Source organism: Pseudophryne corroboree, chromosome 9 (genome assembly GCF_028390025.1).
Source record: "Pseudophryne corroboree isolate aPseCor3 chromosome 9, aPseCor3.hap2, whole genome shotgun sequence".
Classification (NCBI taxonomy): Eukaryota; Metazoa; Chordata; class Amphibia; order Anura; family Myobatrachidae; genus Pseudophryne; species Pseudophryne corroboree.
This window is the reverse complement of record NC_086452.1, coordinates 177,532,149-178,108,864: the sequence shown is the minus strand read 5'-3', so window position 1 is coordinate 178,108,864 and position 576,716 is coordinate 177,532,149. Positions and strand designations below refer to the sequence as shown.

The 576,716-nt window shown below is 46.8% G+C and overlaps 3 protein-coding genes and 2 pseudogenes across 7 annotated transcripts; 3 read left to right on the top strand and 2 right to left on the bottom strand.

Moving 5' to 3' along the window:
- Positions 1-37,464: 37,464 nt before the first annotated feature.
- On the top strand, positions 37,465-68,682 carry LOC134957801 (peroxiredoxin-6-like). 2 transcript variants are annotated; one of them, XM_063939972.1, is made up of 5 exons: positions 37,465-37,529; positions 63,447-63,603; positions 65,735-65,881; positions 65,975-66,121; positions 68,098-68,682. In XM_063939972.1, the coding sequence occupies exons 1-5, from the start codon at positions 37,480-37,482 to the stop codon at positions 68,227-68,229; spliced, it is 633 nt and encodes a 210-aa protein (XP_063796042.1). In that variant the 5' UTR covers positions 37,465-37,479; the 3' UTR covers positions 68,230-68,682. The 2 variants fall into 2 exon arrangements, with proteins under 2 accessions (XP_063796042.1, XP_063796041.1); XM_063939971.1 differs by lacking the exon at positions 37,465-37,529 and adding an exon at positions 40,229-40,496.
- LOC134962136 (5S ribosomal RNA) lies at positions 55,562-55,680 on the bottom strand (annotated as a pseudogene).
- A 38,949-nt stretch (positions 68,683-107,631) lies between the features above and the next one.
- ANKRD45 (ankyrin repeat domain 45) lies at positions 107,632-441,740 on the bottom strand. Its single transcript, XM_063939970.1, has 6 exons — positions 441,655-441,740; positions 412,159-412,458; positions 291,941-292,108; positions 142,266-142,360; positions 110,530-110,668; positions 107,632-108,253 (listed from the first exon to the last, which is right to left on the bottom strand). The coding sequence occupies exons 2-6, from the start codon at positions 412,406-412,408 to the stop codon at positions 108,225-108,227; spliced, it is 681 nt and encodes a 226-aa protein (XP_063796040.1). The 5' UTR covers positions 412,409-412,458; positions 441,655-441,740; the 3' UTR covers positions 107,632-108,224.
- On the top strand, positions 423,488-556,734 carry KLHL20 (kelch like family member 20). 4 transcript variants are annotated; one of them, XM_063939968.1, is made up of 12 exons: positions 423,488-423,510; positions 462,825-463,023; positions 488,562-489,135; positions 494,373-494,531; positions 498,383-498,477; positions 501,522-501,637; positions 507,647-507,830; positions 507,952-508,095; positions 545,923-546,056; positions 546,229-546,437; positions 547,459-547,565; positions 555,348-556,734. In XM_063939968.1, exons 2-12 carry the CDS (start codon positions 463,001-463,003, stop codon positions 555,430-555,432), a joined length of 1,830 nt encoding a protein of 609 aa, XP_063796038.1. In that variant the 5' UTR covers positions 423,488-423,510; positions 462,825-463,000; the 3' UTR covers positions 555,433-556,734. The 4 variants fall into 4 exon arrangements, with proteins under 4 accessions (XP_063796038.1, XP_063796036.1, XP_063796037.1 ...); XM_063939966.1 differs by lacking the exon at positions 423,488-423,510 and adding an exon at positions 441,787-441,971; XM_063939967.1 differs by lacking the exon at positions 423,488-423,510 and adding an exon at positions 441,787-441,977.
- Positions 521,684-521,802, top strand: LOC134963851 (5S ribosomal RNA; annotated as a pseudogene).
- Positions 556,735-576,716: the final 19,982 nt, after the last annotated feature.

The following is a 576,716-nucleotide window of genomic DNA, read 5'->3' as shown; positions in this document are numbered from 1 at the left end:
ACTGGATTCCACCATCTCAGGTCCCTGTGTACTTTGTGGAGGCAATTGCTACTGGTGAATGTCTCCACGGAGGAATTGATTATAATTAATTTTGATGAACATCATCTTCTCCACATTTTCTGGAAGTAACCTCGTACGCCGATTGCTGACAAGGTGAACGGCTGCACTAAACACTCTTTCGGAGTACACACTGGAGGGAGGGCAACTTAGGTAGAATAAAGCCAGTTTGTGCAAGGGCCTCCAAATTGCCTCTTTTTCCTGCCAGTATACGTACGGACTGTCTGACGTGCCTACTTGGATGCGGTCACTCATATAATCCTCCACCATTCTTTCAATGGTGAGAGAATCATATGCAGTGACAGTAGACGACATGTCAGTAATCGTTGGCAGGTCCTTCAGTCCGGACCAGATGTCAGCACTCGCTCCAGACTGCCCTGCATCACCGCCAGCGGGTGGGCTCGGAATTCTTAGCCTTTTCCTCGCACCCCCAGTTGCGGGAGAATGTGAAGGAGGAGATGTTGACGGGTCACGTTCCGCTTGACTTGACAATTTTCTCACCAGCAGGTCTTTGAACCTCTGCAGACTTGTGTCTGCCGGAAAGAGAGATACAACGTAGGTTTTAAATCTAGGATCGAGCACGGTGGCCAAAATGTAGTGCTCTGATTTCAACAGATTGACCACCCGTGAATCCTGGTTAAGCGAATTAAGGGCTCCATCCACAAGTCCCACATGCCTAGCGGAATCGCTCTGTTTTAGCTCCTCCTTCAATGTCTCCAGCTTCTTCTGCAAAAGCCTGATGAGGGGAATGACCTGACTCAGGCTGGCAGTGTCTGAACTGACTTCACGTGTGGCAAGTTCAAAGGGTTGCAGAACCTTGCACAATGTTGAAATCATTCTCCACTGCGCTTGAGTCAGGTGCATTCCCCCTCCTTTGCCTATATCATGGCCAGATGTATAGGCTTGAATGGCCTTTTGCTGCTCCTCCATCCTCTGAAGCATATAGAGGGTTGAATTCCACCTTGTTACAACCTCTTGCTTCAGATGATGGCAGGGCAGGTTCAGGATTGTTTGGTGGTGCTCCAGTATTCTGTACGCGGTGGCTGAATGCTGAAAGTGGCCCGCAATTCTTCGGGCCACAGAAAGCATCTCTTGCACGCCCCTGTCGTTTTTTAAATAATTCTGCACCACCAAATTCAATGTATGTGCAAAACATGGGACGTGCTGGAATTTGCCCAGATGTAATGCACGCACAATATTGCTGGCGTTGTCCGATGTCACAAATCCCCAGGAGAGTCCAATTGGGGTAAGCCATTCTGCGATGATCTTCCTCAGTTTCCATAAGAGGTTGTCAGCTGTGTGCCTCTTCTGAAAAGCGGTGATACAAAGCGTAGCCTGCCTAGGAACGAGCTGGCGTTTGCGAGATGCTGCTACTGGTGCCGCCGCTGCTGTTCTTGCTGCGGGAGGCAATACATCTACCCAGTGGGCTGTCACAGTCATATAGTCCTGAGTCTGCCCTGCTCCACTTGTCCACATGTCCGTGGTTAAGTGGACACTGGGTACAACTGCATTTTTTAGGACACTGGTGAGTCTTTTTCTGGGGTCTGTGTACATTTTCGGTATCGCCTGCCTAGAGAAATGGAACCTAGATGGTATTTGGTACCGGGGACACAGTACCTCAATCAAGTTTCTAGTTGCCTCTGAATTAACGGTGGATACCGGAACCACGTTTCTCACCGCCCAGGCTGCCAAGGCCTCAGTTATCTGCTTTGCAGCAGGATGACTGCTGTGATATTTCATCTTCCTCACAAAGGACTTTTGGACAGTCAATTGCTTACTGGAAGTAGTACAAGTGGTCTTCCGACTTCCCCTCTGGGATGACGATCGACTCCCAGCAGCAACAACAGCAGCGCCAGCAGCAGTAGGCGTTACACTCAAGGATGCATCAGAGGAATCCCAGGCAGGAGAGGACTCGTCAGACTTGCCAGTGACATGGCCTGCAGGACTATTGGCTTTCCTGGGTAAGGAGGAAATTGACACTGAGGGAGTTGGTGGTGTGGTTTGCAGGAGCTTGGTTACAAGAGGAAGGGATTTAGTGGTCACTGGACTGCTTCCGCTGTCACCCAAAGTTTTTGAACTTGTCACTGACTTATGATGAATGCACTGCAGGTGACGTATAAGGGAGGATGTTCCAAGGTGGTTAACGTCCTTACCCCTACTTATTACAGCTTGACAAAGGCAACACATGGCTTGACACCTGTTGTACGCATTTGTGTTGAAATACTTCCACACCGAAGAGCTGATTTTTTTTGTATTTTGACCAGGCATGTCAATGGCCATATTCGTCCCAGGACAACAGGTGTCTCCCCGGGTGCCTGACTTAAACAAACCACCTCACCGTCAGAATCCTCCTTGTCAATTTCCTCCCCAACGCCAGCAACATCCATATCCTGTTCCTGGTGTACTTCAACAGTGACATCTTCAATTTGACTATCAGGAACTGGACTGCGGGTGCTCCTTCCAGCACTTGTAGGGGGCGTGCAAATGGTGGAAGGTGCAAGCTCTTCCCGTCCAGTTTTGGGAAGGTCAGGCATCGCAACCGACACAATTGGACTCTCCTTGGGAATTTGTGATTTAGAAGAACGCACAGTTCTTTGCTGTGCTTTTGCCAGCTTAAGTCTTTTAATTTTTCTAGCGAGAGGATGAGTGCTTCCATCCTCATGTGAAGCTGAACCATTAGCCATGAACATAGGCCAGGGCCTCAGCCGTTCCTTGCCACTCCGTGTCGTAAATGGTATATAAGTTTATGCTTCTCCTCAGACGCTTTTAATTTTGCTTTTTGGGTAATTTTACTGAACTTTTGTTTTTTTGATTTTACATGACATTGGGCATCGGCCTTGGCAGACGATGTTGATGACATTTCATCGTCTCGGCCATGACTAGTGGCAGCAGCTTCAGCACGAGGTGGAAGTGGATCTTGATCTTTCCCTATTTTAACCTCCACATTTTTGTTCTCCATATTTTAATGTGTGGAATTATATGCCAGTATCAATAGCAATGGCCTACTACTATATATACTGCGCACAACTAAAATACACCACAGGTATACAATGTAGATGGATAGTATACTTAATGCATACTTACCTACTTTGCTGCCTCCTCCTCCCTGAGGAGGCAGCGTTGTAAGTGTATGGGGGGCGTGGCCGGCAGCAGGTGAGCCGGTTCGGAGGCGTGGCCAGCAGTAGAATGGGCGGTCCAGGGGTGTGGCTTCGCGTGCGCATCATCGTGACTCCGCCCCCCGCTGTGCTGTGCCGAGAAACGAGGCGCTGCATAGCGGGGGGCGGAGCTACGATGACGCGATTCAGCGCAAATCGCGTCATCGGTCCCCCTCGGGCCGCCCGCACGTTCTCTGCTGCGGGCGGCCGAGGGGGAAAGCGGGAGGCTTGCCCACCTTTCCGGGGGGCCGGGAGGGTCACCTGATTTTCGGGAGCCTCCCGGCCATTCCGGGAGGGTAGGCAAGTATGACTTAATGACGACACAGAGGTAGGTACAGCAGTGGCCTTCCGTACCGTACTGCTATATATAGTATACTGGTGGTCATTGTGTCAGCAAAACTCTGCACTGTACTCCTCCTATATAATATTATAATGGTGGTCCCGACTCCCCAGTCCCCACAATAAAGCAGCACACTGAGCACAGATATGGAGTGTTTTTCAGGCAGACAACGTATAATGGTGGTCACTGTCAGCAAAACTCTGCACTGTACTCCTCCTATATAATATTATACTGGTGGTCCCGACTCCCCAGTCCCCACAATAAAGCAGCACACTGAGCACAGATATGGAGTGTTTTTCAGGCAGACAACGTATACTGGTGGTCACTGTCAGCAAAACTCTGCACTTTACTCCTGCTATATAATACAGCTGCTCCCCAGTCCCCACAATTAAGCAGTGTGAGCACAGATATATATGCAGCACACTGAGCACAGATATGGAGCGTTTTTTTCAGGCAGAGAACGGATAACTGGTGGTCACTGATCAGCAAAACTCGGCACTGTACTCCTCCTATATTATACAGCTGCTCCCCAGTCCTCACCACAATGAATTAAGCAATAATGCACAATCAAATTCAACAATAACGGAGAGGACGCCAGCCACGTCCTCTCCCTAACATTTGCAATGCACGAGTGAAAATGGCGGCGTTGCGCGATTGCTTATATAGTATCCGAATCTCGCGAGAATCCGACAGCGGGATGATGACATTCGGGCACGCTCGGGTTAACTGAGCCATACGGGAGAATCCGAGTATGGCTCGGACCCGTGTAAAAAGGGTGAAATTCGGGGGTGTTTGGTTTCCGAGAAACCGAACCCACTCATCACTACATAATATGTTAGGCACATTATGTGTAAGGGGTATTACTGTGTGATATAATGTGTATAAAGGCATTACTAATGTGTGGCAATATGTGTATAAGGTGCTCTATTGTGTGGCATAACGTGTAGAAAGGGCACTACTGTGTGGTCTAATGTGAATAAAGAGCAATATGGTGTGGTGTAATGAGAATAAGGAGCAATTCAGTGTGGTGTAATGTGGATAAGGGGCACTACTGTAAGGAGTAACGTATATAAAGTGGCACTATTGTGTGGTCTAATGTGAATAAAGAGCAATATGGTGTGGTGTAATGTGAATAAGGGGCACTACTGTGAGGAGTAATGTAAGTAGTACTACTGTGTGATGTATCGTGAATTAGAGACAATGGGCCTAATTCAGATCTGTTTGCTGGCTAGCGATTTTCGCTGCGCTGCGAACAGGTAACTACTGCGCCTGCGTATGCACAGCAATGCACAGGTGTGCCGTACGAGTACAAACAGCATTGATGTTTTGCACAGGTTCTAGTGTTGATTCCATTTGCACGGGCGTTCGCAAGGAGACTGACAGGAAGGAGGCGTTTCTGGGTGTCAACTGACCGTTTTCTGGGAGTGTTTGGAAAAATGCAGGCGTGTCAAAGCGTTTGCAGGGTGGGTGTCTGACGTCCATTCTGGGCTCGAATAGGCTGAAGTGATCGCAGCGGCTGAGTACGGTCAGAGCTACTCAGAAACTGCACAAGCTGTTTTGGTACAGGGCGTCTGCACACGCGTTCGCACACTTGCAAAGCTAAAATACACAGTGTCCATCTGTTCACAGCGCTGCAAAAAATAGCCAGCGAGCGAACAGATCTGAATTAGGCCCTCTATCGCATGATAAAATGTGAATGAAGTTGCAGTACTGTGTGGCGTAATTTGAATTGGGGGTACTATTGTGTGGTCATGCCCCTTCCCAGAAAGAACACACCCCTTTTTGGGCTGTGCGCCGAATGTGCAAAGTGTTCCTATTTAAAATATAGTGGGTAGGAGCACCAAAATGAGGACTGCTATGGGTACCTTGACAAAGCTGTTGACACAGTGAAACGCGTCGGTTTCAAGGAGCCTGCTATCACAGATACCACATCAATCCTGGAATACGCCTAGAAGTCCGCCTACGATCTCGAACGGGGCACCTGTTGTCGTCCAAGCAAGGAGTACATGACCAAGCTTTCCAACAGGACTGCAATTGTCCATAAGCAACCAAAGGTCATTCCATCTCACTCCATATGGACTAAACAATCTACAACAAGTGGCATCTACATCCCCTGGACTGTGGCATTTTTTCCAAGGATTACAAACAGGAGACTGTGTGTGGCTTCCTTATGTGGTAATATACTAAACATCTCACTGTGCTGTGTTTGCCCTTTTTCTGTCTATATTTAGACTGATTTTTTATTTATTGTACATGTCATTTGCTAGTTGCAACTAGATCTTTTAAATTTTCAAAATAAAAAGTTATACATTGTTCTATATCCAGTTTATAGCGCTGTACATTTTTCTCTTTATACTTTCCTCTCAGGGACTAACTATCCCTTTAACAGCAGCTTTAGGTTAAACACCTTATTTTTAAGTGCCGGGCCTCTTTACCTTGGTAAAATTTCCTTACATAATCTTGCCTATGGCATCATATTGGATAGGGAAGGCTCTTGTAACGCAGCCACACCGATCACGCCTCACCGGTTCACGCTGGGAACGCTCCCGTTTCTAAGCCACGCCCCTGCAATGCTCCATCTCTGCTTTGGAAAAGGATCAGTGCCGCCCCCTGCCCCGCAAACACCTCTGCCTGATTGACAGGCAGAGGCGGTCTCATTTTCTGCGGGCACCCACAGAAAATGTGAGCGCATGCACAGGACGTGGCCTGCGCATGCGCCCAAATCTTTTTAGTAATTTTTGCTGTTAGATCGCATATTGCGATCCGACCTGAATCGAGCCCATAGAGCACCCCCTACCGCCCATGGGACATCAAAGCACCCGCTGATAGCAATCTCCCACCCCTACTGCTGCAGGATGGATAGGGGCCCCAGTGCACTGCTGTGCCCAGGGGCCTACACTGCTTTTAAGACAGCCCTGGTTCGTGTGTGTGTGTCTGTGTGTGTGTGTGTGTGTGTGTGTGTGTGTGTGTGTGTGTGTGTGTTATACTTACTTCAGCCTCCAGAGCAGCTGCTTCCACCTGGCTACGGGCCTGTCACCAGCGCTGTGTTCTTCTCCTACTGCGGACACTGGGATTCGGGAGGGGCACAGCGTAGGTGGTACAGAATGATGCAGTCACTGCAGCATGCCAATGCCCGGTTGCCTAGCGGCGGCGGGAACGCGGCTGTGGGGGTGCTGACTATCTAAGGATGTATGGGTGTTTCTGCACCCCTTTCCGACACACAGAATGATTATCTAAGGTGGTCTGCATTCAATTCTGAAACCCAGCACGGCTATCTAAAAATGTCTCTGTGTTCTGCACACCAGCATGGTACCTAGAATGGGTATCTAAGATGGTCTGTGCCCTATTCCGGTACCCTGAACAGCTATCTAAGGATGTCTGGGTGCCCTGCACACCATTTCGGCACATGAAACGGCAATCTAATGTGGTCTGCATCCTGTTCTGCCACCCGGAACGGTTGTCTATGATGGTTTGAGCCCTGCTCCGGCACCCGGAACAGGGATCTAAGGTTGTCTGCGCCTTATTCCGGCACCCTAAACAGCTATATAAGGTTGTCTGGGTGTCCTGCACACCATTTCGGCACATGAAACGACAATCTAATGTGGGCTGCATCCTGTTCCGGCACCCGGAACAGTTGTCTATGATGGTTTGAGCCGTGTTTTGGCACCCGGAACAGGGATCTAAGGTGGTCTGCGCCCTATTCCGGTACCTTGAACAGCTATCTAAGGAAGTCTGGGTGTCCTGCACACCATTTCGGCACATGAAATGGCAATCTAATGTGGTCTGCATCTTGTTCCGGCACCCGACACGGTTGTATAAGCTGGTCTGCGCCCTGTTCGGGCACCCGGAACAGGTATCTAAGGTGGTCTGCACCCTATTCCGGCACCCTGAACAGCTATCTAAGGTTGTCTGGGTGTCCTGCACACCATTTCGGCACATGAAACGGCAATCTAATGTGGTCTGCATCCTATTCCGGCACCCGGCCTATTGTATAAGCTGGTCTGCGCCCTGTTCCGGCACCCGGATCAGGTATCTAAGGTGGTCTGCGCCCTATTCCGGCAACCTAAACAGCTATCTAAGGATGTCTGGGTATCCTGCACACCATTTCGGCACATGAAACGGCAATCTAAGGTGGCCTGCATCCTGTTCCGGCACCCGGAACGGTTGTCTATGATGGTTTGAGCCCTGTTCCGGCACCTGGAACAGGTATCTAAGGTGGTCTGCGCCCTACTTCGGTACCCTAAACAGCTATCTAAGGATGTCTGGGTGTCCTGCACACCATTTCGGCACATGAAACGGCAATCTAATGTGGTCTGCATCCTGTTCCGGCACCCGGAACGCTTGTCTATGATGGTTTGAGCCCTGTTCCGGCACCCGGAACAGGTATCTATGGTGGTCTGACCCCTATTCTGGCACCCTGAACAGCTATCTAAGGTTGTCTGGGTGTCCTGCACACCATTTCGGCACATGAAACAGCTATCTAAATTGGTCTGCATCCTGTTCCGGCACCCGGTACGGTTGCCTATGATGGTTTGAGCCCTGCTCCGGCACCCGGAACAGGGATCTAAGGTGGTCTGCGCCCTATTCCGGTACCCTGAACAGCTATCTAAGGTTGTCTGGTTGTCCTGCACACCATTTCAGCACATGAAACGGCAATCTAAAGTGGTCTGCATCCTGTTCCGGCACCCGGAAGGGTTGTCTATGATGGTTGGAGCCCTGTTCCGGCACCCGGAACAGGTAACTTAGGTGGTCTGCGCCCTATTCCGGCAACCTAAACAGCTACCTAAGGTTGTCTGGGTGTCCTGCAAACCATTCCGGCACCTGAAACAGCAATCTAAGGTGGTATGCATCCTGTTTCGGCACCCGGAACAGTTGTATAAGCTGGTCTGCGCCCTGTTTCGGCAACCGGAACAGGTAACTAAGGTGGTCTGCGCCCTATTCCGGCAACCTAAACAGCTACCTAAGGTTGTCTGGGTGTCCAGCAAACCATTCCGGCACCTGAAACAGCAATCTAAGGTGGTATGCATCCTGTTCCGGCACCCGGAACAGTTGTATAAGCTGGTCTGCGCCCTGTTTCGGGAACCGGAACAGGTAACTAAGGTGGTCTGCGCCCTATTCCAGCTACCTAAACAGCTACCTAAGGTTGTCTGGGTGTCCTGCAAACCATTCCGGCACCTGAAACAGCAATCTAAGGTGGTCTGCATCCTGTTCCGGCACCCGGAGCGGTTGTCTATGATGGTTTGAGCCCTGTTCCGGCACCTGGAACAGGAATCTATGGTGGTCTGCCACCTATTCTGGCACCTTGAACAGCTATCTAAGGTTGTCTGGTTGTCCTGCACACCATTTCTGCACATGAAACGGCAATCTAATGTGGTCTGCATCCTGTTCCGGCACCCGGAAAGGTTGTCTATGATGGTTGGAGCGCTGTTCCGGCACCCGGAACAGGTAACTAAGGTGGTCTGCGCCCTATTCCGGCAACCTAAACAGCTACCTAAGGTTGTCTGGGTGTCCTGCAAACCATTCCGGCACCCGGAACAGGAATCTATGGTGGTCTGCCACCTACTCTGGCACCCTGAACAGCTATCTAAGGTTGTCTGGGTGTACTGCACACCATTTCGGCACACGAAACGGCAATCTAATGTGGTCTGCATTCTGTTCCGGCACCCGGAACGGTTGTATAAGCTAGTATGCGCCCATTCCGGCACCCGGGACAGGTATCTATGGTGGTCTGCCCCCTATTCTGGCACCCTGAACAGCTATCTAAGGTCGTCTGGGTGTCCTGCACACCATTTCGGCACATGATACAGCTATCTAAGCTGGTATGCATCCTGTTCCGGCACCCGACACAGTTTTCTAAGATGGTTTGAGCCCTGTTCTGGCAACCGGGACAGGTATCTATGGTAATCTGCCCACTAATCTGGCACCCTGAACAGCTATATAAGGTTGTCTGGGTGTCCTGCACACCATTTCGGCACATGAAACAGCTATCTAAGCTGGTATGCATCCTGTTCCGGCACCCGGAACGGTTGTCTATGATGGTTGGAGCCCTGTTCCGGCACCCGGAACAAGTATCTAAGGTGGTCTGCGCCCTATACCGGTACCCTAAACAGCTATCTAAGGTTGTCTGGTTGTCCTGCACACCATTTCGGCACATGAAACGGCAATCTAATGTGGTCTGCATCCTGTTCCGGCACCCGGAACGGTTGTCTATGATGGTTGGAGCCCTGCTCCGGCACCCGGAACTGGGATCTAAGGTGGTCTGCGCCCTATTCTGGCACCCTGAACAGCTATATAAGGTTATCTGGGTGTCCTGCACACGTTTCCGGCACATTAAACAGCTATCTAAGGTGGTATGCATCCTGTTCCGGCACCCGGAACAGTTGTATAAGCCGGTCTGCGCCCTGTTTCGGCAACCGGAACAGGTAACTAAGGTGGTCTGCGCCCTATTCCGGCAACCTAAACAGCTACCTAAGGTTGTCTGGGTGTCCTGCAAACCATTCCGGCACCTGAAACAGCAATCAAAGGTGGTCTGCATCCTGTTCCGGCACCCGGAACAGTTGTATAAGCTGGTCTGCGCCCTGTTTCGGCAACCGGAACAGGTAACTAAGGTGGTCTGCGCCCTATTCCGGCAACCTAAACAGCTACCTAAGGTTGTCTGGGTGTCCAGCAAACCATTCCGGCACCTGAAACAGCAATCTAAGGTGGTATGCATCCTGTTCCGGCACCCGGAACAGTTGTATAAGCTGGTCTGCGCCCTGTTTCGGGAACCGGAACAGGTAACTAAGGTGGTCTGCGCCCTATTCCGGCTACCTAAACAGCTACCTAAGGTTGTCTGGGTGTCCTGCAAACCATTCCGGCACCTGAAACAGCAATCTAAGGTGGTCTGCATCCTGTTCCGGCACCCGGAGCGGTTGTCTATGATGGTTTGAGCCCTGTTCCGGCACCTGGAACAGGAATCTATGGTGGTCTGCCACCTATTCTGGCACCTTGAACAGCTATCTAAGGTTGTCTGGTTGTCCTGCACACCATTTCTGCACATGAAACGGCAATCTAATGTGGTCTGCATCCTATTCCGGCACCCGGAAAGGTTGTCTATGATGGTTGGAGCGCTGTTCCGGCACCCGGAACAGGTAACTAAGGTGGTCTGCGCCCTATTCCGGCAACCTAAACAGCTACCTAAGGTTGTCTGGGTGTCCTGCAAACCATTCCGGCACCCGGAACAGGAATCTATGGTGGTCTGCCACCTACTCTGGCACCCTGAACAGCTATCTAAGGTTGTCTGGGTGTACTGCACACCATTTCGGCACACGAAACGGCAATCTAATGTGGTCTGCATTCTGTTCCGGCACCCGGAACGGTTGTATAAGCTAGTATGCGCCCATTCCGGCACCCGGGACAGGTATCTATGGTGGTCTGCCCCCTATTCTGGCACCCTGAACAGCTATCTAAGGTCGTCTGGGTGTCCTGCACACCATTTCGGCACATGATACAGCTATCTAAGCTGGTATGCATCCTGTTCCGGCACCCGACACAGTTTTCTAAGATGGTTTGAGCCCTGTTCTGGCAACCGGGACAGGTATCTATGGTAATCTGCCCACTAATCTGGCACCCTGAACAGCTATATAAGGTTGTCTGGGTGTCCTGCACACCATTTCGGCACATGAAACAGCTATCTAAGCTGGTATGCATCCTGTTCCGGCACCCGGAACGGTTGTCTATGATGGTTGGAGCCCTGTTCCGGCACCCGGAACAAGTATCTAAGGTGGTCTGCGCCCTATTCCGGTACCCTGAACAGCTATCTAAGGTTGTCTGGTTGTCCTGCACACCATTTCGGCACATGAAACGGCAATCTAATGTGGTCTGCATCCTGTTCCGGCACCCGGAACGGTTGTCTATGATGGTTGGAGCCCTGCTCCGGCAACCGGGACAGGTATCTATGGTGGTCTGCCCCCTTTTCTGGCACCCTGAACAGCTATCTAAGGTTGTCTGGGTGTCCTGCACACCATTCCGGCACATGAAACAGCTATCTAAGGTGGTCTGCATCCTGTTCCGGCACCTGGCACGGTTGTCTATGATGGTTTAAGCCCTGTTACGGCACCTGGAACAGGTATCTAAGGTGATCTGTGCCCTATTCCGGTACCCTGAACAGCTATCTAAGGTTGTCTGGTTGTCCTACACACCATTTCGGCACATGAAACGGCAATCTAATGTGGTCTGCATCCTGTTCCAGCACCCGAAACGGTTGTCTATGATGGTTGGAGCCCTGTTCCGGCACCCGGAACAGGGATCTAAGGTGGTCTGCGCCCTATTCTGGCACCCTGAACAGCTATATAAGGTTATCTGGGTGTCCTGCACACGTTTCCGGCACATGAAACAGCTATCTAAGGTGGTATGCATCCTGTTCCGGCACCCGGAACAGTTGTATAAGCTGTTCTGCGCCCTGTTTCGGCAACCGGAACAGGTAACTAAGGTGGTCTGCGCCCTATTCTGGCACCCTGAACAGCTATCTAAGGTTGTCTGGGTGTCCTGCACACCATTTCGGCACATGAAACAGCTATCTAAGCTGGTATGCATCCTGTTCCGGCACACGGAACGGTTTTCTATGATGGTTTGAGCCCGGTTCTGGCAACCGGGACAGGTATCTATGGTGGTCTGCCCCCTATTCTGGCACCCTGAACAGATATATAAGGTTGTCTGGGTGTTCTGCACACCATTTCGGCACATGAAACAACTATCTAAGCTGGTATGCATCCTGTTCCGGCACCCGGAATGGTTGTCTATGATGGTTGGAGCCCTGTTCCGGCACCTGGAACAGGTATCTAAGGTGGTCTGCGCCCTATTCCGGTACCCTGAACAGCTATCTAAGGTTGTCAGGGTGTCCTGCACACCATTCCGGCACATGAAACGACAATCTAATGTGGTCTGCATCCTGTTCCGGCACCCGGAACGGTTTTCTATGATGGTTTGAGCCCTGTTCTGGCAACCGGGACAGGTATCTAAGGTGGTCTGCCCTCTTTTCTGGCACCCTGAACAGCTATCTAAGGTTGTCTGGGTGTCCTGCACACCATTCCGGCACATGAAACAGCTATCTAAGGTGGTCTGCATCCTGTTCCGGCACCCGGAACGGTTGTCTATGATGGTTTGAGCCCTGTTACGGCACCTGGAACAGGTATCTAAGGTGATCTGCGCCCTACTCCGGTACCCTGAACAGCTATCTAAGGTTGTCTGGTTGTCCTGCACACCATTTCGGCACATGAAACGGCAATCTAATGTGGTCTGCATCCTGTTCCGGCACCCGAAATGGTTGTCTATGATGGTTGGAGCCCTGTTCCGGCACCTGGAACAGGTATCTAAGGTGGTCTGCGCCCTATTCCGGTACCCTGAACAGCTATCTAAGGTTGTCTGGGTGTCCTGCACACCATTCCGGCACATGAAACGACAATCTAATGTGGTCTGCATCCTGTTCCGGCACCCGGAACGGTTTTCTATGATGGTTTGAGCCCTGTTCTGGCAACCGGGACTGGTATCTATGGTGGTCTGCCCCCTTTTCTGGCACCCTGAACAGCTATCTAAGGTTGTCTGGGTGTCCTGCACACCATTCCGGCACATGAAACAGCTATCTAAGGTGGTCTGCATCCTGTTCCGGCACCTGGCACGGTTGTCTATGATGGTTTGATCCCTGTTACGGCACCTGGAACAGGTATCTAAGGTGATCTGCGCCCTATTCCGGTACCCTGAACAGCTATCTAAGGTTGTCTGGTTGTCCTACACAAAATTTCGGCACATGAAACGGCAATCTAATGTGGTCTGCATCCTGTTCCAGCACCCGAAACGGTTGTCTATGATGGTTGGAGCCCTGTTCCGGCACCCGGAACAGGGATCTAAGGTGATCTGCGCCCTATTCTGGCACCCTGAACAGGTGTCTGGGTGTCCTGCACACCATTTCGGCACATGAAATAGCTATCTAAGCTGGTATGCATCCTGTTCCGGCACCCGGAACGGTTTTCTATGATGGTTCGAGCCCTGTTCCGGCACCCGGAACAGGTATCTAAGGTGATCTGCGCCCTATTCCGGTACCCTGAACAGCTATATAAGGTTGCTGGTTGTCCTGCACACCATTTCGGCACATGAAACGGCAATCTAATGTGGTCTGCATCCTGTTCCGGCACCCGGAACGGTTGTCTATGATGGTTGGAGCCCTGCTCCGGCACCCGGAACTGGGATCTAAGGTGGTCTGCGCCCTATTCTGGCACCCTGAACAGCTATATAAGGTTATCTGGGTGTCCTGCACACGTTTCCGGCACATGAAACAGCTATCTAAGGTGGTATGCATCCTGTTCCGGCACCCGGAACAGTTGTATAAGCTGTTCTGCGCCCTGTTTCGGCAACCGGAACAGGTAACTAAGGTGGTCAGCGCCCTATTCCGGCAACCTAAACAGCTACCTAAGGTTGTCTGGGTGTCCTGCAAACCATTCCGGCACCTGAAACAGCAATCTAAGGTGGTCTGCATCCTGTTCCGGCACCCGGAGCGGTTGTCTATGATGGTTTGAGCCCTGTTCTGGCACCCGGAACAGGAATCTATGGTGGTCTGCCACCTATTCTGGCACCCTGAACAGCTATCTAAGGTTGTCTGGGTGTCCTGCACACCATTTCGGCACATGAAACGGCAATCTAATGTGGTCTGCATCCTGTTCCGGCACCCGGAACGGTTGTATAAGCTAGTATGCGCCCTGTTCCGGCACCCGGGACAGGTATCTATGGTGGTCTGCCCCCTATTCTGGCACCCTGAACAGCTATCTAAGGTTGTCTGGGTGTCCTGCACACCATTTCGGCACATGAAACAGCTATCTTAGCTGGTATGCATCCTGTTCCGGCACCCGGAACGGTTTTCTATGATGGTTTGAGCCCTGTTCTGGCAACCGGGATAGGTATCTATGGTGGTTTGCACCCTATTCTGGCACCCTGAACAGCTATCTAAGGTTGTCTGGGTGTCCTGCACACCATTTCGGCACATGAAACAGCTATCTAAGCTGGTCTGCATCCTGTTCCGGCACCTGGCACGGTTGTCTATGATGGTTTGAGCCCTGTTACGGCACCTGGAACAGGTATCTAAGGTGATCTGCGCCCTATTCCGGTACCCTGAACAGCTATCTAAGGTTGTCTGGTTGTCCTACACACCATTTCGGCACATGAAACGGCAATCTAATGGGGTCTGCATCCTGTTCCAGCACCCGAAACGGTTGTCTATGATGGTTGGAGCCCTGTTCCGGCACCCGGAACAGGGATCTAAGGTGGTCTGCGCCCTATTCTGGCACTATGAACAGCTATATAAGGTTGTCTGGGTGTTCTGCACACCATTTCGGCACATGAAACAGCTATCTAAGCTGGTATGCATCCTGTTCCGGCACCCGGAACGGTTGTCTATGATGGTTGGAGCCCTGTTCCGGCACCTGGAACAGGTATCTAAGGTGGTCTGCGCCATATTCCGGTACCCTGAACAGCTATCTAAGGTTGTCAGGGTGTCCTGCACACCATTCCGGCACATTAAACGACAATCTAATGTGGTCTGCATCCTGTTCCGGCACCCGGAACGGTTTTCTATGATGGTTTGAGCCCTGTTCTGGCAACTGGGACAGGTATCTATGGTGGTCTGCCCCCTTTTCTGGCACCTGAACAGCTATCTAAGGTTGTCTGGGTGTCCTACACACCATTCCGGCACATGAAACAGCTATCTAAGGTGGTCTGCATCCTGTTCCGGCACCCAGAACGGTTGTCTATGATGGTTTGAGCCCTGTTACGGCACCCGGAACAGGTATCTAAGGTGATCTGCGCCCTATTCCGGTACCCTGAACAGCTATCTAAGGTTGTCTGGTTGTCCTGCACACCATTTCGGCACATGAAACGGCAATCTAATGTGGTCTGCATCCTGCTCCAGCACCCGAAACGGTTGTCTATGATGGTTGGAGCCCTGTTTCACCAACCGGAACAGGTAACTAAGGTGGTCTGTGCCCTATTCCGGCAACCTAAACAGCTACCTGAGGTTGTCTGGGTGTCTTGCAAACCATTCCGGCACCTGAAACAGCAATCTAAGGTGGTCTGCATCCTGTTCCGGAACCTGGAGCGGTTGTCTATGATGGTTTAAGCCCTGTTCCGGCACCCGGAACAGGAATCTATGGTGGTCTGCCACCTATTCTGGCACCCTGAACAGCTATCTAAGGTTGTCTGGGTGTCTTGCACACCATTTCGGCACATGAAACGGCAATCTAATGTGGTCTGCATCCTGTTTCGGCACCCGGAACGGTTGTATAAGCTAGTATGCGCCCTGTTCCGGCACCCGGGACAGGTATCTATGGTGGTCTGCCCCCTATTCTGGCACCCTGAACAGCTATCTAAGGTTGTCTGGGTGTCCTGCACACCATTTCGGCACATGAAACAGCTATCTAAGATGGTATGCATCCTGTTCCGGCACCCGGAATGGTTTTCTATGATGGTTTGAGCCCTGTTCTGGCAACCGGGACAGGTATCTATGGTGGTCTGCCCCCTATTCTGGCACCCTGAACAGCTATCTAAGGTTGTCTGGGTGTCCTGCACACCATTTCGGCACATGAAACAGCTATCTAAGCTGGTATGCATCCTGTTCCGGCACCCGGAGCGGTTGTCTATGATGGTTTGAGCCCTGTTCCGGCACCCGGAACAGGAATCTATGGTGGTCTGCCACCTATTCTTGCACCCTGAACAGCTATCTAAGGTTGTCTGGGTGTCCTGCACACCATTTCGGAACATGAAACGGCAATCTAATGTGGTCTGCATCCTGTTCCAGCACCCGGAACAGTTGTATAAGCTAGTATGCGCCCTGTTTCGGCAACCGGAACAGGTAACTAAGGTGGTCTGCGCCCTATTCCGTCAACCTAAACAGCTACCTAAGGTTGTCTGGGTGTCCTGCAAACCATTCCGGCACCTGAAACAGCAATCTAAGGTGGTCTGCATCCTGTTCCGGCACCCGGAGCGGTTGTCTATGATGGTTTGAGCCCTGTTCCGGCACCCGGAACAGGAATCTATGGTGGTCTGCCACCTATTCTGGCACCCTGAACAGCTATCTAAGGTTGTCTGGGTGTCCTGCACACCATTTCGGCACATGAAACGGCAATCTAATGTGGTCTGCATCCTGTTCCGGCACCCGGAACGGTTGTCTATGATGGTTGGAGCCCTGTTCCGGCACCTGGAACAGGTATCTATGGTGGTCTGCCACCTATTCTGGCACCCTGAACAGCTATCTAAGGTTGTCTGGGTGTCCTGCACACCATTCCGGCACATGAAACAGCTATCTAAGGTGGTCTGCATCCTGTTCCGGCACCTGGCACGGTTGTCTATGATGGTTTGAGCCCTGTTACGGCACCTGGAACAGGTATCTAAGGTGATCTGTGCCCTATTCCGGTACCCTGAACAGCTATCTAAGGTTGTCTGGTTGTCCTACACACCATTTCGGCACATGAAACGGCAATCTAATGTGGTCTGCATCCTGTTCCAGCACCCGAAACGGTTGTCTATGATGGTTGGAGCCCTGTTCCGGCACCCGGAACAGGGATCTAAGGTGGTCTGCGCCCTATTCTGGCACCCTGAACAGCTATATAAGGTTATCTGGGTGTCCTGCACACGTTTCCGGCACATGAAACAGCTATCTAAGGTGGTATGCATCCTGTTCCGGCACCCGGAACAGTTGTATAAGCTGTTCTGCGCCCTGTTTCGGCAACCGGAACAGGTAACTAAGGTGGTCTGCGCCCTATTCTGGCACCCTGAACAGCTATCTAAGGTTGTCTGGGTGTCCTGCACACCATTTCGGCACATGAAACAGCTATCTAAGCTGGTATGCATCCTGTTCCGGCACACGGAACGGTTTTCTATGATGGTTTGAGCCCGGTTCTGGCAACCGGGACAGGTATCTATGGTGGTCTGCCACCTATTCTGGCACCCTGAACAGATATATAAGGTTGTCTGGGTGTTCTGCACACCATTTCGGCACATGAAACAACTATCTAAGCTGGTATGCATCCTGTTCCGGCACCCGGAATGGTTGTCTATGATGGTTGGAGCCCTGTTCCGGCACCTGGAACAGGTATCTAAGGTGGTCTGCGCCCTATTCCGGTACCCTGAACAGCTATCTAAGGTTGTCAGGGTGTCCTGCACACCATTCCGGCACATGAAACGACAATCTAATGTGGTCTGCATCCTGTTCCGGCACCCGGAACGGTTTTCTATGATGGTTTGAGCCCTGTTCTGGCAACCGGGACAGGTATCTAAGGTGGTCTGCCCTCTTTTCTGGCACCCTGAACAGCTATCTAAGGTTGTCTGGGTGTCCTGCACACCATTCCGGCACATGAAACAGCTATCTAAGGTGGTCTGCATCCTGTTCCGGCACCCGGAACGGTTGTCTATGATGGTTTGAGCCCTGTTACGGCACCTGGAACAGGTATCTAAGGTGATCTGCGCCCTACTCCGGTACCCTGAACAGCTATCTAAGGTTGTCTGGTTGTCCTGCACACCATTTCGGCACATGAAACGGCAATCTAATGTGGTCTGCATCCTGTTCCGGCACCCGAAATGGTTGTCTATGATGGTTGGAGCCCTGTTCCGGCACCTGGAACAGGTATCTAAGGGGGTCTGCGCCCTATTCCGGTACCCTGAACAGCTATCTAAGGTTGTCTGGGTGTCCTGCACACCATTCCGGCACATGAAACGACAATCTAATGTGGTCTGCATCCTGTTCCGGCACCCGGAACGGTTTTCTATGATGGTTTGAGCCCTGTTCTGGCAACCGGGACTGGTATCTATGGTGGTCTGCCCCCTTTTCTGGCACCCTGAACAGCTATCTAAGGTTGTCTGGGTGTCCTGCACACCATTCCGGCACATGAAACAGCTATCTAAGGTGGTCTGCATCCTGTTCCGGCACCTGGCACGGTTGTCTATGATGGTTTGATCCCTGTTCCGGCACCCGGAACAGTTGTATAAGCTGTTCTGCGCCCTGTTTCGGCAACCGGAACAGGTAACTAAGGTGGTCTGCGCCCTATTCCGGCAACCTAAACAGCTACCTAAGGTTGTCTGGGTGTCCTGCAAACCATTCCGGCACCTGAAACAGCAATCTAAGGTGGTCTGCATCCTGTTCCGGCACCCGGAGCGGTTGTCTATGATGGTTTGAGCCCTGTTCTGGCACCCGGAACAGGAATCTATGGTGGTCTGCCACCTATTCTGGCACCCTGAACAGCTATCTAAGGTTGTCTGGGTGTCCTGCACACCATTTCGGCACATGAAACGGCAATCTAATGTGGTCTGCATCCTGTTCCGGCACCCGGAACGGTTGTATAAGCTAGTATGCGCCCTGTTCCGGCACCCGGGACAGGTATCTATGGTGGTCTGCCCCCTATTCTGGCACCCTGAACAGCTATCTAAGGTTGTCTGGGTGTCCTGCACACCATTTCGGCACATGAAACAGCTATCTTAGCTGGTATGCATCCTGTTCCGGCACCCGGAACGGTTTTCTATGATGGTTTGAGCCCTGTTCTGGCAACCGGGATAGGTATCTATGGTGGTTTGCACCCTATTCTGGCACCCTGAACAGCTATCTAAGGTTGTCTGGGTGTCCTGCACACCATTTCGGCACATGAAACAGCTATCTAAGCTGGTCTGCATCCTGTTCCGGCACCTGGCACGGTTGTCTATGATGGTTTGAGCCCTGTTACGGCACCTGGAACAGGTATCTAAGGTGATCTGCGCCCTATTCCGGTACCCTGAACAGCTATCTAAGGTTGTCTGGTTGTCCTACACACCATTTCGGCACATGAAACGGCAATCTAATGGGGTCTGCATCCTGTTCCAGCACCCGAAACGGTTGTCTATGATGGTTGGAGCCCTGTTCCGGCACCCGGAACAGGGATCTAAGGTGGTCTGCGCCCTATTCTGGCACTATGAACAGCTATATAAGGTTGTCTGGGTGTTCTGCACACCATTTCGGCACATGAAACAGCTATCTAAGCTGGTATGCATCCTGTTCCGGCACCCGGAACGGTTGTCTATGATGGTTGGAGCCCTGTTTCGGCACCTGGAACAGGTATCTAAGGTGGTCTGCGCCATATTCCGGTACCCTGAACAGCTATCTAAGGTTGTCAGGGTGTCCTGCACACCATTCCGGCACATTAAACGACAATCTAATGTGGTCTGCATCCTGTTCCGGCACCCGGAACGGTTTTCTATGATGGTTTGAGCCCTGTTCTGGCAACCGGGACAGGTATCTATGGTGGTCTGCCCCCTTTTCTGGCACCTGAACAGCTATCTAAGGTTGTCTGGGTGTCCTACACACCATTCCGGCACATGAAACAGCTATCTAAGGTGGTCTGCATCCTGTTCCGGCACCCAGAACGGTTGTCTATGATGGTTTGAGCCCTGTTACGGCACCCGGAACAGGTATCTAAGGTGATCTGCGCCCTATTCCGGTACCCTGAACAGCTATCTAAGGTTGTCTGGTTGTCCTGCACACCATTTCGGCACATGAAACGGCAATCTAATGTGGTCTGCATCCTGCTCCAGCACCCGAAACGGTTGTCTATGATGGTTGGAGCCCTGTTTCGCCAACCGGAACAGGTAACTAAGGTGGTCTGTGCCCTATTCCGGCAACCTAAACAGCTACCTGAGGTTGTCTGGGTGTCTTGCAAACCATTCCGGCACCTGAAACAGCAATCTAAGGTGGTCTGCATCCTGTTCCGGAACCTGGAGCGGTTGTCTATGATGGTTTAAGCCCTGTTCCGGCACCCGGAACAGGAATCTATGGTGGTCTGCCACCTATTCTGGCACCCTGAACAGCTATCTAAGGTTGTCTGGGTGTCTTGCACACCATTTCGGCACATGAAACGGCAATCTAATGTGGTCTGCATCCTGTTTCGGCACCCGGAACGGTTGTATAAGCTAGTATGCGCCCTGTTCCGGCACCCGGGACAGGTATCTATGGTGGTCTGCCCCCTATTCTGGCACCCTGAACAGCTATCTAAGGTTGTCTGGGTGTCCTGCACACCATTTCGGCACATGAAACAGCTATCTAAGATGGTATGCATCCTGTTCCGGCACCCGGAATGGTTTTCTATGATGGTTTGAGCCCTGTTCTGGCAACCGGGACAGGTATCTATGGTGGTCTGCCCCCTATTCTGGCACCCTGAACAGCTATCTAAGGTTGTCTGGGTGTCCTGCACACCATTTCGGCACATGAAACAGCTATCTAAGCTGGTATGCATCCTGTTCCGGCACCCGGAGCGGTTGTCTATGATGGTTTGAGCCCTGTTCCGGCACCCGGAACAGGAATCTATGGTGGTCTGCCACCTATTCTTGCACCCTGAACAGCTATCTAAGGTTGTCTGGGTGTCCTGCACACCATTTCGGAACATGAAACGGCAATCTAATGTGGTCTGCATCCTGTTCCAGCACCCGGAACAGTTGTATAAGCTAGTATGCGCCCTGTTTCGGCAACCGGAACAGGTAACTAAGGTGGTCTGCGCCCTATTCCGTCAACCTAAACAGCTACCTAAGGTTGTCTGGGTGTCCTGCAAACCATTCCGGCACCTGAAACAGCAATCTAAGGTGGTCTGCATCCTGTTCCGGCACCCGGAGCGGTTGTCTATGATGGTTTGAGCCCTGTTCCGGCACCCGGAACAGGAATCTATGGTGGTCTGCCACCTATTCTGGCACCCTGAACAGCTATCTAAGGTTGTCTGGGTGTCCTGCACACCATTTCGGCACATGAAACGGCAATCTAATGTGGTTTGCATCCTGTTCCGGCACCCGGAACGGTTGTCTATGATGGTTGGAGCCCTGTTCCGGCACCTGGAACAGGTATCTATGGTGGTCTGCCACCTATTCTGGCACCCTGAACAGCTATCTAAGGTTGTCTGGGTGTCCTGCACACCATTTCGGAACATGAAACGGCAATCTAATGTGGTCTGCATCCTGTTCCGGCACCCGGAACAGTTGTATAAGCTAGTATGCGCCCTGTTTCGGCAACCGGAACAGGTAACTAAGGTGGTCTGCGCCCTATTCCGGCAACCTAAACAGCTACCTAAGGTTGTCTGGGTGTCCTGCAAACCATTCCGGCACATGAAACAGCAATCTAATGTGGTCTGCGTCCTGTTCCGGCACCCGGAACGGTTTTCTATGATGGTTTGAGCCCTGTTCTGGCAACCGGGACAGGTATCTATGGTGGTCTGCCCCCTTTTCTGGCACCCTGAACAGCTATCTAAGGTTGTCTGGGTGTCCTGCACACCATTCCGGCACATGAAACAGCTATCTAAGGTGGTCTGCAACCTGTTTCGGCACCTGGCACGGTTGTCTATGATGGTTTGAGCCCTGTTACGGCACCTGGAACAGGTATCTAAGGTGATCTGCGCCCTATTCCGGTACCCTGAACAGCTATCTAAGGTTGTCTGGTTGTCCTACACACCATTTCGGCACATGAAACGGCAATCTAATGGGGTCTGCATCCTGTTCCAGCACCCGAAACGGTTGTCTATGATGGTTGGAGCCCTGTTCCGGCACCCGGAACAGGGATCTAAGGTGGTCTGCGCCCTATTCTGGCACTATGAACAGCTATCTAAGGTTGTCAGGGTGTCCTGCACACCATTTCGGCACATGAAACAGCTATCTAAGCTGGTCTGCATCCTGTTCCGGCACCTGGCACGGTTGTCTATGATGGTTTGAGCCCTGTTACGGCACCTGGAACAGGTATCTAAGGTAATCTGCGCCCTATTCCGGTACCCTGAACAGCTATCTAAGGTTGTCTGGTTGTCCTACACACCATTTCGGCACATGAAACGGCAATCTAATGGGGTCTGCATCCTGTTCCAGCACCCGAAACGGTTGTCTATGATGGTTGGAGCCCTGTTCCGGCACCCGGAACAGGGATCTAAGGTGGTCTGCGCCCTATTCTGGCACTATGAACAGCTATCTAAGGTTGTCAGGGTGTCCTGCACACCATTTCGGCACATGAAACAGCTATCTAAGCTGGTATGCATCCTGTTCCGGCACCCGGAATGGTTTTCTATGATGGTTCGAGCCCTGTTCCGGCACCCGGAACAGGTATCTAAGGTGATCTGCGCCCTATTCCGGTACCCTGAACAGCTATCTAAGGTTGCTGGTTGTCCTGCACAACATTTCGGCACATGAAACGGCAATCTAATGTGGTCTGCATCCTGTTCCGGCACCCGGAACGGTTGTCTATGATGGTTGGAGCCCTGCTCCGGCACCCGGAACTGGGATCTAAGGTGGTCTGCGCCCTATTCTGGCACCCTGAACAGCTATATAAGGTTATCTGGGTGTCCTGCACACGTTTCCGGCACATGAAACAGCTATCTAAGGTGGTATGCATCCTGTTCCGGCACCCGGAACAGTTGTATAAGCTGTTCTGCGCCCTGTTTCGGCAACCGGAACAGGTAACTAAGGTGGTCTGCGCCCTATTCCGGCAACCTAAACAGCTACCTAAGGTTGTCTGGGTGTCCTGCAAACCATTCCGGCACCTGAAACAGCAATCTAAGGTGGTCTGCATCCTGTTCCGGCACCCGGAGCGGTTGTCTATGATGGTTTGAGCCCTGTTCCGGCACCCGGAACAGTAATCTATGGTGGTCTGCCACCTATTCTGGCACCCTGAACAGCTATATAAGGTTGTCTGGGTGTCCTGCACACCATTTCGGCACATGAAACGGCAATCTAATGTGGTCTGCATCCTGTTCCGGCACCCGGAACGGTTGTATAAGCTAGTATGCGCCCTGTTCCGGCACCCGGGACAGGGATCTATGGAGGTCTGCCCCCTATTCTGGCACCCTGAACAGCTATCTAAGGTTGTCTGGGTGTCCTGCACACCATTTCGGCACATGAAACAGCTATCTTAGCTGGTATGCATCCTGATCCGGCACCCGGAACGGTTTTCTATGATGGTTTGAGCCCTGTTCTGGCAACCGGGATAGGTATCTATGGTGGTTTGCACCCTATTCTGGCACCCTGAACAGCTATCTAAGGTTGTCTGGGTGTCCTGCACACCATTTCGGCACATGAAACAGCTATCTAAGCTGGTATGCATCCTGTTCCGGCACCCGGAATGGTTGTCTATGATGGTTGGAGCCCTGTTCCGGCACCTGGAACAGGTATCTAAGGTGGTCTGCACCCTATTCCGGTACCCTGAACAGCTATCTAAGGTTGTCAGGGTGTCCTGCACACCATTCCGGCACATGAAACGACAATCTAATGTGGTCTGCATCCTGTTCCGGCACCCGGAATGGTTTTCTATGATGGTTTGAGCCCTGTTCTGGCAACCGGGACAGGTATCTATGGTGGTCTGCCCCCTTTTCTGGCACCCTGAACAGCTATCTAAGGTTGTCTGGGTGTCCTGCACACCATTCCGGCACATGAAACAGCTATCTAAGGTGGTCTGCATCCTGTTCCGGCACCGGGCACGGTTGTCTATGATGGTTTGAGCCCTGTTACGGCACCTGGAACAGGTATCTAAGGTGATCTGCGCCCTATTCCGGTACCCTGAACAGCTATCTAAGGTTGTCTGGTTGTCCTACACACCATTTCGGCACATGAAACGGCAATCTAATGGGGTCTGCATCCTGTTCCAGCACCCGAAACGGTTGTCTATGATGGTTGGAGCCCTGTTCCGGCACCCGGAACAGGGATCTAAGGTGGTCTGCGCCCTATTCTGGCACTATGAACAGCTATCTAAGGTTGTCTGGGTGTCCTGCACACCATTTCGGCACATGAAACAGCTATCTAAGCTGGTATGCATCCTGTTCCGGCACCCGGAACGGTTTTCTATGATGGTTTGAGAGCTGTTCTGGCAACCGGGACAGGTATTTATGGTGGTCTGCCCCCTATTCTGGCACCCTGAACAGCTATATAAGGTTGTCTGGGTGTCCTGCACACCATTTCGGCACATGAAACAGTTATCTAAGCCGGTATGCATCCTGTTCCGGCACCCGGAACGGTTGTCTATGATGGTTGGAGCCCTGTTCCGGCACCTGGAACAGGTATCTAAGGTGGTCTGCGCCTTATTCCGGTACCCTGAACAACTATCTAAGGTTGTCTGGGTGTCCTACACACCATTCCGGCACATTAAACGACAATCTAATGTGGTCTGCATCCTGTTCCGGCACCCAGAACGGTTTTCTATGATGGTTTGAGCCCTGTTCTGGCAACCGGGAATGGTACCTATGGTGGTCTGCCCCCTTTTCTGGCACCCTGAACAGCTATCTAAGGTTGTCTGGGTGTCCTGCACACCATTCCGGCACATGAAACAGCTATCTAAGGTGGTCTGCATCCTTTTCCGGCACCTGGAACGGTGTTCTATGATGGTTTGAGCCCTGTTCCGGCACCCGGAACAGGTATCTAAGGTGATCTGCGCCCTATTCCGGTACCCTGAACAGCTATCTAAGGTTGCTGGTTGTCCTGCACACCATTTTGGCACATGAAACGGCAATCTAATGTGGTCTGCATCCTGTTCCGGTACCCGGAACGGTTGTCTATGATGGTTGGAGCCCTGCTCCGGCACCCGGAACAGGGATCTAAGGTGGTCTGCGCCCTATTCTGGCACCCTGAACAGCTATCTAAGGTTTTCTGGGTGTCCTGCACACCATTTCGGCACATGAAACGGCAATCTAATGTGGTCTGCATCCTGTTCCGGCACCCGGAACGGTTGTATAAGCTAGTATGCGCCCTATTCCGGCACCCGGGACAGGTATCTATGGTGGTCTGCCCCCTATTCTGGCACCCTGAACAGCTATCTAAGGTTGTCTGGGTGTCCTGCACACCATTTCGGCACATGAAACAGCTATCTAAGCTGGTATGCATCCTGTTCCGGCACCCGGAACGGTTTTCTATGATGGTTGGAGCCCTGTTCCGGCACCTGGAACAGGTATCTAAGGTGGTCTGCGCCATATTCCGGTACCCTGAACAGCTATCTAAGGTTGTCAGGGTGTCCTGCACACCATTCCGGCACATTAAACGACAATCTAATGTGGTCTGCATCCTGTTCCGGCACCCGGAACGGTTTTCTATGATGGTTTGAGCCCTGTTCTGGCAACCTGGACAGGTATCTATGGTGGTCTGCCCCCTTTTCTGGCACCTGAACAGCTATCTAAGGTTGTCTGGGTGTCCTACACACCATACCGGCACATGAAACAGCTATCTAAGGTGGTCTGCATCCTGTTCCGGCACCCAGAACGGTTGTCTATGATGGTTTGAGCCCTGTTACGGCACCTGGAACAGGTATCTAAGGTGATCTGCGCCCTATTCCGGTACCCTGAACAGCTATCTAAGGTTGTCTGGTTGTCCTGCACACCATTTCGGCACATGAAACGGCAATCTAATGTGGTCTGCATCCTGCTCCAGCACCCGAAACGGTTGTCTATGATGGTTGGAGACCTGTTTCGCCAACCGGAACAGGTAACTAAGGTGGTCTGTGCCCTATTCCGGCAACCTAAACAGCTACCTGAGGTTGTCTGGGTGTCTTGCAAACCATTCCGGCACCTGAAACAGCAATCTAAGGTGGTCTGCATCCTGTTCCGGCACCCGGAGCGGTTGTCTATGATGGTTTGAGCCCTGTTCCGGCACCCGGAACAGGAATCTATGGTGGTCTGCCACCTATTCTGGCACCCTGAACAGCTATCTAAGGTTGTCTGGGTGTCCTGCACACCATTTCGGCACATGAAACGGCAATCTAATGTGGTTTGCATCCTGTTCCGGCACCCGGAACGGTTGTCTATGATGGTTGGAGCCCTGTTCCGGCACCTGGAACAGGTATGTAAGGTGGTCTGCGCCCTATTACGGTACCCTGAACAGCTATCTAAGGTTGTCTGGGTGTCCTGCACACCATTCCGGCACATGAAACAGCTATCTAAGGTGGTCTGCAACCTGTTCCGGCACCCGGAACGGTTGTCTAAGATGGTTTGAGCCCTGTTCCGGCACCCAGAACAGGTATCTAAGGTGGTCGGCGCCCTATTCCGGTACCCTGAACAGCTATCTAAGGTTGTCTGGTTGTCCTGCACACCATTTCGGCACATGAAACGGCAATCTAATGTGGTCTGCATCCTGTTCCGGCACCCGGAACGGTTGTCTATGATGGTTGGAGCCCTGCTCCGGCACCCGGAACAGGGATCTAAGGTGGTCTGCGCCCTATTCTGGCACCCTGAACAGCTATATAAGGTTATCTGGGTGTCCTGCACACGTTTCCGGCACATGAAACAGTTATCTAAGGTGGTATGCATCCTGTTCCGGCACCCGGAACAGTTGTATAAGCTGGTCTGCGCCCTGTTTCGGCAACCGGAACAGGTAACTAAGGTGGTCTGCGTCCTATTCCGGCAACCTAAACAGCTACCTAAGGTTGTCTGGGTGTCCTGCAAACCATTCCGGCACCTGAAACAGCAATCTAAGGTGGTCTGCATCCTGTTCCGGCACCCGGAGCTGTTGTCTATGATGGTTTGAGCCCTGTTCCGGCACCCGGAACAGGAATCTATGGTGGTCTGCCTCCTATTCTGGCACCCTGAACAGCTATCTAAGGTTGTCTGGGTGTCCTGCACACCATTTCGGCACATGAAACGGCAATCTAATGTGGTCTGCATCCTGTTCCGGCACCCGGAACGGTTGTATAAGCTAGTATGCGCCCTGTTCCGGCACCCGGGACAGGTATCTATGGTGGTCTGCCCCCTATTCTGGCACCCTGAACAGCTATCTAAGGTTGTCTGGGTGTCCTGCACACCATTTCGGCACATGAAACAGCTATCTAAGCTGGTATGCATCCTGTTCCGGCACCCGGAACGGTTTTCTATGATGGTTTGAGCCCTGTTCTGGCAACCGGGACGGGTATCTATGGTGGTTTGCCCCCTATTAAGGGACCCTGAACAGCTATATAAGGTTGTCTGGGTGTTCTGCACACCATTTCGGCACATGAAACAGCTATCTAAGCTGGTATGCATCCTGTTCCGGCACCCGGAACGGTTGTCTATGATGGTTGGTGCCCTGTTCCGGCACCTGGAACAGGTATCTAAGGTGGTCTGCGCCATATTCTGGTACCCTGAACAGCTATCTAAGGTTGTCAGAGTGTCCTGCACACCATTCCGGCACATTAAACGACAATCTAATGTGGTCTGCATCCTGTTCCGGCACCCGGAACGGTTTTCTATGATGGTTTGAGCCCTGTTCTGGCAACCGGGACAGGTATCTATGGTGGTCTGCCCCCTTTTCTGGCACCCTGAACAGCTATCTAAGGTTGTCTGGGTGTCCTGCACACCATACCGGCACATGAAACAGCTATCTAAGGTGGTCTGCATCCTGTTCCGGCACCCGGAACGGTTGTCTATGATGGTTTGAGCCCTGTTACGGCACCTGGAACAGGTATCTAAGGTGATCTGCGCCCTATTCCGGTACCCTGAACAGCTATCTAAGGTTGTCTGGTTGTCCTGCACACCATTTCGGCACATGAAACGGCAATCTAATGTGGTCTGCATCCTGCTCCGGCACCCGAAACGGTTGTCTATGATGGTTGGAGCCCTGTTTCGCCAACCGGAACAGGTAACTAAGGTGGTCTGTGCCCTATTCCGGCAACCTAAACAGCTACCTGAGGTTGTCTGGGTGTCTTGCAAACCATTCCGGCACCTGAAACAGCAATCTAAGGTGGTCTGCATCCTGTTCCGGCACCCGGAGCGGTTGTCCATGATGGTTTGAGCCCTGTTCCGGCACCGGAACAGGAATCTATGGTGGTCTGCCACCTATTCTGACACCCTGAACAGCTATCTAAGGTTGTCTGGGTGTCCTGCACACCATTTCGGCACATGAAACGGCAATCTAATGTGGTCTGCATCCTGTTCCGGCACCCGGAACGGTTGTATAAGCTAGTATGCGCCCTGTTCCGGCACCCGGGACAGGTATCTATGGTGGTCTGCCACCTATTCTGGCACCCTGAACAGCTATCTAAGGTTGTCTGGGTGTCCTGCACACCATTTCGGCACATGAAACAGCTATCTAAGCTGGTATGCATCCTGTTCCGGCACCCGGAACGGTTTTCTATGATGGTTTGAGCCCTGTTCTGGCAACCGGGACAGGTATCTATGGTGGTCTGCCCCCTATTCTGGCACCCTGAACAGCTATCTAAGGTTGTCTGGGTGTCCTGCACACCATTTCGGCACATGAAACAGCTATCTAAGCTGGTATGCATCCTGTTCCGGCACCCGGAACGGTTGTCTATGATGGTTGGAGCCCTGTTCCGGCACCTGGAACAGGTATCTAAGGTGGTCTGCGCCCTATTCCGGTACCTTGAACAGCTATCAAAGGTTGTCTGGGTGTCCTGCACACCATTCCGGCACATGAAACGACAATCTAATGTGGTCTGCATCCTGTTCCGGCACCCAGAACGGTTTTCTAAGATGGTTTGAGCCCTGTTCTGGCAACCGGGACAGGTATCTATGGTGGTCTGCCCCCTTTTCTGGCACCCTGAACAGCTATCTAAGGTTGTCTGGGTGTCCTGCACACCATTCCGGCACATGACACAGCTATCTAAGGTGGTCTGCATCCTGTTCCGGCACCTGGAACGGTTGTCTATGATGGTTTGAGCCCTGTTGCGGCAACCGGAACAGGTATCTAAGGTGATCTGCGCCCTATTCCGGTACCCTGAACAGCTATCTAAGGTTGTCTGGTTGTCCTGCACACCATTTCAGCACATGAAACGGCAATCTAATGTGGTCTGCATCCTGTTTCGGCACCCGGAACGGTTGTCTATGATGGTTGGAGCCCTGTTCTGGCACCCGGAACAGGGATCTAAGGTGGTCTGCGCCCTATTCTGGCACCCTGAACAGCTATATAAGGTTATCTGGGTGTCCTGCACACGTTTCCGGCACATGAAACAGCTATCTAAGGTGGTATGCATCCTGTTTCGGCACCCGGAACAGTTCTATAAGCTGGTCTGCGCCGTTTCGGAAACCGGAACAGGTAACTAAGGTGGTCTGCGCCCTATTCCGGCAACCTAAACAGCTACCTAAGGTTGTCTGGGTGTCCTGCAAACCATTCCGGCACCTGAAACAGCAATCTAAGGTGATCTGCCTCCTGTTCCGGCACCCGGAACGGTTGTCTATGATGGTTTGAGCCCTGTTCCGGCACCCGGAACAGGAGTCTATGGTGGTCTGCCACCTATTCTGGCACCCTGAACAGCTATCTAAGGTTGTCTGGGTGTCCTGCACACCATTTCGGCACATGAAACGGCAATCTAATGTGGTCTGCATCCTGTTCCGGCACCCAGAACAGTTGTATAAGCTAGTATACGCCCTGTTTCGGCAACCGGAACAGGTAACTAAGGTGGTCTGCGCCCTATTCCGGCAACCTAAACAGCTACCTAAGGTTGTCTGGGTGTCCTGCAAACCATTCCGGCACCTGAAACAGCAATCTAAGGTGGTCTGCATCCTGTTCCGGCACCCGGAGCGGTTGTCTATGATGGTTTGAGCCCTGTTCCGGCACCCGGAACAGGAATCTATGGTGATCTTCCACCTATTCTGGCACCCTGAACAGCTATCTAAGGTTGTCTGCGTGTCCTGCACACCATTTCGGCACATGAAACGGCAATCTAATGTGGTCTGCATCCTGTTCCGGCACCCGGAACGGTTGTCTATGATGGTTGGAGCCCTGTTCCGGCACCTGGAACAGGTATCTAAGGTGGTCTGCGCCCTATTCCGGTACCCTGAACAGCTATCAAAGGTTGTCTGGGTGTCCTGTACACCATTCCGGCACATGAAACGACAATCTAATGTGGTCTGCATCCTGTTCCGGCACCCGGAACGGTTTTCTATGATGGTTTGAGCCCTGTTCTGGCAACCGGGACAGGTATCTATGGTGGTCTGCCCCATTTTCTGGCACCCTGAACAGCTATCTAAGGTTGTCTGGGTATCCTGCACACCATTCCGGCACATGAAACTGCTATCTAAGGTGTTCTGCATCCTGTTCCGGAACCCGGAACGGTTGTCTATGATGGTTGGAGCCCTGTTCCGGCACCTGGAACAGGTATCTAAGGTGATCTGCGCCCTATTCCGGTACCCTGAACAGCTATCTAAGGTTGTCTGGTTGTCCTGCACACCATTTCGGCACATGAAACGGCAATCTAATGTGGTCTGCATCCTGTTCCGGCACCCGGAACGGTTGTCTATGATGGTTGGAGCCCTGTTCCGGCACCTGGAACAGGTATCTAAGGTGGTCTGCGCCCTATTCCGGTACCCTGAACAGCTATCTAAGGTTGTCTGGGTGTCCTGCACACCATTCCGGCACATGAAACGACAATCTAATGTGGTCTGCATCCTGTTCCGGCACCCGGAACGGTTTTCTGTGATGGTTTGAGCCCTGTTATGGCAACCGGGACAGGTATCTATGGTGGTCTGCACCCTTTTCTGGCACCCTGAACAGCTATCTAAGGTTGTCTGGTTGTCCTGCACACCATTTCGGCACATGAAACGCCAATCTAATGTGGTCTGCATCCTGTTTCGGCACCCGGAACGGTTTTCTATGATGGTTTGAGCCCTGTTCTGGCAACCGGGACAGGTATCTATGGTGGTCTGCCCCCTTTTCTGGCACCCTGAACAGCTATCTAAGGTTGTCTGGGTGTCCTGCACAGCATTTCGGCACATGAAACGCCAATCTAATGTGGTCTGCATCCTGTTCCGGCACCCGGAACAGTTGTCTATGATGGTCTGAGCCCTGCTCCGGCACCCGGAACAGGGATCTAAGGTAGCCTGCACCCTATTCCGGCACCCTGAACAGCTATATAAGGTTGTCTGGGTGTCCTGCACAAGTTTCCGGCACATGAAACAGTTATCTAAGGTGGTATGCATCCTGTTCCGGCACCCGGAACAGTTGTATAAGCTGGTCTGCGCCCTGTTCCGGCAACCGGAACAGGTAACTAAGGTGGTCTGCGCCCTATTCCGGCAACCTAACAGCTACCTAAGGTTGTCTGGGTGTCCTGCAAACCATTCCGGCACCTGAAACAGCAATCTAAGGTGGTCTGCATCCTGTTCCGGCACCCGGAACAGTTATCTATGATGGTCTGAGCCCTGCTCCGGCACCCGGAACAGGGATCTAAGGTAGTCTGCACCCTATTCCGGCACCCTGAACAGCTATATAAGGTTATCTGGGTGTCCTGCACACGTTTCCGGCACATAAAATAGTTATCTAAGGTGGTATGCATCCTGTTCCGGCACCCGGAACAGTTGTATAAGCTGGTCTGCGCCCTGTTCCGGCAACCGGAACAGGTAACTAAGGTGGTCTGCGCCCTATTCCGGCAACCTAAACAGCTACCTAAGATTGTCTGGGTGTCCGGCAAACCATTCCGGCACCTGAAACAGCAATCTAAGGTGGTCTGCATCCTGTTCCGGCACCTGGAGCGGTTGTCTATGATGGTTTGCCCTGTTCCGGCACCTGGAACAGGTATGTAAGGTGGTCTGCGCCCTATTACGGTACCCTGAACAGCTATCTAAGGTTGTCTGGGTGTCCTGCACACCATTCCGGCACATGAAACAGCTATCTAAGGTGGTCTGCATCCTGTTCCGGCACCCGGAACGGTTGTCTAAGATGGTTTGAGCCCTGTTCCGGCACCCGGAACAGGTATCTAAGGTGGTCAGCGCCCTATTCCGGTACCCTGAACAGCTATCTAAGGTTGTCTGGTTGTCCTGCACACCATTTCGGCACATGAAACGGCAATCTAATGTGGTCTGCATCCTGTTCCGGCACCCGGAATGGATGTCTATGATGGTTGGAGCCCTGTTCTGGCACCCGGAACAGGGATCTAAGGTGGTCTGCATCCTGTTCCGGCACCCGGAGCGGTTGTCTATGATGGTTTGAGCCCTGTTCCGGCACCCGGAACAGGAATCTATGGTGGTCTGCCACCTATTCTGGCACCCTGAACAGCTATCTAAGGTTGTCTGGGTGTCCTGCACACCATTTTGGCACATGAAACGGCAATCTAATGTGGTCTGCATCCTGTTCCGGCACCCGGAATGGATGTCTATGATGGTTGGAGCCCTGTTCTGGCACCTGAAACAGCAATCTAAGGTGGTCTGCATCCTGTTCCGGCACCCGGAGCGGTTGTCTATGATGGTTTGAGCCCTGTTCCGGCACCCGGAACAGGAATCTATGGTGGTCTGCCACCTATTCTGGCACCCTGAACAGCTATCTAAGGTTGTCTGGGTGTCCTGCACACCATTTTGGCACATGAAACGGCAATCTAATGTGGTTTGCATCCTGTTCCGGCACCCGGAACGGTTGTCTATGATGGTTGGAGCCCTGTTCCGGCACCTGGAACAGGTATCTAAGGTGGTCTGCGCCCTATTCCGGTACCCTGAACAGCTATCAAAGGTTGTCTGGGTGTCCTGCACACCATTCCGGCACATGAAACGACAATCTAATGTGGTCTGCATCCTGTTCCGGCACCCGGAACGGTTGTCTATGATGGTTTGAGCCCTGTTCTGGCAACCGGGACAGGTATCTATGGTGGTCTGCCCCCTTTTCTGGCACCCTGAACAGCTATCTAAGGTTGTCTGGGTATCCTGCACACCATTCCGGCACCTGAAACAGCAATCTAAGGTGGTCTGCATCCTGTTCTGGCACCTGGAGCGGTTGTCTATGATGGTTTGCCCTGTTCCGGCACCTGGAACAGGTATGTAAGGTGGTCTGCGCCCTATTACGGTACCCTGAACAGCTATCTAAGGTTGTCTGGGTGTCCTGCACACCATTCCGGCACATGAAACAGCTATCTAAGGTGGTCTGCAACCTGTTCCGGCACCCGGAACGGTTGTCTAAGATGGTTTGAGCCCTGTTCCGGCACCCAGAACAGGTATCTAAGGTGGTCGGCGCCCTATTCCGATACCCTGAACAGCTATCTAAGGTTGTCTGGTTGTCCTGCACACCATTTCGGCACATGAAACGGCAATCTAATGTGGTCTGCATCCTGTTCCGGCACCCGGAACGGTTGTCTATGATGGTTGGAGCCCTGCTCCGGCACCCGGAACAGGGATCTAAGGTGGTCTGCGCCCTATTCTGGCACCCTGAACAACTATATAAGGTTATCTGGGTGTCCTGCACACGTTTCCGGCACCTGAAACAGCAATCTAAGGTGGTCTGCATCCTGTTCCGGCACCCGGAGCGGTTGTCTATGATGGTTTGAGCCCTGTTCCGGCACCCGGAACAGGAATCTATGGTGGTCTGCCACCTATTCTGGCACCCTGAACAGCTCTCTAAGGTTGTCTGGGTGTCCTGCACACCATTTCGGCACATGAAACGGCAATCTAATGTGGTCTGCATCCTGTTCCGGCACCCGGAACGGTTGTATAAGCTAGTATGCGCCCTGTTCCGGCACCCGGGACAGGTATCTATGGTGGTCTGCCCCCTATTCTGGTACCCTGAACAGCTATCTAAGGTAGTCTGCTTGTCCTGCACACCATTTCGGCACATGAAACAGCTATCTAAGCTGGTATGCATCCTGTTCCGGCACCCGGAACGGTTTTCTATGATGGTTTGAGCCCTATTCTGGCAATCGGGACAGGTATCTATGGTGGTCTGCCTCCTATTCTGGCACCCTGAACAGCTATATAAGGTTGTCTGGGTGTCCTGCACACCATTTCGGCACATGAAACAGCTATCTAAGCTGGTATGCATCCTGTTCCGGCACCCGGAGCGGTTGTATAAGCTGGTCTGCGCCCTGTTATGGCACCCGGAACAGGTATCTAAGGTGGTCTGCGCCCTATTCCGGTACCCTGAACAGCTATCTAAGGATGTCTGGGTGTCCTGCACACCATTTCGGCACATGAAACGGCAATCTAATGTGGTCTGCATCCTGTTCCGGCACCCGGAACGGTTGTATAAGCTGGTCTGTGCCCTGTTCCGGCACCCGGAACAGGTATCTAAGGTTGTCTGCGCCCTATTCTGGCACCCTGAACAGCTACCTAAGGATGTCTGGGTGTCCTGCACACCATTCCGGCACATGAAACAGCTATCTATGGTGGTCTGCATCGTGTTCCAGCACCTGAGACAACTATCTAAGGTTATTTGGCTGTTCTGCATACCATTCCGGCACCCGGAACGTGCATCTAAGGTGGTCCGTGTCCTTTTCCGGCACCCGAAACAGCTATCTAAGGTTATTTGGGTGTTCTGTACACCCTTCCAGCACACTGAATGGCTCTCTAAGGTTGTTTGAGTGTTCTGCACCCCGTTACGTTACCAGGAACAGGTATCTAAGCTGGTCTGTGTACTATTATGGCAGCTGTAACGACTATCTAAGGTGGCCTGCGTTCCATTCCATCTCCTGGAATAGCTATCTAAGGTTGTCTGAGTGTTCTGTACCCCATTCCGGCACCTGGAACAGGTATCTAAGGTTTACTGGGTGTTCTGCACACCATTCAGGCACTGGGAACAGCAATGTAAGGTGCACTGAATGCTATCTACTGTGATCTGCTGCCTGTCCGGCACCCGGAATGGCTGTGTAATCGGTCTGAGTTTTATGCACCTACTTCAAGCACCCGGAACGGCTATCTAAGGTCGTCTGCGGCCCATTTTGTCAACCGGAATGGCCATCTACGGTGGTCCTTGCCCTATTCCGGCAACCGGAAAGTGCTCCCACTTTTATGGATTTTTTAATCATCCCCTCCTCTCCTGTCTGTGTTTTTTGGTTACAGTGCCAACCCCTGTTCCCATGCCAACCCCTGTTCCCATGCCACGGACCACTTGCCTCAATCTCTCAAAATATTGAAGCCTTCTGCCTTCTCCTGGCTCTTTTGTATGGCAGCATTGCGTCTTCATTACAGCAGATGTGCGACGCTGCCGGAAGCCAGGAACCGACGCTGCTATCTCAGTGCATATTTCTGCCAGGGCAATGGCAATCCGCCACTGGCTGGAATGTGGGACATGCAGAGGGGACTATGTGGCCGGCGCCCAGCTCCGACCATATAAGCAAGCCCGCCGACTGACTCCCCCGGCACATACACCGGTCGCTCCACCCTTATTACACCTCTATTTGCTGTGGGGGCTATTCAGAGCTGTTTGCAGACATTTTTCACTCGCAGTAAAATCTGCGACCATAGACTCACATGACGGTGGCCGCCCAGCATGTGTGGTGCCAAACTGCGATGCGTTCGCAATTTAATTGTGAACACATCGATTAGAGGTTGACCTCTGCTTGCGCAGCCTGGCTGCGTAGACAGGGGCACCGCCGCCATGTTTCCATATGCAGGAAATGTAGGCGACATCATAGACTTGCCCCCAAAACGTTCATGACACACCTGCGTTTCCCAATGTCCTCTCCCCCAATGCTGTGTTGCCGTCCTTCGCCTGTCAATCACCTAGTAATCGCATCCTTCAGGGATGCAATCGCATGATGAAGAGTCGCCCACGCGCATTATGGCCGCCAGACATGCGCAGACCCTATGGACGCGGCTGCTGCATGCGAACGCAGCGGCTGTGTCCATCTTATAGTAAGGGCCAGTGATCAGACATAGCTGCACAGGGAGGGCAGACAGCAGGAGCCTCATCCAGGTGACCCCTGTGCAGCTATAATTTAAGTAAAAAATAAATATGTGCCTGTGTGGCCCCCTCCCACACCTTCAATTGGCAATTCATTATTTATTATATATAATGCCTTATTGTAAACATGCCACCCCCTGTATATATTTATGCAGCACAGGACCAGCATCTCCCTGTGCTGCTCCCCCCCCTCCCTCTGTCCGGGGGCGGCAGCAGCAGCGGGGCAGGAGGCTGTCTGTCACAACTGAGGGCTGATGCTGACCAGGGGGAAGCCTCAGTTGTAGGGGCTAAGGTATATGTGTACCTGGGAGGCAGTACAGGGTTCTTGGACATGCAGGGAACCTTTAGAACAATTGCCCGAAGGCGTGACCACGACAACAAGGTGAAGTTCAAAGGTTTTATTAAACACAGTTCAGAGGAATACTGATGACTTGGTACTGGTAACAGGAAACACAGTTCAGAGAAATACTTGGGATCGATGACGGAACACCGATGGTTACTTTGGGATCGATGGCGGAACACCGATGGTTACTGGGGATCAATGGCGGAACACTGATGGAGACTTGGGATCGATGACGGAACCCTGATGGTGACTAGGGATCGATGACGGAACACCGATAGTTACTTGGGATCGATGGCGGGCCACCGATGGTTACTGGGGATCGATGGCGGAACACCGATGGTTACTGGGGATCGATGGCGGAACACCGATGGTTACTGGGGATCGATGGCGGAACACCGATGGTTACTGGGGATCGATGGCGGAACACCGATGGTTACTGGGGATCGATGGCGGAACACCGATGGTTACTGGGGATCGATGGCGGAACACCGATGGTTACTGGGGATCGATGGCGGAACACCAATGGTTACTGGGGATCGATGGCGGAACACCGATGGTTACTGGCAGGGCAGAGCACCGCTGGAAGCTAGAAGCTGGAAGCCGGTGTCGGGTAACTGCCAGTCACAGGGAACAATGTTGAGACACTGCAGAGTCAGGCTGTACTGCAGAGAAAGTCCATGGGAGAACTGCACACTGGAATCACTGCAGACAATTGAAGCACTGACCATCTTTCCAGCCCAGGAACAAGAAATTTATACCAGCTGGGAAACAGGGATTGGCTGGCTGATAAAGCAGAGTCTAGAGTGCAGCTGCTGGATAATTAGGTAGAAACCAGAGTGCAGCTGATAGGCTGAAAAGCAACATGTGATGAAAGCAAACATGGCTGCGCCCATGTTTGCTTTTGGAGGGAAAGATTGTTTGTAACTTGCATGTGAGCTTTAACCATGAAGCTGCCAGAATCACAGTAAAGAGATTAGAGACAATGAGATGCAGCATGCTGCACACAAACAGTGCAGATGGAATCCAGGCTTGGAACACTGGGACAGTCTCAGGAGGCATTTGGAAGGTAAATACTGCATACTTGCCTACCTGACCCTCTCCATGAGGGAGAAAATGCTCTGTTCCTGGACTTTCCTGGTAATGTATGATTGCCATCACCTGTGGTGAAACACCTTTCTTATCAATTAACTAGGTCACCACAGGTGATGGCAATCATACGTTACCAAGAAGGTCCAGGAACAGAGCATTTTCTCCCTCATGGAGAGGGTCAGGTATGCAAGTATGAAATACTGATAAGGAATTACCTGGATCGTGACATTGTCATGTCTCCCAGTCCCCGCACACAGCAGCGCACGGACCCGTCCTCCCGTCCGCTGTGTGTGCAGGGCTGACAGTCTCACGGGAGCAGCAGCCGCAGCTTCGTGAGGGAGCCGGCTCTAAGCTCTCGCTCCTCTTCTCCCCGCTGACTGCCTGTTGGGTACACGCCCCACGGACGGACACGCGCTTACAAAGCTCCTCAGCGGCAGGGGTCGCTGCAGGGAGCAGGTCTCGTCCGGCGTTCCGGAATTTGGTTCGGTCCGGCTTTCATTGATACCCCTTTATATCACCCCAGCTATACACCACCACTGATCAGGGGGCATCATTTAGGAGGGCTATGGACAAAGTCCTTGCTTGAGTATGTTTTGGACTGTGGAAAGAACCAAGAGTAAACACAAACAAAAAATGGAAAGAACATACAAACTCCACACCATAATCATCAGAATTGGTCCCATGTGAGACAGCAAAGTAAACCGTGCCCTGAGCCAGCTGCCATCCACATTATTGTTAATGGGTACTGAGTCTGAACCTCATGTACCAAGCTCCAAAAAGGGTCCCAGGTTACCAACATCTGGCTCTGATGGTGTGAGTCGCTTTATGCCTATGAAGGAATTTTCAGAGGTGAAGGCTATTATGATTTCTCTCCTGCAGTCTTTGTCCAGCACTGAGGAGATGCACATGGCGCAGTGTCAGTCACTGTGCAGGAGTCTTGCTCAGCGCTGAAAGTATGGCAGTACGGCGTACCAGTAAGAAATTCCCAGCCTGTACGCTGTACCGCCGGGCCATCCACCATACTGCAATGCTGCATCCCACTGGCTTCGTTCTGTGTGAGGGGAGGAGAGCGCAGCGCCTCTACTGCCCCTCAATTCTCTTTGATGCCCATTCTCACTCTCCATCGGTGGCGGCTAGGTCAATCTGAATAAGGCACCGGTTTGCTAGCCAATCAGAGCTCGCAGACCGGCAGCTGCGGCTCCTGATTGGCTGCCGGTCCACAGGCTCTGATTGGCTAACGAACCGGCGCCTCATTACAGATTGACCCCGCCGCCGCTGCTGGAGAGTGAGATCAGGCATCAAAGAGAATTTAGGGCAGGAGAGGCGCTGCGCTGTCCTCCTCTCACATAGAAGAACCAGCCAGCGGTAAGAGGTGGGGGGGAGGGGAGGGGAGCGGGGGGGGCAATGAGCACACAGTGGAGCAATGTATGTCTGGCACTGTTGGGGCATTGTATATCTGGTATAGGGGGGCATTGTATATCTGGTACAGTGGGGGCAATGTATAGCTGGCACAGGAGGGCATTGTAATTGTATATCTGGCACAGTGGGGGCATTGAATATCTGGCACAGGGGGCATTGTATATCTGGCACAGTGAGGGCAATCTATAGCTGGCACAGGAGAGCATTGTGATTGTATATCTGGCACAGTGGGGGCATTGAATATCTGGCACAGGGGTGCATTGTATATCTGGCACAGGGGGGCAATGTATATCTGGCACAGTGGGGGCAATGTATAGCTGGCACAGGAGGGCATTGTATTTGTATAGCTGGCACTGTGGGGGCATTGAATATCTGGCACAGGGGGGCATTGAATATCTGGCACAGTGGGGGCATTGTATATCTGGCACTGTGAGGGCATTGTATATCTGGCACCGTGGGGGCAATGTATAACTGGCACTGTGGGGGCATTGTACTGTATATCTGGCACTGTGGAGGCAATGTTATTTCATCATTGGGCATTGTGTGTATATATTATATATGTATATTATACACACAATGTCCAGTTATAAAATAATATGTTGCCCACAGTCTGGCCCTGCCCCCAATCCCAATTCCCACCTTGCAAAACAGAAATGCAGGCTTTTACGCATGCGCTAGTCATATAAATAGTTCTCACCATCGAATACTTTTGATGGTTATAACCATCGCATCGAAAGTTTCAATGGCAGAAGCATTGCCATCACATACCTCCCAACTGTCCTGATTTTCACGGGACAGTCCCGTTTTTTGGGGTCTGTCCCGCTGTCCCACCTGTGGGCCGCAGTGTCGCATGCGCACAGCGTCTATTCAGTGCAGACAGAGGGAGAATGGGCATGCCAGCGGCTCACGGAGCGCTGGGCATGCCCCTTCAGTGACGATATCGGGGCGTGGCTCGCGATAGCGGGTCCTCCCGCGAAGCCACGCACCCTTCCCCATAGGCCACGCCCCTTTTCGGGAGCGCGCGTGTCCCTCTTTCCAGGCGCACAAAGTTGGGAGGTATGCCATCATATGATGGTTTGCTATCGATGTCAATCCCTATACTCAACTCACTGGCAGACTCAGGATGAAGGAATCATGATTCATGAAATGGATCAGGCACAGCAGCACAGCACTCACTGACTTGTGAGTCGTGACTGCTCCCTCCCTCCTCCCACTGGGTGTCACCTGGTATAGCCTCTGGCCAATCACAGCTAAAGACACTCAGCAGAACACACTGACTGAAGGACACACTGAGTTTCCTCTGGCTGAGAGAGGCTGCTGCAGCTGTAGCTGTCTCAACTCATTAAACAGTGAGTGACTCGAATCAGTGAGCCATCTCTAGAGCAGACTAGTCTACTCTGCTTATCCGTGGTGTGTTCCATCTGACAGCAGGTATGCCTGGGCTATTGCTGGGGGACTGCTTCCCGGACTTCGAGGCAGACACCACGATCGGTAGGATCAAATTCCATGAGTTCCTGGGAAACGAGTGAGTTCTTATATATTACTATGATCCATATAATCACTATGCTGCACGTCATTCACGATAGTCGCAGCAAAGACGAGACCTATTGCGGCTCCCTGTGCGTCTGTGCTGCGAGATGTAATGTGCTGTACTTTCCGCGTTCCATATATATTTAAGCGCACATAGGCAATTGCCTAGCTGCTCTGCAGTCTTCAGCACAGCATGTAATGTCAGCCCTTGTCTATCAAAGCATGCTGGTGGTATTTGTATATGTATACAGCAGTAGGCGATACGCAAGGTAGTTACCGATCTACTAACATTAAATCTAGCATCAAGCACCTACTAATAATAATAATTAAAATATATATATAATTTCTGTAAATCACTCGCTTGTAGCTGACCTGCCACCTCTTCTTTTCATGTTTCAAGGCCACAACCCAGCCAAGTCCCAGTGTTACTAACTAGCTAACTACTTCCTGATTTGTCTTGCCCAGTACTAGCCCTGTCCTCCTCTGTGTACTGTGCTCCGCTTACTAAGGGATAATTGGAGCCAAGGCAGAATTATTCATTTTAAACGTAATGATTTTTGAGAATGTGTCAGAAAATACTGATTCGAGCTTACTGCAACACTCCTTTGCTGAATGCTCTGTATGCAGGCAAGTGTTTACAATTCATTTCAGTTGAATGAATAGAATTGTTTACATTGTTTAACTTTTACATAACACAATTGTTCTCTGATAACTGGTGACCGAAGTATTACATTTGTATAGTGCCTTCTGTGACTTGCCAGTATTGCCACTTACTGTAGGTGTGCCGTGTGTTATGGTAATTTCAAAAGTTAATATTATGAGTTTATGGGCAAGATGTACTAAGCCTTGGAGAGTTATAAAGTACCAGCTCTTTACTGCCATGTTACAGGCTGTGTTTGAAAAATGACAGCCAGGAGCTGATTGGTTTGTACTTTATCTCTCTCCACTTTATCCACCTTCCAAGGCTCGGTGCATCTTGCTCCATGTGAGCAGAGATTACAGGTGTGCTACAACAAAATATCTGTGCTTTAGCAGCTGAGCGGTTGAGGACCACCAGAAAGTGAGTCCAGTTTAGGGAGAGCACCATGTGGCTGGTGTGCTTACTATATTGTCTGTTATTTATATAGTGCACACAGTCAGCAGTGCTTTACAGAATATGCCTGTCATGTTGTGTAAATGGCTGGCACAATAGCTAATTGATGTGTAAAGTACACTGCCAATTTCCACTTGGTGGGACATGAATGCTGCTGTTTGTGTTCCTAGTCTGTCAGGCTTTTAAGCAATGCACGTTTTACAGACAGTTATGACTGCAGCTCTAGTGGTACTATACTACAGTCCAAAAAAAGTCCTGTGTGTTCCCATGGGATGCAGGTAATAAACCGGCTGTTGGGATCCGGCATTCAATTCACAGAATCCGTAATCCCGACAGCCGGTGAAATGCTGTCAGTCGGAATCCCGACCGCAGCCCCGAATTCCCACTCGGATGGTGGGTATAACCTGTGGTGAGTGAAGCGAGCCCGCGAGGTGACTCTTAGCCGGGATTCGGTATAGTGATAGCCGGCATCCCATCTACCGGATATATATATATATATATATATATATATATATATATATATATATATATATATATATATATATATATATATATATATATATTATTTCAGTTTCCTCTTCTAACGAACAATAAATGGAGAGCATTACCTGTGGTCTGGTGATCTATCCGAGTTAGCCATGCCTGACTGTAGCGAGCCTGTTTGACCTACAGTAGCTCCTGCTGGCAGTATGTAATCTGTACCTGCATGAAACAACAAGGCTTGCTAAGGTGTATCAACTAAATTCTGGTTCTTATCTCCTGCTGATCTGGATTATTTATCACAATATACAGTCACAGCCTGCTGCATACAGAAAGGGGAAAGGTAGGTCGCCAGAACATTGGTAACTATTCTGCATTTATGTTTAATTTAAGGAATGCTAACTAAGATGATAATTTTATATAGCGCTTTCTCCAATAGGACTCAAAATGGCATAAGCTAAAGAGCCAGGAATGCTGGATACTTTGGTGGAGGTGGAGAAATAAATCATTTTATAGAATGTACTTGATAAATGTTAATGGCCCTCATTCCGAGTTGATCGCTAGCTGCTTTTGGTCGCAGCGCGGAGATTAGGTAAAAAAAAGCAGCACTTCTGCACATGCGTATGGGGTGCAGTGCGCACGCGTGACGTACTTTCACAAAGGCCGATGCAGTTTCACACAAGGGGGTAAATTTACTAAGATGGGAGTTCTATTTAAGATGGGATTTTGCCCGTAGCAAACAAACAGATTCTGCTTCTCATTTATCTAGCACCTTCTAGAAGGTAATACATAGAATCTGATTGGTTGCTATGGGCAACATCCCATCTTACGTAGAACTCCCATCTTAGTAAATTTACCCCAAGGTCTAGCGACGCTTTTCAGTCGCATTGCTGGCCGCAGAGTGATTGACAGGAAGTGGGTGTTTCTGGGTGGTAACTTACCGTTTTTGGTGAGTGTGTGTAAAAGCACAGGCGTGCCGGATAAAAACGCAGGAGTGTCTGGGAAAACGGAGGCGTGGCTGGCCGAACGCAGGGCGTGTTTGTGACGTCAAAACAGGAACCAAACAGTCTGAAGTGATCGCTAGCTAGGAGTAAGTCTCGAGCTACTCAAACTGCACAATCTTTTTTTTTTGGAGCAGTTCTGCAATCATTTAATTCGCACTTCTGCTAAAATACACTCCCAGAGGGTGGCGGCTTAGCGTTTGCACTGCTGCTAAAAGTAGCTAGCGATCGATCAACTCTGAATGAGGGCCAATATGCATAAACACTGTGCGATGTAACTGTACGATTTTGACTATATAGTCAAAATCGTAAGGAAAGTTAGTGCAAATCGCACTGCGTGTACACAGCTTGCGATACTGACGTGCGCGCTCCCTTGGGGCTGGTATTGCAAGAAAAGATAAACTGTACACTATATAGTCAAAATTGCCTTGCCTGCACAATCTAGTACATAGTATAGTCTAAATCTCAAGTAAAGATAGTCCGTATCGGTGGGTCTGGGCTTCGGGAAGTTCAAGGAAAATAGCAAAGTCAGAATTGGCACATAGTCAAAATCTCACCGTATATGCACCTTAAGAGGTTGATTGGTTGCTTCGCCTGTCTTTATAGGCTTCGATACATCGCCACCATTGTTCTGAAAACTGTTTGTGACTTGGACAAGTAACTGACCGGCTTGTTATATTGACGGCTTTACTACTGAGAAATGTTCATCTATGCACTGTAGCATATGCGTCTGCAGCCATAATGCATCCCAACGATACAGGACCCATCCAGGGTGCAGTGTGACGCTGGACTCAAACATTGGTACTTTGCCCTATCACCAGTACTGGACCTGAATATGGCTTCTTGTGTGATAAGTGGAAATGTTCCATTGGCATTTAGTTGTGCAAGATGAGAAGGTTCAAATAAAAATTAAACTCTTAGCTCCCTTATTGTTAAAGGTTTGGTCTAATTTATCTGGAGCCCATGAGACTAGCATGGGTATGGAATGTAAAAATGTAATCCAGTCTGTCTAATGAGGGAGAGGTACTTGATTTGGCCCGCAGCCCTTTGCATGTGCCACAGCCCTTGTTATCCGACCCAGTCAAATATCTTGGCAAATTTACTTACCTATGTTTTTGTGAAACAGAATGTTTTCTCTGACGTCCTAGTGGATGCTGGGGACTCCGTAAGGACCATGGGGAATAGCGTCTCCGCAGGAGACTGGGCACATCTAAAGAAAGATTTAGGACTATCTGGTGTGCACTGGCTCCTCCCCCTATGACCCTCCTCCAAGCCTCAGTTAGATTTCTGTGCCCGGCCGAGCTGGATGCACACTAGGGGCTCTCCTGAGCTCCTAGAAAGAAAGTATAGTTTAGGTTTTTTATTTTACAGTGAGATCTGCTGGCAACAGGCTCACTGCAACGAGGGATTAAGGGGAGAAGAAGCGAACCTACCTAACTGGTGGTAGCTTGGGCTTCTTAGGCTACTGGACACCATTAGCTCCAGAGGGATCGCACACAGGACCCGACCTCGTCGTCCGGTCCCGGAGCCGCGCCGCCGTCCCCCTTACAGAGCCAGAAGCAAGAAGGTCCGGAAAATCGGCGGCTGAAGACTTCTGTCTTCTCCAAGGTAGCGCACAGCACTGCAGCTGTGCGCCATTGCTCCACATGCACACCACACACTGCGGTCACTGATGGGTGCAGGGCGCTGGGGGGGGGCGCCCTGAGCAGCAATATTTACACCTTGGCTGGTCAAACTGACACCATATATAGCCCCAGGGGCTATATAGGTGTAAAAATACCCCTGCCAGAATTACAAAAACAGCGGGAGAAAGCCCGCCGAAAAAGGGGCGGAGCCATCTCCCTCAGCACACTGGCGCCATTTTCCCTCACAGCTCCGCTGGAAGGATCGCTCCCTGGCTCTCCCCTGCAGTCCTGCACTACAGAAAGGGTAAAAAAGAGAGGGGGGGCACAAAATTTAGGCGCAGTATATTATGATAATGCAGCTATAAGGTAAAACACCCTCTAGGTGATATCCCTGTGGTATATAGCGCTCTGGTGTGTGCTGGCATACTCTCCCTCTGTCTCCCCAAAGGGCTTTGTGGGGTCCTGTCCTCTGTCAGAGCATTCCCTGTGTGTGTGCTGTGTGTCGGTACTGCTGTGTCGACATGTATGATGAGGATAATGATATGGAGGCGGAGCAAATGCCTGTGAATGTGATGTCACCCCCTGCGGGGTCGACACCTGTGTGGATGGACTTATGGAAGCAATTACGTGACAGTGTCAACTCCTTACATAAAAGGTTTGACAACATAGGACAGCCGGCTACTCAGCTTGTGCCTGTTCAAGCGTCTCAAATGTCATCAGGGGCTTTAAAACGCCCGCTACCTCAGACGGCAGACACAGATGTTGACACGGATACCGACTCCAGTGTCGACGACGAGACTAGTGTACCTTCCAATAGGTCCACCTGTTACATGATTGAGGCAATGAAAAATGTATTACACATTTCTGATAGTACCCCAGGTACCACAAAAAAGGGTATTATGTTTGGTGAGATAAAACTACCAGTAGTTTTTCCTGCATCTGAGGAATTAAATGAGGTGTGTGAGGAAGCGTGGACTTCCCCCGATAAGAAATTGATAATTTCTAAACGGTTATTGGCAGCGTACCCTTTCCCGCCAGAGGATAGGTCACGTTGGAAAACACCCCCTAGGGTAGATAAAGCGCTGACACGTTTATCTAAAAAGGTGGCACTACCGTCTCCGGATACGGCCGCCCTAAAGGAACCTGCTGATAGAAAGCAGGAAACTACCCTTAAAGCTATATACACACACACGGGCATTATATTGAGACCAGCTATTGCATCGGCATGGATGTGCAGTGCTGCAGCTGCGTGGTCAGATTCCCTGTCGGATAATATTGATACTATGGATAGGGACAATATTTTGCTGACAATAGAGCATATAAAAGACGCCGTCTTATACATGCGTGATGCACACATGGATATTTGCCGGCTGGCATCAAAAATAAGCGCTATGTCCATCGCCGCCAGGCGGGGGTTATGGACTCGGCAATGGTCAGGCGATGCCGATTCAAAACGGCACATGGAAGTTTTGCCCTATAAGGGGGTGGAACTGTTTGGGGATGGTCTTTCAGACCTCGTTTCCACAGCTACTGCTGGGAAATCAACTTTTTTGCCACAGGCTACCCCACAGCAAAAGAAAGCACCGTATTATCAGGTACAGTCCTTTCGGCCCCAGAAAAGCAAGAGGGCTAGAGGCTCATCCTTTCTGCCGAGAGGCAATGGTAGAGGGAAAAAGCTGCAGCACACAGCTAGTTCCCAAGAGCAGAAGTCCTCCCCTGCGTCTGGTAAGTCCACAGCATGACGCTGGGGCTGCTCAGGCGGACCCGGGTATGGTGGGGGCCCGTCTCAGAAATATCAGCGCACAGTGGGCTCACTCACAGGTGGATCCCTGGGTCCTTCAAGTAGTATCTCAGGGGTACAGGCTGCAATTCGAGACGTTCCCCCCCCCCCCCCCCCCCCCCCCGCCATTTCCTAAAATCTGCCTTACCGGCAACTCCCTCTGCTAGGGAGGCAGTGTTGGTGGCTATCCAAAAACTGTATTCACAGCAAGTGATTGTCAAGGTACCCCTCCTTCAACAAGGAAAGGGTTACTATTCCACAATGTTTGTGGTACCGAAACCGGACGGTTCGGTGAGACCCATCTTAAATTTAAAATCCTTGAACACATATATCAAAAGATTCAAGTTCAAGATGGAATCGCTCAAGGCGGTTATTGCGAGCCTGGACGAGGGGGATTACATGGTCTCCCTGGACATCAAGGATGCTTACCTGCATGTCCCCATTTACCCTCCTCACCAGGAGTACCTCAGGTTTCTGGTACAGGACTGTCACTATCAGTTCCAGACGCTGCTGCTTGGGTTATCCACGGCACCGAGGGTCTTTACCAAGGTAATGGCCGAAATGATGATACTCCTTCGCAAGAAGGGAGTTTTAATTATCCCGTACTTGGACGATCTCCTGATAAAGGCGAGGTCCAAGGAACAGTTGGTAGTGGGGGTAGCACTTTCTCGGGAAGTGCTGCAGCAGCACGGCTGGATTCTCAATATTCCAAAGTCACAGCTGGTCCCGACGACACGTCTTCTGTTCCTGGGAATGATTCTGGACACAGACCAGAAAAAAAGTGTTTCTTCCAGTGGAAAAAGCCGAGGAGTTGTCATCTCTAGTCAGAAACCTCCTAAAACCAGGACAGGTGTCGGTACATCAATGCACACGAGTCCTGAGAAAAATGGTAGCTTCGTACGAAGCAATTCCATTCGGAATGTTACACGCAAGGATTTTCCAGTGGGACCTGTTGGACAAATGGTCCGGGTCCCATCTCCAGATGCAGCAGCGGATAACCCTGTCGGCAAGGACCAGGGTGTCGCTGCAGAGGGCTCATCTACTAGAGGGCCGCAGATTCGGAATACAGGACTGGGTCCTGGTAACCACGGATGCCAGCCTTCGGGGCTAGGGTGCAGTCACACAGGGAAGAAATTTCCAAGGACTGTGGTCAAATCAGGAGATTTCACTTTACATAAATATTCTGGAGCTAAGAGCCATTTACAATGCCCTAAGCCAAGCAAGGCCCCTGCTTCAAAACCAGCCGGTACTGATCCAATCAGACAACATCACGGCGGTCGCGCATGTAAACAGACAGGGCGGCACAAGAAGCAGGAGGGCAATGGCAGAAGCCACAAGGATTCTCTGTTGGGCGGAAAATCATGTGTTGGCACTGGCAGCAGTGTTCATTCCGGGAGTGGACAACTGGGAAGCAGACTTCCTCAGCAGGCACGACCTCCACCCGGGAGAATGGGGACTTCATCCAGAAGTCTTCCAAATGCTGGTAAACCGTTGGGAAAGACCACAGGTGGACATGATGGCGTCCCGCCTCAACAAAAAGCTAAAAAGATATTGCGCCAGGTCAAGGGACCCTCAGGCGATCGCTGTGGACGCTCTAGTAACACCGTGGGTGTACCAGTCGGTTTATGTGTTTCCTCCTCTGCCTCTCATTCCCAAGGTACTGAGAAAATGATACGAAGGGGAGGAGTGAGAACTATACTCGTGGTTCCGGATTGGCCAAGAAGGGCTTGGTACCCGGAACTTCAAGAGATGCTTTCAGAGGACCCATGGCCTCTACCGCTAAGGCGGGACCTGCTGCAGCAGGGGCCCTGTCTGTTCCAAGACTTACCGCAGCTGCGTTTGACGGCATGGCGGTTGAACACCGGATCCTGAGTGAAAAAGGCATTCCGGAGGAAGTCATCCCTACCCTGATCAAAGCCAAAGCCAGGAAGGCTGTCACTGCAAAACATTATCACCGCATTTGGCGGAAATATGTTGCTTGGTGTGAGGCCAGGAAGGCCCCTACGGAGGAATTTCAACTGGGTCGATTCCTGCATTTCCTGCAAGCAGGGGTGACATTGGGCCTCAAATTGGGGTCCATTAAGGTCCAGATTTCGGCTCTGTCGATTTTCTTCCAGAAAGAACTGGCTTCACTGCCTGAAGTTCAGACATTTGTAAAGGGAGTGCTGCATATTCAGCCCCCTTTTGTGCCCCCAGTGGCACCTTGGGATCTCAATGTGGTTTTGGAGTTCCTGAAATCACATTGGTTTGAGCCACTTAAAACCGTGGATTTGAAATAATCTCACATGGAAAGTGGTCATGCTGTTGGCTCTGGCTTCGGCCAGGCGTGTGTCAGAATTGGCGGCTTTGTCATGTAAAAGCCCTGATCTGATTTTCCATATGGATAGGGCAGAGTTGAGGACTCGTCCTCAGTTTCTCCCGAAGGTGGTATCAGCTTTTCACTTGAACCAACCTATTGTGGTGCCTGCGGCTACTAGGGACTTGGAGGATTCCAAGTTACTGGACGTAGTCAGGGCCCTGAAAATTTATGTTTCCAGGACGGCTGGAGTCGGGAAAACTGACTCGCTGTTTATCCTGTATGCACCCAACAAGCTGGGTGCTCCTGCTTCTAAGCAGACTATTGCGCGCTGGATTTGTAGCACTATTCAGCTAGCGCATTCTGCGGTGGGACTACCGCAGCCTAAATCTGTAAAAGCCCATTCCACAAGGAAGGTGGGCTCATCTTGGGCGGCTGCCCGAGGGGTCTCGGCTTTACAACTTTGCCGAGCTGCTACTTGGTCAGGGGCAAACACGTTTGCAAAATTCTACAAATTTGATGCCCTGGCTGAGGAGGACCTTGAGTTCTCTCATTCGGTGCTGCAGAGTCATCCGCACTCTCCCGCCCGTTTGGGAGCTTTGGTATAATCCCCATGGTCCTTACAGAGTCCCCAGCATCCACTAGGATGTCAGAGAAAATAAGAATTTACTCACCGGTAATTCTATTTCTCGTAGTCCGTAGTGGATGCTGGGCGCCCATCCCAAGTGCGGATTGTCTGCAATACTTGTACATAGTTATTGTTACACAAATCGGATTGTTATTGCGAGCCATCTGTTCAGAGGCTCAGTTGTTATCATACTGTTAACCGGGGTTCATATCACGAGTTGTACGGTGTGATTGGTGTGGCTGGTATGAGTCTTACCCGGGATTCAAAATCCTTCCTTATTGTGTCGGCTCTTCCGGGCACAGTATCCTAACTGAGGCTTGGAGGAGGGTCATAGGGGGAGGAGCCAGTGCACACCAGATAGTCCTAAATCTTTCTTTAGATGTGCCCAGTCTCCTGCGGAGCCGCTATTCCCCATAGTCCTTACGGAGTCCCCAGCATCCACTATGGACTACGAGAAATAGAATTACCGGTGAGTAAATTCTTATTATTTTGCAATTTAGGTGTGGTTTGGAAACCTTTTTTTGATTTACTAAAGGCAAAATGCTTTTAATTCTGTTTTTTAAATGCACATGTTAAAACGCCAGAAGAGGCAAGTTTAGTATTGATGTTGACTTCGAGATGAGTTCTGGGTCATCTGTGAGGCTATTCAAAGCAAAAGATTTGTTTGCTGCAAATAGTTTGCCTGTGGATGTGCGAGAGCATGTGTGTATGCACCCGCTTCTGTAGACATGCATTGTGCGAATGTAGCCTTGCTCACACTGAGTTGTTAAGATTGTGTGCCTATATAGTGTAATTATTATACATATAATAAATTTGCTGTCTTGTAGGGTTCTTTATTCACATTGAATAACTGCTTCTGGACAGAGCTATGTTTATTGTATAGCAAATAGTACTTTGAACGATACGCAATAAAATCAAAAATGTAGCTAAAATTGCTTAAAGAAGTGTTCATCCAAAACACATGTATGCAAGTGCCTTCCTTGATGACACGTCTTGCGTGAACTTGATATGCACAGAAGTGAAATAAAACACGGATAATGCACTTCACACCAACAACAGGTAAAATGGGAATAATTACCCCCTTATCAAAGGGGGTAATTCAGACCTGATCGCTAGGGTGCATTTTTTTTTTCTTTGCATCCCTGCGCACAGGTAGTCGCCACCTACAGGGGAGGGTATTAGATGTGTGTAGGTGTGCGACCACTTGTGCTGGTGAGCTGCACAAACCGTTTGTGCAGTCTCTGCACAGCCCAGGACTTACTCACCCGCTGCAATGATTGGGGCTAGAACTGACGTCGGGAATCCTCCCACAAAACGCTGGGGCCCTCCTGCGTTTTTCCAGACATTCCCTAGAAACGGTCAGTTGCCACCCACAAACGCCCTCTTCCTGTCACTCAGTGTGTTTGCCGATGTGATCGGACTTTTCACACCATCCCGGCGCTGTGCAGTTCAGACCTGATCGCCCGCTGTGCGAAAACGTACAGCAGCGATCAGGTCTAAATAACCTCCAAAGTCCACTGATGTATATTGCATTCCAATAAGGGAAGTGTTCCCCTTAGTGGTGATTAAACTTTGTTTGTAGTTTATTCCCAGTCAACAGATGCAGGCTAAAACCTTCCTTTTTCCTTCTTGATAAATCTGAAACAATAGGTCTCCTTTCCCTTTCCGGTCTAATCATGAAGCCATCCACAAATATGTTGCTTTCTTTTAGCCTGATGTTGCTTAGATTTGCATAACTCGGAGAGTCTAAGGCTGTGTACACACGGCACGATGCGCCGTACAGCCGACATTGACTATTCAATGTTGCTGGCCCCACCGATATAGTCCATGTTGGGCTGCCTGCAGTGTCTATTTCTCTTGCGTCCTAGAGGATGCTGGGGTCCACATTGGTACCATGGGGTATAGACAGGTCCACCAGGAGCCATTGGCACTTTAAGAGTGTGGGCTGGCTCTTTCCTCTATGCCCCTCCTACCAGACTCTGTTTAGAAAATGTGCCCGATGAGCCGGTCATAGCTAGGGGAGCTCTCCAGAGTTTCCCTTAGTACAAGTAATTTTTTAGAGTTTATTGTTTTACAGGGAGGCTGCTGGCAACAGCCTCCCTGCAGCGAGGGACTTAGGGGGGGAGCAGTGTCTGCCCTGCAGGGTCTGAGCCACTGTCTCCGCTGACAGGACACTGAGCTCCAGAGGGGATAGATCGCTCACCCCAGCAGCATGCCGCCACCCCCTTGCAGAGCTGAAGATTGTGGCGAGTGAGACTGGATTGCACTGATTTGGTACAGATTCCAGCAAGGGAGCTGGAATGGTTATCCTTCATCAAAAACATGATTTCAGAGGGTTGAACAAAATGAATCTGCTACCCAGGTGCTGCAGAATATGGCAGTCTGGCCCAGTTCTGGTACCTCAGTTCCCCCCGCTCTGTACACCCATAAGCGTCCTTTAGCACAAATTATGCAGGATGACACCGATACAGATTCCGACAGTGATGATGGGGTACGGGGGACAGCATTTCTTGCTAAAGGGGTGCAGTTGATGATGGAGGCTATTAGGGATGTGTTGAATATTAATGATGCACCACCTGAGCATGTTGAGGAGGCTTACTTTACTGAGAATAAGAAAGCATCGCTAACCTTCCCTGCGTCAAAATAATTAAATGCTATTTTTGAAAAGGCTTGGGGAAAACCCTGAGGAAAAAATTCCAGATTCCTAAGAGGGTTCAGGTGGCATTACCTTTCCCTGTTGAGAATAGAAAAAATGTGAAAACCCGCCTATTGTTGACGCGTCAGTATCCAGAATTTCAAAAAAAGTGGTGTTGCCTGTTCCGGGATCTACCGCCTTGAAAGAGCCGGCTGATCGTAAGATTGATGATACGCTCAAATTCATGTACACTGCTTCAGGGGCTATACTGCGTCCCACTATTGCCAGTGCTTGGATTGCCTAAGCCATAGTAAAGTGGTCTGGCACCTTACTTGAAGATTTGGCTACTATGGATAAGGATGATATTGACTTATTTTTGCGCAACATTCAGGATTCAGCTGGATTTTTGGTGGAATCCATGAAAGATCTGGGTTTTATGGCTGCAGGAATTTCTTCCATGTCGGTCTCAGCGCAGCGAGGACTGTGGCTACGTCAGTGGTCTGCCGATGCAGAATCCAGGAAAAGTGTGGAGTCCCTACCGTATACAGGTCAGGCTCTCTTTGGGGAAGCATTAGATGCTTGGATTTCCACAGCTACAGCGGGTAAGTCTCCCTTTCATCCCTCAGCTGCTCCTGCTCCAAAGAAACAGTCTTCTTCACCCACATCACAGCCCTTTTGGACTACGAAGCCCAGAAAGGCCAGGCTGTCCAACACCTTCTTTCGGGGAGGTAGGCCCAAGTCCAAGAGACCCGCTACGGCAGGTTCCCAGGAACAGAAACCTATTTCAGGTACACCAAAGTCCTCCGCATGGCGGTGGGCTGCTGGTCCCGGAGGTGGGGCCGGTGGGAGCGAGACTCGGGCAGTTCAGTCACATCTGGGTGTCGTCAGGCCTGGATTCCTGGGTGCAAGATATTGTGTCCCAGGGGTACAGGTTGGAGTTTCAAAATCTCCCCCCTCGCCTATAATTTTTTTTATTTTATTTTTCAAATCCGGTTTACCAGCTCTGCTGGCAGAAAGGACGGTCCTACAAGCCGCCGTCCAGAAGTTGGTGGAGTCACAAGTCATTATGCCCGTGCCACCTCATATGCACAACAAGGGTTACCATTCTGAACCTAAAGTCACTAAACCTCTTTCTGAAGGAGTTCAAGTTCAAAATGGAGTCTCTAAGAGCGGTTATATCAAGTCTGGAAGAGGGGGAATTCAAGGATGCGTACTTCCACATTCCGATCTGGCTGCCGCGTCAGGCGTATCTCCACTTTGCCTTGTTGGACTGTCCATTCCAGTTCCAGGCCCTGTCATTCGGCCTCTCAACGGCACCAAGGGTATTCACCAAGGTGATGGCAGAGATGAACAACAGTGGCTTACATAGACAGAGCGGAACGAAGAGCAGTGCTGCCATGGCGGAGGTAACAAGAATCCTCCTTTGGGCAGAAAAACACGCGTTGGCATTGTCGGCAATCTTCATTCCGGGAGTAGACCACTGGGAAGCAGACTTCCTCAGCAGACGCTATCTTCATCCAGGAGAGTGGGGTCTCCATGCGGAGGTGTTCAAAGACCTAACAGACCTTTGGGGATTACACAAATAGACATGATGGCCTCTCGACTCAACAAGAGGCTTTGGCGGTATTGTTCCAGGTCGAGGGACCCACAGGCAGTGGCAGTGGACGCCCTGGTGTCTCTGTGGGTGTTCCAGTCTGTGTACGTGTTTCTACCACTCCCACTCATCCCAAGAATCCTAAAGCTCCATAAGGAGAACAAGGGTTCAAGAGATCCTCATTGCTCCAGACTGGCCGAGAAGGGCTTGGTACGCGGACCTTCTGAATCTACTACAAGAAGAGCAGAGGCCCCTTCCTCTTCGGGAGGACCTGCTGCAGCAGGGGCCGTTCGCCAGCAGTACTTACCACGGCTACGTTTGATGGCATGGAGGTTGAACGCCTGATGCTAGCTTGGAAGGGTATTCCAAACAAATGTATTCCTACACTGATACAGTCTAGGAAAGGAGTAACGTCTAAACATTACCATCGTATTTGGGAAAAAATTTATCTTGGTGTGAGTTCAAGAGGTTTCCTACGGTGGAGTTTCAACTGGGACGGTTTCTTCTGTTCCTGCAGGCAGGAGTGGATATGGGCACAGTTTCTAGACTTAGTCTGGTAGGAGGGTCGTAGAGGGAGGAGCCAGCCCACACTCTCAAACTCTTAAAGTGCCAATGGCTCCTGGTGGACCCGTCTATACCCATGGTACTAATGTTTACCCTGTCTATACCCATGGTACTAATGTTGACCCCAGCATCCTCTACGGACTACGAGAAAAGAATTTACCGGTAGGTAATTAAATTCATATTCTATTTATTTCTCTTACGTCCTAGAGGATGCTGGGGACTCCGTAAGGACCATGGGGTATAGACGGCTCCGCAGGAGACATGGCCACTGTAAGACTTTGGAATGGGTGTGCACTGGCTCCTCCCTCTATGCCCCTCCTCCAGACCTCAGTTAGATCCTGTGCCCAGAGGAAACTGGATGCACTGCAGGGGAGCTCTACTGAGTTTCTCTGAAAAGACTTTTGTTAGGTTTTTTATTTTCAGGGAGCACTGCTGGCAGCAGGCTCCCTGCTTCGTGGGACTGAGGGGAGAGAAGCAGACCTACTTTACTGATAGGCTCTGCTTCTTAGGCTACTGGACACAATTATCTCCAGAGGGTCGGAACACAGGTGTCATCCTTGCTGTTCGTCCCAGAGCCGCGCTGCCGTCCTCCTCACAGAGTCGGAAGATAGAAGCCGGGTAAGTATATGAAGCAAGAAGACTTCAGATCTTCACTGAGGTGCTGCGCGCCATTGCTCGCTCGCGCGCTCTCACACACTCTCACACTCACACTCTCACACACACACACACACACACACACACACGTCACAGCATGGGTGCAGGGCGCAGGGGGGGGGGCGCCCTGGGCAGCAATAATCACCTCAAATGAAACTGGCAGCATTCTTAGATACGCAGTAAAAAGTTGGGTTAAGGATGCCGCACAGGACTGAGTGATGTTAAATGGATAGGTAATTTGTATGTGTTTCCAAGAAGATCGACTAACCAGAAAAACTTCCGGAATTTATCACCGTCTACCATTGAACAGTGAGTTCTTTGATAGGTAGAAGAAAAGGGTGATTGTCGATGGTGCTCCCATGGGTCTATTACATAGGTAATAAGGAAAGGAGAGAAAAAGAAAAAGTGACCCTTATTGGGAGCACTCACTCTTGGAAACAATTGAGATTAAGAATTTGCGTAATGAGGTATATATTAAAGCGTAACCTTTAATTATTTTTGGGATAAAATAAGAGTACACAAGAAATTATTCTGTTTAAAAGTATGGTTAAACAACCTGAATCATGGGTTTGGAATTACGACTGTGAATATATAGATGAAAACATATGTATAAGGCAGAAATACGGCACAAAGTGCGGCAAAACCAAAGCACGCCTGCCAGGTATTGATTTCTAATGTTGTTGCAATAGCCAAAGTATTGCCGTCAGAAAAACCTACAACACCTGGTATTCCTTAGTGGTCAACCACCTAAGTACTGACCAGGCCCAACACCGTATTGCTTCCAAGATCGGACGAGATTGGGCATGTGCGGTGTGGTATGGTAGTAGGTTTAAGATTGATGAGGCAAAAACCTGCAGCTGGTATGCAGCTATTCAATCCACCATGAACCAGGTTATTGTGATGGGCAGATGATCTCTTGAAGGAGAAACATATGTTTGACCGTCATTGCACCAAATTGTACCCCAATTATATAGGTATACGGAGGTTTAAATCATATGGTCAATCGGTTTTGCCAACTGGAGCCGCCTGTATGTTGCTTTTTTGTGCTGTACAACATAATTCCAAATGGATTTTTCTCGTATGGTAGGGCAAGAAAAGACCCTTGTTATACTGATAACATGCCAACAAGATTAATAAACATCAAAACATAAATATGTTTCCAGTAGTGTTATACGATTAAAGCTGAGACTGCAATAATCTGGAAAAATCCACCATCCTCCCCCTCCACCTTCAAAAAAAGTATAGGGCAGGGAATGGAAATGCATCAGAAGACATATTTATCAGCTGAAAAGACAGATTTAGCAGAGGTGGATGGGTAGATAATAAATATATCTTCAGAGACACAATCTCTATTATCCACACTGTGGCTGACTAAATCGTTAGAGCCTGAAATACCAAAATGCTGTCTTTGTAACAATCTTGTTGAGCTGTTATACTTTCAATAAAGAAACAAATATGCATGAATACACAATGTGTCCACAATGTATCAATCAGAATTGTGACATGAATCCATGCCAGATATAATTTGTACTGCAGTAGCAAAGGTATATGCTCTAATTTTATACCTGTATTTGAAACCTGTGTAAAAAGAGACAGTGCTGTTTACACAGGGACAGGAAAGTGACGGCACCTGTACTGTAATTGCTACAGCTATAAAGGATAACAAAAATGTTCCTGATTGTAGTGTGTCAGCCACATAAGGACACAAAAAGTGTCAAAAAATCTCCATATGTGTTGATAGCACCTGGAAGGCAATAGTTTTCATATACAGTGAATAATGCCTTAAATAAATGGCATAAATTTGCCAGAGAGAGACCTATGCACATAGTGTTAAATTACATCTGTGCGTGGCTGGAGAACGGGAGACGAAAAAATGTGCAGGATGTAAAAAATTATACTTATAACCGCCTGGTGTGTGCGTCCTGCTCGCCGAGTGCCGCTGACCGCTCGGCTTCACGAGCTGTATATCTCTGCGGCTCGCCTGGTCTCCTCTCCTGCCGGTCTGCTGGTCACGTGAGCGCGCTCTCCGTGACCACGTCCACCTCCCCAACGTACATTTCACAGTTGCTTGTTCACGGGTAGTGTCTTAGATACTGCGGAGGCAGTATATTATAAAACTCCCGCCAGTATAAATAAATGAGCGGGACCGAAACCCGCCGTCGAGAGGGCGGGGCTTGATCCTCCAGCACTAACCAGCGCCATTTTCTCCACAGCATGCTGCAGAGAAGCTGCTCCCGGACTCTCCCCTGTTGAACACCGTAACAGGCGGCAAAAACGAGGGGGGGGGGGGGGGGGGGACACATTATTTGGTGCAAAATTGTATATTTATAAAGCGCTATTTAGGCTGGGACATTTGGTTTCAGTATATTGTGGTGCTGGGTGTGTGCTGGCATACACTCTCTCTCTCTCTCTGTCTCTCCAAAGGGCCTTATTGTGGGTCAGTCCCCATATTTCAGTTATCCCAGTGTGTGTGGGGGTGTCGGTACATGTGTGTCGACATGCCTGAATAGGAAAGGCTCGTCTAGGGAGGAAGCAGAGCAGATGGTGGTGGTGTCTCCATCGGCACAGCCGACACCTGAGTGAACACGTGGAATGTTTTGAATGCTAATGTGGCTTTATTACATAAAAGATTGGACAAAGGAGTCCAAAGACAATGCTGGGAATCAACCCATGGCTTTTACTGTGTCACAGGACCCCTCGGGGTCCCATAAACGTCCCTTTACCCAGATAGCAGACACCGATACCGACATGGATTTCAACTCCAGTGTCGACTATGATGAGGCGAGGTGGCACCCAAGGGTCGCCAAAAGTATTCAATATATGATTATTGCAATAAAAGACGTTTTGCATATCACAGAGGACCCCTCTGTCCCTGACACGAGGGTCTGCATGTGTAAAGAAAAGAAACCTGAGGTAATTTTTCCCCCATCTCATGAGCTGAACGCTTTATTTGAATAAGCTTGGGAGACTCCTGACATGAGACTACAGGTTCCCAAGATAATTATTATGGCGTATCCTTTCCCCTCAAAGGCCTTAACGCGCTTGTCCAAAAAGGTAGCACTACCGTCCCCGGATAGCAGCTTGGGCTGATAGCTTGTCATCTGACATTGACACCCTAGACAAAGATAGTATTGTGTTGACCTTAGGTCACATCAAGGACGCAGCATTATATATGAGAGAGGCTGCGAGAGATATTGGGCTTTTGGGTTCAAGAGCTAATGCCATGGCAGTTTCTGCTAGAAGGTCCCTGTGGACCCGTCAATGGACAGGTGATGCTGACTCAAAGAGGCATATGGAAGCTGCACCGGTAGGGGCACATCTTCGACTCTTCAGCCAAGTCTGGGTTCAGTCGGATTTGGATCCTTGGGTGGTCGAATTTGTATCCCAAGGCTACACACTGGAGTTCGAAGATGTGCCTCCACACCGATTTTTCAAATCGGCCTTGCCAACTTCTTTCCCACAGAGGGAAATAGTTTTGGCTGCCATACTAAAGCTGTATCAACAGCAAGTGATTATCAAGGTTCCCCTAGTGCAACAGGGGAAAGGGTTTTATTCAACCCGATTGGTGGTCCCGAAGCCGGATGGCTCGGTCAGACCAATTCTGAATCTAAAATCCCTAAACCTATATTTGAGGATGTTCAAATTTTAAGATGGAATCTCTCAGGGCAGTGATCTCCAGCCTGGAAGGGGGGGATTTTATGGTGTCACTAGATATAAAGGATGCATACTTCATACTGTATATCCTCCTCATCAAGCGTACCTGAGATTCGCTGTACAGGATTGTCCTTACCAGTTTCAGTTTCAGAAGTTGCCGTTTGGGCTTTCCACGGCCCCGAGGATTTTCACCAAGGTAATGGCGGAAATGATGGTGCTCCTGTGCAAGCAGGGCGTCACAATTATCCCATACTTGGACGATCTTCTGATAAAAGCGAGTTAAAGGGTACAGTTATTAAACAGCGTGTCTCTCTCCCTGAGAGTACTACAACAGCACGGCTGGATTCTAAATCTACCAAAGTCGCAGTTGGTTCCGACAACTCGACTGTCATTTTTGGGCATGATTCTGGACACGGAAGAACAAGGGTTTTTTTCTCCCAATGGAATAAGCCCAGGAACTCCAGAACAGGGTCAAGGACCCGTTAAAGCAAAAAATGGTGTCAGTTCATCACTGCACTCGAGTATTGGGAAAGATGGTGGTGGCCTATGAGGCCATTCCGTTTGGCAGGTTCCATGCAAGGACTTTTCAGTGGGACCTTCTGGACAAGTGGTCAGGGTCCCATCTGCAGATGCTTCGGAAGATAACCCTGTCCCCCAGGGCCAGGGTCTCTCTCCTGTGGTGGCTCCAAAGTACGCGCCTTCTAGAGGGTCGCAGGTTCGGCATTGAAGATTGGGTTCTTGTGACCACGGACGTGAGCCTCCGAGGATGGGGAGCAGTCACACAAGGGAAAAAAAATAATAATACATTTTCAGGGAATATGGTCAAGCCAGGAGGCTTGTCTACACATCAATGTGCTGAAATTAAGGGCCATATACAACGGCCTGCGACAGGCGGAGAATCTTCTTCGCAACCTACCCGTTCTGATACAGTCAGACAACATCACAGCTGTGGCGCATGTAAACCGCCAGGGCGGGACAAGAAGCAGAGCAGCAATGGCAGCAGCCACCAGGATTCTTCGCTGGGCGGAAAATCATGTAAGCGCTCTGTCAGCGTTCTTCATTCCGGGAGTAGACAATTGGGAAGCAGACTTCCTCAGCAGACACTATCTCTATCCAGGAGAGTGGGGACTTCATCAAGAAGTCTTTGCAGAGGTGACAAGTCGTTGGGGACTTCCTCAAATAGACATGATGGCGTCACGCCTCAACGGAAAGCTTCGAATGTAATGTTCCAGGTCGAGGGACCCTCAGGCAGTGGCAGTGGACGCCCTGGTGACACCGTGGGTGTTTCAGTCGGTCTATGTGTTCCCTACACTTCCTCTCATCTCAAAGATATTGAGAAGCATAAGACGAACAAGAGTGCAGACAATACTCATTGTTCCAGATTGGCCTCGGAAGGCCTGGTATTCAGATCTTCAGGAAATGCCCTCAGAAGATCCGTGGCCTCTTCCTCTCAGGCAGGACCTGTTACTACAGGGGCCCTGTCTGTTCCAAGGCTCACCGCGGTTACGTTTCACGGCATGGCGGTTGAACACCAAATCCTAGCTAGGAAAGGTATTCCGGGTGAAGTCATCTCTACTCTAATTAAAGCTAGGAAGGAGGTAACGGTGAAACACTATCACCGTATCTGGAGAAAATGTGTCTTGGTGTGAAGCCAAGAATGCTCCTACGGAAGATTTTCAGCTGGGTCGTTTTCTCCATTTTCTGCAGTCAGGTGTGGATATGGGCCTGAAGTTAGGCTCTATTAAGGTGCAGATTTTGGCCTTATCTATATTCTTTCAGAAGGAATTGGCATCTCTCCCAGAAGTCCAGACTTTTTTGTAAAGGGAGTGTTGTACATCTAACCTCCTTTTGTGCCTCCGGTGGCACCGTGGGACCTTAACGTGGTGTTTCAGTTCCTTAAATCACACTGGTTTGAACCTCTTGAAACGGTTGACTTGAAGTTCTCTCTTGGAAACTGGTCGTGTTATTGGCCTTGGCATCTGCAAGGCGGGTGTCCGAATTGGCGGCTTTGTCTCACAAGAGCCCCTATCTGATTTTCCATGCGGATCGGGCAGAGTTGAGGACTCGTCCTCATTTTCTGCCTAAGGTGGTTTCGTCATTTCTTATGAACCAACCTATTGTGGTGCCTGTGGCTACGGGTGCTTTGGAGGATTCCAAGTCCCTTGATGTAGTCAGGGCCTTAAAGATTTTATGTGGCCAGAACGGCTAGGGTTAGGAAGACAGAAGCACTGTTTGTCCGGTATGCGGCCAACAAGGTTGGAGCTCCTGCGTATAAGCAGACTTTTGCTCGCTGGATCTGTAACGCGATTCGGCAGGCTCATTCTACGGCTGGACTGCCGGTTCCAAACTCGGTTAAGGCCCATTCCACTAGGAAGGTGGGCGGTTCTTGGGCGGCTGCCCGAGGAGTCTCGGTATTACAGCTTTGCCGAGCAACTACTTGGTCGGGTTCAAACACTTTTGCAAAATTCTACAAGTTTGATACCCTGGCTGATGAGGACCTCATGTTTGCTCAATCGCTGCTGCAGAGTTATCCGCACTCTCCCGCCCGGTCTGGAGCTTTGGTATAATCCCCATGGTCCTTACGGAGTCCCCAGCATCCTCTAGGACGTAAGAGAAAATAAGATTTTAAACCTACCGGTAAATCTTTTCTACTAGTCTGAAGAGGATGCTGGGCGTCCGTCCCTGTGCGGAAAAGTTCTGCAAGGCTTGTTATATAGTTATTGCATACATAAGGGTATGTTACAGTTATGGTCAGTCTCTGGCTGATACTGTTTTGTTCATGCTGTTAACTGTTTATTATATACCATGTTGTACGGTATGTATGGTGTTGGCTGGTATGTATCTCACCCTTAGATTAACAAAAATCCTTTCCTCGTACTGTCCGTCTCCTCTGGGCACAGTCCTAACTGAGGTCTGGAGGGTCATAGAGGGAGGAACCAGTGCACACCCATTCTAAAGTCTTACAGTGCCCATGTCTCCTGCGGAGCTGTCTATACCCCATGGTCCTTATGGAGTCCCCAGCATCCTCTACGGACTAGGAGAAAAAGATTTACCGGTAGCTTTAAAATCTTTATTTTTATTTTTTTCCTTGCAATGCCGATCCTGTTGGACCGCGCATTAGCATCGCACGGACTATATACACGGTGCGATATGCACTATATCTTATGTTTTTGACTATATAGTAAAAATCAAAAGAAATATCGCACGGTGTGTACGCAGCTTCAGGGACAGTCGGCAAATTAGACATGGCCACTTGCTGTCATCACCGTCAGCTGGCAACTTCTACCAGGGTTGAGTGTCTGTCTGTAAAAAAAAAAAAAAAAAAAGGCTTGTTTGTGCTGTTTGGTGTTTTCTCAGCAACCCCCCCTTCCCCATGGAGGCAGAGGCCAGACTTTATTTTATTATTCCTAGATTATGCTAAATGGGTCTTCTCCCTCTCATTGATATCTGGGTGCCGCCTGTTCTGAACACCTTGCCACAAATATCTTGTTTATTTATGTCTATGGAGCCCATTGATGTTGACTGATTGGGATTAAAGATATGCAGTCATGATCCCGGTGGTCAGGATACAGACGCCGGAATTCTGACACCCAGTGAAATACAGGACCGCCGGCTAGAGTCACTACTCGGGTGGTCAAGCCACCACCCGAGGGAGAATAGACCACTGGGACCAAAGCACTGTGCTCGGCACCAGTATTCTGGCTGTCAGGATCCCTGCATCAGTATCCTGACCTTTGGGATCCCAACACCCGGTGACATACCGGCGGATGGAATATAACCATGCATTACAAGAAAGGTTATTGGCAAAACAAGAACCAAAAAGTTATTTTTTTTTGTGGAATTTTTTAAATGGGGAGAACTATCGTGTGCTTTCCATCCACTTTTTCAATAAAACAAAACTGCATAGGATACATTTTATTCGATGTGCAATAGTTTTCTGAAAATGCCCTTTTTTAATTTTTGTGTGTGTCAGAACAATTTTTGTATTTGTGTGGGTACTGCATAATAAGAAAGTGTACCCTGCGCCTCTGCAGATATGAGAACTTTCAGCAGCAAAACTAATGTACAAATATAAGCGACCCTTCCAGCATGGCACACGCATGCCTTGCCAAGCTGTGCACACTATAAATTGTAATGGGGGCAAATATAGGGGCTAATTCAGACCTGATCACTGCTGTGCGTGTTCCCACAGCAACGATCAGGTCTGAACTGCGCATGTGCCGGCTGTCTTAGCCCTGCGATCGCCAATGCCCGGCTGAGGGGGCGGACCAGCGGCATTTTGGCTGCCGTTCTGAACTGCGCATGTGCCGGCTGTCTTAGCCCTGCGATCGCCAATGCCTGACTGAGGGGGCGGACCAGCGGCATTTGGCTGCCGTTTAGGGAGCGCCGTCCAGGCAACGGAGGCCAAGTAGCTCCCTGCCAGCACTGGTGGTGAGCTACTCTACCAGTACAAAAGCATCGCCGCTGTGTGATGCTTTTGTACTTGTGCAATGGGGCAGGGCCTGACATGTGGGGTGGACTAGCCCTGTGCTGAGCATCCCCCCGCATGTCAGGGAAGCTGAGCATCCCCCCGCATGTCAGGGAAGCTGAGCATCCCCCTGCATGTCAGGGAAGCTGATCGTAGATGTGCTAAATTTAGTACATCTATGATCAGGTCTGAATCACCCCCATAGTCTCCTGCTCAGTATTGCCACACTCTGAACGCTCAACATTGATAGAAATTCCTGGCTTTCGATGCAGTGCTCGGTTACAGTGTTTAGCAGCTGCAGTGCTCGGGCATGTCGGCATTTTATAAGTTGTGGCCTGGTGAGGAAGGGAATAACCCTGCAATTGTGAATACTCTTCCCCATAAGACCAAACACTGATCACTTTTTGACATGTAGGACCTGTCTCGGGTGCAGATTACCCCTAACATGCTGCTTATCCTTTGTTTTGTTTCAGATGGGGTGTCCTTTTCTCACACCCGAGGGATTATACGCCAGTGTGCACCACAGAGCTGGGACGGGCAGTAAAACTAGCACCAGAATTTAAGAAACGAAAAGTTCGCATGATCGCTCTGTCCATAGACTCTGTGCCTGACCATCTTTCCTGGAGCAAGGTAAATACTACATTGGCTATTGGAAAAGACGAGCTGGCAGAAAATGGTAGGCAATGAATTATGAGATCTTACCGGTTTCACTGGTCTTTGCACTAGAATGTTGTCATGATGTATGACAAGACAATAGGCTTTACATCTGATTATTTTAGCGTGGAGCAGTGTTCTGGACTAATTTGCCTACAATTTGCTGCTTGCAATATAAACTGATCCATAGGTGCCGATTCTGTGGGTGATATGTATATATATTGTGGGTGTTTTCACTCTAGGGGAAGGGCGCGGGTCCGTGAGGGGGTGTGGCCATGCAAATAGGAGGCATTGCCACTTGCACGTAATGCAAGTGGGTGGTTCAGTCCATAGACGTGGGCGTCCAGCGCCGTCACTGTTGGGGGCGTGCCCAGCACCTACGGAGGTGCTGGGCTTCCCCCAAGCTCTCTGACAGCGTGAACGGATGTGCGCGGCATCTTTACACACTGAGAGGGCAGAAAGCGGGTGGCTGTTTTAGCAGGGCGCCGCAGAAAGGGCAGGGCGGGTTTTGCACTTAAAAAATCGGGCAGGGTGCGGCGCCCTGCTAAAACAGGCTAGAGTGAACACTTTTTTATTTTATTATATATATATTATAATTTTCTTTTTTCTACTTGCAATTATTTACAAGTGTAAGCTGATTAATTTTGACATGTAAATGATTTGCGCTTAAAAAAAAAAAAAAACCACCGAACACTAACAAAAGTTCTCACTTTCTGATTCTCGCACCCTATTACATCCCACCCTCCATATTCTTTGCCTCTTGTTAAGTGAATGCAAAAATTTGCTAATTGTAGTCTTGGCGCTTCAGTTATGAGGAGTTTTTTTTTTTTTTTTAGGATTCCAAAATAATGTTGATTGTGGGTTCTGTATTTTTAAATGTTCAGGAGTAAGTATTTTAGACACATGGGTATTTCAGAATGTTCCAGTTTCATCAGCACAAAACAGTGTCTGTCAGACGGCACAACATAGTAATGAATGGAGGAAGATGATTAAGCCTTGGTGACGTAATCGTTAAGTCACAGGATGTAGTGCTTTTCTGGTTAGGAAACTGCTGCACTCACTCATATTGTCTGGCCTTAATTGTAGCTAAAATAGTCCATCACACACAGGTTCATAACACGTTAATAACCTCTGCGTTTTGTTACCTTTAACTTGGCTGTATTAACAGTAGAGATTTTTTTTTTTTTTTTTTTATTCATACAAGAAACAAATAACATACTTACACCAGCAACAATTATTGTTATACTGGGATTTGTATAATAGAGACGTATATTACATGTTATGTTTATCTTTAATTCTGTCAAGTGTTCTATCTGTCCTCTACTTCTTGAGACAGTAGACCTGTTTATTTCAAGGGTGATTTCACTTTCATCACATTTTGCCAGTGGAAAGCCAGGCCTCAGGCAGTATCCAATTAGCTTTGGTAATTTACCACAGATAGTGGATTAGCTGGGGACTATACAATCAACCCAGATACCTGACATATATTGGGGATTATGCATAATCCACAATAACTAGCCCTCAGAACCATGATAACACATGGGTCCAGGATCCCATGTGTAACTGCCCAAAAACTGGTAATTTTTTGGCCGATAAACAGGCTGTAATTGCATATCTCGATAATGACTATCAGGGTAAAATTGTGATAATAGCCCATTTTTTGGTTGGGTATTTTTTGTTCTTGTCCAGAATAGTAGCACTTGTAATGGAGTACCCACTTATGACTGTCATATCAACCTTTATAAACAAACTAAGGTCAACACAAAATGTCAACAGGTTCAAAATGCCGCCTGCTCTTAGCAGCAGTGGCTGGATTTTATTTTGTTCATGTTGAAATTTTGACCCTGTGGATATTGACTATATCCTATTAAATTGGACTTCATAGGGCATGTTATTACATAAAACTTATCATAGCTATACAATTTGCTAAGTATCCCCCTATGATCCCAATGCCAGACATTAGCAGACCTCATTAACTAGAGCTAGTGATGATGTAAGTGCTGGGTATAGGAACATTCTATGACTCTTCTTCCACCCATTCATGGTGTAGAGCATGTATGATTTGGGGTAATCCATTAAAGATAAGTTTATGCTTTCTCTCCTGCAGGACATAAATGCATACAACTCCGATGAGCCCACAGAGACTCTACCCTTTCCAATTATTGCAGATCCCAAACGGGATCTTGCTGTGCAACTAGGTATGCTGGATCCTGATGAGAAGGACAATGAAGGGATGCCAGTGACTGCACGATGTGTGGGTATCTCAGATGAGTATTTTAAAGGAGCTGATTTAAAAAAAATGTAAGGAATTAAATGACCAACAGATTTCTCTTCCGTATTGTCTCAGGTGTTCATTATTGGCCCAGATAAGAAAATGAAGTTGTCAATACTGTATCCAGCAACCACTGGTAGAAATTTTGATGAGATCTTGAGAGTAGTGGACTCTCTTCAATTAACATCAAACCACAATGTTGCAACTCCTGTGGACTGGAAGGTGAGATGCCAGGGATTATGGCTAAACTGAAGAGAGAATTACTGGTTGGGAGTGAAAGGAGCTAAGTGGTGTAGTGAACAAAGCTTGTAAAAGCTTACGCTTCCTTGTGTGTTTTAAAGCCAAAATGTATAAAGGTAGTGCTTTTTAATAGCTAAACAACCAGTATATTGCTAGTAAATAGCATTGCATATCTATGTTTTGATCTTGAACAATCGGTGAAGTGTCTGCTTTTATAAACTGCTGTTTAGTAAACAAACCTTTTAAGGGTATGGCAGATATCCTATAAGTACGGTGAGTTACCATACGGTAATAACAGGCTTTTTAGCCCAATAACGCTATCAGGCTATTCAGTTGCAGCCTGTTTTTACAGTGCGGTAGCTCACCTGTTATCGGCCGATAACACGTGGGATCATTGCGGACCCATTTATTTGGGTCTGATAACTGGTGTCCGGGGCTGGTTATCAGGGATTATGTTTCATGTGCCAGAGTCTAATAGGATAGCCCCACCGGAATCCTTTAGCTGCGGTAACTCCCCTCCACTAATAGGATATCTGCCTGTATATTTTGGGTGGTATTTTGTCTTGCCAATACCATAGTAGTACCAACAATATGCCTACACTGTTTAGAGGGGGGAAAAAGCTGGTAACAGTATTTATCGACTTCATCTGAGCAAACAGACAAACACGCTACCCCCTTCACTTAAAATGGGCGTGGCCTCGCAGGGAAAGACTACCTTACACCCCAGTTTTTGACCCTGCAACAACAGTCCTCTGCCACCAGTTTTTTGTCCTTGCACCATATTATGCCACATACCGCAATGCCTGTGATAAATTATACTCTACAGCAGGCATTCCCAACCACGGTCCTCGAAGCACACATATACCCCTTTTTCACTTAGCACGGGTCGGACCCGTGCTACAGCCCCCTTTTGAACAGCGCTCACCAACCCGGCATATTGTCAGGTTGGTGACGCTGCTACTGACGCGGCAGGGGTGGCGCTGGGAGATCACATGATCTCCCAGCTCCGCCCTCCCTATACACTGTGAACGGGAGCCGTGTCGCCTCAACACGGCTCCCGTTCACACTAGACAGCTAGCCGGGTTGAACACATGTTCAACCCGGCTAGCTACCCGGGTAGTATTCCCAGATCACTTGATTCGGGAATTTGCCAGGGGACCTTTTTCCACTAGGGAAAAACACGGGTAAATGCGTGCCCCCGCACATTTACCCGTGTTTCTAAGAGCTAGTGGAAAAGGGGTATAACAGTACAGGGTTTAGTGATATCCAGGCTGCAATTAGTATCTCAGTTGTTTTGTTTAACCATCTGTGCTGCAGCCTGGATATCCCTAAAACCTGCACTGTTAGTGGGCTTGCGGACCGTGGTTTGGAATGCCTGCTCTACAGTAAAGCTTCTAATCACTTTTAAATTATCTGCTCATTGCCAGGGGTTTTACGCGCTGGGAGTCATGGTTTAATGCTCGTTGCCAAGGGGAATGCCCGCCAGCACTGACATCACGCTCCTCCCTCCTCTTCCCAAGTACTCCACTCGGGTGGCGGAGTTTTGCAGAACTCTTAACCCAACCGCGGGGGGAGGGGGGGGGGGGGGGGTTTGGAGGAGGTGGAGGAGGGGGGGGGGTTTGGAGGAGGAGGGGAGGCTGTAAGGGAACTAAGTGCCACGTGCTGTTGCACTGCTCGTCCACCGCAAGAAATTACACTGTTTCCAGGTATACACTATTGGAGTTTTAATCCAATCTATAGACTTGCTTGTTACACCTATAAAGTCCTATGTGTGTTTGAGGTGAGGAAGACACTTGGATATACATCATTTTAAACTGGTCTGGTGTACCAAAGTATTCACTAGACTTGTTGAAAGCATTACCATTGCACAGGGTTCCCTTGTTTTGCAGCTTCAATATTTTGCAAGGTAATCCGCTGTGTACTGAATACTCCTATATTTATTTATTTATTTTATCTAGCTTGGTGACAGAGTTATGGTCCCACCGACTGTTCCTGAGGCAGAGGCTTGCAAAATGTTTCCTTCCGGCGTCTTCACCAAAGAGCTGCCTTCTGGTAAAAAATACCTGCGATATACCGCACAGCCAAAATAATGCTGCATCAGAGCTCTTTCTGCTTGATGGCGAGGAAGAAATGATCCTACAGTACCTGGTTTTTGCACACTAAATCTGATTAGTCACATATCTAGTTCTGTTACTGAGTAAGTAGAAGAATGTAATATGAACAGTGGATCCTTGAAACCTTTGGTCTTCTCAAGATTACATCTATCTTCCTTACTGATGCTTTAAATAGGACATTAACTCTCTCATCAGATCTGTAGTTTATCTTGAGTTATTGTGCTGGCATTGGGACTGGAAGATTCCCTGATGTCTGGATACTGGTAGCCATAATATACAGTAGCAATACTGCCTTTCTGACCAAAATCAATGCATTGATAATCAAACATCCTTTTACTATTTTTGCATTGTTCCATGAACCTTTCATTTTTTAAACTTTTGGACATACTGTGGGATTATTTCTGAATAAATTTTACAAGTGAATTCAAACTGTATAGGTGTGTTCATTAGTCTATGCTAAAAAAGAAACCAATATATGGTATGTATAAAATAACTAGTAAGAACGAAGTACTCCTTGGGATAATCCTCCTTGCACTGTGTTACCGAATACCACACGCAGAACTGTACTGAGTGACTGACAGAGCTCTTTCACTGCGGAGAAGTAGAAAGAAGACTTCATGGACACCGCTCCTTATGGTCACAGAGTCATCAGAGCGGGTCATAAAGGTCCTCAATCTCTGTTACAACCATACTGCATGACCCAGTGGTTGCTTAAAACCATATTTTGTGTGTGTATAATTAATAACAAGGGGGCACACCATAGTGCATAACGTTTTAATATAACCTTCAACTCATACTAAAAATGGTCTATAAACTAGTACCCTATATCTATAGTTGTTGGCTGAGTGCCACGTGGCTTTATCAGAATAGTAACACACCCGCCACTAGCTGCTATAGGAAGCCACAATGTGGTCGCATCATGCCAGCCACCAATGTAGTGCAGGAGACACTAGGGAATAGTTAGGTCACAAGGCTCTGCCCTAACATTTTGTCAGAGGGCTGGCCTTCGTGACACGATTAAGTCCTTTTATCAGCAATTCTACAATAATTAGTGCAATTATACTAAAACTGGTACAAACGCTAAAACCAGAACCGCTACCCAATAGTCACTGTTCTAGATCAAACAATTACCTATTACTTTAAATAATAAACTTATTTCTGCTGCGGGGTACACTGGGCTCCACAAGGATTAACATCGGGGTGTAGAGTAGGATTTTGATCCGAGGCACCAAAAGGCTCAATGCAGTAAGCAGGCACTAAACAGGGGGCTACCTCAGGCAGCCTATTGATGATTCTTATACAGAACTACAAGGGCTGCAGCAGGCAAAGTCTCACAGACTTCTCTGGCTGCAGCTCCGTCACCCCTGCGGCGCTGTATACTCCCGCGCCCTTGTTGCCGGGTCACTGCAGCGGAGGCTCCGGTTTCTTCACGGTCAGTCACACACATGCCGCTGTCCTCCCGGATCGTGGGGCCGCAGGTACGGGGGAGGTAAGGGGCTTCTGTACCCGCACTTTACCGCGATCCATCGCGGCCATAGGAGGTGGGCCGTGCGCGCTGGCGTGGACACTGATTACTGGGCAGCCGCTCCACTAGCCACCAGGGACATGTAAGGCGCACATGTCTAGGGGTTCTTTACTGTATAAACCCCGTTTCTCTTACGTCTTAGAGGATTCACGGGTCCATATTGGTACCATGGGTATAGATGGGTCCACCAGGAGCCATTGGCACTTTAAGAGTTTAATAGTGTGGGCTGGCTCCTCCCTCTATGCCCCTCCTACCAGACTCTTTTTAGAAAATGTGCCCGGAGGAGCATTACAGAGCTTTCCTGGTAAAAGTTTTTGAGTTCCTTTTTTTTTTTTTTTTTTTTTTTTTTTTTTAATTACAGGAGGCTGCTGGCAACATCCTGCCTGCATCGAGGGACTTAGGGGGGGGAGCAGTGTCCGCCCTGCAGGGTCTGAGCACTGACTCCGCTGACTAGACATTGAGCTCCAGAGGGGACAGACCGCGCCCCGCCACAGGAGAACGCTCACCCCGGCAGCCAGCCGCCACCCCCTTACAGAGCTGAAAGTGGTGAGTGAGTCACTGTCCCCCCTCACAAGCGGGGGGTCAGTGTGAAGAGGACAGCTTTATGAGTAGGAGCGCGGTATTAACCATGCTCCCGGACGGCTCAGCGGTACTGCTGTGGGGCGCCCTGAGCCAGCACATAACCCTACACTGACCATTTCCAACCTGTCGGGGTCCGTGGATCTCAGCCAGCAAACAAATCCTCAGGCCAGTACAATCTCACATGAGCGGGAAGACAGTGCCATTGAGCTTCTCCTCAGAGCGGACCCAGCAGCGTTCAGCGCCATTTTCCTGCCTGCAGCTCACTGCCAGTGTATGAACAGGTCCCTCCAGAGCAACTCCAGCTATTTGTACGGTATCAGGGGGTTGTAAAAGGGAGGGGAGGCTGTGTAAAGGCTGTTTCACCTATTAAGGGACACAGTCAGCGCTGGTTAGGGTCTCCCTATACCTATAATAGCGCTCTGTGTGGGTTGGCTCCAATCTCTGTGTGTCTCTCTGCCATTCTTGGGGGGGGGGGGGGGACTGTCTACCCAGTACCCTGTGTGTTTGTGGGGTGTTTGGTGTGTATGTGACAACATGTCTAGGGACACTTTCATATTCTGCAGAGGATTTATCCTCCCAGGAAGACTGCATACCATGTAATCAGGATTGCACTGTTGTAGTGCAGATCCCAGCTAGAGAGTCAGAATGGTTAGTCTCTCTGAGGGGGACTATTTCTCAGATTTCTGATAGGGTTGCTAGGACTGAGCATGCCACTCAAGTTCTGCAATCCTCTATGGTTGTATGGTCTGATACTGCTTCCTCTGGGTCCCCTGCGGTACATTCTCACAAACGTGCACTTGCCAAACTTATGCAGGATGACACGGACACCGATTCTGACACTGCAGACGGTGACTGGGATGTGTCGAGGGGAACGGCATCCCTTGCTAAGGGGGTGCAGTTGATGATTGAAGCTGCAAGGGATGTGTAACACATTACTGACACAGCTCCTGAGCAGGTAGAGGTGGCCTTTTCACAGACAATAAAAAGCCGCCCTCACCTTCCCGGGATCTGGACTGAAAGTCGACAGTAACTAGGTCGACCACTGTTGGTCGACAGGGTCTTTAGGTCGACAGGTCAAAAGGTCGACATTAGTTTTTCACAATTTTTTTTTTTTTGAACCTTTTCATACTTAACGATCCACGTGGACTACGATTGGAACGGTAATCTGTGCCGAGCGAAGCGGTAGCGGAGCGAAGGCAGCATGCCCGAAGCATGGCGAGCGAACGCGGTGCACTAATTGGGGTTCCCGGTCACTCTACGAAGAAAACGACACCAAAATAACATTCAAAACTCATGTCGACCTTTTGACCTGTCAACCTAGAACATGTCGACCTAAAGACCCTGTCGACCTAGTTACTGTCGACTTTCAATACCACACCCCACCTTCCCGGCATCAAAAGAATTAAATGCGGTCTTTGAGAAAGCCTGTGAAAATCTGGAAAAGAAATTCCAGATCCCTAAGAAGGTCTTGGTTTCTTTTCCCTTCCCAGAGGAGACTGGGTGCATTACAGGGAGCTCTCCTGAGTTTCCTGAAAAAGAAAGAGGGACTGAGGAGAGAGAATCAGACTTACTTTAATGTCAGGCTCTATTTCTTAGGCTACTGGACACCATTAGCTCCAGAGGGAACGGAACGCAGGTCTCACCCCGCAGTTCGTCCCAGAGCCGCGCCGCCGTCCTCCTCGCAGAGCCGGAAGATAGAAGCTGGGTGAGTATATGAAGAAAGAAGACTTCAGAGGCGGCAGAAAACTTCAGATCTTCACTGAGGTAACGCGCAGCGGTAATGCTGTGCGCCATTGCTCCCACACAGCGCACACACACGGCAGTCACTGTAAGGGTGCAGGGCGCAGGGGGGGCAGGGCAGCAATAAGGACCTCCAAATCTGGCAATAAGCATATATACAGGCTGGGCACTGTATATAAAAGAGATCCCAAGCCAGTTTTTGAATTTTTCAGTTGGACCGAAGCCCGCCGCTGAGGGGGCGGAGCTTGTTCCTCAGCACTCACCAGCGCCATTTTCTCCACAGCACAGCGCTGAGAGGAAGCTCCCCGGACTCTCCCCTGCTTACACGGTGAAAGAGGGTTTTAAAAAAGAGGGGGGGCACATAATTTGGCGAAAATAGATATTTACAGCGCTACCTGGGTAAACATATAGTGTGTTTTTTCCTGGGTTATTAGCGCTGGGTGTGTGCTGGCATACTCTCTCTCTCTGTCTCTCCAAAGGGCCTTGTGGGGGAACTGTCTTCAGATAAGAGGGTTCCCTGAGTGTTTGGTGTGTCGGTACACGTGTGTCGGCATGTCTGAGGTAGAAGGCTTTCCTAGCGAGGAGGTGGAGCAAATGAATGTTGTGTCTCCGTCGGCAACACCGACACCTGACTGGGTGGATATGTGGAATGTTTTAAGTGCTAATGTGAATTTATTGCACAAAAGGTTGGACAAAGCTGAGTCCAGGAATTATGCAGAGAGTCAGGCCCTGCCTGCTCCTATGTCGCAGGGACCCTCGTGGTCTCAAAAGCGCACACTATCCCAAATAGTAGACACTAATACCGACACGGATTCTGACTCCAGTGTCGACTACGATGATGCAAAGTTACAGCCAATATTGGCTAAAAGTATTCAATATATGATTGCAATAAAGGATGTTTTGCATATCACAGAGGAATCCCCTGTCCCTAACACGAGGGTACACATGTATAAGGAAAAGAAACCTGAGGTAACCTTTACCCCTTCTCATGAGCTGAACGAGTTATTTGAAAAGGCGTGGGAATCTCCAGACAAGAAACTGCAGATTCCCAAAAGGATTCTTATGGCGTATCCTTTCCCGGGTAAGGACAGGATACGGTGGGAATCCTCCCCAAGGGTGGACAAAGCGTTGACACGCTTATCCAAAAAGGTAGCACTGCCATCCCAAGATACGGCTACCCTCAGGGATCCTGCTGATCGCAAGCAGGAGGCTACCTTAAAGTCCATTTACACACACTCTGGTAGCAGCGTGGACAGATACCTTATCGGCAGAATTAGATACCCTGGATAAGGATACCATTTTATTGACCCTGGGTCATATTAAAGATGCTGTCTTATATATGAGGGATGCTCAAAGAGACATTGGCCTACTGGGTTCTAGGGTCAACGCTATGTCGATTTCTGCTAGACGAGACCTATGGACCCGGCAATGGACAGGTGATGCCGACTCAAAGAGGCATATGGAGGTTTTACCTTACAAGGGTGAGGAATTATTTGGGGAAGGTCTCTCGGACCTGGTCTCCACAGCTACGGCAGGTAAATAAAAAATTTTGCCTTATATTCCCTCACAGCCTAAGATAGCGCCACATTATCAAATGCTGTCCTTTCGGTCAAATAAAAACAAGAGAGTACGAGGATCATCCTTTCTGGCCAGGTGTAGGGGCAGAGGAAAAAAGCTGCCAACCACAGCTAGTTCCCAGGAGCAGAAGTCCTCCCCGGCCTCTACAAAATCCACTGCATGACGCTGGGGCTCAGCTGAGGGAGTCCGCCCCAATGGGGGCACGTCATCGACTTTTCAGCCACATCTGGGTTCACTCACAGGTGGATCCCTGGGCAATAAAAATTGTTTACCAGGGTTACAGGCTGGAATTCGAAGAGGTGCCTCCTCGCCGGTTTTTCAAATCGGCCCTGCCAGCTTCTCCCCTAGAAAGGGAGATAGTTTTAAATGCAAATCACAAATTGTGTCTTCAACAGGTGGTGGTCAAAGTTCCCCTACTTCAACAAGGGAGGGGGTATTACTCAACCCTATTTGTGGTCCCGAAACCGGACGGTTCGGTCAGACCCATTTTAAATTTAAAATCCTTGAACCTATACTTGAAAAGGTTCAAGTTCAAGATGGAATCGCTCAGAGTGGTCATCGCCAGCCTAGAAGGGGTGGATTTTATGGTATCCCTGGACATAAAAAATGCATACCTTCATGTTCCCATATATCCACCTCATCAGGCATACCTGAGATTTGCGGTACAGGATTGTCATTACCAATTTCAGACGTTGCCGTTTGGACTTTCCACGGCCCTGAGGATTTTCACCAAGGTAATGGCGGAAATGATGGTGCTCCTGCGCAAGCAGGGTGTCACAATTATCCCGTACTTGGACGATCTCCTCATAAAAGCGAGATCACGAGAGCAGTTGTTGAACAGCGTGTCACTTTCACTGAAGGTGTTACAGCAACACGGCTGGATTCTCAATATCCCGAAGTTAGTTCCTACGACTCGTTTGACCTTCATAGGCATGATTCTGGATACGGACCAGAAAAGGGTTTATCTTCCGATAGAAAGGGCCCAGGAACTAATTTCTCTGGTCGGGGACCTATTGAAGCCAAAACAGGTGTCAGTGCATCACTGCACTCGAGTCCTGGGAAAGATGGTGGCATCTTACAAGGCAAGTCCCTTCGGCAGGTTCCATGCAAGGACATTCCAATGGGACTTTCTGGACAAGTGGTCCGGGTCACATCTACAGATTCATCAGATGATCACCCTGTCCCCCAGGGCAGGGTATCTCTCCTGTGGTGGCTAAAGAGTGCTCACCTTCTATAGGGTCGCAGGTTCGCCATTCAGGACTGGATTCTGGTAACCACGGACGTGAGCCTCCGAGGTTGGGGAGCAGTCACACAGGGAAGAAACTTCCAAGATCTTTGGTCAAGCCAGGAGACTTGTCTACACGTCAACGTCCTGGAGCTGAGGGCCATTTACAACGCCCTTCGTCAAGCAGAGATTTTGCTTCGCGACCTACCGGTTCTGATTCAGTCAGACAACATGAGCAGTGGCTCATGTAAACCGCCAAGGCGGCACAAGGAGCAGAGTGGCAATGGTGGAAGCCACCAGGATTCTTTGCTGGGCGGAAAATCATGTAAGCGTACTGTCAGCAGTGTTCATTCCGGGAGTGGACAACTGGGAAGCAGACTTCCTCAGCAGACACGATCTACATCCAGGAGAGTGGGGGTCTCCATCAGGAAGTCTTCGCACAGATTGCAAGTCAGTGGGGACTGCTCCAGATAGACATGATGGCGTCCCGCCTCAACAAAGAACTACAGAGGTATTGCGCCAGGTCAAGAGACCCTCAGGCGGTGGCAGTGGACGCCCTCATGACACCGTGGGTGTTCCAGTCGGTCTATGTGTTTCCTCCTCTTCCTCTCATCCCCAAGGTGTTGAGAATAATAAGAAAAAGAGGAGTACAGACAATTCTCATTGTTCCAGATTGGCCACGAAGGGCCTGGTATCCGGATCTGCAGGAAATGCTCACAGAAGATCCGTGGCCTCTTCCTCTAAGACAGGACAACAGCGGCCCTGCCTGTTCCAAGACTTACCGCGGCTGCGTTTGACGGCATGGCGGTTGAACGCAGGATCCTAGCGGAAAAGGGCATTCCGGATGAGGTCATTCCTACTCTGATAAAGGCTAGGAAGGATGTGACAGCTAAGCATTATCACCGTATATGGCGGAAGTATGTTTCTTGGTGTGAGGCCAGGAATGCTCCTACGGAAGAATTCCATCTGGGCCGTTTCCTTCACTTCCTACAGACTGGAGTGAATTTGGGCCTAAAATTAGGCTCCATTAAGGTTCAGATTTCGGCCCTATCCATTTTCTTTCAGAAGAAATTGGCTTCTCTCCCAGACCTTTTGTGAAGGGAGTGCTGCATATTCAGCCTCCTTTTGTACCTCCTGTGGCACCTTGGGACCTGAACGTGGTGTTGAGTTTCCCTAAGTCACACTGGTTTGAACCACTTAAAACGGTGGAGTTAAAATATCTCACTTGGAAAGTGGTCATGTTGTTAGCCTTGGCTTCGGCTAGGCGAGTGTCGGAGTTGGCGGCTTTGTCTCATAAAAGCCCCTATTTAGTGTTCCATATGGATAGAGTGGAATTGCGTACCCGTCCTCAATTCTTGCCAAAGGTGGTTTCGTCTTTTCATATGAACCAACCTATTGTGGTGCCTGTGGCTACGCGAGACTTGGAGGATTCCGAGTCCCATGATGTGGTCAGGGCTTTGAAAATTTACGTGGCCAGAACGGCTAGGGTCAGTAAAACAGAAGCACTGTTTATCCTGTATGCAGCCGACAAGGTTGGCGCTCCTGCTTACAAGCAGACTATTGCTCGCTGGATCTGTAACAGGATTCAGCAGGCTCATTCTACGGCTGGATTGCTGTTACCAAAATCAATAAAGGCCCATTCCACCAGGAAAGTGGGCTCTTCTTGGGCAGCTGCCCGAGGGGTCTCGGCATTACAGCTGTGCCGAGCTGCTACCTGGTCGGGTTCAAACACTTTTGCAAAATTCTACAAGTTTGATACCCTGGCTGAGGAGGACCTCATGTTTGCTCAATCGGTGCTGCAGAGTCATCCACACTCTCCCGCCCGTTTGGGAGCTTTGGTATAATCCCCATGGTCCTTACGGAGTCCCCAGCACCCTCTAGGACGTAAGAGAAATAAGATTTTAAACCTACCGGTAAATCTTTTTCTCCTAGTCCGTAGAGGATGCTGGGCGCCCGTCCCAAGTGCGGACTACTTCTGCAAGACTTGTATATACTGTAGTTTTTTGCTTACATAAGGGTTATGTTACAGTTTTCCTCAGTCTCTGACTGATACTGTGTTATTTCATACTGTCAACTGGTTCGTATATCCCAAGTTATACGGTGTGGACGGTGTGGGCTGGTATGAATCTTGCCCTTAGATTAACTAAAATCCTTTCCTTGTACTGTCCGTCTCCTATGGGCACAGTTTCTCTAAATGAGGTCTGGAGGAGGAGCATAGAGGGAGGAGCCAGTGCACACCCATATCTAAAGTTCTTTCTTAGTGCCCATGTCTCCTGTGGAGCCCATCTATCCCCATGGTCCTGATGGAGTCCCCAGCATCCTCTACGGACTAGGAGAAAAAGATTTACCGGTAGGTTTAAAATCTTATTTCTCTTACGTCCTAGTGCCGGGGACTTCGTAAGGGCCATGGGAATAGACGGGCTCCGCAGGAGACATGGGCACTTTAATAAAGAACTTTAGGTATGGGTGTGCACTGGCTCCTCCCTCTATGCCCCTCCTCCAGACCTCAGTTTATTACGATGCCCAGAGGAGACTGGGTGCACTACAGGGAGCTCTCCTGAGTTTCCTGAAAAGAAAGTATTTTGTTAGGTTTTTTTATTTTCAGGGAGCTTGCTGGCAACAGACTCCCTGCATCGAGGGACTGAGGGGAGAGAAACAGACCTACTTTAATGTTAGGCTCTGTTTCTTAGGCTACTGGACACCATTAGCTCCAGAGGGATCGGTACGCAGGTATCACCCTTGCCGTCCGTCCCAGAGCCGCGCCGCTGTCCTCCTCGCAGAGCAGGAAGATAGAAGCCGGGTGAGTATGAGAAGAAAGATGACTTCAGAGGTGGCAGAAGACTTCAGATCTTCAGTGAGGTAACGCTGTGCGCCATTGCTCCCACACAGACACACACAGGCAGACACTGTAAGGGTGCAGAGCGCAGGGGGGGCACCCTGGGCAGCAATATGAACCTCAATCTCTGGCAAAAATGTATGTATACGGGCTGGGCACTGTATATATGAGTCCCCGACAGTTTTTTCAATATTTTAGCGGGACCGAAACCCGCCGCTGAGGGGACGGAGCACTCACAGGTGCCATTTTCTCCACAGCACAGCGCTCAGGGGAAGCTCTCCAGACTCTCCCCTGCTTACACAGTGAAAGAGGGTTTTAAAGAAGGGGGGAGGCACATAATTTGGCACAAAATACATGATTATAGCGCTATCTTGGTAAACATATTGTGTGTTTTTCCTGGGTCTTTGGCGCTGGGTGTGTGCTGGCATACTCTCTCTCTGTCTCTCCAAAGGGCTTTGTGGGGGAACTGTCTTCAGATAAGACGATTCCCAGAGTGTGTGGTGTGTCGGTACGCGTGTGTCGACATGTCTGAGGTAGAAGGCTCTCCTAGGGAGGAGGTGGAGCAAATGAATGTGGTGTCTCCGTCGACAACGCCGACACCTGACTGGATGGATATGTGGAATGTTTTAAGTGCTAATGTGAATTTATTGTACAAAAGATTGGACAAAGCTGAGGCTAGGGAACAGGCAGGGAATCAACACCTGCCTGTCCCTATGTCGCAGGGACCTTCGGGGTCTCAAAAGCACCCACTATCCCAAATAGTAGACACTAATACCAACACGGATTCTGACTCCAGTGTCGACTACGATGATGAAAAGTTACAGCCAAAATTGGCTAAAAGTATTCGATATATGATTATTGCAATAAAGGAGGTACTGCATATCACTGATGACCCCTCTCTCCCTGACACGAGGGTACACATGTTTAAGGAAAAGAAAGCTGAGGTAACCTTTCCCCCCTCTCATGAGCTGAGCGAGTTATGTGAAAAAGCGTGGGAATCTCCAGACAAGAAACTGCAGATTCCCAAAAGGATTCTTACGACGTATCCTTTCCCGGCAAAGGACAGGATACGGTGGGAATCCTCCCCTAGGGTGGACAAAGCGTTGACACGCCTATCCAGAAAGGTAGCGCTGCTATCCCAAGATACGGCTACCCTCAGGGATCCTGCTGATCGCAAGCAGGAGGTTACCTTGAAGTCCATTTACGCACATTCTGGTACCTTACTCAGACCGGCGATAGCGTCGGCTTGGGTTTGTAGCGCTGTAATAGCGTAGACAGATACCTTATCGATGGAGATTGATACCATGGATAAGGATACCATTTTATTGACCCTAGGACATATTAAAGATGCTGTCTTATATATGAGGGATGCTCAAAGACACATTGGCCTACTGGGTTCTAGAGTCAACGCTATGGCGATTTCTGCTAGACGAGTCCTATGGACCCGGCAATGGACAGGTGATGCCGACTCAAAGAGGCATATGGAGGTTTTACCTTACAGGGGTGAGGAATTGTTTGGGGAAGGTCTCTCGGACATGGTCTCCACAGCTACGGCAGGTAAATCAAATTTTTTGCCTTATATTCACTCACAACCTAAGAAAGCGCCACATTATCAAATGCAGTCCTTACGGTCACAGAGAAACAAGAGAGTACGAGGTGCGTCCTTTCTTGCCAGAGGAAAGGGCAGGGGGAAAAAGCTGCAAAACACAGCTAGTTCCCAGGAAGAGAAGTCCTCCCCGGCCTCTACTAAATCCACCGCATGACGCTGGGGCTCCGCTAAGGGAGTCCGCCCCAGTGGGGGCACGTCTTCGAGTTTTCAGCCACATCTGGGTTCACTCGTAGGTGGATCCCTAGGCAATAGAAATTGTTTCCCAGGGTTACAGGCTGGAATTCAAAGAGGTGCCTCCTCGACGATTTTTCAAATCGGCCCTCCCGGCTTCTCCCCCAGAAAGGGAGATAGTGTTAAATGCAATTCACAAATTGTATCTTCAACAGGTGGTGGTCAAAGTTCACCTACTTCAACAAGGGAGGGGATATTACTCAACCCTGTTTGTAGTCCTGAAACCGGACGGTTCATTCAGACCCATTTTAAATTTAAAATCCCTGAACCTATACTTGAAAAGGTTCAAGTTCAAGATGGAATCGCTCAGAGCGGTCATCGCCAGCCTAGAAGGCGGGGGGGGGTTTATGGTATCCCTGGACATAAAGGATGCATACCTTCATGTTCCCATATATCCACCTCATCAGACGTACCTGAGATTTGCGGTACAGGATTGTTATTACCAATTTAAGACGTTGCCGTTTGGCCTTTCCACGGCCCCGAGGATTTTCACCAAGGTAATGGCGGAAATGATGGTGCTCCTGCGCAAGCAGGGTGTCACAATTATCCCGTACTTGGTCAATCTCCTCATAAAAGCGAGATCACGAGAGCAGTTGCTGAGCAGCGTGTCACTTTCACTGGAGGTGTTACAGCAACACGGCTGGATTCTCAATATCCCGAAGTCACAGTTGGTTCCTACGACTCGTCTGACCTTTTTGGGCATGAATCTGGATATGGACCAGAAAAGGGTTTATCTTCCGATAGAAAAGAGCCAGGAACTCATGACTCTGATCAGGAACCTATTGAAGCCAAAACAGGTGTCAGTGCATCACTGCACTCGAGTCCTGGGGAAGATGGTGGCATCTTACGAGGCCATTCCCTTTGGCAGGTTCCATGCGAGGACTTTCCAATGGGACATACTAGACAAATGGTCCGGGTCACATCTACAGATTCATTAGCTGATCACCCTGTCCCCCGGGGCCAGGGTATCTCTCCTGTGGTGGTTACAGAGTGCTCACCTTCTAGAGGGGCGCAGGTTCAGCATTCAGGACTGGATTCTGGTAACTACGGACGCGAGCCTCCGAGGTTGGGGAGCAGTCACACAGGGAAGAAACTTCCAAGGTCTTTGGTCAAGTCAAGAGACTTGTCTTCACATCAACGTCCTGGAGCTGAGGGCCATATACAACGCCCTTCGTCAAGCGGAGACCTTGTTTCGCGACCTACCGGTTCTGATCCAGTCAGACAACATCACCGCAGTGGCTCATGTAAACCGCCAAGGCGGCACAAGGAGCAGAGTGGCAATGGCGGAAGCTACCAGGATTCTTCGCTGGGCGGAAAATCATGTAAGCGCACTGTCAGCAGTGTTCATTCTGGGAGTGGACAACTGGGAAGCAGACTTCCTCAGCAGACACGACCTGCATCCAGGAGAATGGGGACTTCATCAGGAAGTCTTCGCACAGATTGCAAGTCAGTGGGGACTGCCACAGATAGACATGATGACGTCCCGCCTCAACTAAAAGCTACAGAGGTATTGCGCCAAGTCAAGACACCGTGGGTGTTCCAGTCGGTCTATGTGTTTCCTCCTCTCCCTCTCATCCCAAAGGTGTTGAGAATAATAAGAAAAAGAGGAGTACAAACAATTCTCATTGTTCCAGATTGGCCGTGAAGGGCCTGGTATCCGGATCTGCAGGAGATGCTCACAGAAGATCCGTGGCCTCTTCCTCTAAGACAGGACCTGCTGCAACAGGGGCCCTGTCTGTTCCAAGACTTACCGTGGCTGCATTTGACGGCATGGCGGTTGAACGCAGGATCCTAGCGGAAAAGGGCATTCCGGATGAGGTCATTCCTACTCTGATAAAGGCTAGGAAGGACGTGACAGCTAAACATTATCACCGTATATGGAGAAAGTATGTTTCTTGGTGTGGGGCCAGGAATGCTCCTACGGAAGAATTCCATCTGGGCCATTTCCTTCACTTCCTACAAACTGGAGTGAATTTGGGCCTAAAGTTAGGCTCCATTAAGGTTCAGATTTCGGCCTTATCCATTTCCTTTCAGAAGGAATTGGCTTCTCTCCCATAAGTACAGACTTTTGTGAAGGGAGTGCTGCATATTCAGCCTCCTTATGTTCCTCCGGTGCACCTTGGGACCTTAATGTGGTGTTGAGTTTCCTTAAGTCGCACTGGTTTGAACCACTTAAAACGGTGGAGTTGAAATATCTCACTTGGAAGGTGGTCATGTTGTTAGCCTTGGCTTCGGCTAGGCGAGTTTCGGAATTGGCTTCTTTGTCTCATAAAAGCCCCTATCTGGTTTTCCATATGGATAGAGCGGAATTGCGGACCCGTCCTCAATTTTTGCCTAAGGTGGTGTCCTCTTTTCATATGAACCAACCTATTGTGGTGGCTACGCGAGATTTGGAGGACTCCGAGTCCCTTGATGTGGTCAGGGCTTTGAAAATTTACGTGGCCAGAACGGATAGGGTCAGAAAAACAGAAGCACTGTTTGTTCTGTATGCAGCCAACAAAGTTGGCGCAGCTGCTTCAAAACAGACTATTGCTCGCTGGATGTGTAACACGATTCAGCAGGCTTATTCTGGATTGCCGTTACCAAAATCGGTTAAGGCCCATTCCACTAGGAAGGTGGGCTCTTCTTGGGCGGCTGCCCGAGGCGTCTCGGCATTACAACTTTGTTGAGCTGCTACTTGGTCGGGTTCAAACACCTTTGCAAAGTTCTATAAGTTTGATACCCTGGCTGAGGAGGACCTCCTGTTTGCTCAATCGGTGCTGCAGAGTCATCCGCACTCTCCCGCCCGTTTGGGAGCTTTGGTATAATCCCCATGGTCCTTACGGAGTCCCCAGCATCCTCTAGGACGTAAGAGAAAATAAGATTTTAAACCTACCGGTAAATCTTTTTCTCGTAGTCCGTAGAGGATGCTGGGCGCCCGTCCCAAGTGCGGACTACTTCTGCAAGACTTGTATATAGTTTTGTTTACATAAGGGTTATGTTATAGTTTTCATCGGTCTCGAACTGATGCTGTGTTGTTTCATACTGTTAACTGGTTCGTATATAACACAATTTATACGGTGTGAATGGTGTGGGCTGGTATGAATCTTGCCCTTGGATTAACAAAAATCCTTTTTCTCATACTGTCCGTCTCCTCTGGGCACAGTTTCTCTAACTGAGGTCTGGAGGAGGGACATAGAGGGAGGAGCCAGTGCACACCCATACCTAAAGTTCTTTCTTAAAGTGCCCATGTCTCCTGCGGAGCCCATGTCTCCTGTCTATCCCTATGGTCCTTACGGTGTTCCCATCATCCTCTACGGACTACGAGAAAAAGATTTACCGGTAGGTTTAAAATCTTATTTTTTGCATATCACTGATGACCCCTCTGTCCCTGATACGAGGGTGCGCATGCATAAGGAAAGGAAACCTGAGGTAACGTTTCCCCCATCTCATGAGCTTAACGAGTTATTTGAAAAAGCTTGGGAAACTCCAGATAAAAAAAACTGCAGATTCCCAAAAGGGTTCTTATGGCGTATCCTTTCCCTGCACAGGACAGGGTACGTTGGGAATCCTCTCCCAAGGTGGACAAGGCTTTAACGCGCCTGTCCAAGAAGGTGGCGCTGCCGTCTCCGGACATGGCAGCCCTCAAGGATCCTGCTGATCGCAGACAGGAGACTACTTTAAAGTCTATTTATGCACATACGGGTGCTTTGCTCAGACCGGCAATAGCATCGGCATGGGTATGTAGCACAGATGGACAGATACCTTGTCAGCTGACCTTGATACCCTAGACAGGGATACTATTTTATTAAGCTTAGCCCACATTAAAGACGCAGTCTTATATATGAGGGACGCACTAAGAGACGTTGGGCTGCTGGGTTCCAGAGCCAATGCCATGGCTATTTCTGCGAGACGAACTCTATGGACCCGCCAATGGACGGGTGATGCAGACTCAAAGAAGCATATGGAGGTTTTACCTCACACGGGTGAAGTGTTGTTTGGGGAGGGGCTCGCGGACCTGGTTGCCACAGCTACCGCTGGTAAATCTACCTTTTTACCTTTTGTTGCCCAACAGCAAAAGAAAACTCCACAGTATCAGATGCAGTCCTTTCGGTCGCTTATATCCAGAAGAGGTCAGGGCTCCTCCTTCCTTGCCAGAGGTAAGGGTAGAGGAAAGAGAACACCTGCTTCGGCTAGTTCCCAGGAGCAGAAGTCCTCCCCGGCTTCTACAAAATCCACCACATGACGCTGGGTCTCCCCTAAGGGAGTGCGCACCAGTGGGGGCACGCCTTCGACTTTTCAGCCAGATCTGGATTCTTTCAGACGTGGATCTTTGGGTGATGGAAATTGTTTCCCAAGGCTACAAGCTGGAATTTGAAGAGGTGCCCCCTCGCCGATTTTTCAAGTCGGCCTCGCCAGCTTCACCCCAGGAGAGGGAAGTAGTGTTAGCTACAATTCAAAAGCTGTGTCAACAGCAAGTGGTGGTCAAGGTTCCCCTGGTCCAACAGGGAAAAGGGTATTATTCAACCCTGTTTGTGGTCCCGAAGCCGGATGGTTCGGTCAGACCCATTTTAAATCTAAAATCCCTAAACCTGTACTTGAAAAAGTTCAAATTCAAGATGGAATCGCTCCGAGCTGTACTATCCAGCCTGGAAGGCGGGGATTTGTTGGTGTCACTGGACATAAAGGATGCATACCTTCATGTCCCCATATACCCCCCTCATCAGGAGTATCTGAGATTCGCTGTACAGGACCGTCATTACCAGTTTAAGACGTTGCCGTTTGGGCTTTCTAGGGCCCCGAGGATTTTCACCAAGGTATTGGCTGAGATGATGGTGCTCCTGTGCAGGCAGGGAGTCACAATTATCCCATACTTGGATGATCTCCTGATAAAGGCGAGATCGAGAGACAAGTTGCTGAAGAGCGTGTCGCTCTCCCTAAAAGTGCTACAACAGCACGGTTGGATTCTGAATCTGCCAAAGTTACAATTGGTTCCAACGACTCGGCTATCATTCCTAGGCATTATTCTGGACACGGAACAAAAGAGGGTTTTACTCCCATTGGAAAAATCCCAGGATCTCCAGAACATGGTCAGAGACCTGCTAAAACCAAAAAGAGTGTCTGTTCATCAATGCACTTGAGTTCTGGGGAAAATGGTGGCAGCCTGCGAGGCCATCCCCTTCAACAGGTTTCATGCGAGGACTTTTCAGTGGGACCTTCTGGACAAGTGGTCTGGGTCCCATCTACAAATACATCAGAAAATAACACTGTCCCCCAGGGCCAGGGTGTCTCTCCTGTGGTGGCTGCAGAGTGCTCACCTTCTAGAGGGTCGCAGATTCGGCATTCAAGACTGGGTTCTGGTGACCACGGATGCGAGCCTCCGAGGATGAGGAGCAGTCACACAAGGAAGAAATTTTCAGGGACTATGGGCAAGCCAGGAGGCTTGTCTTCACATCAACATACTGGAATTGAGGGCCATAAACAACGGCCTACAACTAGCGGAGAATCTTCTTCACGACCTACCGGTTTGGATTCAATCAGACAATGTCACAGCCGTGGCTCATGTAAACCGCCAAGGCGGGACAAGGAGCAAAGTGGCGATGGCGGAAGCCGCCAGGATTCTTCGCTGGGCAGAAAATCACGTAAGCGCTCTATCAGCTGTCTTCATTCCGGGAGTGGACAACTGGGAAGCAGACTTCCTCAGCAGACACGATCTCCATCCGGGAGAGTGGGGACTTCATCAAGAAGTTTTTGCAGAGATAACAAGTCTTTGGGGAATTCCTCAAATAGACATGATGGCGTCACACCTCAACAAAAAGCTTTGGAGGTATTGTGCCAGGTCTCGGGCCCATCAGGCAGTAGTAGTAGATTCCCTGGTGACACCATGGGTGTTTCAGTCGGTCTATATATTTCCTTTTCCTCTCATCTCAAAAATATTGAGAATCATAAGACAAAGAAGAGTGCAGACAATACTCATTGTCCCAGATTGGCCTCGAAGGGCCTGGTACTCAGATCTTCAGGAAATGCTCACAGAAGATCCGTGGCCTCTTCCTCTCAGGGAGGACCTGTTACAGCAGGGGCCATGTGTGTTCTAAGACTTACCGTGGTTACGTTTCACGGCATGGCGGTTGAACACCGAATCCTAGCTGGGAAAGGTATTCCGGAGGAAGTTATCCCTACTCTGATAAAGGCTAGGAAGGAGGTGACGGCAAAGTATTATCACCGTATCTGGAGGAAGTATGTATCTTGGTGTGTAGCCAAGAATGCTCCTACAGAAGATTTCCATCTGGGCCGGTTTCTCCACTTTCTACAGACAGGAGTGGATATGTGCCTGAAGTTAGGCTCCATTAAGGTACAGATTTCGTCCCTATCTATATTCTTTCAGAGGGAATTGGCTTCTCTCCCCGAAGTCCAGATGTTTGTGAAGGGAGTGCTGCACATCCAGCCCCCCTTTGTGCCCCCAGTGGCACCGTGGGACCTTAACGTGGTGTTAAGTTTCCTAAAATCTCACTGGTTTGAACCTCTTCAAACAGTGGAATTAAAAATTTTCATGTGGAAGGTGGTCATGTTATTGGCCTTGGCATCTGCAAGGCGGATGTCCGAATTGGCGGCCTTTTCCCACAAGAGCCCCTATTTGATTTTCCATGTGGATAGAGCGGAGTTGAGGACATGTCCTCAATTTTTGCCTAAAGTGGTTTCTTCATTTCATAAGAACCAACCTATTGGGGTGCCTGTGGCTACGGGGGACTGGGAGAACTCCAAGTCCCTGGATGTAGTCAGGGCCAGATTTTTGTAGCCAGGACGGCTAGGGTTAGGAAAACAGAGGCTCTGTTTGTCCTGTATGCAGCCAACAAGGTTGGCTCTCCTGCTTCTAAGCAGACTATTGCTCGCTGGATCTGTAACACGATTCAGCAGGCTCATTCGACGGCTGGATTGCCGTTACCAAATTCGGTAAAGGCCCATTCCACTAGGAAGGTGGGCTCTTCTTGGGCGGCTTCCCGAGGCGTCTCGGCATTACAGCTTTGCCGAGCAGCTACTTGGTCGGTTTCAAACACTTTTGCTAAATTTTACAAGTTTGATACCCTGGCTGATGAGGACCTTGCGTTTGCTCAGTCGGTGCTGCAGTTTCATCCGCACTCTCCCGCTCGGTCTGGAGCTTTGGTATAATCCCCATGGTCCTTACAGAGTCCCCAACATCCTCTAGAACGTAAGAGAAAATAAGATTTTAAATCTACCGGTAAATCTTTTTCTCCTAGTCCGTAGAGGATGCTGGGCGCCCGTCCCAAGTGCGGACTACTTCTGCAAGACTTGTATATAGTTTTTGCTTACATAAGGGTTATGTTACAGTTTTCCTCAGTCTCTGACTGATGCTGTGTTGTTTCATACTGTTAACTGGTTCGTATATCCTAAGTTATACGGTGTGGGCTGGTATGAATCTTGCTCTTAGATTAACTAAAATCCTTTCCTTGTACTGTCCGTCTCCTCTGGGCACAGTTTCTCTAACTGAGGTCTGGAGGAGGGGCATAGAGGGAGGAGCCAGTGCACACCCATACCTAAAGTTCTTTCTTAGTGCCCATGTCTCCTGTGGAGCCCGTCTATCCCCATGATCCTGATGGAGTCCCCAGCATCCTCTACGGACTAGGAGAAAAAGATTTACCGGTAGGTTTAAAATCTTATTTCTCTTACGTCCTAGAGGGTGCTGGGGACTTCGTAAGGACAATGGGGATAGACGGGCTCCGCAGGAGACATGGGCACTTTAATAAAGAACTTTAGGTATGGGTGTGCACTGTCTCCTCCCTCTATGCCCCTCCTCCAGACCTCAGTTTATTACGGTGCCCAGAGGAGACTGGGTGCATTACAGGGAGCTCTCCTGAGTTTCCTGAAAAGAAAGTATTTTGTTAAGTTTTTTATTTTCAGGGAGCCTGCTGGCAACAGACTCCCTGCATCGAGGGACTGAGGGGAGAGAAACAGACCTACTTTAATGTTAGGCTCTGTTTCTTAGGCTACTGGACACCATTAGCTCCAGAGGGATCGGTACGCAGGTATCACCCTCACCGTCCCAGTGCGGACTGCATCTGCAAGACTTGTATATAGTTGTTGCTTTCATAAGGGTTATGTTACAGTTGGAATCGGTCTTTGACTGATACTGTTTTTTGTTCATACTGTTAACTGGTTGCGTGTATTCCAGGTTATATGGTATGATTGGTGTGGGCTGGTATGAATCTTGCCCTTAGATTAACAAAATCCTTTCCTCAAATTGTCTATCTCCTCTGGGCACAGTTCTCTAACTAAGGTCTGGAGGAGGGGCATCCATACTAAAAGTTCTTTATAGTGCCCATGTCTCCTGTGGAGCCCGTCTATACCCCATGGTCCTTACAGAGTCCCCAGCATCCTCTACGGACTAGGGGAAAAAGATTTACCGGTAGGTTTAAAATCTTATTTTTCCCTTTTACTTTGTGCAGCCGTTTTTATTCAATTTTCTATCTCAATTGTTTAAACACACACACTGTTTAGTACGGCAGCGCATAGTACCAGGATAACTTTATTATTTTATATGTGGTTCATTTAGAGATGCTGTTAAAGCAGTTATTTGTTTCTCTTTGGTTTGAGCCGCTGCTGCAGCCTGACATCAAGTTTCTTACGTGGAAGGCGGTCACTTTGTTGGCCTTGGCTTTAGTGATGAGCGGGTTCGGTTTCTCGGCAACCGAACCCCCCCGAACTTCACCCATTTTACACGGGTCCGAGGCAGGTTCGAACCTTCCCGCCTTGCTCGGCTAACCCGAGCGCGCCCGAACGTCATCATCCCGCTGTCGTATTCTCGCGAGATTCGGATTCTATATAAGCAGCAGCGCGTCGCCGCCATTTTCACTCGTGCATTGGAGATGATAGGGAAAGGACGTGGCTGGCGTCCTCTCCGTTTATTGTTGAACTTGATTGCTTTATTGCTTAATTGTGGGGAGGACTGGGGAGCAGCTGTTAGGAGGAGTACAGTGCAGAGTTTTGCTGATCAGTGACCACCAGTTATCCGTTCTCTGCCTGAAAAAAACGCTTCATATCTGTGCTCAGTGTGCTGCATAATATATCTGTGCTCACACTGCTTAATTGTGGGGACTGGGGAGCAGCTGTATTATATAGCAGGAGTACAGTGCAGAGTTTTGCTGACAGTGACCACCAGTATACGTTGTCTGCCTGAAAAACACTCCATATCTGTGCTCAGTGTGCTGCTTTATTGTGAGGACTGGGGACCACCAGTATAATTAATATTATATAGGAGGAGTACAGTGCAGAGTGACCACCAGTATACTATATATAGCAGTACGATACGGAAGGCCACTGCTGTGCCTACCTCTGTGTCGTCATTAAGTATACTATCCATCTACATTCTATACCTGTGGTGCATTTTAGTTGTGCGCAGTATATATAGTAGTAGGCCATTGCTATTGATACTGGCATATAATTCCACACATTAAAAAATGGAGAACAAAAATGTGGAGGGTAAAATAGGGAAAGATCAAGATCCACTTCCACCTCGTGCTGAAGCTGCTGCCACTAGTCATGGCCGAGACGATGAAATGCCATCAACGCCGTCTGCCAAGGCCGATGCTCAATGTCATAGTAGAGAGCATGTAAAATCCAAAAAACAAAAGTTCAGTAAAATGACCCAAAAATCTAAATTGAAAGCATCTGATGAGAAGCGTAAACTTGCCATTATGCCATTTACGACACGGAGTGGCAAGGAACGGCTGAGGCCCTGGCCTATGTTCATGGCTAGTGGTTCAGATTCACATGAGGACGGAAGCACTCATCCTCTCCCTAATAAAATGAAAAGACTTAAGCTGGCAAAAGCACAGCAAAGAACTGTGCGTTCTTCTAAATCACAAATCCCCAAGGAGAGTCCAATTGTGTCGGTTGCGATGCCTGACCTTCCCAACACTGGACGGGAAGAGCTTGCGCCTTCCACCATTTGCACGTCCCCTGCAAGTGCTGGAAGGAGCACCCGCAGTCCAGTTCCTGATAGTTAAATTGAAGATGTCACTGTTGAAGTACACCAGGATGAGGATATGGGTGTTGCTGGCGCTGGGGAGGAAATTGACAAGGAGGATTCTGATGGTGAGGTGGTTTGTTTAAGTCAGGCACCCGGGGAGACACCTGCTGTCCGTGGGAGGAATATGGCCATTGACATGTCTGGTCAAAATACAAAAAAAATCAGCTCTTCGGTGTGGAATTATTTCAACACAAATGCGGACAACAGGTGTCAAGCCATGTGTTGCCTTGTCAAGCTGTAATAAGTAGGGGTAAGGACGTTAACCACCTCGGAACATCCTCCCTTATACGTCACCTGCAGCGCATTCATCAGAAGTCAGTGACAAGTTCAAAAACTTTGGATGACAGCGGAAGCAGTCCACTGACCACTAAATCCCTTCCTCTTGTAACCAAGCTCCTGCAAACCACACCACCAACTCCCTCAGTGTCAATTTCCTCCTTACCCAGGAAAGCCAATAGTCCTGCAGGCCATGTCACTGGCAAGTCTGAGTCCTCTCCTGCCTGGGATTCCTCCGATGCATCCTTGAGTGTAACGCCTACTGCTGCTGGCGCTGCTGTTGTTGCTGCTGGGAGTCGATCGTCATCCCAGAGGGGAAGTCGGAAGACCACTTGTACTACTTCCAGTAAGCAATTGACTGTCCAACAGTCCTTTGCGAAGAAGATGAAATATCACAGCAGTCATCCTGCTGCAAAGCAGATAACTCAGGCCTTGGCAGCCTGGGCGGTGAGAAAAGTGGTTCCGGTATCCATCGTTAATTCAGAGGCAACTATAGACTTGATTGAGGTACTGTGTCCCTGGTACCAAATACCACGTAGGTTCCATTTCTCTAGGCAGGCGATACCGAAAATGTACACAGACCTCAGAAAAAGACTCACCAGTGTCCCAAAAAATGCAGTTGTACCCAATGTCCACTTAACCACGGACATGTGGACAAGTGGAGCAGGGCAGACTCAGGACTATATGACTGTGACAGCCCACTGGGTAGATGTATTGCCTCCCGCAGCAAGAACAGCAGCGGCGGCACCAGTAGCAGCATCTCGCAAACGCCAACTCGTTCCTAGGCAGGCTACGCTTTGTATCACTGCTTTCCATAAGAGGCACACAGCTGAAAACCTCTTACGGGAACTGAGGAAGATCATCGCAGAATGGCTTACCCCAATTGGACTCTCCTGGGGATTTGTGACATCGGACAACGCCAGCAATATTGTGCGTGCATTACATCTGGGCAAATTCCAGCACGTCCCATGTTTTGTACATACATTGAATTTGGTGGTGCAGAATTATTTAAAAAACGACAGGGGCGTGCAAGAGATGCTGTCGGTGGCCCGAAGAATTGCGGGCCACTTTCGGCATTCAGGCACCGCGTACAGAAGACTGGAGCACCACCAAACATTCCTGAACCTGCCCTGCCATCATCTGAAGCAAGAGGTGGTAACGAGGTGGAATTCAACCCTCTATATGCTTCAGAGGATGGAGGAGCAGCGAAAGGTTATTCAAGCCTATACATCTGGCCACGATATAGGCAAAGGAGGGGGAATGCACCTGACTCAAGCGCAGTGGAGAATGATTTAAACGTTGTGCAAGGTTCTGCAACCCTTTGAACTTGCCACACGTGAAGTCAGTTCAGACACTGCCAGCCTGAGTCAGGTCATTCCCCCCATCAGGCTTTTGCAGAAGAAGGTGGAGACATTGAAGGAGGAGCTAAAACAGAGCGATTCCGCTAGGCATGTGGGACTTGTGGATGGAGCCCTTAATTCGCTTAACCAGGATTCACGGGTGGTCAATCTGTTGAAATCAGAGCACTACATTTTGGCCACCGTGCTCGATCCTAGATTTAAAACCTACGTTGTATCTCTCTATCCGGCAGACACAAGTCTGCAGAGGTTCAAAGACCTGCTGGTGAGAAAATTGTCAAGTCAAGCGGAACGTGACCCATCAACATCTCCTCCTTCACATTCTCCCGCAACTGGGGGTGCGAGGAAAAGGCTAAGAATTCCGAGCCCACCTGCTGGCGGTGATGCAGAGCAGTCTGGAGCGAGAGCTGACATCTGGTCCGGACTGAAGGACCTGCCAACGATTACTGACATGTATTCTACTGTCACTGCATATGATTCTGTCACCATTGAAAGAATGGTGGAGGATTATATTAGTGACCGCATCCAAGTAGGCACGTCAGACAGTCCGTACGTATACTGGCAGGAAAAAGAGGCAATTTGGAGGCCCTTGCACAAACTGGCTTTATTCTACCTAAGTTGCCCTCCCTCCAGTGTGTACTCTGAAAGAGTGTTTAGTGCAGCCGCTCACCTTGTCAGCAATCGGCGTACGAGGTTACTTCCAGAAAATGTGGAGAAGATGATGTTCATTAAAATGAATTATAATCAATTCCTCCGTGGAGACATTCACCAGCAGCAATTGCCTCCAGAACGTACACGGGGACCTGAGATGGTGGATTCCAGTGGGGACGAATTAATAATCTGTGAGGAGGGGGATGTACACAGTTAAAGGCGTGAGGAATCGGAGGAGGTGGACATCTTGCCTCTGTAGAGCCAGTTTGTGCAAGGAGAGATTGATTGCTTCTTTTTTGGTGGGGGCCCAAACCAACCAGTCATTTCAGTCACAGTCGTGTGGAAGACCCTGTCACTGAAATGATGGGTTCGTTAAAGTGTGCATGTCCTGTTTATACAACATAAGGGTGGGTGAGAGGGCCCAAGGACAATTCCATTTTGCACCTCTTTTTTTTCTTTCATTTTTCTTTGCATCATCTGCTGTTTGGGGACAATTTTTTTTAAGTGCCATCCTGCCTGACACTGCAGTGCCACTCCTAGATGGGCCAGGTGTTTGTGTCGGCCACTTGTGTCGCTTAGCTTAGCCATCCAGCGACCTTGGTGCGCCCCTTTTTTTCTTTGCATCATGTGCTGTTTGGGGACTATTTTTTTGAAGTGCCATCCTGCCTGACACTGCAGTGCCACTCCTAGATGGGCCAGGTGTTTGTGTCGGCCACTTGTGTCGCTTAGCTTAGCCATCCAGCGACCTTGGTGCGCCCCTTTTTTTCTTTGCATCATGTGCTGTTTGGGGACTATTTTTTTGAAGTGCCATCCTGCCTGACACTGCAGTGCCACTCCTAGATGGGCCAGGTGTTTGTGTTGGCCACTTTTGTCGCTTAGCTTAGCCATCCAGCGACCTCGGTGCAAATTGTAGGACTAAAAATAATATTGTGAGGTGTTCAGAATAGACTGGAAATGAGTGGAAATTATGGTAATTGAGGTTAATAATACTATGGGATCAAAATGACCCCCAAATTCTATGATTTAAGCTGTTTTTAGGGTTTTTTGAAAAAAACACCCGAATCCAAAACACACCCGAATCCGACAAAAAAATGTCAGTGAGGTTTTGCCAAAACGCGTCCGAATCCAAAACACGGCCGCGGAACCGAACCCAAAACCAAAACACAAAACCCGAAAAATGTCCGGTGCACATCACTACTTGGCTTCTGCCCGAGGCGTGTCAGAATTGGGGGCTTTATCTTGTAAAAGTCCCTATCTGATCTTCCATGAAGACAAGGCGGAACTTAGGACTCATCCACAGTTCCTGCCTAAGGTTGTATCAGCTTTCCATATCAACCAACCTATTGTGGTGCCAGTGGCTACTGACTCCTCAATCGCTTCAAAGGCCTTGGATGTTGTTAGGGCTTTGAAGATCTATGTGAAGAGAACAGCTCGTCATAGAAAAACTGACTCTGTTTGTCCTCTATGATCCCAAGAAAATTGGGTGTCCTGCTTCTAAGCAGTCAATTTCACGCTGGATCAGGTTCACTATTCAGCTTGCATATACTACAGCAGGGGTGTAGTATTGCTGACCGGCGGTCAGGAGACCGCTGGTCAGCTTACCGACGCCGGGATCCCGGCGGGGAGAGGCGAGTGCAGCAAGCCCCTTGCGGGCTCGCTGCGCTCGCCACGCTGCAGACTCGGTGGTGACCTACGGTCGCCACGGGTTCTATTCCCACTCTATGGGTGTCGTGGACACCCATGAGTGGAAATAGTCCCTGTTGGTCGGCATGCCGACCACCGGGATAGTGAGCCGCCGGGCTGTTGGAGGAGGCCATGTGACTGTCGGTCAGCTGACCGGCGGTCACATGACTACCACCCCTACAGCAGGTTTGCCGTGTCCGAAATCGGTTAAGGCCCACTCTACTCGTAAAGTGGGTTTTTCCTGGGCGGCTGCCCGGGGTGTCTTGGCCTTACAGCTTTGCCGAGCAGCTACTTGGTCTGGTTCGAACATGTTTGCTAAGTTTTACAAGTTCGATACTTTGGCCTCTGATTACCTCAAGTTTGGTCAAGCAGTGTTGCAGGAGTCTCCGCGCTCTCCCTCCCATACTGGGAACTTTGGTACATACCCATGGTACTAATATGGACCCCAGCATCCTCTAGGACGTAAGAGAAAATAGGATTTTAATTACCTACCGATAAATCCTTTTCTCGTAGTCCATAGAGGATGCTGGGCGCCCGCCCAGCGCTGCGTTTTCCTGTATTGGTTTTCTGGTTCAGTACTGCCTCGTTCCTAGGTAAGTTCTGCATTATTTACTGTTTCAGCTGTTGCTGAGTTGTTCCGGCATGTTAGCCGGATATGCCTGTTGTGTGAGCTGGTATGAATCTCGCCACTATCTGTGTAATTCCTTCTCTCTAAGTATGTCGTCTCCTCGGGCACAGTTTCTAGACTGAGTCTGGTAGGAGGGGCATAGAAGGAGGAGCCAGCCCACACTATTAAACTCTTAAAGTGCCAATGGCTCTTGGTGGACCCGTCTATACCCATGGTACTAATATGGACCCCAGCATCCTCTACTGACTACGAGAAAAGGATTTACCGGTAGTTAATTAAAATCCTATTTTTTTACACTGCCCGCAGCGCCCGGTGGGGATGCCAGCAGTAGGCCTAACCTGAGGCCCTCCCCCAGCCCCAGGGCATCATTTCTGTAAATGTTTCTGCCCTGGAGTGTGGTGTATATAGTTCCCATTGCTGTATATGTGTTCTGGTGGAAGGTTACAACGGATCTTATTTTGTGTTTGTATTAGTTGGTGTATGAAACTATATCTGTGTTCTTTAGTTTCCTGTTATTCTCCAGTAAAGAAGCATGCAACACTCCCTGTGTCCTGGTTACATTAAATACTCTTATTGAATTATAAGTAACAGATTTAACACTGGCGACGAGGATTAAACTGTTCTTCAGCATGGCTCCAGGTATCAGTGGAGCACCAGTGGGCTGACACAGCACAATTGGGGGTGCAAACAGGAACAACTCATTCAGACTGCCAGCAGCACCTAACTTGAATAAAAGGAGCACGTGAGTTATATCTTCATTTTCTAAGGAAGGGAGGACTAAGTATAAAGAAAAGATGTCCGGATATATTGGCACAATAGCTGCATTTGATGGTACTATAGAGGACTGGGCTACATATATTGCTACATATAACTCTAGACACATAGTTGGTGTCTCTGAAACCAGAAATTTGTCCTATTCTGGGACTTCTGAAAACTCTATCTGATATCCCCGAGATATCACGTCTAGTACTCGTGTATCTTGAGTCGAAATTTGCCAATGACTGACGAAGCTCTGAAGTCTGCCACCTACTGGAAAGGATACCGGAACCCTGTAATAGTCATTTTCTTCATCCACCTCTTCTGTAGGATTGTCGAAAGGACTGCCTATTTATCCCTGAGGAGTATCTTCCTGTATAAGCCCGGCCTAGTCGATATCCTCTTGCCTCCTTAAACTGCTGCTTGGAAAAAAGAATTGGAAATCTATTACTTTTGTCTTGAGGTAACTTTGCTGACTTACCTCCTGACATTTTTTGTATAATGGCCTCCAATTTATTGCCAAATAACAGAGAACCCTCATATGGCAAGGACACCAGTCTATTTTTTGGAGTGCATATCTGCTAGCCATGACCGAAGCCACAATACCTTTTTTGCCATTACACCTGCTGTCATAGACTTTGCAGCAAAATCTAAAACATCTAAAGAAGCTTCACACAGATACTCAATGCCTTTAAGCATGATACCTAAGCTTCTTTGCAGATATTGTCTTTGAATTTTTTTTCCTCCAAATCCGTTCGACAACACATATCCAGACTCTCAATGCTCTTGAAACAGATGCTACAGCTACACCAGATTTTAAAGACACTGCTGAAGATATATGTAACTTCATTAATGCATTCTCCATACGTTTATCCATACCATCCTTCAAGACTGCTCCGTCTTCTAACAGAATGGTAGTTTTTTATACCATCTCTGCCACTGCAGCATCAATTTTGGGAACTGTACACCAATTAATAAATTGCTCAGCCTCTATCGGGAATATACGATCAACCCTCTTAATATTGCCAAGCCTCCTATCAATATTTTGCCACTCCTTACTCACAACATCTTTTAATGCTTTGTGGACTGGAAAACACCTGTTCTTTTTGGATTTATCACCAAACAGTATATCTTTATCATCACATTTCTCTTTATAATTCATGGTCTTAAATATATATTTCAGAAGACTGTCGACAAGTTCCAGAATAAACTTTCTATCATCATTTTGTATCTCCTTTGACTCCGCACTAGAGAGAGCCTGATAATTATCATAACTGCAATCATGTGAGACTGATTCATCCAAAGAGTCAATACTAGCCAGAGATCTAGTTCTCTTTATTTCCCTGCAACTCAGCCATCTGTTCTTTGGTAACAATCCATCAAATTCTGTATCTGCTTAGATTGCATGCTGAGAATCACTTTGTGTACAGTCCTCACAGAACTTCACATTTTCAGCAGAAGAAAAAATCTTATCACAGGCTGCACACTGCATGTCTTTATGCCTCTTCTTACATAACCTCTTCTTAGGTGGAGACACACTATAATAATACTATTTAAGACCTACCCTGACCAAGCTCCTTAAAAAATAATATGCCCTCTACGAGGACTTACTTCTTTTGGGCACTGACAGGCTTTTGGGGAGAAGGCTCTCTTTCCATAACGCTGGTAAGCACAGAACAACGTGCCCAGCCACCATAGGAGATTTTTTCCACTCCTAGTGTGCGGCGCCTTTCATTTTTAAAACCCCCGATACCATAGAAACAACGGGCGCTTGAGCAGACCGTCCCACACAGCAAAACTGGGACAGACGCTATCCAGCCTCTACATCCTGACCTCCCCCAGTGCTTCTGCCCGCCAGCCGCACATCCCCTTCTCTCCGCAGACCTTCCAGCCGCTACTTCCGGTCCCAGCATGAGACCACAGAGCGCTGCAGCTAACTGAGCGGGATCTGCATGGGGCGATGGCTACAGGCAGCGGTAAGGAAGGGAGAGAGTCCTGCCACCTCACTTAGCAGGCGGACACCTTAAGCTGATAAAACGGGGACTTACTTGATCACACCATTCACACTTTACCAAAACTCCCCAGGGAGCCACCCTCTTCCAGCACGGCTGCAAAGAGGCGTATTTGCTGGGAATATAGAGGTAAGCCCAGAACATAAAATAACAAACTCCTACCCTGTCAAGCTAGGAGACAGGAAAAAAGACTAATGGGGAAAAGGAAGGAGCGGTGCTATGTACCCAGAGTGGGCAGTCCCTATTCATTGAAAAAAAAACTCCCTGTCTAAAGTTAGGAATGGGGTACAATCCCAGAAGTAATGGCTTCCATGAAGCAGTGTAGGAGGAAAAAAAATACATGTATTTTTCTGATATCTAACTCTATTAGACATAATGTCAGTGTCTTGCCATACTGCATCACAGCACTGAGGTAATGGGTTTAATTCCCACCATGGCCCTAACTGTGTGGAGTTTGTATATTATCCCCATACTTGTGTGTGTTTCCTCCGGGTACTTCGGTTTCGTCCCACAAACCAAAAATATACTGGTAGGTTAATTGGCATCCAACAAAATTAACCCTAGCATGAATGTGTGTGTACATGTGGTAGGGAACATAGATTGTAAGCTCCACTGGGGGCAGAGACTGGTGTGAATGGACAATTATTCTCTTAAAGTACTGTGGAATATGTGTGTGCTATATAAATAACTGGTAATAAAATAATAAATAGATATAGACCCGTCTTTTATATAGAGATTAGAACAAAGCCCGACTCCTAGAACTAAGGAGTAATCTTTCTTCCTGTAATATTCACATATTACTGAGTTGCAAATCTGAGTATAAATCTACTAATCAAGGGGGTCGTGACTTGGCAGCCCCTGAAGTGAGACAGGATTTGTGAGAGCTCCTGCTGTGTACAGCCCTAAACTACATTTATACTGGGGCTTTATCCTGCTACACTGGCCCTTGTGTGTCTCCTCAGCGCCTGGACACCTTCCTTGCTGCGGGACTCGGGTTCGCGGAGCCGGGAGGGGTCTCCTACTCCTCCGCGGGTTGCGGCCTGTCCCCTCGACCGAAGCCGGGGACTCCATTCCCCCCCCCCCCCCCCCCGCCCCGCCGGTGATACCCGTGGTGCGGCCGGGCGCTTTTCCTGCTCCTGACCCGCCGCACGATCAACTCCCCACAGCTCACCTCTACTGCAGGGCTCACGGAGACTGTCCCCCTGCTCCGATCCTGCCGCCTGCCAGCGTCTCCTCCCGCGATCTGCACTGCCGCGCACAGTCACAGATGCGGTTCCGGACTCCAGACTCCACTGGCGGCGCCTGATACTGCTGCGGCTCCTTCCCGCTTGTGGGGGGACACCTCCTGCTGCCCCTGCCTACCTCCTTTACCCGGAGTCACTGAGGCCCTCGGTGGCCGGACGGAGCCACGGGACGCCCGGTGGCCATTTTGGAAGAGCTTCCCCTGTGCATCCCGTCCTCCTGTCTGCTCCGAGTGTGGGGTCATCTCGCAGACATATTCCACGGGGTCCTGGCGGCAAAGCTGAAGGTAAATACTGGGCTGCACTTTCGGGGTGGGGAGTAATTGCTTGGTGCACCATACCCGCTGCTGCCCACCCTGGAGAGCTGCTCTCCGGACGCTGCATAGTCCCTGCTCTCCCCGGAGCCGCATCGCAGCCACCAGCCTCTGCCGCCACACGCTACCTGCCAGCCGTCCTGGGGGAGGGAAGCCTCTGCAGCCGTATTATAAACGCTGGCTCCCGGCTTGCCGGCAGACCTGACAAGGGACAAGTTCCGGTGCCGCACTACAGCAGCCAGCTCCTGGGGACACTCACGGATAACCAGGTACGATAGTGGGGCCACCTACCCTTGTCCCTCCTCTTGACGCTGCCTGGTCCTTGCTCTCATCGCCCCTGCAGTCACGCTGCAGTCATTTGCTTCAAATGCCGCTCGTTACCTGTTAACAGCCCTGGTAGGATAGCGATAGGGTCACTGGCCCTCATCTCCCCCTCTGCACTATCTAGGATGCTGGCCTAGCAATACCATTTGTCCTACCTGGACCGTGATCGTTTTTTTTTATGTATACCTTTCCCTTTTCTACTTAACGTACATCCAACAAACAGCGTCTGTGTCTCTTTTTACATTTGTGATACCCGGCCTACCCTCTTCATTCTTCCATAATGGCGCAAAGAAACAAGAATAACACGCAGGCCCCTACTAATTTTTTTGGACAAAAATGTAAGGGACCCCAGATTCCTGCATTGCTCACGGACTCTCCTTCCTCCCCCTGTTCATCGGAGACGGGTATTGACCCACAGATCCAAGCAGTCATGACCAGTTTACTTGAAGGGATACAATCCGACTCTAAGCAAGAACTCTCCACGGCTATTGCTGAGTTCAAGTCTGATCTCACAGCCCTTGGTAATCGTACAGACGCTTGTGAATCTAAGACGGATGACCTTTGCGCTCTCAACAACGTCTTGATTCTGAACTTTCCAGATTCCATGATGAGCTGGAGGACCTCAAATAACGTCAAGAAGATCAAGAGAATCACTCCCGTCATAACAATTTGCGTATCCGCAATGTGGCGGAATCAGTCCTTAGCTCTGCTCTACCGTCCTTTCTGAAAGACTTTTTCCAACACGTCTTACATGACCTTTCGGATGCTGTCTTTGTGATAGAGCCCACAGAGCGAAACCTGCTCCGACACAACCGCCCAGGGACGTCATAGTTCGTCTGCATTATTTTCGTTCAAAGGAAAGTATTCTGATGTCACTACGAGACTCTCCAGTGATCGATTTCCGGGATATGCAGCTGCAAGTTTTTCAGGATCTGGTCCCCTCCACCATTCAAAAGAGACGGACCTCCAGCCCGTAACTAGGATACTACGCCAACATCAAATACGATATAGATGGGGATTTCCTTTCATGCTACAGGTTACAGTGAACAATTCCACTCACTCCGTCAAAACCTTATCTCAAGGTCAAGATCTGTTGGCAAAACTTGGTCTCCTCCTTATACCGTCCTCTGATGGTGGGACTGCCTCTTCTTCTGGGCCACGACGCTCCCAGATCCCACCGCCTGAATGGACGAGGGTAACTCGTCATCGCAATGACACAAACGACCCTCCTTGATTTTGGCGGACTTTTTTTTAGCTATAATTGAATAGTCCCCAACACTTTAGGGATGTGTATCCTGATAGGAGGAGACTCTTGCTATCATCTTACTTCTCTTAATGTGCATGTCATAAGTTCTTATATTGCTCACCAAGCTTTAACGTTTGTTAAATGTTCCGCCTAGTTTTGTACTACTGCGCTGAGCTTATATTGTTTACCCTGTTTACACCTGTCCCCCACCCCCCCACCCCTTTTTTTCATTTTCTGTTGGATATGACACAGTACGCTTTTTTTTTTTCGTTTTTCATATACTGGGTTACGTAATTGAATTTTCAGCTCCAGCCGACTTAACTGTTGCGGTCCAGAGGGACCTGTTTCTTCTGCATTGGTTTACTGTTCCCACTACCCCCGTGCTCCCTTTATTTGTTACTTCGAAATATAATGTTACACATTTGTGTAGCGGTCCTTGATTGGGACCCTATAATGCAGGGTTTTCTCCCGTATGGGTTCTCTATCACTTTCTCTTTTCCTACATCTCTGATTCTTGTTTCTTGCTGTTTCTCTTCTTCTTTCCTTTTCCTTCTTCCCCGGGATGGGTTTTCATTGTTCCTCTTGTGTTCCTTGGTATCACATGGCACTTAAATTATAGGAAAGGAAAGTAGAGGACTGCTGCGCCTCGGAGAGCTGCAGTGGGGAAATCTACGGGTGATCACTCAAACACCATAGAACACTAATGCACAAGAAATAAGAGATCCCTTCTGCGCTCATCCACAATCAACAATGTAAAGTAATGAAATAATGGAGATATATTCTCAGTCAATAAGTCTATGAAGAAGTTCTGATATCCGCCTCAGTTCTTTTCCATACAGGAGGTGTTATATACGAAAGGACTTGGTGCGTACCATACTCGCATAGAGTCGTGATATGTCCCTCGTATAAAGGTATCTTTGGGTCCTCTGTTCTTTTCTTTCCAAATTCTCCGGGGTAAAAGTTCTTCTCCTCGTGATCGAAAAAAAAATGGAACAGGAGAACAACTAATAGTGAAGTAAGTACGTATAAGCGAGGGGTCACTGGATGAAGATGCGTGAGAGGATGTGATAAGTGGAGCTCTAAAGGTTAATGGTTCGAAATCCTCATCCTTTCTACAGGTGATGGTACAAGAGTGGAGGTATTCAGAGTAAATGGTGATTTAACGCGTACCGTACTCACGTCAAATCACGGTTGTTGATGCATATAAAGGTATCTTTGATCCTTCGTTTCCCCTTCTTCCTCTCCTTATTCCAGAGACGGTACCGGGCCGGTGTTTCTTATTCTCGGCAACAAGGAAATAAAGAAGACACGGGGACGACTTCTCTGGAGCTCGTCCGCCTCCAGCCCCTGTGCAGCAGCAGCACGTCCCTCTCAGTGCTGATGGCGGGGCCTGTACATTCCTCAGCCCGGGAGGGCCTGGCTGCGCTGGCCGGAGTGGAAACGGCAGATGAGCCTGGCAACCCTGACCGAGCACAGGGCAGCTTGCTTGGATCTTTCCTCACTGTTTGCAGTCTCACAGCAGGCGCACTAAACGCGTTAAATCACCATTTACTCTGAATACCTCCACTCTTGTACCATCACCTGTAGAAAGGATGAGGATTTCGAACCATTAACCTTTAGAGCTCCACTTATCACATCCTCTCACGCATCTTCATCCAGTGACCCCTCGCTTATACGTACTTACTTCACTATTAGTTGTTCTCCTGTTCCATTTTTTTTCGATCACGAGGAGAACTTTTCCCCCGGAGAATTTGGAAAGAAAAGAACAGAGGACCCAAAGATACCTTTATACGAGGGACATATCACGACTCTATGTGAGTATGGTACGCACCAAGTCCTTTCGTATATAACACCTCCTGTATGGAAAAGAACTGAGGCGGATATCAGAACTTCTTCATAGACATATTGACTGAGAATATATCTCCATTATTTCATTACTTTACATTGTTGATTGTGGATGAGCGCAGAAGGGATCTCTTATTTCTTGTGCATGGCACTTAAATTGTTTTCTATAAATGTTAATGGGCTTAATTCTCCCAAGAAACGTACAGTGATGTTATCCGCCTGTTGGAGAGAGAAGGCTCATATGTTTTCCTTTAGGAGACCCATTTCACCGGTACACACTCTCAACTTTACGGTAAGCAATTTCCCCAAACCTTTTTTGCCTCTGCTGACTGTAAGAAAAGGGGGGTAGCTATACTGATCCACCGTAACATTCCATTTGTACATAATACGACCATAGCTGATCCTGACGGCCGATACCTCATAGTGATTGGTACGCTCCACACTGAAATTCTAACACTTGTGTCTGTATATGCCCCTAATCAAGATCAATCCCGTTTTTTCCGCACATTCTTTTTGCGTCTTACTAGAGTAGCACAGGGCCACATTATTTTAGGTGGGGACTTTAATACTGTGATTGATCCTTCCTTAGATAAATCTACTCCTCCCAAAAATAAGAAGGAAGCATCTCCGACTGAAGCCGCCCTCACATTAATATTCTCCCTCACACAGCTTGATTTACGAGACACCTGGCGTCTTAAACACTCCAATGCTAGAGATTATACCCACTTTTCTGTGCCTCATCAGCATTACTCTCGAATAGATATGATACATGTGTCTCACTCACTCTCAACGTTGATTTCTGATACAGGCATCACTCCCTGTTCATGGACGGACCATGCGGGGGTTTATATCCTGGTAGATTTCTGTAGAACCCCTAATAAGACCCGTACATGGCGTCTTGATACCTTTCTTTCGCACCCCTCCACTCTCTCAGACACTAAAATTAACCTGCAATTTTTTTTGAGGAAAACGCCTCCCCAGAAGTCTCTCCTAGTTTAGTTTGGGAGGCACGTAAAGCCACTATTCGCGGTCATTTTATGTCCAAGGCCTCAGCCATACGTAAGAAAGCAGCACAGGAAGTTTCCTCATTGGAATCTCAAATTTCTGCGCTTTTAACCCAACATAAAACTGCTCCATGTGACTCCCTACTCTCCCAGATAAATACCCTCAATGGTCAGCTGAATACCCTTTTATCGCGAAGAGCGGCAGCTATACTACAGAAGCTCCGTCAAAAAATTTACGATAAAGCGGATAAAATAGATAGTCTCTTAGCCTATAAGTTAAGAGGTAAGCGAGCTATGGGAATGATAGAAAAACTACACTCTACTATGTTAAACGCACTCACTTATGATCCTAAATTGATGGTGGAGGAATTTCGGAACTATTATAGCTTCTTATATAATCTCCCTGCCCCCCCCTCTTCCCTCCGATGGTACGGACGGAGCATGTTCATACTTATCTGATACCCCCTTGCCATGTCTGACAGAGCAGCAGATTTCTCTTCTTAATGCGGATATCTCGCTGGAAGAGACGGTTGCCGCTATCAAATCTATGCGGTCGTCGGCTGCACCTGGTCCAGATGGCTTTACCGCTCAGTATTACAAAACATTCCATACGGAATTGGCTCCTTACCTTACCTCGCTCTTTAATAGTGTTCTGGAGGGAGCTACATTTGCGCCAGCGACTGTGCAAGGCGACACTATTGTGATTTCGAAGCCGGAAAGGGATCCAACGCAATGTTCTAACTATCGCCCAATCTCATTGCTGAACGTAGATCTTAATATTTACGCTAAAATCTTAGCCAACCGCTTGGCTCCCCTACTCACACAATTGATACATCCGGACCAAGTAGGCTTCATCTCTGGCCGCCAGGCCTCCAATAATACCATGAGAGCCATAGATTTGATTTACTCTATCCATAAACAAAAGCTACCCTCATTGTTGCTAGCACTGGATGCCGAGAAGGCTTTTGACAGAATTTCCTGGCCCTTCGCTTTTTCAGTGTTCCTGAGGATGGGCTTTTCTGGCAAATTCGTAGATGGTGTTTCGGCGCTTTACAGATCCCCTACTGCCACGGTTTCTGTTAATCGCCTCACTTCTTCCCCTTTCGGTATCACTAACGGCACCAGACTGGGATGCCCGCTCTCCCCATTGCGATTTGCCCTGGTCATGGAACCACTGGCAGCAAGGATCCGAGCTAATACAGATATAGCTAGAGTGCGGGTAGGCCCTTCTGAACATAAAATTGCGTTATACGCTGACGATGTCCTAATATCTTTGGGATCCCCATCTCAGTCGATACAGCCACTCCTTTCTGAGATAGACCTCTACTCTAAACATTCAGGTTATAAACTTAATACAGGTAAGACTGAAGTATTGAATTTTTATATCCCGGGACCGATTAAGCTCTCTTTAGAAAATTCCTTTCCATTTCAATGGCATAGGCAAAAGATTAAATACTTAGGTATTTTTGTAATGCATAGCCATCATCAACTTTACCAAGCTAATTTCCCTAGGCTTTTAGATCGAATTAAGTCAGACTTGTCTTCTTGGTCTAGCCTCTTTATCTCCTGGATAGGTTGGGTAAACTCAGTGAAAATTAACGTGCTCCCTCGGATATTACCTATTCCAGACCCTCCAGATATTTATTCCTCCATCTGTTTTTAAATTCTTACAATTTCACATGTCACAATTCATATGGGCTAATGAGCATCCCCGAGTACGATTTAAACTTTTACAGCGCCCCACATATAGTGGTGGCCAAGGCATCCCAGACTTTATTATTTAGCCACACAGCTCTCGCACTGCGTACAATGGTGCAACTCCGAATCTCGAAGAGTCTGGGTATCTATAGAAGCCGCCGAACTAGGTCTCTCTACTCTCTCTTCTCTGGCTTTCGAAATCCTCCCACCCTAGAAATGTAGCATCCCACCCCATAGTTTACCGCTCACTAACGGTTTGGAACTTTGCCAATAGGAAATATGGCTTGGCCCCAGCCCCATCCCCTATCATCCCAATATTACACAACCCTGCATTCCCTTCTGGTACAAATAGATCATTGTTTGCTCCTTGGCAGGATAGAGGTATCTTATATCTGAATGATATCACCAGGGATACTAGTTTTCCTCAATTTACTCAGATTCAAGAAAATATTGATATTCCCTCCAGATATTTTTAGCAGCTTTTACAACTCAGACACTTTCATTCCTCACTGAGCCGCGTCCTCTCTAGCAGACCCCTGACCACGTTTGAGACTGTGTTTCAGACGTCACTCAACCAAAGGCCTTATTTCCCTCTTATATACTACTCTCACTGGGGACACTCCCTCTCAGCGTGATCCTCATGAGAGAGCATGGGAAATGGACCTAGGCTCGGCTTTAGGTGACGAGGAATGGTCTGAAGCCTGGGGTAACGCGGCGTCTAGTTCCATCTGCGTTAGAATCAAAGAGAATATCTATAAATTACTATATAGATGGTATTATGTACCATCTCACTTGAGCAAAATGTACCCGGATAGGTGTTGGAGAGGATGTGGCGCAGAGGGCTCTTTACTACACATATGGTGGTCATGTCCTAAAATAGTGCATATGTGGAGGGAAGTGATTCATTTTATTTCTAGCTTATTGCAGATTCCTATTCCTTCCAACCCTAAATACATTCTCCTCCCCTTAAGCCTGCCGACGCTAACAAAATTTCAAAATAAACTGTTGCGTCATATAGTCTCTGCAACAACATGTCAACTAGCTGCAGATTGGAAAAACCCTATCCCGCATTCCATGCAGTTTATAATTGCCCGTATCTGGTACGTTTACCGCATGGACTACATGACTAGCATCATAAACTGCTCCTCTAAGTCATTCGATAAAATATGGAGCCCATGGCTGCCCTCCCAGCATGCCCCTTCACCTTTTAACTTGTGATGCCCCGTACTATATTTGATGGGACATTCCCGGGGACTCTGCCCTATCCTATTTTGTTTATTTCTCTCTTTTTCTCTCTACTTCTCTGTTTTTCTTTCTTCTCGACCTCCTTCTATTTTTACTTATCAATGTTAGTCGGTTAGCTGTGCTGCTGACTGCCACCTTTTCTGTTTTATACTACCCGCTCTCTGGGTCAAAAATGGATCACTGTTCTTTTTTGGTTATCTTTATAATTACCAACTATTATACTGTATTTGCAACGTAATATGCTGTAACCACTATCTGTTGGTATCTGTTTGTTTTTGTGATCCCATGAATAAAAATTATTTGAAAAAAAATCTACTAATCAAGAAAAAAAATCTTTTGGGATGCAATTTTCATAGATAAATCCTACATTTATATCTCTGTTATTCTCACAGTTAAATTTTCCTAAAACATTTGGTTTTCGATATCCATAAAATGTAATTAAAAAAAAAATAGCTTGAATGTCGCATCGCATAGAGCTCAAGAACATGACCCTATCCACAGCAGACATCACTACATAGTAATTACAATACAGCCAATTAAACTCCATTGTTATCTATCTGCTACATTAGGCAGTATCCATACATAAGAAATGCTATGCACCCTCTCGTACCTTCAAAGTTTCTACAGTTTATCATTCTCCTATAAATGGGGTGATTTCAAACCCCTTATTAAGTCTCTTGGGGGCCAACCTGTCAGGGGTTAAAATCCAATCTGTTTCTCTCCTAATTCCTATCTCTCCCCTCTCATCTTAAACTGCAGCCCAAAACAAGTACCTCTCTTTCAGGGTCCGCAGTAGTATCCACATGAGCTACCTTGGGTACTAGGTGGCATCAGAGGAACGGACACCAAACGGTCTAAAGCTTTTAGAATCCCAGGATGCAACGGGCCAGCCCCCTATAACACTGGCTCAAGGAATTTGTTTTTTTGTTTGGTGCGGCAGGAGCCAGAATACTGTGTAAACGTTGTGGCTGTCCTTTTATTTATTTTTTACAGCCACAAGTTTTTATTATTTTTTATATAGTCCTGTGTTTGTTTGTTTTTTTAGCAATCTTTCTATGCATCTTAAAAGCATAAAAAAGATACGTTCCTCCACCTGCCCGCCGGGTGGCGACAACGGATACCTCCGTGTAAACACTGCTGTTTCGGTGGGCGCCAGTTAGAAGTACTACCGTCCGGAGGGCGGGGAGAAGGTAAGGCATCTTTTTCCGGTTAGCGGTTCGAACTAAGAACTTTTTTTTGATTGGGACTGCGTCACCACAATTTAGAATGAGCGCATTCTGTCTATATGTATGTTTATAATCCCTTTTTTTTTTTTAAGCACATTTGCATAATAGGGATCATGTTGTTCACCCACCCCATAGTATGGTAAATGGTGAAGGGGGTTATTCAGAGTTGTTACAATACAAACCAACAAAGTTAGCAACTCTGCAAAACCATGTTGCACTGCAGTTGGGGCAGATGCAACATGTGCAGAAAGATTATATTAAGATTGTATTATATTGTTTCTGTGCATGGTAAATACTAGCTGCTTTATTTTTACACTGCAAATTAGATTTCAGTATGAACACACTCCACCCAAATCTAATCTTCTGCACATGTTACATCTGCCCCACCTGCAATTCAGTATCGTTTTGCCAAATTGCTAACTTTTTTGATTTTTTTTTTGAAGCAGATTGGAGAGAAGTATCTTAAACCCCAGATGCAGATCTTATTTAAGATCCAATAATGACACAAGCCTTTTTGTGCTATTCTTTATTCACAAAGTTGACATCTGATTCTCAGAAAGGGCCTGGTTTGGTTCTCATGAATATAAGCGGCCAGATATACTACATTATGTCAATGCAAAATCCACAAGGCATTATGAGTATTGTCACACTGCTCACTGTTTTTCTGTCTGCAACTGCCAACATATATCTGCACTAACACCAAACCTTGCTATGTGCAAAAGATGTGTCAGAAACAGGGGTTCTTTTGTCACCTGAACGCTTCAAGAATGAAGTCTGGCTACTCTCCCACAAAACGGATCTCGTGCTGTGTCACCCAGAAATCATTTCACATAAAGAACTGGTAGAGTACAGTGCCCAGGATAAAGTGCGTATGCATGGTACAATGTGATAGAAATCTCCAGCTGCGTCCACTTTTGGATTTGCATGTGACGTACAATCAGGTCTTGATCTTTGCAAGGATAACTAGTTAATGATGTGTTACAAGTCAGACAGGTTTAAACCGGCACCCAACTTGATACAAAATCATTTTGCTGAACTTATCATTATGTAAAAACTGCATCAAATACAATATAAACTTAAAGATACGTTTAAACTGATAATGGCTTCGACGATGTCAGTGTTTTACTTTTCCAGTCTCTGCCCCTGAAAAATAGTAGAGATAAAAAAAATATATATTACAGAAGTCTTATTGGACCCAGCAATTTTGCTATAATTGGCTAAACGTGTGTTGAAAAATTCAGAATCTTCATATATGGAAAATGACAAATTTTATCCTTTATACGGTTACAGTATGTGTGCTTTGTTTTTTTAATTGTCCTGCAATTTACATAGTAGTGCTTATATAAGCAATGTGATTGGCTTGTATGTAACGAGTTGTGTGTCACTGAGGGGAAGCTACGCACACACAACCATTACACCTGAATGCACAGATGGATAGTAACACACACACACACACACACACACACACACACACACACACACACACACACACACAATTTTCATACTCCGGTCAAGACATATATCAAATTGCTATTGAAAGGTAAGGCCACAACCATGCCACATTTCCTAGTCTCCTATCCAGTCATGGCAGCATTGGATATGTCTCTTCTTACAACATGTCCAACCATGGATCTGGCCTTGTTTAGGCACCTTAACATTGAACCATACAGATATTTCTAGTTTTTCATTACTCCCTGGCAGCCGTTAGACTGGATTAGCTCCCTTAGGTAAAGACAAGTATGTAAAAAAAAACACAGCCCCTTTACATGGTGCACGAGGCTAGCCTAAGTACATCAATTACTGCCCACAGCAGCATTATTCCATGAAAAGATTTTCAATTTGCCAGCCTGTACTGTGCCATGTCACATAGAAAGCACTAGGCCGGCTGTAATATAGCTGAGAACACTGAGCAGATTGCAATACTGCAGGTTTTTTTTGCTGCAAGTATGAAAGAAACCGCATCTGGAAACAGGGTGAAGCCAATGCCTTCTCGTGGTAAGCCCCCACATTAGTGGGATTGTTTCTGTCTGGAAAGTATGATAGTAATTTTTTTAGTGTCTTTGCATAAAGAATAAGTAGTATTATCATCAGAGTCCCATCATCAGAGTTCACAGCATTCCCATAAGTAGCTATGGGGATCGTGGGGTGTAATCAAGTTACTAAACTAATCCGATTCTCTGGTATACTATCAGCTAAGTGGGCTCTTCAGTGAATCTGAAGACCCCAAGAGCTGATGAACAATCATTCACTCCCACTCTAGCATGATCCAGAACTCATTGATGCAAGACGTCTCATGGCTTATTAGCATATGCACAAAACTCCCTGTCAGCAAAGAAATGTAAATACTAGGGGCCTGAGTTTTCCTCTGGATGTAGGGCCAATCTAATATTTATTTCAGTGCCCCCTTCCCCCACACTTACACTGCCTCCATTGCCCTATGGCTCCATGCTCTGATACCTCCTCCAGCAGCTGCTCCGGTCTCCAAGTCCTTGCACTGTTTTGTGTGGAGAGCTGCAATGCAGAGGAGGTGGCAGTAGAGAGGGCAGTGATGCACTTGCAATGACGTCAATGGCACAGCACCTTTGGATTTGATCGGACACACTCCAGACAATTTTAGAATGTCCGGGGAAATCTCAGGTGGCGTCTAAGCAGCAATATGAGTCTATTATAACAGCCCGGGCCAGAGGTTCAGCCAGCAGCTAGGGGCGCATGGCTGCGCTCCTTCTGTCAACTTGTGCCTTGAGCCACCCTTGCCTGAATGGTGCGGATTGGGTGGTGACAGTCATCCAGCTAATTAGAAGAAAGGTACAACCTCATATCACAGCCAGAAGCTCGGACATTTACATTCTAAACGCTCAAGAAGGGAAAGTATTCCAATTTCCACCTCTCAGTGTACAATGCACTGGTTCTTTTTTCTAAGCTATCAGGAAGATTTATGCAAAGCCTACCACCAGATAAATGTGCTCCTTCCAGGGACCTTTGGAAGGGGTACCTGATACATAAGAACACCGCAGTATGGGAATCCTTTGGTGAACTGCAGTGGTAACATTTAGTAAAGATTAGTTACCATTGCTATAGTATTTGCTTTGTAACTACTTCAATGTACAATATTTGACTGTAAAGTAAAACATCATTTTATTTGATGACTAAATAATCCTTGTTGCTGCTGTGGGAGAAAAGACACATGACTACAGAGAGAGGCAGCATAGTGCTTTGAGGGGCAGATGTATTAAGCCTAGAGAAGTGATAAAGCAGTGATAAGTGCAAGGGGATAATGCACCAGCCAATCAGCTCCTAAGTCAATTTACATATTGGAGCTGATTGGCTGGTGCGTTATCACCGTGCATTTATCACTGCTTTATCACTTCTCCAGGCTTAATACATCTGCCCCTGAGTATTTTATATTCTATTCCTCTTACGTGGTGTGTTCAGCTTTGTGAATATGGGCTGCATTAAGCTTTCCAGCTGTAGCTTCTGATCCACAAAGTCTTGTGTTGTTGGACTCTTGCTATTCAGTAACCATTCATTCTTTGCCTTACAAGCAGTGGTAGCCAGGTGCTGAAGGGAAAGAGCAGAAATAAGCTGAACTTACAGTAAATACCACTTAACATTCTACTTGCTGCTATGTCATTATTATGTACACTTAATTCAATCAATTAAAATATTTTACCATCTTATATTTATTTATTCAATATGAATGTTGCAGTATTTACACTTCCCACACAGGTATTTATAATTTCATATTTAGTTAATTAACTTATAATATAATATAAAAAATATTTCTTAAATCTCATAAATCATACTTTTCATCAAGATTAATATACAATGTGTCACGATCCGGGTATCTGGACGCCATTTCTTACCCATCAGATGCCTCCTAAGGCTGGCTCAGCGCTCCAGGACCGGATCCCATCTGTTATCCTGATGTGTACATTCCTGTATCCTCTCCTGTCACTCTGGGACGCTGTCACAGTAAACGCCATATTACACCTGGCATGGCGTCTCCCGCGGCCTCCGCCGCCGTCCCTGAACTTCTGCATGCAGAGTGTCTGAGTGGCGATTACGTCAGCCGCGGCCTCCGCTGTGTCCGCGTGGTTGGATGTGCATCTGTCAGCCTGGCGCCTCCTGTCTCCGGTGGCCGGCGCCGCCATTACTGTTTTCATTACCACATGGATTACAAACCAAACTTCCCTCCAAGTGTCTGCATGGGCGCAGCCATCTTGGATTCTGTCAGCTGATCATTTCCACCAATCTGTTCTCAGTATTGATAATCTGCATAATTGCCTAGCCAATCCCTTCCTTGCTGCAGGTATAAATACACTGTGCCTGAGCAAGGAAGGCGTCAGTGCTTTGGTTGTCAAACCTAGTTCCTGTTTGTCTCTCTCCTGTGATTGTCTTCCAGGTTCCAGCTCCTGTCTCAAGACTTCCACCATAGAGACCCGCACCAGCATTCCACCTGCGGTGTAGCCTGACTCTCCAATCCATTGTGGATTCATCTGTTTCCAGCTACAACATTACCTGCTTCCAGCAGAGTACAGCTTCTCTTAAAGGGCCGGTGTCCTTTCTACACTTTACCACTCTCCACCGGTATTATTATCTCTCCGCTCTCAAGTTCTACATTTCAGTTCATATTTCATCGCTCCCAAGTTCATTTATTATTTAACTGGTTCCAGCCAGTATCCACTCCGTGCTAACAACAGTCTGGTTCCAGCCAGTATCCACAGCAGCCGTTTTATCTTCAGCAACCCAGCTTTTCCTGGAACACCAGCTGGCACAATCCTGGGTTATCTCCATTGCTACAGTCGGGCCTGGTAAGGACTTTCCATCTAGAAGATTATAAGAACTATCTCACACTACCAGTGCCCTGTGGCTCCTGCCATCCTGTAGTACCCAGGAACTGTATTTATTCTTTGCTGACTTTTACGTTTTCTTTTACTGCTGCTGTGTTGCGGAGTTGTCATAATAAACATCATTGACTTTTATCCAAGTTGTCGTGGTCACGCCTTCGGGCAGTTATTATTCATGTTACTTACATGTCCAGGGGTCTGATACAACCTCCCAGGTTCCGGTACATCTCAGCCCCTACAACTGAGGCTGCCTCCCGTCAGCTCAGGCCCTCAGTTGTGACAGTAAGCACTGACCTAATGAATCCAGCCGGAGACCAGGATCAAGCGGCCAGGCCGATGCAAGAACTGGCAGCCCGACTAGAACATCAGGAGGCTGCACAGGGCCACATCATCCGCTGTCTCCAGGATTTCTCTACTCGGCTGGATGGGATTCAGACAACTCTCTGTGGATCAGGCGCGTCTGGTGCGTCAACCACAGTGACTTCAGCTATAACCCCACCCACCTTACCCATTTCTGCTCCACGTCTTCATCTTCCAACGCCAGCAAAATTTGACGGATCTCCAAGATTCTGCAGGGGATTTCTCAACCAGTGTGAGATTCAGTTTGAGCTACAACCTGGCAATTTTCCCAGTGACCGTACAAAAATTGCCTACATTATTTCTCTTCTCAGTGGCTCAGCCCTTGATTGGGCATCACCGTTATGGGAGAGGTCTGACACCCTGCTATCTTCCTACACTGCCTTCGTGTCAACATTCAGGCGCATCTTCGACGAGCCAGGCCGGGTAACCTCAGCTTCATCCGAGATTCTCCGTTTACGCCAGGGGTCACGTACTGTAGGACAATATCTGATACAGTTCCAGATCCTGGCATCCGAACTGGCATGGAACGACGAGGCCCTGTATGCTGCATTCTGGCATGGCTTATCTGAGCGTATTAAAGATGAGTTAGCTACCAGAGACTTACCTTCTAAGTTAGATGAGCTAATCTCACTCTGCACGAAAGTTGATTTACGTTTCAGAGAGAGAGCAACTGAGCGTGGAAGATCATCTGCTCCAAAATCTTCTGCTCCTCCTCCTCGTCAACTGTCACCATCTAAAGATGAGCCCATGCAACTTGGCCGTTCCCGTATAACTCCTGCTGAGCGCCGAAGACGTCTCTCCGAGTCTCTCTGTCTCTATTGTGCAGCTCCGTCTCACACCATTAATGCCTGTCCCAAACGTCCGGGAAACTCCAAATCCTAGCTCGCCAAGGAGAGGGCCGGCTAGGAGTAATGATCTCCTCTCCATCTCCTCAAGATTGTAATCTCCCAGTCTCGCTTCAAGTTGCTCAACGTTATCGGAACGTCATTGCCCTCCTTGATTCCGGAGCAGCTGGGAACTTTATTACCGAAGCCTATGTTAAACGGTGGTCCCTACCCACCGAGAGACTTCCTTCGTCCATTTCTTTAACTGCCGTGGATGGCAGCAAAATTTTTGATGCAGTTATTTCTTTAAGGACTCTACCAGTTGGTCTGAGAGTGGGAGTTCTTCATTCCGAACTTATTTCTTTTTTAGTGATTCCAAGAGCCACACATCCTGTGGTCCTGGGCCTTCCATGGCTCCGTCTTCACAATCCTACAATTGATTGGACGACTACGCAAATCCTGGCATGGGGTCCCTCCTGTGCTGAGACATGTTTGTTTAAAGTATTGCCTGTCTGTTCTTCCTCCCCCAGGTCGTCTGATGTTCCACCTCCTCCATATCAAGATTTCACGGATGTGTTCAGTAAAGCTTCTGCTGATATCCTTCCTCCTCATAGAGAATGGGACTGCCCGATTGATCTCGTTCCAGGGAAGGTTCCACCTCGAGGCCGAACTTATCCGTTGTCTCTGCCTGAGACGCATTCTATGGAGGAATATATTAAAGAGAACCTAGCAAAGGGGTTCATTCGACCTTCTTCTTCTCCAGCCGGCGCAGGCTTCTTTTTTGTAAAAAAGAAAGATGGTGGTCTGCGGCCGTGCATCGACTACAGAGGTTTGAACGACATTACCATCAAGAACCGTTATCCTTTACCCCTGATTACTGAGCTCTTTGACAGAGTTAGCGGAGCTACCATCTTTACAAAGCTGGACTTGAGAGGTGCATACAATCTCATCCGGATCCGTGAGGGTGACGAGTGGAAGACCGCCTTTAACACCCGTGACGGACATTATGAGTACCTCGTCATGCCCTTCGGATTGAGCAATGCTCCAGCTGTCTTCCAGCATTTTGTCAATGAGATCTTCAGAGACATTCTATACCGTCATGTCGTGGTCTATCTAGACGATATCCTCATTTTTGCCAACGATTTAGAGGAACATCGTTTTTGGGTTAAAGAGGTTCTGTCCCGTCTCCGTGTCAATCATCTCTATTGCAAATTAGAAAAATGCGTCTTTGAAGTCAAGTCCATTCCGTTTCTAGGGTACATTGTGTCCGGTTCCGGACTAGAGATGGATCCTGAGAAACTACAAGCAATCCAAAATTGGCCGGTACCCTTAACCCTCAAAGGGGTCCAGAGGTTCTTAGGGTTCGCCAACTATTACCGAAAGTTTATACGAGACTTTTCCACCATTGTGGCGCCTATTACTGCTTTCACTAAGAAGGGTGCTAACCCGTCCAAGTGGTCTGAAGAAGCCATGCAAGCATTTCATCTTTTAAAACAAAGGTTCATCTCTGCGCCTGTTCTGAAACAGCCTGACATCGACTCTCCTTTCATCTTAGAGGTGGATGCCTCCTCCGTTGGAGTAGGAGCGGTGTTATCTCAGAGGGCTAAAGATGGCCATTTACACCCTTGCAGTTTCTTCTCCCGGAAGTTCTCCCCAGCTGAGCGCAACTATGCCATTGGCGACCAGGAGTTGCTAGCCATCAAGCTCGCTCTAGAAGAGTGGAGGTATCTGTTGGAGGGAGCTTCTCATTCAATCACCATACTTACAGACCACAAGAACCTTTTATATCTGAAAGGCGCACAATGTCTCAACCCTCGTCAGGCCAGATGGGCACTTTTCTTTTCCAGGTTCGACTTTAAACTCCAGTTCTGTCCGGGCTCTCAGAATCGCAAGGCCGATGCCCTTTCCCGCTCATGGGAGCAAGAAAATGAGTCAGAGTCTTCAGACAAGCATCCTATTATAAATCCGTTGGCATTCTCCACGGTAGGGATGGACTCTACGCCCCCATCAGGGAAAAGTTTTGTGAAACCGATGCTAAGGAAGAAGCTCATGCATTGGGCCCATGCTTCCCGTTTTGCCGGACATACAGGTATCCAAAAAACCCTGGAGTTTATCTCTAGGTCCTATTGGTGGCCAACTCTGAAAAAGGACGTCTTGGAGTTTATTGCATCTTGCCCAAAGTGTGCTCAACATAAGGTATCCCGCCAGTCGCCTGCGGGGCAACTGGTTCCACTATCTGTTCCCCGTCGACCTTGGACCCACTTGTCGATGGATTTCATTACAGACTTACCCATGTGCAACAAGTTCAATACCATCTGGGTGGTAGTTGACCGGTTCACCAAGATGGCACACTTCATTCCTCTCACCGGTCTTCCGTCAGCTTCCAAGTTGGCTCAAGTATTCATACAAGAGATCTTCCGACTCCACGGTCTTCCTGAAGAAATTATCTCAGATCGAGGAGTTCAATTCACAGCCAAATTCTGGCGAAGTTTATGTCAAGTCCTCCAAGTCAAGCTAAAGTTTTCCACGGCTTACCATCCTCAGACCAATGGTCAAACCGAGAGGGTGAATCAGGACTTGGAGGCCTTCCTCCGCATCTATGTGTCCTCCTCTCAAGATGACTGGGTTCAATTACTTCCCTGGGCCGAGTTCTGTCATAACAACCAGTATCATTCTTCATCTGCTTCAACACCATTCTTCACTAACTTTGGATTCCACCCTAAAGTCCCTGAGTTCCAACCGCTTCCAGCAACTTCTGTTCCCGCAGTGGATATCACCTTGCATCAGTTTGCCAATATCTGGAAGAGCGTACGATCAGCTCTGCTCAAGGCATCGTTCAGGTACAAGAAGTTTGCGGATAAGAAGCGTCGAGCAGTTCCTGCTCTCAAGGTGGGTGATCGGGTATGGTTATCCACGAAGAATTTGAGGTTAAGAGTTCCCAGTATGAAGTTTGCACCTCGCTATATCGGTCCTTTCAAGATTGAACAAGTCATCAATCCTGTTGCTTACAGACTCCAGTTGCCTCCCTTCTTAAAAATACCCAGGACATTCCATGTTTCCCTGTTGAAACCGCTGATCTTGAATCGGTTTCATTCCTCACTTCCTCCAACTCCGAAAGTCCAAACTCAACGAGGCGTTGAGTATGAAGTGGCCAAGATCCTGGACTCACGTCACCGTTACGGTCAACTACAATATCTTATTGACTGGAAGGGTTATGGTCCTGAGGAACGTTCATGGACCAATGCTTCTGATGTCCATGCTCCTGCCTTGGTCCGGAGATTCCATTCCAAGTTTCCTCAAAAGCCAAAGAAGTGTCCTGGGGCCACTCCTAAAGGGGGGGGTGCTGTCACGATCCGGGTATCTGAACGCCATTTCTTACCCATCAGATGCCTCCTAAGGCTGGCTCAGCGCTCCAGGACCGGATCCCATCTGTTATCCTGATGTGTACATTCCTGTATCCTCTCCTGTCACTCTGGGACGCTGTCACAGTAAACGCCATATTACACCTGGCATGGCGTCTCCCGCGGCCTCCGCCGCCGTCCCTGAACTTCTGCATGCAGAGTGTCTGAGTGGCGATTACGTCAGCCGCGGCCTCCGCTGTGTCCGCGTGGTTGGATGTGCATCTGTCAGCCTGGCGCCTCCTGTCTCCGGTGGCCGGCGTCGCCATTACTGTTTTCATTACCACATGGATTACAAACCAAACTTCCCTCCAAGTGTCTGCATGGGCGCAGCCATCTTGGATTCTGTCAGCTGATCATTTCCACCAATCTGTTCTCAGTATTGATAATCTGCATAATTGCCTAGCCAATCCCTTCCTTGCTGCAGGTATAAATACACTGTGCCTGAGCAAGGAAGGCGTCAGTGCTTTGGTTGTCAAACCTAGTTCCTGTTTGTCTCTCTCCTGTGATTGTCTTCCAGGTTCCAGCTCCTGTCTCAAGACTTCCACCATAGAGACCCGCACCAGCATTCCACCTGCGGTGTAGCCTGACTCTCCAATCCATTGTGGATTCATCTGTTTCCAGCTACAATATTACCTGCTTCCAGCTCAGCTTCCAGCAGAGTACAGCTTCTCTTAAAGGGCCGGTGTCCTTTCTACACTTTACCACTCTCCACCGGTATTATTATTTCTCCGCTCTCAAGTTCTACATTTCAGTTCATATTTCATCGCTCCCAAGTTCATTTATTATTTAACTGGTTCCAGCCAGTATCCACTCCGTGCTAACAACAGTCTGGTTCCAGCCAGTATCCACAGCAGCCGTTTTATCTTCAGCAACCCAGCTTTTCCTGGAACACCAGCTGGCACAATCCTGGGTTATCTCCATTGCTACAGTCGGGCCTGGTAAGGACTTTCCATCTAGAAGATTATAAGAACTATCTCACACTACCAGTGCCCTGTGGCTCCTGCCATCCTGTAGTACCCAGGAACTGTATTTATTCTTTGCTGACTTTTACGTTTTCTTTTACTGCTGCTGCAGTTATTATTCATGTTACTTACATGTCCAGGGGTCTGATACAACCTCCCAGATTCCGGTACATCTCAGCCCCTACAACTGAGGCTGCCTCCCGTCAGCTCAGGCCCTCAGTTGTGACACAATGTTAATAATGACGCGAGCCCAAGGCAGACGGGAAGCCCCTGATTTTGCCCGACACCAGTGTAGACCACTCTAGAACTCTACTGAGACTCACCGCTTCCCAGTATTCAAGAAACAAGGGGTAGGAAGTTATCTGAGTTTTATGAAACACCTACAATCAAAATCCCGACGGTCAAAATACTGACAACAATTGACCAAAATACAGGCAAGGTCAAAATCCTAACATTTAAAATACCAACAAGGTCAAAATATCAACATTTAAAATGTTGACAGGTCAAAAGTCAACACAAGTTTTTAATTGTTTTCTTGGTGTGGATGTCGACATAGGTCAACATGGACACCGTATAAGTGTACCGCGCTCGGCACACTATTATATTCCCCCTCCAGGTCCACTGGGATGGTAAAGTATGAACAAGTCGGTTTCAATGAAAAAAATCATGAAAAACTCATGTCGACATTTTAAATGTTGGTATTTTGACAATGTTGGGATTTTGACCTTGTCGGTATTTTGATTGTAGGTAAATTGACTGCATCCCATCTGAGTATTGTCGGGACAGATCTCTATTTAATAGAACCCCTAGGTACTTAATACTCGGGGGTGCCAAGAGAACGGGAAAGAAAACTTCAAACCTACCACCACCGTAGGGGAGACTGAGTCTATGAGGTTGATCACAAAAGATTTAGAGTAATTAATTTTCTGCTGTGGGTTACACTGTGCTCCACAAGGATTAATATTGGGGTGTAGAGTAGGATCTTAATCCGAGGCACCAACAGGCTCAAAGGTTTGACTGTTCCCGAGATGCATAGCGCCGCCTCCTCAATAACCCCGCCTCTGTGCACAGGAGCTCAGTTTTGTAGTTGGTGCCTTGCAGTAAGCAGGCAGTCAACAGGGGGCTGCTCCTGCAGCCCTAAATAAAAGCTATTTCAAGAAGAAAGAAATGTGAAGATCCGGCGTGTCCCAGACGGCACTGGTTCTCGGATCTGCAGGGTCTCTCGATAGAGCATCCCCTTCTACTTCCACAATAACCAGACCTCCTCGTTCAGGGCCCTTGTGTATACCAGGATTTGTCCCGACTGGCTTTGACGGCGTGGCTCTTGAAGCTTCCGTCTTGAGGGCCAAGGGTTTTTCTGAGGCGGTCATTCATACTATGTTGAAGGCCCATAAGCCAGCTTCTGCTCGGATTTACCATAGGGTCTGGAATTCTTACTTTGCTTGGTGCGCATCTAACAATCATGACACTTACAAGTTTAGTATGGCCAAACTTTTGGCCTACCTACAACAGGGCCTGGACTTAGGCCTTCGTTTGGCATCCCACATTTCTGCCTTGTCGGTATGGTTTCAGAGAGAGATTGCTACCCTGCCTGATGTTCATACTTTCACTCGGTGGTTGTTACGGATTCAACCTCCTTATGTACCACCAGTGGCCCCTTGGGATTTGTCAGTGGTTCTGGAGGCCTTGCAGAAGTATCCTTTTGAACCTCTTGCATCTGCAGACCGCTTCCCTTAAGGTTTTGTTTTTGCTGGCTATTGCCTCTGCTAGAAGGGTCTCGGACTTAGGTGCCTTATCCTGTAAGTCCCCCTATCTGATTTTTCACCGTGACCGGGCTGTTCTTAGAACGTGCCCTGGTTATTTGCCTAAGGTGGTGACTTCCTTCCACCTTAACCAGGAGATTGTGGTTCCGGCCTTTAGTTCTCCTGAGTTGTCCTCCAAAGAGCGGTCTTTGGATGTGGTACGGGCTCTCCGTATCTACGTGAAGAGAACTGCCTCCATTAGGAAATCTGATTCTCTTTTTGTGCTGTTTAGATTTCACAAACGTGGCTGACCTGCTAACAAGCAGACCTTGGCCAGATGGATTGGAATGGTGATTGCACATGCTTATGTACAGGCTGGTCTGCCAGATCCTGCTACCATCAAAGTCCATTCTACTCGGTCTGTTGGACCTTCTTGGGCGGCCCGCCATGGTGCGACCCTTGAACAATTGTGCAAGGCGGCTACGTGGTCCTCAGTAAACACGTTCATAAGGTTCTATGCCTTCGATACTTCCGCCTACCAGGATGCTTCCTTTGGATGCCGGGTTCTTGTGCCCGCTACAGTGCGTCCCCTCCCATAAGAAACTGCTTTAGGACATCCCCGATGTTAATCCTTGTGGAGCCCAGTGCACCCCGCAGCAGAAAACGAGATTTATGGTAAGAACTTACTGTTGTTAAATCTCTTTCAGCGACGTACACTGGGCTCCACAAGTGCCCACACTGACGCACTTTGCTTCTCTGGGTTGGTATGGCATTAGCCGCTGACAAGCTCTCCTGTCGCGAGTGTGTGGTGTGTGTGGCTTCTAACGATTGTCGTCTCTGTTACCTGCTACTGCATTGTACTGGTTAACGAAAACTGAGCTCCTGTGCACGGAGGCGGGGTTATAGTGGAGGCGGCGCTATGCATCTTGGGAACAGTCAAAGCTTTGAGCCTGTTGATGCCTCGGATCAAGATCCTACTCTACACCCCGATGTTAATCCTTGTGGAGCCTAGTGTACCTCGCAGAAAGAGATTTAACAACGGTAAGTTCTTACCATAAATCTCGTTTTTAAATTAAATCTTATATTTAATATTATTGTTTCTTCTTTGTAGCCCTTGAAATTACTTACATGAACAATATCAGTAAATTATTTTAGTTCCAATTTAGATCTTCCCTGATTATTCAATAGTTCTCTGATTAAGTGTTGGTACTATTTCAGAAAAGAAAGCTATATAAAATATTTAAAGTTTATTTTAAATGTGTGGGTATATTCCTCCCAATATGATAAAAAATGTGAGTCTATGTAATGTTATTATTCATGGAGAGAAATAAAGAATCAGCCAATTAGCTCCTAATTGTCATGTTACAGGCTGTGCTTGAAAATGAATTAGGTGCTGATTGGTTGGTAGTTTATTTCTATCCACTTTATCACTCTCCAGGGCTTAGTACATCTGCCCCTATATAAGAGTTTCTATGCTGTTAGTCATACTTGTCCTAGCTCTTTATATGGCTGAATAAAAGTCTCTCGATTTCATTAGGAAGTGGGCGGGATGCTGGAGGGTGACCTACTCTTCTGTGAGTTTGTGGGACATCGCATCAATAACCCGGGTTGTTGCCGGATCGACCTTGGTCGAGGTGCAGTGTGAAAGCACCCAAGTGAATATCCCGGGCTGAGCAACCCGGCATTTCAACCCAGGTTAAAAGAAGGGTTAAACACGTGTCTGACTTGGCTCGCTGTGCAGTGTGAAAGCCTCTGACCTGGGAAATACAACCCAGGTCTCGGAAAAAGGTGCTGATTGGCTGTTAATGTGTCTGCTCAGAGCAGTCCCCAGCACCTCTTTTTTTTCCTTTGAAACCTCATCAATGTGAGCCAGAAAAGTCCATTTAAAACACATCACAGTGTTTAACATGGGTGACCCGGGTTCAGTGTGAAAGGCACCAACCCGGGAATAACCCAGTTTGAAACTGCAATGTGAAAGGGTCTGAGCCTGCTCGGACACAGATTCAAAAGGCGGGTCCGACCCGGGCTTCTGATCTGAAAGCAGTATTAGGGAACTCCAGCACTATCTGTGTGAGACCCCTAGAGCCCACAAGAGGTCTTCTGCCAATAACAGGCCCCCGCTGTCACGACATGCACACCGGTACTTCGGGGGGTGTCTGGTCTTAAACCTCTAGTAGTAGTGGCTCACACAATAGACTGGAGGCCACAGGTAACGAGCTGGAGTATCACTCGCAGGAGCGCAGGGGGTTAAGGTCAGGTCTGGGGCAGAATATCAGCCTAAGCAGAGGTAGAATGCAGGCACCTTGCAGGTGACCTGTAGAAACAGTGTGGATGGCGTTTGGACACTGTGCAGTTGACACACTCTGAAGGCTGAGAGCAGGAACACGGTAATTGAAGCCAGAGGGTTAACACACTGGGGCTGGAGGTAGACACAGGCAGGGCAATGGTTTACTGAGAATAACTGTGGAATCCTAGGTGTGTTCAAATGTCAAGTGCAAGGTATAGCAATAATGTCTCAGGGTGTTTACACACAGACTGTGGATATGAACTTTACATGGAGATTCTTAAGTTCCAGAGTGCAGCACAATATCTGATCACAGGTGAAATGTGATAGACGTTTGTATGCACACTTTTAAGGCAGAGTTTGAATGCAGGGCAAGAATGGCTTCAGCTGTTAATAATGAACTTTCATGGATATGGAGAAATTCACAATATTAGAACGGAGCAGCAGAGAGTAACACTAAAGTAGGAAGCTGCAGTGGTAGTCCAAGGCAGAGTCACATGGAAAATGTACACAGTAGGCCAATATATATAAGAAACTGTTAATAAATAAATGAGGGAATAGTCTAGGGATCACAGCAAGACACAGGTGGGGTATACAGCCGCAAATAAAGCACAGACCATTCAGCATACACTTGGAAACAGCAGAATCCATACACAGGAATACAGAGTCTTCAGGAACAGGACTTAGGGGGTCATTCCGACCTGATAGCACGCTAGCTATTTTTTGCAGCGCTCCGATCAGATCAGAACTTGACAAAACTGCGCATGCGTATGCACCGCAATGTGCAGGCACGCTCTACGGGTACAAAGTGGATCGGTGCTGGGCTATGGATTAAACTAAGAGTCCATTCGCACAGCCGATAGCAAGAAGATTGACAGGAAGAAGTCATTTATAGATGTCAACTGACCGTTTTCAGAGAGTGTTTGGAAAAACGCAGGCGTGTCCAAGCATTTGCAGGGCGGTTGTTTGACGTCAATTCCGGGACCGGAGAGGCTGAAGTGATCGCAGCGGCTGAGTAAGCTCAGATCTACTCAGAAACTGCACAAAACCTTTTTGTTTCGCTTGGCTGCACATGTGTTCACACACTTGCAAAGCGAAAATACACTCCCCCATAGGCGGCGACTATCTGATCGCAGCACTGCAAAAAAGCAGCTAGTGAGCGATCAACTCAGAATGACCCCTTAAGATAGAAAAAACTGTCCTATCTGCAGCGACTGAATGACACAGCTCAGACAGGAACTCTGAAACTATCACCGGCAGGACTGTAAAGGGCTAGCTGCCATTAATTAGGAAAAAGGACCAATGGCAGTGATCCAGGAAGATCAGCCCCTTAATGATTAACACATTGTATCTAAAAGGCTGCACACACAGGCACAGCCGGGATCAGAAATCGGTGTGGCCGTCTGAGTCCTGGTTGCTTAGCAACTGTCGGGACCATCAGTGCAGCTGGCATGACGCGGCATCCCGGATGCCTGGTAACTACCAGGACCTGCTGCAGGGGAGAGCCACAGCTGTGGCTATAACACTCTCCCCAAAACGTAGAGAGTCTCCTGGATGTTCCAGGAGATTAAGCAAGTATGATTTATAGAAGATGAGATATATACATGCACTTTTTGATTTTATTTCTAAGTCTGTCTATTAGGGATGTGCACTTGAAATTTTTCGGGTTTTGGTTTTGTGTTCGGTTCCGCGGCCGTGTTTTGGATTCGAACGCGTTTTGGCAACACCTCACCGAATTTTTTTTGTCGGATTCGGGTGTGTTTTGGATTCGGGTGTTTTTTTCAAAAAACCCTAAAAAACAGCTTAAATCATTGAATTTGGGGGTCATTTTGATCCCATAGTATTATTAACCTCAATAACCATAATTTACACTAATTTTCAGTCTATTCTGAACACCTCACACCTCACAATATTAGTTTTAGTCCTAAAATTTGCACCGAGGTCGCTGGATGACTAAGCTCAGCGACCTAAGTGGCCGACACAAACACCTGGCCCATCTAGGAGTGGCACTGCAGTGTCACGCAGGATGGCCCTTCCAAAAAACACTCCCCAAACAGCACATGACGCAAAGAAAAAAAGAGGCGCAATGAGGTAGCTGTGTGACTAAGATAAGCGACCCAAGTGGCCGACACAAACACCTGGCCCATCTAGGAGTGGCACTGCAGTGTCACGCAGGATGGCCCTTCCAAAAAACAATCCCCACACAGCACATGATGCAAAGAAAAAAAGAGGCGCAATGAGGTAGCTGTGTGAGTAAGATAAGCGACCCTAGTGGCCGACACAAACACCTGGCCCATCTAGGAGTGGCACTGCAGTGTCACGCAGGATGGCCCTTCCAAAAAACACTCCCCAAACAGCACATGACGCAAAGAAAAAAAGAGGCGCAATGAGGTAGCTGTGTGAGTAAGCTAAACGACCCTAGTGGCCGACACAAACACCTGGCCCATCTAGGAGTGGCACTGCAGTGTCACGCAGGCTGGCCCTTCAAAAAACTACTCCCCAGTCCCCAAACAGCACATGACGCAAAGAAAAAAAAGAGGCGCAATGAGATAGCTGTGTGAGTAACCTAAGCGACCGTAGTGGCCGACACAAACACCTGGCCCATCTAGGAGTGGCACTGCAGTGTCACGCAGGATGGCCCATCCAAAAAACACCCCCCAAACAGCACATGACGCAAAGAAGAAAAAAAAGAGGCGCAATGAGGTAGCTGTGTGAGTAACCTAAGCGACCCTAGTGGCCGACACAAACACCTGGCCCATCTAGGAGTGGCACTGCAGTGTCACGCAGGATGGCCCTTCTAAAAAACACCCCCCAAACAGCACATGACGCAAAGAAGAAAAAAAATAGGCGCAATGAGGTAGCTGTGTGAGTAACCTAAGCGACCCTAGTGGCCGACACAAACACCTGGCCCATCTAGGAGTGGCACTGCAGTGTCACGCAGGCTGGCCCTTCCAAAAAACACTCCCCACACAGCACATGACGCAAAGAAAAAAAGAGGCGCAATGAGGTAGCTGTGTGAGTAAGATAAGCGACCCTAGTGGCCGAAACAAACACCTGGCCAATCTAGGAGTGGCACTGCAGTGTCATGCAGGCTGGCCCTTCAAAAAACTACTCCCCAGTCCCCAAACAGCACATGACGCAAAGAAAAAAAAGAGGCGCAATGAGGTAGCTGTGTGAGTAACCTAAGCGACCCTAGTCCTCGCAAAGGACTGTTGGACAGTCAATTGCTTACTGGAAGTAGTACAAGTGGTCTTACGACTTCCCCTCTGGGATGACAATCGACTCCCAGCAGCAACAACAGCAGCGCCAGCAGCAGTAGGCATTACACTCAAGGATGCATCGGAGGAATCCCAGGCAGGAGAGGACTCGTCAGAATTGCCAGTGACATGGCCTGCAGGACTATTGGCATTCCTGTGGAAGGAGGAGATTGACACTGAGGGAGTTGGTGGGGTGGTTTGCGTGAGCTTGGTTACAAGAGGAAGGGATTTACTGGTCAGTGGACTGCTTCCGCTGTCGCCCAAAGTTTTTGAACTTGTCACTGACTTATGATGAATGCGCTGCAGGTGACGTATAAGGGAGGATGTTCCGAGGTGGTTAACGTCCTTACCCCTACTTATTACAGCTTGACAAAGGCAACACACGGCTTGACACCTGTTGTCCGCATTTCTGTTGAAATACTTCCACACCGAAGAGCTGATTTTTTTGGTATTTTCACCAGGCATGTCAATGGCCATATTCCTCCCACGGACAACAGGTGTCTCCCCGGGTGCCTGACTTAAACAAACCACCTCACCATCAGAATCCTCCTTGTCAATTTCCTCCCCAGCGCCAGCAACACCCATATCCTCCTCATCCTGGTGTACTTCAACACTGACATCTTCAATCTGACTATCAGGAACTGGACTGCGGGTGCTCCTTCCAGCACTTGCAGGGGGCATGCAAATGGTGGAAGGCGCATGCTCTTCACGTCCAGTGTTGGGAAGGTCAGGCATCGCAACCGACACAATTGGACTCTCCTGGTGGATTTGGGATTTCGAAGAACGCACAGTTGTTTGCTGTGCTTTTGCCAGCTTGAGTCATTTCATTTTTCTAGCGAGAGGCTGAGTGCTTCCATCCTCATGTGAAGCTGAACCACTAGCCATGAACATAGGCCAGGGCCTCAGCCGTTCCTTGCCACTCCGTGTGGTAAATGGCATATTGGCAAGTTTACGCTTCTTGATACTAGTAGCTTAATTGTCCTCCGACAATTTTCTTTTAGATTTTTGAGTCCTTTTTTTACTGATATTTGGTGTTTTGGATTTTACATGCTCTGTATTATGACATTGGGCATCGGCCTTGGCAGACGACGTTGATGGCATTTCATCGTCTCGGCCATGACTAGTGGCAGCAGCTTCAGCACGAGGTGGAAGTCGATCTTGATCTTTCCCTATTTTTGGAACCTCAACATTTTTGTTCTCCATATTTTAATAGGCACAACTAAAAGGCACCTCAGGTAAACAATGGAGATGGATGGATACTAGTATACATATGGATGGACGAGCGACTGCCGACACAGAGGTAGCTACAGCCGTGGACTACCGTACTGCGTCTGCTGCTAATATAGACTGGATGATAATGATTCAAAAAATATATATATATCACTACTGCAGCCGGACAGGTATATATAATGATAATGACGGACCTGCTGGACACTGTCAGCACTGCAGACTCCTAAAGTAAGCTACTAGTATCAAGAAGATAGAAAAGAAAAAAAACACCACAGGTAGGTGGTATACAATTATGGATGGACGAGCGACTGCCGACACAGAGGTAGCTACAGCCGTGGACTACCGTACTGCGTCTGCTGCTAATATAGACTGGATGATAATGATTCAAAATATATATATATATCACTACTGCAGCCGGACAGGTATATATAATGATGACGGACCTGCTGGACACTGTCAGCACTGCAGACTCCTAAAGTAAGCTACTAGTATCAAGAAGATAGAAAAAAAAAACACCCCAGGTAGGTGGTATACAATTATGGATGGACGAGCGACTGCCGACACAGAGGTAGCTACAGCCATGGACTACCGTACTGCGTCTGCTGCTAATATAGACTGGATGATAATGATTCAAAAAATATATATATATCACTACTGCAGCCGGACAAGTATATATAATGATAATGACGGACCTGTTGGACACTGTCAGCACTGCAGACTCTTAAAGTAAGCTACTAGTATCAAGAAGATAGAAAAGAAAAAAAACACCACAGGTAGGTGGTATACAATTATGGATGGACGAGCGACTGCCGACACAGAGGTAGCTACAGCCGTGGACTACCGTACTGCGTCTGCTGCTAATATAGACTGGATGATAATGATTCAAAATATATATATATATCACTACTGCAGCCAGACAGTTATATATAATGATAATGACGGACCTGCTGGACACTGTCAGCACTGCAGACTCCTAAAGTAAGCTACTAGTATCAAGAAGATAGAAAATAAAAAAAACACCACAGGTAGGTGGTATACAATTATGGATGGACGAGCGACTGCCGACACAGAGGTAGCTACAGCTGTGGACTACCGTACTGCGTCTGCTGCTAATATAGACTGGATGATAATGATTCAAAATATATATATATATCACTACTGCAGCCGGACAGGTATATATAATGATAATGACGGACCTGCTGGACACTGTCAGCACTGCAGACTCCTAAAGTAAGCTACTAGTATCAAGAAGATAGAAAAAAAAAAAACACCCCAGGTAGGTGGTATACAATTATGGATGGACGAGCGACTGCCGACACAGAGGTAGCTACAGCCGTGGACTACCGTACTGCGTCTGCTGCTAATATAGACTGGATGATGATTCAAAAAATATATATATATCACTACTGCAGCCGGACAGGTATATATAATGATAATGACGGACCTGCTGGACACTGTCAGCACTGCAGACTCCTAAAGTAAGCTACTAGTATCAAGAAGATAGAAAAGAAAAAAAACACCACAGGTAGGTGTATACAATTATGGATGGACGAGCGACTGCCGACACAGAGGTAGCTACAGCCGTGGACTACCGTACTGCGTCTGCTGCTAATATAGACTGGATGATAATGATTCAAAATATATATATATATATATATATATATATATATCACTACTGCAGCCGTACAGGTATATATAATGATAATGACGGACCTGCTGGACACTGTCAGCACTGCAGACTCCTAAAGTAAGCGACTAGTATCAAGAAGATAGAAAAAAAACCAAACACCCCAGGTAGGTGGTATACAAATATGGATGGACGAGCGACTGCCGACACAGAGGTAGCTACAGCCGTGGACTACCGTACTGCATCTGCTGCTAATATAGACTGGATGATAATGATTCAAAAAATATATATATATATATATATATCACTACTGCAGCCGGACAGGTATATATAATGATAATGACGGACCTGCTGGACACTGTCAGCACTGCAGACTCCTAAAGTAAGCTACTAGTATCAAGAAGATAGAAAAAAAAAACACCCCAGGTAGGTGGTATACAATTATGGATGGACGAGCGACTGCCGACACAGAGGTAGCTACAGCCGTGGACTACCGTACTGCGTCTGCTGCTAATATAGACTGGATGATAATGATTCAAAAAATATATATATATCACTACTGCAGCCGGACAGGTATATATTATATAATGACGGACCTGATGGACACTGTCAACACTGCAGACTCCTAAAGTAAGCTACTAGTATCAAGAAGATAAAAAAAAAAAAAAACACCACAGGTAGGTGGTATACAATTATGGATGGACGAGCGACTGCCGACACAGAGGTAGCTACTGCTACAGCCGTGGACTACCGTACTGCGTCTGCTGCTAATATAGACTGGATGATAATGATTCAAAAAATATATATATATATATCACTACTGCAGCCGGACAGGTATATATTATATAATGATAATGACGGACCTGCTGGACACTGTCAGCAGAATGCGTTTATAGAATAAAAAAAACACCACACGACGAGTGTTTAACTTTTTCAGGCAGACAATCACAATATACTGGTGGTCAGTGGTCACTGGTCAGTCACACTGGCACTGGCACTCTGGCAGCAAAAGTGTGCACTGTTAAAATATGTACTCCTGCTATAACTGCTCCCCAGTCTCCCCCACAATTAAGCTGTGTGAGCAGTGAGCACTCAGCACAGTCAGATATACATAGATGATGCAGCACACTGAGGCTGAGCACAGATATGGTATACTGTGTCACTGTGTATCGTTTTTTTTCAGGCAGAGAACGGATTATATTAAATATAAAACTGCACTGGTGGTCACTGGTCAGTCACTAGTAAACTCTGCACTCTCTGAGTACTCCTAAGCTCCAGTAAATCAAGTGTCTCACTCTCACTCTCTAAGTCTCTATCTATTTCTTCTAAACGGAGAGGACGCCAGCCACGTCCTCTCCCTATCAATCTCAATGCACATGTGAAAATGGCGGCAACGCGCGGCTCCTTATATAGAATCCGAGCCTCGCGAGAATCCAACAGCGGGATGATGACGTTCGGGCGCGCTCGGGTTAACCGAGCAAGGCGGGAGGATCCGAGCCTGCTCGGACCCGTGTAAAAAAAGCTGAAGTTCGGGCGGGTTCGGATTCCGAGGAACCGAACCCGGTCATCACTACTGTCTATAGAAAGCAATTTCAGAGGCTGTGAAAAGACGAGTCTCTCACCCTGCATCTATTAATTATCAGAGGCGCACATGGCAAATGCTCCTTGTGGTTCATATATATTTAAAAGGAGATACAACCAAGCATTGCAGGATGACACACATATGGAGCAAATAAAGTGGGTGGGCATCATAGGATAGCAGTGTAACGGAAACCAGCCCACTCCTGGACGGACATAAAATAGTGGAGGTAATTATTCCTGGAAGACCCCAAGACTTGCCAAGGTCAGAGCCTTTTCCCAACCTGGCAGCACTGTTACCATCTTACCAATGTACTAGGCCACCCTCTATCCAGGGGTGTAGCAAGGGTGGCTCCGGTGGAGCGTAAGTTCCAGGTGTCGGCAAAGTTGAGGGCGCCACCCCCCCTCTGTGCTGCAGACCACTGTACAAGCAGCCACAGAGCAGGAGAAGCAGAGAGGCAAACATGGACTTGGACACTAGGTAGGGAACAGGGCAGGTCAGAGGCTACAGCAGGAGACACTGACAGCTGGCACATGCTGGAGCTCTGTCTCCTCTTTATATGGCTCACTGTGTGCTTGTAGCTGTGCAGCAGAGTTACTTCTTTCCTCCCTGCCTGCGCTGCTGCTGTAACACCTCTCTCTGTTTAGCCCAGCTGCTGCAGCACATCTCTACCCCAGTCACTGCATAATCTCTCTGCCCAGCTTTTGCAACATCTCTCTTTCCTGGAAGCAGCAGCACAGCTCTCTACTTCAGATGCTGCAGCACTTCTCTCTGCTCCAGCTGCTGCAGCACCTCTCTCTGCTCCGGCTGCTGCTGCAGCACCTCACTCTGTCTCTCAGGCAGCTGCAGCGCCTCTCTCTGCCCCTCAAGCTGCTGCGGAGTAGTTCTCTTTCCCTCAGGCAATTCTGGGACATTATTTTATCTGAGGCATAGTGGAATTATCAGGTCTGGGATGGCAGTTTTAGGGAATTATTTTCATTGAGGCATTGGGTGATTATCAAGTCCGGGGGCAGTTTTGGTGCATTATTTTCATTGAGAGTTTGGGGGGATGGTTCAGGTCTGGGGGGGTCATCTTTGGGGCATTATTTTTATCGAGAGATTTGGAGGTTATCAGGTCTGTGGGGGGGCACATTTGGGGCTTTATTTTCATTAAGGGATTGGGGTGTTGCAAGGTCAGGTCAGTTGGGACATTCATAGTGTTTTTAATTTATTTTAATGAAACAACTAAATAGTTAAATACAGCTCTACTGTGCATAAGGATTTCCTACCGAGGTGTAACGTGTATAAGCAGCTCTACTGTGGCGTAATGTGTATAAGCGACTTTACTGAGGTGAAACATGTATAAGCAGCTCTACTATGGCATAATGTGTATAAGCGGCTCAACTGTGGTGTAACGTGTATAAGCAGCTCTGCTGTGTGGCGTAACATGTATAAGAGGTACTATTGTGTGGTGTAATGTAAATAATGGACAGTACTGTGTGGTGTAATGTGAATTGGTACTATTCTGTGACCACGCAAATGGGTCAAAAAATAAGAATTTACTTACCGATAATTCTATTTCTCGGAGTCCGTAGTGGATGCTGGGGTTCCTGAAAGGACCATGGGGAATAGCGGCTCCGCAGGAGACAGGGCACAAAAAGTAAAGCTTTAGGATCAGGTGGTGTGCACTGGCTCCTCCCCCTATGACCCTCCTCCAAGCCTCAGTTAGGATACTGTGCCCGGACGAGCGTACACAATAAGGAAGGATTTATGAATCCCGGGTAAGACTCATACCAGCCACACCAATCACACTGTACAACCTGTGATCTGAACCCAGTTAACAGTATGATAACAGCGGAGCCTCTGAAAGATGGCTCGCAACAATAATAACCCGATTTTTGTAACTATGTACAAGTATTGCAGATAATCCGCACTTGGGATGGGCGCCCAGCATCCACTACGGACTCCGAGAAATAGAATTATCGGTAAGTAAATTCTTATTTTCTCTATCGTCCTAGTGGATGCTGGGGTTCCTGAAAGGACCATGGGGATTATACCAAAGCTCCCAAACGGGCGGGAGAGTGCGGATGACTCTGCAGCACCGAATGAGAGAACTCCAGGTCCTCCTTAGCCAGGTTATCAAATTTGTAGGATTTTACAAACGTGTTTGCCCCTGACTAAATAGCCGCTCGGCAAAGTTGTAAAGCCGAGACCCCTCGGGCAGCCGCCCAAGATGAGCCCACCTTCCTTGTGGAATGGGCATTTACATATTTTGGCTGTGGCAGGCCTGCCACAGAATGTGCAAGCTGAATTGTATTACACATCCAACTAGCAAAAGTCTGCTTAGAAGCAAGAGCACCCAGTTTGTTGGGTGCATACAGGATAACAGCAAGTCAGTTTTCCTGACTCCAGCCGTCCTGGAACCTATATTTTCAGGGCCCTGACCACATCTAGCAACTTGGAGTCCTCCAAGTCCCTAGTAGGCGCAAGACACCACAATAAGCTGGTTCAGGTGAAACACTGACACCACCTTAGGGAGAGAACTGGGGACGAGTCCGCAGCTCTGCCCTGTCCGAATGGACAAACAGATATGGGCTTTTTTGAGAAAAAAACCACCAATTTGACACTCGCCTGGTCCAGGCCAGGTCCAAGAGCATGTTCACTTTTCATGTGAGATGCTTCAAATCCACAGATTTGACTGGTTTTAAACCAATGTGTTTTGAGGAATCCCAGAACTACGTTGAGATCCCACAGTGCCACTGGAGGCACAAAAGGGGGTTGTATATGCAATACTCCCTTGACAAACTTCTGGACTTCAGGAACTGAAGCCAATTCTTTCTGGAAGAAAAATCGACAGGGCCGAAATTTGAACCTTAATGGACCCCAATTTGAGGCCCATAGACACTCCTGTTTTCAGGAAATGCAGGAATCGACCGAGTTGAAATTTCTTCGTGGGGCCTTCCTGGCCTCACACCACGCAACATATTTTCGCCACATGTGGTGATAATGTTGTGCGGTCACCTCCTTTCTGGCTTTGACCAGGGTAGGAATGACCTCTTCCTGAATGCCTTTTCCCTTAGGATCCGGCGTTCCACCGCCATGCCGTCAAACGCAGCTGCGGTAAGTCTTGGAACAGACATGGTACTTGCTGAAACAAGTCCCTTCTTAGCGGCAGAGGCCATAAGTCCTCTGTGAGCATCTCTTGAAGTTCCGGGTACCAAGTCCTTCTTGGCCAATCCGGAGCCATGAGTATAGTTCTTACTCCTCTACGTCTTATAATTCTCAGTACCTTAGGTATGAAAAGCAGAGGATGGAACACATACACCGACTGGTACACCCACGGTGTTACCAGAACGTCCACAGCTATTGCCTGAGGGTCTCTTAACCTGGCGCAATACCTGTCCCGTTTTTTGTTCAGACGGGACGCCATCATGTCCACCTTTGGTAATTCCCAACGGTTTACAATCATGTGGAAAACTTCCCCATGAAGTTCCCACTCTGCCGGGTGGAGGTCGTGCCTACTGAGGAAGTCTGCTTCCCAGTTTCCATTCCCGGAATGAAACACTGCTGACAGTGCTATCACATGATTTTCCGCCCAGCGAAAAGTCCTTGCAGTTTTTGCCACTGCCCTCCTGCTTCTTGTGCCGCCCTGTCTATTTACGTGGGCGACTGCCGTGATGTTTTATCCCACTGGATCAATACCGGCTGACCTTGAAGCAGAGGTCTTGCTAAGCTTAGAGCATTATAAATTTACCCTTAGCTATATTTATGTGGAGAAAAGTCTCCAGACTTGATCACACTCCCTGGAAATTTTTTCCTTGTGTGACTGCTCCCCAGCCTCTCGGGCTGGCCTCCGTGGTCACCAACATCCAAAACTGAATGCCGAATCTGCGGCCCTCTAGAAGATGAGCACTCTGTAACCACCACAGGAGAGACACCCTTGTCCTTGGATATAGGGTTATCCGCTGATGCATCTGAAGATGCGATCCGGACCATTTGTCCAGCAGATCCCACTGAAAAGTTCTTGCATGAAATCTGCCGACTGGAATTGCTTCGAAGGAAGTCACCATTTTTTTACCATGGCCCTTGTGCAATGATGCACTGATTTTAGGAGGTTCCTGACTAGCTCGGATAACTCCCTGGCTTTCTCTTCCGGGAGAAACACCTTTTTCTGGACTGTGTCCAGAATCATCCCTATCCCTGGACTTTGCCCTTATCAGGAGATCGTCCAAGTAAGGGATAATTAAGACGCCTTTTCTTCGAAGAAGAACCATCATTTCGGCCATTACCTTGGTAAAGACCCGGGGTGCCGTGGACAATCCAAACGGCAGCGTCTGAAACTGATAGTGACAGTTCTGTACCACGAACCTGAGGTACCCTTAGTGATAAGGGCAAATTTGGGACATGGAGGTAAGCATCCCTGATGTCTCGGGACACCATATAGTCCCCTTCTTCCCGGTTCGTTATCACTGCTCTGAGTGACTCCATCTTGATTTGAACCTTTGTAAGTGTTCAAATTTTTTTAGATTTAGAATAGGTCTCACCTAGCCTTCTGGCTTCAGTACCACAATATAGTGTGGAATAATACCCCTTTTCTTGTTGTAGGAGGGGTAATTTAATTATCACCTGCTGGGAATACAGCTCGTGAATTGTTTCCCATACTGCCTCCTTGTCGGAGGGAGACCTTGGTAAAGCAGACTTCAGGAGCCTGCGCAGGGGAAACGTCTCGACATTCCAATCTGTACCCCTGGGATACTACTTGTAGGATCCAGGGGTCCTGTACGGTCTCAGCGTCATGCTGAGAGCTTGTCAGAAGCGGTGTAACGCTTCTGTTCCTGGGAATGGGCTGCCTGCTGCAGTCTTCTTCCCTTTCCTCTATCCCTGGGCAGATATGACTCTTATAGGGACGAAAGGACTGAAGCTGAAAAGACGGTGTCTTTTTCTGCAGAGATGTGACTTAGGGTAAAAAACGGTGGATTTTCCAGCAGTTGCCGTGGCCACCAGGTCCGATGGACCGACCCCAAATAACTCCTCTTCCTTTATACGGCAATACACCTTTGTGCCGTTTGGAATCTGCATCACCTGACCACTGTCGTGTCCATAAACATCTTCTGGCAGATATGGACATCGCACTTACTCTTGATGCCAGAGTGCAAATATCCCTCTGTGCATCTCGCATATATAGAAATGCATCCTTTAAATGCTCTATAGTCAATAAAATACTGTCCCTGTCAAGGGTATCAATATTTTTAGTCAGGGAATCCGACCAAGCCACCCCAGCTCTGCACATCCAGGCTGAGGCGATCGCTGGTCGCAGTATAACACCAGTATGTGTGTATATACTTTTTATGATATTTTCCAGCCTCCTGTCAGCTGGCTCCTTGAGGACGGCCCTATCTATAGACGGTACCGCCACTTGTTCTGATAAGCGTGTGAGCGCCTTATCCACCCTAAGGGGTGTTTCCCAACGCGCCCTAACTTCTGGCGGGAAAGGGTATACCGCCCATATTTTCTATCGGGGGGAACCCACGCATCATCACACACTTCATTTAATTTATCTGATTCAGGAAAAACTACGGTAGTTTTTTCACATCCCACATAATACCCTCTTTTGTGGTACTTGTAGTATCAGAAATATGTAACACCTCCTTCATTGCCCTTAACGTGTGGCCCTAATAAGGAATACGTTTGTTTATTCACCGTCAACACTGGATTCAGTGTCCCTGTCTGTGTCTGTGTCGACCGACTAAAGTAAACGGGCGTTTTAAAACCCCTGACGGTGTTTTTGAGACGTCTGGACCGGTACTAATTGTTTGTCGGCCGTCTCATGTCGTCAACCGACCTTGCCGCGTGTTGACATTATCACGTAATTCCCTAAATAAGCCATCCATTCCGGTGTCGACTCCCTAGAGAGTGACATCACCATTACAGGCAATTGCTCCGCCTCCTCACCAACATCGTCCTCATACATGTCGACACACACGTACCGACACACAGCACACACACAGGGAATGCTCTGATAGAGGACAGGACCTACTAGCCCTTTGGAGAGACAGAGGGAGAGTTTGCCAGCACACACCAAAAACGCTATAATTATATAGGGACAACCTTATATAAGTGTTTTCCCTTATAGCATCTTTTTTATATATTTCTAACGCCAAATTAGTGCCCCCCCTCTCTGTTTTAACCCTGTTTCTGTAGTGCAGTGCAGGGGAGAGCCTGGGAGCCTTCCCTCCAGCCTTTCTGTGAGGAAAAATGGCGCTGTGTGCTGAGGAGATAGGCCCCGCCCCTTTTTCGGCGGCCTCGTCTCCCGCTCTTAACGGATTCTGGCAGGGGTTAAATATCTCCATATAGCCCCCGGAGGCTATATGTGAGGTATTTTTAGCCAAAAATAGGTTTTCATTGCCTCCCAGGGCGCCCCCCTTCCAGCGCCCTGCACCCTCAGTGACTGCCGTGTGAAGTGTGCTGAGAGGAAATGGCGCACAGCTGCAGTGCTGTGCGCTACCTTAAGAAGACTGAGGAGTCTTCATGCCGCCGATTCTGGACCTTCTTCTTGTTTCAGCATCTGCAAGGGGGCCGGCGGCGAGGCTCCGGTGACCATCCAGGCTGTACCTGTGATCGTCCCTCTGGAGCTAATGTCCAGTAGCCAAAGAAGCCAATCCATCCTGCACGCAGGTGAGTTCACTTCTTCTCCCCTAAGTCCCTCGTTGCAGTGATCCTGTTGCCAGCAGGACTCACTGTAAAATAAAAAACCTAAGCTAAACTTTTCTAAGCAGCTCTTTAGGAGAGCCACCTAGATTGCACCCTTCTCGGCCGGGCACAAAAATCTAACTGAGGCTTGGAGGAGGGTCATAGGGGGAGGAGCCAGTGCACACCACCTGATCCTAAAGCTTTACTTTTTGTGCCCTGTCTCCTGCGGAGCCGCTATTCCCCATGGTCCTTTCAGGAAGCCCAGCATCCACTAGGACGATAGAGAAATATTAGTGCACTATATGCTAGCACATACTGTAATGCCCTGTAACTTTACTATCCTTTTAGTTAGTTTTCCTCTTCAGTGAAACCAATTATTTTGTATTTAAAATAACGACGATCATGCTTTTGTTGTTTGAATTGTAGTGTTGGTTTTGAGGTGCACACTACCAGGTAAGTCCCTTCTGTCACTTGCAGATTAGAATGTATTTAGTTATACAAGGTAATTGCCTAGAGGCTTTTAAGAAGTATATGCATAGATAATGAGAGTTTACAGTGGAAAGGGTAAAAAACACATGAGTAAAGCAAATTTGTGTAAGGAGAACATTTGTTAACAATATTTTCCAAGGCAAACAGCATGACACTGGCTCATAGTGAGTCTGATTCAGAGGTAGTGTGGCACGTATTTAAGCGGTAGTTGTTTTTATACTGCTCTCCGATGGTTACTGCTGCTGAGAGGCTGATTGAAACTGAATGCAAATCCATGCAATTTTGGCGGGCATTTCTGTGTTGTATCTGGGTGCGTGGCCAGCCAAACTTGTGTCCATTGTAGCCTGCAGGCATAGCTGTACTGACACATATGGCCATGTTTTGACAGACAATTTGTGCATACATAGGGCTGGTGCAATGTCTGATGATGCGTCTTTGTGCATATTGCGGCGGATTACCATTGCAGCTGGTGTATGTCTCAGTAGGATGACCACTGGCTGCTGCATAAGCATAAAGATGCAATAGCGGCTGCTGCAAAATAGGCAGTCACTGCTGCAGTAGCGTCCAGTCGCTGGAGACAATTTTGCTTTCTATATCCTGTCTATGGATTAGGGGGGTCATTCCGACCAGCTCACGCGCTAGCTATTTTTTGCAGCGCTGCGATCAGGTCAAAACTTGGCAAAACTGCCCATGCGTATGCGCAGGCGCGTCGTACGGGTACAAAGTGGATCGTTGATGGGCGATGGATTTAACGAAGAATCCATTTGGACAGCCGATCGCAAGAAGATTGACAGGAAGAAGGTGTTTATGGGTGTCAATTGACCGTTTTCAGGGAGTGGTTGGAAAAACGCAGGCGTGCCAGGAAAAACGCAGGCGTGACTGGGCGAACGCAGGCCGTGTTCGTGACGTCAAAACAGGAACTGAATGGTCTGACGTGACCGCAAGCGCTGAGTAGGTCTGAAGCTGCTCTGAAACTGCACAAAATGTTTTTAAGCCGCTCTGCAATCCCTTCGTTCGGACTTCTGCTAAGCTAAAATACACTCCCAGTGGGCGGCGGCATAGCGTTTGCATGGCTGCTTAAAACTGCTAGCGAGCGATCAACTCGGAATGACCCCTTATGCCACCATCAGCAGCCTGGAGCAGCCGGTAACTCCATGCTGAACGAGGGAGTGAGCAGTGCGGAGGTGAGTGATGGAAATGGAAGGGGAGGTCTATGGCTGATAGAGGGAAGGAAGGAGAGGTGCAAAGGATAAGAGGCAGATAAGAAGGAGAGGTATAGGGTTGTTAGAGGAAAGGAGGGAGTGAGAGAGGGAAAGAGGGATTGGAAGTGCAGGGGTGAGAGTGGGAAGGAAAATTGTAGGGAAGGAAGGAGTTAGGTTCAGGGGTGAGGGAGAGAAGTAGAGGTGAAAGAGGAAAGGAGGCAGTGAGAGGCAAAGGAGGGAATTAAAAGTGTTAGGTTAAAGAGCAATAGAGGCTAGGAGAGGTGCATGTGGTAACTTCAAGGAATTGCCCCAATCCATTGCTGATGTATGGGGCCTATAACACCTGAAATCAAACTGGGTGAGGACAGAAAATTGCATGCCCATCTCTATATAATACACAAAGTGGAAAGCTGCTCAATCAGATTGTAATGTCACTCAGGTGCTAAAAGGGGAGGGGTAATTCTGTGTAGGAAAAAAACTGTGTTCCCTAATGCACACCGAGTGAATAATATTACGACATAATAATAGTCAGATAATACGGAGATCTTAGTTGCGTATATCTGCAGCTATAGGGTTAAGCCCCCAGGCCGATCGACAAGGCTTCTCCATCACTGGGGGTCCCTAATACTAGGTATGGGTCTGGGGTGCAGGACCCCACGATGTCGGCACAAGTCGGCCACCCCAGGTCAGCACACAGGTGTGAATTAATAGGGGTTAATGCTGACCTGGGGTGGCCGACTTGTGCCGACATCGTGGGGTCCTGCACCCCAGACCCATACCTAGTATTAGGGACCCCCAGTGACGGAGAAGCCTTGTCGATCGGCCTGGGGGCTTAACCCTATATCTGCAGATATACGCAACTAAGATCTCCGTATTATCTGACTATTATTATGTCGTAATATTATTCACTCGGTGTGCATTAGGGAACACAGTTTTTTTCCTACACAGAATTACCCCTCCCCTTTTAGCACCTGAGTGACATTACAATCTGATTGAGCAGCTTTCCACTTTGTGTATTGTATATAGAGAGGCATAAATGGGTCAGCATTAGGAGGGAGTGCTGACTCCAGAAGTGCCATAGGGGAAGCCAGGGGTATCCCCAGGTAAGCTGGCTCTCAGATGCTGTAGGTGCCATTACCATGTGGCCTTACACTGGGAATTTAACCCAGATATATTTGTAATTATTTATGGGGTGGGTGTGGGGTGCGGTGGCCCCTGTGTCGGTATGGCTGGGCTGCTTCAGGTCGGCACACCCTAACACTTTATTAACACTTATTATTTTTCCTATCACTTTGTATATATTATTTTAATCACACCACTTACATAGCACTTCTGTGCTTCTTATTAACCCCTATTAATTCACACCTGTGTGCTGACCTAGGGTGGCCGACTTGTGCCGACATCGTGGGTCCTGCACCCCAGACCCATACCTAGTATTAGGGACCCCAAGTGACGGAGAAGCCTTGTCGATCGGCCTGGGGGCTTAACCCTATATCTGCAGATATACGCAACTAAGATCTCCGTATTATCTGACTATTATTATGTCGTAATATTATTCACTCGGTGTGCATTAGGGAACACAGTTTTCCATCTCTATATAACACAGATCCAGTGGCAGAACTACCACCAGTGCAAGCTGTGCCTTGCACTGGGGCCCACCGCTGTCAAGGGGCCCAAAGCCAGCGGCATGTAATGAGTCAAACCGGCTCATTACATGCCACCTGCCGCTGTGTGCTGCGGGCCAATGAAGAGGAGAGGAGCAGCAGAGCAGAACGCAGGGACGCAGCCACGGGGAGAAGGGAGAGGGACTCAGGAGCTGCAGCAGCGTAATGTAATTGGTGGCGGCACTGCAGCTGTCCCTCTCCTTCCACATAGGATAGCCAGCCTATGTGGAAGGAGACGGACAGCTGCAGAGGCGCATCCATCAATTACATTGCGCTGCTGCGGCTCCCGGGCCCCCCTCCCTCCTCCTTCCCTGCCTGCCCGGGATCTGCCGGACTGCCTGCACTGAGGAGCCTGACTGCCTGAGCCAGCGGAGAGACAGTAAGTATCATCTATTCTTTCTGTCTGTCTGTCTATCTATCCTGTCTGCCGTAATGTGTAAAAAGGGGGCGCTGTCTGCCATAATGTGTAAAAAAGGGGATGCTGTCTGCCGTAATGTGTAAAAAGGGGACGCTGTCTGCCGTAATGTGTAAAAAAAAAAAAGGGGGACGCTGTCTGCCATAATGTGTAAAAAAGGGGACTCTGTCTGCCGTAATGTGTAAAAAAATAAAAAAAGGGGACGCTGTCTGCCGTAATGTGGAAAAAAGGGGGACGCTGTCTGCTATAATGTGTAAAAAGGGGACTGTCTGCCGTAATGTGTAAAAAAAGGGGACTCTGTCTGCCGTAATATGTAAAAAAAAGGGACGCTGTCTGCCGTAATGTGTAATAAGAGGACGCTGTCTGCCGTAATGTGTAAAAGGGGCTCTACCTGGTGTAGTGGTGCTACTGTGCAGCGTAATTTGAATAATGGAGACTACTGTACACCATTATATGAATTGGTATTATTTTGTGGCCACACCCCTTTCCTGTGAAGCCACACCCCTATATTTTTTGCATGCATCTGCGGCGCGCACTGTCGCCGGTTTGCGTTACGGGGGGGGGGGGGGGCGCCAATGCCGTTTCTTGCACACAGTGCTAAAATGTCTAGTCACGGCACTGGTTTTTGGTAAAACCAGAAAAGAGACAATCTACAGTACATGTGAAAGATAATGAGTGCATGGATTAGAGATTATAATCCATGCAAACCATTATCTATACATGTGAAAATTTTGTTATGGGGCCCCCATATGTCTAGGGCCTAATTCAGATCTGATCACTGCTGTGCGTTTTCGCACAGCGGGTGATCAGATCCTAACTGTGCATGCGTCTAAGCCGCCATGCGCATACGCGTCAGACAGCTACAACAGGCATCGGCAGTCAGCAACGCTACAACGGGATGGTGTGAAGGATCCATTCTCACGGGCGTATTCAAGGTGATTGACAGGAAGAGGCCGTTTGTGGGTGGTAACTAACCATTTACAGGGAGTGTCTGGAAAAATGCAGGCGAACTAAAGCGTTTTGAGGGAGTGTGTCTGATGTCAACTCCGGCCCCGATCAGTAGGATTCAATCGCACTGGAAGAGTAAGTCCTGGGCTGCGCAGAAACTGCACAAAGTGATTTTTAGCAGCTCTGCTACACATAGGAACACACACTTGCACAGCGAAAATACACTCTACCTGTAGGCGGTGACTATCTGATCACAGGACAGCAAAAAACGCAGCCCAGCGATCAGATCTGGATTACCCCCTAGTTACGCCCATGTACATGGCCTACGTGCAAAAGCCCTGTTGCTGCAGTTTGCCACAAGTGAAGTTGCGACTAAAAGCCCATGCACACGGTGTGATTTGTCCTTACGAATTTGACTATATTTACAAAATCGTAAGAAAAGTTAGTACAAATCTCACCATGGCCCTCATTCCAGGTTGTTCGCTCGCTAGCTGCTTTTAGCAGCATTGCACACGCTAAGCCACCGCCTACTGGGAGTGAATCTTAGCATAGCAGAATTGCGAACGCAAGATTAGCAGAATTGCAAATAGAAATTTCTTAGCAGTTTCTGAGTAGCTCGGGACTTACTCTGCCACTGCGATCAGTTCAGTCAGTTTCGTTCCTGGTTTGACGTCACAAACACACCCAGCGTTCGCCCAGACACTCCCCCGTTTCTCCAGACACTCCCGAGTTTTTCCCAGAAACGGCTGCGTTTTTTCGCACACACCCATAAAACGGGCAGTTTCCGCCCAGAAACACCCACTTCCTGTCAATCACACTCCGATCACCAGAACGAAGAAATTTCTCCGTTAAGCCGTGAGTAAAATACCAAACTTTTTAGCAAATTTACTTGGCGCAGGCACACTGCGAACGTTGCGCATGCGCAGTTTGCGACTAATCGCACCGATGCGAGGAAAAATAACAAACGAACAACTCGGAATGAGGGCCCATGTGTATGCTCTTGCGATGCTGATGCGCACTCCCGCGTAAGTGGCATCACAATTAAAAATAGACTGTGCAGGCAGGGCCGATATTGGCTAGATCGGAGGCTTATGCCTCTGGGTAGTTTCTAGCTGATATCGGGCATAAGCTGAAATTGCACCGTGTATACGCATTATAAGATGCATATGACTCTGTATTGACAGTAGATGCATGCACTTGACTACGCACCATATGCCATACAAGTACACTTTATGGCTGCCAGGACGGCACAGAAGGGATATAGCATAGATGGACAAGCTATACAATTAGATTGCTTGTAAAAAAAATGCCTTTTCTCTCAAATACATACAGGTTCAGTGAAACCTGTGTGTTTTCATGAAAAACAGCCCCTTTTCGCTTGAAAACGTGACTGTTTCTAGGGATTTGGTTTCGCCTATCTGAGGCAGGCAAAGCAAGTCCCTGATTCCAAATCCCTATTAGCTGGCTTATCGAGGCTAATAGGATACTGCCCAAATAGGATAACAGGATAGGTAATTTACAGCGGCTAATAGTATACCGACCAAAGTCTCGCATTTCCTGCTTCTCGTAGGCTATAATATTCCCCTATATCTCCATATGGGCAAACTACTGTACACGTAGCGTGACAGCAAAGTACTGTATTTGTAGTCACATACCTTATCTTCTTTATGTAGTTTTCCTTGAACCTTCTCAGGGTCTGATATGGTATGTTGTATGAAGTTTATGTATGACTTCAAGGCCAGTCTAGCTTCTGTAGGTAAAAAAAAAGCACATTTTGGTATAGCGGTGGTCATTCCGAGTTGTTAGCTCGTTATTTTTTTTTCGCAACGGAGCGATTAGTCGCTAATGCGCACGCGCAATGTCCGCAGTGAGACTGCGCCAAGTAAATTTGCTATGCAGTTAGGTATTTTACTCACGGCATTATGAGGTTTTTTCTTCGTTCTGGTGATCGTAATGTGATTGACAGGAAGTGGGTGTTTCTGGGCGGAAACAGGCCGTTTTATGGGAGTGTGTAAAAAAACACTACAGTTTCTGTGAAAAACGCAGGAGTGGCTGGAGAAACGGAGGAGTGTCTGGGCGAACGCTGGGTGTATTTGTGACGTCAAACCAGGAACGACAAGCACTGAACTGATCGCACTGGCAGAGTAAGTCTCGAGCTACTCAGAAACTGCACAGAGAAGTCTTTTCGTAATATTGCAAATCTTTCGTTCGCAATTTTGATAAGCTAAGATTCACTCCCAGTAGGTGGCGGCTTAGCATGTGTAAAGCTGCTAAAAGCAGCTTGCGAGCGAACAACTCGGAATGAGGGCCAGCAATAGGATTGTGATGAAATCACCAAATCCCTGTTGGTGAGCTGGTACCACTAACACACTGACTAGTACAGCCAGCTCATGATTTCTTAGTCAACTTTTTTCTTATGTGCTGTAATACACGTCCTTAACCTTCACTGAAAAAGGAATTTGTGTAGAAAATCGACAAATGTCCATAGTGTTTTATAGGATGTTTGCCAAAGAACTTAGTTGCACAACATTACAAACTGACAATACTAGTTTCCTGGTTGCATCACTATATTGCTTCTATATGAGCTTGTGCCTTAGTAACAGCTCATAATCCTCATATGTGTATATACAATACCACCCCCCTCCTCCACCCCAACCACAGTACCACACACACACACACACACACACACACACACACATACACACATATATACTCTGCGCAACCAGAAATGCAGGCATGACGGTGGAGACCTGAGTTTAAAGCACCATGTCCTTAAGGATGGAGAGGGTGACCTTCTGGTGCCCCGCCGGCTTGCTCTAATCAAATAACTGGAGATGAGACTTGTAATTTTGTGCAAAGAATAAATGGTCACAGCTTTATTTCCACCTAATACCAAAAACACACCATTGCAGGGTAAAAAGGAGAGGAAGCGGTGCACGGCTCTCCCGCTGTTTAGAGAAACGCCTGGGGCGTGCCTTACCGGCAACGGCCACGCCCCCTCCCCGCCTGAGGCGTACCCGGCCCGCCCTTGCGGGCCGACGGACCACGCCCCCTGCGCTGGGGGACCAGCTACCATGCGCATAACACCCTACCACGGCGCGCAACCCGTATGGCCCCTGCCGCATTTAGCTGGAACCAGGCGTACGGCCTACTAATTGGTGACTTATGCGAGGCATTCTGACAATCCCCCCTTACCATGCCTTGTGCACCGCTCCTTCCCCGCAACCCGCTGTGACAAGAAAATACAAACGATTTACACCAAACCATGTTTATTGCAATAAAACAAAACACCGTAATAACTTTTCACAACGTGTCATTTGTAAGCAAGTGATGAAAAAAAACAAAAAAACTGCCTAAGTCCTGCGCTCCCTTGGCCCATACCCCTGTCCTAGCTACTACCGACCCTGTTCCTTGCCAACTCAGGGCGGGTGGGTGGGCTTCCTTTCCTGTGTGGGGAAAATGGAGCTATTAACTCCCTCCCCCCCGGCTGCTGCTTTATCTGCCTCTCCCTCCTCCCCCCCCCCCGCCTCTGGGCCGCACCTTTTACTGGCCCATGGCTCCCTGCAGGTGATGCAAAAGGGAGGGGGTCCTGCCTCCCTGCAGCCAACCCCCCCTCCCCCGGCGTTCACGCCTTTGGGCCGCCCGGCACCCCTCCTCCTTATCCTGCTGCGGCGCCATTGCTGCCCCCTTCGCCCCTGTAGGGATGGAGAGGGTGACCTTCTGGTGCCCCGCCGGCTTGCTCTAATCAAATAACTGGAGACGAGACTTGTAATTTTGTGCAAAGAATAAATGGTCACAGCTTTATTTCCACCTAATACCAAAAACACACCATTGCAGGGTAAAAAGGAGAGGAAGCGGTGCACGGCTCTCCCGCTGTTTAGAGAAACGCCTGGGGCGTGCCTTACCGGCAATGGCCACGCCCCCTCCCCGCCTGAGGCGTACCCGGCCCGCCCTTGCGGGCCGACGGACCACACCCCCTGCGCTGGGGGACCAGCTACCATGCGCATAACACCCTACCACGGCGCGCAACCCGTATGGCCCCTGCCGCATTTAGCTGGAACCAGGCGTACGGCCTACTAATTGGTGACTTATGCGAGGCATTCTGACAATCCCCCCTTACCATGCCTTGTGCACCGCTCCTTCCCCGCCACACGAGGTCCCAGCGACCTGCGGACCGAAGCCCCACCCTGCGCTACCACCGCAAACCCTCCAACGCATCCTGCAACGCATTGTTGAAGATATCAAGGCCTATGTCCGACAGGTGCACCCCATCGTGCCTGTAAAAAACCCTCACATCTCCCTGCAAGGTCATTGTGGTGTATAACGCTTCCCCCGTTGGCTGTGACCACTTTACCGATGGCCGCATTGACTTTCTTCCTAGCTCTGTCTATTCCGTGCCCTGACCTAGCCCCCCTCCAGGCTAGTCGCGGGATAATTTTTGACCAGACTATGCGCACGTTGCTCCACCGCCCTTTTATCCAGGCAATGTCCTCCCTGGCCTGCCTGATCAGGTCTAGCGACTTTGTTTTCCCGATATCGTTTCCCCCAAGGTGCAACACCAACACGTCGGGCTTTCCCAATGCCCGCTCGGCTTTGAGCCAGGCCTCCCTGGCCTGCTCCCATACCATGCCCCTGTTGCCCAGCCAAAAAACTGCTGCCTCTTCTCGCCTCATCCCCAGCTGGCGCCCGTATGGTCTTTTTGCGGCCCGTGCCGCTGCCCAGAATATGTATGAATGGCCGAAGATCCAACACCGCTTCCCGACGATCCCTGCGAAGATTAGAGGAAGCGGAAGGGGGGGGGAGGGGGTGTTAGGACAGTTGTCAATTCCTTCTATTGCGGCGGCGCCCTGGCCACCGGCCTGACGTAAGATTTGTAACTGTTTGACTTCCACCCCCCTTTCCCCTTAATCTCTTCGGCTGAGCATCCCTGGCTTGCGGCGGATGTTGAGTGGGTTCCGAACTTCTTCGGGTTCCAGCCTAACTCCTTGATGCATTTTTTAAATATGGCTGTGAACTGGAACCTGGTAAGTGCTGTCTGATCCACATGAATAAGGAAATTCTCGCCCCCTTTTGGCCTGACCTCCAAAAAATTTTGTACCGCCTCGATTGGACAGACTGTTGTGTCCGGGTGCCTGCCCAACTGGACCCATCTTCCCTTCCCTATCTGGTCCGTTTTTGACTTGTGAATTTTGCACAAGACCGCGCCCTGCGAGGCCGCTACGTTTTTTACCAACAGGCCTGTTCCTGTGGCCGTTTTTGACTGCGCTACCAGCTCCCCGACCCTAAATGCTCCGCTAAATGCCATGATAAACGCTACTTTAAACAGTGTTTCCTCGTACTCTCCGCAACATACTTTCGCCACTATGTGAATAATGCTCTTAAGCCTCTCTATGGTTACTGGCTCCCGGGAGTCCGGTCTCCGTATCTCCGCTCTGGCCCATCCCTTCATCACTGTGCGCACTACGAATGCCTTAGTTAGGTCCTCTTTCCCTAGCAACTTTGAAAAGAAAGATACCCCTGCCAGCCTGGTGTTTGCCACTGTCCTTGATGCTCCCTCCTCCCTACTCTTGCCTAAGAATTCCAACAATTGCTGCAGGGGCGCCTGGCCCTCTGAGCTTACGTTCCCCTGGAACTGCTGCCATTTCTCCCATGCTGCCACGTACGCTTTCCAGGTCTTGGGCGCCAGGGACCTTTCCACCAGCTCGTTCAAACAGGCTCGGCTATCTGCCAAAGATGAGAAGGGCATGTTAAACCTTGGCCCCGCGCGAACGGCGCTGCCGCCCTAAACACCTCCCATTTCTGACGTGACAGCGCGTCCGCGATAACGTTCTCGACTCCTGGCACATGCTTTGCCCTGAATGTGATGTTGTGCCTCAAGCATGCCGCTACCAACCACCTCAGCAACCTAATCACCGGTGCGGACGAGGCAGATTGGCTGTTTATGGCCTGTACCACACCCATATTGTCGCACCAAAACTGTATGAACTTATTCTCTAGCCTGCGGCCCCAAACCTCTATGGCTACCACTATAGGAAACAACTCCAAAGCTGCCAAGTTCTTAGTCAAACCGCTGTCCTTCCACCTTTGCGGCCATTCTTCTGCGCACCACTCTCCCTGCAAGTACGCTCCGAAGCCTATGGCTCCTGCTGCGTCTGTGAACAGCTGCAGTGCATGGTTTGGCGATATCTTGCTCGGCCACATGCGTACCCCGTTAAACTGTTTCAAGAAATCCTGCCATACTAACAAATCTTCCTTCAATTCCCCGCTGATGCGGATGAAGTGATGTTTCTTCCTCACTCCCGCTGTTGCCCTTTCCATACGTCGCTTGAAAATCCGCCCCATAGGGATTACGCGACAAGCAAAATTCAGCGACCCTAGCAATGACTGCAACTGGCCCAAGGTAACTGACTTCGCTTGGGCGCATGCACTGATTTCTCGCTCCAACTTTTTGATTTTTTCTGTTGGCAACCGGCACTCCATCTTCTCTGTGTCGATCTCTATACCTAGGTAAGAGATAACAACCTGTTTTGGGCCCTCAGTTTTCTCCCCCGCAATGGGGACTCCGAACTCGTTCAGCATCTTTGTGAGCTCTTGCAGCAACTGCGCGCACTGCCCGGACTGAGCTGGACCTGCCAGCAAGAAATCGTCCAGGTAGTGCGCCACTGCCCTACAGCCTGTCCGTGCTTCCAAGCACCAGTGCAAGAAGGAGCTGAAAATTTCGAATAACGCGCAAGATATTGCGCATCCCATAGGCAAACATTTGTCCACGAAATATTGGCCTTCAAGCTGGAAACCCATAAGGTAAAAACTGTCCGGATGCAGGGGGAGTAGCCTGAACGCTGACTCGATGTCCAGCTTCGCCAACAAGGCCCTTTTCCCTTGCCTCCTAACCATTTTTATCGCATGGTCAAACGACTGATATTGCACCGAGCACTGTTCCACGTCCAGGGCATCATTAACCGATGCCCCCTCCGGGAAAGATAGGTGTTGAATAAGTCTGAACTTTCCCGGTGCTTTCTTGGGAACTAACCCCAGCGGTGACACTACCAAATTTTCAATTGGGGGGGGCCGCGAATGGCCCGGCCATTCTGCCCATCTCCAATTCTTTTCCAATTTTCTGTCGCGCCACCTGCGGCTGCCCCCTGATGGAATGAAGGTTCCTATTGCGGTCGCCCGGAAGGACTTCCCGTCTTACTGGGATCTTGAACTCTACTCTAAAACCCTCCTGCAACCGCTGGGCTTCTAAACGCTTGGGGTACCTGGCTAGCCATGCCTGCATACCCTCCAGCCTCACTGGGCTACTTGCCTTTGACAGGCACAAGCGCTCCGGATACCTTCTCCCCTCTCTCTCCCTGGCGGCCTTTTTTCCTAAAGCAGTCTTTTGCCGGGTGACTTCCGCTGCAGTGCGTGCATGCGTGCTTGAATTTGCAGAACGCCCGTGTGCACCGGGTGTCATTGAAGGCGTAGCATTTGAGCATATCTTGTCTATGCGTGCCAGGCCTCCCTGTCCCCTGCCTTTGCGCTGTCGCTTCTTTATCGCTAGCCCCTCTTGCCTGCGCCTTGAGCCACAGCTCGATATCCTTTGTCCCAAACTTGATGGGTTGCTGCCCTTGCGCTCTTAACCTAAAGGACTCGTCGTATCTGCGCCACGCAGTTCCCCCATAATCCTTGTACACTGAATAAACAAGATTGATGTATTTCATCATGGCCCTCATTCCGAGTTGATCGGTCGCAAGGCGAATTTAGCAGAGTTACACTCGCTAAGCCGCCGCCTACTGGGAGTGAATCTTAGCTTCTTAAAATTGCGACCGATGTATTCGCAATATTGCGATTACTAACTACTTAGCAGTTTCAGAGTAGCTCCAGACTTACTCTGCCTGTGCGATCAGTTCAGTGCTTGTCGTTCCTGGTTGACGTCACAAACACACCCAGCGTTCGCCCAGGCACTCCCACCGTTTCTCCGGCCACTCCTGCGTTTTTTCCGGAAACGGTAGCGTTTTCAGCCACACGCCCCTGAAACGCCGTGTTTCCGCCCAGTAACACCCATTTCCTGTCAATCACATTACGATCGCCGGAGCGAAGAAAAAGCCGTGAGTAAAAATACTTTCTTCATAGTAAAGTTACTTGGCGCAGTCGCAGTGCGAACTTTGCGCATGCGTACTAAGCGGATTTTCACTGCGATGCGATGAAAAAGACCGAGCGAACAACTCGGAATGAGGGCCCATGTTCATTGCCATATTTGGGTAAGCTTCTATGTAGCAACCAGATTATGCGAACATCCCGGTCATCCAATTGTCAATTGTCTTGTAGGATTCCCCTCGCCCTACTACCTTCTCGCTGCCCCTCTCCTTGTCCCTGAGACCCTCCTCTGTAAGGGAGCATATGTCGATGAAATCCCCCTTCACAATTTCCTTCCTAATTTCTTTAGGCAAATGCCCTGCCAATGCGCCTAGCTCGTGATCCAATGCGCCTCCCTGCTGTAAGAAAACTGGCTTAGCTGCTCCGGTCTGACCTAGCTTACTCCACGCTGTATCTGCCCCTGGGGCTGACAACTTCTTCTTGTGATTGGCCCTGGCCAACCGCAGTTGCTCTTTCAATACCTTGCATGCCTCATCGTCGTCTGACTCGGACGCGCTGCTATTGCCCCGCTTGCCCGCCTGATTATCTGCGGCGCTGTTACCCTCCCATTGTGTGTTCGCTACCTCGTTTAAGGTGGCCCCCCTGCCATTTGCGCTGTTTTGGTGCAACCCCTGCCTCTGCCCCTTTTCAGTACCACCCCTCACACTTTGTGTATTGCTATTAAACAACGGCATAACATTCACATTCTGCATATTAAACACATGGTTCATCTCACCGTTCCTGAGTGATGCTGTGGAGACGTCTTCTCTGGCCGGGCTGGTCACGGCACCGGCCTCCGTTGTATTCTTCTCCACCGCTCTTGCAGCGGCAAGATGCTGCCCTGACGGGCCGCTGGGCATGGCGAGGACCGCACTGTCTCTGTAACTGCTGTAATTGTCTTGGATTCTCGCTTGTGGTTGTGATGTGAAATTTTGCGCTTGTGATGTGAAATTTTGCGATTGTGATGTGAAATCTTGCGATGTGGCTCCTTGCTCCCGATTGCTTGCTTGCGGCATTTCGTGGCCCCTGCTCTGTCCTGTGACTGGCGTTGGTGTCTGCTGGTACATTCTCCTGGGCGGGGATATAAACGCAGGGGAGCGGGCAAGCTGGTTTCGCAACCCTAGCGTAATGTCCCTGTCCTGTGCGCTCCCTGCGCCCTGTCCCCAGTTACCCCCTTGCTTAGGAGTGCCCTCTGGCTGCCTAGACGGGCTATTATATTGCTGTGTCTCTGCCAGGAATACCCATCTCCCCCTCACTTCGGGTGACCCTGCCCCGCTAGCTGCGTCGGTGAGAATAACTCCCCCTTCCTGGCATGCTGCTCCTACGTTCCTAGCCTGTGTTGGGGTATTCTGCAACCGTTGTGCTGCAACGTTAATAGGGGTTCCCCTGGACTGTAGTAGGCCATAGCCGCTCTGCCCCTCCCCCTTGGGCCTAAAATGGCTGCCCCATTCCCCCTTTCTCCTATGCCTTCTTGCCCCGGCTGGTACTCACCCCCCTCTTGCCCTTGCTCCTTTCGCAGGGCTGCTGGTCGCTGCTGCCTTCCTGATCTAGCAGTTGCTTTTCCTGCTTTCTTTCTTTTTTCCCCTGGTTGTTTCTTCTTATGTGTCCTCTGGCCACCAGATGGCGCCACAGCACCATTTCCACTGCTCCTGTGCTGCCTTTCTGAAGAGGAACGAACGGATGGGCCCTGCAGCTGCTGGCCAGAAATGCTGACCTCCCGGCCTCTGTATCGTGCTGGAAGCTCCCTTCTCCTCTCTGGCCGCTCTGCCAAGCGCTGCCCGACCCTTGCTCCCTGCTGTGATGGTGACCTGCCTCCGGTCACTGTGGATGCCATGCCTGGATCCCTGGAATTGCAGCAGCCACCGGACAGACACAGGTACTTCCTTTCCTGTGTGGGGAAAATGGAGCTATTAACTCCCCCCCCCCCCGGCTGCTGCTTTATCTGCCTCTCCCTCCCCCCCCCCCCCCCCCCGCCTCTGGGCCGCACCTTTTACTGGCCCAGGGCTCCCTGCAGGTGATGCAAAGGGGAGGGGGTCCTGCCTCCCTGCAGCCAACCCCCCCTCTCCCGGCGTTCACGCCTTCGGGCCGCCCGGCACCCCTCCTCCTTATCCTGCTGCGGCGCCATTGCTGCCCCCTTCGCCCCTGTAAGCTTTCTAGTATGCTAGGGCAATAGGTTTGTAACGGGATGCGGTTACATTGCCAGCAGTTGGGATCCCGGCGGTCAGGATACCGATACCAGAATCCTAACCGCTGACAATGCTGGATAACAGGGGTTATTCTCACTCGTGGGTGTCCACGACACCTATAGAGTGGGAACAGAACCTGTGGTGAGCGCAGCCCGCCGGCAAACCATACCCGTTTATACATATACATGGCTGCTGGGTTTCTCTGACATTGGATTGCAGTTCTTTGTAGTTGTTCTCTGTTTTATAACCTACTGTACATTGGCCCTTATTCCGAGTTGATCGCTCGCTAGCTACTTTTAGCAGCTGTGCAAACGCATAGTCGCCGCCCACGGGGGAGTGTATTTTAGCTTTGCAGGAGTGCGAACGCCTGTGCAGCCGAGCAGTATAAAAACATTTTGTGCAAAACAAGACGAGCCTTGTAGTTACTTATTCTGTGCAATGATTGCTGCGAGAAGGTCCCGGAACTGACGTCAGATACCTGCCCTGCAAATACCTGAACACGCCTGCTTTTTACCAAACACTCCCAGAAAACGGTCAGTTGACACCCATAAACACCCTCTTCATGTCAATCTCCTTGCGATCGGCTGTGCAAATGGAATCGTCGCTAGAAGCAATGCAAAACGATGCACTTTGTACCCGTACGCCGCGCATACACATTGCGGCCCATACGCATGCATAGTTTTGCCATTTTTTTAACTGATCGCTACGCAGCGATCAACGGCAGCTAGCGATCAACTCGGAATGAGGGCCCTTGTATCCAGCATTGCATGGGATTGCCTCCAAATCACAGGTCCCCCTTGGTGGGCCCAGTCCATCTCCATCAACCTGCCTCGCAATCCACAGAGTGCCATTATCTGGGCATGCTGTGCCTGTTCACTTTGCTCAGTTCTCCAGCACAAAAGCTCTCAGTAGCTGGCTAATCCATGAGGTTTCCAGTCAATGGATAGAAAGTGTCTAATTAGACAGTCAATAGGTCGACCCCATATGGTCGACATGGTCAAAAGGTTGACAGGTAAAGGGTCGACTGCGTTTATGGTCAACAGGAACAAAAGGTCAATATGACAATGGTCGACACACAAATGGTTGATACAAGCATTTTTTTCAACTTTTTCTTTATTTACCATCCATATGGACTACGATTGGGAATAGTAACCTCTGGTGAGCGCAGCAGTAGTGGAACAAGCCACCTTAACCGAAGAGTAGAGAGCGAAGCAAGCCTTTCAGGGGCTACATTTCCACTAATCGTGGTCACAGACTGTGCAATGGTCACTTTAAAATAAAAAAATAAAAATATGATAAGTAATGGGGCCTCTGGACAAGCTCCCAGTATATGCTTGATGACACTTATTCATTTTTATGTTTGTGGTTCGCTCACTTACTTTCTGCTCCCGCCACGCACCAACCTGCCTCCGGGTACATCTGCATGTAGACTTGTCCTTCATTATTTTGATATGGAGGACTATTTCCATTTGTATATGGATTATACGTGTACTGTACTGATGTATTGTATCCTAATTCAAAATCTACGCTCCTTCATTAACGTACTGTTTTCCTTACTGTACTAGTTTTGTGTCGATTATACTACGAAGTATAACCATGTCAACATATCTGCCATACCACTGTTGACACATGAAATTCACATTTTTACTTTATTTTCTCTTAATTTATTTTGTGTTATCCTGTTTTCTGATTATTGAAAAGCAAGAAAAACTTGATTAAAAAAATAAAACAAATCAAACTCTTTTGTGCTGACCATTTTCGTGCCAACATTTTAACCGTTACCCTTTTGTGTTTGAGTTTACTTTTTAGACTATATGGAGAGTGGGCCTGGACTGCACACCCTAGCTTCTAATAATGGGATGTGCTACCTTGCTGGGACTTAGTACTACAATAGAGGAACATATTGCGCCAGGCAGAGCACATTATACACACTGCGCCAGGTAGAGCACATTATACACACTGCGCCAGGTAGAGCAGTTTATACACATTGCGCCAGGTAGAGCACGTTATACAGATTGCGCCAGGCAGAGCACATTATACACACTGCGCCAGCTAGAGCACATTATACACACTGCGCCAGGTAGAGCACATTATACACACTGCGCCAGGTAGAGCACATTATACACACTGCGCCAGCTAGAGCACATTATACACACTGCGCCAGGTAAAGCACATTATACACACTGCGCCAGGTAGAGCACATTATACACACTGCGCCAGGTAGAGCACATTATGCACATTGCGCCAGGTAGAGCACATTATACACATTGCGCCAGGTAGAGCACGTTATTATACACACTGCGCCAGGTAGAGCGCACTGAGGCACATTGCAGTAAACACCTATGACCTCCAGTCTCTCTCCCCCCAAAATGTCATGGAAAACCTTCTGCAAGACCATTCACCACCACACTGGCAGCCCGCTGCAGCCTGGGCACAGGGGCAGATGTGGAGCGGTACTCACCATAGCGGCGGAGGGCGCTGTGCCTGGTGAGCGTAGCCAGTCTCTTGGTGCTGGAGGCGGCGGCGGAGCATGCAGCGGGGAGGAGGTGGAGATGAGCGGGCCAGTCTCTTGGTGCTGGAGGCGGCGGCGGAGCGTGCAGTGGGGAGGAGGTGGAGATGAGCGGGGCTCAGCGCTGCAGCACAGATTCATGTGCTGGTGGCGGAGCCCAGGTCAGCCGGGAGGAGGATTCAAAGCGGGCGGACTGGCGGGAGACTACAGGAGGTGATAATTGGCTGGAGACTACAGGAGGTGATTGGTTGAGGAAACAGCCAGTCACCTCCTGCGTGCCGCTGACTGGCTGGCGCGATCATAGATTCAGATGATCGCGTCCAGCTGCTAAATGTGAGTCCCGGAGTATTTGCTGCTGCGGAGCGCGTCCCCATCAAAAGCGGGTATTTTTGCGATCACGGATAGCTCCTCGGTTCTCCCTCCACAGCAGCACCTGGCCTCTGTCCTCACCACTTGAGACTCCCCACCTCAGCAGCTCCTAAACTCCTAGGCCTTCTAACCTCCCTCATCCAGCAAAACACAGCTCACCAGACACTGACCACCAGTGTAGAATTCAGGGCCAGGCCGTCTTCTTGCTTTCTGGCCTGGGTGTGCGGTCCGCAGTACAAGCGTGCGTCTTCTTTCTTGGTGTCTGCCCTGGCTGGGAGTACGTGCGATGTCCTGGACCCTCAGCAGCGGATGGCACCGTGGTTTAACTCCAGGGGCTGGTGGGTGGTGCGCTGTGTCTGCGTAGGCTGGCGGTGTGCTGTCTCTATGCAGTTGCGGCGGTGCGCTGTCCCTCAGCAGCAGCGGCGGTGGGTCTGAATTCGGGAAGCGCCGCCTCCTGCTCGGCTCCAGTCCTCCGCACTGACTGCACTGCCACTGCATGTCACATTTCTCCAGGAGGAACACTGGCCTGCAGAGGCGGATTTAGACCTCATGGGGTCCTAAGCGAAATACCCATTTGGGGCCTCCCTACCTCAAACAATCCATAGCACTATATTTTTGTTCTGACTTATGCCCCCTTACAGATGGAGTTCCGTCTGTGCCTGGGCCTATCACCGCGTCTGGGGCGCGCACGTGTCCGTGACACGCACGCGCCCCATTCACTTGAATGAGAGCGTCTGCGTGCACTCCCGGCGGGGCTAAGCGGCGACCAATCAGACAGAGAGTGCCCCATAGAGGTACTGTGCCCCACGGCACGCGCGCGCCCAAAAAATGGGTGTGCCAATTAAAATGGGACGTGAAACACAGACATATGCCCCCAATAGTGCAGTGCCAGATCCACAATTGCCCCCACAGTGCCAGGTATACAAATGCCCCCACAGTGCCAGGTATACAAATGCCCCCACAGTGCCAGATCCACAAATGCCCCCACAGTGCCAGATCCACAAATGCCCCCACAGTGCCAGATCCACAAATGCCCCCATAGTGCCAGATCCACAATTGCCCCCACAGTGCCAGGTATACAAATGCCCCCACAGTGCCAGGTAACCAATTGCCCCCACAGTGCCAGGTATACAATTGCCCCCACAGCAGCCAGTGCTGCAGCTTCTTATCGCTGCTGCACTGCAGCTGCTGCTCCCCCTCCGGGCTCTGGCTGTGAGGGACGGGTGAGTCAGGAGAGGAGAGCGCCCGCCAGCGCGGCTGTGTCTGGCGCGGCGGCGTATAGCGGACTTTGTTCAAACCAGCCGCCGGTTCGTGAGCCAATCAGAGCTCGTGGACCGGCGGCTTCTGATTGGCTGCCGGTCCGCGAGCTCTGATTGGCTCACGAACCGGCGGCTGGTTTGAAGTCCGCTATACGCCGCCGCGCCAGACACAGCCGCGCAGGCGGACGCTCTCCTCTCCTGAGAGCTGAGACACGCTGCCGCTGGACTGAGCGGCAGCGTATCTCAGTGACACAAGCAGGGGGCCCGCTTCGGGCCCCCTGACCCGGCGGGCCCTAGGCAACCACTTAGGTTGCCTAGCGGCAAATCCGCCACTGCTGGCCTGGAGCAGCTGACACTGGGGAGGGAGGGATTACAGTGGCTGAGTGACATCCCCAGCATCCTCTTAATTGTATCGGGCAGGTGCGCGGCCGTCGGACATTATTTAATGGCACTGCGCAGTTAAAAAATAAACAAAAAACAATTCCTAAATGACAGGGGGGGCACGTGCCTTGGTGCCCCCCCCCTAAATCCGCCACTGGGGGCGGGCTCCGACGAGCAGTGCAGAGGGGGGCGGGCCAGAGGCGTGGCGGGGGCGGAACGGGGGCATGGCGGCGGGACGCGTTATGTAAGCCACGCTCCCCGCTGTGTAATGCCGCTATTACAGGTATTGTCCAGCAGGGGGTGTGGCTATGATGACACAATTCAACAAGAATCGCGTCATCGTCTGCCCGGACCGCCCGCTTTACTCTCTAAGTGGGCGGCTGGGCAGGGGGGGACCCCCGAAATCGGGAGACTTGCCTGCTCTTCCGGGGGGCCGGGAGGGTCTCCCGATTTTCGGGAGCCTCCCGGTCATTCCGGGAGCCTCCCGGTCATTCCGGGAGAGTAGGCAAGTATGTAATACACAGCATAGTAGTAGATGGCACTTCAGGGACTTACATTAAGTGACTCATTTCGTGTACAGTCTGGACCATTTGTGTACAGTCCCTGGAGTACCATCTACCACTATGCTATACACACACACACACACACATACTATATGTATGTCTACTCTCCTGCAACGGCCGTGAGTCTCCCGAAAATTGGGTGGTGCTTCTGGCCACCCGGAGGAATGGAAAAGCCTCCCAGAGCCGGCTGCCACCTGACCGCGGCCGTCCACTTAACGAGCTGAATCACAGCATCTTTCCCCTCCCTCTGAGCCGGAAGTCATCAAGCACACAGTGGACTGGAATTATGAGCCAATTAATTTCAATACACCACCCAAATCGTTGATAATTTGGAAAAGTAATGAACAGAATAAGCTAGTCATTTTTTTGGGACTGTCCCGCTGTCCCACCCGCAGGCCGCAGTGTCCCGAGCACAGCGTCTATTCAGTAGAGATAGGAGGAGAGGGGGCATGCCAGCAGCTCACGGAGCGCTGGGCATGCCCCCTCACTGCCGTAAATGGGGGCGTGGCTCGTGATTGTGGGTCCTCCGCAAAGCCACGCCCCCTTTCCACAGGCCACATCTACTTTTCGCTTTGCCGCGCGTGTATCCCTCTTTCATGAGGAAGAATGTTGGGAGGCATGATTGAGTAAAGATTGTGTATTACATACTTCACCTTTGGGAGCCCCCTAGTTTCTACTTTTGCCCCCCCCCCCCCTCCCTCTCTCTCTCTCTCTCTATATATATATATATATATATATATATATATATATGTATTTATATAGTCCATCCAGTAATACATTGCATAATGGTCAAGCACCATGACTGCTCAGCTTAACCCCATTCATACGTGCTGCTTGTCTGTGACATCACAAAGGGGCACAAGCAGTATAAAAGTCATGTGTACTGTTTGAAAGAAGAGAATGCCATAAGCAGCTTTGCAGCAAGGCTGTGAGGTCATTTCTGCACCTGCATTGGCATTTTGGGGAATGTGACTCAGCCAGCAGTCCTTTTAGGGATGATTTCTACACTCCATCATCTTTATAGACACTTACTAACACAATTCATCCACACAAATGGTCCAGCATCTTCCCAGCGTCCTCTATGGGCTACTAGTGGAAATGATTTTCTTCCAGGGGAAGAGGAAGAAGCAGTGGAGCCACAAAGCATAGAAACGAGCTGCTTTCTGTGTTATTTACAGAATCCCCGGATGAATCAGACTGTAATGAGCACCTGTGATCTTTGCGTTATCATCTGTCTTATAGCACTAGGTAAAGCTATCTACGGTCTCTGGACTTACTGGACAAAACCAAAACGTGAGGTGAGAGTAATAAAACTTTTTATATTAGAATGGAATAACGTTTTACAATCTCTTCACAACAAGACACGAAAATACAATAATTTCTATATAAAAAAAACCAAATATCTAATGGTATATTATAATTTAGATGTAAAAAATATCTAGGAATATGAAAATGCAATTGTGTAAACCCTACTGAGGGGCAGATGTATTAACCTGGAGAAGGCATAAGGAAGTGATAAACCAGTGATATGTGCACCAGCCAATAAAATCCTAACTGTTAATTTACATATTGGAGCTGATTGGCTGGTGTCTTTATCACCTTGGACATATCACTGGTTTATCACTTCCTTATGTCTTCTCCAGGTTAATACATCTGCCCCTGAATCTCTAGGGATCTCTTGGCTTCTGCGATCTTTGTTTAACCTCACGACTATTACCTGTCCATGAATTACATGTCTGTCTGAGCCTATGTCTATATAAGACATCATCACCACACTGAAAACGTTTAGGCCAGAACCTTTCCATAGCTTTTGCTACTTTCAGGACTTGTTAAATAATAAGAAGCCCTGTCTCAGATGAAAACACCAGTTGTTAAGGTGTGTACACACGGTGCGATATGCACTTAACTTTTCTTACGATTTTGACTATATAGTCAAAATCGTAAGGAAAGTTAGTGCATATGGGCCCTCATTCCGAGTTGATCGCTCGCTAGCTACTTTTAGCAGCCGTGTAAACGCATAGTCACCGCCCACGGGGGAGTGTATTTTCGCTTTGCAAATGTGCAAACGCGTGTGCAGCCGAGCGGGTCGAAAAAGTTTTTTGCAGTTTCTGGGGGATATCCAATTATCCCCGTTAAAACATCGGGTCCGAAAAACGTCAGTGTTCGGTAGTTTTTTACGATGTTTCACCGATTTCACTAACGTCCTAGAGGATGCTGGGACTCCGTAAGGACCATGGGGATAGACGGGCTCCGCAGGAGACATGGGCACTTTAAGAAAGACTTTGGATCTGGGTGTGCACTGGCTCCTCCCTTTATGCCCCTCCTCCAGACCTCAGTTTGATACTGTGCCCAGTGGAGACTGGGTGCTTTCAGGGAGCTCTCCTGAGTTTCCTGTAAAAGAAAGTATATTTGTTAGGTTTTTTATTTTCAGGGAGCCTGCTGGCAACAGGCTCCCTGCATCGCGGGACTGAGGAGAGAGAAACAGACCCACTTCTCTGAGTTTCAGGGCTCTATTTCTTAGGCTACTGGACACCATTAGCTCCAGAGGGATCGGTACGCAGGTCTCACCCTCGCCGTCCGTCCCAGAGCCGCGCCGCCGTCCTCCTCGCAGAGCCGGAAGATAGAAGCCGGGTGAGTATGTGAGGAAAAGACTTCAGAGGCAGCAGAAGACACCTTGATCTTCATAGAGGTAACTCACAGCAGTGAAGCTGTGCGCCATTGCTCCCATTCACCACACACACATCGGTCACTGTAAGGGTGCAGGAGGCAGGGGGGCGCCCTGGGCAGCAATATAAACCTACTGTGTCAAATACACATATATACATGTACAGCTGGGCACTGTACATGTATATAAAGAGCCCCCGCCATGTTATTAAGGAATTTGAGCGGGTCAGAAGGCCGCCGCCGAGGGGGCGGGGCTTCTCCCTCAGCACTCACCAGCGCCATTTTTCTCCACAGCACCGCTGACAGGAAGCTCCCCGGACTCTCCCCTGCTTGACACACGGTGAAAGAGGGTTTTAAAGTAAAGGGGGGGCATATAATTGGCGCATATACATACTACAAAAGCGCTACTGGGTAAACATTCTGTGTTTTTTCCTGGGTCATAAAGCGCTGGGGTGTGTGCTGGCATACTCTCTCTCTGTCTCTCCAAAGGGCCTGGTGGGGAACCTGTCCTCAGAAAAGAGCTTCCCTGTGTGTGTGTGGTGTGTCGGTACGCGTGTGTCGACATGTCTGAGGTTGAAGGCTCACCTAAGGAGGAGGGGGAGTGTATGCATGTTAGGTCTCCGTTGGCAGCGCCGACACCTGACTGGATGGATATGTGGAATGTTTTAAGTGCTAATGTTAATTGATTGCACAAAAGAGTAGACAAAGCTGAAGCTAGGGTACAGTCAGGGAGTCAACCCATGTCTGTCCCAATGTCGCCGGGACCTTCGGGGTCTCAGAAGCGCCCACTATCCCAAATAGTTGACACAGATACCGACACGGATTCAGACTCCAGTGTCTACTACGATGATGCAAAATTGCAGTCAAAGGTGGCTAAATGTATTCGATATATGATTATCGCAATAAAAGATGTTTTGCATATCACTGAGGAACCCCCTGTCCCTGACACGAGGGTACACATGTATAAGGGAAAGAAACCTGAGGTCACCTTTCCCTCTTCACATGAGCTGAACGAGTTATGCGAAAAAGCGTGGGAAACTCAAGACAAAAAACTGCAGATTCCCAAAAGGATTCTAATAGTCCCGTCACAGGACAGAATACGGTGGGAATCCTCCCCTAGGGTAGACAAGGCTTTGACACGCTTATCAAAAAATATAGCGCTCCCATCCCAAGATACGGCTACCCTCAAGGATACTGCTGACCGCAAGCAGGAGGTTACCTTGAAGTCCATTTACACACATTCTGGTACTCAGACCGGCAATTGCGTCGGCTTGGGTTTGTAGTGCTGTAGCAGCATGGACAGATTCCTTATCAGCGGATATTGAGACCCATGATAAGGATACCATTTTAATGACCCTAGGGCATATAAAAGATGCTGTCTTATATATGAGGGATGCTCAAAGAGATATTAGTTTACTGGGTTCTAGAATAAACGCTATGTCTATTTCTGCTAGGCGAGTCTTATGGACCCGACAGTGGATGGGTGATGCCGACTCAAAGAGGCATATGGAGTTTTTGCCTTACAAGGGTGAGGAATTGTTTGGAGAGTGCCTCTCGGACCTAGTCTCCACAGCTACGGCAGGTAAATCGATTTTTTTTGCCTTATATTCCCTCACAATCTAAGAAAGCGCCTCATTATCAAATACAGTCCTTTCGTTTAAATAAAAGCAAAAGAGTACGTGGATCGTCCTTTCTTGCCAGAGGTAAGGGCAGAGGGAAAAAGCTGCACAACACAGCTAGTTCCCAGAAACAGAAGTCCTCCCCGGCCTCTGCAAAATCCACCGCATGACGCTGGTGCTCCCCTGAGGGAGTCCACTCCAGTGGGGGCACGTCTTCGACTTTTCAGCCACATCTGGGTTCACTCACAGGTGGATCCCTGGGCAATAGAAATTGTTTCCCAGAGAAACAAGCTGGAATTCGAAGAGGTGCCTACTCGCCGATTTTTCAAATCGGCGCTATTGACTTCTCCCCTGGAAAGGGAGATGGTGTTACATGCGATTCACAAATTGTGTCGTCAACAAGTGGTGGTCGAGGTTCCCCTGCTTCAAAGAGGGAAGGGGTACTACTCAACTCTGTTTGTGGTCCCGAAATCGGACGGTTCGGTCAGACCCATTTTGAATTTAAAATCCCTGAACCTTTACTTAAAACGGTTCAAGTTCAAGATGGAATCACTCAGAGCGGTCATCGCCAGCCTGGAAGGGGGGGATTTTATGGTATCTCTGGACATAAAGGATGCATACCTGCATGTTCCCATATATCCTCCTCATCAGGCGTACCTGAGATTTGCGTTACAGGATTGTCATTACCAATTTCAGACGTTGCCGTTTGGGCTTTCCACGGGCCCGAGAATTTTCACCAAGGTAATGGCGGAAATGATGGTGCTCCTGCGCACCACAATTATCCCGTACTTGGACGATCTCCTCATAAAAGCGAGATCATGGGAGAAGTTGCAGAACAGCGTATCGCTTTCACTGAAGGTGTTACAGCGACGCGGCTGGATTCTCAATATTCCAAAGTCGCAGCTGAATCCTACGACTCGTCTGCCCTTCTTGGGCATGATTCTGGACACAGACCAGAAAAGGGTTTTTCTTCCGATAGAAAAAGCGCAGGAACTCATGACTCTAGTCAAGAACCTGTTGAAGCCAAAACAAGTGTCAGTACATCATTGCACTCAAGTCCTGGGAAAAATGGTGGCGACATACGAAGCCATTCCCTTCGGCAGGTTCCATGCAAGGACTTTCCAATGGGACCTATTGGACAAATGGTCTGGGTCACATCTGCACATGCATCAGCGGATCACCCTGTCCCCCAGGGCCAGAGGCGTAACTAGGGTTTTTGGAGCCCAGGGCAAGATGGAAAATGGCACGCGTGCCCAAAAAATGGGCGTGGTCACACTCAAGAAGGGGGGTGGCTACGCTCCAGAAGGGGTGTGGCCACTGAAAATGGCCCACAGTGCCAGTTACATTGCCCCACGGTGCCAGATACATGCCCCACGGTGCCAGATACATGCCCCACGGTGCCAGATACATGCCCCACTCAGTGCCAGATACATGCCCCACTCAGTGCCGGATACAATGCCCCACTCAGTGCCGGATACAATGCCCCACTCAGTGCCGGATACAATGCCCCACTCAGTGCCGGATACAATGCCCCACTCAGTGCCGGATACATGCCCCACAGTGCCAGTTACATGCCCCACAGTGCCAGTTACATGCCCCACAGTGCCAGTTACATGTCCCACAGTGCCAGATACATGCCCCACAGTGCCAGTTACATGCCCCACAGTGCCAGTTACAGTGCCCCACAGTGCCAGTTAGTGCCCCACAGTGCCAGTTACAGTGCCCCACAGTGCCAGTTACATGCCCCACAGTGCCAGTTACATGCCCCACAGTGCCAGTTACAGTGCCCCACAGTGCCCCACAGTGCCAGTTACATGCCCCACAGTGCCAGTTACAGTGCCCCACAGTGCCAGTTACAGTGCCCCACAGTGCCAGTTACATGCCCCACAGTGCCAGTTACAGTGCCCCACAGTGCCAGATACAGTGCCCCACAGTGCCAGATACAGTGCCCCACAGTGCCAGTTACAGTGCCCCACAGTGCCAGTTACAGTGCCCCACAGTGCCGGATACATGCCCCACAGTGCCAGATACAGTGCCCCACAGTGCCAGTTACAGTGCCAGTTACAGTGCCCCACAGTGCCAGTTACATGCCCCACAGTGCCAGTTACAGTGCCCCACAGTGCCAGTTACAGTGCCCCACAGTGCCAGTTACAGTGCCCCACAGTGCCAGTTACATGCCCCACAGTGCCAGTTACAGTGCCCCACAGTGCCGGATACATGCCCCACAATGCCAGATACAGTGCCCCACAGTGCCAGTTACATGCCCCACAGTGCCAGTTACTGTGCCCCACAGTGCTGGATACATGCCCCACAGTGCCAGGCCCCCCCCCCCCCCCGTTCCGCCGCCGGACCCCCCCTGCCCCGTCACTCACCTGTGAGGGGAGGAGAGCGCAGCGCCTCTCCTTTCCCTCGCTGCTCCCTCCGGAGGCCGGCGACTGTCTGGCGCCGGTTCGCTAGCCAATCAGAGCTCGCGGACCGGCAGCCAATCAGGAGCCGGTCCGCAAGCCCTGATTGGCTAGCGCCGGAGACCGGACACGGCAGCGCTGCTGGCAGCGCTGCTAGTGCTCCAGCGGCGGTGAGGGGAGGGAGAGACGCTGCGCTCTCTCCTCCCCTCACATTTAGGGGTAACGGGGCGAGTGGGGCATGATGCCCTGGACGCCGGCGGCGCCCCCCTCTCCTGGACCTGCCAGGGGGCGCCCAGGGCACGTGCCCCACTCGCCCTACCCTAGTTACGCCACTGCCCAGGGCTAGGGTATCTCTCCTGTGGTGGCTGCAGAGTGCTCACCTTCTAGAGGGTCGCAGGTTCGGCATTCAGGATTGGATCCTGGTGACCACGGACGCGAGCCTCCGAGGTTGGGGAGCAGTCACACAGGGAAGAAATTTCCAAGGCCTTTGGTCAAGTCAAGAGACTTGTCTTCACATCAACATCCTGGAACTAAGGGCCATATACAATGCCCTACGTCAAGCGGAGACCTTACTTCGCGACCGACCAGTTCTGATCCAGTCAGATGTCACCGCAGTAGCTCATGTAAACCACCAAGGCATCACAAGGAGCAGAGTGGCGATGGCGGAAGCCACCAGAATTCTTCGCTGGGCGGAGAATCATGTAAGCGCACTGTCAGCAGTGTTCATTCCGGGAGTGGACAACTGGGAAGCAGACTCCCTCAGCAGACACGACCTGCATCCGGGAGAGTGGGGACTTCATCAGGAAGTCTTCGTACAGATTGCAAGTCGGTGGGGACTGCCCCAAATAGACATGATGGCGTCCCGTCTCAAGAAAAAGCTACAAAGGTATTGCGCCAGGTCAAGAGACCCTCAGGCGGTAGCTGTGGACGCCCTAGTGACACCGTGGGTGTTCCAGGCGGTCTGTGTATTTCCTCCTCTTCCTCTCATACCCAAGGTGTTGAGAATAATAAGAAAAAGAGGAGTGAGAACAATACTCATTGTTCCGGATTGGCCACGACGGACCTGGTATCCGGATCTGCAGGAAATGCTCACAGAAGATCCGTGGCCACTTCCTCTAAGACAGGACCTGTTGCAACAGGGTCCCTGTCTGTTCAAGACTTACCACGGCTGCGTTTGATGGCATGGCGGATGAATGCCGGATCCTAGCGGAAAAAGATATTCCGGATGAGGTCATTCCTACGCTAATAAAGGCTAGGAAGGACGTGACATCTAAACATTATCACCGAATATGGCGAAAATATGTTTCTTGGTGTGAGGCCAGGAATGCTCCTACGGAAGAATTCCATCTAGGCCGTTTTCTTCACTTCCTACAAACTGGAATGAATTTGGGCCTAAAATTAGGCTCCATTAAAGTTCAGATTTCGGCCTTTATACATTTTCTTTCAAAAGGAATTGGCCTCTCTGCCTGAAGTACAGACTTTTGTGAAGGGAGTACTGCATATTCAGCCTCTTTTTGTACCTCCGGTGGCGCCTTGGGACCTTAACGTGGTGTTAAGTTTCCTTAAGTCACATTGGTTTGAACCACTTAAAACAGTGGAGTTAAAATATCTCACTTGGAAGGTGGTCATGTTGTTAGCCTTGGCTTCGGCTAGGCGAGTTTCGGAATTAGCGGCTTTATCACATAAAAGCCCTTATCTGGTTTTCCATATGGATAGAGCGGAATTGCGGACCCTTCCTCAATTCCTACCTAAGGTGGTCTCATCCTTTCATATGAACGAACCTATTGTCGTGCCTGTGGCTACACGTGACTTGGAGGATTCCGAGTCCCTTGATGTGGTCAGGGCTTTGAAAATTTAGGTGGCCAGAACAGCTAGGATCAGAAAAACAGAAGCACTGTTTGTCCTGTATGCAGCCAACAAGGTTGGCGTACCTGCTTTAAAGCAGACTATTGCTCGCTGGATCTGTAACATGATTCAGCAGGCGCATTCTACGGCTGGATTGCCGTTACCAAAATCGGTTAAGGCCCATTCCACTAGGAAGGTGGGCTCGTCTTGGGCGGATGCCCGAGGGGTCTCGGCACTACAGCTGTGCCGAGCTGCTACTTGGTCGGGATCAAACACCTTTGCAAAGTTCTATAAGTTTGATACCCTGGCTGAGGAGGACCTACTGTTTGCTCAATCGGTGCTGCAGAGTCATCCGCACTCTCCCGCTCGTTTGGGAGCTTTGGTGTAATCCCCATGGTCCTTACGGAGTCCCAGCATCCTCTAGGACGTTAGAGAAAATAAGATTTTAAACCTACCGGTAAATGTTTTTCTCGTAGTCCGTAGAGGATGCTGGGCGCCTGTCCCAAGTGCGGACTACTTCTGCAAGACTTGTTTATAGTTATTGCTTTCATAAGGGTTATGTTATAGTTTCATCGGTTTTGGACCGATGATATGTTGTTGTTTCATACTGTCAACTAGATAGTATATCACAAGTTATACGGTGGGATTGGTGTGGCTGGTATGAATCTTGCCCTTAGATTAACAAAAATCCTTTCCTCGTACTGTCCGTCTCCTCTGGGCACAGTTTCTCTAACTGAGGTCTGGAGGAGGGGCATAGAGGGAGAAGCCAGTGCACACCCAGATCCAAAGTCTTTCTTAAAGTGCCCATGTCTCCTGCGGAGCCCGTCTATCCCCATGGTCCTTACGGAGTCCCAGCATCCTCTACGGACTACGAGAAAAACATTTACCGGTAGGTTTAAAATCTTTTTTTTTTTTTTTTACAGGCGATCCAGATGGATCGCCTTTAAAAAAAAAAACCTTTCTCCCGAAAACACACAGGTTCAGTGAAACCTGTGTGTTTTCGTGTGAAACAGCCCTGTTTTCGGATGAAAACAGGGCTGTTTTCGGAGATTCTGCTTCGCCTGCTGGAGGCAGGTAAAACAAAATCCCTGATAAGCCGCGGCACGCGCCGGCTTATCGGGCTAATTAGATAGCCCCCGGCGGGACAATTAGCCCCGGTAAATTACCGGGGCTAATTGGATATCCCCCTCTGAGTAGCTCTGGACTTATTGAGCCTTTGCGATCACTTCAGTCTTTTTGGTCCCGGAATTGACGTCAGACACCCACCCTGCAAACACTTGGACACGCCTGAAAACGGTCAGTTGCCACCCGCAAACGCCCTCTTCCTATCAATCTCCTTGCGATCGGCTGTGCGAATGGATTCTTCGTTAAATCCATCGCCCAGCAATGATCCGCTTCATACCCGTACGACGCGCCTGCGCATTGCGGTGCATACGCATGCACAGTAATAACCTGCTCGCAGCGCTGCGAAAAATGGCAGCGAGCAATCAACTCGGAATGACCCCCATTGCACCGTGTGTACACAGCTTGCGATGCAGATGCGCAGTCCCGCGGGATCGGCATCGCAAGCAAAAATAGACTGTGCAGGCAGGTCAATTTTGACTATCTCGTGTAAAATTGTCACTTATCCAAAATCGTTATCGCAAGCACAGTCATCTTTGCTTGCGATACAGTCCATTTCGCATAGGGGGTCATTCCGAACCGTTCGCAAGCAGCGGTTCTTCGCTGCGGTACGAATGGGTCGGGACTGCAACTGTGTGATGCCTGCAATGCGTACGCGTGTCGTTGCCTGACGACGGTTGTCGCCGCAGGTGTGTCCAGGCGTTTGGAGGGCGGATGTCCGACGTCAATCCCGGGACCTTAGTCGCTGGATCCGTCGCACATGGTAAGTAGGTCTGACGCTGGTCTTGTTTTGCAGGAAACTTTTTTTAGCATAGCAGGACTGCACAAGTGATCGTAGCCCTGCTATGCTAAAATACACTCCCCCATAGGCGACATCTAGTTGATCGCACGAGCAGCAAAAAGTTGCTATGTGCGATCAACTCGGAATGACCACCATAGTGAGAATCAGGCATAACCCGAATCTCACCGTGTGTATGGACCTTTACTGGATGTAGTGCTCTTCTCCCTATGATAACTAGATCCCTTACAGTTGGATCTACTTGAACACTGATTACACATAAGCTGCCATACAAAAAATTTTTTATTTTTGACTGCACATCTGCATTACTGTACAATAACGAACAGTTAAGGCATACATGTTATGATCTCTTCTTTGTAGGTCATAAACTAAGTTATTTCACATGCATTACAGCTTTAGGGCTGTATCCATTTAGCTGTGTTAATTTACTGAGATTAATTGGTTCGCCTAGGGCTATCCTATTAGTCCAATCTCCAATAAGTGACAATTTTTTTTGCGATATGTGCCGTGAAAATACATAGGTCCGCAGCTTTTTGTAGACCCTATGTATTTTTTGCGGGAAAATTGAAGGGGGGCTCTCGCAATGAATTGGAAAGAGGAGATAAAAAAATCACTGATATAATGTAATAAAAACTGTGACATCCCCCCATTTGCAGCGCCATTATACTGGCTAATTGGATACCGCCCATAATCTGACAGAGAAGATAATTGCAGTCCATGCGCAAAGTAGGCTAGCAGTATGAAGGTTAAACTTTAATTGCAAAATTATAAAACACACGCTTCCGTCAGCTTCACTCTAATAATTATGACAGGCACATATACTTTGAATTGGAAAATCTAAGACGGAAAAGCAATTTAGGAATACAAACAGGTGTCAGGTACCAGCTACTTATGCTAATTACATTCTGGAAAGTCTAAAATGTAGGGAGGGGGGGGGGGGGAAACTAATGTACATAGTACTTCAGTAGGGGAAGCTATGGATGTCCGACAGAATTCCAGCAGCGGGGCGAGCGCTAGCGGTTCCCCTTGGACACCCACGAGTGGGAATAGCCCTGTTGCGTCAAGAATCCGGCTGGCGGGATTTCGGTGTCAGTATCCTGACTGACTGGATCCTGACAGCCGGTATATTAAACGCATCCCCTTCAGTACTATCATGAGGAGACTGTATGAAAACAATGCATACATTTAAATAAGGGTGTTGTGAATTGGTGCACAATGCAATGACTACTCACTGGGTCTGTTGATGGGGTCTCTTCCCACATCACACACTGATGTTATCCTGCGGTCTCCTCTCCCCACTGGGATCTGCTTTAAAATTGCGGTTTACAGTACATGACAACTCATTGTCACTGGCATGTGTCGTAGCTGCAGTGCGCCGGCAGATGCCAGACAGCCGATGGCCATTTCAGCCCTGCAATTGCCTCTGCCTAATTGATAGGCAGAGGCAGTCGCTTGGCGGAAGGGGCGGTCCAGGCAACGCAGGCGTGCCCGAATTGTGTGGACCGCGGCAGCTGCGTGACGTCATATGCAGCCGCTGCGACCCGGACAGCGATGGATAGCTCCCTGCCAGCGCGCAGGACCTGTGCTGGTAGGGAGCTACTCGTGAAGTACAAAAGCATCGCGCTTTCGTACTTGTGCGGGGGATGGGGGGGTAAGGCCTGACATGCGGAGCAGACTAGCCCTGTGCTGGGCGCCCCCTGCATGTCTATGTAACTGGTCGTAGATGTGCTAAATTTAGCACATCTACGATCAGGTCTGAACTAGGCCCATGGTTTATAAACATTGCTGCATCAGCGGTCATAGGGGCTAATTTAGGTTGGATCACCCCGCGGGCACATGCGCAGTGCCCGTCCTGCACATGTGCCCGCACTTGCTGCGGGGGCCACAGAAAATGCGTCCGCCTCTGCCTGTCAATCAGGGGCAGCAACGCTCCATTTCCCGGGCGGAGACGGAGCTTAGCGGGGGTGGAGCTGGCCAAACGGCAGGGACGGTGCAGCGCGAATGGGGGTGTGGCAGGGGCGAGATTGCAGCGGCTGTGTGATATCACACGCAGCCGACGCGATCGGGAACATGCCGGCGGGCCTCCTGCAGGTGCAGCTAAGCTGCACCGGCAAGGGGCACCCTTAATCCCTGCGTTGAAGCAGAAATTGCAATGTGATTGCAATTTCTGCTCAAGGGGGGAGGCAGCGGTCAGCATGCTGGGCAGCCTTGCCCTGCGATGGGCGGCCCCCAGCATGCTAGCAAAAGGTCTGCAAATTCTGCTAATTACCAGAATTTGCAATCCTTACTGAATTAGGCCCATAACACGGAAATAAGCATCAGCGTGGCAGAAACCAAGTACACTGCTCAAAAAAATAAAGGGAACACTAAAATAACCCATTCTAGATCTGAAAGAATGAAATATTCTTATTAAATACTTTGTTCTTTACATAGTTGAATGTGCTGACAACAAAATCACACAAAAAATAAGATTTTACTCACCGGTAAATCAATTTCTCGTAGTCCGTAGTGGATGCTGGGGACTCCGTAAGGACCATGGGGAATAGATGGGCTCCGCAGGAGACTGGGCACTCTAAAGAAAGATTTAGTACTACCTGGTGTGCACTGGCTCCTCCCTCTATGCCCCTCCTCCAGACCTCAGTTAAGGAAACTGTGCCCGGAAGAGCTGACATTACACGGAAAGGATTTTGGAATCCAGGGTAAGACTCATACCAGCCACACCAATCCCACCGTATAACTTGTGATAAACTTACCCAGTCAACAGTATGAACAACAACCGAGCATCCAACAATGGATGCCAACATAACATAACCCTTTATTAAGCAATAACTATATACACGTATTGCAGAAAGTCCGCACTTGGGACGGGCGCCCAGCATCCACTACGGACTACGAGAAATAGATTTACCGGTGAGTAAAATCTTATTTTCTCTAACATCCTAGTGGATGCTGGGGACTCCGTAAGGACCATGGGGATTATACCAAAGTTCCCAAACGGGCAGGAGAGTGCAGATGACTCTGCAGCACCGAATGGGCAAACACAAGGTCCTCCTCAGCCAGGGTATTGATAAAGCTGAATATTTATCTTACTTAAAACCCTTTAAAAGGTCAAAGAACACAGTACGCTATTGGCGTATGGAATACCGTAAGGGTACGCACGTTGCGCAACAATCGCTTAGCCGTGGTCGAGACGCACGAGCGTCACGTTCGCTCATGGCTAAGAGAGCACAGGCAAGCACGCTATAGGCTGCCGACTAACGTAATGATACGCTATTAGCGTAGCGGACGCTCGGGACCACGAGGAGATCACAAGCGGCGCTGACGCTCACAGTGTTAAACCTTTATAACTATACCATAAACAATGTATTTATGCAGTAAACCTTTGTGCAGTGATAGGGTGTAAATGCAACACAGTGTAACCTTATTAACTTGAAAGCTGTACGAGCGTCTCCGACGCTCTGAGAATACTTAGAAATATAATGAATACACAGATACCGGTCTTAGGTTCTAACACCTTAAATGAACGTTCTATTTCAAAAGAATATACAGTACAAGTGATACACTACCAAAATAACACAGATTACCTAACCGAATAACTATACATAAAATACAATAGCAGTACAATTACATTTAAGAGAAAAGAGAGAGAATGAGGAGAGGAGAGAGAGAGAGAGATGGCTCACAATAACAATAAAGACAATATGGTTGCAGAGAAACTTACGCACAAAGGAAACAATCGCATGCGCCTTTCTGGATATCCAGCTCCCGATTATCAGTGATGAGAACCGTTGTGAAGAGTAGAGTAGAATGGGAGCTGGATCAGATCGGCTTGTCTATATATATCCTACACACAATACAGTACAATGGTCCTTACAATCTCATTGTTCATTGGACACAGGAATTCGTCTCTGTATTATAACAAAAGGTCATAGGTTGGTTCATACAGGTGGGCTGTGACTATTTCCAACTGCTCAGGTGGGTGGGAAACTAGGTTTCCCGCCGCATGGATAATAAAGTGCAAATAATAGTAAATGTCCATAAACTTCTTATGTCCATAACTATTCGCACGAGCGATTAATCCGCTTCCAACCAACACCGGAATATTGCTAATTAAATACTCTTCCGATGGATACTAAACACCACTGTGTAACCCCTGTCTGACCCTTCGTATCAAACAAAGAGGGATCTCTTTGTCTATGAACATTCTACATTAACTAAACTTTCAGATTCTATCAAAGGGACCATAATCTACAAAATACATTATATGGTTAAAATATGTAACGATTGAGTCGCACGCTAGACGCGCATAAACTCTACCGTAAATGCGCATACCGTGCGCCTGCGGGTGCACACAAAGGCGAGTATGCGCACGCACGGCGGAGCTCATGAACGTGCAGCGGGGACACGCATGATGTGCAAATATGGCAACGTGTGGAGTGATATTTTTCTGACTTTGACAGTCCACCCTTTGGCAGTCACCAATAACTGCCACTTCCTAAAACATTTCAAAAAGAGAAAAATATATGTCATGTGTAAATACATTTCCATGGTCGGGTAGGGGAGGAGAGAAGAAGGTGTGAAAAGGGTATGACCTAGTGAGATAGCGGAAGCATGTGTGTATGAATCCATGTTTGGGGGGTCATGTATCATCGTGCCGTACGTGTTTTAAATTTGAGGTATTGCGAAGTATACATTTGAATTCCTTCTTATCCCGTATTAAGGGTCTGTGGATGGGCTGTCAAACTTTACCGAGCTCTTTTTCGGCTTTTAGTTGCAACAAAATGGGGGAGCACATTTTAGTTGATGATACATGAATGGGGGAATATGTGATTGCTGATATCTGTGCCTGTATTCCCTATCGACTATGTGTGTCATTACCTGAAGGTTGTAGAGGTGAAGATAAGAAACAATTATGGTAAATGCAGTGGTATTCTATGTGAGGTTAATATGCATTTGTTGGTTTAAGTCTTGTCTGAAGTCTTGTCTGAAGTCTTGTCTGAAGTCTCCTTTGGGCTTTTGCAAAGGTGCGTGCAAAAGCTTTGTCAATGTCCATAGACTTACAAAGAAGTTGGGCTAGCGTAAGTTTAAAATTACTAGGGAAATGGGGGGTCTATGGCATAGTCCATCTGTTGTCTGCGTACAAGGTTGTCAAATTCTTCTTTAGTCCATCTGTTGTCTGCATACAAGGTCGTCAAATTCCTCTTCCAAGCGGGTCTTTTTACCTTGGAGAAAAACAAAGGAGAAACGGGTGAAAGAAACGGACCGTAGAATCACATTTTCATCACATCATTGTCTCTATCGTTGGGTCATAAATCAAATCCATTGGAATTACAATTTCCTCACTCCTTAGACTCATTACCCTAGTACTTCATTTACACTTCGTTAAAGCCTGAACGCATCTAAATATCAAACCAATCGATATGGCAACAACCAAGATACACAGAAGAAAATTCCCTACATCCATTATAACTCCTTGAGCCCATTCTCCTAAACCGGAGAACCAATTTCGCGGGTTCAACCATGACACCCAACCAGTCAGCTCATTACCCACAGCAGCAAGGGTGAGATTGTGTCTCCTGCGAAATTCCCACTTTAATTGGAGAATGTCGTCCATCTTTTGGTCTATGACCTCGACCGGGTCCTCGGTACTATTCGTAATATAAGTGCAGCATTTCACTCCGTACTGCGTTGCCAGTGTGACACAATATCCACCTGTCACTGCCGTGAGATAATTAAGAACCATCCTATGCTGAACCAGTTCTGTTTTATAAGCTTGGAGCTCCCTTCCAGTATACCTAAAAGTGTCGTCATACATTTCAGTGATATTGTCTAATAAATTTGCAAGCGCAGATATATATCTATAATTCAACACTCCTCTAGCGGTGCGAGTGAAGTCTAACGCGAGTAGAACCTGAATCCCGGTGGATTCATGGATCAGATCAGAGGCCAGATGCTCTGTCCTTTCTGTCAGTTGCCTTTTAACTACGTGCTCGTAATGAGTGTGAGTATAAGGAGCTTGGGCACCACGGTGAATATCTTTCATTTTGGTATGCGATACAGTCATTACCTCAGGCAGTACTTTTCCAATATAACACAATCCTTCAGAGTTTGGGGCAAGCCACTTATACGCCTTCCTCCCGCATATGAAATATGCATCATCGGGGAGAACATATGGGACGGAGTAGGACATAACCATATTACACATTTTCCATATGAAATCTCCTAACCCTAATTCTCCCATCTGTCTAGTACACGTATCTGTTTGTATGATATGTGCACAGTATCCTGGTGATACCTCTCCAACTCTCATGATCCTATTTCCTAGGGTATACCTATATCGGAAAGATTTTCCACTACCGGCTATGTGGCGTATAAGCTCTGTATCTGTAGGAATTCTATCTGCTCTATATGAAAAGGTCATGGTTTGGTTACTCCATGACACTTCCCAATTTCCCGGCTTTCGGGGATTGGAAATGTTAAAACATATTAGGGATCTATCCACATGATATTAGTGGAGCTTCAAACTAGGAGGACTGGAGATATTAAACCTCCTGTCCACCGGCCTCCCACCCTTTAGCTCAAGTACCTCCCCTACCGTTAAAGGGAATGGTACTAATCCTGATTTGCTATGACCTTGAGGTACTTGAGAGCATACCCAACAATCTGTCTGATTTAACACATTACCCACTAAGGAGTGATAGTCACTCAATGGATGCCGGTCCATGTGGATATTAAAACTGGACTGACATTTCTTGATGCACCCATCCTCAACTACATTGTCACAGAGTCTACAGATACAGTTCTCTTCAGCTAACAATCCTTCACAATTCCTTCTATTGTCAATGATATCGGATCGTTTTCTGATACTCGCCTTTACTTGTTGATTAAGTTGTTCTTGGAAAACTACGCCTCCATCTTTGTCATCAGAACCCATTCCAGAACCTCTCTCAACCTCCATGGTACTCTCGCCGGAACAGACTGCTCTGGTCAACATCATGGTCAACAGGAAAATCCGGATCACAGTCTCTTGGGGCAAGTCCATCTTATAGGAGGAAACGGAGAAGAATGAGAAGGGGGAAAAAATAATTGAGGGAGATGGGATGGGAAGTGGAGAAAAACAATAAAAGGGAACAGGGAATAGACAACTGCTTCTGATCTTATGATTTTTCAAATGTTCAGGTGCCGCCTCAGTCCTCCTGAAACAGACACTCCAGTGATACAACTTCCTCTACCGTCTGTTCTTTATTACGGGACCTCTCTGGATCAGCGACCTTCTTACAATGGGACGAATGAACCCAAGTCTCTCTCTCGGCAACCTTCAATGCTGTCGTGCTAATCAATAAGACTTGGTACGGTCCTTCCCATCTGTCAACAAGGCAACCTGAGCGTAGAAAATTCCGTATCATTACATAATCCCCAGGTTCAATGTCATGACAATTACTATCTGGCAGGTCAGGAATCACCAACTTCAAATTATCATTTTGATTCCTTAGCTGTTTACTCATGTTAACCAGGTATTTTACAGTCACTTCATTGTTACACTTCAAATCATCCTGAGGGTTAATCATAACATGTGGTTGTCGACCAAACAAGATTTCAAAGGGGGACAGATTAAGAGGGGACCTGGGAGTGGTTCTGATGCTGTATAGTACAATGGGTAAAGCTTCTGGCCATGTCAATCCAGTTTCTGCCATAACTTTGCTCAGTTTATTTTTAATCGTGCTGTTCACTCTTTCCACCTTCGCACTCGCCTGGGGGCGGTATGGAGTGTGCAGCTTACTATCAATTCCCATCAACTTACACATTCCTTGAAAGACATCACCTGTAAAATGGGTACCCCTATCACTTTCAATTATTCTAGGGATACCGTATCTACACACAAATTCCTGAACAATTTTCTTAGCAGTAAACATTGCGGTATTTGTGGCCGCAGGAAATGCTTCGACCCATTTTGAAAACACATCTATACAAACAAGTACATACTTCAAATTTCGACAAGGGGGTAATTGTATAAAATCAATCTGTATTACCTGAAAAGGGCCGCCTGTAGGTGGGATATGAGATGGTTCTGTTGGTATTGCCTTTCCGACATTCTTCCTCAAGCAGGTAAGGCATGACATAGCTCTCTTACCTGCATGGGATGAAAATCCTGGGGCGCACCAATATACTCTTACCAACTTGCACATTCCTTCCTTGCCCAGATGAGTCAGCCCATGTGCTGCTTCAGCTAAACATGGAAGATATGCTCTTGGGGCCACTGGTTTACCCTGTCCATCTGTCCAGAGTCCTGAGGACTCCTGGCCATATCCTTTTGCCTTCCAGACTGCCTTTTCCTGTGTGGAACACAAATTTTGCATTTCACACAACTTCTGTGTGTTGATGGTATTAAATACCATCAGTTGTGTGGTGTCTGTCTGTCTGGGGGTACCAGCTGCTAACTTAGCAGCTTCGTCTGCTCGGCTGTTACCAAGTGATACTGGGTCTTGGCTATATGTGTGTGCTTTACACTTGATAACAGCCACTCTGTCGGGTTCCTGTATCGCTGTTAGAAGCCTTTTGATGTGAGCTGCATGCGCTATCGGTGTACCAGCTGCCGTCATGAAATTTCTGAGGCGCCATAGGGCTCCGAAATCATGGACTACCCCGAAGGCGTATCTAGAATCGGTGTAGATATTGGCTGACTTGCCCTTAGCCAATTCACATGCTCTGGTTAGGGCAACCAGTTCAGCAACCTGGGCTGAGTGAGGTGGGCCTAGCGGTTCTGCTTCTATGGTGCTTTGGTCATCTACGACTGCGTATCCGGTACACAAGTCTCCCGAGTCCGTCTGTCTGTGACAACTACCGTCAGTGTAGAGAGTAAAATCTACATCTTCCAGTGGGTTGTCACTGATGTCAGGCCTTGCCGTGAAATTTTGGGTCAAATATTCCATACAATCATGCATGTCATCCCTTGTATTAAATCCTCCTTCACTATTACTCTCATCCTCCACCCTTTGTGCCTGTCCAGGCACACCTGGGAGATATGTTGCAGGATTTAATGCACTGCATCTCCTTATGGTGATGTTTACGGGGGCCATTAATGCCAATTCCCATCTTGTAAACCGCGCTGATGAGACGTGTCTGTTAGGTTCCTGGTGCTCAGAACAAGGGAGATGTTCATGAAGTGAGTCCAGAGCACCAGGACGTAACGCTGGGAAAGGGGAATGGAAAGGGAATAGCCCCTGGCGCCCTAACTCTGTTGTCTCACCCGTGCTATCGGAAATCCCTTGCGAGACTATGGTTTCTTGAGCCCTTGGCAGCCACGTTTGAAGGGCGGATTATGTCTGCCCAACTCCGGTGCCCCCCGGTCTTAATGAGAGACAAAGGGAAATCCGAGCAGAATGATAACAAAAGGACCTCTAACTAAGCAAACAGGCCAGGGGCTACAAGCTAACTAAAAACCTAAAGTATGTGCGGAGAAACCGCCAAAGGAAAAGAACAACAAAGGAAATGCTGATCACACGCCGACACAATACCTTTGTGTACCGGCGGTGACAGCATAAGCAGAACCCTCTGCAAAACACCAGGGACAGAAACAATAATGAAATACAGCGGCCTAGGCCACGGACGCGGGAGAGCCGCTACTCACGGAACCGGTACGAATACTGGCAAACGGACAGGAACTTCTAATGCTGCCGACACCGACTCTCAGAACTGGAGGACAGGCAGAATCCCAAACGACAGACCGGTGGACACCAGGAAGCCAGAAGACTAGACCAGGGACAGGCAAAGCCACTGGAACTCAGGGCAGGAACGCCTCACAGCAGGACACGGGATCAGACACAGGAATCGACACAGGGACTGACACAGGAATCGACACAGGGACTGACACAGGAATCAACACAGGGACTGACAGGAACCAGTTCAAACTTCAAGCAGACTGCAAACCAAGGAATATCACCAGCATCTGTGAATTGCAAACAGCCAGCATATAACAGAGAGGCCTAATTAATAATCCCATGCAGCTGCCTTGTTGCATGATTCCAAACTGACAAAATGCAATTAGCAGCCAGGTGAGGCTGAACACATGGGAACAAGCTGCAATTACACAGACTCACCAGCGGCAGCAGACAAGAGTATTATAAAACAGAGCAACAGGAAATCCTGGCATGCAAGATAACTTTATAAACATAAAACAGGAATGAGCCACAGCCGTGGCTCATAACAGTGTCTAGTTTGAGCTGAATTCAGCAAGGCTGACACTGCATGCGGTGTATGGATTGTGAGGTTGTGACCTAGCACTACATCTTCGCTTTTGGTTACTAGCAATGCTATCGCAGCAACACTTCGCAAGCATGTGGGGAGGGATCGCGCTACCGTATCTAGCTGAGCGCTGTAGTATGCTACCGGCCTGCTGGCATCACCATGCTTTTGGGTTAGGACGCCTGCCGCGCAACCAGCACTTTCTGTTCCGTACAGCTCAAAGGGTTTCCCATAGTCAGGCATACCTAATGCTGGTGCCTGCGTTAGGCACTGTTTAAGTCTCTCAAATGCCATCTCAGATTCGTCTGTATGCGAAATCCGATCAGGTTTGTTTGATGAGACCATCTCTTGCAAAGGTAATGCTAGAATGGAAAAACCTGGGATCCAGTTACGGCAATACCCACACATTCCTAAAAACGTTCTGATCTGTTGCTGGGTTTGTGGCAGAGTCATGTCTCTAATTGCTTGGATTCTATCAGCGGTCAGGTGTCTCAGTCCTTGTGTCAGACAGTGTCCCAAATATTTCACTTTAGCCTGGCATAATTGCAACTTGTCTTTGGAAACCTTGTGTCCTGTGTCTGAAAGATGAAACAGGAGCTGTTTCGTATCCTTCAGGGATGCTTCCAGTGAATCTGAACACAGGAGTAAATCATCCACATACTGTATCAATATTGATCCACTCTCTGGTTGGAAAGACTGTAAACAATCATGCAAAGCCTGGGAAAATATACTTGGACTGTCTATGAAACCTTGTGGTAATCGAGTCCATGTGTATTGGACTCCTCTGTATGTGAATGCAAACAAATATTGGCTGTCAGGGTGCAGAGGTACCGAAAAGAAGGCGGAGCAGAGGTCAATAACAGTGAAAAATTTGGCAGTGGGAGGGATCTGCATAAGGATGTCAGCTGGATTTGGCACTACGGGGAATTGACTCTCAACTATTTTGTTAATCCCCCTTAGATCTTGCACTAGCCTGTAACCCCTCCCCCCACTCTTTTTAACAGGGAAGATGGGACTATTGGCAGTGCTGGATGTTCTTACCAGAATGCCCTGTTGTAGCAAGCGCTCTATTACGGGGTACACTCCTAACTCCACCTCTGGCTTCAGAGGGTATTGTGGGATTTTTGGAGCTATCCTACCATCTTTTACTTGCACAACTACCGGAGCTACGTTTGCCATTAATCCAGTGTCTTGTCCATCTTTAGTCCAAAGTGACTCTGGTATTTGGGATGTCATTTCTTCTACCTGGGATGGATTCTTATTTGTCATAAGGGTATGGGACATTAATTTTGATGGGGAGTCTAGCATGTCTCACACTTCTTGAGCGTGATTCTCAGGTATGTCCAAGAATACACCTTCAGGAGTACAATAAATGACGCACCCCATTTTACACAATAAATCTCTTCCCAGGAGATTAGTCGGTGCCGATGCAGCCAGCAAAAAGGAATGCTTGGTCTGTAAAGGCCCTACTGTAACCTCTGCTGGTTTGCTAACAGGGTAGTGCTGGACTACTCCCAGTACTCCCATGGCTGGAATTGTCTTACCAGTGGTTCTCATGCCCACTGTCGAATTTATCACTGATTTGGCCGCCCCTGTATCTACAAGGAAGTTTAATGATTTACCAGCTACATCAATTGTGACCTCGGGTTCACTTCCAAGGCTTGCAATCAATTTCACTGGCTGCAGATTACAGGTGTGGCCACACCCCTATTGGGTATGGTGACCTTCCTGAATCCCGCTGGCAGCAATTACTTGAGAAAGGGGTAAATGGGAACTACCAGAGACTTGCCAGTCCCTTTTTGGGGGATACCTTTTTGTTTCCCCTGTATGTGGCTCATAGCTCTGCCTCTGCGGTCCCTGATCCCAATGTCGTGTGTCATGTCGTTGTCCAGGGGGTTGATAAGATTTTTGTGTGTTTTTCGCTCTACAGTCTCGTGCAAAATGTCCCTCTCTATGACAAAAATAACAAGTTACCACATTTGACTTACCCAAGGGTTTGGAGATTTATATAAAGGTTGCCTTGTGGTCAGGGCCTGTATACTTACGGCCATTAATTTATCACTATGGAACTCCCTGTGTTTGGTGATATTCCGATCGTGATCAATGGCGGCCTCTCTCAAAGTAGCCACCGACAGACCTCGCCAACATGGTTGCGTGGTCTGTACCCTTGCCTTCAATACCTCCTTTAACCCATCCATTAACACAGATACTGCTACTTCTCTATGATTTACATTTGTCTTGATGTCCTCTATGCCTGTATACCTAGCCATTTCCTGTAGTGCCCTGTGAAAATAGTCAGCAGCTGTTTCTGCCTCCTTTTGTTTAATGGAGAAAATTTTGTTCCACTTGACAACAGCTGGAAAATACTCTTTTAACTGTAAATTTATTCTCTTTACATTGTCTTGGTTGTACACATCCGTAAGGGGTACTTCCTCATCTAATTTACAGTCAGCTAAAAATCTTGCTGAGTCGACATTGGAGGGTAAACATGCCCTCAGCAATATCTGCCAGTCTTTGTTATTGGGCTCTACAGTATTTCCTAACTCTCTTATGTATTTCTGGCTAGCAACTAGATCTTTCCTAGGATCAGGGAATTCAGACACTATTGTTCTTAATTCCATCCGGGAAAACGGGCAGTGCATGGCGATGTTTCGGACAGGAGTGACTCCTGAAGTGTCAGTTTTTCCATTTGGCACTGCTATTACCCTAACGGGATTAAGTCTAATAACATCATTCTGAGTAGATTCTACAGCCTGTGGTGAAATGGTTTCAGCATAGTGTATGGTGCCGTACTTACCCGTTGATACGACCTCACCTGTCCCTCCGCTAGGGGCCTTTGATACTAATCTTGGGGGTTGAGACGTGCCTACTGCTGTTTCTGATATGGTGGCTGCTAGAGAGAGCGCCGATATTGTTGTTGATTCGTCCTCTTGATCATACTCCTGGGGAAAGATTAAAACAGGGTACAACTTGCACGGGTTAGTATTTGCATTACTCATCTTATTCACATTATCCTTAACATTTATACAGTTACTAAGTGTTTGTTTATTACACATTAGTGCGTCATTCTCTGCAACCAACTTCTCTCCCGTTATATATGGTGGCGGTGGAGCCGTAGCTATCAGTTTCCCAATAGGGTTAGATCCAGCCGTCTGAGCCAATCCTCTCTGTATTTCACCTTCCTGTTGCCATAACTGTAAATAATCATAATGTTTGATCCGTCTCTTTGTTGATTTAATGAGACATATCCTTCTCCTTAGATTTTGTAACACATCTGGGCTAAAACTACCTACCCGGGGAAACTTTCTCCGTCATGCACAGTCATTCTTTCCCATTCGTCACATAAAACCTCCGTGTGTGAACCGTATTTTTCACACATTACATACCTTGCCGACCCGACTGGTCGGTTTACTAAGTCAACCCGAACCGAGGTTGATCGTCCCCTACCCGAACAACTGGCCCCCATACCTGCAGGTGTTGCTTTCACTACCTCTGACCTTCAAATCAGGGTCTTCAGCGAACCCTTACAAAACCAAGATGTCCGGTGTAGGCCGACGGTGGCAGTTTACCGAGTACTCCACTCACTCGCCCACGCCGACCAATATGCCTACACACTGCTTCAGTGCTGGCGTACTCGACCTAGGGCCCCTGCGACCTGAACCGCTGTTTACTGGAACATGCGAGTGTGGTCCGAAGAGCACTTAACCCTTTCCAGTAACTATTGGTTGTTGGATAGTTCCTGAGTGACCAGCGAACCTCCCTTAAAATAAAAAAAATTACACAAATCACGTTAGAATGTACAAATAGCGTTTATGACCCCTTTCGTACGCAAATGGTACTGGGTCAGACTAACTAATGCACACAATTACGTGCGGTACAATCGTTCAGCACATAAGCAACTAATCTTATGTGCGGAGCGACCAACGGAATCGAACATTGCGGCTGTGAATTCCTTCAGCCTGAGCTTCAATGGCCTATATGGGTTCCGCACCAACCCCCTGGGTTGTGCTCCTTTTTCTATCTATAGCGGACTTCCTCGTCTGCTGTACCTAGACCTCCCGGTCTGTTTGGACCTCCCGGTCTGTGCTACAATAGACCTCCTGGTCTGCTATACTCTACTGCTCTTATTTCAATATTTAACAAGGGATGCCTCCCAAGCCACCATGCACGTCACTTACATGTATGTACCTCACGAGAACTCGACTTTCCTGTGGTTCAACCTCAAAAAAATTGTAGAAACTTATATAATTGCACTCACTCACCACATGTACACTTTAATTGTTATTTCTATTTCTGCGCAGAAATTCCTTTCATTCAGTAAAAGTCTAGACCAGATGAGTCGCAAATTGGAGAAGGATCTATTAGCTTAAAAATTTGGACACTAAAATTGACTTGCGCTATTTATCGCGTTGCCTCCTTTTCGCCTGTTAAAATAATACTATCGTGTGATTTGAGTTACGTGGGCGTACCCAGACGCTCCGTTGCGTAATATACGCTGCGTGCGTCGGCCTTTGTTTAGCGTACGCTTGTCTCACCCTTTTGTTAGAGACACGTGTACGCCAGCCAGATATGTCCACCGAAATACAATTAACACGTTTATCAATGTAGATGATCCTTAACCGTGATCATCTACCGAACACCACACAGGTCTCTCCTTGTATCCTTAGGCAAAGCTGTGTGCGTGCTTAATGTATTACTTCTACTCTTTAACTACTAATAGCAACAAATCTGTCTTAGCACGTTATCAATTGTGAAATGGCAAACAGGAGAGTGAGATGTGAAAATACACGAATGAAAAAAAGAAATGCAGATATATGTGTGCGTGCGTACGCAAGACAGAACAGAGAAAAAAAAACAGTTTTAAAAGACACTAGCGTATTGTTCTTACCTCCGGTTCCGGATTCCTTCAGCACCCTTTACTAAGCGAAGCAGACGCTTATCCGGTCAGCACTACGAGGAATATTACCTCCCGCCCTTTGCTGATGGATAATGTCTGCTGAGATTACCTAGTACAGATATGTGAAGGACGGACGAGCAGCCAATTGATAAAGCTGAATATTTATCTTACTTAAAACCCTTTAAAAGGTCAAAGAACACAGTACGCTATTGGCGTATGGAATACCGTAAGGGTACGCACGTTGCGCAACAATCGCTTAGCCGTGGTCGAGACGCACGAGCGTCACGTTCGCTCACGGCCAAGAGAGCACCGGCAAGCACGCTATAGGCTGCCGACTAACGTAATGATACGCTATTAGCGTAGCGGACGCTCGGGACCACGAGGAGATCACAAGCGGCGCTGACGCTCACAGTGTTAAACCTTTATAACTATACCATAAACAATGTATTTATGCAGTAAACCTTTGTGCAGTGATAGGGTGTAAATGCAACACAGTGTAACCTTATTAACTTGAAAGCTGTACGAGCGTCTCCGACGCTCTAAGAATACTTAGAAATATAATGAATACACAGATACCGGTCTTAGGTTCTAACACCTTAAATGAACGTTCTATTTCAAAAGAATATACAGTACAAGTGATACACTACCAAAATAACACAGATTACCTAACCGAATAACTATACATAAAATACAATAGCAGTACAATTACATTTAAGAGAAAAGAGAGAGAAAGAGGAGAGGAGAGAGAGAGAGAGAGAGAGAGAGAGAGAGATGGCTCACAATAACAATAAAGACAATATGGTTGCAGAGAAAATTACGCACAAAGGAAACAATCGCATGCGCCTTTCTGGATATCCAGCTCCCGATTATCAGTGATGAGAACCGTTGTGAAGAGTAGAGTAGAATGGGAGCTGGATCAGATCGGCTTGTCTATATATATCCTACACACAATACAGTACAATGGTCCTTACAATCTCATTGTTCATTGGACACAGGAATTCGTCTCTGTATTATAACAAAAGGTCATAGGTTGGTTCATACAGGTGGGCTGTGACTATTTCCAACTGCTCAGGTGGGTGGGAAACTAGGTTTCCCGCCGCATGGATAATAAAGTGCAAATAATAGTAAATGTCCATAAACTTCTTATGTCCATAACTATTCGCACGAGCGATTAATCCGCTTCCAACCAACACCGGAATATTGCTAATTAAATACTCTTCGATGGATACTAAACACCACTGTGTAACCCCTGTCTGACCCTTCGTATCAAACAAAGAGGGATCTCTTTGTCTATGAACATTCTACATTAACTAAACTTTCAGATTCTATCAAAGGGACCATAATCTACAAAATACATTATATGGTTAAAATATGTAACGATTGAGTCACACGCTAGACGCGCATAAACTCTACTGTAAATGCGCATACCGTGCGCCTGCGGGTGCACACAAAGGCGAGTATGCGCACGCACGGCGGAGCTCATGAACGTGCAGCGGGGACACGCATGATGTGCAAATATGGCAACGTGTGGAGTGATATTTTTCTGACTTTGACAGTATCAAACTTGTAGAATTTTGCAAATGTGTTTGAACCCGACCAAGTAGCAGCTCGGCAAAGCTGTAATGCCGAGACCCCTTGGGCAGCCGCCCAAGAAGAGCCCACCTTCCTTGTGGAATGGGCTTTCACTGATTTTGGATGCGGCAATCCAGCCGCAGAATGAGCCTGCTGAATCGTGTTACAGATCCAGCGGGCAATAGTTTGCTTTGAAGCAGGAGCACCCAGCTTGTTTGATGCATACAGGATAAACAGCGAGTCAGTCTTCCTGACTCCAGCCGTTCTGGTTACATAAATCTTCAAAGCCCGGACTACGTCCAGCAACTTGGAATCCTCCAAGTCACGAGTAGCCGCAGGCACCACAATAGGTTGGTTCAAATGAAAAGATGACACCACCTTTGGCAGAAATTGCGGACGAGTCCGTAATTCTGCCCTGTCCATATGGAAAACCAGATAGGGGCTTTTACATGACAAAGCCGCCAATTCTGACACACGCCTAGCCGAAGCTAAAGCCAACAGCATGACCACTTTCCACGTGAGATACTTTAGCTCCACGGTTTTAAGTGGCTCAAACCAGTGGGATTTCAGGAAACCCAACACCACGTTAAGATCCCAAGGTGCCACTGGTGGCACAAAAGGGGGCTGAATATGCAGCACTCCCTTAACAACCGCCTGAACCTCAGGCAGTGAAGCCAGTTCTTTTTGAAAGAAAATGGATAGGGCTGAAATCTGGACCTTAATGGACCCTAATTTTAGGCCCAAAGACACTCCTGACTGAAGGAAGTGCAGGAATCGACCCAGCTGGAATTCCTCTGTAGGGGCCTTTCTGCCCTCACACCAAGCAACATATTTTCGCCATATACGGTGATAATGCTTTGCTGTCACGTCCTTCCTAGCCTTTATCAACGTAGGAATAACTTCATCCGGAATGCCTTTTTCCGCTAGGATCCGGCGTTCAACCGCCATGCCGTCAAACGCAGCCGCGGTAAGTCTTGGAACAGACAGGGCCATTGTTGCAACAGGTCCTGTCTGAGAGGCAGAGGCCATGGGTCCTCTGTGAGTATTTGTTGCAGTTCCGGGTATCAAGTCCTTCTTGGCCAATCTGGAACAATGAGTATTGTTCTCACTCCTCTTTTTTTACGATTCTCAGCACCTTGGGTATGAGAGGGAGAGGATGAAACACGTAGACTGACTGGAACACCCACGGTGTTACTAGTGCGTCCACAGCTATCGCCTGAGGGTCTCTTGACCTGGCGCAATACCTTTGTAGCTTTTTGTTGAGACGGGATGACATCATGTCCACCTGTGGCAGCTCCCATTGCTTTGTGATCTGAGCGAAGACTTTGTGATGAAGTCCCCACTCTCCCGGGTGGAGGTCGTGCCTGCTGAGGAAGTCTGCTTCCCAGTTGTCCACTCCCGGAATGAACACTGCTGACAGTGCTTGCACGTGATTCTCCGCCCAACGAAGAATCCTGGTGGCTTCCGCCATCGCCACTCTGCTTCTTGTGCCGCCCTGGCGGTTTACATGAGCCACCGCGGTGATGTTGTCTGACTGAATCAGCACCGGTTGGTTGCGAAGCAGAAGCTCCGCTTGATTCAGGGCGTTGTATATGGCCCTTAGCTGTTTATGTGCAGACAAGCCTCCTGACTTGACCACAACCCTTGGAAGTTTCTTCCCTGAGTGACTGCCCCCCATCCTCGGAGGCTCGCATCCGTGGTCACCAGGACCCAGTCCTGTATGCCGAACCTGCGGCCCTCGAGAAGGTGAGCACTCTGCAGCCACCACAGAAGAGACACCCTGGCCCTGGGGGACAGGGTGATCAGCCGATGCATCTGAAGATGCGATCCGGACCACTTGTCCAACAGATACCATTGAAAGATCCTCGCATGGAACCTGCCGAAGGGAATGGCTTCGTATGATGCCACCATCTTTCCCAGGACTCGTGTGCTGCGATGCACCGACACCTGTTTCGGTCTCAAGAGGTCTCTGACTAGCGTCACGAGCTCTTGAGCCTTCTCCGTCGAGAGAAACACCTTCTTCTGGTCCGTGTCCAGAATCATGCCCAGAAAGGGCAGACGCGTTGTAGGAATCAGCTGCGACTTTGGGATGTTCAGAATCCAGCCGTGCTGTTGCAACACTTCCTGTGAGTGTGCAACGCTGATCAGTAACTGCTCTCTGGACCTCGCCTTTATGAGGAGATCGTCCAAGTATGGGATAATTGTGACTCCTTGCTTTCGAAGGAGCACCATTATTTCTGCCATCACCTGGTAAATATTCTCGGTGCCGTGGACAGCCCAAACGGCAACGTCTGGAATTGGTAATGGCAATCCTGTACCACAAATCTGAGGTACTCTTGATGAGGTGGATAAATGGGGACATGCAAGTAAGCATCCTTGATGTCCAGAGACACCATAAAATCCCCCTCTTCCAGGCTTGCAATGACCGCTCTGAGCGATTCCATTTTGAACTTGAATCTTTTCAGATAAATGTTCAGGGACTTTAAATTCAATATGGGTCTGACCGAACCTTCCGATTTCGGTACCACAAACATTGTGGAATAGTATCCCCTTCCCTGTTGAAGGAGGGGAACCTTTACCACCACCTGCTGGAGATACAACTTGTGAATTGCTGCTAACACTACTTCCCGTTCCATGGGGGAAGCTGGCAGGGCCGGTTTGAGGTAACGGTGAGGGGGCATCACTTCGAATTCCAGCTTGTATCCCTGAGACACAATCTCTATAGCCCTGGGATCCACCCGTGAGTGAACCCACTGGTCTGAAATGTCGGAGACGCGCCCCCACCGCTCCTGGCTCCACCTGTGGAGCCCCAGCATCATGCGGTGGATTTTGTGGAAGCCGGGGAGGACTTTTGTTCCTGGGAACTAGCTGAATGGTGCAGCTTCTTTCCTCTACCCCTGCCTCTGGCAAGAAAGGACGCACCTAGGACCTTCTTGCTTCTTTGTGATCGAAAGGACTGCATTTGGTAATACGGTGATTTCTTAGGCTGTGAGGGAATATATGGCAAAAAGTTTGGCTTCCCAGCCGTAGCTATGGAAACCAGGTCCGAGAGACCGTCCCCAAACAATTCCTCACCCTTGTAAGGTAACACTTCCATGTGCTTCTTGGAGTTGGCATCACCTGTCCATTGCCGAGTCCACAGGACCCTTCTGGCCAAAATCGACATTGCTTTTATTCTAGAGCCCAGTAGGCAAATGTCCCTCTGGGCATCCCTCATATATAGGACAGTGTCTTTTATATGCCCCAGGGTCAGTAAAATGGTATCCTTGTCTAAGGTATCCATTTCCTCAGACAGATTATCTGTCCATGCTGCTACAGCACTACACATCTAAGCCGACGCAATTGCCGGCCTCAGTAGAGTACCTGAATGTGTATAAACAGACTTCAGGATACTTTCCTGCTTTCTGTCTGCAGGATCCTTTACGGCGGCTATATCCTGTGACGGCAGGGCCACCTTCTTAGATAAGCGTGTGAGAGCTTTATCTACCCTCGGGGATGATTCCCAGCGCATCCTGTCTGTTGGCGGAAAAGGATACGCCATAAGTAACCTTTTGGAAATCAGCACTTTCTTATCAGGGGAATCCCACGCTCTTTCACATAATTCATTCAACTCATGTGAAGGGGGAAAAGTCACCTCTTGCTTTTTCTCCCCATACATATAAACCCTCTTGTCAGGGACAGGGTTTACCTCTGAAATGTGCAGAACATTGTTCATTGCTATAATCATGTAGCGGATGGCTTTAGCCATTTTAGGCTGCAATTTTGCATCATCGTCATCAACACTGGAGTCAGAATCTGTGTCGATATCCGTATCAACAATTTTGGATAGTGGGCGCTTTTGAGACCCTGAAGGCCTCTGCGCTGTGGGATCAGGCATGGGCTGAGACCCTGACTGTCCCAAGGCATCAGCTTTATCCAACCTCTGATGTAAGGAGTTTACATTATCATTTAACACCTTCCACATAGCCATCCAATCCGGTGTCGGCACCGTCGGCGGCGACACGTCATTCATCTGCACTTGCTCTGCCTCCACATAGCCCTCTTCGTCAAACATGTCGACACACGCGTACCGACACACCACACACACAGGGGATGCTCTATATGAGGACAGGACCCCCACAAGGCCTTTTGGAGAGACAGAGAGAGAGTATGCCAGCACACACCCCAGCGCTATATAACCCAGGAATTACACAGTAACTTAGTGTTTACCCAGTAGCTGCTGTATATATGATTAATGCGCCTAAATTTATGTGCCCCCCCCTCTCTTTTTCACCCTCTTTCTACCTTGAGACTGCAGGGGAGAGCCTGGGGAGCTTTCTCTCAGCAGAGCTGTGGAGAGAAAATGGAGCTGGTGAGTGCTGAGGAAGAAGGCCCCGCCCCTTCAGCAGCAGGCTTCTGTCCCCCGATTTTGTGTAAAAATAATGGCTGGGGCTCATGCATATAACAGTGTCCAACTGTCTATATTATGCTTTTGCCAGGAGGTACTGAATTGCTGCCCAGGGCGCCCCCCCCCCTGCACCCTGCACTCTACAGTGACCGGAGTGTGTGGGTTCATGTGGGCGCAATGGCGCACACCTGCAGTGCTGTGCGCTACCTCATATGAAGACAGGAGTCTTCTGCCGCCGATTTTGACGTCTTCTTGCTTCAACCAGCCGGCTTCTGACTTCTGGCTCTACGAGGGGGATGGCGGCACGGCTCCGGGAACGGACGACAAGGTCAGGTCCTGTGTTCGATCCCTCTGGAGCTAATGGTGTCCAGTAGCCTAAGAAGCGCAACCTAGCCGCAGTTAGTAGGTTTGCTTCTCCCGTCTCAGTCCCACGTAGCAGACAGTCTGTTGCCAGCAGAAGCTCTCTGAAAATAAAAAAAACCTAACTAAAATACTTTCTTATTAGCAAGCTCAGGAGAGCTCACTAAAAGCACCCAGCTCTGGCCGGGCACAGATTCTAACTGAGGTCTGGAGGAGGGGCATAGAGGGAGGAGCCAGTGCACACCAGGTAGTACTAAATCTTTCTTTAGAGTACCCAGTCTCCTGCGGAGCTCGTCTATTCCCCATGGTCCTTACGGAGTCCCCAGCATCCACTAGGACGTTAGAGAAATTATCAATGGAAATCAAATTTATTAACCCATGGAGGTCTGGATTTGGAGTCACCCTCAAAATTAAAGTGGAAAAACGCACTACAGGCTGATCCAACTTTGATGTAATGTCCTTAAAACAAGTCAAAATGAGACTCAGTAGTGTGTGTGGCCTCCACGTGCCTGTATGACCTCCCTACAATGCCTGGGCATGCTCCTGATGAGATGGCAGATGGTCTCCTGAGGGATCTCCTCCCAGACCTGGACTAAAGCATCCGCCAACTCCTGGACAGTCTGTGGTGTAACGTGGCGTTGGTGGATGGAGCGAGACATGATGTCCCAGATGTGCTCAATTGGATTCATGTCTGGGGAACGGGCGGGCCAGTCCATAGCATCAATGCCTTCGTCTTGCAGGAACTGCTGACACACTCCAGCCACATGAGGTCTAGCATTGTCTTGCATTAGGAGGAACCCAGGGCCAACCGCACCAGCATATGGTCTCACAAGGGGTCTGAGGATCTCATCTCGGTACCTAATGGCAGTCAGGTTACCTCTGGCGAGCACATGGAGGGCTGTGCGGCCCCCCAAAGAAATGCCACCCCACACCATTACTGACCCATTGCCAAACCGGTCATGCTGGAGGATGTTGCAGGCAGCAGAACGTTCTCCTTGGCATCTCCAGACTCTGTCACATGTGCTCAGTGAGAACCTGCTTTCATCTGTGAAGAGCACAGGGTGCCAGTGGCGAATTTGCCAATCTTGGTGTTCTCTGGCAAATGCCAAACGTCATGCACGGTGTTGGGCTGTAAGCACAATCCTCACCTGTGGATGTCGGGCCCTCATACCACCCTCATGGAGTCTGTTTCTGATCGTTTGAGTAGACACATGCACATTTGTGGCTTGCTGGAGGTAATTTTGCAGGGCTCTGGCCGTGCTCCTCCTGTTCCTCCTTGGACAAAGGCATAGGTAGCGGTACTGCTGCTGAGTTGTTGCCCTCCTACGGCCTCCTCCACGTCTCCTGATGTACTGGCCTGTCTCCTGGTAGCACCTCCATGTCTGGACACTACGCTGACAGACACAGCAAACTTTCTTGTCACAGCTCGCATTGATGTGCCATCCTGGATGAGCTGCACTACCTGAGCCACTTGTGTGGGTTGTAGGGAGGTCATACAGGCACGTGGGGACCACACACACTACTGAGCCTCATTTTGACTTGTTTTAAGGACATTACATCAAATTTGGATCAGCCTGTAGTGTGTTTTTCCAATTTAATTTTGAGTGTGACTCCAAATCCAGACCTCCATGGGTTAATAAATTTGATTTCCATTGATCATTTTTGTGTGATTTTGTTGTCAGCACATTCAACTATGTAAAGAACAAAGTATTTAATAAGAATATTTCATTCATTCAGATCTAGGATGTTTTATTTTAGTGTTCCGTTTATTTTTTTGAGCAGTGTATAAACCAAGATAGTATAAGTAAGGAAAGTAAAGCACAAGGGAAGAGCGCCCTGAACGTGAAAGCTTACATTCTAATGGGGAGGGGTAGACAGAGGTGACACAGATGGATAAATCAGTAACCAAATGACAGAGGATAAAGATAAGAGATGGCTGGGTTTGATGAAGAAGAAGGTTTTGGGAGTCTGAAGTTTTGTAGAGAGATAGAGAGTCTGATAGGGAGAGGTAGAGAACTCCAGAGATAGGGAGCAGCATGTGCAAAATCCTGGAGGCAGGAGTGGGAGGAAGTGATCAGTAGACAGGAGAGGTGGAATGGATTTGAGGAGTGAAGAGGGCCGGCCGGATTGGGAAAGGACATAAGTTCACAGATATCAATGGGAGAGGAATGCGTGTGGGCTTTGTTAGTGTGAGAAGCTTGAATTGGGTTCTGAAGGGGAACTAGGGCTTGTATGAGAGGGGAGGCTGACATAGGCCCTCATTCCGAGTTGATCGGTCGCAAGGCGAATTTAGCAGAGTTACACACGCTAAGCCGCCGCCTACTGGGAGTGTATCTTAGCATCTTAAAATTGCGACCGATGTATTCGCAATATTGCGATCACAAACTACTTAGCAGTTTTAGAGTAGCTCCACACTTACTCTGCCTGTGCGATCAGTTCAGTGCTTGTCGTTCCTGGTTTGACGTCACAAACACACCCAGCGTTCGCCCAACCACTCCCCCGTTTCTCCGGCCACTCCTGCGTTTTTTCCGGAAACGGTAGCGTTTTCAGCCACACGCCCATAAAACGCCGTGTTTCCGCCCAGTAACACCCATTTCCTGTCAATCACATTACGATCGCCGGAGCGAGGAAAAAGCCGTGAGTAAAAATACTATCTTCATAGCAAAGATACTTGGCGCAGTCGCAGTGCGAATATTGCGCATGCGCACTATGCGGAATTTCACTGCGATGCGATGAAAAATACCGAGCGAACGACTCGGAATGAGGGCCATAGTACGTTTGGAGACGAAGATGAGCTGGGCAGCAGCATTGAGGATAGATTGGAGTGGAGAGAGGTTACAGTCGTCCAATCTGGAGATGATCAGTGAGTCAAGGATAACTCCAAGATAGCACACCTGGGGGCTAGAGGAGATGGTTGTGCCATCAATAGATAATGAGTTGTGAGTTGTGAAGTTATGCATGAGGGTGGGAAGATAATCAGCTTAGTCTTATACCCCTTTTACACCGCCAGCATATAACATGGGTTATTGCACATGAACATGCATAACCCGTGTTGCTGCTCGGTGTAAAAGGGCAGAGTTGGAATAAGCCTGGTCGAGTGACCCAGTATTCCAACTCAGGTAGTTTGCAGGGTTGAACACGTGTTCAACCCGGCAAACTGTGCAGTGTAAACAGTAGCCCGGTCGCATCGACCCGGCTTCCCGTTTACAGAGAATGTATGGGTGGTGCTCGGAGATCATGTGATCTCCAAGAGCCGCCCCACCGCGTCATCGGCTACGTCACCAACCCGGCTTATTGCCGGGTTGGAGACGGCAGTGGGAAAGGGGGCTGACGCGGGTCACAGGCAGGTAGCACCAGTTTCAGGCTCTCGGCTGCGACCTGCGATCTCGGTATAAAAGAGGTATTCGACATATTACATTTAAGAAAGCTATGGGCATACAGTATCCGTGTAATGTAGGTGTCCTAATCAAGCTCACTGAGAACAGTAACTACCTTCGGCAAGCTAGGACCAACCTTGCCGCAATTTATGGTGAAGACCTTGGGGCTCATTATACTCCATGTCTCCATACTGCCAACACCAACGCTAAACTGATAAATAGAATCCATCTATCCGGCATAAAATAATAGGATTTGATAACCTACCGGTAAATCCCTTTCTCCTAGTCTGTAGAGGATGCTAGGGACGACATCAAGACCATGGGGTATAGACGTGATCCGCAGGAGACTTGGGCACTCTAAAGACTTTTCATTGGGTGTGAACTGGCTCCTCCCTCTATGCCCCTCCTCCAGACCTCAGTTGTAGGAACTGTGCCAGGGGAGACTGACATTTCGAGGAAAGGAATTACTTAACTAGTGGTGAGATATCTACCAACTCACACCCTCAACCATGCCGCACACATGGCATTCAACATAACACACGCCAACAGGCATGAACTAATTGCAGCAACATGCTGAAACCAAGATAACACAACTTGTGTAACTGTAATAACTAAACTGCAGGTAAAGTACGCTCTGGGACGGGCGCCCAGCATCCTCTACGGACTAGGAGAAAAGGATTTACCGGTAGGTTCTCAAAATCCTATTTTCTCATATGTCCTAGAGCATGCTGGTGACGACATCAAGACCATGGGGTCTATACCAAAGCTCCAGTACGGGCGGGAGAGTGCGGATGACCCTGCAGCACCGATTGACCAAACTTTAGGTCCTCATCGGCCAAGGTGTCAAACTTGTAGAATTTTGCAAATGTGTTTGACCCTGACCAAGTAGCTGCTCGGCAAAGTTGTAATGCCGAGACCCCCCGGTCAGCCGCCAAGGAGGAGCCTTCACCGACATCAGTAACGGAAATCCAGCCATAGAATGAGCTTGCTGAATCGTACCTCTGATCCAGTGCGCAATAGTCTGCTTGGAAGCAGGACACCCAATCTTGTTGGGAGCATACAGGACAAACAAAACCTCTGTTTTCCCCATTCGAGCTGTTCTAGTGAACTTAATCTTCAAAGCTCTAACCACATATAGAGACTTTGACTCAGCGAATGTGTCAGCAGCAACTGACACCACAATAGGTTGGTTTATGTGGAAAGAGGAAACCACCTTTGGAAGAAAATGTTGACGAGTTCTCAACTCTGCCCTATCTTCATGGAAGATCAGGTAAGGGCTCTTGTGGGACAAGGCCCGCAATTCAGACACCTGCCTTGCAGATGCCAACGCCAAAAGCATCACCACTTTCCAAGTGAGAAACTTCAACTCTATTTCTTGTAGAGGCTCAAACCAACCCGATTGAAGGAACTGCAACACCACATTAAGGTCCCATGGTGCCACTGGAGGCACAAATGGAGGCTGGATGTGCAGAACCCCTTTCACGAACGTCTGAACTTCTGGAAAGGAGGCCAGTTGTTTTTGAAAGAAAACTTATAAGGCCGAAATCTGGACCTTGATTGACCCCAATCTAAGGCCCGCATCCACTCCAGCCTGCAGAAAATGGAGAAAACGTCCCAACTCAAACTCTTCCGTAGGAGCCTTCTTGTATTCACACCAAGACACATATTTTCTCCAAATACGGTGGTAATGTTTAGATGTTTATCCTTTCCTGGCCTGAATAAGAGTGGGGATGACTTCCTTGGGAATACCCTTTCGGGCTAGGATCCGACGCTCAACAGCCATGCCGTCAAACATAGCCGCGGTAAGTCTTGATACACACACGGCCCTTGCTGTAGTAGGTCCTCTCGAGGAGGAAGAGGCCAAGGATCTTCTATGAGCAACTCCTGAAGATCTGGATACCAAGCCCTCCTTGGCCAGTCTGGGGCAATGAAGATTGCTCAAACTCTTGTTCTTATTATTATTTTGAGAACTTTTGGAATCCGTGGAAGTGGAGGGAAAACATATACCGACCGAAACACCCACTGTGTCACCAGTGTATCCACTGCCATAGCTTGAGGGTCTCTCGACCTGGAACAATATCTCTGAAGCTTCTTGTTTAGACGAGATGCCATCATGTCTACTTGAGGAACTCCCCAAAGACTCGTTACCTCTGCGAAGACTTCTTGGTGGAGGCCCCACTCTCCTGGATGGAGATCGTGTCTGCTGAGGAAGTCTTCTTCCCAGTTGTCCACTCCCGGAATGAAAATTGTTGACAGAGCTCTAACATGTCTTTCTGCCCAGAGGAGAATTCTTGTCACCTCTGCCATTGCCGCTCTGCTTTTTGTTCGGCCTTGCCTGTTTATGTACGCGACTACTGTTACATTGTCCGACTGGATCTGCACGGGATCTTGAAGAAGGTGTACCGCTTGTAGAAGGCCGTTGTAAGTGGCTCTCAATTCCAGAACGTTTATGTGAAGGCAGGCTTCCTGACTTGACCATTTTTCTTGGAAGCTTTCACCGTGTGTGACAGTTCTCCAGCCTCGGAGACTTGCATCCGTGGTTATTAGGACCCAGTCGTGAATCCCAAACCTGCGTCCCTCTAGTAGGTGAGAACTGTGTAGCCACCACAGGAGCGAAATCCTGGCTTTGGGGTACAGGATTATTTTCCGGTGTATGTGTAGGTGGCATCCGGACCACTTGTCCAACAGGTCCCACTGGAATACTCTGGCATGAAATTGGCCAAACTGTATGGCCTCTTAGGCCGCTACCATTTTCCCCAACAACCGAATGCATTGATGGATCGACATACTTGTTGGTTTCAATATTTGTTTGACCATTTTCTGGATTTCCAGAGTCTTTTCCACTGGAGGAAATACTCTCTGTACTTCTGTGTCCAGAATCATCCCTAAAAAGGACAATCTTGTCGTCGGTTCCAACTGCGACTTTGGAAAATTCATGATCCAACCGTGTTGTTGGAGTATTGACAGGGAGAGTGGATGTTCTGCACCAACTGTTCCCTGGATCTCGCTTTTATCAGGAGATCGTTCAGATAAGGGAATAAATTGAATCCTTTTTAACAAAGGAGGACCATCATCTCCGCCATCACCTTGGTGAATACCCTCGGTGCCGTGGAGAGTCCGAACGGCAACGCCTGAAACTGGTAATGGCCATCCTGTACTGCGAATCTCAGATAAGCTTGGTGAGGAGGATAAATGGGAACATGCATGTAAGCATCTTTTATGTCTACTGACACCATGAAGTCCCCCTCTTCCAGCCTTTAAATCACTACCCTCAGGGATTCCATCTTGAATTTGAACCTTTTCAGGTAGAGATTCAGATTTTCAGGTTTAAAATCGGTCTGACCGAGCCGTCCGGCTTCGGAACTACGAAGAGGCTTGAATAAAAAAAACCTACTCCTTACTGTGCCAAGGTTACCAGTACAATGACCTGATCCTGACATAATTTTTGAATTGCCGTTGTTACTGCCTCTCTTCCTGGAAGAGAAGCTGGCAAGGTCGATTTGAAAAATCGGCATGGGGGGACGGCTTGAAACTCTATTTTGTACCCATGGGACACTATTTGTAAGACCCATTTGGACCAGATTGAATCCAGATTTGGCTGAAAAGTTTCAGACGTGCTCCTACCCGAGCGGACTCCCGCAAGAGAGCCCCAGCGTTATGCTGCAGATTTGGTAGAAGCAGGGGTGGACTTCTGCTCCTGCGATTCGGGAGACGCTGCGGATTTCTTTCCTTTTCCCCTTCCTCTACCTGCAAAAAAAAAGGGGAGACCGTTGGCCTTTTTGTATCTGTTGGGCCGAAAGGACTGTATGTGAGAGTGATGTGTCTTTTTCCCTGGTGTAGGAGCATAAGACAAGAATGTCGACTTACCTGCGGTAGCCGCTGAGACTAAGGCCTCACCTTTATATGGGAGAGCCTCCATATTTTATTTTGGAATCTACATCAGCATTCCACTGGCGAATCCACAACGCCCTCCGAGCCGATGCTGCCATGGTAGCGGTTCTTGATCCCAAGAAACCAATATATTTCATGGATTCTAGTACGTACGCAGCAGCGTCTTTGATATGACCTAACGTTAGGAGTATCTCGTCTCCATCTATTGTGTCAATGTCTAATGACAAGTTTTCTGACCACTTTTCAATAGCACTACTCACCCACTCAGACAATGGTAGGCCTGAGTAGTGTCCTATTGGCCACATCAATAAATCACCTCACTCACTTGCAGTCTGTCGGCTCCTTAAGTGAAGCCATTCCAGGCGCAGGGAGAAACACCTTTTCTCTTTTATGACAGGGCCCTATCTAAAATGCGGGGTGACTCCCACCTTTTTTGGAAAATGGTCAGCTGCCTGATATCCTTTTGGGAATCAGAAATGTATTTTCAGGTTAAATCAGACTTGAGGTGGAGGGAAAATTACATTACTTCTTTACTAAAGTAAACCCTCTCCTTCTGGTAAAAGAGGGGACTTCGTAACGTCTAACAACTCCTTTATAGCTAAAACATGTTTTGAATGCTTTTTTGCTAACTTAGGACCTATTCCCCTGGAATCACTAGTGTTGACACAGGAATCAGAGGCCCTCATTCCGAGTTGTTCGCTCGGTATTTTTCATCGCATCGCAGTGAAAATCCGCTTAGTACGCATGCGCAATGTTCGCACTGCGACTGCGCCAAGTAACTTTACTATGATGAAAGTATTTTTACTCACGGCTTTTTCTTCGCTCCGGCGATCGTAATGTGATTGACAGGAAATGGGTGTTACTGGGCGGAAACACGGCGTTTCAGGGGCGTGTGGCTGAAAACGCTACCGTTTCCGGAAAAAACGCAGGAGTGGCCGGGGAAACGGTGGGAGTGCCTGGGCGAACGCTGGGTGTGTTTGTGACGTCAACCAGGAACGACAAGCACTGAAATGATCGCACAGGCAGAGTAAGTCTGGAGCTACTCTGAAACTGCTAAGTAGTTAGTAATAGCAATATTGCGAATACATCGTTCGCAATTTTAAGAAGCTAAGATTCACTCCCAGTAGGCGGCGGCTTAGCGTGTGTAACTCTGCTAAAATCGCCTTGCGACCGATCAACTCGGAATGAGGGCCAGAGTTCGTGTCGGTATCCGTTTGTACTACTTGTGCAAATTTGTATGTGACCCAGAAAGGTCCCTGTGGATGAAAGGCAGAACTATTAAAAATCTCATCTTCAACAGATTATTTTCATTTTCTGTATGAGATTCAGTCCAACCTCTTACTGATATGATTCACACTATCATGTAACCTTTCACCCAGTCAGGCTCTTGGTGTCATATTACACCTCTGTGTCCCTAACATGTCTCCACAGAGTTCCCTGCCACAGACATGTCACACACATGCAGAACCACACCACAGACACTCCGGGATTTATAGGGGACAGACCCACAGTAAAATCTGTCAAAGGGACACAGATGGGATTTTCCAGTTCACAACCCAGTGCCAGTAACACAATGTCTGTGAACACAAAATGGCCACTGACATTCAGCGCTTTTATAATGTTAATCACACAATTATATAGCACCAAATTCACTGTGCCCCCCCCCTGTTTTGCACCCTGATACTTGTTCAGTAGTGGAGGAGGACCAGCGTTGTCTCTGCAGCCTGAGGAGAGAGAGAAAATGGCGCTGAGCAGTGTGCTGGCTGACTGAGGAGGAAGCTCCACTCTTCAATGGTGTGTTTCTCCTCAGCTTTTATGAGGTCATTTTGTATACTGGTGGGGGTAGGACTGTGCCTCAGCAACTTATGCACCTTATTTATGCCAGTTTCTACAGGTTTCATGATGCCCAGGGTGCCCCCCCCACGTGCCCTGCACCCTGCAGTGCCAGTGTATGTGTGGGCAACATGGCGCGCTGCGCTCCCGCCAGCCGCACGGTACCTTTTGCCGTCACTTTCTTGATTGAAGATCTGTCTTCTAACACTCACCTGACTTCTGGCTCTGTGAGGGGGGTGAAGACGTGCTGTGGGAGTGAGCATCTAGGCACGGCTAGCGTTCAGTTCCCTTCAGGAGCTAATGGTGTCCTGTCAGCCAGAAGCAGAGCCATGAAACTCTTTAGGAAGTTGGTTCCTACTTCTGCCCCCTCAGTCCCACGAAGCAGGGAGTCTGATGCCAGCAGATCTCCCTGAAAATAAAAAACCTAACATAAGTCTTTTCAGAGAAACTCAGTAGAGCTCCTCAGAGTGCATCCAGTCGACCTGGGCACATTTCTAAAACTGAGGTCTGGAGGAGGGGCATAGAGGGAGGAGCCAGTTCACACCCAATGAAAAGTCTTTAGAGTGCCCATGCTCCTGCGGATCCCGTCTATACCCCATGGTCTTGATGTCATCCCAGCAACCTCTAGGGCGTATGAGAAAAGTAGTTGACACATTTAAAATAAGTCATTTACACCAGAATAAAAGCTCAAAGTCAATAATCTCTTTACATATAAGACAATTGTTGTTATGACACCATCAGTGTAACTTGTTTTTTCTTATCTTGGCGAGTAATCATTCTTTGCAAAGTTATTTGACTGTCTTGTTATTCAGAATTTATTACACCTCGCTAATGGCTATCAATCGATTACATCATTTAAATGCGTTTACTGTCTATAATATCACGTTCTATTTATCATCTCCTCTTCCTAATAAGCAATCGTTTGTCACTTCCTGTCTCAACATCACATCATTGTTCTATTAATAAAGTGAGATGTAAATTAGAGTAAGATCATGAGCGAGCAGCAGTGACACAGAATGGGCTCTTACTCAATGACCAAAGAGGAAGCAGCATGTGCACGTTGGGCCTAATTCGGACGGGTATGGGGTCGTTGAGTCGACTCAACTTAAGGTGGGTACACACTAACAGATATATCTGCAGATCAATTGATCTGCAGATATATCTATGGACGGATCGAGCAGTGTGTTCAGCATACACACTTCTCGATCAGTCGTGGACTGACGTCATGAACTGGGCGGGCGTGTACACACGCCCGCCCAGTTCAGCTGTCAATCACCGCCGGCCGCCGCAGCATGTGTACGGGCGGTCGGCCGACTGCTCCGTACACACACAGCGACGCGCCAATATATCGGTAGATATAGTGGACGTCGGCTGTGATGCGTGGCCGACGCGATACGTCTGTGAACGACGGAGTTCAGAGACATATCGGCCGTACACACTTGCCGACGGTCCCGCGATATATCGGCCGTTCAGGAGATCAATATAAAAAAAATATTTACATAAAATGCACTTACCCCAAGAAGAAGTCTTAGAGATGAAAAGCGTTGGTCCTTCACCCAGAGACCTCCTGCTACATCAGTTAAGACTCTCATTACTATTTTTCCTACATTTATGTAGCTTATTTGCACAGGCAATCCACACTTTATTGAGAATTTTTATATATATCCATTTTTATTTTAAAAATAGTCATTTTTTAGAGAACTGCATTTTATGTAAAGAATTTTTTTATATTCGTTTAAATATCTCTTTGGTATTGTATTTTAACCTACTCTTAGTGTTGTGAAATAAATTTATATCTTACTATACATATCTTTTATATATTTATTACACTCGGCCACATATAAATACCTCAGGTCGCTTAGAACCCCTATCCGGTATCCCTATTCTCTTTTGCGGCAACCTACCATTGCCGTTTTCTTAGGGGGCAGCTGACGTCCAAATAACTGGGAGTGTTTTTTAATTATTTGGGAATTGGTGGTACCACAAGTGGCGCGGCATTCTCTTGCAATCACATATATATATATATATATATATGTTACACCCCACCCCCCGCCCCTCACCCCCCCATGCAGACTAGTATCGCAGGTGGTGGCCTGTGATCCTACAAGAATTCTGACTTGAATACATGACACTGAATCACTTTATTTAGACTTTGTCCATGATCCTTTTTTTTTTTTAGCTTTACTAAGACAGATTTACACAGTTGCAGTACATGGGCACTTCTGTTTGTTATAAATTTATTGCAAACAGATTTCTTTAAGTTGGTTTGTGAGTTCTTGCATGATGGGGGTAATTCCAAGTTGATCGCAGCGGGAATTCTGTTAGCAACTGGGCAAAACCATGTGCACTGCAGGGGAGGCAGATATAACATGTGCAGAGAGAGTTAGATTTGGGTGTGGTGAGTTCTGTCAGGAATCGACTCACCGCTGTTGCATCTGTCCGTCGGTGCGGACTCCGTCCGGGGTCGCTGCATGTCGCTGTCATCCATCGCCCTGTCGTTGGATGTCATCTCAGGCCTGGGAGCGCTCCTGATGTCAGCGGGCGTGTGAGCGCGCCGCGTTCCTGCCGGGCCGCGGCATGGGCGCCGCCATGACAGTATCCTCCAGTGTAAGTGCGGCAGCCAATCCGGAGCTTGGCCGCACCTCCTTGTCTCACTCCAGCCAATACCTGCCGGTCAGGGGGTATATCAGGAGCTGCAGGGTGAGTCAGTGGTTGTCCTGAACTTTGTGTCACTCCTGCGACCCGTGTGTCTGGACCTGTTCTCCTGTTCCTCCGTGTTCCTGGATATTCTCCTGGTCCTCCGTGTTCCTGGATATTCTCCTGTACCTCTGTTACCTCCGTGGAACTACAAGCACCAGCATTACAGCAATACCTTTCTGGCTTCACACCTTCTACATCTGCAGTGTGCTCCAGCCTTCAGCAGTAGAGACTCTCTCTCCAGGTGCATTCCATCATCTCACCTGTGATTCAGCCTGCATGCGGCCTGTGCATTTCCAACAGTACAGTGGACATTAACATCAAGTCTCCTGCATTGCTACCAGGTTTGCTACCATTATCTCCACCTCTGCTGGCTCCACGTTTTTACTATTCCGGTTCCATATCTGCATAACATACTCTGCCATAGACTTTCAGCTCCCAAGCTGTACCATTACCATTGCCATTATCATTGCATTCGTTTGTTTATTTTCTGCTGCATTATTATCTGGACTTCCGTTGTTAATAAAATTACATTGTGCACATGCGCAGAAATCCGATCCTGCCTCCTCACTTCATTCCTCCTACCTCCATTGACCCACTAGCGCCCCCTCCGGGGACATATACTAAACCGACTCTGACAAGTTCAATCTGCAATCTAATTTGCAGTGTAAAAATAAAGCAGCCAGTATTTACCCTGCACAGAAATAAAATAACCCACCCAAATCTAACTCTCTCTGCACGTTATATCTGCCCCCCCTGCAGTGCACATGCTTTTGCCCAACTGCTAAAAAATTTCCTGCTGCGATCAACTTGGAATTACCCCCGATGTGCCCATTTGGTTTTCAGATAATTTTGAGCAACTTTGGTTACTTACTAATGACGAAAGTGTGGAGAGTGGGCGTGGTTCTATAGTTGAGGGTTTATGATGGTTAGGTGTCATTAAACAGGGCTATTATGTGAGATAGAGCACAATCAAATATGTATTCATAATACAGGGCCTATTATACAAACTATGAATATTTATCACTGTAATGTTAAAAAATGATGTCACTTGAAAAGAACGATGTTGTTAAATGATTGGGTAACGCCAATTTCAGAGTACTTTTTATAAAGCACTATGGGCCTGATTCAGAGGCTGAATGCATTACTGATGTTGAGCACTGCCAATGCGCACATAAATGTTTCTAGAAACCCCTACGGCCCCTGACTGTACGCACAAAGGTGCTATTACCTAGAGGATCGCTGGCGTCCGGAATGGAATAGTCAAGCAATGGGCGTTTCTGGACAGTGACTGTGAGGTGGCTCGAATTGAATGCAAGACATTTCTGCCATGTGGGCGTGTTATGCATGATTCTACAATGGGTGCAATGTGTGCGGTGCACACGGGCCCCTAGGTCCGGGGGGCCCAAACCACACACACTGCACCCATGTTTTATTACATACCTTTCCAAAGTGCTACATCAGGCGCTGCAGAAATGGCAAAAATCACAGCCAAAATGGTCGCCGCACATGTGCAGTAGTGAAATTAGTCTCCGGAACATGGCGGGCGCACAATGCCAGAGACTACTGTGCTGTAGAGAGGAGGGGGATCACCCGGAGTCTACACACAGGCATTCTCCTCTGTTAAAATGCCCCTGGCTTTATGGGCATGTCAGTGGAAGCGGACTGCGTTCTCTGGCACATAGCCGCTTCCACAGAGGCCATGTTCAGATGGAGACACTGCATCTACCATAGGCTGGGGCAAGTGTAGACTGTGGACATGATGATGTGCCGATGGTGGACTGTCTAGAACAGCTGGCAGTGGAACAGAAGATGGGCGTCTCAAGGCTTGCACTGTACGGCACATGCTAGTGCACAAGGAGAAGGATCAAACTAGCATTTGCATATTATCCCACCCGCGATTCTGGTAATGGGAGATAGATCTGACGCACCAGCGGCCATCTCTGAGTCAGGCCCTATGTTTTAGTGTGCAAACAGTACGGTGAATACAACAACCTAAAATGTTTAACAAGAGTTATTTAAACAAAGGACTATAACAAGTAATCTAAAGTATGCCCATAAGACTGCAATCACTGATACATAATGGTGGCAGAGTGGTTACCTGGCATTTTGTTTATTTGTTATTATTGTGCTACTGTATTCTTTGTCTGAGACATTTATTGTTATATAGAACACATTGAGTAAATGGTTTTTAATTGTGAAATGTATAGTTGCATTCGGCTGACATTCCCTTGCTCAGTTCTATAGTATTTAAGATACCTTGACGATCATATTGTTTACACACTATTCCAAATGGGTTGGGGCTGTGAGACCGGCGTTGATGGTCCCAGAGGTCAGCTTACCGACCCCGGGATCCCGACCGCAGAATGCCGGCGGGGGGGGGGGGGGGGGCAAGCGCAACAGAGCCCTTTGCAGGGTCACACTGCGCTCGACATGCTGCATGCTAGGTGGCTCGCTGCACTTGCCACAGGTTCTATTCCCACTCTATAGGTGTCGTGGACACCCACGAGTGGGAATAGTCCCTGTTAGTCAGCATGCCGTCTGTCGGGCGTTTGATTGCTTGGGATCCCGGCATCAGCATGGTGACCGCCGGGATCACATGACCACATCCCATTCCAAATATAAGGCTTAGTAGAACATAAATCATTCTAGAACTGAAAGAATGTTTAAAATAAGTACTGGATATTATTATCATTGTACACTGAATATATGTTCTCCAAATCATTGTTTGCTTGTAGGTCCCCATCTGCAGTCCACACAAAACACCTACTGACTGCAAAATGGACAAGCTGGTGACTATGGATGATACCCACCATGCAGAAAGAGTGAAAGGCTATATAAGATTGGTACCACATGGAGTTCCACCACATTATAAATAATGCAGTATGACCACAGTATGTAACCTGTAAGAATGCCCTACCATGAAAAAGTGTTGCAGTACTCTCTTATATTAAGCCTTAACAAGAAATAAAAAAAACACATTCATATTAATTAGGAAAGAAAACATTTGTTCCTCAAGATAAGTGGCTTTCAAACCGTGAAGTGATCCTTATTGAGGCTTATATTCCTATGTGAGTCTTAACGGGGGTACTCACAGAGAGAGCCATGCTTAAAATCTAAGCAATCTGACTAGATTGCTTTGATTTTAAGCACAGATCACTCGTGTGTACCCCCCACAGCGATAGCTATCGCCGGTGCTAGATTGGCCTGCATGCAGGCTCAATCTAGCAGGTCGCTCATTTTACCCGCTGGGTGAAATGAGCAGCCCCCATCCTCCTCCGTATCGCTCAGCACACATCTCTCCATTGTATATGGCCCTTTACTGACCTCAATGACATAAATATGTATGGGGCAAGGAAACAGAGAAAGAGAGCTGAATGTGAAAACAGACGACATACATGTCCTGTTAGGTTGTTGCTGCGTTCTGCTATCCACTATCCACTGCAATGCATGCATATGCATTGCGTCAACAATCTAACAGGACACATCTGTGGGTGATTTCTGGTGTCTACAAATCCACTGGTAAAAAACTTCTGAGAAAGACTGGGGTATCCGGTCTCTAGGTCGACAGTCATTAGGTTGACCACTATTGGTCGACATACATTAAGTCAACAGAGTTTCTAGGTCGACAAGGTCACTAGGTTGACATGTTGTAGGTCGACATGAGTTTTTCTTAATGTTTTTCATTCTGTGAACTTTTTTATATTTTATGATCCACGTGGACTACAGTTGGGAACGAGCCATGCGAGGGGACACAGTGCACTAATTGGGGTTCCCAGTCACTCTACAAAGATAACCACACGTACAAAAACAAACACCTCATATCGACCTATTTTGGGTGTCGACTTACTTACTGTTGACCAATAGTGGTCGACCCTATGAACCACACCCTATACTGAGACTAAAAAAGTACAGATGCTATAAATATGTGTGTTTGTATGTACAGATGTGTCCTCTTACATCTAGCATCCATACGCCATTTAGTGCACCTTGCTATGTCGCTGCTTGGCGTTCTAAGTCGCATCATGCTGTATTGAGTCATAATGCAACGTACTCAGACGCCAGAAAAGCCAGAGAGTGTATTACCAGATGTCGCTTTTTATAAACCACACTGCGTGTGCGTCAAATAGCGAATAAAATTTCTGTAGCATCACCTGCTGATTAGTTGATGGAACCAAACATTCGCTACACTATAGTACGACGTGTTTATCATGGATCTAGAGCTGAAGTTGAGTGTGTAATAAAGGATTAAGGGCCTAATTCAGACCTGATCTTAGATGTGCGAAAAAAAGCACATCAATGATCAAAATATTTGGCATGCGGGGGGAGACGGGAAAGCGCAGCACAGTACAAGTCCGCCCCGTATGCCGAGTCCTGACCCCCCTCCCCTCGCAGACGTGCGAGCATCGCACGATGGCGAGAGGACTATACAGTGATATATGAGGGGGAATAACAACTCCCAGCTCACAGTGGTATTATTATTATTATTATATAGAGGAGAGAGGACTATACAGTGATATGAGGGCAAATAACACAACTCCCAGCTCACAGTGGTATTATTATTATTATTATTATTATTATATAGAGGAGAGAGGACTATACAGTGATATATGAGGGGGAATAACAACTCCCAGCTCACAGTGGTATTATTATTATTATTATTATTATTATTATTATATAGAGGAGAGAGGACTATACAGTGATATATGAGGGGGAATAACAACTCCCAGCTCACAGTGGTATTATTATTATTATTATTATTATTATATAGAGGAGAGAGGACTATACAGTGATATATGAGGGGGAATAACAACTCCCAGCTCACAGTGGTATTATTATTATTATTATTATTATTATTATTATTATATAGAGGAGAGAGGACTATACAGTGATATATGAGGGGGAATAACAACTCCCAGCTCACAGTGGTATTATTATTATTATTATTATTATTATTATTATAATATAGAGGAGAGAGGACTATACAGTGATATGAGGGCAAATAACACAACTCCCAGCTCACACTGATATGTGGTATTATTATTATTATTATTATTATTATTATTATTATTATTATATAGAGGAGAGAGGACTATACAGTGATATATGAGGGGGAATAACACAACTCCCAGCTCACAGTGGTATTATTATTATTATTATTATTATTATTATTATTATTATTATATAGAGGAGAGAGGACTATACAGTGATATATGAGGGGGAATAACACAACTCCAAGCTCACAATGATATGTGGTATTATTGTTGTTATTATTATTATTGTTATTATTATATAGAGGAGAGAGGACTATACAGTGATATGAGGGGGAATAACACAACTCCCAGCTCACACTGATTTGTGGTATTATTGTTGTTGTTATTATTATTATTATTATTATTATTATTATTATTATATAGAGGAGAGAGGACTATACAGTGATATATGAGGGGGGATAACACAACTCCCAGCTCACACTGATATGTGGTATTGTTGTTGTTGTTGTTATTATTATTATTATTATTATTATATAGAGGAGAGAGGACTATACAGTGATATATGAGGGGGAATAACAACTCCCAGCTCACAGTGGTATTATTATTATTATTATTATTATATAGAGGAGAGAGGACTATACAGTGATATATGAGGGGGAATAACACAACTCCCAGCTCACACTGATATGTGGTGGTATTATTATTATTATTATTATTATTATTATATAGAGGAGAGAGGACTATACAGTGATATATGAGGGGGAATAACACAACTCCCAGCTCACACTGATACATACCTCCCAATTTTTGCTTTGAAGTAGCCGGGACTATTGTGCGGCGAAGCCGCGCGACGATCCAGAAAGGAGGCATGTCCTCGATAGTGAGGGGGCGTGGCCTCACCTGAGTGGGTGTGGTCTCTTCAAATGGACTGTTTTCCAGCCCCTCCCTGCACTGAAAACATGCCGTGTGCGTACGCACAGCATGTATTCAGAGATCACTCGCTGCTTTGTAGAGCAGAGTAGCGGGTGATCAAAGGCTCTCCCAACTGTCCCCCCCGCCCACGGGACACTGCTGCCTGCGTGTGGGACAGTGGGACGGTGTCCGAGTAGCGGGAATGACCCACTGAAATCGGGAGAGTTGGGACGTATGCTGATATGTGGTTTAGTTTTAAAAGTTATCACAGCCAAAAATATTTCTCTTGAAATTGGTAATTTTGTGACAGCAAACAGGTGAAGAAAACATAAAATAAAAGAACATTTATGTTAAAATGTTAAAACTTTATTGTTGGTTTTCCTAATAAAACTTTAAGAATTGCATAGAATACTTTTGGCACACACAATCCTAGACCTAGATTATTCGGCCTGGTTGTGGTTTTGAGTTTGACATGCCTGATCTACGTTATAGTGCACATACTGTTACTTTTGCACTGAACTGCATTCTAGTGTAGTACAGTAACTGTGCCTCCATGGCTTAATGTGTAAGGCATACTTTCCAACATTCTGGCTGCTCTCTGCGGGAGACAGCAGCCAGGTCTGCTCAGCAGGGGGGCAGGGGAGGGCTGTGACGTGGGGAGGAGGTGGACCGGAGGCGGGGTGGGGGTGGGGCAGGGGCGGGACAGGGGTGGGGTCACCATGTCACATCATTTAAGCCACGCCCCCACTCTGTAATGCCTGCGATCACCAACATTACACTGCAGGGGGCGTGGCTATGATGACGCGATTCAGCAAGAATCACATCATCAACTGCCCGGACCGCCCACTTTACACACTAAGTGGGCGGACGGGCTGGGGGACCCCTGATTCTGGGAGACTTGCCTGCTCTTCTGGGGGGCCGGGAGGGTCACACGATTTTTGGGAGCCTCCCGGCCATTCCGGGAGAGTAGGCAAGTATGGTGTAAGGCGACTGTTTCACAAAGCAGTCACCTGGGGTTTTAATCTCCATCAGATCTGTTGCATTGCGCAATATAATTTTGTAATCAATATTATTTTATCTTTCATACAGTATATTGTATGATTTAAATTGTAGTTTTGTATGTGTAACATTTGGTAGTCAAGACACAAATTCACCCTATGCAATGCCAGAGACGGCTTGGACGCTAAACCGCTATACACATTGCCTATAGCAGCTTGCTCTACATGACGCTACTCAGTACACCTAATTGCGGAGGTGTAAAGATGTACACACAGCTTTCAATAAAACAAGATGAATTCATGTTCACTATAGTTTGGATGCCATGCTGAACCATTGTTGCCTACTGTCTGGATGCTCCGGGAGGGAGCATCCAAGTCACACAGCAGGGGGGCATGGAGGAGACGGGTCGGGAGCGTGGTGACACAATCGCGTCATCGTAGCCCTGCCTCCCACTTTACAATATCCACATTGTAAAGCAGGGGCTGGGCTATGATGACACAATTTAGCGCAAATTGCATAATTTCATGCCCACCTGTCTTGTGTGTCAGGATGCTGTGAGAGTGCAGGTGGCGGTGAGTGGGGGGTGCAGCGCGGGGGGGGTGGGGCGGGGTGGAAAGCAGGATGCAGGAGATTTGCCCACTTCCCTGGGGGCCCGTAAGTGCAACTTGATTTCCGGGAGCCTTCCAGCCTTTCCAGGAGAGTAGGACAGTATGCGCACCTCCTCCCACCCTACATTTCTATACAGTGCCACCAGAGGCAGAACTCTGGGAGGTAACGGAGTCATCTGCCGCCGGGCTCCTGCTCTGAAGGGGGGCACCTCTACTCCCATTCTGTGACACCACTGAGTTAAGATAATTGATAGCCGTCACTGTCTTTTTCAGTGGCCGACTTCCTCACTGGTCCCTGCATCTTACAAATCACACCCTCTTTACTATACTGAATATACACATTTTACAAGTATCACACCCAGGATTGGGTGTGCACTTGAAATTTTTCGGGTTTTGTGTTTTGGTTTTGGGTTCGGTTCCGCGGCCGTGTTTTGGGTTCGAACGCGTTTTGGCAAAACCTCACCGAATTTTTTTTGTCGGATTCGGGTGTGTTTTGGATTCGGGTGTTTTTAAAAAAAAAAACTAAAAAACAGCTTAAATCATTGAATTTGGGGGTCATTTTGATCCCATAGTATTATTAACCTCAATAACCATAATTAACACTCATTTTCAGTCTATTCTGAACACCTTACACCTCACAATATTATTTTTAGTCCTAAAATTTGCACCGAGGTCGCTGGATGACTAAGCTCAGCGACCCAAGTGGCCGACACAAACACCTGGCCCATCTAGGAGTGGCACTGCAGTGTCACGCAGGATGGCCCTTCAAAAAACACTCCCCAAACAGCACATGACGCAAAAAAAAAAGAGGCGCAATGAGGTAGCTGTGTGACTAAGCTCAGCGACCCAAGTGGCCGACACAAACACCTGGCCCATCTAGGAGTGGCACTGCAGTGTCACGCAGGCTGGCCCTTCAAAAAACTACTCCCCAGTCCCCAAACAGCACATGACGCAAAGAAAAAAAAGAGGCGCAATGAGGTAGCTGTGTGACTAAGCTCAGCGACCCAAGTGGCCGACACAAACACCTGGCCCATCTAGGAGTGGCACTGCAGTGTCACGCAGGATGGCCCTTCAAAAAACACTCCCCAAACAGCACATGACGCAAAGAAAAAAAGAGGCGCAATGAGGTAGCTGTGTGAGTAAGCTAAGCGACCCTAGTGGCCGACACAAACACCTGGCCCATCTAGGAGTGGCACTGCAGTGTCACGCAGGCTGGCCCTTCAAAAAAAATACTCCCCAGTCCCCAAACAGCACATGACGCAAAGAAGAAAAAAAGAAAAAAGAGGTGCAAGATGGAATTGTCCTTGGGCCCTCCCACCCACCCTTATGTTGTATAAACAGGACATGCACACTTTAACCAACCCATCATTTCAGCGACAGGGTCTGCCACACGACTGTGACTGAAATGACTGGTTGGTTTGGGCCCCCACCAAAAAAGAAGCAATCAATCTCCCCTTGCACAAACTGGCTCTACAGAGGCAAGATGTCCACCTCATCATCATCGTCCGATTCATCACCCCTTTCACTGTGTACATCCCCCTCCTCACAGATTATTAATTCGTCCCCACTGGAATCCACCATCTCAGATCCCCGTGTACTTTCTGGAGGCAATTGCTGCTGGTGAATGTCTCCAAGGAGTAATTGATTATAATTCATTTTAATGAACATCATCTTCTCCACATTTTGTGGAAGTCGCCTCGTACGCCGATTGCTGACAAGGTGAGCGGCGGCACTAAACACTCTTTCGGAGTACACACTGGAGGGAGGGCAACTTAGGTAGAATAAAGCCAGTTTGTGCAAGGGCCTCCAAATTGCCTCTTTTCCCTGCCAGTATACGTACGGACTGTCTGACGTGCCTACTTGGATGCGGTCACTCATATAATCCTCCACCATTCTTTCAATGGTGACAGAATCATATGCAGTGACAGTAGACGACATGTCAGTAATCGTTGGCAGGTCCTTCAGTCCGGACCAGATGTCAGCATCAGACTGCCCTGCATCACCGCCAGCGGGTGGGCTCGGAATTCTGAGCCTTTTCCTCGCACCCCCAATTGCGGGAGAATGTGAAGGAGGAGATGTTGACAGGTCGCGTTCCGCTTGACTTGACAATTTTCTCACCAGCAGTTCTTTGAACCCCTGCAGACTTGTGTCTGCTGGAAAGAGAGATCCAACGTAGGTTTTAAATCTAGGATCGAGCATGGTGGCCAAAATGTAGTGCTCTGATTTCAACAGATTGACCACACGTGAATCCTGGTTAAGCTAATGAAGGGCTCCATCCACAAGTCCCACATGCCTAGCGGAATCGCTCTGTTTTAGCTCCTCCTTCAATGCCTCCAGCTTCTTCTGCAAAAGCCTGATGAGGGGAATGACCTGACTCAGGCTGGCAGTGTCTGAACTGACTTCACGTGTGGCAAGTTCAAAGGGCAGCAGAACCTTGCACAACGTTGAAATCATTCTCCACTGCGCTTGAGACAGGTGCATTCCACCTCCTTTGCCTATATCGTGGCCAGATGTATAGGCTTGAATGGCCTTTTGCTGCTCCTCCATCCTCTGAAGCATATAGAGGGTTGAATTCCACCTCGTTACCACCTCTTGCTTCAGATGATGGCAGGGCAGGTTCAGGTCTTTTTGGTGGTGCTCCAGTCTTCTGTACGCAGTGCCTGCACGCCGAAAGTGGCCCGCAATTCTTCTGGCCACCGACAGCATCTCTTGCACGCCCCTGTCGTTTTTTAAATAATTCTGCACCACCAAATTCAAGGTATGTGCAAAACATGGGACGTGCTGGAATTTGCCCAGATGTAATGCACGCACAATATTGCTGGCGTTGTCCGATGCCACAAATCCACAGGAGAGTCCATTTGGGGTAAGCCATTCTGCGATGATCTTCCTCAGTTGCCGTAAGAGGTTTTCAGCTGTGTGCGTATTCTGTAAAGCGGTGATACAAAGCGTAGCCTGCCTAGGAACGAGCTGGCGTTTGAGAGATCCTGCTACTGGTGCCGCCGCTGCTGTTCTTGCGGCGGGAGGCAATACATCTACCCAGTGGGCTGTCACAGTCATGTAGTCCTGAGTCTGCCCTGCTCCACTTGTCCACATGTCCGTGGTTAAGTGGACATTGGGTACAACTGCATTTTTTAGGACACTGGTGAGTCTTTTTCTGACGTCCGTGTACATTCTCGGTATCGCCTGCCTAGAGAAGTGGAACCTAGATGGTATTTGGTAACGGGGGCACACTACCTCCCCGTTACCAAATACCATCTAGGTTCCACTTCTCTAGGCAGGCGGATACCGAGAACTGCTACACCGGACGTCAGAAAAAGACTCACCAGTGTCCTAAAAAATGCAGTTGTACCCAATGTCCACTTAACCACGGACATGTGGACCAAGTGGAGCAGGGCAGACTCAGGACTTCCATGACTGTGACAGCCCACTGGGTAGATGTATTCGACTCCCAGCAGCAACAACAGCAGCGCCAGCAGCAGTAGGCATTACACTCAAGGATGCATCGGAGGAATCCCAGGCAGGAGAGGACTCGTCAGACTTGCCAGTGACATGGCCTGCAGGACTATTGGCTTTCCTGGGTAAGGAGGAAATTGACACTGAGGGAGTTGGTGGGGTGGTTTGTGTGAGCTTGGTTACAAGAGGAAGGGATTTACTGGTCAGTGGACTGCTTCCGCTGTCGCCCAAAGTTTTTGAACTTGTCACTGACTTATGATGAATGCGCTGCAGGTGACGTATAAGGGAGGATGTTCCGAGGTGGTTAACGTCCTTACCCCTACTTATTACAGCTTGACAAAGGCAACACACGGCTTGACACCTGTTGTCCGCATTTCTGTTGAAATACTTCCACACCGAAGAGCTGATTTTTTTGGTATTTTCACCAGGCATGTCAATGGCCATATTCCTCCCACGGACAACAGGTGTCTCCCCGGGTGCCTGACTTAAACAAACCACCTCACCATCAGAATCCTCCTGGTCAATTTCCTCCCCAGCGCCAGCAACACCCGTATCCTCCTCATCCTGGTGTACTTCAACACTGACATCTTCAATCTGACTATCAGGAACTGGACTGCGGGTGCTCCTTCCAGCACTTGCAGGGGGCGTGCAAATGGTGGAAGGCGCATGCTCTTCACGTCCAGTGTTGGGAAGGTCAGGCATCGCAACCGACACAATTGGACTCTCCTTGTGGATTTGGGATTTCGAAGAACGCACAGTTCTTTGCTGTGCTTTTGCCAGCTTGAGTCGTTTCATTTTTCTAGCGAGAGGCTGAGTGCTTCCATCCTCATGTGAAGCTGAACCACTAGCCATGAACATAGGCCAGGGCCTCAGCCGTTCCTTGCCACTCCGTGTGGTAAATGGCATATTGGCAAGTTTACGCTTCTCCTCCAACGATTTTAATTTAGATTTTTGAGTCCTTTTTTTACTGATATTTGGTGTTTTGGATTTTACATGCTCTGTACTATGACATTGGGCATCGGCCTTGGCAGACGACGTTGATGGCATTTCATCGTCTCGGCCATGACTAGTGGCAGCAGCTTCAGCACGAGGTGGAAGTGGATCTTGATCTTTCCCTATTTTTGGAACCTCAACATTTTTGTTCTCCATATTTTAATAGGCACAACTAAAAGGGACCTCAGGTAAACAATGGAGATGGATGGATACTAGTATACTTATGGATGGACGAGCGACTACAGACACAGAGGTAGCTACAGCCGTGGACTACCGTACTGCGTCTGCTGCTAATATAGACTGGATGATATAATGAGATATAAAATATATATATATCACTACTGCAGCCGGACAGGTATATATTATATAATGACGGACCTGCTGGACACTGTCAGCTCAGCACTGCAGACTCCTAAAGTAAGCTACTAGTATCAAGAAGATAGAAAAAAAAATAACACCACGGGTAGGTGGTATACAATTATGGATGGACGAGCGACTGCCGACACAGAGGTAGCTACAGCCGTGGACTACCGTACTGCGTCTGCTGCTAATATAGACTGGATGATATAATGAGATATAAAATATATATATATCACTACTGCAGCCGGACAGGTATATATTATATAATGACGGACCTCCTGGACACTGTCAGCTCAGCACTGCAGACTCCTAAAGTAAGCTAATAGTATCAAGACGATAGAAAAAAAAAAAAACACCGGGTAGGTGGTATACAATTATGGATGGACGAGCGACTGCCGACACAGAGGTAGCTACAGCCGTGGACTACCGTACTGCGTCTGCTGCTAATATAGACTGGATGATATAATGAGATATAAAATATATATATATATCACTACTGCAGCCGGACAGGTATATATTATATAATGACGGACCTGCTGGACACTGTCAGCAGAATGCATTTATAAAAACACCACACGACGAGTGTTTAACTTTTTCAGGCAGACAATCACAATATACTGGTGGTCAGCAGACAATCACAATATACTGGTGGTCAGTGGTCACTGGTCAGTCACACTGGCAGTGGCACTCTGGCAGTAAAAGTGTGCACTGTACTTAAAATATGTACTCCTGCTATAACTGCTCCCCAGTCTCCCCCACAATTAAGCTGTGTGAGCAGTGAGCACTCAGCACAGTCAGATATACAGTATTACATATGATGCAGCACACTGAGGCTGAGCACAGATATGGTATGTGACTGTGTCACACTGTGTATCGTTTTTTTTCAGGCAGAGAACGGATTAATTAAACTGGTGGTCACTGGTCATACTATCAGCAAGTAGTACTCCTAATATGCTCCCCAAAATTAGTAAATCAAGTGTCTCTAGTACTCTAGTCTAAATGGAGAGGACGCCATCCACGTCCTCTCCCTATCAATCTCAATGCACGTGTGAAAATGGCGGCGACGCGCGGCTCCTTATATAGAATCCGAGTCTTGCGAGAATCCGACAGCGGGATGATGACGTTCGGGCGCGCTCGGTTTAACCGAGCAAGGCGGGAGGATCCGAGCCTGCTCGGACCCGTGTAAAAAAAGCTGAAGTTTGGGGGGGTTCGGTTTCCGAGAAACCGAACCCGCTCATCACTATTAAAAACCACAACCTATTACACTGGAAGAACACACCTTACTGATGAAGCTGTTTGCTCCTGTGTAGGAAATATGAGAATATTAACTATATGAAGATACTTCTCTGACAATTACACGTAACTTGATATAGTTAGAATTCTCATGCTTCCTATACAGGAGCAAATAACTCCATCAGTAAAGTGTCTGCTGTTGGTGTAACAGGTCATGGGTTCTCATCCTGGGTATGACTGCTGAGAAATGTGTAATTTAAAATAAAAAACAATTATATGTATAAATACAGTAAATACATATTTTTCAGAACACTCTATATACACACACACACACACACACACACACACACACACATATTTATCTTAATATAGGAAATAGGGGGGGCGCCGATATTTATCTTGCCTCCGGGCAACTGTGATGAACTTACGCCACTGAGTGCCACGGAGATGGCTTGGCCGCTAAACCGCTATATACAGTACATTGTCGAGAGCTTGCTCAACATAACACTGATCAGTACACATGTGGTGGTGTACGGACGCACATACAGCATTCATGAAAATTAGATGAATTAATGTTCATTATTGTTAGGATACTGTGCTGAACTCACTTCATGGCACTTCTAACATAGTATATAGGGGGTCATTCCGAGTTGATCGCACGAAGCAACTTTTTGCTGCTCGTGCGATAAACTAAACGCCGCCTATGGGGGAGTGTATTTTAGCATAGCAAGGCAGCCCTGCCATGCTAAAAAAGTTTTGTGTAAAACAGGACTAGCCCTAGACATACTGGTGCAATGATTTCAGCGATGCAGGTCCCGGAATTGATGTCAGACATCCGAACCACTCCTGGAAAACGCCTTCCTCCTGACAATCTTCTTGTTGCCGCTGTGACCGCTTTCTTCGCATGCGGCGAAGGCTGACGCTGGGCAACGACGCACATGCACAGTTCTGAACCGATCGCACGGCTGCAAAGAAGTGCAGCATGCGATCGGGTCGGATTGACCCCTATAATGCAGTATCTGTTCCTCTGTGGTTTAGTGGTTAAGGTGAATGCTTCGCATAGCCTCAACTAGGGCACGAATCCTGTTAAGGTCAGGGGGATTGGGTAATGTGTTTTTGTAATCAATATTCTTGGTTTACCTTCCATACAGTATACAGTATTTTTTTTATTTTATTTTTCCACGTGTAATATTTGGTAGTCAAGAAGCAAATTCACCCTTAATTTCTATGCAATGCCACAGAGGTGGCTACGCCGCTAAACTGCGCATGGATCCTTCGCATAAACCCATCGCTGTGCGGCAATCCGCTTTGTAGCTGTGTGACACGCCTGCATATTATGGTGCATACGCATGCGCTGTTTGTGTCTTATTACCTGCTGTGAGATCAGGTCTGAATCGGCCCCTATGTGCACTGCAGGTGGGGCAGATACAACATTTGCAGAGAAAGTTAAGGTCCGTACACATTAGACAATGTCGCTCTATGAATGACGTCGTTTAATGTTTCCCCTCCCGAGCCGGCCGGTTGGCGGCCGACTGTACACACTGAGCGATATGACTGCTCATATCGCTCAGTCACGTCACGCCTCCGCCAGCCTTGCATGCAGGTCGTGGACGACAGTCCAGATCCTGCATGCATGCACTGGCGACAGCGACGATCGTTGCCGACCTGCGGAGCCGCGCATCGGTCGTCGCTGGCGGCATACACACTTGCCGATAAAATGACCGACGTCAAAAATGAGCGACCCTTCCCTGCAGTGCACATGGGGCCTAATTCAGACCTGATCGCAGCAAATTTGTTAGCAAATGGGCAAAACCATGGGCCTAATTCAGAACTGCAGACCTGATCGGTGCTGTGCGTTTTCGCACAGCAGCCGATCAGGTCTGAACGGCGCATGCCAGACAGCCAACGGCCATCTCAGCCCTGCGATCGCCTCTGCCTGATTGACAGGCAGAGGCGGTCGCTGGGCGGGAGAGTCAGTGGTGTTTGGTAACGCAGGCGTGCCCAGACCGTGCGTGCGACCCTCACAGCGATGAGTAGCTCCCTGCCAGCGTGCAGGAGCTGCGCCGGTAGGGAGCTACTCTTCAAGATGCTTTTGTACTTGTGCGGGGAAGGGGGGGTCGGGCCTGACATGCTCACTAGCCCAGTGCTGGGCGTCCCCCCGCATGTCTGTATTTACCCTGCACAGAAACAGTATAACCCACCCAAATCTAACTCTCTCTGCACATGATATATATCTGACCCCTCCGCAGTGCATATGGTTTTGCCTATTAGCTAACAAATTTGCTGCTGCGATCAGGTCTGAATTAGGCCCATTGTATCTTACTGTAGCAGCTTGGACAACATGATGCAAACTGGTACACATAATTGCACAGTGGTGTAAAAAAACGCAAACACAAATAAGATTAACTCATGTTCACTATTGTTAGGGTACTGTGCTGACCTTGTTGCATAGCTTTGCACCTCTCCCATCCTTAATTTCTATGCTATGCCACGAGATGGCTTGGACGCTAACCAGGGGTGAAGCTGTGTATTGCATGGTGTAGATTCTTGCATCGTACAGCACGCTATCTTGGGTATTTATTGCTGAGCAATGAGCAAAGATGTACAGATGGAGCCTCCGTTATCTTTGCCTGCCTAGTCGCCGGCATGCACTCCCACTGCGTGACTAGGCGATCCGTCTGCCTAGTCACGCCGGGTGTGCACAGAGACGCTCCCATTTAGAGCGTCTCTGTCTGGGCGGGCGGACGAAGACGCTCTCCATTCAAGTGAATGGTCTCCGTCCGTGCGCGCGCGCCTGTCCAGACGGAGAAGCTCACAGTGAGTAGGTGCGCCCAGGCGGGCTCGCCTAATCACAGAAGAAGGCAAGATAATTATTTTATATATATATATACCCCAACAAACACACACACATATATATCCCTGGTGATGGCTTTTTAAAAAAAAGCTGAAACATTGACACCTGTGACCGTTTTGTACATTTAATAATTCTTCCATGTTCCGTAGTGCCACTCATTTTTGGAGTGATCAATTATCTGTTTAGGGTAGGGACCCTGGCAAGTTGCAGTGCATAAAAGGAGTGCACCCAGAGACAGTGCTCACTGCAGGGTGACTTTTTGAGCTCCTTGTATATACATACACACTGGGCCTGATTCTGAGATAGTGGCTATATTTGTGTGATGCCACCTTATGCTAATGCAAGAATCCGTACTGCTAATGTGAGAATCTGTACTGCTTAAAGCAGGAACCCGTGCCAGCCTTCCTGTTCACACCAGCAACCGTCATTATTAATTCATCATTTGCACCTGAGACATACTGGCTGCAAAAGATCCGGCAGAAACAGGCTTCCTATTGCTGTACACATGAATAGCACTGAAATCTAGCTACATGCCCAAGGGGGTTGGGTCCAATATGCCGGCGTTCGGGATGCTGATGATCAAAATTCCGACCACGGCATCCCAATGTTGAGAATCCTGACAGGAGGCAGGTAAGTATACTTGCCTTTCCCCCAATGCCCCCAACCCTAACCCTCCCTTACCACAGGCTTAACCTAAACCTCTGCCCCTTACTCCCGTAGCCTAATCCAAACCCTCCCTGGTGGTGCCTATACTTAACCCCCCCTTCCCACAACCTAAACCTAACCCTCCCCCCGCAGCCTAACCTATCCCCCCATGGCTTACCTCTGGTGGCTCGGCAGACAGTCATTAGTGATTCCGGTGCCAAAATGATGATCCAAGTTGGGTATTCCTAACAGTGTTAGGATTCTGGCAACGGCATTTAGACTGCTGGGATGCTGACCAGATCCCGCAAACAGCACCCCTACTGCACCCTCTTATAAGGCAAATCTCTTAAGTGTGATCATAGTGTTACTGACCATTTAAAACGCAAAGAGAGATCTGTCCAGAAATGCACAAAAATTTATAAATACGCTTCTGCGCATACACAGCACACTAAAACTCGCTATTTCCCTCCCTTTAAGGAGCTGCATCCAACTCAATATCAGTCTCACTATTTTTAAATATTTATTGCAAATATATTGGGCGTATGGTTGCAGTTGCAGCAAAGATATGCTCTGGCATATAAATGCATCCAGAGTGCAGATAGAGCAGCTGCTGATAACTGGCATATGCTTACTAATATAAATAACTCTAAAAAAAAAACAGCATGCACCCCCTCAAATGAATAAGTATGAGCTATGGTATAAGGCTATTTACCACCTACACAAGAGGAGAAATAGTGTGGGGTCCTCTGTAAAAAGCGATAACTAGCTTCAGGTTTTGCCAGGCTGGCTGGTCACACTACAACAGGGAGACCCAAAGGGTGGAATTCCCTTGCAAAAACAAATCAGCTCTGGGCTTTGCCTAGCTATGCTGGTCATAATTGTTAGGGTCTCCTGCCCTGTGCTGCCACGTCGTCATGGCAACCGGGAGACAAGTGCTAGCGGAGTAACCTGAGCGCAGCTGATACTCCGGTTCGGGTCTTTTGCTGTGCAGTGGTTACAGGCTTTGTGCACGGCAGGGGATCCGGTGCTGGTTTTTGTGCTCACAGTCTGTGAGGTCTGAGTGGGGTGTGGACAGCACCTGCTATATAAAGCCTCTTCTCAGGTTAAGCAGATGCTGCTGAATCTTTGTTGGTTAGTCAGTTCCTGAAAGTTAGCCAGTACTGTGTAGCTTTGTATTTGTTTGTTGCTTACTGCAAATAGGCCTTGGGATTTGGTACTACACTCTGCCAATCCAGACCTAGCAGTAAGACTGGAGTCAGTCGTTTAACTTGCTGGGGTTCTTTTGCTACTCTGTGAACTTAGCAAGTTTGCGGCTGTATTCTCAGACTTGCCTGCCAAAATCCTTTCTCACTGTGCAAGGTGTTCAGGTGTCAGTTTAGTGGCAGTAAGCTGAACCAGTGCACTGCAAGTGAGGACTAGGATTGTGGAGACTCTCCTTGTGTCTATTATTCCATCCCTGACCAAGGAGTTTACTGCCACACCCGTTGGTAACCCTTTAGGGTTTTGCTGTTGCCCTTAGCAACAGCATTACGGGTTCTCTACGTATTAAAACACAACATCTCGCTTCTTTCCATCTGAGCACTCCTAATACTAGGGAGACACCCAGTTTCTTAGCCTCTTGGCTTCTCTGTTCACTTTGTGTTTATTTTGTTACCCTATCACCTTCTGTGTACGTAATGTCATATTCCCCAGTCTGTCTGTGAGTTCATTTGTTTTGCATCCCTCTCCGTTCAGACACCAGTACATTCCTGCAGGCACTGGTGTGCATAACATATTCAGCAGCCCAATACTCCTGTTGAAATTTGGTGGGAATATGGAGCATACCCCTCAAAATACTTTGCAACAGGCGGTCGATTAGGTGCAGGTCTTGACTCGACAATTTAATGATTTGTCCATTAAAATGCACACCTCCAAGGCCGCTGGCGGAGCTCCCGCAGCAGCAGCACCTTCAGGGGTTAAGGAGCCGAAAGTAAATCTCCCGGATCGTTTTTCTGGAGATCGCTCGCAGTTCTTTTGTTTCAAGGAGAGCTGCAAGCTATATTTCCAGCTTAGGCCTCAGTCTTCTGGGTCAGAGATTCAGCGGGTGGGCATAGTGATTTCCTTGTTACAAGGAGACCCACAGGTCTGGGCATATGGGTTGCAGCCTGACTGTCCGTCGCTTAAAAGTGTTGATGCTTTTTTTACGGCACTGGGCATGTTGTATGATGACCCTGACAAGACGGCCTTAGCCGAGGCTCAGATTTCGATCCTTAAGCAAGGGCGAAGGCAAGTTGAGGTTTACTGTACGGAGTTTCGGAGGTTGGCCCATGATACCCAGTGGAATGACCCAGCCCTGAGACACCAGTACCGAAGAGGTCTTTCGAACCAGATAAAAGACCAACTGGTACAATATCCCTTGCCTGATAGCTTGGATCAGCTCATGCAGTTATCCATCCGGGTGGATAGACGGCTGAGAGAGCGTAGGCTTGAAAGGGAGACCGAGGTTTCCTTCTTTCCCAAGGGAACCTCAGACTCTGAGGAATTTTCCGAGGAGCCTATGCAGATTGGGGCTACCCGCCTCTCCTCGCGTGAGAAGACGCGGAGGAGACAGCAGGGGTTGTGTTTGGACTGTGGGAATAAAGGTCATGTGGTAGTATCATGCCCAGAAAAGCCGGAAAACTTCAGGGCCTGAGGGTGATGGGAAATATCCTGTCAGGCAAGAAATCAGAATTTCCCAAGAAGACTTTTATCATTCCGGTGACCTTGAAGATCCTCGGTCAAACTGTCAAGACTGAGGCCTTTGTGGACAGTGGGGCCGACGGGGTTTTTATGGACCGCCAATTCGCCCTGAAACACTCTGTTCCCTTATTACCCTTGGCATTGGAAATTGAGATCTGTGGGTTAAACGGGGAACCATTATCCCAGGGTAAAATTACCTCTTGCACTAGCCAGATTTCTTTGTTTATTGGAGCCACACACTCTGAAAAATTGTCCTTTTATGTGACTGTCTGTACTTTTGCCCCATTGGTGTTGGGGTTACCCTGGTTATGGGCCCACAATCCTCAATTTGACTGGGTCTCTGGGGAGATTCTTAGTTGGGGTACTGATTGTTTCAGGAGTTGCTTGAGCCTTCCAGTCAGGCTTTCGCAGCTACGTTTGCCAGGATTGCCAGGATGTTATGCAGATTTTGCGGACGTGTTCTCCAAAAAAATTGCAGAGGTACTACCTCCCCATCCCCCCTATGACTGTGCCATTGATTTGTTGCTGAATGCTAAGCTTCCCAAGAGCAGGTTGTACTCCCTGTCACGTCCTGAGACTAAGGCTATGGCAGAGTACATTCAGGAGAACTTGGCTAAGGGATTTATCAGACCTTCACAGTCTCCAGTTGGGTCGGGGTTCTTCTTCGTGGGTAAAAAGGACGGTTCGTTGCGACCCTGCATCGACTTCAGGGAATTGAACCGTATCACGATTAAAAACTCATACCCACTGCCTCTCATTTCGGTCTTGTTTGACCAGCTTCGTACTGCCACCATTTTTTTTAAGATTGACCTACGTGGTGCGTACAATCTAATCCGAATAAGAGAGGGGGATGAATGGAAGACTGCCTTTAATACCCACTCAGGGCATTATGAATATTTGGTGATGCCTTTTGGGCTCTGTAATGCCCCGGCAGTCTTCCAGGATTTCATGAACGATGTGCTCAGGGAATATTTGGATAGATTCTTAGTTGTATACTTAGATGACATCCTAATCTTCTCCCATTCCCTGGAGGAACATCGGAAGCATGTACGCTTAGTCCTCCAGAAACTCAGAGACCACCGGCTTGGGGCGAAGCTGGAGAAGTGCGAATTTGAAGTTCAGCAAATCGCATTTCTAGGATATATTATCTCCCCAGAAGGTTTCCAAATGGAGGGTTCCAAGGTACAGGCAGTCCTGGATTGGGTGCAGCCCACTAGTTTGAAGGCGCTTCAGCGTTTCCTGGGCTTTGCGAATTTTTATAGACGATTTATCGCTGGATTTTCGTCTATAGTGGCGCCCTTGGTGGCACTCACTAAGAAAGGGGCGGATGTTGCTCACTGGTCTTGTGAGGCCAAAGCGGCTTTTGCCCGTCTCAAAAGGGCATTTGTCTCGGCCAAGGTGCTGCGACACCCAGATCCAGAGCGTCCTTTTGTGGTGGAGGTGGATGCCTCTGAGATGGGTATTGGGGCAGTGCTCTCTCAGATGGGAGTGTCTGATAATCGCCTTCATCCCTGTGCTTACTTTTCCCGTAAATTTTTGCCTGCCGAGATGAATTATGACGTGGGTAACCGGGAATTGTTGGCTATTAAGGATGCACTCGAGGAGTGGAGACACTGGCTTGAGGGGGCTAAGTTTGTGGTCTCAATTCTCACCGACCATAAGAATTTGGCATATTTAGAGTTAGCGAAGCGTCTCAATGCCAGGCAGGCACTATGGCTTTGTTTTTTGCTCGCTTTAATTTTTTGATAACATATCGCCCTGGGTCAAAAAACATCAAGGCTGATGCGCTCTCGCGGAGTTTTGCTCCAATCCAGGAGACCACCGAGGAGCCATTGCCCATTGTGTCCCCATCATGTATTAAAGTGGGCATTACCCAGGACCTCTTGTCATTAGTCCTTAGAGCACAGGAGCAGGCTCCTCCAGACCTTCCGGTAGGTCTTTTGTTTGTGCCTCCTAGGTTAAGACAGCGAGTGTTCCTGGAATTCCATGCCAAGAAGTCGGCAGGTCACCCGGGTATTGCCAGAACTCGGGAGTTGCTATCTAGGGCGGTGTGGTGGCCCTCGGTGGCTAAGGATGTGGATCAGTGGGTTCGGGCATGTGACATCTGTGCCCGAAATAAGACTCCTAGAGGGGTTCCTGTTGGCCCATTACATCCACTCTCTATTCCATCTAAGCCATGGACCCACATTTCAATGGATTTTGTGGTGGACTTGCCCAAATCCTCGGGGATGACAGCCATCTGGGTTGTCGTTGACAGGTTTTCGAAGATGGCGCACTTCGTTCCACTGGTTGGGCTGCCATCGGCCAGATGCCTGTCTGAATTATTTATGCTGCATGTTGTGCGCTTCCACGGGTTGCCACTTGATGTGGTCTCTGACCGCGGATCCCAGTTTGTGGCCAAATTCTGGAGGGCATTTTGTTCCGATCTCTAGATTTCTGTCAGCTTGTCGTCAGGCTACCATCCGCAGTCTAATGGGCAGACTGAAAGGGTGAACCAGTCCTTGGAGCAGTTCCTCAGGTGTTATGTCTCCAAGTGTCAGACTGACTGGGTTGCTCATCTGTCCATGGCGGAGTTTGCCTATAACAACGCGGCTCACTCTGCTACAGGGATCTCTCCCTTCCTTTGTGTGTATGGGCATCATCCTAAGGCCAATTCTTTTGACCCCCTGGACTCCACGCCTGGTGGTTCCTCTGTGGTTTCGGTCCTTAGGGGTATTTGGAGGAAAGTGAAGAAAGCCCTTGTGTCTGTGTCATTAGTGACCAAAAGGGTTTTTTATAAGCGGAAAAGACCCTGCAGCTTCAAATTAGGAGACTTCGTCTGGTTGTCTACCAAGAATTTGAAGTTGAGACAGCCATCTCATAAGTTAGGCCCCCGGTTCATCGGCCCTTACAAGATCACCAGGGTTATCAATCCGGTGGCATTTCAGTTAGATCTGCCCCGTTCTTTGGGTATCAATAAAACATTTCATTGTTCCCTTTTAAAACGGGCGATTAGTAATCCTTCTTCCAGTGGAAGACCTTCTCCTCTTCTGATACGTGGCCAGAGGGAGTTTGTTGTTGAAAGGATTCTTGACTCCAAGATGGTTCGGGGTCGGCTGTCATTTTTGGTGCACTGGAAGGGCTATGGCCCGGAGGAGCGGTCGTGGGTGCGCAGTTGTGATCTTCATGCCCCCAGACTGATACGCTCTTTCTTCTCGCAGTTCCCGATAAACCCGGTGGTAGGGGTTCTTTGACCCCTCGTCAGAGGGGGGTTCTGTTAGGATCTCCTGCTCTGTGCTGCCACGTCGTCATGGCAACCGGGAGACAAGTGCTAGTGGAGTAACCTGAGCGCAGCTGATACTCCGGTTCGGGTCTTTTGCTGTGCAGTGGTTACAGGCTTTGTGCACGGCAGGGGATCCGGTGCTGGTTTTTGTGCTCACAGTCTGTGAGGTCTGAGTGGGGCGTGGACAGCACCTGCTATATAAAGCCTCTTCTCAGGTTAAGCAGATGCTGCTGAATCTTTGTTGGTTAGTCAGTTCCTGAAAGTTAGCCAGTACTGTGTAGCTTTGTATTTGTTTGTTGCTTACTGCAAATAGGCCTTGGGATTTGGTACTACACTCTGCCAATCCAGACCTAGCAGTAAGACTGGAGTCAGTCATTTAACTTGCTGGGGTTCTTTTGCTACTCTGTGAACTTAGCAAGTTTGCGGCTGTATTCTCAGACTTGCCTGCCAAAATCCTTTCTCACTGTGCAAGGTGTTCAGGTGTCAGTTTAGTGGCAGTAAGCTGAACCAGTGCACTGCATGTGAGGACTAGGATTGTGGAGACTCTCCTTGTGTCTATTATTCCATCTCTGACCAAGGAGTTTACTGCCACACCCGTTGGTAACCCTTTAGGGTTTTGCTGTTGCCCTTAGCAACAGCATTTCGGGTTCTCTACGTATTAAAACACAACATCTCGCTTCTTTCCATCTGAGCACTCCTAATAATAGGGAGACACCCAGTTTCTTAGCCTCTGGGCTTCTCTGTTCACTTTGTGTTTATTTTGTTACCCTATCACCTTCTGTGTACGTAATGTCATATTCCTCAGTCTGTCTGTGAGTTCATTTGTTTTGCATCCCTCTCCGTTCAGACACCAGTACATTCCTGCAGGCACTGGTGTGCATAACAATAATATAAACCAGCACAGAATTAGGCCCATGGAATCCATGTGCTATCATCTCCTCTGGCAGCCTTTCACTGCTTGGACATGCTAAAAGTGGCAGCATAGCATAGCATGTCATGCCTGCCAAAGAGAAGGTAGAAAAAGGTGAAATCTTTTGTATATATAAATATATCCACGGTCAAGAGAAATAGCTGACCCATCAGTAGATAATTCAATTGTAGGAGGTGAAATTATGCAGGAGGAAGGGAAGATGATCAGCACAGCCTTAGACATGTTAAGTTTAAGAAAGCGCTTGGACATCAAGGAAGAGATAGCAGAGAGACAGTTGAGAGATATGAGTGAGGAGATAGAGGCAGAGGCTAGGGGAGGAAAGGCATATCTGAGTATCATCAACATAAAGATGATATTGGAGGTCAAAAGAGCTAATGACCTTACCTAAAGAGGATGTTTAGAAAGAGAATAGGAGAGGACAAAGAACCTTGGGGGACACCTATTGGTAGTGGAAGTGTGTGTATGGGGGGAGTGGAGTCATGAGAGAAGAAAGACAATGAACGGTCACAGAGGTAGAACATACATGAGAGGGCAGTATCATGCAGACCAGGAGAGTGAAGGATTTGCAGGAGAAGAGGAGGAGAGAGTGGTCCACAGTGTCAAAAGCAACAGAGAGGTCAAGGAGGATGAGCAAAGAGTAGTGGCCCTTGGATTTGACAGCAAGGAGGTCATTCCTGGCTTTCATGAGGGCAGTTTCAGTGGTGTGGAGCGGAGTGGCGTGGAGAGGACAGAAGCCAGACTGAAATGGGTCAAGCAAGGAGTAGGAGGAAAGAAAGGCAGTTGTAGACAATACGCTCAAGGAGTTTGGAGGCAAAATGGAGGAGAGAGATGGGTCACTAAGTGGAGAGAGAGTTAGGGTTCAGGGTAGGTGTTTTTTTTAAGAACAGGAAGACAAATGCATGCTTAAAGGCAGGGGGGACAATACCTAATGAGAGGGAGAGATTGAGGAGGTGGGCAAGATAGTGAAGAGGCGGAAGGAGATAGGGTCAAGTAGAAAGGTGGAAGAGGGGGATGACCAGATGAGAACCATGTCTCCAGTGTTAAGGAAATTAAGCAATTTATAGCATCTATTCTGTCTTTTTAATATCATGTAATACTTAACAAACATTATTATGTAAGATGTTTTTCTGACAAAGAATGTAGGTTTGTGACAAGAACTTGCTTACTTTGCTAAGTCACCCTAGTCTTGTTTACTTGCATCATGTGACCAAGCCAGGACCAGATGGTGTTTGATAAGGAGGAATGGGCCTCAAGGCCTGCTATGATTGGTCGAAGCTTGGGTGGAGCAATTCTTTGTAATATGCAATATTAGGGGCCATCTTTGCCATGTTCGGCAGGCAGATTGAGCTCTCTTGTAAAATTACTTGTAAGTACATGATAACTGTCACTTTATTGTAATCTTGCTCTGTCATTATCAATATAAACTTTGAATTTGACCACAACTGTTCATGTTGTTTTTTTCCACAACAATTTGGTGCCGAAACCAAGGATCTGAAAGCGATTGGAACGGAATCGGGACAGGAACGGAGGACTGGATACCAGATTGGCGCCATTCAAAAAAGGTGAGAACATTTGTGTCTCTGTCTGCTCTCCCCTCCTCCGCTCCTAAGACCCTCCGTCCCACTATCGTGAGTACAGATCCCAAGAACCTGAACAGTTGTTTTGTGTTGTAACATCTGTTTGGATATGCATGTGTGAGTGTGTGTAGATGCTGGAACATTGCCACATCAGCATGAGAGAGGCCCTTTACGGCTGAATGATTGTGTTGCCCAAAGCATGCTGGGGGCAGTGGAGTAAAAAGTAAGAGGACCCTACCGTCCTCAGACACGAATGTTTCCTATCTTCTCAGTCTGTCACGTAAACTGTCATTAACATTGTCTGCATAGTGGAAGGACAAATGTAAAGATAAGTGTTGGTGAAGAGTAGCTTCACCAGTCTACCTTTGCTTGTCAATACAGAAACAGTAGCAATCTAATCTCTGATTACCTCCTGGCCTGCTATCCGACAGCTCTGTGTACACTGGTTTGAGTCTGCTTCTCGCTACACTGAAGGGCATGCCCCGAAGCTGCAGACTTGTGAGTCTCTGTGAAAAATCATACTTCTTACTTAGATAATCCCTTACTTGCATGGTTTGATCTAGAGGACATTAGAGGGCAAATATTGTTTGGCATCTTCATCTTGCTGATTTTCATTTGGCTCTGTTGGAAAATTTGGAGGGACCAAAAGCGGGGATTCGCTGTGTGGGACTTCCCCTAATAGCCAATAGCCATAGAATATAGTGCTGTGAAAAACTGAGAGAGGGGTGCAAGAGTCCCCTCCACCAAAGCCGGGCTATGGGAAACAGTCACAGCATACGTGGATTTGGCTGATCACCAAATCAGAGTAATGGACATCTTGAGACTCCTCGTACCCCACAGGAGGAGATGAGTAAGAAATATGGCAAATGGATCAGCCGGCATTTACCTAAGTGGGGCAGGCTGACTAGGGGGATGGATTGTGGGATCCCAAAAGAGGGAACCTTTAAATTATCCCGCTGGGCAACCCTCTACAAAAAATAAAACAAAATTCACTGAGCCAAATGAATAAGCAGCTTGGTGTAGGTGGATGGTAGAATCTTATAAAAAAACAGCAAAAAGCCCAAAGTATTTTTTTACATCAGAAACAAGAACAGGAAGGGCAAATCAGCAAGGAGGGGAGGTACAGTCAGATAAGAAAGAGGGGGAGGAAGGGTTTTGTGTGGAGTGGAAGGTGAGCTTCTCATCACTCCCAAAATAAACCAAGATGAAATAGATGAAAGGGCTGAGGAATATTGCTTGCCTCAAGCCTCACCCTACCTAGTTAGAGAGCAATTCATGCCTGGTACAAGTGAGTTTAGCCAGCTCAAGCCAGATAAATATACAGGAGGTACAGGAGAAAATGGTCCAGAGGGTGATGGTAGTTGACACACCTGGCAACCCCCAGAGGGGTAAGTTTAGGGGGAGGAACAATTGGGAGCCCAGAAATGTGAAGTGCTACAATTGTGGGAAACAGGGCCACATTGCAAGAAATTGTCCATCTCCAAAAAAGGGGGGCAGGATAGCGCCTGACAGGGAGGGCTTAACCAGTCATCTTGGTGTTATGAGCCACCGCAGTGGTTCATTTCTGTTTGCATTCGGTTCATGTATTTTATGTTATATTTCTGTTTGCATGCCAGGATTTCTTATGTACTTGTTTAGAGTGTTATACTTTTGTTTACTAGCCTGGTAACTACAGTGTCATATTTTGTGGGTCTTCCCACTAGCCTTAGTTTTGTGTTTTTGTACTGGCGGCAGCGCCGCACATAACTTATTTGTTTAGTTCTCATTTTCTAGTCTCCTTAGCTGTAGCTAGTTTTCCCCTTACTCATTCAGTCACAGGTGGTGCCTTGTAACCTTGTAAGATGGGGGGGCATCAGAGTTTGGGCAAACCTAATTCGCCCATTCAAACGAGGCTGCCGTGGGCAAAAGACTAGCACTTCAGGCACCATCCGACCACTGGGAGGAGTAATGGAGTTAGGGTTAGAAAAGGTCTTGCTGCGGTCATTCATACTGGCCGCAGCTTCACTCATGAGTACTGGAACTCCCTAGTTGTCACACATTCCACAGAGTTCCAGGATCTCAATTTGTAACATTGTACTCATTTCCTAACACTCGGAGAGTAGGGGGGTGATGCCTTTGTCCACTTGACCCTCTCTGAAATGCCTTTTTACTCAGTGGAGTATCTGGTGGACAGTAGAGCAGCCCGTGTTCTCAAGAGAGAGAGTATGTCAATGGATACTCTAATTACCTTGCAAAATCAGGCAGGTCCCCAAACACTTGGTATATGGGGAAGGCAGGTTGCAAATAAATAAATAAATAAATAAATATTGTTTGGAAACATGAAGCTGGTCGATTGTGTGCACATCTCCCTTCATATGTTTCCAAAGGGGGAATGATTGCTATGATTGCTAAATATTGGTTTGCACAGTGTTTGAAATACTTTACAACAGAATGGTTATGTTCTCCTTGTAGACAGAGGCGTGGCCTGTTGCCAAGGTAACGGCTGCAGTAACAGCAAAGAAATTGATATCTGAATTTGTGTGCAGGTATGGCCTACATGAAACGGTTGAGATAGCAAATAGTGTATTAAAAAAATGGCTAAGATCTGTGAGCAAACAAAACTTACATGGGTACAAGCTTTACCAGTAGCTCCTTTTGCAATGAGGTATACCCCAAAGGGATTACATGGACTTTCATCATTTGAGATACTGTTTGGCAGGCTGCCACTCAAATTACATGGACAGTACGCTTCTCTTACTGACTACGTTGTTCAGCTTCATAAGCCCCTGACTAATTTGCATGGCAAAGTGTTTTCTTATTTACCAGATCCACAAGACACATCTGGAACCCCAATTTAATGGCCCATACCAGGTGCTATTGACCACAGCGACCTCCGTCAAGGTGGAGAGGAAAGTACGCTTCACACTGTAAGAAAATTAACTTTCATGTCAATTATGCAAACTGGTCCCAAAATCGTGGGGCCCCAGGGGAGAAGAGAACTGAATGGACTGTAAAGATACATTTGTTTTTCTGCCTGCTTGTTTGTACTTTATATCAGTGTGTGCAGGTGAAAGAAAAGCAAAAGAACTCTATATGGCTTCAACATCAGCAGACCGCTAAGGAGCTAAACGCCACTGACTGTTGGATCTGTTCTTATGTTCCTACTAACCATAAAGAAATCCCTTTGATTGGTATCCCTATCTCAATGAACGATCTTAACCTCACAGATTATAGCTATAATGTTGAAATAGACATAAATCACACTGCTCACAATGCTCTTTCAGACTTAGGAATATATTTAGAAATTGCTGGTATAATCTCTCCACCCATTATGTGTATTGGGCCTATGTTTATTAACCACGTGGCTGAACTTAAAGGTCACTTAGTCAACTTACCTAAGGTATACGTTGGAGAAACAAATTGTAAAATGCTGCCTTAGTGTTTAACATGGAATACAATGAAACGTTATGTGACAAGGTGAATGGTAACTGTAACTGTTAGGGTCTCCTGCCCTGTGCTGCCACGTCATCATGGCAACCGGGAGACAAGTGCTAGCGGAGTAACCTGAGCGCAGCTGATACTCCGGTTCGGGTCTTTTGCTGTGCAGTGGTTATAGGCTCTGTGCACGGCAGGGGATCCGGTGCTGGTTTTTGTGCTCACAGTCTGTGAGGTCTGAGTGGGGCGTGGACAGCACCTCCTATATAAACCCTCTTCTCAGGTTAGGCAGATGCTGCTGAATCTTTGTTGGTTAGTCAGTTCCTGAAAGTTAGCTTTTCAGTTAGATCTACCCCGTTCTTTGGATATCAATAAAACATTTCATTGTTCCCTTTTAAAACGGGCGATTAGTAATCCTTCTTCCAGTGGAAGACCTTCCCCTCTTCTGATACGTGGCCAGAGGGAGTTTGTTGTTGAAAGGATTCTTGACTCCAAGATGGTTCGGGGTCGGCTTTCATTTTTGGTGCACTGGAAGGGGTATGGCCCGGAGGAGCAGTCGTGGGTGCGCAGTTGTGATCTTCATGCCCCCAGACTGTTACGCTCTTTCTTCTCGCAGTTCCCCGATAAACCCGGTGGTAGGGGTTCTTTGACCCCTCGTCAGAGGGGGGTTCTGTTAGGATCTCCTGCTCTGTGCTGCCACATCGTCATGGCAACCGGGAGACAAGTGCTAGCGGAGTAACCTGAGCGCAGCTGATACTCCGGTTCGGGTCTTTTGCTGTGCAGTGGTTATAGGCTCTGTGCACGGCAGGGGATCCGGTGCTGGTTTTTGTGCTCACAGTCTGTGAGGTCTGAGTGGGGCGTGGACAGCACCTCCTATATAAACCCTCTTCTCAGGTTAGGCAGATGCTGCTGAATCTTTGTTGGTTAGTCAGTTCCTGAAAGTTAGCTTTTCAGTTAGATCTACCCCGTTCTTTGGATATCAATAAAACATTTCATTGTTCCCTTTTAAAACGGGCGATTAGTAATCCTTCTTCCAGTGGAAGACCTTCCCCTCTTCTGATACGTGGCCAGAGGGAGTTTGTTGTTGAAAGGATTCTTGACTCCAAGATGGTTCGGGGTCGGCTTTCATTTTTGGTGCACTGGAAGGGGTATGGCCCGGAGGAGCAGTCGTGGGTGCGCAGTTGTGATCTTCATGCCCCCAGACTGTTACGCTCTTTCTTCTCGCAGTTCCCCGATAAACCCGGTGGTAGGGGTTCTTTGACCCCTCGTCAGAGGGGGGTTCTGTTAGGATCTCCTGCTCTGTGCTGCCACATCGTCATGGCAACCGGGAGACAAGTGCTAGCGGAGTAACCTGAGCGTAGCTGATACTCCGGTTCGGGTCTTTTGCTGTGCAGTGGTTACAGGCTCTGTGCACGGCAGGGGATCCGGTGCTGGTTTTTGTGCTCACAGTCTGTGAGGTCTGAGTGGGGCGTGGACAGCACCTGCTATATAAACCCTCTTCTCAGGTTAGGCAGATGCTGCTGAATCTTTGTTGGTTAGTCAGTTCCTGAAAGTTAGCTAGTACTGTGTAACTTTGTATTTGTTTGTTGCTTACTGCAAATAGGCCTTGGGATTTGGTACTACACTCTGCCAATCCAGACCTAGCAGTAAGACTGGAGTCAGTCGTTTAACCTGCTGGGGTTCTTTTGCTATTCTGTGAACCTAGCAGGTTTGCAGCTGTATTCTCAGACTTGCCTGCCAAAATCCTTTCTCACTGTGCAAGGTGTTCAGGTGTCAGTTTAGTGGCAGTAAGCTGAACCAGTGCACTGCAAGTGAGGACTAGGATTGTGGAGACTCTCCTTGTGTCTATTATTCCATCTCTGACCAAGTAGTTTACTGCCACACCCGTTGGTAACCCTTTAGGGTTTTGCTGTTGCCCTTAGCAACAGCATTTCGGGTTCTCTACGTATTAAATCACAACATCTCGCTTCTTTCCATCTGAGCATTCCTAATACTAGGGAGAGACCCAGTTTCTTAGCCTTTGGGCTTCTCTGTTCACTTTGTGTTTATTTTGTTACTCTATCACCTTCTGTGTACGTTATGTCATATTCCCCAGTCTGTCTGTGAGTTCATTTGTTTTGCATCCCTCTCCGTTCAGACACCAGTACATTCCTGCTGGCACTGGTGTGCATAACAGTAACAATCAATGTTGGTGTGCAAATATGAAAGCTCTTTGTGCCCCTAGGTGTGCCTGCCCTAACCAGACGGATGAGGATGATTGGGATTGTAAGACCCAAGTGCACAATAATATGGTATGGTTTCAGAGCTGGTTGGGAAATCATGGTAAAATAATCCCTAGGGTACCAAAGCAAGGCCTATACTATATTTGTGGAAATAGGGCCTACTCATGGCTTCCTATGGGAGCTTGGGGGAACTGCACTAAAGGAAGAGTTGTGCCAGCCATAAGACAGCGTGAAAACATCTATTTTACCAATATGATAGAAGCAGGCCCTAGAGAGACTAAATACAAGAGAGAATTGTTTACTGCAGCAGATAAAGACTGGATGTGGTTCCCTGCCTGGACAGGCTGGGGAATTGAATTAGCAAATATGCAAATATTATGGATGGGATAATTGATGAGACCACAAGTGCCATCCATGCTATCAATGAGGAAATGGCTCATATTAGGAAGAAGCGCACATGAATAAAGTAAAGGAATTACAGAAACAAGCAAGAGACATATCCAAGGAGGGATGGAATCCCTTCTCCTGGATGGGGTCAATTGGTGTATGGTTTAACAATCTGTTATCAGATTTAATAAAACCCATAGTGGTAGTGATAGGATTGATTGTATCTCTTTTGATCGCTTGGAAATTATTAATGTGCTGTATTTCTCATTTCAGGAAAAATGTAGATTCACTCGCTTAATAGGAAGAATGATAACAGCCACAGGGGTGACCGTCTGACGGCCTAGCCCAACTGCCCATCTCTTCAGAGAGACTGTTAAGGTCTCCTGCTCTGTGCTGCCACGTCGTCATGGCAACCGGGAGACAAGTGCTAGAGGAGTAACCTGAGCGTAGCTGATACTCCGGTTCGGGTCTTTTGCTGTGCAGTGATTACAGGCTCTGTGCACGGCAGGGGATCCGGTGCTGGTTTTTGTGCTCACAGTCTGTGAGGTCTGAGTGGGGCGTGGACAGCACCTGCTATATAAACCCTCTTCTCAGGTTAGGCAGATGCTGCTGAATCTTTGTTGGTTAGTCAGTTCCTGAAAGTTAGCTAGTACTGTGTAACTTTGTATTTGTTTGTTGCTTACTGCAAATAGGCCTTGGGATTTGGTACTACACTCTGCCAATCCAGACCTAGCAGTAAGACTGGAGTCAGTCGTTTAACCTGCTGGGGTTCTTTTGCTACTCTGTGAACCTAGCAAGTTTGCGGCTGTATTCTCAGACTTGCCTGCCAAAATCCTTTCTCACTGTGCAAGGTGTTCAGGTGTCAGTTTAGTGGCAGTAAGCTGAACCAGTGCACTGCAAGTGAGGACTAGGATTGTGGAGACTCTCCTTGTGTCTATTATTCCATCTCTGACCAAGGAGTTTACTGCCACACCCGTTGGTAACCCTTTAGGGTTTTGCTGTTGCCCTTAGCAACAGCATTTCGGGTTCTCTACGTATTAAATCACAACATCTCGCTTCTTTCCATCTGAGCATTCCGAATACTAGGGAGACACCCAGTTTCTTAGCCTTTGGGCTTCTCTGTTCACTTTGTGTTTATTTTGTTACCCTATCACCTTCTGTGTATGTAATGTCATATTCCCCAGTCTGTCTGTGAGTTCATTTGTTTTGCATCCCTCTCCGTTCAGACACCAGTACATTCCTGCTGGCACTGGTGTGCATAACATATTCAGCAGCCTAATACTCCTGTTGAAATTTTGGGGGAATATGGAGCATACCCCTCAAAATACTTTGCAACAGGTGGTCGATCAGGTGCAGGTCCTGACTCGACAATTTAATGATTTGTCCATTAAAATGCACACCTCGCAGGCCGCTGGCGGAGGTCCCGCAGCAGCAGTACCTTCAGGGGTTAAGGAGCTGAAAGTAAATCTCCCGGATCGTTTTTCTGGAGATCGCGCGCAGTTCTTTTGTTTCAAGGAGAGCTGCAAGCTATATTTCCAGCTTAGGCCTCAGTCTTCTGGGTCGGAGATTCAGCGGGTGGGCATAGTGATTTCCTTGCTACAAGGAGACCCACAGGTCTGGGCATATGGGTTGCAGCCTGACTGTCTGTCGCTTAAAAGTGTTGATGCTTTTTTTACGGCACTGGGCATGTTGTATGATGACCCTGACAAGACGGCCTCAGCCGATGCTCAGATTTCGATCCTTAAGCAAGGGCGAAGGCCAGTTGAGGGTTATTGTACGGAGTTTCGGAGGTTGGCCCATGATACCCAGTGGAATGACCCAGCCCTGAGACACTAGTACCGAAGAGGTCTTTCTAACCAGATAAAAGACCAACTGGTACAATATCCCTTGCCTGATAGCTTGGATCAGCTCATGCAGTTATCCATCCGGGTGGGTAGACGGCTGAGAGAGCGTAGGCTTGAAAGGGAGACCGAGGTTTCCTTCTTTCCCAAGGGAACCTCAGACTCTGAGGAATTTTCCGAGGAGCCTATGCAGATTGGGGCTACCCGCCTCTCCTCGCGTGAGAAGACGCGGAGGAGACAGCAGGGGTTGTGTTTGGACTGTGGGAATAAAGGTCATGTGGTAGTATCATGCCCAGGAAAGCCGGAAAACTTCAGGGCCTGAGGGTGATGGGAAATATCCTGTCAGGCCAGAAGTCAGAATTTCCCAAGAAGACTTTTATCATTCCGGTGACCTTGAAGATCCTCGGTCAAATTGTCAAGACTGAGGCCTTTGTGGACAGTGGGGCCGACGGGGTTTTTATGGACCGCCAATTCACCCTGAAACACTCTGTTCCCTTAGTACCCTTGGCATCGGAAATTGAGATTTGTGGGTTAAACGGGGAACCATTATCCCAGGGTAAAATTACCTCTTGCACTAGCCAGATTTCTTTGTTTATTGGAGCCACACACTCTGAAAAATTGTCCTTTTATGTGACTGTCTGTACTTTTGCCCCATTTGTGTTGGGGTTACCCTGGTTAAGGGCCCACAATCCTCAATTTGACTGGGTCTCTGGGGAGATTCTTAGTTGGGGTACTGATTGTTTCAGGAGTTGCTTGAGCCTTCCAGTCAGGCTTTCGCAGCTAAGTTTGCCAGGATTGCCAGGATGTTATGCAGATTTTGCGGACGTGTTCTCCAAAAAAGTTGCAGAGGTACTACCTCCCCATCGCCCCTATGACTGTGCCATTGATTTGTTGCCGAATGCTAAGCTTCCCAAGAGCAGGTTGTACTCCCCGTCACGTCCTGAGACTCAGGCTATGGCAGAGTACATTCAGGAGAACTTGGCTACGGGATTTATCAGACATTCACAGTCTCCGGTTGGGTCGGGGTTCTTCTTCGTGGGTAAAAAGGACGGTTCGTTGCGCCCCTGCATCGACTTCAGGGAATTGAACCGTATCACGATTAAAAACTCATACCCACTGCCTCTCATTTCGGTCTTGTTTGACCAGCTTCGTACTGCCACCATTTTTTCTAAGATTGACCTACGCGGTGCGTACAATCTAATCCGAATAAGAGAGGGGGATGAATGGAAGACTGCCTTTAATACCCACTCAGGGCATTATGAATATTTGGTGATGCCTTTTGGGCTCTGTAATGCCCCGGCAGTTTTCCAGGACTTCATGAACGATGTGCTCAGGGAATATTTGGATAGATTCTTAGTTGTATACTTAGATGACATCCTAATCTTCTCCCATTCCCTGGAGGAACATCGGAAGCATGTACGCTTAGTCCTCCAGAAACTCAGAGACCACCGGCTTGGGGCGAAGCTGGAGAAGTGCGAATTTGAAGTTCAGCAAATCGCATTTCTAGGATATATTATCTCCTCAGAAGGTTTCCAAATGGAGGGTTCCAAGGTACAGGCAGTCCTGGATTGGGTGCAGCCCACTAGTTTGAAGGCGCTTCAGCGTTTTCTGGGCTTTGCAAATTTTTATAGACGATTTATCGCTGGATTTTCGTCTATAGTGGCACCCTTGGTGGCACTCACTAAGAAAGGGGCGGATGTTGCTCACTGGTCTTGTGAGGCCAAAGCGTCTTTTGCCCGTCTCAAAAGGGCATTTGTCTCGGCCAAGGTGCTGCGACACCCAGATCCAGAGCGTCCTTTTGTGGTGGAGGTGGATGCCTCTGAGATGGGTATTGGGGCAGTGCTCTCTCAGATGGGGGTGTCTGATAATCGCCTTCATCCCTGTGCTTACTTTTCCCGTAAATTTTCGCCTGCTGAGATGAATTATGACGTGGGTAACCGGGAATTGTTGGCTATTAAGGATGCACTCGAGGAGTGGAGACACTGGCTTGAGAGGGCTAAGTTTGTGGTCTCAATTCTCACCGACCATAAGAATTTGGCATATTTAGAGTCAGCGAAGCGCCTCAATGCCAGGCAGGCACGATGGGCTTTGTTTTTTGCTCGCTTTAATTTTTTGATAACATATCGCCGTGGGTCAAAAAACATCAAGGCTGATGCGCTCTCGCGGAGTTTTGCTCCAATCCAGGAGACCACCGAGGAGCCATTGCCCATTGTGTCCCCATCATGTATTAAAGTGGGCATTACCCAGGACCTCTTGTCATTAGTCCTTAGAGCACAGGAGCAGGCTCCTCCAGACCTTCCGGTAGGTCTTTTGTTTGTGCCTCCTAGGTTAAGACAGCGAGTGTTCTTGGAATTCCATGCCAAGAAGTCGGCAGGTCACCCGGGTATTGCCAGAACTCGGGAGTTGCTATCTAGGGCGGTGTGGTGGCCCTCGGTGGCTAGGGATGTGGATCAGTGGGTTCGGGCATGTGACATCTGTGCCCGAAATAAGACTCCTAGAGGGGTTCCTGTTGGCCCATTACATCCACTCTCTATTCCATCTAAGCCATGGACCCACATTTCAATGGATTTTGTGGTGGACTTGCCCAAATCCTCGGGGATGACAGCCATCTGGGTTGTCTGTGACAGGTTTTCGAAGATGGCGCACTTCGTTCCACTGGTTGGGCTGCCATCGGCCAGACGCCTGTCTGAATTATTTATGCTGCATGTTGTGCGCCTCCAAGGGTTGCCACTTGATGTGGTCTCTGACCGCGGATCCCAGTTTGTGGCCAAATTCTGGAGGGCATTTTGTTCCGATCTCCAGATTTCTGTCAGCTTTTCGTCAGGCTACCATCCGCAGTCTAATGGGCAGACTGAAAGGGTGAACCAGTCCTTGGAGCAGTTCCTCAGGTGTTATGTCTCCAAGTGTCAGACTGACTGGGTTGCTCATCTGTCCATGGCGGAGTTTGCCTATAACAACGCGGCTCACTCTGCTACAGGGATCTCTCCCTTCCTTTGTGTGTATGGGCATCATCCTAAGGCCAATTCTTTTGACCCCCTGGACTCCACGCCTGGTGGTTCCTCTCTGGTTTCGGTCCTTAGAGGTATTTGGAGGAAAGTGAAGAAAGCCCTTGTGTCTGTGTCATTAGTGACCAAAAGGGTTTTTGATAAGCGGAAAAGACCCTGCAGCTTCAAATTAGGAGACTTCGTCTGGTTGTCTACCAAGAATTTGAAATTGAGACAGCCATCTCATAAGTTAGGCCCCCGGTTCATCGGTCCTTATAAGATCACTAGGGTTATCAATCCGGTGGCATTTCAGTTAGATCTACCCCGTTCTTTGGGTATCAATAAAACATTTCATTGTTCCCTTTTAAAACGTGCGATTAGTAATCCTTCTTCCAGTGGAAGACCTTCCCTTCTTCTGATACGTGGCCAGAGGGAGTTTGTTGTTGAAAGGATTCTTGACTCCAAGATGGTTCGGGGTCGGCTTTCATTTTTGGTGCACTGGAAGGGGTATGGCCCGGAGGAGCGGTCGTGGGTGCGCAGTTGTGATCTTCCTGCCCCCAGACTGTTACGCTCTTTCTTCTCGCAGTTCCCAGATAAACCCGGTGGTAGGGGTTCTTTGACCCCTCGTCAGAGGGGGGGGGGTACTGTAAGGGTCTACTGCTCTGTGCTGCCACATCGTCATGGCAACCGGGAGACAAGTGCTAGCGGAGTAACCTGAGCGTAGCTGATACTCCGGTTCGGGTCTTTTGCTGTGCAGTGGTTACAGGCTCTGTGCACGGCAGGGGATCCGGTGCTGGTTTTTGTGCTCACAGTCTGTGAGGTCTGAGTGGGGCGTGGACAGCACCTGCTATATAAACCCTCTTCTCAGGTTAGGCAGATGCTGCTTAATCTTTGTTGGTTAGTCAGTTCCTGAAAGTTAGCTAGTACTGTGTAACTTTGTATTTGTTTGTTGCTTACTGTAAATAGGCCTTGGGATTTGGTACTACACTCTGCCAATCCAGACCTAGCAGTAAGACTGGAGTCAGTCGTTTAACCTGCTGGGGTTCTTTTGCTATTCTGTGAACCTAGCAGGTTTGCAGCTGTATTCTCAGACTTGCCTGCCAAAATCCTTTCTCACTGTGCAAGGTGTTCAGGTGTCAGTTTAGTGGCAGTAAGCTGAACCAGTGCACTGCAAGTGAGGACTAGGATTGTGGAGACTCTCCTTGTGTCTATTATTCCATCTCTGACCAAGTAGTTTACTGCCACACCCGTTGGTAACCCTTTAGGGTTTTGCTGTTGCCCTTAGCAACAGCATTTCGGGTTCTCTACGTATTAAATCACAACATCTCGCTTCTTTCCATCTGAGCATTGCTAATACTAGGGAGACACCCAGTTTCTTAGCCTTTGGGCTTCTCTGTTCACTTTGTGTTTATTTTGTTACCCTATCACCTTCTGTGTATGTAATGTCATATTCCCCAGTCTGTCTGTGAGTTTATTTGTTTTGCATCCCACTCCGTTCAGACACCAGTACATTCCTGCTGGAACTGGTGTGCATAACAGAGACCCTTCAGTTGTTGTAAGAGTTGGGTGGAAGACATCATCTCTGAAAGAGGGTCCCGCAGGTGTACTTCGACAGTTTGTACACCACCCCAGGGGGAGTTTATCCCGAGAAGTGATTTCGATGAGTCAGTCATTCCGATTCCAGCGAATTCACCGAGTGGTCTCTGTGCCCTAGTGCACCTCCGGCTGCTGTTATTATTCTTACAGCTAGATAGATAGGGGTGTGAATGCTTCAATAAAGGTGTGTGAATGCTTAGCAGAATAGCAACAGCGAGGCAGTACTTAGTTCTTCCTTTTGCTTACATCCTGTCTCAAATGGTACTTTGTCATGCAATAAAACCTGGGGGCATCAGAGTACTGGGGGGACCTAATTCGCCCGGGAAAAGCGGCTGCTAAAGGACAAGACTTTGACCTGCAGGTACCAATTGACTGCGGGGTGTGGCAATAGAGTCAGGGTAGGCCCAGGTGCGTCTGTGGCTATATCATCCCAAGTCACAGTCACACCACCTTCTTAGCATTAGTAGTACTGCCATTGTTACCTTTTGGGTGATGTTTTTATATATGTGTGATAATAAAATTATCAAAAGGGTGAGAATTGTTAAGGAAATTAAGCAATTTATAGCATCTATTCTGTCTTTTTAATATCATGTAATACTTAACAAACATTATTATGTAAGATGTTTTTCTGACAAAGAATGTAGGTTTGGTGACAAGAACTTGCTTACTTTGCTAAGTCACCCTAGTCTTGTTTACTTGCATCATGTGCCCAAGCCAGGACCAGATGGTGTTCGATAAGGAGGAATGGGCCTCAAGGCCTGCTATGATTGGTCGAAGCTTGGGTGGAGCAATTCTTTGTAATATGCAATATTAGGGGCCATCTTTGCCATGTTCAGCAGGCAGATTGAGCTCTCTTGTAAAATTACTTGTAACTGCATGCTGACTGTCACTTTATTGTAATCTTGCTCTGCCATTATCAATATAAACTTTGAATTTGACCACAACTGTTCATGTTTTTTTTTCCCCACAACACCAGATACAGCAGAAAAGGAAATTAGAGTTGGACAGATTGATGGAGAGTGGTGGTGAGGGAAAAGATGGGGTGGGGTGATAAGGGTCTTGTCGTTTGTGATGATGTATGGAGTAATTTTTTAATGTGAAGCAGATGGCAAAGTCAAGGGCAGAGAGTGAGGAGAGTCGAGGCAGAGGTGGAAGAAAAGAAAGGAAGGAAAGCTGTGGTGGACAGAGGAGGGAGTTGAAAGGGGCGTAAAGACATTGAGGGTTTGACGACAGGGAGGAGATAAGTTTCTTGAAATACGACTGTTTAGAGAGGGAAAGCATGGTGAGAGCATAAATTTGAGGATGAGAGCATAAATTTGAAATAAATGTAAAAATAATCTGGGTGGCTTTTCTACAAGATATTATACATGCAACTTTAATGACTAGAAGACACTTTAAAGAAGAGTAATACAGCAAAGCTATGCAATTACTGTTATTGGGGTCACCAATGAAAGCCGAATTGACAACTTTATCAGTGCAATTGATGTTCTGCCATCCGCTGAAGTAAAACAATTGCAATTTGTGACCTTGTGGCCTTTGTCTTAAACAGCAGGCAGAATATGATTAAACATGTGTAACATCTAACGTACAGTTAAGCAGGGACGTGCAGTCACGGGAGGCAGTGCCTCCCCTGTCATTAATAATTAAAATAATACAAAGAAGATAATTATAAGTCTTTGTATTATTTAAATCATTTTTAACTGTCTTTTACATTTGTGCCTCCCACTGTTTATGTAAAAGGACCGGAAGCGTGGGACGGGGCAAAGCATCAGGAAGCAAAATCCCATTAAAAAAAGTCCTATAAGCGGCACCTATAGAAGTGCCTCTTTGACAGGGGCGTGCTGTCAGCCAATATGAAGGCACGCCCCTGTCACTGAGACTGATGTGATTGGGCAGTGGCAGATTCCTGGGGCGGGGTGGATACCAAGGCAGTGCCCACGCTGTCATCTAGGATTATTTGTTGTTCTTATTATTTATATCACACTTGATGCGCCTCTCGTCTCCTAGCCCATCCAGCGGCAAAGCAACGCAGCTGACAGGCTGCTACCAAACTGTAAAGTAATTGCAATCCGACCCGAGGGGAAGGAAGGTCCGCGATCCCCTCTCCTCTCTTAATTGCTCCCGACCCACTTCCGGGAGTCCTGTTGTGGCCAACATCCTCGCAGCCAGCAGTGTACTCACCGGCCAGCGCGGTACCGGCTGCGCTATGAAGTGCTGGAGGACGAGGAGCCCCACTGCAAACAGCAGGTTTAATCTTTCCTATCTTTTCTAAAAAAGTGTAGTAAATGATTAAATGGTTTTAAAATTAAAATAAATCCTGCTGCTAGCAACAACGGGGGTCATTCTGACCCGTTCACTCGCTGCTTTTTTTCGCAGCCGATCGAACGGGTCCCTACTGCGCATGCGCCAGTGCCGTAGTGCGCCAGCGCATGCCAGACGGCCGAAGGCCGTAGCAGGGCTGCGATCGCCTCTGCCTGACTGACAGGCAGAGGCCGGCGCTGGGCGGTGGCGGAATAGCGGTGTTTGGCCGCCGCTTTGTGGGCGCAGTCTGGCCAACGCAGGCATGGCTGGACCGAATGGGGGGGTGGTCCGCAGCGGCTGCGTGACGTAACACGCAGTCGCTGCAGGCCGGGGAGTGATGAGTAGCTCCCGGCCAGCGCGCTAAAACTTCTCCTGAAGTGCAAAGGCATCGCCGCTGTGTGATGCCTTTGCACTCCTGCGGGGGAGAGGGGGGGGGCACTGTCATGCGGGACGGGATAGCCCTGTGCTGGGCTTCCCCCCACATGCCAGTGTGAATAATCGTAGCTGTGCTAAATTTAGCACAGCTACGATCATTTCGGAATGACCCCCAATGTAACAAGTATAGCACATTGAACTGTCTGGTTAGAATCAGTGTCTCATTAAATAGGTACACAGTGATACAAATCTTTGTAGTAGTAGCTATGCAGATTGGATTGGTATGTAAATATCCATATTGGAGAGCATCACTGAAATGTGTAAGTTTAATGAATGTCTTACCCACAAAGGGTTTGAGTCCTCCTGCTGATGTATAGACACTCTACGTGAAAAAAGTCAGTTAAAGGTAGACAGCTGATCGCGGTCAAATGGTCTTTTTCAGCCGTGCGTCCATGGACTGAAGAGCTGGTAAATTTCTGTTGCACTGAGCCAGGTGTGCAGCGGCTCAAGTGCGGTATATGTGCAGCCGGCGGTGACCGCTGTCAGGGTTCCCTCTTTATGATGGGTGTATGCCCAGTAAGCCACGCTGGATAGAATGTGCAGCAGGAGATGACTGGAAGCGGAGTGAGAGATGGAAATGCCCTGTGTGGATGTAGTTCAGGGTCACAGGATTCAGTGTGGCATGGTATAAGCTCACCCATGCTATTCCGCGGACCCCAGGCTGTACAGTTTATGTTGTATTTTATATTGTGCTATCCCTAGTGTCACCCACTGCTGCCATCCTCTCCCTGGCATCACCATCTCCCTGTCACCCAATGCTGTCAGTGTCGTCCTCTCCCTGTCACCCACTACTGTCACCCTCTCTCGCATTTCCCTCTCACTGTCACCCAATACTTTCAGTGTCACCCTCTCAGTCACCCACTGCTGTCACCCTCTCCTTGGCATCACTCTCTACCTGTCACCCAATGCTGTCAGTGTCACCCTCTCTCTGTCACCCACTGCTGTCACCCTCTCCCTGGTGTCACCCTGTCACCCAATGCTGTCAGTGTCACCCTCTCTCTGTCACCCACTGCTGTCACCCTCTCCCTGTCACCCAATGCTGTCACCCTCTCCCTGGCGTCACCATCTCCCTGTCACCCACTGCTGTCACCCAATGCTGTAAGTGTCACCCTCTTCTGTCACCCTTTCCCTGGCGTCATCCTCTCCTTGTCACCCAATGCTGTCAGTGTCACCTTCTCTCTGTCACCCACTGCTGTCACCCTCTCCCTGGCATCACCCTCTCCCTGTCACCCAATAATGTCAGTATCACCCTCTCTCTGTCACCCACTGCTGTCGCCCCCTTTACCTGGCATCACCCTCTCCCTGTCACCCAATGCTGTCAGTATCACACTCTTGCTGTCACCCACTGCTGTCACCATCTCCCTGTCACCCAATGCTGTGTCACCCTCTGTCACCCTTTCCCTGGCGTCACCCTTTCCTTGTCACCCAATGCTGTCAGTGTCACCTTCTCTCTGTCACCCACTGCTGTCACCCAATCTCTGTCACCCAATGCTGAAAGTATCACCCTCTCCCTGGCATCACCCTCTCCTTGGCATCACCCTCTCCCTGTCACCCACTGCTGTCATCTCCCTGGCGTCACCCTCTCCCTAATATTTATTTTTTCTTTTATAAAACTGACACTATATTAGCCGCCATGTTTATCACAAGTTTGGCAGTGGCTGCAATGGACTGAGATGCGAATTAGTGACAGGGGAGCCAGGGCGGTTGATGGCAGCGATTTTGTAGGAGATTGGCATTTAAGAATAAAAATGTTTTAATTTTGAATTCATTAAAAATCAAAAATATTATTCAGGATTTACTTCTGTGCTTTTCATCCTTCTATCATTTCATGCATACACACTATTTCCCCAGCCAATTACTGCTTTTAGATCATGATTAAATGGGGAATGGGTGACATCCTTAGCAATTAGCAGAGGAGATTATCAGTAACCTGATAACTTAAAGTGAACCCATCTAACAATTTGACATTTTGCATACACATTTAAAAAAGGCTGCAAAGTCCAAAATCAGCAGTAACCAACACCACCCGTGTAATGTATGTCAAAGTCGAAAAATATTGTAATGCATGCCCCATGTACTAACCCCATGCACATGCCCGCTGCGCGAGCACTCGGTCTGCCGTGCGTGCACATATCCGCAATTTGCGTAAAGTAGCTTTCCACGGTCATGCGCCTTAGCGCGCGGTATGCGCATTTACGGTAGAGTTTGTGAACGCATAGAGGGTTATTAGAACATTACATATTTAACCCAAATAGTGTACATTTTAGATATAACTCCCTTGCACCACAACAGCGAGTATCAACAGTTTAAACAGTTCCAGGACTAAGGAATTCGCCTTTGCATGATAGGAAGGGTCAGACTCAGGTTAAAAGGTGATGTCTAGTATCCAGCTATAGGGTATTTTAAGGGTAACATTCCGGTGTTAATTAGAGAAAGATCGCATGTTCTTGCGTATAGTTATGTACAGAAGTAGAATATAGATATTAACTGTATTTACTGTATATGGGCCCTCATTCCGAGTCGTTCGCTCGGTAAATTTCATCGCATCGCAGTGATTTTCCGCTTAGTGCGCATGCGCAATATCCGCACTGCGACTGCGCCAAGTAATTTTGCTATGAAGATAGTATTTTTACTCACGGCTTTTTCTTCGCTCCGGCGATCGTAGTGTGATTGACAGGAAATGGGTGTTACTGGGCGGAAACAGGCCGTTTTATGGGCGTGTGGGAAAAAACGCTACCGTTTCCGGAAAAAACGCGGGAGTGGCTGGAGAAACGGGGGAGTGTCTGGGCGAACGCTGGGTGTGTTTGTGACGTCAAACCAGGAACGACAAGCACTGAACTGATCGCAGATGCCGAGTAAGTCTGAAGCTACTCAGAAACTGCTAAGAAGTTTGTAATCGCAATATTGCGAATACATCGTTCACAATTTTAAGAAGCTAAGATTCACTCCCAGTAGGCGGCGGCTTAGCGTGAGCAACTCTGCTAAAATCGCCTTGCGAGCGAACAACTCGGAATGACCTTCATTATGTATGCGGCGGGAATCCAGAGGATACCACCCACTAGAGCAGTTGGGGAAAGACATCGCCCATCTATTCAAATCAACCTATGACCTCTTCTGTAATGTAAAGACACATACCTGTGTCCCATGGACAATGAGATTACAGTGACCATTGTGTTGTGTATGCATGTTGTGTATAAAAAGCCCATTGTTGCCTGGCCGGTTAGAAGACTATCAAACAAATAACAAGTGGCGCTAGACAACCAGAGTATAATAAAACATTTATTTTCTAAAATGCATGTAGAAATTACAACAACCTCCCGGGGGTAATAAATCTTAAAACATCACAATGTCTGAATAAACACTAAATAGGTCCAATAAGTAACATATAATTAGTATATCGTAACACCTGGAAGTTGAACAGCCTTTTATGGATTATATATGTGCACACTGATATTGCTAATTGATGAAACGAAAGTCACTAGCACCTGTATTCTAATAGCCAGTTGCAAAAAACATAAGTTCATAAGAATGAGTAGCTGTTGCAGAAAAGAAACAAATGTATGTTAATAGTAGAGATGAGCGCCTGAAATTTTTCGGGTTTTGTGTTTTGGTTTTGGGTTCGGTTCCGCGGCCGTGTTTTGGGTTCGAACGCGTTTTGGCAAAACCTCACCGAATTTTTTTTGTCGGATTCGGGTGTGTTTTGGATTCGGGTGTTTTTTTCAAAAAACACTAAAAAACAGCTTAAATCATAGAATTTGGGGGTCATTTTGATCCCAAAGTATTATTAACCTCAAAAACCATAATTTACACTCATTTTCAGTCTATTCTGAATACCTCACACCTCACAATATTATTTTTAGTCCTAAAATTTGCACCGAGGTCGCTGTGTGAGTAAGATAAGCGACCCTAGTGGCCGACACAAACACCGGGCCCATCTAGGAGTGGCACTGCAGTGTCACGCAGGATGTCCCTTCCAAAAAACCCTCCCCAAACAGCACATGACGCAAAGAAAAAAAGAGGCGCAATGAGGTAGCTGTGTGAGTAAGATTAGCGACCCTAGTGGCCGACACAAACACCGGGCCCATCTAGGAGTGGCACTGCAGTGTCACGCAGGATGTCCCTTCCAAAAAACCCTCCCCAAACAGCACATGACGCAAAGAAAAAAAGAGGCGCAATGAGGTAGCTGTGTGAGTAAGATTAGCGACCCTAGTGGCCGACACAAACACCGGGCCCATTTAGGAGTGGCACTGCAGTGTCACGCAGGATGTCCCTTCCAAAAAACCCTCCCCAATCAGCACATGATGCAAAGAAAAAGAAAAGAAAAAAGAGGTGCAAGATGGAATTGTCCTTGGGCCCTCCCACCCACCCTTATGTTGTATAAACAAAACAGGACATGCACACTTTAACCAACCCATCATTTCAGTGACAGGGTCTGCCACACGACTGTGACTGATATGACGGGTTGGTTTGGACCCCCCCCAAAAAAGAAGCAATTAATCTCTCCTTGCACAAACTGGCTCTACAGAGGCAAGATGTCCACCTCATCATCACCCTCCGATATATCACCGTGTACATCCCCCTCCTCACAGATTATCAATTCGTCCCCACTGGAATCCACCATCTCAGCTCCCTGTGTACTTTGTGGAGGCAATTGCTGCTGGTCAATGTCTCCGCGGAGGAATTGATTATAATTCATTTTAATGAACATCATCTTCTCCACATTTTCTGGATGTAACCTCGTACGCCGATTGCTGACAAGGTGAGCGGCGGCACTAAACACTCTTTTGGAGTACACACTTGTGGGAGGGCAACTTAGGTAGAATAAAGCCAGTTTGTGCAAGGGCCTCCAAATTGCCTCTTTTTCCTGCCAGTATAAGTACGGACTGTGTGACGTGCCTACTTGGATGCGGTCACTCATATAATCCTCCACCATTCTATCAATGTTGAGAGAATCATATGCAGTGACAGTAGACGACATGTCCGTAATCGTTGTCAGGTCCTTCAGTCCGGACCAGATGTCAGCATCAGCAGTCGCTCCAGACTGCCCTGCATCACCGCCAGCGGGTGGGCTCGGAATTCTGAGCCTTTTCCTCGCACCCCCAGTTGCGGGAGAATGTGAAGGAGGAGATGTTGACAGGTCGCGTTCCGCTTGACTTGACAATTTTGTCACCAGCAGGTCTTTCAACCCCAGCAGACTTGTGTCTGCCGGAAAGAGAGATCCAAGGTAGGCTTTAAATCTAGGATCGAGCACGGTGGCCAAAATGTAGTGCTCTGATTTCAACAGATTGACCACCCGTGAATCCTTGTTAAGCGAATTAAGGGCTCCATCCACAAGTCCCACATGCCTAGCGGAATCGCTCCGTGTTAGCTCCTCCTTCAATGTCTCCAGCTTCTTCTGCAAAAGCCTGATGAGGGGAATGACCTGACTCAGGCTGGCAGTGTCTGAACTGACTTCACGTGTGGCAAGTTCAAAGGGCATCAGAACCTTGCACAACGTTGAAATCATTCTCCACTGCGCTTGAGACAGGTGCATTCCACCTACTATATCGTGCTCAATTGTGTAGGCTTGAATGGCCTTTTGCTGCTCCTCCAACCTCTGAAGCATATAGAGGGTTGAATTCCACCTCGTTACCACTTCTTGCTTCAGATGATGGCAGGGCAGGTTCAGTAGTTTTTGGTGGTGCTCCAGTCTTCTGTACGTGGTGCCTGTACGCCGAAAGTGTCCCGCAATTCTTCTGGCCACCGACAGCATCTCTTGCACGCCCCTGTCGTTTTTTAAAAAATTCTGCACCACCAAATTCAAGGTATGTGCAAAACATGGGACGTGCTGGAATTTGCCCATATTTAATGCACACACAATATTGCTGGCGTTGTCCGATGCCACAAATCCACAGGAGAGTCCAATTGGGGTAAGCCATTCCGCGATGATCTTCCTCAGTTGCCGTAAGAGGTTTTCAGCTGTGTGCGTATTCTGGAAACCGGTGATACAAAGCGTAGCCTGCCTAGGAAAGAGTTGGCGTTTGCGAGATGCTGCTACTGGTGCCGCCGCTGCTGTTCTTGCGGCGGGAGTCCATACATCTACCCAGTGGGCTGTCACAGTCATATAGTCCTGACCCTGCCCTGCTCCACTTGTCCACATGTCCGTGGTTAAGTGGACATTGGGTACAGCTGCATTTTTTAGGACACTGGTGACTCTTTTTCTGAGGTCTGTGTACATTTTCGGTATCGCCTGCCTAGAGAAATGGAACCTAGATGGTATTTGGTACCGGGGACACAGTACCTCCAACAAGTCTCTAGTTGGCTCTGCAGTAATGATGGATACCGGAACCACGTTTCTCACCACCCAGGATGCCAAGGCCTCAGTTATCCGCTTTGCAGTAGGATGACTGCTGTGATATTTCATCTTCCTCGCAAAGGACTGTTGAACAGTCAATTGCTTACTGGAAGTAGTACAAGTGGGCTTACGACTTCCCCTCTGGGATGACCATCGACTCCCAGCGGCAACAACAGCAGCGCCAGCAGCAGTAGGCGTTACACGCAAGGATGCATCGGAGGAATCCCAGGCAGGAGAGGACTCGTCAGAATTGCCAGTGACATGGCCTGCAGGACTATTGGCATTCCTGGGGAAGGAGGAAATTGACACTGAGGGAGTTGGTGGGGTGGTTTGCGTGAGCTTGGTTACAAGAGGAAGGGATTTACTGGTCAGTGGACTGCTTCCGCTGTCACCCAAAGTTTTTGAACTTGTCACTGACTTATTATGAATGCGCTGCAGGTGACGTATAAGGGAGGATGTTCCGAGGTGGTTAACGTCCTTACCCCTACTTATTACAGCTTGATAAAGGGAACACACGGCTTGACACCTGTTGTCCGCATTTCTGGTGAAATACCTCCACACCGAAGAGCTGATTTTTTTGGTATTTTCACCTGGCATGTCAACGGCCATATTCCTCCCACGGACAACAGGTGTCTCCCCGGGTGCCTGACTTAAACAAACCACCTCACCATCAGAATCCTCCTGGTCAATTTCCTCCCCAGCGCCAGCAACACCCATATCCTCCTCATCCTGGTGTACTTCAACACTGACATCTTCAATCTGACTATCAGGAACTGGACTGCGGGTGCTCCTTCCAGCACTTGCAGGGGGCGTGCAAATGGTGGAAGGCGCATGCTCTTCACGTCCAGTGTTGGGAAGGTCAGGCATCGCAACCGACACAATTGGACTCTCCTTGTGGATTTGGGATTTCGAAGAATGCACAGTTCTTTGCTGTGCTGCTTTTGCCAGCTTGAGTCTTTTCATTTTTCTAGCGAGAGGCTGAGTGCTTCCATCCTCATGTGAAGCTGAACCACTAGCCATGAACATAGGCCAGGGCCTCAGCCGTTCCTTGCCACTCCGTGTCGTAAATGGCATATTGGCAAGTTTACGCTTCTCCTCCGACAATTTTATTTTAGGTTTTGGAGTCCTTTTTTTTCTGATATTTGGTGTTTTGGATTTGACATGCTCTGTACTATGACATTGGGCATCGGCCTTGGCAGACGACGTTGCTGGCATTTCATCGTCTCGGCCATGACTAGTGGCAGCAGCTTCAGCACGAGGTGGAAGTGGATCATGATCTTTCCCTAATTTTGGAACCTCAACATTTTTGTTCTCCATATTTTAATAGGCACAACTAAAAGGCACCTCAGGTAAACAATGGAGATGGATACTAGTATACAATTATGGACTGCCTGCCGAGTGCAGACACAGAGGTAGCCACAGCCGTGAACTACCGTACTGTACTGTGTCTGCTGCTAATATAGACTGGTTGATAAAGAGATGTCTATGTAACTATGTATGTATAAAGAAGAAAGAAAAAAAAACCACGGTTAGGTGGTATACAATTATGGACGGACTGCCTGCCGAGTGCCGACACAGAGGTAGCCACAGCCGTGAACTACCGCACTGTACTGTGTCTGCTGCTAATATATAGACTGGTTGATAAAGAGATAGTATACTCGTAACTAGTATGTATGTATAAAGAAAGAAAAAAAAACCACGGTTAGGTGGTATATACAATTATGGACGGGCTGCCGAGTGCCGACACAGAGGTAGCCACAGCCGTGAACTACCGCACTGTACTGTGTCTGCTGCTAATATATAGACTGGTTGATAAAGAGATAGTATACTCGTAACTAGTATGTATGTATAAAGAAAGAAAAAAAAACCACGGTTAGGTGGTATATACAATTATGGACGGGCTGCCGAGTGCCGACACAGAGGTAGCCACAGCTGTGAACTACCGCACTGTACTGTGTCTGCTGCTAATATAGACTGGTTGATAAAGAGATAGTATACTCGTAACTAGTATGTATGTATAAAGAAAGAAAAAAAAACACGGTTAGGTGGTATATACAATTATGGACGGGCTGCCGAGTGCCGACACAGAGGTAGCCACAGCCGTGAACTACCGCACTGTACTGTGTCTGCTGCTAATATAGACTGGTTGATAAAGAGATAGTATACTCGTAACTAGTATGACTATAAAGAAAGAAAAAAAAAACACGGTTAGGTGGTATATACAATTATGGACGGGCTGCCGAGTGCCGACACAGAGGTAGCCACAGCCGTGAACTACCGCACTGTACTGTGTCTGCTGCTAATATATAGACTGGTTGATAAAGAGATAGTATACTCGTAACTAGTATGTATGTATAAAGAAAGAAAAAAAAACCATGGTTAGGTGGTATATACAATTATGGACGGGCTGCCGAGTGCCGACACAGAGGTAGCCACAGCCGTGAACTACCGCACTGTACTGTGTCTGCTGCTAATATATAGACTGGTTGATAAAGAGATAGTATACTCGTAACTAGTATGTATGTATAAAGAAAGAAAAAAAAACCACGGTTAGGTGGTATATACAATTATGGACGGGCTGCCGAGTGCCGACACAGAGGTAGCCACAGCCGTGAACTACCGCACTGTACTGTGTCTGCTGCTAATATAGACTGGTTGATAAAGAGATAGTATACTCGTAACTAGTATGTATGTATAAAGAAAGAAAAAAAAACCACGGTTAGGTGGTATATACAATTATGGACGGGCTGCCGAGTGCCGACACAGAGGTAGCCACAGCCGTGAACTACCGCACTGTACTGTGTCTGCTGCTAATATATAGACTGGTTGATAAAGAGATAGTATACTCGTAACTAGTATGTATGTATAAAGAAAGAAAAAAAAACCACGGTTAGGTGGTATATACAATTATGGACGGGCTGCCGAGTGCCGACACAGAGGTAGCCACAGCCGTGAACTACCGCACTGTACTGTGTCTGCTGCTAATATATAGACTGGTTGATAAAGAGATAGTATACTCGTAACTAGTATGTATGTATAAAGAAAGAAAAAAAAACCACGGTTAGGTGGTATATACAATTATGGACGGGCTGCCGAGTGCCGACACAGAGGTAGCCACAGCCGTGAACTACCGCACTGTACTGTGTCTGCTGCTAATATAGACTGGTTGATAAAGAGATAGTATACTACTAATATTATATATACTGGTGGTCAGGTCACTGGTCACTAGTCACACTGGCAGTGGCACTCCTGCAGCAAAAGTGTGCACTGTTTAATTTTAATATAATATTATGTACTCCTGGCTCCTGCTATAACCTATAACTGGCACTGCAGTGCTCCCCAGTCTCCCCCACAATTATAAGCTGTGTGAGCTGAGCACAGTCAGATATATATATACATTGATGCAGCACACTGGGCTGAGCAGTGCACACAGATATGGTATGTGACTGAGTCACTGTGTGTATTGTTTTTTTCAGGCAGAGAACGGATATATTAAATAAAACAAACAACTGCACTGTCTGGTGGTCACTGTGGTCGTCAGTCACTAAACTCTGCACTCTCTTCTACAGTATCACAGCCTCAGGTCAATCTCTCTCTCTCTCTCTCAACCCTAATCTAAATGGAGAGGACGCCAGCCACGTCCTCTCCCTATCAATCTCAATGCACGTGTGAAAATGGCGGCGACGCGCGGCTCCTTATATAGAATCCGAGTCTCGCGATAGAATCCGAGCCTCGCGAGAATCCGACAGCGTCATGATGACGTTCGGGCGCGCTCGGGTTAACCGAGCAAGGCGGGAAGATCCGAGTCGCTCGGACCCGTGAAAAAAAACATGAAGTTCGGGCGGGTTCGGATTCAGAGAAACCGAACCCGCTCATCTCTAGTTAATAGCTGTATGCACACAGTTACCACTGGGCAGGAGCTCCTTCAATCTCTGCTCCCTGGTGTTGTCCCACTGTCCGGAAGGAGACACTCACCAGGACCTCAGTGGGCAATCTGGAAGCCGCGCCGTGCGGGGTGTCTAAAAGCGCTGTCCTAGCCCTGTCCACACCGGCTCCGGTACCTCCGTACTATGCAAACGGGGGCTAGTAGCTGGTAAATCCGGAGTTAAGTAGGGATAGCGTTCCTGGTGTGTATGACCCACAATGAGCCTTTCCTCTAGTGGGCGGGCGTCCGACAGGAGCTCCGTTCGCCGGTCTGCGCCGGGCTTGGAGAAACGGTACTCGTAGCTTCCACCATTCAGCTTAGAGTATGCGGTCTGGCTGCAAAGATGAAAAGATGCAGTGCAGGTGTCTCCAACCGCAGTAGTGGACAGTTAATCTCAGTGAGCAAGATGAATCGCTGTTTAGGTGTAAAGCTTCCCGTAGCTTTGGGGTGTAAATCCTTGTAATAGGAAGCCTGTATCCTTAACGCGTTTCAACGCCAGCAGGGCGTCTTTTTCGAAAGGCAGGTATACCTGGGAGTAGGGGTGGTCTGATCTTATACCTGTTCCACAGGTGGAGTTGAATATCAATAATTACATGCAGCTGTTTTAGAGCATCAGATTTAAACAAACTCCTATCATTTTAAAGTAGGCATACATCTTTATTATATACATCACTATATTAGTTCTACACTGCAATGAGTGATAGTATAAAATACATTATATATAGTAATGAAAAATAAATAATAATTAATAATAAAGCTTAAATAAAATATAATATCTATTTAATATGAGACTGGGAATATCTATAGCAATCATATAGGATATCTTATAACAATATTTAATCTTCATATTAATTTGCATAACCATAAATATATATATATATTTTTTCAAATTGGTGATACCCAGTATTTATACATACAGCATAGTAGAGTTAGATGTTCTTTATGTAGATACCTCATACTTAGAGTCTCTACTAGCAACAAGATATAGATATTAATACCTATAAGAGGGATATATTGCTTCAAATATCTTCCTATAGTAATTTGTTAAGTTGCCATAGAGGGAAATGTATTGAACAGGGGATAGGAAATAAGGTAATTAATAAGAGAGAGACGCCAGGAAAACTATTTTAAAGAACATAAAAGATCAAAAGGGATTAATAGTAAATATTTTTGGCTTAAGGTCATTTAGTACAAATATTAATACATTATAATGTGTAGTAATAATAATAATAGTAGTAATAGTAAGAAGTAGTACAGGAAGCAAAAAATTACTATACCTAATTTTGATAATTGAGATAGCCATAGTAAATATCACTAGCTCAAAAATCAAAAAACAAGAGGGGAGAGAGAGACTGACCGAAAAGAAACTGTGAACAAAAACTGTACCCACTCTCTAGTGCTAGAAATACTACTAGAGGCTGAGCTAGAATTTCAGATGAACTCCAGATCTATGGTTTCATTAAGACCCTGAGGGTTCAATGTCTGAAGTTTCAAAATCCATGCAGCCTCCTGTCTACATAAAGTTCTAAAGCGATCACCACCCCTGTTGGTTGCTGGGATGTGTTCCAGCCCAACAAGTAGGAGCCCAGTGGGATCGCCTCCATGGCACTCAGAAAAATGTCGGGGAACACTATGATTCATGTTCTTATTCAAAATATTCCGTCTGTGTTCCATAAATCTGAGTTTCAAGGGGCGTATTGTTCGACCTACGTAATATCTGTGACAGGGACATATCAATAGATAGATCACATATTGGGTGCTACAGTTTATAAAGGTGTTAATAATGTACTCTTTCTTAGAGACACTAGACACCACGCTTTTGGTTTTGTTCTGAACAAACGAACAGGTGGTGCATCTCTTATGGTTACATCTATGGAAGCCTATAACCTCCGGTCCAATAAGAGTTCTTTGTGTTTTTTTCATGGATCGATCTGTATGTCCTATAAAGAAACTGGGAGCCAGAATGTTACGTAAATTTTTGGCTTTCTTAAAAACAATCGCTGGTTTTTCATCTAAATGTTCTCTAAGGACAGGATCAGTAAATAGTAATCTATAGTTTTTATTAATTATGCCTTTAATTTTACTGGCCGCCACATTAAATTTAGATTTAAATACTAAGCTATATTTATCTTTGTTTTTATTTTTGTCTTTATTCTCAAACCCATATCTAGCTCCATTAATAGTTTCCAAATCACTACCACTTGGGTGACCACACTCCTGTGCATTCGCATGATTTTCATCCTTAAAATCAAGCAAATCTTTTCTCACAAGTTTAGAGGCATAAACCAAAGCCTCATCTAGTACTGCTTGTGGGTAATCACAGCTCTTGAAGGTGTCCACGAGAGCTGTAACTTGTTGATGATATTTCTTATCTGAAGTACAGTTTCTCCTAATTCTATGTACCTGACTTTTTGGTACGTTTCTAAGCCAGTTTTTATTGTGATTGCTAGAATATGGAATATAATTACATACGTCTACCGATTTTTTAAAAGGTGATACTATGACGGTATCCTCTACCACCTCCACCGTTACATCTAAAAAATTAATCTGTGAAGGATGGTGAGTGCATGTGAAGGTTAAACCATAAGTGTTATTATTTATATACCTAACAAACTCAGTGACAGAAACAACATCCCCTTTCCAAACAAAGAACAGGTCGTCGATATAGCGGCCATAGAGGACCAGGTTCGCAGTGTGGACACCACCCCAGATGTATGCGTCCTCAAAATCCCCCATGTAAATATTGGCGAAACTGTGTGCGAACCTGGTCCCCATCGCTGTACCGAGGATCTGTAGGTAGTGACAGTGATCAAACAAAAAATAATTGTGAGATAAAATTAAATCAATTGCAGAGAGAATAAATTGTCGTTTCCCCTCTGAGATACCCATATCTTCACCTAGACTTTTTGCCACACATTCTATCCCTTTCATATGGGGGATGTTGGTGTATAAAGCTTGAACGTCACATGTGACGAATAGAAAGTCGGAACTCCATTTTAGACCTTCCACCATTTTAATAAACTCAGTGGTGTCTCTGATATGGGATCTCAGAGAGGAAGCACGTGGTTGTAAAAAATGATCAACAAAATAAGATAAATTAGATGCGAGACCCTCAATTCCCGAAATAATAGGTCGACCCGGGGGTTCGTGTAGTGTCTTGTGAACTTTTGGGAGGTGATAATAAATGGGAGTGATTGGGTGGAGGGGGTAGAGGAATTCAAACTCGTCATGTGTGATAATATCATTGGCACATGCCAATGTTAACATATCTTTAAGTTGTTTTTGATAGTCAAGAGTTGGGTCTTGCCTTAAAACTCTATAAAAAGTGGTGTCAGTAAGTTGTCTAACTGCCTCTCTGACATAATCTTCAGTGTTCTGCACTACAACAGAAATATAAAGATGAGGATTATTATAAAGAGAGGGAAACAGTAATGAATAAGAGGCTAGAAGCTTATGAGAAAGAAATAATAGAAAGAAAGGAGAAGAAATTCTCACGTGATTTGAGAGATTATAGTACAAATACCATTAAAAATTATCATACTAAGAATAGAATAAGAGAGGAATCTAGATCGGAGAGACAACAAACATCTAACCATAGTGATAATTTTCAAAAGAGTAAGTCTCAGTACAAGCAGACTCAATATAAGCCCCGGGATACGCTGGAGAATAATAAATATTCTTCTAATATAAGAACATCACCTGGGTGGACGAATATACCACAGAAAAAAACTAGATGGCAGCAAGAATCCCCTCTAGGAGCCAAGGGAGGAGTTTCTCCTCAAGAGCGACGTCATTTTGTAGACAGAGGAAGGAGAGACAGGATGGAAGTAAATATCAGAGGTAACAGATATTTCACACAAAATCGTTACGACCCCCTGACACGTACACCAAAAAGAGGAAGAGATATCGACCAAGAGGTCGAAGAGGAGGGAAGGGGAAACAAAAATCAAAGGTTCCGGTAAAATCTGTTGGTATTTTCAATCTCTCTTCTGTTACTTTAACTAATACTGAGGAGAGAATTCTCTCAAAGGGGATGAATTTTGCACCTACTACACTCCCTAATTTCTTTGAGCTCTTTATTGAGCTCAATCGTTTTGTTAGAGGACTATGTAGAAAAAGATTCTCTGCGGTGGTTGATAGACAAAATAATTCTACATACCAAGATAATTCTGCCACCATATTGGACCAGGATGATATGTCTGGACTTAATATGCTTAATGAACTTCTGCTTGAAAATATATCCCCTGAGAATTTAAAACAGCAACCTGAAATATCATTATTTGATGTTAACAGAGGGATCTTTAAGAAAAAATCACAATTTTTTCCTACTCAACATAAAACCAGTGCTATAGATACTTTTTATCATACCACTTTGGAGGAACTACGTAGTTTATGCGACCATAGAATACACCCCTGTCTGTACAATTTGAGGCCTGATGAAAGAAAAGCCCTTAAGAGACTTTCTGAAAATCAAGCTCTCACTATCAAACCAGCAGATAAGGGTGGAGGAGTTGTAGTGCAGAACACTGAAGATTATGTCAGAGAGGCAGTTAGACAACTTACTGACACCACTTTTTATAGAGTTTTAAGGCAAGACCCAACTCTTGACTATCAAAAACAACTTAAAGATATGTTAACATTGGCATGTGCCAATGATATTATCACACATGACGAGTTTGAATTCCTCTACCCCCTCCACCCAATCACTCCCATTTATTATCACCTCCCAAAAGTTCACAAGACACTACACGAACCCCCGGGTCGACCTATTATTTCGGGAATTGAGGGTCTCACATCTAATTTATCTTATTTTGTTGATCATTTTTTACAACCACGTGCTTCCTCTCTGAGATCCCATATCAGAGACACCACTGAGTTTATTAAAATGGTGGAAGGTCTAAAATGGAGTTCCGACTTTCTATTCGTCACATGTGACGTTCAAGCTTTATACACCAACATCCCCCATATGAAAGGGATAGAATGTGTGGCAAAAAGTCTAGGTGAAGATATGGGTATCTCAGAGGGGAAACGACAATTTATTCTCTCTGCAATTGATTTCATTTTATCTCACAATTATTTTTTGTTTGATCACTGTCACTACCTACAGATCCTCGGTACAGCGATGGGGACCAGGTTCGCACCCAGTTTCGCCAATATTTACATGGGGGATTTTGAGGACGCATACATCTGGGGTGGTGTCCACACTGCGAACCTGGTCCTCTATGGCCGCTATATCGACGACCTGTTCTTTGTTTGGAAAGGGGATGTTGTTTCTGTCACTGAGTTTGTTAGGTATATAAATAATAACACTTATGGTTTAACCTTCACATGCACTCACCATCCTTCACAGATTAATTTTTTAGATGTAACGGTGGAGGTGGTAGAGGATGCCGTCATAGTATCACCTTTTAAAAAATCGGTAGACGTATGTAATTATATTCCATATTCTAGCAATCACAATAAAAACTGGCTTAGAAACGTACCAAAAAGTCAGGTACATAGAATTAGGAGAAACTGTACTTCAGATAAGAAATATCATCAACAAGTTACAGCTCTCGTGGACACCTTCAAGAGCTGTGATTACCCACAAGCAGTACTAGATGAGGCTTTGGTTTATGCCTCTAAACTTGTGAGAAAAGATTTGCTTGATTTTAAGGATGAAAATCATGCGAATGCACAGGAGTGTGGTCATCCAAGTGGTAGTGATTTGGAAACTATTAATGGAGCTAGATATGGGTTTGAGAATAAAGACAAAAATAAAAACAAAAATAAAAGGGATATAACAAAAAAGAACAAAGATAAATATAGCTTAGTATTTAAATCTAAATTTAATGTGGCGGCCAGTAAAATTAAAGGCATAATTAATAAAGACTATAGATTACTATTTACTGATCCTGTCCTTAGAGAACATTTAGATGAAAAACCAGCGATTGTTTTTAAGAAAGCCAAAAATTTACGTAACATTCTGGCTCCCAGTTTCTTTAAAGGACATACAGATCGATCCATGAAAAAAACACAAAGAACTCTTATTGGACCGGAGGTTATAGGCTTCCATAGATGTAACCATAAGAGATGCACCACCTGTTCGTTTGTTCAGAACAAAACCAAAAGCGTGGTGTCTAGTGTCTCTAAGAAAGAGTACATTATTAACACCTTTATAAACTGTAGCACCCAATATGTGATCTATCTATTGATATGTCCCTGTCACAGATATTACGTAGGTCGAACAATACGCCCCTTGAAACTCAGATTTATGGAACACAGACGGAATATTTTGAATAAGAACATGAATCATAGTGTTCCCCGACATTTTTCTGAGTGCCATGGAGGCGATCCCACTGGGCTCCTACTTGTTGGGCTGGAACACATCCCAGCAACCAACAGGGGTGGTGATCGCTTTAGAACTTTATGTAGACAGGAGGCTGCATGGATTTTGAAACTTCAGACATTGAACCCTCAGGGTCTTAATGAAACCATAGATCTGGAGTTCATCTGAAATTCTAGCTCAGCCTCTAGTAGTATTTCTAGCACTAGAGAGTGGGTACAGTTTTTGTTCACAGTCTCTTTTCGGTCAGTCTCTCTCTCCCCTCTTGTTTTTTGATTTTTGAGCTAGTGATATTTACTATGGCTATCTCAATTATCAAAATTAGGTATAGTAATTTTTTGCTTCCTGTACTACTTCTTACTATTACTACTATTATTATTATTACTACACATTATAATGTATTAATATTTGTACTAAATGACCTTAAGCCAAAAGATTTACTATTAATCCCTTTTGATCTTTTATGTTCTTTAAAATAGTTTTCCTGGCGTCTCTCTCTTATTAATTACCTTATTTCCTATCCCCTGTTCAATACATTTCCCTCTATGGCAACTTAACAAATTACTATAGGAAGATATTTGAAGCAATATATCCCTCTTATAGGTATTAATATCTATATCTTGTTGCTAGTAGAGACTCTAAGTATGAGGTATCTACATAAAGAACATCTAACTCTACTATGCTGTATGTATAAATACTGGGTATCACCAATTTGAAAAAATATATATATATATTTATGGTTATGCAAATTAATATGAAGATTAAATATTGTTATAAGATATCCTATATGATTGCTATAGATATTCCCAGTCTCATATTAAATAGATATTATATTTTATTTAAGCTTTATTATTAATTATTATTTATTTTTTATTACTATATATAATGTATTTTATACTATCACTCATTGCAGTGTAGAACTAATATAGTGATGTATATAATAAAGATGTATGCCTACTTTAAAATGATAGGAGTTTGTTTAAATCTGATGCTCTAAAACAGCTGCATGTAATTATTGATAATCAACTCCACCTGTGGAACAGGTATAAGATCAGACCACCCCTACTCCCAGGTATACCTGCCTTTAGAAAAAGACGCCCTGCTGGCGTTGAAACGCGTTAAGGATACAGGCTTCCTATTACAAGGATTTACACCCCAAAGCTACGGGAAGCTTTACACCTAAACAGCGATTCATCTTGCTCACTGAGATTAACTGTCCACTACTGCGGTTGGAGACACCTGCACTGCATCTTTTCATCTTTGCAGCCAGACCGCATACTCTAAGCTGAATGGTGGAAGCTACGAGTACCGTTTCTCCAAGCCCGGCGCAGACCGGCGAACGGAGCTCCTGTCGGACGCCCGCCCACTAGAGGAAAGGCTCATTGTGGGTCATACACACCAGGAACGCTATCCCTACTTAACTCCGGATTTACCAGCTACTAGCCCCCGTTTGCATAGTACGGAGGTACCGGAGCCGGTGTGGACAGGGCTAGGACAGCGCTTTTAGACACCCCGCACGGCGCGGCTTCCAGATTGCCCACTGAGGTCCTGGTGAGTGTCTCCATCCGGACAGTGGGACAACACCAGGGAGCAGAGATTGAAGGAGCTCCTGCCCAGTGGTAACTGTGTGCATACAGCTATTAACATACATTTGTTTCTTTTCTGCAACAGCTACTCATTCTTATGAACTTATGTTTTTTGCAACTGGCTATTAGAATACAGGTGCTAGTGACTTTCGTTTCATTAATTAGCAATATCAGTGTGCACATATATAATCCATAAAAGGCTGTTCAACTTCCAGGTGTTACGATATACTAATTATATGTTACTTATTGGACCTATTTAGTGTTTATTCAGACATTGTGATGTTTTAAGATTTATTACCCCCGGGAGGTTGTTGTAATTTCTACATGCATTTTAGAAAATATATGTTTTATTATACTCTGGTTGTCTAGCGCCACTTGTTATTTGTTTGATAGTTTTCGTTTTAAGGGATTGGCAATTCCCTTCTTCAAGAGGCTGCTGACAACCTAGTGCAGTGTTATTCACCTGAGCGCATAGTTTTTTCTATTTTTTTCTGTGTACCTTGCCCTACTATTGCGGCTTAGGTTATTAGCACTGCAATATGAATTTTTATACAGATAGAATTCAACGGAGACAGGAAGTCCTTAAACAATATGAGACTGGGAATTGTAGTATTGAGGGAACACCACATGATGAGTTTTTGAAAAATGCTAACAGACTAGAGGATTTGTTAAAATCTGAATCAAGACACTGGTGGGATAAAACGTCTTTGTCCAAATATTTGGAACATAATAAAATACCCCGTGGTCTGCGGATTTTCAAGAGCTCATCTTTTAATAACGACCCTGATTTACTAGAACAATGGGAAAAAATTCTTGATAAATGCTCATTTGCATTAATGCAATTAATAATTGATTACAGGGGAAACAAATTGACTGAAATTGAGGATGAGATTAAACTAACACAAGATATACTCCAGAAATATAAAGATGAGGATTATTATAAAGAGAGGGAAACAGTAATGAATAAGAGGCTAGAAGCTTATGAGAAAGAAATAATAGAAAGAAAGGAGAAGAAATTCTCACGTGATTTGAGAGATTATAGTACAAAAATACCATTAAAAATTATCATACTAAGAATAGAATAAGAGAGGAATCTAGATCGGAGAGACAACAAACATCTAACCATAGTGATAATTTTCAAAAGAGTAAGTCTCAGTACAAGCAGACTCAATATAAGCCCCGGGATACGCTGGAGAATAATAAATATTCTTCTAATATAAGAACATCACCTGGGTGGACGAATATACCACAGAAAAAAACTAGATGGCAGCAAGAATCCCCTCTAGGAGCCAAGGGAGGAGTTTCTCCTCAAGAGCGACGTCATTTTGTAGACAGAGGAAGGAGAGACAGGATGGAAGTAAATATCAGAGGGAACAGATATTTCACACAAAATCGTTACGACCCCCTGACACGTACACCAAAAAGAGGAAGAGATATCGACCAAGAGGTCGAAGAGGAGGGAAGGGGAAACAAAAATCAAAGGTTCCGGTAAAATCTGTTGGTATTTTCAATCTCTCTTCTGTTACTTTAACTAATACTGAGGAGAGAATTCTCTCAAAGGGGATGAATTTTGCACCTACTACACTCCCTAATTTCTTTGAGCTCTTTATTGAGCTCAATCGTTTTGTTAGAGGACTATGTAGAAAAAGATTCTTTGCGGTGGTTGATAGACAAAATAATTCTACATACCAAGATAATTCTGCCACCATATTGGACCAGGATGATATGTCTGGACTTAATATGCTTAATGAACTTCTGCTTGAAAATATATCCCCTGAGAATTTAAAACAGCAACCTGAAATATCATTATTTGATGTTAACAGAGGGATCTTTAAGAAAAAAAATCACAATTTTTTCCTACTCAACATAAAACCAGTGCTATAGATACTTTTTATCATACCACTTTGGAGGAACTACGTAGTTTATGCGACCATAGAATACACCCCTGTCTGTACAATTTGAGGCCTGATGAAAGAAAAGCCCTTAAGAGACTTTCTGAAAATCAAGCTCTCACTATCAAACCAGCAGATAAGGGTGGAGGAGTTGTAGTGCAGAACACTGAAGATTATGTCAGAGAGGCAGTTAGACAACTTACTGACACCACTTTTTATAGAGTGTTAAGGCAAGACCCAACTCTTGACTATCAAAAACAACTTAAAGATATGTTAACATTGGCATGTGCCAATGATATTATCACACATGACGAGTTTGAATTCCTCTACCCCCTCCACCCAATCACTCCCATTTATTATCACCTCCCAAAAGTTCACAAGACACTACACGAACCCCCGGGTCGACCTATTATTTCGGGAATTGAGGGTCTCACATCTAATTTATCTTATTTTGTTGATCATTTTTTACAACCACGTGCTTCCTCTCTGAGATCCCATATCAGAGACACCACTGAGTTTATTAAAATGGTGGAAGGTCTAAAATGGAGTTCCGACTTTCTATTCGTCACATGTGACGTTCAAGCTTTATACACCAACATCCCCCATATGAAAGGGATAGAATGTGTGGCAAAAAGTCTAGGTGAAGATATGGGTATCTCAGAGGGGAAACGACAATTTATTCTCTCTGCAATTGATTTCATTTTATCTCACAATTATTTTTTGTTTGATCACTGTCACTACCTACAGATCCTCGGTACAGCGATGGGGACCAGGTTCGCACCCAGTTTCGCCAATATTTACATGGGGGATTTTGAGGACGCATACATCTGGGGTGGTGTCCACACTGCGAACCTGGTCCTCTATGGCCGCTATATCGACGACCTGTTCTTTGTTTGGAAAGGGGATGTTGTTTCTGTCACTGAGTTTGTTAGGTATATAAATAATAACACTTATGGTTTAACCTTCACATGCACTCACCATCCTTCACAGATTAATTTTTTAGATGTAACGGTGGAGGTGGTAGAGGATACCGTCATAGTATCACCTTTTAAAAAATCGGTAGACGTATGTAATTATATTCCATATTCTAGCAATCACAATAAAAACTGGCTTAGAAACGTACCAAAAAGTCAGGTACATAGAATTAGGAGAAACTGTACTTCAGATAAGAAATATCATCAACAAGTTACAGCTCTCGTGGACACCTTCAAGAGCTGTGATTACCCACAAGCAGTACTAGATGAGGCTTTGGTTTATGCCTCTAAACTTGTGAGAAAAGATTTGCTTGATTTTAAGGATGAAAATCATGCGAATGCACAGGAGTGTGGTCATCCAAGTGGTAGTGATTTGGAAACTATTAATGGAGCTAGATATGGGTTTGAGAATAAAGACAAAAATAAAAACAAAAATAAAAGGGATATAACAAAAAAGAACAAAGATAAATATAGCTTAGTATTTAAATCTAAATTTAATGTGGCGGCCAGTAAAATTAAAGGCATAATTAATAAAAACTATAGATTACTATTTACTGATCCTGTCCTTAGAGAACATTTAGATGAAAAACCAGCGATTGTTTTTAAGAAAGCCAAAAATTTACGTAACATTCTGGCTCCCAGTTTCTTTAAAGGACATACAGATCGATCCATGAAAAAAACACAAAGAACTCTTATTGGACCGGAGGTTATAGGCTTCCATAGATGTAACCATAAGAGATGCACCACCTGTTCGTTTGTTCAGAACAAAACCAAAAGCGTGGTGTCTAGTGTCTCTAAGAAAGAGTACATTATTAACACCTTTATAAACTGTAGCACCCAATATGTGATCTATCTATTGATATGTCCCTGTCACAGATATTACGTAGGTCGAACAATACGCCCCTTGAAACTCAGATTTATGGAACACAGACGGAATATTTTGAATAAGAACATGAATCATAGTGTTCCCCGACATTTTTCTGAGTGCCATGGAGGCGATCCCACTGGGCTCCTACTTGTTGGGCTGGAACACATCCCAGCAACCAACAGGGGTGGTGATCGCTTTAGAACTTTATGTAGACAGGAGGCTGCATGGATTTTGAAACTTCAGACATTGAACCCTCAGGGTCTTAATGAAACCATAGATCTGGAGTTCATCTGAAATTCTAGCTCAGCCTCTAGTAGTATTTCTAGCACTAGAGAGTGGGTACAGTTTTTGTTCACAGTCTCTTTTCGGTCAGTCTCTCTCTCCCCTCTTGTTTTTTGATTTTTGAGCTAGTGATATTTACTATGGCTATCTCAATTATCAAAATTAGGTATAGTAATTTTTTGCTTCCTGTACTACTTCTTACTATTACTACTATTATTATTATTACTACACATTATAATGTATTAATATTTGTACTAAATGACCTTAAGCCAAAAAGATTTACTATTAATCCCTTTTGATCTTTTATGTTCTTTAAAATAGTTTTCCTGGCGTCTCTCTCTTATTAATTACCTTATTTCCTATCCCCTGTTCAATACATTTCCCTCTATGGCAACTTAACAAATTACTATAGGAAGATATTTGAAGCAATATATCCCTCTTATAGGTATTAATATCTATATCTTGTTGCTAGTAGAGACTCTAAGTATGAGGTATCTACATAAAGAACATCTAACTCTACTATGCTGTATGTATAAATACTGGGTATCACCAATTTGAAAAAATATATATATATATTTATGGTTATGCAAATTAATATGAAGATTAAATATTGTTATAAGATATCCTATATGATTGCTATAGATATTCCCAGTCTCATATTAAATAGATATTATATTTTATTTAAGCTTTATTATTAATTATTATTTATTTTTCATTACTATATATAATGTATTTTATACTATCACTCATTGCAGTGTAGAACTAATATAGTGATGTATATAATAAAGATGTATGCCTACTTTAAAATGATAGGAGTTTGTTTAAATCTGATGCTCTAAAACAGCTGCATGTAATTATTGATAATCAACTCCACCTGTGGAACAGGTATAAGATCAGACCACCCCTACTCCCAGGTATACCTGCCTTTATGAACTTATGTTTTTTGCAACTGGCTATTAGAATACAGGTGCTAGTGACTTTCGTTTCATTAATTAGCAATATCAGTGTGCACATATATAATCCATAAAAGGCTGTTCAACTTCCAGGTGTTACGATATACTAATTATATGTTACTTATTGGACCTATTTAGTGTTTATTCAGACATTGTGATGTTTTAAGATTTATTACCCCCGGGAGGTTGTTGTAATTTCTACATGCATTTTAGAAAATAAATGTTTTATTATACTCTGGTTGTCTAGCGCCACTTGTTATTTGTTTGATAGTTTTCGTTTTAAGGGATTGGCAATTCCCTTCTTCAAGAGGCTGCTGACAACCTAGTGCAGTGTTATTCACCTGAGCGCATAGTTTTTTCTATTTTTTTCTGTGTACCTTGCCCTACTATTGCGGCTTAGGTTATTAGCACTGCAATATGAATTTTTATACAGATAGAATTCAACGGAGACAGGAAGTCCTTAAACAATATGAGACTGGGAATTGTAGTATTGAGGGAACACCACATGATGAGTTTTTGAAAAATGCTAACAGACTAGAGGATTTGTTAAAATCTGAATCAAGACACTGGTGGGATAAAACGTCTTTGTCCAAATATTTGGAACATAATAAAATACCCCGTGGTCTGCGGATTTTCAAGAGCTCATCTTTTAATAACGACCCTGATTTACTAGAACAATGGGAAAAAATTCTTGATAAATGCTCATTTGCATTAATGCAATTAATAATTGATTACAGGGGAAACAAATTGACTGAAATTGAGGATGAGATTAAACTAACACAAGATATACTCCAGAAATATAAAGATGAGGATTATTATAAAGAGAGGGAAACAGTAATGAATAAGAGGCTAGAAGCTTATGAGAAAGAAATAATAGAAAGAAAGGAGAAGAAATTCTCACGTGATTTGAGAGATTATAGTACAAATACCATTAAAAATTATCATACTAAGAATAGAATAAGAGAGGAATCTAGATCGGAGAGACAACAAACATCTAACCATAGTGATAATTTTCAAAAGAGTAAGTCTCAGTACAAGCAGACTCAATATAAGCCCCGGGATACGCTGGAGAATAATAAATATTCTTCTAATATAAGAACATCACCTGGGTGGACGAATATACCACAGAAAAAAACTAGATGGCAGCAAGAATCCCCTCTAGGAGCCAAGGGAGGAGTTTCTCCTCAAGAGCGACGTCATTTTGTAGACAGAGGAAGGAGAGACAGGATGGAAGTAAATATCAGAGGGAACAGATATTTCACACAAAATCGTTACGACCCCCTGACACGTACACCAAAAAGAGGAAGAGATATCGACCAAGAGGTCGAAGAGGAGGGAAGGGGAAACAAAAATCAAAGGTTCCGGTAAAATCTGTTGGTATTTTCAATCTCTCTTCTGTTACTTTAACTAATACTGAGGAGAGAATTCTCTCAAAGGGGATGAATTTTGCACCTACTACACTCCCTAATTTCTTTGAGCTCTTTATTGAGCTCAATCGTTTTGTTAGAGGACTATGTAGAAAAAGATTCTTTGCGGTGGTTGATAGACAAAATAATTCTACATACCAAGATAATTCTGCCACCATATTGGACCAGGATGATATGTCTGGACTTAATATGCTTAATGAACTTCTGCTTGAAAATATATCCCCTGAGAATTTAAAACAGCAACCTGAAATATCATTATTTGATGTTAACAGAGGGATCTTTAAGAAAAAAAATCACAATTTTTTCCTACTCAACATAAAACCAGTGCTATAGATACTTTTTATCATACCACTTTGGAGGAACTACGTAGTTTATGCGACCATAGAATACACCCCTGTCTGTACAATTTGAGGCCTGATGAAAGAAAAGCCCTTAAGAGACTTTCTGAAAATCAAGCTCTCACTATCAAACCAGCAGATAAGGGTGGAGGAGTTGTAGTGCAGAACACTGAAGATTATGTCAGAGAGGCAGTTAGACAACTTACTGACACCACTTTTTATAGAGTTTTAAGGCAAGACCCAACTCTTGACTATCAAAAACAACTTAAAGATATGTTAACATTGGCATGTGCCAATGATATTATCACACATGACGAGTTTGAATTCCTCTACCCCCTCCACCCAATCACTCCCATTTATTATCACCTCCCAAAAGTTCACAAGACACTACACGAACCCCCGGGTCGACCTATTATTCCGGGAATTGAGGGTCTCATATCTAATTTATCTTATTTTGTTGATCATTTTTTACAACCACGTGCTTCCTCTCTGAGATCCCATATCAGAGACACCACTGAGTTTATTAAAATGGTGGAAGGTCTAAAATGGAGTTCCGACTTTCTATTCGTCACATGTGACGTTCAAGCTTTATACACCAACATCCCCCATATGAAAGGGATAGAATGTGTGGCAAAAAGTCTAGGTGAAGATATGGGTATCTCAGAGGGGAAACGACAATTTATTCTCTCTGCAATTGATTTCATTTTATCTCACAATTATTTTTTGTTTGATCACTGTCACTACCTACAGATCCTCGGTACAGCGATGGGGACCAGGTTCGCACACAGTTTCGCCAATATTTACATGGGGGATTTTGAGGACGCATACATCTGGGGTGGTGTCCACACTGCGAACCTGGTCCTCTATGGCCGCTATATCGACGACCTGTTCTTTGTTTGGAAAGGGGATGTTGTTTCTGTCACTGAGTTTGTTAGGTATATAAATAATAACACTTATGGTTTAACCTTCACATGCACTCACCATCCTTCACAGATTAATTTTTTAGATGTAACGGTGGAGGTGGTAGAGGATACCGTCATAGTATCACCTTTTAAAAAATCGGTAGACGTATGTAATTATATTCCATATTCTAGCAATCACAATAAAAACTGGCTTAGAAACGTACCAAAAAGTCAGGTACATAGAATTAGGAGAAACTGTACTTCAGATAAGAAATATCATCAACAAGTTACAGCTCTCGTGGACACCTTCAAGAGCTGTGATTACCCACAAGCAGTACTAGATGAGGCTTTGGTTTATGCCTCTAAACTTGTGAGAAAAGATTTGCTTGATTTTAAGGATGAAAATCATGCGAATGCACAGGAGTGTGGTCATCCAAGTGGTAGTGATTTGGAAACTATTAATGGAGCTAGATATGGGTTTGAGAATAAAGACAAAAATAAAAACAAAAATAAAAGGGATATAACAAAAAAGAACAAAGATAAATATAGCTTAGTATTTAAATCTAAATTTAATGTGGCGGCCAGTAAAATTAAAGGCATAATTAATAAAAACTATAGATTACTATTTACTGATCCTGTCCTTAGAGAACATTTAGATGAAAAACCAGCGATTGTTTTTAAGAAAGCCAAAAATTTACGTAACATTCTGGCTCCCAGTTTCTTTAAAGGACATACAGATCGATCCATGAAAAAAACACAAAGAACTCTTATTGGACCGGAGGTTATAGGCTTCCATAGATGTAACCATAAGAGATGCACCACCTGTTCGTTTGTTCAGAACAAAACCAAAAGCGTGGTGTCTAGTGTCTCTAAGAAAGAGTACATTATTAACACCTTTATAAACTGTAGCACCCAATATGTGATCTATCTATTGATATGTCCCTGTCACAGATATTACGTAGGTCGAACAATACGCCCCTTGAAACTCAGATTTATGGAACACAGACGGAATATTTTGAATAAGAACATGAATCATAGTGTTCCCCGACATTTTTCTGAGTGCCATGGAGGCGATCCCACTGGGCTCCTACTTGTTGGGCTGGAACACATCCCAGCAACCAACAGGGGTGGTGATCGCTTTAGAACTTTATGTAGACAGGAGGCTGCATGGATTTTGAAACTTCAGACATTGAACCCTCAGGGTCTTAATGAAACCATAGATCTGGAGTTCATCTGAAATTCTAGCTCAGCCTCTAGTAGTATTTCTAGCACTAGAGAGTGGGTACAGTTTTTGTTCACAGTCTCTTTTCGGTCAGTCTCTCTCTCCCCTCTTGTTTTTTGATTTTTGAGCTAGTGATATTTACTATGGCTATCTCAATTATCAAAATTAGGTATAGTAATTTTTTGCTTCCTGTACTACTTCTTACTATTACTACTATTATTATTATTACTACACATTATAATGTATTAATATTTGTACTAAATGACCTTAAGCCAAAAAGATTTACTATTAATCCCTTTTGATCTTTTATGTTCTTTAAAATAGTTTTCCTGGCGTCTCTCTCTTATTAATTACCTTATTTCCTATCCCCTGTTCAATACATTTCCCTCTATGGCAACTTAACAAATTACTATAGGAAGATATTTGAAGCAATATATCCCTCTTATAGGTATTAATATCTATATCTTGTTGCTAGTAGAGACTCTAAGTATGAGGTATCTACATAAAGAACATCTAACTCTACTATGCTGTATGTATAAATACTGGGTATCACCAATTTGAAAAAATATATATATATATTTATGGTTATGCAAATTAATATGAAGATTAAATATTGTTATAAGATATCCTATATGATTGCTATAGATATTCCCAGTCTCATATTAAATAGATATTATATTTTATTTAAGCTTTATTATTAATTATTATTTATTTTTCATTACTATATATAATGTATTTTATACTATCACTCATTGCAGTGTAGAACTAATATAGTGATGTATATAATAAAGATGTATGCCTACTTTAAAATGATAGGAGTTTGTTTAAATCTGATGCTCTAAAACAGCTGCATGTAATTATTGATAATCAACTCCACCTGTGGAACAGGTATTAGATCAGACCACCCCTACTCCCAGGTATACCTGCATTTCGAAAAAGACGCCCTGCTGGCGTTGAAATGCGTTAAGGATACAGGCTTCCTATTACAAGGATTTACACCCCAAAGCTACGGGAAGCTTTACACCTAAACAGCGATTCATCTTGCTCACTGAGATTAACTGTCCACTACTGCGGTTGGAGACACCTGCACTGCATCTTTTCATCTTTGCAGCCAGACCGCATACTCTAAGCTGAATGGTGGAAGCTACGAGTACCGTTTCTCCAAGCCCGGCGCAGACCGGCGAACGGAGCTCCTGTCGGACGCCCGCCCACTAGAGGAAAGGCTCATTGTGGGTCATACACACCAGGAACGCTATCCCTACTTAACTCCGGATTTACCAGCTACTAGCCCCCGTTTGCATAATACGGAGGTACCGGAGCCGGTGTGGACAGGGCTAGGACAGCGCTTTTAGACACCCCGCACGGCGCGGCTTCCAGATTGCCCACTGAGGTCCTGGTGAGTGTCTCCATCCGGACAGTGGGACAACACCAGGGAGCAGAGATTGAAGGAGCTCCTGCCCAGTGGTAACTGTGTGCATACAGCTATTAACATACATTTGTTTCTTTTCTGCAACAGCTACTCATTCTTATGAACTTATGTTTTTTGCAACTGGCTATTAGAATACAGGTGCTAGTGACTTTCGTTTCATCAATTAGCAATATCAGTGTGCACATATATAATCCATAAAAGGCTGTTCAACTTCCAGGTGTTACGATATACTAATTATATGTTACTTATTGGACCTATTTAGTGTTTATTCAGACATTGTGATGTTTTAAGATTTATTACCCCCGGGAGGTTGTTGTAATTTCTACATGCATTTTAGAAAATAAATGTTTTATTATACTCTGGTTGTCTAGCGCCACTTGTTATTTGTTTGATAGTTTTCATTTTAAGGGATTGGCAATTCCCTTCTTCAAGGGGCTGCTGACAACCTAGTGCAGTGTTATTCACCTGAGCGCATAGTTTTTTCTATTTTTTTCTGTGTACCTTGCCCTACTATTGCGGCTTAGGTTATTAGCACTGCAATATGAATTTTTATACAGATAGAATTCAACGGAGACAGGAAGTCCTTAAACAATATGAGACTGGGAATTGTAGTATTGAGGGAACACCACATGATGAGTTTTTGAAAAATGCTAACAGACTAGAGGATTTGTTAAAATCTGAATCAAGACACTGGTGGGATAAAACGTCTTTGTCCAAATATTTGGAACATAATAAAATACCCCGTGGTCTGCGGATTTTCAAGAGCTCATCTTTTAATAACGACCCTGATTTACTAGAACAATGGGAAAAAATTCTTGATAAATGCTCATTTGCATTAATGCAATTAATAATTGATTACAGGGGAAACAAATTGACTGAAATTGAGGATGAGATTAAACTAACACAAGATATACTCCAGAAATATAAAGATGAGGATTATTATAAAGAGAGGGAAACAGTAATGAATAAGAGGCTAGAAGCTTATGAGAAAGAAATAATAGAAAGAAAGGAGAAGAAATTCTCACGTGATTTGAGAGATTATAGTACAAAAATACCATTAAAAATTATCATACTAAGAATAGAATAAGAGAGGAATCTAGATCGGAGAGACAACAAACATCTAACCATAGTGATAATTTTCAAAAGAGTAAGTCTCAGTACAAGCAGACTCAATATAAGCCCCGGGATACGCTGGAGAATAATAAATATTCTTCTAATATAAGAACATCACCTGGGTGGACGAATATACCACAGAAAAAAACTAGATGGCAGCAAGAATCCCCTCTAGGAGCCAAGGGAGGAGTTTCTCCTCAAGAGCGACGTCATTTTGTAGACAGAGGAAGGAGAGACAGGATGGAAGTAAATATCAGAGGGAACAGATATTACACACAAAATCGTTACGACCCCCTGACACGTACACCAAAAAGAGGAAGAGATATCGACCAAGAGGTCGAAGAGGAGGGAAGGGGAAACAAAAATCAAAGGTTCCGGTAAAATCTGTTGGTATTTTCAATCTCTCTTCTGTTACTTTAACTAATACTGAGGAGAGAATTCTCTCAAAGGGGATGAATTTTGCACCTACTACACTCCCTAATTTCTTTGAGCTCTTTATTGAGCTCAATCGTTTTGTTAGAGGACTATGTAGAAAAAGATTCTTTGCGGTGGTTGATAGACAAAATAATTCTACATACCAAGATAATTCTGCCACCATATTGGACCAGGATGATATGTCTGGACTTAATATGCTTAATGAACTTCTGCTTGAAAATATATCCCCTGAGAATTTAAAACAGCAACCTGAAATATCATTATTTGATGTTAACAGAGGGATCTTTAAGAAAAAAATCACAATTTTTTCCTACTCAACATAAAACCAGTGCTATAGATACTTTTTATCATACCACTTTGGAGGAACTACGTAGTTTATGCGACCATAGAATACACCCCTGTCTGTACAATTTGAGGCCTGATGAAAGAAAAGCCCTTAAGAGACTTTCTGAAAATCAAGCTCTCACTATCAAACCAGCAGATAAGGGTGGAGGAGTTGTAGTGCAGAACACTGAAGATTATGTCAGAGAGGCAGTTAGACAACTTACTGACACCACTTTTTATAGAGTTTTAAGGCAAGACCCAACTCTTGACTATCAAAAACAACTTAAAGATATGTTAACATTGGCATGTGCCAATGATATTATCACACATGACGAGTTTGAATTCCTCTACCCCCTCCACCCAATCACTCCCATTTATTATCACCTCCCAAAAGTTCACAAGACACTACACGAACCCCCGGGTCGACCTATTATTTCGGGAATTGAGGGTCTCACATCTAATTTATCTTATTTTGTTGATCATTTTTTACAACCACGTGCTTCCTCTCTGAGATCCCATATCAGAGACACCACTGAGTTTATTAAAATGGTGGAAGGTCTAAAATGGAGTTCCGACTTTCTATTCGTCACATGTGACGTTCAAGCTTTATACACCAACATCCCCCATATGAAAGGGATAGAATGTGTGGCAAAAAGTCTAGGTGAAGATATGGGTATCTCAGAGGGGAAACGACAATTTATTCTCTCTGCAATTGATTTCATTTTATCTCACAATTATTTTTTGTTTGATCACTGTCACTACCTACAGATCCTCGGTACAGCGATGGGGACCAGGTTCGCACCCAGTTTCGCCAATATTTACATGGGGGATTTTGAGGACGCATACATCTGGGGTGGTGTCCACACTGCGAACCTGGTCCTCTATGGCCGCTATATCAACGACCTGTTCTTTGTTTGGAAAGGGGATGTTGTTTCTGTCACTGAGTTTGTTAGGTATATAAATAATAACACTTATGGTTTAACCTTCACATGCACTCACCATCCTTCACAGATTAATTTTTTAGATGTAACGGTGGAGGTGGTAGAGGATACCGTCATAGTATCACCTTTTAAAAAATCGGTAGACGTATGTAATTATATTCCATATTCTAGCAATCACAATAAAAACTGGCTTAGAAACGTACCAAAAAGTCAGGTACATAGAATTAGGAGAAACTGTACTTCAGATAAGAAATATCATCAACAAGTTACAGCTCTCGTGGACACCTTCAAGAGCTGTGATTACCCACAAGCAGTACTAGATGAGGCTTTGGTTTATGCCTCTAAACTTGTGAGAAAAGATTTGCTTGATTTTAAGGATGAAAATCATGCGAATGCACAGGAGTGTGGTCATCCAAGTGGTAGTGATTTGGAAACTATTAATGGAGCTAGATATGGGTTTGAGAATAAAGACAAAAATAAAAACAAAAATAAAAGGGATATAACAAAAAAGAACAATAGCTTAGTATTTAAATCTAAATTTAATGTGGCGGCCAGTAAAATTAAAGGCATAATTAATAAAAACTATAGATTACTATTTACTGATCCTGTCCTTAGAGAACATTTAGATGAAAAACCAGCGATTGTTTTTAAGAAAGCCAAAAATTTACGTAACATTCTGGCTCCCAGTTTCTTTAAAGGACATACAGATCGATCCATGAAAAAAACACAAAGAACTCTTATTGGACCGGAGGTTATAGGCTTCCATAGATGTAACCATAAGAGATGCACCACCTGTTCGTTTGTTCAGAACAAAACCAAAAGCGTGGTGTCTAGTGTCTCTAAGAAAGAGTACATTATTAACACCTTTATAAACTGTAGCACCCAATATGTGATCTATCTATTGATATGTCCCTGTCACAGATATTACGTAGGTCGAACAATACGCCCCTTGAAACTCAGATTTATGGAACACAGACGGAATATTTTGAATAAGAACATGAATCATAGTGTTCCCCGACATTTTTCTGAGTGCCATGGAGGCGATCCCACTGGGCTCCTACTTGTTGGGCTGGAACACATCCCAGCAACCAACAGGGGTGGTGATCGCTTTAGAACTTTATGTAGACAGGAGGCTGCATGGATTTTGAAACTTCAGACATTGAACCCTCAGGGTCTTAATGAAACCATAGATCTGGAGTTCATCTGAAATTCTAGCTCAGCCTCTAGTAGTATTTCTAGCACTAGAGAGTGGGTACAGTTTTTGTTCACAGTCTCTTTTCGGTCAGTCTCTCTCTCCCCTCTTGTTTTTTGATTTTTGAGCTAGTGATATTTACTATGGCTATCTCAATTATCAAAATTAGGTATAGTAATTTTTTGCTTCCTGTACTACTTCTTACTATTACTACTATTATTATTATTACTACACATTATAATGTATTAATATTTGTACTAAATGACCTTAAGCCAAAAAGATTTACTATTAATCCCTTTTGATCTTTTATGTTCTTTAAAATAGTTTTCCTGGCGTCTCTCTCTTATTAATTACCTTATTTCCTATCCCCTGTTCAATACATTTCCCTCTATGGCAACTTAGCAAATTACTATAGGAAGATATTTGAAGCAATATATCCCTCTTATAGGTATTAATATCTATATCTTGTTGCTAGTAGAGACTCTAAGTATGAGGTATCTACATAAAGAACATCTAACTCTACTATGCTGTATGTATAAATACTGGGTATCACCAATTTGAAAAAATATATATATATATTTATGGTTATGCAAATTAATATGAAGATTAAATATTGTTATAAGATATCCTATATGATTGCTATAGATATTCCCAGTCTCATATTAAATAGATATTATATTTTATTTAAGCTTTATTATTAATTATTATTTATTTTTCATTACTATATATAATGTATTTTATACTATCACTCATTGCAGTGTAGAACTAATATAGTGATGTATATAATAAAGATGTATGCCTACTTTAAAATGATAGGAGTTTGTTTAAATCTGATGCTCTAAAACAGCTGCATGTAATTATTGATAATCAACTCCACCTGTGGAACAGGTATTAGATCAGACCACCCCTACTCCCAGGTATACCTGCATTTCGAAAAAGACGCCCTGCTGGCGTTGAAATGCGTTAAGGATACAGGCTTCCTATTACAAGGATTTACACCCCAAAGCTACGGGAAGCTTTACACCTAAACAGCGATTCATCTTGCTCACTGAGATTAACTGTCCACTACTGCGGTTGGAGACACCTGCACTGCATCTTTACATCTTTGCAGCCAGACCGCATACTCTAAGCTGAATGGTGGAAGCTACGAGTACCGTTTCTCCAAGCCCGGCGCAGACCGGCGAACGGAGCTCCTGTCGGACGCCCGCCCACTAGAGGAAAGGCTCATTGTGGGTCATACACACCAGGAACGCTATCCCTACTTAACTCCGGATTTACCAGCTACTAGCCCCCGTTTGCATAATACGGAGGTACCGGAGCCGGTGTGGACAGGGCTAGGACAGCGCTTTTAGACACCCCGCACGGCGCGGCTTCCAGATTGCCCACTGAGGTCCTGGTGAGTGTCTCCATCCGGACAGTGGGACAACACCAGGGAGCAGAGATTGAAGGAGCTCCTGCCCAGTGGTAACTGTGTGCATACAGCTATTAACATACATTTGTTTCTTTTCTGCAACAGCTACTCATTCTTATGAACTTATGTTTTTTGCAACTGGCTATTAGAATACAGGTGCTAGTGACTTTCGTTTCATCAATTAGCAATATCAGTGTGCACATATATAATCCATAAAAGGCTGTTCAACTTCCAGGTGTTACGATATACTAATTATATGTTACTTATTGGACCTATTTAGTGTTTATTCAGACATTGTGATGTTTTAAGATTTATTACCACCGGGAGGTTGTTGTAATTTCTACATGCATTTTAGAAAATAAATGTTTTATTATACTCTGGTTGTCTAGCGCCACTTGTTATTTGTTTGATAGTTTTCATTTTAAGGGATTGGCAATTCCCTTCTTCAAGGGGCTGCTGACAACCTAGTGCAGTGTTATTCACCTGAGCGCATAGTTTTTTCTATTTTTTTCTGTGTACCTTGCCCTACTATTGCGGCTTAGGTTATTAGCACTGCAATATGAATTTTTATACAGATAGAATTCAACGGAGACAGGAAGTCCTTAAACAATATGAGACTGGGAATTGTAGTATTGAGGGAACACCACATGATGAGTTTTTGAAAAATGCTAACAGACTAGAGGATTTGTTAAAATCTGAATCAAGACACTGGTGGGATAAAACGTCTTTGTCCAAATATTTGGAACATAATAAAATACCCCGTGGTCTGCGGATTTTCAAGAGCTCATCTTTTAATAACGACCCTGATTTACTAGAACAATGGGAAAAAATTCTTGATAAATGCTCATTTGCATTAATGCAATTAATAATTGATTACAGGGGAAACAAATTGACTGAAATTGAGGATGAGATTAAACTAACACAAGATATACTCCAGAAATATAAAGATGAGGATTATTATAAAGAGAGGGAAACAGTAATGAATAAGAGGCTAGAAGCTTATGAGAAAGAAATAATAGAAAGAAAGGAGAAGAAATTCTCACGTGATTTGAGAGATTATAGTACAAATACCATTAAAAATTATCATACTAAGAATAGAATAAGAGAGGAATCTAGATCGGAGAGACAACAAACATCTAACCATAGTGATAATTTTCAAAAGAGTAAGTCTCAGTACAAGCAGACTCAATATAAGCCCCGGGATACGCTGGAGAATAATAAATATTCTTCTAATATAAGAACATCACCTGGGTGGACGAATATACCACAGAAAAAAACTAGATGGCAGCAAGAATCCCCTCTAGGAGCCAAGGGAGGAGTTTCTCCTCAAGAGCGACGTCATTTTGTAGACAGAGGAAGGAGAGACAGGATGGAAGTAAATATCAGAGGGAACAGATATTTCACACAAAATCGTTACGACCCCCTGACACGTACACCAAAAAGAGGAAGAGATATCGACCAAGAGGTCGAAGAGGAGGGAAGGGGAAACAAAAATCAAAGGTTCCGGTAAAATCTGTTGGTATTTTCAATCTCTCTTCTGTTACTTTAACTAATACTGAGGAGAGAATTCTCTCAAAGGGGATGAATTTTGCACCTACTACACTCCCTAATTTCTTTGAGCTCTTTATTGAGCTCAATCGTTTTGTTAGAGGACTATGTAGAAAAAGATTCTTTGCGGTGGTTGATAGACAAAATAATTCTACATACCAAGATAATTCTGCCACCATATTGGACCAGGATGATATGTCTGGACTTAATATGCTTAATGAACTTCTGCTTGAAAATATATCCCCTGAGAATTTAAAACAGCAACCTGAAATATCATTATTTGATGTTAACAGAGGGATCTTTAAGAAAAAAATCACAATTTTTTCCTACTCAACATAAAACCAGTGCTATAGATACTTTTTATCATACCACTTTGGAGGAACTACGTAGTTAATGCGACCATAGAATACACCCCTGTCTGTACAATTTGAGGCCTGATGAAAGAAAAGCCCTTAAGAGACTTTCTGAAAATCAAGCTCTCACTATCAAACCAGCAGATAAGGGTGGAGGAGTTGTAGTGCAGAACACTGAAGATTATGTCAGAGAGGCAGTTAGACAACTTACTGACACCACTTTTTATAGAGTTTTAAGGCAAGACCCAACTCTTGACTATCAAAAACAACTTAAAGATATGTTAACATTGGCATGTGCCAATGATATTATCACACATGACGAGTTTGAATTCCTCTACCCCCTCCACCCAATCACTCCCATTTATTATCACCTCCCAAAAGTTCACAAGACACTACACGAACCCCCGGGTCGACCTATTATTTCGGGAATTGAGGGTCTCACATCTAATTTATCTTATTTTGTTGATCATTTTTTACAACCACGTGCTTCCTCTCTGAGATCCCATATCAGAGACACCACTGAGTTTATTAAAATGGTGGAAGGTCTAAAATGGAGTTCCGACTTTCTATTCGTCACATGTGACGTTCAAGCTTTATACACCAACATCCCCCATATGAAAGGGATAGAATGTGTGGCAAAAAGTCTAGGTGAAGATATGGGTATCTCAGAGGGGAAACGACAATTTATTCTCTCTGCAATTGATTTCATTTTATCTCACAATTATTTTTTGTTTGATCACTGTCACTACCTACAGATCCTCGGTACAGCGATGGGGACCAGGTTCGCACCCAGTTTCGCCAATATTTACATGGGGGATTTTGAGGACGCATACATCTGGGGTGGTGTCCACACTGCGAACCTGGTCCTCTATGGCCGCTATATCAACGACCTGTTCTTTGTTTGGAAAGGGGATGTTGTTTCTGTCACTGAGTTTGTTAGGTATATAAATAATAACACTTATGGTTTAACCTTCACATGCACTCACCATCCTTCACAGATTAATTTTTTAGATGTAACGGTGGAGGTGGTAGAGGATACCGTCATAGTATAACCTTTTAAAAAATCGGTAGACGTATGTAATTATATTCCATATTCTAGCAATCACAATAAAAACTGGCTTAGAAACGTACCAAAAAGTCAGGTACATAGAATTAGGAGAAACTGTACTTCAGATAAGAAATATCATCAACAAGTTACAGCTCTCGTGGACACCTTCAAGAGCTGTGATTACCCACAAGCAGTACTAGATGAGGCTTTGGTTTATGCCTCTAAACTTGTGAGAAAAGATTTGCTTGATTTTAAGGATGAAAATCATGCGAATGCACAGGAGTGTGGTCATCCAAGTGGTAGTGATTTGGAAACTATTAATGGAGCTAGATATGGGTTTGAGAATAAAGACAAAAATAAAAACAAAAATAAAAGGGATATAACAAAAAAGAACAATAGCTTAGTATTTAAATCTAAATTTAATGTGGCGGCCAGTAAAATTAAAGGCATAATTAATAAAAACTATAGATTACTATTTACTGATCCTGTCCTTAGAGAACATTTAGATGAAAAACCAGCGATTGTTTTTAAGAAAGCCAAAAATTTACGTAACATTCTGGCTCCCAGTTTCTTTAAAGGACATACAGATCGATCCATGAAAAAAACACAAAGAACTCTTATTGGACCGGAGGTTATAGGCTTCCATAGATGTAACCATAAGAGATGCACCACCTGTTCGTTTGTTCAGAACAAAACCAAAAGCGTGGTGTCTAGTGTCTCTAAGAAAGAGTACATTATTAACACCTTTATAAACTGTAGCACCCAATATGTGATCTATCTATTGATATGTCCCTGTCACAGATATTACGTAGGTCGAACAATACGCCCCTTGAAACTCAGATTTATGGAACACAGACGGAATATTTTGAATAAGAACATGAATCATAGTGTTCCCCGACATTTTTCTGAGTGCCATGGAGGCGATCCCACTGGGCTCCTACTTGTTGGGCTGGAACACATCCCAGCAACCAACAGGGGTGGTGATCGCTTTAGAACTTTATGTAGACAGGAGGCTGCATGGATTTTGAAACTTCAGACATTGAACCCTCAGGGTCTTAATGAAACCATAGATCTGGAGTTCATCTGAAATTCTAGCTCAGCCTCTAGTAGTATTTCTAGCACTAGAGAGTGGGTACAGTTTTTGTTCACAGTCTCTTTTCGGTCAGTCTCTCTCTCCCCTCTTGTTTTTTGATTTTTGAGCTAGTGATATTTACTATGGCTATCTCAATTATCAAAATTAGGTATAGTAATTTTTTGCTTCCTGTACTACTTCTTACTATTACTACTATTATTATTATTACTACACATTATAATGTATTAATATTTGTACTAAATGACCTTAAGCCAAAAAGATTTACTATTAATCCCTTTTGATCTTTTATGTTCTTTAAAATAGTTTTCCTGGCGTCTCTCTCTTATTAATTACCTTATTTCCTATCCCCTGTTCAATACATTTCCCTCTATGGCAACTTAGCAAATTACTATAGGAAGATATTTGAAGCAATGTATCCCTCTTATAGGTATTAATATCTATATCTTGTTGCTAGTAGAGACTCTAAGTATGAGGTATCTACATAAAGAACATCTAACTCTACTATGCTGTATGTATAAATACTGGGTATCACCAATTTGAAAAAATATATATATATATTTATGGTTATGCAAATTAATATGAAGATTAAATATTGTTATAAGATATCCTATATGATTGCTATAGATATTCCCAGTCTCATATTAAATAGATATTATATTTTATTTAAGCTTTATTATTAATTATTATTTATTTTTCATTACTATATATAATGTATTTTATACTATCACTCATTGCAGTGTAGAACTAATATAGTGATGTATATAATAAAGATGTATGCCTACTTTAAAATGATAGGAGTTTGTTTAAATCTGATGCTCTAAAACAGCTGCATGTAATTATTGATAATCAACTCCACCTGTGGAACAGGTATAAGATCAGACCACCCCTACTCCCAGGTATACCTGCATTTCGAAAAAGACGCCCTGCTGGCGTTGAAATGCGTTAAGGATACAGGCTTCCTATTACAAGGATTTACACCCCAAAGCTACGGGAAGCTTTACACCTAAACAGCGATTCATCTTGCTCACTGAGATTAACTGTCCACTACTGCGGTTGGAGACACCTGCACTGCATCTTTTCATCTTTGCAGCCAGACCGCATACTCTAAGCTGAATGGTGGAAGCTACGAGTACCGTTTCTCCAAGCCCGGCGCAGACCGGCGAACGGAGCTCCTGTCGGACGCCCGCCCACTAGAGGAAAGGCTCATTGTGGGTCATACACACCAGGAACGCTATCCCTACTTAACTCCGGATTTACCAGCTACTAGCCCCCGTTTGCATAATACGGAGGTACCGGAGCCGGTGTGGACAGGGCTAGGACAGCGCTTTTAGACACCCCGCACGGCGCGGCTTCCAGATTGCCCACTGAGGTCCTGGTGAGTGTCTCCATCCGGACAGTGGGACAACACCAGGGAGCAGAGATTGAAGGAGCTCCTGCCCAGTGGTAACTGTGTGCATACAGCTATTAACATACATTTGTTTCTTTTCTGCAACAGCTACTCATTCTTATGAACTTATGTTTTTTGCAACTGGCTATTAGAATACAGGTGCTAGTGACTTTCGTTTCATCAATTAGCAATATCAGTGTGCACATATATAATCCATAAAAGGCTGTTCAACTTCCAGGTGTTATGATATACTAATTATATGTTACTTATTGGACCTATTTAGTGTTTATTCAGACATTGTGATGTTTTAAGATTTATTACCCCCGGGAGGTTGTTGTAATTTCTACATGCATTTTAGAAAATAAATGTTTTATTATACTCTGGTTGTCTAGCGCCACTTGTTATTTGTTTGATAGTTTTCGTTTTAAGGGATTGGCAATTCCCTTCTTCAAGAGGCTGCTGACAACCTAGTGCAGTGTTATTCACCTGAGCGCATAGTTTTTTCTATTTTTTTCTATGTACCTTGCCCTACTATTGCGGCTTAGGTTATTAGCACTGCAATATGAATTTTTATACAGATAGAATTCAACGGAGACAGGAAGTACTTAAACAATATGAGACTGGGAATTGTAGTATTGAGGGAACACCACATGATGAGTTTTTGAAAAATGCTAACAGACTAGAGGATTTGTTAAAATCTGAATCAAGACACTGGTGGGATAAAACGTCTTTGTCCAAATATTTGGAACATAATAAAATACCCCGTGGTCTGCGGATTTTCAAGAGCTCATCTTTTAATAACGACCCTGATTTACTAGAACAATGGGAAAAAATTCTTGATAAATGCTCATTTGCATTAATGCAATTAATAATTGATTACAGGGGAAACAAATTGACTGAAATTGAGGATGAGATTAAACTAACATAAGATATACTCCAGAAATATAAAGATGAGGATTATTATAAAGAGAGGGAAACAGTAATGAATAAGAGGCTAGAAGCTTATGAGAAAGAAATAATAGAAAGAAAGGAGAAGAAATTCTCACGTGATTTGAGAGATTATAGTACAAATACCATTAAAAATTATCATACTAAGAATAGAATAAGAGAGGAATCTAGATCGGAGAGACAACAAACATCTAACCATAGTGATAATTTTCAAAAGAGTAAGTCTCAGTACAAGCAGACTCAATATAAGCCCCGGGATACGCTGGAGAATAATAAATATTCTTCTAATATAAGAACATCACCTGGGTGGACGAATATACCACAGAAAAAAACTAGATGGCAGCAAGAATCCCCTCTAGGAGCCAAGGGAGGAGTTTCTCCTCAAGAGCGACGTCATTTTGTAGACAGAGGAAGGAGAGACAGGATGGAAGTAAATATCAGAGGGAACAGATATTTCACACAAAATCGTTACGACCCCCTGACACGTACACCAAAAAGAGGAAGAGATATCGACCAAGAGGTCGAAGAGGAGGGAAGGAGAAACAAAAATCAAAGGTTCCGGTAAAATCTGTTGGTATTTTCAATCTCTCTTCTGTTACTTTAACTAATACTGAGGAGAGAATTCTCTCAAAGGGGATGAATTTTGCACCTACTACACTCCCTAATTTCTTTGAGCTCTTTATTGAGCTCAATCGTTTTGTTAGAGGACTATGTAGAAAAAGATTCTTTGCGGTGGTTGATAGACAAAATAATTCTACATACCAAGATAATTCTGCCACCATATTGGACCAGGATGATATGTCTGGACTTAATATTCTTAATGAACTTCTGCTTGAAAATATATCCCCTGAGAATTTAAAACAGCAACCTGAAATATCATTATTTGATGTTAACAGAGGGATCTTTAAGAAAAAAATCACAATTTTTTCCTACTCAACATAAAACCAGTGCTATAGATACTTTTTATCATACCACTTTGGAGGAACTACGTAGTTTATGCGACCATAGAATACACCCCTGTCTGTACAATTTGAGGCCTGATGAAAGAAAAGCCCTTAAGAGACTTTCTGAAAATCAAGCTCTCACTATCAAACCAGCAGATAAGGGTGGAGGAGTTGTAGTGCAGAACACTGAAGATTATGTCAGAGAGGCAGTTAGACAACTTACTGACACCACTTTTTATAGAGTTTTAAGGCAAGACCCAACTCTTGACTATCAAAAACAACTTAAAGATATGTTAACATTGGCATGTGCCAATGATATTATCACACATGACGAGTTTGAATTCCTCTACCCCCTCCACCCAATCACTCCCATTTATTATCACCTCCCAAAAGTTCACAAGACACTACACGAACCCCCGGGTCGACCTATTATTTCGGGAATTGAGGGTCTCACATCTAATTTATCTTATTTTGTTGATCATTTTTTACAACCACGTGCTTCCTCTCTGAGATCCCATATCAGAGACACCACTGAGTTTATTAAAATGGTGGAAGGTCTAAAATGGAGTTCCGACTTTCTATTCGTCACATGTGACGTTCAAGCTTTATACACCAACATCCCCCATATGAAAGGGATAGAATGTGTGGCAAAAAGTCTAGGTGAAGATATGGGTATCTCAGAGGGGAAACGACAATTTATTCTCTCTGCAATTGATTTCATTTTATCTCACAATTATTTTTTGTTTGATCACTGTCACTACCTACAGATCCTCGGTACAGCGATGGGGACCAGGTTCGCACCCAGTTTCGCCAATATTTACATGGGGGATTTTGAGGACGCATACATCTGGGGTGGTGTCCACACTGCGAACCTGGTCCTCTATGGCCGCTATATCGACGACCTGTTCTTTGTTTGGAAAGGGGATGTTGTTTCTGTCACTGAGTTTGTTAGGTATATAAATAATAACACTTATGGTTTAACCTTCACATGCACTCACCATCCTTCACAGATTAATTTTTTAGATGTAGCGGTGGAGGTGGTAGAGGATACCGTCATAGTATCACCTTTTAAAAAATCGGTAGACGTATGTAATTATATTCCATATTCTAGCAATCACAATAAAAACTGGCTTAGAAACGTACCAAAAAGTCAGGTACATAGAATTAGGAGAAACTGTACTTCAGATAAGAAATATCATCAACAAGTTACAGCTCTCGTGGACACCTTCAAGAGCTGTGATTACCCACAAGCAGTACTAGATGAGGCTTTGGTTTATGCCTCTAAACTTGTGAGAAAAGATTTGCTTGATTTTAAGGATGAAAATCATGCGAATGCACAGGAGTGTGGTCATCCAAGTGGTAGTGATTTGGAAACTATTAATGGAGCTAGATATGGGTTTGAGAATAAAGACAAAAATAAAAACAAAAATAAAAGGGATATAACAAAAAAGAACAAAGATAAATATAGCTTAGTATTTAAATCTAAATTTAATGTGGCGGCCAGTCAAATTAAAGGCATAATTAATAAAAACTATAGATTACTATTTACTGATCCTGTCCTTAGAGAACATTTAGATGAAAAACCAGCGATTGTTTTTAAGAAAGCCAAAAATTTACGTAACATTCTGGCTCCCAGTTTCTTTAAAGGACATACAGATCGATCCATGAAAAAAACACAAAGAACTCTTATTGGACCGGAGGTTATAGGCTTCCATAGATGTAACCATAAGAGATGCACCACCTGTTCGTTTGTTCAGAACAAAACCAAAAGCGTGGTGTCTAGTGTCTCTAAGAAAGAGTACATTATTAACACCTTTATAAACTGTAGCACCCAATATGTGATCTATCTATTGATATGTCCCTGTCACAGATATTACGTAGGTCGAACAATACGCCCCTTGAAACTCAGATTTATGGAACACAGACGGAATATTTTGAATAAGAACATGAATCATAGTGTTCCCCGACATTTTTCTGAGTGCCATGGAGGCGATCCCACTGGGCTCCTACTTGTTGGGCTGGAACACATCCCAGCAACCAACAGGGGTGGTGATCGCTTTAGAACTTTATGTAGACAGGAGGCTGCATGGATTTTGAAACTTCAGACATTGAACCCTCAGGGTCTTAATGAAACCATAGATCTGGAGTTCATCTGAAATTCTAGCTCAGCCTCTAGTAGTATTTCTAGCACTAGAGAGTGGGTACAGTTTTTGTTCACAGTCTCTTTTCGGTCAGTCTCTCTCTCCCCTCTTGTTTTTTGATTTTTGAGCTAGTGATATTTACTATGGCTATCTCAATTATCAAAATTAGGTATAGTAATTTTTTGCTTCCTGTACTACTTCTTACTATTACTACTATTATTATTATTACTACACATTATAATGTATTAATATTTGTACTAAATGACCTTAAGCCAAAAAGATTTACTATTAATCCCTTTTGATCTTTTATGTTCTTTAAAATAGTTTTCCTGGCGTCTCTCTCTTATTAATTACCTTATTTCCTATCCCCTGTTCAATACATTTCCCTCTATGGCAACTTAACAAATTACTATAGGAAGATATTTGAAGCAATATATCCCTCTTATAGGTATTAATATCTATATCTTGTTGCTAGTAGAGACTCTAAGTATGAGGTATCTACATAAAGAACATCTAACTCTACTATGCTGTATGTATAAATACTGGGTATCACCAATTTGAAAAAATATATATATATATTTATGGTTATGCAAATTAATATGAAGATTAAATATTGTTATAAGATATCCTATATGATTGCTATAGATATTCCCAGTCTCATATTAAATAGATATTATATTTTATTTAAGCTTTATTATTAATTATTATTTATTTTTCATTACTATATATAATGTATTTTATACTATCACTCATTGCAGTGTAGAACTAATATAGTGATGTATATAATAAAGATGTATGCCTACTTTAAAATGATAGGAGTTTGTTTAAATCTGATGCTCTAAAACAGCTGCATGTAATTATTGATAATCAACTCCACCTGTGGAACAGGTATAAGATCAGACCACCCCTACTCCCAGGTATACCTGCATTTCGAAAAAGACGCCCTGCTGGCGTTGAAATGCGTTAAGGATACAGGCTTCCTATTACAAGGATTTACACCCCAAAGCTACGGGAAGCTTTACACCTAAACAGCGATTCATCTTGCTCACTGAGATTAACTGTCCAATACTGCGGTTGGAGACACCTGCACTGCATCTTTTCATCTTTGCAGCCAGACCGCATACTCTAAGCTGAATGGTGGAAGCTACGAGTACCGTTTCTCCAAGCCCGGCGCAGACCGGCGAACGGAGCTCCTGTCGGACGCCCGCCCACTAGAGGAAAGGCTCATTGTGGGTCATACACACCAGGAACGCTATCCCTACTTAACTCCGGATTTACCAGCTACTAGCCCCCGTTTGCATAATACGGAGGTACCGGAGCCGGTGTGGACAGGGCTAGGACAGCGCTTTTAGACACCCCGCACGGCGCGGCTTCCAGATTGCCCACTGAGGTCCTGGTGAGTGTCTCCATCCGGACAGTGGGACAACACCAGGGAGCAGAGATTGAAGGAGCTCCTGCCCAGTGGTAACTGTGTGCATACAGCTATTAACATACATTTGTTTCTTTTCTGCAACAGCTACTCATTCTTATGAACTTATGTTTTTTGCAACTGGCTATTAGAATACAGGTGCTAGTGACTTTCGTTTCATCAATTAGCAATATCAGTGTGCACATATATAATCCATAAAAGGCTGTTCAACTTCCAGGTGTTACGATATACTAATTATATGTTACTTATTGGACCTATTTAGTGTTTATTCAGACATTGTGATGTTTTAAGATTTATTACCCCCGGGAGGTTGTTGTAATTTCTACATGCATTTTAGAAAATAAATGTTTTATTATACTCTGGTTGTCTAGCGCCACTTGTTATTTGTTTGATAGTTTTCGTTTTAAGGGATTGGCAATTCCCTTCTTCAAGAGGCTGCTGACAACCTAGTGCAGTGTTATTCACCTGAGCGCATAGTTTTTTCTATTTTTTTCTATGTACCTTGCCCTACTATTGCGGCTTAGGTTATTAGCACTGCAATATGAATTTTTATACAGATAGAATTCAACGGAGACAGGAAGTCCTTAAACAATATGAGACTGGGAATTGTAGTATTGAGGGAACACCACATGATGAGTTTTTGAAAAATGCTAACAGACTAGAGGATTTGTTAAAATCTGAATCAAGACACTGGTGGGATAAAACGTCTTTGTCCAAATATTTGGAACATAATAAAATACCCCGTGGTCTGCGGATTTTCAAGAGCTCATCTTTTAATAACGACCCTGATTTACTAGAACAATGGGAAAAAATTCTTGATAAATGCTCATTTGCATTAATGCAATTAATAATTGATTACAGGGGAAACAAATTGACTGAAATTGAGGATGAGATTAAACTAACATAAGATATACTCCAGAAATATAAAGATGAGGATTATTATAAAGAGAGGGAAACAGTAATGAATAAGAGGCTAGAAGCTTATGAGAAAGAAATAATAGAAAGAAAGGAGAAGAAATTCTCACGTGATTTGAGAGATTATAGTACAAATACCATTAAAAATTATCATACTAAGAATAGAATAAGAGAGGAATCTAGATCGGAGAGACAACAAACATCTAACCATAGTGATAATTTTCAAAAGAGTAAGTCTCAGTACAAGCAGACTCAATATAAGCCCCGGGATACGCTGGAGAATAATAAATATTCTTCTAATATAAGAACATCACCTGGGTGGACGAATATACCACAGAAAAAAACTAGATGGCAGCAAGAATCCCCTCTAGGAGCCAAGGGAGGAGTTTCTCCTCAAGAGCGACGTCATTTTGTAGACAGAGGAAGGAGAGACAGGATGGAAGTAAATATCAGAGGGAACAGATATTTCACACAAAATCGTTACGACCCCCTGACACGTACACCAAAAAGAGGAAGAGATATCGACCAAGAGGTCGAAGAGGAGGGAAGGGGAAACAAAAATCAAAGGTTCCGGTAAAATCTGTTGGTATTTTCAATCTCTCTTCTGTTACTTTAACTAATACTGAGGAGAGAATTCTCTCAAAGGGGATGAATTTTGCACCTACTACACTCCCTAATTTCTTTGAGCTCTTTATTGAGCTCAATCGTTTTGTTAGAGGACTATGTAGAAAAAGATTCTTTGCGGTGGTTGATAGACAAAATAATTCTACATACCAAGATAATTCTGCCACCATATTGGACCAGGATGATATGTCTGGACTTAATATGCTTAATGAACTTCTGCTTGAAAATATATCCCCTGAGAATTTAAAACAGCAACCTGAAATATCATTATTTGATGTTAACAGAGGGATCTTTAAGAAAAAAATCACAATTTTTTCCTACTCAACATAAAACCAGTGCTATAGATACTTTTTATCATACCACTTTGGAGGAACTACGTAGTTTATGCGACCATAGAATACACCCCTGTCTGTACAATTTGAGGCCTGATGAAAGAAAAGCCCTTAAGAGACTTTCTGAAAATCAAGCTCTCACTATCAAACCAGCAGATAAGGGTGGAGGAGTTGTAGTGCAGAACACTGAAGATTATGTCAGAGAGGCAGTTAGACAACTTACTGACACCACTTTTTATAGAGTTTTAAGGCAAGACCCAACTCTTGACTATCAAAAACAACTTAAAGATATGTTAACATTGGCATGTGCCAATGATATTATCACACATGACGAGTTTGAATTCCTCTACCCCCCCCACCCAATCACTCCCATTTATTATCACCTCCCAAAAGTTCACAAGACACTACACGAACCCCCGGGTCGACCTATTATTTCGGGAATTGAGGGTCTCACATCTAATTTATCTTATTTTGTTGATCATTTTTTACAACCACGTGCTTCCTCTCTGAGATCCCATATCAGAGACACCACTGAGTTTATTAAAATGGTGGAAGGTCTAAAATGGAGTTCCGACTTTCTATTCGTCACATGTGACGTTCAAGCTTTATACACCAACATCCCCCATATGAAAGGGATAGAATGTGTGGCAAAAAGTCTAGGTGAAGATATGGGTATCTCAGAGGGGAAACGACAATTTATTCTCTCTGCAATTGATTTCATTTTATCTCACAATTATTTTTTGTTTGATCACTGTCACTACCTACAGATCCTCGGTACAGCGATGGGGACCAGGTTCGCACCCAGTTTCGCCAATATTTACATGGGGGATTTTGAGGACGCATACATCTGGGGTGGTGTCCACACTGCGAACCTGGTCCTCTATGGCCGCTATATCGACGACCTGTTCTTTGTTTGGAAAGGGGATGTTGTTTCTGTCACTGAGTTTGTTAGGTATATAAATAATAACACTTATGGTTTAACCTTCACATGCACTCACCATCCTTCACAGATTAATTTTTTAGATGTAACGGTGGAGGTGGTAGAGGATACCGTCATAGTATCACCTTTTAAAAAATCGGTAGACGTATGTAATTATATTCCATATTCTAGCAATCACAATAAAAACTGGCTTAGAAACGTACCAAAAAGTCAGGTACATAGAATTAGGAGAAACTGTACTTCAGATAAGAAATATCATCAACAAGTTACAGCTCTCGTGGACACCTTCAAGAGCTGTGATTACCCACAAGCAGTACTAGATGAGGCTTTGGTTTATGCCTCTAAACTTGTGAGAAAAGATTTGCTTGATTTTAAGGATGAAAATCATGCGAATGCACAGGAGTGTGGTCATCCAAGTGGTAGTGATTTGGAAACTATTAATGGAGCTAGATATGGGTTTGAGAATAAAGACAAAAATAAAAACAAAAATAAAAGGGATATAACAAAAAAGAACAAAGATAAATATAGCTTAGTATTTAAATCTAAATTTAATGTGGCGGCCAGTAAAATTAAAGGCATAATTAATAAAAACTATAGATTACTATTTACTGATCCTGTCCTTAGAGAACATTTAGATGAAAAACCAGCGATTGTTTTTAAGAAAGCCAAAAATTTACGTAACATTCTGGCTCCCAGTTTCTTTAAAGGACATACAGATCGATCCATGAAAAAAACACAAAGAACTCTTATTGGACCGGAGGTTATAGGCTTCCATAGATGTAACCATAAGAGATGCACCACCTGTTCGTTTGTTCAGAACAAAACCAAAAGCGTGGTGTCTAGTGTCTCTAAGAAAGAGTACATTATTAACACCTTTATAAACTGTAGCACCCAATATGTGATCTATCTATTGATATGTCCCTGTCACAGATATTACGTAGGTCGAACAATACGCCCCTTGAAACTCAGATTTATGGAACACAGACGGAATATTTTGAATAAGAACATGAATCATAGTGTTCCCCGACATTTTTCTGAGTGCCATGGAGGCGATCCCACTGGGCTCCTACTTGTTGGGCTGGAACACATCCCAGCAACCAACAGGGGTGGTGATCGCTTTAGAACTTTATGTAGACAGGAGGCTGCATGGATTTTGAAACTTCAGACATTGAACCCTCAGGGTCTTAATGAAACCATAGATCTGGAGTTCATCTGAAATTCTAGCTCAGCCTCTAGTAGTATTTCTAGCACTAGAGAGTGGGTACAGTTTTTGTTCACAGTCTCTTTTCGGTCAGTCTCTCTCTCCCCTCTTGTTTTTTTATTTTTGAGCTAGTGATATTTACTATGGCTATCTCAATTATCAAAATTAGGTATAGTAATTTTTTGCTTCCTGTACTACTTCTTACTATTACTACTATTATTATTATTACTACACATTATAATGTATTAATATTTGTACTAAATGCCCTTAAGCCAAAAAGATTTACTATTAATCCCTTTTGATCTTTTATGTTCTTTAAAATAGTTTTCCTGGCGTCTCTCTCTTATTAATTACCTTATTTCCTATCCCCTGTTCAATACATTTCCCTCTATGGCAACTTAACAAATTACTATAGGAAGATATTTGAAGCAATATATCCCTCTTATAGGTATTAATATCTATATCTTGTTGCTAGTAGAGACTCTAAGTATGAGGTATCTACATAAAGAACATCTAACTCTACTATGCTGTATGTATAAATACTGGGTATCACCAATTTGAAAAAATATATATATATATTTATGGTTATGCAAATTAATATGAAGATTAAATATTGTTATAAGATATCCTATATGATTGCTATAGATATTCCCAGTCTCATATTAAATAGATATTATATTTTATTTAAGCTTTATTATTAATTATTATTTATTTTTCATTACTATATATAATGTATTTTATACTATCACTCATTGCAGTGTAGAACTAATATAGTGATGTATATAATAAAGATGTATGCCTACTTTAAAATGATAGGAGTTTGTTTAAATCTGATGCTCTAAAACAGCTGCATGTAATTATTGATAATCAACTCCACCTGTGGAACAGGTATAAGATCAGACCACCCCTACTCCCAGGTATACCTGCCTTTCGAAAAAGACGCCCTGCTGGCGTTGAAATGCGTTAAGGATACAGGCTTCCTATTACAAGGATTTACACCCCAAAGCTACGGGAAGCTTTACACCTAAACAGCGATTCATCTTGCTCACTGAGATTAACTGTCCACTACTGCGGTTGGAGACACCTGCACTGCATCTTTTCATCTTTGCAGCCAGACCGCATACTCTAAGCTGAATGGTGGAAGCTACGAGTACCGTTTCTCCAAGCCCGGCGCAGACCGGCGAACGGAGCTCCTGTCGGATGCCCGCCCACTAGAGGAAAGGCTCATTGTGGGTCATACACACCAGGAACGCTATCCCTACTTAACTCCGGATTTACCAGCTACTAGCCCCCGTTTGCATAATACGGAGGTACCGGAGCCGGTGTGGACAGGGCTAGGACAGCGCTTTTAGACACCCCGCACGGCGCGGCTTCCAGATTGCCCACTGAGGTCCTGGTGAGTGTCTCCATCCGGACAGTGGGACAACACCAGGGAGCAGAGATTGAAGGAGCTCCTGCCCAGTGGTAACTGTGTGCATACAGCTATTAACATACATTTGTTTCTTTTCTGCAACAGCTACTCATTCTTATGAACTTATGTTTTTTGCAACTGGCTATTAGAATACAGGTGCTAGTGACTTTCGTTTCATCAATTAGCAATATCAGTGTGCACATATATAATCCATAAAAGGCTGTTCAACTTCCAGGTGTTACGATATACTAATTATATGTTACTTATTGGACCTATTTAGTGTTTATTCAGACATTGTGATGTTTTAAGATTTATTACCCCCGAGAGGTTGTTGTAATTTCTACATGCATTTTAGAAAATAAATGTTTTATTATACTCTGGTTGTCTAGCGCCACTTGTTATTTGTTTGATAGTTTTCGTTTTAAGGGATTGGCAATTCCCTTCTTTAAGAGGCTGCTGACAACCTAGTGCAGTGTTATTCACCTGAGCGCATAGTTTTTTCTATTTTTTTGGCCGGTTAGAAGACTCTGAACGCTATCTGTATGACCAGCGGAGGACCGGCCGGGTTGCGCTTGCGAACATTCTCACGTATGTACATTCTCTGTAGCCATTATTCTGTTTAGACTTATCTTGTTAGCCTGTAGTGTATAATTTGTACTTTTTTACCTTTTGGAATAATCCACTGTGGCCTTAGAACCCTGTGGTTTCAACTACAAATCAGTGTTGTGTCTTCACTTTCCTGCAAGGGTTTTAGAATGTATTTATCTGTATAAGGTGTATAAGTATTGATAAGGTGTACGCACTGCGGGTACTTTATACCGTCAGCGCTACTTAAGGTTTAAGGTATAACATCGTTGCAGTACTTTGCTGTTAAGGGTATAAAGTGTAATCATATCATTACATTGTATCATTAACAAGGTTTAAAGGTTATCAATTGTGAGTGTGCACGCTGTGTGTACTCTGTGCACTCAGTGCGGCGTGTGTACGCCAAGTACGTACCACGTGCAGGACTCTGTACGCAAATAGCGTACAAAGTGCGTAGCACGTGTATTCAGTCTAGCGGCCATATCGGCTCCACGGTAATAGTGTATCTAGAGGTATAGCTTTTCGGTCCAAGATATTATCGACATTATCATGTAAAAGCAGCACAGCTCCTGTACCACAAGTCAATCAGTGATTTCACCCTCTGGAGAATGCATTTGGTGCTGGGTAATAATAGGCGTCCATTCTGCTACTCATGAGCCAGATATAGTAAGAGGAATGAATGTATTATGCCAGGAGTGTGCAGGGTGCTGTATTAATATACGACAAGGTTGGATAATCACTTACCAGCCCATTTCAGGAAGTCAGCACCCTCTGTCTTGTTGTATCTTAGGGCTATGTCATAAGCCTTTTCACCACGGAAGTTCAATAGCAAGATGTCACCTCCCAACTCTACGAGAGTCTTTAGTACCTCCAAATGACCCCATGCTGCAGCACAATGTAGTGTCGAATATCCTACAAAAAATGATACACATAATGAATGACTCTTCATAATTTGTCACGGATATGTCAACCATAAAAAATAATGTATGTTTACACATGTATATCAACTGGTGAATACCCTATGTACAGATAGTAGTACTGATTATATAGACTCCATCCTATTACAGTGCATTTCTTTACAGAACTTTCATATTTCTGAATATAAAAGTAAATACAACTGTGTATTGCTAGTCATAAAAATTAAATATAAAGTTTTGACAGTGTAAAACAATAAAAAACCTGCAAAATTGTCATGTATAATACGGTATTTCTGTACTTTTTTTTTTTTAAACGTTAACACCAACAGAAAGAATGATGATGTTTTCTGAGTTCATGTGCCGCAATTAAAAAGCAGACCCTCCAACATGACCTGCCCCACTAGGTACAAAATGCTCTGTTTCTGGACTTCCCTCTTAATTTATGATTTCCATCACCTGTGTTGAACTAGTTAAAATAAGAATTTACTTACCGATAATTCTATTTCTCATAGTCCGTAGTGGATGCTGGGACTCCGTAATGACCATGGGGAATAGCGGCTCCGCAGGAGACTGGGCACAAAAGTAAAAGCTTGAACTAGCTGGTGTGCACTGGCTCCTCCCCCTATGACCCTCCTCCAAGCCTCAGTTAGGATACTGTGCCCGGACGAGCGTACATAATAAGGAAGGATATTGAATCCCGGGTAAGACTCATATCAGCCACACCAATCACACCGTACAACCTGTGATCTGAACCCAGTTAACAGTATGATAAACGAAGGAGCCTCTGAAAAGATGGCTCACAACAATAATAACCCGAATTTTGTAACAATAACTATATACAAGTATTGCAGACAATCCGCACTTGGGATGGGCGCCCAGCATCCACTACGGACTATGAGAAATAGAATTATCGGTAAGTAAATTCTTATTTTCTCTAACGTCCTAAGTGGATGCTGGGACTCCGTAAGGACCATGGGGATTATACCAAAGCTCCCAAACGGGCGGGAGAGTGCGGATGACTCTGCAGCACCGAATGAGAGAACTCCAGGTCCTCCTCAGCCAGGGTATCAAATTTGTAGAATTCAGCAAACGTGTTTGCCCCTGACCAAGTAGCTGCTCGGCAAAGTTGTAAAGCCGAGACCCCTCGGGCAGCCGCCCAAGATGAGCCCACCTTCCTTGTGGAATGGGCTTTTACAGATTTTGTCTGTGGCAGGCCTGCCACAGAATGTGCAAGCTGAATTGTACTACAAATCCAACGAGCAATCGTCTGCTTAGAAGCAGGAGCACCCAGCTTGTTGGGTGCATACAGGATAAACAGCGAGTCAGATTTCCTGACTCCAGCCGTCCTGGAAATATATATTTTCAGGGCCCTGACTACGTCCAGTAACTTGGAGTCCTCCAAGTCCCTAGTAGCCGCAGGCACCACAATAGGCTGGTTCACGTGAAACGCTGAAACCACCTTTGGGAGAAATTGAGGACGAGTCCTCAATTCTGCCCTATCCGTGTGAAAAATCAGGTAAGGGCTTTTATAAGATAAAGCCGCCAATTCTGAGACACGCCTGGCTGAAGCCAGGGCTAACAGCATTACCACCTTCCATGTGAGATATTTTAATTCCACAGTGGTGAGTGGTTCAAACCAATGTGATTTTAGGAATCCCAAAACCACATTGAGATCCCAAGGTGCCACCGGGGGCACAAAAGGAGGCTGTATATGCAGTACCCCTTTGACAAACGTCTGGACTTCAGGCACTGAAGCCAGTTCTTTTTGGAAGAAAATCGACAGGGCCGAAATTTGAACCTTAATGGACCCTAATTTTAGGCCCATAGACAGTCCTGTTTGCAGGAAATGTAGGAAGCGACCCAGTTGAAATTCCTCTGTAGGGGCCTCTTTGGCCTCACACCACGCAACATATTTTCGCCAAATGCGGTGATAATGTTTCGCGGTTACATCCTTCCTGGCCTTTATCAGGGTAGGGATGACTTCTTCTGGAATGCCTTTTTCCTTCAGGATCCGGCGTTCAACCGCCATGCCGTCAAACGCAGCCGCGGTAAGTCTTGGAACAGACAAGGTCCCTGCTGGAGCAGGTCCTTTCTTAGAGGTAGAGGCCACGGGTCCTCCGTGAGCATCTCTTGAAGTTCCGGGTACCAAGTCCTTCTTGGCCAATTCGGAACCACGAGTATAGTTCTTACTCCTCTCCTTTTTATGATTCTCAGTACTTTTGGTATGAGAGGCAGAGGAGGGAACACATACACTGACTGGTACACCCATGGTGTTACCAGAGCGTCCACCGCTATTACCTGAGGGTCCCTTGACCTGGCGCAATATCTGTCTAGTTTTTTGTTGAGACGGGACGCCATCATGTCCACCTTTGGTTTTTCCCAACGGTTTACCATCTCTTGGAAGACTTCTGGATGAAGTCCCCACTCCCCCGGGTGAAGGTCGTGTCTGCTGAGGAAGTCCGCTTCCCAGTTGTCCACTCCCGGAATGAACACTGCTGACAGTGCTATCACATGATTCTCCGCCCAGCGAAGAATCCTTGCAGCTTCTGCCATCGCCCTCCTGCTTCTCGTGCCGCCCTGTCTGTTTACGTGGGCGACTGACGTGATGTTGTCCGATTGGATCAATACCGCCTGACCCTGAAGTAGGGGTTTTGCTTGACTTAGGGCATTGTAAATGGCCCTTAGTTCCAGAATGTTTATATGAAGAGATGTTTCCATGCTTGACCACAAGCCCTGGAAATTTTGTCCCTGTGTGACTGCTCCCCAGCCTCTCAGGCTGGCATCTGTGGTCACCAGGATCCAATCCTGAATGCCGAATCTGCGGCCCTCTAGTAGATGAGCACTCTGCAGCCACCACAGAAGAGACACCCTTGTCCTTGGCGACAGGGTTATCCGCTGATGCATCTGAAGATGCGATCCGGACCATTTGTCCAGAAGATCCCACTGAAACGTTCTTGCATGGAATCTTCCGAATGGAATCGCTTCGTAAGAAGCCACCATTTTTCCCAGGACCCTCGTGCACTGATGCACTGACACCTGGCCTGGTTTTAGGAGATTCCTGACTAGCTCGGATAACTCCCTGGCCTTCTCCTCTGGGAGAAACACCTTTTTCTGGACTGTGTCCAGAATCATTCCTAGGAACAGGAGACGTGTCGTTGGAATCAGCTGCGATTTTGGAATATTTAGAATCCACCCGTGCTGACGTAACACTAACTGAGATAGTGCTACTCCGACTTCTAACTGTTCCCTGGACCTTGCCCTTATCAGGAGATCGTCCAAGTAAGGGATAATTAAAACGCCTTTTCTTCGAAGAAGAATCATCATTTCGGCCATTACCTTGGTAAAGACCCGAGGTGCCGTGGACAATCCAAACGGCAGCGTCTGAAACTGATAATGACAGTTTTGTACTACAAACCTGAGGTACCCTTGGTGAGAAGGGTAGATTGGGACGTGGAGATAAGCATCTTTGATGTCCAGAGACACCATATAGTCCCCTTCTTCCAGGTTTGCTATCACTGCTCTGAGTGACTCCATCTTGAATTTGTACCTCTTTATGTAAGTGTTCAAGGATTTTAGATTTAAAATTGGTCACACCGAGCCGTCCGGCTTCGGTACCACAAACAGCGTGGAATAATACCCCTTTCCCTGTTGTAGGAGAGGTACCTTGATTATCACCTGCTGGGAATACAGCTTGTGAATGGCTTCCAAAACTGCCTCCCTGTCGGAGGGAGACTTTGGTAGAGCAGACTTCAGGAACCGGCGAGGGGGAGACGTCTCGAATTCCAGTTTGTACCCCTGTGATACTACCTGCAGAATCCAGGGGTCCACTTGCGAGTGAGCCCACTGCGCGTTGAAATTTTTGAGACGGGCCCCCACCGTGTCCGAGTCCGCTTGTAAAGCCCCAGCGTCATGCTGAAGACTTGGCAGAAGCAGAGGAGGGCTTCTGCTCCTGGGAAGAGGCTGCCTGGTGCAGTCTTTTTCCTCTTCCTCTGCCCCGGGGCAGAAATGAGTGGCCTTTTGCCCGCCTGTACTTATGGGAACGAAAGGACTGAGTTTGAAAAGACGGTGTCTTTTTCTGCTGAGAGGTGACCTGGGGTAAAAAGGTGGACTTTCCGGCCGTTGCCGTGGCCACCAGGTCCGATAGACCGGCCCCAAATAACTCCTCCCCTTTAAACGGCAATACTTCCATATGTCGTTTGGAATCCGCATCCCCTGACCACTGTCGCGTCCATAACGCTCTTCTGGCAGAAATGGACATAGCACTCACTCTTGATGCCAGGGTGCAAATATCCCTCTGTGCATCACGCATATATAGTAATGCATCCTTCAAATGCTCTATAGTTAGTAATATACTGTCCCTATCCAGGGTATCAATATTTTCAGTCAGCGAATCCGACCACGCAACTCCAGCACTGCACATCCAGGCTGATGCGATTGCTAGTCGCAGTATAACACCAGTATGTGTGTATATACTCTTCAGGATATTTTCCAGCCTTCTATCCGCTGGTTCTTTGAGGGCGGCCGTATCAGGAGACGGTAACGCTACTTGTTTAGATAAACGTGTGAGCGCTTTATCTACTCTAGGGGGTGTTTTCCAACGCGCCCTAACCTCTGGTGGGAAAGGGTATAGTGCCAATAATTTATTAGAAATTAGCACTTTTTTATCGGGGGAAACCCACGCTTTATCACACACCTCATTTAATTCATCTGACTCAGGAAAAGCTACTGGTAGTTTTTTCACTCCCCACATAATACCCTTCTTTGTGGTACTTGTAGTGTCAGAAATGTTCAATGCCTCCTTCATTGCCGTGATCATGTAACGTGTGGCCCTACTGGACATTACGTTTGTCTCCTCACCGTCGACACTGGACTCAGTATCCGTGTCTGGGTCTGTGTCGACCCACTGAGGTAACGGGCGTTTTATCGCCCCTGACGGTGTCTGAGACGCCTGGACAGGCACTAATTGATTTGTCGCCTGTCTCATGTCGTCAACAGTTTTTTGTAAAGTGCTGACATTGTCACGTAGTTCTTTAAATACAACCATCCAGTCAGGTGTCGACTCCCTAGGGGGTGACATCACTAATACAGGCAATTGCTCTGCTTCCACATCATTTTCCTCCTCATACATGTCGACACAATCGTACCGACACCCAGCACACACACCGGGAATGCTCTGATAGAGGACAGGACCCCACTAGCCCTTTGGGGAGACAGAGGGAGAGTTTGCCCGCACACACCAGAGCGCTATATATATCTATAGGGATAACCTTATATAAGTGTTACTCCCTTTTATAGCTGCTGTTTATAATTTAGCTGCCAATAGTGCCCCCCCTCTCTCGTTTTTACCCTGATTCTGTAGGGACTGCAGGGGAGAGTCAGGGAGCCGTCCTTCCAGCGGAACTGTGAGGGAAAATGGCGCTTGTGTGCTGAGGAGATAGGCTCCGCCCCTTCACGACGGCCTTATCTCCCGCTTTTTTCTGGAAAACTGGCAGGGGTTAAATACATCCATATAGCCCAGGAGCTATATGTGATGTATTTCTTTTGCCATCCTAAGGTATTTCTGTTTTTATTGCGTCTCAGGGCGCTCCCCCCCAGCGCCCTGCACCCTCAGTGACCGGAGTGTGAAGTGTGCTGAGAGCAATGGCGCACAGCTGCAGTGCTGTGCGCTACCTTAGTTGAAGACAGGAAAGTCTTCTGCCGCCGATTTCACCGGACCTCTTCGTTCTTCTGGCTCTGTAAGGGGGCCGGCGGCGCGGCTCCGGGACCCATCCAGGCTGAACCTGTGATCGTCCCTCTGGAGCTAATGTCCAGTAGCCTAAGAAACCCAATCCACTCTGCACGCAGGTGAGTTCGTTTCTTCTCCCCTTAGTCCCACGATGCAGTGAGCCTGTTGCCAGCAGGACTCACTGAAAATAAAAAACCTAAAATAAACTTTTACTCTAAGCAGCTCAGGAGAGCCACCTAGCATGCACCCTTCTCGTTCGGGCACAAAAATCTAACTGAGGCTTGGAGGAGGGTCATAGGGGGAGGAGCCAGTGCACACCAGCTAGTTCAAGCTTTTACTTTTGTGCCCAGTCTCCTGCGGAGCCGCTATTCCCCATGGTCCTTACGGAGTCCCAGCATCCACTTAGGACGTTAGAGAAATGATAAGAAAGATGTTTCTTCACAGGTGATGGCAGTAATAAATTAAGAGGGAAGTATAGAAATAGAGCATTTTGTACCTAGTGGGACGGGTCATGTTGGAGGGTATGAAAAAGCTGGCGTACAACCCCTTGGGTCATATCTAATCACTGCACATACACGGTCCTACTGTATTACATCTTAAGGATAAGAAACGAGATAAATGATAGCGCAAATATTCAAAATCTACAGAAGACTAATACCCCTTTCACATCGCACAAATAACCCGATATTGACACGGCATATTGCCGTGTCGAAATGGGTCAGTGTGCGATGTGAAAGCTCCTTTGCTGAATTAGCGGGTCTCCTGACCCGGTAATTCAACCCGGTAAAAAAGAAGGGTTATTACCGGGTTGAATACCGGGTCAGGTGCAGTGTGAATGGGAGCCGTTCCGATGCGACACGGCTCCCATTCACAGCATAAGGAGAGGCGGCGCAAGAGATGAGCTCATCTCCCAGCGCCGCCTCCACCCCCACCCCTGCTGGGCCCCCCGCTGCTATGGCAACCGACCCGGTACATTGCCGGGTCAGAAAGCCGGCAAAGGAGCGCAAATGCCGGATCCCACACGGTAAGGACACGTTTCTCTTACCGGGTGGGATCCGGCATTTGCAATCTGAAAGCAGCATAAAAGGTACAGGTTGAAGATTCACCTTACTTCAAAGAAAATACCTTATATCGAACAGACATAAAGTTTTTATAATCCCGCACCAGTTTTCTTAAATATTTTTTTATATGTAGAACTTGAATGTATCGTGGTAACTAGTGCGTTACTGACTTATCTTGGGTTTATTAAACCCTGTTTCTTGTTCTAAACGCAGGTGCTCTCCAAATGCTTTTGGGTCCTAGACCCATACAATGTAATCAGAAAGAAGAAGGAAAAAGAAGCATTTTTTTGGACGCACTAAACCACTGTTCATTTTTTTTTTTAATTATCTTTAATGGGTATGCATTAAAATTATAATCTCAAGGAATTGGTGAAATATTAAAATATAGTGTGAGTATAGCCTTTATTTCAGTAGATACTTTGAGGGATCACCATTCGGGAATTAGAAGTTTTTAATATCACATTCTGTTTTCTTACTCACACTATATTTTTATATTTCACCAATTCCTTGAGTTTAGTGCATCCAAAAAAATGCTTCTTTTTCCTTCTTTATTCAGATTACCTTATATCGAACAGACCTGATCGCTGGGCAGCGATTTTTGCAGCCCTGTGATCAGATAGTTGCTGCCTACAGGGAAAGTGTATTTTAGCTGTACAAGTGTGCAATCGCATGTGTAGCAGCGCTGTACAAACAGATCTTGTGCAGTGTCTGGGGGGTAATTCCAAGTTGATCAAAGCAGGAAATGTTTTAGCAGTTGGGCAAAACTATGGCCCTCATTCCGAGTTGTTCGCTCTATAAATTTCTTCGCATCGCAGCGATTTTCCGCTTAGTGCGCATGCGCAATGTTCGCACTGCGACTGCGCCAAGTAAATTTGCTATGAAGTTAGGTATTTTACTCACGGCTTTTTCTTCGTTCAGGCGATTGTAGTGTGATTGACAGGAAGTGGGTGTTTCTGGGCGGACACTGGCCGTTTTATGGGTGTGTGCGGAAAAACGCTACCGTTTCTGTGAAAAACGCGGGAGTGGCTGGAGAAACGGAGGAGTGTCTGGGCGAACGCTGGGTGTGTTTGTGACGTCAAACCAGGAACGACAAGCACTGAACTGATCGCAGATGCCGAGTAAGTCTGGAGCTACTCAGAAACTGCTAAGAAGTGTGTAATCGCAATTTTGAGAATCTTTCGTTCGCAATTTTAAGAAGCTAAGATTCACTACCAGTAGGCGGCGGCTTAGCGTTTGTAAAGCTGCTAAAAGCAGCTTGCGAGCGAACAACTCGGAATGAGGGCCTATGTGCACTGCATGGGAGGCAGATATAACATGTGCAGAGAGAGATAGATTTGGGTGTGGTGAGTTCAATCTGCAATCTAAATTGCAGTGTAAAAATAAAGCAGACAGTATTTACTCTGCACAGAAACAAAATAACCCATCCAAATCTAACTCTCTCTGCACATGTTATATCTGCCCCCCCTGCAGTGATCATGGTTTTACCCAACTGCCAAAAAATTTCCTGCTGCGATCAACTTGAAATTACTAGTGATGAGCACCGGAAATTTTTCGGGTTTTGTGTTTTGGGTTCGGTTCCGCGGCCGTGTTTTGGGTTCGAACGCGTTTTGGCAAAACCTCACCGAATTTTTTTTGTCGGATTCGGGTGTGTTTTGGATTCGGGTGTTTTTTTCAAAAAAACCTAAAAAACAGCTTAAATCATTGAATTTGGGGGTCATTTTGATCCCATAGTATTATTAACCTCAATAACCATAATTTCCACTCATTTTCAGTCTATTCTGAACACCTCACACCTCACAATATTATTTTTAGTCCTAAAATTTGCACCGAGGTCGCTGGATGACTAAGCTCAGCGACCCAAGTGGCCAACACAAACACCTGGCCCATCTAGGAGTGGCACTGCAGTGTCAGGCAGGATGTCCCTTCAAAAAACTACTCCCCAAACAGCACATGACGCAAAGAAAAAAAAAAGGCGCAATGAGGTAGCTGTGTGACTAAGATAAGCGACCCAAGTGGCCGACACAAACACCTGGCTCATCTAGGAGTGGCACTGCAGTGTCACGCAGGCTGGCCCTTCAAAAAACTACTCCCCAAACAGCACATGACGCAAAGAAAAAAAGAGGCGCAATGAGGTAGCTGTGTGACTAAGATAAGCGACCCAAGTGGCCGACACAAACATCTGGCCCATCTAGGAGTGGCACTGCAGTGTCACGCAGGCTGGCCCTTCAAAAAACTACTCCTCAAACAGCACATGACGCAAAGAAAAAAAGAGGCGCAATGAGGTAGCTGTGTGACTAAGATAAGCGACCCAAGTGGCCGACACAAACACCTGGCCCATCTAGGAGTGGCACTGCAGTGTCACGCAGGCTGGCCCTTCAAAAAACTACACCCAAACAGCACATGACACAAAGAAAAAAAGAGGCGCAATGAGGTAGCTGTGTGACTAAGATAAGCGACCCAAGTGGCCGACACAAACACCTGGCCCATCTAGGAGTGGCACTGCAGTGTCACGCAGGATGGCCCTTCCAAAAAACACTCCCCAAACAGCACATGACGCAAAGAAAAATGAAAGAAAAAAGAGGTGCAAGATGGAATTATCCTTGGGCCCTCCCACCCACCCTTATGTTGTATAAACAGGACATGCACACTTTAACCAACCCATCATTTCAGTGACAGGGTCTGCCACACGACTGTGACTGAAATGACGGGTTGGTTTGGACCTCCACCAAAAAAGAAGCAATCAATCTCTCCTTGCACAAACTGGCTCTACAGAGGCAAGATGTCCACCTGTTAGGGTCTCCTGCCCTGTGCTGCCACGTCGTCATGGCAACCGGGAGACAAGTGCTAGCGGAGTAACCTGAGCGCAGCTGATACTCCGGTTCGGGTCTTTTGCTGTGCAGTGGTTACAGGCAGGGGATCCGGTGCTGGTTTTTGTGCTCACAGTCTGTGAGGTCTGAGTGGGGCGTGGACAGTACCTGCTTTATAAGGCCTCTTCTCAGATTAAGCAGATGCTGCTGAATCTTTGTTGGTTAGTCAGTTCCTGAAAATTAGCCAGTACTGTGTAGCTTTGTATTTGTTATTGCTTACTGCAAATAGGCCTGGGGATTTGGTACTACACTCTGCCAATCCAGACCTAGCAGTAAGACTGGAGTCAGTCGTTTAGCCTGCTAAGGTTCTTTTGCAATTCTGTGAACCCAGCAGGTTTGTGGCTGTACTTTCAGACCTGCATGCTTAATCCTCTCTCACTGTGCAGGGCGTCCATGTGTCAGTTTAGTGGCAGTAAGCTGAACCTGGGCCCTGCAAGTGAGAATTAGGATTGTGGAGACTCTCCTTGTGTCTACTATTCCATCTCTGACCAAGGAGTTTGCTGCCACACCCATTGGTAACCCTTTAGGGTTTTGCTGTTGCCCTTAGCAACAGCATTTCGGGTTCTCTACGTATTAAAACACAACATCTTGCTTTTTCCATCTGAGCATTTGTAATACTAGGGAGACACCCAGTTTCTTAGCCTCTGGGCTTCTCTGTTCACTTTGTGTTGGTTTTGTTACCCTATCACTTTCTGTGTACGTGATGTCATATTCCCCAGTCTGTCTGTGAGTTCATTTGTTTTGTATCCCTCTCTGTTCAGACACCAGTACATTCCTGCAGGCACTGGTGTGCATAACATATTCAGCAGCCCAATACTCCTGTTGAAATTTTGTGGGAATATGGAGCATACCCCTCAAAATACGTTGCAACAGGTGGTCGATCAGGTGCAGGTCCTGACTCGTCAATTTAGTGATTTGTCCATTAAAATGCACACCTCCCAGGCCGCTGGCGGAGCTCCCGCAGCAGCAGCACCTTCAGGGGTTAAGGAGCCGAAAGTAAATCTTCCGGATCGTTTTTCTGGAGATCGCTCGCAGTTCTTTTGTTTCAAGGAGAGCTGCAAGCTATATTTCCAGCTTAGGCCTCAGTCTTCTGGGTCAGAGATTCAGCGGGTGGGCATAGTGATTTCCTTGCTACAAGGAGACCCACAGGTCTGGGCATATGGGTTGCAGCCTGACTGTCCGTCGCTTAAAAGTGTTGATGCTTTTTTTACGGCACTGGGCATGTTGTATGATGACCCTGACAAGACGGCCTCAGCCGAGGCTCAGATTTCGATCCTTAAGCAAGGGCGAAGGCCAGTTGAGGTTTACTGTACGGAGTTTCGGAGGTTGGCCCATGATACCCAGTGGAATGACCCAGCCCTGAGACACCAGTACCGAAGAGGTCTTTCTAACCAGATAAAAGACCAACTGGTACAATATCCCTTGCCTGATAGCTTGGATCAGCTCATGCAGTTATCCATCCGGGTGGATAGACGGCTGAGAGAGCGTAGGCTTGAAAGGGAGACCGAGGTTTCCTTCTTTCCCAAGGGAACCTCAGACTCTGAGGAATTTTCCGAGGAGCCTATGCAGATTGGGGCTACCCGCCTCTCCTCGCGTGAGAAGACGCGGAGGAGACAGCAGGGGTTGTGTTTGTACTGTGGGAATAAGGGTCATGTGGTAGTATCATGCCCAGAAAAGCCGGAAAACATCAGGGCCTGAGGGTGATGGGAAATATCCTGTCAGGCCAGAAGTCAGAATTTCCCAAGAAGACTTTTATCATTCCGGTGACCTTGAAGATCCTCGGTCAAACTGTCAAGACTGAGGCCTTTGTGGACAGTGGGGCCGACGGGGTTTTTATGGACCGCCAATTCGCCCTGAAACACTCTGTTTCCTTAGTACCCTTGGCGTCGGAAATTGAAATTTGTGGGTTAAACGGGGAACCATTATCCCAGGGTAAAATTACCTCTTGCACTAGCCAGATTTCTTTGTTTATTGGAGCCACACACTCTGAAAAATTGTCCTTTTATGTGACTGTCTGTACTTTTGCCCCATTGGTGTTGGGGTTACCCTGGTTAAGGGCCCACAATCCTCAATTTGACTGGGTCTCTGGGGAGATTCTTAGTTGGGGTACTGATTGTTTCAGGAGTTGCTTGAGCCTTCCAGTCAGGCTCTCGCAGCTAAGTTTGCCAGGATTGCCAGGGTGTTATGCAGATTTTGCGGACGTGTTCTCCAAAAAAGTTGCAGAGGTACTACCTCCCCATCGCCCCTATGACTGTGCCATTAATTTGTTGCCGAATGCTAAGCTTCCCAAGAGCAGGTTGTACTCCCTGTCACGTCCTGAGACTCAGGCTATGGCAGAGTACATTCAGGAGAACTTGGCTAAAGGATTTATCAGACCTTCACAGTCTCCAGTTGGGTCGGGGTTCTTCTTCGTGGGTAAAAAGGACGGTTCATTGCGACCCTGCATCGACTTCAGGGAATTGAACCGTATCACGATTAAAAACTCATACCCACTGCCTCTCATTTCGGTCTTGTTTGACCAGCTTCGTACTGCCACCATTTTTTCTAAGATTGACCTACGCGGTGCGTACAATCTAATCCGAATAAGAGAGGGGGATGAATGGAAGACTGCCTTTAATACCCACTCAGGGCATTATGAATATTTGGTGATGCCTTTTGGGCTCTGTAATGCCCCGGCAGTCTTCCAGGATTTCATGAACGATGTGCTCAGGGAATATTTGGATAGATTCTTAGTCGTATACTTAGATGACATCCTAATCTTCTCCCATTCCCTGGAGGAACATCGGAAGCATGTACGCTTAGTCCTCCAGAAACTCAGAGACCACCGGCTTGGGGCAAAGCTGGAGAAGTGCGAATTTGAAGTTCAGCAAATCGCATTTCTAGGATATATTATCTCCCCAGAAGGTTTCCAAATGAAGGGTTCCAAGGTACAGGCAGTCCTGGATTGGGTGCAGCCCACTAGTTTGAAGGCGCTTCAGCGTTTCCTGGGCTTTGCAAATTTTTATAGACGATTTATTGCTGGATTTTCGTCTATAGTGGTGCCCTTGGTGGCACTCACTAAGAAAGGGGCGGATGTTGCTCACTGGTCTCGTGAGGCCAAATCGGCTTTTGCCCGTCTCAAAAGGGCATTTGTCTCGGCCAAAGTGCTGCGACACCCAGATCCAGAGCGTCCTTTTGTGGTGGAGGTGGATGCCTCTGAGATGGGTATTGGGGCAGTGCTCTCTCAGATGGTAGTGTCTGATAATCGCCTTCATCCCTGTGCTTACTTTTCCCGTAAATTTTCGCCTGCCGAGATGAATTATGACGTGGGTAACCGGGAATTGTTGGCTATTAAGGATGCACTCGAGGAGTGGAGACACTGGCTTGAGGGGGCTAAGTTTGTGGTCTCAATTCTCACCGACCATAAGAATTTGGCATATTTAGAGTCAGCGAAGCGTCTCAATGCCAGGCAGGCACGATGGGCTTTGTTTTTTGCTCGCTTTAATTTTTTGATAACATATCGCCCTGGGTCAAAAAACATCAAGGCTGATGCGCTCTCGCAGAGTTTTGCTCCAATCCAAGAGACCACCGAGGAGCCATTGCCCATTGTGTCCCCATCATGTATTAAAGTGGGCATTACCCAGGACCTCTTGTCATTAGTCCTTAGAGCACAGGAGCAGGCTCCTCCAGACCTTCCGGTAGGTCTTTTGTTTGTGCCTCCTAGGTTAAGACGGCGAGTGTTCCTGGAATTCCATGCCAAGAAGTCGGCAGGTCACCCGGGTATTGCCAGAACTCGGGAGTTGCTATCTAGGGCGGTGTGGTGGCCCTCGGTGGCTAGGGATGTGGATCAGTGGGTTCGGGCATGTGACATCTGTGCCCGAAATAAGACTCCTAGAGGGGTTCCTGTTGGCCCATTACATCCACTCTCTATTCCATCTAAGCCATGGACCCACATTTCAATGGATTTTGTGGTGGACTTGCCCAAATCCTCGGGGATGACAGCCATCTGGGTTGTCGTTGACAGGTTTTCGAAGATGGCGCACTTCGTTCCACTGGTTGGGCTGCCATCGGCCAGACGCCTGTCTGAATTATTTATGCTGCATGTTGTGCGTCTCCACGGGTTGCCACTTGATGTGGTCTCTGACCGCGGATCCCAGTTTGTGGCCAAATTCTGGAGGGCATTTTGTTCCGATCTCCAGATTTCTGTCAGCTTGTCGTCAGGCTACCATCCGCAGTCTAATGGGCAGACTGAAAGGGTGAACCAGTCCTTGGAGCAGTTCCTCAGGTGTTATGTCTCCAAATGTCAGACTGACTGGGTTGCTCATCTGTCCATGGCGGAGTTTGCCTATAACAACGCGGCTCACTCTGCTACAGGGATATCTCCCTTCCTTTGTGTGTATGGGCATCATCCTAAGGCCAATTCTTTTGACCCCCTGGACTCCACGCCTGGTGGTTCCTCTGTCGTTTCGGTCCTTAGAGGTATTTGGAGGAAAGTGAAGAAAGCCCTTGTGTCTGTGTCATTAGTGACCAAAAGGGTTTTTGATAAGCGGAAAAGACCCTGCAGCTTCAAATTAGGAGACTTCGTCTGGTTGTCTACCAAGAATTTGAAGTTGAGACAGCCATCTCATAAGTTAGGCCTCCGGTTCATCGGCCCTTTTAAGATCACCAGGGTTATCAATCCAGTGGCATTTCAGTTAGATCTGCCCCGTTCTTTGGGTATCAATAAAACATTTCATTGTTCCCTTTTAAAACGGGTGATTAGTAATCCTTCTTCCAGAGGAAGACCTTCCCCTCTTCTGATACGTGGCCAGAGGGAGTTTGTTGTTGAAAGGATTCTTGACTCCAAGATGGTTCGGGGTCGGCTGTCATTTTTGGTGCACTGGAAGGGGTATGGCCCGGAGGAGCGGTCGTGGGTGCGCAGTTGTGATCTTCATGCCCCCAGACTGATACGCTCTTTCTTCTCGCAGTTCCCCGATAAACCCGGTGGTAGGGGTTCTTTGACCCCTCGTCAGAGGGGGGGTACTGTTAGGGTCTCCTGCCCTGTGCTGCCACGTCGTCATGGCAACCGGGAGACAAGTGCTAGCGGAGTAACCTGAGCGCAGCTGATACTCCGGTTCGGGTCTTTTGCTGTGCAGTGGTTACAGGCAGGGGATCCGGTGCTGGTTTTTGTGCTCACAGTCTGTGAGGTCTGAGTGGGGCGTGGACAGCACCTGCTTTATAAGGCCTCTTCTCAGATTAAGCAGATGCTGCTGAATCTTTGTTGGTTAGTCAGTTCCTGAAAATTAGCCAGTACTGTGTAGCTTTGTATTTGTTATTGCTTACTGCAAATAGGCCTGGGGATTTGGTACTACACTCTGCCAATCCAGACCTAGCAGTAAGACTGGAGTCAGTCGTTTAGCCTGCTAAGGTTCTTTTGCTATTCTGTGAACCCAGCAGGTTTGTGGCTGTACTTTCAGACCTGCATGCTTAATCCTCTCTCACTGTGCAGGGCGTCCATGTGTCAGTTTAGTGGCAGTAAGCTGAACCTGGGCCCTGCAAGTGAGAATTAGGATTGTGGAGACTCTCCTTGTGTCTACTATTCCATCTCTGACCAAGGAGTTTGCTGCCACACCCGTTGGTAACCCTTTAGGGTTTTGCTGTTGCCCTTAGCAACAGCATTTCGGGTTCTCTACGTATTAAAACACAACATCTTGCTTTTTCCATCTGAGCATTTGTAATACTAGGGAGACACCCAGTTTCTTAGCCTCTGGGCTTCTCTGTTCACTTTGTGTTGGTTTTGTTACCCTATCACTTTCTGTGTACGTGATGTCATATTCCCCAGTCTGTCTGTGAGTTCATTTGTTTTGTATCCCTCTCTGTTCAGACACCAGTACATTCCTGCAGGCACTGGTGTGCATAACACCACCTCATCATTATCCTCCGATATATCACCGTGTACATCCCCCTCCTCACAGATTATCAATTCGTCCCCACTGGAATCCACCATCTCAGCTCCCTGTGTACTTTTTGGAGGCAATTGCTGCTGGTCAATGTCTCCACGGAGGAATTGATTATAATTCATTTTAATGAACATCATCTTCTCCACATTTTCTGGATGTAACCTCGTACGCCGATTGCTGACAAGGTGAGCGGCGGCACTAAACACTCTTTCGGAGTACACACTTGTGGGAGGGCAACTTAGGTAGAATAAAGCCAGTTTGTGCAAGGGCCTCCAAATTGCCTCTTTTTCCTGCCAGTATAAGTACGGACTGTCTGACGTGCCTACTTGGATGCGGTCACTCATATAATCCTCCACCATTCTTTCAATGGGGAGAGAATCATATGCAGTGACAGTAGACGTCATGTCCGTAATCGTTGTCAGGTCCTTCAGTCCGGACCAGATGTCAGCATCAGCAGTCGCTCCAGACTGCCCTGCATCAGCAGTCGCTTCAGACTGCCCTGCATCACCGCCAGCGGGTGGGCTCGGAATTCTGAGCCTTTTCCTCGCACCCCCAGTTTGGGGAGAATGTGAAGGAGGAGATGTTGACAGGTCGCGTTCCGCTTGACTTGACAATTTTCTCACCAGCAGTTCTTTGAACCCCAGCAGACTTGTGTCTGCCGGTAAGAGAGATCCAAGGTAGGTTTTAAATCTAGGATCGAGCACGGTGGCCAAAATGTAGTGCTCTGATTTCAACAGATTGACCACCCGTGAATCCTTGTTAAGCGAATTAAGGACTCCATCCACAAGTCCCACATGCCTAGCGGAATCGCTCTGTCTTAGCTCCTCCTTCAATGTCTCCAGCTTCTTTTGCAAAAGCCTGATGAGGGGAATGACCTGACTCAGGCTGGCAGTGTCTGAACTGACTTCACGTGTGGCAAGTTCAAAGGGCAGCAGAACCTTGCACAACGTTGAAATCATTCTCCACTGCGCTTGAGACAGGTGCATTCCACCTCCTATATCGTGCTCAGTTGTATAGGCTTGAATGGCCTTTTGCTGCTCCTCCAACCTCTGAAGCATATAGAGGGTTGAATTCCACCTCGTTACCACTTCTTGCTTCAGATGATGGCAGGGCAGGTTCAGGCGTTTTTGGTGGTGCTCCAGTCTTCTGTACGTGGTGCCTGTACGCCGAAAGTGTCCCGCAATTCTTCTGGCCACTGACAGCATCTCTTGCACGCCCCTGTCGTTTTTTAAATAATTCTGCACCACCAAATTCAAGGTATGTGCAAAACATGGGACGTGCTGGAATATGCCCAGATTTAATGCACACACAATATTGCTGGCGTTGTTCGATGCCACAAATCCACAGGAGAGTCCAATTGGGGTAAGCCATTCCGCGATGATCTTCCTCAGTTGCCGTAAGAGGTTTTCAGCTGTGTGCGTATTCTGGAAAGCGGTGATACAAAGCGTAGCCTGCCTAGGAAAGAGTTGGCGTTTGCGAGATGCTGCTACTGGTGCCGCCGCTGCTGTTCTTGCGGCGGAAGTCCATACATCTACCCAGTGGGCTGTCACAGTCATATAGTCCTGAGCCTGCCCTGCTCCACTTGTCCACATGTCCGTGGTTAAGTGGACATTGGGTACAACTGCATTTTTTAGGACACTGGTGAGTCTTTTTCTGAGGTCTGTGTACATTTTCGGTATCGCCTGCCTAGAGAAATGGAACCTAGATGGTATTTGGTACCGGGGACACAGTACCTCCAACAAGTCTCTAGTTGGCTCTGCAGTAATGATGGATACCGGAACCACGTTTCTCACCGCCCAGGATGCCAAGGCCTGAGTTATCCGCTTTGCAGCAGGATGACTGCTGTGATATTTCATCTTCCTCGCAAAGGACTGTTGGACAGTCAATTGCTTGGTGGAAGTAGTAAAAGTGGTCTTACGACTTCCCCTCTGGGATGACCATCGACTCCCAGCAGCAACAACAGCAGCGCCAGCAGCAGTAGGCGTTACACGCAAGGATGCATCGGAGGAATCCCAGGCAGGAGAGGACTCGTCAGAATTGCCAGTGACCTGGCCTGCAGGACTATTGGCATTCCTGGGGAAGGAGGAAATTGACACTGAGGGAGTTGGTGGGGTGGTTTGCGTGAGCTTGGTTACAAGAGGAAGGGATTTACTGGTCAGTGGACTGCTTCCGCTGTCGCCCAAAGTTTTTGAACTTGTCACTGACTTATGATGAATGCGCTGCAGGTGACGTATAAGGGAGGATGTTCCGAGGTGGTTAACGTCCTTACCCCTACTTATTACAGCTTGACAAAGGCAACACACGGCTTGACAAATGTTGTCCGCATTTCTGGTGAAATACTTCCACACTGAAGAGCTGATTTTTTTGGTATTTTCACCAGGCATGTCAATGGCCATATTCCTCCCACGGACAACAGGTGTCTCCCCGGGTGCCTGACTTAAACAAACCACCTCACCATCAGAATCCTCCTGGTCAATTTCCTCCCCAGCGCCAGCAACACCCATATCCTCCTCATCCTGGTGTACTTCAACACTGACATCTTCAATCTGACTATCAGGAACTGGACTGCGGGTGCTCCTTCCAGCACTTGCAGGGGGCGTGCAAATGGTGGAAGGCACATGCTCTTCACGTCCAGTGTTGGGAAGGTCAGGCATCGCAACCGACACAATTGGACTCTCCTTGTGGATTTGTGATTTCGAAGAACGCACAGTTCTTTGCTGTGCTTTTGCCAGCTTGAGTCTTTTCATTTTTCTAGCGAGAGGCTGAGTGTTTCCATCCTCATGTGAAGCTGAACCACTAGCCATGAACATAGGCCAGGGCCTCAGCCGTTCCTTGCCACTCCGTGTGGTAAATGGCATATTGGCAAGTTTACGCTTCTCCTCTGACAATTTTATTTTAGATTTTTGAGTCCTTTTTTTACTGATATTTGGTGTTTTGGATTTTACATGCTCTGTACTATGACATTGGGCATCGGCCTTGGCAGACGACGTTGATGGCATTTCATCGTCTCGGCCATGACTAGTGGCAGCAGCTTCAGCACGAGGTGGAAGTCGATCTTGATCTTTCCCTATTTTTGGAACCTCAACATTTTTGTTCTCCATATTTTAATAGGCACAACTAAAAGACACCTCAGGTAAACAATGGAGATGGATGGATACTAGTATACTTATGGATGACGAGCGACTGCCGACACAGAGGTAGCTACAGCCGTGGACTACCGTACTGCGTCTGCTGCTAGTATAGACTGGATGATAATGATATAAAAAATATATATATATCACTACTGCAGCCGGACAGGTATATATTATATAATGACGGACCTGCTGGACACTGTCAGCTCAGCACTGCAGACTCCTAAAGTAAGCTACTAGTATCAAGAAGATAGAAAAAAAAAAACACCACGGGTAGGTGGTATACAATTATGGATGGACGAGCAACTGCCGACATAGAGGTAGCTACAGCCGTGGACTACCGTACTGCGTCTGCTGCTAATATAGACTGGATGATAATGATATAAAAAAATAAGAATTTACTTACCGATAATTCTATTTCTCATAGTCCGTAGTGGATGCTGGGGACTCCGTAAGGACCATGGGGAAATAGCGGCTCCGCAGGAGACTGGGCACATCCAAAGAAAGCTTTAGGACTACCTGGTGTGCACTGGCTCCTCCCCCTATGACCCTCCTCCAAGCCTCAGTTAGGATACTGTGCCCGGACGAGCGTACACAATAAGGAAGGATTTTGAATCCCGGGTAAGACTCATACCAGCCACACCAATCACACCGTATAACTTGTGATCTGAACCCAGTTAACAGTATGATAACAGAGGAGCCTCTGAAAGGATGGCTCCCCACAATAATAACCCGATTTTTGTAACAATAACTATGTACAAGTATTGCAGACAATCCGCACTTGGGATGGGCGCCCAGCATCCACTACGGACTATGAGAAATAGAATTATCGGTAAGTAAATTCTTATTTTCTCTAACGTCCTAAGTGGATGCTGGGGACTCCGTAAGGACCATGGGGATTATACCAAAGCTCCCAAACGGGCGGGAGAGTGCGGATGACTCTGCAGCACCGAATGAGAGAACTCCAGGTCCTCCTCAGCCAGGGTATCAAATTTGTAGAATTTAGCAAACGTGTTTGCCCCTGACCAAGTAGCTGCTCGGCAAAGTTGTAAAGCCGAGACCCCTCGGGCAGCCGCCCAAGATGAGCCCACTTTCCTTGTGGAACGGGCTTTTACAGATTTTAGCTGTGGCAGGCCTGCCACAGAATGTGCAAGCTGAATTGTACTACAAATCCAACGAGCAATAGTCTGCTTAGAAGCAGGAGCACCCAGCATGTTGGGTGCATACAGGATAAACAGCGAGTCAGATTTCCTGACTCCAGCCGTCCTGGAAACATATTTTCAGGGCCCTGACAACATCCAGCAACTTGGATTCCTCCAAGTCCCTAGTAGCCGCAGGCACCACAACAGGTTGGTTCAGGTGAAAACGCTGGAACCACCTTAGGGAGAAACTGAGGACAAGTCCTCAATTCCGCCCTGTCCGAATGGAAAATCAGATAAGGGCTTTTACAGGATAAAGCCGCCAATTCTGACACGCGCCTGGCCCAGGCCAGGGCCAACAGCATGACCACTTTCCATGTGAGATATTTTAACTCCACAGATTTAAGTGGTTCAAACCAATGTGACTTTTGGAACCCAAACTACAGTGAGATCCCAAATTGCCACTGGAGGCACAAAAGGAGGCTGTATATGCAGTACCCCTTTTACAAACGTCTAAACTTCAGGGACTGAAGCTAGTTCTTTTTTGGAAGAAAATTGACAGGGCCGAAATCTGAACCTTAATGGAACCCAATTTCCGGCCCATAGACACTCCTGTTTTCAGGAAATGTAGGAATCGACCCAGTTGAATTTCCTCCGTCGGGCCTTACTGGCCTCGCACTACGCAACATATTCTCGCCAATTGCGGTGATAATGTTTTTGCGGTTACATCCTTCCTGGCTTTTGATCAGGATAGGGAAGACTTCATCCGGAATGCCTTTTTTCCTTCAGGATCCGGTGTTCAACCGCCATGCCGTCAAACGCAGCCGCGGTAAGTCTTGGAACGGACAGGGTCCTTGCTGGAGCAGGTCCCTTCTTATAGGTAGAGGCCACGGATTCTCCGTGAGCATCTCTTGAAGTTCCGGTTACCAAGTCCTTCTTGGCCAATCCGGAGCCACGAATATAGTGCTTTCTCCTCTCCATCTTATCAATCTCAGTACCTTGGGTATGAGAGGCAGAGGAGGGAACACATACACTGACTGGTACACCCACGGTGTTACCAGAGCGTCTACAACTATTGCCTGAGGGTCTCTTGACCCGGCGCAATACCTGTCGAGTTTTTTAATCATGTGGACGACTTCTGGGTGAAGTCCCCACTCTCCCGGGTGGAGGTCGTGCTGAGGAAGTCTGCTTCCCAGTTGTCCACTCCCGGAATGAATACTGTTGACAGTGCTATCACATGATTTTCCGCCCAGCGAAGAATCCTTGCAGCTTCTGCCATTGCCCTCCTGCTTCTTGTGCCACCCTGTCTGTTTACGTGGGTGACTGCCATGATGTTGTCCGACTGGATCAACACCGGCTGACCTTGAAGCAGAGGTCTTGCTAAGCTTAGAGCATTGTAAATGGCCCTTAGCTTCAGGATATTTATGTGAAGTGATGTATCCAGGCTTGACCCTAAGCCCTGGATATTCCTTCCCTGTGTGACTGCTCCCCAGCCTCGCAGGCTGGCATCCGTGGTCACCAGGACCCAGTCCTGAATGCCGAATCTGCGGCCCTCTAGAAGATGAGCACTCTGCAACCACCACAGGATGGATACCCTTGTCCTTGGTGACAGGGTTATCCGCTGATGCATCTGAAAATGCGACCCGGACCATTTGTCCAGTAGGTTCCACTGGAAAGTTCTTGCGTGGAATCTAATGAATGGGATTGCTTCGTAGGAAGCCACCATTTTTACCCAGAACCCTTGTGCATTGATGCACTGAGACTTGGTTCGGTTTTAGGAGGTTCCTGATTAGCTCGGATAACTCCCTGGCTTTCTCTTCCGGGAGAAACACCTTTTTTCTGGACTGTGTCCAGGATCATCCCTAGGAAACAGAAGACAAGTCGTCGGAACCAGCTGCGATTTTGGAATATTGAGAATCCAATCGTGCTGCCGCAACACTACCTGAGATAGTGCTACACCGACCTCCAACTGTTCCCTGGATCTTACCCTTATCAGGGAATCGTCCAAGTAAGGGATAACTAAAATTCCCTTCCTTCGAAGGGATATCATTTCGTCCATTACCTTGGTAAAGACCCGGGGTGCCGTGGACTATCCCTACGGCAGCGTCTGAACTGATAGTGACAGTTCTGTACCATAACCTGAGGTACCCTTGGTGAGAAGGGTAAATTTTGACATGAAGGTAAGCATCCTTGATGTCCCGAGACATCATGTAGTCCCCTTCTTCCAGGTTCGCAATCACTGCTCTGAGTGACTCAATCTTGAATTTGAACCTCTGTATGTAAGTGTTCAAAGATTTTAGATTTTAGATTTAGAATCGGTCTCACCGAGCCGTCTGGCTTCGGTACCACAAAAGTGTGGAATAATACCCCGTTCCCTGTTGCAGGAGGGGTACCTTGATTATCACCTGCTGGGAATACAGCTTGTGAATGGCTTCCAAAGCTGCCTCCCTGTCAGAGGGAGACGTCGGTAAAGCCGACTTTTGGAAACGGCGAGGGGGAGACGTCTCGAATTCCAATATGTACCCCTGAGATATTACCTGAAGGATCCAGGGGTCTACTTGCGAGTGAGCCCACTGCGCACTGAAATTCATTGAGAACGGGCCCCCACCGTGCCTGAGCTTGTAAAGCCCTAGCGTCATACTGAGGGCTTGGCAGAGGCGGGAAAGGGTTTCTGTTCCTGGGAACTGGCTGATCTCTGCAGCCTTTTTCCTCTCCCTCTGTCACGAGCAGAAAAAAGGAACCTTTTGTCCGCTTGCCAACAAAGGACTGCGCCTGATAATACGGCGTCTTATTTTGAGAGGCGACCTGGGGTACAAACGTGGATTTCCCAGCTGTTGCCGTGGCCACCAGGTCTAAAAGACCGACCCCAAATGTCCCCTTTCAAAGGCAATACTTCCAAATGCCGTTTGGAATCCGCATCACCTGACCATTTTACTGGTAGAATTGGACAACGCACTTATACTTGATGCCAGTCGGCAATTATTCCGCTGTGCATCATGCATATATAGAAATGCATCTTTTAAATGCTCTATAGGCAATAATATACTATCCTTATCTAGGATATCAATATTTCCAGTCAGGGAATCCGACCATGCCAACCCAGCACTGCACCTCCAGGCTGAGGCGATAGCTGGTCGCAGTATAACACCAGTATGTGTGTAAATACATTTTTGGATACCCTCCTGCTTTCTATCAGCAGGATCCTTAAGGGCGGCCATCTCATGAGAGGGTAGAGCCCTTGTTCTTACAAGCGTGTGAGCGCCTTATCCCCCCTAGGGGGTGTTTCCCAACGCACCCTAACCTCTGGCGGGAAAGGGTATGCAGCCAATACTTTTTAAGAAATTATCAATTGTTATCGGGGGGAAACCCACGCATCATCACACACCTCATTTATATTTCTCAGATTCAGGAAAACTACAGGTAGTTTTTCCCTCACCGAATATAATACCCCTTTTTGGTGGTACTCGTATTATCAGAAATGTATAAAAACATTTCCCATTGTCTCAATCATGTAACGTGTGGCCCTACTGGAAATCACGGTTGTCTCCTCACCGTCGACACAGGAGTCAGTATCCGTGTCGGCGTCTGTATCTGCCATCTGAGGTAACGGCCGCTTTAGAGCCCCTGACGGCCTATGAGACGTCTGGACAGGCACAAGCTGAGTAGCCGGCTGTCTCATGTCAACCACTGTTTTTTTATATAGAGCTGACACTGTCACGTAATTTTCAACAGTACATCCACTCAGGTGTCGACCCCCTAGGGGGTGACATCACTGTTACAGACACTCTGCTCCGTCTCCACATCATTTTTCTCCTCATACATGTCGACACAAACGTACCGACACACAGCACACACACAGGGAATGCTCTGATAGAGGACAGGACCCCACTAGCCCTTTGGGGAGACAGAGGGAGAGTATGCCAGCACACACCAGAGCGCTATATATATACAGGGATAACCTTATATAAGTGTTTTTCCCCTTATAGCTGCTGTATGTTTTAATACTGCGCCTAATTAGTGCCCCCCTCTCTTTTTTTTAACCCTTTCTGTAGTGTAGTGACTGCAGGGAAGAGACAGGGAGCTTCCCTCCAACTGAGCTGTGAGGGAAAATGGCGCCAGTGTGCTGAGGAGATAGGCTCCGCCCCCTTTTCGGCGGCCTTATCTCCCGGTTTTTTGTACATTCTGGCAGGGGTTAAATGCATCCATATAGCCCAGGAGCTATATGTGATGTATTTTTTTTGCCATGTAAGGTATTTCTGTGTTTTATTGCGTCTCAGGGCGCCCCCCCCCCAGCGCCCTGCACCCTCAGTGACCGGAGTATGAAGTGTGCTGAGAGCAATGGCGCACAGCTGCAGTGCTGTGCGCTACCTTATTGAAGACAGGAACGTCTTCTGCCGCCGCTTTTTCCGGACCTCTTCGCTCTTCTGGCTCTGTAAGGGGGCCGGCGGCGCGGCTCCGGGACCCATCCAGGCTGAACCTGTGATCGTCCCTCTGGAGCTAATGTCCAGTAGCCAAGAAGCCCAATCCACTCTGCAGTCAGGTGAGTTTGCTTCTTCTCCCCTTAGTCCCTCGATGCAGTGAGCCTGTTGCCAGCAGGTCTCACTGAAAATAACAAACCTAAACTAAAACTTTCACTAAGAAGCTCAGGAGAGCCCCTAGTGTGCACCCTTCTCGTCGGGCACAGAAATCTAACTGAGGCTTGGAGGAGGGTCATAGGGGGAGGAGCCAGTGCACACCAGGCAGTCCTAAAGCTTTCTTTGGATGTGCCCAGTCTCCTGCGGAGCCGCTATTTCCCCATGGTCCTTACGGAGTCCCCAGCATCCACTTAGGACGTTAGAGAAATATATATATATATATATATATATCACTACTGCAGCCGGACAGGTATATATTATATAATGACGGACCTGCTGGACACTGTCAGCTCAGCACTGCAGACTCCTAAAATAAGCTACTAGTATCAAGAAGATAGAAAAAAAAAAAAAAACACCACGGGTAGGTGGTATACAATTATGGATGGACGAGCGACTGTCGACACAGAGGTAGCTACAGCCGTGGACTACCGTACTGCGTCTGCTGCTAATATAGACTGGATGATAATGATATAAAAAATATATATATATCACTACTGCAGCCGGACAGGTATATATTATATAATGACGGACCTGCTGGACACTGTCAGCAGAATGCGTTTATAGAATAAAAACACCACACGACGAGTGTTTAACTTTTTCAGGCAGACAATCACAATATACTGGTGGTCAGTGGTCACTGGTCAGTCACACTGGCAGTGGCACTCTGGCAGCAAAAGTGTGCACTGTTAAAATATGTACTCCTGCTATAACTGCTCCCCAGTCTCCCCCACAATTAAGCTGTGTGAGCAGTGAGCACTCAGCACAGTCAGATATACAGTATTACATAGATGATGCAGCACACTGAGGCTGAGCACAGATATGGTATGTGACTGTGTCACACTGTGTATCGTTTAGTTACTGTCGACTTTCAATACCACACCCCTGGCGATCTGCTATGCAGATGTCCAACACGCCTGCGCATTGAGGTGCATATGAATGCGCAGTTTGGCTCTGAGCGCCCGCTAGCCAGGTTTGTGCGAAGGATCCATTCGCATGGGCGATCGCAAGCAGATTGACAGGATGAGGGCGTTTCTGGGTGGCAACTGACCGTTTTCAGGGGTGTGTGGTATTGAAAGTCGACAGTAACTAGGTCGACAATGTCTAGGTCGACCACTATTGGTCGACAGTAACTAGGTCGACAGGGTCAAAAGGTCGACAGGGTCAAAAGGTCGACATGTTCTAGGTCTACAGGTCAAAAGGTCGACATGAATTTTTTATGTTATTTTGGTGTCATTTTCTTCGTAGAGTGACCGGGAACCCCAATTAGTCCACCGCGTCCCCTCGCATGGCTCGCTTCGCTCGCCATGCTTCGGGCATGGTGCCTTCACTCCGCTACCGCTTCGCTCGGCACAGATTACCATTCCAATCGTAGTCCACGTGGATCGTTAAGTATGAAAAGGTTAAAAAAAAGAAAAAAATTGTGAAAAACTCATGTCGACCTTTTGACCTGTCGACCTAGAACATGTCGACCTTTTGACCCTGTCGACCTTTTGACCCTGTCGACCTAGTTACTGTCGACCAATAGTGGTCGACCTAGACATTGTCGACCTAGTTACTGTCGACTTTCAATCCGGATCCCATATAAATAGTAGCAGTTATTTATAAAGCCACAAAAGAAATTAAAAGGTTTGTTGATGCTGTGCGGAGCGGTGTAGATTGACACCTGTGGATCAGCGGACTGGGTTGACGAGGTTTTTTCTTGTTTGTAACATTCTGAGTATCAGCTGAAATAACGAGTTTTATGGTAAGAACTTATCCTTGTTAAAACTCCTTCTGCTGGGAACACTGGGCTCCACAAGTCTGGACAATGGGGTGTAGAGTAGGATCTTGATCCGAGGCACCAACAGGCTCAAAGCTTTGACCTTCCCAAGATGCATAGCGCCGCCTCCTATATCACCCCGCCTGCCAGCACAGGAGCTCAATTTAGTTAACCAGCCCAATGCAGTAGCAGGAAAAGAGACGACAATGGTTAGTAGCCACATACACCACACTCTCACGACAAGAGAAGTGTATGCGGCTAATGCCATATCAACCGAAAGAAGCTAAGTGCATCAGGGTGGGCGCCTTGTGGAGCCCAGTGTACCTCGCAGAAAGAGTTTTAACAAGGGTAAGTTCTTACCATAAAACTCGTTTTCTGCTGCGGGTTACACTGGGCTCCACAAGTCTGGACAATGGGGATGTCCTAAAGCAGTTCCTTATGAGAGGGGACGCACTGTAGTGGGCACAAGAACCCGGCATCCAAAGGAAGCATCCTGGGAAGCGGCAGTATCAAAGGCATAGAACCTTATGAACGTGTTCACTGAGGACCACGTAGCCGCCTTGCACAATTGATCAAGGGTCGCACTACATTGGGCCACCCAAGAAGGTCCAACAGACCGAGTAGAATGGGCCGTAATGTGAACAGGAGCTGACAGACCAGCCTTCACATAAGCATGCACAATCACCATTCTGATCCACCTGGCCAGGGTCTGCTTGTGAGCAGGCCAGCCACGTTTATGAAATCCAAACAAAACATAGAGAGAATCAGATTTTCAAATAGAAGCAGTTCTCTTCACATAGATAAGGAGAGCCTGTACCACATCCAAAGACCGCTCTTTGGGAGACAAATCAGGAGAGACAAAAGTTGGAACCACAATCTCCTGATTAAGGTGGAACGGAGAAACCACCTTAGGCAAATATCCGTGACGAGTCCTAAGAACCGCCCGGTCACAGTGAAAAATCAGATATGGGGAACTACAGGACAAGGCACCCAAATCCAACACTCTTCTAGCAGAGGCAATAACCAACAGAAACACCATCTCAAGGGAAAGCCACTTAAGGTCAGCTGAACCAAGAGGTTCAAATGGAGACTCTTGTAACGCCTCCAAAACCACATACAAGTCCCAAGGAGCCACAGGTGGGACATAAGGAGGTTGGATACGCAACACACCCTGAGTGAAAGTATGAACATCAGGTAAAGTCGCAATTTTTCTCTAAATCCACACCGACAAGGCAGAAATATGAACCTTGAGGGAGGCCAGACGCAGGCTTAAATCTGGATAATCAGGATAAAAGGACTACAGGAGAGACTCAGAATCTACACTCTGCCTCTTTACGAAGCCGCACTGAGTGCAGAGAAACGCGTTGAGGAAACAGAGAACGGGACCCCTGGAATTACCACTGTGCACAGAAGCCTATTGCCTGGTGCCAACTGGGCATACACTTAGTTTCTTATATCATCATCACACTGCGGGTAACACCGAATCCACACTGACAGCTCTGCACAGCGGCTCTCTGCACTGACGTATCCGCCGCGTAGCCACCAGCGGAGGTGTGCAGGAACCCCATACAGCTGGAGTCCGGTTCACAGAAGCCATGTTCAGATGGGTGGTCTTCAGTATGCCGAATGTCGGGATCCCGGCGCACAGTATACTGACGCCGGAATCCCGACACCCGGCATACCGCAGGCATTCTCCCTCGTGGGGGTCCACATCCCCCCTGGAGGGAGAATAAATAGCCACCGTGCCCGCAGCGTGGCGAGCACAGCGTGGCGAGCACAGCGAGCCCGCAAGGGGCTCATTTGCGCTCACCACGCTATCGGTATGCCGGTGGTCGGGCTCCCGGTGCTGGTATGCTGGTCGCCGGGAGCCCGGCCGCCGGCATACCATACTACACCCGTTCAGATACCATCTCTACTGCTCCATTTATGGCCAGCCAAGTGAATGGACGAATCACACAGCTCCTGCACTTGCAGCTCGTATCGCTGACAGTATAGCAACAAAGTCTGTGAGCCGCTTAAAACCATACTTGCCTACCTGACCCTCTCCATGAGGGAGAAAATGCACTGTTCCTGGACTTTCCTGGTAATGTATGATTGCCATCACCTGTGGTGAGCTAGGTAATTGTTTTTCTAAATGTTATTAGTGTAAACCACTAGTGGGTTTCTCACTAAAAGAAAGGCTTAGTGTGTGGCGCACTCTTTTGAAATATAAATGCAGTGTTAAAACATAACTTTTATTTAATCTTTTAAAATAAATCTCTGTAGCCCGGCAGGATAAGTCATCTGATAGCCTGAGAGTATAAGGTAATAAAGTATTATATTAACCCCAAATTTCAAGATACTGTAATAATAATAATTCTACAATGAGATAAATGAAATATTGAGATACATTTATTAATAAATTAAAAATGCAGATCTTATAACCAAGCTGTGTGAATATTTATTCGAAAATAATCAATGCTAATAGGTTCTTAATTCAGAGAATTATTAACCCATGCGGCTCATTAAATTAGTTGTCCCTTATTCTTTCTAGGACCCAGACTGCTGCGAGGCAAAATTAATACCTAAAAGGAAAATGTGAAGGTGTTGTAACATAACGCCATCTTTTACACCAGTCTACTGTTCAAGACTGTATAGATAGTGCAGATGTAAATTGATACAAAGTTATGTCCACCAACTTGCAACAATTATATGGCTGGCATAACAACAAATACTAGAGAACAGATAATCAATGAACTGTCTCTTGTAAAGATATTAATGAGAACTGTGAGGAAAAAAAGGGGGTCAGGTTATAAACAAATTAATTGATACTCCTATTAATAAATACAGTCTCACAAGTGAGCATTAATTAATCAAATATAAATAGACACAATCGTATGTTAGATACTGGTCTCGATCCATCAAACAGACAAATTTGTCGTGTATACAGAGTCTGTGTCAGGTATATACTAACAGCTAATTAATTTTTAAACATTAATATTTTAGATACTAGCGGAATTACACTTCAATTTTGTTCAGCGATAAATATATGAACTTCATTACTTTCACTACCATTGCACATCACTTTTACTCTGTTTCAAACACTTATTTCAATATATACTTTTTATTTATATTTATGTAGCACCTCATTATCACCGGTTTAATTTATTAAATATATCTTTCAATATCACTTTCAATTACTAAGTGCTCACACCTTGTCTAAATTATAGATCTTTTCGATCGCATTCTATATATTACTATCACACGGAACCCATAGTTGTAAATGGGACACCTACACAATAGTTTATACACATAACACTCTTTCATGGATATATCAGTCTCCTTGCTTTTTTACTTATGTCATTATGATTTCTTTTTTATGTATGTAAAAGATGTCAAATCCTGTATTTGGATTGATTACATTTTTAATAAACACGCATTTCTATATGAAATTTTTTTTTTTTCAGACTATAGACAAATTTAAACTAGTATCTTTAAATAATTATTACTTATTATTAGTACACCGGGACACATTGAATTATGGTTCTTCTGCCGTGGAACATATCAAACTGAAATGCAATCGATATGTTTCCCAGCTCTAGGGCTATGACCGAATTTTTTATATATGATTATTAACCCAATATATGGGCATATTTTAATAAATAATTACTAAAGATGGTTAATGGGTGATATCAGTGGGGACATGATATATAAAAATTACTCCCCTTTTTCTCCTTAATATAATTAATTTTCTAAGTGAAAATAATTAATTTACGCATATAAGTGGACCATTTGATAACTTTACATAATTTTTCTTTTCATGACAACGAATTTTTATTTCAAAAGCGAGTAATATCATTTAACACATATAAGTGGAATATCTGTTAATTAAAAGGAATCTCTATAGTACAGGCTTTCACTTATTATTAGTCACACTCTTACAAATAATAAAGATCAGGCTTTACTTATTCTCAAGGATTAGCTAATTAATGTTATATCCCTCATGTTAAAGAAAACAGTCAGCAATGTCTCTTATATCTAATAATTATTCCCCTTTTAAGTGCTCAGATATACTCATTATAATAGTTGTAAATGCATTTTTCCATCTGCTTTGGTCATTAATACTTTAATTATTCTTATTACATGAACCTGATGATTGCTCACTCATCATGCTTTAAATACTATCCTTTTCCCTCATAGCGTCACTGATGTGATCAAGCTATCTTGTGAAACGTACGTCATCGTCATCGGCGGGACGTGGGCGTGTACTTCCTACGGAGGTTCGGGAATTATACCCGACCCGGCGCCCATCTCCTGTACAGGCTCGCTACAGGGACAAAAACCTGTTGGTTCCCTGCAGAGACGGAGACCACACACAGGGGTGTAGAGACTAACCCTGACCCGGTGTTCTATTAAGGCAGCGGCTTCCTAATAGACGGGTAATTATACCCAGTCCGACAAGCTACACTTACGGCGCTCCACTGGGGTAGTGGCTCTCCAAAAGAAGGGTAATTATACCCAGCCCGTTATACTACACTCCCGGCATTCTATTTGGATAGCGGCTCTCCAGCTGACCGGCAATTACACTCAGCCCGACACGTCATATTAGTGAGATTCTGGTGTATATTGCTTATGGCTGCCTGCTAAGATGGAGGCGGCTTTCTAATATACGGGTAATCATACCCAGCCCGGCAAGCTATATTTTCGGTGCTCCACTGGGGTAGTGGCTCTCCAAAAGACGGGTAATTATACCCAGCCCGGAATGTTACACTCCCGGTGCACTATTTGGATAGCGGCTCTCTAGTTGACTGGTAATTATACTCAGCACAGAATATTAGAGAGACTCGGCTGTGTATTGCTAAGACGGAGGTTTGTCATTACGGAGATCACTACCCGTTCTATATGCAGACCCAGTGTTCTTTTATAACTACGGCTGCGATCGATTCGACCAGGTGCTTCACCGTGGCATTGGCTCCACAGGATTAACGGGGAATCCTCCTCATTCGGACACAGACACACCACACTGGACATCAGAAAGGTACTCAGAGCAGCCCTCTCATCCACTGTTCTCTTGTCTGCGGCCCCCCCTGCAATGCCCATATGTAACAGGGGAGGGGGGACATAGAACGTGGACAGCAGAAGCAGCTCGCACTACTCTGTCCTTTCAGTCCTTGGTGGACGGCTCTTCCCCGCTCTCATTGTACCCACCACTGCCCATTGTGGTATATGGGGCAACAGTAGAAAGGGTATCCGTTTCCACACACCAAGGGCTCTTGTTTATATCTGTTTCTCCCTATCTGATGCACTTCCAAAATATTTTAATAACTTACAGTGTTATATGGGATTTTTGAATGGTAGGCTGCAATATTATTAACCAGTCTTATAGCATAGCAACCTATTAAAGCCATTTATCACCATATAAATGATAAAAGCTGTTGTAGATGTGGAGATTTTGAGACATGGACTAATGAGTCTAATTATACGGTTGTACCTTTCTATATACACGACAAATTTGTCTGTTTGATGGATCGAGACCAGTATCTAACATACGATTGTGTCTATTTATATTTGATTAATTAATGCTCACTTGTGAGACTGTATTTATTAATAGGAGTATCAATTAATTTGTTTATAACCTGACCCCCTTTTTTTCCTCACAGTTCTCATTAATATCTTTACAAGAGACAGTTCATTGATTATCTGTTCTCTAGTATTTGTTGTTATGCCAGCCATATAATTATTGCAAGTTGGTGGACATAACTTTGTATCAATATACATCTGCACTATCTATACAGTCTTGAACAGTAGACTGGTGTAAAAGATGGCGTTATGTTACAACACCTTCACATTTTCCTTTTAGGTATTAATTTTGCCTCGCAGCAGTCTGGGTCCTAGAAAGAATAAGGGACAACTAATTTAATGAGCCGCATGGGTTAATAATTCTCTGAATTAAGAACCTATTAGCATTGATTATTTTCGAATAAATATTCACACAGCTTGGTTATAAGATCTGCATTTTTAATTTATTAATAAATGTATCTCAATATTTCATTTATCTCATTGTAGAATTATTATTATTATTACAGTATCTTGAAATTTGGGGTTAATATAATACTTTATTACCTTTGTCAAAGTCAGAAAAATATCTCTATGCACACTACCATATTTGCACCTCACACAGGTCCGTGCTGCGCATGCGTACGCTCTCCCGTACATGCGCATACTCACAGTCGCGGGCACCCGCAGGCGCATGGTATGCGTATTTACGGTAGAGTTTATGTGGTTGTAGCGTGCGACTCAATCGTAACATATTTTCAGTAATAATGTATTTTGTAGATCATGGTCCTTTTGATAGATTCTGAAAGTTTGGTTAATATAGAATGTTTATGAACAGAGGAATCCCTCTTTGTTTGATACGAAGGGTCAGACAGGAGTAATACAGTGGTGTTTAGTATCCATCGGAAGAATATTTAATTAGAAATATTCCGGTGTTGGTTTGAAGCAGATCAATCGCTCGTGCGAATAGTTATGGACATAAGAAGTTTATGAACATTTACTTTATTTGCACTTTATTACCCATGCGGCAGGAAACCCAGTTTCCCTCCCACCTGAGCAGTTGGAAATAGTCACAGCCCACCTGTATGAATCAACCTATGACCTTTTGTTATAATGCGAAGCCGAATTCCTGTGTCCAATGAACAATGAGATTGTAGGGACCATTGAATTGTATTGTGTGTGGGGCATAAATAGGCAGGCCGACCGTATCCAGTTCTCTCTCTTCAACGGTTCTCATTGCTGATAATCGGGAGCTGGATATCGAGGCGCATGCGATCGTTCCCCTTGTGCGTAAGTTTTCTCCGTAATCATATTGTCTTACTGTGAGCCATCTCTCTCTCTCTCTGTCTCTCTCTCTATCTCTCTCGTATTTTCCTTTAATTGTATTGTATTGTATTTCCTGTGTAGTTTATCTGGTTAGTTGGTTTATGTTATATTGTAGTGTATCATTTGTACTGTGATTCCTTTTGCAAGTATAATAGTTATAATACATATAATAGGTTTTGGACCCTAAGCCCAGGTATCTGTGTATTCTTTATAAGGGTTAAGTATTCTCTGAGCGTCGGTGACGCTCAAGCAGCTTTGTAGTTAATCAGGTTACACCAGGTTGCACTTACACTCTGTCTCTACACTAAGGTATACTGTGTATCTCAGCGTTAAAGGTATAGATATAAAGGTTTAAACGTTGTAAGCGTCTCCACCGCTGGTGATCTCCTCGTGGTCCCGAGCGTACGCTACGCTATAGCGAATCATTACGTTAGTCGGCAGCCAATAGCGTGCCTGCCTGTGATCACTGGGCCGTAAGCGAACGTGACGCTTGAGCGTCTCGACTACGGTTGAGCGATCGCTACACAACTTGCGTACCCTTACGGTACTTCTTACGTAGATAGCGTACAGTGTTCTTAGACCTCTTAAAGTGTTTTATATACGATAAATATTTAGCTTTATCAATTGGCGGCTCGCCCGTCCTTCACATATCTGCACTAGGTAGATCAGCAGACATTATCCCTCAGCAAAGGGCGGGAGGTTGTATCCCTCGTAGTGCTGACAGGATAAGCGTCTGCTTCGCTTAGGTAAAGAGTGCTGAAGGAATCCGGGAACCGGAGGTAAGAACAAAACGCTAGTGTCTTTTAAAACTGTTTATTTTTCTGTCTTGCGTACACACGCACGCACACATATATATATCTGCATTTCTTTTTCTTTTTCATTTTCGTATATCACTCTCCTGTCTGCCAGTTTTATAGTTGATAGAAGTGCTAAAAAAAAAGATTTGCCGTTATTTCATAGTTTAAGAGTAAAGGTAATATAGTTAAAAGATAGACAAACACACAGTTTTGCCTGGGAGATAAGGCGAAGTCAGTGTGTTGTGTGGTAGATGATCAAGGATCATCTACATTGATAAAAGTATAAATTGTGTTACGGTGGATCTTTGCTTTGCGTATACGTGTCTCTAACAAAGACTTGCGTACGCAATCCAAAGGCCGACGCACGCAGCGTACGTTACGCAACGGAGCGTCCGGTTACGCCCACGTAGCTCAAGTCACGATAAGTTGATAAATAACGCAAAGCGATAAATAACGCGAGGCGAGAAATAACGCAAGTCTATTTTTGGGTGTCCGAAATTTTAATTAACAGATCCTGCTCCTAATTGGTAACACACCTGATCTGAAGAAAAATTTCTGCGCAGAAATAGAAATAGAAACAAAAGTGTACATGTGATGAGTGAGTGTTTTTACAATTTTTAAAGGTTGAACCACAAGAAAAGTCGAGTACTCGTGAGGTACATGCGTGTAAGTGACGTGCACGGTGGCTAGGGAGGCATCTCTGGTTAAATATACAATTTTGAGCATTAGAGTATAGCAGACCAGGAGGTCATACTGTAACAAGACCAGGAGGTCGTACTGTAACAAGACCAGGAGGTCATACTGTAACAAGACCAGGAGGTCATAACAGACCAGGAGGTCCAGGTACAGCCGACAAGGAAGTCCGCTATACAGTTCACAGGCACAACACCGAGAAGGGTTGGTGCAACACCCATATAGGCCATATAAGCTCTGGCTGAAGGAATTCGCAGTCGTAAGTTTCGATTCCAGTGGTCTTTCCGTACATAAGCTTAGTTGTTTGTGTACTGAACGACTGGACCGCACGTAAGTGTGTGCAGTAGTTAGTAATCTGACCTAATACCATTAGAGTAAAGGGGTCACAAACGCTATCTGTACACTCTAACGTGATTTGTGTAATTTTTTTTATTTTAAGGGAAGTTCGCTGCTCACTCAGGAACTATCCAGCAACCAATAGTTACTGGAAAGAGTAAGTGTTCTTCGGATAACCCTCGCAGGTTCCAGTAAATAGAGGTTCAGGTCGCAGGGGCCCTAGGTCGAGTACGCCAGCACCATATCGGTGTGATCAGGTCGTATTGGTCGGCGTGGGCGAGTGAGTGGGGTACTCGGTAAACCGCCACCGTCAGCCTATTGTTGACATTTGGTTTTTCGTAAGGGTTGGCTAAATAAAGCAACACTTTCGAACTATGGGGGCCACTTGTTCAGGTAGGGGGCGATCAACCTCGGTTCGGGTTGATTCAGTGGTCCGACCAATTGGGTCGGCCAGGTATATAATGTGTGAGAAATATGGAAGTCACACAGAAACTTTATGTGATGAATGGGAGAGAATGACTGTACATGACGGGGAGAAATTCCCAAGAGTAGGGAGCTTCAGCTCAGAAGTGTTACAAAATTTAAGGAGGAGGATATGTCTCATAAAATCAACAAAGAGACGAATCCAGCATTATGATTATTTACAGTTGTGGCAACAGGAAGGTGAGATACAGAGAGGTTTGGCTCAGGCGGCGGGATCTGGCTCTAACAGAAAACTGATTGCCACGGCCCCACCGCCACCATATATATCAGGAGAGAAGTTGATTGCGGAGAAAGACGCACTAAGGTGTAACACAAAATCACTTAGTAACTGTGTAAATGTTAATGATAATGTTAACCCATTAACCCATGCAAGTATTAACCCGTGCAAGTTGTACCCTGTTTTGAACTTTCCTCAGGAGTATGATCAAGAGGACGAATCGGCAACGATTTCAGCGCTCTCTCTAGCAGCCACCATAGCAGAGACCACAGTAGGCACAGCTCCACCCACGAGATTAGTAAAGGCCCCTAGCGGAGGGATAGGTGAGGTCGTATCAACTGGTAAGTACGGCACCATGCATTATGCTGAAACTATTTCACCACAGCCTGTAGAATCTACACAGAATGAGGTTGTTAGAATTACACCTGTTAGAGTAATAGCAGTGCCAAATGGGAAAACAGACGCATCAGGAGCCACTCCCATTAGGAACATTGCCATGTACACTCCATTTTCCCGAATGGAATTAAGGACCATAGTGTCTGAATTTCCTGACCCTAGAAAAGACTTAGTTGCCAGTCAAAAATACATCAGAGACTTAGGTAACACTGCAGAGCCCAACAATAAAGACTGGCAGATATTGCTGAGAGCATGTTTACCCTCAAATGTCGACGCAACTCAATTTTTAGCTGATTGCGGACTAGATCATGATGTACCTCTTACAGATGTGTACAACCAAGATAATGTGAAAAGAATAAACTTACAGCTAAAAGAGTATTTCCCAGCAGTAGCTAAATGGAATAAGATATTCTCCATTAAACAGAAGGAGTCAGAGACAGCTGCAGAGTATTTTCACAGAGCATTATTAGAAATGGCAAAATACACAGGCATAGAGGACATTAAAACAGACACAAACCATCGGGAAGTAGCAGTATCGGTACTGATGGATGGTTTAAAAGAGTCATTGAAGACTAGGGTACAGACCACACAACCATGTTGGCGAGGTCTGTCTGTGGCTACCTTGAGAGAGGCTGCTATTGATCACGATAGAAACATCACCAGACACAGGGAACAACAAGGTGATAAATTAATGTCAGTAAGTATACAGGCTCTGACCACAAGGCAGCCTTTGTTTGTATCACCAAATCCTGTGGGTAAGTCAAGTATGGTTACTTGTTATTCTTGTCACAAACAGGGACACATGGCACGAGATTGTAGAGTAAAGAATCCACGAAACTCATACCAACCCCCTAGACAACGACACGACACACGACATTGGGAGCAAGGTCCGCAGAAACGGAGTTATGAGCCACATACAGGGGAAACAAAAAGATATCCCCCAAACAGAGACTGGCATGCCTCTGGTAGTTCCCAACTATCTCCCTCACAAGTAGTTGCTGCCAGCGGGATTCAGGGAGGTCACCATACCCAATAGGGGTGTGGCCATACCTGTAATCTGCAGCCAGTAAAATTAATTGCCAACCTTGGAAGTGAACCCGAGATCGCAATTAATGTAGCTGGTAAAACTTTAAACTTTCTTGTAGACACAGGGGCGGCCAAGTCAGTGATAAATTCGACAGTGGGCATGAGAACCACTGGTAGGACAATTCCAGCCATGGGAGTAACAGGAGTAGTCCAGCACTACCCTGTTAGCAAACCAGCCGAGATTACAATAGGGCCTTTGCATACCAAGCATTCCTTTTTGCTGGCTGCATCGGCACCAACTAATCTCCTGGGAAGAGACTTACTGTGTAAAATGGGGTGCGTCATTTATTGTACTCCTGAAGGTGTATTCTTGGACATACCTGAGAAACACGCTCAGGAAGTGCGAGACATGTTAGACTCCCCATCAAAATTAATGTCACATACCATTATGACAAATAGGAATCCATCCCAAATAGAAGAGATGACATCTCAGATACCAGAGTCACTTTGGACAAAAGACGGACAAGACACTGGATTAATGGCAAACGTAGCTCCAGTAGTTGTACAAGTAAAAGATGGTAGGATAGCTCCAAAAATCCCACAGTACCCTCTGAAGCCAGAGGTGGAGTTAGGAGTTTACCCAGTAATAGAGCGCTTGCTACAACAGGGCATTCTGGTAAGAACGTCCAGCACTGCTAATAGTCCCATCTTCCCTGTGAAAAAGAGTGGGGGGAGGGGTTACAGACTAGTGCAGGATCTAAGGGGGATTAACAAAATAGTTGAGAGTCAGTTCCCCGTAGTGCCAAATCCAGCTGTCATCCTAATGCAAATCCCTCCCACTGCCAAATTTTTCACTGTTATTGACCTCTGCTCCGCTTTCTTTTCGGTACCTCTGCACCCTGACAGCCAATATTTGTTTGCATTCACATACAGAGGAGTCCAATACACGTGGACTCGATTACCCCAAGGTTTCATAGATAGTCCAAGTATATTTTCTCAGGCTTTGCATGATTGTTTACAGTCTTTCCAACCAGACAGTGGATCAGTATTGATACAGTATGTGGACGATTTATTACTGTGTTCAGATTCACTGGAAGCATCTCTGAAGGATACGAAACAGCTCCTGTTTCATCTTTCAGACACCGGACACAAGGTGTCCAAAGACAAGTTACAATTATGCCAAACTAAGGTAAAATATTTGGGACACTGTCTAACACAAGGACTGAGACACCTGACCGCTGATAGAATCCAAGCAATTAGAGACATGACTCTGCCACAAACCCAGCAACAGATCAGAACGTTTTTAGGAATGTGTGGGTATTGCCGTAATTGGATCCCAGGGTTTTCCATTTTGGCGTTACCTTTGCAGGAAATGGTCTCCTCAAACAAACCTGATAGGATTTCGCATACAGACGAGTCCGAAACAGCATTTGAGAGACTCAAACAGTGCCTAACGCAGGCACCAGCACTAGGTATGCCAGACTATGGGAAACCCTTTGAACTATACGGAACAGAAAGTGCTGGTTGCGCGGCAGGTGTACTAACCCAAAAACACGGTGATGCCAGCAGGCCAGTTGCATACTACAGCGCTCAACTAGACACGGTAGCGCGATCCCTCCCCACATGCTTGCGAAGCGTTGCTGCGATAGCATTGCTAGTGACAAAAAGCGAAGATGTCGTGCTAGGCCACAGCCTCACAATCCATACGCCACATGCAGTATCAGCCTTATTGAATTCTGCCCAAACCAGACACGTCTCATCAGCGAGGTTTACAAGATGGGAATTGGCACTAATGGCCCCCGTAAACATCACCATAAGGAGATGCAGTGCATTAAATCCTGCAACGTATCTCCCAGGTGTGCCTGGTCAGGCACAAAGGGTGGAAGGTGAGAGTGATGGGGAAGGAGGATTTAATACAAAGGAAGATACACATGATTGTATGGAATATTTGACCCAAAATTTTACCGCAAGGCCTGACATCAGTGACAACCCACTGGAAGATGCAGAACTTACGTTCTACACGGACGGTAGTTGTCATAGACAGTCAGACTCGGGAGACTTGTGTACTGGATACGCAGTCGTAGATGACCAAGACACCATAGAAGCAGAACCGCTAGGCCCACCTCACTCAGCCCAGGTTGCTGAACTGGTCGCCCTAACCAGAGCATGTGAATTGGCTAAGGGTAAGTCAGCCAATATCTACACCGATTCTAGATACGCATTCGGGGTAGTCCATGATTTCGGAGCCCTATGGCGTCTCAGAAATTTCATGACGGCCGCTGGTACACCGGTAGCGCATGCAGCTCACATAAAAAGGCTTCTAACAGCGATACAGGAACCCGACAGAGTGGCTGTAATCAAATGTAAAGCACACACATATAGCCAAGACCCGGTATCACTTGGTAACAGTCGAGCAGACGAAGCTGCTAAGTTAGCAGCTGCTACCCCCATACAAACAGACACCACACAATTGATGGTATTTAATACCATTAACACACAGAAGTTGTGTGAAATGCAAAATTTGTGTTCCACACAGGAAAAGGCAGTCTGGAAGGCAAAGGGATGTGGCCAGGAGTCCTCAGGACTCAGGACGGATGGACATGGTAAACCAGTGGCCCCCAGAGCATATCTTCCATGTCTGGCTGAAGCAGCTCACGGGCTGACTCATCTAGGCAAGGAAGGGATGTGCAAATTGGTAAGAGCCTATTGGTGCGCCCCAGGATTCTCCTCTCATGCGAGTAAAAGAGCAATGTCATGCCTTACCTGTTTGAGAAAGAATATTGGAAAGGCAATACCTACAGAACCATCCCATATCCCACCTGCCGGCGGCCCTTTCCAGGTAATACAAATTGACTTTATACAATTACCCCCTTGTCGGAATTTGAAATATGTACTTGTTTGTATAGATGTTTTCTCAAATTGGGTCGAAGCATTTCCTGCGGCTACAAATACCGCTATGTTTACTGCTAAGAAAATTGTGCAGGAATTTGTATGTAGATATGGTATCCCTAGAATAATCGAAAGTGATAGGGGTACCCATTTTACAGGTGATGTCTTTCAAGGAATGTGTAAGTTGATGGGAATTGATAGCAAGCTGCACACTCCGTACCGTCCACAGGCGAGTGCGAAGGTCGAAAGAGTGAACAGCACTATTAAAAATAAATTGAGTAAAGTGATGGCAGAGACAGGATTGACATGGCCAGAAGCTTTACCCATTGTATTGTATAGTATCAGAACCACTCCCAGGTCCCCTCTTAATCTGTCTCCCTTTGAAATCTTGTTTGGTCGACAACCGCATGTTATGATTAACCCTCAGGATGATTTGAAATGTAACAATGAAGTAACTGTAAAGTACTTGATTAACATGAGTAAACAGTTAAGGAATCAAAATGATAATCTAAAGTTGGTGATTCCTGATCTACCTGATAGTAATTGTCATGAAATTGAACCTGGGGATTATGTAATGATACGGAATTTTCTACGCTCAGGTTGCCTTATTGACAGATGGGAAGGACCATACCAGGTCTTATTGACTAGCACTACAGCATTGAAGGTTGCTGAGAGAGAGAGACTTGGGTCCATTCATCCCACTGCAAGAAGGTTGCTGATCCAGAGAAGTCCCGTGATAAGGAACAGACGGTAGAGGTTGTATCACTAGAGTGTCTGTTCCAGGAGGACTGAGGCGGCACCTGAGCCTTGAAGACCGAGAGCTGTTGTCGACTCCCCACTCCCTTTTATTATTTTCCTCCACTTCCCATCCCCTCTCCCTCAAATTTCTTTTTCCTCCTTCTCATTCTTCTCCGTTTCCTTCTATAAGATGGACTTGCCCCAAGAGACTGTGATCCGGATTTTCCTGTTGACCATGATGTTGACCAGAGCAGTCTGTTCCGGCGAGAGTACCATGGAGGTCGATAGAGGTTCTGGAATGGGTTCTGATGATAAAGATGGAGGCGTAGTTTTCCAAGATCAACCTAACCAACAAGCAAAGGCGAGTATCAGAAAACGATCCGATAGCATTGACCATAGAAGGAATTGTGACGGATTGTTAGCTGAGGAAAACTGTATCTGTAGGCTCTGTAACAATGTCATTGAAGATGGGTGCATTAAGAAATGCCAATCCAGTTTTAATATCCATATGGACCGGCATCCATTGAGTGACTATCACTCCTTAGTGGGTAATGTGTTAAACAAAACAGATTGTTGGGTATGCTCTCAAGTACCTCAAGGTCATAGCAAATCAGGGCTAGTACCATTTCCTTTAACGATAGGGGAGGTACTTGAGTTAAATGGTGGGAGACCGGTGGACAGGAGGTTTAATATCTCCAGCCCTCCTAGTTTGAAGCTCCACCAATACCATGTGGATAGGTCCCTATTATGTTTCAACATCTCCAATCCCAGAAAGCCGGGAAATTGGGAAGTGTCATGGAGTAACCACACCATGACCTTTTCGCATAGAGCAGATAGAATGCCTACAGATACAGAGCTTGTACGCCACATAGCCAGTAGAGGAAAATCTTTCCGGTATAGGTACACCTTAGGAAATAGGATTACGAGAGTTGGAGAAGTATCACCAGGATACTGTGCACATATCGTACAACCTGATACGTGTATTAAGCAGATGGAAGAATTAGGGTTAGGAGATTTCACCTGGAAGGTGTGTAATATGGTTATGTCCTTCTCCGTCCCATATGTTCTCCCCGATGATGCATATTACATATGCGGGAGAAAGGCGTACAAGTGGCTTGCCCCAAACTCTGAAGGATTGTGTTATATTGGAAAAGTATTGCCTGAAGTGATGACTGTAACACATGACAAAATGAAAGACATACATCGTGGTGCCCAAGCTCCTTATACTCACACCCACTACGAGCACGTTGTTAAAAGGCACCTGATAGAGAAGACAGAGCATCCGGCCTCTGATCTGATAAGTGAATCCACCGGGATTCAATTCTTAATCGCGTTAGATTTCACCCGCACCGCTAGAGGAGTGCTAAATTATAAATACATATCGGCGCTCGCAAATTTGTTAGATAATATCACTGAAATGTATGATGACACGTTTAGATATACTGGAAGGGAACTTCAAGCTTATAAAACAGAACTGGTGCAGCATAGAATGGTTCTTAATTACCTCACAGCAGTGACAGGCGGATATTGTGTTACATTGGCAACACAGTACGGCGTGAAGTGTTGCACGTATATCACGAATAGCACCGAGGATCCGGTCGAGGTCATAGACCAAAAGATGGACGATATTCTCCAATTAAAGTGGGAATTTCGCCGAAAACACAATCTCACTCTTGCTGCTGTAGGTAATGAGCTGACTGGTTGGGTGTCATGGTTGAACCCGCGAAATTGGTTCTCTGGTTTAGGAGACTGGGCTCAAGGAGTCATAATGGATGTTGGGAAGTTTCTCCTATGTATCTTAGGTGTTATCATAACGATCGGTTTGATATTTAGATGCGGTCAGGCTTTAATGAGGTGCAATCGTCGTACTAAGGTAATGAGTTTGAGGAGTGAGGAAACTGTAATTAACCTGGATTTGATTTATGACCCAATGATAGAAACAATGATGTGATGAAAATGCGATTTCTACGGTCCGTTTCTTTCACCTGTTTTTCTGGTTTTTCTCCAAGATAAAAAGACCCACTTGGACGAGGAAGTTGACGAGACGCTATACAGACAACGGATAGACCAAAGAAGAAGTTTTGACCACTTGAGATATGGACATTTGATGAACTTTGCCATGGATCCCCAGTTTCCCTAGAATTCTTAAACTTACGCTAGCCCAACATTTTTTGTAAATCTAATGGCATTGACAAAGCTTTTTGCTCACACCTAATGGGCAACACAGCGCAAAGAAGACGACTTTCAACTGATACCGAACAAAACTTCAACCGACAGATGTACATTAACCTGACATAGAATACCACCGCATTTACCGTAATTATGTCTTTTCTTCATTTCTACAACCCTCAGGTAATGACACACATAGTATAGGGAATACAGGCACAGATATCAGCAATCACATATTCCCCCATTCATGTATCATCAACTAAAATGTGCTCCCCATTTTGTTCAAAATCCGAAAAGAGCTCGGTAAAGTTTGACAGCCCATCCACAGACCCGTACCACGGGATAAGAAGGAATTCAAATCAAATGTATACTTCGCAATACCTCGAAGCTTGATTTACAACACGTACGGCACGATGATACATGACCCCCCAAACATGGACTCATACACACATGCTTCTGCTATCTCACTAGGTCATACCCTCTTCCCACCTACTCCTCTCTCCTCCCTTACCCAACCATGGAAATGAATTAACCCCTGACATATATTTTTCTCCTTTTGAAATGTTTTAGAAGGTGGCAGTTATTATTGACTGCCAAAGGGTGGACTGTCAAAGTCAGAAAAATATCTCTATGCACACTACCATATTTGCACCTCACACAGGTCCGTGCTGCGCATGCGTACGCTCTCCCGTACGTGCGCATACTCACAGTCGCGGGCACCCGCAGGCGCATGGTATGCGTATTTACGGTAGAGTTTATGTGGTTGTAGCGTGCGACTCAATCGTAACATATTTTCAGTAATAATGTATTTTGTAGATCATGGTCCTTTTGATAGATTCTGAAAGTTTGGTTAATATAGAATGTTTATGAACAGAGGAATCCCTCTTTGTTTGATACGAAGGGTCAGACAGGAGTAATACAGTGGTGTTTAGTATCCATCGGAAGAATATTTAATTAGAAATATTCCGGTGTTGGTTTGAAGCAGATCAATCGCTCGTGCGAATAGTTATGGACATAAGAAGTTTATGAACATTTACTTTATTTGCACTTTATTACCCATGCGGCGGGAAACCCAGTTTCCCTCCCACCTGAGCAGTTGGAAATAGTCACAGCCCACCTGTATGAATCAACCTATGACCTTTTGTTATAATGCGAAGCCGAATTCCTGTGTCCAATGAACAATGAGATTGTAGGGACCATTGAATTGTATTGTGTGTGGGGCATAAATAGGCAGGCCGACCGTATCCAGTTCTCTCTCTTCAACGGTTCTCATTGCTGATAATCGGGAGCTGGATATCGAGGCGCATGCGATCGTTCCCCTTGTGCGTAAGTTTTCTCCGTAATCATATTGTCTTACTGTGAGCCATCTCTCTCTCTCTCTGTCTCTCTCTCTATCTCTCTCGTATTTTCCTTTAATTGTATTGTATTGTATTTCCTGTGTAGTTTATCTGGTTAGTTGGTTTATGTTATATTGTAGTGTATCATTTGTACTGTGATTCCTTTTGCAAGTATAATAGTTATAATACATATAATAGGTTTTGGACCCTAAGCCCAGGTATCTGTGTATTCTTTATAAGGGTTAAGTATTCTCTGAGCGTCGGTGACGCTCAAGCAGCTTTGTAGTTAATCAGGTTACACCAGGTTGCACTTACACTCTGTCTCTACACTAAGGTATACTGTGTATCTCAGCGTTAAAGGTATAGATATAAAGGTTTAAACGTTGTAAGCGTCTCCACCGCTGGTGATCTCCTCGTGGTCCCGAGCGTACGCTACGCTATAGCGAATCATTACGTTAGTCGGCAGCCAATAGCGTGCCTGCCTGTGATCACTGGGCCGTAAGCGAACGTGACGCTTGAGCGTCTCGACTACGGTTGAGCGATCGCTACACAACTTGCGTACCCTTACGGTACTTCTTACGTAGATAGCGTACAGTGTTCTTAGACCTCTTAAAGTGTTTTATATACGATAAATATTTAGCTTTATCACCTTATACTCTCAGGCTATCAGATGACTTGTCCTGCCTGGCTACAGAGATTTATTTTAAAAGATTAAATAAAAGTTATGTTTTAACACTGCATTTATATTTCAAAAGAGTGCGCCACACACTAAGCCTTTCTTTTAGTGAGAAACCCACTAGTGGTTTACACTAATAACATTTAGAAAAACATTGCATACTCAGCTTAGTGGCGCACCTCCAACCCAGTCTCAACTTGACTAGGGCTTCTCTTTCTTTTAGCCCCCATTATATTGCATCTATTGGTTGGTTAACTATAATTAATTATGTGAATTTTTGTAAAGATACCTGTGCATTATCCTTCAGACGTTTTGTCCTTCCCTCAAAAGAGCTAGGTAATTGATAAGAAAGGTGTTTCACCACAGGTGATGGCAATCATACATTACCAGGAAAGTCCAGGAACAGAGCATTTTCTCCCTCATGGAGAGGGGCAGGTAGGCAAGTATGCTTAGAACTGCTTTTGGTGTTCAACAGTTTATCCACTGCAGTGAGACACATTAACAACATTGGCACCCTGCTACTGTTATTATATAGCCGGAGGACACACATTTATTCCTTCATTACGGGCTACCCAATATGGATTAAGGTGTCAGAGACTGACTGAACTATTCTGAGAGTTTCCACCTAATACCAGCAATAGTGGTGACTATAATAAATATATGTACTTATTGCTTAGCCCTTTGGTAATTCCAGGGAATCCCTAGTTTTATGCAATCTGTTTATTTATAGAGCTATCATACACTTCTGCCATTCAGCTCATATGAGATTCGTTTGAATCTTTTTTTATTGTTGTACTATATTATACATACTTGCCTACCTGACCGACCCTCTCCATGAGGGAGAAAATGCTCTGTTCCTGGACTTTCCTGGTAATGTATGCCTGCCATCACCTGTGGTGAAACACCTTTCTTATCAATTACCTAGCTCACCACAGGTGATGGCAATCATACATTACCAGGAAAGTCCAGGAACAGAGCATTTTCTCCCTCATGGAGAGGGTGAGGTAGGCAAGTATGTCCTGACATGGTATCTTTATCCTGACAGTCATAACTTTGTGAGGTACAGGCGAACAGGTGGTGCATAGGAGTTTTATGGGGGTAGGTGGGTGTCACAACAACACTCTGGGAGCTAGAAGATTATGGGCCAATCTAACTATCCTGCATTGAAATGTTTGATTAAGTCATACTTGCCTACCTGACCCTCTCCATGAGGGAGAAAATGCTCTGTTCCTGGACTTTCCTGGTAATGTATGATTGGCATCACCTGGGTTGAAACACCTTTCTTATCAATTACCTAGCTCACCACAGGTGATGGCAATCATACATTACCAGGAAAGTCCAGGAACAGAGCATTTTCTCCCTCATGGAGAGGGTCAGGTAGGCAAGTATGATATTATATGATATTATATACTATTAAAAATCCGTGTTTTTATCAAGGTTGTCTCTGTGGTTCTGAGCACCTACCTGGTATTTATTAATTCACTAGTATTTATAAAACCACACCCTATTGTGTTCCAAAACTGAGAAAATAAAAACATGCAAGTTTTCTTGTGTACAAAATGAGTACGCACATAAAAGAATAAAAAAAGTTTATAGGCCATATAATCAGTCCTTTCCCCTCCAGTTCAAAAGTGTCTAACAGAAATAATAAGAATTTACTCACCGGTAATTCTATTTCTCATAGTCCGTAGTGGATGCTGGGGACTCCGTAAGGACCATGGGGATTAGCGGCTCCGCAGGAGACTGGGCACAACTATAAAGAAAGCTTTTAGACTACTGGTGTGCACTGGCTCCTCCCACTAAGACCCTCCTCCAGACTTCAGTTAGGATACTGTGCCCGGAAGAGCTGACACAATTAGGAAGGATTTTGAATCCCGGGTAGGACTCATACCAGCCACACCAATCACACCGTATAACTCGTGATACAATACCCAGTTAACAGTATGATAACAACTGAGCCTCTCAACAGATAGCTCAACAATAACCCTTTAGTTAAGCAATAGCTATATACAAGTATTGCAGACAATCCGCACTTGGGATGGGCGCCCAGCATCCACTACGGACTATGAGAAATAGAATTACCGGTGAGTAAATTCTTATTTTCTCTAACGTCCTAAGTGGATGCTGGGGACTCCGTAAGGACCATGGGGATTATACCAATGCTCCTAAACGGGCGGGAGAGTGCGGATGACTCTGCAGCACCGAATGAGAGAACTCAAGGTCCTCCTCAGCCAGGGTATCAAATTTGTAGAATTTTGCAAATGTGTTTGCCCCTGACCAAGTTGCAGCTCGGCAAAGTTGAAGAGCCGAGACCCCTCGGGCAGCCGCCCAAGAAGAGCCCACTTTCCTCGTGGAATGGGCTTTTACTGATTTTGGATGCGGCAGTCCAGCCGCAGAATGTGCAAGCTGAATCGTACTACAGATCCAGCGAGCAATAGTCTGCTTTGAAGCAGGTGCACCCAACTTGTTGGGCGCATACAGGATAAAGAGCGAGTCAGTCTTTCTGACTCCAGCTGTCCTGGAAACATAAATTTTTAGGGCCCTGACTACATCCAACAACTTGGAAGCCTCCAAGTCATTTGTAGCCGCAGGCACCACGATAGGTTGGTTCAGATGAAAAGCTGATACCACTTTGGGGAGACACTGGGGACGAGTCCTCAATTCTGCCCTATCCATATGGCAAATCAGATAAGGGCTTCTACATGACAACGCCGCCAATTCTGAAACACGCCTGGCCGACGCCAAGGCCAACAACATGACCACTTTCCACGTGAGATATTTCAAATCCACGGTTTTCAGTGGCTCAAACCAATGTGACTTTAGGAAATCCAACACCACGTTGAGATCCCAAGGTGCCACTGGAGGCACAAAAGGGGGCTGAATATGCAGCACTCCCTTAACAAAAGTCTGAACTTCAGGTAGTGAAGCCAATTCTCTCTGGAAGAAAATCGATAGAGCCGAAATCTGGACCTTAATGGAACCCAATTTAAGGCCCATAGTCACCCCTGACTGTAGGAAGTGCAGGAACCGGCCCAGCTGAAACTCTTCCGTTGGAGCCTTCCTGGCCTCACACCACGCAACATATTTTCGCCATATGCGGTGATAATGGTTTGCGGTTACTTATTTCCTAGCTTTTATCAGCGTAGGAATGACTTCCTCCGGAATGCCCTTTTCCTTCAGGATCCGGTGTTCAACCGCCATGCCGTCAAACGCAGCCGCGGTAAGTCTTGGAACAGACAGGGCCCCTGCTGCAGCAGGTCTTGTCTGAGCGGTAGAGGCCATGGGTCCTCTGACATCATTTCTTGAAGTTCCGGATACCACGCTCTTCTTGGCCAATCCGGAACAATGAGTATAGTTCTTACTCCTCTTCTCCTTATTATCCTCAGTACCTTTGGTATGAAAGGAAGAGGAGGGAACACATAAACCGATCGGTACACCCACGGTGTTACCAGAGCGTCCACAGCTATCGCCTGCGGGTCTCTCGACCTGGCGCAATATTTTTCTAGCTTTTTGTTTAGGCGGGACGCCATCATGTCCACCTGTGGTTTTTCCCACTGGTTTACAATCATTTGAAAGACTTCTGGATGAAGTCCCCACTCTCCCGGGTGGAGGTCGTGCCTGCTGAGGAAGTCTGCTTCCCAGTTGTCCACTCCCGGAATGAACACTGCTGACAGTGCTAACACATGATGTTCCGCCCATCGGAGAATCCTTGTGGCTTCTGCCATTGCCGTCCTGCTTCTCGTGCTGCCCTGTCGATTTATATGGGCGACCGCCGTGATGTTGTCTGACTGGATCAGTACCGGCTGGTTTTGAAGCAGGGGTTTTGCCTGACTTAGGGCATTGTAAATGGCCCTTAGTTCCAGAATATTTATGTGCAGGGAAGTCTCCTGACTTGACCATAGTCCTTGGAAGTTTCTTCCCTGTGTGACTGCTCCCCAGCCTCGAAGGCTGGCATCCGTGGTCACCAGGACCCAGTCCTGTATGCCGAATCTGCGGCCCTCTTGAAGATGAGCACTCTGCAGCCACTACAGCAGAGACACCCTTGTCCTTGGAGACAGGGTTATCAGACGATGCATCTGAAGATGCGATCCGGACCACTTGTCCAACAGGTCCCACTGAAAGGTTCTTGCATGGAACCTGCCGAATGGAATCGCTTCGTAGGAAGCTACCATTTTTCCCAGGATCCGCGTGCAATGATGCACAGACACCTGTTTTGGTTTTAGGAGGCCCCTGACTAGAGATGACAGCTCCTTGGCCTTCTCCTCCGGGAGAAACACTTTTCTCTGTTCTGTGTCCAGAACCATCCCTAGGAACAGCAGGCGTGTCGTAGGGATCAGCTGAGACTTTGGAATATTTAGAATCCAGCCGTGCTGTTGTAGCACTTCCCGAGATAGTGCTACCCCTACCAACAACTGCTCTCTGGACCTCGCCTTTATCAGGAGATCGTCCAAGTACGGGATAATTAAAACTCCCTTCCTTCGAAGGAGTATCATCATTTCCGCCATTACCTTGGTAAAGACCCTCGGAGCCGTGGAGAGACCGAACGGCAACGTCTGGAATTGGTAATGACAATCTTGTACCACAAACCTGAGGTACTCCTGGTGAGGATGGTAAATGGGGACATGTAGGTAAGCATCCTTGATGTCCAGTGATACCATGTAGTCTCCCTCGTCCAGGCTTGCAATAACCGCCCTGAGCGATTCCATCTTGAACTTGAATTTTTTTATATATGTGTTCAAGGATTTCAAATTTAAAATGGGTCTCACCGAACCGTCTGGTTTCGGTACCACAAACATTGTGGAATAGTAACCCCTTCCTTGTTGAAGTAGGGGCACCTTTACTATCACTTATTGTGAATACAGCTTTTGAATTGCCTGTAACACTGCCTCCCTGCCTGAGGGAGTGGTTGGCAAGGCAGATTTGAGGAAACGGCGGGGGGGGGAGATGTCTCAAATTCCAGTTTGTACCCCTGAGATACTACTTGAAGGATCCAGGGATCCACCCGTGAGCGAGCCCACTGATTGCTGAAATTTTTGAGACGGGCCCCCACCGTACCTGGCTCCGCCTGTGGAGCCCCAGCGTCATGCTGTGGACTTAGAGGAAGCGGGGGATGACTTTTGCTCCTGGGAACTGGCTGTATGCTGCAGCTTTTTCCCTCTACCTCTGCCTCTGGGCAGAAAGGACGCGCCTTTAACCCGCTTGCCCCTATTGGGCCGAAAGGACTGTACCTGATAATACGGTGCTTTCTTTGGTTGTGAGGGAACATGGGGTAAAAATGTAGACTTCCCAGCTGTTGCTGTGGAAACGAGGTCCGAGAGACAATCCCCGAACAATTCCTCACCCTTATAAGGCAGAACTTCCATGTGTCGTTTGGAATCTGCATCACCTGTCCACTGCCGAGTCCATAACCCTCTCCTGGCAGAAATGGACATTGCACTAATTTTGGATGCCAGCCGGCAAATATCTCTCTGTGCATTCCTCATGTAAAAAAGTGCGTCTTTTATATGCTCTACGTTTAGCAAAATAGTGTCCCTGTCTAGGGTATCTATATTTTCTGACAGCGAATCTGACCACGCAGCAGCAGCACTGCACATCCAGGCTGAAGCAATAGCCGGTCTCAGTATAACACCTGTGTGTGTATATATAGATTTCAGGATAGCCTCCTGCTTTCTATCAGCAGATTCCTTCAGGGCGGCCGTATCCGGAGACGGTAGTGCCACCTTTTTTGACAAGCGTGTGAGCGCTTTATCCACCCTAGGGGATGTCTCCCAGCATGACCTATCCTCTGGCGGGAAAGGGTACGCCATTAGTAACCTCTTAGAAATTACCATCTTTTTATCAGGGGAAGCCCACGCTTCTTCACACACTTCATTTAACTCTTCAGATGGAGGAAAAGCTACTAGTAGTATTTTCTCTCCAAGCCCTCTAGGGCTATATATGATGTATATTTTGCCAGCCAAGGTGTTATTTATTGCCCTCAGGGCGCCCCCCCCCTCCCAGCGCCCTGCACCCATCAGTGACCGAAGTGTGAGGTGTACATGAGGAGCAATGGCGCACAGCTGCAGTGCTGTGCGCTACCTTGGTGAAGACCGAAGTCTTCTGCCGCCGATTTTCCGGACTGTCTTTGTGCTTCTGGCTCTGTAAGGGGGACGGCGGCGCGGCTCCGGGAACGAACACCAAGGTCGGGTCCTGCGGTTGATCCCTCTGGAGCTAATGGTGTCCAGTAGCCTAAGAAGCCCAAACTACCACCTGTTAGGTAGGTTCGCTTCTTCTCCCCTTAGTCCCTCGCTGCAGTGAGTCTGTTGCCAGCAGATCTCACTGAAAATAAAAAACCTAAATATACTTTCTTTCTAGGTGCTCAGGAGAGCCCCTAGTGTGCATCCAGCTCAGCCGGGGAACAAGAGTCTAACTGAAGTTTGGAGGAGGGTCTTAGTGGGAGGAGCCAGTGCACACCAGTAGTCTAAAAGCTTTCTTTATAGTTGTGCCCAGTCTCCTGTGGAGCCGCTAATCCCCATGGTCCTTACGGAGTCCCCAGCATCCACTTAGGACGTTAGAGAAAAATGTATTAATGCATCAAATATCAGAGTCCCGGGAATTTGTCTATTGTGTTGTTCGTCCTTCAACTGGTGGTATCTGCGTGTTAGGAGTATTGGTAGTCCTGGACAACCGCTTGATGCATTTCAATTGATGTATTTTCCAAAAGTGGGTGTACAGATATAGCCATGCTCACTTGCTGTAGTTTTCCCATACATGCGTCTTAGTCACGGCATAAATATAGTACACGTTGGCATGGTAAGGCGTATTAAATCGCAAGGGCATCCACAGCATGCAAAACACAGCTTTACCACTGGGTGGCGAATGCTCAACTTATGAATAGTATACTGCTGAAAACAATAGCAGAGAAAGGCTATGACAATACAGAACACTATACAATAGCAAGTCCTCACAAGCGGTCCTGTCGCTTACTGTAAAGCTTTACAGTGTAAATAAATTATAGTTCTTTATGTACAGTCATACAACTTGCAATTTTGGCAGTGATGTGTGGCAGTGACAGCGTGCCTTACAAATAAACAATGGGTTTCAGGGGTGCTCTATGAAATGATAACTTTGTGTCAGAACAGAAAAAGGACTTTTTGTATGACTGCGTCTTTTATCCAACATAAAAAAATCACATCACTATGTCCTCACTAACAGCATGGATACCTTAGTCTAGTTGTATCGCTGCTGATCATACCCTTGAGCCTGGGTTTGATTTACAATTCTGTTATCAACATTATACTGGATATATATTTTAAGTCTCATTTTATTACACATAGAAAAAGGTCTGTCTGCTCGTATGAAGAGCTGACTGTGCGTCTTTGGACGCAAACAGCCACAGAGATACTGTACTCAGCTCCAGGGGTCACTAACTTACAATAAACTACAAATACAGTATCAGCATAGAAAAAGGTTTGTTTGCTTGCTTCTTGCCGCTTGTCGTTTTCTCAGGATTTCTTCCCCCCAAACCAAAGTCAGCATGAGCCATTCATCACAAATCTTACAGGTGGGGTGGGGGAAAAGGCTGCCTATGAATTTATTACACACTGCGACTTGTGCCATACTCATGGTCCTTGCAATTTCAGCAGTGATGTGCGGCAGTGACACAGTGATAGTGTGAGGAAGCTGCTGACGAATTGCAGAGGTTGGGAAACGGATTTGCTGCAATGATATCTCCAGCCGGAATCTGTGCCCCTCTTGCTCAAAATTCTCGCTGGACACTAATGTTTGATTACTCCAAATAAGGCCGCTTTTTCTGGATGGCACCAGCTGCCAGGAGACAAAACAGCTGTCACTTTTGTGAATAAAACAGTGGACATTGTTCCTGGCCAGGAATTGAAACCAGGAGCAAGTAATGATACCATTAACTTACTAACACCAAATACTCTTTTTCACTACTAATAACTTTTGTATCACATAAAATAAGAATTTACTTACCGATAATTCTATTTCTCGGAGTCCGTAGTGGATGCTGGGGTTCCTGAAAGGACCATGGGGAATAGCGGCTCCGCAGGAGACAGGGCACAAAAGTAAAGCTTTCCGATCAGGTGGTGTGCACTGGCTCCTCCCCCTATGACCCTCCTCCAAGCCAGTTAGGTACTGTGCCCGGACGAGCGTACACAATAAGGGAGGAATTTTGAATCCCGGGTAAGACTCATACCAGCCACACCAATCACACCGTACAACTTGTGATCTAAACCCAGTTAACAGTATGATAACAGCGGAGCCTCTGAAAAGATGGCTCACAACAATAATAACCCGATTTTTGTAACTATGTACAAGTATTGCAGATAATCCGCACTTGGGATGGGCGCCCAGCATCCACTACGGACTCCGAGAAATAGAATTATCGGTAAGTAAATTCTTATTTTCTCTATCGTCCTAGTGGATGCTGGGGTTCCTGAAAGGACCATGGGGATTATACCAAAGCTCCCAAACGGGCGGGAGAGTGCGGATGACTCTGCAGCACCGAATGAGAGAACTCCAGGTCCTCCTTAGCCAGGGTATCAAATTTGTAGAATTTAGCAAACGTGTTTGCCCCTGACCAAGTAGCTGCTCGGCAAAGTTGTAAAGCCGAGACCCCTCGGGCAGCCGCCCAAGATGAGCCCACCTTCCTTGTGGAATGGGCATTTACATATTTTGGCTGTGGCAGGCCTGCCACAGAATGTGCAAGCTGAATTGTATTACACATCCAACTAGCAATAGTCTGCTTAGAAGCAAGAGCACCCAGTTTGTTGGGTGCATACAGGATAACAGCAAGTCAGTTTTCCTGACTCCAGCCGTCCTGGAACATATTTTCAGGGCCCTGACAACATCTAGCAACTTGGAGTCCTCCAAGTCCCTAGTAGGTGCAAGGCACCACAATAAGCTGGTTCAGGTGAAACACTGACACCACCTTAGGGAGAGAACTGGGGACGTGCCCGCAGCTCTGCCCTGTCCGAATGGACAAACAGATATGGGCTTTTTTGAGAAAAAGCCACCAATTTGACACTCGCCTGGTCCAGGCCAGGGCCAAGAGCATGGTCACTTTTTATGTGAGATGCTTCAAATCCACAGATTTGACTGGTTTTAAACCAATGTGATTTGAGGAATCCCAGAACTACGTTGAGATCCCACAGTGCCACTGGAGGCACAAAAGGGGGTTGTATATGCAATACTCCCTTGACAAACTTCTGGACTTCAGGAACTGAAGCCAATTCTTTCTGGAAGAAAATCGACAGGGCCGAAATTTGAACCTTAATGGACCCCAATTTGAGGCCCATAGACACTTCCTGTTTGCAGGAAATGCAGGAAACGACCGAGTTGAAATTTCTTTGTGGGGCCTTCCTGGCCTCACACCACGCAACATATTTTCGCCACATGTGGTGATAATGTTGTGCGATCACCTCCTTTCTGGCTTTGACCAGGGTAGGAATGACCTCTTCCGGAATGCCTTTTTCCTTTAGGATCCGGCTTTCCACCGCCATGCCGACAAACGCAGCTGCGGTAAGTCTTGGAACAAACATGGTACTTGCTGAAGCAAGTCCCTTCTTAGCGGCAGAGGCCATAAGACCTCTGTAAGCATCTCTTGAAGTTCCGGGTACCAAGTCCTTCTTGGCCAATCCGGAGCCATGAGTATAGTTCTTACTCCTCTACGTCTTATAATTCTCAGCACCTTAGGTATGAGAAGCAGAGGAGGGAACACATACACCGACTGGTACACCCACGGTGTTACCAGAACGTCCACAGCTATTGCCTGAGGGTCTCTTGACCTGGCGCAATACCTGTCCCGTTTTTTGTTCAGACGGGACGCCATCATGTCCACCTTTGGTATTTCCCAATGGTTTACAATCATGTGGAAAAAACTTCCCGATGAAGTTTCCACTCTCCCGGGTGGAGGTCGTGCCTGCTGAGGAAGTCTGCTTCCCAGTTTCCATTCCCGGGATGAAACACTGCTGACAGTGCTATCACATGATTTTCCGCCCAGCGAAAAGTCCTTGCAGTTTTTGCCATTGCCCTCCTGCTTCTTGTGTCGCCCTGTCTGTTTACGTGGGCGACTGCCGTGATGTTTTTCCCACTGGATCAATACCGGCTGACCTTGAAGCAGAGGTCTTGCTAAGCTTAGAGCATTATAAATTTACCCTTAGCTCCAGTATATTTATGTGGAGAAAAGTCTCCAGACTTGATCACACTCCCTGGAAATTTTTTCCTTGTGTGACTGCTCCCCAGCCTCTCGGGCTGGGCTCCGTGGTCACCAGCATCCAATCCTGAATGCCGAATCTGCGGCCCTCTAGAAGATGAGCACTCTATAACCACCACAGGAGAGACACCCTTGTCCTTGGATATAGGGTTATCCGCTGATGCATCTGAAGATGCGATCCGGACCATTTGTCCAGCAGATCCCACTGAAAAGTTCTTGCGTGAAATCTGCCGAATGGAATTGCTTCGTAGGAAGCCACCATTTTTACCAGGACCCTTTTGCAATGATGCACTGTTTTTAGGAGGTTCCTGACTAGCTCGGATAACTCCCTGGCTTTCTCTTCCGGGAGAAACACCTTTTTCTGGACTGTGTCCAGAATCATCCCTAGGCACAGCAGACGTGTCGTCGGGATCAGCTGCGATTTTGGAATATTTAGAATCCACCCGTGCTGTTGTAGCAGTATCCGAGATAGTGCTACTCCGACCTCCAACTGTTCCCTGGACTATGCCCTTATCAGGAGATCGTCCAAGTAAGGGATAATTAAGACGCCTTTTCTTCGAAGAAGAATCATCATTTCGGCCATTACCTTGGTAAAGACCCGGGGTGCCGTGGACAATCCAAACGGCAGCGTCTGAAACTGATAGTGACAGTTCTGCACCACGAACCTGAGGTACCCTTAGTGAGAAGGGCAAATTTGGGACATAGAGGTAAGCATCCCTGATGTCCCGGGACACTATATAGTCCCCTTCTTCCTGGTTCGTTATCACTGCTCTGAGTGACTCCATCTTGATTTGAACCTTTGTAAGTGTTCAAAAAAAATTTTTTAGAATAAGTCTCACCTAGCCTTCTGGCTTCAGTACCACAATATAGTGTGGAATAATACCCCTTTTCTTGTATTAGGAGGGGTAAATTAATTATCACCTGCTGGGAATACAGCTTGTGAATTTTTTCCCATACTGCCTCCTTGTCGGAGGGAGACCTTGGTAAAGCAGACTTCAGGAGCCTGCGAAGGGGAAACGTCTCGACATTCCAATCTGTACCCCCGGGATACTACTTGTAGGATCCAGGGGTCCTGTACGGTCTCAGCGCCATGCTGAGAACTTGTCAGAAGCGGTGGAACGCTTCTGTTCCTGGGAATGGGCTGCCTGCTGCAGTCTTCTTCCCTTTCCTCTATCCCTGGGCAGATATGATCTTATAGGGACGAGAGGACTGAGGCTGAAAAGACGGTGTCTTTTTCTGCAGAGATGTGACTTAGGGTAAAAAACGGTGGATTTTCCAGCAGTTGCCGTGGCCACCAGGTCCGATGGACCGACCCCAAATAACTCCTCTTCCTTTATACGGCAATACACCTTTGTGCCGTTTGGAATCTGCATCACCTGACCACTGTCGTGTCCATAACATCTTCTGGCAGTTATGGACATCGCATTTACTCATGATGCCAGAGTGCAAATATCCCTCTGTGCATCTCGCATATATAGAAATGCATCCTTTAAATGCTCTATAGTCAATAAAATACTGTCCCTGTCAAGGGTATCAATATTTTTAGTCAGGGAATCCGACCAAGCCAACCCAGCTCTGCACATCCAGGCTGAGGCGATCGCTGGTCGCAGTATAACACCAGTATGTGTGTATATACTTTTTATGATATTTTCCAGCCTCCTGTCAGCTGGTCCTTGAGGACGGCCCTATCTATAGACGGTACCGCCACTTGTTTTGATAAGCGTGTGAGCGCCTTATCCACCTTAAGGGGTGTTTCCCAACGCGCCCTAACTTCTAGCGGGAAAGGGTATACCGCCCATAATTTTCTATCGGGGGGAACCCACGCATCATCACACACTTTATTTAATTTATCTGATTCAGGAAAAAACTATGGTAGTTTTTTCACATCCCACATAATACCCTCTTTTGTGGTACTTGTAGTATCAGAAATATGTAACACCTCCTTCATTGCCTTTAACGTGTGGCCCTAATAAGGAATACGTTTGTTTATTCACCGTCGACACTGGATTCAGTGTCCCTGTCTGTGTCTGTGTCGACCGACTAAAGTAAACGGGCGTTTTAAAACCCCTGACGGTGTTTTTGAGACGTCTGGACCGGTACTAATTGTTTGTCGGCCGTCTCATGTCGTCAACCGACCTTGCAGCGTGTTGACATTATCACGTAATTTCCTAAATAAGCCATCCATTCCGGTGTCGACTCCCTAGAGAGTGACATCACCATTACAGGCAATTGCTCCGCCTCCTCACCAAAATCGTCCTCCTACATGTCGACACACACGTACCGACACACAGCACACACACAGGGAATGCTCTGATAGAGGACAGGACCCACTAGCCCTTTGGAGAGACAGAGGGAGAGTTTGCCAGCACACACCAAAAACGCTATAATTATATAGGGACAACCTTATATAAGTGTTTTCCCTTATAGCATCTTAATATATAAGCATATCGCCAAATTAGTGCCCCCCCTCTCTGTTTTAACCCTGTTTCTGTAGTGCAGTGCAGGGGAGAGCCTGGGAGCCTTCCCTCCAGCCTTTCTGTGAGGGAAAATGGCGCTGTGTGCTGAGGAGATAGGCCCCGCCCCTTTTTCGGCGGCCTCGTCTCCCGCTCTTAACGGATTCTGGCAGGGGTTAAATATCTCCATATAGCCTCCGGAGGCTATATGTGAGGTATTTTTAGCCAAAATAGGTATTCATTTGCCTCCCAGGGCGCCCCCCTCCCAGCGCCCTGCACCCTCAGTGACTGCCGTGTGAAGTGTGCTGAGAGGAAAATGGCGCACAGCTGCAGTGCTGTGCGCTACCTTTAGAAGACTGAGGAGTCTTCTGCCGCCGATTCTGGACCTCTTCTTACTTCAGCATCTGCAAGGGGGCCGGCGGCAAGGCTCCGGTGACCATCCAGGCTGTACCTGTGATCGTCCCTCTGGAGCTAATGTCCAGTAGCCAAGAAGCCAATCCATCCTGCACGCAGGTGAGTTCACTTCTTCTCCCCTAAGTCCCTCGTTGCAGTGATCCTGTTGCCAGCAGGACTCACTGTAAAATAAAAAACCTAAGCTAAACTTTTCTAAGCAGCTCTTTAGGAGAGCCACCTAGATTGCACCCTTCTCGGCCGGGCACAAAAATCTAACTGGCTTGGAGGAGGGTCATAGGGGGAGGAGCCAGTGCACACCACCTGATCGGAAAGCTTTACTTTTGTGCCCTGTCTCCTGCGGAGCCGCTATTCCCCATGGTCCTTTCAGGAACCCCAGCATCCACTAGGACGATAGAGAAAGCTTCTTTACTAACCAATATACTTTTCAACTCTTGGGCATGAGGTGCAATAGTGAAATCTAACTGCTACGCCCTGCAATTACTGCATTGACTACTCTGTGCAGGACTATCAACTAACTGTGACACATGGAATAATACAGTGATAATGTGTACTCTTGTGTATTAAAACTTAGTGATACTTAGGCATTCAGGTTATTTATATTGTACTATTTTATCTATGCATTTGATACTTCCCAATGTTTTGGGGACATAAATGTTTTTTTATTGGTTAATACATAGGACAATTAAAAATCACCTTTTCATCAGCCCTGTCTTGTGTTGTTTTGATATTGTCTGTTTTATCAGCTGTATTGTTTTGTTGTTTTTGGGAGGGTTAAGGTTTCCCCTTACTGACGGCTGCAGGTGAACTGGTGTATTTATTCTGGTTACTGATACTGGTCGTTACTGTAAGTGATAGCATGCACCTCAGCCATATACAGTATATGCGGTACTTGCCTGTTTGCTTGCGCCAAAAGACCCATAGTCAGCTCTTCGTACAAGCAGCTGTTTTTCTGTTTTACGCAAAGTGATAATTTCATAGAGCACCACTGAAGCCCACTATTCATTTGTAAGGCATGCTTCACTGCATCACTGCGCACAGCACTGCCAAAATTGCAAGGACCATGAGCACGGCACAGGTCGTAGTATGTAATAAAATGAGATTTGTAAAGTAAAAAATTTCTCCAGCATAATATTGATAACAATAGAATTCTACATTTAAAAAAAAAAAAATGTGTAAACAGCTGTCATTTCCAGGAACTGAACCCAGGTTCAAGGGTATGCTAAGTATTGACGATACCACTAGTAGCCACGCTGTCAGTTCTTGCATACCATCAGTGACATAGTGATGTCACTGATTGTAATGATTTTTATTTTTCTGTGACTGTAGGGGTAATTCAGTTCTGATTGCAGCAGCAAATTTGTTAGCAGTTGGCCAAAACCATGGGGGTCATTCCGAGTTGACGGTACGTAGCAACTTTTTGCTGCTTGTGCGATCAACTAGATGCCGCCTATGGGGGAGTGTATTTTAGCATAGCAAGGCTGCGATCGCTTGTGCAGCCCTGCTATGCTAAAAAAGTTCTGTGTAAAACAAGACTAGCCCTGCAGTTACTTACCCTGTGCGATGGATCCAGCGATGAAGGTCCCGGAATTGATGTCAGACATCCGCCCTCCAAACGCCTGGACACGTCTGCGTTCATATATCCACGCCCGGAAAACGGTGCGTTGTTGCCCCGGAATGCCTTCCTCCTGTCAATCTTCTTGCGGTCGCCGCTGTGAACGCTTTCTTCGGACGCGGCGTCGCTGACCGGCGATGCCCGCCGCCGGGCAATGACGCGTCTGTGCAATTCAGCCGCCGCCCATGCGCAGTTCCGACCCGTTCACACTGCTGCGATGAACTGCAGAGTGCGAACGGGTCGGAATGACCCCCTATGTGCACTGCAGGCAGATATAACATTTGCAGAGAGAGTTAGTTTTGGGTGGGTTATTTTGTTTCTGTGCAAGGTAAATACTGACTGCTTTATTTTTACACTGCAATTTAGATTTAAGATTGAGCACACCCCACTCAAATCTAATTCTCTCTGCAGATGTTATATCTGCCCCCCCCCTGCAGTGGTTTTTCTCAACTGCTAACAAAATTGCTGCTGCGATCAGATCTGAATTAGACTCTGTGTACGGTACTTTTAGCTGTCATTATCATGGTCAAAAGACACACGGACAGGTCATTGCAAAAATACATTTTTCTGTGCTAATACTGGTAGTTACTGTAAGTGATCGCGAGTGCCCCAGCACAAGCACGGCACAAGCAGAAGTCTGTTATAGAACAACTGTTATCGTGGTAAAGCTTGCAGATGTAAAAAACATATCAACCATAATATGACTTGCTATATTTTACTGTACATTTGAGATTGAAATATAAAAGCATCTAAAAAACTGTAGTTCTTAAACTGCAAGCATCATTTGACTTTACATTGGAGACTTCATACTGTACATACTCAATGGAGGATTTCAAAAGCGACACCTGGTGTATGAACGCCAGTATAACACTTACCAGATAATTATTTATATTGCGACTGCATACGCCACCCTGCGACCAAAAACACTGCCCTGCGACTAAGCGCAGGCATAAGTAATGCGACTAGTTTTCCCCACTACTTGCACTAGCACTGCAGCCACTTTCTCCACTCCAGATTTCATTAATATACTACCGCTGATGGTCTCCACTCTCCAAGGCCTCTATATCCACGGCACCACTCCTCTGCTACTGCTGTAAGCACGGCATAATAGATTAGAGTGAGAGAGATGTTTCTAGGACAGAAATGTCACTCCTGGGCATCGGAAAGTAGAAATCCAATATGGAACACCAGTGTAGGGTAACCTCTGATGCGTTTCGTCCACTTACCGGTGGACTTTATCACTTGAAGCATGTCTATAATCCGTAAAGTCCCAACAGGCAATCAGAAAACACACACATGACGTCCAGTGAGCTGTGCCTGGTAAAAACTTCATGTATTATTTTTTTAGTGAGTTAGGATTATCCTGTGCATAGTTAGCGCCGGATGACAAGGCATTTATTTTGATGTATATTTCTATTTTTCTGCACAGTAAAACTGGTTGAGGCCAGTTGCACCAATCCAGTGGACTTGTGTGATCTCCCAGCTGCTGCATCCTGCCATCTACCCCATGGGATGGTACCTGTTCCTCTAACCCTGTGGGTATATATATATATATATATATATATATAGGGAAAGAATTGAGGCGGCACTCAGAGGCTTGAAACAGCATTCATATATTTGTGCAAATGGTGCAAATCATATCGACGTTTCGGGGACCTATTCCCCTTCTTCAGGAAGAAGGGGAATAGGTCCCCGAAACGTCGATATGATTTGCACCATTTGCACAAATATATGAATGCTGTTTCAAGCCTCTGAGTGCCGCCTCAATTCTTTCCCTGCATGTCACCGGTTCCCGGTCGGGGAGGGCACCAGAGCAAGACTAGTCCAGCATTGGACTATATGGAGTGCCGGAGCAGTCGTCTATTCTATATATATATATATATATATATATATATGTATAAAAATAAGAATTTACTTACCGATAATTCTATTTCTCGTAGTCCGTAGTGGATGCTGGGGACTCCGTCAGGACCATGGGGTTTTGCGGCTCCGCAGGAGACAGGGCACAATAATAAAAGCTTTAGGATCAGGTGGTGTGCACTGGCTCCTCCCCCTATGACCCTCCTCCAAGCCTCAGTTAGGATACTGTGCCCGGACGAGCGTGCATAATAAGGAAGGATATTGAATCCCGGGTAAGACTCATACCAGCCACACCAATCACACCGTACAACCTGTGATCTGAACCCAGTTAACAGTATGATAACAACGAAGGAGCCTCTGCAAAGATGGCTCACAACAAGAATAACCCGATTTTTGTAACAATAACTATGTACAAGTATTGCAGACAATCCGCACTTGGGATGGGCGCCCAGCATCCACTACGGACTACGAGAAATAGAATTATCGGTAAGTAAATTCTTATTTTCTCTAACGTCCTAAGTGGATGCTGGGGACTCCGTCAGGACCATGGGGATTATACCAAAGCTCCCAAACGGGCGGGAGAGTGCGGATGACTCTGCAGCACCGAATGAGAGAACTCCAGGTCCTCCTCAGTCAGGGTGTGCCCCTGACCAAGTAGCATCTCGGCAAAGTTGTAAAGCCGAGACCCCTCGGGCAGCCGCCCAAGATGAGCCCACTTCCTTGTGGAATGGGCTTTTACTGATTTTGGCTGTGGCAAGCCTGCCACAGAATGTGCAAGCTGAATTGTACTACAAATCCAGCGAGCAATCGTCTGCTTAGAAGCAGGAACACCCATCTTGTTGGGTGCATACAGGCTAAACAGCGAGTCAGATTTTCTGACTCCAGTCGTCCTGGAAACATATATTTTCAGGGCCCTGACAACGTCAAGTAACTTGGAGTCCTCCAAGTCCCTAGTAGCCGCAGGTACCACAATAGGTTGGTTCATGTGAAAAACAGAAAACACCTTAAGGAGAAATTGAGGACGAGTCCTCAATTCTGCCCTGTCAGAATGAAAAATTAAGTAAGGGCTTTTATATGATAAAGCCGCCCATTCTGACACACGCCTGGCTGAAGCCAGGGCTAATAGAATCTTCACCTTCCATGTGAAATATTTTAATTCCACAGTGGTGAGTGGATCAAACCAATGTGACTTTAGGAAACTCAAAACAACATTGAGATCCCAAGGTGCCACTGGGGGCACCAAAGGAGGCTGTATATGCAGTACCCCTTTTACAAACGTCTGAACTTCAGGCACTGAAGCCAGTTCTTTCTGGAAGAAATTCGACAGGGTCGAAATTTGAACCTTAATGGACCCTAATTTTAGGCCCATAGACAGTCCTGTTTTCAGGAAATGTAGGAAACGACCCAGTTGGAATTCCTCTGTAGGGACCTTCTTGGCCTCACACCACGCAACATATTTTCGCCAAATGCGGTGAAAATGTTTTGCGGTTACATCCTTCCTGGCTTCGACCAGGGTAGGGATGACTTCATCTGGAATGCCCTTTCAGGATCCGGCGTTCAACTGCCATGCCGTCAAACGCAGCCGCGGTAAGTCTTGGAACAGACAAGGCCCCTGCTGGAGCAGGTCCTCTCTTAAAGGTAGAGGCCACGGTTCTTCCGTGAGCATCTCTTGAAGTTCCGGGTACCAAGTCCTTCTTGACCCATCCGGAACCACGAGTATCGTTCTTACTCATCTCCTTCTTATGATTCTCAGTACTTTTGGTATGAGATGCATAGGAGGGAACACATACCCTGACTGGTACACCCACAGTGTTACCAGAGCGTCCACCGCTATTGCCTGAGGGTCCCTTGACCTGGCGCAATATCTGTCTAGTTTTTTGTTCAGGCGGGACGCCATCATGTCCACCTTTGGTTTTTCCCAACGGTTTACAATCATGTGGAAGACTTCCCGCTGAAGTCCCCACTCTCCCGGGTGGAGGTTATGCCTGCTGAGGAAGTCTGCTTCCCAGTTTTCCACTTCCGGAATTAACACTGATGAGAGTGTTATCACATGATTTTTCGCCCAGCGAAGAATCCTTGCAGTTTCTGCCATTTCCCTCCTGCTTCATGTGCCGCCCTGTCTGTTTACGTGGGCGACTGCCGTGATGTTGTCCCACTGGATCAATACCGGCTGACCTTGAAGCAGAGGTCTTGCTAAGCTTAGAGCCTTGTAAATTGCCCTTAGCTCCAGTATATTTATGTGGAGAGAAGTCTCCAGACTTGATCACACTCCCTGGAAATTTTTTCCTTGTGTGACTGCTCCCCAGCCACTCAGGCTGGCATCCGTGGTCACCAGGACCCAGTCCTGAATGTCGAATCTGCGGCCCTTTCATAGATGAGCACTCTGCAGCCACCGCAGAAGAAAACACCCTTGTCCTTGGAGACAGGGTTATCCGCTGATGCATCTGAAGATGCGATCCGGACCATTTTCCCAGCAGATTCCACTGAAAGGTTCTTGCGTGAAATCTACCGAATGGGATCGCTTTGTAAGAAACCACCATTTTTCACAGGACCCTTGTGCAATGATGCACTGATACCTTTCCTGGTTTTAGGAGGTTCCTGACTAGCTCGGATAACTCCCTGGCCTTCTTCTCCGGGAGAAAACATCCTTTTCTGGACTGTGTCCAGAATCATTCCTAGGAACATTAGACGTGTCGTCGGAAAAGCTGCGATTTTGGAATATTTAGAATCCACTCGTGCTGTCGTAGAACTACTTGAGATAGTGCTACTCCGACCGCCAACTGTTCTCTGGACCTTGCCCTTATCAGGAAAGCGTCCATATTTCTTTTAGGAAGAATCATCATTTCGGCCATTACCATGGTAAAGACCCGGGGTGCCGTGGACAATCCAAACGGCAGCGTCTGAACTGATAGTGACAGTTCTGTACCACGAACCTGAGATACCCTTGGTGAGAAGGGCAAAATTTGGACATGTAGGTAAGCGTCCCTGATATCCAGTGACACCATATCGTCCTGGTTCGCTATCACTGCTCTGAGTGACTCCATCTTGATTTGAACCCTTGTATGTAATTGTTCAAATCTTTTAGATCTCACCGAGCCGTTTGGCTTCAGTACCACAATATAGTGTGGAATAATACCCCTTCCCTTGTTGTAGGAGGGGTACATTGATTATCACCTGCTGGGAATACAGCCTGTGAATTTTTTCCCAATACTGCCTCCCTGTCGGAGGGAGACGTTGGTAAAGCAGACTTCAGGAACTTGTGAGGGGAAGACGTCTCGAATTTCCAATGTACACCTGGGATACTACGTGTAGGATCCAGGAGTCCACTTGCGAGTGAGCCCACTGCGTGCTGAAACTCTTGAGATGACCCCCCACCGCACCTGAGTCCGCTTGTATGGCCCCAGCGTCATGCTGCGGACTTGGCAGAAGCTGTGGAGGACTTCTGTTCCTGGGAATGGGCTGCCTGCTGCAGTCTTCTTCCCTTTCCTCTAACCCTGGGCAGATATGACTGGCCTTTTGCCCGCCTGCCTTTATGGGTACGAAAGGACTGAGACTGAAAAGACTGTGTCCTTTTCTGCTGAGATGTGACTTGGGGTAACAAAAGTGGATTTTCCAGCTGTTGCCATGGCCACCAGGTCCGATGGACCGCCCCTTTATACGGCAATACTTCCATGTGCCGTCTGGAATCTGCATCACCTGACCACTGTCGTGTCTATAAACATCGTCTGGCAGATATGGACATCACATCTACTCTTGATGCCAGAATGCAAATATCCCTCTGTGCATCTCGCATATATAGAAATGCATCTTTAAAATGCTCTATAGTCAATAAAATATTGTTCCTGTCAAGGGTATCAATATTTTCAGTCAGGAAATCCGACCAAGCCCCCCCAGCGCTGCACATCCAGGCTGAGGCGATTGCTGGTCGTAGTATAACACCAGTATGTGTGTATATACTTTTTAGGATATTTTTCAGCTTCCTATCAGCTGGCTCCTTGAGGGCGGCCGTATCTGGAGACGGTAACGCCACTTGTTTTTATAAGCGTGTGAGCGCCTTATCCACCCTAAGGTGTGTTTTCCAACTCGCCCTCACTTCTGGCGGGAAAGGGTATACCTCAAATAATTTTCTATCGGAGGAAACCCACGTATCATCACACACTTTAATTTATCTGATTCAGGAAAAACTACAAGTAGATTATTCCCACCCTACATAATACCCTTATTTGTGGTACTTGTAGTATCAGAAATATGTAACACCTCCTTCATTGCCCTTAACATGTAACGTGTGGCCCTAAAGGAAAATACGTTTGTTTCTTCACCGTCGACACTGAAGTCAGTGTCCGTGTCTGTGTCGACCAACTGAGGTAAATGGGCGTTTTTACAAGCCCCTGACGGTGTCTGAGACGCCTGGACAGGTACTAATTTGTTTGCCGGCCGTCTCATGTCGTCAACCGACCTTGCATCGTGTTGACATTATCACGTAATTCCTAAATAAGCCATCCATTCCGGTGTCGACTCCCTAGAGAGTGACATCACCAATACAGGCAATTTGCTCCGCCTCCTCACCAACATCGTCCTCCTACATGTCGACACACACGTACCGACACACAGCACACACACAGGGAATGCTCTGATAGAGGACAGGACCCCACTAGCCCTTTGGGGAGACAGAGGGAGAGTTTGCCAGCACACACCAAAAACGCTATAATTATACAGGGACAACCCCTTATACAAGTGTTTTCCCTTATAGCATTTTCACATATGTAATCATATCGCCAAATAAGTGCCCCCCCTCTCTGTTTTAACCCTGTTTCTGTAGTGCAGTGCAGGGGAGAGCCTGGGAGCCTTCCTCACAGCAGAGCTGAGCAGGAAAATGGCGCCGTGTGCTGAGGAGAATAGGCCCCGCCCCCTAAAACGGCGGGCTCTTCTCCCGGAGTTTGTGAGATCTGGCAGGGGTTAAATACATCCATATAGCCTCAAGGGCTATATGTGATGTATTTTAGCCATAAAAAAGGTATAATACATTGCTGCCCAGGGCGCCCCCCCCAGCGCCCTGCACCCTCAGTGACCGCTGGTATGAAGTGTGCTGACAACAATGGCGCACAGCTGCAGTGCTGTGCGCTACCTTATGAAGACTGAAAGTCTTCTGCCGCCTGTTTCTGGACCTCTGGACCTCTTCAACTTCGGCATCTGCAAGGGGGGTCGGCGGCACGGCTCCGGGACGAACCCCAGGGTTAGACCTGTGTTCCGACTCCCTCTGGAGCTAATGGTGTCCAGTAGCCTAAGAAGCAAATCCATCCTGCACGCAGGTGAGTTTACTTCTCTCCCCTAAGTCCCTCGTAGCAGTGAGCCTGTTGCCAGCAGGACTCACTGAAAATAAAAAACCTAACTTAAACTTTTATTCTAAGCAGCTCAGGAGAGCCACCTAGATTGCACCCTTCTCGGCCGGGCACAAGAATCTAACTGAGGCTTGGAGGAGGGTCATAGGGGGAGGAGCCAGTGCACACCACCTGATCCTAAAGCTTTTATTATTGTGCCCTGTCTCCTGCGGAGCCGCAAAACCCCATGGTCCTGACGGAGTCCCCAGCATCCACTTAGGACGTTAGAGAAATACTTATTGTTGCCCCTGTCAAAAAATATTTTTAGGACCAACAGGTCAACATAGTTGGTGTAGTAGACTATAGTATTACTGCCTCACAGCACTGAGGTTCTGGGCTCAAATGCCTCCAAGACCCTTACTGTTTGGATAGTTTTTTGGTGTTTCCATGTGTTCCTCTGGGCATACCTCCTAACTTTTCTACGAAGGGAGTCGGGACCCTTGCGCAGCCCTGCCACGCTTAACACGGAAAGGTGCGTGGTATCGCCGGGAGGGGCGTGGCCTTTTGGGGTCGTTTCCAGCACTCCCCGAGCAGCAGGGCAGCCCCCTGCTCCCCTCCCAGCACTGAATAGATGCTGTGCGCACTGCACGGCATCTATTCAGAGATCACACGCTGCTGAGCAGAGCAGAGCAGCGGATGATCAAAGGTCCCCCAACTGCCCCTACCCGCAGGACACTGCGAAATAAATATAACATAAAATGTGATAATACATACACATGACAGAGTGACTTAATATAATATACACAGCATATACTGCTGGAAATGTGGTGAGTGCTGATCAGAGAAGTGCGGAAAAGATAGGCAGGGGAGGCCCTGCCCCACCTGTTATAGTCTTTTTACTTCAAATGTTTGACTATAAAAATGATTAGAATATAATAAATATATTTCTAATATATTCTTTGTATTTTTCATATACTTTTATACAGTCAAAATTCTGGTGTATATGTTAGTATTACAGAGAAAGGCTCTGCCTCACCCCACCACACGCCAGTGGTACACACCTGAATGATGTCTGCACATTATGTTATTTCTGGCCAAATCGGAACAACATATCGGCCATATCGTACAGTGTGTACCCCTGTGCTGCACAGCCAGCTAGAAGATATTGCAAGCGACCCAGTGCTTAATAAAGGATGGAACAGTGATCGATCCATTTTTCATTAAATCTTCCTGATGTGTACGGGCAATCGAGCATGGTTTTGTTCTGAAGGGAAAAGGGAATTCAGTCCAACCACTGGCCCGATTGCCCGTTGTTCAGGTGTGTACCTGAACCTAAGATGAATCTAGATGAATTTAGGATCTGTGTCGGGTAAGGATCAGAATTTAATCACACATTTCCATGGTCCTGAGTGGTTATTCAGAAACACTAACTTCCTTCACTACAAATGTATCCTTCGCTTCCTACTTTGTCCCACTCTCTCTACGCTATCCTACTTTAGATCTTTCATATCTGCTCTGTCAACGCATCAACACCTCTTTACCATCATCATCCTCCCTATCTTCCTTTACTGCACACAACTTACCTGCCTTTGTTAAATTTAAAAGTGAAATCATCTGTAATGATATCATCATATCCCCTTTTCTACACCCTCAGTTCCCTATCTCATGTCACTGGAGATGGGGACCTCACACTCTTCTCTTCCACCTCCTCCCCATCTACCAGGCCCCACTTCTTCCCCCCAATGCATTTTCACTTGGCTCACCTCCGCAACTTGTCTCTCTGCTTTGGTACTTTCTCCTCCTATTTAAAAAAGATACTCCACCAAACATAAAGAAACTCTCTATTGACCCTATCTCTTTAGCTACCACAATTTCTCTATTTTGCACCTTAGCTACTTCAGTAAACTACGTACAAACTCTACAGTACTTGACCCTCTACAATTAGTTTTTTGCTTGTTGCTAAGCAGGCTATGAAACATGACCCTAATAACATGAGAAACCTTCACGCTGAAACAAATCAGAATTCTTGGCTCTTCCTGGAACTAAATCCAATCAGTATATTGCACAAAGGGGCTTTGTTTTACTGTACATAGTTGCTCTATTTGCTTAATGTATTAATATCGCTGTGGTTGTTTTCATCAGAATCAGGGTGACCTGGCCTTTCAGGAGAGATAAACCGATAAAGTGATAGAAATAGATGGGAGTACCTTGAGCACATTTGTGCATAAAGAGTTTTAGATTACACCACTATACTGTATAGTATACTGTTTATTCCTTTATAGAGGACTGTAAACTTATTATGTCTAAAGGTCGAGATCATCATTATTATCATCTTTTATGTTAAAGGCCACCACAAAACTCTGCAGCGCCAGATAGTCGGTACAACCAATCATAAACAAATAAAAAAAACATACCAAGAAACAAAACAAGGATATATAAGGTAGACAGAGGAGGTCAAGTAGAGTGCCCTGCTCTTAAAAGCTTACAATCTAGGGAGAGAGTAAAACTGAAACAATAGGAGTTAGAGGGATGGGATAATACCCTGAGGGAGAGGTGGTGCAATAGGCTACATTTAAGAAAAGGCTTTTGGGAAAGCACTTGAAAGATTGACGGTTGAGGAGAGTGCGGTGCGGCAGGGTAGGTAGTTCTATAAAAGCGTAGCACCACATGAGAGTTTTTGGTCGAGGGAGTGCGAAGTATTTAGAAAGTAAGTACAGATGTGTTCTTAACATCTAGCCTCAATACGCAGCATATCAAGAGATACCTGTAATGAGTGAGCCGACAGGTCCCGCACAAATAATAATGCCGGGCGTCTTTTTTGCAAAAAAAATGTGTATTAGTTGCAATTATGCAACTAGGATGCACGAGAAGACTGACTTTACTGATTAATGTGATATGACTCTTGTATATTGTGTGTGACTGAGTCTGTATTCAGAGCACATTGGAATACAGCTGTGGCTGCTCCATCATAGCACTTCGTATGCAGATTCAGAGACTCAGTTGCACAAAAAATACAAGTGTCGCATATCATATTAATCAGCACAATCGCCTGGTGTGTCCTAGTCGCATTGAGTTTTGACTAAGATGCATTTTCCTGAAAAAAAGTTCCAAAGGAAAGCCACCCAATACTAGAAGGTTCTCACAGCACCTGGTGCGAGAGGAGGAGCTGTTTGGCGCGACTGCAGCAGTGATGTCAAAGGACACATCTGTAAGGAGCAGATTTGGGGGGGAGTCAGGAAGAATATTTCATGACAAGGTGAAAGATGTATGAAGGGATAGATATTGGTAAGTGTTTTGAAGTAAGTAGCTTTACATTGGTTTTTGGAGGACACTGGAAGCCTTGCAGAGATTTGCAGAATGGTGAAGGTGGTGTGGAGTGGCAATACAGAAATATCATGCCAACGCGTTTAGGATGGATTCTATTGGGGAAAGATACGTGAGGAGAAGGCTAGAGAGGAGGAATGTATAGTAGCCAAGACAGGGTGTTCGGATGATACAGTAAGTCGACAGTAATAAGGTAGATGCCATATTGTCAACATGCATTAAGTTGACAGGTACAAAAGGTCAATATGGTCAATAGGTCGACATATAAAATGTCAACAGTGCTAAGGTCGACGGTTACATTGTCAACATGACAATGGTCAACACACTTTTTGGGGGGTTACATTTTTTACAACTTTTTCATACTTTAGCATCCACGTGAACTACGAAAGGGAATAGTAACCTGTGCCAAACGCAGCAATAGCGGAGACAGGCACCATGCCCGAAGCATGGTGAGAGCGGCACTTATTGGGGTCACAGGTAGTTAAGCATACAAAATGAAAACCAAAAATCCGTAAAAAAAGCTGGGTCTACCTTTTTTGTCAACATTTTCACTGTGTTGACCTTTACTATCTGTTGACCTTTTCAGATGTCTAACTTATCACCGTCGACCTTTTGACCCTGTCGACCATGTGCATACCTGCCGACCTAATAATATTGGTTGACCTAATGAGCCACACTCCCAATAGAGTATACAATGTGAGAACAGCGACCGCCGAGGTACTCCTGCACAGTGACAGTGGGAGCAGAGCCATTGGTTCACTGCCGCCAGCGGGGTCTCCTGCCTCATAGCTGCCGCGTACCTTTATCCCGAGCAGTAAGCCCGTCTGCTCCGCCCAGCTCCAGCATGGTCCCCAGCCACGGAGTTAATGCCTACTGACAGGCCAGAGTAATAGGGTAAGGAGTGGGGGAGGGGCTGGTGGAGACACGGGGGTTGTGGTGGGGGCTGACTGCTGGCAGATGGTTGGTTTGGGGGCCCCCACAAACTACATTGCCCTGGGCCCCCACCAGCCTTAATCCGGCCCTGGATCTAGGTAAGGTCAGACGCTTATGTGGGGCAGATTTTTATAATGGGTCCTATATACTAATAGAGCCCTGCTCTCAATGAGAAGTCGGATTTATTAGCTGAGCTCATGGTGGCAATAAAAAGCTGTTACTCAGCACATGCATGAGCTGGCTCTGCACATGTCCAATGGTACTGAACACATGATGATGTGGAAGAAAAGTTAAAAAAAATGGCTATAAAAGAACAGGTATTGGGCCTAATTCAAGGTTGATTGCAAAACATAATTTTCCTCTAATAGGCAAAACCATGTGCAGTGCAAGTGGGGCAGATATAACACGTGCAGAGCGAGTTAGATTTGGGTTGGGTGTGTTCAAACTGAAATCTAAATTACAGTGTAAAAAGAGGATTTTGGTACTTACCGATAAATCCATTTCTCTGAATCCACTCGGGGACACTGGAGTTAGACAGCTGGGGATGTGAAGATTGCAGACCGGAGGTGGCAGAATGTAGTAATAAAAAAATTATTCACAGCTGGCTCCTCCCCCTTCACGCGCCCCATCCCTCCAGTTTGAAAGATATACGGAGAGAAGAGGGAACATAAAAGACTAAAGCCATACGGGAAGGAACTAATCATACCACAACGTCAAACAGCGACCAAGAACTATCAATAAATAGTAACCAATATGTTTTAACCAATATAACAAGAACATGCAGGCTCACAGCACCGAGGCGGGCATCCAGTGTCCCCGAGTGGATTCAGAGAAATGGATTTATTGGTAAGTACCAAAATCCTCTTTTCTCTATCATCCACTAGGGGACACTGGAGTTAGACAGCTGGGGATGTCCCAAAGATACCCGCATGGGTGGGACTGCTGTCTGAAGCCTGTAGAATCAACCTACCAAAATTGGAATCCCTAGACGCAAAGGTGTCAAATTTGTAGAAACGAGGGAACATATGCGCTGAAGACCACGTTGCCGCTCTACAAAGTTGGGCAGTGGACGCTCCTCTAGCCACCGCCAAAGAAGCACCCAACTGATCTTGTGGTATGAGCACCCACTCAAAACGGGACTCTTTGACCCTTTGAAATATATGCCTGCTTAATGGTTAACCTTATCCATCTAGCTAAGGTCTGTTTAGATGCTGGCCAGCCTCTCCTGGGGCCATCATATAGTACAAAACAAAGCATCTGACTTCTTTTCGGAATTCGTAGCCTATACTTATACCCGTAAGACTCTGACCACATCCAGGGACAAGTCCCCCTCTGACAATCTCTGGAAAGATGGGACCACAATTGGCTGGTTTATGTGAAAACTAGAGACCACCTTAGGTAAAAACTCCACCTTCATACAGAGCTCCGCCCTGTCTTCGTGAAAAACTAGGAAAGGACTTTTACATGACAGTGCCCCCAATTCAGAGACCCTTCTTGCTAATGCTAAAGCAAGAAGTAAGACTGTTTTCCAGCACACATATTTTAGATCTGCCCATTCCACAGGTTTGAAAAGGTCAGATCTAAAAAAATCCAACACTAAATTGAGATCCCACGGAGCCATGGGAGGATGAAAAGGTGGTTGAATCCTCAAAACTCCCTGTAAAAATGTCTGAACCTCCTGCAAGGACGTCAGCCCTTGCTGGAAAAAAACTGAAAGGGCCGAGATCTGCACTTTCAAGGATCCCAAATGTAATCCGCCATCCAAACCCGATTGGAGAAACCTCAACAATCTAGTAAGGTGGAATTCTCTAGGCTTCCAACCCTTAGGCTGGCACCAGTCCATGTATTTCTTCCAGATCCTATAGTAGTGTGCCGCAGTAACAGGCTTCCTTGATGCTAACATGGTAGGAATAGCTGATTTTGGGATACCCTTTCCCCTTAAAATCCTGGTTTCAAGAACCACGCCGTCAAACGTAGTCGGTTCAGATCTGGATGTACAAATGGGCCTTGTGACAGCAGATCCTCCCTCTGCGGCAGTCTCCAAGGCACGTCCACCAGAAGATCCGAATACCAACTCCTGCGAGGCTAGTCTGGCGCTGTCAAAATTACTCAAGCTCTTTCCTGTTTCATCTTTTTTAACACTCTTGGCAATAAGGAAAACGGTGGGAATATGTATACAAGGTTGTAGTTCCAGTGAATTGCTAGCGCGTCCACCGCTTCTGCTACTGGATCCAACATCCTGGCCACATACCACGGAAGCTGATGATTGTTTCGAGAGGCCATTAGATCTACCTGCAGTAAACCCCACCGTCTTACCACTGCATTGAAGACCTGAGGGTGTAGACTCCATTCTCCAGGGTGCATATCCTGACGGCTGAGGTAATCTGCCTCCCAATTGTCCACTCCTGCAATGAAGACTGCCAACAGGATTATGTTGTTTTTTTCCGTCCAGGACAGAATCTTTGTAGCCTCCCTTAAGGCCATGCAGCTTTTTGTTCCTCCCTGATGGTTTATGTATGCCACTGCTGTCACATTGTCCGATTGCACTCTCACGTGCTGAGCTTACACTAGGCTCTCTGCTTCAAGAAGTGCATTGTAGATGGCTCATAGTACCAGTAAATTTATTGGCAAGCTGCTCTCGTACGGTGACCATCTCCCCTGAAATGTGATGGTTGCCTAGTACTGCACCCCATCCTCTGAGACGCATCCGTCGTCAAAATTATACAATCCCAGATTCCAAACTTTTTTCTACTTGATAGGTTCTTGTGAACCGACCACCAAATCAACGAAGTCCTGGCCTGAGGTGACAAGCGAATTCTTTGGTGAAGGAGTAGATGCATGCCTGCCCCTGAGCAATCAGATTTAACTGAAAAGGTCTAGAATGTAGTCTGCTGTATTAAATCGCTTCGAAAGATGCCATTATTTTTCCAGAAGCTGTAAATAAAGATGTAGAGATATCGTCTGATTCTGTAAGACTTGTCGAACCATCTCCTTGATGTCTCGAATCTTGTCTTCCGGTAGGAACACTCTCAATTGTATTGTGTCTAAGACGAGATCCAGGAATTGAATTCTCTGTGTTGGTTGTAAATTGGATTTTTTGAAGTTCACAATCCAACCGTGTTGATTTAGAATCTGATGAGTGATCCGAGTGTCCCGGGTCAATAGTTCCTGGGACAGAGCCTTGATCAGAAGGTCATCCAGATGCGGTATTATCGTTACCCCTAATGATCTCAATTTCGCTACCATGACTGCCATGATCTTTGTGAAGATTCTCAGGGCCGATGATAGGCCAAACGGTAGAGCCCTATATTGGTAATGATTCTTGTCCACTGCAAACCTTAAATAAGCTTGGTGTGGAGACCAAATTGGGACATGGAGGTACGCATCCTTTATGTCCATTGACACCATGTTGCTCCAGGCTCGCAATGACGGACTATCAATTCCATTTTGAATCTGTAAACCTTCAGGAATTGATTTAACACCTTTAAATTTAGGATTGGTCTGACTGAACCATCTGGTTTCGGTACTACAAAAAGATTTGAATAAAAGGCCGTTCCTCTTTGTGGAACTGGAACGTGCATAATTACTTCCGTCAGAAGTAACTTTTGAATAGCTGTGTCTAATGCCCTCGCTCTTTGAGGGCATCGAGGAAGGTTTGTAGTAAAGAAATGACTGTGAGGTCGGGTTAGAAAATCTATTTTGTAACCCTGGGAGTTAATATTGTTGATCCAAACTTCTGGGGAGGTTTCAACCCAGGCTTCCTGAAATCTTATCAACCGTGCGCCCACCTTGGGAGACCCAAGGTAAGCTGGGAGACCGTCATGCCACGGTTTTGTCAGCAGGTTTAGGGGGTCATTCCGAGTTGATCGCTCGCTAGCTGTGTGCGAACGCATAGTCGCCGCCCACAGGGGAGTGTATTTTAGCTTTGCAAGTGTGCGAATGCCTGTGCAGCCGAGCAGTACAAAAACAATTTGTGCAGTTTCTGAGTAGATCTGAACTTACTCAGCCGCTGCGATCACTTCAGCCTGTCCGGTCCCGGAATTGACGTCAGACACCCGCCCTGCAAACGCTTGGACACGCCTGCGTTTTTCCATCTACTCCCTGAAGACGGTCAGTTGACACCCATAAACGCCTTCTTCCTGTCAATCTTCTTGCGATCGGCTGTGCGAATGGATTCTTTGTTAAATCAATCGCCCAGCAACGATCCACTTTGTACCCGTACAACGCGCCTGCGCAAAGCGGTGCATACGCATGCGCAGTAGTGACCTGATCGCTGTGCTGCGTAAAAACGGCAGCGTGCGATCAGGTCGGAATGACCCCCATAGAGTCCTATTTTCGGGCTGTGGACTGGGAACGGCCTCTGCCTCTATTTCCATGAGCTTGTCCACCAAAACCTCTACCTCTACCTCTGGCACGAAAGGACTGAGTCCTAAATTAATTGAACACCGGACCAGAGTAGTTTCTTCTTACTGGTGGTGTGGTTCTAGGATACGTAGTCGGCAGAAACGTAGATTTTGCCGCTGTGGCCTGTGAAATCCACTTATCCAATTCTTGACCAAATAACGCTTTCCCCACAAAGGGGATCGCTTCCACTGCCTTCTATGAATCTGAGTCCACCTACCAATCTCTGAGCCAGAGGATCCGTCTGGCAGATATAGCCGCAGCTGAGATGCATGATGCTGTCCTGTTAGCATCTTTTGTAGCTTGGCAAATGTAAGTGGCCAACTCACGGATATGTTCTGCTAGTCTAACTATTTCTTCCTGACTATTATTTTCCGCCACTCCTCGAACTATTTGCCCAGCCCAAGCGACAATAGCCTTATTAACCAATGCACTGACAATCATAGGTCTCTGTGATGCTCCTGCAGCCACAAAGATGGATTTAAGGGCCGTATCCAACTTGCGATCGAACACATCCATTAGTGTAGTCGCATTCGGTATTGGTAAGACAATCTAGCCAGAGAAGCATCCACAATCGGTGGTACCTCCTATTTGGGCATGACTCCCTTAGGCAGGGGATAATTAACTGTGAACTTTTTGGGTAATTGGAAGTGTCTATCCGGCTGCTTCCATGCTTCTCCCATCTGATCCTGGAGTGTCTGAGGAATCGGAAATACTGCCGCTTGCGGTTTCTGAGATTCAAACAGATCAAAAACTTCAGGTTCCTTAATCTCCTCTTCTTTAAAGTTAAGGACCTGTTTAACATCTTCAATAAGGGATTCTAACCCTTTGACCTCTGAGTCCTCCTCCTGAGGACTAACATCAATTATGACTCCCTTTCTTCCTCTTCCGCCAAGAGACCCTCCTCCTCTTCTGACTCTTCCTGCAGAACAGGAAGAGGTCTCTTTACAGATTTGTGCACAGTCTTTTCTACCTGTGCGGGTGGAGCAAGTCTAATTAGGAATTCCTCCATAGTCTTTGAAAAACCTGCAGCCCATTCTAAATGTTGCTTGCGAGATTCCGCCATCCACCATCTTTAGAAATATCTGCCACAGCATTTTCCCATGACCCGGATGGACCACTGCTCCCAGGTTGAGCGTCCATTCCCAAACATGTGTTGCACACCCCGGAGCTGCCAACACTTTTTCTCACATGTTGACACATAACAAATTTTTGTGGTCTTTGTTGGTGCTTTAGACGCCATGTTAAACACACACACCCCCACCAACCAGCAGTGCTTTCACCCTATTAGTATAGATGGAGAAAGATCGTAGGGATATGGGGAGCAATGAAAAATAGGTGTCACACAGCTGGAACTGTATATAAAAATAAGTAAAAAAACAAAACAAACAAAAAAAAAAATGGCCAGACATTTACAAACCCCACACCACCAACTGTTGATACAGCTTGAGTTGTAACAGGGTTGAGAACTCTGATGCTCCCCCTCGCAGGATCTGTCAGCAGCGTCCCTTGGAAGACAATTATATGAGTCTTTATTATCATAACAAAATTCAGAGAGATCTTAACAGCAGTGCTCATATACTCCAACATGGCTGCTGTAATTAAGCGTCTAACTGCAGGACAAGGAGCTTCTTGTATCTCCGCCTCCCTCACTGTAATGTTGCCCACTGTAACAGCCCGCCTAAACTGTGAAAACAAAATGGCCGCAACTGAAATTTTGCATTCATCTCGCTGCTTCACTGCCCTGCAGAGAGGAGACCTGAGCCTATGAATGTCCTTCCATGCTTCTCCCTGCATGTGCCCATGGGTTAGCCTGACCTATAACAGCCCTACTACATGCACTTGTAGTCGCGATGCTACCCCCGCCTCCACTGGATGCGCGCCCGCCAGACTCACGATAGGTCACTATATGACCCGCACCATCTGACCGCCGCTCCGGAGCTGCCCTCCACAAAACTTGTGCCGCCTGCTCTCGCCGCCCATCCGCAGTACCTGTGTATCCAAACCGCTGCGCCTGGTGGGGGAGCCTAACACCTGAACCTTCTAGGGAAATCTAAGAGCCGCGCTTCCCAAGTCCCCTTCTATCAAAGCTACTCACTGTTAGAAAATCTCCTGAGTGAGAGGCTGATCCCTTCCACTGGGATCTTTGTTTCACATGTACTGTAAAAGTACTTTAGTGGTAGCCTGCACCCTCCTTTCAGTCATGTGGGATCAGCCCACTGAACTATTTAGATAGAAACACTTTTATTGAGCAAGAGTTCCTCTCCTGTGCTTCTAGCACAATTTTTCAAACTGGAGGGTTGGGGGGGGGGCGTGAAGGGGGAGGAGCCTGCTGTGAATACTTTTTTTATTACTACATTGTGCCACCTCCGGTCTGCAATCTTCGCATCCCCATCTGTCTACCTCCGGTGTCCCCTAATGGATGATAGAGGAAATACAGCAACCAGTACTTACCATGCACAGTAACAATATAACCCACCCAAATCTAACTCTCTCTGCACATGTTATATCTGCCCCCCCCCCTGCAGTGCACATGGTTTTGCCCATTAGGGGAAAATGTTGGTTTGCAATCAACCTTGAATTAGTCCCATTGTGTAGTACAAGTACAGCCACAATATTTGTTAAATAAGCTTTCCCATGCTAAGGTATGGGCAAGCCTAATCCAGGCAGAAGAGTAAAATGGGTCCAGTATGATATACTGGCTGATAGGATGCCGGCTGGCAGGATCCCAACAGCGGCATCCCGACTGTCTAAATACAGGCAGTGAGTCTCCTTGCTGGCTCGCTGCGCTCGCCATGCTTCGCTCGCCACAGATTTTATTCCCACTTGGTTTGTGGTGTGGACACCCCAACCGAGTAGGAATTAGGGGCAGGTGTCGGGATGCCGGCTGTCGGCAAAATGCCGGCTGACGGGATTCCGGCGTTGGTTTCCTGAACACCGGGATCCCGACCGCCGGCATATTTACTGCATCCCGCTAAAACACAGAGGATGGGGCTTAAAAAAGACTGTAAAGTGCCATATTACAGTCACATGCACTTCAGTACTCTGATACATTTTGATCATATACCCATGTAATTAACATGGCAGAGGTAAGAAACCTGTAGCACTCCAGCTGTTGTGGAACAACACATCACACTATGCCTTGCCAAAATTTTAGCATGTTTTAACAGCAAAATGTGGCAGAGCATGGTGGTAGGTGTAGTTACACAGCAGCTGGAGTGCTGCCTACCCTGTACTCTTTTACAGGCATATTTATTATCAATTTTTTTACTAAAATAATGTTAAAAAAGGGGGTTTGAAAAGGGGTGTTCTCTGCCCCTAGGCAGAGAAAGCTGTGCGGGGACCTGGCTGGTGTGATCAGCTATGTGTGTCTGATGGACAAACAAGCTACTCACTGTAAAAAAAATAAGAATTTACTCACCGGTAATTCTATTTCTCGTAGTCCGTAGTGGATGCTGGGACTCCGTAAGGACCATGGGGAATAGCGGCTCCGCAGGAGACTTGGCACAACTAAAAGAAAGCTTTTGGTCTAACTGGTGTGCACTGGCTCCTCCTTCTATGACCCTCCTCCAGACTTCAGTTAGGATACTGTGCCCGGAAGAGCTGACACAATAAGGAAGGATTTTGAATCCCGGGTAAGACTCATACCAGCCACACCAATCACACCGTATAACTCGTGATACAATACCCAGTTAACAGTATGACAACAACTGAGCCTCTCAACAGATGGCTCAACAATAACCCTTTAGTTAAACAATAACTATATACAAGTATTGCAGACAATCCGCACTTGGGATGGGCGCCCAGCATCCACTACGGACTATAAGAAATAGAATTACCGGTGAGTAAATTCTTATTTTCTCTGACGTCCTAAGTGGATGCTGGGACTTCGTAAGGACCATGGGGATTATACCAAAGCTCCCAAACGGGCGGGAGAGTGCGGATGACTCTGCAGCACCGAATGGGCAAACTCTAGGTCCTCCTCAGCCAGGGTGTCAAACTTGTAGAATTTAGCAAATGTGTTTGACCCCGACCAAGTAGCTGCTCGGCAAAGTTGTAGAGCCGAGACCCCTCGGGCAGCCGCCCAAGAAGAGCCCACCTTCCTCGTGGAATGGGCTTTCACTGATTTAGGATGCGGCAGTCCAGCCGCAGAATGTGCAAGCTGAATCGTACTACAGATCCAGCGAGCAATAGTTTGCTTTGAAGCAGGTGCACCCAACTTGTGGGGCGCATACAGGATAAATAGCGAGTCAGTCTTTCTGACTCCAGCTGTCCTGGAAACATAAATTTTCAGGGCCCTGACTACGTCCAACAACTTGGAAGCCTCCAAGTCTTTAGTAGCCGCAGGCACCACAATAGGTTGGTTCAGATGAAAGGCTGATACCACCTTAGGAAGAAATTGGGGACGAGTCCTCAATTCTGCCCTATCCATATGGAAAATCAGATAAGGGCTTTTACATGACAAAGCCGCCAATTCTGATACACGCCTGGCCGAAGCCAAGACCAACAACATGACCACTTTCCACGTGAGATATTTCAATTCCACGGTTTTAAGTGGCTCAAACCAATGTGACTTTAGGAAATCCAACACCACGTTGAGATCCCAAGGTGCCACTGGAGGCACAAAAGGGGGCTGAATATGCAGCACTCCTTTAACAAAAGTCTGAACTTCAGGTAGTGAAGCCAGTTCTCTCTGGAAGAAAATCGATAAAGCCGAAATCTGGACCTTAATGGAACCCAATTTGAGGCCCATAGTCACCCCTGACTGTAGGAAGTGCAGAAAACGGCCCAGCTGAAATTCCTCCGTTGGGGCCTTCCTGGCCTCACACCACGAAACATATTTTCGCCAAATGCGGTGATAATGGTTTGCGGTCACTTCTTTCCTAGCTTTAATCAGCGTAGGAATGACTTCCTCCGGAATGCCCTTTTCTTTCAGGATCCGGTGTTCAACCGCCATGCCGTCAAACGCAGCCGCGGTAAGTCTTGGAACAGACAGGGCCCCTGCTGCAGCAGGTCCTGTCTGAGCGGCAGAGGCCATGGGTCCTCTGAGATCATTTCTTGAAGTTCCGGGTACCAAGCTCTTCTTGGCCAATCCGGAACAATGAGTATAGTTCTTACTCCTCTTCTCCTTATTATCCTCAGTACCTTTGGTATGAGAAGAAGGGAAGGGAACACATAAACCGACCGGTACACCCACGGTGTCACTAGAGCGTCCACAGCTATCGCCTGAGGGTCTCTTGATTTGGCGCAATATCTTTCTAGCTTTTTGTTTAGGCGGGACGCCATCATGTCCACCTGTGGCCTTTCCCAACGGTTTACAATCAGTTGGAAGACTTCTGGATGAAGTCCCCAATCTCCCGGGTGGAGGTCGTGCCTGCTGAGGAAGTCTGCTTCCCAGTTGTCCACTCCCGGAATAAACACTGCTGACAGTGCTTACACGTGATTTTCCGCCCATCGGAGAATCCTTGTGGCTTCTGCCATCGCCGTCCTGCTTCTCGTGCCGCCCTGTCGGTTTACATGGGCGACTGCCGTGATGTTGTCTGACTGGATCAGTACCGGCTGGTTTTGAAGCAGGGGTTTTGCCTGACTTAGGGCATTGAAAATGGCCCTCAGTTCCAGAATATTTATGTGTAGGGAAGTCTCCTGACTTGACCATAGTCCTTGGAAGTTTCTTCCCTGTGTGACTGCCCCCCAGCCTCGAAGGCTGGCATCCGTGGTCACCAGGACCCAGTCCTGTATGCCGAATCTGCGGCCCTCTTGAAGATGCGCACTTTGCAGCCACCACAGCAGAGACACCCTGGTCCTTGGAGACAGGGTTATCAGCCGATGCATTTGAAGATGCGATCCGGACCACTTGTCCAACAGGTCCCACTGAAAGGTTCTTGCATGGAACCTGCCGAATGGAATTGCTTCGTAGGAAGCTACCATCTTTCCCAGGATCCGCGTGCAGTGATGCACCGACACCTGTTTTGGTTTTAGGAGGCCTCTGACTAGAGATGACAGCTCCTTTGCCTTCTCCTCCGGGAGAAACACTTTTTTCTGTTCTGTGTCCAGAACCATCCCCAGGAACAGTAGACGTGTCGTAGGGACCAGCTGTGACTTCGGAATATTTAGAATCCAGCCGTGCTGTTGTAGCACCTCCCGAGATAGTGCTACCCCGACCAACAACTGCTCCCTGGACCTCGCCTTTATCAGGAGATCGTCCAAGTACGGGATAATTAAAACTCCCTTCTTTCGAAGGAGTATCATCATTTCGGCCATTACCTTCGTAAAGACCCTCGGAGCCGTGGATAGACCAAACGGCAACGTCTGGAATTGGTAATGACAATCCTGTACCACAAATCTGAGGTACTCCTGGTGAGGATGGTAAATGGGGACATGCAGGTAAGCATCCTTGATGTCCAGTGATACCATGTAATCCCCCTCGTCCAGGCTTGCAATAACCGCCCTGAGCGATTCCATCTTGAACTTTGATTTTTTTATATATGTGTTCAAGGATTTAAAATTTAAAATGGGTCTCACCGAACCGTCCGGTTTCGGTACCACAAACATTGTGGAATAGTAACCCCGTCCTTGTTGAAGTAGGGGTACCTTGACTATCACCTGCTGGGAATACAGCTTGTGAATTGCCTCTAGCACTACCTCCCTGCCTGAGGGAGTTGTTGGCAAGGCAGATTTGAGGAAACGGCGGGGGGGGGAGGGGGGGACGTCTCGAATTCCAGCTTGTACCCCTGAGATACTACTTGAAGGATCCAGGGATCCACCCGTGAGCGAGCCCACTGATTGCTGAAATTTTTGAGACGGGCCCCCACCGTACCTGGCTCCGCCTGTGGAGCCCCAGCGTCATGCGGTGGACTTGGAGGAAGCGGGGGAGGACTTTTGCTCCTGGGAACTGGCTGTATGCTGCAGCTTTTTCCCTCTACCTCTGCCTCTGGGCAGAAAGGACGCGCCTTTAACCCGCTTGCCCTTATGGGGCCGAAAGGACTGTACCTGATAATACGGGCTTTCTTTGGCTGTGAGGGAACATGGGGTAAAAATGCAGACTTCCCAGCTGTTGCTGTGGAAACGAGGTCCGAGAGACCATCCCCGAACAACTCCTCACCCTTATAAGGCAAAACTTCCATGTGCCTTTTAGAATCTGCATCACCTGTCCACTGCCGAGTCCATAACCCTCTCCTGGCAGAAATGGACATTGCACTTATTTTAGATGCCAGCCGGCAAATATCCCTCTGTGCATCTCTCATGTATAAGACTGCGTCTTTAATATGCTCTACGGTTAGCAATATAGTGTCCCTGTCTAGGGTATCAATATTTTCCGACAGGGAATCTGACCACGCAGCTGCAGCACTGCACATCCATGCTGAAGCAATAGCTGGTCTCAGTATAATACCTGTGTGTGTATATACAGACTTCAGGATAGCCCCCTGCTTTTTATCAGCAGGCTCCTTTAGGGCGGCCGTATCCGGAGACGGTAGTGCCATCTTCTTTGACAAGCGTGTGAGCGCTTTATCCACCCTAGGGGATGTTTCCCAACGTGACCTATCCTCTGGTGGGAAAGGGTACGTCATTAGTAACCTTTTAGAAATTACCAGTTTCTTATCGGGGGAAGCCCACGCTTCTTCACACACTTCATTTAACTCCTCAGATGGAGGAAAAACTACTGGTAGTTTTTTCTCTCCAAACATAATACCCTTTTTTGTGGTACCTGGGGTAACATCAGAAATGTGCAACACATTTTTCATAGCCTCAATCATGTAACGTGTGGCCCTATTGGAAGTTACATTAGTCTCATCGTCGTCGACACTGGAGTCAGTATCCGTGTCGACATCTGTGTCTGCCATCTGAGGTAGCAGGCGTTTTAGAGCCCCTGATGGCTTTTGAGACGCCTGGGCAGGCACAGGCTGAGAAGCCGGCTGTCCCATATTTGGTATGTCGTCAAACCTTTTATGTAAGGAGTCGACACTGTCACGTAATTCCTTCCACATAACCATCCACTCAGGTGTCGGCCCCGCAGGGGGTGACATCACATTTATAGGCATCTGCTCCGCCTCCACATAAGCCTCCTCATCAAATATGTCGACACAGCCGTACCGACACACCGTACACACACCGGGAATGCTCTGACAGAGGACAGGACCCCACAAAGCCCTTTGGGGAGACAGAGAGAGAGTATGCCAGCACAGACCAGAGCGCTATATAACACAGGGATTAACACTATAACTGAGTGTTTTCCCTTATAGCTGCTTATATATATATATTGCTGCGCCTAAATTTAGTGCCCCCCCTCTCTTTTTTACCCTTTTGTAGCTTGAAACTGCAGGGGAGAGCCAGGGAGCGATCCTTCCAGCGGAGCTGTGAGGGAAAAATGGCGCCAGTGTGATGAGGGAGATAGCCCCGCCCCTTTTTCGGCGGACTTTTCTCCCGCTTTTTTTATTGATTCTGGCAGGGGTATTTATCACATATATAGCCTCTGGGACTATATATTGTGATTTTTTGCCAGCCAAGGTATTAATATTGCTGCCCAGGGCGCCCCCCCCCCCCAGCGCCCTGCACCCATCAGTGACCGGAGTGTGAGGTGTGCATGAGGAGCAATGGCGCACAGCTGCAGTGCTGTGCGCTACCTTGTTGAAGACCGAAGTCTTCTGCCGCCGATTTTCCGGACCATCTTCATGCTTCTGGCTCTGTAAGGGGGACGGCGGCGCTGCTCCGGGACCGGACGATCGAGGTCGGGTCCTGTGTTCGATCCCTCTGGAGCTAATGGTGTCCAGTAGCCTAAGAAGCCCAAGCTAGCTTCTTCTCCCCTTAGTCCCTCGTAGCAGTGAGTCTGTTGCCAGCAGATCTCACTGAAAATAAAAAACCTAAAATATACTTTCTTTTCTAGGAGCTCAGGAGAGCCCCTAGTGTGCATCCAGCTCAGCCGGGCACAAGATACTAACTGAAGTCTGGAGGAGGGTCATAGAGGGAGGAGCCAGTGCACACCAGTTAGACCAAAAGCTTTCTTTTAGTTGTGCCCAGTCTCCTGCGGAGCCGCTATTCCCCATGGTCCTTACGGAGTCCCAGCATCCACTTAGGACGTCAGAGAAAAATATATCGTGCTCACCTACGCAGGGATTGGTGATCGGTGCTCTGGTGTGGGCTGCCGGTCATCGGGGGTCCCTGCTGTTCCTGTGACCTCCAGTGCAGTAAAGTCATGCTGCAAAGTGGCAGCCCTCCAGAAGTTCTGACTTCCAATCCCCTGGTGTTGGTGAGTATGATCAGCGGTAGTGATGGTGGTGGTGGGGGGGGGGGGCATCATAGCACAAGAGGGGTCGTCATGATGGGGAGGGAGTGCCCGCGGTGGTGTCGGGCAGCAGCGCATGCACATAACATACCCGGGGTATTTTTTACAAAAAATACCATGATAATTCTGCGGAGAGGCATCGCAGGGACAGAGCTTTCTCGCAAGCTTTGTCCCTGCATGCGATTATTGATACATCCATGCAATGTAATAAATAATTGCATTGCGAATTGGGTCAAATTTATCACATCACATCTGCATCCTCAGATGCGGATGGTGATAAATCGGCCCCTAAATGTTGTGTCTGCTGTGTTGTAGACCTTTCGTACAGCATTTGATTTTTCCTTTGGCTGTTCATACCTACTGTGTCCCACAAGAGGTCAGCACCTAGCAGAAAACGGATCCAAAGGTTTGTCAAAGCAGTCAAATGTAAAACATACAGTACTAGTGTAAACAAATAATGATGATATCATAAAGGTTTTTATTAATAAAATAATCTGTCTGAAAAGACAATGCTAATGATATGCTAGAAGGTGATATTACAGCCAAGAATCTGATTGCTATTGATTGATCCTTTAAAAATATCATTCATGACCATAAAAAGGAACATAAGTCAGCAAGCAAAGCATTAGCAATATTTTATAATCAACTTGAAATGTTCTGAATTGTAAGATATTAAGCTATACATACACAATCACCAACTAAACATACCCAGCAAAAGAAGCGGATTAATTTTTTATATTAATAATATCGTATTTGTTATCAGCCGCGGCACGGCTCGTGGAGGAGGCAGGTCCCGGCCGTTGCCTAGCGGCCGGGATGCTGCACTTTCTCCGTCAGCCGGCGCTTCCAGGTCCTGCACTGTACCTAACAATGCTACCGCAGGGGGGACTGGGAGCCGCCAAACGCCTAGCAACCGGGACGCTAGACGCAGGCGTTTCCGGTTGCTGGGCAACTAGTCTAGCTGTGTCTTGTGTCCTGTGTACAGCTGCACTTACTTTCATTTATCTCTGATTTCTGGTTCTGATTGGTGCAACACCATTTATATTCCCTTCCTGGCCTCTCCCAAATCGCTGGTGATAGTTTCTGCTTTAGTGTGAACCTGTCAGCTCGTATGAGATCTTGTCTGCCTGTGTTATACCCGCGACTCTGAGACCTTGCCAGACTGATTGCTTGATCAGATCCAGCTAGCCTTGCATTCAGGTATTTGTGGAGTCTGCACACAGATACTGCTTTGCCTGCATTTCTTTATTGTATACATCCTGTGCATTGTTGCATGTAATTCCATTCTAGTTGCTTATAACATCTTTGGGCATTGTTGCTTTCATATTCATTAAGTTGCTTTTTACATCTTATGCATTGTTGCATTCCCAATCATTCATATATTCAGTGCCGTTGCTTTCAACACCCTGTGCATTGTTATACTTACATTTTGTTTATGTTAAGAACTCACTCCTCAGTCTGTGCCTTAGCATAATAGTAAGGTTGTGTCAGGTGAACGCCTCCCATGTACTGCATTTACCCCTGCCCAGCCTCCGATAGTCACCTTGTATATACAGAAAACCTGGGGGCATCTGAATATGGTGAGAACCTATTTCATCCTGGAAAGGCGGCTGCTATAGGTGAAGTCTTTGGCTGCACGAGACTAAAAGACTGCTGAGCAGTGGGTAATTGCGTGGGCTTCACAAGACACCACCTATAAACCTACGGAACTGAGTGTAATCATAACAGTATCACCAGCCCTCAGAATCCGTAGCTCCATGGGTCATTTGTCTTCGGATGGATCCAGCACAAAATCCGGCCCACATTCTGGTGGGCCAGATCCAGGGTTTGACCCAGCAGATACAGGACCTCACCCTTCATGTAGACACTCAGGAGGAAAATCGTAGGACCCAGACTGTCTCTTCACCCGCTCCAAGGGTACCTAAACTAAACCTTCCAGATAGGTTTTCTGGGGACCGTAAACAGTTTGTGAATTTCCAGGAGAGTTGTAAGCTGTATTTCAAGCTCAAGCCTTACTCCTCAGTTACGGAGACCCAGCAAGTAGGAATCATAAATTTCCCTGTTACAAGGTGACCCACAATCTTGAGCCTTTGACCTTTCAGCTGATCACCCCAGTCTGCATTCCGTGGATTCCTTCTTTAAAGTCTTGAGAGCCTTCTACGATGACCCAGATCGGGCAACTTCTGCAGAGGCCCATCTTCGTTCCCTTAAGCAAGGGAAAAATTCTGCCGAGATATATTGTACCGAATTTCGCCAATGGGCCAATGACTGTGGTTGGAATGACCCGGCGCTTTGGAGTTGGTTCCAGTTGGGACCACCTAAATTAAGGATTTTCTCGTCCAATATCCGGCCACTCTGGATGCACTTATGGAGTAAGCCATCAAAGTAGATAGGCGGATTCGGGAACATAGAATGGAGAAAGAGGTTCCCACACCTACATCTCGCTGGATGGTGCCAGAGGTTACAGGGAATACTGAGGAACCCATGCAAATTGGGGCTTTCCATTTGACGCCTCAAGAGAAGGCAAGGCGTCATAGTCTAGGACTACGTCTATATTGCGGGATCAAGATCAAGGGGCATCTGGCGAACACTTGGCCGCAGAAGGTGGAAAACTAGTAGACCAGAGAAATTTAGGGAGAGTTTTTTTCGGATCTCTGCTCTGCTAATTCTTTATTATTACCTATCAGGTTAACTACCCCTTCTGGTCCAAGTGAAGTAACTGCCTTTGTAGACTCCGGGGCTGCCGGAAACTTTATGTACTTGGAATTTGCTCGTGTCCGAGGAATTCCTATGGAGACTCTTTGCTCACCAATTTCCATCTGTGGATTAGATGGCAGTCCTCTTCAAAACGGTTGGGTGAGCACCCGGACTCCAGTCCTCCAGTTTATGGTCAGAGTATGCCATTGTGAAGAGTTGTCTCTTCTCCTTGTACATTGTCCCCTAACTCCAGTCATTCTGGGTCTGTCCTAGCTAAAAGCTCATAACCCAGTATTCAACTGGATTTTGTTTCCTGGGGCAGGGAATGTGCAGCCAAATGCCTGACCATGCGGGTCCACTCAACACTTCCAGTCCCTGAAGGGTTGCCTACCCAGTACATGTTATTCATGGATGTTTTTCCAAACAGCAAGCTGAGTCTTTGCCTCCTCACCGTCCTTATGATTGTGCAATCAATCTTTTACCTGGAGCTAGACTCTCTAAAGGCCGTCTCTACGCTCTGTCGTTGCCCGAAATGAAAGCTATGAAGGAATACATCCGAGAGAGTTTAGAAAAAGGCTTTATCAGGCCTTCTAAGTCACTGGTGGGAGGCGGGGTTTTCTTTGTCGGGAAGAAGGATGGCTCATTACGGCCATGCATCGATTATAGGGGACTGAATAAAATTACGATAAAAAATTCATACCCATTGCCTCTGATCTCCGTCTTATTTGATCAGCTCAGAAATGCTACAGTTTTCTCTAAGATTGATATGCAAGGAGCTTACAATCTCATTCGGATCCGACAGGTGGGTGAGTGGAAAACCGCATTCAATACCCACTCAGGCCACTACGAATTTATGGTAATGCCTTTTGGACTCTCCAACGCCCCTGCCGTCTTCCAGGACCTTATAAATGACACTCTTAGAGAATTCCTTGGAAGATTTGTGGTTGTATGTCTTGATGATATATTGATCTACTCCGCCTCACTCATGGAACACCGAGCTCATGTAAAAGCGGTCCTCACCAAGCTCAGGGAAAACCATCTCTATGCAAAATTGGAAAAATGTGAATTTGAGGTTGAGAAGGTGGCCTTCCTGGGATACATAATCACCTCCAAGGGGTTTTCTATGGATCCTAAGAAGCTTCAGGCAATTGTGGAATGGGTTCGTCCTTCTAATTTAAAAGCTACACAATGTTTTCTCAGCTTTGCAAACTACTACAGAAGGTTTATCGATTAATTTTCTTCAATTGCACCTCCAATTGTGAGTCTAACCAAGAAAGGTGCGGATCCAACTCATTGGTCACCACAGGCAGTAAAGGCCTTTGAGGACCTTAAAAAAGCATTTATCTCTGCTCCTGTTCCCCGGCATCCCAATCCAGATCTGCCTTTCATTGTTGAAGTGGATGCCTCCAAAGTAGGTGTTGGAGCTATTCTTTCACAAGAGGATCCAGTCAGTCATAAGCTCCACCCCTGTGCCTTTTTCTCTTGGAAATTTTCCTCTGCTGAAGTCAACTATGACGTAGGAAATCGAGAGCTCTTAGCAGTCAAATGTGCCTTGGAAGAATGGAGGCACTGGCTGGAGGGGGCAAGGCATATAGTAACCGTATTCACAGACCACAAAAATGTTGTCTATCTTGAATCTGCTAAAAGACTGAACTCTCAGAAAGCCAGATGGGTGCTGTTCTTTGCTAGGCTTGGCTGCAAAAACATCAAAGCTGACGCTTTATCCTGAAGTCTCCTGTCTAGCCATGAAGTCTCTAAGCTTCCGGAGCCGATTCTTAACTCAGGATGTATTCTTTCTGGCCTAACCATGAATCTTGCGTCTCAAGTCCAGTCAGCACAGACGCAGGCCCCATCTGAGACTCCTATTTGTTCCAGAGAAACTCTGATCAGCTGTGTTATCCGAGTTCCATGACAACAAGACCTCAGGACATCCAGGGGTTAATAAGACTTTACACCTTCTCTCTCGCTCAGTATGGTGGCCAACTATCAAGACAGACGTTCAAGAGTTTGTTAGGGCCTGTCGTGCCAAAAACAAGTCTCCTCGTGTCCTTCCGTCTGAACAATTACTTCCTCTGTCTGTACCCTCCAAGCCATGGACCCATTTTTCAATGGATTTTATTGTGTACCTGCCAAGATCTTCCAAATGCTCGGTCATCTGGGTAGTAGTTGACCGTTTCAGTAAAATGTCTCATTCCATTCCCCTGTCTAAACTGTCTAATGCTAAGGATCTTGCTTCATTGTTCATTCAACACATATTCTGTATTCATGGCCTACCACAAGACATTGTCTCGGATAGAGGCTCTCAGTTCATAGCCCCTTTCTGGAGGTCTTTTTGTGCGGAACTGGGGATCAATATCAGTCTCTCGTCAGGGTATCATCCACAGTCCAATGGCCAGACAGAACGGGTTAATCAATTGTTGGAGCAATATCTACGATGTTATATCTCTAAATACCAGGATGATTGGGTTGACCACCTAACCTTTGCAGAACTTGCATATAATAATTCTGAACATTCTTCAACTTCCATGTCTCCTTTCTTTTATGTGTCCAGTATTCATCCTAAATTTAATACTTTCACTACATCACGACAGTCTAGTTCTTCTTTTTCTCCTGTGTCTCGCCTCAGGAGGATTTGGAGGGAAGTTCATCAAGCCTTGGAGGATGCGGCAGCCTGGTCTAAAAGATTTGCTGACAGATTTCGGAAACCTTGTTCTGTCAAAGTAGGAGACATGGTGTTGTTATCTGCCCAAAACATCAAGCTCCGCCAGACATCTCAGAAAATGGGTCCCCGTTACATTGGGGTGTGGTTCATCAAATCGACAGTATCTAGGTCGACAATGTTTAGGTCGACCACTATAGGTCGACAGTCACTAGGTCGACATGGATGGAAGGTCGACAGGGTTTCTAGGTCGACATGTGCTAGGTCGACAGGTCTAAAGGTAAACATGAGGTTTAATTTTTTTTTGTTGTCGTTTTCTTCGTAGAGTGACTACTCTACGCTCGCCATGCTTCGGGCATGGTGCCTTCACTCCGCTACCGCTTCGCTCGGCACAGATTACCGTTCCAATCGTAGTCCACGTGGATCGTTAAGTATGAAAAAATTCAAAAAAAGAAAACAAAAGTGAAAAACTCATGTCGACCTTTAGACCTGTCGACCTAGCACATGTCGACCTAGAAACCCTGTCGACCTTCCATCCATGTCGACCTAGTGACTGTCGACCTATAGTGGTCGACCTAAACATTGTCGACCTAGACAGTGTCGACCTTCAGACCGGATCCTGTTACATTGGACCATTTCAAATTATCCAGAAAATCAATCCTGTTGCTTTCCGTCTGCAATTACCCAGATCTTTGAGAATCAATAATACCTTCCATTGTTCTCTATTTAAACCGGCATTCATTTCTAAGAAATTTAAAGTAAGAGATTTCAGGAGACCTTCTCCAGTCATGATTCGGGAAAACATCAAGAGTTTGTTGTTGAAAGAATCCTGCACTCCAAGTTAATGCGGGGTCAATTACATTATTTAGTTAATTGGAAAGGCTGTGGTCTGGAGGAGAGAGCTTGAGTGCCTGGGAGGTTCTTCCATGCCCCAGAACTAATAAAAATAAGAATTTACTTACCGATAATTCTATTTCTCGGAGTCCGTAGTGGATGCTGGGGTTCCTGAAAGGACCATGGGGAATAGCGGCTCCGCAGGAGACAGGGCACAAAAAGTAAAGCTTTACGATCAGGTGGTGTGTACTGGCTCCTCCCCCTATGACCCTCCTCCAAGCCTCAGTTAGGTACTGTGCCCGGACGAGCGTACACAATAAGGAAGGATTTATGAATCCCGGGTAAGACTCATACCAGCCACACCAATCACACCGTACAACCTGTGATCTAAACCCAGTTAACAGTATGATAACAGCGGAGCCTCTGAAAAGATGGCTCACAACAATAATAACCCGATTTTTGTAACTATGTACAAGTAATGCAGATAATCCGCACTTGGGATGGGCGCCCAGCATCCACTACGGACTCCGAGAAATAGAATTATCGGTAAGTAAATTCTTATTTTCTCTATCGTCCTAGTGGATGCTGGGGTTCCTGAAAGGACCATGGGGATTATACCAAAGCTCCCAAACGGGCGGGAGAGTGCGGATGACTCTGCAGCACCGAATGAGAGAACTCCAGGTCCTCCTTAGCCAGGGTATCAAATTTGTAGAATTTTACAAACGTGTTCTCCCCCGACCACGTAGCCGCTCGGCAGAGTTGTAATGCCGAGACCCCTCGGGCAGCCGCCCAAGAAGAACCCACCTTCCTTGTGGAGTGGGCTTTTACCGATTTTGGCTGTGGCAGGCCTGCCACAGAATGTGCAAGCTGAATCGTACTACAAATCCAGCGAGCAATAGTCTGCTTAGACGCAGGAGCGCCCAACTTGTTGGGAGCATATAGTATAAACAGCGAGTCAGATTTCCTGACTCCAGCTGTCCTTGAAATGTATATTTTTAAAGCTCTGACAACGTCCAACAACTTGGAGTCCTCCAAGTCGCTTGTAGCCGCAGGCACTACAATAGGTTGGTTCAGATGAAATGCTGACACCACCTTAGGGAGAAAATGCGGACGAGTCCGCAGTTCTGCCCTGTCCGAATGGAAAATCAGATATGGGCTTTTGTAAGATAAAGCTGCCAGTTCTGACACTCTCCTGGCCGAAGCCAGGGCTAGTAGCATGGTCACTTTCCATGTGAGATATTTCAAATCCACAGTTTTTAGTGGTACAAACCAATGAGATTTGAGAAAGTCCAAAACAACATTGAGATCCCACGGTGCCACTGGAGGCACCACAGGGGGCTGTATATGCAGCACTCCCTTAACAAAAGTCTGGACTTCAGGAACTGAAGCCAATTCTTTTTGGAAGAAAATCGACAGGGCCGAAATTTGAACCTTAATAGATCCCAATTTGAGACCCATAGACAATCCTGATTGCAGGAAATGTAGGAATCGACCCAGTTGAAATTCCTCCATCGGAGCACTCCGATCCTCGCACCACGCAACATATTTTCGCCAAATGCGGTGATAATGTTGCGCGGTTACTTCCTTCCTTGCTTTAATCAAAGTAGGAATGACTTCTTCCGGCATGCCTTTTTCCTTTAGGATCCGGCGTTCAACCGCCATGCCGTCAAACGTAGCCGCGGTAAGTCTTGAAACAGACAGGGACCCTGCTGAAGCAAGTCCCTTCTCAGAGGTAGAGGCCACGGATCTTCCGTGATCATCTCTTGAAGTTCCGGGTACCAAGTCCTTCTTGGCCAATCCGGAACCACTAGTATCGTTCTTACGCCTCTTTGCCGTATAATTCTCAATACTTTTGGTATGAGAGGCAGAGGAGGAAACACATACACCGACTGGTACACCCAAGGCGTTACCAGCGCGTCCACAGCTATTGCCTGCGGATCTCTTGACCTGGCGCAATACCTGTCCAGTTTTTTGTTGAGGCGAGACGCCATCATGTCCACCATTGGTCTTTCCCAACGGGTTACCAGCATGTGGAAAACTTCTGGATGAAGTCCCCACTCTCCCGGGTGAAGGTCGTGTCTGCTGAGGAAGTCTGCTTCCCAGTTGTCCACTCCCGGGATGAACACTGCTGACAGTGCTATCACATGATTCTCTGCCCAGCGAAGAATCCTTGCAGCTTCTGCCATTGCACTCCTGCTTCTTGTGCCGCCCTGTCTGTTCACATGGGCGACTGCCGTGATGTTGTCCGACTGGATCAACACCGGTTTTCCTTGAAGCAGAGGTTCTGCCTGGCTTAGAGCATTGTAGATTGCTCTTAGTTCCAGAATGTTTATGTGAAGAGACGTTTCCAGGCTCGACCACACGCCCTGGAAGTTTCTTCCTTGTGTGACTGCTCCCCAGCCTCTCAGGCTGGCGTCCGTGGTCACCAGGATCCAATCCTGTATGCCGAATCTGCGGCCCTCCAATAGATGAGCACTCTGCAACCACCACAGAAGAGATACCCTTGTCCTTGGAGACAGGGTTATCCGCTGGTGCATCTGAAGATGCGACCCTGACCATTTGTCCAACAGATCCCTCTGGAAAATTCTTGCGTGGAATCTGCCGAATGGAATTGCTTCGTAAGAAGCCACCATTTTTCCCAGGACTCTTGTGCATTGATGTACAGACACCTTTCCTGGTTTTAGGAGGTTCCTGACAAGCTCGGATAACTCCTTGGCTTTTTCCTCCGGGAGAAAAACCTTTTTCTGAACCGTGTCCAGAATCATCCCTAGGAACAGCAGACGTGTTGTCGGAATTAACTGGGATTTTGGAATATTCAGAATCCACCCGTGCTGTTTTAGCACTTCTTGAGACAGTGCTAATCCCATCTCTAGCTGTTCTCTGGACCTTGCCCTTATTAGGAGATCGTCCAAGTATGGGATAATTAATACGCCTTTTCTTCGAAGAAGAATCATCATCTCGGCCATTACCTTGGTAAAGACCCCGAGGTGCCGTGGACAATCCGAACGGCAGCGTCTGAAACTGATAGTGACAGTTCTGTACGACGAACCTGAGGTACCCCTGGTGTGAGGGGTAAATTGGAACGTGGAGATACGCATCCTTGATGTCCAAGGATACCATAAAATCCCCTTCTTCCAGGTTCGCTATCACTGCTCTGAGTGACTCCATCTTGAACTTGAACTTCTTTATGTACAGGTTCAAGGATTTCAGATTTAGAATAGGTCTTACCGAGCCATCCGGCTTCGGTACCACAAATAGAGTGGAATAATACCCCTTTCCTTGTTGTAAAAGGGGTACCTTGACTATCACCTGCTGAGAGTACAGCTTGTGAATGGCTTCCAAGACCGACACCCTGTCGGAGGGGGACGTTGGTAAAGCAGACTTCAGGAAACGGCGAGGTGGATCCGTCTCTAGTTCCAACCTGTACCCCTGAGATATTATCTGCAGGATCCAGGGATCTACCTGCGAGTGAGCCCACTGCGCGCTGAAATTCTTGAGACGACCCCCCACCGCCCCCGAGTCCGCTTGAGAAGCCCCAGCGTCATGCTGAGGCTTTTGTAGAAGCGGGGGAGGGCTTCTGTTCCTGGGAAGGAGCTGCCTGTTGCTGTCTCTTCCCCTTTCCTCTGCCTCGTGGCAGATATGAATATCCCTTTGCTCTCTTGTTTTTAAAGGAACGAAAGGGCTGCGGTTGAAAAGTCGGTGTCTTTTTCTGTTGGGGAGTGACTTGAGGTAAAAAGGTGGATTTCCCGGCTGTAGCCGTGGCCACCAAATCCGATAGACCGACACCAAATAACTCCTCCCCTTTATACGGCAAAACTTCCATATGCCGTTTTGAGTCCGCATCGCCTGACCACTGTCGCGTCCATAAACTTCTTCTGGCCGAAATGGACATAGCACTTACCCGTGATGCCAGTGTGCAGATATCCCTCTGTGCATCACGCATATAAAGAAATGCATCCTTTATTTGCTCTAAAGACAGTAAAACATTGTCCCTATCCAGGGTATCAATATTTTCAATCAGGGACTCTGACCAAGCTACCCCAGCACTGCACATCCAGGCTGTCGCTATAGCTGGTCGTAGTATAACACCTGTATGTGTGTATATACTTTTTTGGATATTTTCCATCCTCCTATCTGCTGGATCTTTAAGTGCGGTCGTCTCAGGAGAGGGTAACGCCACTTGTTTTGATAAGCGTGTGAGCGCCTTGTCCACCCTAGGAGGTGTTTCCCAGCGCGCCCTAACCTCTGGCGGGAAAGGGTATAAAGCCAATAACTTCTTTGAAATTAGCATTTTTTTATCGGGGGCAACCCACGCTTCATCACACACCTCATTTAATTCATCTGATTCAGGAAAAACTATAGGTAGTTTTTTCACACCCCACATGATACCCTGTTTTGTGGTACCTGTAGTATCAGCAATATGTAATGCCTCCTTCATTGCCAAAATCATATAACGTGTGGCCCTACTAGAAAATACGGTTGATTCGTCACCGTCGCCACTGGAATCAGTGCCTGTGTCTGGGTCTGTGTCGACCGACTGAGGCAAAGGGCGTTTTACAGCCCCTGACGGTGTTTGAGGCGCCTGGACAGGCACTAATTGATTGTCCGGCCGTCTCATGTCGTCAAACGACTGCTTTAGCGTGTTGACACTATCCCGTAATTCCATAAATAAAGGCATCCATTCTGGTGTCGACCCCCTAGGAGGTGACATCCCCATATTTGGCAATTGCTCCGCCTCCACACCAATATCGTCCTCATACATGTCGACACACACGTACCGACACACAGCAGACACACAGGGAATGCTCTTAACGAAGACAGGACCCCACTAGCCCTTTGGGGAGACAGAGGGAGAGTTTGCCAGCACACACCAAAAGCGCTATATATGACAGGGATAGCCTTATAATAAGTGCTCCCTGTATAGCTGCTTTAATAATATAGTTTTGCCACAATTTTGCCCCCCCTCTCTTGTTTTACCCTGTTTCTGTAGTGCAGTGCAGGGGAGAGCCTGGGAGCCTTCCTGACCAGCGGAGCTGTGTGAGGAAAATGGCGCTGTGTGCTGAGGAGATAGGCCCCGCCCCTTTTTCGGCGGGCTCGTCTCCCGCTCTTTAGTGGATTCTGGCAGGGGTTAAATATCTCCATATAGCCCCCGGAGGCTATATGTGAGGTATTTTTAGCCAGAAAAGGTTTTCATTTGCCTCCCAGGGCGCCCCCCTCCCAGCGCCCTGCACCCTCAGTGACTGCCGTGTGAAGTGTGCTGAGAGGAAAATGGCGCACAGCTGCAGTGCTGTGCGCTACCTTAAGAAGACTGAGGAGTCTTCTGCCGCCGATTCTGGACCTCTTCTCGTTTCAGCATCTGCAAGGGGGCCGGCGGCGAGGCTCCGGTGACCATCCAGGCTGTACCTGTGATCGTCCCTCTGGAGCTAATGTCCAGTAGCCAAGAAGCCAATCCATCCTGCACGCAGGTGAGTTCACTTCTTCTCCCCTAAGTCCCTCGTTGCAGTGATCCTGTTGCCAGCAGGACTCACTGTAAAATAAAAAACCTAAGCTGAACTTTTCTAAGCAGCTCTTTAGGAGAGCCACCTAGATTGCACCCTTCTCGGCCGGGCACAAAAATCTAACTGAGGCTTGGAGGAGGGTCATAGGGGGAGGAGCCAGTACACACCACCTGATCGTAAAGCTTTACTTTTTGTGCCCTGTCTCCTGCGGAGCCGCTATTCCCCATGGTCCTTTCAGGAACCCCAGCATCCACTAGGACGATAGAGAAAAAGGATTATTTAAGAAATATCCCCAGAAACCAGGTTCTAGGGGTTTCTTAACCCCTCTTCAAGGTAGGGGGTTATGTTATCAGCCGCGGCGCGGCTCGTGGAGGAGGCAGGTCCCACGCGCTGCCTAGCAACCGGAAAGCTGCACTTCCTCTGTCAGCCGTCACTTCCGGGTCCCGCCCTGCACCTTGCAACGCTACTGCAGGGGATACTGGGAGCCGCCGAGCGCTTAGCAACCGGGACGCTAGACGCAGGCAGCGTTCCCGGTTGCTGGGCAACTAGTCTAGCTGTGTCTTGTGGACGTGCAGCAGCACAGCTGCACATCCTTTCATTTACCTCTGATTTCTGGTCCTGATTGGTGCAACACCATTTATATTCCCTTCTTGGCCTGTGCATTGTTGCATGTAATTCCAGTCTAGTTGCTTATAACATCTTTGGGCATTGTTGCTTTCATATTTATCAAGTTGCTTATTACATCTTACGCATTGTTGCATTCACAATCATTCGTATATTCAGTGCCAGTGCTTTCAACACCCTGTGCATTGTTATACGTACATTTTGTTTATGTTAAGAACACATTCCTCAGTCTGTGCCTTAGCATAGTCGTAAGGTTGTGTCAGGTGAACGTCTCACTGTACTGCATTTACCCCTGCCCAGCCTCCAATAGTCACCTTGTATATACAGAAAACCTGGGGGCATCCGAGTACGGGGAGGACCTTATTCACCCTGGAAAGGCGGCTGCTATAGGCAAAGTCTTTTGCTGCAGGAGACTAAAAGACTGCTGGGCAGTGGGTAATTGCATGAGCGTCACAAGGCACCACCTCTAAACCTACGGAACTGAGTGTAATCATAACAGTATTGCTATATATGTTAAACTGGTTCACATAGTCAGGACAACGTAATTATTGGGAGGAATTCAGTAAGCTATGATAGAAACATGATTCTTCTAACCCAGTAAGTAACTTTGCCCCCAACCCGGCAGGTCTCCTGAAAGCAGCAATGGTCCCACAATGCTCTTCTTTGCTACCACTGCTTACCAGATTCAAGCAAGCAGTGTTAGCGAAGTCCATCCTCTATGAACATTTCAATTAGTTCAAATCAGTCTAATAGCAAAGAAGCGAGCATATCTAGACTATTGGAATGTTTGGAGGTCTTGCATGAATGAGTGAAAACGCTACAGAAATACTGGTTGTGGTATGAATGGTCGACCATGTTAAGGTCGACATTCATTAGGTCGACCACTATTGGTCGACATGGACTAATAGTCAACACATGAGAATGGTCGACACGGGACAGGTCGACACATGAAAAGGTCGACATGAATTATTATTTTTTACTGTTTTTGGTGTCATTTTTTCCGTAACATGACCAGGAACCCCAATTAGTGTACCGCGTTCCCTTGCATGCTGCGGGCAAGGTGCCTCACTGCGCTCGGCACAGGTTACCGTTCCAGAAATACTCTAATCAAAATTAATGTTCCATGTTGGCTGGGAATATCCTTTTGATGACTCAATTTTTACTTGCAAATTGATCATACTAAATGAGAGATACAATTGCGTTGTGAGTGCACACTGAAAGATCTAAAGTAATGCAAATGTAATCTCAAAGATCATTCAGAAATTTGAGTTTTAAAACCTGAACATTCTGATCACCTAATAGAGGCCATTTGTGTTAATGACACATGTGCGCAGATCAAACAATTATAGTTAAGCAATCTCTGCCAATGATCAATGGGGGTCATTCCGAGTTGATCGCTCACAAACAACTTTTAGCAGCCGTGCAAACGCATTGTCGCTGCCCACCGGGGAGTGCATTTTCGCTTTGCAGAAGTGCAAACGCTTGTGCAGCAGAGCGGCTGCAAAATCATTTTGTGCAAAACAAGACCAGCCCTGTAGTTACTCTTCGTGTGCATTGATTCCAACGACGGAGGGACGGCTTTTGACGTTACACACACGCCCAGCGTTCACTCAGCCACGCCTGCATTTTCCCTGACACGCCTGCATTTTTCTAAGCACTACCTAAGAACAGTCGGTTGCCACCCAGGAAAGCCCACTTCATGTCAATCTTCCTGCGTTCTGCTGTGCGACTTAAAGCTTCGCTAGAACCTGTGCAAAACCACAAAGGACTTTGTACCCATACGTCGTGCGTGCGCATTGCGGTGCATACGCATGCGCAAAAATGCAAATTTTTTGCCTGATTGCTGCGCTGCGAACAACGGCAGCTAGCGATTAACTCGGAATGACCCCCAATATCTCAAGTAGGTGATATTTAGATTTTTGTGTGTATTCAAATTGTGTAGCGTTGCTAAATAAATAATTAAATACAGGTCCAATGTAAGTACAGTAGTCCACAATGAAGTAAATATTTATGAACAAAAAAACACAAAAAAGAGCACTATATCGCAATGACAAATAACTGAAGAGATAAAACAGAAAATGCTAATAAAAAAACAACAATTATAATGTAAATGTAATATAACGTACAGGTTACTCAAGGTCCTCTGGTTAATCATGTTAACAAGAGTAACTAGCATGCTGCATGGTAGGACAGAAAGAGTTACTATTGGAGTGATTTTGGCTGTCTGTTACTTTTGTTCTAACATAATGCTGCAGTCTGGATAAGGGATAGGAAAGTGCAAAGGTGGAGCGTCAGGCATACTTGCCTACTTTTGAAAACTAGTTTCAGGGAGATTGTAGGTGTAAGCAGAAGCTTCGTGTCATGCTCGACCCAAAGGGTGTGTCTAACTCCACCTATGGGTGTGTCTATTGCCATAATGGGGCGTGTCCTTCATTGTTAGGCGCTCACTCCAGTGACTATATGGCATATCTCCCAACTTTTGTCCCTCTGAGAGAGTGACATCTGCGCGCTTCACTGAGGGGGCATGCCCAGTGCTCTGTGAGCTGCTGGCATGGCCCCTCTCCTATCTCCAGTGAATAGACGCTGTGCGACGGCGATGAGCGCCCAGCCAAAGGCGCGGTCGCCTTAACATATTGCTGAACTAGCTACTCCTGTAGTCATCCCTAGTGCAGTGAAGCCGGGGAGTGCACAAAGTAGTAGGACCAGGAACGGCACGCCAGCCGATAGCCTCTGACTGGGACGACCGTCCGTACCATCAATTGGAACTGGACCTGCCTCTCCAAAGCAGGAGAGCTATTCATTCGGTAAGCGTATCCAAGTTTCAACTTTCATATAGTGACTGTAATAAGAACTCTTCCAGCGGGAGGAGCTAAAATCAAGAATATTATCCCAAAGATTGGGGCATATCAATATTGCTATCCTCTGGAATTGTTTGGAACTGTCATTTAAAATGTAATATTCATTAGTCACAGGAGACCGCAGAATTATCCCAACGCATATTGTGGAGAATTGTATTGGTGTGGATACATTCAGTTTAAATAATTGCAACATAGTATGCTGATATTGCAAGTGTATCCCCCCCGTACAGCTGAAATTGTTACATGCAGTGCTTTTATTGTCTTGTATGATCTCTGAAAGACAGTGTTAAGAAAAATAAATATTGAGTATATGTGGTTTAAAATGTGATTTTATGGTTGATCTTAATTGTTTAATAAATACTCTTTGTTATTTGACAGCGCTTTCATAATTTATTCACTATCCCTATAACACTGACCCTATCCCTATAATGCTGACACTATCCCTATAACACTGACTCTATCCCTATAATGCTGACACTATGCCTATAACACTGACCCTGTACCTATAACGCTGACACTATTCTATACTATAATACTGACCCTATACTATACTATAACGCTGACCCTATCCCTGTAACGCTGACCCTATCCCTATAACACTGACACTATCCCTATAACACTGACATTATCCCTATAACACTGACACTATCCCTATAACACTACTCTATCCCTATAACACTGACACTATGCCTATAACACTGACCCTATCACTAAAATGCTGACACTATGTCTATAGCACTGACCCTGTACCTATAACGCTGACACTATTCTATACTATAATGCTGACCCTATACTATACTATAACGCTGACCTTATCCCTGTAACGCTGACCCTATCCCTGTAACGCTGACCCTATCCCTGTAACGCTGACCCTATCCCTGTAACGCTGACCCTATCCCTGTAACGCTGACCCTATCCCTATAACGCTGACACTATCCCTATAACGCTGACACTATCCCTATAACACTGACACTATCCCTATAACACTGACACTATCCCTATAACACTACTCTATCCCTATAACGCTGACACTATGCGTATAACACTGACCCTATCCCTATAATGCTGACACTATGCCTATAACGCTGACCCTGTACCTATAACGCTGACACTATTCTATACTATAATGCTGACCCTATACTATACTATACTGCTGACCCTATCCCTGTAACGCTGACCCTATCCCTGTAACGCTGACCCTATCCCTATAACACTGACACTATCCCTATAACACTGACACTATCCCTATAACACTGACACTATCCCTATAACGCTGACACTATGCCTATAACTGACCCTGTACCTATAACACTGACACTATTCTATACTATAATGCTGACCCTATACTATACTATAACGCTGACCCTATCCCTGTAACGCTGACCCTATCCCTGTAACGCTGACCCTATCCCTATAACACTGACACTATCCCTATAACACTGACACTATCCCTATAACACTGACACTATCCCTATAACGCTGACACTATGCCTATAACACTGACCCTATCCCTATAACACTGACCCTATCCCTATAACACTGACCCTGTACCTATAACACTGACACTATTCTATACTATAACGCTGACCCTATCCCTGTAACGCTGACCCTATCCCTATAACGCTGACCCTATCCCTATAACGCTGACCCTATCCCTATAACACTGACCCTATCCCTATAACACTGACCCTATCCCTATAACGCTGACACTATACTGTACTGTAACGCTGACCCTATCCCTGTAACGCTGACTCTATCCCTGTAACGCTGACCCTATCCCTATAACACTGACCCTATCCCTATAACGCTGACCCTATCCCTATATCGCTGACCTTATCTCTATAACGCTGACCCTATCCCTATAATGCTGACACTATACTATACTCTAACACTGACTATATCCTTGTAACTCTGTCCCTGGCCCTATAACGCTGACCCTGTCCCTGTAACTCTGACCCTGTCCCTATACTCTGACCCTATAACGCTGTCTCTGGCCCTATAACACTGACCCTATCCCTGTAACTCTGACCCTGTCCCTGTAACTCTGACCCTGTCCCTATACTCTGACCCTATAACGCTGACTTTGGCCCTATAATGCTGACCCTGACCCTATACTATAACACTGACCCTCCCCCTGTAACTCTGACCCAGTTCCTATAACTCTGACCCTATAACGCTGACCCTGTCCCTATAATGCTGACCCTATTCCTGTAATGCTGGCCCTCCCCCTGTAACTCTGACCCAGTCCCTATAACTCTGACCCTATAACGCTGACTCTGGCCCTATAACGCTGACCCTATTCCTGTAATGCTGACTCTATACTATAACACGGACCGTCCCCCTGTAACTCTGACCCAGTTCCTATAACTCTGACCCTATAACGCTGACCCTGTCCCTATAATGCTGACCCTATCCCTATAACACTGACCCTATCCCTATAACACTGACCCTCCCCCTGTAACTCTGACCCAGTCCCTATAACTCTGACCCTATAACGCTGACTCTGGCCCTATAACGCTGACCCTATTCCTGTAATGTTGACCCTATCCCTGTAACACTGACTCTATACTATACACGGACAGTCCCCCTGTAACTCTGACCCAGTTCCTATAACTCTGACCCTATACTTATAACACTGACCCTATACTATAACACCGACCCTCCCCCTGTAACTCTGACCCAATCCCTATAACTCTGACCCTATAACGCTGACCCTATCCCTATAACTCTGACACTATCCCTGTAACACTGTCCCTGTTCCTATAATACTGTCAGCGCTCCCCCTAGGATGAGTGACAGTCAGCTTGGGCCTGCAAGCAGAGCCGGCCATAGGCATAGGCAAACTAGGCAATTGCCTAGGGCATTTGATATGTCTAGGGGCATCAGCAGCTTCTGCTGATTAAAATGATATGCAGCATGCCTATATTCTGTGTGTAGCATTTGATATGCAGAAACATCCACAGTCTCACACAGTATATAGGCATGCTGCATATCATTTTAGTCAGCAGATGCTTGTGCATCCTAGCTACATAGCAATGCAAATAAGATGCATTTTAATAAAAAAAAGGTGCCCGACGTTAGCATCGAGGCAAGATTTAGTGGGACACATCTGTATCCAAGCAAAGGCAGAGGTCACAGTGTTAGTGGCAGTGTGAGTGCTGTGTGCATGTGAGTGGGTTGATTGTGCAGTAGTGTTCGGAATATGTGTACGGAGCATTATGTGTGTCATGTAAAAATGCATTAGTAATGTGCAACATATGTGTAAGGGGCACTATGTGTGTCATTATGTGTATAAGGGCATTAATAATGTGCGGCATATGTGTAACAGGGTACTACTGTATGTGTGTCATTATGTGTATAGGGGCACTAATAATGTGCAGCAAATGTGTAAGGGGCACTATGTGTGTCACTGTGTGTATAAGTAAGGGCATTAATAATGTGCGGCATATGTGTTAGACACATTATGTTTATAAGGACATTAATGATGTGTCTCATGATGTGTAAGGGGCATTTCTGTGTGACATTATGTGCATAAATGCATTATTAATGTGTGGCATTATGTGTATAAGGTGCTCTACTATGTGGCGTTACATATAGAAAGGGCACTACTGTGTGGTCTAATGTGAATAAAGAGCAATAGGATGTGGTGTAATGTAATAAGGAGCAATTCAGTGTGATGTAATGTGAATAAGGAGCTCTACTGTGAGGAGTAACATTTATAAGGTAAAGTGATACTACTGTGGGATGTAATGTGAATTATGGACACTATCGCATGATCAAATGTGAATAAGGTTGCAGTACTGTGTGGCGTAATTTGAATTGGGGCTACTATTGTGTGGCCATGCCCCTTCCCAGCAAGAACACACCCCTTTTTGGGCTGTGCGCCAAATGTACGAACTGTTCCTATTTAAAATATAGGGGGTACAAACACCAAAATAAGGACTGTTATGGGTGAGGGGTGATGGTGCTGGGAAAGAGGTGCAAGGTCAGAGGCAGAACCAGCGGTGGTGCTAGGGGGCACCAGCCAAAATCTTGCCTAGGGCATCATATTGGTTAGGGCCGGCTCTGCCTGCAAGCAGCAATAACATGTAATCACTCAGTACCCACTTTGTTAATTTTCTTCAGCCCTGCCCTGCTCTCCCCACCCCAGCCACATGGACCCCATCCAAGACGCAGGCTGGCTTTTTTGGTTACCTTACATTCTGTGCTGCTGCCACCACTGGTGATGAGGTCTCTGCAGCCGCCACTCATGGAGTCTCCGCTGCCACCGCTGCTGGGGTCTCCACTGCTGGGGTCTCCGCTGCCACTGCTGCTGGGGTCTCCGTTGCTGGGGTCTCCACTGCCACCGCTGCTGGGGTCTCTGGGTCTCCGCTGCTGGGGTCTCCACTGCCACCGCTGCTGGGGTCTCCGGGTCTCCGCTGCTGGGGTCTCCACTGCCACCGCTGCTGGGGTCTCCGCTGCCGCCGCTGCTGGGGTCTCCGCTGCCGCCGCTGCTGGAGACTCTGCTGCCACCGCGCACACAGCCTCCCTGCCAGCTGCGCACCGATAACCCCACGGTGGCCAGCAATTAAGCAACATACAGGCCCCGCCCACGGTACTTCCCAACTGGCGCATGCGCAGTCCGCATATTCCCACAAAAATAGTTAAAAAAATGGGAGAACAGGGCAGATTTGCGGGGCAGCCCCCCCTCCCCCCATATTACATTATACACAGCATACAGTACACTACACAGCCCCCCCTCCGCCCATTACATTATACACAGCATACAGTACACTACACAGCCCCCCCTCCCCCCATATTACATTATACACAGCATACAGTACACAACACAGCCCCCCCCATATTACATTATACACAGCATACAGTACACTACATAGCCCCCCTCCCCCCATATTACATTATACACAGCATACAGTACACTACACAGCCCCCCTCCCCCATTACATTATACACAGCATACAGTACACTACACAGCCCCCCTCCCCCCATATTACATTATACACAGCATACAGTACACTACACAGCCCCCCTCCCCCCATATTACATTATACACAGCATACAGTACACTACATTACACAGCCCAGCCCCCCCCCCCCCCAATTAAACCCAGTACCACATTGAACTGCATCATACACACATTACCCACAGCCTCCATTCCCCCTCGTTGCCCCTAGCACTCACCTGTGTATGTTGCTCCTTCTACTAAAGGCTGGGAGCTGACCCCTGACAGTGTGGGAGGCAGCACAGTCCACACACCGCCAGTGAGAGGTGAGGAGCAGAGGAAGGAAGCTGAGGCTGGGGCTGCTGGGCTGATCCACGCTACAGGTACAGCCCTGAGTGTGGTGGGAGGAGCCAGTCGCAGGAAAGCAGAAGCAGAGCCCTGCTGCAGTGTGCAGGACACACAACCCTGCGGTGGATGGCCAGGAAGTCTCCCGTGCTGGCCACGCCCCCCGACCTCTCTGGACTTGCGCATGCGCGGGACTTAAAATCAGGCAAGGAGCTTTAAAAACCGGAAGGGCTGTCAGGGTTTCCGGGGCAGCGGGAGGCTCATCTGCAAATCGGGAGCCGGTAGGCAAGCCTGGCATCAGGAGAGTGATGACATAACGGGGAGACTCACTCGCTATAGTCATTGCTGAAAGGCATTTCAAAATGAGCACTGTTATTAGAACCAGTAAGATTTGAGATTGCAGCATGTGAGTTGTCTTACTTTTTTAATATGTACCCTTACCTAAACATGGTTGTAATGGGCTTTGCCAATGTTGATGAGAATGCACCAAATACATTTATTAAGGACAAGATACATCATTAAGTATGAGGAACGTTGGGTCTGAATAATAGTCCAGCTAACACAAGAGGTGAAATTATTAGTTTGTAAATGAATGGTTCTTAACCATTGTCGTAGCAGGGTGACTGTAAACCGTGGTTTGGCACCCCTGACGATGTAATGAAATCACACACTTAGTGCTGAGGGAGCTACTTGAAAGTAGGTAGGTGTCTACTGGCTGTGTCCTAAAGACTACCTCCCCAGGCACCCCCCCCCCCATCTATGCCAAACAGTCAGTGCCAGATTAAGGTCCACATGGGCCTGGAGCTGACATTTATGAAGGGCCTATTGTGCGCCGCTGCAGGGGATGTGACCATTGCCATGGGGGTGTGACTAGATATGTGGGGGTGTCCTCTGCACAGGGAATGTGGTCCTTGCCATGGAATGTGACTAAAGGGGATATATTCAGAGAGATCCGTGCTTAATTTCTAAGCAATCTAACCGGCAAGAAATTAAGCACGGATTACTCCGTGCCTATGTCCATAGCGATGCGCGGCACTGGCATAGCTATTGCCGGTTCTAGATTGCACCTGCATGCTGTGTGAAGTGAGCGCCTCCCCGCCCCCGCGCTCGCTTAGCACACATCGCACTGCGTGCTGAGTGGGGGGAGACATGTGTGCTGAGCGGTCTGTGATAGATCGCTCAGCAAACATCTCTACGTGTGTATCCCCTTTAACGCCTACCTCGAAAAGCCTAAGTCTCATTCCTCTGGTTGTAGGATACAGACTCCCCATCCCTGAATAACAGCAGCCATCAGGTCATCCCTGATAATTTTTCATTATTATTATTATCCTATATTTATATGGCGCCACAAGGGAACCGCAGTGCCCATTACACTGTACATAACTAAATAAGCAAAACAAGAAAACAGTGACTTTCAGTTGAAGACAATATAGTACAAGTACAGGGCACATAAACATTAACAGATGACACTGAAATTAGTATCAGGGTGGCAGAAAACCAAGGGATTTGGTGCCGTCAAAGGGAGTATGAAGTAGTAGATAGTTTAAGTAAGAGAATGAAAGCACATGAGGACAGAGGGCCCTGCTCACGAGAGCTTACTTTCTATGGGGATGAGCAGACAGACGGGTGACACAGATGGGGTACACAGAGAGCATGGAACAGAGGGTTAGGATGAGATTTGGCTGGGTTTGGTGAAGAAGTGGGTCTTGAGAGCCTGTTTGAAGTTTTGTAGAGAGGTGGAGAGTCTGAGTGGGAGAGGTAGAGAATTCCAGAGATAGGGCGCAGCACCTGCAAAATCTTGGAGGCAGGAGTGGGAGGAGGTAATCAGTAGCCAGGAGAGAAGGCATGCATGATACTAAGCTTTCATTCCTACATATTATACACAGATACCCCTCCACCTACAGAGCTCACTACCTAACACATGTATCAATAGAAACATAGAAACATAGAATTTGACGGCAGATAAGAACCACTTGGCCCATCTAATCTGCCCCTTTTTTTTAACCATATTTTTATCTCAAAACTTATTTGATCCTTATTTCTTTGTAAGGATATCCTTATGTCTATCCCATGCATGTTTAAATTGCTCTACTGTCTTAGCCTCTACCTCCTCTGATGGGAGGCTATTCAACTTGTCCACTACCCTTTCTGTGAAGTAATTTTTCTGCATGTCCTCGTGTCCTATTGCTTCTCTTCATATGGAGAATGTTTCCCTCCTGGACTTTGTTAAAACCCTTGATATATTTGAAAGTTTCTATCATGTCCCCCCTTTCCCTTCTCTGCTCCAAACTATACATATTGAGATTTTTTAGTCTATCTGTGTATGTTTTGTGATGCAGGCCATGCACCATTTTAGTTGCCATTCTTTGTACAGTCTCTAATGTATTAATATCCTTTTGAAGATATGGCCTCCAGAATTAAACACAGTATTCTAGATGAGGCCGTACCAATGACCTATACAGTGGCATTATTACTTCTTTCTTTTTGCTGCTGATTCCTCTCCCAATGCAGCCAAGCATCTGACTAGCCTTCCTCATTGCTTTGTTACATTGCTTACCTGCCTTTAAGTCACCTGAAATAGTGACTCCTAGATCCCTTTCCTCCTCAGTAGTTTCCAGTATAGTGCCATTAATACTATATTTAGCCTTTGGATTTTTGAGACCCAAGTGCATGATTTTGCATTTTTGAACATTAAACTGTAATTGCCACACTCTTGACCATTCCTCTAGTCTACCTATATCCTCAGTCATTTGTTTTACCCCACCTGGTGTGTCTACCCTGTTGCATAACTTTGTGTCATCGGCAAAAAGGCATACTTTCCCTTTAATGCCATTTGAAATGTCACCAATAAAGATATTAAAAAGCACTGGTCCAAGTACAGATCCCTGGGGTACTCCATTGGTAACATTTCCCTCCTGTGAATGCACTCCATTTACCACAACTCTCTGTTTTCTATCCTGCAACCAAGATCTTATCCATTCAATAATCCTAGTATCCAATTCCAAGCTTCCAAGTTTATTTAGCAGTCTGCGATGTGGCACACTGTCAAAAGCCTTACTAAAGTCTAGATAAGCTATATCCACGGCTCCACCTTTATCCATCACTTTAGTCACACAGTCAATAAAGTCAATAAGATTTGTTTGACATGATCTTCCCCCAGTGAACCCATGCTGTTTGGGATCCTGTAGATTGCTGGATTTGAGATAATCTACAACTCTTTCTTTTAAGAGTATTTCCATCAATTTCCCTACTACTGATGTAAGACTCACTGGTCTGTAGTTGTTTGCCTCTTCCTTGCTTCCATTTTAGTGCAGTGGGACTACGTTTGCCCTTTTCCAGTCCTCTGGAATTACTCCTGCAGCTAATGACTGGTTGAATAATTCTGTCAATGGTGTACCAGCAGCTCTTTAAGTTCTTTTAGTATCCTTAGATGTATCCCATCTGGCCCCATAGATTTGTCCACTTTCAGCTTTGAGAGTTAAGTTAGGACCTTCTCCTCTGTAAATGTACTTAGTTTAATTTTCTTGAATATCCCTGCAACTTAAATGTGGCCCCTTCCCCTCTCTTTCAGTAGTGAATACTGAGCAAAAATAATTATTAAGATGATCTGCTATTACATTGTCTCCCTCAACAAGACTCCCATTCGCTGTCTTTAGTTTTATAATTCCGCCTTTTGTTTTTCTCCTTTCGCCTATATACCTAAAAAAAAGTTTTGCCTCCTTTACCCACTGACTGGGCCATTTTCTCCTTATCACTGACCTGGTTTGAGGAGGTTGTGGACTCGGGGTTTCTTCCGATGACCGGGAAGTGGAACCGCAACTGGGCCGCAGCAGAGATGGACGGATGTAAGTCTTCCTCATGCAGGATCTGATCGGCGGACAGGAGGCACGTGCGGACGCTGAAGGTCTCCTGAAAGAGAGAACTTGACAGGTGCTGGTAAATCACGAAGGTGCTGGGAGGCACGGAGGTGCTTGGAGGCACGGAGGTGCTTGGAGGCACGGACGTGCTTGGAGGCACGGAGGTGCTTGGAGGCACGGAGGTGCTGGAGGCACGGAAGTGCTTGGAGGCACGGAGGTGCTTGGAGGCACGGAAGTGCTTGGAGGCACGGAAGTGCTTGGAGGCACGGAGGTGCTTAGAGGCACGGAGGTGCTGGAGGCACGGAGGTGCTTGGAGACACGGAGGTGCTGGAGGCACAGAAGTGCTCGGAGGCACGGAGATGCTGGAGGCACAGAGGTGCTTGGAGACACGGAGGTGCTGGAGGCACGGAAGTGCTTGGAGGTACGGAGGTGCTTGGAGGCACGGAGGTGCTTAGAGGCACAGAGGTGCTTGGAGGCACGGAGGTACTTGGAGGCACGAGGTGCTGGAGGCACGGAGGTGCTGGAGGCACGGAGGTGCTTGGAGACACGGAGGTGCTGGAGGCACGGAAGTGCTCGGAGGCACGGAGATGCTGGAGGCACGGAGGTGCTTAGAGGCACGGAGGTGCTTGGAGGCACGGAGGTACTTGGAGGCACGGATGTGCTGGAGGCACGGAGCACTGGAGATCACAGGTACAGTTTGAACGATGATACTCAGGCGCCGGAGCACTGCCCGGCGTCTGAATTTAAACTTCCCGCCAGAGCCTGATTGGAGGACGGACCGATGACGTCACCCGCAGCTCCAGAGGACGTCGGACGTGGAGGCCTGCTAGACGGAGCGCCGGACGCCGGGGACCCGCTAGCGAGGACGGCCGCACGGAGACCCAGCGCGCCCGGAGAGGTAAGTATGAAGACCGCGGCGCTGTGACAGTACCCCCTCCTCTAGGAGTGGCCCCTGGACACTTTCCCAGCTTCGTAGGATGTCTAGCATGGAAGATCCGGACTAGTCGAGGAGCCGAGACCTCAGAAGCCTTTATCCAACTTCTCTCCTCAGGACCATATCCTTTCCATTCCACCAGATATTGCAGATTCTTGTGAAGGTAACGCGAGTCTAGAATATTTTTGATCTCGAAGTCTGTTCCTGTTTCAGTCTCCACTGAGGTGGGGCTAGAGGTCTTTGAATGGAAACGATTAAGGACGAGAGGACGAAGAAGAGAAACATGCAAGGCGTTCGGTATACGTAGGTGTGAAGGTAAACCCAGCTTGCAGACCACAGGATTCAGGACTTGTAGCACAGGGTAAGGACCGATGAATCTTGGAGCAAACTTCATGGTGGGCACCTTCAACCGGAGATTACGTATGGACAGCCATACCCTGTCGCCAACCTTGTATTGTGGAGCGGCTCGCCGTTTCTTATCCGCAAAGAACTTGTACCGGACTGAAACCTTCTTAAGATTAGCATGAACCTTACTCCAAATTTGTCTGAAGTGTAGTAGAGTGGACGTTACGGCTGGAACCTCTTCCATCGGAAGGCTTAGTAATTCTGGAACACTTGGATGGAACCCATAGTTGATGAAAAATGGAGATTCACCAGTGGAAGAATGAAACGAATGATTATGGGCAAACTCTGCCCAAGGTAACAACTCCACCCAGTTGTCCTGTGAAGGGGAGAGATAAAGACGGAGGAAAGTCTCTAGATCTTGATTGACTCGTTCCGTTTGTCCATTCATTTGGGGATGATAAGCGGAGGAAAACTTAAGTTTAATCTGTAGAGTCGAACAGAGGGCTTTCCAAAACCTTGCGGTGAACTGTACCCCACGATCAGAGACTATTTCCTGTGGCAACCCATGCAATCGAAAATGTTCTTGGATGAACAGTAGAGCTAGTTTCGGGGCTGTTGGTTGACCAGTCAAAGGAACGAAGTGTGCCATCTTCGAAAAACGGTCGACGATTACCCAAACGGTGTTGCAACCCTTGGAATGGGGCAAGTCAGTGATGAAGTCCATGGAAATATGAGACCAGGGTTTCATAGGAATGGACAGAGAACGAAGCAACCCAGCAGGAGGTAAACGGGGAGATTTATGCTGTGTACACTGGGGACAGGAATTAACGTAATCCTGTACATCCTTCCTCATGGAGTCCCACCAGTAAGATCTTTGCAGAAACTTGTACATCTTCTGGGCGCCTCGATGACCGGAGAATTTGGAGATATGGGCCCACTGAAGTATCCTCGACCGGAATTTGACCGGTACGGACATTCTTCCAGGAAGAGGACCTGGAGTAGTCGAGGCAGCAGAGACAGAAATTGGATTTAAAATTAAACTCCGTTCAAAGGAATCCTCATCATCTGTGGGAGTTTGTGAACGGGACAGTGCATCCGCTTTGGTATTGAAAGTCCCGGCTCGGTATTTGATAATGAAAGAAAATCGAGTGAAGAAGAGTGCCCATCTAGCTTGGCGAGGATTCAAACACTGTGCGGTTTTGATATACAACAAATTTTTGTGATCAGTGTAAATGGTAGTCACATGTTTGGCCCCCTCTAAGAGATATCTCCACTCTTCCAAGGCAGATTTAATCGCCAAGAGTTCCTGGTCTCCAATAGTGTAATTCCGTTCAGCTGGAGAGAATTTACGAGAGTGAAAGCCGCACGGATGTAATTTCTTATCTGAGGCATACTGAGAGAGAACGGCTCCAACTCCGACCGAGGATGCGTCGACTTCTAGGAAGAAAGGTTCCTCGAAATTTGGTTGTTGGAGTACTGGAGCGGACATAAAAGCTGATTTCAAGTGGGAAAAGGCCTCTATGGCTTCGGGAGACCACAACCCCGGGTTGGAACCCTTTCTCGTTAGGGCGGTAATGGGTGAAACAATGGTGGAGAAACCTCTAATGAAATTTCTATAATAGTTCGCAAAACCCAGGAACCTTTGTATTGCTTTCAAGGAGAGTGGCTGTGCCCAGTCCCGAATGGCAGAGAGTTTCTCCGGATCCATGCGAAGCTCCTTCCCCGAGATAATATAACCGAGGAACGGTATTGATGTTACTTCAAAAGTACACTTGGACATCTTGGCATAGAGATGATTCTCACGTAGACGGCGGAGTACCTCTTTGACTTGTAATCTGTGTTCAGCAAGGTCTTTTGAAAAAATCAGGATGTCATCCAAATACACCACGACACTTAGGTATAACATGTCTCGGAATATTTAGTTGACGAATCCCTGGAAGACAGCAGGAGCATTGCTAAGACCGAACGGCATCACCAGGTACTCATAATGCCCATCCCGGGTATTGAAGGCGGTCTTCCATTCATCTCCCTCTCTGATGCGTATAAGGTTATAGGCCCCCCTCAAATCGAGCTTGGAAAAAACATGGGCACCACGAACTCTATCAAATAACTCTGTGATTAGAGGCAAGGGGTATTTATTTTTGATGGTAATATCATTTAAGCCGCGGTAATCGATACATGGTCTTAACCCTCCGTCCTTTTTTTTCACGAAGAAAAAGCCCGCTCCAGCCGGGGAAGTAGAGGGGCGGATGAATCCCTTGTGAAGATTGGTTTTGATATAGTCAGACATAGCCTGTGTCTCTGGGAGAGACAGAGGATAAATGCGACCCGAGGCGGCATTTTTCCAGGGATAAGGTCAATGGGGCAGTCCCAAGCTCTATGGGGTGGTAACTGGTCGGCTGCTTGTTCCGAAAACACATCTCTAAATTCTTGGTATGCCTCTGGAATAGGTTCCTCCTCCGCCTTAGAAGAAACACGAAGCGGACAAACAGGGGTGAGACAGATAACGTGACAAAAAGAACCCCAAGACCGAATCTGTGCGGTCTTCCAATCGATATGGGGATTGTGACTTTTGAGCAAGGTATTCCGAGAACTAGATCGTGATGCATTTCCGGGATCACCAGGAACTCCAAGTATTCTTGATGTAGAGCCCCGACCTGTAGTTTAACTGGAACCGTGCGTTCTGTTATGATACCCTTGGATATCCTAGTACCATTGATGGCTGTCAAGGAAATAGGCCGTTCGATGGACCGTACTTCCAAATTCAGGCTTTGAACACAGAGGGAAGAAACAAAATTCCCCGCAGCTCCAGAGTCCAACAGGGCTTCAAAAGACTTGGAAGTGGCCTTGGTGATTAACGTTACAGGAAGCAAACAGTCCGAAGTGGGAGAAGATTTGGTCGTAACCTCCAACTTGACTCCTCCGGAACAAGCTAGGCCTTCTCGTTTCCCGGACGGGATTTGCAGGACTTGATGAAGTGACCCGCAGCTCCGCAGTACAGGCAGAGCTTACCCTCATGACGACGTTGCCGCTCCTCCGGGGACAATCGGGATCGGTTAATCTGCATGGGTTCGTCTGGACTTGGACCCACCGCTTGCCTTGCAGGAGGAAGCCGGAACCTAGAACGATCCGATCGACTACGTTCTCCTCCACGTTCCTGCATCCGGAGATCTACCTTGACACAGAGGGAGATCAATTCCTCTAAAGAACCCGGAAGCTCTCGAGTGACCAACTCGTCCTTCAGGCGATCAGAAAGACCGTTCCAGAAAGCAGCTCTCAGAACTTCCAACGAAGTTCAGAGGCAATGGTTTGGAAATGAACCACATACTGACCCACGGATCGGGAGCCTTGACGGATGCGGAGTAAGTCAGAAGAGGCCGAGGTCATCCTGCCGGGCTCGTCAAAAATTCGTCGAAAAGACGTGATGAATTCGGAGTAATTGGAAACCAGTGAATCAGAACGTTCCCATAATGGAGACACCCAGTCGAAGGCAGATCCTTCCAGCAGAGAAATAATATATGCTACCTTGGACCGGTCTGTAGGAAAGTTGTGAGCTAGTAGCTCGAAATGTACCTCGCATTGGTTTAAGAAACCACGACAATTCTTAGGATTCCCATTGTAACGGGATGGCGTAGGCAGCTGAAGGCGTGGAGTGGCACCGGCCGATGGTTGGACATTGCTGGAGGTGGCAAGTGGTGCAGCTACCGGAACTGGTGCCGGAATTACTGAGGCTAGAGACGCCTGAATCTGATCCAGACGTCCGGACAACTCCTGGAGGTACTGCATCACCTGACCTTGTGCCGCTTCCTGACTTTGTATACGGGAAGCCAGGTCCTGGATGGCACCTGAGTCCGTGTTCCGATTCCCCGGGTCCATGGGGCCTGAGTATACTATCACTGACCTGGTTTGAGGAGGTTGTGGACTCTGGGTTTCTTCCGATGACCGGGAAGTGGAACCGCAACTGGGCCGCAGCAGAGATGGACGGATGTAAGTCTTCCTCATGCAGGATCTGATCGGCGGACAAGAGGCACGTGCGGACGCTGAAGGTCTCCTGAAAGAGAGAACTTGACAGGTGCTGGTAAATCACGAAGGTGCTGGGAGGCACGGAGGTGCTTGGAGGCACGGAGGTGCTTGGAGGCACGGAGGTGCTTGGAGGCACGGAGGTGCTGGAGGCACGGAAGTGCTTGGAGGCACGGAGGTGCTTGGAGGCACGGAGGTGCTTGGAGGCACGGAAGTGCTTGGAGGCACGGAGGTGCTTAGAGGCACGGAGGTGCTTGGAGGCACGGAGGTACTTGGAGGCACGGAGGTGCTGGAGGCACGGAGGTGCTTGGAGACACGGAGGTGCTGGAGGCACGGAGATGCTGGAGGCACGGAGGTGCTTGGAGACACGGAGGTGCTGGAGGCACGGAAGTGCTTGGAGGCACGGAGGTGCTTGGAGGCACGGAGGTGCTTGGAGGCACGGAGGTGCTTGGAGGCACGGAGGTACTTGGAGGCACGGAGGTGCTGGAGGCACGGAGGTGCTTGGAGACACGGAGGTGCTTGGAGACACGGAGGTGCTGGAGGCACGGAAGTGCTCGGAGGCACGGAGATGCTGGAGGCACGGAGGTGCTTAGAGGCACGGAGGTGCTTGGAGGCACGGAGGTACTTGGAGGCACGGATGTGCTGGAGGCACGGAGCACTGGAGATCACAGGTACAGTTTGAACGATGATACTCAGGCGCCGGAGCACTGCCCGGCGTCTGAATTTAAACTTCCCGCCAGAGCCTGATTGGAGGACGGACCGATGACGTCACCCGCAGCTCCCGAGGACGTCGGACGTGGAGGCCTGCTAGACGGAGCGCCGGACGCCGGGGACCCGCCAGCGAGGACGGCCGCACGGAGACCCAGCGCGCCCGGAGAGGTAAGTATGAAGACCGCGGCGCCGTGACACTCCTCAGCTTGTGCCTTTGCACATCTGATTACCTTCTTAGTCTCCTTCTGTCTAACAAGATATATATCTTTGTCTTCATTATTTTGTGTCTGCTTATATTTCCTAAAAGCCATCTTTTTTTATTTCACAATATTTGCTACTTCTTTTGCAAACCACACTGGCTTCCTTTTCCTTGTGTTTTTCCTAACACTTTTGATACAAAGGTCTGTTGCCTTTAATATTGCACTTTTTAATGTTTCCCACCTCTCCTGCACTGCTTTCAAGTTCCTCCACTCTGCCAAAGAATTGCTTACACATTTTCCCATCCCTACAAAATCAGCCTTCCTAAAATCCAACACCTTTGTTTTTGTATGTGATAAGTCAGTCACTGTCTTTATGCTGAACCATACTGCTTGAAGATCACTGGATCCCAGGTTTTCACCCACTTTTATGTCCGATATTCTGTCTCCATTTGTAAGTATTAAGTCTAATATTGCGTCTTTCCAAGTGGGCTCCCTCACCAATTGGTAGAGGGATGCTCCCTGAAGGGAATTTAAAATGTCTCTACCTCTAGTGGAACTAGCAACAGTTTACATCAGGAAGATTAAACTCTCCCATGATTATTACCTCTCCTTTTAATGCCATTTTAGTTCTGTCCTGCAAAAGGTTCTTGTCCAGTTCTTCTTCCTGTCCTGGTGGCCTGTATATCACGCCAATACGAATAATCGACTTCTTCCCTGTTTCTTTGGTCACCTTTGTATTAAGGTAGTATTTATGCTTTTTTTTACATACACACAGATACTGGGCGCTTGTCCACAGAGCTCACAATCTTACACACATATCTCACAGATACTGAGCCTTCACCATCCCCAGAGCTTACAATCAAATATTGAACATGTCATCACACATACCTAAAACTAGCACGCAGGATTTACAATCTAACACATGTGCCATAGACCTTCTAAACTCTTGTCCATCGGTTTACAATCTAACATCAGTATAATCCAAGGTCTCACTGATACTTGTATCTTGTTTTAAGAGCTGACAATCACATGTCGCTCTCTCCCCACCTTGTTATTCCATTACACAGGTACCTTCAGAGAAACCTCACCTACAACTTGCCACCTAGTATGTATCACACATCCCCAAAATCATATAACATGATGCAAAATTCAGAATTAAGGGGCATATTCATTATCACTAAATTTTCATAATTTTATCAAATTACCAGTCTCAGCTATCCTGCAGGTCCGTCCTCCACCTTCTAAAATATTATTATCTGCAGTTAGGGGCAGCCCGCAGGGGGAAAGGGGGTTTCAGCTCAGCTCTGGAGTCTGCAGCTAAGAAGAAGTCCTTATGGACGCCTAAGCTGCAAGGGGAGAAATATGACTTTTCCGAAAAACTGCTTCTCAAAAATAGGCATGATGAATACTGGAAAAAAACTTTGAAATGATAGGGTGAAAATTGAAAACTAAAAATTCTCATTTCACAATTTTTTCATGATGAATATGCCCCATAGTGTGCTGGTTCCTTGCCCGCAGAGCTTGCAATTTCAGAGATTGCCTTCTTACCTGGGAGAGGCGGGGAGCTAAGACGGGGGCCCCCCATAGCAGCGGCTCCGTGATCTCAAAAATCTCTTCTCTGCTGCCGGAGCGGGGCATGAGATGTCAGAGCTCCTTCCCACTAAACCAGCGCTGGGACTTTAGTTTGACTGCAGAGCTCAGACTCTCGTCTGATTAGAAGCAGCCCTGTCACACAATCACGCGGGCTGCCTTCACGGAACCGAGGGTAACAACAGCTCAACTGCCCCTGGTACGCTGGTGGTGTGGCAGCGCTTGGTGTGGCATCACACTTCATGATGCTGCACAACACGAAGGAGGAGCCGGGAAACTGTGAGGCGCAGCGAGGGCTCATGAAGCCTTCTACTGCACCACCAATTTAACCAGTGTTGCCAGCATTTGAAGAACCCCGTGCGGAGTCAGTTTTCAGCTGGATGGCAGGGGGAGAGATCAGTTGCGGTGCGAGTGTGCGGGACCTCAAGTGGCCGCTGGCAGCAGGGGCTGAAGCTCCATCCACCCCATTGTTAACCCAGCCCTAGCTAGTACCCTGTACATGCTGTATGGGGAGCTGTGCTGCGAGCATCAATGTACGCAGACACATCTGTATATAGAACAGTAATGCTGACATACACATAGTATACATAGAATATATATATATATATATATATATATATATACATAGATAGATAGATAGATAGATAGATAGATAGATAGATAGATATACTATACATAGTATACATGCATAGGATGCAGTCAGCATACCGATGTTCGGGATGTCGGCAATTAGAATGAAGATGCCGGTACCCCAACATTGGTCGGAAAGCTGGTGTTGGGATCCCGACATAGCTAAAAATGCTGGTGCTGGAATCCCGACTGCGGGCTCCCCAAACGTAAGTATGGCAAGGCTTCTTGGATCAGGCTGTAGGAAGGCGGGGGGAGGTTTAGACTGTGGGGGGAGGGGGTTTAGGGTTGGGCTTCGGGGGAGAGGTTAGGTTTAACCTGCAGGGGGAAGGTTAGGATTAGGCTGCTTGGGGTTAGGTTTAGGCTGCAGGGGGAGGGGTGTTAGGCACCAATGGGGAGGGTTAGGGTAAGGCTGTGGGGGTAGAGAGGATGTTAGCTTTAGGCTACGGGTAGGGGGGTTAGGTTTAGGCTGCGGGGGAGGGTTAGGCTGCGGAGAGGGGGTGTTAGGCATCACAGGGGAGGATTAGGGTTAGGCTATTGGTGGGGGGGTTAGGTTTAGGCAACAATGGGGAGGGTTAGGGTCAGGCTGCGGGAAGGGAGGGTTGGGGGGGAAGTAGATGAGTGTTAGTATACTTACCTTGCAGGTGTCAGGTTCTTGCACGTAGGAATGCTGCTGTCGGTATTCTGACCGCTGGCATCCCAAACGACGGGCTCCCGATACCATCTACACATGCATTTATAGCATATAGTATACAATATATATATTATACTGTATATATATTTATACATAAAGCACATAGAATACACAAACATAATATACATATATATGCAGAGTACATATTGTATGCATAGTATAGAGATATCTGTACACATACTGCAATAGAGCAGGGAGGGTGTTACAGGAGGTGCTGCTACTGTACATCCAGAGGATAGAGATGGAACTTGTAGGTTTTCGTGAGGGGGGTCACTCTTATAAAAGTGATTATCCTGTACAGTACTATACACATTTATAGTGTGTGTGTGTGTGTGTGTGTGTGTGTGTGTGTGTGTGTGTGTGTGTGTGTGTGTGTGACACACTGACAGTTGACTTACATCTCTCCTCCTGTGTTGAGCTGCCTGCTGCAAAATCATCATTCAGCCTGCTCTCCGAGTGCTTGGTGTGTGGGGGTCGGGTGTCTGTGCTGTCATTGGCTGAGTGACTGTGTGTGATGTGTCACTCAGCCAATAGGAGCACAGCAGACACTGCTGAGGAGTTCCTGCACTGATCAGGAATCTCCTCAGTGTTACAGCAGAGCGCAGCACAGCCTCAGCAGCTGGAGTAGTGAGTCCCGTATACAGCTTGTCACCGGTCACCAGCCCGACCCTGTCTTAGCCACGCCCCGATAGTGGGAGGAGTTACAGAGCAGGCGGTCTATCTGGGATTAACCGAGTGTGACTGTGAGACATCAATAACTTTGGATGGGACAGGGGGTGGGGCTATGGACCGATCCGGGGACAAAGCCTCAGGAGGATTCAGGACTGAGCCGGCAGATTTTCAGACTTCCGTGGTTGGAACTTTGGCCAGTCGATTTGGGGTCCTGTGGGCCTATGTTTAATGGGGGCCTGGAGCTGCAGCTCCATCCGCCCCATTATTAATCCGTCCCTGCAAACAGTGTGTCAGGATGTCGTCTGGGCAGCAATTGTTGTGCCCCATTGGTCTTGCATCCTTGTCAGTGGCACTGGTCACACACCCCTTGTTACAGCCATGCCATTACAGCATACTTGCCTACTCTCCCGGAACCTGTGGGAGACTCATAATTTCCTTGTGAAGTGGGCAGAATGGGGGGATTAATACAGATGTGTCCTCATGCATCTTGCCTGAATACGCCACACAGCGGGAGATGCCTGGGTCCCGTGCAACTCTGTTAGCGTCAGGCGTCTTTTTTTTGCAGAAAATGCATCTTATTCGCATCACTAGACATTACTGATTAAAATGATATGCGGCATGCCTATATTCTGTGTGCATCTGTGGCCATATCTGCATATGAATTGGTACGCTACAGATTTCTAGGGAACAATGTAGCGCAGATACAGCCAGGGTCGCACAAAGAATATAGGCATACCGCATATCATTTTAATCAGCATAAGCTGCTTGTATGTCCCTTTTGCTTCGCTTTGTGAATAAGAAACACTTTAATGGAAAAAGTCATGCAAAAATATGCCACGGCATGGCGTGACTAGAATGGCTGTTTATCGTGCAAGGAGGCTAAATGTATGTGGACACATCATACAGGAAATTTGTGGTCCTCAATGAGGGGACAGGGCCCAGTGACACATTTCTATGGAAACGCGTCATTTTGGACCCACTTTTATGCAAATATGCGCTAATAGCTGCATTTTTGCCATGAAGGGACGGGACCTAATGACCCAGCAAGCCCAGCTTCGCCTCTGTTGCCACCCACCTGCATCTACTCTCCAGGCTTCTCCAGGAGAGGAAACTATTAAAGTAGGGAAGTACGCATTAAGGATGAGAATTTTATTGAATATCCTTATTAAGCATACATTTTGCTTAAATTATAAAGATAAAGGTGAAAAGATCAAATATGTGATACATATCTATCTAAACTGCATACATACTAAAGAACCAATAAAGAATATTTACCTCGAGCTGTTTGTTGATTAATATTTGCTCCATATTTAGCCAATTCTTTCACAACTTCAGTGCGACCAAGAATGCAGGCTACAAATAGGGGGTTCCTCCCAAGTAGATCTTCCTCTAGAAGCAGCTTGTTTCCTCGCTCATGTTGAACATCAGCTGGATCTTCAAAGATGGACTGTAGGCCTTGCACATTTCCTTCCAGTGCACACAGAAGAACTGGACTGGCCTGGTTTAAATTGTTCAAGCAAGCCATCTAATTATCCTTTTTTGTATTTCCAGTGAACTCCGCAATATTCCACTTCACTAAGGAAAAATATAAACATTTAACGTGATTAGGTTCACTTTTAAGGATTAGGAAAGAAAACCAACATTTTATCACATTTTAGCCTCTCTAGTTGTGTTGTGTAAAATATTTTTTTTGTGATTGTGTGTGTGTGTGGGGTGTGGGGGGGGGCAGATAGATAGATAGATAGATTGATAGATAGATAGATAGATAGACAGATGTATCTGGCACTCGCTATAATGTAAAAAAGCTTGCCCTGTTGCCCTCTGCTTCATACCAGTCCCGACACGGGATAATTCATACATATATTCAATATTCTCTGGCAATCAGGGATGCAAAGTATGACATAACCAACATGTCTACCGTCAACGTTTCAATGTAATTTCAAGGTCTCGATAAAAATATTTTGAGTATGTGTATGCTATATACATAACTGGCAATAAATAGGAAATAAATATATATATATTCTATATAATAAAAGCCAAGTCTGCTCCTCACCTCTGTTATGTGCACTGCCAGCCACTAGAGACCGCCACACGGACCAAATTATTCCTTTGTATGCTGGATAATGACACAGCTCAAAGTGAAACTAATACTGCAGGGAGATGTTATAACCTCCTTGTCTGCTGCTGGTAATATTAAATATACTGATCTGACTGCTTCACACTTGACTGCATACAGACAGAGGGGGCTGGGGAGAGAGGCTGGGGGTAGGGGCAGATAGGGACTGGGGGGTGGAGAGTGGGGTAGGGGCAGATAGGGACTGGGGTGAAAGAAAGCGGGCAGGAGGGTTGGGGCAGATACAGAGCCGGATTAAGGCTTCGGGGGGCCCGGGGTACTTAAAATAAGGGGGCCCTAAGGTCTAAAATTAAAATCAGAATATATATATATATATATATATATATGTAAATGACACACACTGTAAAATTTGAACTAGGGGAGGATCAGGTAGCTTGGATATATTATCTTCTACGTATATAGATAGATATATACATATACACACACAGATATATAAACATACCTATATACATTCTGTATATTAACACACAAATGCATATATATATATATATATATATATACATACATATACACATATAAGAACATTGACTTCACATTTTTCTGACATGAAAAAAAGTTAATGCAGCCTGAACAGGTGGAGAGCTTGTTCTACTCTCCTCCGTCGGGTACAACAACCTCCACCCGCGCCGAGGCAGTGCAGGCCCGGGATCCCGCCTCCTTCTTCCCCTGCAGCCTGCGCTTCAACCAGTCATGGAACCGCAGGCTGCAGATTCCCTCATCATTGGACAACGGAGCCGTCGTTCGGCTCAGCTGCCCAGTAAAAGTCTGCAGCGCTGGGAGCAGCTGCTTGATGGCTGTCAGTGGGCCGGGGTGAGCAGGGAGCGCAGATCGGATCGGTAATAGAGATACGATCTGCGGTGGGCAGCGGAGGTCCATCTCACAGCGTGGGGTACTTCTCCCCAGAACCCCCGCCCCCCCCCCCCATATTCCGGCTCTGGGCAGATAGGGACTAGGGAGAGAGGGGGAGTAGGGGTAGATAGAGCATCTGGAAGGGGTTAAGTTAGATAGGGACTGAGGAGAGAGTGGAGTGGTAGGGGCAGGTAGAGATAGGGGAGAGAGAGATGCAGGTTTTTTTCAATATAGTCACCTCTGTATGACACGGACACACACACACACACACACACACACACACACACAGATACACACACTCCCTATGTACACTGCATCCCCAACCATATACTGCCTCTATATAAACTGCACCACCATCATCTTCCATATTCTGCACCCCCACCATATACTACCCTATATGCACAGTCACACTGCACCCCCATACCCCTCCTTATAGTGCCCCTTATACACAGGACACCCCATCCTCCATATACTGCTCCGGCCATATACCGCATACTCTGCACCCCCTCCTCCATATACTATGCTGCAACCCCAGGTTACCTGCCATCCTAGGACTTAGCAACAAGTAGCAGCAGTAACCAGGAAACGGATGCAGGAACCACCAGACGGTGACATGTGTGGCCATGCAAATAAGAAAAAATAGTAAAGCGAGTTCTCTTGGCGCAAAAGCTGCCTGTACACTTCTAATGTCAAGAATAAATGTCACCACATTTATGAAACACAAATATACACACAAAAAGTAGACAATAGAATGCGTCCTAGGCGCTTACAAGGTGACTAAACAAAAAATAATGTATACAATACGTTCTTTTGAAAGAAGGGTGATCTCGAAGTTGATTCACTCAACGGGGAAGAATTGTGATTTCATCCAGTAACAACATTACGTAGTTATCGGTACATGTAGAAAAAAATAATAATGACATACAATGTGTGATATTGTTTAAAGATTCGATGTTCACAAGAAATATAGACAAATGGTATATTTGGTATGTTTTATGGATAATAGGGATCTTGTGATGTCTTGCGTACCCCACTCACACTGGAATAAGTGTCGATGTGTCCATAAAGGTATCTTTTAAATAGTGGTAGGCACAACTTTCAGGTTATCAGACATCAATTTGAAGTGAACTAATCAAGCACAGGCGTACCCCAAACTCACACAGAAGGTATGGTGGACACTCCTTGAAAGGTATCTTTGTATTAGATATAGATGAAGCGTACCCCAACTCACACTGGAACTGGACGATCTGCTCCTATCAAGGTATCTTTATTCAATCGTGGAGCTCCTATCCAAACTTTGATGGTTTGGCTCGATAGCTCACAAATATGCAGAAAAAAGAACACAATGGCGGACAATGTGTAGTATTATTGTTGCAATTCCGAGTGCACCAATTGAGAGGCACTGTTATCTTGGTGAATAATAGTGGATAGCCAATATCTCGCATAGCCCACTAACACCACAGGATTTAGATGGTGATGTGCCCGTGAAGATATTCTTTACATTACAGTGTATCCAAAATATAATAATTCACCCAGGCGTACCAAACTCACAAGAAATACATGTCAGACACTCCTATCAAGGTATCTTTACACCAAATTTCTTAGAAGTAGGCGTACCCAAACTCACGTTGGAAGGGTACGGATGAATCCTATCAAGGTATCTTTAGCACTGGTGTGGTTACCCGGTCTTTTAAAGATTTCATCAATCAGTGCATGACAATGAGGGGAATCTGGTAATATTCACTGATGCCAATGATGCCAATGCGTGATTATATCCAAGAAATTAAAAAATGTACGGTAGTATAAAAAAAGTTTTTAATCCATTCCAGAAAGAAAGTTTAAAAAATGCATAAAATACATGAAAAATACATAAAAAAAATCTTAAAAATCAAAACACCGTGAAAAAATAAAAATAAAAATTCTTTCTCTATCGAGAAGAATCCTTCCAAGAAAGAATATGGAATAAGGCTACTCACAGTCCAGATAATGTCGACGCGTTTCGGTCAGTGGACCTTTGTCAAGACATATCTGGACTGTGAGGAGACTAGGTATTTATGAGGCCCCCTGCCTATCTGTGAGTAACAGGAAGTGAGGCAATTGATTAGCCAACTTCCGTTTCCATACTTGTATTAATTAAATCAGAAATGTCCAAAATACATTAAATGTAGGTTAAACACTAAGAATTCTAGAATATTACTAAGGCGGAATACATGTAGTCCGTATACTGTTTGTGAAAAGTCCGTTTCCAGAGCGTCCTAGTTGCCGCGCTTGGCCTTCTGGGAATCGTAGTCTTCCTATACAGCTGTAGTGTCCATGTATGGTCTTTCCGCCGGAACCGGAAGCGGAAATGACATCTCGGCCGCTCGGACCAGCGGAAAAGCGCCAGGCATTGTGGATCTTGTGGTTTAACATCTCGGTTTTAGTTGAAAGCGAATTTCTTAACAATAAACAAAATAAAGTGCAAAATCAATGTACACGATCAATATTCATGTTAATAATCCAGAACACAGATGAAATTACTGTTTTGTGTTATATATTAGTAATGAGCCTTTTTATTGAAACATCACTATGGTTATTATTCCCCCTTAATTGATGCAAATAATACTGCAAAATATATTACAATAATAGAGATGTTCCTATTAGTAGTAGAAGTGATTTCTGATTGTTCCACCCCTAGGTGAAAAAATCCTTCTCACAAGTCTGCCAATCATATACAGTATAAAACAAATTTTCCTTTTTATGTGAAAGGGGTGCTGCTGATATGTACATTACATTTTTTATACTACCGTACATTTTTGAATTTCTTGGATATAATCACGCATTGGCATCAGTGAATATTACCAGATTCCCCTCATTGTCATGCACTGATTGATGAAATCTTTAAAAGACCGGGTAACCACACCAGTGCTAAAGATACCTTGATAGGATTCATCCGTACCCTTCCAACGTGAGTTTGGGTACGCCTACTTCTAAGAAATTTGGTGTAAAGATACCTTGATAGGAGTGTCTGACATGTATTTCTTGTGAGTTTGGTACGCCTGGGTGAATTATTATATTTTGGATACACTGTAATGTAAAGAATATCTTCACGGGCACATCACCATCTAAATCCTGTGGTGTTAGTGGGGTATGCGAGATATTGGCTATCCACTATTATTCACCAAGATAACAGTGCCTCTCAATTGGTGCACTCGGAATTGCAACAATAATACTACACATTGTCCGCCATTGTGTTCTTTTTTCTGCATATTTGTGAGCTATCGAGTCAAACCATCAAAGTTTGGATAGGAGCTCCACGATTGAATAAAGATACCTTGATAGGAGCAGATCATCCAGTTCCAATGTGAGTTGGGGTACGCTTCATCTATATCTAACACAAAGATACCTTTCAAGGAGTGTCCACCATACCTTCTGTGTGAGTTTGGGGTACGCCTGTGCTTGATTAGTTCACTTCAAATTGATGTCTGATAACCTGAAAGTTGTGCCTACCACTATTTAAAAGATACCTTTATGGACACATCGACACTTATTCCAGTGTGAGTGGGGTACGCAAGACATCACAAGATCCCTATTATCCATAAAACATACCAAATATACCATTTGTCTATATTTCTTGTGAACATCGAATCTTTAAACAATATCACACATTGTATGTCATTATTATTTTTTTCTACATGTACCGATAACTACGTAATGTTGTTACTGGATGAAATCACAATTCTTCCCTGTTGAGTGAATCAACTTCGAGATCACCCTTCTTTCAAAGGAACGTATTGTATACATTATTTTTTGTTTAGTCACCTTGTAAGCGCTTAGGACGCATTCTATTGTCTACTTTTTGTGTGTATACATGTGTGGCCATGGCCACTTATCGGTGGGGGCAGAAGGTGAATCAGTCTGGCAGGAAGAAGCGAGACCCTGTGTTAGCTGAGCAGTGTGGTGACGAGGAGGAGGAGGGGTCGGTGCTGGGGCTGCAGATTATGTGGGTGAGAAGGCAGATACCCTTCTCAGTTGCTTTATATATATACTGCACGCTAACAGAGGGGCTCGCCTCTCCCACACCCCGCACAGGTCATGAACAGATCCATCCAGCCAGCTGCTGGTGACTACTGGTGTCCTCTACCCCTCAGACTGCCCGGGAGCTGTGTGGGGACTGGTGAGCTTACACGTGCCAGTACTGGTGTATATAGTGCAGCATAATTATTGTTAAAGAGTGGAGTACTCCGCGGTCTGTCTCCGTTCCAGCGCTAGAGGCAGATTCCCTGCTCTAGAGTTTACCCTCTAGTGTCAGCTCAATGCGGGAGGAGGTGCCTGATGTACACTGTCCGGGCGGGACCATGCACTTCCTCTGCAGTTCTTCCTGGGAGAAACAAACTGCACGGACGCGCAGCTTCTGCTCTCCTGTATAGTGCGATCTTGTCTGCCCGTAGCCGCACCCTATATATGTGTAACTGCTGTGAGGTTGCTGTACTGCATTACCAGATTATTGTGAGTTCCTGCTGCTGCAGAACCTCTTCTGTATACAACAAACTCTTACCTCTGTTATCTAAATAAACCTCCATTCTGGCTAAGTGCCATTATGTGGACTAACATCCATATCCAACACCGCAACACTCTGCTAACAATTATAGCCTGCCCATTACAGATAAACAGCATCTATATTTATAACGGGTTAACGCTACACACACCAGTGACGTGTGGTGAGGTCAGACAGAGCCTTTCCTAAGGTATACACCAGAGTTTTGACTATATAAAGTATATGAAAGTCCCAGCAGCAGGACTTCCTGAAACCCGGCAGCTCCTGTGTTAGTAGCGACCGCCCTCCTAATATAGGGGGTAATTCCAAGTTGATCGCAGCAGGAAAGTTTTTAGCAGTTGGGCAAAACCATGTGCACTGCAGGGGAGGCAAATATAACATGTGCAGAGAGAGTTAGATTTGGGTGGGGTGTGTTCAAACTGAAATCTAAATTGCAGTGTAAAAATAAAGCAGCCAGTATTTACCCTGCACAGAAACGAAATAACCCACCCAAATCTAACTCTCTCTGCAAATGTTATATCTGCCTCCCCTGCAGTGCACATGGTTTTGCCCAATTGCTAACAAACTTGCTGCTGCGATCAACTCAGAATTACCCACATAATCCGGCCCTGGTGAGCAGCATATTCTGTGTGGAACAGGAGGGATCCACCAGCACAAAGAAGAAAAGGAGTGTGTAACACATAGAGGTTGCCCTTTGCACAGAGCCAGGTGAGGCTGGCCGCTGGAGGACAGTCAGATAGTCCAGGTGTGGCTGCAGAGGAAGTCAGCCTAGAAGACTGCTGCAGTCAGGAGGGACTGCTTATGGAGACAGAGCCCAGCTGGGGCTGCAGTCAAAAGTCAAGCAGGCCAAGTGGCCAGGATTCTACCTGCAGGGAGACCTCTAAACTTTGACTCTGATCTGTGGAGCTGTGGCAGCTAACCAAACACCAGGTTGGAGCCTGCGTATGTTACATGCAAGGAAGCAGGACTGAGACTTTGTGTGAAAAGCCAGAGACCAAGGCCCTCATTCCGAGTTGTTAGCTCGCTAGCTGCTTTTAGCAGCCGTGCAAACGCTAAGCCGCCGCCCTCTGGGAGTGTATCTTAGCTTAGCAGAAGTGCGAACGAAAAGTTCGCAGCACTGCTACAAAAAAAGATTGTGCAGTTTCTGAGCAGCTCGAGACTTACTCCTAGCTTGCGATCACTTCAGACTGTTTAGTTCCTGTTTTGACGTCATGAACTCGCCCTGCGTTCGGCCAGCCACGCCTGCGTTTCCCCAGGCACGCCCGCGTTTGTATCTGACACGCCTGCGTTTTTATACACACTCCCCGAAAACGGCCAGTTACCACCCAGGAACACCCACTTCCTGTCAATCACTCTGCGGCCAGCAGTGCGATTGAAAAGCGTCGGTAGACCTTGTGTGAAACTGCATCGGCTGTTGTGAAAGTACCTCGCGCGTGCGCATTGCGCCCCATACGCAGAACTGCCGCTTTTTTACCTAATTGCTGCGCTGTGAACGAAAACAGCTAGCGATCAACTCGGAATGACCCCCCAATTGAGGCCAGGCTATCTAGAGACAGGTCTCTAAAGACTTAGGGGCCGATTTATCACCATCCGCATCTGATGATGCAGATGACAGGTGATAATATTGGCCAAACTCACAATGCGGCAATTGAGAACATAGCATGGATGTATCAATTATCACATGCAGGGACAGAGCTTGCGAGAAAGCTCTACAGCATCATCAGAATATTTATTGTAAAAAAATATCCAAATGTCCTGCTGAGCATGCGCCGCCGTCCGTCGATGCTGCCGCTACCAGGACCCCCCCGTCGCGATTACCCATATGCCGCAAACAGCCCTCCCCCTGTGGATTTATACTTACCAGTTCCAGGAGCTGCTTCTAGGAGGCTGCCGGGCGCCGGATCCTGCCTCTGTACTGTATCCCCGGTGCTGTAAAGTGAGCTGCCGCTTTCCAGCGTCACTTTACTGCAAAGGGGTCAGAGCGCAGTACATGGAGGACCCAGTGCTCGGCAGCGCTCACAGGAGCACCAATCCCCGCCTCCTGGGACTGGTAAGTATGACATTTTTTAAAAACTTTTTATTTTAAAAGTGATCAGCTTGTGTGTCCATTGGACACACAGAGCTGATCACGGGAGCCTGGGGGGAAGAGAAAGCTGTGCAAAAGGCTGCTTATAGCAGTGCTACCCTGGAGCTGATGTTATTATGACAGGGCACACTGCAGTGTTTTTTTCACATTTTTTTTTTAGTAAATTCGGCCATATCGCATTTCCTATTATGAGTATGGGAAATGCGATGTGGGTTACTGAAAAAATTACAATGAAAGGGTTTGCAGCAGTTTCACGAAAACTGCTCCAAAAGCCCTTTAATACATTTGAATGATACTAAAATAATGTGAAAAGGGTGTGAAAACACCCTCTTTCACATTTTTTTAGTAAAAATAATGTTAATAAATATGCCCCTTAGAGAGACTTTTTGTTTGTAGAATAGCTGCTTTATAGAGAGAGGTCAAGAAGTGAGTTATACACCTTTCAGACTGACAAATATTTCCCGGGTTATTGCACATGAACGCGCATCATCCCGGGAATTTGCTCAGCGTGAAAGGGTACTGAAAGAATATCCCGGGTCGAGCGTCCCGGCATTTCATCCCAGGTCTCGACCTGGGTTGAATCCGGAATTGTCCCGGGATGCAGTGCAGTGTGAATGGGCCCTACCCGGTATTCAGTACACAGGACTGTTAAAAGGCCTCTCATTGCAGCTTTCTTGGGCTCAGAAAAGATGATGTCATCATCCAGAGCCTGGGGAAGCGGAGTAGAAGCCCTGGAAGTGGAGGAGACAGGCAAAATGGCGACCTGGACAGATCAGGAGATCAGAGAGCTGCTCAGCATAAGGGGGAGGAGGAAATAAAGAGACAAATAACAGGCACAGTAAAGGATGCTATTATTTAGAAGAACATTGCAAAGCTGCTTGAAGCCAGAGGAATTATCCGTACACAACAGCAAGTTGTTAATAAAATGAAGACTCTGAAAAAGCAGTTCTCCCTTTGCTTGCCTATTGGGATCTCATCTATGTGAGCCAGAAAAATGTCCATTTCTAATGACATACATATGTATTTGCAAGGATTTCCCGGAGTCAGTGTAAACAGGGCTGTCCCGGGTCGATCCCAGGTCTAAGTGCAGTGTGAAAGGGGTCATTGCCGGGTTGTGTCACGGGATGCATCCAGGAACACATTCCCGGGTGTGACCCGGCTCTGTCAGTCTGAAAGGGGTATAAGTTGCCCTGTTTGGGCAAGGGGTTTATTATTTTGTTCCTTATTCTATGCTGCCAGTAAAGCACTATTTAATTTGTTTACTCAAAAAGCTGAGCTTGGACTCTGACTGCACCAAAACACCCCTCTACCGAGCTAATAACCAGGGCCGTCTTTTTGTATGGGCTCAATGGGCACTTGCCAAAGGGCCCCAGTAGTATACGGGCCCTATACTGATAGCTGAGGGTCTGCTCTTTCCAGGGGTACCAGATTTTTGAAAATCGGCCCTAGGGAACCAGAGATATCCTACTTCAAAGCAGTGGTCCCCATCTGAGCCTGTTAATTGCTCTCCCCCCCCAGATATCTCGGGCTCTGTCTAACATAGAGTAGTTCTGAGGGTATACTACAAAAGCTGGGACTCTCCCCTTTCACTGGACACTGACAGCTTGTCTCTACTATGCCCAGAACAAGAGATACCAGCCTTCCAGCGGCTGGTCCCTGCTCCAGCTCCACATGCCTGCTATGCAGTTTTATAATTTCGTTGGTGGATTGCTCTGGCTCCTGATCTCTGATCCCCAAGTCCCCAGTACTTCCTTAAAGGTGGGACTCTCTACTTTTACATCCCATGTAAGCTAAGAAATCTATTTCAAGGAATTTGAGATATCTGCAATCAAGCAAGCTGCCATCTCACCAGAAAATTATGAATATTAAGCCCACTCCACTATCTACCCCTCCCCTGCGTATTAAACACCCCCTACCGCCCTGGAAGTCAAGTACTGGGACCCTTTCATTCAGCGCAATGCCCCCTTATACAGTTTAGTGTTCTCCCTCTCACCGCATCTCCCACCATCTGTGCAGTAAGGAGTAATTAGCAGAAATTACTGCTCCAGGTCCTACATACTGAGTGGAAGACAGAACACCCACTACCGCCCGCGGGACAGAAAGCTGCCACTGATAGCACACCCCACCCCTACTGCTGGATGATGGGTAGGGGCCACAGTGCATTGCTGTGCCCAGGGGCCTACACTGCTGTTAAGACGGCCCTGCTAATAACCACATATTGTAAAGATGGATAGATAGATAGATAGATAGATAGATAGATAGATAGATAGATAGATAGATAGATAGATAGATAGAGCTAATTTAAGCTAATGGTTCAGTGGGGCATGCTGACATCACTTTGTCTCATACAGTCATGCCATTGAGACTAATTACAGATAGAAAATAATGCAGATGTTCAGTAAGAAACTCACATTGTCTCCATACTAAAGTTGAACTGTATTTTTGTTCTTGTCTTAGTGATAGTAGAGCAAATGTATGAAGTGGTGATAACTCTTTTCCTGTGTTTTCATTGAACAAAGTAGATAATACTGTTTCTCCAAAAAGTATGAAATGGCAGACCATGATCAAATCACAGTGGCGCCTTAGGTTTATATTATTAACACCGCTGCCATAGCGTTATGAGAATGACGCTATGGTTACTTCCTAGTTCTATTGCTGTTCATGCAATTCTCACACATGCACTGTCCGTTCTGAGCTCTCACGGTTTTGCAAGATCTCCAGGAGTCATCCCTCACTGCCTGCACTAAGCTAGTACAGGCAGGGCTGGGATCACCGGAGAGGTGAAACACCCTGCTCTGATGTCTCTTAGCGCAAGTGGTGAAAATAAGGCGGTACGGCGTACCACTAAGAAATTAGAAGCCGTTACGCCGCACCACCTGACCACCTTACCACCGGCAAGTTACAGTTTGTTTCAGTTTCCTGTCTGACACGAAACTGGCACAAACTGCAAGAGGGAGCATGGAGGCAGGTGCGGAGTAGAGTCCTGACATTGCAGCCTGCGGCACAATAACGAGATTTATGGTAAGAACTTACCTTTGTTAAATCTCTTTCTGCGAGGTACACTGGTCTCCACAAGGATAGACATTGGGGTGTAGAATAGGATCTTGATCCGAGGCACCAACAGGCTCAAAGCTTTGACTGTTCCCAGAATGCACAGCGCCGCCTCCTCTATAACCCCGCCTCCCTGCACAGGAGCTCAGTTTTTAGTTAACCAGCCCAATGCAGTAGCAGGAAAAGAGACGACAACGGTTAGTAGCCACATACACCACACTCTCACGACAGGAGAAGTGTCAGCGGCTAATGCCATACCAACCCAAAGAAGCTAAGTGCGTCAGGGTGGGTGCCTTGTGGAGCCCAGTGTACCTCGCAGAAAGAGATTTAACAAAGGTAAGTTCTTAACATAAATCTTGTTTTCTGCTGCGGGGTACACTGGGCTCCACAAGGATAGACATTGGGGATGTCCTAAAGCAGTTCCTTATGGGAGGGTATGCACTGTAGCGGGCACAAGAACCCGGCGTCCAAAGGAAGCATCCTGGGAAGCGGCAGTATCGAAAGGCATAGAACCTTATGAACGTGTTCACTGAGGACCACGTAGCTGCCTTGCACAATTGTTCAAGGGTCGCACCACGGCGGGCCGCCCAAGAAGGTCCAACAGACCGAGTAGAATGGGCCGTAATGTGAGCAGGAGCAGACAGACCAGCCCTCACATAAGCATGTGCAATCACCATTCTAATCCATCTAGCCAAAGTCTGCTTGTGAGCAGGCCAGCCCCGTTTCTGAAATCCAAACAGTACAAAGAGAGAATCAGATTTCCTAATGGAAGCAGTTCTCTTCACATAGATATGGAGAGCCCGTACCACATCCAAATACCGCTCTTTGGGAGACAGATCAGGAGAAACAAGTGCCGGAACCACAATCTCCTGATTAAGGTGGAACGAAGAAACCACCTTAGGTAAATATCCGGGACGAGTCCTAAGAACCGCCCGGTCACGGTGAAATATCAGATATGGGGAACTACAGGACAAGGCACCCAAATCCGACACTCTTCTAGCTGAAGCAATAGCCAGCAGAAACACCACCTTAAGGTAAAGCCACTTAAGATCAGCTGAACCAAGAGGTTCAAACGGAGACTCTTGTAACGCCTCCAAAACCACCGACAAGTCCGAAGGAGCCACAGGTGGGACATATGGAGGTTGGATACGCAACACACCCTGAGTAAAGGTATGTACATCAGGTAAGGTCACAATTTTTCTCTGAAACCACACCGACAAGGCAGAAATATGAACCTTGAGGGAGGCCAGACGCAGGCCTAAGTCCAGGCCCTGCTGAAGAAAAGCCAACAACTTGGCTATACTAAACTTGGAAGCGTCATAATCGTTAGATGCGCACCAAACAAAGTAAGAATGCCAGACCCTATAGTAAATCCGAGCCGAAGCCGGTTTCCGGGCCCGCAACATAGTTTGAATGACCGCCTCAGAAAACCCTTTAGCCCTTAAGACAGAAGCTTCAGGAGCCACGCCGTCAAAGACAGCCGGGCTAGGTCCTGGTAGACACAGGGGCCCTAAACGAGGAGGTCTGGGCATTGTGGAAGTAGAATTGGATGCTCTGACGATAAGGCCTTGCAGGTCTGAGAACCAGTGCCGTCTGGGCCACGCTGGAGCTATGAGAAGCAGAATTCCTTTTTCTTGCTTGAACTTCCGAATTACCCTGGGCAGGAGTGATACCGGAGGGAACACGTACGGCAGCCGAAACCTCCACGGCACCGCCAGCGCATCCACAAATGCTGCTTGAAGATCCCTTGTCCTTGCTCCGAAAAACCGGAACCTTGTGATTGTGTCGAGAAGCCATCAGATCTACGTCTGGAAGACCCCACTTTTCCACTAGGAGTTGAAACACTTCTGGATGGAGGCCCCACTCGCTGGCATGTACGTCCTGACGGCTGAGAAAGTCCGCTTCCCAATTCAGGACTCCCGGAATGAAGATTGCCGATATGGCCGGTAGATGGCGTTCCGCCCAATGTAGAATCCGTGAGACTTCCTTCATTGCCAGACGGCTTTGAGTGCCGCCTTGATGATTTATGTAAGCCACTGTGGTGGCGTTGTCCGACTGCACTTGAACAGGACGGTTCTGAATTAAATGCTGGGCTATGTTCAATGCATTGAAGACCGCCCGCAATTCCAGAATGTTGATTGAGAGGAGGGACTCCTCCTTGGTCCACCGACCCTGAAGGGAGTGTTGCTCCAGCACCGCGGCCCAACCTCTTAGACTGGCATCTGTCGTCAACAGGACCCAGTTGGATATCCAGAAGGGACGGCCTCTGCACAATTGTTGGTCCCGGAGCCACCAGAGCAGCGACAGACGGACCTCCGGAGTCAATGAGATAATTTGAGACCTGATCCGGTAAGGCAGGCCGTCCCACTTGGCTAGAATCAGCCTCTGGAGGGGGTGAGAATGGAACTGAGCATACTCCATCATGTTGAATGCTGATACCATGAGGCCCAGCACCTGCATCGCCGAATGTATCGACACTTGCGGACGAGAAAGTAAGCAACGAATCCTGTCCTGAAGCTTCAGGACTTTCTCCTGACACAAGAACAACCTCTGGTTGTGAGTGTCCAATAGCGCTCCCAGATGCATCAGGCTCTGAGCAGGGATCAGGGAGGATTTCTTCCAGTTGATGAGCCACCCGTGGGCTTGTAGAAACCGGACCGTCATATCTAGATGACGTAGGAGAAGTTCTGGGGAATTTACCAGGATTAACAAGTCGTCCAGATACGGCAGTATCCTGACCCCTTGACGGCGGAGTACCACCATCAACACCGCCATAACTTTGGTGAAGACTCGCGGAGCCGTTGTTAAATCAAAAGGTAACGTCCAAAACTGGTAATGGAGGTTGCCAATAGCAAACCTCAGGTATTGCTGATGTGACGCTGCTATAGGAATATGCAGGTAAGCATTCTGTATGTCCAGGGAGACCATGTAGTCCCCAGGTTCCAAGGCCAGAACTATAGAGCGAAGGGTTTCCATACAGAACTTGGAAACCTTCACAAACCTGTTCAATGCCTTGAGGTTGAGAATGGGCCGGGAGGACCCATTCGGTTTCGGGACTAGAAACAGCAGAGAATAGTACCCCTGGCCCCTCTACGCAAGAGGCACCTGTACTATGACTCCTGTATCCAGGAGGGTCTGTATCACCGAATGCAGAGTGTTTTGCCTTTGTCTGGTCCAACGGGACGTCTGTCTGGCAAAATCGATGAGGGGGTCGGTTTTTGAAGGCTATGGCATAAGCTCGAGTGACGACTTCCCGTACCCAGGCATCTGAAGTGGTCTTCAACCATTCCTGGGTATACCCTAGAAGCCAGCACCTCACCCTGGGATCCCCCAGGGGGAGACCCGCTCCGTCATGTGGCAGGCTTATCGGCCTAGGAAGCTGGCTGACGGGCTGCCCAGGCTCTTTTTGGCTTTGGCTTACCAGGTTTGGAAGTGCGGGCCTGCTTGTTGTACGCCTGACCTTTTGCTTTACCTGAAGGACGAAAGGGGTGAAAGGTAGTACCTTTAGCCTTCGACACAGAAGGAGCGGTACTTGGGAGACAGGCAGTTTTGGCAGTAGCCAAGTCAGCCACTATCTTATTTAATTCCTCCCCAAACAGAATATCTCCCTTGAAAGGGAGTACTTCCAGGGTTTTTCTAGAGTCCAGAGCCACAGACCAGGATCTCAGCCATAATATCCGGCGAGCCAGGACTGACGTAGTAGAGGCCTTGGCTGCTAGGATACCGGCATCAGAAGCCGCCTCTTTAATATAGCGAGAAGCTGTGACAATATATGACAAGCATTGTCTAGCATGGTCAGAAGAGATTTCAGCTTCTAACTCCAAGGCCCATGCTTCAATAGCCTCTGCAGCCCATGTTGCTGCAATAGTGGGCCTTTGTGCAACACCCGTGAGGGTGTAAATCGCTTTAAGACAACCCTCCACACGTTTATCCGTAGGCTCTTTTAGAGACGTGACGGTAGTGACAGGTTGAGCTGAGGAAACCACCATCCTAGCCACATGTGAGTCTACTGGAGGAGGCGTTTCCGAATTCTTAGACAGCTCTGGTGCGAGGGGATAGCGAGCCAGCATCTTCTTTTGAGGCACAAACTTCGTACCCGGGTTTTCCCAGGGTGCCTGACGTATATCCACTAGGTGATCAGAGTGAGGTAAAACTTGTTTAACCACCTTCTGACGCTTGAACCTATCTGGTTTCTTAGGAGGGACGGATGGCTCGGGATCATCTGTAATCTGTAGAATTAACTTAATAGCCTCCAAAAGATCAGGAACATCCACATGTGAACTACCCTCCCCATCAGCAGTATCTGAGTCAGAACCTGTGGGGTCAGTGTAAGTGCCGTCTTCATCAGACGAGGTGTCAGTGACAGCAGTGGATTATGAGGAGACAAGCACTCGCTTAGAGGACCCCTTGGGCTTAGGCGAGCGATGGTCAGACTTTTTAGTAGTCAGGGACTGGTTCAACTTCTTCAATTGAGCAGATAAATCGTCCGCCCACGGCGGGTTAGCTGCAGGGACCACATACGGTTGTACCGGCATTGGGAGTCCCATAGGGGGTGTAAGTTTATTAACTAGCGTATGTAGAAGTGTGGAAAAAGCGGCCCACGGTGGGTCATTATGTACCTCCGTTGCCACAGTCCCACAAGGGGGCAAGGAGCCCCCAGAACCAGCTGCTATATTCTCCTCATAGGGATCTGTGGCTTCAGCAACACCGGCAGTGTGTTCAGCCCCAGAACCGCTACCCTCAGAAGCAGACATAATATAACTTGCAGTATTAGGTAACACAGTACAATTGGCAGCAGCACAATACCTCTTACCCAAACCCCTGCGCAGTGTAGTCAGCACTAGCAGAAATAAAGGAGAGATATGGTGACTAAATCACAGAGAAAAATATGTATTAAAGTATATCTTTGTGAAAATCCTATATCAATATAAAACCTGACGCACCAAGCCCCCTCAGGTTATAGAATATAGGGATAGCAAGTTGAGTGAAAGACACGAAATGGACACCACTCAGCTAGCTAATGCACACACAGATAGTCACAGTTTGTACAATGCAGAGGTTATTACTAACAATAATACTGCACTGGACTAGCTTATATATATAGCTATATAGTCTATAGATATAACACTGCACAGTAAGAACTGGATGTATATCACAGGGTAATTGTACTAGAAAACCCTGACTAAATGCACTCTTTCTTAACTAGCACTGTCTAAAAAGGCAGGTAGAATACTTAAGTGTCATGTAAAGTCACAGCACTGACAACCAGGCGGCTTTACACAGGAGGATTTGCCCAAGCAGTCCCAGGAACAGTGAAGCTGAGAGATAATGGTGCCCAGACACTGACAGGGAGTGAGGGAGAGACAGATATGCAGCTCCAGGGCGGGAACATTTGCGGGAAATGACGCCCTGGGGCTGGGGGAGGGGCTTCAGGTCTAAGCCTTATCCCCCTGATGGCAAAACCACCGGGTACTGTGGGCTACTGAAAATAAGATTTTAAACCTACCGGTAAATCTTTTTCTCCTAGTCCGTAGAGGATGCTGGAGACTCCGTAAGGACCATGGGGTATAGACGGGCTCCGCAGGAGACATGGGCACTACAAAGAACTTTCAGTATGGGTGTGCACTGGCTCCTCCCTCTATGCCCCTCCTCCAGACCTCAGTTAGAGAACTGTGCCCAGAGGAGATGGACAATATGAGGAAAGGATTTTGTTAACCTAAGATTCATGCCAGCCCACACCAATCATACCATATAACCTGAAATATACGCAACCAGTTAAAAGTATGAACAAAAAACAGTATCAGTCAAAGACCGATTCCAACTGTAACATAACCCTTTTGTACGCAACAACTATATACAAGTCTTGCAGATTTAGTCCGCACTGGGACGGGCGCCCAGCATCCTCTATGGACTAGGAGAAAAAGATTTACCGGTAGGTTTAAAATCTTATTTTCTCTTACGTCCTAGAGGATGCTGGGGACTCCGTATGGACCATGGGGTTTATACCAAAGCTCCAGACCGGGCGGGAGAGTGCGGATGACTCTGCAGCACCAACTGAGCAAACGCAAGGTCCTCAGCAGCCAGGGTATCAAACTTGTAGAATTGAGCAAAAGTGTTTGAACCCGACCAAGTTACTGCTCGGCAAAGCTGTAATGCCGAGATGCCTCGGGCAGCCGCCCCAGAAGAGCCCACCTTTCTAGTGGAATGGGCCTTTACCGAATTCGGTAACGGCAATTCAGCCGTATAATGAACCTGCTGAATCGAGTTACAGATCCAGCGAGCAATAGTCCGCTTAGAAGCAGGAGCGCCAACCTTGTTGGCTGCATACAGGATAAACAGAACCTCTGTTTTCGTAACCCTAGCCGGCCTGGCTACAGAAATGTTTAAGGCCCTGACTACATCCAGGGACTTGCCAAGTCCCCCGTAGCCACAGACACCCCAATAGGTTGGTTCATGTGAAAAGACGAAACCACCTTAGGTAGAAATTGAGGACGAGTCCTCCACTCCGCTCTATCCACCTGGAAAATCAGATAGGGGCTCTTGGAGACAAAGCTGCCAATTCGTACACACGCCGTGCAGATGCCAAGGCCACTAACATGACCACTTTCCAAGTCAGAAATTTCAATTCAACTGTTTGAAAAGGCTCAAACCAGTGCGATTTAAGGAACTGTAACACTACGTTAAGGTCCGATGGTGCCACCGGGGGCACAAAAGGAGGCTGGATGTGTAGCACTCCCCTTACAAAAGTTTGGACTTCCAGGAGAGAAGCCAATTCCTTCTGGAAGAATATAGACAGAGCCGAAATCTGTACCTCAATGGAGCCTAACTTTAGGCCCATATCCACTCCTATCTGTAGAAAGTGGAGAAAACGGCCCCAAGTGGAAACCTTCCGTAGGAGCATTCTTGCCTTCACACCAATAAACAAACTTTCTCCAGACATGGTGATGTTTCACCGTCACTTCCTTCCTAGCCTTTATCAGAGTAGGAATGACTTCTTCCGGAAAAGTCTTCTCCGCTAGGATTCGGTGTTCAACCACCATGCCGTCAAACGTAACCGCGGTAACTCTTGGAACACGCAGGGCCCCTGCTGCAACAGGTCCTCTCTGAGAGGAAGAGGCCACGGATCTTCTGTGGGCATCCCCTGAAGATCTGAATACCAGGCCCTTCGAGGCCAATCTGGAACAATGAGTATTGTCAGTACTCTTTTCCGTCTAATGATTCCCAATATTTTTGAGATGAAAGGAAGAGGAGGAAACACAGAGACCGACTGAAACACCCATGGTGTCACCAGGGCATCCACCGCCACTGCCTGAAGGTCCCTTGACCTGGCGCAATACCTCCAAAGCTTCTTGTTGAGGCGTGATGCCATCATGTCTATTTGAGGAAGCTCCCAACGACTTGTTATCTCTGCAAAAACGTCTTGAAGAAGTCCCCACTTTCCAGGATGGAGATCGTGTCTGCTGAGGAAGATTGCTTCCCAGTTGTCCACACCCGGAATGAATATTGCTGACAGAGTGCTTACGTGATTCTTTGCCCACCGCAGAATCCTGGTGGCTTTCGACACTGCCACTCTGCTCTTTGTACCGCCTTGGCGGTTTACATGAACCACAACTGTGACGTTGTCTGATTGAATCAGAACCGGTAGGTCGCGAAAAAGATTCTCCGCATGTCGTAGGCCTTTGTAACCGGCCCTTAATTCCAGTATGTATATGTGTAGGCAAGCCTCCTGGCTTGACCACCGTCCCTGAAAATACCTTCCTTGTGTGACTGCTCCCCATCCTCGGAGGCTCGCGACCGTGGTCACCAGGACCCAGTCCTGAATGCCGAACCTGCGACCTTCTAGAAGATGAGCACACTGCAGTCGCCCCAGGAGAGACCCTCTCCTGTTCTGTGTCCAGAATCATGCCTAAGAAAGACAGCCGAGTTGTTGAAACCAACTGTGACTTTGGTAGATTTAGAATCCAGCCATGTTGCTGCAGCACTCTCAGGGAGAACGACATACTTTTCTGCAACTGTTCCTTTGATCTCGCTTTTATCAGGAGATCGTCCAAGTACGGGATAATTGTGACTCCTTGCCTGCGCCGGAGTACCATCACTTCCGCCATTACCTTGGTGAAAACCCTTGGGGCCGTGGAAAGCCCAAACGGCAACATCTGAAATTGGAAATGACAGGCCTGCACAGAGAATCTCAGTCACGCTTGATGAGGAGGATAAATGGGGACATGTCTAGTGACACCATAAAATCCCCCCCTTCCAGGCTGTAGATCCCTGATCGATTCCATTTTAAACTTGAACCCTTTTAAGTACCGGTTCAGGGATTTTAAGTTGAGAATGGGTCTGACCGAGCCATCCGGTTTTGGTTGCCCCAAATAGGGTTGAATAGTACCCTTTTCCTTGCTGCATTAAGGGAACCCTGATAAACACTTGCTGTAGACACAGCTTTCGAATTGCAGCCCACACTATCTCCCTCTCTGGGGGATACTTTGGTAAAGCCGATTTGAAGAATCGGCGGGGAGGCACGTCTTTGAATTCCAGCTTGTAACCATGGGACGCAATTTCCATCGCCCAAGGACCCACATCCGACTGAACCCAGACGCGGCTGAAGAGTCTAAGACGTGCCCCCACCGGAGCGGAGTCCCTCAGTGGAGCCCCAGCGTCATGCGGTGGATTTAGCAGAAGCCGGGGAGGACTTCTGTTCCTGGGAACTGGCCTTAGCAGGCATTCTTTTTCCCTCTACCCTTACCTCTGGCGAGGAAGGAAGAGCCCCGACCTCTTCTGGACTTATGCGACCAAGAGGACTGCATCTGATACTGCGGCGTTTTCTTTTGTTGTGGGGGAACATAAGGCAAAAAAGGTAGATCTACCCACGGTAGCTGTTGAAACCAGGTCCGCGAGACCTTCCCCAATTAAAAGCTCACCCTTGTAAGGCAACATTTCCATATGCCTCCTTGAGTCGGCATCACCCGTCCATTGGCGGGTTCACAGCATATATAAGACTGCGTCTTTGATGTGACCTAAGGTCAATAAAATGGTATCCCTATCTAGGGCATCAATATCAGCTGACAAGGTATCCGTCCAAGCTGTTACCGCGCTACAAACCCAAGCCGATGCTATTGCCGGTCCGAGCAAAGCTCCTGTATGTGTATAGATTGATTTTAAGGTAGTTTCCTGCCTGCGATCCGCAGGACCTTTTGGTGTTGCCGTGTCCTTTTTGGACAAGCGTGTTAACGCCTTGTCGACCGTGGGTGATGATTCCCACCGTAACCTGTCCTTTGAGGGGAAAGGATACGTCATAATAATTCTTTTGGGAAACTGCAGTTTTTTGTCTGGAGTTTCCCCAGCTTTTTCAAATAATATGGGGGAAACGTTACCTCAGGTTTCTTTACCTTAAACCTGTGTACCCTCGTGTCAGGGACAGAGGAGTCATCTGTGATATGCAAAACATCTTTTATTGCAATAATCAAATAAATGAATACTTTTTGCCACCCTTGGGTGTAACCTTGCATCATCATAGTCGACACTGGAGTCAGAATCCGTGTCGGTATCAGTGTCTACTATTTGGGACAGGGGACGTTTTTGAGACCCTGAAGGGCCCTGTGACACAGTCACCTCCTTGGACTCTGCTTTGTCCAATCTCTTATGTAATTAATTTTACATTTGCATTTAAAACATTCCACATGTCCAATCAATCAGGTGTCGGCGTTGCCGACGGAGACACCACAATCATCCGCTCCACCTCCTCCTTAGATGAGCCTTCCGCTTCAGACATGCCGACACACATGTACCGACACAACCCCACACACACAGGGATATTTTTATGGAGACAGATCCCCAATAAGGCCCTTTGGAGAGACAGAGAGAGAGTATGCCAGCACACACCCAGCGCCACTGACACCGGAAATAGACTTCCCAGATAAAACAGCGCTTTATATAAATATATATATATATAATCACATTATATACATTCACTGCTGCCATCAAGTGCCCCCCCCCCCCTTTGTTTTGCCCTGTGTCTTCAGCAGGGGAGAGTTCGGGGAGCCAGCTCCATGCTGTGGAGAAAATGGCGCTTTCCGTGCTGAGGGACCAAGCTCCGCCCCCCTCACCGGCGGGCTTCGGTCCCGCTCATTTTTACAATACTGGCGGGGGTTATGATATATATTGCCTCTGTAGCCTATATATGTATGTCTGCCAGCCACAGAGGTTTATTGCTGCCCAGGGCGCCCCCCCCTGCACCCTGCACCCATCAGTGCCTTGTGTGTTGTGTGTGGGAGCGCTTACCTCAGTGAAGATCTGAAGTCTTCTGCCGCCTTGAAGTCTTCTTTTCTTCTTATACTCACCCGGCTTCTATCTTCCGGCTCTGTGAGGAGGACGGCGGCGCGGCTCTGGGACGAACTGGGGGGTGAGACCTGCGTTCCGACTCCCTCTGGAGCTAATGGTGTCCAGTAGCCTAAGAAGCAGTGCCTATCACTTAAGTAGGTCTGCTTCTCTCTCCTCAGTCCCATGATGCAGGGAGCCTGTTGCCAGCAGTGCTCCCTGAAAATAAAAAACCTAACAAAATTATTTTTCAGAGAAACTCAGGAGAGCTCCCCTGTAATGCACCCTATCTCCTCTGGGCACAAGATCTAACTGAGGTCTGGAGGAGGGGCATAGAAGGAGGAGCCAGTGCATACCCATACTGAAAGTTCTTTGTAGTGCCCATGTCTCCTGCGGAGCCCGTCTATACCCCATGGTCCTTACGGAGTCCCCAGCATCCTCTAGGACGTAAGAGAAAATAGTTTAGAGAGAAAACCTGAACTGCACCCATGCCCGGGTGATCTAGTGGGATCGCCTGTACTGCCACAGTGTCCACCGCCAGCGCGCGTGGCCCGCCTCCCACTGACCGCGCCGGATCGCGATAAAGACCGGGTCCCGCAAGCGGGACCCACTTACCACCTCCCGAAGCGCGGCCACGTGATCCCGGAGAGCTCCCGTCGTGCATGCCTGACGTGAAGAAAACCGGAGCCTCCTGCTGTAGTTACCCGGCAACCAGGGCTCGGGAGTGTACAGCGCCGCTGGGGAGAGCTGGAGCTGCAGCAGTGAATGTCTTCTGACATTTACCACCACTGCTGCCCTTGAAGTCTTCACTTTTTTCTTCTTGGAGCAGCCCCTCTGTTATGTGCCTGCTTACTGCAGCACCAACTACAAAACTGAGCTCCTGTGCAGGGAGGCGGGGTTATAGAGGAGGCGGCGCTGTGCATTCTGGGAACAGTCAAAGCTTTGAGCCTGTTGGTGCCTCGGATCAAGATCCTACTCTACACCCCAATGTCTATCCTTGTGGAGCCCAGTGTACCCCGCAGCAGAAAAAGTTTTTTTGGCAGACACAGTGGCGTGACTTCATGACATTGCACTGCTGCACACTGAAGAGGAGCCAGCCAAAATAGCCGCCCAGGAAGACGGAGCAGCATAGCAAGATAAGTTGGGGAGCGGGAGAGGATGATGGGTGCCGGGCTGAGAGAGAAAGAGGCGACACAAAGCAGGGGGGAAGGCTTAAAGACACAGGGTGGCTGACAATGAGGAGGACCCTGAAAGACAGAGACACACAGAGGGGGAGACTGATGATGCACCCAGGGGGAGGCTGATGATGGACACAGTGGGGAGGCTGATGATGGACACAGGGGAGAAGGCAGAAAAACGCAGAGTGAGAGGCAGGGACAGGCTGAGAGACACAGAGTGAATGGAGATGGGGGGGGGGGGGGGGAGAAGGGGACCACAGAGTGAATGGGCGGGGGCAGGCTGAGATACAGAGTGAATGGGGGGGGGGGAGGCAGGATGAGAGACACAGTGAATGGGGGGCAGGATGAGAGACACAGAGTGAATGGGGGCAGGCTGAGAGACACAGAGTGAAGGGGGGCAGGGTGGGAGACACAGAGTGAAGGGGGGCAGGGTGAGAGACACAGAATTAAAAGAGGCAGGTTTAGAAATGCAGGGGGAAGATGATGGTGTGGCTGAGAGAAGCTGGGGAGAGATGGTGGTGTGGCTGAGAGTATCGGGGGGAGAAGACGGTGTGGCTGAGAGATGCAGGGGGGAGATGATGGTGTAACTGAGAGATGTAGGAAGTAGAAGGTGACACAGCTGCATACCCACCAACATTTTACACATAAAATCGGTACAAATTCGAAAAGGGCCCTTTTCCTATACTTTCAATGGAAGTTTGGAGAGCCAAAAATCGGTACAGACCATAAATTCTTTTACTGTACCTGCCAAAAAGGTACAGTTGGAGGGTATGCAGCTGGCATGAGTCTGATTGCATCTTCCGGACCATGTGATATCCTACATAAATAGTGACTATCAACTAAAGACGCTGTCTGATCAGGGAGGATACAGTTCTTCAGTGGTTCCCCATTGTGAGAAACCACCATAAAGGTAAGGTGCATATGGAATGTAAATGAATGTTCTCAGAGTGACGAGAATGGGGGCGTGTCATGATGCCACACCCCCATTTAAATTGACCACACCCCTTGTTGACCATGGCCACACCCATTTTCTCTGCACGCGCAAAGAAATTAGTTTTACTTGCACGACTGCTTAGCTGCTGAGAAAAGGGACAATTTCATACACTGCGGTAGACTGAATTAAACTTCTAAAACAGACAAGTGGAGGTGTTGCCCATCACAACTAATCAGATTCTATAATTTTATACAATGAAGTAAGAAATGACAGCTTAAATCTGATTGGTTGCAATGGGTAAAACCTTCACTTGTCTGTTTCAGAAGCTTTTGTAAAATTAATCCCTGTGGGAAGTAACGGATTCTAGTTCAGGCCTATGGCGGCTCTCATTGCAGTAGGGTTTTGGTACAACACATATTTATTGTACTGGACTGTACACTTGTGTGATATTTAATACATAGGTTACGGTAGGTCCTCACAAACAATAAAGACCATTGAAGTTTGAATGTTTTTATCAAAATATGAACCAATAACATTTGTATTATGCAAGTTATCTACATAAACACTGAAAACAATTGTGTTGTATTTTTTTCTGCTAAACTGCTGCTTGGTTTAGCTACATTTATTTCTTAAATTATTCATAGGAGGGAGGTAACAGTGGCATTGCCTTTATTACATGTGGAACTGCTGTGTGCTGCAGAGTACAGGAGGCAGTCTGGAGAAAAACTCGTCCTCAGCTCAGCAGACCAGCGGCACACTTGCGCACTACACATGGCACAATGGTTGAAAAATGGTGATCTATTCTAAGCTCTTACTACTGGGACAACTTACTTATTTGTTAGTGAATGAATGCAGTGCTACAATGTGATTCCAATCACTGGCAGGAACTGTGTTCATTATATTAAACCCCACAGTCAGCAAAGGAAGGTTTGTATCATGATCACCCAATTTGACTGGCAGGAGGGCAAACCTTGGTTTCATTTCTATATAAGTGAACCAAGCACATACTGTATGTTCATCAGTGGTCCTACTCCTCCAGTTAACTTCCCACAACAGTGGTACAGCTAGGAGAGTGCAGGGCGAGCAACCACTCCCTCTGCTTAGAAAATGTTAAAAACAGCGCCTATCCACGTTACTGATTGAAACTGGGTAGAGTCAGGGGAGGGTAAAGGGAAAAGACTCTGACGGGAGTACGGATGCAGTTGACTCTACCGCCAACTTCCCTGTTGTTTATGAAAAAAAAACTGAACTGCGATTTATGAGATCCAGGGACTAATATATTTTCCAAACTCATTCCCACACCACTTATTACCTGGACCGCTTTGACAACTAACACTTTTGATGTTCATATGTTTCTATGGGCCTAATTCAGACCTGATCATAGCCGGGCAAAATTTTGCACAGCTATGATCAGTTACTCAGACATGCGGGGGGACGTCCAGCACAGGGCTAGTGCGCCCCGTATGTCTGGCTCTGCTCTGCTGCACAAGTACAAAAGCATCGCACAGCGGCGATGCTTTTGTACTTGACGAGTAGCTGCCTACCGGCGCAGCTCCTGTGTGCTGGCATGGAGCTACTCGTCGCTGTCCGGGTCGCAGCGGCTGCGTGTGCCATCATGCAGCCGCCGCAGCCCGCCCCCACACGGTCCGGACACGCCTGCGTTGCCCGGATCGTGCCCCTATAACAGCGGCCAAACGCCGCCGGCCCGTCCTCCCGCGCCCACCGACCACCTCTGCCTGTCAATCAGGTAGAAGCGATCGCAGGGCTGAGATGGCCGTTGGTTGTCTGGCATGTGTCGGCGCACTGCGGCACAGGCGCAGTTCAGACCTGATCGGCTGCTGTGTGAAAATGCACAGCAGCGATCAGGCCTGAATTAGGCTCTATGCCTTTTGTTAATTATCATACATAGGGGTATATGCAATTGCCGGCGAATTGCGGCAATTTTTCGCCCGTTTTTTAATTCGACACAATTCGACCGTCGAATTCCGGCAGGTGGGTGCCGGAATTCTACATATTCAATAAAAAACGGATTCGACAGTACCGCTGTCGAAAAACGGCCGATTTGACGGATTTTGATTAGATTTTTAAAAATTTTAAAAAAACGGGAAAAAACTGTAAAAAACCCGAAAAAAAATTGCGTGGGGTCCCCCCTCCTAAGCATAACCAGCCTCGGGCTCTTTGAGCCGGTCCTGGTTGCCAAAATACGGGGAAAAAAATGACAGGGGATCCCCCGTATTTTAACAACCAGCACCGGGCTCTGCGCCTGGTCCTGGTGCAAAAAATACGGGGGACAAAGAGAGTAGGGGTCCCCCGTATTTTTTGTACCAGCACCGGGCTCCACTAGCTGGACAGATAAAGCCACAGCCAGGGGTCACTTTTATACAGCGCCCTGCGGCCGTGGCATTAAATATCCAACTAGTCACCCCTGGCCGGGGTAACCTGGAGGAGTGGGGACCCCTTCAATCAAGGGGTCCCCCCCCCCAGCCACCCAAGGGCCAGGGGTGAAGCCCGAGGCTGTTCCCCCCATCCAAGGGCTGCGGATGGGGGGCTGATAGCCTTGAGTAAAATGTAAGAATATTGCTTTTTCCAGAAGAACTACAAGTCCCAGCAAGCCTCCCCCGCAAGCTGGTACTTGGAGAACCACAAGTACCAGCATGCGGGTGGGAAACGGGCCCGCTGGTACCTGTAGTTCTACTGCAAAAAAAATACCCAAATTAAAACAGGACACAGACACCGTGAAAGTATAACTTTATTACATACATGCAGACACACATACTTAACTATGTTGACACGCCGACTCTGGCTTCGTCTCCAATGTCGACATCCGGGGTACCTGAAAATAAAATTATACTCACCTGATCCAGTGTACTGGTCCTGGACGAATTTACTGTGTAAAAGCACTGTTGTCGAATTTACAATCTTCAATTGAATATACTTTTGTCGAATTGCCGCATTTGTACCATTGCAGAAATGTCGAATTTGACAAATGTCGAATTTCAAAAAGTCGAATTTGGAAAGTCCGTTTTTTTGACAAAAAGTACTGAATTGCATTGTCAAATTTTTTTTTTTTTGTCGAAAATGTCCCGTTTTTAGACATTTTCGGGAATTCGACCGCAATTGCATATACCCCATAGCATACTGAGACATCTGTAAATATAGTAATATTGAATTTGTAACTGCATGCTTTATTTTGGATCTTTTTATGCAGGCAGTAGGGCCCACCAGGGATTTCCACTGTACTCCCATTGGCCAGTCCAACCCACACAGATACCTGCATGTGTCTGTGAATTATTTTCTTTTCTTGATAAGGCAAAGCAGCATAACACTTAGTACAGACTATGCACCTAGAGATCCCGTTATGTCAGATGTTATTCATATATACACACATCTCTATATATATCTCTATATATATCTCTATATCTCTCTCTCTCTATATATATATATATATATATATACATATGCACACACTCACATATATATATATATATATGACAGTGACATGCTTTATACTGTAAAGTGTCCCCAAGTCCTAGCTGCCAGCATTATATGTGACATACCAGTACGGATAGTGTAATTACTGTTAGCATTACTGCCTCACAGCACTAAGGTCATGGGTTTGATTCCTACCATGGTCCTAACTGTGTGGCTTTTGTATATTCTCCCCGTACGCAGAGCCGGCCATAGGCATAGGCAAACTAGGCAATTGCCTATGGCATTTGATATGCCTAGGGGCATCAGCAGCTCCTGCTGATTAAAATGATATGCAGCATGCCTATATTCTATGTGTAGCATTTCATACGCAGATACAGCCACAGTCTCACACAGTATACAGGCATGCTACATATTTTCATCAGCAGAAGCTGCTTGTGCATCCTAGTCACATAGCAATGCAAATAAGGTGCATTTTCATAAAAAAAGGTGCCCGACGTTAGCATTGAGGCAAGATTTATGAGGACACGTGTATACAAGCAGAGGCAGAGGTCACAGAGTTAGTGGCAGTGTGAGTGCTCTGTGCATGTGAGTGGGTTGGTTGTGCAGTAGTGTTCGGAATATGTGTAAGGAGCATTATGTGTGTCATGTAAAAATGCATTAATAATGTGCAAAATATGTGTAAGGTGCACTATGTGTGTCATTATGTGTATAAGGGCATTAATAATGTGCGGCATATGTGTAAGAGGGTACTACTGTATGTGTGTCATTATGTGTAAAGGGGCACTAATAATGTGCAGCAAATGTGTAGGGGGCACTATGTGTGTCATTATGTGTATAAGGGCATTAATAATGTGCGGCATATGTGTAAGGGACATTATGTGTAAAAAGGCATTAATAAAGGTTGTCATAATGTGTAAGGCGCATTATGTTTATAAGGACATTAATAATGTCTCTCATATGTGTAAGGGGCATTACAATGTGGCATTATGTGTATAAGGTGCTCAACTATGTGGCGTTGCGTATAGAAAGGGCACTACTTTCGTCTAATGTGAATAAAGAGAAATAGGGTGTGGTGTAATGTGAATAAGGAGCAATTCAGTGTGATGTAATGTGAATAAGGGGCTCTACTGTGAGGAGTAACGTTTATAAGGTAAAGTGATACTACTGTGGGATGTAATATGAATTATGGACACTATCGCATGATCAAATGTGAATAAAGTTGCAGTACTGTGTGGCGTAATTGGAATTGGGGTTACTATTGTGTGGCCAGCAAAAGCACACCCCTTTTTGGGCTGAGCACCAAATGTGCGAACTGTTCCTATTTAAAATATAGGGGGTACAAACACCAAAATAAGGACTGCTACGGGTGAGAGGTGATGGTGCTGGGAAAGAGGTGCAAGGTCAGAGGCGGAACCAGCAGTGGTTCTAGGGGGCACCAGCCAAAATCTTGCCTAGGGCATCATATTGGTTAGGGCCGGCTCTGCCCGTACGTGTGTGAGTTTCCCCCGGGTTCTACGGTTTCCTCCCACAATCCAAAAATATACTGGCCCTCATTCCGAGTTGATCGCTCGCAAGGCGAATTTAGTAGAGTTGCTCAGGCTAAGCCTACGCCTACTGGGAGTGTATCTTAGCTTCTTAAAATTGCGACCGATGTATTCGCAATATTGCGATTACAAACTACTTAGCAGTTTCAGAGTAGCTTCAGACTTACTCGGCATCTGCGATCAGTTCAGTGCTTGTCGTTCCTGGTTTGACGTCATAAACACACCCAGCGTTCGCCCGGACACTCCCCCGTTTCTCCGGCCACTCCTGCGTTTTTTCCGGAAACGGTAGCGTTTTTATCCACACGCCCCGAAAACGCCGTGTTTCCGCCCAGTAACACCCATTTCCTGTCAATCACACTACGATCGCCGGAGCGATGAAAAAGCAGTGAGTAAAAATACTATCTCCATTGTAAAATTACTTGGCGCAGTCGCAGTGCGAATATTGCGCATGCGTACTAAGCGGAATTTCACTGCGATGCGATGAAAAATACCGAGCGAACGACTCGGAATGAGGGCCACTGGTAGGTTAATTGGATCCCAACAAAATTAAGCCTAGTAAATGTGTGTATATCTACATGTGATAGGGAATCTAGATTGTAAGCTCCACTAGGGTAGGAACTGATGTGAATGGATAAATATTCTCTGTAAAGCGCTGCGGAATATGTGTGCGCTATATAAATAACTGGTAAGAAAGAAAGAAATTAAGAAATACCAGCGGGCGGCCCCGGCATCTATCACGCTACAACTCCTATCCTGGCCAGTGCTGCTGGAATGTGCTGCGGGCGGAGACTATAGACTGTAAATAACGCGTTGCTATGGAGACCGTGGCTCTGCCGGAAGTGCGGGCCAAGCCTCGCTCTGGAAGAGCGGAGAGGGAACTGTGCGATGCTGCTTTCCCCGGTGACACAGCTGCGTCTGCTGCCGCTGCCCATCGTCACTGGCATGGGAGGGGGACGGTGACACTTCCGCTTACACCGCTAAATGGAGGTATTCCGGCTATATAGGGTGAAATGAGCTGAGAGGCTGCAGGTAATGGTGAGAGACAATAATACTATGTATTTACTTTATATGTGCTCCTGTAATGATTGTTATACACGGTATGCATGTATGTGAGCGCTGGTTGCTCCTGTACATATCATACATACAGCGATGGTGGTGCAGCTGTCAGTGTATTACCTAGGCCGCCTCTGATTAGTCATGAGCCCATTCTACAGCTTGTGATTCCCTAGCTATCCTGGCACTAGGAGCCAGACCATGAGGTTTACTCAATGCTGGGACTTTTAGTTCTACACCAACTGGAGAGCCATAAGTTACAGATCTCCTATTTATAGGTGGGTTGCCTGCTATCTGAGGGCTCATTGAGTTGCTACTACAGTTCTCTGTGTAACATTTTCTTGATTTATTGCCATTTCTTGCTGGTTTCTTTCATTTTTGCATTTATGTATTTTTATATAAACAGCAATTATTTATTTATCTATCTGATAGACCACAATTTCCCATTGCTAAGGTTTTAGACAAGAGGGAGGGGAGGACAAATTAAGGATGTGTGGACCTGTCAATGTGCTTCAGCAAAGGCCCCAAGCTGGAGTGGCCACACCCACTTACGTGGTTTTAGTGGAACGGCAACTGTGAATGAGTCCTCAATAGTCAAATGTGGTCTATCCACATAACCTCTTTGTACCAGTTTACCTCTCCATGAAGGGAGTCTAGACTCTACTATCTCTACTTGCGTCTGAATATGGGTAACAGTGCGGAATCCGGGCTTTCATAAGTCGGATAAGTCTTCTGAGGACATGTCGTGGGCATGTACTGTAGGCAGAATTGTGGGTTATGGAGAGATCCGTCTGATTATTTTTTAGCACATCTCTTGCACCAGTTGCACTAATACTGATGATGGCTTCTTTCACGTGTGGGTGGATGGAGATTTTGCAGCCACATAGAAGTGTACCACTCTGAATACGGAAAAAGATCTGCATTCATTTCCAAATCGGTAATGCAGCCAGCTTGCATGTAAATCTGAATCGACTCTTGGTATGCACGGTGTATGAATTTGTACCGTTGGTCAAATGGATATAATTTTATAGACTAAAGGGGAATTAAGGTGTCTGTGAAATGCCACCGGTACACTACCATATCTCAGCCACCAGTATCATCAATATACCAATGCACAGAGGTGTGTAGAAAAATGAGCGATGTTGGTTTACTGTAGATCTGAAAGGCATGCGCAACCAAAGATCATGACGGCACATTGCCTAAACACAAATGGCACCTACTTAAGCCACTACACACAAACTGTAAACTTGTAGATGCTGTGGATTCTTTCCTAATGGGATTCTCCAGCACTACTAGTTACCGAATGAATCACAGAGGTGTTTTTTTTCTTTTCTTCCTCTCAATGTGTCTTGCACGTTGTTGCAAAATTTTCCTATTAAGCATCTCTTATAAAATCTGTCATCATCGCATCATTGACTCTTGAATTACTGTAACATATACCATCTTGCCCAAGGTTTCATGTATTTTTCCTAAGAATCTGAGACTGCATTATGGAGGTCTGTTGCTGAATTGATAAGTCTGATATTGAAGTCAAAGTAGAGTAGACTCTTGGCTCAGGCTCGGTACGGGATGTCGACAGTCCGGATGCTGTCTGTCAGGATACCTGATGGTTAGAATCCCAGCACATTTAGGTAAGTAGGCTAACCCACCCCTCCCACAGCCTAACCCTAGCCCTCCCCTAAGTGCCTACTCGCGCCCCCCCCACACACACACACACAAACACACAACTGTAAACTCTGCACATCTGTTTCTTGAAAGTGTGAGGCAACAGGGGGGAGCAGCTGCCACCTGCGATCTGTTGGGCAGTTGTTATGTACAAGTAGCTGTTTTCACTGCAGTACAAGCCGGTGTGGAATGGATCTGCCTATTGGAGTCCCCTGCTGCACTAACCAGTCAGGCGTAAGCAGCAACTTAAAACACTGGATTCCTTTAGTGAGAGGCAGGAAAGGGTGCCCAGTGCCTTCCTAAACAGTTAAAAGGGCACTTGTATGCAGATGAAGCAGAGCGAGTTCCAAAAATACCCAGTGTTGGTGCTGAGACAGACATACAATGCGATATCACAGCGCTGCTCTTGTAAGTCCCTAATTGTAAATATTACATCTACAGATTTATTCTGTGTGTGCGGCAAGGTTTGGGGACTCAGTTTTTGGGTTGCTTACCTGATGACGTGTGATAGGTCTCATTTATTAGTTTATGAAGATGTGCATTTAGCATCCCAGCACTGGGGATGCTGGCAGTCATGTGACTGGTGTCAGAACACCGGGAATCCGTATCACACCAGTTACACAACTGATTGTTGTATGGCACATCCAAAAAAAAAAAAAAAAATACACCTCAGTTTCTCCCAGAGATGGGAGAGACTGGGTGGGGACAGAGTTGTGAGGGAGAGAGCGATGAAAGAGAGATGGGATGGGTACAGAGATTCTGGAGAGAGATGGGAGGGGTGCTGATGAGGTAGAGCGTCTCATGAGATAAATGATACAGACCGGTGGGGTGGGGGTGGCAGATGAGACAGGCACAGTGATGACTGGGGCATAAGTAGACCTTTGTGGGCCCCATAGCAACACTTTTGTAAGCTGCCCCCCCACGGGAATGATGGGGAGCGGGGGTGCTCTACCTGATGCTCACTGGTCTAATTGTCAGAAACTGTAATAGGCCCTACACACTGGCCCATACCACTGAAAGATATGAACGATCTCGTTCATTAATGAACGAGATTATTATTTATTACCAGTTAGTTATATAGCGCACACATATTCCGCAGCGCTTTACAGAGAATATTTGCCATTTACATCAGTCCCCGCCAAAGTGGAGCTTACAATCTATATTCCCTACCACGCGTACACACATTCACGCTAGGGCCAATTAACCCACAGATGGGTCAATGTTTTTCTTGACCTTTAATAGGATTAACGGAGACTGGGTAGTCAGACTTAATCCCCTGCTGTATTGTTCTCTGTATTGTATTGCAGCTGAGAACAATAGATGAAGGGTTTATGTTAATAAACCATGTTGTGCCTAGACGCAGCAAACTAGCCAAGATAACCGTGGACCCATCGGACCCATCTGTACCAGTATATTTTTGGATTGTGGGAGGAAACCCATGCAAGTATGGGGAGAATATACAAACTCCACACAGTTAGGGCCATGGTGGGAATCGAACCCATGACCTTAGTGCTGTGAGGCTGTAATGCTAACCATTACACCGTCCGTACTGCCCTAAAACCCAGGAATGCATTAATGAATGAGATCGTTCATATCTTTCAGTGTAATCGCCCAGTGTGTAGGACCCATTGCTCGTTGAGGGAGGATACATATGACAAGGCGCAGAAGAGAGAAAATAAAAACCCTGCAATTATAGTTAATGGACCAGCGAATGACAGGACCAAAATACTAGTCTTATATTTATTTTTCTCTGACGTCCTAGTGGATGCTGGGAACTCCGTAAGGACCATGGGGAATAGCGGCTCCGCAGGAGACTGGGCACATCTAAAGAAAGCTTTAGGATCACCTGGTGTGCACTGGCTCCTCCCCCTATGACCCTCCTCCAAGCCTCAGTTAGATTTCTGTGCCCGACGAGAAGGGTGCACACTAGGGGCTCTCCTGAGCTCTTTGTGAAAGTTTTAGTTTAGGTTTATTATTTTCAGTGAGACCTGCTGGCAACAGGCTCACTGCATCGAGGGACTAAGGGGAGAAGAAGCGAACTCACCTGCGTGCAGAGTGGATTGGGCTTCTTAGGCTACTGGACATTAGCTCCAGAGGGACGATCACAGGTTCAGCCTGGATGGGTCACCGGAGCCGCGCCGCCGTCCCCCTTACAGAGCCAGAAGAGCGAAGAGGTCCGGAAAAATCGGCGGCAGAAGACGATCCTGTCTTCAGATAAGGTAGCGCACAGCACCGCAGCTGTGCGCCATTGCTCTCAGCACACTTCACACTCCGGTCACTGAGGGTGCAGGGCGCTGGGGGGGGGCAGCGCCCTGAGACGCAATAAATCGATAAAAAAACCTTATATGGCTAAAATAAATGCATCACATATAACTCCTGGGCTATATGGATGCATTTAACCCCTGCCAAAACATACAGAAAAAGGATGATAAGGACGCCGAGAAAGGGGCGGAGCCTATCTCCTCAGCACACTGGCGCCATTTTCCCTCACAGCTCAGTTGGAGGGAAGCTCCCTGGCTCTCCCCTGCAGTCACTACACTACAGAAAGGGGTTAAAAAAGAGAGGGGGGCACAAATTAGGCGCAGTATATAACAATACAGCAGCTATAAAGGGAAAAACACTTATATAAGGTTATCCCTGTATATATATATATATATAGCGCTCTGGTGTGTGCTGGCAAACTCTCCCTCTGTCTCCCCAAAGGGCTAGTGGGGTCCTGTCCTCTATCAGAGCATTCCCTGTGTGTGTGCTGTGTGTCGGTACGTTGGTGTCGACATGTATGAGGAGAAAAATGATGAGGAGACGGAGTAGAGTGTCTGAAATAGTGTTGTCACCCCCTAAGGGGTCGACACCTGAGTGGATGTACTGTTGAAATTGCGTGACAGTGTCAGCTTTGTATAAAAGACAGTGGTTGACATGAGACAGCCGGCTACTCAGCTTGTGCATGTCCAGACGTCTCATACAGGGGCCCTAAAGCGCCCGTTACCTCAGATACAGACGCCGACAGGGGTACTGACTCCTGTGTCGACGGTGAAGAGACAACCGTGATTTCCAATAGGGCCACACATTGCATGATTGAGGCAATGGAAAAAGTTTACACTTTTCTGATAATATGAATACCACCAAAAAAAGGGGTATTATGTTTGGTGAGGAAAAACTTCCTGTAGTTTTCCTGAATCTGAGAAATAAAATGAGGTGTGTGATGATGCGTGGGTTTCCCCCCGATAACAATTGATATTTTCTAAAAAGTTATTGGCAGTATACCTTTTCCCGCCAGAGGTTAGGGTGCGTTGGGAAACACCCCCTAGGGTGGATAAAGCGCTCACACGCTTGTAAAAACAAGGGCTCTACCCTCTCCTGAGATGGCCGCCCTTAAGGATCCTGCTGATAGAAAGCAGGAGCGTATCCTAAAATGTATTTACACACATACTGGTGTTATACTGCGACCAGCAATCGCCTCAGCCTGGATGTGCAGTGCTGGGTTGGCGTGGTCGGATTCCCTGACTGGAAATATGATATCCTAGATAAGGACAGTATATTATTGCCTATAGAGCAATTAAAAGATGCATTTCTATATATGCAGGATGCACAGCGGAATATTTGCCGACTGGCATCAAGTATAAGTGCGTTGTCCAATTATTCCAGTAAAGTGGTCCGGTGATGCGGATTCCAAAAGGCATTTGGAAGTATTGCCTTAAAAGAGGGGATGTACCCCAGGTCGCCTCTCAAACTAAGACGCCGTATTATCAGGCGCAGTCCTGGTTGGCAGGCGGACAAAAGGGTTCCTCTTTTCTGCTCGTGACAGAGGGAGAGGAAAATGGCTGCAGAGATCAGCCAGTTCCAAGGAACAGAAACCCTTTTCCGCCGCTGCCAAGCCCTCAGTATGACGCTAGGGCTTTACAAGTTCAGGCACGGTGGGGTCCCGTTCTCAATGAATTTCAGTGCGCAGTGGGCTCACTCGCAAGTAGACCCCTGGATCCTTCAGATAATATTTCAGGGGTACAAATTGGAATTCGAGACGTATTCCCCTCGCCGTTTCCAAAAGTCTGTTTTACCGACGTCTCCCGCTGACAGGGAGGCAGTTTTGGAAGCCATTCACAAGCTGTATTCCCAGCAGGTGATAATCAAGGTACCCCTCCTGCAACAGGGAACGGGGTATTATTCCACACTATTGTGGTACCGAAGCCAGACGGCTCGGTGAGACCGATTTTAAAATCTAAAATCTTTGAACACTTGCATACAGAGGTTCAAATTCAAAATTGAGTCACTCAGAGCAGTGATTGCAAACCTGGAAGAAGGGGACTACATGATGTCTCGGGACATCAAGGAGGCTTACCTTCATGTCAAAATTTACCCTTCTCACCAAGGGTATTTCAGGTTATGGTACAGAACTGTATCAGTTCGGACGCTGCCGTAGGGATGGTCCACGGCACCCCGGGTCTTTACTGAAGTAATGACCGAAATGATGATATTCCTTCGAAGGAAGGGAATTTTAGTTATCCTTTACTTGGACGATTCCCTGATAAGGGTAAGATCCAGGGAACAGTTGGAGATCGGTGTAGCACTATATCAGGTAGTGTTGCGGCAGCACGATTGGATTTTCAATATTCCAAAATCACAGCTGGTTCCGACGACTTGTCTTCTGTTCCTAGGGATGATTCTGGACATAGTCCAGAAAGAAGGTGCTTCTCCCGGAGGAGAAAGCCAGGGAGTTATCCGAGCTAGTCAGGAACCTCCTAAAACCGAACCAAGTCTCAGTGCATCAATGCACAAGGGTTCTGGGTAAAAATGGTGGCTTCCTACGAAGCAATCCCATTCGGCAGATTCCACGCACAGTGGAACCTTCTGGACAAATGGTCCGGGTCGCATCTTCAGATGCTTCAGCGGATAACCCTGTCACCAGGGACAAAGGTATCCCTCCTGTGGTGGTTACAGAGTGCTCATCTTCTAGAGGGCCGCAGATTCGGCATTCGGGACTGGGTCCTGGTGGCCACGGATGCCAGCCTGCGAGGCTGGGGAGCAGTCACACAGGGAAGGAATTTCCAGGGCTTATGGTCAAGCCTGGAGACATCTCTTCATATAAACATTCTGGAACTAAGGGCCATTTACAATGCCCTAAGTCAAGCGAAACCCCTGCTTCAGGGTCAGGCGGTATTGATCCAATCGGACAACATCACGTCAGTCGCCCACGTAAACAGGGCGGCACGAGAAGCAGGAGGGCAATGGCAGAAGCTGCAAGGATTTTCGCTGGGCGGAAAATCATGTGATAGCACTGTCAGCAGTGTTCATTCCGGGAGTGGACAACTGGGAAGCAGACTTCCTCAGCTGACACCAGGCAATAGCGGTGGACGCTCTGGTAACACCGTGGGTGTACCAGTCAGTGTATGTGTTCCCTCCTCTGCCCCTCATACCAAAAGTACTGAGAATCATAAGAAGGAGAGGAGTAAGAACTATACTCGTGGTTCCGGATTGGCCAAGAAGGACTTGGTATCCGGAACTTCAAGAGATGCTCACGGACGAACCGTGGCCTCTACCTCTAAGAAAGGACCTGCTCCAGCAAGGGCCTTGTCTGTTCCAAGACTTACCGCGGCTGCGTTTGACGGCATGGCGGTTGAACGCCGGATCCTGAAGATCCCTACCCTGGTCAAGGCCAGGAAAGACGTAACCGCAAAACATTATCACCGCATTTGGCGAAAATATGTTGCGTGGGGTGAGGCCAAGAAGGCCCCTACAGAGGAATTTCAACTGGGTCGTTTCCTCCATTTCCTGCAAACAGGACTGTCTATGGGCCTAAAATTAGGGTCCATTAAGGTTCAAATTTCGGCCCTGTCGATTTTCTTCCAAAAAGAACTGGCTTCAGTGCCTGAAGTTCAGACATTTGTAAAAGGGGTACTGCATATACAGTCTCCTTTTGTGCCTCCAGTGGCACCTTGGGGATCTCAATGTTGTGTTGAGTTTCCTAAAGTCACATTGGTTTGAACCACTCACCACTGTGGACTTAAAATATCTCACATGGAAGTGACGAGTTAGCCTTGGTTTCAGCCAGGCGGGTGTCAGAATTGGCGGCTTTATCATATAAAAGCCCTTACTTAATATTTCATTCTGAAAGGGCAGAATTGAGGACTCGTCCTCAAATTTTCTACCTAAGGTGGTTTCTGCATTTCACATGAACCAACCTATTGTGGTACCTGCGGCTACTAAGGACTTGGAGGATTCCAAGTTGCTTGACGTGGTCAGGACCCTGAAAATACATGTTTCCAGGACGGCTGGAGTCAGAAAATCTGGCTCGCTGTTTATCCTGTATGCACCCAACAAACTGGGTGCTCCTGCTTCTAAGCAGACGATTGCTCGTTGGATTTGTAGTACAATTCAGCTTGCACATTCTGTGGCAGGCCTGCCACAGCCAAAAATCTTAAAATGCTCACTCCACAAGGAAGGTGGGCTCATCTTGGGCAGCTGCCCGAGGGGTCTCGGCTTTACAACTTTGCCGAGCAGTTACTTGGTCAGGAGCAAATACGTTTGTAAAATTCTACAAATTTGATATCTTGGCTGAGGAGGACCTGGAGTTCTCTCATTCGGTGCTGCAGAGTCATCCGCACTCTCCCGCCCGTTTGGGAGCTTTGGTATAATCCCCATGGTCCTTACGGAGTTCCCAGCATCCACTAGGACGTCAGAGAAAATAAGAATTTACTTACCGATAATTCTATTTCTCGTAGTCCGTAGTGGATGCTGGGCGCCCATCCCAAGTGCGGATTGTCTGCAATACTGGTACATAATTATTGTTACCAAAAAATTCGGGTTATTGTTGTAGTGAGCCATCTTTTCTAGAGGCTCCTCTATTATCATGCTGTTAACTGGGTTCAGATCACAAGTTGTACAGTGTGATTGGTGTGGCTGGTATGAGTCTTACCCGGGATTCAAAATCCTTCCTTATTGTGTACGCTCGTCCGGGCACAGTATCCTAACTGAGGCTTGGAGGAGGGTCATAGGGGGAGGAGCCAGTGCACACCAGGTGATCCTAAAGCTTTCTTTAGATGTGCCCAGTCTCCTGCGGAGCCGCTATTCCCCATGGTCCTTACGGAGTTCCCAGCATCCACTACGGACTACGAGAAATAGAATTATCGGTAAGTAAATTCTTATTTTAAAGAGAACTTCAGAATGTTGCATTGAAGGCCCTCCTAATTACTCTAACCATGCTTGGACAGCAGGTACCCCAATTTTTCATGAAATATTAGGCCCTACCTTACTTCATGTACACTGCAAGTCTGAGTGCCTAGAGCAGTGATGGCTAACCTTGACACTCCAGCTTGTTGAACTACACATCCCAGCATGCCCTGCATCAGTTTTAGCATGGCCAAATAACAAAACTGTAGCAGGGCATGCTGGGATATGTAGTTCAACAACAGCTGGAGTGTCAAGGTTAGCCATCACTGGCCTAGAGAATATTTCAATTAACAACTGAGCGTACAGACAACACTAAAAGTAGAATTAAAAACATTTTTTTACCACCTTTACTACTTATTTCTCATACGTCCTAGAGAATGCTGGGGACACTTCATAGACCATGGGGTATAGACGGGATCCGCAGGAGACATGGGCACTCCAAGACCTTTACTAGGTGTGAACTGGCTCATCCCTCTGTGCCCCCCCCCCCCCCCCTCAGACCTCAGTTAGATTCTGTGCCCAGAGAGACTGGACACTAACAGGGGAGCTCTCCTGAGTTTCTCTGAAAAAGACTTAGTTAGGTTTTTTATTTTCAGGGAGCACTGCTGGCAACAGGCTCCCTGCTTCGTGGGACTGAGGGGAGAGAAGCAGACCTACTTCTAATGAGTTCAAAGGCTCTGCTTCTTAGGCTACTGGACACTATTAGCTCCAGAGGGTCTGATCGCTAGCCGTGCTAGATGCTCGTTCCCGGAGCCTCGCCATCAACCCCCCTTGCAGAGCCAGAAGAAAGAAGCCAGGTGAGTATTCAGAAAAGAAGAAGACTTCAGAGGCGGCAGACGCTGACTGAGGTACTGCGCGGTGGTCGCGCTGCGCGCCATGCTCACACACACACAGCGGCACTGTTGGGCGCAGGGGGGGCGTCCTGGGCAGCAGGAAACCTCAGATCTGGCACTGGCAAAGACAGATGGTGCCTGGGCACATATTATACCCCCGCCAGTATAAATATATTTTCAAAGGAAGCGGGACTGAAGCGCGCCATTGAGGGGGCGTGGCTTAGCCCTCATAGCTCTAACCAGCGCCATTTTTCTCTCCACAGAGCTGCAGAGACGCTGAGCCTTCCTCTCCACTGTAACAAGTAACAGGGAAAAAACAGGGGGGGCACAGTTTATTTGGTGCTTATTATTGTTATTTCTGATAAGAAAAGCGCTGACATCTCTGGGGCTGTGTATTGCACACTTCAGATCAAAGTTGGTCGCTGGGGTGTGAGCTGGCAAACTCCTTTTGTGTCTCCCTGACAGGCTTAGTGTAGATCTGTTCCATATAGCCCAGTGTGTTTGGTGGTGTTGGTGCACGTGTGTCGGCATGTCTGAGGCTGAATGCTCTTCCCAGGAGGAAGTAGATGTGGAGACAGTACAGGCTGTGGGAGTGACCCCGTTGGCACCGCCGACTCCTGATTGGGTGAATATGTTGAGTGTTTTAAATGCTAATGTGGCTTTGTTAAATAAGAGGTTTGATAAATCTGAGTCACAGCACCGAGCATGGAGAAGGTCCATGGAGGATGCATTGTCACAAACCCCTTCGGGGTTACAGAAACGTTAATTTGCCCAGTTAGTGGACACAGATACCGACATGGATTCTGATTCCTGTGTCGACTATAATGATACCAGATTGAATCCTAAATTGGCTAAGAATATTCAGTACATGATTGTGGCGATAAAGGACGTGTTGAATATCACGGAGGACCCTGAGGTTCCTGATACAAGGGTCTGCATGTATAAGGGTAAGAAACCTGAGGTAACGTTCCCTCCGTCTCATGAACTGAATGCTCTTTTTGAAAAGGCTTGGGAAAATCCTGACAAAAAGTTTTTGATTCCCAAGAGAATTCTGCTGACATATCCATTTCCCTCGGGGACAGGAAAATGTCAGTCAACCCCCACTGTGGACAAGGCCTTATCCCGACTGTCCAAGAAAGTGGCTCTTCCGAGTCCGGACACAGCAGCCCTGAAGGATCCTGCGCATCGTCGACAGGAAAGCACATTGAAATCGATCTATGTCACTACGGGTACACTGCTCAGACCTACCGTGGCGTTGGCATGGGTGAGTAGCGCTATTGAAAAATGGGCGGATAATTTATCCTCTGAAATTGATACCCTGGACAGGGATAGCATTCTCGTAACTTTAAGTTACATAAGGCACGCTGCAGGGTATCTGAAAGACGCTGCAAGGGATATTGGCATTTTGGGATCAAAGGCCAATGCCATGTCAGTCTCGGCTAGAAGGGCATTGTGGATTCGTCAATGGAATGCTGATGCTGATTCGAAGAAAAATATGGAGACTCTGCCGTATAAAGGTGGTGTCTTGTTTGGTGACGGCCTCGCGGACCTGGTATCTACGGCTACTGCGGGTAAGTCATCATTTCTATCTTACGTCCCTGCACAGCAGAAGAAAATGCCTCACTATCAGATGCAGTCCTTTCGGCCCAATAAGTACAAAAGAGGGCGAGGGAGCTCCTTCCTTGCTACGAGAGGTAGGGGAAGGGGAAAAAGATCACCCGCGGTGGCAGGTTCCCAGGAGCAAAACCTTGGGTTTAGTAACCCAGGGTTACAGGCTGGAGTTTCAAGACGTACCCCCTCAACGTTTTTTCAAGTCAGCCTTGCCAGCTTCTCTCCCGGAAAGGGAGGTGGTATGCACGGCCTGTGCCTACATCAGGTCATTGTCACAGTACCACCGTCACAACAAGGAAAAGGCTTTTATTCAAACCTATTCGTGGTACTGACGCCGGATGGCTCGGTCAGACCGATTCTGAACTTAAAGTCTCAATTTCTATCTGAAGAGATTCAAATTCAAAATGGAATCTCTTCGGGCAGTGATCTCCAGTCTGGAGGGAGGAGACTGTATGGTATAAGTAGACATAAAGGACGCGTACTTACTTGTTCCCATTTACCCTCCGCATCAGGCGTACCTGAGATTTGCGGTTCAGGATCGTCATTACCAATTTCAGACGTTGCCGTTTGGGCTTTCCACAGCTCCAAGGATCTTCACAAAGGTGATGGCGGAAATGATGGTCCTCTTGCGCAAGCAAGGAGTCACAATTATCCCATACGTGGACGATCTCCTGATAAAGGTGAGATCAAGGGAGAAATTACTAGAACACGTCGCGCTCTCCCTGAAGATTCTACAGCAACATGGTTGGCTCCTAAATGTGCCAAAATCACAGTTAGTTCCGACAAAGCGGCTGTCGTTCCTGGGCATGATTCTGGACACGGAGTTAGAGTTTTTCTGCCGGTGGAGAAATCTCTGGAAATCCAGAACATGGTAAAAGGGATTCTGAAACCGGCGAGGGTGTCGATTCATCAGTGCACTCGGTTGCTGGGAAAAATGGTGGTGGCCTACGAGGCCATTCCGTTTGGCAGGTTTCATGCCAGGGTGTTTCAGTGGGGCCTGCTGGACAAGTGGTCCGGGTCTCACCTGCTTATGCACCGGAAAATAGTCCTGTCTTCCAGGACCAGAATCTCTCTCCTGTGGTAGCTGCACAGTCCTCACCTTCTAGAGGGACGCAGGTTCGGGATCCAGGATTGGGTCCTGGTAACCACGGATGCAAGTCTCTGGGGATGGGGAGCAATCACACGGGGAGAATTTCCAGGGAAAATGGTCAAGTCAGGAGGCTTGTCTGCACATAAACATTCTGGAATTAAGGGCCATTTACAATGGCCTTCGACAAGCGGAAAATCTTCTTCAAGATCTGCCCATCTTGATTCAGTCGGACAACATAACAGCAGTGGCGTACATAAACCGCCAGGGCGGAACAAAGAGCAGAGCGGCAATGGCAGAGGCCACAAAAGTTCTCCGCTGGGCGGAAAGACACGTAAGCGCTCTGGGGGCGGTCTTCATTCCTGGAGTGGACAACTGGGAAGCAGACTTCCTCAGCAGACACGATCTCCATCCAGGGGAGTGGGGTCTTCATCAAGAGGTCTTCGCAGACGTGACAAGTCACTGGGGAATTCCTCATGTAGACATGATGGCGTCTCGCCTCAACAAGAAACTTCTGAGGTATTGTTCCAGGTCAAGGGACCCTCAAGCAACAGCGGTGGACGCCCTGGTGACACCGTGGGTGTTTCCGTCGGTCTACGTGTTCCCGCTGCTTCCACTCATCCCGAAGGTGATAAGGATCGTAAGAAGAACAAGAGTTCCGGCGATACTCATTGTCTCAGACTGGCCGAAGAGAGCCTGGTATTCGGATCTTCAGGAGTTGCTCATAGGAGATCCGTGGCCTCTTCCTCTACGAGAGGACCTGTTACAGCAAGGTCCGTGCGTGTTCCAGGACTTACCGCGGCTGCGTTTGACGGCATGGCGGGTGAACGCCGTATTCTAGCCCAGAAGGGGATTCCCATTGAAGTTATCCCCACTCTATTTCAGGCTAGAAAAGAAGTAACGGCGAAGCATTACCACCGTATTTGGAGAAAATATGTGTCTTGGTGTGAATCCAAGAAGGACCCTACGGAGGAATTTCAGCTGGGGCGTTTTCTCCATTTTCTACAAACTGGTGTGGATGCGGGCCTTAAGCTAGGCTCCATTAAGGTACAAATTTCGGGCCTTATCAATATTCTTTCAAAAGGAATTGGCTTCCCTCCCTGAGGTTCAGACTTTCGTCAAGGGGGTGCTGCATATCCAGCCTCCATTTGTGCCTCCGGTGGCACCGTAGGATCTCAACGTGGTGTTAAGGTTCCTGCAATCTCCTTGGTTTGAACCTTTACGGAAGGTTGAGTTGAAATTCCAACTTGGAAAGTGGTCATGTTGTTGGCATTGGCGTCCGCATGGCGGACCTGCCAAAGGTGGTTTCAACTTTTCACATGAACCAACCTATTGTTGTGCCAGTGGTTACTGGCACCATCATGGACTCAAAGTCTCTGGATGTGGTCAGGGCTTTGAAGATCTATGCAGCCAGAACGGCTCAGATTACGAAAACGGAGGCTCTGTTTGTCCTATATGCTCCCAATAAGATTGGGACGCCTGCTTCCAAGCAGACTATTGCGCGTTGCATCTGTAACACGATTCAACAGGCTCACTCTACGGCTGGACTGCCGTTCCCGAAATCGGTTAAGGCCCATTCTACCAGGAAGGTGGGCTCATCTTGGGCGGCTGCCCGTGGGGTCTCGGCATTACAACTTTGCCGAGCAGCTACTTGGTTGGGTTCAAACACTATTTTTTTTTCCCCAGTGTGTGTTTTTTTTAATGAAGTATTGCTACACATGGGGGCTTTCAGAAAGCACGGCACGGCTGCGGTTTGCAGACGGAAATATCCTCTGGAAAGTCCGGCTGCCGTGTTGGGGATTTGCCGAAGGCAATGAGCTGAGTGTGTGACTGTGCGCTTTCACACACTGGGTTTTTTGTGCTGTGCTGCTGCGCATGCACAAAGCCGTTGTGTGTGTAAGTTTGTCCGACTTTTTGCCATCCGGTGAAAATTGAGTGTGTGAAATAGCCCTTAGAGGAGCACATCCTCCTGCCACTGCTGCCTCACACTGCTAATGATGATTAGCTGATCTGTTCTTCTATGCTGTTATTGATCTTTCTGCAGCAGGTTTCTATTTAAAGCCCTGGAAAGATTGTCCAGCGGCTAGAAATTATTCGGCACAGTGAGCTCCATTGCAGGGGTCCATGCGATGCCTTTGTGAATTTGGAGTTTTTGGTTTTACTCCATTTTTATGTAGTTGGTTTTGCAGCTGTATTTAAAAAAAAAAAAAAAAAAAGTTTTTTTTTTAATCTGAGAGTTAGTGAATTTGAACAAAAATATTTATTTGCAATAGCATATATATGGTGATTTACCTAATATGTTGGTTTATTAGTACTTAGATATGTATATTTTGTGTTGTTGCACAGGTGAAGTCTAAAGGTAATCCAGTTCTCTGCCTAATGGAGTAACCACAACCTTTAATGGGAAAAACTTTGAACATTTTGAGCGCTTCAGATAATTGGATGCTGTGTTCAAGTACTGTTGTCACATGAAAATTACTTTTCCCATTTAACGTTGATCTCTTATGGGTGTGGCATTTCTGAACAGCAACTTTAAAAAATAAAAAAAAAAACTGCTTCAGAAAAGCTAGTGTGGCACTATCCCAACAGACCTGTTTGTACAGAGCAGTTGCAAAACACACATAATCCAGGGGGGCCTGGCAGCCCAACATTGTGGGCACATTCCGATGGTGCTCCCTCAGTTTGTTCCTTGGCAAGTTTACACAATTACAATAAAAATAAGATTTTTATTTTGAAAAACATTTTTTAAACCAGTTGTTCGAAAAATGTCTCTTTTTTTTTTTTTTTTTTTTTATAGATATAGAAATATATCTATATCTAGATGGGATCCGGACTGAAAGTCGACAGTAACTAGGTCGACAATGTCTAGGTCGACCACTATTGGTCGACAGTAACTAGGTCGACAGGGTCTTTAGGTCGACATGTTCTAGGTCGACAGGTCAAAAGGTCGACATGAGTTTTTCACAATTTTTTTTTTTTCTTTTTTTGAACCTTTTCATAATTAACGATCCACGTGGACTACGATTGGAACGGTAATCTGTGCCGAGCGAAGCGAAGGCACCATGCCCGAAGCATGGCGAGGGGACGCGGTGCAGTAATTGGGGTTCCCGGTCACTCTACGAAGAAAACGACACCAAAATAACATTAAAAACTCATGTAGACCTAGAACATGTCGACCTAAAGACCCTGTCGACCTAGACACCCTGTCGACCTAGTTACTGTCGACCAATAGTGGTCGACCTAGACATTGTCGACCTAGTTACTGTCGACTTTCAATACCACACCCATATATATATATATATATATATATATATATATATATATATATATATATATATATACTAGGTGATTCATCGCGCCCTACGGGCGCTCTTCACACCGTCGTAAGGGGCTGTGCCCCCTTAACCCTTGCACACCCTTGTGGCGTGCAATATTTTTATTATATGGAGTATTACATCCAATCATAATTGTGTGAGTGGTTAAATATTGCACGGACAAAGGGTGTGCAATGGTTAAGGGGTCGAAGCCCTTTGCAACGGCGTGAACAGCGCACGTAGGGCCTGGTGAATCACCTAGTACGTGCTGTGGTTGGGGGAGTGGCAGGTGCGGGGAAGATGTGGATGGGACCGGAAGGTGGCATGGCTGTGTGTTGTATGTTTTTGGAACTTTGTATATGGTATTGTAGTGTGTGGAAGTTGGGGGGGGGGGGGGGGTGTGGACATGAGTTGGCATGTTATTGCATGTGTGGGGGGGAGGGCTCCATTGTGGGCATATGGTTGTGTTATTGTGTTGTCAGAATGCATTGGCTGTATAGAGAGGGTGGCGGGTGTGTAGTAGGGGTTGTGTGGTGGTGTGCAGAATTGTGGAGGGTCTGGAAGGTTATGTAGGTGTTGCAGTGTAATTGCAGAGGGGTAAGTGTGTGTGTGTGTGTGTGTGTGTGTGTGTGTGTGTGTGTGTGTGTAAGTAAAAAGTGTTGGGTAGTGATGTATGTTGTTAGCGTAGTACACCCAGCTTCCCCATCACGTCGGCGCAGACAGGGGCAACATAGAGGTCTGCAAAGGCCCCCAACATGTGTTGGTTTACAGGTGTGCTGGGGTCACACAGTGATGGAAACAGGGGGGCTACAGTGAAGGTTCCAGCCCTCCCCACTACCCCAGCAGAAAGTGTATAATACAGGGGACTCCGTCCCACACTGTTTCGGGAGTGGGCATCACCACAACGTCCGGACCCTGCGCACGTCCACAGTAGCGTCAGCAGCAGCTGCCTGGGTGGGGATGACAGGGCTGATGGCAGTCCTGTCCCCAGCGGCAGGTGTACAAAAAAACCTCCCATCGCAGCACCTCCACCATGGCAAGAGGGAAAAAGGCACACAAGAATAGATGGCCACCCCCCCCCCCCCCCCATAACATGAGCCATCCCCCTCTCCCAATATCAGTCATCTCCTCCCCTTTATAAGGCATGCCCCTCCCTCCCTTCGCCCATAATATCAGGCATTCCGTTATGTCGTCGTCGTCCCCATAACAGCCTTCCTTCCCAGGTGGGGAAGGGTGCGCTGCTGCTGCCTCGTATATAAACCACATAGATTATTGTGTGGATGATGGTGTTGGGGGCTGCGGGTGGATGGGGAGGGTGTTGGGTGAAGGTTGCAGTGGGTGTTGCTGGAGTGGCAACAGGAGTGTCTTGCACAGGCAGACAGGTGCGGGTGACGGGCCTGGTGAAGGGCAGAGGGAGCTGGCGTGCTAGTGAGGGAGGCTGGTGAGAGAGTGTGTGCAGCGGTAGTGGGGAGGGGGGGAGCGGTGTGTGCAGGCCTGTCGGGCGGTGGAAAACCGGGGCAGGTGAGGGGGCTGGTGAAGGGCAGAGGTAGCTGGGCTGGTAGTGAGGGAGGGGAGGATGGCGGCCAGGTGTCGGGCAGCTCCGTGCGAGAGTGTGTGCGGCCCTATTGCGCACAGGAAGACAGGTGCGGGTGACGGGGCTGGGAGTGAGGGAGGCTGGCGGTGTGCTGTCGGGCGCCTCAGTGACAGTGTGTGCAGCGGTAGTGGGGAGCGGTGTGTGATTAGCCGTAAGTGTGTGGCTCCTATATACAGCAGATAGACTGATGGTGTTGGGGGCGGGGGGTGGATGGGGAGGGTGGATTGTGGTGGGTGAAAGCATTCCACTTCCCCCCCTTCCAGCACAATAACAGGCATGAATTGAACTCTTCCCCCCCCCCCCCCCCCCCCCCAACAATATAAGCCTTACTCCCAAGGTGTGGTAAGGGGGTCCGCTGCAGGTGGTTGGGGGTGGGGGTGCAGGGGTGGATTAGTGCTGGGTGATGGTGGAGTGTCAGATGGTGGGTGCAGGCACAGCGATGCGGGAGGCGCAGGTAGCAGGCAGAGCGCTGCGGGTGACGGAGGTGCCGCTGGCTTGGTAGTGAGGGAGGGTTACGCTGCGGCGTGTGGCGCCTCCGTCAGGCAGTGTGAGCGCTCTGTGCGGTGTTGTACGGCACCTCCGTGAGCTGTGGGTGAGGTGGCTGCTGAAGGGCGGTGGAAGTGAGGGAGCCTGGCTGTCACTCTGCTGAGTGCTCGGGCTCCGTAAGTGCAGTGTGTGCAGTTGTGCGGCCGTGAGTGTATTTTGCGGTGGTGGGTCCTGTACGGCACCTCCGTGAGGTGTGGGTTACGGGGCTGCTGAAGGGAGGTGTAAGTGAAGGAGGCTGGCTGTGCGGTGTGGTCCGTAAGTCCAGTGTGTGTAGCAATGTGTGCAGCCGTGTCTGTATATCAACGGCGCGGCTGCAGTGTAACAGATGGTAGGGGGGGGGGCTAGCACCGGACTTGTTAGCGTGTGTGTGTGTTGCCGTGGTGGGTGTTTGCAGGGGAGGGGTAGAGTGGGGTGAGGGTGTGTAGGTCTCCTTGCTTACCTGGCAGTGTGGGCCGTCAGTGAGAATGGTGTGTCTGCCTGGTGGTCCCTTCTGCTATGGTGTATCATGTGGTGTGCTGACACAGACAGGGCAGGGTCTGTGACTCCACCCAGCGTTAGAAGTGCAGCCACAGAGTCACTGGGCTAATAAATAAATAAATATATATATATATATATATATATATATATATATATATATATATATATATATATATATATATATATATACATACATACATACATACATACATACATACATACATACATACATACATACATACATACATAGTATCCCTTATCCAAAATGCTTGGGACCAGAGGTATTTTGGATATCGGATTTTTACGTATTTTGGAATAATTGCATACCATAATGAGATATCATGGTGATGGGACCTAAATCTAAGCACAGAATGCATTTATGTTTCATATACACACAGCCTGAAGGTCATTTTAACCAATGTAATTCAGACCTGATCGCTGCTTTGCGTTTTCACACAGCGGGCCATCAGGTCTAAACTGCGAATGCGAACTGGTGTGAAAAAAGTGATCATACAGGCAATCGCAGGGTGTTTGACAGGAAGAGGCCCTTTGTGGGTGGCAACTGACCGTTTTAAAGGAGTGTCCGGAAAAATGCAGGCGGACTCAGGCGTTTGGAGGGAGGGTGTCTGACGTCCGCTCTGGCCCCCATCACCAGCAATCCATTGCAGCGAAAGAGTAAGTCATGGGCTGAGCAGAGACTGCACAAACTCATGTTTGGGCAGCTCTGCTACAAATGCGCATGCACACCTGCACAGGCCATTTTCCCTCCCCCTGTAGGCGGCAACTACCTGATCGCAGGGCTGCAAAAAACGCACCCTAGCGATCAGGTCTGAATTACCCCCCTGGTTCTACCTGCAGACCATCCTCAACACTGTAAGTAAGCATAGCATTCTCGCCCCACGTCCCCTTAAATCCTTACGTATGACCAATACGTGACAATTAGTGATGAGCGCTCCACCCACAATCCATTCTACCCCACCTCTATCCTTATTCGTTTCTGTACAGCAATTCAGGGTCCATCCCTGAACCCCTTCCTCCGGCAGCACAAAATGCTAAATAAACCTTCATACATTATTTTGTGGGTGTTTACTTGTTGGGTCACACGTTAAGGGACAGTTGTGTGATAGTTACTACATTTAAAAAAGATTGACAAGGTAGCACTTCAGGATTTCCATCTTCACTGTCACTTGCTCCGGTGCCCTCCTAGTGGGTGTTTGCCCACTATAGTACAGAGTCCAAATCTCAGGCGGCACTCGGAGACTGCTGAACACGTGAAAAAAAACAAAACCTCAGGTTATATTTATTTAGTGACGTTTTGAGGACTTATCCGCTTCCTCATACAAAGGAAGGGGATATGTCCCACGGAAACGTCACTTAATAAATATACCCTGATGGAATTCGGATGATATATATATACGAGAGAGAGAGATTAATATTAATATATTGGTTTTTAATCAAAATAACCCCTTCCATGTCTGATCTTCAAATATGGCACATAGTGGGTCATTCCGAGTTGATCGCTAGATAAAAATGTTCGCAGCGCAGCCATGATGCAAAAAAAACGGCACTTCTGCGCATGCGGCGCAATGCGCACGCATAACGTACTTTCACAACGCCCGATGCAGTTTTGCACAAGGTCTAGCGAAGCTTTTTAGTCGCACTGCTCGACGCAGAGTGATTGACATGAAGTGGGCGTATCTGGGTGTCAACTGACCGTTTTAAGGGAGTGTTCGAAAAAAACGCTGGCGTGGCTGGGAGAACGTAGGGCGTGTTTGTGACGTCAAAACAGGAACTGAACAGTCTGAAGTGATCACAAGCGCTGAGTAGGTCTGGAGCTACTCTGAAACTGCACAAAATTATTTTGTAGCTGCTGTGCGATCCTTTCGTTCGCACTTCTGCTAAGCAAAAATACACTCCCAGAGGGCGGCGGCTTAGCGTTTGCACGACTGCTAAAAACTGCAAGCGAGCGATCAACTCTGAATGACCACCATAGAGTGTTGTTCAGATTTGTTAGCAAAACCATGTTGTACTGCATGTGGGGTAGGTGTAACATGTGCAGAGAGAGTTCAATGTGGGTGTGGTCAGTTCAAACTGAAATCTGAATTGCAGTGGAAAAATAAAGTAGCCAGTATTTACCCTGCACGGAAACAATATAACCCACCCAAATCTAACTCTCTCTGCACATGTTACATCTGCCCCCCCTGCAGTGCAACATGGTTTTGCCCAATTGCTAATTTTTTTGATTTGCTAACAACTCTGAATAACCCCCGTAGTACCTTCTTGCTATACTGCTTTTTCCTTTCACTGTGCTCAAATGCTAAAATGACTTTCTCAGTGTGACTCTGCACCAAAATGTTGAGAAAAACTCCAGTAATGGAATGTACTAAGTAATTGGAAGCTGATGTAGAGAAGCTGTGACTGTTTATTCTGGATTGTACTGTAATAAGATGTGAAAACCAGTTCAGCACTCTGCTTAATTCTCTGACCATTGTTTGACTGTCCCCAAAATAGGGCTGATTTATTTATTCTTACTTTCAGATGTATCAAGGCTTATTGCCTCTGCCATCCCAGACGGCTGCAAACAGGATACAACAGAGATTTGCTGATGAGAGATTTTTTGGTTCCAACTATACACAAGACTTGGAGAGACTCCATGCGTCTGTCTTCTCAATTACTGTTTTTAAACTTGGTGTGAAGAATTCTCTTCACTGTGCATGGACAGAAAACCAATGCGTAGGTAAGTACTAGAACAGAAAGTATGCAAAATTATTCACCATGTGTTTTTCATTGGGAGAAAAAGGTTTATTCAGAAGATTACAAAATGAACTCCATGGTTTGTTGGGATTATGCCCTTACCTACAAATGGCGGAATTACTTTGGTCCAGGCCCTTAAAACTGTGGTTCAGAAGAAGCACACCTCTGCTGCCCTTTGATGTTCCAGGGCTTGCATTTTGGAGTTTGACTATGAATTGCTGCAGAGGCTGGCAATACAATTTGTGTTATGAGCTGCATCCACTGCCTCCGTTTGCATAATTTTATGTTAAAGTTCCGGCCTGGAGCTGCATGGTGGGTAGGTCAAGGTCTAGTTGAATAGCAAAGCAGCAGGGGCATCATTGGGGTCCATGTTACCGAAAGGGGTGTGAGCCGACCCCATTCATCTCTTCGGCGGCAAGCCCAGCATTCCCAGAGATGCTGAGCTGCCTCAGTGACAGGAGCTAAATGCTGCACGATAATGTCAGTGCGACACCCTTCCCCTCTCCACCCCCGCCCCCCCTGTGAGTGACACCCGAATGCAGTCCACCCCCACCTAGTGACGCCTCTGCAAGGTAAGATACAGGTTGAGTATCCCATATCCATATATTCCGAAATACGGACTTTTTTGAGTGAGAGTGAGATAGTGAAACCTTTTGTTTTCTGATAGCTCAATGTACACAAACTCTGTTTAATACACAAAGTTATTAATAATATCGTATTAAATGACCTTCAGGCTGTGTGTATAAGGTGTATATGAAACATAAATGAATTGTGTGTATGTACACACACTTTGTTTAATGCACAAAGTTATAAAAAAGATTGGCTAAAATTATCTTCAGGCTGTTTGTATAAGGTGTATATGATACATAAATGCATTCTGTGCTTAGATTTAGGTCCCATCACCATGATATCTCATTATGGTATCTAATTATTCCAAAATACGGAAAAATCCGATATCCAAAATACCTCTGGTCCCAAGCATTTTGGATAAGGGATACTCAACCTGTATATGCATTTTTTTTTAAAAATTTTTTAATTGTTTTTATTCTCAAATTGGAGTTCTCCTATAAAGGAAGCTTAAAACTGAATGCACTTTTCAGCCATCTGTCCAACTCATGCAATGCTTTGGGGGTTTCTGCCACTTTTTTAAGGGCAAGTTTGTCAGCCAATATATTGTGAGGCTTGACTCCCGTTTTGATTTTCATTTGTACTAAGCACTTCATTGTCTGGTGTTAATGGTGGTAAATTCCTGGTTGGAAAGTGCTTTTATAATACTTTACCAATCACGCATGTTGTAGTTCTACCAAGACTCCTTAATGTCCCTAGTGGATAGATGCATAATATAACAGCGTGGAGGAAATACTGTACTTCTATTTATCTAATTGTTTGCTTTATTATATGATTTGCAAATCTCATTCTCCGGTCTGGGAGTAGGACACTTCAGAACCGCCGCTCCCTTGGTCCCTAGCAGTCTATGGGGTAGAGTGGTGGTGTTGCCCATAGCAATCAATCAGATTCTGCTATATATTTTCTCTTACGTCCTAAAGGATGCTGGGGTCCACATTAGTACCATGGGGTATAGACGGGTCCCTTGGGAGCCATGGGCACTTTAGGAGTTTAATAGTGTGGGCTGGCTCCTCCCTCTATGCCCCTCCTACCAGACTCCGTTTAGAAAATGTGCCCGGTGGAGCCGGTCACAGCTAGGGGAGCTCCTAGGAGTTCTTTTTTTATTTTATTTTTTATTTTATTAAGCGTTAGACTGAGGGAGGCTGCTGGCATCAGGGTGGGAGCGCAGCGCTGATGCTGCGCTCCGGAGGGCTCAGCAGTACTGTGGTGTGGTGCTGTGGGGGGTGCCCTGGGCCAGCGCAATACCCTACAGACTGGTCATCTAAGCCATCAGGGTCTCTGTACTGCTGCTAGCATGCGATACCTCAGGCCAGTATAATCCTTACAAGTGCGGGAAGACGCGCCATTTTAGGGGGCGGAGCTTCTCAGAGCGGGTCCAGCGCTCGCCAGCACCATTTCCTCCCTGCAGATCACAGATCAGAGATGCTGACGGGGAGCGCTGACCCTCCACATAACTCCAGCTATCCTGTGCTGTACCAAGGGGTTATAGAAAGGGGGTGGGGAGGGGGAGAGTGTTTATTCACATTAAAGACTGGGTGGTCTATTAAGGTTACTCAGTCAGCGCCAGGCTTTTATTATATAGCTGCCTACTGGGGCACTCTGTGTGCTGGCTCCTTAACTCTGTCTCTCTCTGAAGGTACTTGGGGGAAACTGTCTGACATTTTCCTGTGTGTGTGTGTGATGTATCTCACATTGCCATGTCTAGGGACTCTGTGTCTTGTGCTGCTGAGTATGTATCTTCTCCAGAAGAGTCTATTCATTGTACTCAGGAATGCAATATACTGTCTCAGCCTTCTGAATCCGAACCCCAGTGGGTGGCTTCTATTAAGGGAATGATATCCCATATTTCTTCTAGGACAGCTCATAATGAGACTGAAACACAGGTTTTGAAAAAATCTGTAGAGGTTTTGTCATATTCTGCTCCCAATTCTTCCTCAAAATCCCCTGGTATATGCCCAAAAAAGCGTGGCTCTTGCACAGATAATGCAAGTGAACACAGATACCGACTCTGATACGGGAGACAGTGATGGGGATATATTGGGGGGGGGGGGGGGGGGGAGGCATCCCTTGCTAAGGGGTGCAACTCATGATTGAGGCCATTCGGGATGTTTTACACATTGCTGACAAGGTACCTGAGCAGGTAGAGGAGGCTTACTTTACAGACAATAAGAAAGCCTCCCTTACTTTCCTTGCGTCTAAGGAATTAAACGCATTATTTGACAAATCCTGGGAAAACCCGGAGAAACCATTCCAGATCCCAAGGAGAGTTCTAGTTGCTTTTCCTTTCCCTGATGAGGATAGGAAAAAGTGGGAAAACCCCCCTATTGTAGATGCTTCTGTATCTAGATTGTCTAAAAAGGTGGTTTTACCTGTCCCTGGGTCTACCGCTTTGAAAGAGCCAGCAGACCGCAAGATTGAGACTACGCTCAAATCCATATACACTGCTTCAGGCGTGGTGCTAAGGCCCACAATTGCTTGTGCATGGATTTCTAAAGCCATAGTAAAGTGGTCAGGCACGTTCCTAGAGGAATTGAATACTATGGATAGAAGTGACATTGAAATGTTTTTACGTCACATACAGAATTCTGCAGGTTTCATGGTGGAGGCCATGAAGGACCTTGGTCATCTGAATGCATGGACATCTTCCATGGCTGTCTCAGCGTGCAGGGGACTCTGGCCGCGCCAATGGTCTGCGGATGCGGAATCCAAGAAGAGTGTGGAGAACCTACCCTTCACAGGTCAGGCTCTGTTTGGGGAAGCGTTGGATCCGCGGGTAAGTCAACCTTTCTTCCCTCAGCCACTCCGCCAACGAGGAAATCTTATCCTACGTCTACTATGCAGTCCTTTTCGGACCGCAAAAGTTGAAAAGTTCAAGCCCCCTTCCACTTTCTTCAGAGGTGGTCGGAGAAAATCCAGAAAACCTGTACCATCAGGTTCGCAGGGACAGAAGCCTGGTTCTGTTTCCTCAAAATCCTCAGCATGACGGTGGACCTCCCAGCCTGGAGATCGGGCAGGTGGGAGCACGTCTTAGAAATTTCCATCACGTCTGGGCGTCATCAGGCCTGGACCCATGGGTACAAGATATTGTGTCCCAGGGATACAGACTGGAGTTGCAAGAACTCCCACCTCACAGATTTTTCAAATCAGGCTTACCAGCTTTGCTGACAGAAAGGGCTATCCTACAGGAAGCCATTCAAAAATTGGAAAAGGCAAATGTCATTGTCTCAGTTCCACCTCATCTGGATAACAAGGGTTACTACTCAAACCTCTTTGTGGTACCGAAACCGTATGGTTCGGTCAGACCGATATTGAACCTGAAATCTTTAAACCCCTACTTGAGGGAATTCAAGTTCAAGATGGAGTCTCTGAGAGCGGTGATCTCTGGTCTGGAGGAGGGGTAATTTCTGGTATCCCTGGATATCAAGGATGCGTATCTCCACATTCCGATTTGGCCGCCTCACCAGGCTTATCTCAGATTTGCGCCGTTGGACTGTCACTATCAGTACCAGGCACTGCCATTTGGCCTATCCATGACACCGAGGGTGTTCACCAAGGTAATGGCAGGGAGTGAACATAATTCTGTATCTGGACGATCTGCTGATAAAAGCATCCTCCAGGTGAAGTTTTTGCAGAACATTGATTTCACAACTCGACTACTTCGGGATCACGGGTGTCTCCTGAATCTTCCAAAGTCACATTTGGATCCGACAAGGAGATTGTCTTTCCTGGGGTTGATCCTCGACACGGAAGTGCAGAGGGTGTTTCTGCCGGTGGAAAAAGCGTTGGTGATACAATCAATGGTACGGGATGTTCATCAGTGCATTCGCCTTCTGGGGAAGATGGTTGCCTCCTACGAGGCTCTACAGTATGCAAGATTTCATGCATGGTCCTTCCAACTGGATCTCCTAGACAAGTGGTCGGGATCTCACCTACACATGCACCAGAGGATACGTCTGTCGCCGAAAGCCAGGAATTCACTCATTTGGTGGCTACAAATGCCTCACCTTCTCGAGGACCGCAGGTTCGGGATTCAGAACTGGATCCTTCTAACCACGGATGCAAGTCTCAGAGATTGGGGCGCGGTCACCCAAGGGGAAAACTTCCAAGGAAAGTGGTCAAGTCTAGAATCCATCCTTCCGATAAATATTCTGGAACTAAGAGCCATGTACAACGGACTTCAACAGGCGGCACATCTTCTACAAGATCAGGCCATTCAGGTGCAGTCGGACAATGTAACGATGGTGGCCTACATAAACCGACAAGGCGGAACGAAGAGCAGAGCTGCAATGTCAGAGGTGACAAAGATCCTCCTCTGGGCAGAAAGGCACGCGCTGGCGCTGTCGGCGATCTTCATTTCGGGTGTGGACAACTGGGAAGCGGACCTCCTCAGCAGACACTATCTCCATCCAGGAGAGTGGGGCCTCCACCCCTAGGTGTTCGCAGAGGTGTCTTTGGGGCATACCTCAAATCGACATGATGGCCTCCTGCCTCAACAAGACGCTTCACAGGTACTGTTCCAGGTCGAGAGACCCACAGGCAGTGGCGCTGGACGCACTGGTGACTCCGTGGTTCTTCCAGTCGGTGTATGTGTTCCCTCAACTTCCTCTCATCCCAAGGATTCTCAAACTTATAAAAAGAACAAGAGTTCAGGCGATCCTCATTGCTCTGGACTGGCCAAGAAGAACTTGGTACACGGATCTGCTGGAAGATCCGAGGCCTCTTCCTCTTCGAGAGGACCTTCTGCAACAGGGGCCGTTTGCTTATCAAAACTTACCACGGCTATGTTTGACGGCATGGAGGTTAAATGCCAGATCTTAGCTCGTAAAGGCATTCTGAATAAGGTTATTCCTACCCTGATCCAGGCTAGGAAAGGAGTAACGTCTAAACATTACCATTGCATTTGGAAAAAGTATGTGTCTTTTTGTGAATCCAAGAAGTTTCCTACGGTGGAGTTTCAACTTGAGCGGTTTCTCCTCTTCCTGCAAGCAGGTGTGGATGTGGGCCTACGTTTGGGCTCCATAAAGGTCCAGATTTCGGCTTTGTCCATTTTGTTCCAGAAACAATTGGCTTCCCTCCCTGAGGTTCAGACTTTTTTGAAAGGGGTGCTGCACATCCTGCCTCCCTTTTTGTCTCCTACGGCACCTTGGGATCTTAATGTGGTGTTGCAGTTCCTGCAATCGGATTGGTTTGAGCCTTTACAGAAGGTTGAGGTCAAGTTTCTCACCTGGAAGGCGGTTACACGGTTGGCATTAGCATCTGCTAGACGTGTGTCTGAATTGGGGGCATTGGGCCTAATTCTGAGTTGATCGCAGCAGCAAATTTGTTAGCAGTTGGGCAAAACCATGTGCACTGCAGGGGGGACAGATATAACATATGCAGAGAGAGTTAGATTTTGGTGGCGTGTATTCAAACTGAAATCTAAATTGCAGTGTAAAAATAAAGCAGCCAGTATTTACCCTACACAGAAACGAAATAACCCACCCAAATCTAACTCTCTCTGCAAATGTTATATCTGCCCCCCCTGCAGTGCACATGGTTTTGCCCAATTGCTAACAAACTTGCTGGTGCGATCAACTCAGAATTACCCCCATTGTCCTGCATAAACCCCTACTTAATTTTCCATGAAGATAGAGCTGAGCTCAGGATGCGTCAGAAGTTTCTTCCACAGGTTGTCGTTTTTCATATCAACCAACCTATCGTGGTGCCAGTGGCTACTGACTCCTTAGTTACCTCAAAGTCCTTGGATGTTGTGAGGGCTTTGAAGATTTATGTGAAGAGAACTTCTCGTCACAGAAAGTCGGACTCTCCCTTTGTCCTGTATGATTCCAACAAGATTGGGTGTCCTGCTTCTAAGCAGACGATTTCTCGCTGGATCAGGTGCACTATCCAGCACGCTTATTCTACGGCAGGATTGCCTTGTCCAAAATCTGTTAAGGCCCACTTTACTCGTAAGGTGGGTTCTTCCTGGGCAGCTGCCGGGGTGTCTCGGCTTTACAGCTTTGCCGAGCGGCTACTTGTTCAGGGTCGAACACGTTTGCTAAGTTTTACAAATTCGATACTTTGGCCTCTGATGACCTAAAGTTTGGTCTATCGGTCCTGCAGGAGCCTCCGTGCTCTCCCTCCCATACTGGGAGCTTTGGTACATCCCCATGGTACTAATGTGGACCCCAGCATCATTTAGGACGTAAGAGAAAATAAGATTTTAATTACCTACCGGAAAATCCTTTTCTCGTAGTCCGTATAGGATGCTTGGCGCCCACCCAGCACTTCGTTCTCCTGCAGTTGTTACTTGGTTCGGTACTACCTTGTTACTTGGTTAAGTACTGTTGTTCAGCTGTTGCTGAATTGTTCAAGCTAGTTAGCTTGGTTTGCCTTATGTGTGAGCTTGTGTGAATCTCGCCACTATCTGTGTATTTCCTTCTCTCGAAGTATGTCCGTCTCCTCTGGCACAGTTTCTAGACTGGTAGGAGGGGCATAGAGAGAGAGGAGCCAACCCACACTATAACTCTTAAAGTGCCCATGGCTCCCAAGGGACACGTCTATACCCCATGGTACTAATGTGGATCCCAGCATCCTCTGTGGACTACGAGAAAAGTATTTACCGGTAGGTAATTAAAATCCTATTTTCTCTGACGTCCTAAGTGGATGCTGGGACTCCGTAAGGACCATGGGGAATAGCGGCTCCGCAGGAGACTGGGCACAACTATAAAGAAAGCTTTAGGTCTAACTGGTGTGCACTGGCTTCTCCCACTATGACCCTCCTCCAGACTTCAGTTAGAATCTTGTGCCCGGCTGAGCTGGATGCACACTAGGGGCTCTCCTGAGCTCCTAGAAAGAAAGTATATTTAGGTTTTTTATTTTACAGTGAGATCTGCTGGCAACAGACTCTCACTGCAGCGAGGGACTAAGGGGAGAAGAAGCGAACCTACCTAACAGGTGGTAGTTTGGGCTTCTTAGGCTACTGGACACCATTAGCTCCAGAGGGATCGACCGCAGGACCCGACCTTGGTGTTCGTTCCCGGAGCCGCGCCGCCGTCCCCCTTACAGAGCCAGAAGCATGAAGAGGTCCGGAAAATCGGCGGCAGAAGACTTCGGTCTTCACCAAGGTAGCGTACAGCACTGCAGCTGTGCTCCATTGCTCCTCATGTACACCTCACACTCCGGTCACTGATGGGTGCAGGGCGCTGGGGGGGGGGGGGGCGCCCTGAGGGCAATGTATGACACCTTGGCTGGTAAATCTACATCATATATAGTCCTAGAGGCTATATAGATGTAAAAATACCCCTGCCAGTATTCCAGAAAAAGCGGGAGAAGTCCGCCGGAAAAGGGGCGGGGCCATCTCCCTCAGCACACTGGCGCCATTTTTCCCTCACAGCTCCGCTGGAAGGAAGCTCCCTGGCTCTCCCCTGCAGTCTGAACACTACAGAAGGGTAAAAAAGAGAGGGGGGGGCACTAAATTTAGGCGCAGGATAGATATATATATATATATATATTGATATATAAAAAGCAGCTATAAGGGAAAACACTCATTTATAGTGGGATCCCTGTGTTATATAGCGCTCTGGTGTGTGCTGGCATACTCTCTCTCTGTCTCCCCAAAGGGCTTTGTGGGGTCCTGTCCTCTGTCAGAGCATTCCCTGTGTGTTTGCGGTGTGTCGGTACGGCTGTGTCGACATGTTTGATGAGGAGGCTTATGTGGAGGCGGAGCAGATACCTGTAAATGTGATGTCACCCCCTGCGGGGTCGATACCTGAGTGGATGGTGCTGTGGAAGGAATTACGCGACAGTGTCGACTCCTTGCATAAAAGGTTTGACGACATACCTAATGTGGGACAGCCGGCTTCTCAGCCTGTGCCTGCCCAGGCGTCTCAAAAGCCATCAGGGGCTCTAAAACGCCCGCTACCTCAGATGGCAGACACAGATGTCGACACGGATACTGACTCCAGTGTCGACGACGATGAGACTAATGTAACTTCCAGTAGGGCCACACGTTACATGATTGAGGCAATGAAAAATGTGTTGCACATTTCTGATGTTACCCCCGGTACCACAAAAAAGGGTATTATGTTTGGAGAGAAAAAACTACCAGTAGCTTTTCCTCCATCTGAGGAGTTAAATGAAGTGTGTGAAGAAGCGTGGGCTTCCCCTGATAAAAAGCTGGTAATTTCTAAGAGGTTACTAATGGCGTACCCTTTCCCGCCAGAGGATAGGTCACGCTGGGAAACATCCCCTAGGGTGGATAAAGCGCTCACACGCTTGTCAAAGAAGGTGGCACTACCGTCTCCGGATACGGCCGCCCTGAAGGAATCTGCTGATAGAAAGCAGGAGGCTATCCTGAAATCTATATATACACACACAGGTGTTATACTGAGACCGGCTATTGCTTCAGCCTGGATGTGCAGTGCTGCTGCTGCATGGTCAGATTCCCTGTCAGAAAATATAGATACCCTAGACAGGGACACTATATTGCTAACCGTAGAGCATATAAAAGACGCACTTTTATACATGAGGGATGCACAGAGGGATATTTGCCGGCTGGCATCCAAAATTAGTGCAATGTCCATTTCTGCCAGGAGAGGGTTATGGACTCGGCAGTGGACAGGAGATGCAGATTCCAAAAGACACACATGGAAGTTCTGCCTTATAAGGGTGAGGAGTTGTTCGGGGATGGTCTCTCGGACCTCGTTTCCACAGCAACAGCTGGGAAGTCTACATTTTTACCCCATGTTCCCTCACAACCAAAGAAAGCACCGTATTATCAGGTACAGTCCTTTCGGCCCAATAGGGGCAAGCGGGTTAAAGGCGCGTCCTTTCTGCCCAGAGGCAGAAACATCCCCTAGGGTGGATAAAGCGCTCACACGCTTGTCAAAGAAGGTGGCACTACCGTCTCCGGATACGGCCGCCCTGAAGGAATCTGCTGATAGAAAGCAGGAGGCTATCCTGAAATCTATATATACACACACAGGTGTTATACTGAGACCGGCTATTGCTTCAGCCTGGATGTGCAGTGCTGCTGCTGCATGGTCAGATTCCCTGTCAGAAAATATAGATACCCTAGACAGGGACACTATATTGCTAACCGTAGAGCATATAAAAGACGCACTTTTATACATGAGGGATGCACAGAGGGATATTTGCCGGCTGGCATCCAAAATTAGTGCAATGTCCATTTCTGCCAGGAGAGGGTTATGGACTCGGCAGTGGACAGGAGATGCAGATTCCAAAAGACACACATGGAAGTTCTGCCTTATAAGGGTGAGGAGTTGTTCGGGGATGGTCTCTCGGACCTCGTTTCCACAGCAACAGCTGGGAAGTCTACATTTTTACCCCATGTTCCCTCACAACCAAAGAAAGCACCGTATTATCAGGTACAGTCCTTTCGGGCCAATAGGGGCAAGCGGGTTAAAGGCGCGTCCTTTCTGCCCAGAGGCAGAGGTAGGGGAAAGAAGCTGCAGCATACAGCCAGTTCCCAGGAGCAAAAGTCCTCCCCCGCTTCCTCTAAGTCCACAGCATGACGCTGGTGCTCCACAGGCGGAGCCAGGTACGGTGGGGGCCCGTTTCAAATATTTCAGCAATCAGTGGGCTCGCTCACGGGTGGATCCCTGGATTTTTCAGATAGTATCTCAGGGGTACAAGCTGGAATTCGAGAAGTCTCCTCCCCGCCGTTTCCTCAAATCTGCCTTGCCAACCACTCCCTCAGGCAGGGAGGCAGTGTTACAGGCAATTCACAAGCTGTATTCACAACAGGTGATAGTAAAGGTACCCCTACTTCAACAAGGAAGGGGTTACTATTCCACAATGTTTGTGGTACCTAAACCGGACGGTTCGGTGAGACCCATTTTAAATTTGAAATCCTTGAACACATATATAAAAAAATTCAAGTTCAAGATGGAATCGCTCAGGGCGGTTATTGCAAGCCTGGACGAGGGGGATTACATGGTATCACTGGACATCAAGGATGCTTACCTGCATGTCCCCATTTACCATCCTCACCAGGAGTACCTCAGATTTGTGGTACATGATTGTCATTACCAATTCCAGACGTTGCCGTTCGGTCTATCCACGGCTCCGAGGGTCTTTACCAAGGTAATGGCCGAAATGATGATACTCCTTCGAAAGAAGGGAGTTTTAATTATCCCGTACTTGGACGATCTCCTGATAAAGGCGAGGTCCAGAGAGCAGTTGTTGGTCGGGGTAGCACTATCTCGGGAAGTGCTACAACAGCACGGCTGGATTCTAAACATTCCAAAGTCACAGCTGGTCCCTACGACACGTCTACTGTTCCTGGGGATGGTTCTGGACACAGAACAGAAAAAAGTGTTTCTCCCGGAGGAGAAGGCCAAGGAGCTGTCATCTCTAGTCAGTGGCCTCCTAAAACCAAAACAGGTGTCGGTGCATCACTGCACGCGGATCCTGGGAAAAATGGTAGCTTCCTACGAAGCGATTCCATTCGGCAGGTTTCATGCAAGAACCTTTCAGTGGGACCTGTTGGACAAGTGGTCCGGATCGCATCTTCAGATGCATCGTCTGATAACCCTGTCTCCAAGGACAAGGGTGTCTCTGCTGTGGTGGCTGCAGAGTGCTCATCTTCAAGAGGGCCGCAGATTCGGCATACAGGACTGGGTCCTGGTGACCACGGATGCCAGCCTTCGAGGCTGGGGGGCAGTCACACAGGGAAGAAACTTCCAAGGACTATGGTCAAGTCAGGAGACTTCCCTGCACATAAATATTCTGGAACTAAGGGCCATTTACAATGCCCTAAGTCAGGCAAAACCCCTGCTTCAAAACCAGCCGGTACTGATCCAGTCAGACAACATCACGGCGGTCGCCCATGTAAACCGACAGGGCGGCACGAGAAGCAGGACGGCAATGGCAGAAGCCACAAGGATTCTCCGATGGGCGGAAAATCACGTGTTAGCACTGTCAGCAGTGTTCATTCCGGGAGTGGACAACTGGGAAGCAGACTTCCTCAGCAGGCACGACCTCCACCCGGGAGAGTGGGGACTTCATCCAGAAGTCTTCCAAATGATTGTAAACCGTTGGGAAAGGCCACAGGTGGACATGATGGCGTCCCGCCTAAACAAAAAGCAAGAAAAGTATTGCGCCAGGTCAAGAGACCCGCAGGTGATAGCTGTGGACGCTCTAGTGACACCGTGGGTGTACCGGTCGGTTTATGTGTTCCCTCCTCTTCCTCTCATACCAAAGGTACTGAGAATAATACGGAGAAGAGGAGTAAGAACTATACTCATTGTTCCGGATTGGCCAAGAAGAGCTTGGTACCCGGAACTTCAAGAAATGATCTCGGAGGACCTATGGCCTCTACCGCTCAGACAAGACCTGCTGCTGCAGGGGACCAGTCTGTTCCAAGACTTACCGCGGCTGCGTTTGACGGCATGGCGGTTGAACACCGGATCCTGAAGGAAAAGGGCATTCCGGAGGAAGTCATTCCTACGCTGATTAAGGCTAGGAAAGAAGTAACCGCATACCATTATCACCGCATATGGCGAAAATATGTTGCGTGGTGTGAGGCCAGGAAGGCCCCAACGGAGGAATTTCAGCTGGGCCGTTTCCTGCACTTCCTACAGTCAGGGGGTGATTATGGGCCTTAAATTGGGTTCCATTAAGGTCCAGATTTCGGCTCTATCGATTTTCTTCCAGAGAGAACTGGCTTCACTACCTGAAGTTCAGACTTTTGTTAAGGGAGTGCTGCATATTCAGCCCCCTTTTGTGCCTCCAGTGGCACCTTGGGATCTCAACGTGGTGTTGGATTTCCTAAAGTCACATTGGTTTGAGCCACTGAAAACCGTGGATTTGAAATATCTCACATGGAAAGTGGTCATGTTGTTGGCCGTGGCTTCGGCCAGGCGTGTATCGGAATTGGCAGCTTTGTCATGTAAAAGCCCTTATCTGATTTTCCATATGGATAGGGCAGAATTGAGGACTCGTCCCCAGTTTCTCCCTAAAGTGGTATCAGCGTTTCATCTGAACCAACCTATTGCGGTGCCTGCGGCTACAAAAGACTTGGAGGCTTCCAAGTTGTTGGACGTAGTCAGGGCCCTGAAAATATATGTTTCCAGGACAGCTGGAGTCAGAAAGACTGACTCGCTATTTATCCTGTATGCGCCCAACAAGTTGGGTGCACCTGCTTCAAAGCAGACTATTGCTCGCTGGATCTGTAGTACGATTCAGCTTGCACATTCTGCGGCTGGACTGCCGCATCCTAAATCAGTGAAAGCCCATTCCACGAGGAAGGTGGGCTCTTCTTGGGCGGCTGCCCGAGGGGTCTCGGCTCTTCAACTTTGCCGAGCAGCTACTTGGTCGGGGTCAAACACGTTTGCTAAATTCTACAAGTTTGATACCCTGGCTGAGGAGGACCTAGAGTTTGCCCATTCGGTGCTGCAGAGTCATCCGCACTCTCTCGCCCGTTTGGGAGCTTTGGTATAATCCCCATGGTCCTTACGGAGTCCCAGCATCCACTTAGGACGTCAGAGAAAATAAGAATTTACTCACCGGTAATTCTATTTCTCGTAGTCCGTAGTGGATGCTCGGCGCCCATCCCAAGTGCGGATTGTCTGCAATACTTGTATATAGTTATTGCTTAACTACAGGGTTATTGTTGAGCCATCTGTTGAGAGGCTCAGTTGTTATCATGCTGTTAACTGGGTATTGTATCACGAGTTATACGGTGTGATTGGTGTGGCTGGTATGAGTCCTACCTGGGATTCAAAATCCTTCCTTCCTTGTGTCAGCTCTTCCGGGCACAGTATCCTAACTGAAGTCTGGAGGAGGGTCATAGTGGGAGGAGCCAGAGCACACCAGTTAGACCTAAAGCTTTCTTTATAGTTGTGCCCAGTCTCCTGCGGAGCCGCTATTCCCCATGGTCCTTACAGAGTCCCAGCATCCGCTACGGACTACGAGAAATAGAATTACCGGTGAGTAAATTCTTATTTTAAGAGTGCGATTGAGAAGTGACTGCTAGAATCTGGTTGGTTGCTATGGTCAACACTACCACTTGTATGTTTAGAAGTTTTAAGAAATCTAGCCCCTAAGGCTTATTAGTGGTGACCAGATTAAAGGGCAGTACACATGGGAAGAGATGTGTGCTGAGCGATCTGTCACAGACTGCTCAGCACACATCTCTCCCCCTACTCAGCACACAGCGATGTGCTAGATTGTGCCTGCATGCAGGCCAATCTAGCACCGGCGATAGCGGCACGCGGGGCCGCGCATCACTATCGCTGTGGGGCATACACACAGAGAGATCCGTGCTTAAAATCTAAGTAATCTAGTCAGATTGTTTAGATTTTAAGCATGGATCTCTCTGTGTGTACCCCCCTTAACCTTCCACTACACTAGTACTGTAAATTTGACTCAAGATCTTACCATAAGTAAATATATTAAGTTTTGGCATTAAGACACCCTATAGGCTCTGACCCATTGCATACAATTTGTATGCATGTGTAACATTTCGCATAAATAACTTAGCACTGTTTTTTTTAATAATTTAGTATATAAATAGGCTAATAGCATTGGACAGTGGTTCCCAAACATTTTTGAATCACGGCGCCCTAGAGTATCAGAATTGTTTTCACGGCATCCTTAGGATAAGCGTTTCTTATTGAGAAATTTATAAGAATGTATTAAATGAAGTAAATTTTGTTTATCATGATTAGGTTTATAAGTGTGTGGTGAGGGACAGGATTTGCTTCTGTTCTTCCACATATTTTAGGACTGTCAGCCACCAGCACTGGTTTTTCATATTACATTGAATATAAATAATTTAAATTGGTCCTGCACCACCAACCCGGGGAACCCCTGCAAGTGTCCCGAGACACCCCATTGTGCCACAGCGCACAGTTTGAGAACCACTGGCATTGGCCACTCTGTAACTCCCCATTACAGGAATTCTAGCACAAATCATATTCGACTGACAGGGCTGTTGTTGATGTTCCTCTCCTAGAGCAACCATCTTTCACATACCCTATAAAGTACATGGCTGTGGTCTCTGATAAATTACCTCTCTCCCTTGTTTTTTTTGGAAAACTATTTTGTGGTAGGTGTGTGTGTTTTTTTTTGTTGTTGTTTTTTTTTTTTATATATAGCAGAATCAGTATTTTGGGGGGGAATTCAATTAGCCGCAAAATGCAATTTTCCTGATAAAACCAGATATATTATCGCAACCCAAGATAAGCCCCTATTTAGTTGTCTTAAAAAAACTATCAGCGATAATTCTCCGTAGGTATACCGCAATTTTCACTTGACCGCCTCTGAGCAGGTGATAAGCTCGGGGAAAACCCCTTCTTTAAGGTAAAAAAGTTGGTATTTGGTTCAGAATGCCTGGGACACCCCTCTGAATGACTGATTAGGCTCTTAGGGGTTTTAAAGTATAAAGTGATGGAATTTGGGGTACAAGGAATGGGACTGGTATAATGGGGTGATTTATGAGTGGGACAGGTGTTTTTAGGCTTGCAGGTGGGAGTAATCGTTTTTTTTTTTTTTTGTGGCTTAAAATGACCCAAATATTTACCTGTACCCACAATATAAAAGCAAGTGCATTCTATAACCCAATTTTAGTACCCCAAATCCTATTATTATGACCACTAATAGACACATACACTGTTTTCCTATCTTAGTTTGGCTTTGGGAGTACAGGCAGAATTCTACACATTCTCCTACACTTTTCTCTGGTTTTAACGGCAGCAATTACTGAAATAATCCCGTTATTGCAAATTTGCGATAGTATAGGTCATATCGCGGGAGAGCGCAAATCCACAAAAAGCCGCAAAAGTCCGATTGAGGTGATTAATGAGTTTTATGGTAAGAACTTACCTTTGTTAAAACTTTCTGCGAGGTACACTGGGCTCCACAAGGAATGGACAATGGGGTGTAGAGTAGGATCTTGATCCGAGGCACCAACAGGCTCAAAGCTTTGACTGTTCCCAGAATGCATAGCGCCGCCTCCTATATCACCCCGCCTCCCTGCACAGGATCTCTGTTTTTAGTTAATCAGTCCAATGCAGTAGCAGGAAAAGAGACGACAACGGTTAGTAGCCACAACACCGCATTCACCCGACAGGAGACGTGTCAGCGGCTAATGCCACACCAACCCAAAGAAGCGAAGTGCGTCAGGGTGGGCGCCTTGTGGAGCCCAGTGTACCTCGCAGAAAGAGTTTTAACAAAGGTAAGTTCTTACCATAAAACTCGTTTTCTGCTGCGGGGTACACTGGGCTCCACAAGGAATGGACAATGGGGATGTCCTAAAGCATTTCCTTATGGGAGGGGACACACTGTAGCCGGCACAAGAACCCAGCGTCCAAAGGAAGCATCCTGGGAAGCGGCAGTATCGAAGGCATAGAACCTTATGAACGTGTTCACGGAGGACCACGTAGCCGCCTTGCACAATTGTTCAAGGGTCGCACCACGTTGGGCCGCCCAAGAAGGTCCAACAGACCGAGTAGAATGGGCCGTAATGTGATCAGGAACAGAGAGACCAGCCTTCACATAAGCATGTGCAATCACCATTCTAATCCATCTGGCCAAAGTTTGCTTGTGAGCAGGCCAGCCCCGTTTGTGAAACCTAAACACAACAAAAAGAGAATCAGATTTCCTAATAGGAGCAGTTCTCTTCACATATATATATGGAGAGCCCGTACCACATCCAAAGACCGCTCTTTGGGAGACAGATCAGGAGAAACGAGTGCTGGAACTACAATCTCCTGATTAAGGTGGAACGAAGAAACCACCTTAGGTAGATAGTCGGGACGAGTCCCAAGAACCGCCCGGTCATGGTGAAATATCAGATATGGGGAACTACAGGACAAGGCACCCAAATCCGACACTCTTCTAGCGGAAGCAATAGCCAGCAGAAACACCACCTTAAGGGAAAACCACTTAAGGTCAGCTGGAGCAAGAGGTTCAAACGGAGACTCTTGTTACGCCTCCAAAACCACCGACAAGTCCCAAGGAGCCACAGGCGGGACATAGGGAGGTTGAATACGCAACACGCCCTGAGTAAAGGTATGCACATTAGATAAGGTGGCAATTTTTCTCTGAAACCACACGACAAGGCAGATATTTGAACCTTGAGGGAGGCCAGACGCAGGCCTAAGTCCAGGCCCTGCTGAAGAAAAGCCAACAACTTGGCTATACTAAACTTGGAAGCGTCATAATCGTTAGATGCGCACCAAACAAAGTAAGAATGCCAGACCCTATAGTAAATCCGAGCCGAAGCCGGTTTCCGGGCCCGCAGCATAGTTTGAATGACCGCCTCAGAAAACCCTTTAGCCCTTAAGACGGAAGCTTCAAGAGCCACGCCATCAAAGACAGCCGGGCTAGGTCCTGGTAGACACAGAGCCCCTGAACGAGGAGGTCTGGGCGTTGTGGAAGTAGAATTGGACGCTCTGACGATAGGCCTTGCAGGTCTGAAAACCAGTGCCGTCTGTGCCACGCTGGAGCTATGAGAAGCAGAATTCCTTTTTCTTGCTTGAACTTCCGAATTACCCTGGGCAGGAGTGACACCGGAGGGAACACGTACGGCAGCCGAAATCTCCACGGTAATGCCAGCGCATCCACGAATGCTGCTTGAGGATACCTTGTCCTTGCTCCGAAGACCAAAACCTTGTGATTGTGTCGAGACGCCATCAGATCTACGTCTGGAAGGCCCCACCTTTCCACTAGGAGTTGAAACACTTCTGGATGGAGGCTCCACTCGCCGGCATGCACGTCCTGACGACTGAGAAAGTCCGCTTCCCAATTCAGGACTCCCGGAATGAAGATTGCCGATATGGCCGGTAGATGGCGTTCTGCCCACTGTAGAATCCATGAGACTTCCTTCATTGCTAGGCGGCTTCGAGTTCCGCCTTTATGATTTATGTAAGCCACTGTGATGGCGTTGTCCGACTGTACTTGAACAGGACGGTTCTGAATTAAATGCTGGGCTAGGTTCAAGGCATTGAAGACCGCCCGCAACTCCAGAATATTGATCGAGAGGAGGGACTCCTCCTTGGTCCACCGCCCCTGAAGGGAGTGTTGCTCCAGCACAGTGCCCCAACCTCGTAGACTGGCAACTGTCGTCAACAGGACCCAGTCAGATATCCAGAACGGACGGCCCCTGCACAGTTGTTGGTCCCGGAGCCACCAGAGCAGCGACAGACGGACCTCCGGAGTCAATAAGATCATTTGAGACCTGATCCGGTGAGGCAGGCCGTCCCATTTGGCTAGAAACAGCCTCTGGAGAGGGCGAGAGTGAAATTGAGCGTACTCCACCATGTCGAATGCTGACACCATGAGGCTCAGCACCTGCATCGCCGAATGTATCGACACTTGCGGACGAGAAAGGAAGCAACGAATCCTGTCCTGAAGCTTCAGGACTTTCTCCTGAGACAGGAACAACCGCTGGTTGTGAGTGCCCAACAGCACTCCCGGGTGCATCATGCTCTGAGCAGGGACTAGGGAGGATTTCTTCTAGTTGATGATCCACCCTTGGGCTTGTAGAAACCGGACCGTCATATCCAGATGACACAGGAGAAGATCTGGGGAATTTACCAGGATTAACAAGTCGTCCAGATACGGCAGTTTCCTGACCCCTTGACGGCGGAGTACTACCGTCATCACCGCCATAACTTTGGTAAAGACTAGCGGAGCCGTTGTTAAACCAAGAGGTAACGCCCGAAACTGGTAATGGATGTTGCCAATAGCAAACCTCAGGTATTGTTGATGTGACACTGCTATAGGAATATGCAGGTAAGCATCCTGTATGTCCAGGGAGACGATGTAGTCCCCAGGTTCCAAGGCCAGAACTATAGAGCGAAGGGTTTCCATCCAGAACTTGGAAACCTTCACAAACCTGTTCAGTGCCTTGAGGTTGAGAATGGGCCGGGAGGACCCATTCGGTTTCGGGACTAGAAACAGCGGAGAATAGTCCCCCAGGCCCCTCTGCGCAAGAGGCACCTGTACTACGACTCCTGTGTCCAGGAGGGTCTGTACCACCGAATGTAGAGTGTTTGCATTTGTCTTGTCCAACGGGACATCTGTCTGGCAAAATCGATGAGGGGGTCGGTTTTTGAAGGCTATGTCGTAACCTCGAGTGACTATTTCCCGTACCCAGGCATCTGAAGTGGTCTTCAACCATTCCTGGGTATACCCCAGAAGCCATCCCCCCACCCTGGGATCCCCCAGAGGGAGGACCGCCCCGTCATGCGGCAGGCTTATCTGTCTTGGAAGCTGGCTGACGGTCCGCCCAGACACTTTTGGGCTTAGGCTTACCAGGTTTGGAAGTGCGAGCCTGCTTGTTGTACGCCTGACCTTTTTGCTTTACCTGAAGGGCGAAAGGAAGTACCTTTAGCCTTCGACACAGAAGGAGCAGTACTTGGCAGACAGGCAGTTTTGTCAGTAGCCAGGTCAGCCACAATCTTATTCTGTTTGGGGAGGATTTAAATATCTCCCTTAAAAGGGAGTACCTCCAGGGTTTTTCTAGAGTCCAGATCCACAGACCAGGATCTCAGCCACAATATCCGGCGAGCCAGGACTGACGTAGTAGAGGCCTTGGCTGCTAGGATACCGGCATCCGAAGCCGCCTCTTTAATATAACGAGAAGCTGTGACAATATAAGACCAGCATTGTCTAGCATGGTCAGAGGAGATTTCAGCATCTAACTCCAAGGCCCATGCTTCAATGGCCTCTGCAGCCCAACTAGCTGCAATAGTGGGCCTTTGTGCAGCACCCGTGAGGGTGTAAATCGCTTTCAGACAACCCTCCACACGTTTATCCGTAGACTCTTTTAGAGACGTGACGGTGGTGACCGGTAGAGCTGAGGAAACCACCATCCTAGCCACATGTGAGTCCACTGGAGGAGGCGTTTCCGAATTCTTAGACCGCTCCGGCGCGAGTGAATAGCAAGCCAGCATCTTCTTTTGAGGCACAAACTTCGTACCCGGGTTTTCCCAGGGTTCCTGACGTATATCAATTAGGTGGTCAGAGTGAGGTAAAACTTGTTTAATCACCTTCTGACGCTTGAACCTATCTGGTTTCTTAGGAGGAACGGATGGCTCGGGATCATCCGTAATCTGTAAAATTAACTTAATAGCCTCCAAAAGATCAGGAACATCCACATGTGAACCACCCTCCCCATCAGCCGTATCTGAGTCAGAACCTGTGGGGTCAGTGTAAGTGCCGTCTTTATCCGACGAGGTGTCAGTGACAGCAGTGGATTGTGAGGAGACAAGCGCTCGCTTAGAGGACCCATTGGACGTAGGCGAGCGACAGTCAGACTTTTTAGTAGTCGGGGACTGGTTCAACTTCTTTATTTGAGCAGATAAATCGGCCGCCCACAGCGGGTCAGCTGCAGGGACCACAAACGGTTGTACCGGCATTGGTTGTCCCATAGGGGGTGTTAGTTTATGAACTAGCGTTTGCAGAAGCGTGGATAAAGCGGCCCACGGCGGGTCATTATTTGCCCCCGTTGCCACTGTCCCACTGGGGGGGCAAGGAGCCCCCAAAACCAGAGCCGAAAGCTGCTATATTCTCCTCATAGGTATCTGTGGCTTCAGCAACACCGGCAGTGTGTTCAGCCCCAGAACTGTTACCCTCAGAAGCAGGCATGATATAACTTGCAGTATCGGGTAACACAGTACAATTTGTCAGCAGCACAATACCTCTAGCCCAAACCCCTGCGCAGTGTAGTCAGCACCAGCAGAGATAAAGAAGAGATATGGCGACTAAATCGCAGAGAAAAATGCGTAATACAGTATATCTTTGTGAAAATCCTATATTGGATAAAACCTGACGCACCAAGCCCCCTCAGGTTATAGAATATAGGGATAGCAGGTTGCGTGAAAGACACGAAATGGACACCACTCCGCTATCAAATGCACACACAAATAGTCACAGTTGGACAATGCAGAGGTTATTACTAACAATAATACTGCACTGGACTAGCTTACACAGCTATATAACAATAGATATAACAGTACACACACCGTAAGAACTGGGTGTATATCACAGGGTAATTGTACTAGGAAACCCTGACTAAATGCACTCTTTCTTAACTAACACTGACTAAAAAAGGCAGGTAGAATACTTAATTGTGTTTTAAAGTCACAGCACTGACAACCAGGCGGCTTTACATAGGAGGATTTGCCCAAGCATTCCCAGAAACAGTGAACTGAGGGATAATGGCGCCGCAGATACTGCCAGGGAGTGAGGGAGAGACAGATATGCAGCTCCAGGGCGGGAACATTTGCAGAAAATGGCGCCCTGAGGCTGGAGGAGGAGCTTCAGGTCCAAGCTCTATCCCCCTGCTGGCAAAACCACCGGGTACTGCGGGCTCTAATAAAACGGTTTATAGAGAGAACCTGACCTGTCCCATGCCCTGGTGATCTAGTGGTATCGCCTGTACTGCCACAGTGTCCACCGCCAGCGCGCGCGGCCCGCCTCCCACTGACCGCGCCGGATCGCGATAAAGACCGGGTCCCGCAAGCGGGACCCACTTACCACCTCCCGAAGCGCGGCCACGCGATCCCGGGGAGCCCCCGTCGTGTGTGCCCGATAAGAAGAAAACCGGAGCCTCCTGCTGTAGTTACCCGGCAACCAGGGCACGGGAGTGTACAGCGCCGCTGGGGAGAGCCGGAGCTGCAGCCGTGAATGTCCACTGACATGTAACACTGCTGCTGCCCTTGAAGTCTTCACTTTTTTCCTCAGAAAAAAAGCTCTTCTTAGGGCTGCCTGGAGCAGCCCCTATGTTAAGTGCCTGCTACTGCAGCACCAACTACAAAACTGAGATCCTGTGCAGGGAGGCGGGGTGATATAGGAGGCGGCGCTATGCATTCTGGGAACAGTCAAAGCTTTGAGCCTGTTGGTGCCTCGGATCAAGATCCTACTCTACACCCCATTGTCCAATCCTTGTGGAGCCCAGTGTACCCCGCAGCAGAAAATGGCATTATTGTGGCTAATTTAAATATATGCCCCCTTTGTATTAATATCTGTATGTCATGTCCTGTATGTGCAGTCAGTTATACTAATGGTGGTTGATGAGCACATGATTCTGGAAAATGCGTTTAAATATTTATTACTTCTATAATTCCAGAAATGTGTTGCAGCCCCATAATGCGTATCCTCCCTTCCCTGCCTTTTCTATATTTAAATTTGATTAAATGTTCTTCCCTATGCCAAGAGCGGAGATAGATTGCTAAGGCCCTTTGCCATGTAGCCCCAGATCTAGTTTCACTTTGCAGCTGTTGGATTAATGAAATGAGCCAGAGAAGCGCACCCTGTGTGTCGTTTACTCAACACTTTCCTCAGTCTTGTGGTCCCAGAAGCAGCAGCAGCCGCTAGCCGTGCCCGTTCCGGAGTAAGGAGGGAAAAGCTCACAGATGCCAGATCTCATAGCCTGGTAATAGGTCTTACACACTGCAGATCAATTGAATAAAATGTTATGGGGAAACTTGTGTGTATGTATACTGTATATACAATACGTGTTTTGTGCTGTCTATGTATAACAGGTTTGTGTGAACTGTTATGTTTTTTTTTCTGCTCCTTTTCTTTGTTTTGGTAATCCAATATCTCTGTGTCTCTGTTCTACTATAATACCCTGCTACTTGTATGTATTTACCATGCTTTATAGTATATTGCTACTTACATTCAGTCACTTTGGAGACTGTTTTGTTGAGGTATTATAATATTTTCATGTATACATGTATTAATAGTATAGCAAAGGGTTTTTTGTTTGTTTTTTGTAAAAATTTAATTTGATATACAACATAAGGTGCATACACACTCTGTGATATTTTAGACGATATCGCTCATTTTCACCCTTCTGAATATCATTTAAAATATTGCCCAGTGTGTGCACTACGACCGTTGAGTAATGCACGCTTCCATGCATTATCGTCCCCCTCCGTCGCCTTGTGCATGCAGGGCAATTTGGACTTATCGTCCAAAACGGCACATTCGGGCCGGACGCGCGTGACGTTGCTGAACTATATCCGTGGCAGTATCGTTCAGTGGGTACGCACTATATCGGCCACCAGGAGGGTAGGGCAAATACTAAGCGGTATCGCTCAAGGAGCTTATCGACAAGTGTATGTGCCTATACTTGCACATGCAGACATAGGAATTGGAGAAGGGTGTGCGGTTGTTTTGTTATGACAATCTTTTTAAATAAATATGTTCTTTTTTTTATACATTTGTTGAGTAGAGAGATTTCGAGAGAGTCTAAAACTGTACAGAAATGAGATTAGTGGATAAAGGCACATACCATCCTTTTAAAGTGGGACACTTGAATTACACAGGTTTTGTGGCTGGCTGACTTCATTTTTTTCTGGTTTTAGTTAGCCACAGAACCTCTGTAATCTATCAGTGTTCTGGTTTAAAGGGATGGGATGGTAAGCCTAATAAAGGGGTGTGCAGGCAGTTTTTTTCTTTGTAGTACATACTGTATAAGGGGAAAGGGATGCAATTGTAATCTCTACTTTCAATGAGATGCACTTGATGGAGAAGCATATTTGTAGAAACATTATATTTTTTATTTTTTTTAGACAATCATGATGTCCACTCACTTTAATCATTAATTAAAGCTATACATCAGAATAAACAACAGAGTTCGAATTAAAATAAATTGAAAGGTTTAGTAAACAGAAGGGTTGTTGTTTTTTTGGTGTGACATTACACTTACTCACTATGTGCCTCTTCACATTTTTCTCCTCTTGAAATGTGAAGATGAATGGGCCATCTTTTACAGTTCTGAAAAATCTTATCAGTGGGTGCTGGTTAATCTCATGGCTTGCTTTAACTAAGACGGTCACAATACTTAAATACAGTGTCAACCTTATAGTTAAGGCGCTTAGCTTAATTCTTCAGTCTGCTAAATTAAAAGTAAGAAAATTACCTTTTGAACAACCAACACCTATTTTATTTAGATTGAGCCTGATAAAGTTAAGAAAAGATGCATGTCATCATCAATTTTTTAACTTGCATATGGATGTACAAAAAAATACGCATTTTAGGTAACCTATTGTCCAGAAATAGGACACCTCTGAAATGGAGGTGGTTCATCTGGCCCGGATGCCGTTACTATACTGAATTTGCATGCAAGCATCCCCAGGGTGCCTCTCCAACTACCCATGGGGCTGTTGGAATAAATTATGCACAACCCATAATGTGGGAACAAGTTCTGTGCATGAGTAGTGTGACAGATCATACTCCTAAATCAGGCCATCTGCATACAAATGCACAAGACGCACAGAATTTGAATGTACAAATAAAATGCTCAGTATTTTTGAAGTAATATGTTCCCTTTTGTAAGGCATCTGAAGATGAACAAGTGGATGTTATGTTCTCATGTCTCACTGTGAAATGATATGTCATCTTTTTACAGTTAGCATGCAGGTGTTGCTTTTGTTAGACACATAAATTACCTTGTTTTGTTCTATCTGTATAATCCCAGCGCTTTTATACAAAAGAAACTTTTGTTTTGTAAAAAAAAAATCTCCTGCTGCAAAGTTATCACAGCTCGCTAGGCTATAACAAGAGAGAAAAAAAATATAAAATTAAATATATATAATATATAGACACACACCATATCACTGCGCTTGGAGATTGTTATTACTGTTAAGATACAAATTGTGCGGTTTATTAAATAAATGGACTCAACGAAGCTCAATACTCAAAAATAATTTATAATATGTAGCAATATTTATTTTAATATGACTAAAAACTCTTTCAGTCACACAGATAGAGTTGCTGCATGAACTGTTTTTATTAACTTGTTACAATTAATGTTTGTGCTTGCAAGCTTATGACCTTTTGATACTTTATCATCACGTATATAGTTATTATTGCTGTTTGAAATATTGCTACATATGATTATAAACTACTTTTGTATATTATTGAGCTTTGTTGAGTCCATTTATCTATGTCCTTTTTTGTGCTGTCCAATTTGTTGGTGGTGAATTGATGGTCTGTGCATGATTGTCAGATTTATACTGTTCTAGGAACATTACAGTTAAACATTTATGCAGTTATATATCAATATATACACTGGAAGCCCCATGTCTGAGAGATGTTTTTTGTTCAAAAGTTATCGCTTGGTATTTGTAAGCAAAACTTCATGCCTTGTTCATAACCGTTTGGCAAGAAGGGGCACTGTTCCACTTTAGTCTATGGAAAGCACTTCAGTATGAAAACTGACTAATGTTAAGGGTAGAAGGAACTTCTACTACAATAAACGCATAACATACAAACCTAGAAATACACCATTAAATTCAGGTTAGTCGATAAGAATTTAGACCGATCCCATCGAAGGGAATTTCACGTTACCTTGGGACCTTGTTCCTTGATTGTAGTTCCTCAAAACTAATTAATCACCTCCCTAGTTTGGAATAGCCCACTATTTACATAGTGCTAATACTGCATTAACTTGGATAAAACGGACATTTATTTGTTCACATGAATCGTACAAAAATATTTAATAGCATATTTTATAAAGGTGCAGTGTATATGCACAGGCAGCACCTTTGGGCCTTAGGACCAATTGTTATGTAATGTTAATATATGCAGATAAGCAAGTCTGTATTATGAAAGTTCTATTCAAAGAAATATATATGCTCCTTTTTAAAAAATATAATAAAAGAAGTCTGTAGTGTCTCTGATTCTGTTTAACAAATATAAGTTTACACCCAATTGTACAGAAGCTCAGGTAAAGGAATATCCGATGAGTAGTCTTCACTTGCAGGACCTAGGACAAAAACTATTGTCTTTGTCAGTTTTTTCCAAAAATTTGATTCGGCTTGTACGTTTCTTGCATACAGTAATGCTGGTGGAGAATTTGGAGAACTGTGTGCCCACATGCTCAGTGTTTGTTGGCTGTAAATTACTGATTGTGTCTGGTTTTATTCTCAGGTGTCTCAGCACTCGCCCAGGTGAGACTGGAATGGATGTGACGAGCCGTTGCACCCTGGGAGATCCCAACAAGTTACCGGAGGGGGTCCCACAACCGGCCCGCATGCCTTATGTCTCCGATAAACATCCACGGCAGACCCTGGAGGTCATCAACCTCTTGCGGAAGCATAGAGAGCTCTGTGATGTGGTGCTTGTGGTTGGTGCCAAGAAGATCTATGCCCATCGGGTTATCCTCTCCGCTTGCAGCCCGTACTTTCGGGCAATGTTTACGGGAGAGCTAGCTGAAAGTCGACAGACAGAGGTAGTGATCCGGGACATTGATGAGCGAGCCATGGAATTGCTTATTGACTTCTCATACACTTCACAAATAACGGTTGAAGAGGGCAATGTGCAAACACTGCTGCCAGCTGCCTGTCTTCTTCAGCTTGCCGAAATCCAGGAGGCCTGCTGTGAATTCCTGAAAAGGCAACTTGACCCATCCAACTGTCTAGGGATCCGAGCCTTTGCTGACACTCACTCATGCAGAGAGTTGCTAAGGATTGCAGATAAATTTACCCAGCATAATTTCCAAGAGGTAAGATGTGCAGTGCAGAAAGTCAATGCTTTATGTGGGATAATGTTTCCCAACAGTTGCGTGTTTGCTGTCGTTGATAAATGACAAAAGTGACCCTGTAATGACAACTAAAGGACACCACCTTTGCACAACCAAAACACATGTTGTACTTAAACACCACAGTGGTATCCTCTAGCCAAATTTCAATATCCTTCCCACGAGTCTCTGATTGCACACTTAAGGGTTATATCCTATTTATTTCACTAGTTTCCAAGAATAGTGTCCCAGGCTGTTAAAATACCCTTGCAGTTTGGGAATATAATGATTTTAGAAAACAAAAACATAAGAAGCTACATTGTGAATGCAGCCTAGCAGGCCACTTGTAAATCTGCTATGCACTTTATGCATCAGATTTGTATCTTGGTGAATCAATAAACTTCTTGCTCATGACTCAGATTCAGCCTTCGAACTAGCTGTGCATCCAGTGCGTGTAGGTGATGAGTATACTTTAACTGTGCACATTGCATTAGTGATTGACATTTCCATTTGACGTTGCTAATTAGTGATTATCTTCTATGTCTGAAATGCTGGAATATCAGTTTCTCCACTGAGCTAGGATTGCAGATTCATGCCACAGCAAGGGGTTATACCCAAAGAAGTATTCTATGGGCCTTTCCTAAAGGCGATAAGTACCAAGTAAAACTGTTGCTTGACAAATATTGGAAAATACCTTTATAAGCTGAATCTGCTGTAGAATGCTGCACTTATTGTTTTGCAGTGTATTATTGTAGTAGACAGTAGCTGGGAAATTCAGTCCTTTAAAGGATAACAGTCACTTACACACAACTTCACATTAAGACTATATCTGAACCAGGGTTGGGGAAAAAAATCCTGTTTTTAAGAAGAAAAAAAAACCCAGCTTTTTTTTTTTAATTTAAACTGATTTTTGTTTTTTTTTGTATTTTTTTTTTAAGCAATTTTTTTTTTCTTTGCATCAAAGTTTTAGTGGAAAAAAAAAATGAATCCTGTATTAGAAACCTCAATCAACCATGTTTTAATGCTTTCTAACATTAATAATGTTGTTAGGCTTTGCTTTTGAATTATTTTACATATTTTAATAAAACCCATTTTTAGTGCTTATTATTGCTATTACATCTGAATATATGTAGATTGATTAAACATATTAATATATACAAAGAACACTCATAGATAGACGAAATTGAAAATAAGAACAACAAGTTAATGTTAAGCATTAGTCTTATTATAATTATATAAATCTGAATAGAAATGGAAAATAAAAAATCACTTTTCAGGGAAATACACACGCAAAGTTAAGCATAAGCACTGGGCATGCCACTGGCATTAAACATTTTGAATATAAAACACTACTTTTTTTTTTTTTTTTTGTATAATAGGCTCTTTTTAATAAGTCATAACGCCATTCCTGTACTAACAGCATAATTTAAAAAAAACAGAGTGGTTTAAACCAGCCAACCCTGACCTGAACAGACAACACGTAATAAAAAAAATTGTTTACAATGTGTTATCGGTTTAGTTTCTTCTATCTTGATCTTTTTCTGTGACCGTACAAGGTCAACCATTTTATGGGTAACTATTAATATTCATAAAAGAGTGTACTGCCAGGACCGTGGTCACTATGCACCCGAGAAATGTCATTTGACATCATCAGGAGCCATCTCTCAGTGCATTGGCTGTGATTGGTCACATGAACAGGAAGTTCTGCCTACTCCAGCTGCTAATTTAAACCAATGTATAAAGCATTTGTGATATGGAGATGGGCACAAGTGGTTTATGTGTTCATAACTACTCTGCAGCTACAATTTTATTCAGGCTGTGTGTTTGTTTTGTACTGCAAAAAAATTACAGTTTTAGTTATTTTTTAAATTCTATATATTTTCTTGTGAAAAATGTCACGTGTGTGATGTTTTAGGGATTCTTTAAAGTAGTGCATTCAGTTTTTGTTTTGCAGACGTGGACATTACTTTTAATTAAGCTAAAGTGCTTGTTACCTTCTTAAAGTGACAGTACAGCAAAATTGATAAAGGTACTGAAGAATTGTTTGCACAAGGAAATAGTTAATGTTTTCCCATGGTATTCTCTGTGTATTAATTTGCGTACCATCAGCAGGGTCCCAGGTGGGTTTTCATTTAAATGCTCAGATGGTTTCTGCTTGTGATATCCCGTATTTTGTTTCTTGGCCTAAGAAGAGTGTGTGTGTGTGTGTGTGTGTGTGTGTGTGTGTGTGTGTGTGTGTGCGCGCGCTCCCCATAGCAGATCTATTTAGAGATCAAACTAAGATTCTGATAGACACGTTCCAATGCCCATGCTATTTCAGGATTGACTGCAGCCTGGAAAAGGTGCAAGCAGTTATGGGGACCCTATGGCTCCTGGTAATAATTTTGGGTTGCTGGGAGGGTTACTTTATGGAAATCCAGTTTGTAAATTTTTACTTTCAGTCAAATTAATAATTTTGTAGTGTTTTGATATTGTTTGCAGTAAGTGTGATCTAGTTATGTGGGTGCTTTCTTTGTAATGTGTATATATATATATTTTTTTTAAGTTCTTGTAACAAAGCACTAAGTATGCAAAATAAATCGTTTTGGCTTCTACTGGTGGTTTATAGACAACTGCCAATGTGTTAATTTGTACTGTGTGTGTTTTTACAGTGGCATACTTAAGAGGTTTTAATTGTACCTTCTTGTTCCTGTATGATTTAATATATGTGAATTTGACACTGTACAGCTCTCACTATGGCTGGCTATACGTGAATACTTGTATGTTTTATAGGTATACAGATTCCAGTTAAAGCCTTTGTGAGATCTAGAAGTAAAAGATCTTTTATTTTTATTTTTTAAAGCTCTGCATATACTGAAATATAACATTATCTGCAGTTTGTGCTGTACACCCTAATACAAATACCCCAATATAGGTTAGGAATAGTTACAGGTGGAACTAGACAAAAATGGTAGGGCTGCATTTTCACATTTTCACATTTCACATTTTCTCAAAGCATTGTAGGCGTACATATTACTATAATTAACAAACTTTAATAGTAGCGTTACCTATTGCTGATCTGAATAACTGGCATACTTGAATAACAAGACTTTGTCAAATTATTTTCAGCAATTGTAAAAAGTTGAATGAGTGATTTAACCAGCATTAGCTGAGCCATAGGGCTTATTTGTTTCATTTAAGCAGACACCCTGTTTGCAATTAGACCACACTTGAGATAATGTAGTAAGATAGCCCCTTGTGTTTTGATGTGCAGATATATGGAGCCAGACATGATGGACCATTGCTCAACATATGCAATATTGGTTCCTCTGCGTCTTAATAATAAACCATTACAGTTTAGAACCCTGTTTCCTGCATTTTGCCAGATACGTGTTGTTCAAATAAATCTGTACAGATAGAACTGGCACACTTCTATAGCTTTAGTTATTATCCACTTTTTTGGTTTCATAATTCAATTGCTATCATCGCAGTATCCAAGGTTTAGGGTGATGTCACTCTCATGCTGTTACCAGGCCAGGAAATTTTTTACCCTCCTTTCCAGTCCACGTAGTCTGGCTCCGAAGTCCATACACACCCAGATAAAACATGGAGATGTAGGGGACTCTCCACCCCAAGAACTGGATAGCGATAACCTGAGGCTCTGTGTACTCTCATTATTTGAAATTCTTCTAAAATTCATTGCCAGTTTTACATTATCCGCTCAGCTTCTCAAGAGACCACAGAGAAAGGGTAACTAGTCAGTAACTTTTGCCCATATATGATGTAGTTATCCCAAGCTTCAAATATGATCATTGGCTTTCTCATTCCCCATTTGCTAAAGTGCGATCTACTACTTTACCAGTCCCCATAATAAATTAATGAGGCTCATTTGTAATAGCCCAAACTTAGTGTATTGCATAATATTTGGCAAATGTACTCTAGAATACTTAACGTGTATCATCTGGGACTTTGCCTTGCCATTAAAAAGGTTTAGAACCCCTGGCTGTCACATATTAGCACATAATCCTTGTTTTTGGGGTGTTTTAAGCAGTAATTGCTAGTCTGTTTAATTTGACCACTCTGGATGCTGTTCCTTCGGAGTTTATGGATGATTATGATACAGGTGACCACCACAACCAAGGAAAAGAAATTGCTGCTTCTCTTTATCATAGTAAAAACATCAGCTTTGTAAATCAGGGCTGTTTGCTAAACATGTAAAATCAAATAAAACCTAATGTATAGATCCTCTTCATGGGTAGATTGGTCATGGCCAGTGTCTTCCCACCGTTCTGGGTGGTATTCATGTGACCGCCGGTCAGCTGACCGACGGCTCACTATCCCGATGGTCGGCATGCCGACCAACAGGGACTATTTCCACTCGTGGGTGTCCACGACACCCATAGAGTGGGAATAGAACCCGTGGCGACTGCAGGTCGCCACCGAGCCCGCAGCGTGGCGAGCGCAGCGAGCCCGCAAGGGGCTTTCTGCACTCGCCCCTCCCCGCCGGGATCCTGGCGTCGGTATGCTGCCGGGATCCCGGCGTCGGTAAGGTGACCCCGACGGTCACCAGTACTACACCCGTTCTGCAGTGTGTCTAATTCTCTTTTCAGACCTGAATCTGCCGATAGTACATGCAGATCTCACAAGCAAAACTTCATAAGAGACAGTGTTATGCTAAACAGCACATGCACAATACTGTATATTCAGGACTTGGTAACAGGATTTAGAGGGCAACGTATTGAGTCGAAAAGACAGCTGATGCATAATTTGATCAGTCCATTACAGTTAACATAGTGTCCTAAATATGTTAATATAGAACTGTATAGATTAACCACCCAGACAAATATTCAGGCTGCTTGGAGTTTCAGGTAGTTCCACATTAAAAATAACATAACATGATTATTAAACACTGTTTTGTATTTTAGTTCTTATTTACAAATAATACAAATGATTCATATTAGATTGTGAAACTTTGTATTCTGTGAGGCAGTGGTACAATGTCTAGTAATAGCCTGTTTTATATTATATAATTTATTTCATTTATTGTAACACTGAATAATAAACCCTTTTATTTATTGTTGCATGTGTTTTGGGCTTTTAAGTTGCACTGTTGCAGGCATTTTATATGACTTTATCAGGAGAATGCACTGCTTATCCTAAGGGTGTGATTGCCAATTTTATGCTCACACTGTACCCACAACTCATTTGTTGTGTTTTTGTTTTTTAATTATTTTGCTCCTCAGGTTATGGAAAGTGAGGAGTTCATGCTTCTCCCTGCCAATCAGCTGATCGATATCATCTCCAGCGATGAGCTAAATGTGCGCAGTGAGGAGCAGGTGTTCAATGCAGTCATGGCCTGGGTAAAATACAGCATTCAGGAAAGGAGGCCGCAGTTACCACAGGTATGCTAATACACATGTTAGATTAGAAAGACATAGGGGTATATGCAATTGTGGTCGAATTCCCGAAATTGTCGAATTTCGGGTCATTTTCGACCCAAAAAAAAAATCGCCTATGCAATTCAGTGCTTTCCGACCCAAAAACGGACTTTCAAAATTCGACTTTTTGAAATTCGAATTTTTGCAAATTCGACTTTTCTGCAATGATATAAGTGCTGCAATTCGACCAAAGCATATTCAATTCAAGTTTGGAAATTCGACAGCAGTGCTTTTAGACAGCAAATTCGTCATTTTCAATCCGCCACACTTTGGAGGGTGAAAACAAATAAATTTTAAACATGTTTTTTTTTGTGTTTTTTTTTTGGGGAATAGCAGATCTATTTATATTAGAAGGGATTAGGTACTTTTTTTTTTTTTTTTGGAGGCACAAATATTTTTTATATTTTTTTTTTTTTAAATATTATTTTTTTTTTATTTTTTTTTTATGCTGGAACGGTGAAATCATAAAAAAAAATGGCGTGGGGTCCCCCCTCCAAAGCATAACCAGCCTCGGGCTCTTCGAGCTGGTCCTGGTTCTAAAAATGCGGGGAAAAAATTGACAGGGGTTCCCCCGTATTTTTAAAACCAGCACCGGGCTCTGCGCCTAGTGCTGGTGCCAAAAATACGGGGGACAAAAAGAGTAGGGGTCCCCCGTATTTTTAACACCAGCATCGGGCTCCACTAGCTGGACAGATAATGCCAAAGCCGGGGGTCACTTTTATGCCGTGCCCTGCGGCCGTGGCATCAAATATCCAACTAGTCACCCCTGGCCGGGGTACCCTGGGGGAGTGGGGACCCCTTCAATCAAGGGGTCCCCCCCCCCAGCCACCCAAGGGCCAGGGGTGAAGCCCGAGGCTGTCCCCCCCCATCCAATGGGCTGCGGATGGGGGGGCTGATAGCCTTTTGTGATAATAAAAAGATATTGTTTTTTCCAGTAGTACTACAAGTCCCAGCAAGCCTCCCCCGCAAGCTGGTACTTGGAGAACCACAAGTACCAGCATGCGGGAGAAAAACGGGCCCGCTGGTACCTGTAGTACTACTGGGAAAAAAATACCCAAATAAAAACAGGACACACACACACCGTCGACAGTAAAACTTTATTACACACTACCGACACACATACTTGCCTATGTTCACACGCCGACATCGGTCCTCTTCTCCATGTAGAATCCACGGATACCTGAAAAAAAAGATCAATATACTCACCTCAGCCATGGTCCAGAGATAAATCCACGTACTTGTTAAAAATAAAAAAACGCAAATACCCGCTCCATAACGGACTGAAAGGGGTCCCATGCTGACACATGGGACACCTTTCCACGAATGAGACCTGTCAGTGACAGCTGTCACAGAAAGGTCTCTAAGCCAATCAGGAAGCGCAACTTCGTTGCGCTCACCTGATTGGCTGAGCGCTGTCTGTACTGTGACAGCGCATCGCACAGCTCCCTCCATTATATTCAATGGTGGGAACTTAGCGTCTAGCGGTGAGGTCACCCGCCGGTCAGCGGCTGACCGGCGGGTGACCCCACCGCTACCCGCAAAGTTCCCACCATTGAAAGTAATGGAGCGGCTTTGCGATGCGCTGTCACAGTACAGACAGCGCACAGCCAATCAGGTGAGCGCCACGGAAGTAGCGCTTCCTGATTGGCTGAAGGGACGTCAGTGACAGGAGTCACGTGATGTCCCGGCATTCGGGAGAAAGGGGTCTGATGTGAAAGCATTGGACCCCTTTCTAGTCCGGTATGGAGCGGGTTTTTGCGTTTTTTTTTTTTTTAAACAAGTACGTGGATTTTACTCTCTGGACGTGGATTTATCTCTGGACGCTGGAAGGTGAGTATAATTTTTTCACAGGTACCCTCGGATCGTCGGAGACCGTGGCAGTCGGCGTGTCAACATAGGTAAGTATGTGTGTGTCGGTAGTGTGTAATAAAGTTTTACTATCAAGGTGTGTGTCCTGTTTTTATTTGGGTATTTTTTTCCCAGTAGTACTACAGGTACCAGCGGACCCGTTTTTCTCCCGCATGCTGGTACTTGTGGTTCTCCAAGTACCAGCTTGCGGGGGAGGCTTGCTGGGACTTGTAGTACTGCTGGAAAAAACAATATCTTTTTATTATCACAAAAGGCTATCAGCCCCCCCATCCGCAGCCCATTGGATGGGGGGGGACAGCCTCGGGCTTCACCCCTGGCCCTTGGGTGGCTGGGGGGGGGGGACCCCTTGATTGAAGGGGTCCCCACTCCCCCAGGGTACCCCGGCCAGGGGTGACTAGTTGGATATTTAATGCCACGGCCGCAGGGCACGACATAAAAGTGACCCCCGGCTGTGGCATTATCTGTCCAGCTAGTGGAGCCCGATGCTGGTGTTAAAAATACGGGGGACCCCTACTCTTTTTGTCCCCCGTATTTTTGGCACCAGCACCAGGCGCAGAGCCCGGTGCTGGTTTTAAAAATACGGGGGATCCCTGGCCAATTTTTCCCCTGCATTTTTAGAACCAGGACCAGCTCGATGAGCCCGAGGCTGGTTATGCTTTGGAGGGGGGACCCCACGCCATTTTTTTTCGGGTTTTTCACGTTTTTTTACCGTTTTTTAAAATCGCGGCAAAATCCGCCAAATCGGCCGATTTTCGCCCGCGACTCTGGCGAATCCGTTTTTCATTGAATATGGTGAATTCCGGAAGCCACCTTCCGGGATTCACCTGTCGAATTGAGTCGAATTAAAAAACGGCGAAAATTGCCGCGAATTCGACCGCAATTGCATATACCCCATAGGGGTAAATTTGCTAAGATGAGGGGTTCTATTTAAGATGAGATGTTGCCCATAGCAACCAATCAGATTCCAGGTATTATCTTCTAGAAGGTGCTAGATAAATGAGAAGTAGAATCTGATTGGTTGCTATGGGCAACATCCCATCTTAAATAGAACGCCCATTTTAGTAAATTTACCCCATAGAGAGAACATGGGACTTGGTTCTTGCTAAGACATCAAAAGTGCTTTTTCTATTTTTTATTTTTTGTTTGGCCCTGCACAGGAAACACATGAATATTGTAGGAGCATTGCAGTCTCAATTGACATTTTTGTTAAATATTCTCTTTCCGCTAATTCTTAAGAGCACTGTTGTCCTTTACCTGAAACCTCCACAGTAGTGAGAATAAGAATTCCCTGGCATACAGTACTAAAGTGAGATCTTTTCCCCAGACCACAGAATACTATGGGCAACTTTTTAAAATAGTGCATATATGTTTTCTAAGCTCACATGGTTGGATGAGCCACTGTATAGATTATACCAGTGATGGACAATTGGCATATAGACCACTAGCAGCCTTCAGCTCCTTCCCTCTTTGTTGACATAATTGTTTATCATGCTTGTTTAAAAGGCCTATTAACATGTTTCTACAGATAAACATCTCTTTCTTTAAACTGTATTAATTTAACTTGCTGAAATTATGCAAGTTGCGGCCCCAAAACTATATCAGGTTGCCTATCGCTGGCTTAGAAATTCAACACAAAGAATAGGGAGGTTTGGAGAACTCGGAGGGTTGGATGTTGTAGTGGTTTGTCAAGCTAGGGAGAGAGCGGTACACAACATTGTAAGATGCATGGAATTCTTATCACAGCTCCTAGTATTTTCTGCTGGTAGCTCTCTTAATAAGTTTCTGATTTTAGTGTTTGTTCCTGTTTCTGATTTTTATAATTGGCTTTTAGATTTTGTAAATTGGATTGTAATTTATACAAGGATATTTTTTTTTCTTCATTTTTTATTGTGAAACTAATGTTTTTATTAAAGTATATTAAGTACATTTGTGTCTTCTTCCATCAGGTCCTTCAACATGTCCGACTACCACTGCTAAGTCCTAAGTTTTTGGTGGGAACTGTGGGATCTGATCCGTTAATAAAAAGTGATGAAGAATGCAGGTATATTCCATAGGGTCAACTTTTTCTTTTTACTTTTTCAACTATTTTTTTACTTCCCTTGCCTGTCAAATAAAACCCTTTCCTGCTCTGCCTTTAAGCCGCATGCTTTAATAGTTGTTCATACTTTAAAATGACATACAGATATGTCCACATACACCTATCCTCAAATCACACCAAATAGCCCCCTTTTGTGCGCTACAGACTTTGTGACTTTGATGCGCAATGCACCTTTTCTTTAAATAGGAGTGTTAATGTGCTATACTAATCTCAAGTACTTAGTACACTATTAGTGAATTAAGATGTGAAATTCAGGAAAAAGTGTGTAATCTGATTAAAAAGGCAAAAGACAGGAGACAGGTGCTATACAACCTCTGTATTTTGCCTTACATACTTCCTCCTGAATTTTGCATATTTATTTGCTTAAGGGCCCTACACACTACGCGATCCCTGGCGATAATGGGGGGGGGGGGGGGGTTGGCGGAGGTATCTGCAAGTGCATACACACTTGCTGATGCGGACAAGACAGGCAGCGATTGCGGGGTGGTGGTGGTGGTGGTGGGGGGGGGTCAGTAACAATGCGCGGGGGAAGCATTGTTACTGACCAGACCACTTCACATCTGGTCTGGTCAGGATCCGCTCGCTGTCCACTACCTTTTTTTAATGCAGGATTAAGAACTGGTAAAATTGGAACTTGTATAACTGACCAGCTTTCTCTGGCAATGCTTATTTAGGACACTATGCAAAGTAGTATTTGCTTGTGCAATCACCTCATCGGTGGAACATGTGATGTGTTTGGAGTCTGAACAAATCAGCAATGTGAAGTTAAGGAAAAAGTTCTCTAATCTGTATCAGTCAAATGTGTTTACAGGTTTTGGGAACAACCTCTGCTTTGTAGCTGCCTGTGCATGTGATTTCCCAAACAGGATTTGGGTTCCTATTTAATGCTCTTTTTGGAGATGGCATTAGCCATTGTAGCCTATGGGCAGCATATCACAAAAAGTACCGTTCGAGCAGGCTTTCCCAACCTCAGTTCTCAAGGCACCCTAGCAGTCCAGGTTTTAGTGATATCCATGCTTGAGCGCAGGTGACTTAATTAATGCCTCAGTTATTTTGATTTAACCATGTGTGCTGTGCTTAATACTTGGACTGTAGTGTGCCTTGAGGACCGAGGTTGGAAATGTCTACGTTAGAGGGATCAGTAGGATCCCTCCCCAGTACTCACATTCATGATCCACAGCAATGCAAGCACGGTGCCTGAAGAATACACCTCTTACGTTCCGCAGGGGTGAGCTCCTTTTGGCACCCATGTCCCTGCTGGTGTTTTTTAATACATTTGGGTGAAACTTAATTTCTTAATGCCAAAAAATAAATAGTTAGCAGCTCAAGAACTGTTTGGTGATTTGGATGACAAAGCTGTAATCTTCTTCTTTATGCTGTAATAAGCAATTGTTTTACATTGGAAACAGCTGCTGCCCTGATGTTTCTAAAGATGTTGACTTTCCTGTCTGCAATGCTGAGTTTGGCACTGTGCTCTGCCCAGATATGCAACACTATGGTGCCAGCTGATACTATGGGTTCGGTATGATTTACCGCCTGCCGGGATGCTGAATGTCAGTATCCCGACATCAGCATCCCGAGCGGTAGAATGCTGGCAGGGGAGCGAACACAACAAAGGGCCTTACATGCTTGCTGCGCTTGCCACAATGCGGGCCCGGTTCTATTCTTTCTCTATGGGTGTCGTGGACAACCATAGAGGTGGAATCGCCTACCGTACCGGCGGCGGTATGGTGCCCCTGTCGGGATCCCAGCGTTGGTATTGTGACAGCCGGGATCCCGACGAGTGGTATGCTAACCGCATACTGATACTATATCTGTTACATAATCCGCTATCATTTGTAGCATATAACATCTTCTACTTTGTCTTCATTCACTTCACTTTCACTTCCGTCATATAAAAAAAAATCCTTTACGCCTTTGATACATAGTAAATTAGCAGTAATTGTGATAAACAAATAATAAAATTTAGCCCACCTTCAACTTCTGCTTATTGAGTAAATTTGATAACTCTTATTTACGAAATGAAATATGTTCTGTTAATGTTTTTCTCCTTCAGCGGTGCAAAGTTTTTGATATCAAATATCTGAAACAAAAAAGAAAAAACTTCTAATGGTGCAATGCCATTTAACAGTGTAAATACCCTTGTGTGAATATACTGATTAAAGGAATGTGATCAATCCTCTTTCCAAAGATTACTGAAAATTCTCACACCACAAGTGGATTGAATACTCTTAAGGGGGTACACACGTAGAGATGTGTGCTTAAATTCTTAGCAATCTGAATAGATTTCTTAGAAAGTTAGCACACATCACGCCGTGTGTATAGTCCACAGCGATGCAAGGCCCCGGGCGTTGCTATCACTGACTCTAGGTTGGCCTGCATGCACGCCAAATCTAGTCAGATTGCTCACTTCATTGCTGAGTGAAGGGAGTGGTTTTTTTTATGTTTGTTTGTTTTTCCTCTCGCAGCACACACAGCGCTCTGAAAAAAAAACTTTTGCCCTAGGGGTGCCTTTAAAACTGATTCTCTAGGGCTCCTCAACAAAGATTAGGGTCACTTCCCGGGATTCCCCACAGTTGAAGACTGCTTGACAATTTGTCCATCCCTGGTGGCTTCAAAATGTTGCTTTCATCTCATGAATTTTACTCAAGTCGCTATAGCTGGGCATACACTATACAATTATCTGGCAGATAATCTGCCAGATTTGGTGGGTTGGAATGAAAATCTGGTAATGGATGAGAGGAAATTACAATAGACAATTTGCTCGCAAACACTGGGGAACGGACACAAACTTTCGTTCATACAAATTGGTTACATCGTGATTTAACCAATTTGTCTGATTGATAAGTTTTGTGCATTTTCCAATGTTTTGGGAGCAAATGTACAATTGTTATAAACCACCGCTACACCCCTAGGCCAGCAGAAAATTAAATGGGATCTTCCTACATATTGATTTTTGTGGTACCTATGTAATTTGTTTCTTATAGGGACTTGGTGGATGAAGCCAAGAACTATCTTCTGCTTCCTCAGGAGCGTCCTCTAATGCAAGGGCCAAGGACAAGGCCTCGAAAACCCATCCGCTGTGGAGAAGTACTGTTTGCAGGTATGCTTGTGAACAGTACATTATATGTTTACAGAGTTTTGATCAAACTCATGAAATGAATGTTACCATTATTATTGCACGTTTTTCATATATATCACCCATTCATCATCGTTTACTTGTGAGCGACCACAAAACTATGTAATGCCAGACACTGAAACATTATAAATCCTACAAATACGATCACACATAAGGGAGGACATCCATGTTGAGCTTTAGGTTGCGGTGAGACATCCATGTGGATGTTGCAGGAAAGTTGTTGGAGACAGGATAACCGAGGAGAGAGGTTAGCGGAGGCGAGGTAGATTTGTGCATTGGCTGCATAGAAGTGGTAGTGGTGACTAAAAGAGCATATTAGTACAATGACATAAGACGTTTAAATGTAGAGAAGCAGGGGCTGAGAACGTAGCCTTGTAGAACCCCAACAGATAGGAGTAAATCGGATGATATATCTTTAGTAGAGTCTGATGGAGTGTTTTAAGTAGGAGATGAAGCAGGAGAGTGCAGTGATTGTCAGGTAGAAGAAGAATGTGGCAGAGAGAGATCAAGGTGGAGGTGTAAGTAGAAGGGAATTTTTTCTTTCTATTTGCCATAAGTAGATCATTGGTCACTTTAGTAGAGGCAGCCTCGTTAAAGTGAAAAGGTTGGAAGCCTGTTTGCATAAGTGAGTGGTAATAAAGAGCACCAGTAATTTTGCAGCCAGAGGTGAGAAATGGCTGGAGTTTGAGTACAGATATGCTGGAGGATGGAATGCCTGAGGTCATATGATGGTCTCCGGCATCCTGAAGCAGAGAATCCCGATAGCGGTCGGGTAAGTATGATAATGGCCAAATCTCTCTGACATGTAAAATGTGTAATTGATATTGGGGGGAAAAAATTCAGGTTGAGACTCGTAGTAAGTATTGTTATTATCAATCTCCCTGTTAAACTTCTTGATTTAAGGACTTATTTTTTTATGATTTCATCAGGTCTGGGACGGTCTTGTATGTCTGGTTCTACTTGTATTAAAAAATGTGTATGTAGCGTGTTTAGACTTTATTATGGTTCCTGTCACACACAGCTTATTTCTGGATTAAAAAATATAATGGTTATTTCTGCTGCGGGGTACACTGGGCTCCACAAGGATAGACATTGGGGTGTAGAGTAGGATCTTGATCCGAGACACCAACAGGCTCAAAAGCTTTGACTGTTCCCAAGATGCATAGCGCCGCCTCCTCTATAACCCCGCCTCCCTGCACAGGAGCTCAGTTTTGTAGTTGGTGCTGCAGATAGCAGGCACATAACAGAGGGGCTGCTCCAGGCAGCCCTAAGAAGAGCTAAAAAGTGAAGACTGACTACAAGGGCAGCAGCAGTGTGTAAATGTCTGGAGACATTCACTGCTGCAGCTCCATCTCTCCCCAACGGCGCTGTACACTCCCGTGCCCTGGTTGCCGGGTAACTACAGCAGGAGGCTACGGTTTTCTTCCAGTCAGACACACACGGCTGGGGCTCTCCGGGATCGCATGGGCGCGCTTTGGGAGGGGGTAAGTGGGTCCTGTTCGCGGGACCTGCGCTGTATCGCGATCCGGCGCGGCCGGTGGGAGGCGGCCCGCGCGCGCTGGATGTGGACACTGTGGCATACAGGCGACCCCACTAGGCCAAGGGTACAGGTCAGGTTTTCTCTCATAAACCTATTTATATTGGCCCGCAGTACCAGGTGGTTAAGCCAGCAGAGGGGACAAGGCTTAGACCTGTAACCTCTCCCCCAGCCCCAGGGCGCCATTTACAGTAAATGTTCCCGCCCCGGAGCTGCATATCTGTGTCTCCCTCACTCCCAGTCAGTGTTTGGGCGCCATTTCTCTCAGCTACACTGTTCCTGGGACTGCTTGGGCAAATCCTTCTTTGTAAAGCTGCCTGGTTGTCAGCGCTTTGACTTTACATGACACTTAAGTATTCTACATGTCAATTAGACAGTGTTAGATAAGAAAGAGTGCATTTAGTCAGGGTTCTCAGGTACAAGTGCCCTGTGATATACATCCATTTCTTACTGTGCAGTGTTATATCTATTGACTACATAGCTATATATATAAGCTGGTCCAGTGCAGTATTATTGTTAGTAATAACCTCTGCATTGTATAACTGTGACTATATGTGTGTGCATTAGCTCGCTGAGTGGTGTCCATTTCATGTCCCTCACTCAACTTGCTATCCCTATATTCTATAACCTGAGGGGGCTTGGTGCGTCAGGTTAATAATACTGTAATATAGGATATTCACAAGATATACTCTAATTGTATTTTTCTCTGTGATTTTAGTCACCATATCTCTCCTGTATCCCTGCTTGTGCTGACTACACTGCGCAGGCGTTTGGGCAAGAGTTATTGTGCGGCTGACAATTGTACTGTGTTACCTGATATTGCAAGTTATATCATGTCTGCTTCTGAGGGTAACGGTTCTGGGGCTGAACACACTACCGGTGTTGCTGACGCCACAGATCCCTATGAGGATAATATAGCAGCTGAGGGCTCTGGTACTCGGGGCTCTTTGCCCCCCAGTGGGACTGTGGCAACAGGGGTCCATAATGACCCGCCGTGGGCTACTTTCTCCACACTTCTGAATACGCTAGTTACTAAACTAACGTCCCCTATGGGACCTTCTATGCCGGTTCAACCGTATGTGGTCCCCGCGGCTAACCCGCCGTGGGCAGATAACTTGTCTGCTCAATTGAAGAAATTGAACCAGTCTTTTGAGTACTAAAAAGTCTGACCCTCGCTCGCCTAAGACCATTTGGTCCTCTAAGCGAGCTATTACCCCTCACAATTCACTGCTGTCACTGACACCTCGTCTGATGAAGATGGCGCTTACACTGACCCCACAGATTCTGACACAGATACTGCTGATGGGGAGGGTAGTTCACAAGTGGATGTTCCTGATCGTTTGGAAGCTATTAAGTTGATTCTACAGATTACGGATGATCCTGAGCCATCCATCCCTCCTAAGAAACCAGATATGTTCAAGCGTCAGAAGGTGGTTTAAACAAGTTTTACCTCATTCTGATCACCTGGTGGATATACGTCAGGAATCCTGGGAAAATCCAGGGAAGAAGTTTGTGCCTCACAAGAAGATGCTGGCTTGCTATCCGCTCGCGCCAGAGCTGTCAAAAAAATTGGGAGACGCCTCCTCCAGTGGACTCGCATGTGGCAAGGATGGTGGGTTCCTCAGCTCTACCTGTCACTACCGTCACGTCTCTGAAAGAGCCTACGGATAAACGTGTGGAGTGTTGTCTGAAAGCGATTTACACCCTCACGGGTGCTGCGCAAAGGCCCACTATTGCAGCGACATGGGCTGCAGAAGCTATTGAAGCGTGGGCCCTAGAGTTGGAAGCTGAAATCTCTTCTGACCATGCTAGACAGTGCTTGTCATATATTGTCACAGCTTCTCACTATATTAAAGAGGTGGCTTCTGATGCCGGTATTCTAGCAGCCAAGGCTTCTACTACATCAGTCATGGCCCGCCGGATATTGTGGCTGAGATCCTGGTCCGTGGATCTGGATTCTAGAAAACCCTGGAGGTACTCCCTTTTAAGGGAGATATTCTGTTTGGGAAGGACTTAAATAAGATAGTGGCTGATTTGGCTACTGCCAAAACTGCCTGTCTGCCAATTACCGCTCCTTCTGTGCAGAAGGCTAAAAGTTCTTCCTTTCGTCCCTTTCGTCCTTCACGTAAAGCAAAAGGTCAGGCGTACCACAAACAGGCCCGCACTTCCAAACATGGTAAGCCAAAGCCCAAAAGAGCCTGGGCTGCCCGTCAGCCAGCTTCCAAGACCGATAAGCCTGCCGCATGACGGGGTGGGCCTTCCCCTGGGGGACCTCAGGGTGGGGGGCCGGCTTCTAGGGTATACCCAGGAATGGTTGAAGACCACTTCAGATGCCTGGGTACGGGAAGTTGTCACTCGAGGTTACGCCATAGCCTTCAAAAACCGTCCCCCTCGTCTGCTTCCCAATTCCGGGAGTCCTGAATTGGGAAGCGGACTTTCTCAGTCGTCAGGACGTACACGCCGGAGAGTGGGGCCTCCATCCAGAAGTGTTTCAACTCATAGTGGAAAGGTGGGGCTTTCCAGACGTGGATATGATGGCTTCTCGACACAATCACAAGGTTCCGGTCTTCGGAGCAAGGACAAGGGATCCTCAAGCAGCATTCGTGGATGCGCTGGCGGTGCCATGGAGGTTTCGGCTGCCGTACGTGTTCCCTCCTGTGTCACTCCTGCCCAGGGTAATTCGGAAGTTCAAGCAAGAAGGAGGAATCCTGCTTCTCATAGCTCCAGCGTGGCCCAGACGGCATTGGTTCTCAGACCTGCAAGGTCTATCGTCAGAGCGTCTGATTCTACTTGCACAACGCCCAGATCTCCTCGTTCAGGGCCCCTGTGTCTACCAGGACCTGGCCCGACTGTCTTTGACGGCGTGGCTCTTGAAGCTTCCGTCTTGAGGGCTAAAGGTTTTTCTGAGCCGGTCATTAAAACTGTTGCGGGCCCGGAAACCGGCTTCTGCTCGGATTTAACATAGGGTCTGGCATTCTTACTTTGTTTGGTGCGCATCTAACAATTATGACGCTTCCAAGTTTAGTATGGCCAAACTTTTAGCTTTTCTGCAGCAGGGCCTAGATGTAGGCCTGCGTCTGGCTTCCCTCAAGGTTCATATTTCTGCCTTGTCGGTGTGGTTTCAGAAAAATTGCAACCTTGCCTGATGATCATACCTTTACTCAGGGTGTGTTGCATATACAACCTCCCTATGTCCCGCCTGTGGCTCCATGGGACTTGTCGGTGTTGTTGGAGGCGTTGCAAGAGTTCCCATTTGAACCTCTGGGCTCAGCTGACCTTAAGTGGCTTTCCCTTAAGGTGGTGTTTTTGCTGGCTATTGCCTCCGCTAGAAGAGTGTCTGATTTGGGTGCCTTGTCCTGTAGTTCCCCATATCTGATTTTTCACCGTGACCGGGCGGTTCTTCGAACTCATCCCGGATATTTACCTTAGGTGGTATCTTCGTTCCACCTTAACCAGGAGATTGTGGTTCCGGCCCTGGTCTCTTCTAACTTGTCTCCCAAAGACCGGTCTTTGGATGTGGTACGGGCTCTCCGTATCTATGTGAAGAGAACTGCTTCTATTAGGAAATCTGATTCTCTCTTTGTTCTGTTTGGTTTTCACAAACGTGGCTGGCCTGCTCACAAGCAGACTTTGGCCAGATGGATTAGAATGGTGATTGCACATGCTTATGTGAAAGCTGGTCTGTCAGCTCCTGCTCACATTACGGCCCATTCTACTCGGTCTGTTGGACCTTCTTGGGCAGCCCGCCGTGGTGCGACCCTTGAACAATTGTGCAAGGCGGCTGCGTGGTCCTCAGTGAACACGTTCATAAGGTTCTATGCCTTCGATACTGCCGCTTCCCAGGATGCTTCCTTTGGACGCCGGGTTCTTGTGGCCGCTACAGTGCATTCCCTCCCATAAGGAACTGCTTTAGGACATCCCCAATGTCTATCCTTGTGGAGCCCAGTGTACCCCGCAGCAGAAAACGAGTTTTATGGTAAGAACTTACCTTTGTTAAAATTCTTTCTGCGAGGTACACTGGGCTCCACAAGGCGCCTACCCTGACGCACTTAGCTTCTTTGGGTTAGTATGGCATTAGCCGCTGACACTTCTCCTCAGGTCGTGAGAATGTGGTGTTTGTGGCTACTAACTGTTGTCGTCTCTTTTCCTGCTACTGCATTGGGCTGGTTAACTAAAAACTGAGCACCTGTGCAGGGAGGCGGGGTTATAGAGGAGACGGCGCTATGCATCTTGGGAACAGCCAAAGCTTTTGAGCCTGTTGGTGCTTCGGATCAAGATCCTACTCTACACCCCAATGTCTATCCTTGTGGAGCCCAGTGTACCTCGCAGAAAGAGTTTTAACAAAGGTAAGTTTCTTACCATAAAACTAGTTTTTCTATAGCTCACCAGATAGAAACCTGCTCATTAAATGTTTTTTTTTTTTTTTTTTTTTGCAGTGGGAGGTTGGTGTAGTGGAGATGCAATTTCTAGTGTTGAACGTTATGATCCTCAGACCAATGAGTGGAGAATGGTGGCTTCCATGAGCAAAAGGCGCTGTGGGGTTGGAGTCAGTGTTCTAGATGACCTCCTCTATGCTGTCGGTGGCCATGATGGCTCTTCATACCTCAACAGTGTAGAACGGTAATTGACAAAAACCTTATACGTGTATTTATGTGGCATCTCTAAATGGGAATCTTTGTTCTCCAGTAACTTAGAGATATTTGTATTCTATTTTGAAACAAACTGTTGTCATTTCTCATAGATATGACCCAAAGACAAACCAATGGAGCAGTGATGTGGCTCCAACCAGCACTTGCAGGACAAGTGTTGGTGTTGCAGTTCTTGGGGGATATCTCTATGCTGTGGGTGGACAGGACGGTGTTTCCTGCCTCAACATTGTGGAAAGGTATTCATGGAATTTTGCTGTTTGAATGTAAAATTAATGAAAAAAACATGCGATTGGTCTCTCAGTTTCCAAGTACTGTTGGAGACTAACATAGATAAAAGAAATCTGAAAGCATGACATATTCTGTAGGAAGGAACTAAAATATTTTGGGATAAATGTAATAGCCTGCAAGCTGCCAGAGGTGCAGGACTTTGTTCAAGTCGGCCCATATTTTTAAAGCGGCAAAATTTACAAGGCGTAACTAACCTGGTTTTGCCTCGTTAGTGATTTCCGCTTTAAAAATATGGTCAGACTCGCACAAAGTCCTGCACCTCCGGCTGCTCACAGGCTACTACATTTAGCCCTTTGTATTAGTATCATGCTAGCATGCAAATATGTGGTTTTAACCTGCACCTATAAAAACTGTAGAGTATTCAGTTTCTCTACAGCCGAAGGTTAATTCACTTTCTAAGTGATGCAGCTATTGACCACACCTGTTCGCATTATAGTGTACACTACACCCCTAGGCCATCTCACCTCACCTGTATACATTATAGTGCATGCTGCACTTCTACTGTAGACCAGCTCACCTCACCTGTTCACATTTATAGCACATGCTGCACCCCTAGGCCAGCTCACCTGACCTGTATACATTATAGTGCATGCTACACCCTTAGGCTAGCACACCTTACCTGTATACATTATAGTGCATGCTACAACCTCTAGTCAAGCTCACCTCAACTGTATACATTATAGTCCATGCTACACCCTTAGGCTAACTCAGCTTACCTGTATACATTATAGTGCATGCTACACCCTTAGGCTAACTCAGCTTACCTGTATACATTATAGTGCATGCTACACCCTTAGGCTAGCACACCTTACCTGTATACATTATAGTCCATGCTACACCCTTAGGCTAACTCAGCTTACCTGTATACATTATAGTGCATGCTACACCCTTAGGCTAGCATACCTTACCTGTATACATTAATGCTACAACCTCTAGGCAAGCTCACCTCACCTGTATACATTATAGTGCATGCTACACCCCCTAGGCTAGCTTACCTTACCTTTATACAGTGCATCTGGAAAGGGGTGTAGCAAATGCTGTAATGTGAAAAGGCGAGGTGAGATGGCCTAGGGGGTGTAGCATGTCCTATAATGTACAATGCATACAGGAATTATTCACAGTGCTTCACTTTTTCCACATTTTGTTATGTTACAGCCTTATTCCAAACTTGAATAAATTAATTTTTTCACTCAAAATTCTACACACACTACCACATAATGACAACGTGTGAAAAGTTGTTTTTTTGAGATTTTTGTACATTTATTAAAAATAAAAAAACTAAGAAATCACATGTACATACGTATTCACAGCCTTTGCGCAATACTTTGTTGATGCACCTCTGGCAGCAATTACAGCCTCAAGTCTTTTTGAATATGATGTCACAAGCTTGGCACACCTATCTTGGGCAGTTTCGCCCATTCCACTTTTGCAGCACCTCTCAAGCTGTCATCAGGTTGGATGGGAAGCGTCCGTGCACAGCCATTTTCAGATCTCTTCCGAGATGTTCAATCTGATTCAAATCTGGGCTCTGGCTGGGCCACTCAAGGACATTCACGGAGTTGTCCTGAAGTCACTCCTTTGATGTCTTGGCTGTGTGCTTAGGGTCATTGTCCTGCTGAAAGATGAACCGTCACCCCAGTCTTAGGTCAAGAGCGCACTGGAGCAGGTTTTCATCCAGTATGTCTCGGTACATTGCTGCATTCATCTTTCCCTCTATCCTGACTAGTCTCCCAGTTCCTGGCGCTGAAAAACATCTCCACAGCATGATGTTGCCACCACCATGCTTCACTGTAGGGATGATATTGGCCTGGTGATGAGCGGTGCCTGGTTTCCTCCAAACATGACGCCTGCCATTCACGCCAGAGAGTTCAATCTTTGTCTCATCAGACCAGAGAATTTTGTTTCTCATCGTCTGAGAGTCCTTCAGGTGCATTTTGTCAAACTCCAAGCGGGCTGCCATGTGCTTTTTACTAAGGAGTGGCTTCCGTCTGGTTGTCCTTCTGGAAGGTTCTCTCTCCACAGAGGAATGGTGTAGCTCTGACAGAGTGACCATCAGGTTTTTGGTCACCTCCCTGACTAGGGTCCTTATCCCCCAATCGCTCAGTTTAGCCAGCTAGCTCTAGGAAGAGTCGTGGTTCCGAACTTCCTTCATTTATGGATTATTGAGGCCACTGTGCTCATTGGGACCTTCAATTCTGTCTCGGAGGTCTACAGACAATTCCTTTTGCTTCATACTTGGTTTGTGCTCAGACTGTCAAGTGTGGGACCTTCTATAGACAGGTGTGTGCCTTTCCAAATCATGTCCAATCAACTGAATTTACCACAGGTGGACTCCAATTAAGTTGTAGGAACATCTCAAGGGTGATCAGTGGAAACAGGATTCACCTGAGCTCAATTTTGATCTTCATGGCAAAGGCTGTGAATAATTATGTACGTGTGATTTCTTAGTTTTTTTATTTTTAATAATGGGGTATTGTGTGTAGACTTTTGAGGGGAAAAAATGATTTTATTCCATTTTGGAATAAGGCTGTAACATAACAAAATGTGGGAAAAAGTGAAGCGCTGTGAATACTTTCTGGATGCACTGTACACTATAGGACATGCTACACCCCCTAGGCCAGGTCACCTCACCTGTTCACATTACAGCATATGCTACACCCCCTAGGCCAGCTCACCTCACCCATTAATATTATAGCACACGCTTACCCTCTAGGCCAGCTCACTTTACTCGTTCAGATTGTAGAACATGCTACATCCCCTAGACCAGCTCACCTGTATACATTATAGCGCACACTGCACCCCTAGGCCGGCTCACCTCACCTCAACCGTTCACTTTATAGGACATTCTACATTCCCTTGGCCATCTAACATCTGTTCACATTATAGCACATGCTACACCCTTAGGCCAGCTCACTTCACCCCTTTTTTTATTTATAGCTCTAATTTAATAGAAGAATGTTTGGAAATGATTTCTTCTGCCTCATTGGTTACATATAGCAGCTATGGGCACTGTGGCTGCTTCGGAGTTGGAAACAAAGCAAGCACCTGGAACAAATTATGTTGCAATGTAAGGGTTACAAATACAGTTTTGTATGCAGTGTAAACACTGGCTGCTTTTGTATGTAGCCCAAAAATGCTGGACAGCTTTATATTTACACTGCAGTTTAGATTGGTTTGGCAATGTCCCTCTCAAATCATCTAAATATATCTGCACATTTTGAATCTGCCCAAGCTGCAGTGAAACATGGTTTGTCCAGGTGCAAGGTTACTTTCTCTAGCATCCATAAGGGATATTGGGGAATCTAGTACGATGGGGTATAGACGGGGTCCAAAGGAGCCAGTGCACTTTACATTTTTTCAACTGGGTGTGCTGGCTTCTCCCCTCTATGCCCCCTCCCACACGCAGTTTAGAAAAAAAGTGCCCTCAGGAGAAGATGCACATCTCAGAGCTCCAGAGTTTCCTTCAATTTCTTTTTTCAGTTTGTTATTTTTGGTATGCTGTCTGGGCAACAGCAAACCTGCACCGTGGGAGTTGGGGGTGGACGCTTCCCCGCTGCAGGACCACCATCCTGAGCGGTTGTTGTTCAGCGGTGCACTGCGCCTTGGCTGTCACAGCCGCACACCCCTAACTCTGCTTGAAGGTGACATTGGTGGTGAGTACAAATCGGGGGCCCCGCTAGGGGGGTCCCCCGGTTCAAAGTGCGGCTGACCACGGGTGCGGCGTACGGCACCCTCCGGGGGAAGGGGGGGGGGGAAGTCTGCTAAGATCCCCCGTGTGGAACTGGCACAAGAACACTTGACTAGCACTTGTGATGTTGCCAGCTAAAAAGGAGACTTTGCCATTATAATATAATATACTAGTGTAGCTCCGCCCCCTCCAATGGCGCCAGAGTTACATCAGAGCGGGACCTGAGGCATTTTGGCGCCTTCCTCTGCTTACTGCAGCCATCCACAGCACACACAGTGCTTCCTGCTTCCTCAGCCACGCTGGAAATCTGGTACAGGGTGTAGCAAAGGGGGAGATCCGCTTGTGTATACTATCTGGATCCTATTTAGGACAGAAATTGTTAGTGTTTACTGTATTATAGGGAGCTGTGCAGCTCAGGGTGTGCTGGTGTTCTCCCTTTCTCTCTGTGTCTCCACTCAAATACAGTAGGGCAGGTCACCACTCTGTTATCGGATTCCTTCTCTCATATATGTCCTTTCTCCTTCGGGCACGTTTTTACCTATAACTGCCTGTGGGAGAGGGCATAGGGGGAGGAGCCAGCACACTGTTGAAGAAATTTAAAGTGCACTGGCTCCTTTGGACCCCTTCTATACCCCATCGTACTAGATTCTCCAATATTCCTTATGGACTACGAGAAAAGGATTTACCGTTAGGTAATTAAAATCCTATTTATTTATTTTGCCTTGATTCTAACTCAGATTCAGCTCCATTGTGTTTTCTGTTGAAGCCTACTCAACTGTGAGACCACTTCATGTAGTCAACTCTTGTAATGTGGTCTCCTTTCAAGTGTAAGTGGTAAGTTATCAAGATACTGTAGGTTAAAAGGTTGAAAGACCACATGGCTGCTTTACTGTCCAAGCTGAGAATAATTAAATGTCTGAAAACTAAAAATAGGAATTTAATTACCTACCGGTAAATCCTTTTCTCGTAGTCCGTAGAGGATGATGGGGTCCACATTAGTACCATGGGGTACAGACGGGTCCACTAGGAGCCATGGGCACTTTACGAGTTTGAGAGTGTGGGCTGGCTCCTCCCTCTATGCCTCTCCTACCAGACCCAGTCTAGAAACTGTGCCCGAGGAGACGGACATACTTCGAGAGAAGGAAAAACACAGATAGTGGTGAGATTCACACCAGCTCACACATAACAAGGCAAACCAAGCTAACCTGCTTGAAACAATTCAGCAACAACTGAACAACAGTACTTAACCAAGTAACAATGCAGTACTTAACCAAGTAACAAGGCAGTACTGAACCAAGTAACAACTGCAGGAAAACTAAGCACTGGGCGGGCGCCCAGTATCCTCTACGGACTAAAAGAAAAGGATTTACTGGTAGGTAATTAAAATCCTATTTTCTCTTATGTCTTAGAGGATGCTGGGGTCCACATTAGTACCATGGGGATGTACCAAAGCTCCCAATACGGGAGGGAGAGTGCTGAGGCTCCTGCAGAACCGGTTGACCAAACTTTAGGTCCTCGGAGGCCAAAGTATCGAATTTGTAAAACTTAGCAAACGTGTTCGACCCTGAACAAGTAGCCGCTCGGCAAAGCTGTAAAGCCGAGACACCCCGGCAGCTGCCCAGGAAGAACCCACCTTACGAGTAGAGTGGGCCTTAACAGATTTTGGACAAGGCAATCCTGCCGTAGAATAAGCGTGCTTGATAGTGCACCTGATCCAGCGAGAAATCGTCTGCTTAGAAGCAGGACACCTAATCTTGTTGGGATCATAAAGGACAAATAGAGAATCCGGCTTTCTGTGACGAGAAGTTCTCTTCATATAAATCTTCAAAACCCTCACAACATCCAAGGACTTTGAGGCAATTGAGGAGTCCGTAGCCACTGGCACTACAATAGGTCGGTTGATATGAAAAGCCGACACAACCTTCGGAAGAAATTGCTGATGCGTCCTGAGCTCAGCTCTATCTTCATGGAAAATTAAGTAGGGGCTTTTGCAGGACAAAGCCCCCAATTCAGACACACGCCTAGCAGAAGCTAATGACAACAGTTTGACCGCCTTCCAAGTGAGAAACTTGACCAACTTCTTGTAAAGGCTCGAACCAATCTGATTGCAGGAACTGCAACACCATGTTAAGATCCCAAGGTGCTTTAGGAGGCACAAAGGGAGGCTGGATGTGCAGCACCCCTTTCAAGAAAGTCTGAACCTCATGGAGGGAAGCCAACTGTTTCTGGAAGAAAATGGACAAAGCCGAAATTTGGACTTTTATGGAGCCCAAACGTAGGCCCACACCCACACCTGCTTGCAGGAAGAGGAGAAACCGCTCAAGTTGAAACTCCACCGTTGGAAACTTCTTGGATTCACAACAAGACACATTCTTTTTCCAAATGCGATGGTAATGTTTAGACGTTACTCCTTTCCTATCCTGGATCAGGGTAGGAATAACCTTTTTCGGAATGCCTTTCCGAGCTAAGATCTGGCGTTCATCCTCCATGCCGTCAAACGTAGCTGTGGTAAGTCTTGATAAGCGAAAGTCCCCTGTTGCAGAAGGTCCTCCCGAAGAGGAAGAGGCCTCGGATCTTCCAGCAGTAACTCCATAAGATCCGCGTACCAAGCCCTTCTTGGCCAGTCCGGAGCAATGAGGATCGCCTGAACTCTCGTTCTTTTTATACGTTTTTGAATCCTTGGGATGAGTGGGAGTGGAGGGAACACATACACCGACTGGAAGATCCACAGAGCCACTGCCTGTGGGTGTCTCGACCTGGAACAGTACCTGCGAAGCTTCTTGAAGAGTCGGTAGGCCATCATGTCTATGTGAGGTACGCCCCAAAGACTTGTCTTCTCCCAGACACAGTTAATAAAGATTTATATACACATATATACAAACTATTTGCTATAAACATTTTATTTAGGCTCATATCTATAATTCACTATGGGGTTTCTTTACTTTCATTTTTTGGATCAATACTGGGATCCTCGATATTTGTCCTTGTTGCTTTTCCTCTTTCTCTGAACCATATGCTTAATGTCTATTACCACGTTAGATTTTATTTTTCTCTGACGTTCTAGTGGATGCTGGGAACTCCGTAAGGACCATGGGGATAGACGGGCTCCGCATGAGACTGGGCACTCTAAAAGAAAGATTTGGTACTATCTGGTGTGCACTGGCTCCTCCCTCTATGCCCCTCCTCCAGACCTCAGTTAGATTTCTGTGCCCGGCCCGAGCTGGATGCACACTAGGGGCTCTCCTGAGCTTCTAGAAAGAAAGTTTAAAATTAGGTTTTTTATTTTACAGTGAGACCTGCTGGCAACAGGCTCACTGCAACGAGGGACTAAGGGGAGAAGAAGCGAACCTACCTGCTTGCAGCTAGCTTGGGCTTCTTAGGCTACTGGACACCATTAGCTCCAGAGGGATCGACCGCAGGACCCGTCCTTGGTGTTCGTACCCGGAGCCGCGCCGCCGTCCCCCTTACAGAGCCAGAAGCATGAAGATGGTCCGGAAAATCGGCGGCAGAAGACTTCAGTCTTCACCAAGGTAGCGCACAGCACTGCAGCTGTGCGCCATTGCTCCTCATGCACACTTCACACTCCGGTCACTGAGGGTGCAGGGCGCTGGGGGGGGTGCCCTGAGCAGCAATAAAAACACCTTGGCTGGCAAAATAATCACAATATATAGCCCCAGAGGCTATATATGTGATAATTACCCCTGCCAGATTCCATAAAAAAGCGGGAGAAAAGTCAGCGAAAAAGGGGCGGAGCTATCTCCCTCGGCACACTGGTGCCATTTTCTCTTCACAGTGTAGCTGGAAGACAGCTCCCCAGGCTCTCCCCTGTAGTTTTCAGGCTCAAAGGGTTAAAAAGAGAGGGGGGGGCACTAAATTTAGGCGCAATATTGTTTATACAAGCAGCTATAGGGGAAAATTCACTCAGTGATAGTGTTTATCCCTACAGTATATAGCGCTCTGGTGTGTGCTGGCATACTCTCTCTCTGTCTCCCCAAAGGGCTGTGTGGGGTCCTGTCCTCAGTCAGAGCATTCCCTGTGTGTGTGCGGTGTGTCTGTACGGCTGTGTCGACATGTTTGATGAGGAGGCTTATGTGGAGGCGGAGCAGATGCTGAAAATGGGATGTCGCCCCCTGTGGGCCGACACCAGAGTGGATGGATAGGTGGAAGGTATTAACCAACAGTGTCAACCCCTTACATAAAAGGCTGGATGACGTAACAGCTATGGGACAGCCGGCTTCTCAGCCCGCGCCTGCCCAGGCGTCTCAAAGGCCATCAGGGGCTCAAAAACGCCCGCTCCCTCAGATGGCAGACACAGATGTCGACACGGAGTCTGACTCCAGTGTCGACGAGGTTGAGACATATACACAATCCACTAGGAACATCCGTTACATGATCTCGGCAATAAAAAATGTGTTACACATTTCTGACATTAAATGTAGTAAGTACCACTAAAAAAGGGTTTTATGTGTGGGGAGAAAAAGCAGGCGGTGTTTTGTTCCCCCATCAAATGAGTGAATGAAGTGTGAAAAAGCGTGGGTTCCCCCGATAAGAAACTGGTAATTTCTAAAAAGTTACTGATGGCGTACCCTTTCCCGCCAGAGGATAAGTTACGCTGGGAGATATCCCCTAGGGTGGATAAAGCGCTCACACGTTTGTCAAAAAAAGGTGGCACTGCCGTCTTAGGATACGGCCACTTTGAAGGTACCTGCTGATAAATAGCAGGAGGCTATCCTGAAGTCTGTATTTACACACTCAGGTACTAGACTGAGACCTGCAGATAGTGCTGCTGCAGCGTGGTCTGTCACCCTTTCAAACAATAAGACGTCGTCTTATATATGAGGGATGCACAGAGGGATATTTTGCCGGCTGGCATCCAGAATTATTGCAATGTCCATTCTGTCAGGAGGGTATTAGAGACCCGACACTGGACAGGTGATGCTGACTTTAAAAGGCACATAGAGCCTTATAAGGGTGAGGAATTGTTTGGGGGATGGTCTCTGGGACCTCGTATCCACAGCAACAGCTGGGATGAAAATTTTTTTACCTCAGGTTTCCTCACAGCCTAAGAAAAGCACTGTATTATCAGGTACAGTCCTTTCGGCTTCAGAAAAGCAAGCGGGTCAAAGGAAAAAGCTGCACCAGTCAGCCAGTTCCCAGAATCAAAATTCTTCCCCCGCTTCCTCTGAGTCCACCGCATGACGCAGGGACTCCACAGGCATAGCCAGGTACGGTGGGGAGCCGCCTCAAAAATGTCATCGATCAGTGGGCTCGCTCACAGGTAGATCCCTGTATCCTTCAAGTAGTATCTCAGGGGTACAAGCTGGAATTCGAGGTGTCTCCCCCCCGCCGTTTCCTCAAATATGCCTTGCCGACAACTCCCTCAGGCAGGGAGGCTGTGCTAGAGGCAATTCACAAGCTGTATTCCCAGCAGGTGATAGTCAAGGTGCCCCTACTTCAACAAGGACGGGGTTACTATTCCACACTGGTTGTGGTACCGAAACCGGACGGTTCGGTGAGACCCATTTTAAATTTGAAATCCTTGAACACATACATTAAAAAATTCAAGTTCAAGATGGAATCGCTCAGGGCGGTTATTGCAAGCCTGGAGGAGGGGGATTACATGGTATCCCTGGACATCAAGGATGCTTACCTACATGTCCCCATTTACCATCCTCATCAGGAGTACCTCAGATTTGTGGTACAGGATTGCCATTACCAATTCCAAACACTGCCGTTTGGACCGTCCACGGCACCGAGGGTCTTTACCAAGGTAATGGCAGAAATGATGATACTCCTTCGAAAAAAGGGAGTTTTAATTATCCCGTACTTGGACGATCTCCTTATAAAGGCGAGGTCCAAGGAGCAGTTGTTGGTCGGAGTAGCACTATCTCGGGAAGTGCTACATCAGCACGGATGGATTCTATACGTTCCAAAGTCACAGCTGGTTCCTACCACACGCCTACTGTTCCTGGGGATGGTTCTGGACACAGAACAGAAAAAAGTGTTTCTCCTGCAGGAGAAAGCCAAGGAGCTGTCATCTCTAGTCAGAGACCTCCTGAAACCAAAACAGGTATCGGTGCATCACTGCACACGAGTCCTGGGAAAAATGGTAGCTTCTTACGAAGCAAAATTCCATTCGGCAGGTTCCATACAAGAACCTTTTAGTGGGACCTCTTGAACAAGTGGTCGGGATCGCATCTTCAGATGCATCGGCTGATACCCTGGTCCTTGGAGACAGGGTTATCTCTACTGTGGTGGCTGCAGAGTGCTCATCTTCAAGAGGGCCGCAGATTCGGCATACAGGACTGGGTCCTGGTAACCACGGATGCCAGCCTTCGAGGCTGGGGGGGCAGTCACACAGGGAAGAAACTTCCAAGGACTTTGGTCAAGTCAGGAGTCGTCCCTACACATAAATATTCTGAAACTAAGGGCCATTTACAATGCCCTAAGTCAGGAAAAACCCCTGCTTCAAAACCAGCCGGTACTGATCCAGTCAGACAACATCACGGCAGTCGCCCATGTAAACCGACAGGGCGGCACAAGAAGCAGGATGGCGATGGCAGAAGCCACAAGGATTCTCCGATGGGCGAAAAATCACGTCTTAGCACTGTCAGCAGTGTTCATTCCGGGAGTGGACAGCTGGGAAGCAGACTTCCTCAGCAGACACGACCGACACCCGGGAGAGTGGGGACTTCATCCAGAAGTCTTCCAACTGTTGGTAAACCGTTGGGAAAGGCCACAGGTGGACATGATGGCGTCCCGCCTAAACAAAAAACTAGATATTGCGCCAGGTCAAGGGACCCTCAGGCAATAGCTGTGGACGCTCTAGTGACACCGTGGGTGTACCAGTCGGTTATGTATTCCCTCCTCTGCCTCTCATACCAAAGGTACTGAGAATAATAAGAAAACGAGGAGGAAGAACGATACTCGTGGTTCCGGATGGGCCAAGAAGAGCTTGGTACCCAGAACTTACAGAAATAATATCAGATGACCCATGGCCTCTACCGCTCAGACAGGATCTGCTACAGCAGGGGCCCTGTCTGTTCCAAGACTTACCGCGGCTGCGTTGGACGGCATGGCGGTTGAATTCCGGATCCTAAAGCAAAAGGGCATTCCGGAGGAAGTCATTCCTACGCTGATAAAAGCCAGGAAAGAAGTAACCGCAAACCATTATCACCGGATTTGGCGAAAATATGTTGCGTGGTGTGAGGCCAGGAAGGCCCCAACAGAGGAATTTCAGCTGGGTCGTTTTTCTGCACTTCCTACAGTCGGGAGTGACTATGGGCCTAAAATTGGGTTCCATTAAGGTCCAGATTTCGGCTCTGTCGATTTTCTTCCAGAAAGAACTGGCTTCACTACCTGAAGTTCAGACTTTTGTAAAGGGAGTGCTACATATTCAGCCCCCTTTTGTGCCTCCTGTGGCACCGTGGGATCTCAACGTGGTGTTGAGTTTCCTGAAATCACATTGGTTTGAGCCACTTAAAACTGGATTTGAAATATCTCACGTGGAAAGTGGTCATGTTATTTGCCTTGGCTTCGGCCAGGCGTGTGTCATAATTGGCGGCTTTGTCATGTAAAAGCCCTTATCTGAATTTCCATATGGATAGGGCAGAATTGAGGACTCGTCCCCGGTTTCTCCCTAAGGTGGTATCAGCTTTTACACTTGAACCAACCTATTGTAGTGCCTGCGGCTACTAGGGACTTGGAAGATTCCAAGTTACTGGATGTAGTCAGGACCTTAAAAATTTATATTTCCAGGACGGCTGGAGTCAGGAAAACTGACTAGTTTTTTTATCCTGTAGGCACCCAACAAAATAGGTGCTCCTGCTTCTAAGCAGACTATTGCTCGCTGAATTTGTAGCACAATTCAGCTGGAGCATTCTGCGGCTGGATTGCCGCATCCTAAATCAGTAACAGCCCATTCTACGAGGAAAGTGGGCTCATCTTGGGCGGCTGCCCGAGGGGTCTCTGCTTTACAACTTTGCCGAGCGGCAACTTGGTCAGGGGCAAACACGTTTGCTAAATTCTACAAATTTGATACCCTGGCTGAGGAGGACCTTGAGTTCTCTCATTCGGTGCTGCAGAGTCATCCGCACTCTCCCGCCCGTTTGGGAGCTTTGGTATAATCCCCATGGTCCTTACGGAGTTCCCAGCATCCACTAGGACGTCAGAGAAAATAAGATTTTACTCACCGGTAAATCTATTTCTCGTAGTCCGTAGTGGATGCTGGGCGCCCGTCCCAAGTGCGGATTATCTGCAATACCTGTATATAGTTATTGCCTAACTAACTAAAGGGTTATTGTTGAGCCATGTGTTGAGAGGCTCAGTTATATTTCATACTGTTAACTGGGTATAGTATCACGAGTTATACAGTGTGATTGGTGTGGCTGGTATGAGTCTTACCCGGGATTCAAAATCCTTCCTTATTGTGTCAGCTCTTCCGGGCACAGTATCCTAACTGAGGTCTGGAGGAGGGGCATAGAGGGAGGAGCCAGTGCACACCAGGTAGTACCTAATCTTTCTTTTAGAGTGCCCAGTCTCCTGCGGAGCCCGTCTATCCCCATGGTCCTTACGGAGTTCCCAGCATCCACTACGGACTACGAGAAATAGATTTACCGGTGAGTAAAATCTTATTTTTATACCAATGCGTGTATATCCTCAATGTATTTCAGTGCAACCCCAATCCTGTCATCTCCCTATACTAAGATGGCGCCTTAGGTTTCATATCCCCCCTACGTCTTTAAGCTACGCTTCACTGATCAGATGATACGGATGACGCGGTGGATGGACGCCTCCAATTGGTAGTTATGGCGCTTCCGCCCACCGCGTCCGCTCTGACATAACCAGCGGGCATTGGTTTACACATTATATGTAGCTGCTTTTAAACCCTCTACTTCCACCCACCCCTCTAAACCCGGAAGTGACAAGCCCGTACGGGCGAAATGCGTCTTCCATGGTGGGACCTGCTATGGAAGGATCCTTTGGCACCTTTTCCCACACCTGATGATGCTCTGACACTTCTACTATGACCTTTCAGCTTGGAGTATCGTAAGCCTGTATCTGTTCTGTGAACATACTTCACAGACAGCAACTTTTTCACTGCATATATCTACACTCTTTTACACTGTACCAGAGCTGTTAGTTTCATGCTACAATATTTGATCTTTTCAGGCTGCGATTCAAGCTTTCAAAATTGATGCAAATACATTACCATCCTTCCCTATTATTCCGCAATTTCCAGCACTTGGCAGACACCGTGTGCCAAAACTTTTTGAGTTTGCAGATATCTTGTGCAATTTCAAATAGGGGCAAGCATACTGTTACACTGCTTTATCTACTGGAATTTTCAGTATTATCTCAGTTAACTGACAACAAAATCTTATGATTGTATGTCTTGCTTTACTCTGGACAAAAATGGAATATTGTACCAGTTATACATTTTTTCTGTGAGGATTGGATTCCTATGTCTAAATTTGTGTGTTAAAAATAGCACCTGGTGTCAGGAGCATAATATCATTGATGGTGACATATATATTTTCTAGACCTGACCTGACGTTTAATACGATATCTCTCTATTTGCATTGTTTTATTATACAGTTGGTAAAAATTCAGTAATTCCTTTTCCTGTTCTCTTTCATTTTCCGTGGACTCTCATCTACGATCCATGACGCACAATACCACGGATGTGGGATTTGTTGCACCGTGCCTAACGTAGAAAGCAGATCCACACTGCTTTATTTATCTTTACTTATTCATATCTCTTTTTTTCTTTGTCTAAAATTATATCCATACTTCTCACTAATTTCTTATATAGGTGCACTCTCATTGGTATACAGATCACATATCTCCTCTACTATCATACCACACTGCTAATGCCCGATCTCGTCCGATCTTGGAAGCTAAACAGCGTTGGGCCGGATTAGTGCCTGGAGAGGAGACTGCCGGTGAATACCTGGTGTTGTAGAGTAGGAATCAATTTCCTCCTTATGTGAAATGTGACACCAACAGCAGTATCACCACTGATTCTCTTCTCTTCTATTCATTACATTTTTCTATACTGTAGTTTAATATCCAGTCTATATCAATATACGTGTTTTCTCTGACGTCCTAGTGGATGCTGGGAACTCCGTAAGGACCATGGGGAATAGCGGCTCCGCAGGAGTCTGGGCACAACTAAAAGAAAGCTTTTAGACTACCTGGTGTGCACTGGCTCCTCCCACTATGACCCTCCTCCAAGCCTCAGTTAGATTTTTGTGCCCGGCCGAGCTGGATGCACACTAGGGGCTCTCCTGAGCTCTTAGAAAGAAAGTATAATTTAGGTTTTTTATTTTACAGTGAGACCCGCTGGCAACAGGCTCACTGCAACGAGGGACTAAGGGGAGAAGAAGCGAACCTACCTGCTTGCAGCTAGCTTGGGCTTCTTAGGCTACTGGACACCATTAGCTCCAGAGGGATCGACCGCATGGAACTGGCCTTGGTGTTCGGTCCCGGAGCCGCGCCGCCGTCCCCCTTACAGAGCCAGAAGCAAGAAGAAGTCCGGAAAATCGGCGGCATGAAGACTTCTGTCTTCACCAAGGTAGCGCACAGCACTGCAGCTGTGCGCCATTGCTCCTCATACACACTTCACACTCCTGTCACTGAGGGTGCAGGGCGCTGGGGGGGGGGGGGGGCGCCCTGAGCAGCAATAAAAACACCTTGGCTGGCAAAACAATCACAATATATAGCCCCAGAGGCTATATATGTGATAATTACCCCTGCCAGAATCCTTAAAAAAGCGGGAGAAAAGTCCGCAAAAAAGGGGCGGAGCTATCTCTCAGCACACTGGCGCCATTTCTCCCTCACAGTTCCGCTGGAAGGAAGCTCCCTGACTCTCCCCTGCAGTCTACACTACAGAAAAGGGTAAAAAAGAGAGGGGGGCACTAAATTTAGGCGCAGTAAATATTATAGCAGCTATAGGGGACATAATTCAGTTAGTCCCTGCATTATATAGCGCTCTGGTGTGTGCTGGCATACTCTCTCTCTGTCTCCCCAAAGGGCTTTGTGGGGTCCTGTCCTCTATTAGAGCATTCCCGGTGTGTGTGCGGTGTGTCGGTACGGCTGTGTCGACATGTTTGATGAGGAAAATTATGTGGAGGCGGAGCAGATGCCCATAGAAGTGATGTCACCCCCTGCGGGGCAGACACCTGAGTGGATGGTTTTATGGAAGGAATTGCGTGCAAGTGTCGACTCCTTACACAAAAAATTTGACGACATGCCAAATGCGGGACAGCCGGCTTCTCAGCTCGTGCCTGCCCAGGTGTCTCAAAGGCCGTCAGGGGCTCTAAAACAGATACCAGTGTCGACGAAGATGAGTCAAATCTAATGTCCACTAGGGCCATTCGTTGCATGATTGAGGCAATGAAGGAGGTATTACACATTTCTGATATAAACCCAGGTACCACTAAAAAGGGTATTATGTTTGGGGAGAAAAAACTACCCGTAGTTTTTCCCCCATCTGAAGAATTAAATGAAGTGTGTGAAGAAGCGTGGGATTTCCCCGATAAAAGATTGGTAATCCCTAAAAAATTACTAATGGCGTTCCCTTTCCCGCCAGAGGATAGGGCACGTTGGGAAACACCTCCTAGGGTGGATAAAGCGCTCACACGTTTGTCTAAAAAGGTGGCACTTCCGTCTCCGGATACGTCCGCCTTAAAGGAGCCTGCGGATAGAAAGCAGGAGGCGATCCTGAAGTCTGTATATACACACTCAGGCATTATACTTAGACCAGCTATTGCGTCAGCATGGATGTGCAGTGCTGCCGCTGCATGGTCAGATTCCCTGTCAGAAAATATTGACACCCTAGACAGGGACACTATTCTCCTAACCATAGAGCATATAAAAGACTCAGTCTTATACATGAGAGATGCACAGAGGGAGATCTGCCGGCTGGCATCTAAAATAAGTGCATTGTCCATTTCTGCTAGGAGAGGCTTATGGACTCGACAGTGGACAGGATGCAGATTCCAAAAGGCACATGTAAGTTTTGCCTTATAAGGGTGAGGAGTTATTCGGGGATGGTCTCTCAGACCTAGTTTCCACAGCGACAGCTGGGAAATCAGCATTTTTACCCCAGGTTCCCTCACAGCCTAAAAAAGCGCCGTTTTATCAAGTACAGTCCTTTCGGACCCAGAGAAACAGGCGAGGAAAAGGCGGGTCCTTTCTGTCCAGAGGCAGAGGTAGGGGAAAAAGGTTGCAACAAACAGCAGGTTCCCAGGAGCAAAAGTCCTCCCCCGCTTCTTCCAAGTCCGCCGCATGACGGTGGGGCTCCACAGGCGGAGCCAGGTACGGTGGGGGGCCGCCTCAAAAATTTCAGCGATCAGTGGGCTCGCTCACAGGTGGATCCCTGGATCTTGCAAGTAGTATCTCAGGGGTACAAACTGGAATTTGAGGCGTCTCCCCCCCGCCGTTTCCTCAAATCTGCCTTGCCAACGACTCCCTCAGGCAGGGAGGCTGTGCTTGAGGCAATTCACAAGCTGTATTCCCAGCAGGTGATAGTCAAGGTGCCCCTACTTCAACAAGGACGGGGTTACTATTCCACACTGTTTGTGGTACCGAAACCGGACGGTTCGGTGAGACCCATTTTAAATTTGAAATCCTTGAACACATACATAAAAAAGTTCAAGTTCAAGATGGAATCGCTCAGGGCGGTTATTGCAAGCCTGGACGAGGGGGATTACATGGTATCCCTGGACATCAAGGATGCTTACTTGCATGCCCCCATTTATCATCCTCACCAGGAGTACCTCAGATTTGCGGTACAAAATTGCCATTACCAATTCCAGACGCTGCCGTTTGGACTGTCCACGGCATCGAGGGTGTTTACCAAGGTAATGGCGGAAATGATGATACTCCTTCGAAAAAAAGGGAGTTTTAATTATCCCGTACTTGGACGATCTCCTAATAAAGGCGAGATCCAGGGAGCAGTTGTTGGTAGGAGTAGCACTATCTCAGGAGGTGCTACACCAGCACGGTTGGATTCTGAATATTCCAAAGTCACAGCTGGTTCCGACGACACGTCTACTGTTCCTGGGAATGATTTTGGACACAGTCCAGAAAAAAGTGTTTCTCCCGGAGGAGAAAGCCGAGGAGCTGTCATCTCTAGTCAGAGACCTCCTGAAACCAAAACAGGTGTCGGTGCATCACTGCGTGCGAGTCCTGGGAAAGATGGTAGCTTCTTACGAAGCAATTCCTTTCGGCAGGTTCCATGCCAGAATCTTTCAGTGGGACCTGTTGGACCAATGGTCCGGATCGCATCTTCAGATGCATCGGCTAATAACCCTGTCTCCAAGAACCAGGGTGTCTCTGCTGTGGTGGCTGCAGAGTGCTCATCTACTAGAGGGCCGCAGATTCGGCATACAGGACTGGGTCCTGGTGACCACGGATGCCAGCCTTCGAGGCTGGGGGGCAGTCACACAGGGAAGAAACTTCCAAGGACTATGGTCGAGTCAGGAGACTTCCTTGCACATAAATATTCTAGAACTAAGGGCCATTTACAATGCCCTAAGTCAGGCAAAACCCCTGCTTCAAAACCAGCCGGTACTGATCCAGTCAGACAACATCACAGCGGTCGCCCATGTAAACCGACAGGGCGGCACAAGAAGCAGGACGGCAATGGCAGAAGCCACAAGGATTCTCCGATGGGCGGAAAATCACGTGCTAGCACTGTCAGCAGTGTTCATTCCGGGAGTGGACAACTGGGAAGCAGACTTCCTCAGCAGGCACGACCTCCACCCGGGAGAGTGGGGACTTCATCCAGAAGTCTTCACACTGATTGTAAATCGTTGGGAACGGCCACAGGTGGACATGATGGCGTCCCGCCTAAACAAAAAACTGGAGAGATATTGCGCCAGGTCAAGGGACCCTCAGGCGATAGCGGTGGACGCTCTAGTGACACCGTGGGTGTACCAGTCAGTTTGTGTTCCCTCCTCTGCCTCTCATACCAAAGGTACTGAGAATAATAAGAAAACGAGGAGTAAGGACAATACTCGTGGTTCCGGATTGGCCAAGAAGAGCTTGGTACCCGGAACTTCAAGAGATGATCTCAGAGGACCCATGGCCTCTGCCGCTCAGACAGGACCTGCTGCAGCAGGGGCCCTGTCTGTTCCAAGACTTACCGCGGCTGCGTTTGACGGCATGGCGGTTGAACGCCGGATCCTGAAGGAAAAGGGCATTCCGGAGGATGTCATTCCTATGCTGATTAAAGCCAGGAAAGATGTAACGGTAAAACATTATCACCGCATATGGCGGAAATATGTTGCTTGGTGTGAGGCCAATAAGGCCCCAACAGAGGAATTTCAGCTGGGTCGACTTCTGCACTTCCTACAGGCAGGAGTGACTATGGGCCTAAAATTAGGCTCCATTAAGGTACAGATATCGGCTCTGTCGATTTTTTTCCAAAAAGAACTAGCTTCACTACCTGAAGTTCAGACATTTGTAAAAGGAGTGCTGCATATTCAGCCCCCATTTGTGCCTCCAGTGGCACCCTGGGATCTCAACGTGGTGTTGAATTTCCTAAAATCACATTGGTTTGAGCCACTAAAGACCGTGGATCTAAAATATCTCACGTGGAAAGTGGTCATGTTATTGGCCTTGGCTTCGGCCAGGCGTGTATCAGAATTGGCGGCTTTGTCATTTAAAAGTCCTTATCTGATTTTCCATATGGATAGGGCAGAATTGAGGACTCGTCCCCAGTTTCTCCCTAAGGTGGTATCTGCTTTCCACTTGAACCAACCTATTGTAGTGCCTGCGGCTACTAGCGACTTGGAGGATTCCAAGTTACTGGACGTAGTCAGGGCCTTGAAAATTTATGTTTCCAGGACGGCTGGAGTCAGGAAAACGGACTCGCTATTTATCCTGTATGCACCCAACAAACTGGGTGCTCCTGCTTCTAAGCAGACTATTGCTCGCTGGATTTGTAGCACAATTCAGCTGGCGCATTCTGCGGCTGGACTGCCGCATCCTAAAATCCTAAATCAGTAAAAGCCCATTCTACAAGGAAGGTGGGCTCATCTTGGGCGGCTGCCCGAGGGGTCTCGGCTTTACAACTTTGCCGAGCTGCTACTTGGTCAGGGGCAAACACGTTTGCAAAATTCTACAAATTTGATACCCTGCTGAGGAGGACCTTGAGTTCTCTCATTCGGTGCTGCAGAGTCATCCGCACTCTCCCGCCCGTTTGGGAGCTTTGGTATAATCCCCATGGTCCTTACGGAGTTCCCAGCATCCACTAGGACGTCAGAGAAAATAAGAATTTACTCACCGGTAATTCTATTTCTCGTAGTCCGTAGTGGATGCTGGGCGCCCGTCCCAAGTGCGGATTGTCTGCAATACTTGTACATAGTTGTTGTTCACAAAAGGGTTATTGTTATGAGCCATCTGTTGAGAGGCTCAGTTAAATTTCATACTGTTAACTGGTTCTGGTAACACGAGTTATACGGTGTGGCTGGTATGAGTCTTACCCGAGATTCAAAATCCTTCCTTATTGTGTCAGCTCTTCCGGGCACAGTATCCTAACTGAGGCTTGGAGGAGGGTCATAGTGGGAGGAGCCAGTGCACACCAGGTAGTCTAAAAGCTTTCTTTTAGTTGTGCCCAGACTCCTGCGGAGCCGCTATTCCCCATGGTCCTTACGGAGTTCCCAGCATCCACTACGGACTAAGAGAAATAGAATTACCGGTGAGTAAATTCTTATTATCAGTCAGCGGTCAGGTGCTTATTATTGGTGACCAATGGATTCTAATGTATTGACTTAAATTAAGTGGTCCTAATTGGACATATCTATCATTATTTTCACGACCATTCTTTGGTCCCATCAATACAGAAATTCTGTACTGGTTAGTGGAATTGTGGTTAAGACAATCAAGTGTCTACAACCTTTTCAATCACTTTCTGTGATAAAAGACCAGAACATTTTAACATTTTTTTTTTTTTTTTTTTTTACTATGGATCATCTTTGTGGGTAACTATGTTTTAAATTTTACTAATAAAAAACTATGTCTTAAAAACTTTTTTTCACATAATTCAGGAACTTTCCTTCATTTTATAAGAGTGCGCCCACGCAAGAGCCTTCTCTCTCTTCCAGCGACAGTACATGTACTTTCTGGCTCTGGGCGCACCACCAACTAGGACAGTATCTAACAGAAAAAATTATACATAATTTTTTTCTTCCCGAACTTTAAGGGTATAATTGTCCAATTTTGTTTTTTTCATCTATGTTTGCAATATTTGACCTGTGCCCGATCGCCCTTTGCTCTGTCACAAATCTTCAAAGCCCTCACAACATCCAATGACTTTGAGGCAATTGAGGAGTCCGTAGCCACTGGCACCACAATAGGTCAGTTGATATGAAAAGCCGACACAACCTTCGGAAGAAATTGCTGATGCGTCCTGAGCTCAGCTCTATCTTCATGGAAAATTAAGTAGGGGCTTTTGCAGGACAAAGCCCCCAATTCCGACACACGCCTAGCAGAAGCTAATGACAACAGTTTGACCGCCTTCCAAGTGAGAAACTTGACCTCAACTTCCTGTAAAGGCTCGAACCAATATGATTGCAGGAACTGCAACACCATGTTAAGATCCCAAGGTGCTTTAGGAGGCTGGATATGCAGCACCCCTTTCAAGAAAGTCTGAACCTCATGGAGGGAAGCCAACCGTTTCTGGAAGGAAATGGACAATGCCGAAATGTGGACTTTTATGGAGCCCAAACGTAGGCCCACATCTACACCTGCTTGCAGGAAGAGGAGAAACTGCCCAAGTTGAAACTCCACCGTTGGAAACTTCTTGGATTCACAACAAGACACATGCAATGAGGATCGCCTAAACTCTCATTTTTTTAATACGTTTTTGAGTCCTTGGGATGATTGGGAGTGGAGGGAACACATACACTGACGGGAAGATCCACAGAGCCACTGCCTGTGGGTGTCTCGACCTGGAACAGTACCTGCGAAGCTTCTTTTAGAGTCGGTAGGCCATCATGTCTATGTGAGGTACGCCCCAAAAACTTGTCACCTCTGCGAACACCTCTGGGTGGATTCTCCACTCTCGTGGATGGAGATCGTGTCTGCTGAGGATGTCCGCTTCCCAATTGTCCACTCCTGGAATGAAGATTGCTGACAGCTCCATCGCTTGTCTTTCTGCCCAGAGGAGGATCTTTGTTCCCTCTGTCATTGCAGCTCTGCTCTTCGTTCCGCCTTGTCTGTTGATGTAGGCCACAGTCGTTGCATTGTCCGACTGCACCTGAATGGCCTGTCCTTCCAGAAGATAGAAGATGTGCCGCTTGTAGAAGGCCGTTGAATACGGCTCTCAGTTCCAGAATGTTTATTGGAAGGATGGATTCCAGACTTGACCACCTTCCTTGGAAGTTTTCCCCTTGGGTTACCGCGCCCAAACCTCTGAGACTTGCATCCGTGGTTAGAAGGATCCAGTTCTGAATCCCGACCCTGCGGCCCTCGAGAAGATGAGGTATTTGCACCATAGGAGTGAAATCCTGGCTTTCGGCGACAGACGTATCCTCTGGTGCATGTGTAGGTTGGATCCCGACCACTTGTCCAGAAGATCTAGTTGGTAGGAGCGTGCATGAAATTTTCCGTACTGTAGAGCCTCGTAGGAGGCAACCATCTTCCCCAGAAGACGAATGCACTGATGAACCGATACCCAGGTAGGCTTCAAGACATCGCGGACCATTGTTTGTATCACCAACGCTTTCTCCAGTGGTAGAAATACCCTCTACACTTCCATGTCGAGGATCATCCCTAGGAAAGACAATCTCCTTGTTGGCTCCAAATGTGAATTTGGAATATTCAGGATCCAACCATGATCCCGGAGCAGTCGAGTTGTGAGAACAATGGACTGCAACAACTTCTGCCTGGACGATTCTTTTATCAGCAGATCATCCAGATATGGCATTATGTTCACTCCCTGCTTGCAGAGTAATAGCATCATCTCTGCCATTACTTTGGTGAACACCCTCGGTGCCGTGGATAGGTCGAATGGCAGCGCCTGGAACTGATAGTGACAGTCCCACAGCGCAAACCTGAGATGAGCCTGGTGTGGGTGCCAAATAGGAATGTGAAGGTATGCATCCTTGATATATAAGGATACCAGGAATTCCCCCTCCTCCTCCAGACCTGAGGTGGACCGCTCTGAGATTCCATCTTGAACTTGAATTCCCTCAAATATGGATTTAACGATTTGAGATTCAGTATTGGTCTGACTGAACCGTCCGGCTTCAGCACCACAAAAAGGTTCGAGTAGTAACCCTTTTTTCCCGATGAGGTTGAACTGGAACAATGACATTTGCCCTTTCCAATTTTTGAATGGCTTCCTATAAGATAGCCCTTTCTGTCAGCAAAGCTGGTAAGCCTGATTTGAAAAATCTGTGAGGTGGGAGCTCTTGAAACTCCAGTCTGTACCCCTAAGATACAATATCTTGTACGCAGGGGTCCAGGCCTGGGGATGCCCAGACCTGACTGAAATTTCTTAGACGTGCTCCCACCTGCCCGACCTCCAGGCTGGGAGGTCCACCGTCATGCTGAGGATTTTGAGGAAACAGAACCTGGCTTCTGTTCCTGGGAACCTGCCGGTACAGGTTTTCTGTATTTTCCCCGATCACCTCTGAAGAAAGTGGAAGGGGACTTGGACTTCTTAACCTTTGAGGTCCGAAAAGGAATGCATTGTAGACGCAGAGAAGGGTTATTTTCGGCGTCTGAGTGGCTGAGGGAAGAAAGGTTGACTTACCCGCGGTTGCTGTGGAAATCCACGCATCCAACGCTTCCCCAAATAGAGCCTGACCTGTGAAGGGTAGGTTCTCCACACTCTTCTTGGATTCCGCATCCGCAGACCATTGGCGCAGCCAGAGTTCCCTGCTTTCCGAGACAGCCATGGAAGACGTCCATGCATTTAGATTGCAAAGGTCCTCCATGGCCTCCACCATGAAACCCGCAGAATCCTGTATGTGATGTAAAAACATTTCAATGTCACTTCTATCCATAGTATCTAAATCCTCTAGTAACGTGCCTGACCACTTTACTATGGCTTTAGAAATCCATGCACAAGCAATAGTGGGCCTAAGCGCCACGCCTGAAGCAGTGTATGTGGCTTTGAGCGTAGTCTCAATCTTGCGGTCTGCCAGTTCTTTCAAAGCGGTAGACCCAGGGACAGGTAAAACCCCCATTTTAGACAATCTAGAAACAGAAGCGTCTACTATAGGAGGGTTTTCCCACTTTTTCCTATCCTCTTCAGGGAAAAGAAAAGCAACCAGAACTCTTTGGGATCTGGAATTTTTTCTCCGGGTTTTCCCAGGATTTTTCAAATAATGCGTTTAATTCCCTAGACCAGGCATTCCCAACCACCCCTCCCCCACCCGCAGCGCTTCCTGACCCCCTCGCCAACCGCAGATGGGGGAGGGTGTCTGTAGATGCTGTGGGTGGAGGGGGTCCTGCGGTTGGGAGGTTCTGTGGCTGAGGGAGGGGCAGGGGAATGGGTGGTATAGGGGGTCTGTAGACGCTGCGTGTGGGGGACAGGTGGCGGAGGGGTCCGAAGGTACTGCGGGTGGGGGAGGGGCGTTTGCGGGGGATAGTCGCGGATGAGGGAGGGTGTCTGTAGATGCTATGGGTGGAGGGGGGGTGGATGTGAGAGGCCTGTGGTTGGGAGGCTCTGTGGTTGAGGGAGGGGCAGGGGAGTGGGGGCCGTGGGTGGTGTAGGGGGTCTGGAGGCGCCGCGAGTGGGGGAGGGGCAGGTGCGGCGGATGGTGGAAGGGTCCGAAGGCGCTACGGGTGGTGGATGGGTGGGTGCGGGGGTACCGCGGGTGGGGGAGGGGGTCAGGTGGCGCTGCAGGTGGGGGAGGGGTGGTTGTGGTGGATGACCACGGATGGGGGAGGCTGTTTGTAGATGCTGTGGGTGGAGGGGGGCGGATGCGGGGGGGGAGGCCGCCGTAGGGGATTGGGAGGTGCCGCGGTTGGTGTAGGGACAGGGGAGTGAGGGCTGCGGGTGAGGTAGGGGTTCCGGAGGCACCGCGTATGGTGGAGGGGCGGGGCAGGTGCGGCAGATGGTGGAAGGGTGCGGGTGCCATACCTGCCAGAAAGGTAGTTGGAGGGTATGCAGTAACAGCTATCAGTCACAATGCTAATCTCTCCCCCTATCATCCCATCTCTCAGCAGCAGCAGCAGCAGCTCCCGCACACACATGCTATGTCTGCCTCTCTCGTACTGTCTCATTGCGGTGCTAAGCCGGGGGTTGCGGATGTTCCTCCGTTTGGGCCGCAGGCCACCCGGGCTCAGTGTCAGGGTAACTATAGCGCTGTCGCGGACAGCCGGGAAGCACAGCAGTATGCGGTGTCCCTGCTCCCACGTAACCCGCTCTGCCTCACATCTCCCCCTGCCAGCTGCCCCACATGCAGCGGTCCGCACCGGCCACAGCAGGCAGCCATCATGTCCGAAGCGCCGGACGGAGAGCTGCGGGAGGGCTGATCCGGCAATAAGAGCGCGGTGCAGGGTTGCCTCTATCCTCGCTGTGTCAGGCTGTTGCAGGGGCTACTGTGACAGGCGTCTGGGGAGAGGCACCTGCGCTCAGGCGGGGAGCGGGAGTGAGACCCGCTCAGCGTCAGACGGAGAGTCTCCTTCCGGGCTCACATCACTGCCGCAGGACCGGAGGAACGATGGATCCGGCTGGACTGGACCTTGGTAGGAAGACTGGGGACATGAGCGCCGAGAAGAAGCGTGGTGTGTGGCAGAGTGAAGCTGGCCTGCGCCTGCGAGCCCCTGCTGAGCGTGCTGGTGCGGGGGGTCAAGCACACAGTAAGCCGGTGCCCCTGTCTGTTTGTACGGCGTTCGCGTACCCCCTCACACACCCCTGCCGGTGCCATGCCTGTGCCAGCTGGTCCTCCTTGCCAGGCGTCACTGATCTGCATAGATTTGCCCACATCTGTGACTCCACCTAGCCCTGTGACTCCGCCCAGCGTTAGAGACACAGGCACAGAGTCACAGATTTGGGCTATTATATAGGAGATATACTGTATATATAGATATAGAAAATGATGGGTGCACCAGGTGAGCATATAAGTATCAATGATTTAATGACAAGGTAAAAGGTTCACATACATCTAAGAAAGAAATCATCAGCCTCATGCTCCTCCTGTGATACCTCAGGATGGCTCACAGTATAAACGCTGTACGGCTGGTAGCAGCAGTGGCTCCGGCTCCAGGTCTCCTGCTAGCAGAACGCTTGTCTGCAGTGTATTAAAGCATTTCCCAGCATCAGATCTCCACTCTCCACGGACACAGACTATGACGTCTGTCAGCTTCAGTCCACAGGCCACTCCCAACCGGTTTCGTCGTTAGACTTCGTCAGGTGTGTGTGGCCAAGCTAGCAACTGCTCAGTATTTATGATCATTTCAATCTACTAGGCAGATTAGCACATTTATACATTCTTTAACCCATTAGTATAATACAAGTTAATTTAACTATTAAAACGACATTTCATAATGGTCACAATTAAAAATACATACATATTTATCATTTACCAGCGGCAGCAGTAGCATATAATACATCCACATTCTATAGTATATAATACATAGCCCGTTTAACCAGCAGTCTACAGGAATTAACCCCATCATTACATGCATTTATATTATAACAACATATAATTACCAAACCTTGTAACAAACCTAACCACTCAGGCTGTTTATATTGATACCGCTCTCTTGGTGTACAAAGATACATTTTATACAATTAGAAAAAAACTTTCTAAAAACAGACGAAAAATATATATAAAAAAGACAACATATTGTATACAAATAATATATATTGAGACTCTCTAGCCCTTCAATCAGCTGCTCTTTAATTACCATATAATACTTCCCATCGGTTTGAACTTCAAGTTAGGACAACACATTCTACACTTTCTCCAGTTTCTGACATTCACCTTAAGGCAGTGCAAAGGAACCTATGGTTCAGGCAACATTGCTCCAGCCCCTCTACTCCCTCCACAACTAGAAAAATGTCTAGGGACTCTGTGATTATTAACCTTATTGACTATGCTGCGTGTATTCTCTAATATTCTTATTTTCAGTTGATGTTTAGTCAACATTTACCATCCACGTGGTCACTGATTGGGAATAGTTATTTCTGCCAAGCACAGCGAGGCACCTTGCCCGAATCGTGGCGAGCAAACACTATTCCACTAATTTGGCCTACTGTATATGTGGTTAAACATACAAAATCACACAAAAAATACCCTATGTCAACGTTTTAACTATGTTACTTTCTCTAACGTCCTAGTGGATGCTGGGAACTCCGAAAGGACCATGGGGAATAGCGGCTCCGCAGGAGACTGGGCACAACTAAAAGAAAGCTTTTAGACTACCTGGTGTGCACTGGCTCCTCCCACTATGACCCTCCTCCAAGCCTCAGTTAGATTTCTGTGCCCGACCGAGCTGGATGCACACTAGGGGCTCTCCTGAGCTCCTAGAAAGAAAGTTTATTTTAGGTTTTTTATTTTACAGTGAGACCTGCTGGCAACAGGCTCACTGCATCGAGGGACTAAGGGGAGAAGAAGCGAATCTACCTGCTTGCAGCTAGCTTGGGCTTCTTAGGCTACTGGACACCATTAGCTCCAGAGGGATCGACCGCATGGAACTGGCCTTGGTGTTCGTTCCCGGAGCCGCGCCGCCGTCCCCCTTACAGAGCCAGAAGCAAGAAGAGGTCCGGAAAATCGGCGGCAGAAGACATCAGTGTTCACCAAGGTAGCGCACAGCACTGCAGCTGTGCGCCATTGCTCCTCATGCACACTTCACACTCCGGTCACTGAGGATGCAGGGCGCTGGGGGGGGGCGCCCTGAGCAGCAATAAAAACACCTTGGCTGGCAAATATATCACAATATATAGCCCCAGAGGCTATATATGTGATAAATACCCCTGCCAGAATCCATAAAAAAGCGGGAGAAAAGTCCGCGAAAAAGGGGCGGAGCTATCTCCCTCAGCACACTGGCGCCATTTTCTCTTCACAGTGCAGCTGGAAGACAGCTCCCCAGGCTCTCCCCTGTAGTTTGCAAGGCTCAAGGGGTTAAAAAGAGAGGGGGGGCACTAAATTTAGGCGCAATATTGTATATACAAGCAGCTATTGGGAAAAATTCACTCAATATAGTGTTAATCCCTAAATTATATAGCGCTCTGGTGTGTGCTGGCATACTCTCTCTCTGTCTCCCCAAAGGGCTGTGTGGGGTCCTGTCCTCAGTCAGAGCATTCCCTGTGTGTGTGCGGTGTGTCGGTACGGCTGTGTCGACACGTTTGATGAGGAGGCTTATGTGATGGCAGAGCAGATGCCGATAAATGTGATGTCGCCCCCTGTGGGGCCGACACCAGAGTGGATGGATAGGTGGAAGGTATAAACCGACAGTGTCAACTCCTTACATAAAAGGCTGGATGACGTAACAGCTATGGGACAGCCGGCTTCTCAGCCGCGCCTACCCAGGCGTCTCAAAGGCCATCAGGGGCTCAAAAATGCCCGCTCCCTCAGATGGCAGACACAGATGTCGACACGGAGTCTGACTCCAGTGTCGACGAGGTTGAGACATATACACAATCCACTAGGAACATCCGTTACATGATCCCGGCAATAAAAAATGTGTTACACATTTCTGACATTAATCCAAGTACCACTAAAAAAGGGTTTTATGTTTGGGGAGAAAAAGCAGGCAGTGTTTTGTTCCCCCATCAAATGAGTGAATGAAGTGTGAAAAAGCGTGGGTTCCCCTCGATAAGAAACTGGTAATTTCTAAAAAGTTACTGATGGCGTACCCTTTCCCGCCAGAGGATAAGTTACGCTGGGAGATATCCCCTAGGGTGGATAAGGCGCTCACACGTTTGTCAAAAAAGGTGGCACTGCCGTCTTAGGATACGGCCACTTTGAAGGTACCTGCTGATAAAAAGCAGGAGGTTATCCTGAAGTCTGTATTTACACACTCAGGTACTAGACTGAGACCTGCAGATAGTGCTGCTGCAGCGTGGTCTGTAACCCTGTCAAACAGGGATACTATTTTGCGAACATAAGACGTCGTCTTATATATGAGGGATGCACAGAGGGATATTTTGCCGGCTGGCATCCAGAATTAATGCAATGTCCATTCTGTCAGGAGGGTATTAGAGACCCGACACTGGACAGGTGATGCTGACTTTAAAAGGCACATAGAGCCTTATAAGGGTGAGGAATTGTTTGGGGATGGTCTCTGGGACCTCGTATCCACAGCAACAGCTGGGAAGAAATTTTTTTTACCTCAGGTTTCCTCACAGCCTAAGAAAGCACTGTATTATCAGGTACAGTCCTTTAGGCTTCAGAAAAGCAAGCGGGTAAAAGGCGCTTCCTTTCTGCACAGAGACGGGGAAGAGGGAAAAAGCTGCACCAGTCAGCCAGTTCCCAGAATCAAAATTCTTCCACCGCTTCCTCTGAGTCCACCGCATGACGCGGGGGCTCCACAGGCGTAGCCAGGTACGGTGGGGGGCCGCCTCAGAAATTTCAGCGATCAGTGGGCTCGCTCACAGGTGGATCCCTGGATCCTTCAAGTAGTATCTCAGGGGTACAAGCTGGAATTCGAGGCGTCTCCCCCCCGCCGTTTCCTCAAATCTGCCTTGCCGACAACTCCCTCAGGCAGGGAGGCTGTGCTAGAGGCAATTCACAAGCTGTATTCCCAGCAGGTGATAGTCAAGGTGCCCCTACTTCAACAAGGACGGGGTTACTATTCCACACTGTTTGTGCTACCGAAACCGGACGGTTCGGTGAGACCCATTTGAAATTTGAAATCCTTGAACACATACATAAAAAAATTCAAGTTCAAGATGGAATCGCTCAGGGCGGTTATTGCAAGCCTGGAGGAGGGGGATTACATGGTATCCCTGGACATCAAGGATGCTTACCTACATGTCCCCATTTACCATCCTCACCAGGAGTACCTCAGATTTGTGGTACAGGATTGCCATTACCAATTCCAAACACTGCCGTTTGGACTGTCCACGGCACCGAGGGTCTTTACCAAGGTAATGGCAGAAATGATGATACTCCTTCGAAAAAAGGGAGTTTTAATTATCCCGTACTTGGACGATCTCCTTATAAAGGCGAGGTCCAAGGAGCAGTTGTTGGTCGGAGTAGCACTATCTCGGGAAGTGCTACAACAGCACGGATGGATACTATACATTCCAAAGTCACAGCTGGTTCCTACCACACGCCTACTGTTCCTGGGGATGGTTCTGGACACAGAACAGAAAAAAGTGTTTCTCCCGCAGGAGAAAGCCAAGGAGCTGTCATCTCTAGTCAGAGACCTCCTGAAACCAAAACAGGTATCGGTGCATCACTGCACACGAGTCCTGGGAAAAATGGTAGCTTCTTACGAAGCAAAATTCCATTCGGCAGGTTCCATGCAAGAACCTTTCAGTGGGACCTCTTGGACAAGTGGTCGGGATCGCATCTTCAGATGCATCGGCTGATAACCCTGTCTCCAAGGACCAGGGTATCTCTACTGTGGTGGCTGCAGAGTGCTCATCTTCAAGAGGGCCGCAGATTCGGCATACAGGACTGGGTCCTGGTAACCACGGATGGTAACCATGGGCGACTGCCGTGATGTTGTCTGATTGGATCAGTACCGGCTGGTTTTGAAGCAGAGGCCTTGCCAGACTTAGGGCATTGTAAATGGCCCTCAGTTCCAGAATATTTATGTGTAGGGACGACTCCTGACTTGACCAAAGTCCTTGGAAATTTCTTCCCTGTGTGACTGCCCCCCAGCCTTCGAGGCTGGGGGGCAGTCACACAGGGAAGAAATTTCCAAGGACTTTGGTCAAGTCAGGAGTCGTCCCTACACATAAATATTCTGGAACTGAGGGCCATTTACAATGCCCTAAGTCTGGCAAGGCCTCTGCTTCAAAACCAGCCGGTACTGATCCAATCAGACAACATCACGGCAGTCGCCCATGTAAACCGACAGGGCGGCCCAAGAAGCAGGATGGCGATGGCAGAAGCCACAAGGATTCTCCGATGGGCGGAAAATCACGTCTTAGCACTGTCAGCAGTGTTCATTCCGGGAGTGGACAACTGGGAAGCAGACTTCCTCAGCAGACACGACCTACACCCGGGAGAGTGGGGACTTATCCAGAAGTCTGCCAACTGTTGGTAAACCGTTGGGAAAGGCCACAGGTGGACATGATGGCGTCCCGCCTAAACAAAAAACTAGATATTGCGCCAGGTCAAGGGACCCTCAGGCAATAGCTGTGGACGCTCTAGTGACACCGTGGGTGTACCAGTCGGTTTATGTATTCCCTCCTCTGCCTCTCATACCAAAGGTACTGAGAATAATAAGAAAACGAGGAGTAAGAACGATACTCGTGGTTCCGGATGGGCCAAGAAGAGCTTGGTACCCAGAACTTCAAGAAATGATATCAGAGGAACCATGGCCTCTACCGCTCAGACAGGATCTGCTACAGCAGGGGCCCTGTCTGTTCCAAGACTTACCGCGGCTGCGTTTGACGGCATGGCGTTTGAATTCCGGATCCTAAAGGAAAAGGGCATTCCGGAGGAAGTCATTCCTAAGCTGATAAAAGCCAGGAAAGAAGTAACCGTTAACCATTATCACCGTATTTGGCGAAAATATGTTGCGTGGTGTGAGGCCAGGAAGGCCCCAACAGAGGAATTTCAGCTGGGTAGTTTTCTGCACTTCCTACAGTCAGGAGTGACTATGGGCCTAAACTTGGGTTCCATTAAGGTCCAGATTTCGGCTCTGTCGATTTTCTTCCAGAAAGAACTGGCTTCACTGCCTGGAGTTCAGACATTTGTAAAGGGAGTGCTACATATTCAGCCCCCTTTTGTGCCTCCTGTGGCACCTTGGGATCTCAACGTGGTGTTGAGTTTCCTAAAATCACATTGGTTTGAGCCACTTAAAACTGTGGATTTGAAATATCTCACGTGGAAAGTGGTCATGTTGTTGGCCTTGGCTTCGGCCAGGCGTGTGTCAGAATGGGCGGCTTTGTCATGTAAAAGCCCTTATCTGATTTTCCATATGGATAGAGCAGAATTGAGGACTCGTTCCCAGTTTCTCCCTAAGGTGGTATCAGCTTTTCACTTGAACCAACCTATTGTAGTGCCTGCGGCTACTAGGGACTTGGAAGATTCCAAGTTACTGGACGTAGTCAGGGCCTTAAAAAATTATATTTCCAGGACGGCTGGAGTCAGGAAAACTGACTCGCTTTTTATCCTGTAGGCACCCAACAAAATAGGTGCTCCTGCTTCTAAGCAGACTATTGCTCGCTGAATTTGTAGCACAATTCAGCTGGAGCATTCTGCGGCTGGATTGCTGCATCCTAAATCAGTAAAAGCCCATTCCACGAGGAAAGTGGGCTCATCTTGGGCGGCTGCCCGAGGGGTCTCGGCTTTACAACTTTGCCGAGCTGCAACTTGGTCAGGGGCAAACACGTTTGCTAAATTCTACAAATTTGATACCCTGGCTGAGGAGGACCTTGAGTTCTCTCATTCGGTGCTGCAGAGTCATCCGCACTCTCCCGCCCGTTTGGGAGCTTTGGTATAATCCCCATGGTCCTTTCGGAGTTCCCAGCATCCACTAGGACGTTAGAGAAAATAAGATTTTACTCACCGGTAAATCTATTTCTCGTAGTCCGTAGTGAATGCTGGGCGCCCATCCCAAGTGCGGATTGTCTGCAATACTTGTATATAGTTATTGTTAACTAAAGGGTTATTGTTATGAGCCATCTGTTGAGAGGCTCGGTTATGTTTCATACTGTTAACTGGATATGGTATCACGAGTTATACGGTGTGGCTGGTATGAGTCTTACCCGGGATTCAAAATCCTTCCTTATTGTGTCAGCTCTTCCGGGCACAGTATCCTAACTGAGGCTTGGAGGAGGGTCATAGTGGGAGGAGCCAGTGCACACCAGGTAGTCTAAAAGCTTTCTTTTAGTTGTGCCCAGTCTCCTGCGGAGCCGCTATTCCCCATGGTCCTTTCGGAGTTCCCAGCATCCACTACGGACTACGAGAAATAGATTTACCGGTGAGTAAAATCTTATTTTTTTGTACCTGTTGACCTTCTGTGTTGTCTAACTTTTTCATGTCGACCTGGAACATGTCGATCATATGGGGTCAATGTATTGACTGCCGCCCTAATGATGCACACCCATATTTAAATCCCTGCCAGTGACGTTTGAGTGGGGAAAATTGCAGTCTGCTGCTCGTTGGCAAGTCTTGTCAAATTCAGGAAGTCAGTAGATTATATAATGTCTGTAGTCAGTTGGATAGTTTGTATGTTACTTCTTTTTCTCTAACGTCCTAGTGGATGCTGGGGACTCCGAAAGGACCATGGGGAATAGCGGCTCCGCAGGAGACTGGGCACAAAGTAAAAGCTTTAGGACTAGCTGGTGTGCACTGGCTCCTCCCCCTATGACCCTCCTCCAAGCCTCAGTTAAGATTTTGTGCCCGAACGAGAAGGGTGCAATCTAGGTGGCTCTCCTGAGCTGCTTAGAGTAAAAGTTTAAATAGGTTTTTTTATTTTCAGTGAGACCTGCTGGCAACAGGCTCACTGCATCGAGGGACTAAGGGGAGAAGAAGCGAACTCACCTGCGTGCAGAGTGGATTGGGCTTCTTAGGCTACTGGACATTAGCTCCAGAGGGACGATCACAGGCCCAGCCATGGATGGGTCCCGGAGCCGCGCCGCCGGCCCCCTTACAGATGCTGAAGCAAGAAGAGGTCCATAAATCGGCGGCAGAAGACTTTCCTGTCTTCATAAGGTAGCGCACAGCACTGCAGCTGTGCGCCATTGCTCTCAGCACACTTCACACTTCGGTCACTGAGGGTGCAGGACGCTGGGGGGGGGCGCCCTGGGAAGCAATGAATTTACCTTATTTGGCAAAAAATACATCACATATAGCTCCTGGGCTATATGGATGTATTTAACCCCTGCCAGTTTTCCAGAAAAAAGCGGGAGAAGAGCCCGCCGTGAAGGGGGCGGGGCCTATTTCCTCAGCACACAGCGCCATTTTTCCCACACAGCTCCGCTGGTAGGAAGGCTCCCAGAATCTCCCCTGCATCCTGCAACTACAGAAACAGGGTAAAAAAGAGAGGGGGGCACTTATTTGGCAAAATAACAGATATAAGCAGCTATAAGGGATAGACACTTATTGTAAGGTTGTCCCTATACATATATAGCGCTCTGGTGTGTGCTGGCAAACTCTCCCTCTGTCTCCCCAAGGGGCTAAGTGGGTCCTGTCCTCTATCAGAGCATTCCCTGTGTGTGTGCTGTGTGTCGGTACGTTTGTGTCGACATGTATGAGGAGAAAAATGATGTGGAGACGGAGCAGAGTGTCTGTAACAGTGATGTCACCCCCTAGGGGGTCGACACCTGAGTGGATGTACTGTTGAAAATTACGTGACAGTGTCAGCTCTATATAAAAAAACAGTGGTTGACATGAGACAGCCGGCTACTCAGCTTGTGCCTGTCCAGACGTCTCAAGGCCGTCAGGCAGATGGCAGATACAGACGCCGACACGGATACTGACTCCTGTGTCGACGGTGAAGAGACAACCGTGATTTCCAGTAGGGCCACACGTTACATGATTGAGACAATGGAAAATGTTTTATACATTTCTGATAATACGAGTACCACCAAAAAAGGGGTATTATGTTCGGTGAGGGAAAAACTACCTGTAGTTTTCCTGAATCTGAGAAATAAAATGAGGTGTGTGATGATGCGTGGGTTTCCCCCCGATAACAATTAATAATTTCTTAAAAAGTATTGGCTGCATACCCTTTCCCGCCAGAGGTTAGGATGCATTGGGAAACACCCCCTAGGGGGGATAAGGCGCTCACACGCTTGTAAGAACAAGGGCTCTACCCTCTCATGAGATGGCCGCCCTTAAGGATCCTGCTGATAGATAGCAGGAGGGTATCCAAAAAAGGTATTTACACACATACTGGTGTTATACTGCGAACAGCTATCGCCTCAGCCTGGAGGTGCAGTGCTGGGTTGGCATGGTCGGATTCCCTGACTGGAAATATTGATATCCTAGATAAGGATAGTATATTATTGCCTATAGAGCATTTAAAAGATGCATTTCTATATATGCATGATGCACAGCGGAATAATTGCCGACTGGCATCAAGTATAAGTGCGTTGTCCAATTCTACCAGTAAAATGGTCAGGTGATGCGGATTCCAAACGGCATTTGGAAGTATTGCCTTTGAAAGGGGACATTTGGGGTCGGTCTTTTAGACCTGGTGGCCACGGCAACAGCTGGGAAATCCACGTTTGTACCCCAGGTCGCCTCTCAAAATAAGACGCCGTATTATCAGGCGCAGTCCTTTGTTGGCAAGCGGACAAAAGGTTCCTCTTTTCTGCTCGTGACAGAGGGAGAGGAAAAAGGCTGCAGAGATCAGCCAGTTCCCAGAAACAGAAACCCTTTCCCGCCTCTGCCAAGCCCTCAGTATGACGCTAGGGCTTTACAAGCTCAGGCACGGTGGGGGCCCGTTCTCAATGAATTTCAGTGCGCAGTGGGCTCACTCGCAAGTAGACCCCTGGATCCTTCAGGTAATATCTCAGGGGTACATATTGGAATTCGAGACGTCTCCCCCTCGCCGTTTCCAAAAGTCGACTTTACCGACGTCTCCCTCTGACAGGGAGGCAGTTTTGGAAGCCATTCACAAGCTGTATTCCCAGCAGGTGATAATCAAGGTACCCCTCCTGCAACAGGGAACGGGGTATTATTCCACACTATTGTGGTACCGAAGCCAGACGGCTCGGTGAGACCGATTCTAAAATCTAAAATCTTTGAACACTTACATACAGAGGTTCAAATTCAAGATTGAGTCACTCAAAGCAGTGATTGCGAACCTGGAAGAAGGGGACTACATGATGTCTCGGGACATCAAGGATGCTTACCTTCATGTCAAAATTTACCCTTCTCACCAAGGGTACCTCAGGTTTATGGTACAGAACTGTCACTATCAGTTCAGACGCTGCCGTAGGGATGGTCCACGGCACCCCGGGTCTTTACCAAGGTAATGGCCGAAATGATGATCCAGGGTAAGGGTAAGATCCAGGGAACAGTGGGAGGTCGGTGTAACACTATCTCAGGTAGTGTTGCGGCAGCACGATTGGATTCTCAATATTCCAAAATCGCAGCTGGTTCCGACGACGTGTCTTCTGTTCCTAGGGATGATCCTGGACACAGTCCAGAAAAAGGTGTTTCTCCCGGTGGAGAAAGCCAGGGAGTTATCCGAGCTAGTCAGGAACCTCCTCAAACCGAGCCAAGTCTCAGTGCATCAATGCACAAGGGTTCTGGGTAAAATGGTGGCTTCCTACGAAGCAATCCCATTCGGCAGATTCCACGCAAGAACTTTCCAGTGGGACCTGCTGGACAAATGGTCCGGGTCGCATCTTCAGATGCATCAGCGGATAACCCTGTCACCAAGGACAAGGGTGTCCCTCCTGTGGTGGTTGCAGAGTGCTCATCTTCTAGAGGGCCGCAGATTCGGCATTCAGGACTGGGTCCTGGTAACCACGGATGCCAGCCTGCGGGGCTGGGGAGCAGTCACACAGGGAAGGAATATCCAGGACTTATGGTCAAGCCTGGAGACATCACTTCACATAAATATCCTGAAGCTAAGGGACATTTACAATGCTCTAAGCTTAGCAAGACCTCTGCTTCAAGGACAGCCGGTGTTGATCCAGTCGGACAACATCACGGCAGTCACCCACGTAAACAGACAGGGTGGCACAAGAAGCAGAAGGGCAATGACAGAAGCTGCAAGGATTCTTCGCTGGGCGGAAAATCATGGGTTAGCACTGTCAGCAGTATTCATTCCGGGAGTGGACAACTGGGAAGCAGACTTCCTCAGCACGACCTCCACCCGGGGGAGTGGGGACTTCACCCAGAAGTCTTCCACATGATTATAAACCGTTGGGAAAAACTCGACAGGTATTGCGCCAGGTCAAGGGACCCTCAGGCAATAGCTGTAGACGCTCTGGTAACACTGTGGGTGTACCAGTCAGTGTATGTGTTCCCTCCTCTGCCTCTCATACCCAAGGTACTGAGATTGATAACATGGAGAGGAGTAAGCACTATATTCGTGGCTCCGGATTGGCCAAGAAGGACTTGGTAACCGGAACTTCAAGAGATGCTCACGGAGGATCCGTGGCCTCTGCCTCTAAGAAGGGACCTGCTCCAACAAGGACCCTGTCTGTTCCAAGACTTACCGCGGCTGCGTTTGACGGCATGGCGGTTGAACGCCGGATCCTGAAGGAAAAAAGGCATTCCGGATGAAGTCATCCCTATCCTGATCAAAGCCAGGAAGGATGTAACCGCAAAACATTATCACCGCATTTGGCGAAAATATGTTGCGTGGTGCGAGGCCAGTAAGGCCCGACGGAGGAAATTCAACTGGGTCGATTCCTACATTCCTGCAAACAGGAGTGTCTATGGGCCTGAAATTGGGGTCCATTAAGGTTCAAATTTCGGCCCTGTCAATTTTCTTCCAAAAGGAACTAGCTTCAGTCCCTGAAGTTCAGACGTTTGTAAAAGGGGTACTGCATATACAGCCTCCTTTTGTGCCTCCAGTGGCACTTTTGGAACCCAAAAAACTACATTGAGATCCCAAAGTCACATTGGTTGAACCACTTAAATCTGTGGAGTTAAAATATCTCACATGGAAAGTGGTCATGCTGTTGGCCCTGGCCTGGGCCAGGCGCGTGTCAGAATTGGCGGCTTTATCCTGTAAAAGCCCTTATCTGATTTTCCATTCGGACAGGGCGGAATTGAGGACTCGTCCTCAATTTCTCCCTAAGGTGGTTTCAGCATTTCACTTAAACCAACCTATTGTGGTGCCTGCGGCTACTAGGGACTTGGAGGATTCCAAGTTGCTGGACGTAGTCAGGGCCCTGAAAATATATGTTCCAGGACGGCTGGAGTCAGAAAATCTGACTCGCTGTTTATCCTGTATGCACCCAACAAGCTGGGTGTTCCTGCTTCTAAGCAGACGATTGCTCGTTGGATTTGTAGTACAATTCAGCTTGCACATTCTGTGGCAGGCCTGCCACAGCCAAAATCTGTAAAAGCCCATTCCACACGGAAAGTGGGCTCATCTTGGGCGGCTGCCCGAGGGGTCTCGGCTTTACAACTTTGCCGAGCAGCTACTTGGTCAGGGGCAAACACGTTTGCTAAATTCTACAAAATTTGATACCCTGGCTGAGGAGGACCTGGAGTTCTCTCATTCGGTGCTGCAGAGTCATCCGCACTCTCCCGCCCGTTTGGGAGCTTTGGTATAATCCCCATGGTCCTTTCGGAGTCCCCAGCATCCACTAGGACGTTAGAGAAAATAAGAATTTACTTACCGATAATTCTATTTCTCATAGTCCGTAGTGGATGCTGGGCGCCCATCCCAAGTGCGGATTGTCTGCATTACTTGTACATAGTTATTGTTACAAAAATCGGGTTATTGTTGTTGTTGTGAGCCATCTTTTCAGAGGCTCCTTCTGTTATCATGCTGTTAACTGGGTTCAGATCACAAGTTATACGGTGTGATTGGTGTGGCTGGTATGAGTCTTACCCGGGATTCAAAATCCTTCCTTATTGTGTACGCTCGTCCGGGCACAGTATCCTAACTGAGGCTTGGAGGAGGGTCATAGGGGGAGGAGCCAGTGCACACCAGCTAGTCCTAAAGTTTTTACTTTGTGCCCAGTCTCCTGCGGAGTCGCTATTCCCCATGGTCCTTTCGGAGTCCCCAGCATCCACTACGGACTATGAGAAATAGAATTATCGGTAAGTAAATTCTTATTTTTTTATGCGGGGGTTGGGTGGTGGTGGTGGGGGGGTTTACACAGATAAGTGGTTTAACGACCTTGAAACTGGCAGAACTGGCACTGGAGCATGCTTGATTTTGTACAAGATGTGTGCTCCAAGGGGAAAGTAGGATCATAATTTGGAAAACAGGCACATTAAACCCTCACCACTCTAAATGAATAGTACATGCCCTAGAAAGCATAGGCAATTCATTAACACTTCCTGTGTTCTAGGTATGACCCAAAGGAGAATAAGTGGACGCGCGTTGCCTCTATGAGCACACGGAGGCTAGGAGTGGCTGTTGCAGTTCTAGGTGGTTTCCTGTATGCTGTTGGGGGATCAGATGGCACGTCTCCTCTCAATACTGGTAAGTAACTTACAAGGTCTATAGAAGTCTCTGTATTCTTTTTATTGGAACTGCAAAACAAAATCTGTTAATTCAATTTTCTAATCACATGTTTAAGAATATACATTCTTTTGCAAGGGTCCAAAAGGTTTCTTATACATTATATTCATTAGCTCATATGCTCCATTTTCAGTGGAGCGGTACAATCCTCAGGAAAACCGCTGGCACACAATAGCGCCAATGGGCACACGACGAAAGCACCTAGGCTGTGCTGTGTACCAGGACATGATCTATGCTGTGGGTGGAAGAGACGACACAACAGAACTGAGCAGCGCTGAACGGTACAATCCCAGAACCAATCAGTGGTCTCCAGTGGTTGCCATGACCTCCCGCCGGAGTGGGGTAGGAGTGAACACTCTCTTATTTTCTTATTCAAAGTTAATTAGCTAAAACCTACAGATGTGTCCTCCTACATCCTTGCTGAAGTCACGTTAAACAGCCCTTCTAGTCCGTGACTGTAGAGCTTCTTTTATGTGCAACTTTTTCTGTTAAAATGTGTCTTAAACATATAGATATGCGAGTAGGATGCACGAGCAGCTTATGCTGATTAAAATGATATACTGTGTGACTGCGGTTCTGTCTGCATATGAAATGCTTCAGTGTTTTCCTATGCAGATGCAGACGCACACAGAATATAGGCATGTCACATATTTTAATCGGCGTAACCTGCTTGTGCATCCTGTTCACATAGCGATGCGACTAATACACATTTTCAGCAAAAAAATAGACTCCAAAGGTTAGCAGAGCTGCATGGGACCTGCCAGCTCACACCAGCCATCTACCGTTGCATGGCGTATTGAGGCAAGATGTATAAGGACGCATTTGTAAGTATACAAGTATGTTTTATGGGGATGCAGTTAATTTCCCGAATGAAGGTAATCCCGGCAGTCGAAATACTGCTGCTGCAATCCCGACAGCAGGGAAAATGCCAGCGGTCGAAATCCCGACCTCCGCCGGTATTCCCACCTCACCACCTAAGGGGGAATATAATAGTGTGGCGAGTGAAGCTTGTCACCAAGCTCGTGAGGGGATCTGCTGCGCTCGAGGTCGGGATTCCGGCGTTGGTCTCCTGACCGCTGGGATTTCATACCGAACCCCATATTTATGTTTGATTTTTATTGTGATTTGACCTCATGAGTTTTCCACAAAACGTTTGAGAAATTTTGTACATACCAGTTGTTGTATACTATGCAGTATCACATTAGGACTAAATATAGTACTGAATATTAATATAACACATGCTATTAAAATGTGAATGAGAAAGGCATGTTGTTTTAAAAATGGTTTTGTAATACAGTTTATGAATGTAGTACACCAGAGAGACTTGTGATTTGTAATACTCATCTTCTTTTACTTGTCCCAGGTTGGCCTGGCTGTGGTGAACGGACAGTTGATGGCTGTAGGAGGATTTGATGGAACAACGTACTTGAAAACAATAGAGGTGTTTGACCCAGATGCTAATACGTGGAGGTAAGCAGCATCATCTTTATTCTGTTTTCATTTTTTGTAACATTGGTGCCCATAGCTGACTGGTAATACTATAGATTTGTAAATTCAATATGGCACGTTACAGTTTGCTCCATTTCAGCTGAAATCCTTATACTTGTCCATTACAGTTTTAATTAGTGTTGCCATATATAAAAAAGTGAAAGCCATATTGTGCTTTTGCAACACTCTTGGTGTAAAGGTGTGGTATTCAGTAGGTGACTTGATCGTCCTGTACAACATTTATTTACATCCAGAGTAATTAAAACAAGAAAACCTTTTCATTTATATAGAGTGGTGATAAGTTCTTTCTGTTCTTTAAACTTCATGCAGTAAAATAAAATCTATAATTTACTAAACTGGGGTTTAGAAACCGGCGTGACCTGCCGCAAATGGACGACTGGTTCTAAAGCTAAAATACAGCATTTACTAAAAGTCAGTTGGAGCTTCCAAACAAATCCAGCCATCAATCCCTGGAACAGGTACTCTTCAGTACATGTAGCATCCATGGGTCTCAAAAAAACAAAGAGACGGCTCCCTAGGAATTCCAACCCTGGGGCTAGTTGATGTTATCGCAGGGAGACCATACACTGTGCATGTTTCTGCTATAGTGTCTCCAGCCTGGGCTGAACAGTCTAGGGCTAGTTGCCTTTATTGCAGGGGAACCTCACACGGGTTGGTATTGAAATGCCGCTGGTTGGGATGCCAATGATCAGAATCCCAACAGGAAAAGGTAAGTATACTTACCTTCCCCCACTGGCACCCTAACCCTCCCTTGTAGCAGCCTAAACCTAACCCTTCTTGGTGGTGCATAAACCTAACCCCCTCTCCCTACAGCCTAAACCTACAAACACGCCCGAGGCAGGTCCTTTATTTTGGCGCATTTGGCAGCAGTTTAACGGCAGGTTCTAAACCTGCCACTTAGTATATCTGGGGTTTCTGTTCTTCTAATGAAAAGAAAATTGATTGGCATTTAATATTTTATTCTATTCTAAAATGTGGTTTCTCTGACGTCCTAGTGGATGCTGGGACTCCGTAAGGACCATGGGGAATAGCGGCTCCGCAGGAGACAGGGCACAAAATAAAAGCTTAAGGATCAGGTGGTGTGCACTGGCTCCTCCCCCTATGACCCTCCTCCAAGCCTCAGTTAGATTTTTGTGCCCGGCCGAGAAGGGTGCAATCTAGGTGGCTCTCCTGAGCTGCTTAGAATAAAAGTTTAGTTAGGTTTTTTTTTTATTTTCAGTGAGTCCTGCTGGCAACAGGCTCACTGCATCGTGGGACTAAGGGGAGAAGAAACGGACTCACCTGAGTGCAGAGTGGATCGGGTTTCTTAGGCTACTGGACACTAGCTCCAGAGGGACGATCACAGGTTCAGCCTGGATGGGTCACCGGAGCCGCGCCGCCGTCCCCCTTACAGAGCCAGAAGAGACGAAGAGGTCCGGTGAAATCGGCGGCAGAAGACATCCTGTCTTCAGACTAAGGTAGCGCACAGCACCGCAGCTGTGCGCCATTGCTCTCAGCACACTTCACACTCCGGTCACTGAGGGTGCAGGGCGCTGGGGGGGGAGCGCCCTGAGACGCAATATAACAGAATACCTTAGGTGGCAAAACAGAATACATCACATATAGCTCCTGGGCTATATGGATGTATTTTAATCCCCTGCCATTTTACACAAAAAAGCGGGAGATAAGGACGTCGTGAAGGGGCGGAGCCTATCTCCTCAGCACACAAGCGCCATTTTCCCTCACAGCTCCGCTGGAAGGACGGCTCCCTGACTCTCCCCTGCAGTCCTGCTTCAGAATCAGGGTAAAAAAGAGAAGGGGGGGCACGTTTGGCAGCAAATAAATATATTAACAGCAGCTATAAGGGAGTAACACTTATATAAGGTTATCCCTGTATATATATATATATAGCGCTGGGTGTGTGCTGGCAGACTCTCCCTCTGTCTCTCCAAAGGGCTAAGTGGGGTCCTGTCCTCTATCAGAGCATTCCCGGTGTGTGTGCTGTGTGTCGGTACGCGTGTGTCGACATGCATGAGGAGGAAAATGATGTGGAGGCGGAGCAGTTGCCTGTGTTGGTGATGTCACCCCCTAGGGAGTCGACACCTGACTGGATGATTGTATTTAAACAATTAAGTGATAATGTCAGCAATTTGCAAAAAAAAACTGTTGACGACATGAGACAGCCGGCAAATCAATTAGTGCCTGTCCAGGCGTCTCAAACACCGTCAGGGGCGCTAAAACGCCCGTTACCTCAGTGGGTCGACACAGACCCTGACACAGATACTGAGTCTAGTGTCGACGGTGACGAGACAAACGTAATGTCCAGTAGGGCCACACGTTACATGATCACGGCAATGAAAGAGGCATTGAACCTTTCTGACACTACAAGTACCACAAAGAAGGGTATTATGTGGGGTGAGAAAAAACTACCAATATTTTTTCCTGAGTCAGAGGAAATAAATGAGGTGTGTGAAAAAGCGTGGGTTTCCCCCGATAAAAAACAGCTAATTTCTAAAAAATTATTAGCATTATATCCTTTCCCGCCAGAGGTTAGGGCGCGTTGGGAAACACCCCCTAGGGTAGATAAGGCGCTCACACGTTTATCAAAACAAGTAGCGTTACCGTCTCCTGATACGGCTACCCTCAAAGAACCAGCTGATAGAAGGCTGGAAAATATCCTAAAAAGTATATACACACATACTGGTGTTATACTGCGACCAGCAATCGCCTCAGCCTGGATGTGCAGTGCTGGAGTCGCATGGTCGGATTCCCTGACCGAGAATATTGATACCCTGGATAGGGACAATATTTTGTTAACTATAGAACATTTAAAGGATGCATTACTATATATGCGTGATGCACAGAGGGATATTTGCACCCTGGCATCAAGAGTAAGTGCTATGTCCATCTCTGCCAGAAGAGTGTTATGGACGCGACAGTGGTCAGGGGATGCGGATTCCAAACGGCACATGGAAGTATTGCCGTATAAAGGGGAGGAGTTATTTGGGGCTGGTCTATCGGACCTGGTGGCCACGGCAACGGCTGGAAAATCCACCTTTTTACCCCAGGTCACTCCACATCAGCAGAAAAAGACACCGTCTTTTCAAACTCAGTCCTTTCGTTCCCATAAGTACAAGCGAGCAAAAGGCCACTCCTTTCTGCCCCGGGGCAGAGGAAGAGGAAAAAGACTGCACCATGCAGCCGCTTCCCAGGAGCAGAAGCCCTCCCCTGCTTCTGCCAAGTCTTCAGCATGACGCTGGGGCTTTACAAGCAGACTCAGATATGGTGGGGGCCCGTCTCAAGAATTTCAACGCGCAGTGGGCTCACTCGCAAGTGGATCCCTGGATTCTACAGGTAGTATCACAGGGGTACAAACTGGAATTCGAGGCGTTTCCCCCTCATCGGTTCCTGAAGTCTGCTTTACCAAAGTCTCCCTCCGACAGGGAGGCAGTTTTGGAAGCCATTCACAAGCTGTATTCCCAGCAGGTGATAATCAAGGTACCCCTCCTGCAACAGGGAAAGGGGTATTATTCCACGCTGTTTGTGGTACCGAAGCCGGACGGCTCGGTGAGACCAATTTTAAATCTGAAATCCTTGAACACTTACATAAAAAGGTTCAAATTCAAGATGGAGTCACTCAGAGCAGTGATAGCGAACCTGGAAGAAGGGGACTATATGGTGTCTCTGGACATCAAAGATGCTTATCTCCACGTCCCAATATACCCTTCTCACCAAGGGTACCTCAGGTTTGTAGTACAAAACTGTCATTATCAGTTTCAGACGCTGCCGTTTGGATTGTCCACGGCCCCTCGGGTCTTTACCAAGGTAATGGCCGAAATGATGATTCTTCTACGAAGAAAAGGCATTTTAATTATCCCTTACTTGGACGATCTCCTGATAAGGGCAAGATCCAGGGAACAGTTAGAAGTCGGAGTAGCACTATCTCAGGTAGTGTTACGTCAGCACGGGTGGATTCTAAATATTCCAAAATCGCAGCTGATTCCAACGACACGTCTACTGTTCCTAGGAATGATTCTGGACACAGTCCAGAAGAATGTGTTTCTCCCGGAGGAGAAGGCCAGGGAGTTATCCGAGCTAGTCAGGAACCTCCTAAAACCAGGACAGGTCTCAGTGCATCAGTGCACGAGGGTCCTGGGAAAAATGGTGGCTTCTTACGAAGCGATTCCATTCGGAAGATTCCATGCAAGAACGTTTCAGTGGGATCTACTGGACAAATGGTCCGGATCGCATCTGCAGATGCATCAACGGATAACCCTGTCGCCAAGGACAAGGGTGTCTCTCCTGTGGTAGCTGCAGAGTGCTCATCTACTAGAGGGCCGCAGATTTGGCATTCAGGATTGGATCCTGGTAACCACGGATGCCAGCCTGAGAGGCTGGGGAGCAGTCACACAGGGAAGGAATTTCCAGGGCTTGTGGTCAAGCATGGAAACATCTCTTCATATAAACATTCTGGAACTAAGGGCCATTTACAATGCCCTAAGTCAAGCAAAACCTCTGCTTCAGGGTCAGGCGGTGTTGATCCAATCGGACAACATCACGTCAGTCGCCCACGTAAACAGACAGGGCGGCACGAGAAGCAGGAGGGCAATGGCAGAAGCTGCAAGGATTCTTCGCTGGGCGGAAAATCATGTGATAGCACTGTCAGCAGTGTTCATTCCGGGAGTGGACAACTGGGAAGCAGACTTCCTCAGCAGACACGACCTTCACCCGGGAGAGTGGGGACTTCACCCAGAAGTCTTCCACCTGATTGTAAACCGTTGGGAAAAACCAAAGGTGGACATGATGGCGTCACGTCTAAACAAAAAACTGGACAGATATTGCGCCAGGTCAAGGGACCCTCAGGCAATAGCAGTGGACGCTCTGGTAACGCCGTGGGTGTACCAGTCAGTGTATGTGTTCCCTCCTCTGCCTCTCATACCAAAAGTACTGAGAATCATAAGAAGGAGAGGAGTAAGAACTATACTCGTGGTTCCGGATTGGCCAAGAAGGACTTGGTACCCGGAACTTCAAGAGATGCTCACGGACGAACCGTGGCCTCTACCTCTAAGAAAGGACCTGCTACTGCAGGGGCCTTGTCTGTTCCAAGACTTACCGCGGCTGCGTTTGACGGCATGGCGGTTGAACGCCGGATCCTGAGGGAAAAAGGCATTCCAGAAGAAGTCATCCCTACTCTGGTCAAAGCCAGGAAGGACGTAACCGCAAAACATTATCACCGCATTTGGCGTAAATATGTTGCGTGGTGTGAGGCCAAGAAGGCCCCTACAGAGGAATTTCAACTGGGTCGTTTCCTTCATTTCCTGCAAACAGGACTGTCTATGGGCCTAAAATTGGGGTCCATTAAGGTTCAAATTTCGGCCCTGTCGATTTTCTTCCAGAAAGAACTGGCTTCAGTACCTGAAGTTCAGACTTTTGTAAAAGGGGTGCTGCACATACAGCCTCCTTTTGTGCCTCCAGTGGCACCTTGGGATCTCCATGTTGTGTTGAGTTTTCTAAAGTCACATTGGTTTGAACCACTTTCCACTGTGGACTTAAAATATCTCACATGGAAGGTGTCGATGCTGTTAGCCTTGGCTTCAGCCAGGCGTGTGTCAGAATTGGCGGCTTTATCATATAAAAGCCCTTACTTAATTTTTCATTCTGACAGGGCGGAATTGAGGACTCGTCCTCAATTTCTACCTAAGGTGGTTTCTGCATTTCACATGAACCAACCTATTGTGGTACCTGCGGCTACCAGGGACTTAGAGGACTCTAAGTTGCTTGACGTTGTCAGGGCCTTGAAAATATATGTTTCCAGGACGGCTGGAGTCAGAAAATCTGACTCGCTGTTTATCCTGTATGCACCCAACAAGCTGGGTGCTCCTGCTTCAAAGCAGACGATTGCTCGTTGGATTTGTAGTACAATTCAGCTTGCACATTCTGTGGCAGGATTGCCACAACCAAAATCAGTAAAAGCCCATTCCACAAGGAAAGTGGGCTCATCTTGGGCGGCTGCCCGAGGGGTCTCGGCTTTACAACTTTGCCGAGCAGCTACTTGGTCAGGGGCAAACACGTTTGCTAAATTCTACAAATTTGATACCCTGGCTGAGGAGGACCTGGAGTTCTCTCATTCGGTGCTGCAGAGTCATCCGCACTCTCCCGCCCGTTTGGGAGCTTTGGTATAATCCCCATGGTCCTTACGGAGTCCCAGCATCCACTAGGACGTCAGAGAAAATAAGATTTTACTTACCGATAAATCTATTTCTCGTAGTCCGTAGTGGATGCTGGGCGCCCATCCCTAGTGCGGATTGTCTGCAATACTTGTATATAGTTATTGTTACAAAAATTCGGGTTATTATTGTTGTGAGCCATCTTTTCAGAGGCTCCTTTGCGTTTATCATACTGTTAACTGGGTTCAGATCACGAGTTGTACGGTGTGATTGGTGTGGCTGGTATGAGTCTTACCCGGGATTCAATATCCTTCCTTATTATGTACGCTCGTCCGGGCACAGTATCCTAACTGAGGCTTGGAGGAGGGTCATAGGGGGAGGAGCCAGTGCACACCACCTGATCCTTAAGCTTTTATTTTGTGCCCTGTCTCCTGCGGAGCCGCTATTCCCCATGGTCCTTACGGAGTCCCAGCATCCACTACGGACTACGAGAAATAGATTTATCGGTAAGTAAAATCTTATTTTCTCAGCGGTTTTCTAGTGCATTGTAAATCTGTAGGGTACAATCTCTTTGTTGTTCTGCCACAAAATGGGTGGGGTTTCAATCCCGGCATTTAGTAAATATATTCCTAAATCTTTTTATTAATTAATACAAAATTAAATCTAATTTTATTATATAGATTGCTCTTTAAATATATATATTTATTCACTTGTCCCATATTCTTATACCTATATGATCTGTAGGCGGCATACTTATCTAATATACTGTAAATGAGAATGCAGTTTGCAAAATTGGAGACTTTCCAAGGTTGAGCACTTGGGGGAACAGCAACACTAGGAGAAACAGCATGCAAGTGACTAACAAGTGTAGTAAAGCAGTGAAATACAAAATCATTAAATGCGTAATAACCTTACACAATAACATGTTCATTGTCTGCACAGTACACTGTTTATTGATTTCATATGAAATATAGTGGACATTTTATAAGAATAGTGCTGGTTACAATATGACATTCAGGACAATAAGATGCACCAAATCAGTAGATGCACTTATAAATCTGTAGATGGAAAGACGGGAGTACATTTAGCATGTACTAACATACTTATTTATACTCCTCACACAGTGTACAGTATGTGCAGTCCCAAATGTAACCATGTACGCATCTGCCTTATTAATCCAAATATTATACTTTGTCCTATGCCTCTCCACCTTGGCCTTCTGCTTATTTTAGATGTGTGACTGCTTCCACCCCCCTTGCCTAATTTATTGTTCCTTTACCTGAACTAGTTTCCCACTCCTTGCAGAGCTCTTCTAGCTTACATATAGGGGTGAAATTCCGAAGCTTCTGATCGTGTTTATGCCTGATATATAAAATAGCAATGCTTTTACTAGCGTTGCATTCACGGCTACTGCACTAACTTCAGTGGGAAAAAATATGTACATGGCAAAATCTCAAAGATGTGTATTTATTTTTATACGTCCAGTCGTAACTCCTAGGATTGTGACGTAATGACACTACTTTCACCAGGTTTTTGTTTTTTTATTCTTCATTGATACATTTTCCCAGTGAGGCAGTCACCTATGCTTATTTTACAGGTTGTACGGAGGCATGAACTACCGGCGGCTGGGAGGAGGTGTTGGAGTTATCAAAATGACACACTGTGAATCTCACATCTGGTAGGAAAAGAAATCTGTCAAAGCCTCAGTTCATGGACTCTGCTAGAGATTGGCTTCCGGAGAAGAAGATAAGAAGACCTTGTGGTCCGTTGCTCAGTGAGCCACCTAGTGTCATTAGTAGAAATTTATATTTCTTACTAATGTTTTTTTTGTTTTGTTATTTATGTCCCAGAAAAATTGCAAGTCTTCTGTTTTATTGAAAGAGTGCAAATCTAATTTGGTTCTCCTGTCAGTATGACTTCCCCAGAACCTGATCACTATGAAGGTGATGAATGTTTTCTGATCGTTTATCTGGATCTGAATGTGGTGGTAGTGATCCACAAACCTGGTTCATATGCTACTGATCAGGGGATCTTGTTTCAGTATATGGGCTTTGGCATATCCAAGGCTGTTCCATAATCAAGCAGTTATGAGGTTCTTTACAGCTTATGGTTCAAGCAAAAAAAAAAAAAAAACGAAACAAAGTTTGTTGCTATAACAACAGGGATGTGACTAGGTTTGCATAGCGATCTCCGATTAAGTGTTCCTAATAGAACCTTGTTTGCGTTATATCAGCTGTCCCCAAACATAGTAAGATGCTGCAGTACATGCTTTGTACAGCCACGTGCACTAGTTTCTCTCCCTATTTCCTTGTGCCTCTAAAACCTGTTGCACTGATTGCTAGCTTATATACTGGTCCAGCCCACGACTAGGCTACTCTTCAGTAGTGTTGCCTTTTTAAAGATGTAGCAAAAATTGTACAGTTTGTGTTGTAAGTAACAAATGTTGCTGTAGATGAAACATCAGTTTGTATGTTGAAAGACCACATTCTTCAGACATTAGAACACAGTATTATGTGCATCAAAACACGTAAATATCTGCACACCTGCAACGCAATAAACCTACTTCCACATGCTCTTTGCCACATAATATTAAAGTGTAGTGAATTCTAAGGTGCTAACATTAAATATATATGTATCTTATTTAAGACAAAAAAAAACTCTTTTATAAGGTATTTTTAGGTCTATAAAATTTTGCAACGTATTTCTTTGGCTAATAAGACCCGATGACAAATTAACAAAGCAATGAGTTTAGGTTCATCTAGTCTAGAGAATTAGAATTATTTTTGGGGTGCTGTAGCTAAATTCAAGGAGTCTTGGCTAGAGGACACACATCGGGTAGTGTGGGTACTTAATATGGGATACGGTCATTAGGTCGACCACTATTGGTCGACATGCATTAGGTCGACCGTCACTAGGTCGACATGGTCATTAGGTTGACGTACTAGGTCGACAGTTCAAAAGGGTGACATGAGTTTTTTTTTTTTTTTATTACATTTTTTTGACCTTTTTCATACATTACGATCCACGTGGACTACAATTGGGAACTGTAACCTGCGCAAGGCACCTTGCCCGAAGCATGGCGAGCGAAGTGAGCCATTTGAGGGGACACGGTGCACTAATTGGGGTTCCCCGTCACTTTACGAAGAAAACAACACCTAAAAAGGTTTTAAAAAAAAGTCATGTCGACCTAGTGACCGTCGACCTAATGCATGTCAACAAATAGTGGTCAACCTAATGACTGTCGACCTAAGCTGTGTCGACCCAATGACCCATACCCCTTAATATACCTTTACAAATGTGCAAGCGCTTTGCACCGCTGTTCAGTTCAATGTGATCAAGCGTCACTCCTTAAAGTAGACCTAACATGCACACAAATATGGCTTTACTTAGGCACTGTGGGGCAGATGTATTAACCTGGAGAAGGCATAAGGAAGTGATAAACCAGTGATAATTGCAAGGTGATAAACGCACCAGCCAATCAGCTTCAATATATAAATCAACAGTTAGGAGTTGATTGGCTGGTGCGTTTATCACCTTGCATTTATCACTGGTTTATCACTTCCTTATGCCATCTCCAGGTTAATACATCTGCCTCTGAGTGCTAAAAATAAACACACAGGGAAACCGTGATTATTACTCAGCCTTTCCCAGGAACATCTTTCATGTGCGCTGCTAGATTGTCTGCAGAATCTGACTTCTTCCCTTCCATTGTAGGCAATGTTTCTCATTTAATGTATTTCCAGTTTTTAACTGATAAATCATCTGGTAACACTGTAGAAAATGACCATCAGTAAAAAAAAACTCACTATGTCAGACACACAGAAAAATGGTGCAAGGAAATATCACATCATGAATGATTTTATACCTAGAATAAAATTTACTTTTTTTTTTTTTTATTATTTATCCACATGTGTAAGACATCTGCATTAAATAGCTAGGGCAATAAAATGAATTGTGGTTAATGCATTTGAAAGTGTGTGGACCTAGAAAAACAATGTTTCGGCCTTTCGTTTGTTGGAAAGAATTTTAAAGGTCCATATTCACTGGGCAATGATGTGAACTTCGCCGACAGGAAAATACTGCCCAGCGATGTTCATGGGGGGGAGGGGGTGTGTGGTGGTGGTGACCCACTTTCCACAGTAGGAGACTGTGGAAAGTGGTTCACTCGGCTGGTAAAACAGCCCGATGGACGGCGGCAGCCAGCGATGATGTGGCAGCGTGCATCAGCACTCACCGCTCATCGCCCGGCCATACACACTGGCCGAGTTTGAGCTCAAAGTAGCTCAAAACGCCAAAAGTGAGCTACTTTGAGCTGAAAATCAGCTAGTGTGTATGCACCTTTACAAATCTTGAACCATTTAATATTTTTCTTACTAGGATATATAGCAAGTGCAATGTGCTGTGGTATAACTTCTCTGTATTTACCGATAATTCTCGCTTGGGTTATACACACACTGACGTAAAAAAATGCAAGTTAAGCGCATTTTAATAGATGCGAATAAACAAAAATAATTTCATCAAGCGCGACAGTACACATATGCATTCTTGCGTTTAGGGCATTGTTTTTAAGGCTTTCTGTTCACTTTCGATGTCTTTTTGTCCTGCAATGCAGTTGAAAACTTTCATCTCAATGTGAAGAACAATTTCTAATGCAATGAAATGCAGTCAAGAAGCGTTTACATATGTGTTTGCTTGTTTGCAATAACATTGTTTGGTACAGGTGCAGTTTTAAAGAAATGTGAACTGTACGCACTTTTGTAAATCACTCATGTTAAGTGCATGTATAAACGCCGCGTAGATTATACGCTTACTTTCTTTTTGGTAAACTGTGATTTTCACATTCATGTGTGTACCTAGCCTATGGCAATAGCATTTCTACAGGTACGTTGTCCTGTATTTTCTGTGTACTGCATCATTTTGGGTACTGCAACATCAATTACTAGAGAGCAGCTACACTCAGGATAACTTCCACCGTGAGCTTGCTTTTTTTGCAGTTTTTTTCCCTGTTTTTTTTTTTTTTTTTAATTGCCTTACGCTTTTACTGTACTTCTCAATACTCCACCAATGAAGAATCCTTAACCATGATCCACTGCCCTACAGTGTCTAGAATCTGCAGTTACTGACATAAAGGCTCTACTAGAATTTATTAAACTTAAGAAATGTATGAACTTTATTAGATGTGCTATTTGCAACAACTGCTCATCCATATTCATTGTTTACAAAACTTTTTGGGAAACTAAAGTGGGTCACAGATGGTTCTGTCCATCATTTTGCTGTTTAGAACTTGTTGCTATTTAAAGAGCTGATGGCTATTCGTGCAGAGAGCATGAGATACCTCAAGGCTACCTGTATGATCTGTATACTGCCCCTACCTACTACTTATCCAGCAAAGGTAAACAAATCCTATGTCTGACCTGCAACCCACTCTGTGCTTCACAATTAAAATAGCACGACCAAGACCTAAACAAAAATGCTAAAAATGAGGAGCATGTGCGCAAAAAGGTAAACAGAACATATGAATCTTTTTATAAAGTGTTGTGTAAATAAAATGTTTAAATTGTTTATCAGTAGTTTTTTTTTTAAGCATGTATAAAGAAACTGTTAGCATAAAAATAAATGTTTGCTTTTTCTAAATACCTTTTGCTTTTACATTGTTTTCCTAAATTGTAACTAGAATTTCTTGTTAACACTCGAAATACAGTACATCAATCAATCAGCTTCTAACTGTCGCTCATCTAGCACATTCTTCCTCTCTGGTAGATGCACAGAGAAGAGAAGCAGGTGTGCGGCGACAGGCTAATTGCATCATTAGGCCCTGCCCCTCGTGGGGAAAATGTTGCAATTTGTTTAGGATTTGCATAGGGGCGGAGCTAAAATACAGCAATTAGCATAGAATTGCTGCATTAGGCCCTACCCCGTTTTCCGGGACCGCAGGTTACTGTATTTATCTCCACCTTCTGCCCACTTCACTAGGAAGTGGGCAGGATGCAGAATGGATGCCCACTCTTCCAGAGGTGCGGGGGACTACCCGAGCAATCGGATGTATCCCACAGGAACCGGGAGAGTAGGCAAGAATGATCTTCCCTATAAGATTATTTACCTTTACTACTTTCTTAGCCAAACTTTCTTCAGAGCCTGGTGGTAGAATCACTGTAGGATCCTTCTGTCCAGCGCATTAGTCAAATGGCTGGTTATCTAGATTAGGGACCAGTTAGTGCAGATGGAAGATAACCACAAGCATATATCCAAAACAAAGCAGATTATTTTTCTCTTACGTCCTAGAGGATGCTGGGGACTCCGTAAGAACCATGGGGATAGACGGGCTCCGCAGGAGACATGGGCACTTTAAGAAAGACTTTAGGTATGGGTGTGCACTGGCTCCTCCCTCTATGCCCCTCCTCCAGACCTCAGTTTGATAGTGTGCCCAGAGGAGACTGGGTGCATTACAGGGAGCTCTCCTGAGTTTCCTGTCAAAGTATTTTAGTTAGGTTTTTTATTTTCAGGGAGCACTGCTGGCAACAGACTCCCTGCATCGAGGGACTGAGGAGAGTGAAACCGACCTACTTCTGTGAGTTTCAAGGCTCTGTTTCTTAGGCTACTGGACACCATTAGCTCCAGAGGGATTGGTACGCAGGTCTCACCCTCACCGTCCGTCCCAGAGCTGCGCCACCGTCCTCCTCGCAGAGCCGGAAGATGGAAGCCGGGTGAGTATGAGAAGAAAAGAAGACTTCAGAGGCGGCAGAAGACTTCTTGATCTTCACAGAGGTAACGCACAGCAGTAAAGCTGTGCGCCATTGCTCCCATACACCTCACACACGACAGTCACTGTAAGGGTGCAGGGCGTAGGGGGGGCGCCCTGGGCAGCATATAAACCTCTCCTTTGGCAAAAATACATATATACATGTACAACTGGGCACTGTACATGTATATAAATAGCCCCCGCCAGTTTTTTAAGATTTCTGAGCGGGACAGAAGCCCGCCGCCGAGGGGGCGGGGCTTCTCCCTCAGCACTCACCAGCGCCATTTTCTCCACAGCACAGCGCTGAGAGGAAGCTCCCTGGACTCTCCCCTGCTTACTCACGGTGACAGAGGGTTTTCAAGGGGGGGGGCACATAATTGGCGCATATACATATAAAAGGCGCTACTGGGTAAACATTTTGTGTTTCTTCCTGGGTCATATAGCGCTGGGGTGTGTGCTGGCATACTCTCTCTCTGTCTCTCCAAAGGGCCTGGTGGGGAAACTGTCTTCAGATAAGAGTTTCCCTGTGTGTGTGGTGTGTCTGTACGTGTGTGTCGACATGTCTGAGGTAGAAGGCTCGCCTAGGGAGGAGGGGGAGCGTATGAATGTGAGGTCTCCGTCGGCAGCGCCGACACCTGACTGGATGGATATGTGGAATGTTTTAAGTGCTAATGTAAATTTATTGCACAAAAGATTATACCAAGCTGAAGCTAGGGAACAGTCAGGGAGTCAACCCATGTCTGTCCCTATGTCGCCGGGACCTTCGGGGTCTCAAAAGCGCCCACTATCCCAAATAGGAGACACAGTTACCGACACGGATTCTGACTCCAGTGTCGACTACGATGATGCAAAGTTACAGCCAAAAGTGGCTAAATGTATTCGTTATATGATTATTGCAATAAAAGAGGTTTTGCATATCACAGAGGAACCCCCTGTCCCTGACAAGAGGGTACACATGTATAAGGGAAAGAAAGCTGAGGTAACTTTTCCCTCACATGAGTTGAACGAATTATGTGAAAAAGCTTGGGAATCTCCAGACAAAAACTGCAGATTCCCAAAAGAATTCTTATGGCGTATCCTTTCCCGCCAACGGACATGATACGGTGGGAATCCTCCCCTAGGGTAGACAAAGCATTGACACGCTTATCAAAAAAGATAGCGCTGCCATCCCAAGATACGGCTACCCTCAAGGATCCTGCTGACCACAAGCAGGAGGTTACCTTGAAGTCCATTTACACACATTCTGGTACGTTACTCAGACCGGCAATTGCGTCGGCCTGGGTTTGTAGCACTGTAGCAGCATGGACAGATTCCTTATCAGCGGAAATTGAGACCCTAGATAAGGATACCATTTTATTGACCCTAGGGCATATAAAAGATGCTGTCTTATATATGAGATGCTCAAAGAGACATTAGTCTACTGGGTTCCAGAATAAACGCTATGTCTATTTCTGCTAGGCGAGTCTTATGGACCCGGCAGTGGACAGGTGATGCCGACTCAAAGAGGCATATGGAGGTTTTGCCTGACAAGGGTGAGGAATTGTTTAGGGAAGGTCTCTCGGACCTCGTCTCCACAGCTACGGCAGGTAAATCGAATTTTTTGCCTTATGTTCCCTCACAGCCTAAGAAAGCGCCACATTATCAAATGCAGTCCTTTCGGTCAAATAAAAGCAAAAGAGTACGTGGATCGTCCTTTCTTGCCAGAGGTAAGGGCAGAGGAAAAAAGCTGCACAACACAGCTAGTTCCCAGGAACAGATGTCCTCCCCGGCCTCTGCAAAATCTACCGCATGACGCTGGGGCTCTGCTGAGAGAGTCCGCCCCAGTGGGGGCACATCTTCGACTTTTCAGCCACATCTGGGTTCACTCACAGGTGGATCCCTGGGCAATGGAAATTGTTTCTCAGGGATACAAGCTGGAATTCGAAGAGGTGCCTCTTCGCCGGAAAGGGAGATAGTGTTAAATGCTATTCACAAATTGTGTCTTCAACAAGTGGTGGTCGAGGTTCCCCTGCTTCAAAGAGGGATGGGATACTACTCAACTCTGTTTGTAGTCCCGAAACCGGACGGTTCTGTCAGACCCATTTTGAATTTAAAATCCCTGAACCTATACTTAAAACGGTTCAAGTTCAAGATGGAATCGCTCAGAGCGGTCATCCCCAGCCTGGAAGGGGGGGATTTTATGGTATCTCTGGACATAAAGGATGCATACCTTCATGTTCCCATTTATCCACCTCACCAGGCGTACCTGAGATTTGCGGTACAGGATTGTCATTACCAATTTCAGACGTTGCCGTTTGGGCTTTCCACGGCCCCGAGGATTTTCACCAAGGTAATGGCGGAAATGATGGTGCTCCTGCGCAAGCAGGGTGTCACAATTATCCCATACTTGGACGATCTCCTCATAAAAGCGAGATCACGAGAAAAGTTACTGAACAGCGTGTCACTTTCACTGAAGGTGTTACAGCAACACGGCTGGATTCTAAATATCCCGAAGTCGCAGCTGGTTCCTACGACTCTTCTGACCTTCTTGGGCATGATTCTGGACACAGACCAGAAAAGGGTTTTTCTTCCGATAGAAAAAGCTCAGGAACTCATGACTCTAGTCAAGAACCTATTGAAGCCAAAACAAGTGTCAGTACATCATTGCACTTAAGTCCTGGGAAAGATGGTGGCAACATACGAAGCCATTCCCTTCGGCAGGTTCCATGCAAGGACTTTCCAATGGGACCTATTGAACAAGTGGTCCGGGTCACATCTACAAATTCATCAGCTGATCACCCTGTCCCCAGAGCCAGGGTATCTCTCCTGTGGTGGCTGCAGAGTGCTCACCTTTTAGAAGGCCGCCGGTTCGGCATTCAGGACTGGATCCTGGTGACCACGGACGCGAGCCTCAGAGGGTGGGGAGCAGTCACACAGGGAAGAAACTTTCAAGGACTTTGGACAAGTCAAGAGACTTGTCCTCACATCAACATCCTGGAACTGAGGGCCATATACAACGCCCTACGTCAAGCGGAGAACTTACTTCGCAACCAACCAGTTCTGATCCAGTCAGACAACATCACCGCAGTGGCTCATGTAAACCGCCAAGGCGGCACAAGGAGCAGAGTGGCAATGGCGGAAGCCACCAGGATTCTTCGCTGGGCGGAAAATCATGTAAGCGCACTGTCAGCAGTGTTCATTCCGGGAGTGGACAACTGGGAAGCAGACTTCCTCAGCAGACACGACCTGCATCCAGGAGAGTGGGGACTTCATCAGGAAGTCTTCGCACAGATTGCACGTCAGTGGGGACTGCCCCAGATAGACATGATGGCGTCCTGCCTCAACAAAAAGCTACAGAGGTATTGCGCCAGATCAAAAGACCCTCAGGCGGTAGCAGTAGACGCCCTAGTGACACCGTGGGTGTTCCAGTCGGTCTATGTGTTTCCTCCTCTTCCTCTCATACCCAAGGTGTTGAGAATAATAAGAAAAAGAGGAGTGAGAACAATTCTCATTGTTCCAGATTGGCCACGAAGGGCCTGGTATCCGGATCTGCTAGAAATGCTCACGGGAGATCCGTGGGCTCTTCCTCTGCGACAGGACCTGTTGCAACAGGGGCCCTGTCTGTTCCAAGACTTACCGCGGCTGCGTTTGACTGCATGGCGTTTGAACGCCGGATCCTAGCGGAAAAGGGCATTACGGATGAGGTCATTCCTACTCTGATAAAGGCTAGGAAAGACGTGACAGCGAAACATTATCACCGGATATGGCGAAAATATGTTTCTTGGTGTGAGGCCAGGAATGCTCCTACGGAAGAATTCCATCTGGGCCGTTTCCTTCACTTCCTACAGACTGGAGTGAATTTGGGCCTAAAATTAGGCTCCATTAAGGTTCAGATTTCGGCCTTATCCATTTTCTTTCAAAAAGAATTGGCTTTTCTCCCAGAAGTACAGACTTTTGTGAAGGGAGTGCTGCATATTCAGCCTCCTTTTATACCTCCGGTGGCGCCTTGGGACCTTAACGTGGTGTTGAGTTTCCTTCAGTCGCACTGGTTTGAACCACTTCAAACGGTGGAGTTAAAATATCTTACTTGGAAGGTGGTCATGTTATTAGCCTTGGCTTCGGCTGGGCGAGTGTCGGAATTGGCGGCTTTGTCTCATAAAAGCCCCTATCTGGTTTTCCATATGGATAGGGCAGAATTGCGGACCCGTCCTCAGTTCTTGCCTAAGGTGGTATCATCTTTTCATATGAACCAACCTATGGTGGTGCTTGGGGCTACACGAGACTTGGAGGATTCAGAGTCCCTTGATGTAGTCAGGGCTTTGAAAATTTACGTGGCCAGAACGGCTAGAGTCAGAAAAACAAAAGCACTGTTTGTCCTATATGCAACCAACAAGGTTGGCGCCCCTGCTTCAAAGCAGATTATTGCTCGCTGGATCTGTAACACGATTCAGCAGGCTCATTCTACGGCTCGATTGCCGTTACCAAAATCGGTCAAGGCCCATTCCACTAGGAAGGTGGGCTCGTCTTGGGCGACTGCCCGAGGGGTCTCGGCACTACAACTGTGCCGAGCTGCTACTTGGTCGGGTTCAAACACCTTTGCAAAGTTCTAGAAGTTTGATACCCTGGCTGAGGAGGACCTCCTGTTTGCTCAATCGGTGCTGCAGAGTCATCCGCACTGTCCCGCCCGTTTTAGGAGCTTTGGTATAATCCCCATGGTCCTTACGGAGTCCCCAGCATCCTCTAGGACGTAAGAGAAAATAAGATTTTAAACCTACCAGTAAATATTTTTCTCGTAGTCCGTAGAGGATGCTGGGCGCCCGTCCCAAGTGCGGACTACTTCTGCGAGACTTATATATAGTTTTGCTTACATAAGGGTTATGTTATAGTTTCATCAGTTTTGGACTGATGCTACGTTGTTTTTTTCATACTGTTAACTGTTTAATGGATACACAAGTTATACAGTGTGATTGGTGTGGCTGGTAAGAATCTTGCCCTTGGATTAACAAAAATCCTTTCCTCGTACTGTCCGTCTCTCTGGGCACAGTTTCTCTAACTGAGGTCTGGAGGAGGGGCATAGAGGGAGGAGCCAGTGCACACCCATACCTAAAGTCTTTCTTAAAGTGCCCATGTCTCCTGCGGAGCCCGTCTATCCCCATGGTCCTTACGGAGTCCCCAGCATCCTCTACGGACTACGAGAAAAAGATTTACCGGTAGGTTTAAAATCTTAATAGTTCATTTTCTGACCACACTGTGTGTTATTGTGCTGATTGACAATTATTGCTCTGACTGGCCACCTCTAGACAAATGATTACACAGGACTACAATGGAAAATTGTCTAAAAACAAATAACTGTTTTCTCCGGCAGGGTCCACAGGATAACATTGGGATATGATGAAGCGACAGCGGAGTTGCACCAATCGGTCAAAGCTTTTCGGCCTCCCAGCATGCAACAGGCCCATCCATATATCCCCGCCTCCTGGCTCAGGCAAATCAGTTTTTTGTTTGGTGCAGCAGGAGCCGGACCATGGTCAGAGGGCTGCTGGTTTTTAGCAGCCCTAAGCTTTCTTATTTTATTTTTATAGTCTTACTATTTTTTCTTGAGTGAGCTTTCTAAAAAAGCATCTTATACGTACCTTAGAAAGCGTAGCTCCAACAACTCTCCGCCGGGTCGCGAAAATGCTTACCCACGAGTACAGTGCTGTTTCGGTGGGCGTCTGTTTCGGATATACTGGGAGGTCCAACAGACATTACCAGAGCCATAGCACGGGGAGAAGGTAAGGCATCGGTTCCGCTTAGAAGGAGAATACTGACACAGCCGCACTGTTTTGGGAGGAGACTACTAAACAGTCGCTGACTCGGCTGCCACCTCTGGTGCACCAGCGCTAGTCCTTAGGGATCATAGGCTCTAGGAATAGTATGAGGCAGCGATCCCTAGGATTGATGTCAGCAGTGGGAAGTCAGACGCTCTCCTGGTTGCCTTTCCCCCTGGTTCATGACCAGTTTCCTCCAAGTCTCCGGCCATGAACTGTTTTCCCACTTCCGTCTGAGACACTGTATACAAAGGGGACCCAGTCGCAGCATAGGCGGCTGTGTGACTGGTGCATCTGTGTTCACTGAGCGCCTGTGTTCACTATAGGTTCATGGAGCGGCAGTGTACACTAGTAGTGTCTGGATCCACTCGGCGTTTGCAAATGTATTGATCGATCCTGGAAGCAGGGTGGGTCTCCCTGTATCCCACTCTACTGAGTACGGGTAATACAGCACTAAGTCTCTATCTACCTTTTGAGTATGAATAGTTAGATAAGTGCCTATTCCATAGGAGTCTGTATACTATTACTATGGTTTCTTTAGCTATGCGTTTGAATACGGTAGATCTATTTAAACATGATTCAGTAATATGTTCTCCTACATACTTGAAATGTATTTGTCGTAGATGATGTGCTCATATTGCTTATTATATTAATGTATGACATGTGACTGACTGCTAGTGTGATTGCTGACTTTACTATATGTTCTGCCTTTTTTTTTTTCTATTCCGATCCTCAATGCTAGTGCATAGCAGGGTAGGGTCGGATTGTATATCACTTTAAAAAGCTTAAAGTGATTACAGTCACAAATTGTGTAGTACACTGTGGAAGTGTTGATTATTTATCATGTCTAAGAGCGGCAAAGGTGAGGAAGATACACTCGCAGCAAAACCAACACTCAAGTCATGTTTGTCTTGCAAAGCTGGGTTAACCTCTCAGGATCTGGTTCAGGATGGTTTGTGTGCAAATTGTTATAGCTTTCACCAGGGTCTCTTAAAAAATACTAGGCAGATTCAGGTGCAGGTTGATCCGCCTTGGGCTATGTTTGCACAGACATTATCCAGTATAGCTGAACGGATAATTCCAACTCCTGTACCAGGTGTAGGTTACACAACTAACCCTTACATGCATCTTCCCACCTGCGATTTATCACCTCCAGCAGCAGCCCCTCAAAAGATACAGGCTGATAAGCCAGTGGTGAGTAAATCTTCATCCTCACAGGCTACCCATGTTTCAGATTCATCGGAGGTTGAAAGCTCAGTAAACTGCTTCGGCATACAAGGAGGAGGAGGAAGGTCTCTGCTCAGTGGATATAGCTGAGTTAATTAAAGCAATGAAAGCCATTCTATCCTTAGAGGATTCAGCAGAGCCTGTGTTTGAAACCAAGGCACCTGTGTTTAAACGTCCCAAAACAGTTAAGACTGAGTGTCCGACGTCAGATCAGCTGACCGAAATCATGGAAGAGGGTTGGGCTACGCCCAATAAGTTTAGAATTCCTAGGAAATGGAATTCCAAATATCCTCTTCCAGTTGGGGATTGTTTAAAAAGGGAGGTGGCTCCCAAGGGAGATACACATGTGATTCGATTAGTGTGAAAATCTACATTACCTCTGCCTTCGACTCCATTAAATGATGTCACGGATAGGGGAGTGGATGGTTTTAAAAAATAATTTTTTTTTTTTTTTTTTTTTTACCTATCTGGGGTAGTCATAAGGCCAGCCATGGCTTCAGCTTGGATGACTAAGGCAGTGGCTACCTGGGCTGATGCATTAGATGGGGATTTTTCTGTAGCTTCTAGAGAGCATAAATCCCATATAGCTCATATAAACAATGTTCTTGGAAAATGCAGCAGAGGATATGGGTTATATATATATATACACATATATGACGAAATCCAACGGTGACGAAAAGCGTTGGACGTGGCCAACTAAGGACGTGTTTTACCAGCTGATGAGCAGTGTGAAGTCCAGAAGCTGAGACTCTGTTTTATGGGAAAGCTGCAGCCGGATCGGTGCGGGGCAAACCGCCTGCTGTAATTTCGAGACAGCGGTGATTCCTTCACATATTGGTGCTTTTAAACCTTGATGTACGTGAGCATATGTTGTGTGTGTAGTAAAAGCAATTGATACTATGGAGTATATGCAATTCACGGCGAATCGCGGCAATTTTTCGCCATTTTTTAATTCGACTTAATTCGACAGGTGAATTCCGGAAGGTGGCTGCCGGAATTCACCATATTCAATGAAAGACGGATTCGCCAGAACCGCGGGCGAAAATCGGCCGATTTGGCGGATTTTGCCGCGATTTTAAAAAACGGGAAAAACCCGAAAAAAAAAATGGCGTGGGGTCCCCCCTCCAAAGCATAACCAGCCTCGGGCTCTTCGAGCTGGTCCTGGTTCTAAAAATGCGGGGAAAAATTGGGCAGGGATCCCCCGTATTTTTAAAACCAGCACCGGGCTCTGCGCCTGGTGCTGGTGCCAAAAATACGGGGGACAAAAAGAGTAGGGGTCCCCCGTATTTTTAACACCAGCATCGGGCTCCACTAGCTGGACAGATAATGCCACAGCCGGGGGTCACTTTTATGCCGTGCCCTGCGGCCGTGGCATCAAGTATCCAACTAGTCACCCCTGGCCGGGGTACCCTGGGGGAGTGGGGACCCCTTCAATCAAGGGGTCCCCCCCCCCCAGCCACCCAAGGGCTAGGGGTGAAGCCCGAGGCTGTCCCCCCCCCATCCAATGGGCTGCGGATGGGGGGCTGATAGCCTTTTGTGATAATGAAAAGAATATTGTTTTTTCCAGCAGTACTACAAGTCCCAGCAAGCCTCCCCCGCAAGCTGGTACTTGGAGAACCACAAGTACCAGCATGCGGGAGAAAAACGGGTCCGCTGGTACCTGTAGTACTACTGGAAAAAAAATACCCAAATAAAAACAGTACACAGACACCTTGATAGTAAAACTTTATTACACACTACCGACACACACATACTTACCTATGTTGACACGCCGACTGCCACGGTCTCCGACGATCCGAGGGTACCTGTGAAAAAATTATACTCACCTTCCAGCGTCCAGAGGTACATCCACGTCCAGAGTATAATCCACGTACTTGTTAAAAAAACAAACCGCAAATACCCGCTCCATACCGGACTGAAAGGGGTCCCATGCTGACACATCAGACCCCTTTCTCCCGAATGCCGGGACATCACGTGACTCCTGTCACTGAAGTCCCTTCAGCCAATCAGGAAGCGCTACTTCCGTGGCGCTCACCTGATTGGCTGTGCGCTGTCTGTGCTGTGACAGCGCATCGCAAAGCCGCTCCATTAGTTTCAATGGTGGGAACTTCGCGGCTAGCCGGGGGGTTACCCGCGGTCAGCCGCTGACCGGCGGGTGACCTCACCGCTAGCCGCTAAGTTCCCACCATTGAATATAATGGACGGGGCTGTGCGATGCGCTGTCACAGCACAGACAGCGCACAGCCAATCAGGTGAGCGCAACGAAGTTGCGCTTCCTGATTGGCTTTAGAGACCTTTGTGTGACAGCTGTCACTGACAGGTCTCATTCGGGGTAAGGGGTCTCATGTGTCAGCATGGGACCCCTTTCAGTCCGGTGGTCCGTGTGTTCGTTTTCTTTTTTTGCCAAGTACGTGGATTTATCTCTGGACCCTGGTTGAGGTGAGTATATTGATCTTTTCTTTTCAGGTATCCGTGGATTCTACATGGAGAAGAGGACCGATGTCGGCGTGTGAACATAGGTAAGTATGTGTGTGTCGGCAGTGTGTAATAAAGTTTTACTTGTCACGGTGTGTGTGTACTGTTTTTATTTGGGTATTTTTTTTTCCAGTAGTACTACAGGTACAGCGGGCCCGTTTTTCTCCCGCATGCTGGTACTTGTGGTTCTCCAAGTACCAGCTTGCGGGGGAGGCTTGCTGGGACTTGTAGTACTGCTGGAAAAAACAATATTCTTTTCATTATCACAAAAGGCTATCAGCCCCCTCATCCGCAGCCCATTGGATGGGGGGGGGACAGCCTCGGGCTTCACCCCTGGCCCTTGGGTGGCTGGGGGGGGGGACCCCTTGATTGAAGGGGTCCCCACTCCCCCAGGGTACCCCGGCCAGGGGTGACTAGTTGGATATTTAATGCCACGGCCGCAGGGCACGGCATAAAAGTAACCCCCGGCTGTGGCATTATCTGTCCAGCTAGTGGAGCCCGATGCTGGTGTTAAAAATACGGGGGACCCCTACTCTTTTTGTCCCCCGTATTTTTGGCACCAGCACCAGGCGCAGAGCCCGGTGCTGGTTTTAAAAATACGGGGGATCCCCTGTCAATTTTTTCCCCGCATTTTTAGAACCAGGACCAGCTCGAAGAGCCCGAGGCTGGTTATGCTTTGGAGGGGGGACCCCACGCCATTTTTATTTAGGATTTTACCGTTCCAGCAATAAAAAAATAAATAAATAAAAATAATATTTTAAAAAATATATAAATAATATTTGTGCCTCCAAAAAAAAAAAAAAAAAAGTACCTAATCCCTTCTAATATAAATAGATATGCTATTCCTAAAAAAAAAAAACACCAAAAAAAACATGTTTAATTTTTTTTTTATTGTTTTCACCCTCCAAAGTGTGGCGGATTGAAAATGACGAATTTGCTGTCTAAAAGCACTGCTGTCGAATTTCCAAACTTGAATTGAATATGCTTTGGTCGAATTGCAGCACTTGTATCATTGCAGAAAAGTCGAATTTGCAAAAATTCGAATTTCAAAAAGTCGAATTTTGAAAGTCCGTTTTTTGGTCGGAAAGCACTGAATTGCATAGGCGAATTTTTTTTTTGGGCGAAAATGACCCGAAATTCGACAATTTCGGGAATTCGACCGCAATTGCATATACCCCTAAATCTCACTGAGTGCGCCCTCATTTATTGCAGTGCATTTTCCTGGGAACAATGTTGGTAACATTGTTGAATTAGAGGCGCCAGCACTCACATCAATTGGAAATCTGGACTTTACTAACAAAGGACACAGAGCATTGATAGCGCAACCACCCTCTGTATTTATATTATATATATATATATATATATATATATATATATATATATATATATATATATATATAATTTTTTTTATTTTTTTTGACAGATATTTTGGAGTCAGAAGCAGACTCCAAGAAGGTAAAGATTCCGTCCACATACAAATTCAAACCTAAAGTCCCAGCTTTTTGGGCCTTTCGGTCTCAGGGAAAAGCTAAAGGAAAAAGTGATGGCAGGCAGCCCCAATAAAACAAGTCTGGTAAGACTAAAAAAGCATTGGGCTACCAGAGGACCGGTTGGTAAAACAGAAAATAAGCCATCAGCCTGATGGTGTGGGCCTCCACCTGGGGGATCCCATGGTGGGGGGCTGACTTCTTCAGCTTGCACAGATCTGGCAGCAGTCTACAACAGATGCCTGGGTGCTAGAAGCGGTATCTCTAGGTTATGATTTGCCTTCAAGAAGCACCCTCCTCAAATGTTTTTTTTTTTATACCAGCCCGTCTCGGGTAGAGACTAAGGCCAGGGCTTTGCAAGAGGGAGTTCAGAAATTGCTTCAGTCAGGAGTAATCATTCCAGTTCCTCCTGCACAACGAGGACAGGGTTTTTACTCCAACCTGTTTCTAGTTCAGAAGCCAAATAGGTCATTCTGGTCCATTCTCAATCTCCACGTGCTGAACAAGTACATTTGGGTACCTCGGTTTCATATGGAAACTTTACGTGCCATCATTTTGGCCATGGAGCCAGGGGATTATATGGTATCCCTGGATATCAAGGATGCTTACCTACATGTTCCTATAGCATTGTCTCATCAGTGCTATCTCAGGTTCGCTATCCTCCAACAGCATTTTCAGTTCCAGGCCCTATCTTTTGGGTTAGCCACAGCACCCAGAGTATTTACCATAATTATGGTGAGAATGGCAGCTTATCTCCGCCAGCAGGGGATAAGAGTTTTTCCATACCTCGGCGATCTGTTAATCCTGGCACAGAGCAGGAATTGCTTCTATTTCATCTACAACAGACAATAACATGTTTGCAAAGGCACGGGTGGTTCAAAATTGGGCAAAATTGTCTCTGGTTCGGTCACAGCGGATGACTCACTCGGGGGCTGTACTGGATTCAAGCCTTCAGAGAGTAACTTTACCTCTGAACAAGATATACAAAGTTCAGTCAAGGATTCAGGAGTTGCTACACAGTCCAAAGGTATCCATTCACACAGCAATGCGTGTGATGGGATTGATGGTGTCAACATTCGACATGGTGGAGTATGCACAGTTCCACTCAAGGCCTCTGCAGCATCTGATCCTTGCCAAATGGAATGGGTTGCATCAGATGATAAAAACGCAGACTATGGCCTTTACGAGGGAAATAAGAAGGTCATTAGCCTGGTGGCTACAGACATCCCATCTGGACAAGGGGAGACCCTTTTGGATATCGGATTGGGAAATTCTGACAACAGATGCCAGTCTCCAGGGCTGGGGAGCAGTGTCAGGAAGGCTTTGTTTCCAGGGGAATTGGACCAAGGAAGAAGGTTGCCTGACAATAAATATATTGGAACATCGGGCACTGATTCAGACAAAGGACATTCTTCGGGGAAAACCAGTTCAGATCTGGTCGGACAATGCAACGGCAGTAGCGTACCTCAACCATCAGGGAGGAACTCGCAGCCAAAAAGCTTTGAAGGCGGTAAGTCATACACTAAAGTGGGCAGAACTTCATCATCAAGCCTTGTCTGCAGTGTTCGTTCCAGGAGTCCTAAACTGGGAAGCAGATTTTCTCAGTCGACACGCCATTCAGGCAAACGAATAGGCTGTATACCCGGAGGTCTTCCAGACTCTAGTAGACAAGTGGGGGTTGCCAGAGATAGATCTCATGGCGTCCCGTCAGAACAACAAGGTTCTCGCATACGGGTCAAGAACAAAGGATCCCAGAGCGATCTTTGTGGATCCCCTGTCGGTGTGATAGGACTTTCACCTGGCCTATGTGTTTCCTCCAATCGCCTTATTACCCAGGGTGGTGAGAAAGGTAAAGCAAGGAAAGGGTGCCGTGATACTAATAGCTCCGGCTTGGCCCAGAAGACATTGGTAAACAGATCTGCAGAGAATGTCGATTGATGCTCCACTCCTGCTCCCTCAACGTCCAGATCTACTGATGCAGGGTCCTTGTTATCACAGACATCTGGATCGATGGTCTTTGACAGCGTTGCTCTTGAAACATCTATCCTGAAGTCAAGAGGATTCTCATAGCAGGTAATTAAAAAAATGTTCAGAGCAAGGAAACCTTCCTCAGCTCGTATTCATCACCGAATATGGCAAGCCTATATTCATTGGTGCAGTGAACGGAAAATGGACCCTAGGTTTTTCAGAGTTTCCAGGGTCTTAGCATTCCTTCAGGCAGGAATGGATAAAGGTTTGAAGGTGGCTTCCTTGAGAGTTCAAGTGACTGTTTGGTTCCAAAAGAAAATTGCCAACTTACAGGATGTGTGTACTTTTTTTCCAGGGAATGCTGCCCATTCATCATCCTTTTGTTCCTCCTATAGTGCCTTGAGAACTTAAATTTAGTCCTAAAGGCACTTCAAGTTGACCCATTTGAACCACTTAATAAACTGGATCTTAAATGGTTGACAGCTAAGGTTCTCTTTCTACTGGCCATGGCATCAGCTAGAAGAGTATCAGATTTAGGGGCATTGTTATGTCGTCCAACATTTCTGATCTTTTATCCAGATAGAGCGGTTCTCGGAACTAAATCTGGGTATTTTCCCAAGGTGGTGTTTAAATTTAACCTTAACGAAGAAATTGTAGTCTCGGCTTTTCAGGAATCGGGCCTTTCTGCTGGAGATGCATCGCTGGACATGGTCCGTGCCTTAAGGATCTACGTGGATTGTACCAGTGCCATCCAGAAAGAAAAATTATCTTTTCATTCTCTACGTATTTCACAAGAGAGGGTGGCCTGCTGATAAGCAGACACTGGCAAGGTGGCTTCGGATGACTATTTCAGAAGCATATTCTCAAGCTGATCTCCCTATTCCAGCTAATGTCTCTGCTCACTCTACATGTAAGGTAGGTCTATCGTGGGCAGCACAACGTGGTGCTTCAGCAGAACAGATATGTAAGGCAGCCACATGGTCTTCCATTAACACATTCATTAGACATTATGCCATGGATACTTTTGCCTCTCATGACACTGAATTCGGGCAAAGAATTCTCCTGTCCAGTCAGGAGCGTCCCCGCCACTAAATTTGCTTTGGGAAATCCCAATGTTATCCTGTGGATAACCTGTGGACCCTGCCAGAGAAATATACGTTATGGTAAGAACTTACCGTTGATAATGGTATTTCTCCTAAATCCACAGGGATTCCACCCTGATGCACCTGATTTGAGGATCCTTTTACTCACTAACCTCTTCCTTCTTGTACGGAAGGGTGTGCATGTGTGTTCTTCTCGCCTGATTAGGGCTATCTGTGATGCTCCTGCCTGGAGTTTTGGGAATACAATGGATTTGCCTGAGCCAGGAGGCGGGGATATATGGACGGGCCCGTTGCATGCTGGGAGGCTGAAAAGCTTTGACCAATTTGGTGCAAATCCGGTGTGGCTTCATCATATCCCAATGTTATCCTGTGGACTTAGGAGACATACCGTTATCAACGGTAAGTTCTTACCAAAACGTATATTTTTTTTAAACAGTGCATCCGGAAAGTATTCACATCACGTCACTTTTTCATGTTTTGTTATGTCACAGCCTTATTCCAAAATGGAATAAATTTATTTTTTCCCTCAAAATTCTACACACAATACCCCATAATAACAATGTGAAAAAAAGGTGTGTTTTTTTTAGATTTTTGCAAAGTTATTAAAAATAAAATAAGAAATCACTTGTACATAAGTATTCACAGCCTTTGCTCAATACAATTACAGCGTCAAGTCTTTTTGAATATGATGCCACAAGCTGGGCACACTTATCTTTGGGCAGTTAAGCCCATTCCTCTTTTGCAGCACCTCTCAAGCCCCATCAGGTTGGATGGGAAGCGCCGGTGCACAGCCATGTGCAGATCTCTCCAAAGATGTTCACTCGGATTCAAGTCTTGGCTCTGGCTGGGCCACTCAAGGACATTCACAAAGTTGTCCTGAAGCCACTCCTTTGATATCTTGGCTGTGTGCTTAGGGTTGTTGTCCTGCTGAAAGATGAACCGTCGCCCCAGTCTGAGGTCAAGAGCACTCTGGAGCAGGTTTTCATCCAGGATATCTCTGTACATTGCTGCATTTATCTTTCCCTCTATCCTGACTAGTCTTTCAGATAGTGCCACTGAATAACATCCCCACAGCATGATGCTGCCACCATCATGCTTCACTGTAGGGATGGTATTGGCCTGGTGATGAGCGGTGCCTGGTTTCCTCCAAACATGACGCCTGGCATTCACACCAAAGATTTCAATCTTTGTCTCATCAGACCAGAGAATTTTGTTTCTCATGATTAGAGAGTCCTTCAGGTGCATTTTGGCAAAGTCTGTGCGGACTGCCATGTGCTTTTTACTAAGGAGTGGCTTCCGTCTGGCCACTCTACCATACAGGCCTGATTGATGGACTGCTGCAGAGATGGTTGTTTTTCTGGAAGGTTCTCCTCTCTCCACAGAGGAATGGTGTAGCTCTGACAGAGTGATCATCGGGTTCTTGGTCACCTCCCTTTCTTCCCTGTTCGCTCAGTTTAGACGGCCAGCCAGCTCTAGGAAGAGTCCTGGTGGTTCCGAACTTCTTCCATTTACGGATGATGGAGGCCACTGTGCTCATTGGGACCTTCAGAGCAGCAGATATTTTTCTGTAATCTTCCCCAGATTTGGGCCCTGAGACAATCCTGTCTTGGAGGTCTACAGACCATTCCTTTGACTTCATGCTTGGTTTGTGCTCAGACATGCGCTGTCAAGTTTGGGACCTTTTATAGACAGGTGTGTGTATTTCCAAATCATGTCCAATCAATTGAATTTACCACAAGTGGACTCCAATTAAGCTGTAGGAAGATCAGTGGAAACAGGATGCACTTGAGCTCAATTTTGAGCTTCATGGGAAAGGCTGTAAATACTTGTGTACATGTTATTTCTTTAGTTTTTTATTTTTAATAAATTTGCAAATTTCTAAAAAAAAAACTTCTTTTTCACATTGTCATTATGGGGTATTGTGTGTCGAACTTTAAGGGAAAAAATGCATTTATTTCATTTTGGAATAAGGTTCTAACATAACAAAATATGGAAAAAGTGAAGCCCTGTGAATTATTTGCGGATGCACTGTAGGTTTTTGAATGCTACCTTCAGAAAACATACTACAAAAGTGCAATCACGTTCCATTTTCCACAAACTCCGATTTTTGTTTTCAGTATTTTTAGAATTTCAAAATAAATTTTTTTATTATAGCAAAATACATATTCTAGGGAGCAA

Coding starts and splice junctions, on each gene's coding strand:
- LOC134957801 (XM_063939971.1), top strand. CDS start 40,405: ATGCCTGGGCTATTGCTGGGGGACTGCTTCCCGGACTTCGAGGCAGAC. Junction 40,497..63,446: donor CATGAGTTCCTGGGAAACGA/GTGAGTTCTTAT, acceptor GTTTTGTTTCAG/ATGGGGTGTCCTTTTCTCAC. Junction 63,604..65,734: donor ACCATCTTTCCTGGAGCAAG/GTAAATACTACA, acceptor TCTCTCCTGCAG/GACATAAATGCATACAACTC.
- ANKRD45 (XM_063939970.1), bottom strand. CDS start 412,408: ATGGCTTGCTTGAACAATTTAAACCAGGCCAGTCCAGTTCTTCTGTGT. Junction 292,109..412,158: donor TAATCAACAAACAGCTCGAG/GTAAATATTCTT, acceptor CATTTTTTGTAG/GATATTCGACACTACATTGT. Junction 108,254..110,529: donor CACAAAGCTGAACACACCAC/GTAAGAGGAATA, acceptor ACTATTTTTCAG/GGGCAGAGACTGGAAAAGTA.
- KLHL20 (XM_063939968.1), top strand. CDS start 463,001: ATGGACAGAAAACCAATGCGTAG. Junction 463,024..488,561: donor GACAGAAAACCAATGCGTAG/GTAAGTACTAGA, acceptor TTTTATTCTCAG/GTGTCTCAGCACTCGCCCAG. Junction 507,831..507,951: donor TACCTCAACAGTGTAGAACG/GTAATTGACAAA, acceptor CATTTCTCATAG/ATATGACCCAAAGACAAACC.